This window comes from Chiloscyllium punctatum, chromosome 12 (assembly GCF_047496795.1).
Source record: "Chiloscyllium punctatum isolate Juve2018m chromosome 12, sChiPun1.3, whole genome shotgun sequence".
Lineage (NCBI taxonomy): Eukaryota > Metazoa > Chordata > Chondrichthyes > Orectolobiformes > Hemiscylliidae > Chiloscyllium > Chiloscyllium punctatum.
The window spans coordinates 36201418-36686371 of NC_092750.1; the positions used below are offsets into that span (position 1 = coordinate 36201418).

Sequence of the window (484954 nt, forward strand, 5' to 3'; positions counted from 1 at the left end):
CCCAAGCAATAGAAGGAAACAGACAAAACAGTGAACAATCCACCCACCCCAACTATATATCAACACCAATCTTAATTGGAGAAAAAAAATACACCAACAGCAACTCCTTTAAAAGGGTAACATTACAAGAAACATTGCAAGAGAACAAAAACAAATATTATTGTCCATGTCTATAAATCCATCCAAATTATTTTAAAGTGTCCAAGAAAATTTTCACTTGTTCCGAGGAGTCAAATGACCACACCGTCTCCTCATGTGTAATACAAAGCACCACTGGGTTTCTCATCGAATGCTGAATACCAAGGTTCCTTAATTTTCTCCTGACCTCATCAAACCATTTTCTTTTATGGATCACTGCCACGGAAAAGTTCTGGCAAATCAGTACCTTAGTTCCCTGATTAGGGCCTGTGGATCTTTCCCCATCCTCCTAGAAGATTCCAGGACTCTCTGCTTGTCCCTGTAACTTTGAAATCATACTAGGACCGGGCAGGGGCGCCAATCCAGACTGTATCTATGCACCATAACCCAGTGAGCTCCCTCAACCTTCACGTGGTCCGCCTTGGCATCCCAGCCAAGAAACTGCAGCAGTCATTCTTCAAAAAAGCTTGCCAGCTGCCCCTTTTCACTCCCTCCGGCAACCCAACGATATGAATATTTTATCTCCTTCCTCAATTTTCCAGATCATTGCTAAAAATCACACAACCCCAGGTTATAGTCCAACAAGTTTACTTGGAAGCACTAGCTATTGGAGTGCTGCTCCTTCATCAGGTGGTTGTGGAGTGTAAGATCATAGGACACAGAATTTTATAGCAAACATTTACAGTGTGATGCAACTAAACTTATATATTGAAAAAGACTTGGATTGTTTGTTAAGTCTCTCATCTTTTAGAATGACCACGTTGGTTTCTGTTCTTCCAGATCATTGACCTGTTCAGTCAAGGCCCAGACCTATTTTTCAAGGGCCTGAACCTGCCCCGATGAGAATTCGACCTCCGTCTCTGACGCCTTGGTCCGCCACTCGACCTTTTCAACTTGCTTCCCGAGCCCTTCCAACCCCTTCTCATGCTTTTGCAGAATGACCGAAATCGGCTCCAGCCAAGTACGATTGTCTTCCATCAACTCCTTGATCATCCCTTGGATCGCAGTGAGTTCTTCAGCGACGTTCTGCTGTGCAGGTACGCTTTCTCGGCTGCCTAGGTTGACGCAGCTGCATTCGCAGTCACGGGCCCACCCGATGCCTTCGACGAGTGTCCCTTGTGTTGGAGCTTGGCTGTATGCTTCTCTCTTGTTACCCTCGCTCACTCAAAAAGAATTTGCAGTAGAACCTCGATTATCCAAACACCAACCATCTGAATCCTGGACCATCCAAACAAGATCTCAAGGCCCTGCAAAAATGGCACCAAGCAGCTCAGCATTTAGTTATCAGTTAAACAACATTATGGCATGCATTGCCTGATAACTGAGAGATGTTCGATAACCGGCAGCTCTTGGCTAACCAGCATTATGGCATGCATTGCTGGATAATCGAGAAATACAGCACTCATAGATTACCACTTGTTTCCAGCCACCCGAACGATCAATCATCTAAACAAAGTACTCCTCGTCCATCTCGCTTGGTCAATCGAAGCTCCACAGCAAATGGATTTAAACAGTTTCACAACTTCTCAACATCGATTTTCTGTAAAAAAAAAGGTAATGTGGTGGTGGTGGTGGGTAAAAATATCACTACAACTGAGCTGGGGTACAGGGCTCAGCAAAGCAGATCTGCTCAGATCGCCTCCATCTTGGGACGGAGCTTTTATAACAATTTCTGTTTTTGTTTCCAACGTCTCTGATCTGACCTCATAACTCATCCCTCAAACCATCCCAGTAAATCGCTCAAACACGGTGGCTCAGTAGTTAGCATTGCTGCCTCACAGCGCTAGGGTCCTGGGCTCAATTCCTGCCTCCCGTGACTGTCTGTGTGGGGTTTGCACATCCTCCCCGCGTCTGCATGGGCTCCGGTTTCCTCCTACAGTCCAAAGATGTGCAGGTCAGGTGAATTGGCCATGCTGAGTTGTCTATAGTGTGAGGTGCATTAGTCAGAGGGAAATGGGTCTGGGTGGGTTACTCTTCAGAGGGTCGGTGTGGACTTGCTGGGCTGAAGGGCCCACACTGTAGGGAATCTAATCTCATCTAATTTATAAAAAACAGACGGTAAACCACAACTTCTCTCCCCACTTGGTCCCAAACTGAGCCCTGTCATCAACACGCCCACACCGGAAGTTGGCATTGATGATTGACGGTGGGAGCAGACAATCAGTGAAAGCTGCGGACGCGGGGCGGGGGGGAGGCGGGACGTCAGCTGACGCGTTCCACCTGTGACGTAGAGACGTTCCAAGTCTCGATGCTTCGTTGCCTCCGAGTTTGCAGCGAAAGGCGGAGATTGAGACGGAGGCCGCAGAGATGCCGGGGATCGAAAAGCTGCCCATCGAGGAGACTCTGGAAGACAGTCCGCAGGTACAAAGCCCATGCAGCCGAGCCTCCACCCATCAGGCGGCTTGCTGGCACTCGATCGGCTGTCAGCCTGGGAGCCAAGGCCCATTCACCTCTAACATAACTCTTCATGTTAATTGGAATAAACAGTTTTAAAGTGGCGTGGGAAAAGTGGTTGCACTGAGTCAAAGGCATCTGCTGTATGACAGGAACACCTGGGGTGAAACTTACCGAGGATATTGGGGACGAATGTCAGTGAAATCTAAGGCTTGTTTTGTAAAGCCCTGCATCTTGCTCTGATCCAAAGCGGTGTTTTGCTAAACAGCCCCTGGATCGTTGTCCGGCCGTTTTTGCGTATTGAGGGTATGTCAGTGAACTCACTGATGGTACTGTCTCTCACTCCAACTTTCACACTCCACACTCAAGAATCGGGGCGGCCACTTACAAATCACAAGTTAAAACAAAAAAAGTCCCTTTTGCTCTCGGCTGGACCTCGAGGTCGCCTGGCGCTAGAATTGAGGCGTTCTCCTCCGTGTCCTGTCCAAAACAGCACTTAGCTCTCAGCAATCATCACCAAAAAACAGATTCTGATCGTAAATGTCACTGCTGTTTGTGGGAATCATGCTGTGTGCAAGCTGTATGTGGCATTACAGTGGCCTTTAGTGGTTCCAAAGTACTTAACGCTGCCACATAAATAGGCGTTTGTTTTTCTGTAGTAAGCAATCTAAGAATCTCATTATTGATTTAGGAATGACTTCAGTTTACACAGGCAATTCCCATATGTTAACTGCAGAATATTTGTTGTGTGTTATTTTGAATAACCTTAAGTATAACTTATTGGTGCTGCTATCTTTAAACAAAAGTCTTAGTTTATTCTTAAGGTATGGACTGCTCCCTTTTGTTTGCATGTTGGGTAGCATAGAATATAGAATGTCAGCACAGAAGAGGGTCAATTCAACATAACAGAATCATACAGTGCAGAAGCCCAATGGTCCATTGGGTCTGTGCTGCCAAAAACTACCCTAAAGATAGGGCCAAATGGCCTGTTTCCACACTGTAGGTATTCAATGATTCTAGATACAGTAGTCCCACTTTCCTTGAATGTTATGACACTAAGTGATCATCCCAGTACTTTTTAAAGGTTCTGAGGGTTCCTGCATCAACTACTCTCCCATGCAATGCATTCCAGACCTCACCACCCTCTGGGTGAAAAGAAATCCTCTGTGTCTCCTGACTATCAACTTGTTATTGACCCGTCAACTAAGAAGAACAGTTGCTTTCTACTTACACACTGCAATAAGGACCTCTCTGTTTTCTCTACTCTAAAAAAACTTTGAACTTATCCAGCCTCTCTTCATAATTAAAATGCTCCATCTCAGTTAACATCCAAGTGAATCTTCTGTGCACCCCTGCAGTGCAATTATGTCCTTCCTGTAGTATGGTTATCAGAACTTCATACAGTACTACTTTGGCCTAACAAAGTTTCATATAGCTCCAACAAAACCTCTGCACTCTTATAACTAATGCCACAACTATCACAAAGGCTTTCGTAACTACCCTATTAACAGATCTGCCACCTTTAGGAATCTGTGGACAGGTACCCCAGACCCATCTGTTCCTCTGAACTCCATAATGTCCTGATGAAGGGCTTTTGCCTGAAACATCGACATTTTTCCTGCACCTCGGATGCTGTCTGAACTGCTGTGCTTTTCCAGCACCACTGATCCAAACTTTGGTTTCCAGCATCTGCATTCCTCACTTTTGCCTCCTTAATGACCATGCCTATGTCATCGCTTTGGAAAAAAATGCCTAATTTAGTCTCTTGTCCCAGCTTTCTCCTTTATATTCTTGCATATGAATTATTTCCAAATGCATATCCAATTGTGATGGAAAATGATTTGACCACCCTTTCAAGTAATACATTTCAGATTGCACAGGATATACAACACAGAAACAGGTTAGTCAGCTAAACTGGCTGGTATTTATAGTTCATTTGAAACTCTCATTTTATCTGATAACCCTCTATAGGTGCATCATGGTAGGTTGGTTTGGAAGATTACTTATTGTGGGATCCCTGATGAGTTAGTAAATTGGCTTTGTTTTGGTCATAGAAGACAGAGTAGTTATGGAAGGGTTTTTTTGTGACCAGTGGTGTTCCACAGTGATCAGTGCTGGGGCCTTCTATATATTTGGATAAAAAATAGGTGTTCTGATTGGTACGTTTGCAGATGACATAAAAATTGGAGGAGTTGTGTATAGTGACGAAGATTGTCCAAGGATGCAGCAGGATAGAGATCAGTTGGAGAAATAGCAGATGGAATTTAATCTGGACAAGTGTGAGGTAATGCATTTTGGTATCAAATGCAAGAGGAAAGTATATAGTTAATGGCTGAACCCTTGTGGCATTGATATACACAAGGATCTTGGGGTACAAATCCATAGCTCCCTAAAAGTGGCAACATAAGTGGATTAGATGGTAAAGAAGGCGTATGGCACACATGCCTTCATTGATCAGAGTATTAAGTATATAAGTTGGTATGTCATGTTGCAGCTGTATAAAACTTTATAAAAACAGAAAGAACTGCTGATGCTGTAAATCTGAGGAAGGGTCACTTGACCTAATACGTAAGGTCTGATTTCCCTCAATAGATGCTGCCAGATCTGCTGGGTTTCTCCAGCAATTTCTATTTTTGTATAAAACTATAGTTCGGCCACTTTTAGAGTATTATGTACAGTTCTAGGACCACACTATAGCAGTGGTGTGGAGGCTTTGGAGTGGGTGTGAAAGAGGTTTACTGGGATTTTGCCCAGATTGCAGTCTAATAGCTGTAAGGAGAGGTTGGACAAACTTGGATTTTTTTTTCATTGGAGTGTTGGAAGCTGAGGAGCAACCTCTGAGAAGTCTGCAAATTTATGACAGTTACGCATAAGATGGATAGTTAAAGTTTTTTTTTCCCAGAATGAATATTATTGGGGGCATATGTCAAATACTAGGGGATATAGATTTAAGGTGCGATGGAGAAAGTTTAAGGAGATGTGCAAGGCAAGGTTTTTTTGGATGGTGATAGGGGCTTGAAATGCACTGCCAAGTGAGGTGGTAGAAGCAGGCATGATAATGATGTTTAAGAGGCATTCAGACAGGTAGGTAGGGAACAGAGTGATACTGAACATGTGTAGGTAGATGGGAGTAGCTTAGAATGGCATCATATTCAGCACAGATATGTGTCAAAGGACCTGTTTCTGTGCTCTACTGATGTATGTTCGAAAGTGACATCCCATTGGATATTGATTTGTTTTCAAGAGCAATAAGTCATAAATGATCATATATCTAACAATGCCAAAAGTACATTTTGGCCTAGCTGATTGGTTTAGAAAAGTTTGCTACTGCTATCTCAAAACACTTATGACCAATTAAGTCACTTTTAAAGTAGGAACCACAGGAACCTTTTTGAACATAACAGCTCCCACTGCAGCAATGAAATACATTAGAGCATTTTTTTAGCTGATGATAGAGGGTTCAGTTTCTTCCAGCACATAGTGAACTTTATGGCCCATCAAAAAGTGCTCTGGTAATGTTTAAATTTACCTGAGCGTGCAAAGGGCTTTCGTTAACATATTATCTGGAATATAACCCCTCTGACGGTGGAACATTCTCTTCAATTTAAAGAAAAATAGTGAACTAAGCCAGTTCTGTAGGTGAAGTATTAGCCAATAGTAGTTCTTACTAAGATCATCGTTCTCACTATAAATCGCAGCAGAGCCTTGCTGTAGATAGTGCATGTATGTTTTATTGAATTAAACAGATCAATTACCTTGTTGCTATGTGATAGAGATGTATTGATTAAACTACATGAATTACAGTTTCAAAAGCCAGATATTTCTGTTGACAAACTCAGCTTTTACTTTTCTAAATTTTGGATAGACGCGCTCACTGCTGGGAGTGTTTGAAGAAGATGCTGCTGCCATCTCAAATTATACCAACCAACTTTACAATGCCATGAAGAGGATTTATGATGCACAGGTATCATAAGTTATCAGTCTAGGACATTACCTACTGGTGATCTGCATAAAATGAAATGTGTGTGCTGGAATACAATGGCTAACAGCTTTGACTACTTTCTGTAAAACTATCCTTTGTATAATGGGTATTTTCAGAGTCAAGTTCCTTGAATATTTTGATATGCCTACCTGATCCCCACCCTATAGTTTCCTTTGTCCTTTGCTTTTTTCTTTATTGTTATGTCTACTCATCATCCAGCCTCATACTCATGACAACGTAGGCAACAAATTTTCTTAAATTTCCTAAAAGTAAAGATAGTGACTGCTCAGTACAAGATGGGTTTCCTGAGCAATATGAAAGTATTTCTTTCTCTTCAGCCACTTGCTGACAAGTGGACACAAACATGCAGAACTAATACAACATAATTATTACCTTAATGCCTTGAAAGTGGTACAACATTCCATATCACTTCAACGAGGGAAAACAAATACTAAGCTCGAGGAAGAGATATGAGGTGGGATGATAAAAAGCTTGGTCAAAGGATTTAAAGAAAGAGGGATCGGAGATAGATATATGGGTTTGAAGATCAATTTCTGGAGCATGATGGCATAAATAATAAATTTACTGTAAGCTCAGAACCTACTTATTTTTTGTGAACTGTAACCTCAGTTTGCATAGTGAAAGGAGTGCAACAATTGTATCCAACATACCCTGAATTCAAGTGGAGAAACTGGCTCCTATTCCAGATGATGTGATGGCTGTGCGAACACGAGTTAACACAATTGCTTATTCCCCAATTAGCAAGCTTATACTCACCATTGATGGTTTAGAGTAAGGAGTTGAATATCTTCCAGTTAGAGAGAGAAATACCCAACCCTTTAGAATTATTTTGGCTGATTAGTAATCATCACCTTCTCCAGAACAAGAATAGACAAATGCTGGGGCTTGACTTATCACTCTCACTTTTTACCGTGTCATTCAGACATACAATGATGTACTTTCAACCACTATCATTGGATATATACCAAAGCAGATATACACCAAAGCAGATATACCTTTTCATTCTGAAGGCGTCTACTCCATACTGCAGTATGGTGTCAGTCACCTCTGCCACATTAAAATGAATATTTGTACACCAAATTTTGACAGTTGATGTTATTGATAAATTAGTGAGAATGGAGGCATCACTGACAAACCTATTCAGGCAGTCACGTATTGTGCACACGCTGGCATTTTTTTTGCCCTTCTAGCAATGGCAAGGAAGTGAATTCCAGTGACCTGACCATCCTCAGCTCTGACTAATTAACTTGGGACTGATAATGATCTTAGTAGGAACTTCTGGGTCTGTGTGGTTCAGTCATTCAGTGGTTAAACAGAGTCACTAGACAGGCAAAAGTGAATCGTTTGAGAGGAAGATGTAGAGCTAACTTGTAAATTTCTACCTTCAAAACACAAGTCTAAACATGCTTCAAGCGTATTAGTAGTCAGCTTGAATTAGAAATGCACTAACTTGTACAATATTAACAAAATAAGAAGAATCATAGTGGACTTGAATTGTTTCTTTGTCCACAGATTGAGCCAGACTAGCTAAGTTTTTGCAGCATTCTCTGTTTGTGATTGAAACAAAAGACACTGATTGAAAATTCACCAATTAATATAATAGGTAATGTTTTCAAGATTGTAAGTGATTAACAGAAAAGAGACAAAAATTGAACAAATAAAAACCAGAAATGCTCAGCAGGCTAGACAACATTTGTGGAAACAGAACTAACATTTCCAGTCTGTGCCTTGTGCTTCTAACTTTCTTCAGTTCTGATGAAATAAATAAAAGAGAGCAGGAGGCAAGTTGAACTAATAGATAAAGTCTGTGATAGGGCAGAGAGTATGGAAATTAATGGTAAAAACTGTCATTGTACAAGTGAAAAAGAATTGTAATGGGTCAATTGCACATGTTGTTTCAGACATGGTGTGAATGACTGGATAGCAATCCTCTGAATACAAAATAAAGGAGTAAAGAAATAAATGAGAAGGAAAAAAATCTCAAAACATGTCGTATAACCTAAGATTCTTCCGAACATAGACTTTAGAGTGTAGCGTCGAAGGTCAATTGCTGTTATAAGTTTCCATTGAGTATCATTGGAATACTGTGTGTGAAGCAAAGGTCAGGGTAGAAATAAAGTGCAAAATTGAACTAACAAGGATAAGTAGCTCAAGATCATGCTTGATACTGAGCGAAGATGTTCTGCAATGTGGTCACCAAATGGATTGTCCTTATTACAAACAGTTTGAAGAAGTGTCATTGAACCTGAAATGTTAACTCTGATTTCTCTCCACAGATGCTGTCAAACCTGCTGAGATTTTCTAGCAATTTCTGCTTCTGTTTCAGATTTCCTGCATCCACAGTTCTTTCAATTTTTTTTGTCAATATTATCCTTTCTGCCTAACAAAAGGAAGGCAGTGAAGAACATGTTTAAGGCAGGAATATATATTTTCAAGCCTTTTTTACATTCATACTTCTTAAAAAAATGATATTAACTCAGGTGGGCTTACATGCTTACTTGATATGCAGTTTAATATAAAATTATTTGAATATCCAATAAAGGGATACACAGATAAAGAGAGATGAAGGGGGGGGGGGTTCAAAATCAGATATTAAAAAATGATAACATCTGAAGTATAAACAAAATTCTAGAAATACTTAGGCAGCAGATATGGAGAGAGAACATTGTGATGGAGGATGAGTAGACAACCAGATTTTTAAAATTTTAACAAGCAATAAAAACGTGTGTTGCTGTAGTTGCAGTTATATTGTGGTCAGTGAAGCTTAAAAACGTGGATGAACACCCAGAGATGGTGTTGTTTCCAAAAAAACTAAAACCTAACCTCTAGCTGCAGATTTTGTCATACTGAAAAGCAAAGATATTACTGCAATTGTGAAATTGTAGTACCTAATTAAGGTACATTGTACCTAAAGAGCCTTATAGCAAATATTTTAGTGTGGGCATAGGTTTAGGGTGAGAGGGGAAAGATATAAAAGAGACCTATAGGGCAACTTTTTCACACATAGGATGGTACATATATGGAATTAGCTGCCAGAGGAGGTGGTGGAGGCTGGTACAATTGCAACATTTAAGATGCATTTGGATGGGTATATGAATAGGAAGGGTTTGGAGGGACATGGGCCGTGTGCTGGCAGGTGGGACTAGATTGGGTTGAGATATCTGGTCGGCATGGACGGGTTGGACTGAAGGGTCTGTTTCCATGCTATGCATCTCTATGACTATGTGTAGAGTACTCAGTTGTGGCCAGCACCCTTGGCAGGTCCAATATTTTTATTAGCACAGCACTAGGCTCTCGGTTTGCCATTTGTCAAACGATCAGGAATTTTGAAATTTGCTTACCAGTGATATGCCTTAGTAACAGCACAGTGCCAGTAGCTATGATTGCAGTTTTAAACAGGGAAGTGGAGATGGACTATCAGCTGAATTATTATATTTTTCTTAAACACCCAGTTAGTATGTTGCATTGAATTTATGACTTGGTGACTTTACCTGTGTTCTGAACATATTGAAGCAGAATGCCCATAACATTTTAGGAAACAGTAACAATAAAAATAAGAGTTAAAAATAGGAAAGGGAGAAGGGACAAGATGAGATGGAATTAACACATGCAAATATTTACTACCTGCACACAGAATTTAGTTGTTGTAATCTGCGTTCTAATAAAAGATCAATGACGTGAAATGTTAACTCTTCCTCTCCCCAAATGCTGTTTGATCTGTGTTCATTTCTGCTGTCTTTTGTTCTTGTTGAGACTTCTTTTATTGGAAATATTTTGTTTTTATTTGAAGGGAGCTACCTTGTGAATATTACTGGATTTTTAATTAGGTTTAAAGAATCTACAGTGATATTGTTGACAAAGACAGTACTCGTTATAGCATGATCTATATAGACACCAGAGAAGTCTGAAACTTCATCTCCACTAAGCCAGATGATCTTGGACAGCAATATATAAGGTGCTATATTTTCCTTGACTGTGACGGGGTAAAACACAATCGGCTGTGTTCCACAGTTTAAAAAATGAGTACATATATGCTTACATCACCAGGCTCTGGTATGCTGCTTTGCACTGCCATTTGAACCAGGGTGTTTGCTTCTGTTCTCAAGCCGTAATTTTTGATCCATTAGAATGATTGATTGGGTGAAAAAAAAACTGACTGGCAAGTACAAGAATGAAAAACATATACTCACTGTTTTGGGAAATTTGGTGAGGTTGCTGAAGAGCACATTCTTGCAAGAAGTGAAGGGAGAATAAGCCAGAAATTTTGATCTGAGTTTTCTTTTGCAGAATGAATTGAGCACGGCAACACATTTGACCTCCAAGCTGCTCAAGGAATATGAGAAACAGGTAAAAAAATTTGAAGAAAGTAAAAGTGGAACTTGGATCTGCCCTGGCAGTTTTTGACTATAAACTATCTTTGTTATGTTATGATTTATAGAAAGGACATTGTAGCATATGTTTAATTGAATTCTGGGTATAGTATAATTGAGAAAGCTGAATACGCAAAGATTAATCTTATTGAAGCAGAGAAGGGTAAAGGTAAATTTAATGTAGGTCCTTACAGTTATGAAAAATTTTGATAGCGTTCATAAGAAAAAAAGTAACTCACCCAATTGGAACTGTCACTGATTCAGTGCCATCCGTTTGAAATTAGGGGTGAGGAGAGAGGTTGAGAAATCTTGATTGTGAGCATGGCAAATACAATTGTGTTTTTAAGGAAGAAATTAACAAATATTTGAAACCAGTAATATTGGGCTATGGTTAAAGCTTGAAACAATGGGATTAGATTTTGGAACTTTCCAGAAAAGAATCGACACACTGGACTGACCATGGATACACTGGACTAAACATCTCTTCCATGTTTACTCACGCGACACGCATGCACACAGATATTTAAGCTTGATGATTTCAGGATATTTAATAATAAGCAATTACAGTGTATTAAATGCCTTGTGTTTGGAATCGACCAATGGTGTCATACTTAATCTGAGAGGACGTATGCAGTAATGTGTCACAGTGAGTTCCTGCCATGACACAGTGAAGAGTTATAGCTCCTTAAAACCTTAGTATAAGTGGCCACAAATCATGGGATTTTAAAATTCAATAGCATTAAATTTAAAGCGAGATGAAATATTTTCCAACGTTTCAATTTTCTTCTGCCTTGATTTATTTCTCTGCTGCATTCATTTATTTCTTCATTGGATATACAGAATATTCCTACAGAGCACATTGTCAGTCCATAGGAATGTAGGAAATAGGACCAGGAGTATGCCATTCCACCCCTCAAGTCTGCTCTGCCATTCAGCTAGGTAATGGCTAATCTTCTACCTCAATTCCATGTTCTGCACTATTCCTATTTCTCTTAGTTTCTATAATATCTAGAAATCTATTGATCTTTGTCTTTGAATGTATCAAATGTCTGAACTTCCATAGTCATTTATGGAAATCTGTGTCTCCAAACATTCATCACAATCTGAACATAGAAATTCTTTCTCAACTAGGCCCTAAATGCCTATCCCTTATTCTGATACTATAAAGCAGCTATGTCCTCGGATAAGAAGACCAAGCTGTACATAATACTGAGTGCTCTATGAAATTACAAGACATTTTTATTCTTGTACTCCGATCATTTTTTCATTAAAAGTCAGTATGTCATTAGCATTCCTAATGGCATTATTGCATGTTAGCTTTCATGTGTTTATTTTTCAGTGACTCATGAATGAGACTATCCAAGTCCTATTGCCAATTTCTCTTCACGTATGAAATGTTCTGTATTTTTGTTTTTCAACAGAAGTGGATAACTTTACATTTTCCATATAATATTCCATTTGCCATGTCCTTGCCCACGAATTTAGTTTGTCCACCTCTCGTTGAAGCTTCTTGCTGCATCCTCACAATTCACTTGCCCAACACAAAACCCTGTAGTGTACCGTTCCCAGCCATAGTCTCCCTGCAGCCACATTTCTAGAATGACAATTAGGTCATACCCATTAAATTCTATCTGTGCCATGAATTCATCTACCTTATTGCCAATGCTGCACTCATTCAGACAGGGTGTGTTTAATTTTGCTTTTTACTATTTTTACATATTTTGAACCTATTGGATATTGGCCTTTGTTTCTGGTGTCTTCCAGTTTTGCTTGTTACTTTTCTTGCAGCCATTACCAGCTTTGTTTTTATCTTGATTTGGAGATGCCAGTGTTGGACTGGGGTGTACAAAAGTTAAAAATCACGCAACACCAGGTTATAGTCCAACAGGTTTAATTGGAAGCACACTAGCTTTCGGAGCGACGCTCCTTCATCAGGTGATAGTGGAGGGCTCAATCCTAACACAGAATTTACAGCAAAAATTTAGTGTGCTGTAACTGAAATTATACATTGAAAAATTGATTGTCTGTTAAGCCTTTCATCTGTTAGAATACAGTGATAGTTTCACTTCTTTCATGTGTAAATCACAAAAAGCTTTTTTTTTTAAATAGTTGCATTCTCAGGTTAGCTGTTAACAATGGTGATAGCGAGACAATTTGTTGAAAGTGTTGGCCCCCTGTGTTCTCTGTCTATGTCATGATGTTTAGATTGATTCTAATCTAAAAAGTGAGGTAACGGAGTTCTACATGAATGCATGCAGTTTTTGAGCAAAGTACAATGTAACCCTGAAAGTACAAATTCACTCCACAAAAGATATATGTGCATGTGGTCTTCAACATCTTCAACATATTGTCTAGCTATCACCATTGTTAACAGCTAACCCGAGAATGCAACTTTTTAAACAAAAGGTTTTGTGATTTACACATGAAAGAAATGAAACTATCACTGTATTCTAACAGATGAAAGGCTTAACAGACAATCAATTTTTCAATGTATAATTTCAGTTACATCACACTGTAAATTTTTGCTATAAATTCTGTGTTAGGATTGAGCCCTTCACTATCACCTGATGAAGGAGCGTCGCTCCGAAAGCTAGTGTGCTTCCAATTAAACCTGTTGGACTATAACCTGGTGTTGTGTGATTTTTAACTATGTTTTTATCTTAACTGCGTTCTCTATCAGTTTCCCCACCCTGACAAGCTTGTTTAAAGCTTCTGCAAAAGCACTAGCAAATCTCCCAGTTTGGATTTTGGTCTTGGTTCTGATAAGATGTAATCTGTCCTTCCAGTTAACATCTCACATTTTAGTGGGAGATTTATTGGCTGCCACCTGAACCAGAACTGGTTCCAATGCTTCAACTTTCCCTCCTGTGCCATCTCTCCAGCCACACATTTGTTTGCTTTCTTCTCTTATTTCTGTGCTCATTAATTTGTGGCACTGGGAAAATTGCCTTTGAAGTCTGCTTTTTAATCTTTGATAGCTCTCGGATGTACTTTCAGGACCTCATCCACCTTTCTACCTATGCCATTGGTATCAATGTGGACTGTGCCATCCAGCCTCTTCTCTCCGCCAGAAGAATATCCTGCAGCCACTCAATGACATTGACCTCGACACCTAGGAGATAACATTATCATCCTAGACTCAGATCTGTGGTGACAGAAATGCCAGTCTGTTCCCTTAACTACTGAATCTCTTACTTCAATTGCTGTTCTTTTCCCCCTCCCTATGCTGCTGAGCCACTCTTGGTGCCATGGATTTAGTCCTGGCTGCACTCCACTGATAAGTCATTGCCCTCACTCGAATGCTAAGTGGAAGATTAGTGAGTGCAGGGGACTCCTGCACCTGTCTGGTGGTCCTCAGCTGCCTGGTGATCATCCAGGTCCCTTCTTTCCTGTGTGACCACCTCCCTAAATGTGCTATCTACGTAGTTCTAAGCTTTGCTGCGATGACTAGAGTCATCATTCACATTTTTGAAACTCAAAGGTTGGGTTTCTATATTTGGTAACTTCCTCCACGTGATCATTTAGACCACAGGATGAATGAATGATTTCCCACGTATCACATGATGTATGCTACACATGTTTGAACTGCCCTCCTATGCCTTAATATTACTTTACAGTCTTTTTTACAAACTGGAGACGTGAACTTAGAAAGTAGTTACTCACCAATCAATGTCTTCCACCATGTTCATGTCACTCTTTGTGATATTTTGAACTCTTTGTCCTTCCTCTGCTCTTACTACCCATTTTTAATGCCATGCCTAGCTCTGGCTTCTTGTCAACACATCCTAATTAGCTATTTGCTTCTCTTCTTAATTTTAAAAAATTAATGCTTCTTGATACCACCTCTTAATATAATAGTTTAAATGTTAGTAATACAATGAGCCTTCTCATTTAGCAAAAACGTAGATGCACCAGCTTCTTAATTCCTGTCTGCTTATGTTTTCAACTAAAAGCTAGCAATTTAACGGTTAAGAATGTGACTTTGCTCGCTGAGCTATAAGGTTTGGTTTCAGATGTTTCATCATCATACTAGGTAACATTATCAGTGAACCTCTGGTGAAGCTCTGATGTTATGTCCAGCTTTTATTTGTGTGTTTAGGTTTCTTTGGGTGTTTGGTGATGTCATTTCTGGTTCTTTTTCTCAGAGGATGGTAGATGAGGTCCAAATTGATGTGTTTGTTGATAGAGTTCCAGTTGAAATGCCGTGCTTTAGGAATTCTCATGCATGTCTCTGACTTGTCCTCGCATGAATGTGTTGTCCCAGTCAAAGTGGTGATCTTCATCGTCTGAATGTAAGGATACTAGTGATAGTGGGTCATGTCTTTTTGTGGCTAGTTGACGTTCATGAATCCTGGTGGCCAGTTTTCTGCCTGTTTGTCCAATGTAGTGTTTGTTACAGTCCTTGCAAGATATTTTTTAAATAACATTCATTTAGCTTGTTGTCCGTATAGGGTCTTGTAAGTTCATTAGGTGCTGTTTTAGTGTGTTGGTGGGCTACCATGATATTAGGGGGTCTGAGTAGTCTGGCAGTCATTTGTGAGATGTCTTTGATGTAGGATAAAGTGGCTAGGGTTTTTGGGTGTGTTTTGTCTGTTTGTTTGGGTTTGTTAGTGGGAAATTGGCGGACTGTGTTTATTGGGTAGCCGTTCTTCTTGAAAATGCTGTATAGGTGGTTTTCTTCTGCTCTTCATAGTTCCTCGTTGTTGAATGTGTGGTGGCTCGATGAAGTATTGTCCTAATGCAGCTTTGTTTGTGGCTGTTGGGAATGATTGCTTCTGTAGTTGAGTACTTGGTTTATATGTGTTGTTTTCCTGTAGACGCTGGTTTGAACTTCCCCACTGACTGTTCACTCTACAGGCAGAAAACTGGCCACCAGGATTCATGAATGTCAACTAGCCACAAAAAGACATGACCCACTATCACTAGTATCCTTACATACAGATGCTGAAGGTCACCACTTTGACTAGGACAACACATTCATCCTAGGACAAGCCAAATAGAGACACACACGATAATCCCTAGGAACATTGCATTCCAACCGGAACTCTATCAACAAACATATCAATTTGGACCCCATCTACCATCCTCTGAGAAAAAGAACCAGAAATGACATCACCAAACACCCAAAGAAACCTAAATACATAAATAGAAAGCGGGACATAACACCAGCGCCTCACCAGAGCCTCACTGATGATGTTACCTAGGAGAAAGTGAGGACTGCAGATGCTGGAGCTCAAAATCGAGAGTATAGTGCTGGAAAAGCACAGCAGGTCAGGCAGCATTCGAGGAGCAGGAGAATTGATGTTTCAGGTGTAAGCCCTTCCTGATGAAGGGCTTATGCTCAAAACGTTGATTCTCCTCCTCAGATGCTGCCTGACCTGCTGTGCCTTTCCAGCACCACACTCTTGACTCTGATGTTACCTAGTATGGTGATGAAACACCTGAAACCGAACCTTCTAGCTCGCAAGCAAACTCTCATCCAGAACCTCAACCTGAGCTATAAATCTTTTCAAAACTTTATTATTCATTTTACATTTGTTGAATTTTCATGTATTTATATACTCCCTAATAGCATTTACTCACTGACCAATCAAATTGTGATTTTCCTGATTTTGTTTTTGTGGGCAGTTAGCTGAAATCCCAAACTCCTACCTTTTGACATTGATTTTGCACCAACTTGAAATAATTCATTTTTTCAACAATCAGATGAATAATTGCAAGGAATCTAGGATATTCCAGTACATCTGAAAGATGAATTTTATTTTTAACTATTTTGCATAGCTACTGATTTTTTTAAAAAAAAGTTTACTGTTGTCTCTTCTTGGAGGTAAAGAATTGCGCATTATTTAGGTGCACCGTAAAATTGGTATATTTTAAGTTTGTACATTGCATAATTTCACAGTAGGTCACAATAATAGCCGAACTAGTAAAAATAAAAAGGAAAATCGCCACAGTCCCAGCGGACTGTGTTCTCAGAACTAGTAAATAAATGTGAAGCAGTTTATCTGCATTCTTTTCTGCCTCTCCAACTATGTTACAGCAGAAAATGTATTGCTTTAGTTGTGGTGAAAAGCAGTAGAAACCAGTGCATTCACATAGTTCTCATTCCAACTCACCTTTTTGTCATTATTGTATACAATAAAATCTTAACTTTCGAATTAAGAATTGCAATGTCATCTTGTCCCATTTCAGAATTTGTTTTCTTACTATTTGTTGAAGTTGTTTCTATGTTATTGTTAAAACAGCCATAGATCTCATTTCTGTACCTTTCCCAGTGGGTTCTCATGCATGTAATCTTCAAGAGAATGTTTTTGGGTTACTTAAACAGTGCCCAACCCTACTCTTTTCTAAAACTCCCCACAAAAGAAAACACGAGAGAAATAGCGCAAATCGAATATCAAAATTTGCAACCTTCCTAGTCCGTATGGCTCGTCAGACAGATAGTAATTTATTGATGAAACCCTTTCTCCTCTTAGCTGGAGAATGGTGAATATAGAACGCAGGAGGATGAGAGTTCGACTTTAGCTTTGACAATCCTTGCCAGGGCTTTGTGTGTGTGAAAATATCTTCATAGTTTTTGTCTACATAATTACTGTTAGTCTCTCAATTGGGATGAATTCTTCTCAATAAGATGAGAAACTAGCAGTTGAAGGGCCAGACTACTGTTTCTCCAAAAGGCTAATTATGTTATGATATTAAGGAGGACTGTGGAGCAAGTCACTTGCTGGCACAGAATTTTATACATTGTAAAGAGAATCTAAAATCACACCTTGTAAATCAATGTTTTTAAAAAGGTATATCCTCATTTTAAAAACATCTTCACATATAGTTTTAATCACCACCAAGATCCTAACCCTACCCATTCACAATTACATGATATTTCATTAAATGGAATTCTTTCATGCATTAAGTGTCCTTGATGTTTATTTAAATCAAAGCTGCTTCTTATTCCAATGGTTAGAGAAAATACAGAAATTGCATTTTCTCCTGGGGAATGATTTTGGCTTCATTATGAATAGTTTTATAGGGTAGTCAAGTGGAGTGAAATAGCCAACTCTTGCTCAAAATTAAGATGTAAGTAACAGTCATTTGGTTAGGATATTAATAGTAATAAAACTTATTAAGTGAAGAAAAAAATCTAGTGATTAAAATTTTGTTGCTTTTGACCAAAGTGAACTTATTTGGCTTTTCAATATATAAATTTTGTTTAACTTCTTTTGATAGCGTTTTCCCTTAGGTGGTGATGATGAGGTCATGACCTCCACACTACAACAATTTGCCCAAGTGATAGATGAAGTAAGTGTGAACTTAATTTGTTTCAATCACATTTCATATATCTTGGTAATAGTAACCAAACAGTAATGTTAATGGGTAATGAGTAGAATAATTCTTAATCAGTTATATATCTGATTTTGCTAACATTGACTTTCATTTTCCATAAAGAAATGTAAGAAATTTTGCAACTTCATGTAAGGGTTTAGAAAGAGACATGCCAATTATAATTGAGATATTTTGAAGCAGAATATGCTTCTAGCAAAGGTACTTGAATCCTATCAATATATTATATCCAATGGACAGATTTAGAACATAGGTTTATACCAGTTACTTATTAGGATGAAAGAGTTGTCAACTACACTCAAAGCTAGATTACATGTAGGACAAAACAGCTACTTGATGGGTGTTCCATAAATATATAACTCCCTTCATAATGGGATTGTGGCTGTCGTGTGTACCATGCATGGGGTGCCTAACAATAATGCACCAACTTTCCTATAATTAGCACTTTCTAAAACCGATGATTGCCTAGAAGGGCAAAGCCACCAACTGTAAAGGCCCCTCCAAACTCTGCACCATACTGACTTAAAGCTATACAAAAACCTTGGAACTCTTCCTAATGACATTGTGCATGTGCCTACACCACATGGACCTCAGCAATTCAAATAGGTGGCTCACCACCTCTTCTACAGGAAAATTGGGAATATGTAACAAATACTAGTCTGCCATTGATATTCATCACATGAACGATTTTTTAAAAAGTGCAATTGACTATTCATCAACATTTCTCTTTTTATCTTCTGAACTCTTGTAAACCTACCTTAAATGACACATGTAGAACTCTCTTCAGGTAGAACCCTGCAATTTTAGAAATGTGCAAGATTTAATAAGAACAACATTTACTTCAATGTAATCATGTAAAATCTGGAACAATAGTGATAGGTATTTATAGAAATATTACATTTTTGTCCATAGTATGGAAGGATCCAACACTTTTTACTTTTTTCCCCTCTTTTTAACAGGCCAGTTTCTATTCTTCCTTTAGTTCCACAGACTTTGGGTATTTTCAAGTCAGTGGTTATTCTAAATGCTTGATCTGTAGATTACATCAACTTGCTGTCTGGCTCTGCAGCATAACTTTATTCTTATCTCATGTTCATTCAAACAGTCACATTCCACAAGAATCTGTTGATGAAGACCAGTGATTGAAGTTCTATTTCTAGTCACCTTCACGAATTGTGGCAAATTGTACTTTACTGCCATTCCAGATGATATAAATTAATTTAGTGCAGACCAGAGGTTAATAGATCTGTATGTCTCTGCTGGTATCTGAATAAAGTCAGTGAAACATTGTGTTTCAGGATTCAAAAGTTAAGATATCCCCAGGTCCTTATTACTTTTGTATTATTTAAGAAGTCTGCAAATATGGAAGACTACAGAAACCTTAAAAGACTTCAGGTTCTTTTATTTTACTTTAGAGAATGAAATGCCATGTTGTCTTTTAGCTCAGCTCCTGCCATGCTGTACTTTCGACGCAGTTAGCTGATGCCATGATGTTTCCCATTACACAGTTTAAGGAGAAGGACTTAAAAGGTATGAAAACTGCAATCTGTATTTAATATAATTTAATTGCATCTCCAAATCCTTGAATAGTTATGTCTAAAAACTACCAACTTGCAAATGTTTTAAAAAGGCACATTTCTCTGTGCATTAGTGTAATTTAAGGTCAATGATCAATTATGTGCTCAGATGAAAGACTTCACATGAAAGACTGAAGTGGAAACAAGGGGGGAAACTAGTCAAAACATTTATATGAAATCTTCCTTGCCTTTTAAGTAACCTCAAAAAAAAGTCAATTATTTTAAGTATACTTTAACTTAATCAAGGTCTGAAGTTTTCACATAGCAATGGCCTACAAATAGCAATAAGATGAGTAATCAGTTGATCTATTCTAGTGGTATTTGTTTGAGTGGCATACCTTGGCAAGACCAAGACAAGCAGGAAGGTGGGCCTCATTTTAATATCGTCTCTAAAAGATGTTACATCCAATAATAATGCAATCTCCCATTGCACTGAATACATTCCTACTTAAGTATGCAGCCTGAAATTTTGTAATTTGAAAAAGGGCGTTACCATAAAATTCTGCTGACAGGTATTAAATATGATAGCAAAAATATTAGTCAAATTTGTAAGCAGTTTTTTTCAATAATATTTTTCATTTATTTTCAGAAATGCTAACCCTAAATGAAGTATTTGCTATAGCAAGTAATGGTGAGTTTAGTTTCATTTATCAACATTTAAATTAGAAAAATATGGAAATTAGCCAGCAGAAGCAAAGTGCTGTGGCCAGGCTATGTTATATAATTCATGGAATCATAGAATCCCTACAGTATGGAAGCAGGTCAGTCGGCCCAATGAGTCCACACCAACCCTCCAAAGAGCATCTTACCCACACCCACCTCCCTACCCTATGTCTGTAACTCTTCATTTCTCATGGCTAATCCACCTAACCTGCTCATCTTTGGACTGTGGGAAGAAACTGGAGCAACCAGAGGAAACCAACACAGAAAGGGGGAGAATGTGCAAATTCCACACAGACAGTTGCCAGAGGGTGGAATCGAATCTGGGACCCTGGCACTATGAGGTAGTAGTGCTAACCACTGCCATCATGCTGCCCATGTGCCCAGTTCTGGGACATCTCTGAGGAGGGGTTTTCAGGAGTGACCAGGCAATCTGATTGGCCAGCAAGTCTGACAGTACCACAGCACATGACTTAAATAGTAGCTGTTACTGATACTGATACTACAGACAGGCTCACAGGGAAGAAAATATAAATCATGGAGTGAGGTATGCCTGGACTGTTGGATTGTGGAGAATTTGGAAAGCTTGGGGATAGGGAAGAAGTGGGGATCAGGGAATGGGTTTTTCCAGAGTAAATGGAGCTGAAGAAATTGTAGTGAATATAGGAGTTTTCCCCCAATTAACAAAAGGTGCCCCAAAGATCCGCATTTCCTCCCATCATTTTACAAACTCCAACTATATTTTGACGTAGGCAATATATTATCAGTTTTTAACAAGCTCAATTGGCCCTTAATTATTTATTTATATTTAATTGGCCAGCTGCCTCCTCGCAGCCTCGGAGTGCTTTAGGGAACATCTCCGGGACACCTGCACCAATCAACCCCACCGCACCGTGGCCCAACATTTCACCTCCCCCTCCCATTCTGCAGAGGACATGCAGGTCCTGGGCCTCCTCCACCGCCACTCTCTCACCACCCTTTGTACTCTTTGCTACCTTCCTCCACCCTTTTATCCCCACCCTCATTCACCTATTGTACTGTTTGTTACCTTTTCCCATCCCCCCCCCCCCCCCCCCCCGTCCCATTTATTCTCCACCCTGGAGATTCCCTGCCTCCATTCCTGATGAAGGGCTTATGCCTGAAACATCGATTTCCCTGCTTCTTGGATGCTGCCTGACCTGCTTTGCTTTTCCAGCACCACTCTAATGTGGACTCTGAATTCCAGCATCTGCAATACTCACTTTTGTTATTTTCAGTGCCTACCCATCTTCTGGGAGTTTGGGAATAAGTGGGAAGGTAATGAGCTACCTGCACAATTTCCCATGCCCCCATACTGAAAAACATCCCCAGTGAAGGGACATACTATCTACACATGGTGTATAGTTTTCTTTTTCCATAGTTTACATCCAGCACAATATTACAGACTTTAGTGATCTATAGGATAACTGTCCTCCTAATTCTGCCGGAACAAATCACAGAATGTTCACTAATATACTCTGCATATAGATTGGGAAATTAAATCAGCAATAATACCTTTCAAGGAGAAATTTCTGGAGCATGTACAAAATGGTTTTCTGAATTAATACCTTGAGGAACCAACTAGAGGTCATACCATCTTAGACTGAAATTGTGTAATCATAAAAGAATAATCACATTCTAGCTGTGCAAAGTCCCTTGGGAATAGTGCCCATAATATGACACAATTGTTAATTAAGGTGGAGAGTGGCATAGTTGATTCTGAGACTGGGGTCTTGCATCTAAATAAAGGATATTATGGTGGCATGAAGTGTGAATTGGTTATGATAAATTGTGGAATGCTATTTAAAGGAAAGATGGTGACTAGGCAATGGCAAACAATTGTCCATTCCTGTCTGGCACAGAAATAAAATAGGAAAAGTGACCACCAGGGATATTAGGGATAGTATTAGATCCAAGGAACAGGCATACAAATTGGCCAAGTAAAGCAGCAGCTGAAGATTTGGAACTGTTTAGATTTCTAGGAAAAAATGAGAATTGCATTGAAGTAGATGTCTGTGTTGAGCCGGTTGCTGGAGATGGAGAGGTCCAGGAGGGGAGGGAGGTGTCTGAGATGGTCTAGATGAACTTGAGGTCAGGGTGGAAGGTGTTTGCGAAGTTGATGAACTGATCAGCTTCCTTGTGGGAGCAAGAGGTCGTGCTAATCCAGTCATTGAGATAGTGGAGGAAAAGGTGGGGAATGGTGCTGGTGTAGCTGCGGAAGATGGACTGTTCCATGTACCCTTTGAAGAGGCAGGCATAGCTGGGGCCCATGCAGGTGTCCATGGCTACCCCTTTGTTCAGGAGGAAGTGGGAAGATTCAAAGAAGAAATTGAGGGTGAGGACCAGTTCAGCCAGTTGAATGAGTGTGTCGGTGGAAGGGTATGGGTTGGGTCAGTGGGAGAGGAAGGAACAGAGGACTTGGAGGCCTTCATCGTGGCAGATGGATGTATATAGGGACTGTGTGTCCATGGTGAAGATATTGCATTGGGGGCTGGGGAATTGAAAGTCATGGAGGACTTGGAGGGCGTGGGTGGTGTCTCGAATGTATGTGGGGAGATCCTGGACCAGGGTGGACAGGACAATGTCAAGGATGTGGAAATAGGTTTGGTGGGGCCGGAGCAGGCTGAAACGATGGGTCAACCAGGGCAGTCAGGATTGTGAATTTTGGGTGAGAGGTAGATCTGGGCGGATCTTCATCTGCTTATCACATTCCTAGCTACCTCCCTATCCCACCCCTCTCCCATTTATGTCTCAGCCCCCGTGAGTAACCCACCCATTCCTGATGAAGTGCTTATGCTCAAAATGTTGACTCTCCTTTACCTCAGATGCAATTTGGCTAGCTGTGCTTTACCAGCACCACATTTTTGAGCTGCTTAGATTTCAGTAAAGGTGAACAAAAGAATTGAATAAGAGGGGGAAAACAGAATGGAAGAAGTGAAGAAAGTGAAGTCGCAAACCCATCCCAACGTGGTGGTCTTGACTCAGTGTGGAAGTTGTCTTCGGTTTCCAGCTCATCCAGGAGTGGCGGTCTTAGCCTGGCATGACAGTCTTCTTTAGCAGAGGCTTCTGGCCTAGTATTCCAGCAGCCTGACGTGACAGTCTTGTACTGGTATGGGAATCTGTCCCGGGATGGCAAGTCTTGTCCCGGTTGCTGGTATGGATATTCTATCATTCCTTAATCGACTTTCCCTGAGCCCAGGAGCCATTAACTGAACTGTGATTAACTTTGTCTTAATTTTACTTATTTTTCATTGTTATGTATGACTTATGTCATTGATTTAGGTGCTGTGGTGGGGTGATTTTATTAAACTTTTCACTGTATTTTTCATGGAAACTACATGTGACAATAAATTTCTGTTTTATTTTATTTTATTCTATACTTTATGGAGCTCCTGACCAGTCATGTGTTGTCTGTAAACTTGGAAATATTTTCTAGTCCTCTGATCTAAATCATTAATATATATTGTGAATGTCTGGGATCCCAAGCATTGATCCCCGTATACACCATGAGTGACTTCCTGCTACTTGAGGCAAAAAAAATGTATTTTTTTGTTTCCTGTCTGTTAACCAGCCCTCTATCCATATCAGTACATTACCTAATCCTTTAATTTTACATGTTAACCTTTTACATGGCACTTATCAGAAGCCTTCTGGAAGTCCAAGTAAACCGCATCCAGTTTCCCTTCAGCAGCTCTACCAGATACATCCTCAAGAATTCCACTAGATTTGTCATATATCGTTTTCCCCCTCCTAAATCCATGCTGACTGTCAGATCCTGTCACTATTTGGCTCTAGCATTTTCCTCACTAATGATATCAGGCTAACTGGTCTATAATTCCCTGATTTGTCTCTGCCTCCTTTTTTTCCAAATAGTGGGGTTACATTAGCCACCCTCCAAATCATAAGAGGTGTTCCACAGTCTCTAGAATCTTGAAAGATGACCAGTAGTATCTGCTATCATGTTCCAGTTTCCACCCACAGTCCAAAGATGTGCATGTTAAGTGAATTGGCCAGGCTAAATTGCCCATAATGTTAGGTGCATTAGTCAGGGGTAAATACAAAGTAGGGGAATGGGTCTGTGTGGGTTACTGTTCAGAGGGTCGGTGTGGACTTGTTGAGGCGAGGGGCCTGTTTCCATACTGTAGGGAATCAAATCTAATCTAATCTAATTGACCTCTGAGGAGGCTGCAGAACTGCTTCAGTGTGATTTGGACAAATTGTTTGAGTGGTCAGATGCATGGCACATGGAGTATAATGTGGATAGATATGTGATTTGCTCTGAATGATAAATCAGGAAGAGGGGTTTGCAATGAAATCTGGGTGTGCTCATACACCAGTCGCGAAGAGTAAACATGCAGGTGCTACAGGCAATGGAGAAGGGGAGTGGTATGTTGGCTTTCATTGTGAGAGGGAGTGTGAGTAGAGAAGCAGTAGTAATGGGACCACACCTTGAGCAATATGTGCAGTTTTGATCTCTTATCTGAGGAGGGATATTCTTGCTATGGGTGGAGTGCAATAGAGATGTACCAATTGATTCTTAGGCAGGATTGAACTTGGAAGAGAAATGGGGTTGGTTAGGACTATATTCACTGGAGTTGAGATTGTGTTGCTGGAAAAGCACAGCAGGTCAGGCAGCATCCGAGGAGCAGGAAAATCAATGTCTCAGACCGGAGCCCTTCATCAGGAATGAGGCTGGAGCCTCTGAGTGGAGAGATAAATGGGAGGGAGGGTGGGGCTGAGGAGAAGGAAGCTGAGAATCCAATCGATGGATCAACTACCTTCTCCCCAGCCCCACCCCCCTCCCATTTATCTTTCCAGCCTCATTCCTGATGAAGGGTTCTAGCCAGAATGTAGATTTTCCTGCTCCTCAGATGCTGCCTGACTTGGTGTTTTTCCAGCAACACACTCTCAACTCTGATTTCCAGCACCTGCAGACCTCACTGTCTCCTATATTCACTGGAATTGAGAAGAATAACAGGAACCTCATAGAAACCTAAAAAAGTCCTAACAGGATTTAGATAACGGAAATGTAGGAATGATGTTTCTGATGACTGGGTGTAAAAAACCAGGGTTCACAGTTTGAGGATATGGGGTAGGCCATTTAGGACAGAGATGAGGAATTTATTCACCCAGAGAATGATGACTTTGTGGAATTATCTGCCACGTTGAGCGGTTGCAGCCAAAACATTGAATATATTCAAGAAGGAGTTAGGCATAAGTATGGGGGAAAAAGCAGGAACAGAAGAATGTGTTTGATCATTAGCCATGATCATTTCAATGACAGAGCAGGCCTGAAGGGCTATATTACCTATTCTTGCTCCAATTTTCCATGTTTTGGTATAGCTTTAATTTCTAGCAAGTTTTATCATCCAAGTTAGACCAATTTTTGTGTTAACTCACCAGTGGACTGCTCAACTTCAGTTCAATAAGTGATTCAAACTTCTTGATTTAGAGCCCATTAAATAATGTTTTCTTTGTAGTATTTCAATAATGTTTATATCGCAAGTTGATGGGAATTTTGTACTTTATGTAAAGTGACTCCATTCAAGGTGATTGACATTCTAAGCATACTTCTCACTCACTGTTGGAATAATATGGAACAAATTGGATTCTAGGAAAATCAAATTTTTGGATAATCCCAGAAAAACCAGGATGGTTGATCATCCTGGTGTCACTATAGGTCTTTGCTACAGGGCAACCTCGATTATCCGAACAACACTGGTGGGGAGTATTTTGTTCGGATAATCAAATGTTTGGATAACACAGTTTGCCCAAGCATTGGGACCTTGAAATCTTGTTCAGATAATCGAGGTTTCCCTATATATAGGTAGCTTCTAATGTAATTCTTGATTGAAATATTAAACAGTATGAGACTTTAACTTTTTTTTAAAAGGCCCATTTATTGGGTTTAAATGTAACTAAACATTTGAAACCAATATATATTGATTTGTTTGTTTGTTCCACAGATCTTGACATGGCTATTAACAAATACAGTAGACTATCCAAGCGGAAGGAAAATGATAAGGTTTGAGCACTATCTTTGGCTTTCAGTTCCTTAAAGAAAGAAAACATACTTTTCTTTGCTGCATTATTTATAGCAGGCACTTTTCATATTTTTTGGACAACAAAGAGAATAGTATAGTTGGTAAAGCCTGACCATACTGACTGTAGTGCAATTGAAATAGCATGGTTAATAGAATTCAATTTGCGCTATGTAAATGCTTTAAAAGTTTGAAAGTCAAATGAGTTTTTAAAAATCTTCTTTCCAAACAGATAAAACTAGAGGCAACTGAAGATCTGTACACATCTAGAAAGAAGCAGCATCAGACCATGATGCACTATTTTTGTGCACTGAACACATTACAGTACAAGAAAAAGATTGCACTGCTAGAACCTCTCCTGGGTTATATGCAAGCTCAGGTCTGTTGGTGCAACACATTGTTTTAAATTCTTTTCAGAATTATTCTGCTTAAGTTGTAAACTTTCTAAGTAAAATACTATGGTTTCTCTTAATGCAGTTAAGGAGAAAATTAGCTTCAGTCTTTGCAGCAGCACTGTGGCTGTCGAGATTGATGGAAGGGTTTCAAGGAGGTGGCTCACCATTACTACCTCAGAAACCATTAGGGATGGGCAACAAACACTGGACCTCTCAGCATTATCCATATCTCACTAAAACAATGAAAAGTAATATTTGTGCCTTTTGTAGCCTACTATCACATTTGAGTGCATCGAGGTTAGGTATAAAATGAGACAAGTTTAAGCTCCTTTACAGTACCAACAGCAATCCTTAGTTGCTGACTCAAAATTACAAATTTTACTATAATACTCGTGGCTAGATTTAAGTCTTTGTGAAACTTGCCAAAGTCATCCTTACTGACATTTGGGCACTGGTGCCAAAATTGGGAGAGCTGTCTCACAGACTAGTCAAGCAACAGACTGTCACTTAAATACTATATCCCAGGCAACACCGTCTCCACCCCTTGGCATGTTCTGTTCCAGCAGCAGGAAAGACCTAGCAGAGTTGCAAACAATTGAGGGGAGTTGCCCTAGGCATCATGGAGTTTTCAAAGTTGACTCTGGACCCCATGAGGTCCCCAGCCAATGGAACTGGGTAACGCAAAGCTATAGTTCCTGACAAAAAAATGGCAATAATATGGAGACTTGTGTGCTCCAGAATTTTCTGTGTCTTTAGCCAAGCTATTCCAGTATAGCCACAACATTGGCATCTACATGACAAGTGGAAAATTAACCAGGTGTGTCCTGTTTGCAAAAAGCGAGACAACTCCAACCTGGTCAACTATTGTTCCATCAGTCTAATGTTGATCATAAGGAAAATGATGGAAGGGATTTATCAGCAGCGCTGTGAAAGTAGTAATCTGCTTACTGACACTCAGTTTGGGTTCCACTAGGCTCAATCAGCTGCTGACCTCATTACAGCCTTGGTTCAAACATGGATAAAGAATTGAATTCTAGAATTGAAGTAAGAGTGACTGCACTCAACAACAAGTCTACATTTGACCAAGTGTGGCATCAAGGAGCCCGAGCAAAACTCGTCAATGGAAATCAGGGAGCAAACTCTATGTTGGCTGGACTTATGGGGAGGCAGTGGTCTTGTGGCATTATTGATTCAGTATTTATCCAGCAACTCAGCTAATGTTCTGGGGGCTTGAGTTCAAATCCCAGCATGGTAGTTGGTGGAATTTGAATTCAATAAAGGAATCTGGAATTAATGGTCTAATAGTGACCATTGTTGATTGTCAGAAAAACCCATCTGGTTCACTAACTTCCTTTTAGCAAAGGAAATCTGTCATCCTTACCAGGTCTGGCCCCCACATGACTCCAGATCCGGCCCCCACGTGACTCCAGATCCACAGAAATGTGGTTGACTCTTAACCGAAACTGGATTCTAGGTAGTCAGAGATGAGCAATAAATATTAGTGTGACTGGTGATGTCTAAATCCTATGAGTGAATGAAAATAGTCTCATCACAAAGGAAATAGTGGTTTGTTAGTCATCTCAGCTTCAGGACATCTCTGCAGGTGTTCTTTAGGTTGGTATCTAAGGCCCAACCATCTTTAGCTGCTTGAATTAATGATTTTCCCTTCATCAAAAAAGGTCATAAATATGGATACACGAGGTTCACCATCATCCCTGAGTCCTCAGATATTGAATCAGTACATGTCCAGATGCATCTGGACCTAGACAATATGCAGGCTTGCGTTGACCTGTGGCACAAATATTACTTGCCACTTAAGTGCCAGGCAATGACCATCTCCAATAAGAGATAATCTATTCATCACCCCTCTGATACTCAATGCTTTTAGTATCACCAAATCTCCCACCAGTTGGGTTACAGTTGACCAGTAACTGAACTGGACTAGCCATGTAAATAACTGTGGTTGTAGGAGCAGGTCAGAGGCTATGAATTCTGTAGAAACTGTTCAGTCTGTACAAGACACAAGTCTGGAGTGCAATGTAATTGATCCATTTGTCAGGATGAGCGTTGCTCCAACAACACTCAAGAAATTTGACATCATCCAGGACAGAGCAGCCTGTTTGATTAGCGCTGCAAACCACAAACCTTCACTCCTCCACCATTGATGCTCAGTCACAGCAGAACGCACCATTTACAAGATGCATTGCAGAAATTCACCATGATTCAGCACTTTCCAAACCCACAATCATTACCATCCAGAAGAAGGGCAGAGAACATAAAAATCCCATCAACTGCAACGTCCTCTTAAAGCCACCCACTGTTCTGACTTGGAAGTGCGTTGCAGTTCAGTGAGGTTGGGTTAAAGCCCTTACACTTTATATCCCCAACCCCTACCCCTTACTCACCAACAGCATTTTGGGTGTATCTTGACCAAATGAACCAGTGCAGTTCAAGAAAGCAGCTTACCACCATTTTTTTCAAAGGCAATTGGGTATGTGGGTAAAAATGCTGGCCCCAGTCAGCCAGAGCTGCACTCTCATGAATGAATGAAAAAAATACAAATCTGTGTCTGGAGTGTTTTCCACAGGCATACTAATAATTTGTGTATTTCAGATAAACTTCTTTAAAATGGGTTCTGAACACATGGCTCAACAGTTGGAAGAATTTCTGACAAATATTGGTGCCAGTGTGCAGGGGTAAGTTAAAATTACTTTATAATTGCTCTTGTTACAAGTTATATTCCTCCTTCAACTCAATCAATCTTTAATATTTTCTTTATCCTTTCCAGCAGGTAATTAAAGTTCTATTTGAGCTAATAAAAAGGGGGTTATATTCATTCAGCTTTGTGTTTGCAGTATGAAAATAAGAATGAAAGGATAAAATTTTAGTAAGGGGAAACAACTGCTTAGTGGTGTTATCACTGAGTTGCTAATCCAGAATCCCAGGTACGATGGATGCTGGAATTTGAATTCAGTAAAAATCTGGAATGATGATGATGCTAATAATTCTAAAAATGACTATGAATCCAGTGCCAATTGGGGAAGACCCGTCTGGTTCACTAATGTTACCTGGACTGGCTTACATATAATCCCAGACCCACAGCAATATGGCTGACTCTTAACTACTCTCTGGACAATTCAGGATGGACAATAAATACTGGCCTAGCTGACGATGCCCATGATTGAATAAGAGTTAAATTGGCAATACTGATTAATACTGCACCGAGATCATTGATCTATTCTGTCAGCCACGGTTCACTAGTCAATGACCCATTTGTGGATTGGTCTAGATTGTGATTTATCTTGACTTTCAAAAACACTATTAAGGTCTATGCATTAATAGTCTGTTGATGTCCTTCATACACCAACGAGGCACAAAGAAAGAGGAAAACCCAAATTTGCTTTCCCTGGATCTGGAAAAAGTAACTGCATCTGGATATTTGTAATGCTATCTGATTCAGATAATTCCACATTTGAAACATGGTTGAGCAATTTCTTTCCAGAAAACTTATAGCAATTATCTTGACATACAGAACTGAATCCTCGTCTAAGGTAAAATTGATTTGTGTAGTGCCCTGGGTCTTATTTCAGATAGGACTACTATAAATAGTAACGTGATTTGCATTATTGCATATAATTTTAATAAGTGATATTAGATAGTATTAGGTTAAAACACCAATGGTTAAAATATTACTGAAACAATAATATCAGCTTATTTGTCTATGTTCTAGTGTCCGTAGGGAAATGGAGACTGAAGTGGAAACTATGCATCAGACCATTCAGGATCTGGAAGTAGCCAGTGATTCATTGTATCTACCTGATCCAGATACCAAAATATTCAATATCAACAGAAATCTAACCAGAAAAACTGGTTACATGAATACAAGAAAGTAAGGGTCAAGCATTGTCATGGAAATGTTCCCTTAGACTCTCAAATATCATTGATTGCAATATGTGAAGTTATTATCTGTATACATGATGTGAAATTACAGTAAGAAACTATGCCCATTGCATGGGTAGCAAGTTGAACGGAGGTGACTTCATTTTAAGCAAACAGAAGGTATTGATATTTCCAGGAAGCAAATCTTTGTCCCGGCTGAAAATAACTGAACCGTAGAAAAACATAAAAGCAGCCATTTTACTCATAGATTTTGTGCCAGGGCTTTTTCTTTCTTGCTTTTTCCTTGAGCCTGCAAGTCAAATTTAACTTTTAAGTTATTTACAGTATATATTTTTCAACAATAGCCTTTATTCCTAAATAGTTGTTGATTCTGTTTTTATTTGGTCAGATATTCTAAGTCCTTTGCGTTTTATTAATGTAGGACGATACAGCACAGGAAGAGGCCCTTTGGCCGAATCATGTCGTTTTGAACTAATCCAATCTGCCCAGATATGATCCACCTCCCTGTCTGTTTATATATTTGTTCAAATGCTTCTTAAATGTTGCTGTTATATTTGCTTCTACCACTTCCCCTACCAGCCTTTGTAAAGAGAAACTTTCTTCAGACATTTCCTTCTAAGCTTTCCCTCTCGCTCTTTAAACCTATGCCCCTGTGACATTTCCAGTCTGGGAAAAAGACTTTTGATAATCCACTTTACCCATGCCTGTCACAATTCACTTTACCTGTGTGTCTCTCCCCCCAACCGGCCATTTGTTTACATTTTACCTTTCACTGCATGTAATCTCCTTGAGTCTCCACTTTCGATGTTTCTTCTCATTGTTCTCACACATCCCAAACTGCATCATGGGGATGCATTTAATCATTTTCGATGGTGTTAGTCCTGTCTTTCTTGGATGAATGCGTTCATTGAATTTGAATGTTGTAATCTGTTCTCCGTGTGCTACATTGTGAGGAATAGGACACATACTATGCTTTTGCACAAAGCACTTGATTAGGCATAACATAGTAACATAGAGAATTGAACTCTGTCTCCATAATGTACAGTCAGTTCTATTATAATGTCATAGATTCCAGGTAAAAACAATGACTGCAGATGCTGGAAACCAGAGTCTAGATTAGAGTGGTGCTGGAAAAGGACAGCAGTTCAGGCAGCATCCGAGGAGCAGTAAAATCAACATTTCGGGCAAAAGTCCTTCATCAGGAATACAGGTAGAGAGCCTGAAGGGTGGAGAGATAAGTGAGAGGAGGGTGGGGGTGGGGCGAAAGTAGCATAGAGTAAAATAGGTGAGTAGGGGTGGGGATGAAGGATATAGGTTGGGGGGGGGGAGGGTGGAGTGGATAGGTGGAAAAGAAGATAGGCGGAAAAGAAGATAGGCAGGTAGGACAAGTCAAGGGGACAGTGCTGAGCTGGAAGTTTGGAACTGGGGTGAGGTGGGGGAAAGGGGAAATGAGGAAACTGTTGAAGTCCACATTGATGCCCTGGGGTTAAAGTGTTCCGAGGCGGAAGATGAGGCATTCTTCCTCCAGGCATCTGGTGGTGAGGGAGCGGCGGTGAAGGAGGCCCAGGACCTCCATGTCCTCGGCAGAGTGGGAGGGGAGTTGAAATGTTGAGCCACAGGGTGGTGTGGTTGATTGGTGCGGGTGTCCCAGAGATGTTCCCTAAAGCGCTCTGCTAGGAGGCGTCCAGTCTCCCCAATGGAGAGGAGACCGGATCGGGAGCAACGGATACAATAAATGATATTGTAGATTCCCCCTATAAGAAAATCGTGTAATAGCAGCACTATTTAAACCATTGAGTTCAAACCCAAGTTCCATTAGCAAAGGAGCTGTTCTGATAAGGTGTTGTGCCAAGCAGACCCATTTTAAAGATCTTTAGATAATTTTTGATCAACCAAATTATTATTTGCTTGATTGTCAGATTTTTCTCCACATTCTTCTTGAAAGCCAACATGCTCTTGCTAGCATTTTTTAAAAGTGGTTTTAAATCCTTTATATTATGCTAAAGCTTCTTGTTTTGTTATATCTAATTACCGAGCAGTAATTAAGGTATTTTAGGTAGTAAATACTTTTAGCATTATTTCATTTGGAGTGGTTTTTAAAAAAATATTAATTACGGAAATAATTAAATGTTGGACAGCTGTAGTTCATTGAAGTTTTCAGCCCAAGAAATGATCATTGTGAAGTTAATTGCAAGTTAATCTGTAATAGTGGCAATGCAATGTCATATAAACTGTTAGAAAAATGCAACAGATAGTCTTAAAAGTAAAACTGTGTTTATTTGGATTCTAGTAAAACCAGATTAGTATCATCTACCTGGGAAAGGCATTACTACTTTACCCAGGGTGGAAACCTGATGCGTCAAGCTCGAGGGGATGTTGCAGGAGGTCTTGTCATGGACTTGGACAACTGTACTGTTATGGCTGTGGATTGTGAGGATCGAAGATACTGCTTTCAAATCACTTCCTTTGATGGGAAGAAGTAAGTATTGTCCACATCTATGAGCAGCTTAATTTATTGCTTCCTTTGTCAAGTTCTTTACCAATGTTCTGGAATTCATATGTAAACTGCTCATTTGGTTGTGGTGGTCCTTCGCATTGTCTTCCATATTCTGTTTTTATATTTGTAAAATTGGTAGCCTCATGCAGTAGGGAAATACCTTAATCTATGATACACTTGGTATTCCTTCTCTGCACAACCTTATTCTGTGTACAAATTGACTTGAATGGCTACTTAACTCAATAATGGTGATAATGGAATAAATGCTATGCCATAAGATTATATGTTTGATATATAATACTGTTGCTGTTGGTCCACAGCATCTCATGGTGAGGCAATTTGGGCTATTAGATCTTTTCTTAATCTGTCCAATTTAATGCTGTAGTGGAGAATTTAGTCACTATGAACGTTAGACATTATCTTGAAAAGAGTTATAATCTATTTACTATCGTGTCAGTGAGCACAAAAACAAATTGCTACTTCATTGTATTGATTTCTTCACTTTTCCAACTGTGTTCTTCAAGAATGGGCCAGCTTGATCAATGGTGGTATTTCTGAGCCACTTGGTGATTGGCATTGTAATACTGTATTTTATACTACATCGCCTACTTCAGTAATTTTATTTGACATGAAGTCAAGGTTTCATCAGATCTCGAGTGAAAGTTGCCAGCACCACTCTATTGGTAGGCCTATTCTTCTGAAACCTTAGAAGCATAATGGAAACGCCTGGGACATGGGGTAAAATACATAATTCTGTGAATACAACTATATTGGAGCTTACTGGATTATTTTTAAGAGCAATTCTTCAAGATTGAACACTAGCCCCGATATTGGTGTGCAATACTTTGTAGGGTTGTTTGGTTTGAGAGTACCTAAGACTTTTACAGATACAGTGTCTGCATGAATCACATGCATCACACAACAACTTCAGTGGCATCAGTTTAAAGGTTTTTTAAAAATGTAATTGTTGTTTTGACAATTACTTTAACATTTGCTGTTTTCTAACATTTCTTACAAGCATCCAAAGAGACAGATATGGCCTTGGTTTAGTATTTCACAAAATGACTCTTCTGTGCATTGTTGCCTCAGAACTGTACTGGTGTGTTAACCTTGATTTTTATACTAGAGCCCTAGATTAAGACTTGAATCAGAACCTATGTTTCAGCCAGCGCAAGGTGCAAATTTAAATTAGGTATCTATTGTACACAGTCAATGAAGAATGAATTTGAGCAGTGTGTATCTTAAACTTCCATTCAAAATCTTTCCCACCACAAGGGTGAGATTAAATCAATCTTGGGTGTTGATTAGAATTATAGAGTCATAGAAATGTGCAGCATGGAAACAGACCCTTCGGTCTAATTCATCCATGCTGACCAGATATCCCAACCCAATCTAGTCCCACCTGCCAGCACCCAACCTATATCCCTCCAAACTCTTCCTATTCATATACACATCCAGATGCTTCGATGGGTCGGTGTGGACTTGTTGGGCCGAAGGGCCTGTTTCCACACTGTAAGTAATCTAATCTAATCTGATCTAAATATTGCAATCGTACTAACGCCCATCACTTCCTCTGGCAGCTCATTCCATACATGTACCACCCTCTGTGTGAAAAAGTTGCCCCTTATGTCTCTCTTATATCTTTCCCCTCTCACCCTAAACCTATGCCCTCTAGTTCTTGACTCCCCCATCCTTTGTTTATTTATCCTATCCATGCCCCTCATGGTTTTATAAACCTCTATAATGTCATCCTTCAGCCTCCGACTCTCCAGGGTAAACATCATGTTATCAGATTCTTCTTGTGCAAGGATATGAAGGCTGATTGTTGTGAAAGACTGCTGCCCTAGGCAAGCTTGATTAGCTAGTACAATTTGGGAATTGAACTCTGGATCTGTGGAAAAGGACAAGGATGCACCTGAAATTAAAGTTCTAAAATGAGGAGGCTCATTTTAATAAGATCAGGTATGATTTGGATAGTGTGAACTGGAAGTGCATACTTTTAGGAAATCTATGTCATGGGGGGCTCGCATTTGAGAAGAAAATAGAGAGTACAGGGTCAACGTCTTTCAATGAAGACAAAGGGTGGGACCAATAAATCTTGTGAGCCCTGGATATCAAGGAATACATGAGATCAGATAAGGAGAAAAAGAGACACAATGGCAGATACTGAGAGCTCAAATGAGTAGAAGCCCTAGAGGAGTACAAGAATGTGCAAGGAGAAAGGAAATTCAGGGGAGTGAAAAGGGGGCATAAAAGAATAGTGGCAAGAAAAGTAAAGAAAAATCCAAGTTATTTTACAAGTACATGAGGTAAAAGGGAAAGACTAGTGCCCATCAAGGACCGTAGTGGTAATTTGTTTGTGGAGCCAGAGGACACAGGTACTGTTCTAAATGAATACATTGTGTTAGTGCTCACTAGTGAGAGAGACAATGTGGATATAGAAGTCATCGAGAAGGACTGATATACATTAAAAAATTAGCTGAGACAGTGTGGAGGCTCTGTGTGGTCTGGCAGGCTTACATGTAGATAAATCTCTTGGGCTGGCTGAAGTGTGGCCAATAGTTTCAGTGAGGTAAGGGAGGAAATAACATTGGTGCTGGCAAGAATTTTCAATTTCCTTCTGACCACAAGAGAGGAGGCAGAGGAGTGGGGTTAGCCAGTGTATTTTTATTGTTCAAGAAGGGAGCAAAGGATAAACCAGAAACTATGGGCCCGTCAGTATAACCTCAGTTGTGGGGAAACTATTAGAAGCATAGAGTCATAGAGATATACAGCATGGAAACAGACCCTTCGGTTCAACCTGTCCACGCTGACCAGATATCCCAAACCAATCTAGTCCCACCTGCCAGCACCCGGCCCATATCCCTCCAAACCTTTCCTATTCATATACCCATCCAAATGCCTCCTAAATGTTACAATTGTACCAGCCTCCACCACATCCTCAGGCAGCTCATTCCATACACGTACCACCCTCTGCGTGAAAAAGTTGCCCCTTAGGTCTGTTTTATATGTTTCCCCTCTCACCCTAAACCTATGCCCTCTAGTTTTGGACTCCCTGACCCCAGGGAAAAGACTTTGCCTATTTATCCTATCCATGCCCCTCATAATTTTGTAAACCTCTATAAGGTCACTCGTCAGCCTCTGACGCTCCAGGGAAAACAGCCCCAGCCTGTTCAACGTCTTTTCTGAACCCTTTCAAGTTTCACAACATCTTTCCGATAGGAAGGAGACCAGAATTGCATGCAATATTTCAACAGTGGCCTAACCAATGTCCTGTACTACCGCAACATGACCTCCCAACTCCTGTACTCTATACTCTGACCAATAAAGGAAAGCATACCATACACCACCTTCACTATCCTATCTACCTGCGAGTCCACTTTCGAGGAGCTATGAACCTGCACTCCAAGGTCTCTTTGTTCAGCAACACTCCCTGGGACCTTACCATTACTCTAAGGCACTGAAAATAAATTATTAATAATGTGAAGTCACATTCTTTTAGGTATTAACTATTGATAGAGATTTTCTAAATGCCAAATGCAATTTTCTTCTAATTTTTTTCTCTCTGCTTCCCTTCTCTCTCATTTCAATCTTTCTTTCCATTCTCTGTATTGTTCTTTCTAAGCCATTGTATTTCACCTGAGAAATTAGCACATGCCTCTCAGTTCTCCCTCTGTGTAGCTCTCAGTTCTTCATTCTTAAAGGGTTTCACAATTACATACAGTCATATAGGTCTACAGCAGGGAAACAGGCCCTTCGGTCCAACTTGCCATGCTGCCCAATTTTCACAATTAATCTAGTACCATTTGCCTGTGTTTGTTCCACATCCCTCCACACCTATCCTATCCGTGTACCCATCCCAATGTTTCTTAAATGACAAAATTGTACTCTGCCTCCACCACTACCTCTAGCAACCCAATCCAGACACTCACCACCTTCTGTATGAAAATACTGCCCCTGTAGACCCAATTATATCTCTCCCTTCTCACCTAAACCCCTGCACTCTAGTTCTAGACTCCCCTACCATGGGGAAATGCTGTTGGCTATCTACTATATCTACTTGCCTGAGTTTTTGACATCCCAGCTCACATTTCCAGCCACTTGCCATAGTCAGAGTCATTTAGGGTACAGAAGGTATGCCCATTTCAGCTCCCCACTGAATGGTGCAGTTTTTCCCATTCTCCCACTGGATCCTTGTCACCAGGCAAACTTATTTCCATCTTTGTTGATTTAGATGAAACCCTCCACAATGACTAGAGAACCCACAAAGAAAGTGTAAAAACCTAAACATACACAAACATGCCAAATGGCAGGTACAATTAGACGCAGTGTCACAGCAAAGTTAATGTCAATGGTAAACTGTACAAAGACACTACAATGGGCAGCCACTCAACTCTAAAATACTTGACTTATTAGATAGCTAACTGAGGTGAAGTAACTCAAGCAGCATAGGATATTGTTGGAAAAAGAGTGAAAGAGGGTTTGTTCCCGAGTCTCAGAAATAAAATTCCATACTAGATCTATCTTTTGCCCTCTCTGGCAATAAACTCCATGGTGCACAATGATCAGCGCAGTCTTTACCAGTCACTGGCATTGCCACTTTACTGAGATATGCACAGTTATATAAGTTACCTGGTCATGCAATCTTGAAGAGATGGTCAGTCTGTTTGTGTTGGAGCCATTATCTTTGTGAGCAAAGCTCCAGGTTACTGACCTCATGAACGTTTGGTAACGTACACAGGATCTCTGTTATCTTTTGTCATGTGGTGTTGCCCCGTAACCCTGTGAATTGCTGCTATTCAAGTGCTCATCCATTTGAAGGTAACTATTGAGTGTGCTTCCACCAGCCTTTCTAGCATTGTGTTCCGGATCGTATCAGCCTGCTTTATATAAAAATGTTCTCATTTCTCTTTGGGCTTTTTATTGCCAAATACTTTAGAGTTGTATCCTCTGGCTATTGATTCTACAGCTAACAGAAGCAATCTTTTCTGTAACCACACTCTATGTTCTGTATATTTTATTAAATTTTTCCTTAAACATTCCTGCTCTGAGGAAAATAATCCGATCTTTCCACATTATTTTATTTTATTTATGTACCTAAGTAGAGTGAAAAGCTTTGTTTTGCCAGCAGTATGGGCAGATCATAACAAACAAGAACATAAAGATCATAGGGTGCTTAGACACAGTGAGGCATACAGGTTACATTGCTCAGGAGGTGCGCAAAACAATGACATCCCTCATCATTGATGTCCCTCCGATTTAACTCCACTGGCTTCACATCCTTTCTAACATGTGATGTCCAGAAAAGGATACCACTTCAGCTGAGGCCTAACTGGTGATTTGTTACAGTTTACCACAATTTCCTTGCTTTTGCACTCTAAGCCTATATTATTAAACTCCAGGATCCATTATGCTTTTTCACCATCCTTCATAGCTTGTCCTGCCACCTTCAACAATTTGTATAAGTGAACCTCCAGATCTCTCTGTCCCTGCACCCTCTTTAAAAATTATGCCACTTAATTCATAGAGTTTTTCCTCATTCTTCCCACCAAAATGTATTTTGAAATGCAGTCACAAGGAAAAATTAAAACTTCACCACACATAACTAGTACCACACTAACAGCACTTGCTTTTACATTTCCAGTTGTGAGAAACATCCAGTGGATGTCACTCCTACTTACAGCATCGTTCCCACTTAACAGTAAGGCACCACCCAGCACCAAGGTGATGATTAACTGCCAAAGAACAGAACGGTCTTGGAACAAATCCCACAGTCTTTTTGCACTTTGACCTTTGAGTGCAGTTTGTTCCTCCAGAAGTTCATCCATTTCTGTCATTATAAGTCAACATCGCCACATAATCTCTTCAAGGCTTTCATGCACTTGTAATTCTGAGTGACAGAGTTAATCTGCACTTGGAGAGGCAGGGATAAATCAAGAATGGTCAGTATAGTCTTGTTAAAATGAGGTCATGACTGACCAACTTGATTTAAAGTTTTTGAAGAGGTAGCCAGGTGTGTAACTGAGGGTGATGCATTTGAAGTAGTTTACTTGGACTTTAGCAAGGCAAGGGAACATATTGATGAACATTAGTATCCTGGGAAGCATGGAAAATCAGTGGGACCTTTGAGCCTAACTACTGGTCCCTTAAGGTATCAGGACAGTTAGAAAGTAGTTAAGAAGGCATACGGCATGCTTGCTGAGGCGTAGACAGCATGGCATCTGTGGTTAGAATTGCTGCCTGACAATTACCAGGGACCTGGGTTTGATTCTAGCCTTGGGTTACTGTGTATGTGGAGTTTGCATGTTCTCCCTGTGTCTGCGTGGGTTTCATCTGGGTGCTCCAGTTTCCACCCACAATCCAAATATGTGTCAGTCAGGTGAATTGGCCATGCTAAATTGCCTATAGTGTCAGGTGCATTAGTTAGAGGGAAATGGGTCTGGGTGGGTTACTCTTCTTGGGTCGCACGGGCCTGTTTTCACAGTGTAGGGAATCTAATTGTTTCTGCAGGGATCCTATGATTTTCTAGAGTTTAAGAGCTAGGAGGCTATGCTATAGGAGTATAAAAAGTTGATTAGGCCACAATTGGAATGTTGTATGCAATTCTGGTATTCACATAGGAGTGTGATTGCACTGAAGAGTGTGCAGAAGAGATTTACCAGGATCTTGCCTGGGCAGGAGAGTTTCTTATGAAGAGAGCTTGGGTAAACTGGGGTTGTTATCCTTGAGCAATGAAATCTGAGAGGGGACATGATTGAGATGTATAAAATTATGAGTGGTATAGATAGGTAGACAGAATTTTTTTACCCTGTTGAACCATTGACTGGGGGCATGGATTTAAGGTAAGTGGCAGAAAGTTGAGAGAGGCTATGAGAAATATTTTTGTTTTATTCAGAGGGTGGTGGGACTCTGGAGCTCACTTTGTAAAAGTGGTAGAAGCAGAAACCTTCATTGAAGAATTACTTAGATGTACACTTGCAATGCCAAGGCATGCAAGGATATGGGCCAAGTGCAGGAAAATGGGGCTAAAATAGTTAATGGTTGGTTTTGACTGGTGAAGACTCAGTGGGCCAAAGGGACTTTGAGTGCTGTAAACGTGTATGACGGTATCTTTCACTCTGTACAGTTTTTGGACTACAGCTACCACTGTCACAAAGCTATCACAGGAACATTATTGCTGAAAAGATGAAAACAGTTCTGCAGAGGCACTATTTTTAGAAGAACCCATTTACAGCTTGTAAGAAATTTTTTGTTTAGAGCCAACTAAGTGAAGTTTCCAAGGTCTATGGTTGTAATAATTCAGCCCTTTTAATAAAGTACTACACAGCTTTATGGAATAGTTCAACACGTTCTGTCATTTTTTTAATGTATAATCATTTAGAGATTAAAAAAATTAATAGCTGTTTTTAATATTCCAGAGCTGTTCTTTTACAAGCAGAGAGTAAAAAAGAGTGTGAAGAGGTAAGCTTTGAAGGTAGTCTTTCCCAATATGAGCATTTCTTTCATAACACGACTTTAAATACAATCTTGCAATTACTACATACGCATGTATGTACTGTGAGATTCTTGTACTTACAAAAAATGTCTTTTTTAATTGAGGATGCTAATCACTTGTTGATAAACTTTATGCTAATAACAATAAAACTGAATGGATGAAGTAACAATGTTAGAGATGAAGAAAAGGTTGAAGGTTAGGTCTATTAAATTATTAGATCCATTTCATGTTAGAAGACTTTGTGACACATTTGTAAGATGTCAATCACACACCATTGTTTCTCCGATAACGCAATGATTGCATTCTTGTGCAACCGCACGTTATGGAAGAATCACATTTTAGTAACAGTGTTTAAAGTATTGGCGATGTAATAGTGTTACAGCCAACACGTTTTAAAATTCACGCTTTAGAAACAGTGTCCCCAATTTGTCAATCGCATGACAGCAAATTCGAGTTGGCATGATTGACCTGTACATTGCTGTATCAGAAACGGTATTTTAGTGTTTACAAAAATCTCTCTTGCAAACATCAGAAACGGTATTTTAGTGTTTACAAAAATCTCTCTTGCAAACATGGAAAACTCAAAAATGCTGTACGTTTCTTTGTCACAGTTTGATAATCTCACTTTTTTTGTTTGAACAAGTTGATTTGCAAGTTGGTGTTAAACTGTATTACCCGAGGCTTTGAACACTTTTTATCTAGACTTAGTGAATTTAAGAGAAACGTACCTGGCTACCTGAATAATATAATGTGCAATGAAATGTGCCATATTGATGTCCTTAAAACATCCTATCTAGTTTACAATAACACCCCCCATTAGAGATCAGTTGCCCATGTGAAACCATCAGAATGTCTAGATTGCCTCACTTTCGAGTTAGAACGCAAACTGTGTCAATGCAATTCAGTTTACTCTAATACATATGCCCGAACTATTAATTATTAGTAAAAGCTTTGAGTTGTCTTCTCAATATCTTTCTTGGGTCATATGTTGATTCCATTTAACATTAGTAGCCAGCCATATATGCACTTACTTTAGTTGTTATTGAACCTTGTCCATGTGTGAAACGTGGTCTTCATTACTAAGAAAATATCCAAGTTCTATGATGGGAAGAGAATATACTGTGTTTTATTTTCTGGATTATGCCTATTATAAGCATGTTTGCTTATTTTAATGTTCCTTTTTCTTTGTAGTGGATTGCAACAATCAATAATATTTCCAAACGTATCTATCTCAGCGAAAACCCAGAAGTAAGGTTGCATGTTACTGCGATTGATAATTTTCTATCTGCAACAATTAAATAAAAGAATAAGTTCCAGAGGGTTCTATGTTCACAGCATGCTTTAAGCTACGAAATTTCATGGCCTTGATTCTCTTTCTCATTTATTTATGTGGTATTACATTTTATTTATTCAAATCTGTAATTCAGATATGGCCATTCCATAACCTCCAGTACGTGAATTTATTGAGAGATGGTTCTTCATTCAGAAGCTTGTATATTCTAATAAATATGTTACTCTATGCAATTGAAAGGATCTGAATACCTTTCAAACCTTGGAAATAAGTGGGCATGGACTTATTTTGAAGAAATAAAACTATATGACGGTGAATCCTAGCATTGTAATCTCATAGTTTCTGACACACAGGTAAATTACATTACATTTGAATTTATAGATTGAGTCATATTACAATGGTAAGTAAAATTCAATGTCCCGAGGTCACAGGCTTTAAAGTAAATGGTATAGGATCTAGAGGGGCGATGAGGTAAAATATTTTCACCCCGAGCACAATTAGGATACAGAGTGCACTACCTAAAAAAGGTGCTAGCTATAAATAATATAAAGAGTGAATTGAACAGATATTTAAAATGAGGAATTGCAGAGTTATTGACAAAAACTAGGATTAGTGCATCTCAATAAGGCTGCATGCATGCAAGGAACCAATTAGCCTCCATCTATAATTTTCAACAATTCTATTCCATTTTCTTTCTGTTTGTTATTTAGCTAGAAGATGTCACCAATTTATTCTCCTATTTTTCCCTGCTCCTTCCTGTTACTCCCTCAGGACGGTTCTTCATCTGAGGGGCAGTATAACCATCTCACCAGCAGTTTTCCATCTTTGTCTGACAACTAACCAGCAGTTCCACAACATACCATACAATGAGTCAAACAGTCTGCACACAATTAACATTTCTTTTAACAATTATGCAAGAAACATGTCTATGCAATAATCTTAAAGGGATTGCACAGGGCTGTTGTATAAAATAAATTAGAGGAAACATTGCTTGTCAGTGGTCCATACTGAAGGATTTTCAGTGGTCCATACTGAAGGATATTAGTCAAGAGTTATACCCTGATAGACAATGATGTGTTATGAACTTAATAAGTAATCACCAATGTAAACCAGTTATATGTTAACTTATTATGTGCATCGAAGCAAAATTGTATGAAACATTATGAATGTTGGCTATTGCATTGTACTTCACAGTTATCAGTGAACACACAGCTGTGGAGATTTGTAGCAATCAGTAAGTCACTTTGTTCTCTTGACAGGAATTGGCTGCTCGTGTAAACCAGTCTGCTCTGGAGGCTGTTACACCTTCCCCTTCATTTCAACAGCGCCATGAAATCTCAAGGCCTACAGTGTAAGCAGAAATTAGATTCTGGAATTGGATTCTGAAGAGTAAACTTGATATCTAATGTTAAGTGAAAACAAAATGTTTGAAATACTTGGTAGGTCAGGCAGCATCAATGGAGAGAAATTGGGTTAAGGTTTCAGGCTGATGGCCATTCACCTGAGCACTTTTGAGCTTTATTGCCTCATTCCATTAGGCAGAAATAATCACACACCTAACTGATCTTTTTCTGAAACTTATAAGTTATGCTTTAACTGGTATAAGTAAATAAGAAAATTGATCTGGATTTTGTGGCGGAACTGTCAGTATTTGCTTACGGTACTACTCTGAAATTGATAGTAATTTCTGGCAACCATACTTACATAAATAGACATGGAAATCTAAAAGTTGTGATCAAGAATTCTACATTTACCTCCACTGTGCAGTGTTGAAATCTTTGCAGAATGCAAATTATTTAATCCCTTTTACTGCGTAATGTTGCTCTGCAAATCTGTGCAAAAAGTACCTTGTTAATGAGGTATATTATACTAAATCAAATACTCTTCACCTTGAAAATCTAAATTTATATTTGTATGTCGGATGTTTCCTTTAAGAAACATTGCTGATTAAGAAGTTTCAGAATATTTGGTGTTTTCTAAGTTTGTGGTATTTCAGCTTCCAATCTCGATTGGTCACTGCTTTCGGAAAAATTAATAAAAATTAAAGGATATTTTGTGCTGATAATTATGATTTGCTGTCTGTGTGAATACTTGAAGTTGCATATCTGCTAGATATCTGGAGATCCCCTTGATTTTGCAGCAGTTTCAAATTAACGTCAGTAAAGAGAAAATCTGTTACTAGACTTTTATAAACCGCTTTAACCACTAAATGTAATATTTTTCAAATCTCCTGCAACATTAAATTTCAACAAAACTAATTATTGAAGAAGAATGTAGTAGTTTTCCAGAACATGACATGCTATTTCAGAACAGTGGTGAAAGTAGAATTTATAATAGCTTTCAAGTGGCGAAGTACATGAAAAGAAATAACAACAGCAGACTGGAGCAAAAACCCAGCACAAGAGTTGTGTTGCTTAAAATAAATTCTAAGATCCTAAGTTACTAGAAGGTGCACAGAGCCTTATTTGCAGTTTTGGCACAAAGCTTTACCTGAGATGTGTAATGTGAATCTTTGTTGTGTAATGTCGTCTCCAGATGTCATATACTGTATTGAGTTTTGGGTACTAAAAAAAAATTGAAAATGTAACCGTAGCGACCCTGCAAAAAAAATTCATTTTTTAAAATCCTAACTTGCATCTAACAGCCACAGCAGACCTCATCCCTCTCGAGCAAACAGTTCCAGCTCTGTTGGATCAGAATCTGCTTCTCTTTCTGCAGCGTCATTAGACTCAATAGTTGCTCCAGACACACCCATTCAGTTTGACATAATTTCTTCTGTCAGTGAGGACTTGTCTAATCAAGCAAAGATTTCAGGACCAGGAACCAGGTAAGTGTAAAGAACCAGTTTTTTTTAAGAAGTGTTTGTGAACTTCGGCATGTCAATAGTAAGAGGTTAAGTCTGCTAATTAAGCTGAAGCTTTTGCCTTTAACTTGAAAGTTTGGAAAGGAAGTATTTGGTTAGAATGTTTTCATGCTTTCTATGTTGAGAAATTGGGGTCAATTAGCTCATTTGGCTGGACAACTGGTTCACGATACAGAGAGATGCCAATAGCACTGGTTCAATTAATGTACCAGCTATGGTTTTAATGAAGGTCCTGCTTCTCAAACTTGCCCCTTGCCTGAGGTATGATGACCCTCTGACTAATGCTTAAACACACCTCTCTCAAATTAGAGAACAGTCCTATGGTCCTCTGGGACTATGGTAACTTTACCATTATTGTGAAATTTCATTTCATAAGACCATAAGATAAGAAGCTGATTTACGTCATTTTGTCTATCGTGCACTGCACCATTCGATCAAGGGTGGTATGTTTCTCAGCTCCAATATCCTGCTTTCTTCCTGTAACCCTTGATGCCCTTAGTAATCAAGAACCTATCAATCTCTGTCTTAAATACATCAAGGACTTAACTTTCTGCAGAAATGAACTCCGTGGATTCACAGCCCTCTGGTTAAAGAAGTTTTCCTCCTCATTCTAATTCTAAAGGGTCATTGTCCCTTCACTGTGAGGCTGTGCCCTTGAATCCTGGTCTGTCCTACTAGTGGAAAAATTTTCTCCATGTCCACTTTACCCAGGGCTCTCAGTATTCTCAGGTCAGGCAGCATCGAAGGAGCAGGAGATTCGGCGTATCGAGCATAAGCCCTTCATCAGGCTTATGCCCAAAACGTCAGATCTCTTGCTCCTCAGATGCTGCCTGACCTGCTGTGCTTTCCCAGCTACACACTCTTGACTCTGATCTTCAGTGTCTGCAATCCTCACTTTCTCAGTATTCTCAGTAAATTTCAAGGTGATTCCCCACTTGCCCAAATCCTTCCAACCTCAATACAGACCTCCGCTGGATCCCATCCATGGCCAACACATCCATCCTTAGAAACATGGCCCAAAACTGCTCTGTGTTCCAAATGCGTTCTAACTAAAGCCTTCTATATGCTCAGCAGTATATGCCTGCTCTTGTACTATTATTGTGTTGCCATAGTCTTACCAGACCATAGGGGCTGCTCTCTCATTAGAGAGAGAAACAACAGGTGGTGATTTAACCTGAGGGCCCTCAGGCCTCAGGCGAGGGAGAGAGGTTGAGAAGGATAGTCCTTCATGGTAGCCTCAAACCAGTGATGGGAATTGAATTCACATTGTTGGCAGCACATTGCTGTGCAAACCAACAGTCCAGTCAACTGAGCTAAACCAATTCCCTTCTTGTATTCTCGCCCTCTTGAAATGAATGCTAACATTGCATTTGTCTTCTAAACTGCAAACTGACGTGCATGTTAACCTTAAGAGAATCCTAAACTCTCAATTCTCAAGAAGACTCTCGTCTCTCAGTGTGTCAGATTTCCAAAACCTTTTCCTATTTAAATGTTAGATTTGAAATGTTTCTCTTACAGTCAGCTTTTTCTTGCAGTGAGTAGCTCAGCCAGATAGATAACAAGGATCCAAAGGTTTGATCTTCAATCTGAACTGTGTTAAGCAATATTAATAGAGGCAATGTAAGGAGCACTGTGACTAACCAATGTGTCCCTGGTTAGGGAAAGAGGAGGTGGTGAAATCATCAGAAAGGACCCTTGTTTCTGATTACTATCTAGAAATTTGAACTGAAGTGGAAATGTGATTTTTGGGTAATGGATGAATTGATTTGCTGTGATGCTGTTGAATAACCCACACTCACTCACTCTTAGACTCATGAATGAAAATGGGGAAAATGTTCCATTGTGTATCACAGAAATATGTCTTCAACAAAGGAAGGGAAGCAACTTGACCAAAAAAGAAGAAAAATTGTTCCTTTAAAAGTAATCAAACATTTTGCCATTTTTAATTCTTCCACTAGAACAAATCCATTTGGAGAATGTGGGGAGCCAAAAACAGAGGAGCCTGAAGGTAAGGATTAGATTTTCTGTGCAAGAAATGGAACAGTGATGTTTTTTATTTCTTGAATATATAAGTGTGAAGCTTTAAATGATTGTGTCATGTTAGTGCAGTCATCTGTCTAGATCATTCCATAAAGATAGTAGAATGGCCAATATTTGCTGTATAGAGCTTATGCTGAAAAATCTAATGCTCTTTAAAGGATGAGTAGCATAGAGTGGAATTTTCTTGCCTATAGAGCAAGTGGGACAAGTGGCAGGGAAGGGCGAATAATCAGTCAGGTTGGCACTGGCCAGATATTTCACATCTGCACACCGCCACCACCCACAGCAATCAAGCTCTACATGGCAACGTCCATGGGCAACCTTTCTGACCTGGATCCAAAACAGGGTGTCACCCTGCCACTGGTCTAATTTACCTGACTTCCCAGCGGGCCTTAAAAGTGGTTGCTTTCCCAATAGAGAATTTCAGGGAACGGGTTGTAGTTTCCTCCATTGGGACAAGGAAGTGGAACAGCGTAGATGGCTGAAACTGCTATCCCTATCCCTTGAACCATCCCTATCCCTTCAACCTTCCCCCTCCCCCTGCAATCTTCCAAAAGAAAACTCCCTACTTACTGGTGAAGCTCCTCATGGCTCAGCAGTCTTTTCCGCCAGCTACACTGTATCTCTCAATGGCTATGTCCATTGATTTGGCTGGCAGCTTCAGGAAAGCCAGGACTTCACTGGTAATCCCCTTGATAGCCAGGAAATATGACAAACTTTCTCACCTCTGAAGATCCTTGCCCTACATTTATTGTAAAGAGCAATAAATTCAGACCATAGTTTTTATTGCTGTTTTCAAAATATAAGATAGTGGTCATCAAATCCTCCATCACGCATCCCAGAATAATAAGGAGCAAGAATCACTCTTACACATCTCAAGGTTTAGTATTACCACAATTTCACTGTTGATATTTGGAATATATTTGTTTAACATGTTTTAGGAAGATTCAGATACGTTCCTATTTATTACAAATTTTTTTGTTACTTTGTATTTTTAGTTATTGTCCTTCAAGGTTAGCATATTATATAGTCTTGTGTTAATAATCAAAGCAAGGAGAAAATTAAAAACAACATTGGTATAAGTAATTGATGTTTCTCAGAGGTGGATTTCACAGATAGCTTAGTTCAAGCTATGTGATGCATTTAACTTTGGATAAACTACTGACTTGACCTGACCTGACTGAACTTGATACAGGTCATTGATTCTATTTCCTTTTGTTTCACCCTTTCTGACTCCTTGTATGTGTAAAGTGAACTGCATCAATTAAAACAGATTGATGTTTTTATTCTAATATCTGCAGAATCTATACTTCATCAGTTGTTTATTGTGAGATTTCTTGGATCAATGGAAGTAAAAGCAAATGAAACCTCCGATGTTATTTGTGACACAATGCGTCAAATCCTTGCTGCCCGTGCTATACATAACATCTTTCGGATGACTGAGTCACATTTACTAGTAACTGGTGACTGTTTGAAGTAAGTTAGTTCTTCTGTTTCATTGAATTGTTTTCTGTACACGATATATTATGTACATGGCTGATTATAGTTTACTTTGCATTTTAGGTTGATTGATCCTCAGACTCAAGTCATTCGCTTAAGGGTTGGTATTAAAATTATAAACAGTAATAATACTTTGTAAAGTATTATGAATCTGTTGCTATTTTCAAGCTTCCTCATGTCTAGTTCACTTAAAAAAGAAGTCTTTACTTCTGCTTGTATTAATTAAGCCCTATTACTCTGTGTTACAGAAGCTTTCTTGAATCTGTTGTCTTTTTTGTTGCAGTTCCCTTTGCAAAATGTGGTTCTTTGTGCAACTCACAAAGAGAACAAACGTCTCTTCGGGTTTGTGCTGCATACCGGAGGAAGCAGAGTAGAAGGGCGACCGGTCTCCATCTGCTATGTGTTTGAATCAAACAATGAGGGAGAGAAGGTAAGGGGAAGCATACCTTCTGGTAGTGTTTCTTATTCTACCTTAAACCAAAACAGTATCATCAATTGAACAGTAAAACTCAGTAAAGTTCGGTTGAACTCATTCAGATCATTTGAGTCTGGGTTATTGGATTTGTGTGTACCTGACCATAGAATATACTGTCTCTTACCAGTCCTGTCTCATCTCATTCCTACCATGTTTAAACTGGGAATTGTTTTGTGTCCGTATAAGTGTGCGTTTCAATAGCTCAGGATTCTGCTTTCCTTTAGCCGATCACTGAGTGTCTTTCTGCTTTATCCAATCATAACGTCATTTGTCCTTTTGCAATCACTCCCTCCCTCCTCCTGCCCTGAACCCATTATAGAGTCATAGAGGTATACAGCATGGCAACAGACCCTTCTGTCCAACTTGTCCATGCCAACCACATATTCTAAATAAATCTAGTCCCATTTGCCAGCATTTGGCCCATATCCATCTATACCCTTGCTATTCATATACCCATCCAGATGCCTTTTAAATGTACTTGTACAAGCCTCCACCACTTCCTCTGGCAGCTCATTCCACACAAGCACTGCCCTCTGCATGAAAGACTTGTTTCTTAGGTCCATTTTAAATCTTACCCCTTTCACCTTAAGTCAATGCCCACTAGTTTTGGACTCCCCTGTTCCAGAGAAAATATCTTGTCTATTTATCCTGCCATGCCCCTTGTGATTTTATAAACCTCTATAAGGTCACCCCTCAGCCTCTGATATGCCAGGGAAAGTATCCCCTATCTATTCAGCCTCCTCCTATAGCGCAAACACATCAACCCTGGCAACATCCTTGTAAATCGTTTCTTTATCCTTTCATGTTTCTCAACATCCTTCCAAAGCATGGAGACCAGAATTGCACGTAGAATTCCAAAAGTGGCCTAACCAATGTCCTGTACAGCCACAACATGACTTCCCAACTCCTATCCCACCTTCACTATCCGATTTACCTGTGACTCTAGTTCCAAGGAGCTATGAACCTGCACTCCAAGGTTTCTTTGTTCACTGATACTCCCGAGGACCTTACCATTAAGTGTGTAAGTCCTGACCTGATTTGTTTTTCCAAAATGCAGCAGCATAAACTCCATCTACTTTATCCCTATGCCTCAATGTCATTGTGTACTACCATTGTAATAGAATTGAATTACCCTGAGTGAGGTAACAACAATGTCTGTTCCCATCTTGATATTCACCTGCTTTATCTTCCTTTCTCACTGAGCATCTTGCTGAACCTGTGTAATGGGGGCTAACCCGTCTAGACTTCTTCCTGTGCAGCTGATACCATCCCCACTATTAGCACCTGAAATCTCTCAATTAAACAACAATCCCTGACCAATCACATTTCTTTCCAATAAGTCACTCATTAACTAAAACCTTAACCCATAATCTTGTGGATGATTATTACAACATCTCAGCTTTGATTGAAGTCTGGCTCACTGATGAGACATTTCCCGAATTGAAGCCTTCATGACCAGCCATATTCTCTATCACCTGCCTTTTCCAAGCCTTGTTGGTAGCATGATGCTTATAATTATGTAATATTTTTGCTTCTATCCTTCGTGCTTTGGCACCCACTTTGAGCACTAAATATCTTGTGTCCTGTCATCAAACTCTGAGATATATTGCCCTTTATCCCTTGTCCTCTTCACTTCATCCTTGAACTTTCAATCACATTCCATTTCCCTCGTCCCACTCTGAATTAATTGGTTATTTGTGCTTTCTATAGCATTTCCTCAATAAAACCTCTGCTACCCACATTTATGATCATTTTATTGACTGCCATCTCCTCAAGGTTTAATTGATATCAAGCCCACATGAACATTTACTTGCACCCTTCAAAACCCCTCTTTCTACTTACTTTCTACTACAGCCACCCCTAAATCAACTTGACTAAGCACTCTCTAACCCCTAACTGTTGGGCTGTTCACGCAATATAATATTTACTCATCTGTTAATTTGTCCAATCTTCTCTTTGCCAGCTTTGATACCTCATTCCTTGCGCTTGATTGTCTCCGTGGATTTTAGGACCCTGATGTCATGGTCAAATGAGACTTAATGATATTTAGATGGCATTGTGAGGGAAATAGTCTTTGGGTTATGATTTTCCTTAATAGCAGGCTCTCCTACCCTCGAAAAAGGAGAACGCTGCCCTCAAGGGTGTGAGAAAGAGTGTGCCTAACAAATCTACAGGTTGTTCTGCTATAATGCGAGTTTCATTAATGCAAATTTGCCAAAATGTAATTGACAAATTGGGGATGTTGTTTCTCAAGTGCGAACTTTTAAAGTGTGTATTGGTTATAATGTAATTCTGGCCCCATTAGTTTAAATGGTGCTGCTATTACACAATTTTCGTATAACATGGGATTGCATGAGAATATAGCAGAACCAACTGTAGTGGTATTTTTCAAGGAGGTGATAATTGTTTGGATGAAGACCGGGGAGTTGATGTGATCCAGGGTAACTTGCCAAGTTGGATTCAGAATTGGCTTAGTGACAGGAGACAGGGTAGTGGTTAAAGGCTGTTGGTCTGATTGGAGCATAGTGTGCAGTTGCATACCACAGGAATTAGTTCTGAATCCCTTATTGTTTCTAATATTCATAAATAATGTAGATGAGGATATGGATGTGGTGGGTGTGATAAGTACATTTAGATGACAAAGTTTGGCAAATTGGTTAATGGTGAGGAGGAAGATGTTGGGTTACAGGAGGATATAAATGACTAGTCGGGTGGGCAGATCAGTGGCAGATGGAATTTAGCTTTGATAAGTGTGAAGTGATGGACATTGGAATAAGACAAGGGAGTACGCAATGTATGGTAGGACACTAGGAATCTTGGGATACTTGTCCACAGATCCCTGAAGGTGGCAGGACAGGTTAATAGGCTAATTAAAAAGGCATACAGGACACTTGCCTTTACCCGTCCTGGCATAAATTATGAGAACAGAGAGGTCATGTTGGAGCTGTGCAGAGCTTTAGTTAGGCCACAGTTCTGGTCACCACACTTTAGGAAGGATGTGATTATATTGGACAGGGTGCAGGGTTGATTCACCAGGATGATGCCTGGCTGGAGCATTACAGCCATGAAGAGAGACTGGATAAGCTTGGATTGCTTTCTTTGGAGCAGTGGAAGTTGAGGGGGAATCTTAATAAAGGTGTTTAAGATTAAGAGGGTCATGGACAGGATAAAAAGAAAGTGGCTGTTCCCCTTAATATCAAGTCAACATAATTTTAAAATGAAATGCAGGAGATTTGAGGAAAGCCTTTCTCACCCAGGGACGGTGGAGGGTCTGGAATTGCCTGGGATATTAGTCGAAGCAGGAAACCTCACGACCTTTTTTAAAAAAAGTACATGGATGAGCTCTTGAAGTGTCATAACATTTAGGGCTATGCACCTAGTGCCAGATGCGGGACTAGTAGGTGGTAGTGTATTTTTGTCGGTAGAAATATGGTGGGCTCATAGACCTTTTCTGTGCAATATGATTCTATGATTTCAACCCTTCTCTAACGCTTTCAGCTTAGGAGGAGCCTGGTCCACCAAGCAGCTGTCCTGCTTTCTGTTAATTCTAGAAACCTATCTACAATTGTAGTTATAGGATTCATCAGGACACAGGCCCCAGCATGGTTCAAATAAGGCTTGTCCCAATAGAACAGATCGCTCCTTCCACAATACTGGTGCTAATGCCTTATGAATTGTAACCCATTTCTCCACACTGTTCTTTAAGCAGCATATTTACTTCTGCAATTTTATTTACACAATGCCGATGTGCACATGGCTCAGGTGGTAATCTGGATTATTACGTTTGTAGTCCTGCATTTTAATTTAATTGGAGTAGCTCATAATTGCACAGCAGAGTCTCTTTCTTAGTCCTACTTTGTCATTGGGATATACGTGGACCATGATAACTGGATTCTTCCCCTCCCACAAGTTCCTGTCCAGCCTAGAAGATATGTCCTTAATGTTAGCATCAGGTAGGCATCACAGCATTCTCTATCTTTGTTGCAGAGAACAATATCTATTTTTAACAATGCTATTCTCTAGTACTACTACATTTCTCTTTTTATTCATTCCCCCCCCCCCCCACCTCCACTTGAATAGTGTCCTGTACCATGGTGTTTGGGTCAGTTTGCTCATCCTCCCTGCAGTTTGCATTTTTGTGCACACCAGGAGCAAGAACCCTCATACCTGTTGGATAACGACAGTGCTGAGGTGCTTCCACTGTCACATTCTGGATCCCATATCTGCCTCTTTCATGGGTGCACCCTTCGTTCCTGGCCATGGACCAAATTTAAGGGGTGTGACGGCCTCCTGAAGCACAATCCAAATACTTGTCCCCTTTTCTGATTTGTTACAGGGTGAGAAGCTCGGATTCCAGCTCATCAGTTCTGAGCTGAAGTTGTTCTGGCAGCAATGCTTGCTGTTCATGTGGTCACCAAGGATCACATCAGCGCCCAACAGCTACAACTCATTTCCTGCCCAGTCATTGCCATTGTATTCACTTAATTGATTTGGTTATTAAATGTTTTAACTTAAGATTTCTAGACTGTACTGTTCACGTTCAGTATTTGTTTCTAGATTTCATTCAGTTGGCCAATAGACAGTGAAGAAATACTCATTTGTCATCTCCATGTTTTCCTGTGACATTTCATTTTGGTTCAGGCAGGTAGAACCAGGTTGTTGGGTCTCTGTGCCAATGATTTTTATCTCGCCCTGTTGCCCATCTCTCTCCACTCCAATTACATCTTTATGAAGCTGTATTCCCATGCGCTCTCATTTGGCCTGAGAAACTGCTGACCGTCTCTCTCCTGTTCGTTGTGAAACTGCTGTTCTTGCACACACTTTCACAGTGGTAATGAAGCTGCTATCGTTCTCTCTCGCTCTCGCTCTAATGCTTTATGAAGCTGCTGTCCGCAATCTTTGTTTTTTCCTTGACACTTCTTTCTTAAAAACTTGGGGTAACTTTGCAACATACTAATTTGCAGGCATTATTCAGAATCAGTAAAAAAAAATTTGAAGGATGATCACCAGTGCATCTGCTTTAATCTGTCATCATCTGTCACTGTTCTCCAGTGTGAAAGTTAATTGGGTCCTCAAGATGTAACAACTTTCAATCTCATTAATTTCTCCAATTCAACTTTCTTTTCCAGTACTAATTTCTTCCACTTACACACTCTCACTAGACCCTTAAATTTTCCTTATTTTAGGATGATTTGCTATCTTCTGAAGACAAACAAAATATTTAGCCTCCTGCTTTTATTCAATGCTGTCTTTACCTTCTCTCGTTAGTCATGACTTTCTCAATTTTCTTGTTGGATATTTTTTACCTTAAAGGAATGTATGATTTTTGAAAACGAAGCATTTGTTATTTTAAATACTATCCACTGCCTATCTATGTACAAACTTATAATCATCTGACCCATTTTCTTCCTGATACTTTTTAAATTGATATTGTTTAGATTTAAGCTACTAGTTTCAGATTGAACTACATCTTAAAATTTAATGGAAAGTTCTATCATACTGTGGTCACAATTCCCTAAAAGTTCTTTCACATTAATTGGCCCTTTCTCATTGCATAATTTGAGATCTTAAATAGCCTAAGCCCTATTTGGTTTCTCAATGTATTGCTCAGAAATATCTTAAATAGATTCCAGGAATTTCTCCTTTACAGCATTGCTTGTTAAATTTACCCAGACTGCATGCAGATTGAAGTCACCCATGATTACTGTATCTTTGTTCTTACATGCATCCCTAGCTTATTGATTCATTCTGTGCCCTAAATTATTACTACTGTTTGGAGGTCTATAAACTGCTCTTGCCAATGTTAGTTAGCATTTGCTGCTTCTTAGTTCTGTCAAAACAGATGCCACGTCCTGTTCCTCAGATCAGAGATTTTGTCTTTCCTTCACTTTTTCTCTCTCTCTCTCACACTCTCGCACATGCACGCACGTGTGTGCGCGCGCGCGCGCGCGCGCGCACACACACACACACACACACACACACACATCCTATCTGTATTGTCAGCACTAATCTTTCCTCCTTTTCCTTTTTCCCTACTCTTTCTAAAGGTCAGATATCATTTATTATTCAGATTCTCAGTCTTTGTCACCCTGCAACCTTGTCTCTGTAATGGCCAGGCAACCTCTCCCACTCCTGTATTGTCAACTGACTTCTCCAGTATTTATTCTGAGTCAACATTTTTTTTAAGCTAAACTTTGGGAGCAGTAAAGCCGTTGCATTTGGTAATCAGCACAATTTCCCTAACTTCTCCATTATTTCTGCCCCCTTTCTCTGGTTGAGATATTTTAAAATCTTTACCAACCCTCGAGCTTAATTTTATCCATGGGGTGTTATCTGGTTTAGACAGCACTGGAAACACCAATGTTGTAAAAATGATAGAATTGATTTTAATATAAATTCTTGTATATTAATCAAAACTATCTATAAGTAGTTGTGAATCTTGTGACATTGTTTTTCTAGATCTGTGATTCTGTTGGACTGGGCAAACAGATTGCTTTCCATTCAGAAATGGTAAGACAAAGGAATTTCCTTACAAATCTCATTTTAAAAGAGTATGTACAGTAACATGTTGCCTTTCAATCCCTCTTCCTTCTTTCAGATGCTGCTTAAAACCTATCTCTGGTGATCTGATCTAATGTAAATCAGTTTCCTACTTCTGTTTATAACGTTTCTGCGATGTGCTCCGTGGTTGTCATATTACTGCTAAGGGTAGTGGGACATGTCTCGATGGCTAGAAATAGATTCATATGCAGTGGATTCAAGATATCTATGTCTTGTCAAACTCTACGTACAGTTGGTTCTGATATAAGATGATAGTTCCCTTCTCGTGCGATCTCGTGTTATAAGCAAATCGCACAGTAGCTGCGCCATTTAAACCAATGGGGCCGGAATTACATTATAACCAATACAGGTAAGGAAAGTTTGTGTTCTACAAATGACGGCCTAAATTCTTCAATTGCGTTAAAGCCAATTCATGTTGAAGAGAAAATTGTTATAGCAGAACAGACAATTTTTCACAACACCGTGCTGACCCACCTTCAAAACCAATGGACCACAGATAGGATTAATCAGTTCAGTCAGCCAGAATGTTTGCATACAAGGAACGGAGGACAGGTAATCCAATTTTTTATCCAGTTTGATACATGCCCTGAAGTAGTTTCCAGGGTATCATCATATACACTTGCTTAGTGCAGCAGGTGAGAGCTGGTTAGTTGGAATCAAGGCAAATGAACCATTCCAAACTGTGTGACTAGCCCATCTATGAGAGGTGTTACCCTTCCCTTACAGTTTTGTAGCAAACATTCAAGATATTGCTTGAAGCTAGTACATGAACAGTGAAATCTGTGATTCTAAAACTGAGTCCAATGACTGGGCCAATGAAATGCAACAGGGCAGGATTTGCATCTGCCTAATAGTCTGAATGTGACTGCCAGAAACTACAGTATGAATTCATTTATGATTTGGAGATGCTGGTGTTGGACTGGGATGTACAAAGTTAAAAATCACACAACACCAGGTGATAGTCCAACAGGTTTATTTGGAAGCACTAGCTTTCGGAGTGTTGCTCCTTCATCAGATGGTGGTGGAATCTAATCTAATCTAAAAAATGGATTTACAGAATCTTACATGGATTCATGCAGTTTTTGAGCAAAATAAAGTCTATTTCTGCAAGTACAAATTCATCCCACAAACATGTGTGTGTGTGTGTGTGTGGTGATTTGTACTTGAGATTTTATTTTGCTCAAAAGCTGCGTGAATCCATGTAAGGTTCTGTAAATCTGTATTCTTAATTAGAATCAGTCTGAATATTGTGGCACAGACAGTCTCATACAGGGCAGCTCACACCTTCAATGCATTATCTGGGCCAACGTGACACCAATTGTTAAAGTTCACTCGAGAATATAACTTTAAAAAAGTTCTGCGATTTAGATATGAAGGAACTGAAACTAACATGGTCATTCTAAAAGATGAGAGACTTAACAAACAATCCAGATATTTTTCAATGTATGAGTTCAGTTGCATCATACAGTAAACTTTGCTATAAATTCTGTGTCTTACGATCTTATACTCCACAACCATCTGATGAAGGAGCAGCACTGAAGCTAGTGCTTCCAAATAAACCTGTTGGACTATCCTCTGGTGTTGTGATTTTTTTTTAACTTAATGCATTTAGTTTTTTCTGTTGAGTCATCATGGATTGGGAGGTCTGGAAAATCCCATGTGGAGGCTCGGATAATGGAGTACAATGGCCAAGGCAGTACTTAACTGCACATTTTAAAGGTAAAACATTCCTAAGGTTTTAACATACATGCAGGAAGGTAAATTCATGCCTCCAGGTATGAGTAAGAAGACAACAACAATCTAATTGGAGTTGTAAATATAAATATCTTCCTTAATAAAATTCAGATGGATGGAGTAGTGGGAATGGGTGAAGGGAGAAATTAAAGGTTAAATTGGCAAAACAAAATTGGAGATAGAGGAGATATTTGCAGAGGGATAGGTCCTAACACCTTGTTCAGACACTGTCACCTTTTGTTTGGCTATAGGAATCATACTTCTAGATTGTAGTAAGTGCATGCTTCTAGCTGCCCAACGCATGCCACCTGCCCCTCCATTGGAGATGATGCAAATGCTTGAGAAAAAGCATAGCATCATCAAATGTCTAGACTAAAGATGTTTGAACTGCCATCTTTAGTTCACTTGGACATTTACTAACTTGTCTAAAGTATAATAAATTCTTCGTTATCTGTTGCATTAGGATCGTCAAATCACAGATAAACAGAGAGAATTTGACCGAGAAAAGGAAAAGCAACTCATGGAACTTAATAAACAAAAACAAATTGAAAAGGTAAAAGGAAACAAACTCTACTGGCAGTAGAATTTTTCTTCTTAGTCCTTTTGGCTTATTTTCAGTTTAGTTGTTAATATATCTTTGGGCACTTTCTCAAAAGTTTAAACAAATTTGCTTCAGAAGAAAATGAAACCCGAAAGAACTGCAGATACTGTAAAATCAGAAACAAAAATAGAAGTTGCTGGAAACATTCAGTAGGTCTAGCAGCACCTGTGGAGAGGAATCCAAATTAACGTTTCAGGTCAAGTGACCCTTCCTCTAAGACATTTCCTCACAGATGCTGCCAGAGCTACTGAGCTTTTCCAGCAATTTTTATTTTTGTTTCAGAACAAAATGGTTTGTCAATTTAATTCTTATATATTTCACTTTCAGAGTGCAAAAATTCAAAATAAAAATATGGCAGCTTATCGTTTTATATTACTCATTGGTATGACATCATAATGTTAGCCACAACATTAGGTAGCATTTAGAAGTTTTCGTGAATAACTCTGATCTTGTTAATTGTAAGTTTCCATCTTTGCACCAAAATAGCATCACAGAACCCTGTATGAATATGTAAAAAATGATAATGTTAAAATAACATTGCTTTCAGGATTTGGAGGAACAAAGTCGTCTAATAGCTGCTTCTATTCGGCCAAACCAGATGAGTGGTGAGAGCCAGTTTGTTCCATTGGATAATAGTACACAGGCTGAAAGCTGTGACACAGGAGATGATGGAAAGAAAAAGGAATTGGAAACCTGAAATATTGACAGTGAAGATGAAGAAAATGTTGATTAGGTTGCATTTGTATTCAGACAACAACAAGTGAAGAGCACTAAGTAAAGACCCAGATTCTGCAGTCAGTGGCAATATGGCAGCACTTGCCTCTGACCTCAAAGAATTGTTGCCCACAAAAGTTTGTGATATGGATTTCCTCCTTTCTTGACATTAGTTTGAATCTGGTGCCAAGGCATGAGGATCTCCATGCACCAACAACAATGATGTCGTCAAGTAGGGTAAGCTCATCACATCGCATTCAATTATTCTCACAAAGGAAATCTGGAAGTAAAATGTACTAATTATTCTTTGCTTTAAATACATCTTACAGAGAGTGAAATCAATGATTGGGACATGGGCATTAGAAGCTAAAATATCACAAACATGTTTTTAAGCATGTATTACAAACTTGGATTTTTAAAACAGAATGGAAAGATTTGGCATTCCATAAATATAGAATTAATTTTCTTGAAGAGAATTCTTCAGCCATAGTTATGACTTTGTATGCATTTAAGAATCTAGTTACACCTCATCAAAGTACAACTTTTTATAAAAAACAGTGGTATTTCAGAGTAAAAGGGAAGTTCTTCTCAGTGCAATAATTTCCAATTGAATGCAGCCTACCAGGACTTTGACAATGCACCCAACGGAGGAGGGTAGAATTGGGCAGTAACTTGTGGATTTTCCTGCTTAATTGAGCATGTTTGAATTCTAGAATTTGCTGTCAATTTCAGAAGAGTAATGATGGCAAATACTGACTGCTTTGCCATCATTTCTGCCACAAAATTCAGGCCACGATCACAGTGACATAGTGATAAAAATCCTTGGCAATCACTAAAAGAATTAATCTAAAAATTAATTTGTAAAAAATTCTTCTGAGCAGCTCGACCTAAGTGTGATGAAATTTTCAAAGCCTTCCAATCTGCATTTGCCTATCATAACCCATGATAATGTATAATAAGGTGACAAAATTGAAATAATCTCTGTTACATCTGGTTCTGAACTGCTTGTTAACTCTTCTGCATATCTTTGCATTTTTACTTGAAAGTAAGGTCTATGGATTCTATATTTTATACATTTTATCCTTATACTGTGTAGCAAGAGCTAACATATCTTTATTAATTGGTAAAACACTCATTTATCTTTCATAATATCATAACTTAGCAACTTACAGTTACTGCTTTTGATAAACAAATTGAGTGGACAATTTGTTTCCCTTTACCAGCACGTGCTTTAAGAGTTGAGTATTACATTGTGCTCTACTTCAGTGAATCATATTTTAAAATGTATACAGTTGCCTTTTATGTTAGTAAATGTTAATGAAACCTATCTATCTCATTTACAGTACAGTGAAATACTGTATTCAGAGCATAGTTATTAGCTTCATGCTCTGTTGCACCACTTGATATTGAACTGGCTTATGGTAACAGTGTAAACTGTAGATTGCTGCTGAATTTATTGAAATGGATTTACATAAAGTTATAAGTAGTACAACTATTAATTGAAAAAAAATTATTTCAGCTTTGTGAAGTCAAAGTTGAAAGCAGTTTGTTCTGAGGCCTTTAAATGACTTTTGCTCAAACTGAATTAACACACCTCGAGTTGATTGAACTATTTAATCCAGATTCACAGTTTGACAACTACTTGTGTTTAGTGAAGGCAACTTCTGGGTAATTAGGCAATACCATATGTTTTATATATACTTTTAGAAAAAATTGTGGGGGTAGCTTCTTTTAGGAACATTGACAATTACTGTGTTTCTGTGGCTATTGCACATTATCCTTATTACCTTTATGGATATATTTCACAATTGAAATAATTCAGTATGAGAATTTTTAAGTACGTTGGTTAAATTGTAGAGTAAAATGTCCGCTCTATTCCCAAAATGTTGTTGTACAATTCTATGAAGTGCCCATCACTGCTTCAGGTAAACGCTTTGTACAGACTTTTAAAGCACATTATTATACATTAATATGAACTTTTAGTTGATTCTTGCATTATGTAATATATCTATTCATTAAGTAATGTGGTTATATTTGAAGTTGTTTGCAACATTTGCATGTACCAAATGCATGTCCCTTACTGTATAAAGGTCTGAATGTTTCACTTCCTCATTTCCAATTGAATTATATATAAATGTAAAATAACTGTCTTCTCATTGAATGACATACTAATTGTGATTTTCCAATTTTTATTCTTCATTTCTTTAAATGTGGAGAGTTAGTTTAAAGGTTGTAGCTTATACTTATTTTATCAATTTGCGCCAAAGAAGCAGAATTACTTAATTTACACTATATAGGTATAGGCTGGCTATTCATCTTGAAGGGGACAACCTGCACTGTAAGCACAGACTACATGCACTTTGAGCATTTTAAAACTTAGAAACTAAAATTACCTAGAAACTGCAACATTACCCAGTAAAATAATCTGTAAAACCTACAAATTGTCAAAATAACCTATTTCCAAATTTGTTCGTAAATGCATCTGCTTTGGTTTGGCAAATTAAAGTCACCTAATTAGGAGGCTGTGTCCTTACAGGCTATAAATTCTGAACTTAAATATTAGGCTAAACAGTGTGAAAGAAATTAAATGCATTATAACGAAGCCCATGGATTATTCTAAACTTTTAGTTCTAGTGAGTGTGACAGTAAAGCTAATGCAATTCAATAGTCTATTAGGTCGGTTCTGATACACCTCAATAGTTCCATTCTTGTGCGATCTTGAGTTATAAGAAAATCATGCAATAGCCGCATTTTATAAACTAATGGGGCCAGAATCATGGTATAGCCAAACCAGGTAAGGAAAATTTGTGTTCTACAAATAGCAATCTAAATTCTTTGATCTCATTGGATTTGCAATGAAGAAACATGCGTTATAACACAGTATAAGTGTATTAGTGAATAGTCCAGGAAGAAGTATCACTAGTTTGAAACTTCCAACAATGTGTGTTTATTTACACAGTAGTGTTTTCTAAAGGTCCATATTTTGGACTGCTAATTCTTCACATAACATTAAATAGCATACCTGAGTGGAATTTTGTGATTTCTTCTTCAGAGTAGCTGCCATTTATTCTTGGGGATTTGGAAAATGACTTTGTAAACCATTCTTTTTCCTCCAGTAACATACTAGTTTTATCGAATAAGTAGCTGAGTCCAACAGACTAAAAGGTTCACCTGTTTATTGATTTATGCTGACTTAGCTGATCTCACCGAGCCAACGGCATAATTATTTGCAAGTGGTGTCATATTTAAGCTAGAAAAGAGGAAGTTAGTATTTCTGCTTTGATTTCTGATCAGCGAGCCTTGCTGGAAAGTATGTTTGGATACCTGGTGATGGCAGGATTTGCTTGTCTAGTTTGTTCACACTTAACAATCGTAAAGTACCAATAATCCTATTTGAGCACTGAAGACACATGAGAACCTGTGAAATCTTGAAGCCTATTTGTTGTTTATTTCCTTTTTTTTATTTGCAGTCCAAAGTCCTGTGTTTAATCTATTCAGTGTCACACACAAAACCCAGAACTCTAGTTATCCTTTATGACCTTTACTACTAGTGCATCCAGTGTTTAAAATATCTACATAGCTATAGTACTAAATGTCTTTTTCTACTCTACTACCAATTTTTCTGTTAGAATATGCTTCCACTAACCCCTATTCCAAGAATGTACCCTTTCCAATTTCTCAGCATCCAGTTATCCCTGCCATCCGTTTGCTTTCTTCACTAACATGTGTTTGTCATCCTACCGTCTCTCGCATCCATCCTTGCAGTGTCAACAAATGTTTGATATTGCTACATTTGTGCCTATGTTGAAATGATTTATTGAAATAGCAAATAAAAAGATGTTGAACAATACCTCTAAGGTAAATTTATATTCTTTCAAAATTGAAAGAAACTACCAATCTTTGTCTTTGCTTTTTCTCCTCCAGCAATTACTCTGTTTATATGGCTATCTTTCTTATTACCGCAAATATTAATTTTCTTGAGTCTTTTCTGTAGTAACAGATGTTTTCTACAGATTCATGCAACAATTCTATATCAGCAAAAACTAGACATTTTATGCATAGAAGTAATCTTTTGGAGAGAGAAATACAGATTCACACAGCATCTCATTTCTTTTTGGATAATGTTGTGGTTGTGTTCACCCAGCTAACTGTACAGGCTGATGGAGCCTCTTTAAAATATTATTGAGAAACACCGCTGGCAATCATAGAATCTTACTATACAGAAGGCCACCATTCATCCTGTTGTGCCTATGCAATTTACGATCAATGGCAGTCTACAGGATGTTAAGGTGGTGGTACATCAATGGTAATGTAGTTGAAGGAAGACTTTGTTGAGCTTAGTCAATACAAGGCACTGTATGACAGGAATGTTACTTGTGTTAGGTTTCTCATAGAGACTGATAATTAGAAGTTTCAATTTAAAAAAATAGCTGAAAGATCATTGACAAGATTTCATGTTTTAAACTTTTAACAAATGACTGAAATAAGGTATGGCTAAACACGATTTTCTTTTTGTCGACAACTTGTAATTTAATGAAAGAAAGTGGCATTCATTCATTATATTAAGTTTGTAAATGATCCCAAAATGGCTTTCTGTATCCTTTTTATGTGAAACTTATTACCCTTATATTTAGGTAGAAAATGTGAATTCAACTGTCTTTCATCTTACAAGTAATGAATCATTGGCAGTATAGATGTTGGAGTTGCACTCATCCAGGCAAGTGGGGAGTATTCTTAAGCCTTGTAGACAGTGGACAGACTTTGAGGAGTCAGGAGATAATTTACTCATTATAGTATTCCAAGCCCCTGAACTATTCTTTTAGCCACAATATTTCTATGACTAGTCCAGTTCAGTTTCTGGTTGATGGTAATCCCCAGAATGTGGATTCTGCTTGCTGCCAGAAGCTCTGAAATTTCATCCCTAAATCTCCTCACCCCTCTAACTCTCAATGCACTCCTATAGCTCTTTATAAATAAGGAGCTGCCGATAACAAGTGAGGTGAATTTTATTTTATAAGATTAGGAAGGGATTTTATAGGAACATATAGAATTATGAAAAAGATGGAAAAGATAGAGACAGGCAGGTTATTTCCACTGGTGGGCGAGACTAGGATTAGGGAATGTGGCCTCAAGATTAGGGCGAGTAGATTTAGGCCAGAGATGAGCAGGAACTGCTTTTCCCAAAGAGTAGTGAATCTATGGAATTCTTTGCTCAAGGAAGCAGTAGAGGCAGCTTCATTAAATATATATCACAGCACAGTTGGATGGGTTTTTGCATGGTAGGAGAATTAAGGGTTATGGGGATTAGGAGGAGCTGAGACAATGGATAGATCAGCCATGATTTAATGAATGGTGAAGCAGGCTCGATGGGCCAAATGGCCTACTCCTGCTTCTATTACTATGAAACCGTGTCTTTGGACCTTTCTTGCTGAAAAGGCAGACGAAGCAGAGACTGAATTATCTTTAAGACAAGGTGGGTAAATTATTGGTAAGCAGAGTAGGAGTGGGAATGTGGAGTTGAGGTTTCAATTTGATCGGCCATGATCTTATCTAATGGTGGAGCCAGTTTAAGGGGCTGAATAGTCTATCTCTGTTCTGTTTACTGTCTGTTGAACATCTTTTTGACCACGGTTTTGGTCTTTGCCCTTATTATACCATCTTCAATGGCTCAGTATCAAATTTGAACTAAAACATTTCAGTGAAGTGCCAAGGGACATTTTTCAATGTCAATGGCATGATAAAAATGCAGTTTTTTTATTTGGATTTAACTTGGCAAGTTTCTCAATCTGCACTGGTGAACATAAAGGTTCAAAGACAGGTATATATAACCATGTTTAAAGAACTGTCAATAGAAAGTTTGTCATATAAATGTAAAAATACACCGTACAATCATATGTACACCACATTTGTCACTTTTATTAACCTTTATAAACTCTGCCTTCATCTATATTTTTTTCATACTTCACATATCAACTCCTTACCTGCAACCTCTCCATAGAAGATGAGAATGATGTCATGATGTGAAATTTTCAATATTTTCTCATGTTTCCAAAAGTTAAAGGCCACTTTCCAAAGCTGCAGCCCCACCTTGAGCCTTGTTAAGGGTGATTCTCCAGTTTCCTACCCAACCCCTGCCAAATGAAATGAAGATTTTTGGGGAGAGAAGACAGTGGACAGGTAGCATTTGTTGTGAAAATGTTTTAAATGTTCAGGTTTTGTCATTTACAACGTTATTTTCCATTATCCCTGTGATCTGTGAAGTTCATGTCATAGTAGAACAGGTTTGGTCAGATTTAAAAACTCAAGACAGGAACTAATCCAGGGAATTTCATATAGAACTTTAAAATTCATCTTTCCCCAAAACTAACACTGATATTAAGTTAAATAGAACTGCAAGGCATTTTGAAAAACATTTTTGCTGTTGACTAATACAAAATAGCTTTGAGCTGACCTGTTAAAAAAACCAATGCATTTAGTTAACATCTAAGGCTGTTTCCATATGATAACTCTAGAATGGCCAATAGCAGAAAAAAAAACTATCAGAATAAAGTAAGTTTGAATCAAGTGACATGCCAACGCAGCAATTATCTACATCTACTTCATACTCCATTAGGGCATTGGCACCTTATTTATACTCCAAATCTAAACGCCATCCAGCTTGTGTTGGTGCAAAGCCCAAATAAATCTGCAAAGTTTGTAGTGTTAATGATAAGTGAAGCTGTTTTTATTCTTTAGCCCAACTTTTAAGAGAATGTGCCAACTGTACAGGTTTTGCAAAAAGAAAATAGTTAATAGCTAATTGATTACATCTTTAAAAATCTCTTTCAATCTGTGTTTGATTTTCTTTGTGCACTGAAATTTCCAATATTTAATCTTACCCCCCCCACCTCACTTGTCAGGTGTTTTTGAATTACATCAATATATCCAATGCTTAAATATTTGTATTATATTGGAGGTACAGCACAAAAACATTAAATGCAAACTGAATGTTTATTAAGCTTAAATTATCGTCAAAGGTTTGAAATTAGTTTGCAAACTACAGTTTTTAAAATATCCATACAGGGTAGGTTAACATAGAGTAATAGTTGGCTTACTACAGTTTGAATATTGTTAATAAATTAAGTAACCTACAACAAGGTTCATGATTAGTAAAAGGGGACATGATAAATTGTTCACTTCTTGATTAAAAAAATACACATTTCATCCATTTTCCCCTCTGTGGCATTTTTACGGTGTAATAAATTGAAGATGCAGCTTACTACAACTTACTCTTAGATTAAAGAAGTTGACCATTGATATCACAAAGGTACTGTGTCTAAAAATATTTGGTGCGTTATTTACGATTTTTTATTACTAAAGATGTGTGTAATCTATTTGTTTAAATTTATTCAAACTGTTTTAATACTCCTGTACCAATATATTTTGATTAATGGCATTGTACTGGCTTCTACCTAAAGTTTGAAAATATATGTACAAGCCAATGTTCAATGATTAATAAATCCTAAAAAGTTAAATACAGCTTATTTCATTTGTTTATATTTATTATTAAATAATTGTTAAAAACCATTGTGCCTAAATACATATTTCAGAATTTCACAATGGAGTCTCCAAAAATAGAACCAATACCTTTATGAATTAAATAAGCCAGTCCTTTATGAACTTTCAATGTCTGTTGCCTCAAACAATTTGATAATGAGCTTCAATTTGTTCTCATTCTTTCCCTTTGCTGTCTTCATTTTAGACATCTTCTCGTGTGCCAGTGACAATCAGTATACTGAAGCAACAGACCCATGTCACTTATTTTAATTTAAATTATATTCAAACGTAAATAATAAATCATAATGTCAATTAAGTATTTAGTTGTCTTTAACTTAATTGATTGAAGCAAAATAATAACCTTGCTACATTTTAAAATTTCTCACAAAACATATCTGTGAAGCTATCACTATATTTTTGAAGTTACCTTAATTCAATTTTATATTTTTATCAGTAATCTAACAGGTTCCTTTTTCATTATAAAGATCATATTCTTTAAAGAGAATGTAATCTTTAAGGCGACTGGGTAAAGACAGAAATGTCATAAATACCGGACACCTCAGTCTCATCCGGCCCATGCATTTTCGGATCTTCAGCCTACACAGATGCATCAAAGAACGTGGATTTTCTGGAATTAAGGAGGGACTAATCATAAATATGAACCTACTTAGAAACTCTGAATTGATCAATTTTTAATCCATAGTTTACTTTATTTTCATACAATTTATAGATACCAAAAGGCATTTTTTCAAAATATACCAGAATTTAGCATTAATGAAATTTAAGATCCAAACCAGAAAGATATAAATTTGAGCTAATTGCTAAGTCTCACCCTGGTAAATTGTTCTGCACGATTAAATATGTCTTTATCATGAACATACTGGTTAAGAGACCCACCTTTTTAATTGCTGTGGAAGTAGCAAGTAACAAAATGTTTACTAACAAAAAGCTTTTGATGTTGTTAAAACTTGCATCAGACACAAACAGACAGTGTCCAATATATCAAGCGGCTTGGAGTGGAATTATACATGTTAGCTAAAAATTAGACACAGCAATGCGAAGTCTGGATGATCCTCTCAGTGGACAAGTGCAGGAGTCTTCCGTGGCTATTCCCATTTCAAACAAGTATGCTGTTTTGGAAAATGGTGGGGGGGTGATGGATTCTTAGGAATGTAGCATGAACAGCCAAGATTCTGGTATTGAGACTGGCTATAACATAATGAGGGGTACGTCGGGTTCCAAGTGATCGATTGTGATAGGGGATGCTGTAGTCAGAGGCACAGACAGATGTTTCTGTGGCCAGCAGCGAAAAATCAGAATAGTGTGTTGCCTCCCTGGTGCCAGGATCAATGATATCTCAAAGAGGGTGCAGAATGTTCTCAAGGGGGAGAGGAACCAGTAGCAGGTCATTGTACACATTGGAACTAACAACATAAGAAGGGAAAAGGATGAGATTCTGAAGGAAGAATATAGAAAGTTAGGCAGGAATTTAAAAAGGAAGTCCTTGAGGGTAGTAAAATCTTGATGTTTCCTGGTGCTACGAGCTAGAGAGGGTAGGAATAGGAGGATAGAGCAGATGAATATGTGGCTGAGGAGCTGGTGCAGGGGAGAAGAGTTCATATTTTTGGATTATTGGAATCTCTTCTGGGGTAGAAGTGACCAGTACAAGAGGGACTGGCAGGGAGATTTGCTAGAGCTGCTGGGGAGGACCCAGGAACATAGTGAGGAAAGAAATCAATCTGAGACCGATAACAGTTGGGAAAAGGAGCGAGTCAAACAGGCAGGCAGGAATAAAGCAGAGAACAAGGTAGGACGGATAAACTGCACTTACTTCAATGCAAAAGGCCTAACAGAAGGCAGATGAACTCAGAGCATGGTTAGGAACATGGGACTGGGATATTATAGCAATTACAGAAACTTGGCTCAGGGATGGACAGGACTGGCAGCTAATTATTCCAGGATACAAATGCTACAGGAAGGATAGGAAGGGAGGCAAGAGAGAAGCGGGAATGGCATCTTTAATAAGGAATAGCATTATAGCTGTGCTGAAGGAAGATATTCCGGGAATACATCCAGGGAAGTTATTTGGGTGGAACTGAGAAATAAGAAAGGGATGATCATCTTTATTGGGATTGTATTGTAGCCCCCCCTAATAGTTGGAAATTGAGAAACAAACTTGTAAGGAGATTTCAGTGACCTATAAGAAAAATAGGGTGGTTATGGTAAGGGATTTTAACTTTCTAAACATAGACTTATGTTTGGATAGTATTAAGGGTTTAGATGGAGAAGAATTTAAGGGTGTACAAGAAAATTTTCTGATTCAGTATGTGGATGTACCTACTAGAGAAGGTGCAAAACTTGACTTACTCTGGAAATAAGGCAGGGTAGGTGACTGAGTTGTCAGTGGGGGATCACTTTGGGGCCAGCGACCATAATTCTATTCATTTTAAAATAGTGATGGAAAAGGATAGATCTGACCTTAAAGTTGAAGTTCTAAATTAGAGGAAGGCTAATTTTGACGGTATAAGGCAAGAGCTTTCATAAGCTGATTGGGACCAGATATTCGCTGCTAAAGGGGCAGCTAGAAAATGGGAAGCCTTCAAAAATGAGATAACGAGAGTCCAGAGACAGTATATTCCTGTTAGGATGAAAGGAAAGGCCGGTAGGTATAGGGAAATGCTGGATGACTAGAAGTTAAGGTTTCTGTTAAGAAAAAGAAGGAAGCATATGTAAGGTATAGACAGGATAGATCGAGTGAATCCTTAGAAGAGTATAAAGGCAGTAGGATTATACTTAAGAGGGAAATCAGGAGGGCAAAAAGAGGACATGAGATAGCTTTGGCAAATAGAATTAAGGAGAATCCAAAGGGATTTTACAAATACATTAAGGACAAAAGGGTAACAAGGGAGAGAATAGGGCCCGTCAAAGATCAGCAAGGCAGCCTTTGTGTGGAGCCACAGGAGATGAGGGAGATACTAAACGTGTATTTTGCATCAGTACTTACTGTGGAGAAGGACATGGAAGATATAAAATGTAGGGAAATAGATAGTGACATCTTGAAAAATGTCCATATTACAGAGGTGGTGGTTCTGGATGTCTTGAAATGCACAGACGTGAATAAATCCCCAGGACCTGATCACATGTACCCTTGAACTCTATGGGAAGCTAGAGAAGTGATTGCTGTGCTTCTTGCTGAAATATTTGTATCATCGATAGTCACAGGTGAGGTGCTGGAAGAATCACGTGGTGCCACTATTTAAGAAAGGTGGTAAGGAAAAGTCAGGGAACCATAGACCGGTGAACCTGACATCGGTGGTGGGCAAGTTGTTGGAGGGAATCCTGAGGGCCAGGGTTTACATGAATTTGGCAAGGCAAGGACTGATTAGGGAGAGTCAGCATGGCTTTGTGCATGGGAAATCATGTCTCATGAATGTAATTGAGTTTTTTGAGAAGTTTTTGAACAAAGGATTGATGAGGGCAGAGCGATAGATGTGATCTATATGAACTTCAGTAAGGCGTTTGACAATGTTCCTCATGGGAGACTGGTTAGCAAGGTTAGATCTCACGGAATACAGGGAGAACTAGCCACTTGCATACAGAACTGGCTCAAAGGTAGAAGACAGAGGGTGGTGATGGAGGTTTGTTTTTCAGACTGGAGGCCTGTGATCAGTGGAGTGCCACAAGGATTGGTGCTGGGTCCTCTACTTTTGTCATTTACAAAAATGATTTGGATGCGAACATAAGAGGTACAGTTAGTAAGTTTGCAGATGACACCAAAATTGGAGGCCAGAGTACAGTGGGATCTTGATCAGATGCGTCAATGCGCTGAGGACAAATGGAGTTTAATTTTGATAAATGTGAGGTTCTGCATCTTGGAAAAGCAAATCAGAGCAGGACTTTACACTTAAACACACCTTTGAGTACAGTTTCATAGTTCCTTGAAAGTTGGGTGACAATAGACAGGGTAGTGAAGAAGGCATTTGGTATGCTTTCTTTTATTGATCAGAACATTGAGTATGATTAGATTACTTACAGTGTGGAAACAGGCCCTTCGGCCCAACAAGTCCACACCGCACCCGCCGAAGCGCAACCCACCCATATCCCTACATCTACCCCTTACCTAACACTACGGGCACTTTAGCATGGCCAATTCACCTGACCTGCACATCTTTGGACTGTGGGAGGAAACCGGAGCACCCGGAGGAAACCCACGCAGACACGGGGAGAACGTGCAAACTCCACACAGAGAGTCGCCTGAGGCGGGAATTGAACCCAGATCTCTGGCGCTGTGAGGCAGCAGTGCTAACCACTGTGCCACCGTGCCGCCCGCGGAGTATATGAGTTGGGAGGTCATGTTGTGGCTGTACAGGACATTGGTTAGGCCATTTTTGGAATATTATGTATAATTCTGGTCTCCTTTCTATCTGAAGGATGTTTTGAAACTTGAAAGGATTCAGAAAAGATTTACAAGGATGTTGCCAGGGTTGGAGGATTAGAGCTATAGGGAGAGGTTGAAGAGGCTGGGGCTGTTTCCCCTGGAGCGTCGGAGGCTGACGGGTGACCTTTATAGAGGTTTATAAAATCATGAGAGCCATAGTGAGGCTGTGATATCTCTCCAAGCCTCACTCTCTCCAGGAGAGCAGGGAGCCCTTTCCTATGTGTGTGCTCCTAAGTGAATATCCAGCAGCCTGCAGCTCCTTTTATGGCAGCTGCCCCTTTAGAAAGGGAAAGCTGCCTGGAGCATGAGGAGAAAAGACTTTAGTTAGGCTACTGTTGGAATATTGCGTGCAATTCTGGTCTCCCAGATATAGGAAGGGTGTTGTAAAACTTGAAGGGGGTCAGAAAGGTATACAAGGACGTTGCCAGGTTTGGAGGGTGTGAGCTATAGGAAGAGGCTAAACTAGGATGGGGCTATTTTCCCTGGAGCATCTGAGGCTGAGGGGTGACCTTATAGAGGTTTATAAAGTCATGAGGGGCATGGATAGGATAAATAGTCAAGATCTTTTTCCTGGGTTGGGGCAGTCCAGAGCTAGAGAGCATAGATTTAGGGTGAGAAGGGAAAGACATAAAAGGGACCTAAGGGGCGACCTTTTCACACAGAGAGGGTGGTGTGTGTATGGAATGATCTGCCAGAGGAAGTAGTGGAGGCTGGTACAATTGCAACATTTAAAAAGCATCTGGATAGTTATTTGAGTAGGAAGGGTTGAGAGGAATATGGGCCAAGAGCTGGCAAATGGAACTAGATTGGGTTAGGATATGTGGTCGGCATGGACAAATTGGACCAAAGGGTCTGTTTCTGTGCTGTTCATCTCTATGACATTAAGTGTAAAATCAACACCTGTTCAATGCACTAAGCCCAGACTCGGGCTGAAGGTAGCAAAGAACATTTGTACACAAATGCCAGGCAGTTTCAAAAGGAGACAATCTGATTGTTGCCTCTTGATATTCAATGGCGTTACCATCAGTGAAATCCTGGAGGTCACTATTGACCAGAAATTCAACTGGACTCACTAAGAGTCAGGCAGCATGGAAACAGACCCTTCAGTCCAACTCATCCATGCTGACCAGATGTCCCAATCTGACCTAGTCCCATTTGCCAGCATTTGGCTCATGTTCCTCTAAAACCTTCCTATTCATCTACCAATCCAAATGCCTTTTAGATGTTGCAATTGTATCCGTCTCCACCACTTCCTCTGGCAGTTTGTTTCATAGCATGCACCACCCTCTGTGTGAAAAAGTTACCTCTCCGGTCCTTTTTAAATCTTTCCCTTACATAAATAGTAACTACAAGAGTAGGTCAGAGGTGAAGAATACTGCAGCAAATAATTTGCCATCTGGCTCCCTGAAGTCTGTCCACCATCTACAAGGCACAACTCAAATGGAATGGAATAGCCTGGATAAATGCAGCTCCAACAACACTCAAGAAGCTTGACACCATCCAGGACAAAGCAGCCTGCTTTGGTATACAATACATCCGTAGACATCCACTATTTCTACCAACAACACTCAGTAGCAGCAGTGTGTACTATCTACAAGATCATTGCAGAAATACACCAAAAATCCTTAGCAGCACTTTCTTAACCCATGACCACTTACATTTAGAAGGACAAGGGCAGCAGATACATGGGAACACTGCCAAGCCACTCACCATCCTAACTTAGAAATATATTGCCACTCCTTCACTGTTGCTGGGTCAATATCCTGGAATTCTCTACTTGACAGCGTTCTAGGTCTCCCTATAGCACATGGACTGCAGCAGTTCAAGAAGGCAGCTCATCACCACCTTCTCAACGGCAATTAGGATAATAAATGCTGGCCAGCCAGCAATGCCAATGTTCCACAAGTGAATTTTAAAAAGTGCAACTTCAACTACATTGCAGCTACAAGAGAGGGTTTTCTTTTTGAGCCTATAGGTGCAGTCATTTCAACTTATCTTACTTCTAAATCAATGGTGGCTCAGTGGTAAGCACTGCTGCTTCATAGTGCCAGGGACCTGGGTTTGATTCCAGCCTCAGGCGATTGTCTGTGTGGAGTTTGTTCATTCTCCCTGTGTCTCTCTGGGTTCCCTCCAGGTGCTCCTATTTTCACCCACAATCCAAAGGTGTGTAGGTCAGGTGAATTGGCCATGCTAAATTGCCCATAGTGTTAGGTGCATGAGTGAGAGGGAATTGGTCTGGGTTGGTGTGGACTTGTTGGGCCCAAGGGCCTGTTTCTATTCTGTAGGGGAATCTAATCTAATGTTTCAGAAATATAAGGAGGGTCAAACATACATTGACTTTGAAAGGATCAAGCGAACTAATTTTAAAAATGGTGGAACGGTGGCTCAGTGGTTAGCACTGCTGCCTCACAGTGCAAGGGACCTGGATTCAATTCCAGCCTTGGGTGACTGTCTGTGTGGCATTTGTACATTCTCCCCGGGTCTGCATGGGTTTCCTCTGGGTGCTCCGCTTTCCTTCCACAGTCCAAAGATGTGCTGATCAGGTGAATTGGCCATGCTAAATTGCCCATTGTGTTAGGTGCGTTAGTCAGGGATAAATGTAGTGTTGGGGAATGGGTCTGGGTGGGTTACTCTTCAGAGCGTCGGTGTAGACATGTTGGGCTGAAGGGCCTGTTTCCACACTGAGGGAATATAATCTAATCTAATCTATTTGAGCTGCCATCATAGATGGAATGGCAATGCAAAATCTAGCAGACTTTTGTCAGGCTGTATGTCGAGATAGGAGTTTCATATGAAAGGAGAAGTTCATTCTACTAATAATGAATCAGTATCTGTCACTGGTTAGCATTTGTCAGATTGACTGAATTTGTGGAGTTATGAATTTTATGAAGAGACAGTTATGAATTTTATCAAGGAATGTCTTTGTTTAGATTAGATTAGACTCCCTGCAGTGTGGAAACAGGCCCTTCGGCCCAACCAGTCCACACCGACCCTCTGAAGAGTAACACACCCAGGCCCATTTCCCTCTGACTAATGCACCTAACACAATAGGCAATTTAGCATAGCCAATTCACCTGACCTGCATACCTTTGGACTGTGGGAGGAAACCAGAGCACCCAAAGAAAACCTGCACAGACACGGGGAGGATGTGCAAACTCCACACAGACAGTCACCCGAGGCTGTAATTGAACCTGGGACCCTGGTGCTGTGAGGCAGCAGTGCTAACCACCGAGCCGCCCCAAAAGTCTACACCAACCCTCCAAAGAGTAATCCACCCAGACCCATTCCCATTCCCCTACTTTATATTTACCCCTGACTAATGTACCTAACTCTATGGGCAATTTAATGTCTTTGGATTGAGGGAGGAAACCCACACAGACAATGTGCAAACTCCATACAGACAGTAGCCTGAGGTGGGAATTGAACCTAGGTCCCTGGCACTGTGAGGTAATAGTGCTAACCACTGAGCCAACTTGTCATTTGATTGTGTTGGTAGGGTGAGAATATATTTAATGACTATTTAGTGCTTTTTTTTTCATGTTATTGTTGCTATTTAAGTTATTCCAATGATCTAATTATCAGGATTTCAGATGTGCCATCTTGTATTATTTTTGACTATGCTGTTGGGCAATTAGCTGAATGTTTGGAGGCTGCCGAAGAACTGACAATCCTAATACATCTATTTTCACTCCAACTTTTCCAGATACATTTGCAAATGAATTTGCTCGAACATGCTCCAGACCTTAAATATTGCACATGCTTTCTGTCTTTCTTTAAGAGACAATGATGAATCATGACTGAAGACAACTTGAACTAAACCATGGCAACCATTAGTAACTATTATAAAAATGGAAAAGTCAACCTACTGTGTGAGAGAACCATGTGGTTGTGCAGCCCACCTAACCTTACCAACACCTCATAAGAACTCAACATCTTGAATGTAGAATGATTTCATATGACCCAAAGCCAGTAAATCTGGGAATAACTAATGTGAGTTTGGTAGCAATTTAAATAGTGCTAGTAGTAAGTTAATTGATCAGAAACTAAATTATACAACGATATTATTGCAAAACACAATTGAGTGAAACATGTTTAATGGAAAGATAAAAGTAACAATTGTGGAAAATTTGAATTTCTGAAACAAAGGTTAGCACTGCTGCCTGTGTGCTAGGGACACAGGTTTGATTCTACCCTTGGATGACTGTGTGGAGATTGCACATTCTCTCTGTGTCTGCTTGGGTTTCCTTGGGGTGCTCTGGTTTCCTCCCACAGCCCAAAGATTGGCCATCATAAATTGTGCATAGTGTCCAGAAATCTATTGGTTAGATGGATTAGCTATGGTAAATACTGGGTTACAGGGAGAGAATGGGAAGGTGGGTCTGGATGGAATGCTCTTCAGAGAGTTGGAGTGGACCCGATGGGCTGAATGGCTGCTGCCACACTGTAGGCATTCTATGGCAACTTTCAGTTAATTTATTCAGTAACCACTGGTCTGAGATAATTTATATTTACTTGCTCAAATGAATTAATAAATATTGCAAATACGTAATGTTTTGTTTCAAGTGTTTTAAATATAACTTTTATTTTTGGGAATTGAATTGTTTAAATGTATGACATATGGAAAATAAACTAGTAAACACTCTGTTGCCATTAAAAAGATAATTCTTAAGACCATAAGATATAGGAGCAGAATTAGGCCATTCTACCTATTTGAGTCTGCTCTGCCATTTGATTGATCGGAGCTGATATGTTTCTCAACCCTATTGCAAAGAAGAAAAATAACATTACAGCACAGGCCTTTTGGCCCTCCAAGCATATTCTCCTGCCTTCTCCCCATATGCTTTGATCCCTTTTCTAATCAAGAACTTATCTATCTCTTTCTTAAAGACACTCAATGACTTGGCATTCACAGCCCTGAATCACTAGCCTCTGGATAAAGAAATTGCTCCTCATCTCAGTTCATTCGTTTACTCTGAGGCTGTGCCATCGGATCCTGGTGTCTCCTACAAGTGGAAACATTTTCTCCACATCCACTCTATCCAGACCTCTCAGTATTCTATAAGTTTTAATGAGACACCCTTCTCCTCCTCCTAAACTCCATTGAGTATAGACCCAGAGTCCTCAACAACTCCTCATATGACAAGCCCTTCATTCCGAGGATCATTCTTGTGAACCTCCTCTGGACCCTCTCCAAGTCTAGCATATCTTCCCTTAGAGATAGCTATGCATTAAAGTATATAAAAACACAACAATTAAGCAAAAATAAAAGTAGAAAAACAAGTAGTCTGCTGATATTTTCTGTTTATCTCTGTGCACAAAATAATGTTTAACTTCTGTACAGGTTTTTTTTTGTTTTAACATAAAATTTGGTGGCAAAATACTTTTGGTAAATAATTAGGAGCTTACATTTCTTTTAAAAAGTTACAGTTTCTACCAAGATCATAACATTTCTTAGTACTTAAGTGCAAATATCGTAATTCTAAATTAATTCCAGATACATGTAAGAAGTCCCAAGGAGCTCCAAATAACATGTTTAAAAATTGTTTGGCACCATGGTAGGGTTATACCTGTATTTCATGCAACATCAAACCCATGAAATCTCTGAGGTATTGGGTTCAACTCAGAATTTGTACTACAATTTTGGAATTGCTACAAAGAGGAAACTATTTTCTATTATATTGAATTTATAGTACAGATGCACCCTGTATGTGTCATGGGAATGCCATTATGCAGATCTAACATTCATGACTGCATCATGATTAGCAAGGTTGTTAAAACCATATGATCAGGAACTTACTCAAGATATGCCTGATCTCTGGCCATTCAGTTTGTTGTTCAAGCGTGGCTTTCAGCTTAGAGCAGAAGTATACATGAGCCATATAATCCAACATCACACGGATCACTTTTCCAGATAGATGCTTCAACCAGTTTAAAGTAATGACTTCACAAAACTGAAATAGAAATTCAAAAGATTTAACAATTGTTTTCTTTTCAAACTATAATAAAAAAAAGCACTGACCACAGCTGAACTTAATAACATTTCACTCCAGTAAAACTTTGAGTGAGAACAAAGTTGTGGTATATTCCAGTTTAATGGACTAAACTGTAATCTACTCCTGAAACTTCAAAAGTTTCTGTCTAGAAAGTCTATTTTGTATCACAAATGTGTGTCTTAAATTCATGATCGTTCTGGTGAATTTCTGTATTTGTTAGAATACTTCAGTGGTGAAAAATTAAACTGTTCCACTTTTGGCATAGTTTCAATACTGAGCTCATACTGGAGTCTGCTCAGGAAACAGCAGCCATCTGTTCAGTTGCGGAGAGGATGGTGTGAAACGGTGTCCTGTGATCCCCGATATGCTCACATATATATTCCAGCAGAGGATACTTTGAAATCCTGAAAGATATTTGTCTCCCTTGTCCAAATATCTGGAACCTATTTACCTTCTTGCTGAGGTCAGCCAAATTAACCCAGAATCCAATGTGCATAGGTTATTGATATCTGGAATCGCCTATTAGTTACAGATGCACTGAGTATGCTCTTTAAAAATTATGAGCCTGTGAAAGGTGAATAACGTAAGATGTAGGAACAGGGAGGGCCAGGTTATTCAGACCTTTGACCATTCCATATGATCATAATTAATGCATCTTGACTTCACCTTTTACAGTATAGGTACAGTAGTGGGGATGCTGGGCATATATTGTCATGGGCATGGCAAGACTGAATAGCATTTATATTAACGCAATGAGTCTTGCGTATAAGGTAGATAAATTTAGAGGGGTTTTACAATGGTAGAGACATGATTGAGGGATGGACAAGAATGGAAACTCCATATTTCAGGGTATGATCACTTCAAATATGACTGAGGAGGAGGAGGTTGTAGAAGAGGTGGTGGTGCAATATTAACTAAGTAATTTACTATAATGAGGGATGATATCTTAGAAGGTTCCTCAATTGAGGTCTGCTAGTTGGAATATCAAAACAAACAGAGAGCAGCCATATTATTGGAAGTATATTAAAGACCCCAAACAGTCAGGATGAGATAGAAGGGCAGACATATTGCAAATTTCAGAGAGTGTAAAAGCATTAAGATGATAAAGGGAATTTCTACTCCCCCAATTTTAACCTGGATTGACAAAGGATAAAAGGTTTAGAGGCAGCAGAATTTCTGAACTGTGTACAGGAGAGCTTTTTAAGCTAATACTGAATATTACAAGAGAAGGGGAGGGTGGGGGAAGCAGTGGGGGTGGAGGGGCGGAGCGCGTGGTGGGGAGGTGCTGACTTACTTTGGGGAACAAATTCAGGCAATTGTCAGTGTGAAGTGTCAGTGGCAGAGTTTTTTGGTGACAGTGACCATAACTCAGTATGACATTATGGAAAAGGACAAAGTTGGAATGGAAATAGAGTCTGAATTGGGAGAAGGGCGATTTTACTGTGCTAAGGTCAGAATGGAATGGAAGCTGCTACTTGTAGGAAAGTCTATGTCAGATTAGTGGGAGATATTTAAAAGAAAATAGTGAGAGTGCAGGGCCAACTTGCTTTGTCATGCAGAGATCTTGTCTAACAAATTTGATCCAAACTCTTGGGGAGAATTGTCTAGGTCTGTGGGTGAGGGTTGTGTCGTGGACTTCAGTAAGGCTTTTGGTAAGGTGTCACATGGAAAACTGGTCAGGAAAGTAAGAACCTGTGAGATATGGAGCAGTTTTACAAATTTTACAAAAATTAGTTTAGTGGCAGGAGGCAAAGGGGTGCAGGTTGAAAGTTGTTTTTGTAATTGGAAGCCTGTGACAAAAATCTCTCTGGGAATGTGGGTACAATTTCCATGAACAACATGTGGAATTTGAATTTGATTAATAATAAATTGGAATTAAAAGATAGTTTCAGTGATGATGACCATAGGACTACAACATTGTTTGTTGTAAAAACACATCTAGTTCAATAATGGCCTTGTGACTATATATGATTCCACATGAACAGCAATGTGGTTGACTCAACTGTCTCTGAAATGGTCCAGCAAAGTTTAAGGGTAATTAGGGATGGGCAATAAATGCTGGGCCTGAAACCATCACCCACATCGGATGAAAGAGTGAAAAACAAAAAACATCGCTCCCTGTCGTGCACTTTGTATAAGATGCAACCGTAGAAGATTTTTCATTTAAAGCAGAAATGCTATCCTCATATCAATGTCAGCCAAATTGTCCACCCAAATAAAATACAACAGTTCCTCAACTCGATTGAATAGGAACTCTCCAGCATTCCTATAGAAAAATATAGAAGTATAATGGAGAGTACTTTGAGAAACCATATACAATACTCCTCTCTCAAAATAGTGGAAGATAGAACAAAAAAAGTGTTGTGGAGCTGCCAGTGTTGGACTTGGGTGGACAAAGTTAAAAATCACACAACACCAGGTTATAGTTCAAAGGGTTTATTTGCAAGTGCAGAGGAACCTTGATTATCCAGCATTTGATTATCTGAATTTCAGATTATCCAGACAAGATTGCAAGGTTCCAATGCTTAGCTAAACTGTGTTATCCAGCATTCGATTATCTAAACATTTGATTATCTGATAATTATAGTAAATAATTGAGGTTCCTCTGTACAAGCTTTTGGAGTACTGTACTACCTGACGAAGGAGCAGTGCCGTGCTCTGAAAGCTTGTACTTCTAAATTAACCTGAAAAAATGTTGATTCATTTGAATCTAATATCAAGGTGTCATGAAAGCCAAGTTGCGCACTCTCAATAACTACAATACAGGTCTGAGTTACTACTTACTGAAGCTTGAAGTGTCCAAAAGACTATTTTATAGTGCACTATTGCCTCCAGGCTTTTAAGAAGCCCACTTAATTTTGGTGGATATCTTTTTATCCACCTACGAAAGATGTCATAATCTTTGTTCTTCCTGCTAGTTGACTTCCGTATTCTCTTATTCTATTAGCAAAACAAAATCACAATTCTACGCCCTTCTGTGCTTTTCAGTGATGAGTCTCTTAGCAAGATATTCTTATAATGAGTTTTGGAGGACCAAAGACCATCAGCTTCCTAATTTCAAAGTGTGGCTGCACATTCAGTCATTAGAGGTTCCTATCTAATTGTTTCTTATAATGGTGAGCACTGATGACTGCAGGATGCTGGCAATATTAATTGTAGTTGACCATGTATTGATCACACAGCCATTGTGAAGTAGCCAGTTTCTATAGCATTGGAATATGGAAACTCTTTCAGTACCTACCATGTTGTCTCTAATGACTGATGGTGTCCATCCTTCAGAGGAAAATTGAGGATGAATTTTGTTTTCATGAGGGCAATCAAAGCATCGATGGATATCATATCCATAACTGAACAACATCCTCAACATGACCTCATCGTTTAATGCATATTGCAGTGCAGATGGAAAGTGAGTTGTGTTCACTCTGCAATAGTAGTTTACATTGGACCCATGGCGAAGAAGCAAGTTTATAAGTTTATAATTGCCCATTCTCAGAGCTAGCTGAAGACAATTGATAGGATCTTGGTTTGGTAGCGCTCCTGCCTCCAGGAGGAGTCGAGTAGAATAGACATCATTATTTGAGACAGCAAAATAAAGAGCAGATTTCCTGTGATCATCATAACTTCTTCGAAGCCTCGGACTGAGCATGAAATTAACATCAAAATGGAACTGCAGGAGTAACTTGAGACATTCTGGGTGACCACCTGCTGCTGCAGAGTGCACTGGACTTATCCCACTCTCTTTGATAGCAGAGTAATCTGTAACTGGGATCAACTGCTTCAATGATCTATTGAAGTCAAGATGAATAAATTTTAACAATTAAGAAAAACTGCAAATCATAGAAATTAGCAATAAATGTAACATTTTAGAGGTACCTAGAGGATCCACCATTACCCAAAAAAAAATTGCAGGGTAAGTAATATTTCAGGTTTATACCTTTAATCAATCAGACATAAGGTCTAACATTTAAGCATTGCTATGATCCTGGACAAAACTACCAATTTGTGTTAAAATCTGGCTAAGGTCCAGTCACTTTTTTATACAGTAGGTACAGTATGAGACCAAGAGGACATACAAAGTGAATATATCTGCAAAGTCCCACAGTTTTTAGCAAATAACAATAGGTTTTACAACATTAGAGCAGTAATACAATCTACAATGCATGTAAATTTATATTCTAGAAGACCAGAATTAACATGGTAAATATGGATAATGTACTAATCGAATACCCCACACCCCAGATCAAATAACATAAGTATAAAAGTAAGATCCCACAAATTTCTCAGTAATTCACTGCCGATGTAATTGACACAGTTGGTTATCAAATCTTGTTAGATTTCACAAGGGATTAAATCTTCAATAATGTTGATGTGACCTTGCAGCTTCCCAACAAGAGCCATTCCATCAGAGATTACTTCAATGACAGCTCCCATTCTGATCAGTTAACCTTCCTTCCTAGATCTACACTCCTCTGGACTCCAGAAACTGCACTTCACTACATGATTGATGAATTGGGGACATTGTTCTAAATTGCGAACTTTAAAAACATGTATTGGCTGTAACGCGATTACATTGCCAACACCTTAAGCGCTGTTTCTAAAGAGTGATTTTTGTATAACACGGGGTTGCACAAGAATGCAACCATCACATTATAGAAGATCTACTTGTCCTTTATTTTAGACAGATGTTGAGCAACACTTGATCCCCCACCTCTGAGCCAGAAACTGTTCAGTTCAAGACCATGTTTTGGGAAAAGAAGAAGTGCTCACAACGTGATTCAACAGTTTGAAAATCATCCTGCTGATCTTTCCAATATGCCCAATTAATCCGGAAAAATGGAAAATAGTATTTGTGTGAATATAAAATGAAAAGTTCCCAGTTGAGGCACCCAATATACGAGAGTTCAGATGAATGGTCAGTGACCTAAAATGTTGGCAAAAGTGAGGACTGCAGATGCTGGAAATCAGAGTCTAGATTAGAGTGGTGCTGGAAAAGCACAGTAGGTCAGGCAGCACCACTCTAATCTAGCTTTAAATTAAGGGGTGGTAGGTATAGGACAGATGTTAGAGGTAGATTCTTTACTCAGCGAGTCGTGAGTTCATGGAATGCCCTGCCAGTAGCAGTGGTGGACTCTCCCTCTTTATGGGCATTTAAACGGGCATTGGATAGGCATATGGAGGATAGTGGGCTAGTATAGGTTAGGTGGGCTTGGATCGGCACAACATCGAGGGCCAAAGGGCCTGTACTGCGCTGTATTTTTCTATGTTCTATGTTCTATGTTCTAGACCTAAAATGTTGGGCTAGATCTACTGGTTAGTTGTGATGCTGAAGCAACCATTGCTCACTGCAAAGATAAATACATGTCTGGCATTTTTTGTCCTTGTAACTGAGTCTTCTGGTTTGCAGTGGTCGAGGTCTGAGGGAAACTCCAAGGAGAGAACTCGACTGTTAATCACTGAGCTGCACAAGAAATCAGCAGTGGGACAACACTGGGGTGAGTATCTTGCTAAGTACTGTGCAGCAGGCCCTAGAGACTGACACTAAGGTCAGGGTTGGGGACGTTTTTGGGGGGGCTCAGGCAATACAACTTCATCAATTGGAAGATTACACTTCTCATGCCATTACTGAGCATGTGCATATCAGGATCTCCAAAGGCACTTGATGTGCAATTGAGGCAAGACCTCATTTTTGCTGCTGATGGTATTGGAAGTTCCAGCCAATTATCTAGTTGACTTTTCAGATACTGAGTAATGCCAGCATTCCTGTTTTTATTCCACTATTGGTCAAGTTGAGTTGGAAGAAACAAAGAAGTCCCACAGTTAAATGTTTCTTAGATTGACATCAAGAGCTGCCAACTCTACTAAAAGAGAGGAAGTGCCTTGTGCAGAGTTATTTATGAAAAAGAAAGCAGAGACAATTTGCCTGAGATTTCTGTGAAGTGTTCTAGCTTCTTGCAGACAAATAAAGGTTCCAAGGAGGTACTATTTGAAAACTGGGAATTAATATTGTCAGGCCACAGTGAATTGATTGTAAATAATCATTGTCCTTTTACTACTGTTACTGTGCCTTAAAATTTGTACAGAAGGTATTAATTATGAAGTTAGAAGAATATTATGATGTCCTGAACAATGGATAACACGATAGACAAAAAAGGTGACAGTGCCTGCTGATCAATATAAGGGTTACTTGGAGAAGCAGCTTCTGAATACACCCATGGTTTACATTCACATCAGGCACCTTCGACTACGAGGGTTCTACTAATCTGGTCCAGATCTTCATATATATGACTAAACCAGGATAAAGTTTCTTGCGAAGTTGAAATGAATAACTAAGCAATAAATCCAGCTTGACTGGAATTTCTTTAGGGCCAAGTAAGATGCATAAATAAAGGCCTTGAAAATGTTCTTTTTACCAGAATCTCAAATGTGAAGTCAAAATCATTATGAAGGAGTGTAAAAGGAACAAGCCAATTTTCAACTTACCCCACTGTAACTGAAAGTACAAACATAGTCACAGTATTTTAACCTTAATCAACAAACACTTTTTAAAAATGTTAGCAAACTTTAACTGAGATTTCTATTTGAACTAAGGAAAATAAAATCACCACTGTAGCTATTTTCTGTCCAATATATTTTTCTGAGACTTACTCATAATGCCCTTTGTATGATGCCCTGTGAATTGGCAGATGACCAGAATTTTTAGGAACATTAGCATCAGCCCCATATTCCAATAGGAGTGCCAGGCATTCTGAGTCCGAAATTGCAGCAGCCTCAAATAACACAGACACCCCATCAGAAGCTTGAGAAAGGACATCAGCCCCTGTGAAAGAGAAACAAATTAGCTTGAAGTACAGTGAGGCTGAATAATAAAAAGGCGTGGATATTTTTACATACTTATTTCACTGATTTGTACTCATGAACACTCATCCATAGGAATGTATCCCTTTTTTGTCAGCTGTAACAGATTAGTGTGAAAAGAGTTGGAACAAATCCAATTTCCAAAGAATTAGAATCTGCAGCGTATATGTTCCTAAAACTAAGCACTGAAGACAGTTTGAAGCCATAAGGTGTTGTCATTAGAAAGGGATTATTATAGCATATGGTTTTGCCCCTGATTAGCACAGACCAAGCATCTTCCTTCTCTAGAGTCATCAGTTTGTAGCCTTACAGCAACTGTAAGTTTGGGCGATAGGTTGGAAGGAGAAACAACCTTTATAAAAAGTTGGATCTGCTGGTGAAGGTTGCAGTGGTAAAATTGAATATGCTTCTATGACACATTTCCTTACTACTTCACTGGGCACCCCATTTTAAACTAAAACCTCAATGATTTTGGACAGTGATTTATCCCTTCATTCCATGTTAAAATATATGGAATGCCAAACCTATCAAAGTTCCAAACATCAACTATTTTACCTATTTCAGTATCAGGCAAAATACACAAATATACTTAGACAAACTGTTGCAGAATAAAATGTGCTTTAATGATGAATGAAAGTACCAAAACCACAACACATAGACATATTAATAGCTTCAAAGTCTATATATCATAAATAACCCTAAAATTTGTTTTATTAATTAGCTGACTGATAAAAGATGTTGTGACAGGTTGTATACTCCAGGGATCTGTACTGGTTGTTTCCCTCAGCTTTACATCATATGTATCAATGATGTGAATGAAATAATAAAGATTATGCATCCACGTTTGCAGCTATTAAATTAGAGGGAACAGTAAGTTGCAAAGATTTATGCAAGAAGTTATAAAGCAACTCAAACAGTTGAAGTTAATGAGCAGAAATGTGGCAGATTTATTCCAGTGTGGAGACGCGTGATGTAATTAATCTTGGATTCAAAAAAGTCAAATGGTTTCACACTGCTGTTTCATTCATTGAATATATGATCCATGCAAGTGTAGTTAGGTTTATGAGGAACAGGAAGCTCTGCTCCTAAGGGGCAGCGTCTTGTCGAGGCATCAGCAGTCTTTCCTGCTGTCCAGTGAACAGGCAAGTTAGCAGCAAGAACAAGGGTAAAGCTCTCAGAGCGCTGCCCCATTCCTTATGTTGAGTCCCTCGATCAGTCACTGAATAGAAAAGAATATCCTTTATTGTCATGTGTACTCCATTGCAGAAGTACAGTGAAAAGCTGTTATGTCTGCCTGTTATGGCACCATCTTAGATACAAGTACCCAGGTACAAATCTTGGATACAAAAGAGGAATAAAAAGTAGTTGCATCATTTTACATGGTTCAAAAAATATGTTAGAAATAAGACGTGGTTAAACGATTGGCATTACAGTCAGGTAAAAATATTCAAACATTACATTGTAGCAGTTTAGCACAGGGGCTCCTCATGTGGTCTGATTGCCCGTACCAGACCCCAGTCCAACAGCCATCCCCGCTCTACACCAAATCTCCAGTCTGCTCCATAACACACTTCAGCTGCTCCAAAATAAGTTCCAAGACAACCTTCCCCATACCTGTCTCTGCCCGGGACTGGTTGCCCATGTGCTGCTTTGGGAATCGCTGTCCACATACACCTCCGTGACTCGCTGCCTGTACGCTGTTCTTGGACTTGCTATCTGCTCCACGACTCATTGCTTATACACTGCTGCTCTGGGACTCACTGCTTGTACACTGCTGCTCTGGGACTCGCTGCTTGTACACTGCTGCTCTGGGACTCACTGCTTGTACACTGCTGCTCTGGGACTCGCTGCTTGTACACTGCTGCTCTGGGACTCACTGCTTGTACACTGCTGCTCTGGGACTCGCTGCTTGTCCACTGCTGTTCTGGGACTCGCTGCTTGTACACTGCTACTCTGGGACTCGCTGCTTATACACTGCTGCTCTGGGACTCGCTGCTTATACACTGCTGCTCTGGGACTCACTGCTTGTACCCTGCTGCTCTGGGACTCGCTGCCCATGTGCTACTCTGGGACTCACTGCCTGTGTACTGCTCTGGGACCCGCTACCCGTGTGCTATTCTGGGACTCACTGCCCGTGTTCAGCTTTGGGATCACTGCCTGCACACTGCTCTGGGACTCACTGCCTGCTCACTGCTCTGGGACTCACTGCCTGCACACTGCTCTGGGACTCACTGCCCACATGCTGCTCTGGGACTCACTGCCCACACACTGCTCTGGGACACACTGCCTGCACACTGCTCTGGGACTCACGGCCTGCACACTGCTCTGGGACTCACTGCCTGTGCCCTGCTCTGGGACTCGCTGCCCGCACGCTGCTCTGGGACTCGCTGCCCGCACGCTGCTCTGGGACTCACTGCCTGCACACTGATCTGGGACTCACTGCCTGCACGCTGATCTGGGACTCACTGCCTTCACACTGATCTGGTACTCACTACCTGCACACTGCTCTGGGATCACTGCCTTCACACTGATCTGGGACTCACTGCCTGCACACTGCTCTGGGACTCACTGCCTGCACGCTGATCTGGGACTCACTGCCTTCACACTGATCTGGTACTCACTACCTGCACACTGCTCTGGGATCACTGCCTTCACACTGATCTGGTACTCACTACCTGCACACTGCTCTGGGATCACTGCCTGCACACTGCTCTGGGACACTGCCTTCACACTGCTCTGGTACTCACTACCTGCACACTGCTCTGGGATCACTGCCTGCACACTGCTCTGGGACACTGCCTTCACACTGCTCTGGTACTCACTACCTGCACACTGATCTGGGATCACTGCCTTCACACTGCTCTGGTACTCACTACCTGCACACTGCTTTGGTACTCACTACCTGCACACTGCTCTGGGACTCACTGCCCGTGTGCTGCTCTGGGACCCACTACCCATGTGCTACTCTGGGACTCACTTTTCGTGTGCTAATCTGGGACTCACTGCCCATGTGCTGCTCTGGGACTCACAACCCATGTGCTACTCTGGGGCTCACTGCCCGTGTGCTACTCTGGGACTCACTGTTCGTGTGCTGCTCTGGGACTCACTGCCCATGTGTGTGCACTGGGACTTACTGCCCGTGTGCTACTCTGGGTCTCACTGCCTGTGTGTTGCACTGGGACCCACTACCCATGTGCTCCTCTGGGACTCACTGTTCGTGTGCTGCTCTGGACCCACTACTCATATGCTACTCTGGGACCCTTTGCTTGTGTGCTGCTTTAGAACGCACTACCCGTGTGCTGCTCTGGGACCCACTGCCCGTGTGCTGCTCTGGGACCCACTGCCCGTGTGCTACTCTGGGACCCACTGCCCGTGTGCTACTCTGGGACCCACTACCCGTGTGTTATTCTGGGACCCACTGCCCGTGTGCTACTCTGGGACCCACTACCCGTGTGCTACTCTGGGACCCACTGCCCGTGTGCTGCTCTGGGACCCACTGCCCGTGTGCTACTCTGGGACTCACTGTTCGTGTGCTGCTCTGGGACTCACTGCCCATGTGTGTGCACTGGGACTTACTGCCCGTGTGCTACTCTGGGTCTCACTGCCTGTGTGTTGCACTGGGACCCACTACCCATGTGTGCTGCTCTGGGACTCACAACCCATGTGCTACTCTGGGACTCACTGCCTGTGTGCTACTCTGGAACTCACTTTTCATGTGCTACTCTGGGTCTCACTGCCTGTGTGTTGCACTGGGACCCACTACCCATGTGTGCTGCTCTGGGACTCACAACCCATGTGCTGCTCTGGGACCCACTGCCCGTGTGCTACTCTGGGACTCACTACCCGCGTGCTACTCTGGGTCTCACTGCCTGAGTGCTGCTCTGGGACTCACTGCCCGTGTGCTACTCTGGGTCTCACTGCCCGTGTGCTACTCTGGGTCTCACTGCCCGTGTGCTGCTCTGGGACCCACTACCCATGTGCTACTCTGGGACTCACTGCCCGTGTGCTACTCTGGGACTCACTGCCCGTGTGCTACTCTGGGACTCACTGCACGTGTGCTGCTCTGGGACCCACAACCCGTGTACTACTCTGGGACTCACTGCCCGTGTGCTACTCTGGGACTCACTTTTCGTGTGCTACACTGGGACTCACTGCCCGTGTGCTGCTCTGGGACTCACTTTTCGTGTGCTACACTGGGACTCACTTTTCGTGTGCTGCTCTGGGACCCACTACCCATGTGCTACTCTGGGACTCACTGCTCGTGTGCTACTCTGGATCGGACTGCCTGTGTGCTACTCTGGGACTCACTGCCTGCACACTGCTCTGGGACTCACTGCCCATGTGCTACTCTGGGTCTCACTGCCTGTGTGCTACTCTGGGACTCACTGCCTGCACACTGCTCTGGGACTCACTGCCCGTGTGCTACACTGGGTCTCACTGCCTGTGTGCTGCTCTGGGACCCACTGTCCATGTGCTGCTCTGGAACCCACTACCCATGTGCTACTCTGGGACTCACTGCCCGTGTACTACTCTGGGACTCACTGCCCGTGTGCTACTCTGGGACTCACTTTTCGTGTGCTACACTGGGACTCACTGCCCGTGTGCTACACTGGGACTCACTGCCTGCACACTGCTCTGGGACTCACTGCCTGCACACTGCTCTGGGACTCACTGCCTGCACACTGCTCTGGGATCACTGCCTGCACACTGCTCTGGGACTCACTGCCTGCACACTGATCTGGGATCACTGCCTGCACACTGATCTGGGACTCACTGCCTGCACACTGATCTGGGACTCACTGCCTGCACACTGCTCTGGGACTCGCTGCCCGCGCACTGCTCTAGGACTCACTGCCTGCACACTGCTCTGGGACTCACTGCCTGCACACTGCTCTGGGACTCACTGCCTGCACACTGCTCTGGTAACTCACTGCCTGCACATTGCTGTGGGACTCGCGGCCTACACACTGCTCTGGGATCACTGCCTGTGCACTGCTCTGGGACTTCTGCTCTTGTGCTGCTTTGGGACTCACTGCCCGTGTGCTACTCTGGGACTCACTGCCTGTGTGCTACTCTGGGACTCACTGCCTGTGTGCTACTCTGGGACTCACTGCCTGTGTGCTACTCTGGCACACACTGCCCGTGTGCTGCTCTGGGACTCACTGCCCGTGTGCTACTCTGGGGCTCACTGCCTGTGTGCTACTCTGGGACTCACTGCCCGTGTGCTGCTCTGGGACCCACTGCCCATGTGCTACTCTGGGACTCACTGCCCATGTGTTACTCTGGGACTCACTGCCTATGTGCTGCTCTGGGACTCACTGCCTATGTGCTGCTCTGGGACCCACTACCCATGTGCTACTCTGGTCTCACTGCTCATATGCTATTCTGGATCGCACTGCCTGTCTGCTACTCTGGGATTCACTGCCCATATGCTACTCTGGGACTCACGTTTCGTGTGCTACTCTGGGACTCACTGCCGGTGTGCTACTCTGAGACTCACTGCCCGTGTGCTACTCTGGGACTCACTGCCCGTGTGCTACTCTGGGACTCACTGCCCGTGTGCTGCTCTGGGACTTACTGCCCGTGTGCTACTCTGGGACTCACTGCCCATGTGCTACTCTGGGACTCACTTTTTGTGTGCTACTCTGGGACTCACTGCCCGTGTGCTGCTCTGGGACTCACTGTTCATGTGCTGATCTGGGACTCACTGCCCGTGTGCTAATCTGGGAGTCACTGTTCATATTCTACTTTGTGACTCATTGCCCGTGTGCTGCCCTGGTACTCACTGCCCGTGTGCTGCTCTGGGACTCACTACCCATGAGTGCTGCTCTGGGACTCACAGCCCGTGTGCTACTCTGGGACTCACTGCCCCTGTGCTACTCTGGGTCTCACTGCCCGTGTGCTACTCTGGGACTCACTGCCCGTGTGCTATTCTGGGACACACTGCCTGTGTACAGCTCTGGGTCTCACTGCTCATGTGCTACTCTGGATCGCACTGCCTGTGTGCTACTCTGGGACTCACTGTCCATGTGCTACTCTGGAACTCACTGCCTGTGTGCTACTCTGGGACTCACTGTTCGTGTGCTACTCTGGGACTCACTACCCATGTGCTACTCTGGGACTTACTGCTCATGTGCTACTCTGGATCGCACTGCCTGTGTGCTACTCTGGGACTCACTGTCCATGTGCTACTCTGGAACTCACTGCTCATGTGCTACTCTGGATCGCACTGCCTGTGTGCTACTCTGGGACTCACTGCTCATGTGCTACTCTGGATCGCACTGCCTGTGTGCTACTCTGGGACTCACTGTCCATGTGCTACTCTGGAACTCACTGCCTGTGTGCTACTCTGGGACTCACTGCCCGTGTGCTACTCTGGGACTCACTCACCGTGTGCTACGCTGGGTTGCACTGCCCGTGTGCTACTCAGGGTCTCACTGCCCGTGTGCTGCTCTGGGACTCACTGCTCATGTGCCTACTCTGGATCGCACTGCCTGTGTGCTACTCAGGGACTCACTGCCCATATGCTACTCCGGGACTCACGTTTCGTGTGCTACTCTGGGACTCACTGTACGTGTGCTACTCTGGGACCCACTACCCATGTGTGCTCCACTGGGACTTACTGCCCGTGTGCTACTCTGGGACTCACTATCCGTGTGCTGCTCTGGGACTCACTGCCCGTGTGCTGCTCTGTGAATCACTGGCTGTGTGCTACTCTGGGACTCACTGCCTGAGTGCTACTCTGGGACTCACTGCCCGTGTGCTACTCTGGGACTCACTACCCGTGTGCTGCTCTGGGACTCACTGCCCGTGTGCTGCTCTGTGACTCACTGGCTGTGTGCTACTCTGGGACTCACTGCCTGAGTGCTGCTCTGGGACTTACTGCTCGTGTGCTACTCTGGGACTCACTACCCGTGTGCTACTCTGGGTCTCACTGCTCATGTGCTACTCTGGATCGCACTGCCTGTGTGCTACTCTGGGACTCACTGCCTGTGTGCTGCTCTGGGACCCACTGCCTGTGTGCTACTCTGGGACTCACTACCCATGTGCTGCTCTGGGACTCACTGCTCGTGTGGTACTCTGGGACTCACTGCTCGTGTGCTGCTCTATGTCCCACTACCCGTGTGCTACTCTGGGACTCACTGCCCGTGTGGTACTCTGGGACTCACTGCCCGTGTGCTGCTCTGGGTTGCACTGCCTGTGTGCTACTCAGGGTCTCACTGCCTGTGTGCTGCTCTGGGACTCATTGCCCATGCACTGTTCTGAGACTTGTTGCCCGTGCACTTTTCTGAGACTTGCTGCCTGTGCACTGTTCTGAGATTCACTGCTCGTGCACTGCTCTGAGACCCGTAGCCCATGCACTGTTCTGAGACTCGCTGTCCGTGCACTTTTTTGAGACTTGCTGCCCGTGCACTGTTCTGAGACTCGCTGCCCGTGCGCTGCTCTGAGACTCGGTGCCCGTGCACCGCTCTGAGACTCTCTGCCCACTTTTCTGAGACTCGGTGCCCGTGCACTGTTCTGAGACTTGCTGCCCGTGCACTGTTCTGAGACTTGCTGCCCGTGCACTGCTCTGAGATCCGCTGCCTGTGCACTGTTCTGAGACTCGCTGCCTGTGCGCTATTCTGAGACTTGCAGTCCATGCACTGCTCTGAGACTCTCTGCCTGTGCACTGCTCTGAGACTTGGTAACCGTGCACTGCTCTGAGACTGACTGCCCGTACACTGCTCTGAGACTCTGCCTGTGCACTGCTCTGAGACTCTCTGCCTGTGCACTGCTCAGAGACTAACTGCCCGCGCACTGCTCTGAGACTGACTGCCTGTGCACTGCTCTGAGACTAGCTGTCCACACCCTGCTGCTCTTGGAGTCGCTGCTCGCGTGCTGCTATTATGAGACTCATTGACCACTCTCTGCTCTGGCACTCCTTGCCTGCACACTGTTCTGGGTGCCTTGATCAAAAAATGACAAGCCAGCCATACAATTGCAGCTGCTTCTGCATTCCTGTAGCTGGATTAATAATAGTGGCAGCAAGCTGAGGCCTTTCAGTGGCCATTATTTCATCGTTTGAAGGCCGATGTGCCTTCCCACCCATAACCTAATTCTGGTCAGGGTGGGAAGGAAGCAGAGTTCAGGTACATTGTCATTCAGGTTGATTAAATCCCATTCCAGCCTCCTAACTCACCACCACAGAGAGTAGAGTTCCTCAGCATTCCACTACAGGGTGTTTCTTGTGTTCCATTATAGATTAATTTCAGGGATTGAGTGCCACGATTTCCTAATTATTTAATAATTTATTTATGACTCCTTTTTTTGGATCAGGTGACAGCTGGGATGGGAGATGATTACCCAGATGGAGTCTTTTCACATCTAGCAATTCCTGTGTTCCTCTTGATGATACAGTGATGCTCTGTCTCTCAGCTAGGGTCAAGCCAGACATTGAAACTTGTACCATCTTGTTGAGCTTCAATTGACAGTAGATCACTGCTTTTGGTTTGAACTATCAGCTACTTCTTCAGATAAGTGACAAGACCCATAGATTATAAGCTGTACAAATTACCTTTTTGGAGTAGAAGTTTCACCACTTCTGTATGTCCATTCTGTGCAGCAAGAGCTAATGGGGTGAGTCCAAAGGCACTTCTGGGGTCTATAGCCGCTCCAGCCTGAATCAGTAAATCCACAAAATCCTTGCTGCCCAGTTTGGCTGCTTCATGCAGGGCTGTCCTCTTATTAATGCATTCCAAATTCACAGCAGCTCCAAAACGTAACAGCAGCGAGGCAACATCTAGACTTCCATTTCTTATAGCTTTGAAAGGAGAAAATAGGTCTCACTGACTTGGCAGCATTCAGAGTTTGACTAGCAAGACCGCAAGTAGTAGGAGTTTAACAATACACTGATTACTACTGATTCTGATCAGTTTAGAAATAAATTGCTCTGGTATCTAAAACATTCCTGTCTGATTATTAACTATTATATCCTTTATACAACCTGTTTCCTGCGTTCTTTTAATTACTGTCATGGGATCTTTTACATCCATATAACTAAGCAGTTGAGCCATGACGTATGTTTCATTGGAAAGAACAGTACAATATAAGATTAAAACATAACTAACTATAAAACTGGTCTCCTTTTCTGTACTATTCTATAGTAGGGAATTGGTTAGCTCATTTGGCTGGTTGGCTGGTTTGCGATGCAGAGGGAATTGAAACTGATTGAGGTTACCATGAAGAATTCTCTTTCTTAACTATTCCCCTTGCCTGTGGTGAAGCAATCCTCAGGATAAAGCACAAGTTGTTTCTCTCTGAGAGAGCAGCCCTGTGGTCTGGGAGAACAATGGTGATTTTACATTCTTTTTTACTGTATTAAACTTAGGAGAAAACAAAATCAAGACTCAGAGAATTAGCAACTATCTAATCCTAGTGATGCTGACATTAAACCAACTTTGAGGAGCAGTTGAGAAGTGGCAGATGGAGTTTAATTTAGATAAATGTGAGGTGCTGCATTTTGGAAAGGCAAATCAAGGCAGGACTTATACATTTAATGGTAAGGTCCTGGGGAGTGTTGCTGAACAAAGACACCTTGGAGTGTAGGTTCAGAGTTCCTTGAAAATAGGGTCACAAGTAGACAGGATAGTGAAGAAGGCATTTGGTAAGCTTGCCTTTATTGGTCAGTACATTGAGTATATGAGTTGGGAGGTCATACTGTAGCTGAATTGTACATTGGTTAGGCCACTTTTGGACTAATGCATTCAATTCTGGTTTCTCTGCTATAGGAAAGATGTTGTGAGACTTTCAAGGGTTCAGAAAAGATTTACGAGGATGTTTCCAGGGTTGGAGGGTTTGAGCTACAACAAGACGCTGAATAGTCTGGGGCTATTTTACCTTCAGCGCTGTGGCTGAGGGGTTACCTTATAGAGGTTTATAAAATCATGAGGGGCATGGATAGGGTGAATAGCCAAGGTCTTTTCTCCAGGGTAGTGGGGTCCAAAACTAGAGGGCGTAGGTTTAAGGTGAGAGGGGAAAGATTTAAACGGGACCTTCGGGGCAACATTTTCACGCAGAGGGTAGTGCATGTGTGGAATGAGCTACCAGAGGAAGTGATGAAGGCCAGTACAATTACAACGTTTAAAAGGCATCTGGATGGGTATATGAACAGAAAGGGTTTAGAGGGATATGGACCAAATACTGGTAAGAGGGACTATAATTACGTTTGGATATCTGGTCAGCATGGACGAGTTGGACTGAAGGGTCTGTTTCCATGCTATACATCTCTATGACTCCATGAGCATTTGTGGGGGTGAGTTCAGGTTCATAAAAAAAATGGAAAAAGTAGAAGCAGAAGGACTTGGCAGAGGTTATTAAAGTTTCCAGAACAAGTAATAGAACAGACAGTATGGAAAGGATCAGAAAATTAACCTTGGGCACAACATCACAGGGATCAACAACGAGAACAGGGGCAGTGAATGCAGGACAGAGGGTGTTGTACTTAAATGCTCACAATATCTGAAACTCGGTAAATGAGCGCGTGAGCTGTGGCTGCAGGGGCACCAGGGCTGGGAACTAACTATCTAAGGAGACGAGTCCTATCGAAAGGACAGGCTGGTGGGCAGAGAGGGCTGGGTTGCCTTGTTTGTAAGAAATAAACTTAAATTGATAGCAAGAAAAGATATAGAGTCAACAAGTGTAGAATCTGTGTGGACAGAGTTGAGGAACTGTAAAACAAAAATGATGGGAGTTATACACAGGCCCCCTAGCAGTAGTCACAAGATAGGGGAGAAAATAAATCAAGAAATAAAAAAGACATGTGAGAAATTCACTACAACAATAATCATGGGTGTTTTCATTACGCAAGTAGACTGGATAAATCAAGTTGGTGGCAGATCTCAAGAAAGGAATTTGTGAAATGTCTGCAGGTGGTTTTTTTGGAACAGCTTGTGGTAGAACTCAGTAGGGAACAGGCAGTTCTGGATCTGTAATGAGGCAGTCTTGAATTCACAGTTGGTCTGTTTGCTGAGTTCTTGGTTTGTTGGCAGACATTTTGTCCCCTCTCTAGGTGACATCATCAGTGCTGCGTTGCCTCCTGCTATTGTACTTTAGCTTTGAGCTGTTTCCGGTTGGTGCTGGTTCCGGTTTTTCCATTGCAGCGGTTTGGATATCGGGTCCAGGTTAATGTGTTAGTTAAAGAGTCCGAGGATGATGCTTCCAGGAATTCCCTTGATGTTCTTTGTTTAGCATGTCCTAGTATCGTTGTGTTGGCCCAGTCAAGGGCTTTTGTCCAAAACGCGATTCTCCTGCTCCTCGGATGCTGCCTGACCTCCTGTGCTTTTTCAGCATCACACTCTCCCTGTGTATGGATACCAGGGAGAGTTGGTCCTGTCGCTTGGTTGCTAGTTAGTGTTCATGGATACAGATTGCTAGCTATCTGCCTGTTTGTCCTACATAGTGCTTAGTGCAGCGGGAGTTTGTCAATTACACTCATCCTGCACACAGTGGGTATCGGGTCATTTATTCTGGTGAGCTGCTGTCTGAGTGTGGCTGTTGGTTTGTGTGCTGTCAAGATCCCGAATGGTTGGAGCAGTCCAATTGTCAGTTCCAAAATGTTTTTAATGGATGAGAGAGTAGCCAGTGTGTTGGGGTGTGTCTTATCTTCTTGGTGTTGGGTGTCCACTAAGCATCTGCAGATGAAGCTGTGGGGATATCCATTTTTAGCAAAGACTTTGTACAGGTGTTCTTCCTTTCTTCGAAGTTCCACGGTGCTGCAGTGTGTTGCTGCTTTTTGAATAGGGTCCTAATGCAGCTCCTCTATGAGCAGGACGAGTATAATTTACAAAGTCCCATGCAGTAACTGCACTAAACATTATGTAGGACAAACTATGTGACTAGTGATCTATATCCGTGAACACCAACCAGCAACTAAGCGACATGACCAACTCTCCCTGGCATCCATACACAGGGAGAACAAGAACCATGCATTTGACTGGGACAACACAACGATACTAGGATAGGTGAAACTAAGAACGACAAGTGAATTCCTGGATGCATGGTACTCATCCTTGGACTCTATCAACAGACACATTGACCTGCACCCAATATACAAACCGCTGCAATGGAAAACTGGAACCGGCACCAACCGGAAACAGCTCAAACAGAACCACATCAATTCAAAGTGGAACAGTATAGCAGCGCATCACAGGAGGCAACACAGTTCTGATGATGTCACCTAGAAAGGGGACAAAACATCTGCATACCAGCTCAGCAAACAGACCAACAATGAATCCAACCAGCTTCCGAGCTACAGATCTTCACAAAAACTTTAGGCAGACTTGATTTGGGAGCTTAAGCTGAAGGAACCCCTAGAGCAGAGTGATCATAATATGATAGAATTCGCCCTGCAGTTTGAGCTGGATTCAGATATAATGATATTATAATTGATTAAAGGTAACTACAAAGACACGAGGGAGGTGCTGGCAGAGTTGATTGGAAGACAAGCCTAGCAGGTGAGATGGTGAAGCAGCAATGGCAGGGATTTCTGCGGGTAATTTGAGAGGCACAGCAGAAATTTATCCCAAGGATGAGGAAACATACTAACGAGAGGATGAGGCAAACATGGCTGACAAGGGAAGTTAGGGTCAGCATAAAAGCAAAAGAAAAAGCTGACAATATGGTGAAGATTAGTGGAAAGCCAGATGATTGGGAAGCCTTTAAAAACCAGCAGAAGATAACTAAAAAGCAATATTAAGGGGGAAGATAAAATTGAGAGTAAGTGAGCTAGTAAAGCAAACTTTGTTTTAATCGGCACAATATGACCCGGCACTCTCAACAAGCTGGCAAAAATTATATCCATGAAATTCCGGAAGTTTACTGTATTATCATGATCTCCACGCTGTCTGAGTAGTCAGTTACAGATGCAAGTGAGAAGGCTCTCTGCCGCTAAGTGTTATTAAAGGCAAAATTGCATTATTACTTAAGTGATTTATGGTGTAAATAAAATATAACAGAGATGTATATACCCCTGCATCACACTTCTATGACTTAGTGTGGGTTTTTACGTTGCTTATGTGGACCTCGTGATCAACTGGAATATTTGAACAATTGGTAAATTCCTGGTCCCATAGGTGCTGTTTAATAAAGAATCTTTCTGTAATAAAGAAGAAGATTGTAATATAAAGAGGAGTTTGGACTACTAGAAAAGTGAGGCTGGTGAAGTAGTAAAAGGGAAGAAAGGAATGGTGGAGGAGTTGAATAGGTACTTTGCATTAGTTTTCACAGTGGAAGATACCAGCAGCTTACCAGAACCTCAAGAGAGTTAGAGGGTAGAGGTGAGTGTAGATGCCATCCCTAAGAATAAGGTGCTGGGAAAGGTAAAGGGTCTGGTGGATAAATCACCTGAAACAAATGGACTACACTCCAGAGTTCTGAGGGGATAAATTAGGAGATTGTAGAGGTATTGGTGGTGATCTTTCAGGAATCATTGGACTCATGAGGCTCCCAGAAACTGGGAAATGGCTGATGCAACATCCCTGATAAATAAGGGAGGGAGGCAGAACACAGGAAACTGTAGGCAGGTTAGCCTGACCTCAGTTGTTGGTAAGATTTTTGTGTCCATTATTAGGGATGAGATTGTGGACTACTCGGAATTGCATGGTAAAATAGGGTTAAGTCAGCACAGCTTTGTCAAGAGGAGGTCATGCATGACAAATCTGTTAAAATTTTTTGTGGAGGTAATGCGCACATTAGACAAAGGAGAACCAGGGAATGTAATTTATTTGGATTTCCAGACGGTCTTTGACACGATGCTACACTTAAGGCTGCTCAATAATTTAAGAGCCTAGGATGTTTGGGGCAAGGAACTGGCTTGGATAGAGAATTGGCAGAAGGTAGAGAGTAGGAATAAAAGGGTCTTTTCAGGTTGGTAACGTGGTGACTGGTGCAGTTCCATAGGGAGATCAGAGTCAAGATTAGAGTGATGCTGGAAAAGCACAGCAGGTTGGGCAGCATCCGAGGAGCAGGAAAATCGACGTTTTGGGCAGGAGACCTTCATCAGGATGGATGTGTTGATGTTTGAGGTGGTCCAGAGATTAGATTAGATTACTTACAGTGTGGAAACAGGCCCTTCGGCCCAACAAGTCCACACTGACCCACCAAAGTGCAACCCACCCAGACCCATTCCCCTACATTTACCCCTGCCCCTAACACTATGGGCAATTTAGCATGGTCAATTCACCTAACCTGCACATTTTTGGACAGTGGGAGGAAACCGGAGCACCCGGAGGAAACCCACGCAGACACGGGGAGAATGTGCAAACTCCACACAGTCAGTCGCCTGAGGTGGGAATTGAACTCGGGTCTCTGATGCTGTGAGGCAGAGTAGATTCACAAGAACTATTCTGGGAATGAGGGCTTTTCATATGAGGTGCAGTTGACGATTCTGGGTCTGTATTTGATGGAGTTTAGAAGGATGAAGGAAGATCTTATTGAAACTTATAGAGTATTGAGATGCCTGAATAGAGTGGACATGGAGTGGATGTTTTCCCAAACAGGAGAGACTATGACCTAAGGGCACAGCCCCTGAGTGAAGGATCAACCCTTTAGAAATGTAATGAAGAGGAATTACTTCAGCCAGAGGGTGGTTAATTTGTGGAACTCATTGCTGAAGAGGGCTATGGAGACCAAGTCATTGAGTTTCTTTAATACAGAGATTCTTGATTTGTGAGGGGGTCAAGAGTTACAGGGAGAAGACAGAAGAATGGCATTGAGAAATGTATAAGCCATGATTGAATGGCAGATCAGTGTCGATGTGCTGAATGGCCAAATTTTGCTCCTATATCTTACGGTGTAGTAATAGGAATAAATAGGTAGATTGCAATATAAGTAAATTAACTTTGGTTTCAATCCTTATCTTTGATAAAATTAAGTAGCACAGAATTAAAGAGAGATTCACCAGTTATTAAAACAGAATCACCCTCTTCATTCTTGGCATTGGGTTCACAGCCTTTCTCAAGTAAATACTGCACATTTTCTTTAAGATTCAGCTGAACCGCCAGAAAGAGAGGGGTTTCACCCTTCAGGGTTTTCTGCTCCCATGTTCTAGGATGAGAAGCTGCAATAAATGAAATGTTAGTTAGAAATAATAACATAAATCTGGCAATTCAAATAACTTTAGAAATCCACTTGTGTCAACTACACAAAACTCCTCATAGTAACCTGTTAAATTGCAATGATTATTAGTTTAGAAAAATAGATATACAACACTGTTTTGCTCTTAGTAGCCAGAGCAAAGCCCAAAACAAAATCTTCTTAGAATCATAGAGTCATAGAGCCATGGAGTTGTACAACATGGAAACAAACCCTTCGGTCCAACTCATCCATGCTTACCAGATATCCTCAATTAATCTAGTACCATTTACCAACAATTGACCAATATCCCTCTAAACCCTTCCTATTCATATATCCATCCAAATGCCTTTTGAATGTTGTAATTGTACTGACGTTCACCACTTCTTTTGGCAGCTTGTTCCATTCTGTGTGAAAAAGTTGCTCTGAAGGTCCCTTTAAATCTTTTTTCCTTTCACCTTAAACCTAAGTCCTATAGTTTTAGAATCCCCCACGCCTGGGAAAAGACCATGGCTATTCACCCTATCCATGCCCCTCATGGTGTAATTTACCTCTATAAGGTCACCCCTCAGCCTCCAATGTTCCAGAGAAAATAGCACCAGTCTATTCAGCCTCTCCCTACTGCTCAAACCCTCAAACCCTATCAACATCCTTGTAAATCTTTTCTGAACCCTTCCAAGTTTCACAACATCCTTCCAATAGCAGTGAGACCCGAACTGAATGCAGTACTCCAAAAGTGGCCTAACCAATGTCCTGTAGAGCTGCAATATGACCTCCCAAATCCTATACTCAATGCACTGACCAATAAAGACAAGCTTACCAAATGCGTTGTTCACTATCCTATCTACCTGTGACTGCACTTTTAAAGAATTATGAACCTGCACTCCAAGGTCGTTTTGTTCAGTAACATTCCCCAAGACCTTACCATGAAGTGTAATCCTGCCCTGATTTGCCTTTCCAAAATGCAGCACCACACATTTATCTAAATTAAACTCCATCTGCCACTCTTCAGCCCATTGGCCCATTGGTCAAGATGCCGTTGTACTCTGAAATAACCTTCCTCACTGTCCACTACACCTCCAAATTTGGGTGTCATCTGCAAACTTACTAACCATACCTCCTATGTTCATATCCATATCACTTATATAAATGACAAAAAGCAGAGACACCAGCATCGATCCTTGTGGCACTCCACTGGTCACAGGCCTCCAGTCTGAAAAGCAATCCTCCACCACCACCCTCTGTCTTCTACCTTTAATCCTGTTCTGAATACAAATGGCTGGTTCTCCCATCTATTCCATATGATCTAACCTTCCTTATCATGAGGAAACTTGTTGAACACCATATTGAAATCCATATAGATCACATACACTGCTCTGCCATGATGAAACCTCTTGAATTACTTCTTCAAAAAACTCAGTCAAATCAGTGAAACATGATTTCCCACGCATAAAGCCATGTTGATTATCTCTAATCAGTCCTTGCCTTTCCAAATACGTGTAAATCCTGTCCCTCAGGGTTCCCTCCAACAACTCGTCAGGCTCGCCAGTCAATAGTTCCCTGGTTTTTCCTTACCACCTTTCTTAAACAGTAGCAACATGTTAGCCAACCTCCAATTTTCTGGCACCTCACCTGTGGCTATCAATTATACAAGTATCTCAGCAAGGGGCCCATTAATCGTTTCCCTAACTTAATGCAGAGTTCTTGGGTAAACCTGAGTAGGGTCAGGGGTTTACCCACCTTTCTGTGTTGTAAGACATCTAGCACCTCCTTCTCCTCTGTCATACATTTTTCACCATTTAACAGAAAGACCTTTTTTATCTCTTATCTGCATGCAGAAAATTTCCAGCTGTGAAATCTTAACATCTCCAGGCAGCATAACTCTTATTGTAGTATTCCATAAATTACATTTATCTAGGACTAAGTACTGTATTCTAAATTTGATGATTTTTAATCTTTAATGTTACTGAGTTTTTTTAAAAAAAGGGATTCCACTTCATGAGCACACAGAACCTTAAGGGGTTAAATGTAGTTTAGATTATGCCCTGATGCAAATGGAATGCAATACTATGACTGAAATATTCAGGTGTCAAAGTACATTATGAAACAAATACTGGAACTTCATAAGGCAGGAAGTACACTGCAGAGATTACTTGCTCTTAATTGAATGATATACAATTTTAAATTCAACTTCTTATAATGTTTTCATAAGCAATCCTGTTCAAAATTCCAAACAATGCAGATGACAACCCTATACATAACTTGAAAATCTGGTCTTCCTTGTAAAAATGTTTACAACAAATACCAGTGTAACATGTTTAAAATTATAAGGTAGTACCAACAATGCAAAGTTTTTTTTTGCCTTCTCACAAACACAGTGTATTAGTTATTCTGAGTTGAAGAGCGTGGTGCTGGAAAAGCACAGCCGGTCAGGCAGCATCTGAATAGCAGGAGAGTCAATGCATAAGCTCTTCATCAGATATAAGGGGGTGGCCCAAGAAAGCTGAGAGATAAATGGGAGGGGGGGGGGTGGTGGGGCTGGTGTGAAGGTAGCTGGGAATGCAATAGGTAGATGAAGGTGGGGTGAAGGTGATAGGTCGGAGAGGAGGGTAGAGCGGATAGGTGGGAAGGAAGCTGGACAAGTAGGACAGTTCAAGAGGGCACCCTCCCATTTGTTCTCTCAGCCCCCCTTGGGCCACCCCTTTATATCTGATGAAGAGCTTATGCTCAAAATGTCGACTCTCCTGCTCCTCAGATGCTGCCTGACCTGCTGTGCTTTTCCAGCACCACACTCTTCGACTCTGATCTCCAGCATCTGCAGTCCTCACTTTCTCCTGTATTAGCTATTCTGTAGAGCCTAACTCCTAAACCATGATATTCCCAAAAGTCGTAAACTATCTCCGATGGATATCAGTAGCAGACCTTGTCCATCACGAGTTGACACTGATGGCTTTTCTAATGCTCTTGAAAGCTACCAACTTTGAGGGGTGACGCACATCTGAAGACATAATTGAGCAAGGACTAACTCAAGATTGATGTTTTTCTAGTTGATTTAAAATTAATAAATAACAACATTAACATTGAGAATGTCACCTTTGAACGTGGCTCCAAGAATTGCCTGATTTAACTGTGCAGCGGCTTCGTGCAGAGGAAGCCAACCTCTTTCATCAACTTCAGTAAATGCAAAGGAATGAATGGACGGTTGTTGCACATCTGCTTCCTGACCTAGAAATGAAATATTCTTCAGTCATTTACAGGATGCTGATAACAGGAAAACAATTTCAAATATTCAGATAATTTATCAAGTATTCCACTCCACAGAGCACACAAGGTAGTAAATGTAGTTACGATGTCAAAGTACCCTTTGAAACAAATGGTGGAACTGTATATGGCAAGAAGTGCTCCATGCAGATTGACGTTTGAATGAATACAGTTTTAATGTGTAGTATCCCTTTACTTTTTCTCCCCAATGACAATTCACCTAATAATAGATGGAGGAAGCATTAAGTCCTCAAAAAGAAACTAAAATTCACTTTTCACTGCTAATCAGTGGGTAATATATGGAACCTCAGTGTGATTTACCCTTGTATTTTTTATCTATGCATTTTGGAAATTTATTGTCTGGACTTGCTGCATGAAAGATACTTCATTGAATCACTACAGTGCAACAAGAAGCCATTCGGCCCAACAAGTTTAGATCGATCTTCCATAGAGCATCCCACCCAGACCAGAACCCCACCCCATCCCCGTAACCCTGCATTAACCATGACTAATCCACCTAACCTTTGGACTGGGGGAGGAAATTGGAGCATCTGATAAAACCCATGCAGACATGGGAACAACATGCAAACTCCACACATACAGTCACCCAAGACTGGAATCGAACTCAAGTCCAAGGTGCTGTGGGGCACACTACATACACAGTAAAAAAAAAGCCTGTCAAGTAAATCCATCCATGTACAATAGTGCTGTCTGTTACATGTTTGCTCAGTTTTCCTTTTTTATATGTGTTGTTCAAGCATTGTGATTAATACCAAACCATCTGTAATTGTATATTAATTCACCTGTTTTTATTGCTTCGACAACTTTCCTGTTTTCTTTACTTGGTAGGAACCTACACACAAGAGTAAGATTATATGAACTGCAGATTTAGAAACATGCTCAAAGTTTACTATTGCTCTATACTTTGTAATTTACTTCTAGTAATATTTAAAGCTTTCAAATCTCAGTGTTGCTGAAGCTTTGAGCTGGACATTTGTTTCTATTTTAGTCATTTTAAAATAACACAATTATTCAATAAAACAATAGAATTGTTTTAAGTATAAGTCAAATACTTAGACACATGCAAACAATAGGAGTACAATTATATGTTTGAAACATAATATGTTTCGTCATAATTTAGATTACAGCAGCTATTAATCTTTGAGACCCTGTTACAATTTCTTGTTTCCCTAGGCTAAACGTAAAAAGATGTGTCATTGTTCCTTCGGTGAATAAAACACAGTTTACAGTGTGATCTCTATGGACTGTGAACCATTAATTTTAGTTTTGCTGGGTGCTTTTTTAGATTAGATTACTTACAGTGTGGAAACAGGCCCTTCGGCCCAATAAGTCCACACCGACCCGCCGAAGCACAACCCACCCATTCCCCTACATTTACCCCACACTACGGGCAATTTAGCATGGCCAATTCACCTGACCTGCACATCTTTGTGATGTGGGAGGAAACCAGAGCACCCGGAGGAAACCCAAGCAGACACGGGGAGAATGTGCAAACTTCACACAGTCAGTTGCCTGAGTTGGGAATTGAACCCGGGTCTCTGGCGCTGTGAGGCAGCAGTGCTAACCACTGTGCCACCCATGATGCTGTTTCGATGATACAATTATCTTGGACTTTACAAAATAATCAACTGGTTCTTTTGATCATTATCTACTGACCAATGGAGGATGGTCACTGCTTGGCCAGATGAAGATAGGATTGGATTCAACTATGATGCTTTCCATAATGGGCATAATGTTGATAAATAAATATTAGTCATTTGGTTTAACCCTTAATGAATGCACAGTACCTGTAGCAGCTGTGACCCAACAATATTGGGTAAGATGCAATTTCCTTTTCTGTTTGAAATGAATAATATTATTATTGCTGGTGACTAAATTCAACATGTGATGCTGTGACACTAAAAGTCTGAAAAAGCCACTGATTCCTTGGTAAAGACTGTAGTTCAGATGGGAAATTGGGCTGCTGCATAAAAGAATAAGTTGAGGTTTTGAAATATTTGTACTCGAGTTAGCATTTTCTGCATTCAAATCTGACACATGTTATATGTATAATTTAATTCACTCCTATCAAAGCTTGATTTCCTATCACAAGGAACTGGGAAGAAAGTAAATTGGCAGCCAATGTATTTTTTCTCACAGCGTGTAGAGATAATATTACATGAACATATAATAATAGTCTACATAAACTATATACTTGTTTAGAAAGGAATGGAAGCACTGGATCAGTATAGTGAATAATTTCTGCAAGAACAAGGCCATAATATGTGGAATGATGATGCTTTTGTGACAATATCATTGGTTAATAATCCAGCAGCCGAGCTGAATGCTCTGGTGACATTGGTACAAACCCCACTGATGAAATTTAAATTCAATTAAATCGGTGATTATCAATTGTTGTAAATACACGAATGTCCTTTAGTTAAGGAAATATACCACTTTTACCTTGTGTTTGCCTACATGTCACTCCAGACTCACAGCGCGTTGGTTAAATGAGCTATCCTATAAAATGATCTGGTATCCCATTCAGTTCAAGCGGTGGGTAAAAACTGCTGGTCATACCAGCACCATCAGCATGAAAGAATATGAAGAGGTGTAATTGCTTGATATAAAATGAGGGTAGGATTACTGCACTGTACCTGAAATCCTCCAATTCTGCTTCAACAGAATGCAAACAAGGATCCTGTGCACAGGCATCTAGCAGACTTTGTTCCAGGATATGTTGCATTATTTCCTGATCTGCCCATTCTTCATCTGTTGTTGTTACATTCATGATAAAAATTCTCAGTCAGATTCCGACCTAAATACTTGTTTCCCTTTCACACCAAGGAAATTGTGTACCATAATTTGTAGTGAAAGATTCCTGTAGGTATATAAATATAGAGCGTAAATTATTTAACTTCTATTTCCTCCGTCAGTTTGATTCTCTTGACGTCCTTTACTGTTGCTTGACAAATATCTCCCTTCAGTGAACCTGGTGGCAGAATACAGCATTCATAAACTTTTATTCTGATTAATAACTTTCCTGACAGCAATTAAATTACATTGAATATTTGATATATGTATTTATTGTTCTGGATTTAGCTTTGGTATCCATTGTTTATAGTAAAGTGATGGGAAGATCCATAAGGTTGGACTGAAGGAAGGCAATAAGATGGTGGGGCTATTAATTTTGGGACTGTTGGTGCACTGGAGATTTAGAGAGATGGCTTATATGTAGTGCTCTTCGATTAATTGCTCTTTATGAACTCTGAAGGTAGTACACTTGTGTTTTATGTCACTGCTGTTCGTTATCCTCAACCTTGGTGTGTTGCTGTTTGACTAGGGGAGTAGAATAGGCTGGTGCTTCAAGATGGCAAAATTATGGAACATCTAGAAGATAATCACAAATCTAAGACTTGTATTGCAAAATTTTCCAGAACTGTCCAGTTGCTTGAGCAGGATGATTATGTATTCAATCATGTTTTTTGTTCCTTGGTTATAGGCCAATCCTGCAAATATGCCCAGCTAGCTGAGAGGAAGCTTGAGTTCTGTTTGGACAGGATAGTCTCTGTACCAGATAATAGTTGACTGTCTGACTAGAATAAAGATGCATATAGAGCTCTGTCACAGTCAATTAAGTCATGACTGCTTCCAATATAGTGGACATAGATTCACAGGATGGATTTGAGTGTATTAGCTACGAAAGAGGGTGGATTATTTAGATTGTTTTCAGTAGAGCATCGGAGGGTGTCGGGTAACGTGATAGAAGTATCTAAGATTATGAGAGGCATGAATAGTGTGGATAGTTGGAGTCTTTTTCCAAAGATGGAAATGTCAAATACTAGGGGGCATAAGTCTAAAGTGAGAGGGGGAAAGTTTAAATGATATGTGAGAGGCAAGTTTTTTTATACAGAGGGTGGTAGGTGCCCGAAACACCCTGCTAAGGGAGGTGGTAGAAGCAGAAACAATAATGATATTTACGAGACCTTTAGACAGATACATGAACAGGCAGGGAAAAGAAATATTGAGCATACGCAGGCAGATGGATTAGATTAGAATGCTAACATGATGGGCACAGTCTTAATGGGCCAAAGACCCTTCTCCAGTGCTGTACTCTTCCATGTTCTATGATGATCACATATTAACTGTACTTCGAGTAGAAGTTCTTCTGATTGCCAAAAATACCAACCTGATGAAATGGAACAGACTGGCAAAAGTCATTTATCCTGGGCAAGTCTACCAAGCAGGTGATGCCTAAGGCTTTTTCATCCTGGCATTGTTTTATTCATTGGAAACAAGATAGAGATATTCCTCCTGCTGTGGAGAGCTTTGATGATCTTCTTAATTCAGTAGACAGCAAATTGTGACATGTTTTTAACGTTACTAGCTGAAGATTAAAAGGAACCCATGCAGGGCAAGGTGATTTTAAGCAGCCATTAAGGTTAAACATAATGCCGTTGATACCCTGATGTGAGACTCGATATGTGGTTGCATGAGGGCTCAGCACCAACCTCCTTTTGTGTAAGATAATTAATCCTGAAATCCATTATGGGTATGGCATCCTGTATGATGCTCTTACTCTCCTCTCTCTTTTCATGATTTGTTGATTGATCTGTTTCTCCCTCTGCTCTGACAACTCCAATGACATTATCAGGCCACTTTGACTGCAATTAAATTATTTATAAAGCAGGTAAAAACAAGGACTGCAGATGCTGGAAACCAGAGTCTAGATTAGAGTGGTGCTGGAAAAGCACAGCAGGTCAGGCAGCATCCGAGGAGCAGTAAATTCGACGTTTCGGGCCCTTCATCAGGAATACTGGCAGAGAGCCTGTCTTCTCTCCATCCTTCAGGCTCTCTGCCTGTATTCCTGATGAAGGGCTTTTGCCCAAAACGTCGATTTTACTGCTTCTCGAATGCTGCCTGAACTGCTGTGCTTTTCCAGCACCATTCTAATCCAGAACATTATTTATGAAGCAGCTAAAAACATCTAATTTTCATCAGTCAAGCTTAGTTTAGTAGATTCTGTTAAGAAACAAAAAGTATCCATGCAGCCTGAAGTTACAAACCAGCAACTAACCTGTTAAGTATTACATAACCTCTTTAAATAGCTCTGGTGAACAATCCTTTATTGCTCACTAATAGAACATAGAACATTATAGCACAGTATAGGCCCTTTGGCCCTAGATGTTGCGCTGGCCTGTGAAACCAATCTGAACCTCATCTAACCTACACTATTCCATTATCATCCATATCCCAAGTTTTCTTAGTGAGTTTACGCATGGCACTGAAGCAGACCAATATCACACCAGGGCCCTATAACAGGCAAAGGAATCTTATTTGTATAAGTTATTCTTTGATTTTAAATAGTGTTGATATGCACTATGCACACTTACAGAGAAGCGTAATTAAACATAACACATTTCTGGTTCATAATGAACCTTCTTTCAAATTATATTCAACTTGTAAACTCATTTAGCACCCGAATATCAAATATTGCACAATCAAGTTTCAAGGCCAAAATGTAATTTTCGTTGTTGGAGAATATTTTGTCCCTTTGTTGCTGGGATGAAAATGTTTTAGAAAACAATTACTTGTAGAAAACTTGTTCCTGATACAAATTTCTGGCATTTTTCACTTTCAAGTAGTGTATGACCATTAATAGGAGCTATAAAACCTGCAGATTCATTTGATCTATTTATATTTCGTGACTTCAGCAAACAACATAATTGATTTAGGTGTTAACTTTCGATTATCAGACAGAAATGTCACCAGTATGAGCACGCTCTATGAAATGTCTATTTCAGCAGTTTTATTTACTCACCTTGTGTTTCTTTACTCAAAATATGACTAGAACATTCTGACTACGTTGTTTTCCAAGGTTGCCTCACTGTCAGTTGTCAGTGACTCAACCAATTGCTAAAAATAACAGCAGTGACCTTTCTGTTTGTCTGTCTCATTCAGTATTCATCATCTAGTGACATGATCCAATGCCACAAAGTCCTAAATAAAACTGAATGGGAAACAATTTAGCTCTATTTTTTAAAAAACAATCTTGATCTATTTTACTTTCTCAGAAGGATATATGGAAACCTGATCTCCGAAGAGTTTACTAGGTTTACATTTTTAGCATTGACGCCAGTGATTATTTAAGTTTATAAGATTTATAAAATGGATGTACCTGATGTATGTTTTAATCTTGTCACTTATTTACCAATGAAGTCAGTGACTTTGGCTGGAAGAAATGGTGAAATCTCCTAGGCTTGATGTATCACACATCTAATTTTCATCTAATAAAAACGGAAAAGTAGAACTAAGCATCCAGCCTCAGGTGACTGACTGTGTGGAGTTTGCACATTCTCCCTGTGTCTGCGTGGGTTTCCTCCGGGTGCTCCGGTTTCCTCCCACAATCCAAAGATGTGCAGGTCAGGTGAATTGGCCATGCTAAATTGCCCGTAGTGTTAGGTGCATTAGTTAGGGGTAAACATATGGTAGGGAAATGGATCTGGGTGGGTTACTCTTCAGAGGGTCGGTGTGGACTTGTTGGGCCTCTTTCCATACTGTAGGGAATCTAATCTAATCTAATCTAATCTAATCTAATGTAATCAGCTGAATACAGTTATTTTGCAAACAGCAAATGAGAATCCATTGTTTATTTCTCCTCAGTTGCAGTTTCCATTTTTGAATATGGAGTTCTTTTAATGGAAATTTTTAAAAATATCTGTCAATTGGTCATGGATGTTGTCAAAGATGGACATGACCCCTACAACCCCCTAACTTTAAGATCATATCCCTTGTTTTAGATTCCACAAGAGGAAATGGTTTCTCCTTATCTACCCTGTAACTGCTGTTATTTTTAGACTACAGCAGAATATAAACTCAAGAAAATATAAAACAATTTATTTTAACTTGCTAGGATAATTTTAATCCATTAAGATCTGGTGATTCTGTGATATAAATTCAATTATTTACCATCTGTATTAATGAGTTGGGGAAGGGGTCAAAGTGTATTGCTGATTTGCTGACAATACAAAATAGGTGGGCAGGCATGTTGTGATGAAGACATAGGAATCTGCAAGGGGATATAGTGATGTTGAGTGAGTGGGCAAAAAAGCTGGTGATGGAATTTAATTTTGGAAAGTGTGATGTCATTCATTTTGATAAGAATGAAATGGAGAGAAACCCCTAATAAAACCACTGCAGACAGATTTGTGGTTCTTGTGCCTGAAATACAAAAAGTTATGAAAGCAAATAGAACTTTGACTGTTATTGCTGGGGGAGTAGTGTTGGCGTTTAATACAGAGAAGTCTTATTACAACTGTAAAAGAGTTGGAAAGCTATCTGGAGCACTGTATACAGTTTTGCTCCTGGTATTTAAAAAAGGATAGGCTGGCTGGCTGCATTGGAGTCTATTCAAAGGAGATTCACAAGGCTCCTTCCTGGGATGAAAAGGTTGACTTATCAAGAAAGGCCCAAGTGGATTAGTGTTTAGAAGGATGATGGGTGATTTTATTGAAATACCCAAGTTCTGAAGGGTTCGACAAGCTAGAAGTTGAGAAGATGCTTCCACAAGCATAATAAAGGCAGTGACAGTAGAAATTGCAAAGACGCTGACCAGAATCTTTCAGTCTTCTCTACAGTCAGGGGAGGTGAAAGAGAACTGGAGAATTACAAAGTCAAAAATCATACAACATCAGGTTATAGTCCAATAAGTTTAATTGGAAGCACTAGCTTTCAGAGCACTGATCCTTCAGCAGGTGGTTGTGGAGTACACAATTGTAAGACACATAATTTATAGCAAAAGTTTACAGTTTAATATAACTGAAATTACACATTGAAAAATACCTTGATTGTTTGTTAAGTATCTCATCTGTTAGAATGACCATGTCAGTTTCACTTCTTTCATATGTAAATCACAAAACTTCTTTAAAAAATTACATTCTCAGGTTAACTTTAGCAATTGGTATCAGCACAGATAATGTGTTGAAGGTGTTAGCCCCCTGTGTGCTGTTGTCTGTGCCATAATGTTTAGATTGATTCTAATCTAAAAAATGAGTTAACAGAGTCTTACTTGGATTCGTGCAGTTTTTGAGCAAAGTACAATGTGACTCTGCAAGTACAAATTCACCCCACAAATGTGAATGAGTATGTGTGCATGTGTGTGTGTGTGTGGACTATAACCTGGTGTTGTGTGATTTTTAACTTTATACACCCCAATCCAACACCGGCATCTCCAAATCATGGAGAATTGCATCACACCTTTGTTCACAAAGATAGATAAGGACAATGGGCAATCCAGAGTAAGAATAAGTAACTTGAAGAGAGACAAATTCAATAATGGCTAGAATGAGCCAAATGAAGTGCAACAAGATGTTGACAGGAAAAGAAAATCTAGCTGATATTGGGTCCCTTCAAAGAGGAGATGGTTTTGGTGCAGTCAAGGAATCCTCTAAAGGGAAATAAATCCAGAGCTCTCTGAATGAAAAAGGGGATAAAAATTAAAATTAATAAGAACATTTGTGCTTTAGACAATGTGAAGCCCTCACCTTTCCATTATTTTCACCATTGTTTAATTCTCTGCTATTGCATTCCAGCTGTCTCAGTGGCTGGTTGAGTTCACACTGAGCTTTTGTATTTTCACTTTGTTCAATCAAGTGAAGCTCTGGACCCCATAATTCCTATTCAGCATCCACAAAACCAAAACTGTGCCATAAACCTCCATTCTTTTAAATACCTTAATTGATCTCATGCCATTGATGTCCAAACTTCTTTCTTCAAGAAGCTGCCATCAGTAAAATCTGGAAATAATGTTAAGATGTGGGACTTAAAGTCCAATACATTTCATTTGGACTTTATAGCTCCCAGTCTGCAAATGTGTTCCAGATGGGCCAGTAAAAATCAGCCCATTGTTATTGTATATTTTAGTTACATAACTTTGAAATATGCAAACAGATAATGATAGTAAGCAAATTTTCAGAAGATTAATAACTCAGGTTGAGGTTCTGGATGTAGGTTTGCTCGCTGAGCTGGAAGGTTCATTTTCAGACGTTTCATCACCATACGAGGTAACATCTTCAGTGAGCCTCTGGACAAAGCTGGTGTTTCTTGCTTTCTATTTATATGTTTGGGGTTGCTTGGGTTGATGATGTCATTTCCCGTGGTGACATCATTTCCCATGGTGATGCCATTTCCGGTTCTTTTCTCAAGGGGTGGTAAATGGGGTCCATGTCAATGTACTTGTTGAGAGAGTTCCGGTTGGAGTGTCATGCTTCTAGGAATTCTTGTGCGTGTCTCTGTTTGGCTTGTCCTAGGATGGATGTGTTGTCCCTGTCGAAGTGGTGTCCTTCCTCATCTGTATGTAAGGATACTAGTAAGAGAGGGTCATGTCTTTTTGTGACTAATTGGTGTTTATGTATCCTGGTGGCTAGTTTTCTGCCTGTTTGTCCAATGTAGTGTTTGTTACAGTTCTTGCACGGTATTTTGTAAATACATTCATTTTGCTTGTTGTCTGTATCGGGTCTTTCAAGTTCATTAGCTGCTGTTTTAGTGTGTTGGTGGGTCTGTGGGCTATGATGATGCCAAGGGGTCTGAGTCATCTGGCAGTCATTTTCAAGATGTTTTTGATGTAGAGGAGAATGACTAGGGTTTCTGGATGCGTTTTGTTGGGGTTTGTTGCTGAGCAATCGGTGGACTGTGTTCATTGTGTGCTGTATAGGTGATTTTCCTCTGCTCTGTATAGTTCCTCTGTGCTGTAGTGTGTGGTGGCTCATTGAAATAATGTTCTGATGCAGCTCCGTTTGTGGATGTTGGGATTTTATTTCTGTAGTTCAATATTTGGTCCGTATGTGTTGTTTTCCTGTAGATGCTGGTTTGAAGTTCCCCATTGGATGTTCGCTCGACTGTGATACCTAGGAATGGCAGTTTGTTGTTGTTTCCCTCCTCTTTAGTGAATGTTATGCCAATAAGGGTATTATTGTTGGCAAAGGTATTTGTCCTCCCCAGACAAGACTGATAGCCTTGGCCACAACCCTGTTAAACTGCCTCCTGCTCCCATTGTCTTGCTTCACTCCGTATTACCATAGGTATGTGAATCGCCAATTGAGAACAGGCAAAACCCTTCTGTTTTAATCTCGCCCCATCAACACATGAATATGAATACGATAATCAGTCCCAGTAATCCATTCACTCGTTATCGACATCCTTCGGGCCTTGTAAAGTTATAATTGCCCATCTTAAACAATGTAACGACCATCAACCATGTGACCTATAGACCTTTTGTATTATTCCTATAACAAGTACTGCCTTTCTGTGTACAGCAGAGATTCATGGAGAAGTGTCATCACAAGAAGATGCACGACTACTTTTGGGGACATTGAGAATCTCTTGCTGGCTGTCCAGCAAGAGATCTACTATTTTATAATATCTACTATAATAGTAGATTAAGCATCTCCTATTGTACTGACACTTGTCCAGATTTGTGGAACAAAATATACACCAACATTTGGTGCCATGATGTCGGACCTCAGCATAGGGAACATCTCACTGGGCTGAGTAAGTGACACAAAAGTTTGAACTGAACGGAACAGAGTGTAAGGGCACCCCGGGGTATTTTATCCCAGACTGCTCCTTGTGTTCAGCCAATCTGTCCCTCGCCCAGTGGAACTGGTACCTTGAAGAGTTCAAATGAACCACCCAGACCCAGCTTGTAAGGTAGGCAAGTTTTGTCAGATTGTTCTGAATTGCTGCGGGTGACATTGGCTACTCTGTACTTGTCCTGTAGGAAAAAGGTTGGGATTGGGGACCCCAGTCAGGGAAGTGTTCATCACTACCTGATGGATTCGGTTTAGGGAGCTGCCTCTTTCAGATATGCCGGTGGAAATTAATACAAAATAAGGAAAGATGGCAGGCTGGGTAAATTTCTCACCCTGCAGTGTTGATGTGGCCGGTGGAAATCGTTTATAGAAGAGCAAGCAGTCATAGGGTAAAATGGGACAGTCCCTCTGTGTAGTTGGGAAGGGGGACAATCTGTGAGAAAATACCTGATCAGGAAAATGGTTCTAGGGGTTGTAAGCCCCTCTGAAAGATTGGTCACTTTGGTAAATTGTTATATGCAAATTAAAGGATATTCAATTTGAATTTCTGAGTGATTGAATTTCTGAGTGACCTCTGAAAGATTGGTCATTTTGGTAAATTGTTATATGCAAATTAAAGGATATCCAATTTGAATTTCTGAGTGATTGTGATGGTACGTGTGGTGAAAGTTTTCGTTTGAATAGATTCCAAAACTATGACTTAGCACTTTTAATTGCGATCACATGAAAACAACTGACCAGGGTGCTAGTGTTTAGTCCTGTCTGTGTGGGTTTTCTGTTGTTGTTTGTTGTTTGTTTCTTGTTTGTTTGTTTACAGAATGCGGGGCTGAGCTCTAAATTGCCAGAGAAAGGCTGCCCCTAGGGACAAGTAAGGTAAAAACAATAACTGCAGATGCTGGAAACCAGATACTGGATTAGTGGTGCTGGAAGAGCACAGCAGTTCAGGCAGCATCCAAGTAGCTTCGAAATCGACGTTTCAGGCAAAAGCTCTTCATCAGGAATAAAGGCAGTGAGCCTGAAGCATGGAGAGATAAGCTAGAGGAGGGTGGGGGTGGGGAGAGAGTAGCATAGAGTACAATGGGTGAGTGGGGGAGGGGATGAAGGTGATAGGTCAGAGAGGAGGGTGGAGTGGATAGGTGGAAAAGGAGATAGGCAGGTAGGACAAGTCCGGACAAGTCATGGGAACAGTGCTGAGCTGGAAGTTTAGAACTAGGGTGAGGTGGGGGAAGGGGAAATGAGGAAACTGTTGAAGTCTACATTGATGCCCTGGGGTTGAAGTGTTCCGAGGCGGAAGATGAGGCGTTCTTCCTCCAGGCATCTGGTGGTGAGAGAGCGGCGGTGAAGGAGGCCCAGGACCTCCATGTCCTCGGCAGAGTGGGAGGGGGAGTTGAAATGTTGGGCCATGGGGCGGTGTGGTTGATTGGTGCGGGTGTCCTGGAGATGTTCCCTAAAGCGCTCTGCTAGGAGGCGCCCAGTCTCTCCAATGTAGAGGAGACCACATCGGGAGCAACGGATACAATAAATGATATTAGTGGATGTGCAAGTAAAACTTTGATGGATGTGGAAGGCTCCTTTCCTCCCTCACCTCTAACCAAGGCCCTAAAGGAGCCTCGGAACACTTCAACCCCAGGGCATCAATGTGGACTTCAACAGTTTCCTCATTTCCCCTTCCCCACCTCACCCTAGTTCCAAACTTCCAGCTCAACACTGTCCCCATGACTTGTCCGGACTTGTCCTACCTGCCTATCTCCTTTTCCACCTATCCACTCCACCCTCTCCTCCCTGACCTATCACCTTCATCCCCTCCCCCACTCACCCATTGTACTCTATGCTACTTTCTCCCCAACCCCACCCTCCTCTAACTTATCTCTCCACGCTTCAGGCTCACTGCCTTTATTCCTGATGAAGGGCTTTTGCCCGAAACATCGATTTCGAAGCTCCTTGGATGCTGCCTGAACTGCTGTGCTCTTCCAGCACCACTAATCCAGGGACAAGTAAGTCTTGTCTCACTGAGAAGGGTGGCCAAGCATCAGTCTGCTGTCTCACAGAGGACACAGAAGTGCCCCGTTACAAGAGTAAGGTGGGAGGGGGAGAGGAAATATAGAGGGTGTGTGCAGAGACCCTTTGTGGGGCAGGATTTGTGTGATCCAATGCCTGGATGCATTTGAGAAGGTGGCTGGAGGCCATCAGTTCCCTACAATTAAAGAGATCACGTACAGCATCCTGAGGGGTCTTTCAGGAGACCCTTCCACCACCCCATTGCCCTATTCCCCCAAAGTTACCGTCAGTGCTGAACACTCTGACTATTGGACAGACCAGGTCGCTGCTTTGGTCCCTGTCAGCTACATAGGGGAGGTTGTTACAATTCTCAATATTGGGCTACAAGTTATTTGTGTCAGTACTCAACAGGGTCCTCGTGTCTGGATGGAAAATTATGGTGATTTGTGAAGCTTATCTGCTCATTCCATAACACAAAAGTCTAATCCTAACATTGAGGAAAATCACCTCAAACTTTAGCATTTGTTCATTAAATGGAGGAATTACAGTGAACTGTATATAGTTTAATTTAAAAATTGTTAAACAGAGCATAAAGGTGGGTCTGGATATACCAAAACAACAATATTGTTTTCAGAAAATGATACTGGTTGAATTGAATCTTTGTTTCGGACTTAGAGTCCTAGAGATGTACAGCATGGAAACAGATTCTTCGGTCCAACCCGTCCATGCCGACCAGTTATCTCAACCCAATCTAGTCCCACCTGCCAGCACCCGGCCCATATCCCTCCAAACCCTTCCTATTCATATACCCATCCAGATGCCTTTTAAATGTTCCAGTTGTACCAGCCTCCACCACTTCCTCTGGCAGCTCATTCCATCCACCCTCTGTGTGAAAATGTTGCCCCTTAGGTCTCTTTTATATCTTTCCCTTCTCACCATAAACCTATGCCCTCTAGTTCTGGATTTCCCCACCCCAGAGAAGAGACTTTGCCTATTTATCCTATCCATGCCCCTCATGACTTTATAAACCTCTGTAAGGTCACCCCTCAGCCTCCAATGCTCCAAGGAAATCAGCCCTAGCCTATTCAACCTCTCCCTATAGCTCAAATCCTCCAACCCTGGCAACATCCTTGTAAATCTTTTCTGAACCCTTTCAAGTTTCACAACATCCTTCCGACAGGAAGAAGACCGGAATTTCATGCAATATTCCAACAGTGGCCTAACCAATGTCCTGTACGGATGCAACATGAGTTCTCAACCCCTGTACTCAATACTCTGACCAATAAAGGAAAGCATACCAAACGCCTTCTTCACTATCCTATCTACCTGTGACTTCACTTTCAAGAAGCTATGAACTCCAAGGTCTCTTTGTTCAGCAACACTCCCTAGGACATTACCATTAAGTGTATAAGTCCTGCTAAGATTTGCTTTCCCAAAATGCAGCACCTCACATTTATTGGAATTAAACTCCAACTATCACTTCTCAGCCCATTGGCCCATCTGATCAAGGTCCTGTTGTAATCTGGGGTAACCTTCTTTGCTGTCCAATTTTGGTGTCATCTGCAAACTTACTAATTATACCCCTTATGCTCACATCCAAATCATTTGTATAAATGAGGAAAAGTAGTGTATTCAGCACCGATCTTTGTGGCGCTCCACTGGTCACAGGCCTCCAGTCTGAAAAACAACTGTCCACCACCACCCTCTGTCTTCTACCTTTGAGCCAAAAATCAATATTGAGGGTTAACTTGGAGAATCATGATTTAATCGAGGATTGTCAGCCTGGTGTTGTTACGGGAAGGTCCTGCTTTACTAACTTCATTGACTATTTGTGGTAGTAACAAGGAACATTAATGAGGGTAGTGCATTGGGTGTTGTCCACATTTTAGTAACATTTGAGGCAAATCCTGCATGGCAGATAGTTACGACAAACATAAAGGCCATGGAATACAGCGGAATGTGATGAGTTGGATCTATAATTGGCTCAATGACAGGAAACAAAAGGTAACAGTTGATGGATATGTTTATGAATGGAAAGGTGTTTCTGATGGCATTCCATCGGGGTCATTTTTGGTTTCTTGCTGTTTGTGGTAATGATTCAGATATAAATATCCGAGGTATGATTAGGAAATTTGCAGATGACACAAAAATTAGCTGGGCAACTGATATTGAAGACGATGGCAGTCAACTGTGGGAACATCAATGGTTTGGTTGAGTGGTTGGAAAGTCACAGATTAGAAGTACTAAATCTGAAGAAGTGTGAGGTTATGCATTTGAAAAATGAAGCGAAGGAATATACAACAAGTGGGAGGCTATCAAGACAGATAGAGGAATGACAGATCTTGGAGCGTATGTTCACAAGTTCCTAAAGATGACAGAACAGGTACATAAAATAGTAAAGAAGCATATGGAATACTTTACTTGATGGGACAAGATGCTGAATACAAGAGCAGAGACATTATGCTTGAACTATGAAAGACACTGGTTAGGCCATAACTGGAATTTTGTAAACAGTTTTGGTCACCATATTACAGGAAGGACACTACCACAATTCTCTCTCTAGAGAGAATACTGAGGACATTTACAAGACATTTACAAGGCTTTATAATTGGAGTTATGTGGAAATAAGGTTACGTGGTGACGCTTACAAAATAATGGGAAGCTTGGCTAGAAAAATCTGTTTTCCCTAGAAAAGATACCAAGAGACACCAAATTTGTTGCATGTCTCGCCTGTAGATGTTCAAGGTTGTTTACCTCCACGTAATTTTCAGGCTGCTGCATCTCCTTTGTCAGTATGGAGCGCCATTTGCAGCTTTATTCTCTGTCAATTTCCCTTCCTCACTGAGAACTGAAGTGTCAGTTCAACATTATCTTGCAAAGAAAAATCATGTAACAAAGCTTGAGGTACTGTTGTAAGTTTCTGTGTCTTTGGGTTCATCATTATTTGTGCATATGAAGCATATTGACAAGATTTTCATTAATGCTACCACAGTCATTTCAAAGCCTCGGGCATTTTCAATGAGCAATGACTGATCAGAACTGCTTGAAAAAAAAAACAAACTGGGGATTTAAGTTGAAAGAGTAGAACCAGGTAATTATAATGAAGTTCAGAGTTGGAAACTGTGCACATTCTATATTATAGCACTGGATTTTGATCAAATGAATTTCCAGTTTATATTGAAGATTCTTAACAAAACTCATACTTGATAGGAAAAAATTATGATTTGGTCAGCTGAGTGGGATATGCATGTAATTGAACAATCCTGCTATAATTTCATATATACAACACGAAGCAGATTTGAATCATTTCTGTGACTTTGAAATCTGTTTATTAGTTCTTATTTTTTCACAGTGCAATGTCTAATCACTTGTTCAATTTTCATCTCTTACTAAATATGCTTATTACTCAATATTTTAAAATAATTTGCAATATCCTGAACTGCATTATCACAGTTAATTAATTAATTGGCAAGGCTTTATACCTTGCCACATTGTCAGTGATCTGTGTCATCGCCTCATGGTTACTTTAAAGCATGGCTGCATTGATTAATGTTCAATTGGTAACAGAAGTTATGGCACCATGAGGAAACATGTAGGTAGCCTAGCAAGTGAGGAATTGTTAAGGGAAAGTGAGGCTTTGTGCTCCTCATGCAAAGCACTGGCACTGAAACACGAGGTTGAATAACTTTCTTTGTGGTAGCCACTTTTATTTTTACTCAATAAACCTGCCTAGGAGTAGGACAAATCTAATTGTTGGGATTCTTTACACTACTATTTCTGGACAGTATGGAGCAATGCTTGCCTTAGATGTTGAAACTGGATCTATTCATTACATGTTTTAAAAAAAGGGAACAGGAGAAACAGCATAAAGAAGCTAAAGCTGAATAAGATAAACAAGAGGGGCTAAAGCAATGAAGCTGTATAGAGAACCTAAGCACTTCATGGGATCCCAAGCTCATATCAACCCTGTTTTAGGAAGGAGGGAATGATACTGATGTAGTGGGGGAATGGGGATGTTACCCTAGTGCACCGCTGCTTTGGTCCCTGTCAGCTACATAGGGGAGGCTGTTACAATTCTCAATATTGGGCTACACGTTATTTGTGTCAGTACTCAACAGGGTCCTCGTGTCTGGATGGAAAATTATGGTGATTTGTGAAGCTTATCTGCTCATTCCTTAACACAAAAGTCTAATCCTAACATTGAGGAAAATCACCTCAAACTTTAGCATTTGTTCATTAAATGGAGGAATTACAGTGAACTGTATATAGTTTAATTTAAAAATTGTTAAACAGAGCATAAAGGTGGATCTGGATATACCAAAACAACAATATTGTTTTCAGAAAATGATACTGGTTGAATTGAATCTTTGTTTCGGACTTAGAGTCATAGAGATGTACAGCATGGAAACAGATCCTTCGGTCCAACCCATCCACGGTGACTCCCGCTGAGCCACCTATGACTCCATCCCTGCCGCTGTACCCGAGTCCCTGTATATCTGATTGGGTTAAGATGCACTCTAGGAAACCAGCAACACCCTGTTACCTTTGCACTGGAGTTCGCCATCTCCAAGTCACCCCTCCTCCCCAAGATTATGCTGTCCATAAGACTGAACCCCAAGGCAGATGAGGAAAATGAGCCACCAATTATCGGGGTCTATGTCCCCTGGAAACCTCAAGAGATGATCATGATAGTCAATCAGACTCCAGATCACTAAAGATAAACCTGCCCAATTCACCTAATACGTCCAGCGTACAATTCAAATAGACAATGCAACACCCCAGGATCTGTTTGCCCTCTATTGTAAGATGTCACCAGAAGAAGTTACTAAGTGGCAGGAACAAATGGGCGAGGGTGATGGAAAGGACCAATCCATGCTTTTGGTGATTTAAACGACAGATTCAAAGAGGACACCTTAAGTGTCGCGGACAGGGTACGCACATATAACATGGATTGTTCTGAGAACACCAGGACACAGATGAGGAGAGCCCTTATTTACTACTAGTGAGGATCTAAAATTTGAATTTGGGCTGTTGTCAGAAGCAATAGGTATATGTAGATTTTTATTAACCACAAAATTGCTTTTCAATTTAATATAACATGACAAAATGACTTTAGATTTTTCTTTGACACTGTGAATTTAAACTGATGTTTTGCTGAGTTGGTTGTATTTGGAAATAAGAGAAAACAATGAAGATTTCATAATATGAATCATAAAACAGTGATTTGATATTTGAACTAACCTTGAACTAGCAAGCATAGGATGATTTTGTGTGTAAAACAATATGTTTCTCAGGAAATATCATTGGATTAACCTTCTGTAAATCATGTCACCTTATTACATTTGATTGGTCTTTTCTTGTAATTAAGGCTATGCTGTTTCTTAAAAAACATAAAATAATGTGTAATTTTCGAATGTAATTGCACTATCTCTCCACTGATCACAGAAGCTTTTAACCTCTGTGTTGCTGGACAAATCGGTGCCAGGCTGCCTTGATTTATTAAACTGGTAACCTTGCTTTAAACAGACCATACTCCTAGTGAGAGGGTGGAGTGGACCAGACGCCTGGAGGAAGAACGCCTCATCTTCCGCCTCGGAACACTTCAACCCCAAGGCATCAATGTGGACTTCAACAGCTTCCTCATTTCCCCTTCCCCCACCTCACCCTAGTTCTAAACTTCCAGCTCAGTAACTGTCCCCTTTACTTGTCCGGACTTGTCCTACCTGCCTATCTTCTTTTCCACCTATCCACTCCACCCTCTCCTCCCTGACCTATCACCTTCATGTCCTCCCCCACTCACCCATTGTACTCTATGCTACTCTCTCCCCACCCCCACCCTCCTCTAGCTTATCTCTCCATGCTTCAGGCTCACTGCCTTTATTCCTGATGAAGGGCTTTTGCCTGAAACGTCGATTTTGCTGCTCCTCGGATGCTGCCTGAACTGTTGTGCTCTTCCAGCACCACTAATCCAGAATCTGGTTTCCAGCATCTGCAGTCATTATTTTTATCTCATACTCCTAGTGATTCTTTTGACCAATCTCGAGACCGAGGGGTCCCGCCTGGGATTCTAGATCTTCATTTGGTGCCGTGACTCTTGGTTCGACATGGACAAATTGTAGACAGCGGTGTAAGAGCCTTGAGTCCTTCACTGTTGAGGAATGCGGCCAGCCAGATGTGAGTATTTTATGTACATTTGGTTTTCTTCCTCATTCAAGTTGTGTCTGACCTGACCCCTCGCTGTCTATTTTCTAGTCCAGCCCGGAAGGATCGGTCTTGGCAAGGGAAGGGTTAAGAGAACCTTATATGAAAAAAAGGGGTGAAGAATAAGTGAGGTTAGGACCTTTTTATATCGATGAAGGGCGACTTTTTATTGATGGTTGGTGGTTTTCGGAAACTGTTGCGCACAGACATTTTTTATACTGGCAGTTGGTGATTCCCGGGCTAGTAAGCTCCTATATTTTTATACTGGTGGTAAACAATTTTTAAGGTATAGTGATTAAGCTTAAAATAGGTAGAAAGGAGGTCTACAACCTTCTCACAATTAAGAAAACCTGATTTGGTTGGATTGGCATTGTCTAAATTAATACCTAAATTGTTCTGTGAAATAAAGAAGTATCGTGACATATTATAATGAAACTGTCAGGGTTTGAGAATGTCGAGAATGTTCTGCAGAAATTGTTAGTCTTGTTGCTCACTGTCAGGCTGTTGCTTAGTGTAAGTTTTATGTCGAGTTTATTTCTGTCATATCTGTTCGGCTTGGCTTCTCTGGCTTTGCTGCTTTTTGTTTTTTTTTCTGTTCGCTTTGGTGTTTGTTCTCTGTTTATAAAATATGGAGGGTATCTGATGCTTTTGTCGTGTTTTAAAAAAAAGAAAGCTGGCTAGGGACAAAAATTGCTGTTAGAAGTGCCGATACAATTCTTGCTACTCAGCCACAAGATACTAGTGTGAGTACTCAACAGGGTCCTAGTGTCCTGACAGAAAGAACTGCTGAAAGAATCTTAAGATTTATAAAATTAGTAATAGACAATTTGCTTGCCCCAGGGTTATGACAGGTGAAACCCCATTTGATAGGCCCTGGACCCATACTGAGGTCCACGTCATGCTTCAAGATGGTCCCGATCTATTTAAGTGCCCAAAATTAGTTTTAATTGGCTAGTACAAATCTGCTGTGCACTTTAATGAATTTGGCATACAGGACACATTGGGCAACTATTAAAGACTCCGATCCCATTGGGTTCCCCAGCAAAACCCGTTAGACACAGTATAAGGGTGGGTATGTCAGACCTGTGTAAAGTACAGAAATCACAGGGGAAGCACCTCCTGAAGAGCATACATTATGGCCTCAATTAGGGTACTCCTTTGATACTTAAACTAGAATATGGGTGATCCCTACTAGATTAGTTTGTGTTCTTTCTTTGCTGCTGCCTATTTTAATTGACTATGTGTATTTTGGGCACTTGGGCAAAGAGGAAATGGTTTATACTTTATTACAATAGACACTCCGCGGCCTCCAAGCTCGTTGGGAAAGGCCCTTTCAGGTCCTCCTCACCACCTCAACTGCTGCTAAGGTTGTCGAATGTTCTGCCTGGGTTCACCTCCATCATTGCAAGCTCATCAGATGACCCCTTGCAAGGGGGGAGATGATAAAGATTGAATTTGCCCAGCTGTGTGGACTTGCCATAGCCAGCATTGGTGCACAAGAAGGGATAGTTTATCTGTGCGATCTTGAGCAACCAGAGATGTATACCACCTATGCCAGGATGATGTTCTTTATGCCAAGAAACTGACCCTTTGATACGTGGAACATTACCCAGGATGATTGTCATAGTGGTCAACTACATCAACAAGATCTAATGGTCTTTACCTTGTCATGGTGTTATGTGCCAGTTTGATTTCAGTTGTACTATGGGTGACTTTGGTAAGCCAAGCCCCCATTCAAATAGAATATGCCGTGAAAGAGAAAAAGGGGAAATATTATCCTTCACTAACAATTTGTTTCTCGAAAATCATAAATGTGGCGAAGATGAAGTGGTTTGTTTTGCCCTTACTTCAGCAAACAACTCTCTAACCCATTTTGTCCTTCCAAATCTTAATATGGGGGTCCTAAAATGGTTCTAAAACACTTACAGGAAGTATTATTTCTCTTGATTATTATTTATCCCCACCTGCTACTTACTTATGGACTTCCTCTAATAAATCTGGGATAATCTATCGGAATTGCTACAATGGTAAAGGAGAGGGGTGCATTTATGTAAAAGCACCTAAAACTATCCCCTGTGCTATGATAGTGTACCAGTCATCACTGCTTCTCTGAAGGACATTGCATCTCATGCGAATGCCTTAAGGAGAAATGTGTCTCTATTACCACTGGTATTCAAACCCTTTGTGAAACAGGTAATAACACCCACCTTCATTGTGAAACCCCTAATGGCACCAATGTCTAGCAATTATGGAATGGGTGGAACCATTCTGGGATAATAACCACATCTCTTATAAGGAGACCCACCTTATTTAATTCGATGGTTTTCACCCTCAGCGCCCAGGACCAAACTATGGAATCACGGACTATCCACATACTCAAGGAAGTTACAAAGATTGGCCCACGTCTTATTGGGGAGGTCCCTCTATTATCTATACTAAACCTGGTGTTTTTTTTTCAGTCAAAATAAAGCATCTAACTACATTGTCCTGAATAGAGCAAGTACTCATTGTGCTGTAGCTGTAGGAACACTATTTCCAACTACTGTTCCCTGTCCAATTACCTGGCACTGAGATGTTAAACGTTCAATTTCTCCTGACTTTTGTGCGGAATGGAAGAATCCAAAGGCTCTATCAAAAAGTAAAACTCACTCATTGGCATATGCAACTCTTAGTATTCTTTCCGTAGGAAGGTCTTCGGGAGTTATTAGTCATGAAAATGATAATTATCTCATTTGTGGACTCATGATTTTGGGAAATGAGACAACTGCTGCCCTAATAGAAATTAGGAACATATTTTCAGAATTGCGGCTATTTACCCAAACAAAAACGCTATGCCCTTGATTACGTACTTGCAAAGGAAGGTGGAGTTTGCACTATAGTCAAAGGAAAATGCATCAAGGGGGTCACTGATCTTATCGGAAACATTACTAGACATATAGATAACATCCACACTTTCGTCAACCAAATGAATGAAGGTGCAGGATGGGGAGATTGGGGTTTTGGCTCATGGTACAATATGGTAAAAACAATGACTGCAGATGCTGGAAACCAGATTCTGGATTAGTGATGCTGGAAGAGCACAGCAGTTCAGGCAGCATCCAAGGAGCTTCGAAATCAATATGGCTATGTATACTGCAATGTTTTAGTTGATCTTTTTGTAGGTATTGCTATTGTTAAGTGTATTATTGTTAAATTATTAGCTTCTATTGACAACATTGGTTCCACCCAGGAAATGCTTCTTCTCCACTTAGATGATGATGAAGCACCATTGCCTGTCCCTGGTTCCTCCTCGGAGGAAGAGTAAGTATGGCAGTCTTTCGTTGCCATCGAATCAGATTAATTTGATCGATCCCTTTATGGTGTGGTCATAGAATGATCAAAGAGGGGAATGAGGATCTAAAATTTGAATTTAGGCTGTTGTCAGAAGCAACAAGTATATGTAGATTTTTGTTAACCACAAAATGGCTTTTCAATTTAAAATAACATAACAAAATGGCTTTAGATTTTTCTTTGACACTGTGAACTTGAACTGATGCTTTGCTGAGTTGGTTGTATTTAGAGATAAAATGATGGAGTTTTCATAATACGAATCATAAGGCAGTGATTTGGTATTCAAACTAACCTTGAACTAGCAAGTATGGGATGATTTTGTGTGTAAAACAATCTGTTTCTCAGGAAATATTATTGGATTAACCTGCTGTAAATCATGTCACCCTATTACATTTGATCAATCTTTTCTTGTAATTAAGGCTGTGCTGTCTCATAAAAAAACATATAAATAATGTGTAATTTTCAAATATAATTATGCCATTTCTCCATGGAACACAGAAGCTTTTAACAAATTTGTGCCAGGCTGCCTTAACTTATTAAACTGGTAACCTTGTTTTAAACAGACCGTACTCCTAGTGATTCTTTTGATCGATCTCGAGACCGAGAGGTCCTGCCTGGGATTCTAGCTCTTCACTGGGATGGCCAGAACGACCCCAAGTTGTGCTCTGAAGGTCATACAAAACTGGGTTTGTTCAGCTGCCCCATGATCACAACGCACCTTCATCCAGTACTTATGAATTTCATTGGGACCGGAATACCACAGACCTGCTCTGTGAACACGCGGACTTCACTTTTTATGTGTATGGCAGCTCCTTTATTTCACCTGCAGGTCAGCGATGTTGCGGATACGCGATTGCTATGGATTCTGAAGTGGTTGAACATGCAGGCTTTGAGACTCCACTGTCAGCACAGTAGGCTGAATTGTTTGCCCTCGCTCAGGCTTGCATCCTGGCGGAAGGGAGTTTGGCTAATATTTATACGGACTCTCGCTATGCTTTCAGCATTGCCCACAACTATGGGCGCCTTATGGGAGTATTGGGGATTTTTAACCTCCACGGGGCAACCCATTAGAAATATGTTTTCGTGCAGATTCTTTTGCAGGCCTCACAGTTACCGTCCGCCTAGCGGTGATCAAATGTTCAGTTCACACTGGTGCTGCTGACAGAATCTCCAAGGGCAACGCGCAAGTTGATACTGCCGACAAGCAGGCAACCTTACACCCTGCTTTCCTGGTTCCGTTGGGCTCACTGCAACACCTTGTTACAAAAAGTATGAGGATGGGGATGCCAGACCTGGGTGAGATAACTCACTTACAGGGGGATGCCCCTGCAGAGCAACACAGACTATTGGTCACAGACGGGGTGCACCCTTGATGTTCATACCAAACTGTGGGCAGGTCTGTGTTCCTTTGTTGCTTTCACCAATTTTGGTGGATTATGTACATAACTGCACACACCTCGGCAAGGAGGGAATGGTCAGCACTTTGCTACAATCCTAATGGCACCCTGATTCCCAAAACAATGCCTGAGAAACGAACAAAAGCATGCATGATCTGCAAAAAGACAAATGCTGGAAAAGGGATGCCTTGTGGTTCTGGGGCCACCCCCTTGCCTGGTGGGCCTTTCAATTGTCTACAACTAGATTTCATAGAATTACCCAGGGTACAATGTTATAAGTATTGTTTGGTAATAGTAGATGTCTTCAGCGGATGGATTAAGGCAATCCTGACAAGGAACAACATCGCTGCAATCATGGTAAAAATATTGTTGAGGGAAATAATTCCTTGCTATGGACTCCCAGAAACAATAAGCTCAGAGAATGGGCCACACTTTGTGGCTAAAATTAACCAGGGGCTCTGCAGGGAACTAGCAATAAATCAACAATTCCACTGCAACCCAAAAGCAGTTGGAGTGTTGGAACGAGCAACTGGTACCCTAAAAAAAATAAGATGGCCAAGCTAAAACAGGAAACAGGCCTATGTTGGTTGAAGGTCCTACCCTTGGCCCTGTTCCACATGAGGGTTACCCCTTCAAGCAAAATCAGTCTGCCTCCTGCTGAGGTGGTTTACAGGAAGCCCATGAGGACCTGGGATAGTCCGACTCCACCCCCCCCCCACCCCTCCCCCCGCCCCTCCCCCCACCCCACTCTAGCCCCGCGAGACTAGCTATGAACACCCTGGAAGAGGAGGTAAGGGTGTACCTGCAGGGGCTAACCAAACCTCTCAAGTTTGCAATTCGCAGGTATGTCGGGCTTACCGAGAGAGCGATGATCTACCTAAAGGGGACTACTCCACTGCTGAGCCAGGGGAGTTTGTCCTGATAAAGGACTGGGATTGAAAGGAGCTGGGACCAAGATGGAAAGGACTGTTCCAGGTGCTGCTGACCACCCCCATGGCCATGAAAGTACAAGAGGAGCCCTGGTGGATACACAGAACTGACTGCAAAAGAATCAGTGTGGAAGCCGACACCAATTAAGGACAAAGATATTTTCCATACTTGTGACTTTGGTTACAACCAATCGCATAGACATCCCTCCCTTGTCATTCTCAACAACACCATTGACTACACCATTTATTTCAGGCAGAATGGGAAATCCTCTAAAGGTACTTATGTGGGGACGAGTCAGTGCTGTTTTGCTTTCCCCTGGGTCGAACCTATTCAGAATTTAACAGAATATGGCTACCTTGTGTTTGATTGGTCTGTTGTCCCATACCAAACATCAGGCTGCCTCTGGATTAGCCCTGCTTCCAGGTTGTGGGGGAGGGGAGCAGTTTCCACTTTAACAGTTTACAGTAGCACATATTTTATTTGCAGCTTAAAAACCTACTCCTGGCTTCCCTTCAATTGAAGGGTGTCATGTTACATGGCGTATGTTGTACTCTGCATTTGTGTTTTGGACAACTTACTCTCACACCCCCGAGACCTAGAATGTTCCTCACCTGGGAATGTTCTGTCCTTCAACGGGAATCTACTTACATGCCAAAGAATTTGGAAAGCTCAGGACCATATGGGAAAGGGTCGCCAATGATATGGCTAGTGCCTTAACTGAAATTAAAGCAGAGCTACATGCAGTTAGGACTGTGGCCCTCCAGAATCATTTGGCCCTGGACTTCCTGCTAGCTGAGGAGGGTGGTGCCTGCGCTATTATTGAGGCAGAGAGCTGGACCTACATTCCTGACGAGTCTACTAACATCACTGACCTCTCTAAACACATCGCACAGAAAATCCAGACTATTGACAATGAGTTTAGCAATGGCATGGAGGGGTGGCCACTAGGGGGCATTCTTGGAGGGCTAGAAGGCCTGCTGGTACATATCGGAATTACAATACTACTCTAGGGCTCCAGTGCTTCTGGACACTGTTGTCCAAGTGTTTTCGTTAAGGATTCTGAGGGGGCCTGAATGATCATCGAATGATCAATAGAAGGGAATGAGGAAGTTAGAAAGCCACAAGGGATCAGTTCCATGTTTTACTTCTCTTTCAAGACATGATGGGGTCTCAAGGGTTAAACATTCCACTACCAAAGAGACTCCCTGCATTATCAATTGCATGTCTGTCCTCTTACAGAATAGACAGAACATCTCAGTAAGGAGGAAGCTGACTGAATCTTAGTTGGACCCACACATGTGGATTCCACTGCAGCCTCAGGCAAAGATATTTGTCCTCCCCAGACAAGCCTGATAGCCTTGGCCACAACCCTGTGAAACTGCCTCTTGCGCCCATTATCTTGTTTCCCCTCTGTATTAGCACAGGCATGTGAATTCCCCATTGAGAACAGGCAATACCCTTCTGTTTTAATCTTTTCCCATTAACACATGATCATGAAGAATATGATCATCAGTCCCTGTAATCTATTCACTCGTTATCACAGAACACTGACATTCATTGGGCCTTGTAAAATTATAGTTGCCCATCTTAAACAATGTAATGACAATCAACCATGTGAGACTTATAGACATTTTGTATTATTCCTACAGAAAGTACTGCTTTTGTGTGTACAGCAGAGATTTATGAAGATGTGTCACCATAAGTAGACGCACGGCTACTTTTGGGCACATTGAGAATCTCTCGCCGGCTGTCCAATAATAAAGCATCTACCGTTGTACTGAAACTTGTGTCATCTGGATTTGTGGAACAAAATATACATCAACATTTGGTGCTGTGGATTATTATCTGAAATATATCTAAAAATATATTAACATATGCTTTTGTGATATAAACATATAGATCACATACTTTATTGAATCTTTCTTTCACATTTGAAGTGTAGATTTCCTCTATAAACATGCAAATTCAATTTCATTTGCTCCTACATATTATTTAAGGAAGATTAAAAAATGCAGAAAGATCACTTTTTCAAATATAGTATATGGTTGCTTTTGTATTGATAATTAATTTGAAATTAGACTATAAAAGACTTAAACAAAACCAAAAATAAGATTAACAATGAGATATGTTATTTTAAAGTGCTCTCTTATGGCTGATGTATACTGAGGTTAAAAATATAAAATCAGAGTTCTAGTTGAGTGCAATTCTTATCATCTTTAAAAAATTTTGATTCTAGTCATCCAGTTGACAGAGTAGTGCAACACCACGTTTGATCCAGTGATGAACTGGTTTCTCTGTTGGCAGACGCAGAGCAATAACAAAATTGGTTGAATGTCCAGTGGTAGAGAGGACTCCTTTGCGCTCACTTGTTTTGTAGACTGGGCAGACATAGTCATTTGAAGTCTTGAAGAGTGTTCTTTTATCTTCAAATAAAATAAAGTTCAATTTAGATGCAGAGCTCCCCATTCAATGTATTTTAAAAGTGATTGATCATGACTTAAAACCTTTTTTTGTTTTTATTTAGCTGTGGAAGATCAGAGTCAAAAATGTGGTGCTGTGAAAGCACAGCAGATCAGGCAGCATCTGAGAAGCAGCAGAATCGATGTTTCAGGCAAAGCCCTTCATCAGGAATGAGGCTGGGAGCCTAGGGGCTTGAGAGATAAATGGGAGGGGGGGGGGTGAGGGTGAGGGGGAAGGTAGCTGAGAGTGTGATAGGAGGAAGAGGAGATAGGTCAGAGGGGAGGGTGGAGCGAATAGGTGGGAAGGAAGATGGACAGGTAGGACAGGTCATGAGGGCGGTGCTGTGGATTTCACCAGTTTCCTCATTTTCCCTCCCCCCACCTTATCCCAGATCCAACCTTCCAACTCAGCACTGCCTTCATGGCTTGTTCTACCTGTCCATCTTGGTGTTGGTGTCAGACTGGGGTGGACAAAGTTAAAAATCACACAACACCGGGTTATAGTCCAACAGGTTTATTTGGAAGCACTAGCTTTTGGAGTGCTGCTCCTTCATCAGATACTTGTGAAGTATATGATCATGTCACAGAATGTATAGCCAAAGGAGTCCAGTGTCATAGAGATGTGATACAGAAAACAATTTTAGATTAAAACTAGCATCTTTTGTAATGAGAGGAAGCCTAATTTAGATGGTATTAGGCAAGAACGTTCAAAAGCTAATTGGGGGCAGATGTTCAAAGGTAAAGAGATAGCTGGAAAATGGGAAGCCATCAGAAGTGAGATAACAAGAGCCCAGCGACAATATATTCTTGTTAGGATGAAAGGAAAGGTTGGTACGTGTAGGGAATGCTGGATGACTAGAGAAATTGAAGGCTTCGTTAAGAAAAAGACAAAAGCATATGCTCAGGTATAGACAGGGTAGATCGAGTGAAGAGTATAAAGGCAGTACGAGTATACTTAAGAGGGAAATCAGGAGGGCAAAAAGGAGACATGAGATAGCTTTGGCGAATAGAATTAAGGAGAATCAAAGGATTTTTACAAACACATTAAGGACAAAAGGGTAACTATGGAGAGAATAAGGCCCCTCAAAGATCAGCAAGGTGGTGTTTGTGTGGAACTGCAAGAGATGGGGGAGATACTAAACGAGTGTTATGCATCAGTGTTTCCTGTGGAAAAAGTCATGGAAGATATAGAATGTAGGGAAATAGATGGTGATGTCTTGAAAAATGCCCATATTACAGAGGAGGAAGTGCTGGATGTCTTGAAAAGCATAAAAGTGGATAAGTCCCCTGGACCTGATCAGGTGTACCAGAGAAATCTGTGGGAAGCTAGAGAAGTGATTGCTGGGCCTCTTGTTGAGAAATTTGTATCATCGATAATCACAGGTGAGGTGCCAGAAGATTGGAGGTTGGCAAATGTGGTGCCACTGTTTAAGAAGGGCGGTAAAGACAAGCCAGGGAACGATAGACCGGTGAGCCTGACCTTGGTGGTGGGCAAGTTTTTGGAGGGAATCCTGAGGTACAGGATGTACATGTATTTGGAAAGGCAAGGACTAATTAGGGATAGTCAACATGACTCCTCAGGTACACCTGATCAGGTCCTAGGGATTTATCCACCTTTAACTGTTTCAAGACATCCAGCACTTCCTCCTCTGTAAACTGGACATTTTGCAAGACGTCACCATCTATTTCCCCACAGTCTATATCTTCCATATCCTTTTCCACAGTAAATACTGATGCAAAATATTCATTTAGTATCTCCCCCATTTTCTGTCGCTCCATACCGAGGCCGCCTTGCTGATCTTTGAGGGGCCCTATTCTCTCCCCTAGTTACCCTTTTGTCCTTAATATATTTGTAAAAACCCTTTGGATTCTCCTTAATTCTATTTGCCAACACTCTCTCATGCCCCTTTTTGCCCTCCTGATATCCCTCCTTAAGTATATTCCTACTTCCTTTATACTCTAAGGATTCACTCGATCTATCCTGTCTATACCTGACATATGCTTCCTTCTTTTTCTTAACCAAACCCTCAATTTCTTTAGTCATCCAGCATCCTCTATACCTACCAGCCTTCCCTTTCATCCTGACAGGAATATACTTTTTCTGGATTCTTGTTATCTCATTTCTGAAGGCTTCCCAATTTCCAGCCGTCCCTTTACCTGCAAACATCTGCCTCCAATCAGCTTTCAAAAGTTCTTGCCTTTCTCTAATTTAGAACGTCAACTTTTAGATCTGGTCTATCCTTTTCCATCACGATTTTAAAACGAATTGAATTATGGTCGCTCGCTCCAAAGTGCTCCCCCTCGGTCACCTGCCCAGCCTTGTTTCCCAAGAGTAGGTCAAGTTTTGCACTTTCTCTCATAGGTACATCCACATACTGAATCTGAAAATTGTCTTGCACGCACTTAAGAAATTCCTCTCCATCTAAACCTTTAACACTATGGCAGTCCCAATCAATGTTTGGAAAGTTAAAATCCCCTACCATAACTACCCTATTATTCTTATAGATAGCTGAGATCTCCTTACAAGTTTGTTTCTCAATTTCCCTCTGACTAATTGGGGGGTCTATAATACAATCACAATAAGATGATCATCCCTTTCATATTTCTCAGTTCCACCCAAACAACTTCCCTGGATGTATTTCCAGGAATATCTTCCCTCAGCATAGCTGTAATGCTATCCCTTATCAAAAACGCCACTCCCCCTCCTCTCTTGCCTCCCTTTCTATCCTTCCTGTAGCATTTGTATCCTGGAACATTAAGCTGCCAGTCCTGCCCATCCCTGAGCCACGTTTCCGTAATTGCTATGATATCCCAGTCCCATATTCCTAACCATGCCCTGAGTTCACCTGCCTTCCCTGTTAGGCCCCATGCATTGAAATAAATGCAGTTTAATTTATTAGTCCTACCTTGTCCCTGCCTGCCCTGACTGATTCACTTCTGTTCTCAACTGTACCAATCTCAGATTGATCTCTTTCCTCACTATCTTCCTGGGTCCCACCACCCCCCCCCCCCCCCCCCCCCCACGACTAGTTTAAATCCTCTCAGCAGTTCTAGCAAATTTCCCTACCAGTATATTAGTCCCCTTCCAATTTCGGTGCAATCCGTCTTTCTTGTACAGGTCACTTCTACCCCAAAAGAGATTCCAATGATCCAAAAATGTGAATCCTTCTCCCATACACCAGCTCCCCAGCTATGCATTAATCTGCTCTATCCTCCTATTCCTGCTCTCACTAGCTCGTAGCACTGGGAATAATCCAGATATTACACCCCTTGAGGACCTCTTTTTTAAATTTCTGCCTAACTCTCTGTAATTTCCCTTCAGAATCTCAACCTTTCCAGTTCCAATGTGGACAATGACCTCTTGCTGGCCCCTCTCCCCCATGAGAACATTCTGCACCCTCTTTGAGACATCCTTGATCCTGGCACCAGTGAAACAACACACCATTCTGCTTCTTCGCTGCTGGCCACAGAAACGTCTGTCGGTACCTCGGACTACAGAATCCCCTAACACAATTGATCTCTTGGAAGCCGATGTACCCCTCATTGCACTAGAGCCAGTCTCTATACCAGAAACTTGACTGTTCATGCTACGTTCCCCTGAGAATCCATCACCCCCTACATTTTCCAAAACAGCATACCTATTTGAAATGGGTATATCCACAAAAGTCTCCTGCACTCTCTTACCCTTCCTGGGGTTAACCCATCTATGTAACTGTATCTGAGACTTCCCCACCCCCCTTCCTATAACTGCCATCCATCACATATTGTTGCTGTTGCGAATTCCTCATCGCTTCTATCTGTCTCTCCAACCGATCCACTCGATCTGATAAGATTTGCACCCAATAGCATTTATGGCAGGTATAATCCACAGTAACCCTTAAACTCTCTTTAAACTTCCACATCTGACAAGAAGTACATATCACTACAAAGGCCATTTTTGCTCCTTCACAATCTACAGACCCAGAAAATAACACCATCTTATTCCTCTACAAAACATTGCACCAGGTTAAATTAAAAGCTATGGCTTATATTTTAAATTTAATCAAGAGACTTATCTCCAAAAATATATTATCAAGAAAGAACCCACTGTACTCACTAATACAGCCTTTCTCTTGGACAGACTCAAAACAACAATCAACTTATCTGATTCTGTGTTGTGAATTTCGTACAAACCGGTTCCTCCAAGATTAGTTGTGAAATTCACTGTTTATTTTTCCCAGATGCACTCCGATTCAAAAACAGCAAAGGCAGTAACTGTGCAGGTTTTCTGTGTCTCTGTCTCTGTCTCTGTCTCTGTCTCTCTCTCTCTCTCCTGCACTGTCCTCACCATGTGCTTCCTTTGTCTGCTCTTCTCCCTTTTAAAACTGTTGTTGTTTTGACTTTTATTTTTCAAAGTTCCAAAACAATACAACAGCAAATAAAACAGTAATTGCTGCTCCTGGGATTCGAGGAAATCACCTCCAGCACCTAAAATACCTCAAAAAAAGGAGCAGCTCTTACAGCTAGAATTTTTCCCATCCTCCATCTTGGATTACCCAGAATCCAGCCTCAAGTTGCTCCGAGAGGGGAGATCCAACTGAAGGGAGCAGGTACACCACTTGATCAGGTTCCCTGGGGCTAACCGAGACACTTCCCCATCTCCCAAATGAAAGTAAAAGCGCAATCAGCAGGCGGGAAATATCTGGAAGAGGGTGGAAACCAGCGGATGAATTTCTTTTAAAAAGAATTTAATAACCTTCACATTCTCGTAGTAGCTGCCGCTCGATAACGTTTCCATGTCAGTGAAACAACGTCCAGATTCCTTCCGGCTGTACCGCAGTAAGTGATTCACCACCTCATTGACCTGTCTCGATGCCCAGGATTTCTGTGCTGACTTGATCCTCAGGTTTTCCACCACATTCCGCAGCATTTTGTTCAGCTCTGCGGCCCTTCTGCCGCTGGGGACATTGCTGCTATGCCCCCAGCAGCCGCCTTTCCCTCCCCCGGACCCCGCTGCCTGTCCTCCTGCTATTCCCTGCCTTACTGCCCCCGCTCTTCCCAACACCCCCCCCGGGGCTGCCGCTGTTCTTCAGGCGGGTTGCTGCTCTCCCGCAATACCTCCTCCTTGGACCCTCTCCCCTCCTGGCCTTTCGGACTGCCACGGCCGCTCGGCCCGAGCCGCCTGGTTTCCCTGTGTTCCCGCTGCCGACCCCCCTGATCCTGGCTCCAGCTCCGGATCTCGCTCCCGCTCAGCCCGGCGCCTTCCTCTAGCTCATCGCCTCAACAAGGTTCCCCATGGGAGACTGATTAGCAAGGTTAGATCTCATGGAATACAGGGAGAACTAGCCATTTGAATATAGAACTGGCTCAAAGGTAGAAGACAGAGGGTGGTGGAGGGTTTCTTTTCAGACTGGAGGCCAGTGACCAGTGGAGTGCTACAAGGATCGGTGCTGGGTCCTCTACTTTTTGTCATATACATAAATGATTTGGATGCGAGCATAAGAGGTATAGTTAGTACATTTGCAGATGACACCAAAATTGGAGGTGTAGTGGACAGCGAAGAAGGTTACCTTAGATTACAGCGGGATCTTGATCAGATGGGCCAATGGGCTGAGAAGTGGCAGATGGAGTTTAATTTAGATAAGTGCAAGGTGTTATATTTTGGGAAAGCAAATCTTAGCAGGATTTATACACTTAATGGTAAGGTTCTGGGAAGTGTAGCTGAACAAAGAGTCCCTGGAGTGCGGTTCATAGCTCCTTGAAAGTGGAGTTGCAGGTAGATAGGATAGTGAAGAAGATGTTTGGTAGACTTTCCTTTATTGGTCAGAGTATTGAGTACAGGAGTTGGGAGGTCATGTTGTGGCTATACAAGACATTGGTTAGACCATTTTTGGAATATTGCATGCAAATCTGGTCTCCTTCCTATTGGAAAGATGTCGTGAAACTTCAAAGGGTTCAGAAAAGATTTACAAGGATGTTGCCAGGGCTGGAGGATTTGAGCTGTAGGGAGAGGTTGAACAGGCTGAGGCTGTTTTCCCTGGAGTGACAGATGCTGAGGGGTGACCTTATAGAGATTCATAAAATCATGAAGGGCATGGATAGGATAAATAGACAAAGTCTCTTCCCTGGGGTGGGGGAATACAGAACTAGAGGGCATAGGTTTCGGGTGAGAGGGGAAAGATATAAAAGAGAACCAAAGGGGCAACCTTTTCACGCAGACTGTGGTATGTGTATGGAATGAGCTGCCAGAGGAAGTGGTGGAGGCTGGTACAATTGCAATATTTAAAAGGCATCTGGATGGGTATATGAATAGGAAGGGTTTGGAGGGTATGGGCTGGGTGCTGGCAGATGGGACTAGATTGTGTTGGGATATATGGTTGGCATGGACGGGTTGGACCAAAAGTTTGTTTCCATGCTGTACATCTCTATGTCTCTATGTGTTGGTTTCTGTTCTTTGATATGTAAATCCTCGAGTTTCTTTTAAATTACATTCTCAAGATAGCTCAGCTTTTTAAAAAATAGGTGTGAAGTCTGTCTGTGTCCCAATGCTATGTCAGGCTAACAAATCCTCTATATAGTTTTACAGAGTTTTGCATGGATCCATGTAGTTTTTGAGCAAAATAAAATGTAATTCTGCAAAAACAAATTCACTCCATACGCTTATAGGTGCGCGCATGTAGGAGCGACAGATTCTGTGCACATCTGATAGGGTGTGTATGTATGTGTGTGTCGGTGGAAGCTTGGTTAAGTATGTATGTGAGTGTGATGGGGTATGTGGGAGAGGGTGTGTGTGTGTGTGTGTGTGTGATGGGGTATGTGGGAGAGGGTGTGTGTGTGTGTCAGTGTGAGTGCGGGTGGTGCATGTGTGTGCATATTAGAGAAAGAGTGTGTGTGTGTGTGTGTGTGTGTGTGGTGCAGTGGGGTCAGCTGTAGTGTGACATGAACCCAAGGTCCTGGATGAGGCCATTCCCATGGGTACTGAACTTGGCTATCAGCTTATGCTCAGCCACTCTGTGTTGTTGCTTGTCCTGAAGTCCGCCTTGTACAATGGTCACCCAAAGGTCCGAGGTTGAATATCCCGGACAGCTGAAGTGTTCTCTCATTGGGAGGGAACACTCCTGCCTGGTGATTGTTGTGTGGTGTCCATTCATCCGTTGTTGTAGCATCTGCTCGGTCTTGCCAATGTACCGTGCCTCTGGGCATCCTTGCCTGCAGCGTATGAGATGGACCACATTGGCCAAGTTACATGAGTTCGCACTGTGTACATGGTGGGAGATGTCCCCACTTGAAATTGTGCTACTCATGTCAATACTCTGACAGTTCTTGCAGTGGCTTCTGTAGGAGGGTTGTATGGTGGTGTTGTCCTGAGTGCTGGGCAGTTTGCTATGAATCATGATCTGTTTAAGGTTTGGTGGTTGTTTAAAGGTGAGAAGTGGAGGCGCAGGGAAGGTATGGGCAAAGTGCTTATCCTCATCGATAATGTGCTGCAGACTGCGAAGAACATGATGTAATCATTCAGCTCCTGGGAAGTCCTGGACAATGAAGAGTACCCTGTCTGTTGCAGCCTGTGTCTGTCTCCTGAGGACTTCATTACGATTTCTCACTGTGGCATGTTGGTAAAAGCAGTCGATGACTTGAGCATCATACGCTGGTCTTTTGAGGGCATCCTTGAGCACTTTCAAGTGTCCGTCATGTTCCTCCTCATCTGAACAGATCCTATGTATGCAGACAGCTTGTCCTTAGGGGCTGGCTGTTTAAATAAGTTTATGGTGGAAGCTAGAGAAGTGTGTAGCATCATGAGATTATCCGTGGTTTGCAGTACAGTGAGGTGCTGAGATACCCATCCTTGATGGAGATGCATGTGTCCAAGAATGAGACGGATACTAAAGAACACTGTTGAAGAAGGGTGGTAAGGACAAGCCAGGGAACTGTAGATCAATGAGCCTGACGTCAGTGGTGGGCATGTTGTTGGAGGGGATCCTGAGGGACAGGATGTACATGTATTTGGAAAGGCAAGGACTAATTAGGGATAGTCAACATGGTTTTGTGCATGGGAAATCATGTCCCACAAACTTGATTGAGATTTTGAAGAAGTAACAAAGTACATTGATGAGGGCAGAGCAGTAGATGTGATCTATATGGACTTCAGTAAGGCATTCGACAAGGTTCCCCATGGGAGACTGATTAGCAAGGTTAGATCTCACAGAATACAGGGAGAACTAGACATTTGGATACATAATAGGCTCAAAGATAGAAGACAGAGGGTGGTGGTGGAGGATTGTTTTTCAGACTGGAGGCCTGAGACCAGTGGAGTGCCACAAGGATCGGTGCTGGGTCCTCTGCTTTTTGTCATTTACATAAATGATTTGGATGTGAGCATAAGAGGTAAAGTTAGTAAGTTTGCAAATGACACCAAAATTGGAGGTGTAGTGGACAGCGAAGAGGGTTACCTCAGATTACAACAGGATCTTGACCAGATGGGCCATTGGGCTGAGAAGTGGCAGATGGAGTTTCATTCAGATAAATGCGAGGTGCTGCATTTTGGGAAAGCAAATCTTAGCAGGACTTATACACTTAATGGTAAGGTCCTAGGGAGTGTTGCTGAATAAAGAGACCTTGGGGTGCAGGTTGATAACTCCTTGAAAGTGGAGTCACAGGTAGAGAGGGTACTGAAGAAGACGTTTGGTATGCTTTCTTTTATTGGTCTGTATTGAGTACAGGAGTTGGGAGGTCATGTTGCGGCTGTACAGGACATTGGTTAGGCCACTGTTGGAATATGGCATGCAATTCTGGTCTCCTTCCTATTGGAAAGATGTTGTGAAACTTGAAAGGGTTCAGAAAAGATTTACAAGGATGTTGCCAGGGTTGGAGGATTTCGGCTATAGGGAGAGGCTGAACAGGCTGGGGCTGTTTTCCTTGGAGCGTTGGAGGCTGAGGGGTGACCTTACAGAGGTTTACAAAATTATGAGGGGCATGGATAGGGTAAATAGGCAAAGTCTTTTCCCTGGGGTCAGGATTCCAGAACTGAAGGCATAGGTTTAGGGTGAGTGGGGAAAGATATAAAAGAGACCTATGGGGCAACGTTTTCACACAGAGGGTGGTACATGTATGGAATGAGCTGCCAGAGAAGGTGGTGGAAGCTGGTACAATTGCAACATTTAAGAGGCATTTAGATGGGCATATGAATAGGAAGGGTTTGGAGGGATATGGGTCGCATGCTGGCAGGTGGGACTAGATTGGGTCGGGATATCTGGTCGGCAAGGACGGGTTGGACCGAAGGGTCTGTTTCAATGCTGTACACTTCTATGACTCTATGACTCTAATAGAACATGGTAACTCTGATGGTGGAATGAAACTCGTTGATATCACCATGTAGTTGTTTCAGTGACTCCTCATCATGGGTCCAGAGGAAGAAAATGTCATCAATAAATATGGTGTATAGTGTTGGTTGGAGGTCCTGTGCAGAAAAGAAGTCTTGTTTGAACTTGTGCATGAAGATGTTGGCATATTGAGGTACAAATCTGGTCCCCATGGCCATTCCGTGTGTCTGGATGAAGAACTGGTTGTCAAAGGTGAAAATGTTCTGGTCAAGGATAAAGCAGATGAGTTGTACGATGCTGCTCAGAGATTGACAGTTGTTGGTATTGAGTACTGAGGCTGTTGCCCTGATGCTGTCATTGTGCGGGATGCTGGTGTAGAGTGCTGAAATGTCCTTTGTGACAAGGAATGTTCCCGGTTTGACAGGTCTGTGGGTATTGAGTTTCTGTAAGAAATCTGTAGTGTTACGACAGCAGCTGGGTGGGTCCCCTGTGTAATGGGGTTCAAAATGCCTTTGACATAGCCAGAGAGGTTCTCACATAGGGCCCCATTGCCTGATACGTTGGGACGTCCTGGGATGTTGGCTTTGTGTATCTTCGGAAGGACACCACTCACCAATCATCAGGCAGGAATGTTTCCTCCTAGTCAGGGAACACTTCAGTGGTCCAGGAAATTCAGCCTCAGACTTTCGGTTAACCTCCTCCAAGACAGACTTTGGGACAAGCAACAATGCAGAGTGGCTGAGCAGAAGCTGATAGCCAAGTTTGGTACCCATGTGAATGGCCTCAACCAGGACCCTGGATTCATGTCACAATGCAGGTGATCCCACTGCACGATATACACACACACACACACATATATCCTATGGGATGAGTTTATTTTTGCAGAATTACATTTTATTTTGCTCAAAAACTGCAAAAATCCATGTAAAACTCTATAAAACTATACAGAGGGTTTGTCAGTCTGACATAGTATTGGGACACCTATTGTTTAAAAAGCTGAGCTATTTTAAGAAGGTAATTTAAAAGAAGATCTGGGATTTACATATCAAAGAACAGAAACCAGCGTATCTCATTATAAAAGGTGTAAGTCTGGATCTAAAATTTTTTTACTGTATCACATCTCCATGACATGGAACTCCTTTGGCTATAAATTCTGTGAGCATGATCTTAACCTCCACAACCACCTGATGAAGGAGCGGCACTCTGAAAACTAGTGCTTCCAAATAAACCTGTTGGACTATAACCTGGTGTTGTGTTATTTTTAACTTAAACTGATGTCATATCAAAAAATAATTGTTTTGACAAATGTTTAGGAAATGGCATTAAATTATGCTGTGAGATAGCAGTATATAAACATAACATATCTGCCAGAAATTTTCCTGTGTTGTTATTCAATCCATGATTTAAATGACAGAAGCCCAAAAGGGAGAAATTTTGTTGAGAAAAATCAAAGCATATTTACTCACTTGGTTTTATCCAGATAACTGGCATTAAATCAAAGAGGACTTTTGGAAATTGCTCAGCCATTAATCCTCTGCAAGGACAGAGAAAATAATGTGATAGAATAAAAATCACAATAAATTTGCAATAACATCTCACACAATGGCCAAACAATTACAATGACACTGCTAAAATAATTTTCAATTTGGGGCAATTCAACAAATTTGTTTGTTCCTGCATACTTCTCTCGATCCCATCTGGCACCGTCAAGGAACACTCCATGAATGTAAGCTCCATCTGATGGTGACTTTGTTGCTGTGTCTGTAGACAGGACCTAAAGAAATAAAACATTTCAATTCCTGTTTTTTAATCAAAAACACAGCTAAGATTCCAATTATGCAATGAATTTTAACAATATCATCATTAGATTAGCAGAATGTATCGCTGGACATCGGTGTGCGTCTGGGAAAATTAACAGTGAAATTCAAAACTAATCTTTGGAGAAATCTGTTTGGGAGAGGTCACAGCACAGAGACAGATAAGTGGATATTTTGAGTGTGGCCTTACAGTAAGTCTGCTGGACTGAGTAGAGTGGGTTCTTTCTTGATTATATGTTTTATTGAGACATGTCTCTTGATTGAACTTAAAATATAAGTCGTAAGTATTCATTTAACCTGGAGCAGATTTTTGTCCTTAGATTGAAAGAAGCAAAAATGGCCTTTATTAGAGTGATATGCTCTTTTTGTCGAATGTGGGAGTTTAGGGAGAGTTTACTGGTTATTGAGGATTATATCTGCAATAAATGCCATTGGTTGTGAATCCTCCCAGATCAAATGGATCAGTTAGAGAGACAGTAGAGGCAATGAGGAATTTACAAGAGCAAGGGGATGTGATGGATGACAGTTATAGGAAGAGGGAAAAGTCACAGATACAGTCACATAGATTGGTAAACTCTAGGAAAGGTAAGAGAGGTAGGTGGTTAGTGCAGGAGTCTTCTGTGGCTATCCCCATTTCAAACAAGTATGCTGTTTTGGAAGATGTAGGGGGTAATGGATTATTTGGGGAACGTAGCATGAACAACCAAGTTTTTGGTATTGACACTGGGTCTAATGCAATGAGGAGTATGTCGGGTTCCAAGAGATCGAATGTGTTAGGGGACTCTCTAGTCCAAGTTACAGACAGACGTTTCTGTGGCCAGCAGCGAAAAATCAGAATGGTGTGTTGCTTCCCTGGGCCAGGACCAAGGATGTCTCAGAGACGGTGCAGAATGTTCTCAAGGGGGAGGGGGGGCCAGCAAGAGGTCATTGTCCACATTGGAACCAATGACATAGGAAGGGAAAAGGTTGAGGTTCTGAAGGGAGATTATAGAGAGTTAGGCAGAAATTTAAAAAGGAGGTCCTCAAGAGCAGTAATGTCTGGATTACTCCCGGTGCTATGAACTAGTGAGGGCATGAATAGGAGGATAGAGCAGATGAATGCATGGCTAAGGAGCTGGTGCTTGGGAGAATAATTCACATTTTTGAATCATTGGAAGCTCTTTTGGGGTAGAAGTGACCTGTTCAAGAAGGATGGATTGCACCTAATTGGAAGGGGATTAATATACTGGCAGGGAAATTTGCTAGAGCTGCTTAGGAGGGTTTAAACTAGTAAGGTGGAGGGGTGGGAACAAGAGAAATAGTGAGGAAAGAGCAGCACGGTAGCACAGTGGTTAGCACTGCTGTCTCATAGCGCCAGAGACCTGGGTTCAATTCCCGCCTCAGGCATGTTGTCTGCGTGGATTTCCTCCGGGTGCTCTGGTTTCATCCCACAGTCCAAAATGTGCAGGTTAGGTGAATTGGCCATGCTAAGTTGCCTGTAGTGTTAGGTGAAGGGGTAAATGTAGAGGAATGGGTCTGGGTGGGTTGCTCTTCAGAGGGTCAGTGTGGACTTCTTGCGCTGAAGGGCCTGTTTCCATACTAAGTAATCTAATCTAATGGTACAGTTTAGAACAAAGGTGAGTCAAATAATCAGGGCAGGCAAGGACAAAGTAGAGAACAAGGTAGCACTGATAAGTTAAGCTTCATTTATTTCAATGCAAGAAGCCCAACAGGAACGGCAGATGAACTCAGGGCATGGTTAGGAACATGGGACTGGAATATCATAGCAATTACAGAAACCTGCTCAGGGATGGGCAGGACTACCAGCTTAATGCTCCAGGATACAAATGCTATGATGGTTTGGGGGGGGAGGGGAGCATGGCATGGCGTGGCACTACAGCTGTTCTGAGGGAGGATATTCTTGGAAATGCATCGAGGGAAGTTATTTGGGTGGAACTGAGAAATAAGAAAGGGATGATCACCTTATTGGGATTGTATTATAAACCCCCTAATAGTCAGAAGGAAATTGAGAAAACAAACTTGGAAGGAGATCTCAGTTATCTGTAAGAATAACAGGGTGGTTATGGCAGGGGATTTTAACTTTCCAAACATACACTAGGACTGCCATAGTGTTAAGGGTTTAGATGGAGAGGAATTTGTTAAGTGTGTACAAGAAAATTGTTTGATTCAGGATGTGGATATACCTACTAGAGAAGGTGCAAAACTTGACCTACTCTTGGGAAGTAAGACAGGGCAGGTGACTGAGGTGTCAGTGGGGGAGCACTTTGGGACCAGTGACCATAATTCAGTTCGTTTTAAAATAGTGATGGAAAAGGATAGGCCAAATCTAAAAGTTGACGTTCTAAATTGGAGAAAGGCCAATTTTGACAGTATTAGGCAAGTACTTTCAAAAGCTGATTGGGAGCAGATGTTCGCAGGTAAAGGGACGGCTGAAAAATGGGAAGCTTTCAGAAATGAGATAACAAGAATCCAGAGAAAGTATATTCCTGTTAGGGTAAAAGGAAAGGGTGGTAGGTATAGGGAATGCTGGATGACTAAAGAAATTGAGGGTTTGATTAAGAAAAAGAAGGAAGCATATGTAAGGTATAGGCAGGATAGATCTAGTGAATCCTTAGAAGAGTATAAAGGCAGTAGGAGTATACTCAAGAGGGAAATCAGGAGGGCAAAAAGGGGGCATGAAATAGCTTTAGCAAATAGAATTAAGGAGAATCCAAAGGGTTTTTACAAATATATTAAAGACAAAAGGGTAACTAGAGAGAGAATAGGCCCCTCAAAGTTCAGCAAGGTGCCCTCTGTGTGGAGCCGCAGAAAATGGGTGAGATACTAAATGAGTATTTTGCATCAGTATTTACTGTGGAAAAGGATATGGAAGATATAGAATGTAGCGAAATAGATGGTGATGTCTTGCAAAATGTCCGGATTGCAGAGGAGGAAGTGCTGGATGTCTTGAAACGGTTAAAGGTGGATAAATCCCCAGGACCTGATCAGGTGTACCCAAAAACTCTGTGGGAAGCTAGAGAAATGATTGCTGAGCCTCTTGCTGAGATATTTCCATCATCGATAGTCACAGGTGAGGTGGCAGAAGACTGGAGGTTAACTAACATAGTGCCACTGTTCAAGAAGGGTAGAAAGGACAAGCCAGAGAACTATAGACCAGTGAGCCTGATGTTGGTGGTGGGCAAATTGTTGGAGGGAATCCTGAGGGACAGGATGTATATGTATTTGGAAGGGCAAGGACTGATTAGGGATAGTCACGGCTTTATGCATGGGAAAATCATGTCTCATAAACTTGATTGAGTGTTTTGAAGAAGTAACAAAGAGGATCGATGAGGGCAGAGTGATCTGTTTGGACTTCAGTAAGGTGTTCGACAAGATTCCCCATGGGAGTCTGGTTAGCAAGGTTAGATCTCACGGAATAAAGGGAGAACTAGTCATTTGGATACAGAACTGGTTCAAAGGTAGAAGACAGAAGGTGGTGGTGGAGGGTTGTTTTTCAGACTGGAGGCTTGTGACCAGTGGAGTGCCACAAGGATCGGTGCTGGGCCCTCTACTTTTTGTCATTTACACACATGATTTGGATGCGAGCATAAGAGGTACAGTTAGTAAGTTTGCAGATGACACCAAAATTGGAGGTGTAGTAGACAGCGAAGAAGGTTACCTCAGATTACAACAGGATCTGGACGTGATGGGCTAATGAGCCGAGAAGTGGCAGATGGAGTTTAATTCAGATAAATGCAAGGTGTTCATTTTGGGAAAGCAAATCTTAGCAGGACTTATACACTAATTGTAAGGTCCTAGAAAGTGTTGCTGAATAAAGAGACCTTGGAGTGCAGGTTCATAGCTCCTTGAAAGTGGAGTCGCAGGTAGATAAGATAGTGAAGAAGGTGTCTAGTATGCTTTCTTTAATTGGTCAGAATATTGAGTACAGGATTTGGGAGGTGATGTTACGGCTGTACAGGACATTGGTTAGGCCACTTTTGGACTATTGCTTGCAATTTCGTCTCCTTCCTATTGGAAGGATGTTGTGAAACTTGAAATGGTTCAGAAAAGATTTACAAGGATGTTGCCAGGGTTGGAGGATTTGAGCAATAGGGAGAGGCTAAACAGGCTGGGGCTGTTTTCCCTGGAGCATTGGAAGCTGAGGGGTGACCTTATAGAGGTTTACAAATTTATAAGGGGCATGGATAGGATAAATAGACAAAGTCTTTTCTCTGGGGTAGGGGAGTCCAGAACTAGAGGGCATAGGTTTAGGATGAGAGGGGAAAGATATAAAAGGGACCTAAGGAGCAACTTTTTCATCCAGAGGGTGGTACGTGTATGGAATGAGCTGCCAGAGGAAATGGTGGAGGCTAGTACAATTATAACATTTAAAAGGATTTGGATGGGTATATGAATAGGAAGGGTTTGGAGGGATATGGGCCGGGTGCTGTCAGGTGGGACTAGATTGGGTTGGGATATCTGGTCGGCATGGACGGGTTGGACCGAAGAGTCTGTTTCCATGCTGTCCATCTCTATGACTCTATGTTGTCCCTTCTTCTTGCAATGAAAATTAAACATTTTGACAACACTTGATTTAATGCTGGTAGGAAATATTGGTTAAACAATGCATGAGGAAATTTCACAATGCTGATTTTATTCTTTATTGATGAGAAATACAGTGAAAATTGAAGAGAAAGTAATTAAGAGGCAAAAAGAGAAAGTAACAGAAGAAGATTACCTCGTACTCAAATCCCAGCAGGTCAATTGGGATGGTGTACTTTCTGGCATAGTTCTGCATTACACCAGTCAAGAAGGCTTGGGTAAAGAAAAACCCAGACAACCAGAAGACGGCAGGCTTTTCATTATCAAACCAGTTCTGTCAAATATAAAACACTGAATTAGCTACAGCATTTATATAAACAAAATCTACTTTAATTAGTTCAAAAATGAGATTAAGGAATTTGAGAATGTAATAATACATAGTTTGATGAATCCCTCCATCAAGCATATACAAAATTCATGTAGTAAAGTTTCTAAATCAAGTCATTGAGAAACCAAAGTTTGAATTATCTAGAAAATAGGGAGTAGGGGTGGAAAACATTGCTGTTTTGAGATTAAGAAAACTGGAATAACAGGTTTTCCTCACATAGATCATATTTAGCAGCAGGATCTTATCATCATTTTCCGTCTCTGCTTCTATTTTTTCATTTCAACTAGCCAGGCTTTAGAGCAGATGGACTTCTGGCATGGCTGTGGAGGAGTGGTGAGGAGAGGAGGAGGGATCAAAGATACTAGATCAGAATCATTCATGGTGAAAGAAATTGGAAGGATCTGTGAGGAATATCATAAGTCAGGTCAGAAATTGGAAGTGCCTTGAGGAAGAAAACAAATGAATTAATAATGGAGAAGATTGGCTTTGTGGGGAATTCAAGAGAATGTAGTTGGAAAGGAGACCTGAAGAATTGGTGAGGGAGATTGGAAAACTCAGGGGAAGATTAGAAAGGCCTGGTGGGTGAGCAGAGGCAGAAAAGGGCCGTACAGGATAGATTGGAAGAGCCCAACTTTGGAAAGATTAGTGATAGAAGAGATCAGAGGCTTCATTGGAGTTCAATAGGGTCATTATGGGTTAGTGAAAGGCATTGTGATATAGAGCAATTGGAAGGGATTAAGGGGAGATTGAAAGAGTTTAAGGGGTTTAAGGGAAGTTTATATTTGTAGTAGATAGCTTGGGCAGGACAAATTAGAAGAGTGTTACTGGGTTTAGAGATCAGAAGGGTCATGGTGTAGCATTTGATTGCAGAAAGTGTGTGAAGCACAAAGTGAATTCAGTAGGCACTTACTTCAACATCTAGCAGTTTTTACTGAAGCAAACTCCTTCATTAATGAAGAACCCTACCTCCTTCCCCCTCAACCCAACACCACTTCTCATTATTTCTAATCATTATCAGTTTCCTTGCTGCTTAAAGTACTATTACAGGAAGCAATTCTGATTCAAGTGCAGAAGATAGTCTTTGAAACTGAGCAGGCATTTGTTAATAGTTTTAATGATTAATATTGTGGATAATGATGGAACCAAAACTCCAGAATAATTTACATGGATTGTGGATGACTTTAGTTGGAAAGTGGGATTTATGACATCCGCAGATCTCTTTGTACATGCTATATATGAAATACAAAAGAAAGGATCACATAATTCAGATCATTAGTAATACTGGCAAACGATGCATTGCAGAGAAACAATGTGGTAAATAATAGCATTATGCATACTAGATGGGGGTTCACAGAATAATAAAATAATAGACAAGAAAGTAATTTATTATATGTAATAATGATAGTTAATTTTATGCAATAACATGAGGAAGTAAATTAATCCACTTCCTATATGGCATCGTATTCATGAGAAGTTCTTCATTGGTCAGATAATAAATGGAAGCTATGTAATCAGGAAGATTGGAGTGGTCTCACTGAAAGAACACTTTTCTTCATAGAGTACAAGATTTATACTCAGGCATGGAGATACATGTATTAACATTCATTATTTTCCAGCTTTTACTAACATTTTGGCTTCTAGCTATTTTGAGATCATGATAATCTACATAATGTTTACCTGTAGGAATTGTAGCCGTGCCAAGAAATCAGTAATGTAGCTCCCCAATGGCTTGAGGCTGGGATAAGAACGTTGAGCCCACTGATCGGGAAGTTTTCCAATGAGCAAACTTCCTGCCAGTGCTTCCAGCTTTGAATCCATCACTACTAGACCTTTAATTGCTTTCTGAAGGCTCTGAAGGGTGAATCGTATTGTTCGAATTAAACTAAAATTAAGAGAGATGAAAGAACAAAATTGTAATAAAATAGTACCTAGGTCCTGATTGCTGATTATTAACTATTCAGTCAAACTAAAGCCATGAAGGGACTAGAAACCAAGAAGGAAAATTTAAAAATTGTGGTGTTGCTTAACAATGGTCAAATTACCATAGGTCAGCAGGGATGGCAGTGATGGGTAAACAGAACTTAGTACAAGTTAGGAAATTGGCAATAGAATTTTGCATGATCTCAGCAGACGGAGAGGCCGAGGTCTCATGCACAATGTGCTTTTGCCTAGTCTCCTGAACGGGAAGCAGACTTCACAGAAAACTCCGAGCCCCAACGGAAATCAATTAATCAAATAATCAATTATCCGAACGAAATAGTGCCCGTCAATCTCATTCGGATAATTGAGGTTCCTCTGTATTTTGGTGAAGTTGTATTGTACCCATTTCCAAGGTCAAAATAGCCCTTCTGAAATGCAATGCCCAGAACTGAATATATGTTTCTAAATTGGGTTAATCAGAGTTTTCTATAACTGCAGAATAATTTCATCGCCCGAGTTTTACATCCACTGTATTTTTGAATTACCTTTTGTAGTTGTCCACTAGCCTTTAATGATTTCTGTGTATGGAACCCTAAAACTCTCTGCTGCTCCTTGGTATCCAGATTCTCTCTGATCTACCTTTCAGGTCCAAGTGTGAATGATTTCATACCTTTCCACATTAAATTCCATCTGCCACAGGTTTGTCTACTCGGTTAATTGACTCTTTGCAATTTTCTGCTCTCATCTATGCTCTTTTCAATACCAACTGTCATCAATAAATTGAATATACCATTCTTCATTCTTTCATTAAAGTCATTTATAAATACAATGAAGCTGAGGCATCCTTAGCCGGGGTAATCATATATCCTGCACATACCTTTTATCCCTACTCTCATGACAGACTAGATCAGCTTTCAGAGGGAACAATTTAAATTGCATGAGAACACTGACTGGCAAATTTATTCATATTTGTACACAAAGCTTGGGAACATTACCCATGGCAAATCTCGACTAGTTCACTTGCCACTTTAAAAATTTAAATAAAGCCAAAACAGTTTCTACCATACTGTTGTTAGAATACTGAATGGACCCACAAACTCTTAACATTCTCCTGTACAGTGTTTTTATTTTTGCCGCTGTTTACCTATTATTTGGTTATCTATGCTACTTAACTATGTGATCTGCCTGTACTGCTTGCAAGACAAAGCTTTTCACTGTGCCTTGGTACACGTGACAACAAAGTCAATTCAATTCAATGCAAACTTTGAACTTAACCAGTCCCTGGTGCATTCTCCAGGACAATGCCTTTATCAGAGTTCATCTGCTGACCAATCAGCACCCTGTTTTTCATACAACTTAAATTCCATTTTCAAGTGTATAGTCTTGCAGCTGTCCTGATGTGAGAGTAAAATAAGAAGTTTCAACAATATGTCTTTTTTCAGTAATATTCAAGTTCTTTACAACCGAGTGATTATCCATACTCTGCCTCTTGTATTCTCACTGGCTCGAATTTTATTATTAGAATATTCAGAATTATAAATCTCTCTAATAAAAGGAAAAACTTACTTATTGAATCGCTCCATCTCTTGTACTAATACTGTGTTCATGCTTTCTTCATATTTTACTGGGTACTTATTCAATGCTTCTTCAATATCATAATCTTTAGGGAGCTGGAAGAATCACAAATGTGTTTGGTAACTAACAAAACAAAATGAGTCAAACTCTATGAAAAGAAATAGCCCCTAACTGAAACATAGAGGCATTTGAATATAGCTATGCATGATCTTGTTGACAATGCCATGTACTTTGACATGGAACACATATACTGAAGTAATATTGCTTCAACATTCAAGTACCTTTTCAAGGATATCTGTTGCAATATCAAATAGTACATGATCACCAGAGCCAGATGCACCTCCCTGTCCACTGCCTCCCTGTGTTAGTAGCAATGAATCAAACATTATCTTGGTTTGTTGTAGATCCTTTGAGATATCTACATTTTCATGCATTCCAAAGACCTCTGGGTGCTGAGAGGAGGGTAGTTTCTGTAGAGACAGGAAAAAATGTTAAAAATAATATGGTAAAGCAAGAAACAAAAGGGCCAGGTTTCAACTGTTGGCTAATGGATTTAAGGCAGACTTCTTGTGCATTTTGGAATGTTATGCTAACTGTAAACCATTGATGCAATCTTGAAATACAAATGGATGGAGTGTATGCTGTAAAATGGATATTGACTGCCCTATCCAATGATCCTCAAAGGCAATAGAAGTACTTTTTGTTTCCCTCTCAAATAACTTCAACTCGTTAAATCTCTTAAAATCGAGCATTCCAATTGTGGGAGTCAGCTAACCTATGTTGAGCACAATACCACATAAAACACCGCTTTTTATATATCACCCCCGAGTACATTATGAACTTTCAGTGAATATTTTTAAATGGTCAACACAAACAAAGTCTTAAGATAGCCACTGTGAAATTTATGACATTTAGTATTTGAACTATAAATAGTATTGCACATCAGGTGAATATACAATTAAATATGCATCTGGAGCCATCTGGAGATTTAGACAGCTCTTTGTTCAGGGGTGAAACACATAAAAGGACTACAGATACTCCAATCTGCCTAACTCCAGCATTTATCCTGAACAAAAGGAACACTTGGTAGCAGGCAGGGATGGATACTGTCAATTTTCCTGATAACATGATGGATTTTCTCTTTCAAATTAGACTGGGTGAATCTTAAATGTGTTCAACCACAACACAGCATGCTGGAATCAACATAACACCAGCCCTGGTGGAAATGACTTGGATTTTGTGAAAGTCACAGTGAGATAATCCTGATTTCTGTCTGCTTGCCAAATATCAGTACAAACAGTCGACAGATATTTCCACCAAAAACCCACTGAATCAACAGTTCAATTGGTCAAAAAGGGATCACAAACTAGCTGCAAGTCACCAAGCACACACATAATGAACAGCAATTCCTTGAACAAAATTGAGGGATTCAACAATGAGAAGGACTCCCAACCTGTTCTAAACTCAAGTTCTCACCTGAGAACCAACTGCCTAGATGAAATCTGTTTTTAAGGCTGGATAGTGGGCAGTGCTGTTCATTCTAGTCTTTGCATGGCAGCTTCTGCTATTAGTCCTGATATTGGTGATCCCATGGGTGCTCCGTTGATTTGTTTGTATACCTGGCTGTTGAAGATGAAGTTGGTTGTGAGGCACAGATCTAATAGCTTGAGGTTGCTGTCTTTGCTGATGGTGTTGGCGTTGTGGGTTGCCTACATTCCTGGTCCTTTGAGGAACACAGGAAGTTAGCATGCAGTTACAACAAACAATTAGGAGGAAAACAGCTGTAAGCCTTTATTCCAAGGGAACTGAAGCACTACAATAAAGAAACCTAGCTACATTTGTACAGATATCTGGTGCATCCATACTTGAAATACTATGTACAGTTCTGATCTCCAAATTTAAGATTGGATACATTTGCATTGGAGGCAGTACAGCAAAAGTTCATTAAATAGGTTCTTGGGATGAGGGAACAGTTTTAAAATGAGAGCCTGAATAAACTGGAGCTATATTTACTATATATTTAGAAAAATGAGAGGTGATCTCATTGAACCATACAAAATTCTTAAGAGGTTTAATACAGTAAATGCTGCTGGTCTGGGAGTCTAATATAAGGGGCACATACTTAGGATAAAGGATCATCATTGAAATTATTTAGCATTAAGAGGAGGAGAAATTACTGCATTCAAAAGGTTGTGAATCTTTGGAATTCTCCACTTAGAGTCATGGATGATCTCTTGATGCATACATTTAAAGTTGGAATAGTTGGCTTTTTGGTCTTAGGGAACCGTGAATAATGGGGAGTAGGCAAGAAACTGGAATTGAAGCCCAAGATCAGCCATGATCATATTAGATAGTGGAGCAGGCTTGAGGGATCCGACAGTTTCCTTCTGCTTGTATTTGTGCGTATCTGAAAACTGTAGTAAATGCCCACAGTTCATTGCAGCATTTCTTAATGATCAGAACAAACAGGCAGAGATATAGCTACATTGATTTTACTCCTGATTTTGATGTTACCATGAAAAAATTCACAAGATTTGTAAAAATAATTACTGAGCTTTTCAATGGCTAACTTATAAAATGCATTTGTAAGAGTTAATAAACCAAATTTTAAAGTGAGGTGTAAACCTGTTGGGTGTGATTTTTGCTCTCCCTGGAGGCAGTGTGAAAGAGAAATAAGTGGGTACACTTGCCCTGAAGAAAAGCTTGCCATCAGCCCTCTGCAATTAAGTGCTGAGCAAGGAAGCCGCTGGGTGGCTTACGTCATTTGCCCAGAATCAAGGTCTTTACGTGGTCAATTAATGGCCACCTAAAAGCCTTAATTTTCTATCTACTCAATTATATCAGTAGGAGGGATGGGGGAGAGAAAGGTGGCTAGTTTCCCAACTGAAAAACCAAAGTAATCTCCCTGCTGAGTTTGGGGAGTTGAAATGTCCTCAATATGGGGGTCAATAAACAGCACAGATGGGTAACAAGAGAATAGCCGCTGAAAGCCTTTGTATCTGAGTTCCCTGACCACCTTCTCTCTATGACCTTCACCACATACCAAGATGATGAAAAAAGCTTAGACTTCGAGGGGCAGACTTTAGGACACAGAAACTGCTGGCCTATTATTGGCCATCCTTCAATGGGCAAATACTTGCTCTCGCTTGCCTCTCAACTCTTAATGAGCTCATTGGCAAGCAACCTAATGAGTTCTCTTGTCATTGGGGTAGATGTAATCATCTTTTAACTCCCAATCTTTGACAAAGAAAGGATCTGCCCATTGTCCAGAATTATAAAACAATTCACAAGAAGAACAGCATTACTTTTATTTTTAAAGTGTAAATTACTGAGTAGAATAAGTAGAATAATTTAAGGTTTTTAGTCTATACTGGCCAAAAGAAATAAAAATGATCACATTAAGGTGATACGAATGAATGAACTGAACAAGCTGAATAACCTGTTCAGCATCTTACCCGTTCTTGTCTGAAAAATATACAATGCCACGGAGACAGTCATGGGTAAATTGTAAACTTTTGACTTGTTACTAAATGTAAAAAAATTAATTTAGTCTTGGGAAGTGAGTTCTAAGTAAGAATGATTTATATAATTCAAATGCATTAACAAATATGTCAAAGTGAAAACCAATAAATTATCAAGTACCTTAATGAAGTCAATGTAGTCATCATATTTTCCTTTAGGGGGTATACAGTAATTTCTGCTGGGGGAGAACGAGTACCTTGGGTTCTCTATTAACTCAGAATTGCAAAAATCTGCCAGAATTGTCATTAGTAGACGTCTGTCCCAGTCATCTGTAACACGGCCTCCATAATTACATTCACCAGTAAGATATGTGATGGCTTCAAATGGAACACTCTCATATTCATTTATAAAGAGCTGTGAACAATACAAACACTAAATTATCATGGAGCAAATCCGACACTTTTTGTCACTAAATCTGGAAAGGATTAGAGACTAAAGAATCCAAGCAGATTTAAGGTACCAAATTCAGCAAACAACTGGCAGATCAGATTAGGGTGGACCTTGATGCGTTACTAACTTAGATGAAATTGCTTAAAGCATGAGAAAGGATACCATATAACCTTCAATGTCTTCAAGCTCGGGAAAGGAAAATAAATCTTGGCTCCTTATCTGAATTATAGTAAAATCATTATATGAATGCTAGGAAAGAATAGGACCTAGATTGATTGCCAAAAACAAAATGTGCTAGCCAGAGAAAATGTTACCTCCTAGCATGAATGTGTGCAAGGACAAATTGACTTTTTATTTAACCAAATAACATATTACTTTTAGGCTCAGAACTTTAATGTAAAATCTTACTTCTATGTTTCGATAAAAAATAAGGGCCAGGGTTAGGTTGGAGAAGGTGAGGTGGGATTAGAAAAGCAGACACACATGTCATGCAATAAAAATTTAATGAGCACAGCAAGTCCTCATTTAAAATTGTGATTGCATTCCTGAAAAATCACAACTTTAATTTTGATAATTTTAAGTGAAATGCTGTTTTTCATAGGAAACAATGTTCAAATTAGAGTTAGATTCTGTAGGATTTTTCTTATTATAATAAAAGCAATAAAACAGAATACCATGGAAGTTGAAATACTTTACATTGATACATTTCTGCGTTGGTAAATGAAAGAACTTTTAGAATAAATTAAGTTAAAAAATATACAAGATCAATATAGCTTTCCACTTATAGTACCTTTCACTCATTGTCAACCCTGCTTCTGGAACCATCCGTCCCCTTGCCCTCCTGGTCACTGCAGATCATTCCTGTCTTTTAACTTGGGCCTCTTCCCATTCCCACCTTTCCAACTTTCAGCCTCTCTATTTTACTTGTGGGCTCTGTCCTTCTATGGCCCTCTGACCTGCGACCTTTATCTGTCCCTGACCCTCCAACATGTGGTCTCTCTTAATCCCATCTTGTGATCGAGATCCAAAATAGTCTGGAGTTCTGGCATTGTGAAATTGCAGGTCTATTGGTCTAGAAATACCAAACTGGAGCTGTTGTAATCTATATATTTTTTTAAATGCTCCTGCTCACTGCTTCCCTCTCCTCAACCCTGGATATCAGCAAGGTCCCTGGAGATGGCCTCCCCTTTGAAAAGGAGCACTTTAATAGTTTTTTTTGCTTGAATAAAAAATTCTTCATAATTTAGTACAATTAAACAAAGAAAGTCAAATTATCATCATTTTATACAGCTTTTAGGATAGTAGGACAGTAATGATATCACACCATTTATATTTCTTTGCAATTTACTCTAAGAGATTTGCAAGTCACTAAATGGTGAACACAAAATCAAGTCTATATGCAAGGCAATCATTATCCTGCTTGTGAACTGTGTGTTGCATGATATTATATTTGAAATTGGTATTTGTTACTTCTTTGTTTCTTAGCCACTAAGTCATTCAGTGAAGCTTTCTTTTTACCTGCAACTGTCTGATACTGATACGCAGGTCAGACTCATTAAATCCATATGGAATATTCCAGCCAAGAGGACCAAACTTCCTCCTCTCCTGGACAATTGCATGGAAAAAGCAAAGTCCAAAAAGAAGTTTCTCCCAGACCTGATTGAATCAATTAGAAATAGAAGAAGTAAAAATGAGAAATACAATTGAACACAATTTGATCATAAAATTTAACTGTAACAATTTGTACAGCATGAAATCTGAACTGACCATTTCCTTTCCAACGCAGTTATTAAAAAAAGTGGGGTCAGAAATAGGGTCAGTGAGGTACGATTGGAGTAGGTTTAATCGGAGACCAGTGGGAGGTTCATTAGTCATTTTCACACCATTCTGCAATATAGTCACTGGAAACTAGAACAAAAGAAAAATGGCAAAATAAAATGTCACATGAATCTTGTGTAGAACTGGAAATCCTCAGTTTGTAAACTGATTCTTTTTAGACAATACTGTTGCTAGTTAATGTATCTTACATATTAGAAAACAATACTTGCCTTTTATATAAGTTTCAAAATCACAAAAATCTAATTATCATTTTATTTCTTAAATTGGTATTTGTACCTTCTTTGCTTCTTGCATATAGTCACTGAGCCTTTCGGTGAAGCTTTCACGATTGATCAGTTTTCAAACTTTTGTTATCCAAACTTAAAGTCTCAGCACAGAACATACTTTCTGCCATTGCACTTACTCTAATTAGTTTGCCAAATACAATACGTCTTTGTTAGGAAATCAATTAGCCTGCTTTGAAGTAGCTGAAGTCATAGCTGAAGTCCTCAAGGCCCTAGAGGACTATAGAGCTGCTCTCTCAACTGAAATAACTAATGGTGAGTTTAATGGTGAGGGTCACCACATCTTAGCTGAGGAGCAAGATTAAGAAGGCAGGATATTCATGTTGCACTAAGCCGATATAGGAACTAAACATACGCCATTGGCATCACTCTGCATTGCAAACCAGGTGAACTAACCAAATCCCTCTTAGTGATATAACAATAGCTCTTAGCTTTTGCCTGTTCAATTTTGATACAGTGACTGCAGTGAACAGTTGCAATGATTGGGATATTAAAGTCTCTGCTGGGATTCCTTTCATTGAGGGGCATGAATTATAGATTTGGTGGCTTGCCTATCACTATCTGATTGAACTCAAAGCTCACCCCATAACAGAGAGTGGGAAGATACTGAAATTGGCAACCTGCTTAACATATGTAAATAACAAACTAAAGATCAATTAAGCCTGTGACCTTCCTTCCACCCTGCATATGTCACAAAAGCCACTTTTCGAACCTCACCCTGTGGTTCCAAAACACTCTAGCCCCCTGACTTCTCTCACACTGGCTTCCTTTATGGGTCTTGCTTGCAGTCCTGCATTGTCGAGATTGTTTACTGCAGGAGCTGATAGCCCATCAGATTTGTGAAGCTCTCCAAAAACAGGAGATTGGCATGGAATAAGGTATAAAATAAGAAAGCTGAAAGTTGTGATAGTCTATGGGAAAATAATTCACTAAAACAAAAAGTATTGCACGGACACAGTATAGAGAGAAAAGTTTGTTTTGTTAGAAGGGCTTAGCTAAAACACCTGGCTAAAAATGTTTATGGGTCTGTAAAGAATAGGACAGAGATATAATGTGTTTTGAATTTCCCAGATAGAAATCACTTTGTCATATGCATTGCCATTAGTTTGCATTTTTACTATCTTAAAAGTTGTTGCTATACACCTAATAAATCTGTGAATGCCTAACATTCAATATCATTCAATATATATAACCAATTCAATATTATATAAATAATAACACATATCCTCCAATATTTCAAACTGTAGACAGTCTATACTCTTAAGTCAAATCATTGAAGAAATATTTTATTATCACAAGCATTAACAAAATAAATACAATTTTTTTTTTGTCAAATTATATTGTAGTATTTAAAACTTAGTTTTCATCCAAATAAACCTGGATTATATAGTGATTTGGCTGATCAATGTATAAGCAATTCTAGAATTGAATATATCTGCTCCAACATTATCATAGTTTAAAAGTTACCTATGTGCTGTATTTGTCACTACACAGCAATATTTCGATATGAAAAATATACAAAAGATAATTTAAGTTATCAACAGTTTTATCATATCATGAAATACTTTGTCAGTACCTTAGGAGAGGGGTAACTAGTGAGCCAGAGCCTGAAGTCTGGGTGACAGGTGTCAGCGCTGAATTCTTCACAAATCTTTTCCAGAGTTGACATCCAAGACACAGCAAGGTGGCAATTCTGTAGACACACCCAAGTGCCATCAAGCATACCTTCTTTAACCATTTTGGCAGCAATTGGGCCCTGTCCCTGACCAAGCGAGATGGACTGGAATTGACTTCGATCCATGTTTTTATCATTTGTTAATTTTAATAAACCTACAAAGTGGAAGGAAATGGGTTTAGTCTCATAGTTTGTTTAAGTGCAAAGTGAAGCTAAAAGTTCAGCTCAAGATTCTAACTTGTCGGTAGAAGAGACAAATGCTGAACAAAACAGGACTATTGTACAATAAAATTCTGATGGCAATTGTGGGAAAGGAGCACTAGATATACATTTCATGAATTAAGTGCAATTCTTTTTGAAAACTGTATGATGGCAGTATATTATTTGTTTAAAAGTTGAATACACACACACAAAAGAATAATTTCTATGTAATAAAATTAACAAAAAAACATCAGGTCCACTCACTTGCCATTGGATCAGCCCCTGGAGAGAGTATAAACAAAAGTGGTATTGCGGCGTTGGAATCTGCATAACTCTTCGCTAAATCAAATGGAGGCGGCTCCACAAACCTCTTCCCGAGCTTTTCAACAACAAAATTTGCCACAGCTGGGATGATCTGAAGGATAGAATAATTTTTTTTAAGAAAGATGCCCTAATAATTTTATTAGCACCCCCTAAATTTTTTAAAATGTTTTGTCTCACAGATATCAAGGCGCTTATGTGTAACATTTTCAGCAGACAATTATAAAAATGAAAGAACAAGAAGATTAAATTTCCTCAAACTTTGGCTAAGTGCCAATTTCAGGAACTTTCATGGAGGGTTACTTTCTGCAAGCTCTATCAAGTTTTGTTGCAAAGTTTTATGATATTCACTCAACTAACTATGAACCACTCTTGCACCATTTTGCACCAACAGTGGAAGTTTTGCTAGACTTTCTGGGGTTACTGTCACCTGTGCCATATTTAAAATCCAGTTGAAATGCTGTAAGCCAGGAATTGCCTTTCACAATTACAGGTTGTAAAGAATTATACAAAGAATGGACAATAGAGGCAAGTTAGCATCCCACTTTGCTGACAAGCACTTGGAGGTCTCATGGAGATGAAGGTGGACGGAAGCACCATTGTCTTTTTTCAGGACTGCCAGAGGAAACCACATCACCAGGACCTCTCAGTCTAGTCTTAAGCTGCCACCCAACTCAGCGTGATGTCCAGGTCCAAAGGAATACCCACCAATGCATGAAGAAGGTTAATGATCTTTTGTGCTCCATAAGAGTAATTGCCAATATCTACTGTCTGTAATCTCACACTAACTCTGACTGTGCCAATGTATACACCTCCCGTAAGACCATAATAAATAGAAATAGGAGTAGGCTGTTTGACCCCTCGAGCCTGCTCCACCATTCAATGGGGCCATGTCTAATCCAACATTCCCTATACTCACTCTCCTATCTTTTACCTGTAACTCTTGACTTTCCTGCTGATCAAAAATCTAGCTCAACTTTAACTATACACACTGACTGTGACTCCTCAGCTTTCTGTGGCAAGGATTTCCAAAGTCTCACAACCCTCTGAGAGAAGAAATGCTTTCTCATTTCGCTCTTAAATTGGCCCCTTTATTCTGAGACTATGCCCTCTGGATCCAAACTTTTCCATGAGGAGAAACATCCTTTCAGCATTTACCCTGTTAAGCCACCTAAGAATCCTACATGTGCCAATGAAATCCCCACTCATTCTTTTAAACTTCAGTGAGCAGAGTCCTAGCATGTTTAAACTTTGCTCATGAGACAATCCCTAAGTGCCAGGGATCATCCAAAAGAGTGTTCTCTAAACTGTCTCCAATGAAATATCTTTCCTTACATGAGGGGATCAAAACTGCTCAAAGTTTTAGAGGTGTGGTCTCATCAGCACCTTGAAAGGTTGCAGTGAGGCTTCCTTATTCTTATACTCCAACTTCCTCAAAATAAGGGTCAACATTCCCTTAGTATACCCGATTAACTGCTGCAGCTGTGTCCTAGCTTTTTGTGTTTCGTGCACAAGTATCCCAAGTCTCTTTGTTTGCAGTTTTCTGCAGTTCTATTAATGTTTTGTTCTCCCTTCCCATATTATACTTCATTTACCAACTTTTTGCCCACTTACCTACACTATCAATATCTCTCTGTTTATATCCCTCTCACACCCTGCTTTCCACTTATTTTCACACAGTCTGCAAATTTGGCTCCAGTACATTTACTTCCTTCCTCCAAGTCATTAATATATATTACAAACAGTTGCGGACCCAGCACTGATCCGTGTGGAACCCCACTGGTCACAATCACCAACCTGAAAAACAACCATTATCCCCACTTGCTGTTTCCTGCTCATTAGCCATTTCTCTTTTCATGCTAGCATACTGGCTTCAACACTGTGGGCTTTTATGACTAAACCTTGTGTGAGATACCTTGTTGAAGGCCATCTGGAAGTCCAAATACAACGCATCTACTGGTCCCCCTCTAGCCACAGTGCTTGAGAATTCCTCAAAGAACTTCCAGCAAGCGTCATGTTCTATCATGCCCACTGTTGTACAACATCATCCCCCAACTACTCTTACCTACCACATTGTCCCAAATACTAATGATGCAAGTCCTCTGCGCTTCCTACTCATGAACAACTCTCTGCCTTTCCTCCACCTGCACCCACACTATTGCTGTGCTGCCGACTTTCATCTTACTCAATTCCTGCCTTTGACTCATTGCAGAAGAAAATAGCCAACAATTGGGCAGAGAGGGTCAGTATGATTGGTGGGATGCTTGTCATTGGGGGAGGTTGGGCAAGATGGATGCCATGGAAGATGATGGTGAGCTGCAACTACTAGCTAATCACTCTGACTTCCATGTTGGGAATTAGGGCTGTCTAATTTCTCTCTGCTTCTTAGGAAAACTCCATTTAAAGAAAGCAAGATTAATAAGCTATTAATACAAGAGAGTTACAGTTTACGCCACAAGATTCTCAGACATTTTTTCTTAATGTCAAGAATCTCATTTTCTATATTCTGTTTTCTCAGAACTGTTTTGCCAGTGCTCATGCCATTCAGAGGCTGAGAAAACTTTGTCCAATGTAATAGCAAGATAAACCCAGTTCCTTCTTTGTACCTGAAAATTCAGTCACTGAAAATAATTGTTGCCTTTCCCTGATTAAATAGGCTATGCAATTTGAAGTTACAACAATTTGATCACATGTCAAATAATTCTGTACCTGGTAAAACTAAACTGAACAAAAAAAGAAGCTGTAGTGCATCGTTCCACCAACTCTTCTCCAAACAGATTCCATATTATTTCATGCAATCAAAAAAACTTTTAACTGAAGACAGTCCACTAAAGAAATGAATCATAGAATTCCTACAAGTGCAGGAAGAAGCCACTCAAGTCTGCACCATCCTTGGAAAAGCATCCCACCCAGACCGAGTCCCCCATCCTATCCATATAACCCCACATTTACCAGAGCTAACCCATTGAGCCTACACATTCCTAAACACTGTGGGGAATTTAGCTAATGGCCAATCTACATGTTTGGGAGAAAGCCAGAGCACCTAGTTGAATCCCACACAGGTGGGGGGAGAATGTGCAGACTCCACACAGTCACCCAGACTGTCATAGGACATAGAAGACATTAAAGAGTGCAAATTAAAGAAGTGTTTATCTAAAACAATTGTCTGATGAGAAAAGGAAGCCAGATTTTTATAAAAATGCACATCTCAAAGTACAGAAGTAAAATCAGATCCACTTGCATATTCTTTGAGCACTCAATTCTGCTAGATAAAAGTACAATTACCAGGAGCACAGTTAATTTAGGATAAATTTAGATTTACCAAGTAATTTTGAAAGTTAGGTGATTTAGTTGAGTTTCTATGAGAAGTTGATTTGTTTTGAATTATCTAGTTTGATTCTATTTCAACACTCTCCAAGTAGTCTTCGACAAGAAATGTGCAATTTTAGCTTAGATAGTAGGGGGTTTAAGTAGGATATCAAGTTTTGTAACCAACTAAACTTATAATCAAAATTGAAACTCCAGCACACCATTGAAAAAAAGTACTATATTGTCAAAGACAATATCTTTATTAAAAATTGTTAACCTGAAGCCCTTTTTTTTGTAATTTTTGTGGCAACTGTAGCCCTGGACTAGGAACCAAGAGTCAATAATAGTAAAAAATTGATTTTGATTGAATGGTAGGAATGGATTAGCAATTGTGGAATCAATGGAAAGAAAACCAAATAATTCAAACAACTAGCAGCTGATCCACCATCAGTTAACTTGCAATTTCACTGAAACTGAATTTGACCCTGTATGTGTAATTCCATACTGCAAATTGAAAAACTGATAAACTGGTACTACTAAAAACAAACATGAAAATTACACAATTGTCACAGAAATCAGGTTGTTTAGCAGCTTCTGGAACATGAAATTGCCACCACTATTCAATCTGGCTCTTACAGAGTTATAAAGGCCCTTAATTCCTTTATGGCATCCAGAAAATAGGAATAAATGCTGACTTGTTATTTTTGACCATATCCAAAGGAAAAGGAAAATGGATATTAAAGATTCCATATCAGTAAACCAGAAGGTACAGTCAAAATTCCTTACATAATACTGCTAAAGAAAACGTTAGTGTAAATATTCATTTTGGTGCAACATAACTGCCACTACTCATCTCAAAGTAATTTATTACTTGGAGATGTTTTGATTGGTGCAGGTGCTGTAAATGAGACCTTATGTTGTAAAATAAAAAAAAGTGGAATATAACAGAAAAAAAAATGCAGCAGTTAAAGAAATTAAAGCAGTTAACGTTTGTTCAAGTAATCAAAAACTAAGAATACATTTTATTATTGAAAAATGAGGACTTATTTGTCTTTACCTTATCTGGCCTAAGTGCCCTGAGAATGATCATCTTCTGAAGTTCATTGATTTTGTGATCCCAAGGTTGTGGCAAAGAAACAATGTGTGGGTCTTTACTTTCATAAATCTTGCGCCATTCTCCAGAGGACTTGGCGAAATGATCCCTAATTGGAAAATGGGGAAATTGTTAAACTTTCAGTTTTATATCTTGCTATTTCAGGATATTACTGCTTTGTCACTGTCATATAAAATAAGAATCAAACTTTGCAAAGCTAATGACATTTTTGAGTTTTTGAACTTTATATTCATATGAATGTAACAAATGCCTATTCATAATTTCAGTTGAAGAAAGGAAAAATATGCAAATATGCAGAATACTTTTAGTCAAAGGTTAATAAGTTATAAATATTAGGCAAGTCAAATCTTCAACTGGGTAATCAACAGACTAAGGGAGCATTTCTCTGCCTGTATTACTCTTGATGGTGCTTAAAAGTTTAAATTAATTAAATAATAATTCATGCTACTTTCCTTATAAACTAATGTTGAGCTTGATCATTTATGGCTGTTTAATATGTTGACAACAGCATGCCATTCAAGCAAAAAGGAAAAAGTAGTAGTGCCTGAACTAATCTGAGAGAAAGTCATTTTGCCATGGCTGCAAGGACCTAGAACAAAATAGGATTGATATGTAGCGAGTACTGAAAACTGATGGATGTCGCTCCTGACAATTTCCAACAGCTTACCTGTACTCTCATCTTCAACATTAGCAAAGCTTCCTGAAGCACGCATGACAGAACATGGCAAACAATTGTAAACACAATGTGTAGCTATCCCTCACTCCCTGACAAGACCATCACTGGGAGACAATAAATGTGATTTAGAATATTCAAAAATGAATAAGGTTTTGCTAATATTGGGTTGTACTCAATACTTTAATGTAGACAGTCATTCATACAGCCTTATGTACCTTTTGAAAAATTAAGTTCTGATGCTTGGATTAGTCTGAAAGGTCTTGTAAAACAGTTCAACAAAATTGCTGCATAATCCGTGCATGCTGCACTCTGCATAATTGCATCAAGCAAACAGGGGAAGGAAGCTTAAGAATGAGGAAAGTGGTAGAAGAGTCTTCCAGGAAGAAGATGAGGACATTAAGCAGGAGGACATCACCTTTGCATGATAGAGTGCAGTAGCATCAAGCACAATCAATCAAAGAGGACTTAACTGACTCCCAGCTCCGGTAGATGTGAATTAGGTGCAGTGACCACTCATTGACTGTAACTTTGTTCCTGTTTGAAAGGTCAGCAATCCCTGTTCTTAGAAGCAACTACAACTTGTGTGTGCTTGTTTTGTTTGTGATTTCATTTGCATTCACTAAATAAAAGTGAATGTTTTGAACCACTTGAAGGCGTTCCTGTGAGTGATAGTCCCACATTGAATAATGAGGAAATTGCTAGTTTGTACTAATTTGGATAAAGAGTATCACTGCCTCAGACAGGGTTGTAAGATGGGAGGAGGACATGTCGCTTAATACTTAAATAGCAATAGATGGAAGATTGTGCGCTTGTATGTGCAATGGTGTGTCAGCCATGCCACCTAAGCGCCCTGAGAAGCATTGGTTTGTAGTTTCTCTTTCACTACATGCACACTGAAGTACAATTCTAGACTGCAGTCCAACAACATACATTAACTACAAATCTCTGTTTCCTGTCACACAGCTAATTTTGTATCCATGTCACTACTGTCCTTTTTCTTTACTGAGTTCTAAGTTTGTTTACAAGTCTGTTGTGCAATGCTTCAATAAATCCCTTTGGGAAGTCTATTCTTACAATTACAGATATTGTGTTACTATTTGGTTAAGCACCAGTAACTTTGTTTCTCACTCAAAATACATGAGAATAAAGCCAAAAGATTGTACAGTTTTGAACAAATTAAATTTTGTTTGACAAAGTTAGAAGACTACAGAAAGTAGAATATATACACAAAATATACTCTACTATTCAGAAATAACATGAGATAACAATGGGAAACAATCAAATTATGGTCAAAGACCCCAGATGGCATATCAAATGTAGATGTGGTCATAACAGGTCAAATGGATTTCTCAGTAACAAAGCCCTCTTCCCTCCCACCAAGATGTGAGTGAAACTGTCCTTCACCAAATCATAATAAAATTCCTCGGATGCTGCCTGAACTGCTATACTCTTCCAGCACCACTAATCTAGAACATAATAAAACTTTGTCCATTTTACAAGGCATTCCAGTTCTTTACTTTTGAAGATCTATCTTCACAACTGTCTCACAAACTGTTCTGTCATGGAACACATCAATGAGAACTAACATTCTAGTAGTTCAGTCTCTTTCCTTGGACTGTTTCTCCCTGGATTCATGAGATTATACTCCAACACCTATTCATACCACAATTCTAGCTCTTTTGTAGATAGATGAATTCACTAAACTGACAGTACTCCTGGGTTTCTCCAAGTTCCAGTATTTCACAGCTGAACCAAGCAAATATCATATGTGGGCTTCCTTCATCACTACTCTCAAATGAACTGAATAATTAATGGCTTCCAGAGCTTCTTTGAGACTCAAATCTTAGCAAAGTCATGGGAAGCATTAGTCACAACTAAGCTCTAATTATCTCAAGTCTGCTACAGCTGCGTAGTTTTAACAAGGAGCCTTTTCTCCTGTTGCAGAACAATCCCACTCATGCTTTCCTTGTTCCCATCACATGGGTCCTATGGTTGTAATATGACACCACTAATTGGTGCAGTCCTGTTTGCAGCTGCATAAAATAGAGAGCATGGAATACAGTCCCACTCTGTGCTTGCACCAGAATTGCCAGGGAATTGTACCCCTGGCCCTTCACCCAAAGGCAACAAGTTTAGGTGTCTTAACATCAACATTAGTCACATCAACCCTCTCTGTAATTTCACCACACTTCTCCAGCATGTTATTTAAACTGAATTGTTCTTCACAAATAACTTATCTTTGCCAAAATGATGATTCATTACTTACTGAATTATTGTTCAAACAAGTTTCCTCATTAATGAGGTTAATATTTTTTGTTCTTGATTTAAAATTTTGTTGGTTCTGTGGATTGCAATTCTGGTTAGACATTCTTATTATCAAGTCTACTGACACTTCAGCTCTATTCCACTTTATCCCTAGTTATTCCAACATCACTGAAGAAGGAAGCTTTATTTTTATTTGTCCATTTCAGAAGCAGTAACTTATATTTATCATAATTTCAAAAACAAACAGGACAATAAGAAAACCTGTAAAAGTCATAGAAAATATAGAAGTAGAACATGCAGATGACATTGCATACAGTTCTGGTCACCACACTACCAGAAGGATGTGGATGCTTAGGAGAGGGTACAGAAAAGGTTGACCAGGATGTTGCCTGGTATGGAGGATTTTTGCTATGAATAAAGGTTGTCTAGACTGGGTTTGTTTTCACTGCAGTCGAGAAGGTTGAAGGGCAACCCTAATAGAATTTTATAAGATTGTGAATGCCATGGATAGAGTCAAAAGTATAAGGTTTTTTCTCGGGGTGGGTGGGTCAATTACTAGGATTACAGGTTCAATGTGTGGGAGGTTTAAAAGAGATGTGCAAGGCAAATGTTTCACACAAAGGGTGGTGAGTGCCTGGAACATGCTGCCAGAGGAGGTGGTGGAAGCAGGCACAATAGCAGCATTCAAGAAGCACCTGGACAAATATTTGAATAAGAAGAGAATAGAGAGATACGGATATTGGAAGTGAAGATGGTTTTAGTATGGAAGAACAAAATGTGCCAGTGCAGGCTTGGAGGGCCAAAGGGCCTGTTCCTGTGCTGCATTGTTCTTTGTTCTCTTTGTTCTTTGACAAGCAAAATTAGAGGAGGAAAGAAAGAATGACAACAATGATAAAGGGAAATTCAGTTACAGGAATTGAAAAACACAGATATTAATTACTATTGCCAGTGAACACCACCACATGAGATCAGCTAGTTTGATAGTTTTAAAATTTATTTTGTGTTCTCATTGGAGAGCCTGCACATCTGAGGTTTCAATGTATCAGACAAAAAAGCATGAACATTATAGTCGACGAATCAGAATTATAGTTGCCACAAGCAGTGATTAAAATGTCTTGTCAATCAGGGATGGCAGTCCTAATCAAAGTGAAACACAGCTGCATCTTTCCTTGATTGTCCAAGGTTTGGTTGAAGCATGGAGAGAGAAAAAAATGTAGGTGGTAAATGCATGAATAACGAAGACTGTTGGTGTTTGGCTGTAGCATGCAGGGTGAGATCTTCAAGAGAGGGCAGAAGAGTACAGCAAATCTTGGATGTATATGTTTTGATTTTGTACCTCCATAAATTAACATTTCTGATCTCTGATAACTTTTAAAAAGAAATGTAAATGTATTGTTAACAACAGAAATGATGACAGAACAAGATTCCACGTCTTAAAAGTTTTATAACAACAAAAAGTTAAAAGCACTATTACTAAACACTATCATTGTATGCGAATTACATTTTAAACTAAAGAACAGAAAGATTACCACAAGCCAAAAAAATACACTTCAAAGGAACACTTTCTGCCCTGAAAATACTGAAGGTAAATAGCCAGGGCATATCCAGGATTTGAAGCCAGGACCTCTCACATGCCAGTTCAATACAAGCTCCAAGCCAGAATCATACCCCTTGACCAATGAACCATTGGCTTGTCTATATAGTGTATGCATTTTTAAAACAAAATGCTTGGTGTTAAGGTTCAATGGGCTTACATTTCTCCATAAAGTGGAGAATGGGATGAACCTCATATAGGAGGAGAAAGACTGGGTAACAGCAGTTAAATTGTAATAGATAATAATAATAAATACATCTTCAATTGTATAACTTCTATACAAAGGAAAAAAATATTCTTGTGTTATATTTTGAAAGTATCTGTGAAAGTTTTATAACATTTAATGAGGGGGGCCTAAGAACTCCAGATTTTCCTGAAAAACTATTCTAGTTTTGATTTTTAAAAGTTATTTCCTTGTACTTTTAATCTGATATAATATGGTTATTTAAAACTGGTGAGAAGAATAATAACCAGCCTGTAACTATGTTGGCAGACTGGCAAAAAGCTATTACCTTAGTCCTTGTAAGCTTGGTAGATCACTTGCACGACAGATCTCATCCCAGCTCTTGTCTTGCAGCCAGGATGGATCAGGGTTTGCTAATTTGTTCTGCAATCCTACTCCCCCTGTTAGCAGGAACATAAATTCGTGATAATTGATGTCGTGTCTTGCCCTGGATGTAAAGGTGGAAAATAAATGATTAATTTAAGTAATTCAAAGGTTGCTTGAGAGTATAAAGTGAAAGATTTCCTTCTTTCATTTCAGTATGGTAAGGACAGAACAGAAAATGTAATGATAAAAGTTATCTAAAATGGCAGAAATATACCACTTTAGCTTATGGCTCACTGTCTGGTAAATTCCAGTTCACAATGAACACTGGAAGTCAATGTGAATGTTACAAAAATGGAATCACGAAATACTGAAACCGTAGGTTTTCTTTAAATTTGTTTATGAGATATAGACTTTGATTTGATTAGATTAGATTAGTTACAGTGTGGAAACAGGCCCTTCGGCCCAACAAGTCCACACTGACCCGCAACCCACCCAGACCCATTCACCTACATTTACCCCTTCACCTAACACTACGAGCAATTTAGCTTGGCCAATTCACCTAACCTGAACATTTTTTGGACTGTGGGAGGAAACCGGAGTACCCAGAGGAAACCCACGCAGACACGGGGAGAATGTGCAAACTCCACACAGTCAGTTGCCTGAGGCAGGAATTGAACCCGGGTCTCTGGCACTGTGAGGCAGCAGTGCTAACCACTGTGCCCGTGCTGTCTGGTCCAACATTTATTGGCTATCCCTAGTTGCCCAGAGGGTATCTAAGTGTCAACTGCATAACTGTGGGCCTGGAGTCACATGTAGGCCTGATCAAATAAGGATGGCAGATTTACTTTCCGAAAGGATATGAGTGAACTGGATGGGTTTTAATAACAACTGGCAGTGGTCACCATTAGACTTGCTTTTTATGACAGATTTTTATGCATTTCAAATGTCCCCATCTGTCATGGAGGGATTTGAATCAATGTCCTTAGAAAATTAGCCTGGGGTTCTGGATTACCCATCTAGTGATAATACCACAACATCACTGCCCAGGCACCCCCTTCAGTGAAGTTACTTTCACTGAGATGCATTATTATTGTACACTAATGTACACTTATTTCATACTTTGAAATTTATGCAAAATATAATCAAACAGGAAAGGTTGCATGTGCATTGTGCTTGGGTTTCATTCCTATTTTCAGGAAACGTTTGCCAAACTAGTCAAATGTGGTGTAATAAGATGATTGAGGTTTGATACTAATTGAGGGATAAGGACTAATGTGACAAAAGGAGCCTGAGAAGAATGGATATTATAACAACAATTACAATCAGTAGATCACTGAAAGTATTTAAAGAGGAGGCAGATAGATTTTTTGACATACCGGTGGTGAGTTGAGCACAATGGGGAGCTGGCATGAAAGAGGACTTAAGGCCTGGACAAAGCAGGCATGATCTAATTAGCGAGGCAGGCAGGATTGAGGAGCTGAATGGCTAACCACCCTCCCGACCCTATGTTCTTATGTTCTTACAAGTTTGATTGTAAGGCATCTTGTAACCATCACTGAGCATACCTCCAAATGACCATCGTCCTGATGTTAGAATTATCTCTCCAGGAATTTATCCAATCATTTTTGGAATGACAGAGCTGTGCCAGAAACAGTAAACCACAAATATACAGAACACGTTTTCTGGATCATATTACATAAATAAAACAGAGTGCCAGAGAAGCTCAGCAGTTTTGGCAACATCTATGGGGAGAGAAAAAGTTAGTGTTTTGAGTCCAATCTGACTCCTCGTATTACTGAATTCCTTGCGACCTACCAAGGCAATGAAATTAACCTGTCTAGTTGTTTTGCCTGCAGCTTTTGCCATGTTTGAGCTTGGCATCTTCTTTGGACACTTCTCCACTGTCTGACAGCTGGGTGACATTGTAGTTGCTTGCAGTAGAATCATAGAATCCCTACATTGTGGAAGCAGGCCATTCAGTCCATGAGGTCCAAACCAACCCTCCAAAGAACATCCCACCCAGACCACCATCCCTACCCTATCCCTGTAACTCTGCATACCCCATGAATGATACACCTAGTCAGCACATCCCTGGATACTATGAACAGTTTAGCATGGCCATTAACTTAACATGCATCTCTTTGGACTGTGGGAGGAAACCAAACAGACTCGAGGAAATCATTCAAACTCCAAACAGCCACCCGAGGCTGGAATTGGATCTGAGTCCCTGGTGCTGTGAGGAGCAGTGCTAACCACTAAGCCACTGTGCTGTCCCTTGTTGTTTTGTCTATCCACAGATTCAACTCAAATTACCTTTTCCCACTCCCATACTGTTAGCTCTGGTGTAGTCCATGGATTTATCCACTAAACCTGCCCTTTTATTTCTCAACTACCTGCTGCATTTTAGCAAAATTGTTTGAAAACACAGTAGTCAGCTTTCATGGGTATATGCAAGCACTCAGTTCCACCACTGAATTACCTCTCTTGATTATTCTATTCCTGTAAAAGAATAACAGAAATTTCCTCAAACTAATACTGGGAAAACAGAAGCTATCATTGGTTCCACAAAATCCTTTCACGAGACATCAACTACATCCTTCTCCCCAGCAACTGAGGCTGAACAAGACTTTTTGTAAGAGTTGAGTTATCAGCCACATATTCAAGCCACTATAAAGACCAGCTATATCTATCTCTGAACCATTACTGGACACCACTACTGCCTTTGCTCATTCATGTTCCAGTCTTGACTATTCCAATTTACATTGGAAAGGCCAGCCTTTTACATTCTACTGCATTCTGATGAAGTGTCATACCAGACTTGAAAAATTAACTTTTTTTGTCTCTCCACAGATGCTGTTAGACCTACAGAGTTTGTCCAACATTCTGTGTGTTTGTTTCAGGCTTCCAGCGTCAAGACTGTTATGCTTGTATCTTACTCTCTGTAATCTTTGAAGTCACCCAAAACTCTGCTGCCTATGCCTCAACTCACAACAAGTTCCATTCACCAAATACTCCTATGCTCACTGATTTACAATGGTTTTCAGTAATGCAGCACAGGAGTTTTAAAATTCTCTTTCTTGTTTTCAAATGCCTCCATGACATTATCCCTTTCACCCCTATCCCTCCAACCATTCAGTATCTCTGCTCCTCCAATTCAAGCCTCTTGAGCGTCCCAAATTTTAATCATCCACTATTAATGTTGTGTATGGCTAATTCTTCACCTCTTCCTCATCCAGTTAGTTAGATGTTCTAACAATTATTATCCAGAATATGATATCCACAAAAGTATTAGAATCCACCAACCTCAAAATTATTTCCAGCCCTGTATGTAAATAGAGAAATCACAGTTGTTTGTCCAAACTGCTCACTGATTCAACTAAAATGTAATATGGAATATTTTGTACATTTTTCTTTGAAATCATTTTATATCAAAACTGTAAACAGCCATATAAAAGTGTTTATCCAATGCCTTTCTATATTATTAAATAATTGTATGGATAGCATCAATATTTTTAATTGTTGTCAATAAAACACATTTCTTCAAAAATTACTAACGGTGAGAGAGGATTTTATAAAAACAGTTACTTACAAAAGTAGATTACAGCATAAAAGGAAGGAAAAGAGCAGCTTGTCCTTCTCAAATAGAGAGCGGCAAACATTGGAATACAGGTTATAAGTGAAGTGATCATTCAGGTAACGAAGACGCTTCTCCAAGATTTTAGATTTATTACTAGTGAGGAAATCATAAGACCATATATTATGAAACCAATTATCAAACTATATTCTACAGTATGGATGTCTAAATGTTTTGACTTAGTAGCACACATAGAATGGAAAATGGCAAGTTTTTTATAAACAAAAATAATATAAAGGACCAAATTTAGGAATTTTAAAATTTGGATCAAAAGGCTCATCATTCCTAGAAACTTTTATAAAGAGAGTATTTTTGTTTACTTCAGGCCTTTATACTCCACTGGTCAGAATAATTCACCATTGGTTTATCTTGATTTGCTTCTTTTTGGCAATAATGCAGGCTATTTCATTTTCTCATTATTCCATATAGTTTATATATATTATTGAATTATCATAACAAAACAAAAAAATTCAAAGGTTTATATCCAAAATTTTTACTTGTTATTTCTCTTTACAAATGTGATGTTAAACATTTTTATTTCAGACCTCCAGGATTTGCTGTTTTTCATACATTTCACATTCTTATTTTTTCACCAAATCTCTTAAACAATATAATTTCTAAACTTTCCATTTCAAAAACTAGATTAATTTCTGTTATTTCCCCCACTTAACCTATCAGTCTTGATGAGTACAATACCATCAATTAATTCTTCCTTCTGGTGCACACTCAAATCAAAATGTATTTTCCTTCCTGATTTATTGGCTCTGATCTGCTTTCCATTCCTGTCTGGTATCCCTTCATATTTGCTATTCCAATCTGCTTTGCCTGTGACTTTGGAATTATCCATCACAGAGTGAACATTGCCAAGGTCTTTCAAAATTTCTATATTTGTTGAACTCAAGTAGCATATAAAGCAGGCAGAGTCAAAAATGTGCCATCAAGCTGAATGCCACATTTTACATTCTGTTTGTGTATAACAGATCAATTATGGACTATGGGTGTTACTTATGCACTACTATCCGTGATCTACTACACCACTTAGATGTTATATTTCTTTTTATCACCTCTGAGCATTACTCTCTACAACCTAGTCAAAGTAATTGGGAAATGCAAATGTGGGTTCTTTGTGAAAATGCTGCCCTTAAGCTTCACAAAGAAAATGTAAGTGACTTAGGAAGGTTCAGGGGACCTTTAAACATGGTGAATAGGATCTAGGTCTGGAAATCTGGATCCCATTTTTGGAAAATCTTATCTTCAGGATAGGGGAAAGTTCATAGGCTGTGAAACACAAAGGAATAGTTTATGAACTGACTGGACCATTTAAACTCATTGTGCAGGACAAGCAGATCTGATTTCCACTCCATTAAATGCCACAACTTGCATTATGTATCCCATTATGAAATGTTTTAGATGTAAATGCTATTTAAGTACAGATATGTAATAAAATAGTCAAATATCATGTTATTTAAATCTCCTTTACATTTTAAATAAAATTGCCTGCCTATGGGTGGGAGATTGAAAATATCAGTTCCATATTTTTCAACAGATGTTTGTTGACATAACCCTAAGGGTGATCATTACTGCATATTTCTGTTTGACAACTTTAACGACCTTTCTTTATCATTGTGGAGGATTGTAAGTTCACAGGTTAATTCACAGCTGTAAGACATTATTAAGGGGTAATTTTTCTTTGATGTGGTGTTATAAATATAAATATTTGTTCTTGGAATTTAATGTTTCAGAATTAAATGTATTGAATGTGTTTTCATGAATACTTTTTCTCTAAAATGAAAAATGTAATAGATACTTAGAGCTTTATTTTATTTCATTTTGGCATGGCATCTGAGATTTGCCTGTAGTGGGTATAAGGGAAGTTGGTATGTATGGTGGAAAAGCAAATGGTGGTCATGAGTTGGGATTAAGTTGACACAGGACCTATAACAGGGCCACAGAGATGGGTGGAGGTGCATGGTTAGCATGAAGAGTACAAAAGGGTCATTGGACATGGGGTGGAAGGGCATTGGTTGGCATGGAGGATATGAGGCACCATTGGCAGTGGATAGACGGGCTTGGATTGGCCTGAATATGCTTAGAATGAGGCATGGAGATTTGATTTGAGGGATGGAGGGCCAGAGGGCTTAATACTTAACCACACAACCAGGACAAAATCCAAGGATACTAAGGCAAGCCTTTTAACCTGCCTGCACTGACACTAAGCAGTGCCTCTGACCTATGTCTGGGGCAGCAGATCCAAATCTATCCCATACCCACCAAAGTGACAGTTAGCTTAACTTTTCTCCAAGGTGGGCTCTTTTGTTAAAATAACTTTGGCAGCCTCTTGTGAATATGTTTAGTAACTGACCTCTATGGTAGACAAGCTGCAGAAATAAAACTGATAATCCATGAAGCCAGGTTTCACTCTGAGATTTTACTTGTTCTGCATTACCATCAGCAGGACCATAACAGATGCACTCATTCCCTCCAACTCTATTGTTTGCAAGATTCTAAACATCCATTACGACTGAGATATCAATGTTTCCTTCCAATGCATGCGCACCCCTGGCCTCTCTTCTATCCTCTATGCCTAAGCTGTACATCATTAATTTTAAGAAGGGTGACTCCCAGTCCTTCATTGAATTGTGATTCTGTCAAACAAAATGCAACAATTGAAATGTCCTACAATTTTGATATTCCTACCTGTCATGGATAGAGTGGACATACAGCATGACAAACCAGCTCAGAGAGTACTGATACATAGGGTCTATATTGGCCAGGTCTGCAATGCTGAAGAAAAGAATAGCAGAATGCTTAGCAATTGGTCTGTATCCTTCACGAGATTCTGCAATCTTCAGTTCAGTCCTTTCAGCGATCTAAAACAGATGATAAATAATATAAAGTGAATAAAAGGTGTAAAATAGCTGTAGATCTAGCAGTAATTGTAACTAACAATACCACTCATGCCTTCTTTGTGGAATAGAAAGTGAACATTTAATAATGTGTAATACAGCAGAATTACTTGATAATCTAACTGTAAAACCCATGCTATAAATGGTGACCACAATATAATTTAATTTGATATTTGGTTTAAAGAGAAAAGTAAGATTCAAATCCAAGATTTTAAATTTAAGTAGAGTCATACAGCAAGGAAACAGACTCTTCAGTTTGATTGGTCCACATCGACCATGTTCCCAAACTAAACTAGTCCCACCTGTCTGCGTTTGGCTAATTTCCTTCCAAACCTTGACTATTCATGTACTTACTCAAATGTCTTTTAAATGTCATAAAATGTTGCATCCACCACTTCCTCTGGCAGTTCATTCCACACACAAAGCAGTCTCTGTGTAAAAAAGTTACCTCTCCAGTCTTTTTTAAAACCTTCCCCTCTCACCTTAAAAATATGCCCTCTTGCTTTGAATTTCCCCACAGTTAGGGAAAGGACCCATGCTATTTACCTTATGTATGCCCATCATGATTTTATATACTTCTGTAAGGTCATCCCTCAACTTGCTACATTCCAGTGAAAGAAAGTCCCAGCCTATCCAGCCTATACTTAAACTCAAATCTTCCATTCCCAGCAACATCCAGGTACATTCCCAGCAACATTTCTGAACCCTCTCCAATTTAATAATACCCTCCGTGAGCAAGGCAAGCAGAACAGAATAATTTGTATCCAAGTGTAAGAGGACAAAATATCAGAGGTAGAAGGGAACCCAACAGTAAATCCAAAATTTGATAGATATATTCAAAATCAAGAAGGGTTTTGAACCCGAGGCAACATGAAGAAATATATATTTACAGCAAGTTGTTACATTCTATAATGCATTTCCTGAAATGTTTGTGGAAGCAAATTCAGTAAAACAGTATAACTTCCCAATGGAAACTAGATAAATACCTATGAAAGAGCTACAGAAAAACAACAGGAATGGAGAAATATTAGATGGCTCTAACAAAGAGATAGCAAGGGAAAAGATGCTGCAAAATGTTCATCTCTATGTGCTCTGCATCAAACTATGATACTGTCAAAAGAAATTAAGAAATTATTTGTACTGTTGATAAATCTACATGACTTGATGCTATGCACATTAGGACTTTAAAAGAAATTGGTGTGAAAATTGCAGGAGCAATAATCATAATACCCCAAAACTCCAACGATTTGGAAATTGATAAGAAAATGGGAAATGTTGCTATTATTTAAGACTGGAGGTTAAGTGAATCTAGACATGCCTATCTGTTTAATGTTGGTTTTAAGGTATCGTAATGAATGATCATTTAAACAAACATGAGCATCAATATGGATTTATTATACCTAATTAAACTATCTAAAATTTTGAGGAGTTCATTTACAAAATGAACAGGGAGCCATGTATATTGCCTTAAGGACTTCCATACATATCAAGCAGAAGGAATTATCACCAAAACATAGCTCTCATGATGTAAGAGGTAACTGTGGATATGAACTAATAAGTGGTTTGAATGTAAGAGAGTAGAGATAATTGGAACATGACAAATTCTGATCCCCAGGGATGAGTCCTAGCCTTCTACCATAAATATCAGTAACATGGATGAAGGGATACAAGTTAAATATCTAAGATTTTAGGTGCCACTAAATTTGGAGGAACAGTAAGATAGGAGCAGAAAAATGGTGCCACTAAATTTGGAGGAACAGTAAGATAGGAGCAGAAAAATACAAAGGCAAAGTTAAGCAAGTGTAAATATGGGATAATTCATTTAGGACCAAAAATAGTTTTTTTTTAAATAGTGAAGGGCTAGAAACTGTGAATAACAAAAGGTGTCAAGGTGCACAAATGTTTCATAGGATGCATGTACAAGGAGTACTCAATTGTCAGCCTTTCTCCCAAGAGCAATGGAATACAAAAGGGAGGAAGTTATGTTTAATTTGGCGAATGTTTTGTCAGGCATCACCTACAGTACAGATTCAGGAAGGATACAGTAGTGGGCTTGATGTGGTCAACCTGGGCTTAGAAACATTTTTGACAACTTCCTACATAAAAAAATGATCAGAAATGTAAGATTCCATGGACCCCAAGGGCAGGTGGCAAATTAGATCCAAAACTGGCTCAAGTGGCAGGCAATAAATAAGAATGGCCAACCGGTGCTCATGTGAGTCAAAGACCAATTCCTATTGAGTTCCACAAGATGCGCTACTAGCTCCATTACTTTTAAATGCAATTTAGACTTAGATGGAAAAGTAGTGATTAATAAATTTCCAATTGATAAAATAAATTGGATGTCTGGTTTATAGTGAGGAAGAAAGGTATGTACTGCAAATAATTATCAATGCACTGTTTAGGTAGGTAGAAAAATAACAATTAGAATTCAATCCAGTGGAATATGAAGTAATGGATTTAAAGAGAACAAGGCAAGGGAATACACAATAAATTGTAGAATACTGATAGGTGTATAGGAATATAGGGGCCTTGAAGTGGTTGTCTCTACATCTCTGAAGATAGCCAGACAGGCAGATAAGGTGGCTAAGGTCATTCGGATACTATCCTTTATTAGACGAGGCATTAAATGTAAGAAGAAGGACATTAAGCTAGAATGATATTAAAACATAGATAAGCCACAGCAACAGTGATGAATTACAGAAAGGATGCAATAGCATCAGCGAGAGCACAGTGGTGATTTATGATGATGATAATGCCAGCAATGGAGAATTTTAGCAATGACAGAAAATTGCATGGGATAGAATTGTTTCCTTTGGGACTGAGAAGGCTGAAAGGAGTTTTAAATAAAGTGTGTAAAATTATGATGGGTCTCATAGACAGACTAGGAAGGAATTATTTCCATTAGTAGAGAGTCAAAGCCAGTGGTAGTAGACTTAAAGTAATTGGCAGTAGATTCCAGGGGATTTGAGAAGAAATCTTTTATCCAAAAAAAGTGGTAGGAGTCAGTGGTCCTTACTGCCAGAAAGAGTTGTAAAGGTAGAAAGTAAAATTAAATAACATATACTGGATGTGCCATTCCTACCAAGAGCTAGAAAGTAGGATAGCCTAGATAGCTTTTTCTTGGATTGCAGAGATAAAATGAGCCAAATAATTTCCTTCTCCATTGTAAATTTGCTCTGTTCCTACATTTTGCTCCTCACTCCATCACTAAAATGCTGTTAAATAAGTATTTTGGTGGTAACCCATAATGCAATGGAGCAAGATAAAAAATTCACATGAAGGGAACAGGTTTCTCAAACAAAAATCCATGTTACATTGATTTCCAAAAAATAAGCATTGAATGTAGGTATTGAGAACTCATTGTGGGATTCCTACCTGCTGTTTTTTGCTGATCTCATTAGACATAATTTTGGCAGAGTCCAGGATTTTAATTGCACTCTCGTCTTCCAGAATGTTTCCTTCAGAGCCCTCAAGGGTCTCAAGAATTTTATCCTCAATTTCCTTCAACTGCTTCTTATTGGATGCAGACTGTAATATTAGTGCATTCCGCTCTTCCTCCAGCTCAGGTCTGGTCAGGAACATGAAAAACAATTTTGTGCTTAAAATTTTACTATATTTATAAAAATTTTTAAACAAAAACAAAATATTGTTTCAAATAATGTGTTTTCATAGCTGCTGAAGACTAAAGTAAAAGCAAGTTACGCCAAAAGTAGAGTGCACATGATGACAGCAAGTCAGTTAGTATGCAATGTACACTGATATGTCTCCAGACATTTCTCTTTTCATTAAAAGAAACAAAAATTTGCATGCACTAGCATTTATAGCCACAATGTACCTAAGGTTACCTAATATCCATGGTCAATAAAGAAAAATATCATTCACAACTAACTGTGGTAATTCTAGTCTTCCCACTTGCATTGGTTTGTGCACATACATTTCATCAAGTATCTCTAAACTGTTAAGGTCTTTCAATTATTTACGTGGAAGTTAGTCTTGCCAGTTTTTCTGGTATCCTTTTGTTCCCAGGCTGATGGGTCTTCCCTGGGGCCTGTTGATTTTTTAATGAGTGTTTGATCAGAACAAGATACTTCTTTTTCAGATTCAACGTTTCTGCTAGGTTGACAGCTTCTAGGCTATGTCTAGTTGTTATTGCAACAGTTTTGATTTGAACAAAATCTGCTTCTTGTTCTGTATACCAGCATACTTACCAGTGAGCTTAGCACTCCTGATGACAAATTCGACAAGAGGTTTGCTAGATTATTCATAAATCCAACAAATCATCTCATTGCTTTCATATCTGCTGTATCTTTATTGGAGTTCTCCCCTTCTCAGGATCCAGATGAAGTCCTTTCATGTCAGCTCATGGCAGTTTTAACTGCATCTTTCTTGTCTGTCCTTTCTTCCTTATCACATTTTTTCTTCTACTGTTCTATGTTAATTGCCTCTTCAGCTTTCACTTGTAGGTGGCGTGGTGATTCAGTGGTTAGAACTGCTGCCTCATAGCACCAGGGATCCAGGTTCAATTCTACCCTCAGGTGATTGCCTGTGTGGAGTTTGCATGTTTTCCCTGTGTTTGTTTTCTCCAGGTGCACCGATTTCCCTCCACAGTTCAAAGATGTATAGGTTAGATGATTGGCCATGCTAAATTACATAGTGTCTGAGGATGGGCAGGCTAGCTAGATTAGCTATGGGAAATGCAGGGTGATAGGTTAGGGGAGGTGGGATGCTTTCAGAGGGCCTGCTTCTGCACTGTATAATCATCAAATGCCAGCACCTCAAAGAAAGACTCCTTGACATTTTCTTTCTTTCCATTTTTTAGTACCTCCGCTGTCATTGGGACTTATATCTGCTATATGTTACCTTTCGGTTTGCATATATGAGTAGATGCTGAGTTGGTCTCACATTCTCATCCACTTTGAGATTGTTTACTGAGAAGACATTCAGGACCTGTAACATCAGTTCATTTGTTCACCAGTTAGTTGCCTGGTGATCGGCAAAATGCTACAAGTTTCTTATGGCATATGTCTGTCACCAGTTCAAGCTTTAGGCTTACTTCAACTGAGAAACATATATTATTGGAACTCCATATCTTTAATCTTCCCATTTGTCTCTTAGCTTTGTTTGTCTTCTTGGAATTATTATTATTCAACATATTCCAACATCAATGTTACATTTAAAGCTTTATTGTTGGATCACCATTTTTGTTCTTCACACAGGTCTGCAAAGATGATGATGTTTCACATAGCATTGGTGTTTATCTGACACTTCTGATTTGCTTGATGCCTCATTGACCAAGCACTGTGCCAGAATGGCTCCCCACTCAGGCAGTTCTCCCACTCACCGCAGGTAAAGTACACATCATTGTTGTGACCTCATGGGATTCCTGGTTCTTATGGCATATTTAAAAGACCATTGTGCACTGGTCAAGCTCTTGGGAATCTGAAGCTGGCCTGCACAGTGCATGTCGTTTGCCTTGGAGATGAGAGACAAGCAGAAAATGGCACCTTACTTTTCAAGCAGAGACATGGAAGGGACCCATCTTCCTACTCTGGGACTGGCAGAGTAAGCCAGCCTGATCTGAACTTGCCACCAGGGTTTTAACTGTCTGGAAGAACGCTCAGCAATAAGATCTGCCAGGGCATGTGCCACTATTTTCCCTTTGTTACCACACTCACTCTCTCTTTCTCTCCTTCTGAATCCACCTCATGAGGAGGAGGCTGATACTTGGAGGATGACAATGCCCATGCATGGGGGTTGCATGTGGTTGCTGTCCATAGAGCCTCCCTTGAAATGTTAGTGACTGATGTAGAAGATGGAGGGCCTTAGGAACAAGCAGCAAGTTGAACTCACCAAGTAACCTGACTTTCACTTCAGGAATTTGTGGGGTCTAGTTTCCATCCAATAGATGAAGAATGGGAACCTGCATATTAATGAATTGAAATTAATAGCGAGACGTTAACTCATGCTGCTTCAGGCTGGTTGGCTGGTTTGCAATACAGAGTAATGCCAACAGGATGGGCTCAATTCCTATTCCAGTCGATGTTACCATGAAGGACTCTCCTTCTCAACCTCTCGTCTCACCTGAGGCATGATGACCCTCAAGTTAGACCACCACTAGTTGACTCTCTCGAATGAGAGTGCGGCCCTATTGTCCTCTGGGTCTATGGTCACTTTATCTTTAATGAATACAAATAGGGCTCTGGCAGCTTGCTAGTGTCCTACCGTTCAATATTCGGTTGGAAAATGGGAATTCTTGCCATCAAGTTGAAAAGCTCCTTGATGGACATCTCACCTGATTTCCAACTTTCTTGACATGGCCTGTATCTTTAAGGAGCTAGGAAAATTCTGCCTATTGATTTTTGTCTGGGAGTGGAAAAAAAATTCAATTCTGTCTCATATCTCCTTTCATTTTCACAACATCAGGAAGTAGAAAATTCACAATCATTCTGATACCCCTGTCTAATATGAGTATATGAAGAGAGAGATCTTAGATACTACATTAGAAAACTGTATTTGACAATTTAGCGTGCACAGATATAAATAAAGAGATGTTATAGAACAAAAGGAGATGAAGAGTTAAGGAGAGATAAAAGGAGCAAGGGACCACAGGGATAGAGTGTATGTTCAGGCACACACAATCTGAGATACTCAGATGTGCAAATAGTAGTATTAGTATTGTTTTAAAAAACAAGATAAAGCAGATAACTTGGATTGTCACTTGGGTAAAACAAAATAGAATTTTTGAATGGTACATATTCTAAAGGCTGAATATACCTCTCCTTAGCAACAACAATCCCCAACAGCTGGTCCTCAAGACCCTCAGGAGTGATCATAAAGTTGAGAAGGGAAACCTTTGTCGCCAGTTCTGGCAAGTAGTGTGGATTTCTCAGCTTTGTTGTGATATAGAGTCGGAAATCTTTTGAATATTCAATAATTATCTCACCCAGTTTGATAGATTCCACACCACCTGAAAACAGGAAAGAAAACCATTTCAAAGTTTTGACAAACAAGAAACCATTTTTCTAAGAAATATCAATACCCAATGTAACATATCAGCTCAAGCATAAAAATATTTTACAAACTTATTTTGAAGTGAACCTTTTTTTCAAACATGCTGATTTTCAAAAGATTCATTCCTAGGTTAAAGTGCCAATGTACTCCCATGATTCTGAGAAGTGAAGTGTGGAAGGATTTTCATCTTGCAATGTTAAAGGAACATCCTTCATTTGAAATGTCAAAATTAGGAAGGCGATCTACAGCATGTTCTGAAAATCACTCCTCAATATTATTTTCATTACCCCATGTGGATACATCATACATAATGCATTAAAACAATCATTTAGGTTGCTGTCATTTGTAAAAGAGACATTTATCATTGGTACTTGATTATATTCGTTCCTCCATCCTCAAAGCTATTTTTTCGTGCTTTCAAATACTAATACCATGGTCATCCAGTTTGTATACATGAGTTCACACTGAGACATATATGAACCAAAAATTGCCAATTTTACTTGCATCATCCCAGGTCAGTTTGAAGAAAGATATTTTGTCTTAGGTAAGTAAAAGTAAAATTAAGTTCTTCACACAACAAGTGAAAGTACAGTATGAAACATGCAAATGTAAAATGTGCAGTTATATGATTGAGAATATTCAGTCAGAGAATAAAAAAATCACTATTGTAATTCAAAGTAGAGGACTAAAAATATTTGCATCAAATGTTAGGATGACCATTTCTAAAATGACAGTAGCAGTTAGATACCTTGTTTAAAAACCTGTTTGAGCAAAAGAGGCTCAAGTGATGGATCCAGTTCCTCACCAACATTTTCCAATAGGAGAGGTGTGCCAAATTGGATGCAATTTTCTAGTGTTCGCATGTAATCCAAGTCTGTCAACTTTGCAATACTCAGTTTATTATCACGCTCAGAATTTCTCACCCATTTATTGGCTTGGCCTTGTGGATCAATCATTAATGGCCTGTAATCAGTACAATCATAATAACAATTTAGTTAATCCTTTACAGAAGAAGTAAATTCAAGTACTTTCCATAGGTCTAATTTGTATTATTTGAACTTACACTTATTATTAAAAAATACATCTTTGTAGTATTGATGTAGCCAGCAAAAGTTAAAGGCCATCAAAGCAGTGAGCCATCAGCACACTGTGCTTAGAATGGTGTTAAGTGTGAGTAACTTTGCCACGAGACACGTTCTAAAAAATAAATAGCCTCTCAGGCTGATTTGTGTCAGGTTCAGTCAATTTGGCATGCATTGGTTAGTGAATATATAGAAACATAGAAAATGGGAGCAGGAATAGGCCATTTGGTTCTTTAGGCTTCCTCCATCAATCAATAAGATTGTTTCCGTTTAGTCCTAAGGACTCTTTCTAACTCCTTCTTGAAAACAATCAATGTTTTGGCCGTGGCTGTTTTCTGTGTCAGTGAATTCCATCAGCTCAGCACTCTCTGGGTGAAGAAACTTGTTCTCATCTCAATTCTAAATGGTCTGTCCTGTATCCTTGAACTGTGAACCCTGGTTCTGCACTTCTCAGTCTTTGGGAACTTCCATACTGCATTTACCCTGTCCAGACCTGTTAGGTTCCTATGAGATCTCACAATATTCTTCTAATCTCAACTGAATATAATCCAAAATGATCCAGTGTAACTGCATACATCAGTCCTGCCATCCCAGGAATCAGTCTAGTAAATATCCAGTTGCACTCCCTGAACAGTCTTCCTCAGATAAGGAGACCAAAATGGCACACGATACTCAGGTGTGGTCTCATCAAGGTCCTATACTATTGCAGCAAGACATCCCTTCTTCTGCACTCGATTCCCCTCGTAATGAAGGTCAAAGTACTATGTCTTCTCCACCCACTGTTAAATGCTTACTTTCAGTGACTGGTGTATAAGAACACACAGATCTAATTGAAATTTGCTTTTAAATCATTACATTTATAGGTGCTTTACCAGTTCTCAAATAATGTTTCTTTAAATTGATGGAAACTTAATGACCTAAAAAATTAGTTTGCTCCCATGTTCAAGTGTGGCATTATGATCCAGGCTAACACATACATATCCCATTAAGGCAGACAACACAAACATTTCATGCAGCCTTTTTGCTTCAATAATGTTAGCATTCAGCTAGTCCTGTGCTGCTAAGTGGTGTCTAGATGTTCAACAGGCAGCCCTTTCCAAATCTATCACTGCTCAGATAATAATTTGCCTTTCTATATTTGCTACCAAAGTGGATACCTCACATTAATCAACATAATACTTCATCTGCCATGCATATGCCTACTCACGCAATTTATCCAAATCGCATTTAATGCATCCGTGCATCCTCCTCACACTTTACCCTGTCACTCAGCTTTGTGTCATCTGCATGCCTAGAGACATTATACTTAATTTCTTCATATAAATCAATAACATATATTGTGATATATACTCTGGTGGTGGCCTCCATACACAAATCTTTAACATATATATACTGTGCCCTATATAGTATCAACTGAACATGCACCTAACTGTACCTGAGAGGTCATGGAGCCTCTGCTTGCCAGGAGAGGTGACTTTATTATGTCATCTCTAAACAGAGAGAAGCAGAAGGAGCAAGTACATGGTTTTGCCAGGTGAAAGTGTTCCCAATGATGTGGGAAGCCATAAAATGTAGGTGACCATGTCTAGATTATTGTACTGACATCTGCTGACCTGGCAGCAGCCATGATATGGGAGTCCTATCTCTCTCTCTGGCAGGATATCTATTTGGTGTCCTTATAGCCACATCCTGCAGCAGTCAGCTGCAGTTTCCTTACAATAAGAGCGACAGGACAACCTTAAGCAGTGCAGTTTTCCTGAAAAACATGTTAACTATGCAAGCTGCTGGGCCGCTTCTTGAACATTCACACACCACTTGGTAGCACAGGACTAGCTGAATGCTGCAATCATTAAAGTCAGGAGGCAGCATGAAATATGTGTGTTGTCTGCCTCAATAGGATAGAGATGTGTTATCCTGAATCACAACACTGCACTTTAAATTGGGATCAAATTCATTTTTTACACCATTAAGTTTCCATCAATTTAAGGCAGCATTATTTGAGAACTGATAAAGCATCGATAAATGTAATGATCTAAAAGCAAATTTCAGGCATTGTTCAATAGTAGTTTGATTACTGTGGCAACAAGTACTTCAATCTGAAAATCTTGAAGCAGCTGTGTTTGTTGCTGTAAACAGATTGGCAATCATGGTCTACTGCACATATGAATCTAATAATTAACATGAGTATAAGAAACATATAAAAACAAAAGAACATATAAGATATAGGAGCAGGAATGGCAGAGAAAAGGACCACAGCTCTCCACGTTTTATCTAATAGGTTGACTTTATGAAACTACCAATGATTTTTGCCATAAGTTTCTAAGATTTATCTTTAGTGCATAACATATAGATGAATTTATACTCACCATCTCCTGGAGTTACTAACAATCACACCATTATCAACTGAAAAGTTGTCTGTTGGTAATCCAGCAATGTTCCATGCTCTGATTGTTATAGGATCACCCAGAGTCTTACTGAGTGAGAAATCACCCGAAGATGGGATATTTTTAGACTGTGAACATAGGAAAAACACAGTGTGCTAATTAAGTTTATTGAGGAAGAAAAATATAAATACCTAGTCTACTAGTCTAATAGAAAAACAAAATCAGAACATTTCTGCAAACAACTTCAAAATCAGAGAAAAATGTAAAAGTGAAGGACATTAATGCTGGGTAGAAAGAGTTTCAATATTCTGCATCCTTTATCAGCATCAAATACTCATACAACCTATCAACATGTATATAACATATTAAATGCTGAAAAAAAAAGTTTCTGCTGTAGCTTTCTGAGGGACAGGTTGATTCTAAGCAGTGCATGTTTGTCATGACTGGAAGACTGGAGAATTAGCCCCAATTTATGCAGCTGCAAAATGGAAATTTCATTTTACCCAACAGCCAGCTTCACCTCTTCTCAAAACTACTACTCACCAGCTACAAAGCAGTACAGTGGACTCAGAGGTGAGTAAGCAAATAAGTAACTGACAAAAACTAACAAGGCATCTATAAATAGCAACACATAGTCAAGATTTAGTTGATGAAATTTCAAAAACAAATATACTTCACTGTTTGGAGCCTCAACAAAGTGACATGAAATATTCAAGTATGAATACCTTGCACATGTTGGTCCAATCAACAATACATTCATGACGAAAAGATGCAGTGAAAGCTCCAAGATAAGCAATGACACCTGCTGAAACTAACACATCCCCAGTCAAGGTATCATATATGTTTTGTAAGTCATCTGCAGCCTTTGACCACCTAGAGGTTAACAAGAGCACATTTCAGAAATGATTTATATATTGAAAACAGTATATGTTCTGTGTACGTAAGCTAATTTAAATAAGGATTACCAAATTAATTACTAGATTCAAAGCAAACTTTCTGAAGACTCCAATTTATTTTTGATGATATCAGTATTATCACTAATATCAGGAAGAATCATCAAAAGAATGATAAACTAGATCTAAAATTGGCTAACGAAAAGGAGGCAAAGAGTGACAGTAGAGGGATGGTTTCACAACTGGAAGCCTATGACCAGTAGTTTACCTTGGGTTCGCTGCTGGGAGTCTTGCTGTTTATTATTTACATTCATGACTTGCATATGAATGTGGAATGTATAATGAGTAAGCTTGCAGATGATATGAAATTGGAGGTGTTGATACTGAGACAGTCTCAAGCTACAGTCTGATATTGGTAAATACGTAGATTGATTAATATAGTTTGGTGTTTGCTCAACATAGAAATGGTGGGCCAAAGGGTCTGTTTCTATGCTCTATGGCTCAAAATTATATTTATTTAATGTGATAAGTGTGAAGTGATGCACTTTGGCAGGTCTGATAAGGGAAGGACATATATCATAAATGGTAGGTCCCTAGGAAGTACTGAGGAACAAAGGAACCTTGGTGCGCTAGTCCAAAGATCCATAAACATGTCAGCACAGATGGACAGGGTGGTGAAGAAAGGTTTTGGGATGCTTGCCTTCATTAGCCAGGGCATTGATTCTAGGAGCAAAGAAATCTAGGAGCATAGAAATATAAAACATTGGTTAGGCCAAAGAAAGAATACTGTGCTCCGTTCTTATCTCTGCACCATCGGAAAGACATAATTGCACTGGAGAGTACAGAGGAGATTCATCAGGATGTTGCATGGGATGCAAAGTCTCAATTGTGAGGAGAGATAAGATAGCTGGGTTTGTTTTCCCTGGAGCAGAGGATGCTGAGGGGGATCTGGTTGAAGTATACAAAATTATGAGTGGAGATGAGTAGATTGTGAGAATCTCTTCCTCATGGCAGATATGTCCAAGACCAGATGACATATGCTTAAGGAGAAGATCAAGTGGTTTAGATGAGTTATGAAAAATAAGTTTTTCACTTCGAAGGTCGTAGCTATATGAAATGTACTGCCTGAGAGGACAATGAAGGCAGATACTCCTGCAACATTTAAAAAGCATCTAGACGAGTACTGAACTTGCCAAGGAGTAGTAAGTTAAAAATCACACAACATCAGGTTATAGTCCAACAGGTTTATTTGGAAGGACTAGCTTTCAGAAAGCTGCTCTTTGTCAGGTAGCTAGCTACCTGATGAAGGAGCAGCGCTCTGAAAACTAGTACTTCTGAATAAACCTGTTGGACTATAACATGGTGTTGTGTGATTTTTAATTTTGTCCACCCCAGTCCAACACCAGCACATTCTCATCAAGGAATAGTAAGCTATGGAAAAAGTGTAGGTAGATGGATTAATGTAGTTTGGTGTTTGCTCAACATAGAAATGGTGGGCCAAAGGGTCTGTTTCTATGCTCTATGGCTCAAAATTATATTTATTTAAGAAATGCAAGCGAAAAGCTAGTTAAATTTAATTTAATTTGTTTTGCGGAGGTTCCAACCATGACTTGCTAAGACACTGCAACTAGCATGTCTTTTTCATGCACATCACATCCTTTTTTACTCTTCTACTTCCCCTCCTGGTTCCCATTGCAAGGCATGAAATTTGAAAATATTGATACCTCGATAGTCACAAAATGCCTTACTGCTACACCTGTGGTTGAATGAGAGTGGGCAGAGACTGATAATTGGTTCTACAATTACAATCATTGTGACATCGAGATGTACAGCATGGAAACAGACCCTTTGATCTAACTCGTCCATGCCGACTAGATATCCTAACCTAATCGAGTCCTATTTGCCAGCATTTGGCCCATATTGCTTTAAACCCTTCCTATTCATATACCCATTCAGATGCCTTTTAAATACTGCAATTGTATCAGCCTCCACTATTTCCTCTGGCAGCTCATTCCATATATGCACAACCTCTGCGTGAAAAAGTTGGTCGTCTTTTTTAATCTTTCCCCTCTCACCCTAAACCTATGCCCTCTACTTCTAGACTCCCCCACCCTAGGGAAAAGACTTTCTCTTATTTATCCTACCTCTGTCCCTCATGATTTTATAAACCTCTATAAGGTCACCCCTCAGCCTCTTGACAATCCAGGCAAAACAGCTCCAGCCTGTTCAGCCTCTCCATATAGCTCAAATCCTCCAACCCTGGCAACATTCTTGTAAATCCTTTTTGAACCCTACCAAGTTTCACAACATCCTTCTAATAGGAAGGAGACCAGAATTGCACGCAATATTCCAAAAGTGCCTTAACCAATGTCCTTTACAGCTGCAACATGACCTCCCAACTCTATACTCAATACTCTGACCAATAAAGGAAAGAATACCAAATGCCTTCTTCACTATATTATCTAAGGAACTGTGAACCTGCACTCCAAGGTCTCTTTGTTCACAACACACCCTAGGACCTTATCATTAAGTGCATAAGTCCTGCTAATGTTTGTTTTTCCACTTTTCACCTCACTTTTATCTAAATTAAACTCCATCTGACTCTCCTCATCCCATTTGCCCATTTGTTCAAGATCCTGTTGTACTCGGAGGTAACCTTCTTCGCTGTTCACTGTACCTCTGATTTTGGTGTCACCTGCAAACTTACTAACATACTTCTTGTGTTCACATCCAAACCATGTATATAAATGATGAAAAGTAGTGGACCCAGCACCAATCCTTGTGGCACTCCACTGGTCACTGGCCTCCAAGTCTGAAAAGCAACCCTTCACCACCACAATTATATTGAACCATCACCTTAATCTAATATCTTAGCAAGCTAGTGAGAACCTATGTGCTTTAGAAACTAACCTTGATTTTTCTCCCCCTAGTCCTCCAATCAATTTCTCTGCTCGCTCCAGCTTTTTGGCACACAGGTCTACTTGGAATTCCAGTTGTGCTTTTTCCTCAGTTTTATCTTGAAACGTTTTCTTTAGATCAGCAAGATGATCTTCAACTTCTTTAAGCTCAGCTCTCTTCTGGTTTAGAATTCCCATCGTCTCAGCCAAGGATTTCTGTGCTTCATTCAAACGAGCCTTCTTTGGAGCAACAACCTGAAATCACATTGTCTTAGACCATTTTTATTTAATCATTGCACCACTTGCAATATTTGTATTTACTGAAAAAGAGAGGAAAATTCCATTGAAGTTCAAAAGTTAAGATAATAAGGAGTAATTAATTAAAATTTCAATGATGAAAGTAAGGAGAGGTTTAGATAAATTCCTTTAGTCAAGAGTTGTTGGAGAATGGAAGTGGCTGATGCAGGGACAAATTCACAGCCAATTTTCCTCTATGAACACTATATGCCTAATAGGCATAATGAAGTGCAGTCAGTGTCTATTATTATTCAGAACGCCAGATGCATGGCATGAGTGTACACCAGAGCGATGCCCAACATCGGTTCGGCTTCATATCTGAAAAGTGGGTAAAGGTAAGAACCACAGCTTAAAAGCATAATAAATAGGAATAGAAGGAGGCCATTTGGCCCATTGAACCTGTTTCACCATTCAATAAGACCATGGCTGATCTGATTGTAGTCTTAACTTCACTTTCCTGCTTGCCCGCACAACCTTTGAATATATCAAAAATCCATCAGACTCAGTTTTGAATATATTCAATCACTGAGCCTCACTGCTCTCTGTGTAAGAGAAACCAAAGACAAATTAAAAAAATAAGAACTGACAAAGTAAGTAGGATGGTTAGAGCAACTTGCCACTGAGGCAGCTAGTCAAAGAATATGCATTTGAGAATTTGGTAAGGAGGGGGATTCACCGCAATGAAGGTTGAAATAACTGGCAGATTAAAATCCAAAAAGATCCAAAATTCAAAAAACACCAGAATGAAGAGGAAGCAGCAGGAGGGAGAGAGTGATCTACTATTCAATCTGGCAAATGTTTTGAAAAGTGTCATAGAAAAACAGCAAAATAATTCATTGGTGGGTATTTTGTTCACTTTTTTCAAAAGTTTTTTTGGAGTATTTTTTAAAACTCTTGTAATTTATTAATAATTGTAAATAAAAGTGACAACACAGTAAAGTTATAAATTGTCAGTAATACCTACTGGAAGAATCTATACATAAATAGCTAAATTAATTTACTACTTTTGGGAAAGGTACATACATAGCTGGAATAAAGAAAATCATAACTCTTAAGTCAGTGGCTCAGTGGTTAACACTGTTGCCTCACAGCGCCAGGGACCTGGGTTCGATTCCCGTCTCGGGCGGCTGATTGTGTGGAGTTTGCACATTCTTTCCGTGTCTGTGTGGGTTTCTTCCGGGTGCTCCAGTTTCCTCCCACAATACAAAGATGTGCAGGTCAGATGAATTAGCTATGCTCATAGTCCTAGGTTCATTAGTCAGGGGTAAATGTAGGGGAATAGGTCTGGATGGGTTGCTCTTCAGAGGGTTGGTGAGGACTTGTTGGGCTGAAGGGTCTGTTTCCATACTGTAGGGAATCTAATCTAATATCTGCACTTTACAGGCATAGGAGGAGAGTTTATTACTAGGTAGGGGTGCTTAATTCTTCTTTCCAATCTTCAGATAACAGTGAATGGTCCAAAAGTAAGCTCCAGATATGGAAGAATAGCTCTGCTGTGAGGTCTGTTGGCTCTGTCACATGTGGGAAGTTGTGGATATGTCACATTTGCAGGATGTGTCATCAGCTGAGTGATGTCTGGAGTTACTATAGTGAGAATAACTTGAATAGAACATTTAAGGAGGTGCTCATACTACCGGCTGGGAGTGTGCAGGCAGAAAGAGAATGGGTTACTGCCAGCCTGTTGAACAGTATAAGGCAGGATGTGCAGGAATAGGAAGGAGGAAGTATAGGTAAGGTGGGAAACCTCACAAACTTTAAAAAGAACATGGATGACCACTTGAAGTGGAATAACATTCAATTTGTAGCACTATGGGTGGCTCAGCTATATGGTTATGGGGAGACAGGAAGTGTGGCATGGGAATAGTAGTAAAAGGCTCAATATTAGGGAATACACAGACATTCCTGTGGCCTTAAGTGTGATTCTAGCATTGTATGTTGCCACCCTGGATCAGGGTCAAGGATGCCATAGAAACAGAGAAGCACAGAAACATAGAAGATAGGAGCAAAAGTTGGTCATTTGACCCCTCTAGCCTGCTCTGCCATTCATTATGATCATGGCTGATCAATACCCTAATCCTGTCTTCTCTCCATATCCCTTGAACTCTTCAGCCACAAAGGCTACATCTATGTCCTTCTTGAAAACACAACATTTTAGACTGAACCACTTTCTGTGGAAGCGAATTCCACAGATACACCACATGCTACGTGAACAAAATTATCCTCATTTCAATCCAAGCATTTTTACATCTTATCTTTAAACCATGACCCTTGGTTCTGGTCTCCCCCACTATTGGGAACATCCTTTCTTGTCAGTGAATGGTTGCAAATTCATATGGGGAAGGATGACAGTCAAAGGTTGTGGTTCATAATGGTACCAATGATTTGGTAGAGTGAGGGATGAGGTGCTGAAAACAGAGATTAAGGAGTTGGGAAAGAAATTGAAATGCAAAATCTCAAAGGCTGTTCCCAGTGCTGAGTTCTACTCAGTATAGCAATAATAAGTTTGAGCAAATTGAAATAAATGTCTTTGATCTGGTTACCATTATGCAGATGTGGCTGAAGGGTGAAGGAACAAGAATATTCAAGGGTGTTCAACATCTAGGAAGGACAGACAAAAAGGAAAAGGAAATGGGGTAATGTGTTAATAGAGGATCGGATCAGTTCACTTGTGAGTGGATCTTGAATTGGAAGAATAAGATGTAGAGTCTGTGTGGAGCCAAGTAATAGCAAAGACCAGTAAGCATTGATATGAGTTGTTGATAGGTCACCAAGCAATAGTAGGGAATGGTATAAATTAGGAAATTAGAGGTGCATGTAACAAACTTTAGGGAAGAGAGGCCCTATGATAGAATTTTCCTTTAGGTTTGTAAACATTGTAATTCAATCTGAAACTGTGGCCTTTACTCTAAACAAAAGAAACCATGAAAGAATAAAAGGCAAATTGGCTGTGTAGATTGGGAAAATATAGTGCAAACGTATGATGGTAGACACGTAAATTGCAAATAGTTGAGGTCCCAGCACTGATCCCTATGACACACCACTAAGTAGAATTAATTCATTTACAAGTAGCTCATTTATTCTGACATTCTTTTCATTTAGTCAATCCTCTATCCACACTACAATATTACTCCCCCCACGGCATTAAACCTTGTCTTATGCAGTAACCTTTTATGTGGTACCTTATCAAAATCCTTTGGAAATCCAAACCCAGTTAATTCTTTATCCACCCTGTTTGTTACATTCTCAAAGAATCCTAATTACATTATCAAATGCAACTTCCCTTTCACAAAATCATCTTGACTCTGAGTGATTGAACAATGAATTTCTAAATGCCCCGCTACTGCTTCTTTGGTAATGATTTTTCTGATTTTATTTTTCACTGGCGGGTGTTAGTTTCCTGCTTTCTGTCTTTCTCCTTTATTGAATACAGGTGTTATATTTTCAATTTTCCAGAACACTTCGAACTTTCCAGAATCCATGGAAGATTACACCAAAGCATTCATTATCTCAGCTGTTACTTCATTTAAGACCCGAGGATGCAGGCCATGAGACCAAGGGGACCTATCAGCTGGGTACCCTGAGCATTAGGTGAGTTTCTGGATAGGCAGAAGTGGGTACTGCAAATGCTGGAGATTAGAGTCAAGATTAGAGTGGTGCTGGAAAAGCACAGCAGGTCAGGTAGCATCTGAGGAGGAGGAAAATTAATGTTCTGGGCAAAAGCACTTCTTCAGGAACGTTCCTGATGAAAGGCTTTTGCCCGAAACGTCAATTTTCCTGCTCCTTGAGTTTCTGGATAGTCTAGCATTAATAACATTAGTCCATTCCCTTCCTCATAATACAACTGGAGCTTCGGTCAAATATCAAGCTTCATGTTTTTTTTAATTTCAGCAATTAAGCGTTGAAAATCCAAACCTCGTGGTTGTATGTTATAACAGTAACAGTAACATAAATCTTGTTTATAAAATTACACTATTGCTGACTTATGCCATGCATGAGGGATCCAGTCTGGATGTGTAATGTCATGTGAATTAAGGTTCTAGCTGGTTCTAATGTATGATGTTCAATAGGGATTGCACATCAGTGACTTGCAGTTTGGACAACCTGGAGGATCCTCCTGGACCACCAATGGTCCACAGGCCATTCTTTCAGAACAACTGTTCTAAGCTGAAGAAATATACCAATAGCTGCCCAAAAACAAGGATGAAAAATTCAGAGGTAAAATCATCCTTACAGGCCTCATGTGACCTGAGATGGGAATTATAAAGTAGCATGGATAGAAATTATTCAAGTCTCACCTGCTCCAAAATTGTGTGATAACATCTTTGAATAGAATGATTAGAAAATGTCTGCAAATAAATTGTGCCAGTTCATTTTAGCAGGGTCATGATACATAAATAAGGCATGAGAAAAGGAAAGCTAACTACAATGAAGGACAAAGGTTGATTGTAAGTAGTGACAGGAATCATTGCAGTAGAGGCCAAGGGGCAGGCAAATTGCCTGGATATCTGTAGCATGAATCCCAGGAGATTTTAGAAGTCCCCCACCCAAACTGGGTGAAAACAGAAGTTGGTCAGTGGACGGTAATGGAATGTTGGGGTGCAGGCGATTGCATCTGAAGTCTTAAAAGAACCTTCGCTAACACTCAGCTTTAGAGGGTCATTTGTGGTGGAAAAGGCTGAGGGAATGATTTGCTGGACATCCATTCCACCTACACTAGAAGCCTGTAGAATCTCTGCACATAAATCACATGAGCCATGATAGGTTTTTTTGAGTTATTAAGTAAGTTATATCTTCTAAATATTGATTCATGTGTGAAATAGTCAGTGTAGCATAACTTGGTTACATTATTCTTACAATGGAAATCTTTGCAAGTTACATAACTTATTTTTCTTGAGTTGATAATTTTCTATTATCACTGCTTTGGCCACGTATAGCAATAAATCACTACCTTTGCGACACGATCATACACCTCCATGGCAAGGATCCATTTGCATAAACCTTCTGCTGCAGATGAGGCTTTAACCACTTTCTGTGGGTCGAAGTCAGGATTGGTGAGGTATTCAGTACGTATTTTCTGCATAACAGCAACCTGTCCAAGGGAAAAATGTAATGGCTCACATTCTATGACAACATTCATATGACAATTGACTAATGTAAAACATTTAAATAATGAACATATGCAAAAATGGACAAATAAAACTTACTGGAATATTATCTTTGTCATACTCTCTCAAATCTCTCAGGAAATTCATGTCACCCAGCAACTTCTTGCTAGGACCCCAGTAATCTAAGATCTTGAAAATAAACCAAGTGGAAACATTTTAATAATTCAACGTCTACTTTCATATCCAGGTTTTTGCGCTAGGAAAGAGGTGAAAATGAATTTTATCAAACAAATTTTATATGTAATTAATCTTAACTTCCAACTCTCCATTGTCCAAACCATTATGACAAATCACTAAAGGTTCTTTGAATATTCTTTGATTTGTCTACACAATATCCTAAAATACGAGACAATATCACACAAATAAATATAATCGTAAATATAATACAATATAATACAAAAACAGCTTGCTTGCAAATGGTGTCCTTTGTCTGGAGTATTTACTTCAATGTCTTGTTGTTTTAGATTTTACCTTTTCTCCTCTTCCAGAAGGATCATTGATTTTTTCTGGCTTGATGAGTTTCATGACACAAATAGCAGCCATCACAAGTTTAACTCCCTGCGGAGGGTTCTTCATTGACTTAACAATTGTGATGTCAGATGGCTAAAGTGCAAATTGAAAAAAATATATTTCTGTACAGTTACTGGTGTTTAATCAGACATTTGCCTTATAATGTTTAAATGCAATAAAAGTAAAACTCAACTTATACTTCCAAAATATGCTGTGGTTCTGTTCGCCGAGCTGGGAATTTGTGTTGCAGATGTTTCGTCCCCTGTCTAGGTGACATCCTCAGTGCTTGGGAGCCTCCTGTGAAGCACTTCTGTGATGTTTCCTCCGGCATTTATAGTGATTTGTATCTGCCGCTTCCGGTTGTCAGTTCCAGCTGTCCGCTGCAGTGGCCGGTATATTGGGTCCAGGTCGATGTGCTTATTGATTGAATCTGTGGATGAATGCCATGCCTCTAGGAATTCCCTGGCTGTTCCCTGTTTGGCTTGTCCTATAATAGTAGTGTTGTCCCAGTCGAACTCATGTTGCTTGTCATCTGAGTGTGTGGCTACTAAGGATAGCTGGTCGTGTCGTTTTGTGGCTAGTTGGTGTTCATGGATGCGGATCATTAGTTGTCTTCCTGTTTGTCCTATGTAATGTTTGGTGACAACGGAACGAGGACATGCCGCAACCCAAAGGACTAGCCACACTACCATATTTCAAGAGCATTTCCGAACTGACAGCCAGACTACTGCGACCACTAGGACTCATAACAGCACACAAACCAACAGCCACTCTCAGACAACAACTCACCAGGACAAAGGACCCTATACCCAGCATAAGCAAAACCAATGCAGTGTACAAAATCCCATGTAAGGACTGCACAAAACACTACATAGGACAAACAGGAAGACAGCTAACAGTCCGCATCCATGAACACCAACTAGCCACGAAACGACACGACCAGCTATCCTTAGTAGCCACACACTCAGATGACAAGCAACATGAATTCGACTGGGACAACACTACTATTATAGGACAAGCCAAACAGAGAACAGCCAGGGAATTCCTAGAGGCATGGCATTCATCCACAGATTCAATCAATAAGCACATCGATCTGGACCCAATATACCGGCCACTGCAACGGACAGCTGGAACTGACAACCGGAAGCGGCAGATACAAACCACTATAAATGCCGGAGGAAACATCACAGAAGCGCTTCACAGGAGGCACCCAAGCACTGAGGATGTCACCTAGACAGGGGACGAAACGTCTGCAACACAAATTCCCAGCTCGGCGAACAGAACCACAATAATGAGCACCCGAGCTACAAATCTTCTCACAAACTTTGAACTTCCAAAATATACTTCTTTATAAAAATAATACATTCCATTTTTCATCAAATCTGCTGCCACTGACCTATATTGGCAACACTGTAAGTTTAGAACTCTGATCCTTGAATTTAAATCTCTGTATGTTCTCATTCTTCCCTATCTCTGCAAACTGATACAGTCCTATAATACTGCAATCATTTTATTGATTATACCTCTGAGAAGCATTTTGAGACATCTTCTTCGTTTGTTATCCAATTTGCTATCAAATTTTTGTTCAAATTATGCAGTCTCAGTGTTTTTATTGACAATTACACCAATTAAAGAATGCTGCTTTTTCAAAATGTATTCTACCCACAGATTCATAGTTTTCCAAAGCCACATTGGTAATCAAATATTTGGAGTAGGATAGATTTACAAGCTGGTCCATTCCCATCTGTAAACATTCTAAGTTCTTTGGCAGTACTTAGCGATGACCCACAGTATGCAGAGAAAACACGCACAGAATATTTGAAAAGTGGCAAAATATCCCTTGCACCATTTCTTCACGAAGAATTTAAGAATGCTGCTTGTAAGTCTAAGAATCTGCACTTTGTGAAAACCTAAATCAAATACTCTTTCATATTTGGAGTTTGCCACTTTTGGTTTACATCTCATTTTCAGATGGAAGTTGATACTTATCTCAATTATGAGCCCTTTCAAGTCTTCCAATTCTTATTTGCTTGCCATTTATAATTAACAATTGTTATTTTATGAAATAATTAATTCCTTCAAGTATATGCATAAAACTCATCACTTTTTAAAGACTACTAAGCTCCAAATTACATTTTAGAAGATCATACTAAAAGACAAAGTTCTTTGCTATGTCGATCTGAGATACCTTCAAAGTATCCAACGCAGAAAGTGCAGCTTCCAGAGCTGGAATAGCCTCAGCTAGCTCACTCTCACATTCATTCTTCAAAGCCTGGGCTTCAGTTGCTTTCTCAGTAGCTGCTTCTTCGTCTACTTTTACAACTTTGCTCTTTGCCTCCACCTCTGCAGATTCTACCTCGATGACCTTGAGAAATAAACAATATGAATACAGATTTACGTTTTTCAATTGCTATTAAGAAACTATCATTTACCAAAAACATCAAACAGTTTCAAATTTTAAGATATTTTAAGATATTTCTGGACCTATACATCTTTCACCACTGCAGTAATTATGACACAATCCAAAAAAAGGACCGATGACCCTAACAGGGTGGCCAAAGTAAGTAACTACTGTAAGTTTACATCCTTTACAACAGATAGTGTCTGCTTTCTCTTTCCTTCCATTGTCTTTCATTGTCAGCATCTAGAGATTAAAGAAATATACATTGCAAAAGATTATTGCTGTAAAGACTTTGCTTTACAAGGATTCATTGCTTTAGAGACAATGCACCTATCATTATTAAAATCAAAGGGTGAATCTATTTATTTAGGACAAATGTCTTCACAATTCAGGTTCTAAGAATAGTATCATTTCCAATTCCAGATGAAAACCTGGTCCATATTCAGCAACTGAGGAAGGAACATCATTACTAAAAATCTAAAGCCTGTATTATTTTCCTACTCTGGAAATCATAAGCAAACAGTAGGTGAAGGCTTTGAAAGGCTAGATAGGACTTCCAAAGACAGCATAGTAAAAACATAGTATATTTAACAAATGTAACTATGACCATATGTTTTCTTAATGGACTAGATCATGCTTATGCATTTTAGCTTTTATTCAAAGGGTAATGCTGCCATTTATGTAGCTTTACAAGTCCTGTATTGTAGGGATGAACCTAAAATTTGCTGGGTTAATTGAAATGAAATGAGAAAATTTTTAATAATCTTGCTCTGTTAAAAAATCAATTGGTTAGATAATGACCTGATGATTAGAAAGGTTGCTGCTCTTAACGCTACATTCACCGAAGAGCTATGTGTGTATACAACTCAGGAGGAGATGAATTGAACTGGTGACATAGTGTGTTTGGGCTGAAGTTGTGTTTATTAAAGACACAGGGAACTAGATGATAATCTGACTATTTGTCAGCTAAACAGGATATTTGATCATAAAATTGTGTTGTGTAAATGTCATGCAATTGAGGTAATTTGACCTGAGGTCAAAGTTTATTAAAGCTGAGAGATAAGCCTCTTTCTAGGGTAAACAAGCAAGTCCCAATGAGCAATTGATCAAACCAGCCATGGTAGATGACACATTTGTGATCTAAAATTGCGAGCTAAAAGTGATCATTTTGTTGAATAGTAACAAAGTTTGAATACATAGGCTGCATATATGGAAAAGGGTAAAAGAAAGCTTGCCTTACAAAGATTGTTAGCTGGCTCAGAACAGGGTTGTCTGATCAGAGACTGGAGTTTGAGAAGGAGCGGCTGACCATGTTTCAGTCTGTAGTCAGACATGTCCATGTAAACTGAGTCATTTGTGATTGTAAGTATTATATGGGTAAACTTGTGAGGTATTAATATAATTGCAGTATTTTTGTTGTACATCTTGCTTTAACAAATAACAATTGGATACATTCTGTTGTCAGGACTGCCGAGGTAATTGATATCCAGACTTAACCTGATGGACCAGGGAAAGTAGGAATAAAAGCCTACAATGTTTCGCATTGTATCTAGTGCTTTCCAAGAAAGCAACAACTCTGAGGACCACCTAGGCACTTCCAGATCAGAATCTGTTAGGGTATCAGATTTCATGAACAAATTCATGACCTGGAGACATTCATTTTGGAGAGAGATTTTCACTAAATCTTAGATGTTTTCACGTTGTGAGGCATTGGGTGCTGATAAATATCTATACCTGGATGTATAAAAGTAGCAGGGTGCTGTTAGCTGGAACCCTAGGGACTCAAATCACAGAAAGCAATTTTCAAAACAGTTCAGTAGTTAAGGTAAATAAATCTAAAATCAGTCTGTGTAATGGAGATAGTTAATAAGTATCAGAAGTCCAGTATTCACATCTGCATCAAGCATGCACCATGAACAAATGGCTCAAGCCTATTTTTGAAGTTGCCAATAAAGTCGGTCTTTCTTTAGTTTGAGGCCCAAAACAGCAGCCTTCTTACCTGGAAAAGGGGATATACTGTGGGATAATGGTTATCATTTTCAGATCACTTCTCACTATATACAAGTTTTTTAGGCTGCCATCTTCTGTCCTGAAAAGTGCCCAGTCCACCTCAGATTACTCTGGAAGGGTAAAACAGCTCAAATCTTTGAGCAACAGGTGAAAGCTGTTTCACACTGCTATGTAGTAACAACATGAGTGGTATTGGCTATGAACAGCACCTTGTCATCAGGTCAAAAACATTTTTCCTATCACACAAATAGGTAACTTGGAATATGAATTTCATTGCCAGTTTAATGCTGGTGTGCAGGCCATACATCTCAAATACGTGTGAATCATATCAATCAACATATCCATTGGCTGTTCACACAGGCAAGGTTCTGACTGTACTCAACCAACTGATGCTTGTAAAACTCAGAACACTGTGTCCAACATTAGATGTGATTCTTCATTTCCACAATATATGATGGATAATATCATGTGTGTGAATAATTATACTAACAACCAGTTTTGGATTGCCCATTGGATTTGCAGAGCAGCACACTTGTAAGTAGTGGAAGTTACATGTTTCAATACACAGGGTCTGGTCTTTGCAGACAGAAAGAACACAGGCAGACATTGTGCCCATTTCAAGTTAACAAAATAGATGACAGCCATTCTCTGGTTCAATTCTCAGGGTATACCTTGACTAATCAGAATCAATCTTGCTTGTTTAAAATTTAAATAAAGTTTTACAGTTATTCTTTGATCCTTATAAAACTAGTCCATTCTCTATGGCAGCACCTCCACCAATCAGAGTCCACTTGCCAACCAATCATCATTCTCCTCAGATAGAATATATTTTCACGCTTCATTGGTACTTACAATAGGATTCTTGTGAATAATCCTAATGAATGCAAATTAAAAAGTTTTGACAAAATGTGTCTTTTTCTAGCAATACTTCTTCAATTTTGTTGGAGCTACACTCATCTAGGAAACTATTTGATTGATGATTTGTACCTTGTAGATGATGGACAAGCTTTAAGAAATCAGAATTCCTTGTCTTGAACATGCTCTAGTAGCTATTGTTTCCATATGACGAGTATTAGATTAGATGATTAGATTACTTACAGTGTGGAAACAGGCCCTTCGGCCCAACAAGTCCACACCGCCCTGCCGAAGCGCAACCCACCCATACCCCTACATCTACCCCTTACCTAACACTACGGGCAATTTAGCATGGCCAATTCACCTGACCTGCACATCTTTGGATTGTGGGAGGAAACCGGAGCACCCGGAGGAAACCCACGCAGACACGGGGAGAATGTGCAAACTCCATATGGTAAATTCATATGGTAAATTCATATTCATATGGTAAATTTCAATTTCTGGTCTATAGCAACTCCCAGAAAGTTAAAACTGGGCGATTCAGAATTGTTAATGCCATTAATTGCCAGGGGTGACGGTTGAATTTTCTCTTGTTGGACGTGAGCATGGCCTGGAACTTGAGTTGCACAAAGGGGTGGCATAGTGACTCAGTAGTTAGCACTGCTGTTTCACAGTGCCAGGGACCTGGGTTCGATTCCAGCCTCGGGTGACTGTCTGTGTGGAGTTTGCGCATTCTCCGCCTGTCTGCGTGGGTTTCTTCTGGGTGCTCCAGCTTCCTCTCACAGTCCACAGATGTGCTGGTTAGGTGAATTGGTTATGCTTAAAAAAAAAACCCATAATTTGTATTCAGGGATGTGTATTTCCTCTCGGATAAATACAGAGTAGTAGGGGAATGGATCTGGTGGGTTACTCTTTAAGGGGCGACACGGTGGCTCAGTGGTTAGCACTGCTGCCTCACAGGGCCAGAGATCCAGGTTCAATTCCCTCTTCAGGGCAACTGTCTGTGTGGAACATAGAACATTGAAAAATACAGCGCAGTACAGGCCCTTCGGCCCTCGATGTTCCACCGACTGAAGCCTACCTAACCTACACTAGCCCAATAACCTCCATATGCTTATCCAATGCCTGCTTGAATGACCATAAAGAGGGAGAGTCCTCCACTGATACTGGCAGTTCATTCCATGAACTCACAACCCGCTGAGTAAAGAATCTACCCCTAACATCTGTCCTATACCAACCTCCCCTTAATTTAAAGCTGTGTCCCCTAGTAACAGCTGACTCCATACGCGGAAAAAGGTCCTCACTGTCAACTCTATCTATACCCCTAATCATCTTGTACACCTCTATCAAATCGCCCCTAAACCTTCTTTTCTCCAATGAGAACAGCCCCAGGTGCCTCAGCCTTTCCTCATACAATCTTCCTACCATACCAGGCAACATCCTGGTAAACCTCCTCTGCACCTGTTCAAGTGCCTCCACATCCTTCCTATAGTATGGCGACCAGAACTGTACACAATACTCCAGATAAGGCCGCACCAGAGTGTTATACAACTGCAACATGACCTCAGGACTCCGGAACTCAATTCCTCTACCAATAAAGCCCAGTACACCATATGCCTTCTTCACAGCACTATTTACCTGGGTGGCAACTTTCAAAGATCTGTGTACATGGACACCAAGATCCCTCTGCTCATCCACACTACCAAGTAGCCTACCATTAGCCCAGTAATCCATCTTCTTATTACTCCTACCAAAGTGAATGACTTCACACTTAGCTACATTGAACTCCATTTGCCACCTTTCTGCCCAGCTCTGCAACTTATCTATATCCCACTGTAACCTGCCACATCCTTCTTCGCTGTCCACCACTCCACCGACTTGCGTATCATCCGCAAACTTGCTCACCCAGCCGTCAAGCCCCTCCTCCAGGTCACTTATAAAAATGACAAACAGCAATGGTCTCAAAACAGATCCTTGTGGAACACCGCTAGTAACTGCACTCCAAGATGAACCTTTACCATCAACTACTACCCTCTCTCTCCTTCCAGCCAGCCAATTCCTAATCCAAACCTCTAATGCACCCTCAATGCCATACCTCCATAATTTTTGCAGTAGCCTACCATGGGGTGCCTTATTGAACGCCTTGCTAAAATCCATATACACCACATCTACTGCTTTACCCTCGTCCACTTCCTTGGTCACCTTCTCAAAGAACTCAATAAGGTTTGTGAGGCACGACCTGCCCTTCACAAAACCATGCTGACTATCCTTGATCACATTATTCCTATCCAGATGTTCAGAAATCCTATCCCTTACAATTCTCTCTAAGACTTTGCCCATAACAGAAGTGAGACTCACTGGCCTATAGTTACTAGGGCTGTCCCTACTCCCCTTCTTGAACAAGGGGACCCCATTCGCTACCCTCCAGTCTTCTGGCACTATTCCTGTAGACAACAACGACATAAAAATCAAGGCCAATGGCTCTGCTATCTCCTCCCTAGCTTCCCATAGGATCCTAGGATAAATGCCATCAGGCCCAGGGGACTTATCTATTTTCACCCTTTCCAGTATTCCCCAGACCTCTTCCCTATATACCTCAGAGCCATCCATTCTAATCACTTGTGACTCAATATCCACATCAGCAACAATGTCCTGTTCCTGAGTAAATACTGATGAAAAGTATTGATTTAGTGTCTCTCCAATCTCCTCTGCCTCCACGCACAACTTCCCACTACTATCCTTGACTGGACCGATACCTACCCCAGTCATCCTTTTATTCCTGACATACCTATAGAAAGCCTTAGGGTTTTCCCTAATCCTACCAACCAAGGACTTTTCATGTCCCCTTCTTGCTGCTCTTAGCTCTCTCTTTAGATCCTTCCTGGCTACCTTATAACTCTCAATCGCCCCAACTGAACCTTCACGCCTCATCTTTACATAGGCTGCCCTCTTCCCTTTTACAAGGGATTCCAATTCCTTATTAAACCACGGCTCCCTCACAAGACCCTTTCCTCCCTGCCTGACTGGTACATACTTATCAAGGATTATCAAGGACACCCAATAGCTGCTCCTTGAACAAGCCCCACATATCATTTATGTCCTTCCCTTGAAGCCTATTTTTACAATCCACACATCCTAAGTCATGCCTCACCGCATCATAATTTCAGTTTGCACATTCTCCCTGTGTCTGCATGGGTTTCCTCCAAGTGCTCTGGTTTCCTCCCACAGTCCAAAGATGTGCAGGTCAGGTGAATTGGCCATGCTAAATTGCTGTAAGTGTTAGGTGCATTAGTCAGGGGTGAATGTAGGGGAATGAGTCTGGGTCAACACCCCCTCCCGTTCTGCCGAGGACATGCAAATCCTGGGCCTCCTCCACCACCACTCCCTCACTACCTGATGCCTGGAGGAAGAACGTCTCATCTTCCATCTCAGAACCCTTCAACGCCAGGGCATCAATGTGGACTTCACCAGTTTCCTCATTTCCCCTCCCCCACCTTATCCCAGTTCCAAACTTCCAGCTCGGCACCATCCTCATGACCTGTCCCACCTGTCAATCTTCCTTCCCACCTTTCCGCTCCATCCGCCTCTCTGACCTTTCACCTTAACCCCTTCCTCCAATCATCTATTGCACTCTCAACTACCTTCCCCCTTGCCACACCCCCTCCCATTTATCTCTCCACCCCCGAGGCTTCCAGCCTCATTCCTGATGAAAGGCTCCTGCCCGAAAGGTCGATTTTCCTGCTCCTCGGACGCTGCCTGACCTGCTGTGCTTTTCCAGCACCACTCTACTCTTGCCTGCATTTGGATACAGGCCAATTCATTGTCTGAGAATTGGCGAATGATGAATATTGTGCAAACATGAGTGAACATCACCATAGACACTTTCTATCACTTAATCAATGATTGAGAGTAGACTACTGGGGCAGTAATTGGTGCAGTTGTATTTGTCCTGCTTTTTGTAGACAGGACATACCCAGGCAATTTTCCACATCGCCAGCTTGATGTTGGTATTGTAACTATACTAGAAGAACTTGGCTAGAGACACATCTAGTTTTCCTCTACAAGTCTACAGTACTATTGCCAGAATGTTGTCAGGAGCCATGACCTTTGCAGTATTAGCTCAGTGAAGCAGAAGAGGTAGAATCAGATGAGGTCAAATATGGCTAGAGGAGGCCAGAGACAGGGAAGAATGAAGCCGTGCAGAAATTTGAGAACGAGGATGAGGATTTTAAGATTGAAGCACTGGCAACATATGTTAGCAAACACAAGGCTGATGGATGGGTAAAAGATTTTGACAATAAAGCATGTTGTGAAGATAAGAATGGGTAGATATGGAGTGACTTTATATAGTCTGTAAACTACTACTGAAAACATAAATGGGTATGAATTATTTCTCCTTTTCTTTAACTGTTGACTGTCCTGATTCATCTTCGGTTCTCTCTATTTTCTGTTGTAGTATTAGATTTTCTTCTTAATGTCTTACAATGTGTTAGGGATGCCCATAACTGTACAGGACAAAATGGCCAATGGTTGCCCATAACTAATGCTGCAGAATAGAGCTGACAGTAAATTACTCAAGGTTGCTGAATGTGCATAAGACATATAATAACATTTTGCATTTGATTAAGGTAGGCTTAAGTAGAAGAATAGCAGTTCTGTACAATGTGCATGATTTAGAGATCCCGGTGTTGGACTGGGGTATACAAAGTTAAAAATCACACAACACCAGGTTATATTCCAACAGGTTTAATTGGAAGCACACTACCTTTCAGAACGCCACTCCTACTCTGTACAATGTGCATAAGACATAGTTAAGAACATCTCAATAATCAATAATTATAGATATAGATTCTGAATTAGTTATGGATCCACATATATACTAAGATCACTAAAACCAGTTTCAGACAGTAAAAGCAATCATAGTGTCATGGAACTGTAAAGCATAGATACAGACTCTTCGGTCCAACTCGTCCATGCCAACCAGATCCTAAATTAATTTACTCCTATTTGTCAGCATTTGGCCCATATCCCTCTAAATCCTTCCTATTCATATATCTATCCAGATGCCTTTTAAATGTTGTAAATATATCAGCCTCCACCATTTCCTCTGGCAGTTCATTCCATACACGCACTTCTGTGGAAAAGTTGCCCCTTATGTCCCTTTTAAAACTTTCCCCTCTACCTTAAACCTATGCACTCTAGTTTTGGACTCTGCCAACTTGGGGAAAAGACCTTGGCTATCATCCTTTCTAAACCCTTCATGATTTTATAAACTCCTATAAGTTCATCTCTCAGCCTCTGACACTCTAGGGAAGACAGCCCAAGCTTATTCAGCCTGTCACTATAGGTTAAACACTCCAACCCTAGCAACATGCTTGTAAATCTTTTACTTACCCTTTCAACTTTCACAACATCCTTTCAATAACATAGAACACAGAAAATAGAACAAAAAACCATATAGTACAGTACAGGCCCTTTGGCCCTTGATGTTGTGTTGACCTGTGAAACCAATCTGAAGCCCATTTAACCTACACTATTCCATTATCATCCATATGTTTATCCAATGACCATTTAACTTCCCTTAAAGTTGGTGAGTCTACCATTATTGCAGGCAGGGCATTCTACACCCTTACCACTCTCTGAGTAAAGAGCCTACCTCTGACATCTGTCCTGTACCTATCAGCCGTCAATTTAAAGCTATGTCCCCTCGTGCTAGCCAGCACCATCTGAGGAAAAAGGCTCTCACTGTCCACCCTATCTAATCCTCTGGTCATCTTGTATGTCTCTATTATTACATCTCTTAACCTTCTCTCTAAAGGAAACAGCCTCAAGTCCCTCAACCTTCCCTCATGAGACCTTCTGTCCATAGCAGATCCTGGTGAATCTTATCTGAAGCTTGCCATAGCTTCCACATCCTTCCTATAATGCGATGACCAGAACTGTACACAATACTATAAGTGTGGCTGCACCAGGGTTTTGTACAGCTGCAGCATGACCTCATGGCTCTGAAACTCAATCCCTCTACCAATAAAAGCTAACACACCGTGCGCCTTCCTAACAACCCTATCAACCTGGGTCGCAACTTTCAGGGATCTATGCATGTGGACACTGAGATGTCTCTGCTCATCCACACTACCAATAATCTTACCATTAACTCAGTACTCTGTATTCCTGTCACTCCTTCAATGTGCGATCTTCTGACCTGTCACATGTTTTTTCTTTAATGTTGATTCTATCTTCAAAATGTCTAGCTAACCATAGATGTGGATCCATCCCTTACAGTCATAGACTCAGAGATGTACAGCATGGAAACAGACCCTTCGGTCCAACACGTCCATGCTGACAATATCCCAACCCAATCCAGTCCCACCTGCCAGCACCCGGCCCATATCCCTCCAAACCCTTCCTATTCATATACCCATCCAAACGTCTTTTAAATGTTGCATTGTACTAACCTCCACCACTTCCTCTGGCAGCTCATTCCACACATGTACCACCCTCTGTGTGAAAAAGTTTCCTCTTCGGTCTCTTTTATATCTTTCCACTCTCACCCTAAACCTATGCCCTCTAGTTCTGGACTCCCCGATCCCAGCGAAAAGACTTTGTATATTTATCCTATCCATGCCGCTCATGATTTTGTAAACCTTTATAAGGTCATCCCTCAACCTTCGATGGTCCAGGGAAAATAGTCCCAGCCTCTTCAGCCTCTCCCTATAGCTCAAATCCTCCAACCCTCACAACCCTTTCAAGTTTCACAACATCTTTCCGATAGGAAGGAGACCAGAATTGCACACAATATTCCAACAGTGGCCTAACCAATGTCCTGTACAGCCGCAACATGACCTCCCAACTCCAGTACTCAATACTCTGACCAATAAAAGAAAGCATACCAAACTTCCTCTTCACTATCCTATCTACCTGTGACTCCACTTTCAAGGAGTTATGAACGTGCACTCCAAGGTTTCTTTGTTCAGCAACACTCCATGGGACCTTACCATTAAGTCCATAAGACCTGCTAAGATTTGCTTTCCCAAAATGCAGCACCTCACATTTATCTGAATTAAACTCTATATGCCAATTCTCAGCTCACTGGCCCATCTAGTCAAGATCCTGTTGTAATCTGAGGTAACCTTCTTCGCTGTCCACTACACCTCTAATTTGGTGTCATCTGCAAAGTTACTAACTGTACCTCTTATGCTCGCATCCAAATCATTTATGTAAATGACAAAAAGTAGTGGACCCAACACTGATCCTTGTGGCACTCCACTGGTCACAGGCCTCCAGTCTGAAAAACAACTCTCCACCACCACCTTCTGTCTTCTATCTTTGAGCCAGTTCTGTATCCAAATGGCTAGTTCTCCCTGTATTCCATGAGATCTAACCTTACTAACCAGTGTCCCACTTACTCATTGCAATGTATCTGTGCTGTATGTTCTGAGATATCCCCTTAAATGTCTGCCAGTGCATTTCTATTGAGCTATCCTAGAACCTAATTTGCCTGGATCTGGAAAAGACTCCTTTTAAAAGGATGAAGCAAGTTCAATAAGAATTTTGAAAATTGAATTGGTTAAATGCATTTGTAGGGCATGGGAAAAGAAGCGTGAAGTTAACAAAGGCATGATCAGCCAAATTACCTCCTGTGTTGGATCATTATTTATCTTATGATTCTGTGATCTGAGTCAAGAGCATACAGAGAAGTGTACACACAATTTTCTTGGTCTATAAATCTTGAGAAGTCTGTTTATTTTTAAGGAAAACATTAGAAAATGAATTCCCCTGTTAAAGTTTTATTTTCTAATTGGGTGACTAAAAGCAACAACAAAAATCTGGATATATGCTATAATTACAATGTATATCTCCATGCAGGCAAAGCAATATCAATCTTCAGTAATGTAGGAAGTGCCTTTCTCAAGCAGTATCTGAGATATTTTACTAACTCACTTACTGTGACAGTTTAAATTAGAGGAAAGACTGAGGACATAGACCATTGGAGTTAAAAAAAAACCATCTTGATTTCATTTAGATCTTGCTCCAGCAAGCTTTTTAAGGAGATGGTTATTTTCTTTTGTCTCATAATTTTGGAGCAGCAGATATTTCCACTCTAGCTTATTACTTTAACAGTACTAATGTTCCCTTGAAACATTCCTAATACAGACTCTGATGTGCTAATGACTGATTTTCACTTTGACTTACCTGCATCATATGAGCATTTTCAACTTTGGCTATTTCCAATTTTGGCTGCAGCTCCATCAGTTCTAACTTCATTTCACCCACCTATAAAAAAAGCAAAACATTAAATACTCATTTCAATTTAAATGCACAATTATTGTGGTAAGTCTGCTCGAGTTTCACATTGCAATAAAAAGCATTTATTTCTAAGAAAATAAAATTTCTTATGTATTCAGTGCCAAATCCAATGAATATTTCATCTAATGGAATATCGAATAGCGCAATCATAAATGGTCCCTTATTTTGATATTGTGAGTGGCAAACCAGGAAGCCATCAATTTTTGATCTGTGCTGAGTTATACGATATCAGTTAGGGAAGCGATGGGTGCTATGTAGGCTTCTGAGGTATTGGGTTAAGGAGGCGGCATAACCATGCAAGGTTTCCATTCCAGATTACTTTCCAATGGTTTTCATATTTGTCAAGGATCACCTGTGATATTGCCAGCAATTGAAAAACCTTTTTTAAATTCACTTATGGGTCCTAGGCATCACTGTCTGGTTAGCATTTATTGCCCATCCCTAGTTGAGAAGGTGCCTTTTGAACAGCTGCAGTCCATACACTGTAGGTTAACCCACAATATCCATAGGAAGGGAATTCGAACAGTGAAGGAATACCAATATACTTCCAAGTCAGGATGATGATGTTCTCATGTATCTGCTTCCCCTGTCCTTCTAGATGGAAGTCATCATGGGTTTGGAAGGTGCTGTCTAAAGATCTTTGGTGAATTTCTGTAAAGCATCTTGAACATGGTGCACACTACTGCTACTGAGTATCAGTTGTGGAGTGAGTGAATACTTGTAGATATGGTCCAATCAAGTGGGCTCCTTTGTCCTGAATAGTGTCAAGCTTCTTGAGGTTTGTTGGAGCTGCACTCAGCCTGGCAAGTGGAGAGTATTCGAGCTCACACCTAACTTGCACCTTTCATATGGTGGACAGACTTTGTGGAGTCAGGAGGTGAGTTATTTGTCGCAGTATTCTTAGCTTCTGACCTGCTTTTAAAACAACAGTGTTTATGTATAAAATCCAGTTGAGTTTCTGGTCAATGATATCCCCAAGGATGCTGATGATAGGGGATTCAGTGATGGTAAGTCCACTGAAAGGAAAGGGGTGATGGTTAGATTGTTTCTGAGAGAGATGGCATTTGTGTGGTGCAAATGTTACTTGCCATTTGTCAGCCCAAGCCTGGATATTGTTCAGATTTTGTTGCATTTGAACATTGACTGCTTCAGTATTCTGAGGAGTCTTGATTAGTGCTGAACATTGGCAAACATCCCCACATCTGACCTTATGATGGAGTGAAGGTCATTGCTGAAGCAGCTGAAGATGACTGGACCACAGGCTCTACCCTGCAAAACTCCTGCAGAGATGTCCTGGAGCTGACATGACTGACTTCCAACAACCATAACCATTTTCCTATGTGCCAAGTATGACTCCAAGCAGTGGAGAGTTTGGCCCCTAATATCCATTGATTCCAGTTTTGCTAGGACTCCTTGATGCCAAACTCAGTCAAATGCAGCCTTGATGTCAAGCTATCGGTCTCACCTCATCTCTGGAATTCAGCCCTTTTGACTATGTTTGAACCAAGGCTGTAATAGATTAGGAGCTGAGTGGTCCTGGCAGAACCCAAACAAGGTGTCACTGAGCAGGTTACTGCTGAGCAGGTACTTCCATTACTTTGTTGATGATTGAGAGGAGCCTGATGGAACGGTAATTGGCTAGGTTGCATTTGTCCTGCTTTTTGTGCACAGGACATACCTGAGCAATTTTCCACATTGTCAAGTAGAAGAGCTCGGCTACTGGAGTGGCAAGTTCTGGAGCACAAGTGTTCAGTACTATAGCTGGAGTGTTGAAAAGCACCATAGATTTTGCAATATCCAGTGTCTCCATTTCTTGATATCACATAGAATGAATCAAATTAGCTGAAGACATTTGTGATGCTGGGGATCATTGGAGGAGGCCACAATGCACCCATGCAGTACTTCTGGCTGAAGATTGCTGCAAATGCTTCAGGAATGCTTTTGCACTGACATGGTGGGCTTTTCCATCATTGAGGAAGGGGATATTTGTGGACCCTCCTCTTCTACTGAGTTGTTTAATTGTCCGCCAGCATTCACGATTGGCTGTGGCATGACTAATCTTGGGTTGTTGGTTGTTGGGATTGCTTAGCTCTATCTTGGCATACAAGTTATCCTGTTTCGTAGCTTCACTAGGTTGACATCTCATTTTTAAGCATGCCTGGTTCAGCAACACTCCCTAGGACCATATCATTAAGTGTATAAGTCCTGCTCTGATATGCTTTTCCAAAATGCAGCACCTCACATCTACTTAAATTAAATTCCATCTGCCACTCCTCAGCCCATTGGCCCATCTGATCATGGTGCTGGAGTACAGTTCTGCTCTATTAATGGCCCACAGCAAGGATACCCAGTCTTGAGTTGCTGGATCTGTTCAAAGTCATTTCCATTTAGCATGGTGATAATGCCGACAACATGATGGAACATATTCTCTATGTAAATGTGGGACTTTGCCTCATACCATCATAGGCAGATGCATCTGCAGTTGGCAGATTGGTAAAGATGAGGTCAGGTATATTTTTCCCTCTTGTTGGCTCTTTCCCTACCTGCTGCAGACCCATACTAGCAGTAATGTTCTTTAGAATCTGACCAGCTTGATCAGTAGTGCTGCTGCTGAGCCACTCCTAGTGGTTGACTTGAAAAATTCCACGCAGAGTAAATTTTACACCTTTGCAACCCTCAGTGCTTCCTCCAAGTGTTGTTCAATGTGGAGTTATACTGATTCATCACCAAGGGAGGACAGTACATGGTAATCTGCAGAAGGTTTCCTTGCCTCTGTTTAACTGAAGCCGGAAGACTTTATAAGGTCCAGACTCAAGGTTGAGGATACCTCGAGCAACTCTGACTGCATACCACTGTGCTGCCACCTCTACAGAGTCTGTCCTGCCAGTGGACAGGACATATTCAGGGATGGCAATGGTGGTGTCTAGGACGTTGTCTGCATGTCATGATTCTCTGTGTATGACTATGTCAGGCTGTTGCTTGACTCGTCTACCAAATATCACTCCCAATTTTGGCACTAGCTCCACCCCCCGGATGTTAATACAGAAGACTTTGCAGAGTCTTCAGGGCTGTTTCTGCTGTTGTGCCTAGGTCACTGCCAGGTGGTCCATCCAGTTTCATTTCTTTGTTGAGACATCATACTGATCGATACAACTGAGTGGCTTGCGAGGTCATTTCGGAGGGCTCTCAAGTCACATATGGGCCAGGTGAGAATGGAAGATTTCATTCTGTGAAGGATGTTAGTGAGGAGATAGGTTTTTCATTAGATTCTTAATTCCAGATTTATTAAATTGAATTCAAATTCCACTATCTGCCATTGTGGGATTCAAACCTGGATCCCTAAAACACTAGCTGAGTGCCTGAATTAATAGCAATAGCAATAATAATCACCTTCCTTACCAACAGTCACTAACTAAGCTTTTCAATAGTGAATAATATTTGGATGAGATATTGGAAAGATACTAATGCATATGGAATCATATGCGTTAGAAAGGTAAAGATCCGTGCTGTTTTGTTCAGTATAAATGTTAACACATTAATTATTTGAGATATTAAACCCTGTTGCTACTAAGACATTTGAAAATTTTTCTTTTAGAAAGAATTTAGGAAGAATTCATTACATTGAGATAATATGGTACAAAGATATTAGCTAAGTAGCCAGCAGATACATTTTATGAAGGTTTTTTGAGCAGTACTAAACTTCCCTAATTTAGTTGCTATTAAACCACATTTTTCAAAGTTAATTTCCAAGCAATTCCATACTTTAAGTATGAAACTGCTTTCGAGGATATTCAGACTAAGTACACACAAACCATTTAGTAAGGGAAGGTCCTGCCTGACAAACCAGTTAAAATTCTTTGAAGAGGTAACAAGTATGTTAGACCAGTGGATGTTATCTATCTAGACTTCCAAAAGGCTTTTGATAAGGTGTCTCATGGGTGGCTGCTGAGTAAGGTGATGGCCCATGGTGTTCAAAGTGAGCTACTGGCATGGATTGAGGATTAGCTGTCTGACAGAAGGCAGAGAGTTGGAATAAAAGGTTCTTTTTTGGAATGGCAGCTGGTGACAAATGGTTGTCCTGCAGGGTTCAATGTTGGGACCACAGCTGTTCACTTTATATAATAATGATCTGGATGAAGGGACTGAGAGCATTCTGATGAAGTTCGCAGATGATACGAAGTTAGGTGAACAGGCAGGTAGTACTGAGGAGATGGGGAGGCTGCAGAAAGATTTAGAGAGTGGTCCAGGAAATGGCTGATGAAATTCAACGTGAGCAAATACGAGGCCTTGCACTTTGTAAAAAAGAATACAGGCATGGACTATTTTCTAAACAGTGAGAAAATTCGTAAAGCCAAAGTACAAAGGGATCTGGGAGTGCTAGTTTAGGATTCTCTAAAGGTTAACTTGCAGGTTGAGTCTGTGATAAAAGAAAGCAAATGTAATGTGGTCATTTATCTCAAGAGGGTTGGAATATAAAAGTAGGGATGTACTTCTGAGACTTTATAAAGCTATAGTTAGGCCCCATTTTGAATACTGTGTCCAATTTTGGGCCTCACATCTCAGGAAGGTTGAGGGGAGATCTAATAGGAACTTACAAGATAATGATGGCTAAGAAAGGTTGGATGCTGGGAAGTTGTTTCCATTAGATAGGGAGACCAGGAACCTTGGCCACAGTCTTAGAATTAGAGGGGGTCAATTTAGAATGGAAATGAGGAGATATTTCTTCAGCCAGACAGAGATGGGCCTATGTAATTCATTGCCACAGAGAGCAATAGAGGCAGGGACTTTAAATGTCTTCAAGGCAGAGATTAATAAATGCTTGATCTCGCAAAGAATTAATGACTACGGGGAGAGTGTGGGTAAGTGGAGTTAAAATGCCCATCAGCCATGATTAAATGGCGGAGTGGACTTGATGGGCCGAATGGCCTTACTCCCACTCCTACATCTTATGGTCTGATGGTCTTAAAACCATGGGTAATTATAAACTAGTGACACATTAATTGCAGTTTTTGTCATGTGACAGAAACAGAAACTCAAAATATCTTGCACTTCTTAGAACACTGTTCAGCCAAAAAGAAAATTTAAAAATGAAAGCTTTCAATCATGAAATTCAGAAGAATAGGCTAATGACTGCGCCCATTCCTATAGAAAGAAAACACGCCTTTATTTGGGTATTTTATAACTATTGGATGTCTCAAAGTGCTTTATAACTAATTATATATCATCTTTGTTGTACTGTAACAGCCAATTTATACACAGTAAGCTCCCACAAACAACTATATGATGGTAACCATATAATCTGTTTTGAGTGACATATACTGGAGGGCAAATATTGTCTCAGACAGCAGGAAGAATTTCCCTGCTGTTTTCAACTTGTACCATGGGATCCTTTATATCCATCTGAGAAGGCAAATATGGCTTTGATTTAATATATTTTCTGAAAGGTCATCTGTATAACAGTGCAACACTGTCAATATTGCTTTGGATCTTTATCCTTGATTTTGTACTTTACTCCTGGAGTAGGAGTTGAACCAACAACCTGTTAACTCAGAAGCCAGAGAACTACTAACTGAGGCATGGCTGGCACCGACCGATAATAATTTGGATTTCCAATTTTGTTTCTGAATTGCCAACTAACTGACATATTAAAACTTCCAATTAATTACTTTATGGTATTATTCTATTTGATGGTGTGACAAAACCTTTTAGTTTCAACATGCATATTGGTGAAACTTGTGCTTTTGGTAATAAGGTAGTTTAATGGTTGAAAGGATATGAAACAGCAAATGAATTACAAAATTAAATGAAGAATGTCATATTTTACATGCATTTGTTTAATATTTATTCACTTACCTGTGATTCAGCAAATGCCAGTTTATCTAATCCATTTGTGTATCTCTTTTTAGCTTTTAACACAGTATCCCGTTTCTGTGTTAAGAGTTGACGGAAAGCAGCAATAAGCTCCAGGTAGGATGTAGGAGTGACATAGTTATGGCGATTTAGCTCATGAAGAAACCTAAAACAAATTAATATTATGACATTTCATACTGGTCAAATTCTTAAAAGAAAATTCACTAGTCAATGGGCTAGATTTTGTGGGCCAGGGTTCCTGCTCCCACTCTCCACCAAAAATGTCAGGGGGGAAGCCAGCACACAATACTGCTAGTTGTCTTTCATCAATTTAATACTGGCAGCACTGTTAATCTTTTCGAAGTGAGACTTTCACCCTTATCATGGAAGTAAGTGTCATTTTAAGAAAGTGCTGGTTAAACAGGTGACCATCATCTGTAAACCCAGCAGCAACAAAAGAGATTGGTAGCCATTGCTAAGATGCAGATTATCCCTGAAGAAATAAATGAAGCCTGAACTGACAGATAAGTGGCATATTGCTGGGTCAGGGAGGTGAAGGTGTGTGGAGCAGTTTTGAGAAGTAGGTGGGGGAGGGTATGGTAGTTTAAGGGTTCGGCGGGGGTGGGATGATTTGTGCAGGATCTTGGAGAAGTGCTTTCAATGGGCTGAAGGCAATCAGCAAGGAGCTCTCTCATTTCCCTGACACCAGCCCAGGCTGCTATATCTGCCAGGATCTCCATGCTTCCCCTGCCTGCAATGGGTTAAAAAAAAGAATAGCTTGGTTAGAATGAGGTCCTTAATTGGCTATAAACTTGGGAATGGATTGATGCTCCCCACTAGGAGGGATGAAGAGAGGGAGTGCACAAAATGTAATATGTGGCCTGCCCACTGCCAAACTACTTGCCCTAGGATCTATTAGTCAAATGAATATCCCAGCAGTTTCACTACATGGACTGGCGTCAAACAAAGGATGGGGATTGGACCCTATGTATCATTTGAGAAAGTCTTACGATTGTACATCCACCTCCCCTTTACCCTCTCCACTTGTCTTTTCAAACCCAACCTTCAAAACCCTTCATTTTAGGCTGTCATTCTTCCAGGTGATAATACAGACTTAGCTGAGGTACCAGCTCCTTTCTACTGGGCCGCCTGAAATTGCAGCAATGGGCAATATGTGAACCTGGCACTGTTATGACTAAAAGATTCTGAATAGGGTTACAGCAGTAGAAACAAATGATTGTATAAGATTCCTAGGCCGTTGAAAGTTATAGGACAGGTTGCGAGAGACTAGTGTACAGCATCCTAGCTTTATTAATATGAGCGTAAAGTACAAAAATAAGAAGGCTATATCAAACTTGACCAGAGCTCTGGTTTGGCCTCAACTGGAATACTATATTGAAAGCCAAACTTTAGGAAGAATGTAAAAACATTGGAGAGTGTACAAGAAAGATTCATATGTCAGCTCCTTAGCATTCTTTCAAATGGTTGCGGGTGAACATCTATGCTGCCTTTTTACTTAAAGAAAATAGTATTGGTTGAATCAGGAGCAGAAGGTAAGCTTTTCTTTCATAATTGATTGGGTATTACTATTTTACTTCAACATGGATGTTCAAAATCTAGCCAATGTTTTTAAAGAAGATCTAAGGCTTTCAACTCATTAATTGCTTTTCTAATCTGAAATATGAATGTAGAATTTTGTGAACAAATTCTAAATTAATGGAATAGCAAAACTGTCACCTGAAATTATGGACTCACTTTGTTGATAGCTCAATAACAGATGTGTGAAAAAATTTACAAATTGGAACAACTTCTTTTCGTTCAAATTCAGTCATTTCCAGTGTTTCCAAAAAGGTGTTTGCAACTCGTTCAAGTGCATCCTCAGGCCATGGCTGCAGAAGAAAATAAAATATTTCAGTAAGTAAGAATCTCTACCAGCAATGACAACAAGAAATGTATAGAATTACTAGATTTTGAAGTGTTTAATGATCATAACATTCAATTGTGATGATTTACCTCCAAAGCCTACAGGTATATGAAACCCTTACTCTGTTGGAATATTGCAAATCCCCACCCCATTAGCTTCAAAATACGTTGTCCCAGATGTATATTTTGGTGGGACTGTAACATGAGATTCCAATTACAGTGTTTACTCTGCGAAAAACAATCACATTTAATTGATTTGTAACAAAAACAGAAATTGCTGCTGAAGTTCAGCAGGTCTGGCAGCATCTGTGGAGAGACAGCAGAGATAATGTTTCGAGTCCAATGACTTCATTAATTTCTGTTTTTGTTTCAGATTTTCAGCATCCACAGTCTTATTTGTTATCTAATTGATTTGTGTCAGTTTTATGTCAAATCATCACTACACAAAAAATAATTTATACCATTTCTGAGGTATGTCTATGAAAACCTTCTATATATTTACATAATTTGTGAGCTTCCAGCATTTATGCCAGTGCTCCAATGATGTAGATATGTGCCCAAAATTTTAGGTGCAGCAAGACCAAAGTACCTTAAGGGAGGAGTTGCTGCATTTAACAAAACAAATAACTTGGGTGCTGAAAATTTGTAATAAAAACAGAAAATATTAAAATATACAACAGTTTACTCAGCATCAGTAGAGGGCATGAAGAGAGCAGAGAAAAGGAAGAGACAGAAATAAATGAAAAGTCGGGTACGTTACCAAGTGAAAGGCAGAGTAGATTAACTGACAAATGAATAATGGTGCAAAGCAAATTGAGATGTATATAGAGATGTAAGTTATGTTTACTTGCAAAAGTTGGAAGAAGTTCTGTCTTGATTTTACTACAAAATCACTGAATCTAATTTGCCTTTGCCACTTCATTTACCATAATCACAGAACAGTGAATATGAAATGGAATTAAGTAAAAAAGGCTAAATTCTACAAAGATACAGAGCAAACAGATTACAAGGCAGCTTTAAAACTTATTGTAAATGATAGGAAATTCAACTTGGCAATATATGAACTATGGGCTTTCAACTAATCTACTGAGTGCAGTAAATGAAAGAGATCTGCGATTTTGCAACCTACTGTAATTATTTTTATGTTGAAATGATTGCAATTTGCAGTAAATGTAGGATTCTAAAAAGAAAAAGTACATGTAAACCACTGTTTTATTTGCAAGGAATTCTTGGGGACTTGATAGTGGGATGAGAGGAAGTAAAAGGATGGTATTGAATCTCCTCAACTTGCATGGGAAATGAGACACAAATGGATATGAATATCAAGAAAGTATTCTTTTGGAATGCTAAAATGAGAGGAAGTGAAGAAAATGTGAGTGGCATCATGATGAACTCAGTAGAAATGGTGGAAAATGAACCTTTAATTGTGCTGGCCATACTAAGATGGAAGGTGATGATAAAGGAAACTATCATTGATCTGGGAGAGGAGCAGGCAGATTGTGGAAATGAAAAGCACAGGATGGAGGCCTTTTCAAGCATTGTGGAGGGGAATCCTGCTTTGAGGAAAAATAAGGAAATAATGAAAGTATTGGTGTCAATTACGGCATTGTCTTAATAGATCCAAAAAAAGGTGGAGCAAGTGGGTTAATGGAGTAATATCCTTAACAGGTAATAGCATTGGAAGAGTTGTGGTAAAGCTAACTGTTTGGCAGGTAAATACTGGTCAATAATTTCACCCCTAAAATGGAAGTAGTTAGGCTGAGGAAAAGAAAGTAAAGGAAAAGTCAATGATAGACCATCAATGTAACTTTGAAAATTTGAAGCAAAATTTGTAAAGTTGTCTCGTTTGGGTCATGAACAGGAAACCAAAACAAAGAAATATCAATGTACTGGAAAAAGAGGTACAGGAAAAGACCTGAAAGGATTTACGTTCTACATTTGCCAAAAATAAAGACAATGATGGCTTGGCTCCATATAGCTTCCTAAAGAAGATGCTTAATTTAGTGAAGTGATTATTGAATGTGAGAAGTGCCCAGCTAGAAAGAAGAGCAAGTTGGTGGGGGGGAGTGATTGCATCTCTGATCAAGGATTGGAGCTATAGCAGCGTTGGAAGCCAAAGGTGAAATAGAGACGGTTAGGGCAAGAAAACTGAATACTATTAAATGACAAAATAAATCAGTAGATGTAGAGATGTCGGTGGGAAGAGGTTGAATAAGGATGAAAAATGAATGTCAATATAGACAGATATCAGTTGTGTGAGGCAGAAACAGGTTGAAACAATTGGTCTACCAGAATAGTCCTATGTGGGGGCCTTGGAAAGAATATAAGAACATAAGAACTCGAAGCAGGATTAAGCAATTCAGCCTGATCACTAGGGGTCAGAGAAGGAAAGATCAGAGTGGACAGTGAAGGCACAGCAAGGGGTGAAATTGCATTTAGGGGTGGGTCAGGGAAAGTTATGTGTAAGAAGGACCTGGAGAAGTATTGATAGCCAACCATTGTTAAGGCATGTAGACCTTGATACCTGAATCTAATCTTCACTCTTTTAAGTTCCCACTTCAATCAATTTTGAGCTCTGCACGATGCTGAGGTCTTTAGTCACCTTAGCCCCTGCAACAACTTATTTACATAGGAGCCTTCTCTCAACACAGCAGATCATTTCCCCCATCTTTAGAATTCTCTTTCCATCTGGATTATGTCCTGACATGTAGGATTCACCCCAAATGTCATTACATTACATTTCACTCCTTTCCTGCTCCAGGTGTGTCGTAGCATATCTGAGCGGATTCATTAGAAACAAAAACAAAGAAAAAAGGAGCTGGTTCCTTGACAAGTCATACCTGCCCCAGCAAGTGTCATAGTAGTGACATTATAATGGAAAAGCTTTGGTCATCTTTATGCATGCCAACAATATTTTGTGGTGGGGCTCCTATTACATGAAGAAAAGATTAATAACCAAATTAGGAAGGAATTCTAAACTGGCAGTCAAGCTTATGGTGCTTTCAAATATGTTGGATTGGAAATTAAGCAGGATGAGTCAATGTAATAATACATCAAGAGTTTTACTTGAGAAATGTTAATCATATTGCAATTAGTCACACCAAATTCAGATAGAAAGATGAGGATGCTAGCAAAAACTGAAAAGTTTCATCAGATAGCTCAACTGATTAGGCATAATAACAAGACCAGACCAGAAGCAAGTTTTGAAATGCTGGAACTTCTCTTGGTTGTGAAAAATCTAAAGGTGGAAACACAATTTGAGAGTGGTTTTCTTTAAAAGTGGAAATAGAGAAGTGTATGCGGAGGAACTTGGCCATTGATGATCTCAACAATAATCATTTTTACCAAATCACAGAAATCTTGCCAATGGATTTTCTAGTGGAGGAGGATTTGCGATGTGCCTTGTGTGAGAAAACGGGAAACGTTGCCCCTTGTCATGGAAGGCAAAGAAAAGTGATGAAGAGCACATTAGCTGCTGAAACTTTGTTTCATGTTAATGCTATTGACAGGGTATTCTATTTGTCTAAGATCTTGGGGGAAATGCTATGCATAAAAAGAACAATATCAGTAGAATGTTATACAGATAATTGGTCTACACAGATAATGTACATTCTATAACAAGTGTAAGTGACAAAAAGACTTAGGATAGATATTGCCAGCCGAATTTTAAAAATTATGTACATTTTATAAATACCTTTTTCTTTCAGACAGGAAGACTGTCAGAGAAGAAAGTGAGAACTGCAGATGCTGGAGATCAGAATCGAAAAGTGTGGTGCTGGAAAAGCACAGCCAGTCAGATGCTGCCTGATGAAGATCTCCTGCTTGAAACATCAACTCTCCTGCTCCTTGGATACTGCCTGACCGGCTGTGCTTTTCCAGCACCACACTTTTCAACAGGGAGCCTGTCAGAACCTGCATTATGCGGCTGAAACAGACCAACTCCAGAATTGTATCAAAGCAAGTATTGCTCTTTGGACTTCTTCATTTAAGAGCTGCATTCGAAGGGCCTCTTGTGGCATAGTGGTAGAGCCCATATCTTTGGGACAGGATGCCTGGGTTTAAGTCCTACCTACTTCAGAGATGTGTCAATAACATGCCTGAACAGGTTGATTAACATTTAAGAGCTGCTTTTGTTGTGCAGTGGTAGTTTCCCTGCCTCTGAGCCAGGAGGCCCGGGTTCAAGTCTCACCTCCTCCAGAGATGTGGAGTAACATCTCTGAACCAGTTTATTAAAAAATATCTAAACCGTAACCAACTTGGAATCACCAGCAGGTATCCATGATACCACCACAGGCAAAAAGATTCAGTGGCGCATAAAAACATCTCTGAATAGAGGGGAAAACAACTGCTTTCTTCCTTGCTGGGCTGTTGGTATCTAGACAGAGAAATGAGCAGAAGGAAGAAGGTGAAAACTATTATAATAAAGTCTGTGTAAATCTTAGGAAGCTTTTTGTTGTGTAATTTGACACATGGATACCAGTACTTAAAACACATACATTGAAAATTTTAACATACCTGGAACCAGTCAATCGTACAGCAGTTGATGAGCGAAGGGAACTGTCTCAGACGATTTCGGAAAGCATCTCCAATAGGACTAAAGGCCACCACAATGTGCAAGTTCTCTCTGCAGCGACTCACAAAGAATGCAAAGAGAGCTAGTGGACTGAAGTCTGCATTTTTGTTTCCTGCTTGAGCGGCTACGCGGACTCCCTGTTCAATTAAAATAAAATGCATGATCACAAACACTTCTAGAATTTACTCCCACAATCACCAATTGTTGACTTAAAAACATACAATCTGCAATTCTGTTGATCACAAGCTTAATGGCTGTGTTCCATTGTACCTAGTGGTGGCCTCCAACACTCTTCGTTTCTTAGGTTGATAGGCAATGTACTTCATCAGCATGAACTAGACAAACTAAATATCACTAAATCTATCTTCCTATCAGTGAAGATCTTACTTTGTTTGACTCGATTACCTGGATGTTGCCAGGTTTGAGTTATAAAGAAAGGCTGGATAGTCTGAGACTTTTTTTCACTGAGTGTAGGAGGCTGAGAAATTTATATAATTATGAGGGATATTAGTTGGGTTAATGAAAGGTGTTTTTTCCCTAGTTTGGGGGATTTCAAGACTAGAAGCCACATTTTTAAGGTGAGAGGAGAGAGATTTAAAAAGACATAAGGGGCAAATATTTTACACGGAGGGTGGTTTGTGTGTGGAATGAACATCCTGAGAAAATGGTGAATGTAGGCACAATTACAATGTAAAAAAGACATTTGGATAAATACATGAATAGGAAAGGTTTGGAGGGATATGGGCCAGGAGCAGGCAGCTGGGTATAAGTTTAAATTGGGATTATGTTCGACATGGACTGGTTGGACCAAAGGGTTTGTTTTTGTGCTGTATGACTTTATGACTCTATGACAGTTTTCTTGTTTCGAAGTTCCTTGATTAATTAAAAATATAGAGCTGCCAATCTCACACAAATTATAAATAGATCCATAAATAAATCAATAACAATGTGCATATTTGAATCATATATTCATCTATCTCCAGTATGCTATCACAAAGGAAAAAAGGAAATTTGCAATCTATGAGAAGATATGGACTGAGGTCCCTGTTTTAAACTAAAGCTTTCTAAGTAAAACAAGATTGATTGTTGTTTTCTCATGATAGAACTTTAAATAGGCTGCAGCTGGGAACGTGGAATTGAGGCCACAATCAGATCAGTCAAGCTTAAGGTCCCGATTTTTCTTTTTAATTGTTCATAAGATGTGGACATCACTGGCTGGGTCAGCATTTATTGCCCTTCTCAAATTGCTCCAGAGAAGTTGTTAGTGAACTATCTTCTTGAACAGCTGCAGTCCTTGGGGTGTAGGGATACTCACACAGCTGTTGGGAAGCATGTTCCAGGATTTCGACAGAGTGATAGTGAAAAAATGGTGATATAAGTCCAAGTCAGGGTGCTGCGTGTCACCTCCATGCAACTGGAGGTGCTAGGTGATAGTTGTCATGGGTTTGGAAATTGCTGTTGAAGCCTTGGCGAATCACTACAATGCATCTTGTAGATGACATACTTTGTTGCCACATTGTGTTAGTGGTGAAGGGAGTGGATTTTGAAAGTGGTGAATGGAGTACCAGTCAAGTGGGGTGCTTTATCTTGGATGATGTCAAGCTTCTCAAGTGTTGTTGGAGCTTCACTCATCCAGGAAAATTGAGAACATTCCAAAACATAGAACATAGAACAGTGCAGAACAGGTCCTTCAGTCCTTGATGTTGCGCCGACCTGTGAACTATTCTCAGCTCGTCCCCCTACCCTATCCCAAAATCATTGTTTAAGGATTGTTTAAATCTCCCTAATATGGCTGAGTTTACTACATTATCAGGGAGGCCATTCCACACCCTTACCACTCTCTGCGTAAAGAACTTTCCTCTGACATCTGTCTTAAATTTATCACCCCTCAATTTGTAGTTATGCCGTCTCGTACAAGCTGACGTCATCATCCTATGAAAAAGTATTTCACTGTCTACCCTATCTAATCCTCTGATCATCTTGTATGTCTCTATCAAATCCCTCCTTAGCCTTCTTCTTTCCAATGAGAACAGACCCAAGTCTCTCAGCCTTTCCTCATAAGACCTTCCCTCCAGACCAGGCAACATCCTGGTAAATCTCCTTTGCACCTTTTCCAATGCTTCCACATCCTTCTTGTAATGGGGCGACCAGAACTGTACACAATATTCCAAGTATGGCCACACTAGTCTTTTGTATAATTGCAGCATGATATTGCAGTTCCAGAACTCAATCCCTCTACCAATGAAACCTAACACATCTTATGCCTTCTTCACAGCACAATCCACCTGGGTGGCAACTTTCAGGGATCTATGCACATGGACTCCAAGGTCCCTCTGCACATCCACACTACCAAGAATCTTTCCATTGACCCAGTACACTGCCTCCCTGTTATTCTTCCCAAAGTGCATCACCACACATTTTGCTGCATTGAACTCCATTTGCCATCTCTCAGCCCAATTCTGCAGTTTATCCAAGTTCCCCTGCAACTTGTAACATTCTTCCACACTGTCCACTACTCCACTGACTTTAGTGTCATCTGCAAATTTACTAATCCATCCACCTATGTCTGCGTCTAAGTCATTTATAAAAATGACAAAACAGCAGTGGTCCCAAAACAGATCCTTGTGGCACACCACTAGTAACTGGATGCCAGACTGAATATTATCAACCACCACCTGCTGCCTTCTTCCAGAATGCCAGTTTCTAATCCAAACTGCTAAATCACCCTCAATTCCACGCCTCTGCATTTTCTCCATCAGCCTACCATGTGGAACCTTATCAAAGGCTTTACTGAAGTCCATGTATACCACGTCAACTGCCCTACCCTCATCTACATGCTTGGTCACCTTCTCAAAAAACTCAATGAGGTTTGTGAGACATGACCTGCCCTTGATGAAACCATGTTGACTATCTGAAATCAAATTGTTGCTTGCTAGATGATTATAAATCTTATCTGTTATAATCCTTTCCAAAACCTTTCCTACAATAGAAGTAAGGCTCACTGGTCTATAGTTATCTGGGTCATCTCTACTGCGCTTCTTGAACAATGGCACATTTGCAATCCTCCAGTCCTCAGGTACTAAACCTGTAGACAATGACGACTCAAATATCAAAGCCAACGGCTCTGCTATCTCCTCCCTAGCTTCCCAGAGAATCCTTGGATAAATCCCATCCGGCCCAGGGGACTTGTCTACTTTCACTCCTTCTAGAATTGATAACACCTGTGCATAACCAACCTCGATCCTTTCTAGTCTAATATCTCGTACCTCATTCTTCTCCTCCACAATATTCTCCTTTTCCTGAGTGAACACCAATGAGAAATGTTCATTTAGCACCTCTCTGATCTCTACAGGGTCCACACTCAACTTCCTACTTCTGTCTTTGACTGGCCCTATTCCTACCCTTTTATTCCTCACATACCTATAGAAAGCTTTAGAGTTCTCCTTTATTCTATTTGCTAAAGACTGCTCGTGTCCTCTCTTTGCTCTTCTTAACTCTCTCTTTAAATCCTTCCTAGCTGATCTGTAACTCTTCATCGCCTCATCTGTACCATCTGGCCTCATCAACACATAAGCCTCCTTCTTCTTCTTAATAAGAGATGCAATTCCTGTAGTAAACCACAGTTCCCTTACCTTATCACTTCATCCCTGCCTGACAGGGACATACCTATCAAAGACACACAATATCTGTTCCTTAAACCAGCTCCACATTTTGATTGTCTGTATCCCCTGCATTTTGCTACTCCATTCTATGCATCCTAATTCGTGCCTAATCGCATTATAATTGCCCTTGCCCCATCGATAACTCTTGGTCTGTGGCATGTACCTATCCCTTTCCATCGCTAAACTAAACACAACTGAATTATGGTCATTCTCTCCAAAGTACTCACCGACAACTAAATCAAATACCTGGCCTGGTTCATTACCAAGCACCAGATCCAGTGTGGCCTCCCCTCTTGTTGGCCCTTCGACATACTGTGTCAGGAAACTCTCCTGTACAAATTGGACAAAAAGTGATCCATCCGACGTACTAGAGCTATAATATTCCAGTCAATGTTGGGGAAGTTAAAGTCCCCCATAATGACCACCTCTCCTACCCAGAATAATTTTGCTAATCCTCTCTTCCACCTCCCTGGAACTCTGCGGAGGCCTATAAAAAACTCCAAGCAGTGTGGCCTCTCCTCCCCTGTTTCTAGCCTCAGTCAACACTACCTCAGTAGACGAGTCCTCATTAAAAATTCCCTCAGCCACCGTTATACTATCTTTGACTAACAAGGCCACGCCTCCCCCTCTTTTACTGCCTTGCCTGTTTTTAATGAAAGATCTAAACCCTGGAACCTGCAACATCCATTCCTCACCCTGCTCCATCCATGTCTCTGAAATGGCCACAACATCAAAGTCCCAAGTACCTATCCATGCTGCAAGCTCACCTACCTTATTTTGGATACTTCTGGCGTTGAAGTAGACACACTTCAAACCAGTTTGCTGTCTGCCAGCGCATTCCTGTGACCCTGAAATTTTGTTCCTGTCCTTCCTACTCTCATCCTCCTGTGTACTGCAACTACACCTCAGGCTCCCATCCCCCTGATGAGCTAGTTTAAACTCACCCGAATAGCACCAGCAAATTTCCCACCCAGGATATTAGTACCCCTCTGGTTCAAGTGAAGACCATCCTGTTTGTACAAGTCCCACCTTCCCCAGAATGAGCCCCAATTATCCAAAAACTTGAAAGCCTCCCTCCTGCACCATCCTTGCAGCCACGTGTTTAGCTGATATCTCTCCCTATTCCTTGCTTCACTATCACGTGGCACGGGTAACAATCCAGAGATAACAACTCTCTTTGTTCTAGCTCTCAGCTTCCACCCTAGCTCCCTGAAATCCTGCCTTACATCCCTATCCCTCTTTCTACCTACATGTCATTGGTACTTACATGGACAACGACTTGAGGCTGGTCACCCTCTCCCTTCAGGACCCCAAAGATACGATCCGAGACATCACGGACCCTGGCACCTGGGAGGCAACACACCGACTGCGAGTTTCGTTCGTTCCCAACAAACCTTCTATCTGAGCCTCTAACTATTGAGTCTCCAATGACTAACACAGTCCTCCTTTCTCTCCTTCCCTTCTGTTCAACAAGGACAGGCTGTGTGCCAAAGACCTGGGCCCCACTGCTTGCACCTGGTAAGTTGTCTCCCTCAACAGTATCCAAAACGGTATACATGTTTTTCAGGGAAGCGACCACAGGGGATTCCTCCACTGACTGTTTTTTCCCCTTTCAAACAGTCACCCAGCTTTCTTCTTGCTTAGCAGTAACTACTTCCTTGTAACTCCTATCTATCACAGCCTCTGCCTCCCGAATGATCCGAAGTTCATCTAGCTCCCGCTCCAATTCCCTAACACGGTCTTGGAGGAGCAAGAGTTGGGTGCACTTCCTGCAGATGTACTTGGATGGGACACTACTGGCATCCCTGACCTCAAACAACATGCAGGAGAAACATTGCTCTCCCTGCACTGCCATCCCTGCTAGCCCAACACTTATGCTTTTAGATAATGGACAGGCTTTGGGGAGTTATTTGGTGAGTTATTCATGCACCATTCCTAGCTTTTAGCCTGCATTTATAGCCACAGTATTCATATGGACAGTCCAGTTCAGTACTCCCACGTACGTCTGGGACACCACCCACATCCTCCATCTCCTCCAAGACTTTTGTTTCCCAGCCCCAAATGCCTCATCTTCACCATGGACATCCAGTCCCTATACACCTCCATCTGCCATGATGAGGGCCTCCAAGCCATCCATTTCTTCCTCTCCCAGCATCCCCACCACTAACACCCTCATTCATTTGGCTGAACTGGTCCTCATCCTCAATAATTTCTCCTTTCAATCCTTCCACTTCCTCCAGGTGAAAGGGGTAGCCATGGGCGCTCACATGGGCTCCAGTTAGGCCCGTCTCTTGGTCAGTTACGTAGAACAGCCCATCTTCCGCAGTTACACTGGCACCGTTCCCCACCTTTTCCTCTGATACATCGATGACTGTATTGGTGCCACCTCGTTCTCCCATGAGGAAGTTGAACAGTTCATCAACTTCACCAACGCATTCCACCCTGACCTCAAGTTCACCTGAACCATCTCAGATTCCTCCCTCCCCTTCCTGGACCTCCCCATCGCCATCAACAGTGACTACCTCAATATAGATATCTTATACAAACCCACCGACACCCACAGCTACCTGAACTACACTCCTCTCACCCTATCTTCTGTAAAAATGCTATCCTTTATTCCCAAATCCTCTGCCTCTGCCGCATCTGCTCTCAGGATAACCAGTTCCACCACAGAATACACCACATGGTCTCCTTCTTCAAAGACCTCAATTTCCCGTCCCACGTGGTCAATAACACCCTCCAGCGCATCTCATCCACTGCCCGCACCTCCGCCCTCGAATCCCACCTCGCAACAAGGACACAACCACCCCCCCCCAACCCGGTCCTCACCTTCCACCCCACCAACCTCCGTATACATCACATCATCCCTCGCCATTTACACCATCTACAAATGGACCTCACCACCACAGACATATTTCTCTCCCCACACCTATATGCTTTCCGTAAAGACCTTTCCCTCGCAACTCTCTTGTCAGGTCCACGTCCCTCACTAACCCACCTGCCCCTCCTGGCACCTTATCCTGCCACTGCAGGAATTGCAAAACCTGCTCCCATACATCCCCCCCCTCACTTCTATCCAATGCCCCAAAGGAGCCTTCCATTACCATCAGAACTTTACCCGCACTTCCACGCATGTCATTTACTGTATCTGTTGCTCCCAATGCGGTCTCCTCTACATTGGAGAGACAGAACGCCTACTTGCGGAATGCTTCAGAGAATATCTCTGGGACACTAACCAAGTCCCATGGACGAACACCCCCTCCCACTCTGCCAAGGACATGCAAAGCCTAGGCCTATTCCATTGCTACACCCTAACCACCTAACGCCTGGAGGAAGAATGCCTCATCTTCTGCCTCGGGACCCTCCAATCCCATAGCATCAATGTGGACTTCACCAGTTTCCTCATTTCCCCTCCCCCCACCTTATCCCAGTTCCAACTTTCCAACATGGCACTGCCCTCATGACCTGTCCTACCTGTCTATTTCCCTTCTCACCTATCCTCCTCTCTGACCTATCACCATTACCCCTACTTCCATCTATCCATTGCACTCTCAGCTACCTTGCCACCAGCCCTACCCCCCTCCCATTTATCTCTCTACCCCCTAGGCTCACTAGCCTCATTCCTGATGAAGGGGTCTTGCCTGAAACATTGATTCTCCTGCTCCTCAGATGCTGCATGACCTGCTGTGCTTTTCCAGCACCTCACTCTAGACAGCAACCCCCAAGCTGTTGATAGTGGAGGATTTGAAGGTGATAATGCCATTGAAAATCAAGGGGCGAGAACTGCATTCACCATTAGAGATGTTCACTACCTGGCACTTGTGTGGTGCAAATGTTACTCACCATGAAACATCCCCAACCTGAATTTTGTGCAGGTCTTGTTGTGTATGGACGCAGACTGCTTAAGTATCTTAGGAGTCACAAATAATGTTGACTGAACATTCTGCAATCATTAGCAAACATCTCCACTCTGACTTTATGATAGAAGATCTTTAATAAAGCAACTAAACATGGTTGGGACTTGGACATGGTTGGGATCCTGATGAACTCCTGCAATGATATTTTGGGGTGGAGCTGATTGAGCTTCATCAATCATAACTATTAAATGGTTCTTATCCCATTGATTCCTGTTGATTCCAGTTTTGCTGGGGCTCATCGATACCATACTTGGTCAAATGCTGCCATGATGTCAAGGGCATTCACTCTGCCTCACCTCTTTTAACCAAGCCTGTAATAAAGTCAGGAGCTGAGTGGCCTTGGTGGTGGAATCTAAAATGTGCTTCAACGAAGAAGTGCACTCTGGTGTGCTGCTGGACAGCACTGTCAACAATCTCTTGAGAACATAGAGATTATGTGATAATTGTCCAGATTGGATTTGTCCTATTCTTTGTGGACAGGACATACCTGGGCAATCTTCTACACTGTTGGATGGATGTCAGAGCAGTAGCTGTACTACAACAGCTTGGTAGGGTTTCAGCAGTTATGGAGCACAAGTCATCAATACTACTGCCAGAATATTGTCTCCGCCTATAACCTGTGAACTATCCTGCTTCTAATTCATATGTTGTTGTATTAGTAATTTGGATGTGCTTTGTGGATGGAATTGGTGCAATCATAACCATTCTTAGTCAAGTTGAAGGACCTCATAGAATGATAATGAGACCATTCTGCCTTCTATGCAGATTCCAGCTATCTGAAAGAACAATTAGTCCCACTCGCCTGTTAATTCCCTGTGTAACATTCTTCAAATTTTTTTTTCAGGCCTAATATCTTTGTTAAAATCAGAATTTGCTTTGTGCTGGGATCAGTAGGTGGGTGAGAGACAAGATAGAACGGTGCATTCGTAATGCCACTGGACTAGTACCTAAGATACTCTCAAATTCAAATTCATCATGAGATATAGTTTGCATTTAATAAATTCTGGAAATGAAAACTGAATCTCAGTAATAGCAACTATTAATTGTCATAAAACCCTTCGGTTTACAAATATCTTTTGGGGAAAAAAATCTGCCATACCCACCTGACCTGGCCTTCAAGTAACTTTCGACCCAAAATAAAGTAATGTGGCTGAATCTTAACTGCCCAGCAAATTAGTTAGTTCAGGAACCATTAGAGAAGAAAAACAAATACTGACTTTGCCAGTGATACCATAATCCCGTGTAAATTGACTCAATTTAGACAATAGACAATAGACAATTGTCTATTCAAGATTTGGAGATGCCGGTGTTGGACTGTGGTGTACAAAATTAAAAATCACACAACACCAGGTTATAGTCCAACAGGTTTAATTGGAAGCACACTAGCTTTCGGAGCAACGCTCCTTCATCAGGTGATAGTGGAGGGTTCAATCCTAACACAGAATTTATAGCAAAAATTTACAGTGAATTTATTAACTGAAATTATACATTGAAAAATTGATTGTCTGTTAAGCCTTTCATCTGTTAGAATACAGTGATAGTTTCACATTTTTCATGTGTAAATCACAAAACTTTTTTTTTTAAAAAGTTGCATTCTCGGGTTAGGTGTTTAAATTCTATGTTAGGATTGAGCCCTCCACTATCACCTGATGAAGGAGCGTCGCTCTGAAAGCTAGTGTGCTTCCAATTAAACTTGTTGGACTATAACCTGGTGTTGTGTGATTTTCAATTTCTTCAAGAGAGCTAGGAGAAAGTGAGGACTGCAGATGCTGGAGATCAGAGTCGAAAGTGTGGTGCTGAAAAAGCACAGCAGATCAGGCAGCATCTAAGAAGCAGGAGAATCGACGTTTCGGGCAAAAGTCTTTCATCATTCCTGATGAAGGGCTCTTGCCCGAAACGTCGTTTCTCCTGCTGCTCGGATGCTGCCTGACCTGCTGTGCTTTTCCAGCACCACACTCTTGACTTATTCAAAAGTGTGTACATTAGAAAAATGCTTAATTCTGAGAGAGAATAACATCCAAAACGTTGTAGAACAGAAACATTATGCAATATCATAAAAATGAAACTTGTGTACAGCTACATATTACACCAAATGTCATCCATCACAAAACGTAAGTGGAAATATCAGCATTAAAACTTTTCATGATACAAATAAGTAAATGTCTCACACCTCCATGATCTCCTGTTTTTCATCAGGTGCAAACAGATTTGGCACTTCACCAGTATTGAGTAAACTGTCTACATCTTCTAAGAATGCCTCCTCTTTAATTTGTGTGTCTGTAATCAGGAACACAGTGGGCTGACCTCTCATTCCTGCACTTCGAAGTAAATGCTATCAAAAAACAAAACAGTTGCACAGAAGGCAATATTTCAGTGATAAAATGGAGGTAAATTTCTTCACATAAATTAGCAATGATTCTGACCAAGTTAAAAATAACAAAGATTACCTTTAAATCCTCTCTCCATTCATTTGTCCCATAGCTCTTGGAAATTTCAGGTTGAAAGATAGTCATTTTAGCCATTGATGTAGCCAAACGAGTCATAGACTGACGGCCACTTCCGCCTACTCCCACAAGAAGAGCATTACCTCGTGCCTGCTTCAGTACTCGACTGATCCGTGACAGATGTTCTAACACATATCTAGCAGAAATGTGAATTTAACATTTTTCATTCATTAATGTTGGTGTGGTTAAACCAATTTTAAAAGCAAATTAAATATAGTGAATATGTTATAATTAAAACTTTTAAAAATGCATGGAAAATGTATCTTCTTTAAGACTTGAAAACTACTCAAAGACTTTGTTTGATGCAGACCTGACCAGAGAGAATAGTCACAGCATAATAAAGTGAATAAGTGATGAGAGATAGTGCAGGGGAGCATAGAGTAGAAAAAAAAGAGAAAGTAAATCAGACTAGTATATTTCAAAAAACACAAAAAATACTACCAGATATAGCAAGTAAGTCATTGGTTAGGATACATTAAGTTTTCAAAATAAAATCAGAAATAATGGTCTATAGTTTCAATAAAATACTGTGTTAAGTTACCAGCTTAGTTTGTTCAGCAAATTTATAAAATTTCTATTGGGGTAAATATGAGGGTAATAGGATTAAGTGTATTAGTACAAAGCACATCTCAAGTGGGTCAGTAATGGTTGGACAGTCAGGAGGCTATACCAGCGTGAAATGTAGCAAATTAGATTTGTATAGGAATTTGGTACAAGAGGAAGAGGAGGTTTATGTTAGATTCACTGCAGCAAGTAAAATGTGCTAAATATTGGCCAGATTTATCAGTACAAGTACAATTTATCAACTGTAGTAACATATATTAAATCAAGGCCAAATATAATAAAATTAACATAACTTAACCAAAGTAATAGAAGGTTACTATATGTGAAATAAAGCTAAGCCATGACACGACAGCTAATCATGTGGACTTCCTGTTCTGTAGTGTGTGAGAAGTCATGGATGACAGTGTCCAAAGCACCCACATGTGAAAGACATACCACCAGCTGAAGAAACTTGAGCACTGAGTTTTGGTGTTCGAGTGGTGGCTGGAGTCACATTGGTGTGAGGCTGAGAGCTAAGTGAAAAGCACACTCAGGGAGCTGGTCAAATCACAAGCTTGAATATGAAGTCGGAAATGAGTGTTTGCAAGCTGTCCAATCTCCTGCTTTGATACCGGTGAGGATGTTGATTACTAGGAGGAGATCAGTCAGAATCAAATGGCATTACATGTGAGTCAGCTGTACAAGAGGGGAGAAAAAGACAGGAGAGCAAAGATAAAGGATTTATTAATAACAACAGGCAGGCATGGCCCAAGATGTGAGTCTCCCTGGTGCCAAGATAATGGATGGCATGGAGTAGCTGCAGGACATTTTTCTGGGGGATGACGAACAGCTAGAGGTCATGATCCATGTTAATGTCAATGATTGGGTGGGAAAGCAGAAAAGGCCCTGAAAGCAGAAATCGGGGAACTGAAAGGCAGGACCTCTTAATCAGTAATCTTAGGATTACTTCATGTTCCATGTGCTCATGATCATAGAAGTTGGAGAACTGAGTGATTGACTACAGCGCTGGAGGACTGGTGTAGGAGGGAGGTCATCAAATTTCAGAGGCATTGGATCTGTATAAGATGGAAGAGTTGCACCTTAGTAGGGCTGGGACTAATGTCTTCGCAGGGAGATTCATAAGGCTGTTGCAAAGGCTTTAAACTAGATTAGTGGACGGTGGAGTGGAAACCTTATAGGTAGCTCAAATTCAAAGGATGTAAAACTGGTAGAAAAGCAGAAATAAAAAATAAGGTGAATGAAGCATTGGCAAGCATCAAATAGATTCAGAAAGGGAATTATATTATAAATACCGGATTGAAAGCAGTCTATCTAAATGCAAGTAGCTTTTGCAAAAGGGTTGATGATTTGAATGCACAAATTGAGGTAAATGGGTAAGACTGAATTGCTACTTATTATGGAGACGTGGCGATAGGGTGGGATATACAAAAAGGAAAAGAAGATGGGGTATTGCTCTTAATGAGCCACGAGATCAATACATTCATAAACAAGGATTTTAGATTGAAGGATGAAGACGTGGAATTGGTTTGTGGAGAGCTAAGAAACAGCAAGGTGTAGAAGACATCAAAGAGAGTTCTTTATAGACTGCGAAACTACTGATTATGTTGTGCACAGTATAAATAAGGAAATTAGACATGAATGTGTTTTGCAGTAATAATGAACACATTCAAATTATACATAGACTGGATATTAAATGCTATGCAGGATTTATTTCTGAAGTGTGTATAGAATGAGTTTCTGGACCAGCACAGAGAAAACCAATTAAGGAACAGGCTACTTTGAACTTTGCGGTATGTAATGATAAAGTGTTTGCTGTAAAGAAAGGTTTGGGAAATAGTAACCATAACTTAATAGAATTTTATAATAAGTTTGAATGTGAAATAATTCATATTGAAACTAGAGTCTGAAATCTAAGAAATGAATGGGGGAGAAGTTGGTTATAATGGATTTGGAGAATACACAAAAATATTTGAAGATAGACATGCAATGCCTAGTATTTAAAGAAATACTATACAGAAATACTATAAGGGATGTACATCTCTAAGGCATAAACACCAAGAGAGAAAGGCAAGTCACCCACGGTTAATGAAAGAAGTTAAAGATCAAATTAGATCAATGAGAGTGATTCTTAAAGATTCCAGAAAAAATGGTAATTGTAAGGATTGAGAACAATCTAGAATCCATTAAAGAAGGACCATGAAATTGACTAAGAGAAGGAAAAGACAAAACAAATGCAAACACCAAGGAACATAAAGGTGGACTGTAAACACTTCTTTAGGTGCGTGAGAAGCAAAAGATAAGACTAATGTTAGTTAATTACAGAAGGGGACAGTGGAACACATTGTGGAGAACAGAATGGCAGAGAAACTAAACAGTTACTTAGCATCTGTCTTCAGAGTAGAAGATACAGGAAATTTCCCTGACAAACCAGGTGTCTAAGGGACTTATAAAACTGATTAATTAAAATAAATTAGTACAAGTCCACCATCCTTTATCTGTAATTCCAAAATTCAAAAAGCTCCGAAATCTGAATTTTTTTTGTGGAGTGTGGAGCGTCATTTTGGCATGAGAAACTCCACACCCACTCGAATCACATTACTTAGATATGACATGGCAGCATGTCCCAGCACTGGCAGGTCAATTGTGTCTCAGTGCTTGTACTATTCACACATGCGTCTGCTGTTATAGACTAGGTAATTTTGTTTTATTTCACTGTGAAAATGTTGTGTATTCCAAAATCTACAAAATTTCAAATTTTGAAAAACAACTGGACCCAGGATTTCGGATAAAGGATTGAAGTAGTATTTGAAAATTTAAATGTAGTAAAGATTGATAAATTCTCCCCTCAGGTGACCTTCATCCTAGTATATTGCATGATGTGGCTAGAGAAGTAGTGGATATGTTGGTGGTTATCTTTCAAAATTCTATTGATTCGAGGAAGGTTTCTGAAGATTGGAAAGTAACAAATATAACCCCACTATTTAAAAAGTGAGGAAGAGGGGGAAATGGAGAACTACACATCTATAGGTTTGATGTCTGCAGTAGGGAGAATGTTAGAATTTATCATAAACAGATCTAATCAATGAATATTTGCAAAAGACTGATCAAATTCAGCAGAGACAACAAAGATTTGTGAAAGAGAAAACATTAGATGTCATCATAGAGGTATTTTTAAAATGTGTTCAAGGGATATGGATGTCACTAGCTGGGCCAGCATTTATTGCCCATCCCTAGTTGCCCTTGAGAAGGTGGTGATGAGCTGCCTTCTTGAACTGCTGCAGTCCACCTACTGTGGGTTGAAACATAATGCCGTTAGGGAGGGAATTCCAGGGCATAGACCCAGGGACAGTGAAGGAATCGTGGTGTATTTCCACATTAGGATGGTGAGTGGCTTAGATGGGAACTTGCAGTTGGTGGTGTTCCCATATATTTAGATTAGATTACTTACAGTGTGGAAACAGGCCCTTCGGCCCAACAAGTACACACCGACCCTCCGAAGAGCAACCCACCCAGACCCATTCCACTACATTTACCCCTTCACATAATACTACGGGCAATTTAGCATGGCCAATGCACCTAACCTGCACATTTTTGGACTGTGAGAGGAAACCAGAGCACCTGGAGGAAACCCACGCACACACGGGGAGAATGTGCAAACTCCACACAGACAGTTGCCTGAGGCGGAACTTGAACCCGGGTATCATCATCAGCAGTGCTAACCACTGTGCCGCCCGTAATATCTACTGCCCTTGTCCTTCTAGATGAAAGTGGTTGTTGGTATGGTAGGTGCTGTGTGAGAACCTTTGGTGAATTTCTGTAGTGCATCTTGTAGATAGTACAGACTGCTGCTATAGTGTTTGGGTGGTAGAGGGAGTGAATGTTTGTGGATGTGATGCAAATCAAGCGGGCTGCATTGACCTGGATGGTGACAAGTTCCTGAATATTGTTAGAGCTTCATTAATCCAAGCAAGTGGAGAGTATTCCATCACACTGACTTGTGCATGTAGTCTGCTCATTGAGCTGGAAGGTTCATTTTGAGACATTTCATCACCATACTGGGTAACATCTTTAGTGAGCCTCCAAATGAAGCACGGTGTTGTAGCCTGGTTTCTATTTATATGTTTGAGTTTCCTAGAGTTGGTGATGTCATTTCCTGTGGTATATCATTTCCTATGTTGATGTCATTTCCTGTTCTTTATCTTGGGGGTGGTAAATGGGATCCAAGTCAATGTGTTTATTGATAGAGTTCCGGTTGGAATGCCATGCTTCTAGGAATTCTTGTCATGTCTTAATTTGGTTTGTCCTAGGATGGATGTGTTGTCCCAGTCGAAGTGGTGTCCTTCTTTATCCATCCTAGGACAAGCCAAACAGAGACACGCATGAGAATTCCTGGAAGCATGGCATCCCAACTGGAACTCTATCAACAAACACATTGACTTGGATTCCACTTACCATCCCCTGAGAAAAAGAACAGGAAATGACATCACCATATGAAATGATGTCACCACAGGAAATGACAACACCAACCCTAGGAAACCCAAACATATAAATAGAAACTGGGCTACACCAACAGTGCTTCATTCAATGCTCATGTGCACAGATCCATGAAAGTGACAGGACATATTGAGAGAGTAGTCAGCAAAATGCATGGTATCTTGAGCTTCATAAATAGAAATATTGATATGAAACTATGCTGTATGTTTACAAAATTCTGGTTAGTTCACAACTACAGGATAGACTACACAGCATGGAATTTGTATTGCCAATGCCTTCTGTCTGAACAGATATTGTACAAACCATCCTCGAACCAATTAGCAGAATGTCTTCATTAATGTTACAGGCTGTAGCTACTACTCTGGGTTAGGGTCAGGATCTGGACCTGCTGTTTTCCCAACCTGGAAAGAAAATTGTCTGCCTGATGTCTACTGTTTAACTTGACAGGACATCAGACATTGACTATCCAGTGTATGTGAAAATTGCAGGAAAATTATGACATAGTAAAAATTGACAGAACTTTATCTAAATTTTATTACTGTTAAATGGCTATTCCATTTTTGTGGAATATTCCCAAGATTGGAGAAACTAGAGTATGGTGACATCATTTCATATGGTGATGTCATTTCCTGTTCTTTTTCTCAGGGGATGGTAAGTGGAATCCAAGTCAATGTGTTTGTTGATAGAGTTCCAGTACTATCCTGCAGCACATATTCACTGACATGTCCAAGTAGCTCCACCTTCAATAGTAGTTTCTGTGCTATGGTATAGCCTCTGTTGATTTCCTACACCATATCCCTCTACTTTGACCTCCTCTTGGCTAGGTCTTTGCCTCTGTTGCTGATGATATTGAGTCTCATTATCATAGGACCCAAGGTCTAAGAACTGCTGATTTCCAGGTGGTCAGTTGCAATCAGAATAATGATGGGACCCACCCATAATGCCAGGAGATCACAACCCCCCACACTGTCCAGTATGTATAGACCAATCTCTCACAATCTTTAGAAAGCTGATGACATGCATCTCAATGGCTGACTGCCCTTCTCAACTGTGTTTCCTTCATGAGCTTACCTCCGTTGATGACTGGCTACTTGCATTGTTGCTGCTCTGTGCACTTTGTCTGTCCTTGATTCAACAAGCAAGAACCCAAAACTTAATTTGAATAAATTGAGAACTAGAGTACAGAGATTTAAAGTGTTTTGTAAAGAGGATAATAATGTGAGAAAAAATCTTTTCACAGAGTGAGCATCTGGAATGCACTGCCTGGAAATGCAGTTGAAGCACGTTTAGTTGAGGCATTCAAGAGGACATTATATGAACATTCAAACAAAAACAATGTGTAGGGTCACAGGGAAAAAGTAGGAGATTTGCACTATGCCAAAATGCTCAGTTAGTCATGACAGATATTGCACTTTTTCAATGGCTTCCCTTTTTCCTGTAATACATCTAAAGCTATAGCTCACTAACACTATTAATTGAGCTTATTCTTGAATCAGGCACATTTCCAGTGCTCATCTTCCCTGTTCTTATAACTCTTGTCAATAACCAAAACAGCAATGGAACCCTGGCAATGATAGGCAAAGTTACTATTTTTAGTGCCTGCCCACCTTCATCTCTGCCCTGTTAGGACCTAAAGAACCTACCCAAAAGTGCTTCTTCACAGGAAGATAGAAAAATGTCTCAGACTGTCTTCAAACGTCTCAATGGCAATAGCATATACCACATTATATATGAGGAAAGATATTGTTGAAGGTACCTGAATATAACCAGTTTCATCTGAGTTTTATGAGTTTGATTATACTCTTCCAGGCACATCACTACTACCTCGTTAAACTCATGAATTGAAGGAACCTCTGCATATAATCGTTCATCTCCTTCCAAATCAGGATTCATGTAGTCACCAAACAATAGGCTTCTCAAATCCTCTTCAGTGACCTAAATAAAATGAATTGCTGAATTATCACACTAAATCCAGAAGCATTGTAAAGGATAGCAAATATTAATCATGAAAGAACATAGGAATTTATCTTGGAAAATATTTTTTAATGATGAATGCTAAAAGACTGGAAATGTGAAAATCTTTTTGTAAAGAGTCACTCCACAAAAGCTTACTTTACAAAATCATATTCAATAAGCAAAAACAAAAATCATTCCAGTTGCTCATAATTTGATATTTATTTTACTTAATTTATACTAATTCAAATGTCATCAGTAATCCAGAATATCTTGTCTCTTTCAAATAGCTACTGCTCTGGATTGGTTACCCTGCATTTGTTTCTTCTCATACGCATATGGACTTAATTGGCTTTTCTGAGTTAGCACTGAATCTGCTTTCACCATCTTTTCTGTTACTGAATTCCAGATTCTAGAACTCTCTTTAATTTACAGGAGTCTAGGGTATCACAGATTAAGTAAAATATCCGCAAACTTATGTTTGTTAGTTGTTTAAAGTTTTTGTGCTTTGAACCTGCTGGTTAAAACCAGCGGAGGAATGGAATTTCTGCATTTGCTGACACCAGTGCATGAGTGCTATGCACTGCTTAAATTTGCATGTGTATTGAGGGATGTGGGCCTGAATCTCTTCCAACCTCCCACACTCTTCCTCCCATTTTTCTCTATCTGTCCTTTCTTTGAAGAAGAGTCATGGTGTACTCAAAAAATTAACTCTTCCTCTTTCCACAGATGCTGAGCTTCATCAGTATTCTCTGTCTGCTTTAGAGATCCAGTATCCACAGTATTTTGCTTTTAATAGAATTTAAAACTTGGCCACAAACATTTGGTTGGAGGAAATATGCCAAACTTAGATCTGGAGGTAAATTCACAGCTCGTGACAAAATATAGCGATCTTATATTTTGAAACTTGAAAGGGTTCAGAAAAGATTTAGAAGGATGTTGCCAGGGTTAGAGGATTTGAGCTATAGAGAGAGGTTGAATAGGCTAGGGCTGTTTTCCCTGGAGTGTCGGAGGCTGAGGGGTGACCTTATAGAGGTTTATAAAATCATGAGGGGCATGGAATGGGCTGCCAGAGGAAGTGGTGGAGGCTAGTACAATTGCAACATTTAAAAGGCATCTGGATGGGTATATGAATAAGAAGGGTTTGCAGGCATGTGGGCCAAGTGCTGGCAGGTGGGATTGGATTGGGTTGGGATATCTGGTTGGCCTGGACGAGTTGGACCGATGGTTCTGTTTCTGTACTGTACATCTCTATGACTCTATGACTGTATGACTCTTATCCTTGCATTATATGAGAAACAATTGAATCAAACTACATTGTGGTAAGCAGTCAATATAACACAACTAGAAAACTTTAATTTTAAGCAAGCAAAATATACAACTTTTAAAATATCAAGAAATCAGACTCACATGTCCAGAGCCATGTGCCAAATGTTCAAATACAGAATCAAAATTCTCCCTGAAATGATCTTTCACAATCGTCCTTATCAGGTTAAACAACCAGGTACGATCCTGATCATCCACCAGGCGATCATAAAATACCCGAAAAACTTCATGGACAAACAGACGAATTAGCTCTCGCTTGCTCTCAACTGAATCTTTCTTAATAAGCAAACAGCCTTGGATAACCCGTGAGAAATCTCGCAAGTTAAAGGTGTAGTGGGATTTTGTAGGTGTAGGAAGTAGATTTTCTATGGCTTTTTTATAAACCTGGAATAGAATGAAAGGAAACAAATTTGAAATGTTGGAAGATTCATTACTATAAGTTGGTACTTACTTTAGTTTTTATTCTTAATTATCGTCAATTCATTATCTTCGTAATAGGTGTAGAACTTCAATTTGTTCAACTTTAGCACCTGGTGCACATACTGTGTATGTTAGTGTAATAAGAGATTCAGAGATGATACTTATACAAGCAAGAAACAAAGTAGTATTACATACAGCAATCAATTAGCAAATGTAAGTTACCAGATACTGCAAGGGAATGCAAGAGTAAAAAAAATTAATACTGTATGGACTTCATGTGATGATGTCTGGAATGCTGCATATAATTTTTATTTCTATATTTAAGGACGTATACAGGGGAACATCGATTATCCGAATACCAATTATCCAAAAATTGGATTATCCGAACGAGGTCCCGATAGAAACATTACATCAAAGACGTGTTTCCAGCAGTGATCAGGTCTTTTGTCTACAGTGATTAAACAGGCACCATCTCCAAATGACTGACCTCCCGCCCTCTCTCTCTCTCTTTCTCCCCACACTTTCCCTGGAGTTCTACAGAGGGGTGTACCCTAACAACCCCCACCCCGGCTTCCCAGGAATAATCTCTCCAACCTTGTCCTGTACAGGGCAAATGTGAAACCTGTTAAAAAGTTGCAGTATAAAGTTCTGTGTGTGACTGTGGTTTTGTGTGTGTGTGTGTGTGTGTGTGTGCGCGCGCGCGCGCTATTTGTAGACTTACCTCCACAAAGGCAGTTGCAGCAACAGCGGTCTTGTTGTTGGTGTCCAGTCTGGCTGCCACGGAGAGGGGGCGGGAGTGGATGGGAGTGCGGAGGGGTGGGGGGGGGGGCTGTTTTGGAGGCGGGGGTTCACGCGCATTGTGCTGGGTGGCGGGGGGGTGGGTTGGACTGGGTTGGGGGGCGAGGTTGAACAGGATTGGGGTGCGGGGGGGCGGGGTTGGACCAGGTTGGGGGGGCAGGGTTGGACGTGGTTTGGGGTGCAGGGGGCAGGGTTGGGGTGCAGGGGGCGGGGTTGGACCGGGTTGGGAGATGGGGAAAGAGGGCAGAGGGGCAGAGTTGGACAGGATCCTGGGGGCGGTGTTGGGGACGGGGGTTCGCATGCTTTGTGCTGGGGAAGGGGGTGGGGCTGGACCGGGTTTGATGGGGTGGGGGGAGCAGTGCTGAACGATGGGGGCAATGTTGGGGTTGGGTGTCGCGCAATGTGTGCTGATGCTGCTAGTCTCCTGAATAGGGAGCAGAATTTAAAACTCCGAGCCCCAGAGGAAAGGCATTTAATCGATTTTCCGGATAATCAATTATCCAAACGAAATAGTGCCCGCCCATCTCGTTCAGATAATCGAGTCCACTGTATATTTACATTGGAGACAGATCAGTGAAGGTTGGTCTTGAGATGAGGAGTTGTACTATGATAAGAGATTGAGTAAATTCGAACTGTATTAGACCTTGCCCATTCAGAAGAATGGAAGATTATTTTATTGTAACATTCAGGATTGTCAATAGACTTGATAGAGCTGATACTGAGATGTTCTTTCCCTTGCTTAATGAATTTAGAACACTGGAACACAGTTTCAGGACCAGAAACTCATCATCTAGGACTGAAATGAGAAGAAATTTCTTCACTCAAAAGGTTATGAATCATTGGAATTTCTATTCCAGCAGATTGCGTTTGCACCATCATTTAATTTATTTCAGAGTGAGATAAACAGATTTTTAGTCTTGGAATAAAGAGATAAGGCAAGCAGACAGGAAAGTGGGGTTCAAGCCCAGCATCAGCTATGATCATAATTGAATGACAGAACAAGTTTGATGGTTAAATAATAATCACCTTTACTTATTTATTATGCATGAGAATGAAGAGAACAAGTCTGATTTTCAATTTACTCATTAAAAGGAAAGATAATCTGATAAAATACTATATAAAAAAAATGGCTGTCCATATCCATGTATCCATGGTCAAAATATTTTTTTAAAAAGGGCAACAGAGATTCAAATTTATGTTTCAGCCATGTCTCCAACTCTACATTTTAAAATTTCAACCAATCCTAAACACAAGTTTTGGAAGTGGGTAAGGACATGTTCGATTTCACCTTGGATTACTCAATGGATGCGATGAGCAACATTAAAAACATCTGCATATAAAAAGGTGGCATGATATTCAAGTTACAAAATATCATCTGATAATAATAATTGTGATTTAGATCACAATAACACTGGATAGAATAACACTAGTTTCTGTTTGGTATCCAACATTTCTATGACACTGGAGGGGTGGGATTTAAATTTGAAAACTAGGAATGTCTGTGCTATTGATCTCAAAGGATTAACATTTCAAAACAGTTTACAAAATGTTACAGGACAGAAATTGACGAGCATTTTGCCCAATTTCAGGTGCTAAAAATGCAAGCAATATAATACTTTTCTGCTGGGATGCCAGAAATGCTTGTAAAATATGGTAGACATATTAGTTAAGACAAGGACTTCCCAAAACTGGAAATTCAAGCTCCTAATTTGAACTGTTTTCTGACAGCTGTGAGGCTCCTTTACATTTTGGCAGTTTTTGATGGTAGATGTGCCCTAATGACAACTCTCTGAGGCTCAGTTACTGCAAAGAAAATCCGGTGAGTGGGTAGTTACTCAGTTTTTCTTGGAGAAGCCCTGCCTTTTCGTCAATTCCCTCTTTAAGGGAGCAGTCTACTATAGGAGTAATTCACCTCCTGAGACCTTAAAGCCTTTCCATCATCTACAAGGCACAAGTCAGGAGTGTGATAGAATTCTACAATACACTCAAGAAGCTTGAAACCATCCAGGACAAAGCAGCCCGCTCGGTTAGCGCCACATCACTCAAAACCACTCACCATCCTGACTTGGAATTCTATTGCCATTCCTTCACTGTCACTTGGTCAAATTCCTAGAATTCCCTCCCTAAGGGCGTTGTGGGTCTACTTGTAGCAATTGGACTGTAGCAATTCAAGTAGGTAATTGACCATCATCTTCACAAGGGCAACTTGAGATGAGCAATAAATGCTGGCTCAGCTAGTGACACCTATGTCCCAAGAATGAATAAAAACAAAACTGCAAGGAGTGGGAGATGAGGTTGGCGAGGGCGGGGAGGGGGGAGGTTTGTTGTTAGGTAGGAGTTGAAGAACAGAGAGGTTGTTAGCAAGAGATCAGGGATTGAAGCTGTGAGAGATGGATGGTTAAGGGGAGTTTTCAAACTCTGGATGAACAAGCTTATTGTAAAATTACTTACCTCCAATGTAGCATTAACAATCTGATTTCCAATTGTAAAGTAATCTGTAGGAAATTCATTGTTACGGAGGTAGAAAGCTACAATGTTTGAGAAAATACGGACCATTGTTTCATCGCTAAATGTATTGATAGTGCAAATATTGAAGTGACGCAGGAATCTAGGAGTAACAGGATTTCGACCACCACCTGGTGGACCCATAGCTGAAACCAGTTGTATATCAACCAAAGTGATCTTACTGGTGTCTTTCAGGTCATACCTGGAATATGTAAAACAATGTCATTGTTAGACTTTGGAAATGACTTTTGAGGTGCAAGGAAGAAGCCTGTTGGAGGTGGGAGAGGAAGCAAACAAGTCGAGAAATTCTTGTCACCTCAGCTGGTTGCTTAAATTGCACTCTCCACCTCCAGTGGCAAGTAGCCAATGAGACCATTAAAAGGTCTTATTGAGGTTTCTCTTTATTGCAGACAGGAAAACCTCCATTTGGCAGGTGGGCCTTTTGCAGTGGTTGAATCACAGCCAGTCACTGCAGAGTTGGAAGTCAAGCACACCATTTTGCTACCTAAACATCCTTCATCGCCTCAGACACCTTACAAAAAGCCACAGGCCACTGTGTTTCCCATCACAAAGGTTGTTTGGCAACTGTGACCAATTGTATTCTCAAAACATTTAGAAGTGCTGAGACTACATTTCTGTCAAGGCACTTTCTTTGACCCTTATGCACACCAGAGGTTTCCACTCTTTATGTACTGACAGGCCTCTTATTGAGATTCTCGAGTAACAGCAGCCAACTAGGTGTCTGTGGTTTGTGCATTTACCCTCTGGCCATTAATTAGCCAATTCCTCAAAAGTAACATTGGCCTCCTCCTTGCTGGTTCTTGTCCTGGAAGTGATCCAAACATCAGAGTCCCACTCTAAAACAAAAGTCCTGCCCATACACTTTGAATAAAGTGTATCTATCATTTGTGAATAACATTACAATTTTTTTGGTGTGTGAAACAGGGGAAAAGTTTTGGTACAGGCACTTCTACAGGTAATTTTTGGGGGAATGACTTATAAAAACTGTGAGTGATACAGTATTATTTTCATTAAGTACAACTGGCTTTATTTCATGGGTAAGTGAACTGATTCAAATCACTTGTTTGTCCTAAAGGAAATTATAGTTTCCTTCCTGAACTATGTCAGATTAAGGTTAAATATGTGGTTGATAAAATTAAAAGGCGTGCTTTTCTTTAAACCTCTGTGGTAGAGCAATAAGGGAGATGCAGAGTATTTGCTGATTTGTACTATTTGTATTTTTCCACTGACAAGCAATAAAATATATTATTTGATTTTCTTCAGGGACTATAGACGTAATGAGTATAATATCTGTGCCAAACAAAATATTATCCGAATAAAGTTTAGATAAACTTAAATGTTTGACAATAGCTTCAAGCTGCATTGTTACCAGTTTCTGTGGTCAAAGTATTGTCTGAGCAGTTCAATAGGAGGCTGAGCACCATATATTTCCAATGCTGGCATGTTCATATCATCTACAAAGATCACACATTTCTTTCCCATTGGAGGACCATACACTCCCTTCCGTCTCTTATCCAGTCTGGACATGATAATATTCTGTTAGAAGAATAAAAATCAAATTAACCTCACATTCATAGGAGCATACAAAATAGAAATAATTGCAGTTGATGTCTGATTTGGAGCACATCTTCGGTACTACTGCTAGAATGTTGTCAGAACCCATAGCCTTTGCAATATCCAGTGCCTCCCGCTGCTTGTCAATACCATGTGGAGGCAATCAAATTGGCTGAAGTCTACCACCTGTGAAGTTGGGGACATCTGGAGGAGGCTGAAATGAATTCAGCAATTCTGGCTAAAAATTGTTGCAAATATTTCAGCTCATATTTTGCACAGATGTACTGAGCATCCCTCTTATTTAGGATAAGGATATTTGTGAAGAATCCTTTATTAAATTGATTAATTGTCCTCAAAATTTTACAACTGGATGTGACAGGACTGTAGAGCTGAGATCAGATCCATTTGTTGTGAAATCACTTAACCCTGTCTATTATTTACTGATTATGCTGTTTGGCAGGCAAGTAGTCCTGTTTTGTAACTTCACCAGGTTGACACTTCACTTTTGCATTTCCCTTGTGCTGCTCCTGGTGATATCATTGAGTCCTGGCATAGTGCTAGTGGTGCAATGGGGAGATATAACAGGTCACGAGGTTACAGCTTGTTTTGGAGTACAATTCTGCTACTGGTGATGGCCCACAGTGTGCAGGATGCCCAGTCATTAGTTGCTAGTTTAGAGAGTTTGAGAGTACCTCCTAAAATTTATAAAATAATATATCAGTGAATCCAAGCAGTAAGTCACTTCAGGTAGTCTATTATGACCCACCTTTCCTCCCTGCAGTACTTCATTGAGGTATGGAGCCTTAAGTTCCATTGATCTCTCACTCTGGTTATCACAAATAGGCCACCTTCATGAAGGTAATGGATTAGGATTAGGTTTAAGCAACAGAGTTTACGGCTGGGAAAAACACCTGCTGGCAGGGCTATGCCAAGGACCTATCCAACAGGGCTCCCATATTGCACCACCAAAATGCTATTATTATGATCCCAGCTGATGTTATCACTGGACAAATCAGATTCTAGTTTGAAACCTCGTTTTATTGGTCATAGTTTGAATTGTTTTGGTTTTAACAAAGTCGTCTCTCATTGAATCGTAAGTACACAATGCTGCATATTTTGCTTTAACAATAAAACTGAAGTTTATTAACAAAAAAACCAAACCATCTACTTATAATAAAAAAATCAAAGATTTTTTGACACACAGTAGAAGTATACTCTTACTAATCATGCAACACTCCTTAACAAATTGAAATGAAACCAAACAACTCTTCTTTAGAAACCATAACACCCTCTGGTACATTATCCCAAAACACCACATTTACAATACTCACACAAGACTCCCTATATCTAAACCTTGTTAGGTTTAAGTCCATTTTCAACTGGAACTACAGATAGCTTCTTCCTGGAGTTATCAAACACCTGAGCCTAAACGTAGCCCATCTTAAGTAAACTCCCAGGATTCCATCCCTATACAAAATAAAAGCTAAAAGAATTGAATACTGTAAATCAGGAACAAAAACTGAACTTGCTGAAAAAGCTCAGCAGGTCTGGCACCATCTGTGAAGAGAAATCGACGTTAATGTTTCAGCTCCAGCATCTCTTCCTCAGTTCTGAGGACACAAAACATTAACATTGATTTCTCTTCACAAATGCTGGCAGGCCGGTTGAGCTTTTCCAGCAACTTCTGTTTTTGTCCCATCCAAATACCTCTGGTCTGGGAATAACAGCAACTCCTCACTTGAAGGTAACCTACTTCATTATCCATCCTTCTCTTCTCAGGAGCACTAGACTATGGAGCCATGCTATTCCAAAGATTTCATAGGGCCACTCAAAGCTCAAAGTAAAGCTGAAACCAAAGATCTTACTCTCTAAACCACAGGCTGTTCCTCCAAGCTCAAAAAGAAATTCCTGAAGCCTCTATCAGACTTGAGTCCCACTAATTATTTTGCTAGTGGAAACTGCAGGGGATGGGCACAATTGAAATGTGGAGCTTATTCAAAGAAAAACCACTGCATGTCCTTTATAAGTATGTACTTGTCAGGCAGGGAGGAAGTGGTCGAGCAAGAGAGCTGTGATTTACTAAAGAAGTTGAATCTCTTGTCAAGAGGAAGAAGATCTATGTTCGGATGAGATGTAAAAGCTCAGTTAGGGCACTTAAGATTTACAAGTTAGCCAGGAGGGGAAATCAGCAGTCGTTGGCAGGTTGGATCAAGGATAACTCTAAAGCTTGCTATAGGTATATGAGGTATGCCGAGAGAAAGATTAGGGCCAATAAACTTGTGTGTGGAGTCACAGGAGATAGGGGAAGCACTAAATGAATATATTTTGTCAGTATTCACACTGGAAAAAGACAATGTTGTCAAGGAGAATATTGAGATACAGGTTCCTTGACTAGATGGGATTGACGTCACCTTCTCAAAGCACTCAATTAGGTTTGTGAAGCATGACCTACTTTTCACAAAACTGTGTTGACTATTCGTAATCTACTTATTAATGTCTAGATGATTATAAATCTTATCCCTCATAACTTTTTCCAACACTTTACCCACAGCCAAAATGTATCACCTCACAATTGCGTACAGTTCTGGTCACCGCAATATAGGAAGGATGTGGAAGCTTTGGAAAGGGTTCAGAGGAGATATACTACAATGTTGCCTGGTATGGAGGGAAGGTCTTGAGGAAAGGCTGAGGGACTTGAGAGCAGTTTCATTAGAGAGAAAAGGTTGAGAGGTGACTAAATTCAAACTTTTAAGATAATTGGAGGGTTAGATAGGGTAGACAGTGTGAGCCTTCTTCCTCAGATGGTGATGGCTAGCATGAGAGGACATGGCTTTAAATTGAGGGGTGATAGACATAGGACAGATATCAGAGGTAATTTCCTTACTCAGAGTAGTAGGGACATTGAACATACTACCTGCAACAGGAGTAGACTTCCCAACTTGAAGGGCATTGATATGGTCATTGGATAAATATATGGATGAAAATGGAATAGTGTTGGATAGATGGGCTTCAGATTGGTTCCACAGATCAGTGCAACATTGGGTCGAAGGACCTGTACTATGCTGTAATGTTCTATGTTCTAACTCCACAGAGGGGCAGTATGGTGTCATCAAGTCATCCTTTATTTACTCATGCATAGTACTTGACATTGGTCCAGCTTCCTCAGAGCTGAAAATGTGTTGCTGGAAAAGCGCAGCAGGTCAGGCAGTATCCAAGGAGCAGGAGAATCGACGTTTCGGGCATGAGCCCTTCTTCAGGAATGAGGAAAGTGTGTCCAGCAGGCTAAGATAAAAGGTAGGGAGGAGGGACTTGGAGGAGGAGCGTTGGAAATGCGATTGGTAGAAGGAGGTCAAGGTGAGGGTGATAGGCCGGAGTGGGGGTGGGAGCGAAGAGGTCAGGAAGAAGATTGCAGGTTAGGAAGGTGGTGCTGAGTTCGAGGGTTGGGACTGAGACAAGGTGGGGGGAGGGGAAATGAGGAAACTGGAGAAATCTGAGTTCATCCCTTGTGGTTGGAGGGTTCCTAGGTGGAAGATGAGGCGCTCTTCCTCCAGCCGTCGTGTTGCTATGGTCTGGCGATGGAGGAGTCCAAGTACCTGCATGTCCTTGGTGGAGTGGGAGGGGGATTTGAAGTGTTGAGCCACGGGGTGGTTGGGTTGGTTGGTCTGGGCCACTCCCTCCGTGACTCCCTCGTCAGGTCCACACCCAACCTCCACTCCCGGCACCTTACCCTGCAACCGCAAGAAATGCAAAACTTGCACCCACACCTCCCCCCTTACTTCCCTCCAAGGCCCCAAGGGATCCTTCCATATCCACCACAAATTCACCTGCACCTCCACACACATCATTTACTGCATCCGCTGGACCCGATGTGGCCTTCTCTATATTGGGGAGACAGGCCGCCTACTTGCGGAACGTTTCAGAGAACACCTCTGGGACACCCGGACCAACCAACCCAACCACCCCAATCAACACTTCAACTCCCCCTCCCACTCCACCAAGGACATGCAGGTCCTTGGACTCCTCCATCGCCAGACCAAAGCAACACGACGGCTGGAGGAAGACCGCCTCATCTTCCACCTAGGAACCCTCCAACCACAAGGGATGAACTCAGATTTCTCCAGTTTCCTCATTTCCCCTCCCTCCACCTTGTCTCAGTCCCAACCCTCGAACTCAGCACCACCTTCCTAACCTGCAATCTTCTTCCTGACCTCTCCGCTCCCACCCCCACTCCGGCCTATCACCCTCACCTTAACCTCCTTCCACCTATCACATTTCCAACGCCCCTCCCCCAAGTCCCTCCTCCCTACCTGGACACACTTTCCTCATTCCTGAAGAAGGGCTCATGCCTGAAACACGAATCTCCTGCTCCTTGGACGCTGCCTGACCAGCTGCGCCTTTCCAATAACACATTTTCAGCTCTGATCTCCAGCATCTGCAGTCCTCACTTTCTCCTCCCAGCTTCCTCAGAGCCAGCTCTCACACTTCTATTTATGACTGTCAGCCAGTGTGACCTGATTGGACCAGATTAACAGCACTATTCAGGGAACTCATATTCTATTATGTCCACCTGTCTAACCTCAGTATAATCACTACAGTCAGGTACAAAACAATCCAAGTTAAACAAAAAAAATTAATTAGCAATGCACAAAATCCCAGGTCTGAAAATCAGGCCTGAAACACTGTTCAAAAAGTAATCACCATGGCTACAGAAACATCCACAAAACAACCATCAACTTCAGGCACACACAAAAAAACCACAGCTAACATCTAATGTGCAATCAAGTTCTGCAGTGCATTGGAAACGTAGTTTCTAGTATACTCCACCTTATGCTATCCATAAAATAAATGATAAGAAAATGTAAAATATAAATTGCCAAAACATTTTAAGTTCATTCATAAATTAATACCTTAATTACTTTATATGTTATAACATTCACATAACGAAGTACAAGGAAAATATTTTTTCAGTTCAGTGTAAAGGAAATTTTGTAATTTAATGTTTTCCAATATTATTCTCCTTGTCCACTTCTCAAACTCTGTCCCGATTTGTAGTAGGTTAAGTTGGACAGTAATAACTGGACAATTACTCATGGATGGTTTAATTCTGGTGAACGTGCAGACAAGGTGAATTATGTCTCATTGCACACTTTTGTGAATCTAATTTATAATGCATATTTTGGAAGGATAGCTTGTTGATTTAGTTCATTTTTTAAAATGTAAGGTAAGTGGGAAACAAACAATTATTTGAGAAGTTGATCAACAAAACTAAACAAATTCCAATCAAAGGAGTGCTGTATTTATTTAATAAAGTCAGAGGTGGAAGTGGGAAAACCTTAACCAATGCATGATAATTATTCACATGGCTCCCAGAATAAAAGGGATGTTTTGAAGGTAAAGATAATTGGATTAAATTTTTATCCAGAACATCAGAAATATCTCTTTGCTATGGAAATAGATTATGCAGGGAGATTTCATTTCATGTTGGGTTTATTTTTGTGTGGCTTCCCACAGGAAGGTTCGGTTACTGTTTTCTCAGTCACTGGCTTAGAAGGCAAAGAGACAGTCTGCCAGTAGCTGGGGATTTGGAACAGAGAGCTATAATAAACCAAGAATGTTTCCTGGCAAGTTTCTATGCCCAGAAACTTTAAAAAGTGATGAAGGATATTTACCTGAATCTGATTAGCACTAGTTCGTGCAGAAAAGTTTATGAAAAAAGGTACATAACGGTCCTTATCCAAATTGTTCATTAGTTTATCTTGAACATACAGTGATTTCCCAGTGCCAGTCTGACCCACAAACAGAAGAGGTCTGTGTGAATTAAAAAGAGCATGAGTTTTACAAATTGTTTAAAATCATAATATAACAATATTTCTAACTGTATACATATTCTATAAAATGAACATACATGCAAATTTGCTGGTACAAAAACTTGATTAAATGTATATTACTGCCAATAAATTATATACATAAATTAATTAATAGTAGCGTGCTTTTGTTTTCTTCTATTCTTATGGTATGCATTTATTTGAAAAGTAAATCTGAATAATATTCAGGGCACTTGCATGACATGACACTAAGTTTGATAGCATGATAGCACAGCATTAACATATATAAATAATTATAAATTATCCTCATGTTCATGACTCTCTGCACTAATGGTAACTTATTAATTCAATTTACTTCAATTATTTTGTTAATTTTATTGCTAGCGATCACTATTGTGATAACATTAAGATTATCACTGATTTTCTAGAAGGATGTTAATGTCAAGACTAGTTCTTACTTTGATTTTTAAAAAGAGTGCTGATGGGGATTGCCATTAAAATTATGTTGGGATTTACCTACACTCAAATGGCACATTGCTGAATCTTCCACTATCAACATCCTGGAGTTACCATTGACCAGAAACCTGTGACAAGAGTGGATCAGAGACTATGAATTCTGCAAAAATTAATTCACCTCCTGTCGCCAAGGCACAAGTCAGGAATATAATGGAACACTGTCCACTTGCCTGGATGAATCCAGCTACCTGACATCATCTAAAACAAAGCAGACTACTTGATTAGCACTCCATATGTCACCTATAACGTTGCATCCCTTTGTGAATGATGAACAGTGGCAGCAGTGTATACCATCTACAAGAAGCTCTGCTGCAACTCACCAAAGGTTCTTTAACCACATCTCCCATCATACCCACATCCTCCACTAACCATAAGGCCAGAGGCAATAGATGCCTCTTTTTAAGTTTGTTAGTTTTTGTTTGAGAGTGTTGGTGGGTTTGTGTGCTACTAGGGTTCCAAGTGGTCTTAGTAGTCTGGCTGTCATTTCTGAAACTTCTTTGATGAATGGTAAGGTGTTTACCAAACAAAAACTAACAAACTTAAAAGACCCAGTACAACCCATGGATAAAACCAATGTCATCTACACAATTCCATGCAAGGACTGTCACAAACACTACATAGGACATACAGGAAGAAAGATAGCCACCAGGATACACGAACACCAGCTAGCCACAAAAAGACACAACCCTCTCTCCCTCGTAGCCCTACACACGGATGAAAAAACCACCATTTCGACTGGGACAACACATCTATCCTGGGACAGGCTAAGCAAAGACATGCCAGAGAATTCCTAGAGGCCTAGCACTCCAACCACAACGCCATAAACAAACACATAGATCAAGATACTATCTATCAACACCTCAGAAAATGAACAGGAAATGACATCACCACAAACCCCAGGAACCCCATCCAGGGCAAACATATAAATAGAAAGCAGGAGATAACAGCTTCGCTTCGCTTGGAGGTCGCCACTGATGATGTTACCTAGCCAGGTAATGAAACATCTGGATATCAAACCTACAGCTCAGTGAGCAAACCTACACCCTAAACCTCAACCTGAGCTACAAACCTTCACAAACCTTGTAACAACACTTCATCTACTTGGTACCTCATAATTACATTACAGTTTAATCTATGTTACAGGGCCCTGATTAAAATATTGAAAGTATTCTCCCATCTGGAACAGAACAGTCCACAAGAAAGCCTCAAAAATAATGGAAATAAACAGATATTTTTGATCATTTACTATTCCAGTCACAGCATGAGGAGGCTGTAAATCTCAGCCCCTGTAAGCATAAAGTTGTTATTGGTGCATTGCATTCAATTCTAGTGACCCCACTACAGGAAGGATATAGAGGCTTTATAGAAGATATGGAAGAGGTTTACCTGGATGCTGCCTGGATTAGAGGGTATGAGCTATAAGGACAGGCTAGAAAAACTCGGGTTGTTTTCTCTGGAGCAGTGGATGCTGAGTGGACACTTGATAGAGGTCACTAAAATTGTGAGATGCATAGATAGGGTTGATGGTCAGAATCTTATTCTCAGAGTCAAAATATCTAATACTAGAGGGCGTGCATTTAAGGTAAGAGGAGAAAAGATCAAAGAAGATGTGAGGGGCAAATGTTTTTACAGAGTAGTAGGAGTCTGGAATGGGCTGCCAGTTTCGGTGGTGGAGGCAGATACAATAGGGATGTTAAGGGACATTTAGATAAGTACATGAATGCACAAGGAATGGAGGGATATAGACGAAGGGCAGGCAGGAAGGGATTACTTTAATTTGGCATCATGTTTGGCGAAACGTGCTTGTGAAAAGTGGATGTCACAGTGGGATGTCTCCTATGCTGCCTTCCCTGGATAGATGCATTCCAACCAACCTTCCATTTATGTTGCAAAAGTGTGCAGACTCTACTATTGACCAGAAAGATGGCTCCTTTGTCACCTTCTCTGTCACCTGTTCCTGAGTTTGTGGGAATATTGGATGTACAAGATGTAGGTTTTCCAGTGACTGAACAGTGTAAAGAAGGTAGACAAGTGTTAAAATGGTGTGGGTAAAATCTTCTGATCTTGGTGAGCTTGGATATGGGATGGGTATTTAATTTCGTGGGGGTGATGGCACATCTGAACCTTACCACCTTTGCACCTCCAGCAGAAATAAATTCTGAGTGGGAAGTCCTATGGTCAACATTTCAACTCTGCTATCAAATAAGCCCCTTAAGTGGCCAACTAATAACTTCTTAAGAACTCATCCTGTTATGACTGGGATTGATCCAAATGTCTTTCATCATGCACCATTCATGACAACTGTGTGACAAGCTGTGTGAGCCACAAATGTGGGGTAATCTGTCCTTGGTATGGGGAATAGACATCATGGAAAGAAGGTGGGAGGGTAGGTTAAATGAGGCTTCCCTCACAACTCTCTGCAAACCCGACCCTCTGACCACCACCTACACACATTATTTACCTGAGCCGTGAATCCCCAAAAGTCTGAAACTTCAGGATGTGTCCTTTCAGCAGCAGTCACTGATTTTCATTGCTACTGGCCAGCAACACTCACTAAGGCAAGCCTTCTGGCTCCAGGGGCTTGATTCTTGGGGAAGGACCATTGTGACCTTGCCACTTCCTGACTAATGTGTGGCTTGGCAGGCATTCCTGAAGGTAGGCAGCTGAGGACCTATACTTTCAGTACATCCTGCAGGCAAGACATTGGCACCACAAGAAGATTCTGCTCCTTATGGATTTCACCCAGAGACCCGATGAGCGTGACATTTTCAACTCCTTCCATTTTTCAAAACTAAATCTAAACTAAACCACTTACAGAGCCCTTCCCACACTGAACTCCAATCCAGACATCTCATGTATTGGAAACATTGCCAAAATGCTCATTGTAAGGTTTGCAACATGAACTTTCCACCCTTCTTCCTGTCACTTTGAACCTGGTCCTGGCATTTCCCCCACCTTACCAGGATGCCATCAATGCTCCTAATTCCCTCTACACATGCCCATCTCCAGAATCCTTCACCCTTTTTGATCTCAAACCTTCATTGAAGTTGTAATGCTCCTACTCTCTTCTCTTGTGAGTTCAGCTCAAAATCTAGCAACCTTAAACCTAGCTGCACAAAGTGAAAAGGTGCATGGCACATTTAAACAAACATGAAGTAGGTGCCATGAGATTCTCATGTGCCACTGACTTTAGAATCCCTACAGTGTGAAAAGAGGCCTTTTGGCACAAGGAGTTTGCACAACCTTCCGAAAAGCATTCCACCCAAACCCAAGCACCTAACCTATTCCCATGTCAAATCCAGCTAGCCTGCACATCCCTAGGCACTACACATAATTTAGCATGGCCAATTTGCCTAAACTGCACATTTTTGGACTATGGTGGAAACTCACGCAGACACAGGGTGAACATGCAAATTCAAAACGTAGTCGCCCAGGTCCGTGGTGCTGTGAGGTAGCAGTGTTAATCACTATGCTGCCCTCATCTGGATAATTTGCAAGATATACCAGTGTAAGGGGCAGATAAATTCATACTACATGAGAGGAAAGTGCTGTTTGATTGACAAACACATGTCTCATATAGTCTAAATGTTGTTTTCCCTTTATATTGGTATTTCTTGCAAATTATCCTGATGAGTGCAAGACAAAAAAACTTTGACAAAAGTATCTTTTCTCAGCAATTGTCTTGGTATCTTAACTCGCCATCAGGAAATAGAAATTTTGGCTCAGGCCTAATTCAGTCATCTCATATGCTACCAATCCTGCCCTTGGAGCCTCTATAAAATTCACTTATCTACAGACAGCATGTGGGCTAGTTTTCTTGCATCTGAATTATCATTATGACTGTTATGTAGTGTAAATGAAAACCGCAGTGAGTCAACAAATATTCTAATAAACAATATCTTCCTTACCTTCCATTTGTAACACAGATATCTAACAGATAAGTATATCTGACTGTGTCCATAGTAGGAACTATAATCTCTTGGACTTTAGTTTTCTTATCACCCAGTGCAACAGATTTTATTGTTTCATTCCAGTGGACCCAACGTCCTCTGCCTTTAAACTGATAAAAGCATTGCAAATTCAATAGGAAACAGTACATAGTTCAAAGTAAAAATTATGCTGTGTGTATTAAATTAATTTTATGTCACTTTTCCCAACCATTTCTTTTAGTTTTGTTCACCTCCTCAAAATAAACACATACACATTTTTTAGAGGTGGGTAATCTAACTGTCACCTTTGGATGCCGTTTCAGTTGCCAAGGGAAACAATATACCCCGCTTGCTTAATCAAAACTTCTTTATTTTGAAAACCTATACTAAATCTTCCCTTAAGCTATTCTGCACTATGGAGAAGAATTTTAGCTTTTCTAGTCTTTGAAGTCTTTCATCCCTATTATCATTTTGGTCAAACCCCTCAGTACCCTCTCCCAACAATTAACAAACCACTTAAAGTCTGGGTCCCACAATTGTACACATTAACCCATGTGAGTCTAACCCGTTATTTATAAATGTATGGCATAATTTGTTTGTTTATTTATTCAATGCCTCTAGTGACAAAGACATGTATCCCATAATGTACCAATTATACATTAATGGCACATATTGAGAAACATAGGCTCTTAGATCCTTTCCAAACTGGTGCCACATTGTGTGTATGATAAAGTTCAGGAAGTTTAATTTTTAAAATAGAGGTAAATGGATTTTGGTTTCAGTTCTGTATAGGTATTTGTTTTTAAAGAGATCAGAGAACCATTTGGAAAATCGATCTAATTACATTTCAAAGAAAGCACGTTCCTCAGCAGGTGCCTAACCAGATACCTGTGGGATTATTGATGAAGTATTTACATTGTGCTGTTTATGACATAGAGAAAAGCAAATGATTAGGATACTTGGGGGTTTCTTTTGAGTTCAGTTCAGAAGAATCAGGTTTTCAGTTCAAGAGAACAGTTTGACCACAGCAGAGGGCAGATTAATTTGTGAAATATCCAGTTGTGAGAAATTTAAATCTTGCAATTGTAATAGCCCAAGGTGGAAAATCAGTAAGAGTCAGTTACTTAATGAATTAAACAGTTAAGAAAGGAATGGTATTCTTTTGGAACTGAGAATCTTCTGTTGGAAGAAGGTTGCTTTTTTTTGTTGTTGATTTCTTAAAATTTACTTACATATTGTTTTAGTTTATGGAGTAATAAATTTAAGTTCTTATGTTTAAAGAAGCTTGGCAACCTTGTTTGAACATGCTCAGTATCCAACCACCACGGCACCCAACTGGAAAAATAAAACGTATGATCTTCAAGTCAGTTTTATTCTTGGATCTGATTTGTCTGGTATGACCATCAGCTGGTAATATTTGTATGAGCAGTGTTTGCTCACAGAGCAGAACAACGTAGAGATAGTATGATGCTCCAAAAGAAGTAAGAAGCCAACAAAGTTTCAGTTTCACACCTTCAGCATCTTCTGGAATCAAAGATCTTTCTGTAATAAAAATCCTGGCACCACTTAAAGGCCCTGTGTTCTTATGAACACTTCTAAGGATGGAATGGGTAGAATTACCTGGAATACCCTGAAAACGGAAGTTCTGCTGCTCCTCAGGGAGGAATCTATATTTTCAGCCTCAGGAAGTCAAAGAATCGTAAATTTTAACCTCTGTTGCAATTTGCATTTGGAATCATATTAATTTATGGTATGACAAACTAGACTATGGACAGGTGGCCAAAGGAACTTCATTTTCTTAAACTCCTAGACTATAACATTATTTGTTATGTTTGATGGTAGGAATGTTTACTGAGTGTAAAGTCACTACGTTCATAATACCATTTGTGATAGAAAACCTACATCCATGTCTAACCAAAGTAAAAACTGGATACAAGAATGGTTACTCCAAGGTTCTCCTGTTGAGTAATGGAGTTCAAGTGGGTTAATAACTAATCACAGTATCTGAGCTAACTCAATTTTGATTCCCAATTTATACTTGACTGATCTTAATCATTATGCATCAATGAACATCAATGCCACTGGGTTAAGGGGAAGAAATCAATTACAATTTTTGTTTCTGATCCATATTCAATAAATGAGCAAGAAACATCATATGAGCACCAGATGGTCTCTGCTCTTGACATTTTTAAAGTGAAATAGTCCGCTGATACTATTTTCAAGATAGAAGTAAAGTACCATTAGATGTCCAACATCCATGGAATTAAATCACAGCAAAGGGTCAACATCTTTAAGAGAAGCAATATGAAGGAAAGAAAACTAATAAGAAAAAATATAATAATGGCTACTCATTTAATGCTTGCTACACATGAAATAACTACAAAGACCATGTTAGATTTTCTTTATTTTCAATTAAGTTCTTGATTTGGTTTGAGTTTTCAAAACTGTTGGTTCAAGGAAGAGAAGAAGGCTTACCTCATACATGTAGTCATAGACAAGTCCTTTTTCCTCAAAAAGACATTCCCATTTTCCCACAGAAGCTGGTGGTGGCTCTGTAGATTTTACAGACACAATTTCACGCAAGAATGCATCAAATATTTTTCGACCATCTTTGTCACAGGATGCACCAATTGACCAAATCAACCCAAAGGCAAAGGCAGCCTAGAAATATGATTAAATCAATTTTCATTTTTGAGAAGGAGAAGATTATGAAAAATTAAGAACATTACAAATCCCATTGAGCCTTCTCTGTCATTCAAGTGATTATGACCCATGTTTGACTTCTTCTGTACTTTCTGCCATGTTCCCCCTATCCCTTTGGTTCCCTAGGAGTCCAAAAATCTATCTTTCTCAGTCTTAAAAATATCCAATAATTGAACACTGATAATTTGCTGGGATAGAGAATTCAAAGGCAACTCTTTGAGTGAAGGAATTTCTCATCTTATAAATGATAAACACTTTATCCTGAGTTTGTGTCCCTGTCCCTGGCTAGGAAAAATAACATTCTATTGTCTACTCAGTCAAGCCCTTCCAATTTATAGATTAAAATTTTGTCAATGAATTTAAAGCTCTGACAAAATGTGAAGAGTGGCAGGGGCAGAATGAATGGGGAGCATGGCATGCACCTTCAGTCGGCATAGGCTCATGCATCACTTTTAAAGAAGCAGAAGAACCTGTTACAGTTGTTTTATTATCACAGAGGGCCTCTGAAGAACATGGTGTTATGAGCTATCACCAAACTGCTGCTGATTTGAATGTCATTGGTTGCCCCAAAGTAGGGAGAAAGAAGACTAATAGATGAAGACAAGATTCACACCCCAAATATGTCAATTTTAATCGGTTCCTTCTCAAAACATAATAATAGTAGTAGATCATTGAGTCCTTCAAGTCTGTTCTGCCCCTAAATGAGATTATGCTTGATTTATATCCAGATTCCATTTCCCTACTTCAGACCAATACCACTGACTAACAAAAGTCTACTAATCTCAGATTTAAAATTATTGAACTAGCCATCCTTTGCAAAAAGAAAATATTTCCATTTCTTTTCTGAATGGCCTGGTTTGATGTTACGCCTTAAAGTCTAAACACCTTCTATTAACAGCCATAAAGTCTTGTTCATACAGCCAATGATATGGTGATGCTGATATCGGACCAGAGTGGACAAAGTCATACGATGTTAGGTTATAGTCCAACAGGTTTATTTGAAATCACAAGCTTTTGGCGCGCTGCTCCTTTGTCAGGTGAACTCATCTGATGTCATACTTCTGACATCTGGCCAATGACATACTAGCAAAATTGCCAAGTCTTCAAACAGCTTAATTCCCGCTTCTATTGTTGGTTCCAGGACTTTCTAGTGAACAAAATTGTACAAAGGCTGTTGGGGCTATTTAAATGAGCCAAGGCAGCAAATCCAGTGGTTTTGGGCTGCACCATTGCAGTTCATTATGCATATACAGCTCTGACTAGCACAAAAACGGGGGAGAAAAATGTGCCCTTTTGTTTTCTGGACAACATGAGGCATAAGACCAGAACATTTCGGCTCCAAGAAAAATATTACCACATCCTGTTTGATCCATCAATTCCAAAATCCATGATTTATAATAACCTACATAATAGCTCATCACAATTACATTGCAATAGCTTTGAAGCCAGCAAGGAAGCAACCTCAGGTCACTTACACACAGCATCCAGTTACCACATTTAAAATGGATTTGTAGAGGTCTGAAGTACACCTCCTAAGTATTTTGAGCTAAAGAGAGGATTTAAAAATGTTAGCACCAATTTTCCTCTTGTGAAATTGGAAGTTACTGTAAGGGCATTCATTTGTACCATTATCCATACACGAACGTTCTTGGGATCTGAGTCTTCTGTCAGAATTTCACTGAGAAGCATCTCAAAAAGACGAGTCAACGAAACCACAGTGTTGCTATCAGATGTTGGAACAAGTTCCTGTATATTTGACATGGATATTATATCAGTTAAATTCGTTCATAATATTAATTGATAATAACAAATAGGTCAGTTATACTTTACTGTTTGTCAATACAAATATTTATTTTCTTACAATCCATTTATTATTACTTAGGAGGAATTCTTAACTTATTCTGGGTACCAAAGTTTCTAATATGTCTTACTGACCTAACAGGGCAGATTTCAACACAGGGAACCATGGTCGATGAATGCTCAGGTGACGTGGTTTTCTGCTCAGGACCCTGACTTACTGAATTTCATCATAGCTTAATTTAATTAGCTTTTGTATAATTTTTGCCCAGAGTAATTGTGAAGTGGATGTAAAGCAGTTTGTGATCAACAGGTGACCCTTGCTTTAGGGAAGTGGTGGGGTGATGGTTTCAGGAGGGAAGGGTGGCAGTTGGGTATGGGAGGCCATGAAGGCAAAAAGTTAGGCAAAAAGTTCATATTAAATACACAAAATAGTCTTCACCAGAACAGATCCTTCAGATTTCAAAACACCTGCAGATCTGCTAAAAAGAAAATCACAGCAGCTTCTTTGCTCAGATTCCGGTTTCATTTGCAAAAATTCACAAGGCTTGTACCTGCTTTAAGCTTCATCCACCTACTAAATTCACCATGCAGGAACATTACCAATGTGGCTTTGAAGGAAATTTGCAGTTGGTCTTGATAATCTAGGTGGGAGAAGTCATGGGTTTGAAAGGTGCTGTATAAGGAGGCTGCAATGTCTGTTGTATATGTACAGGTAGCATGTCGGTGATCGAGAAAGTGAACATTTAAAATGGTGGATGGAGTGCTATACAAGTGCAAATTTAACCTGAACTTTCAATAGTTAAAGAAAATCAACATTTATATTTTTATACAAAAGCAAAATATTCCAGAGACTGGGAGCCTAGGATAACAACAGAATATGCTAGAAGTACTTAGCAGGTCAGACAGCATCTATGGAGATACACAGAATGACACCAGACCTTGATGCCATTTCAAGAGAGGTGATTAACGATTTTGTACATATTAAGCTCAGAGAACTTGAAAAGGAGAGTACAATTCTTGCTGTTGCATGTAATGCAGATGTTATATGTTACACAGCAAATTGAAAGTATGGCTTCAGTTAAAAAGACTTCCACGCTGCCATTGTAAACTGTAGGCTGAATCTGACTTCCCAGTTAGTTATTTGTTACATCAATTCAAACGAGTTCCTTTTCAGGTTTGAAAATCTCTACACTCCTCATTCCTACTGGACAAATCATTCAAGTTTAGTTACTTCAAGTAAGTGTTTTGTGACAATTCACCATTCAATTATATTTTGCAATTTTAAAGAATAGTCAACCTTTGTTTACCTTGCACTGCTTGCGAAGGACGTGTAGTGCTGGAGGCACCAGCCAATCAAAAAGATCCTCCAAAAGATTCAGCATGTCTTTATGATGTGATACATTTGTGAGAGTTTTAAGCCAGGATATTACAATAGGCTTCCAGCCCAGTTGGGCTGGCTCCAGATAGATCATACCACAACGACTGACAGTAGCTGGCTAACAATACAATACAAAATCAGTATAAGATGCATAGCAAAGCTGTTTTCTTCTCCTAATATAATTGACTCAATTGATAATAATATTTTAATTCAGTATTTTAAATCAAAAACAATTGGCTACTTTCTATCTTCAGGAGGAAATAAAAGTGCTCTTACTGAGGCTTGGGAAAGATCCATAGCTTCAAAAATTAGGCTCATCTGTTGTGACATTTGAATGATCTCTCCACTCATCAAACATAGCTAGTAAAAAAACAATAATTACTACTATATGATTGTTCAAAAAATCATGATCAATGATAAATAAGATAAATGGAAATTCAAAAAGGACAGTATTCAAGTATAACACACAAAATAGTCCATTAAATATTTCTGAAATGTAAGGTCAGATTTTAATAAGTGCAGAGTTGGAATTGAGACACTTTCAGATAAGAAACAGGCTTGCAGGGTCAATCCAAAATGAACAGTTGACAATTATAATTTCTGGATCTCATCACTATCCTACAATAAGTTCTACGTTATCTAATGATATGTTCACATGTGTGCATCATTGCCCATTACTAATTGACTTGAGAAGGTGGTGGTGATCTTCCTTCTTGAACCTCTGTGGGTGTAGGTGTACACAAAATGCTGTTAGGAAAAGAGTTCCAGGATTTTGAGCAGCCACAGTCAATATAATTTAAAATCAGGATGGTGTGGGGCTTGGAATGCAAGTTCATGTCATAGTATCCCCATGCATTTACTGCCTTTGTCCTTCTAGGTTTGAAAGGTTTCTGCAGAGAAACTTCGGCCATTTGCTGCAATACATCTTGCAGATTGTGCACACTGTTACCACTCTGTGTTAGTGGTGGAGGGACGTCGAGCTTCTCCAGTGTTATTTCAGCTGAGGCAAATGTATTGCATTACATCCCTGTCTTGTGCTTTGACGATGGTGGATAGACTTTGGAGAATCAGAGTATTCCAGAATTCTCAACCACTGATCTGATTTTGTGAGGCATTGGGCAATCGTGGTTAGAGAAGAGATAAACCAAGGCTGGACTGATGTCTGATTTCCTTGTGAGGAACAAAGGATCAGTTCTAATTCTCTAGCTACAAGAAACTGATACATTAAATGGTAAGATCCTGGGGAGGGTTGCCAAACAAAGTGACCTTGGAGTGCAGGTTCATAATTCCTTGAAAGTGGAGTCCCAGATAGACAGGGTAGTCAAGAAGGCATTTGGTATGCTTGCCTTTATTGGTCAGTGCATTGAGTACAGGAGTTCGGATGTCATGTTGCAGCTGTACAGGACAGTGGTTAGGCCACTACATTCAATTCTGGTCTCCCTACTATAGGAAAGATGTCATTAAACTTGAAAGTGTGCAGAAAAATAAATTACAAGGATTGTGCTGGGATTGGAGGGTTTCAGCTATAGGGGGGAGGCTGAAGAAACTGGAGCTATTTTCCTGGAGCATCAGAGGCTGGGGTGGGGGGGAGGGGAACTTTATAAGGGTTTATAAAATCATGAAGTTGAATGGATAGGTTGAATAGCCAAGTTATTTTCCTAGGGTAGGGGAGTCCAAAAAACTAGAAGGCATAGGTTTAAGGTGAGAGGGGAAAGATTTAAAAAGGACCTAAGGGAAACCTTTTCACACACAGGATGGTGTGTGCATGGAATGAGCTGCCAGAGGAAGTGGTGGAAGCTGGTACAATTACAACATTTAAAAGGCACCTGGATGGGTACATGAATAGAAGGATTTAGAGGGATGTGAACCAAGTGTTGGCAAATGGGACTAGACTAATATAGAATATGTGTATGGAATGAGCTGCCAGAGGATGTGGTGGAGGCTGGTACAATTACAACATTTAAGAGGCATTTGGATGGGTATATGAATAGGAAGGGATATGGGCTGGGTGCTGGCAGATAGGACTAGATTGGGTTGGGATATCTGGTCGGTATGGACAGGTTGGACCGAAGGGTCTGTTTCCATGTTGTACATCTCTATGACTCTATGTCTCTAATATCTGGTTGGTATGGACAAGTTGGAATGAAGGGTTTGTTTCCATGCTGGTCATCTCTATGACTCTATGACTCTTGCAAATATCTAGTTTCATTGTTCCTAGTTTTCAGAAAGTAACTTTTAACTTTGGTATGGATGTTTTTAAACACAGATTAATAGAAACCCCTGGTTAATAATATTAAACAGCCTTTATGTAAATGTAAAACAAACATGCCTGAATTAATTACATTTAAAATGTTAACTTCTATTTAGTCAATATGGTCATAGTTGATGCTGCAATCCTTAAATAATGGATAGTCATCTTTAAGTTGTGGGTGGTGTCATGTGTTCTACAATTTTTCTGTACGGGATTTAAAATATTCCTTTCTCAATGGAAAGGAAAAAAAATGCTAAAACAAAGATTTTTTTTTTGTGGACCCAGCAGATCTGAAGAGAGGGTAATAATACCCATCAGAGATATGTGAGTCACAAAATCATTTGAAACATGACACCATTTTAGAAGCATGCTGTCTATTGTAACCTATTAGTATAATGTTAGGTAAACACTCACATGCCTGCAGAATGCAACGTTTATACAGCTAGCTGAAATTAGCATCTGTTGAATTCTTCAATACCACAATATGTTTGCCAAGTGTTTTGTGTTTTGAGAGGTTATATATGCATTCCCATTTCAGATAAACAACTTGCTGGATGAAAACTCATACCATGAGTTTTGGTGGTCATCCAAAAAGACTCCAATTTATTGGTGATAGATATCTGGAAAACTAATTGAAAACTAACCAGACAACAACTGTTGACAACAAAGAATTTGGATAGATGGACAGTTTTTTATCCTTGAAGTGCATCAGTTTCTACAAATACAATAAGTAGGGAATGAACCATCAAAAAAAGAGCTAATTTCTTTTGATTCACAAAATGTTCTTTCAAAAGATATTTTTGAGACTGTCATAGTTAAAAGGAAGGAATAAATAAAAAGGTTGCAGTGCACGTCTGAGTTGGAACATGAAGCCAGTAAGTGCCATAGAGAAATGAGAAGCTGAGTAAAGCTGTGTTCCTGATAGTTGAAACATGGGAAACAGTTTTTCATAAAAGCAGCTACAACATATTTGTTCTTAAAGAAGAAACAGTTTTTTAATGCATGCTGACATAAAATTAGGGACACACAGCTTAAGGTGAATGACGTGTAATCATGGATAGCTGAAATCTCAGTATGGACTTGGCATCTAGTGATACTATTACTGAAATACAACTCTTCAAACAGTGTTTGCAATTCTATTCAATAGATCAAGTAATAGATGATCTCAGGGAAAGAGCTTTAAATATCATTCTTGCCATTAAAAAGAAAGAGTGGGCTCACAGAATTGTCACAGCCACTCATTGCTTAGACAAACAGAAAGATCTAGAAAAAACTGAAAAGTTCAGGGAGACAAGTTGAAGGTAAGAATTGACTTCCAGATTAATACATTCCAACTCATGTCATACAGACAATAACTCCAAAAATCCATTGACCAGTTTGTTAGAAGATGCCACAGCAGCCAAAGGCATGGCTATGACTTTGTCTAAAAGAACTGTCAGATAGGCTTATTGAGACAGTTATCATATCTAAACAAATTAAAGCATTTAGGAGTAAGAGAAAGGACCAAACCACTGACACATTACTTGAAGATGAATGCAAATATGGCAAGCCATCAATAATTACATGTTTTCAGTGCAGCTAATGTTACTACCATGGTCCATAAAATGCACCAAACTAACAAAATTGGCATCAGGTGCAGTTTGTCACATCTACCCAAAAGCCGTTCAGCTTTTCTTGCTATCTGTTGCACCAAAGCACATTGGGCATACATATGCACAAAATCTGGTTCCAAAAGTCAGACTCCCGGATAAAACATAGATAACCAACAAAATGCTACAGCATCACACACTGTTAGTAATGAAAATGTTATGAAGGTGGACAAACACATAAATGATATTCTGAGTTAACCAAGCAAAAAGAAAATTTCAGAAAAAGACCAAGCTTCTAAACATCACACACCATGTCAATGGCATATGACAATCAAAACATTTATAAGCATTAATACCATATGTCCTGAAAATGCAAGGCAGCACACACTGAAAGCTAAAAATTGACACAGGAGCTAGTGCTAATATATTACCACTACTCATCCTGAAATACATGTACTTCAGCAAATGGTACCCCATTTAGCCTATGAGAGACAGTCTCACAACATAGAAGGGATCATCAATTCAGTGCTTTGCAGAATTACATTGCATGCTAATACGCAAGATTATTTTGGCTTCCTGAATTCTTTTACCTGGTAGAAATCAACTATTAGACAATTAGTCCAGAGACCCAGGTAATATTCAAATCCTGTAATGGAGTTTGAACTCATTAAAAATATCTAGTTTAAGAGTTTAATTATGATCACAAAACCAATGTTGATTGTTGGAAAAACCTATCCAGTGATGTCTGCTAGGGAAGCAAACTACCATCCTTCCCTAGTCTGGCCTACATGTCACTCCAAATCCACAGAAAGTTCTCCTTCTCATTGATGAAGAATTTCATTGTCCTCCACAAAGAATGGCTGAGAGATTTATTCAAGAAGGACATCCCTATCTGTAACAATATAACCATTTGATTCTCTCAAACAGATTCCATCAGCAAAATCCTACCCAAGAAAAAGTATAATTCTTGAGATGGATGCCTCACAAAATGATGTAGACATGTCTTTTGCAAGACTTAAAATCTATTGCCCTTGTTTTGAAAAAAACCCTCCATCTCCATAAGCCAAATATTCTACATAGAGTTTGAGATATTAGCTCTGGTCGTTGGCATTGTACTATTCCTCCACATACTTATTTGACAAAAAATCAACATGGAAACAGATCATGGTCCACTAGAAATGAGTACCCTATCATGTTTTTAGCATCTTCTTCCAAAGCGCAAAAGTATGAACTATGGAATGAAACTTAAGCTAGGAACCAAAATGATTACATCAGGCATATTGAACAAATTGCCCAATCCCCACCAAGACCAAGACATTCAACTTGATCTGCACATTGATGGTCTAGATTACAAAGTTTGAGACATTCTCAAAATTTATGAGAGCCAATAGCCAACCATCAGCAACTGCCAAAAATGACCAATTAAGTTTGCAAAAGATAATTATCTACCTGAAGTTGTAAAGAAGTTACAAAGAAAATTTATTCACTTTGGGCATATAGAGATAAACTGTATATTATGGAAAATCATTTTCAAGAGCAAGCAAATACCAAAAACATTATGCTAAGATATCATGCCCATGTTACACATCGAGAACACATGGGCATTCAGCACATAAACAGCAAGCACATGAATTTTTGTACCTGCCAATGATAAGTCAAGATATTCAATGATTCATAAATGTATGTGAGGCATGCAAATACATCAATCCCAGGAGTGGGAAGAGTTTCTACAGCCACAAGAGGTTCTATATATTCCTTGGATTAAAGTAGCAATAGACTATTCACAGCACCTAGGGAAGACTGCATGCTTCTGACAGATTACTTTTCTAACTTTCCCATTGTTAAATGACATAGCAACATAAAAAGTGTGACCACCATTGACACAATGAGCAATATTTTCATTTTGTTTGGTTTCCCAGAATGAATAGTGTTTGACAATGGATTCGGACATACTGGTTAATGATTTCAAAATGTGCACTCATTGGGGAGTCACCCATACCAATTATCACCTCACTGTTTACATTCAAACCATTTTGTTGATTGTATGGTGCACACTATCAAATCAATGATCATTGCATGTTGAGCAACGAAGCAAGATTTCTTATTTGCCTTGCTGCAGTTTAAAGCAAAACCAAGGCAGAAAGGTTTACCATGCCCAGCACAATTTATGCTTGAAATGCAAATGCAAATTATCTTGTCCATAGTTGTTTCTGAGACACAGATATTCTTCTTCAAAGACAGAGGAGAATGGATAAGATACACAATGAGTGAGTAGGTACAGGACTACTACAACTGCACAGTAAGTATAGAGTACAAATTAGAAATGCAAATACAAGTATTTTCCTACTGGCAAAGCTTTCTAGAATGTAGTCAACCCAGATTATACAGTGTCATTTTATTGATTATGATGCTACATTGCGAAGGAACAGAAGTCAACTCAGATTAATGAACAACACACCAATCATGCATGAAAAGTGAGGAAGAATACACAGATGATGACAATTAATGCAGTCATGGTCAGTGAAAACCAGCAGCAAATCAACAAAGTTGTCAAGAAAGTGCAACAGAAAAGAATGTATAAAAGAAAAACTGAAGGTGCTGGAAATTCAAAACAAAAATATAAATTATTGGGAGAAACTCAGCAGATCTGACAGCATTGGCGGAGAAAAAGCAGAGTTAACTTTACGGGTTCAATGTCCCTTTTTCAAAATAGTATGTACTTCTCAGCGTGTTTACAATCGGGCAATGTTGTCAAATGTCCAAAGTATTACATTGAAGTTTGAAGTATTAATCATGTAAACTGTTTATTATTATTAAGTTGACAACGCTACCAAGCATTTGGGATTTGGCTTTGTGATTTGGAAAAAAGGAATGTTGTATTATATCTCATGGTCAGTATGCCATTGTACTTTTAAGAGAGATCTCATCAGATCATCACTGTACCATAGCATATGACCATAGCATATGACCTGAGGGTGTAACAGACTCATACTCACTCCATCTGGCCTTGGATCACTTCAAGTATGCTTCTCTTTTCTAACCTATTACCTTAATGTTAGCAGAGAAACTAATGTGTTTTCAGAACATAAAATTTGAACATAAATAGTTAGCCGTAAATAAATGTATGTTAGATTCTTGAATACAATGATATCTCTGTCCAGTTTCTTGTGTTGTAATGGTTAACGTAAACATTACCACATCAGGCAAAACACACTGTTGGAAGCAAACTCACACCAAATGGGATCACAACAGCACTACAAAAGTTTTGAAAAGCTTACTTTTGTGATTGTTTTCTCCCCGTAAGTCTTTTGCAACAGATTTTCCTGGTATGGTCCCACTTTGTATTGTTGGCATTAGAATTGCTGCAGAATCCGTATTGCTAGTTTGGGCCTGGCCTGTGAAAACTTATGAGTTCTCACTGGCTTTTAGCAAGCAATTCCAATGCCTTTGAAACCTAAAATAGCTACTTGCAAGAGTGAAGTGCAAACAGAGATGGATGAGCTCTATTTATTATAACCTTTGCCTATTTCATTCTTAGACAGTTCAAGAGATTACATTTGCTAAACATTTTCATTCATTTCATAGAAACCTTCAACTTCTCTGTATTTCACAATAGTCCTTCAACTTTTTTTGTCAATTTAACAATGTCAAGGAATTTTGTGTAACTAAATCCCTATATGTCTTGCTGCTTCCTATTTCTGTAACATCCTCTAGTCCCCAACTATTTGAGAATTCTAAATTTCTCCAACTTTGTTCATCGCTCCCTTCACACCACTATTAGTGACTATGCCTTTAGCCAAGTAGATCCTTTGCTCTGGATTTTACCTCTAAACTATTCTACTTCCACCTCCTTTAATTCTTCTTCTAGTCAGCTATTATTAACTGGTTTGGTTTAGCATCATTTTTTCTAATTATATAGCTATAAAGTGTCTTAGGATCTATTTCTACTTCAACATTCTACATCAATGCAAGTAATTGTTCATACTGTTGAAATGGAAATATTCTGTGGATATCAGATTTAATTTGGATCTATCAGCCTTTAGTTAAAACATTTAAATCATAAAAAATATTTAATACATGGAAGATCTGAATGTGTATTTTGGATGAAAAACTGATTTACCTTCTTGTTATCATCCAGAACTGTGTTCATGCTTTCAATCCAAAGGGTATCAATAGGCCCATCAAATATCACCCATTTACGATCTGGAGTGTCTGCAGAAGCAAATTCTCGGAAAGTATTTGCAACAATGCCATCAGTCCACTGTAAGTGTTAGAAAAGTAAAATCCAATGAAGATCAGTCATAAACTTAAATCTGTTAATTTGCTAACTTACAGGCAAAACTATTCTAGTTACAGATATTAATTAATTTGGATTCTATTTTCATTCATCTCAACATTTGACTCATATCATTATTTTCAATGTTGCTGACATAGTTAAGTGAAGGCCAAGTACCTTTCCCAGAGAGCAAAATGTGTTTGTGATCACCTTGAGAATTTCTAGGATGTTAGGTCATAGTAAGAAGCTTCTAAATATGTAATACTCCCTTCTTATTGCCTAATGTCACATAACTTTTGGAAACAAAATCTTGGAATTCACAAAATATGTTGATCTTGTTTAGATAGACTTGACCTAAATCTGATAAATGCCCACTTGATAAGATTTTGAATAAATAAAGGTTTTAAAATTATGCTTTCAAAAACACAGTCCCCTCATGGGAAATGTACATGTCAGGTACTAGTGACACTCCTGAACATGTTAACCTATGCATACTCCCAAAACCAAAATAAATTGCTGACTCCTCATTTGTTTGTTTTGCAAATTACAGAACTCAATCCCAATATAACAATCAACTAGATGAACAGATTTTAATTCCTGACCTGTTGACTGATTTAGGAAACTCTGCAATAAGAAATATTTCTAATATTTAGTGAACATCCAGTAATGGGAACAAAAAAAATTGAAAAAGAAAAGTTAAGATCATTACAAATGCATTTAGGACAGTTAGCCATTACTTTAAAATGTATTTTTTGTTCTTGTTTTCCAAACCTGGATGCAGGTAAGGTGCCTTACATAAATCGTCAGTTTCCAAAGTCTTCCACCTACCTCGTGTGAAACTAGATCAAATTGTCCAAATAGCTGGCCCATGGTAATTGATTTAGGGTTTACAGTACGATAAATAACCTTTTCCTCCTCATTCAAACCACGCTCATTCATAAGTGTCAGAGTGTCTGCCAACACATGCAAAATCTTGGTCTTTCCAGCAAAAGGCTCCCCAACAAGCATGAATCTGTTCAATGAAAATAACAGATATAAGCTGACAGTTTGGTTTGCAATATATTATACATATTCCCAATTTTCTTGTTTTTTGGGATCTTGTTTTCAATTTCAGCTTTTAAATAGTCAAGTCATCAAATTAACTGATCCTCATCTTGTTATTTATTTTAACAAGAAACCTTTCAAAACATGTTTAATCTTTGTAAATGAATTTAAGGCTTTAGGGCAATAATTTTACAAAAATAATTCAATTGTTTGTCACCAGAACCATGGTCCATATTCCAGCGAGCACAATGTGGGAGAGGGGGTAAGGTAAACTAATCCACAGATGATTGCAAGATGAGCCAAACAATTTAATTGGTTGGAAGTGAGAGAGTACTATTGGTTGGATACCAAAAAGGCAGCTCCTCTTAAAGGGTTGAAGCTTACTTGTTTTAAAAGGTAAGATAAAAATCACTGCCACGTTTCCCTTTCTCTTTCAGGACAAGGTGGTGCACAACGGTGAATAACACCACCTAATCAGGGGTGGGAGATGACCATCATTGGAATGGACAGATATGTGGTGTGACTTAAATCATGGAAGATGATGATGGTTTGTTCCTACTTAAATCGATACCTGCCCACATCCACAATTTCCTCTGATATACAAGCTACGAGTTGTATAGACCTGGATCTCTTGCTTATTCTTTTTTCTCACTCTTGTGTGTTTCTCTTTTCAGATACCAAAAACTGCAATGTGGCTTAGCAGTAGAATGACAGCATGAAGTCCAAAAGCGGCAGGAAACTGATGGTGATAAAATTCAGTTGCGCGATCTTTCATTTGCAGGCACCAGCCCAGATATTGGCATGGCATATTCTTTAGTGCACACAATTAAGTTGGGATCTGTAAGTAGTTTATTTTGAGACATGTAACCTGTATTGACATGGGAGGTGGGATCACATGGGTCCAGCAGCCTGGAGAGCAAGGTTTCACATAAGTTTTCCGACAGAATGTAGAGATTGTAACGGGTTCAGCCAGATGGACCTCATCAAATATGAGTAATTGATTGGATTAGATTAACAGACCCAATCAGGAAGCCCTGGCTGACAGATATGAACAGGAGTATCAGAAGTTCTGTTCAGGCTGACGGCTGACTCTGAGAAGCTGGATCAGTGTCAATGGCTTTCCGCATGTAAATAATGGGAGACTTGGTGACAGGATACTGACCTCTTTAGACTAATTTTACTGGCTCCAAGAGAAAAGCATGCTTCTGATACAATTCACTGGCAACAGTTGTCATTGAGTTGGTGCAAGAATTTCTGGCTTCACGCTGTTATTTGGGAAATTTCACTCATTTAATTCTGCTGTTGAAGACTGGGCCCAATATTTTCTGGGCAAATGACATTGGATCAGATGAAAAGCAATGAGGAATTCCCCTGACAGCTTGTGGACCTGCAGCTTTTTTGGTTATTAGGAGCCTAAATTTCTTGAGTCACCAGATGCTAAAACCTTTCGAGAGTTTATGGATTTAATTAAGGAATACTAAAACCCAGGCCTCCTCTCTTTCTGAGATGCTATTGGTTTTACTTGGCAATTCGAGAATCCATATTGGGATTGTTGACTAGGTAAGATAACTGTTAGAGGCACATATCTTTGGTTTAACCCTTAATGAGGTGCTGAAAGACAGTTTGGTATGTGGGACTAATGATGTAACCATGCAAAAATGCCTACAGGCTGCAGCCCAACTGGACTTCAAACAGGCACTACAACTGGTTTTCTCATTAGAAAATACAGCATTCACATTTTTGGACCATTGGAATCTCTTTTGGGGTAGAAGTGACCTGTACAAGAAGGATGGATTGCACTTAAATTGGAAGGGGACTAACATACTGGCAGGGAAATTTGCTAGAACTGCTTGGGAGGATTTAAACTAGTAAGGTGGGGGGGGGGGGGTTGGGATCCAGGGAGAAGTGAGGAAAGAGATCAATCTGAGACAGGTACAGCAGAGAACAGAAGTGAGTCAAACAAACAGGGCAGGCAGGGACGAGGTAGGACTAATAAATTAAACTGCATTTATTTCAATGCAAGGGGCCTAACAGGGAAGGCAGATGAACTCAGGGCATGGTTAGGAACATGGGACTGGGATATCATAGCAATTACGGAAACATGGCTCAGGGATGGGCAGGACTGGAAGCTTAATGTTCCAGGATACAAATGCTACAGGAAGGATAGAAAGGGAGGAGGGGGAGTGGCATTTTTGATAAAGGATAGCATTACAGCTGTGTTGAAGGAGGATATTCCCAGAAATACATCCAGGGAAGTTATTTGGGTGGGACTGAGAAATAAGAAAGGGATGATCACCTTATTGGGATTCTTTTGTAAACCCCCCAATAGTCAGAGGGAAATTGAGAAACAAACTTGTAAGGAGCTCTCAGCTATCTGTAAGAATAATAGGGTAGTTATGGTAGGGGATTTTAACTTTCCAAACATAGATTGGGACTACCATAGTGTTAAAGGATAAGATGGAGAGGAATTTATTAAGTGTGTACAAGACAACTTTCTGATTCAGTATGTGGATGTACCTATGAGAGAAAGTGCAAAACGTGACCTACTCTTGGGAAACAAGGCTGGACAGGTGACTGAGATGTCAGTGGGGGAGCACTTTGGAGCCAGCGACCATAATTCTACTCGTTTTAAAATAGTGATGGAAAAGGATAGACCAGATCTAAAAGTTGAAGTTCTAAATTGGAGAAAGGCCAATTTTGACGGTATTAGGCAAGAACTTTCGAAAGCTGATTGGGGACAGATGTTCGCAGGTAAAGGGACGGCTGGAATATGGGAAGCCTTCAGAAATGAGATAACAAGAATCCAGAGAAAGTATATTCCTGTCAGGGTGAAAGGGAAGGCTGGGAGGTATAGGGAATGCTGGATGACTAAAGAAATTGAGGATTTGGTTTAGAAAAAGAAGGAAGCATATGTCAGGTATAGACAGAATAGATCGAGCGAATCCTTAAAAGAGTGTAAAGAAAGTAGGAGTATACTTAAGAGGGAAATCAGGAAGGCAAAATGGGGACATGAGATAGCTTTGGCAAATAGAATTAAGGAGAATCCAAAGGGTTTTTACAAATATGCTAAGGACAAAAGGGTAACTAGAGAGAGAATAGGGTCCCTCAAAGATCAGCAAGGTGGCCTTTGTGTGGAGCCACAGAAAATGAGGGAGATACTAAGTGAATATTTTGCATCAGTATTTACTGTGGAAAATGATATGGAAGATATAGACTGTTGGGAAATAGATGGTGACATCTTGCAAAATGCCCAGATTACAGAGGAGGAAGTGCTGGATGTCTTGAAACGGTTAAAAGTGGATAAATCCCCAGGACCTGATCAGGTGTACCTGAGAACTCTGTGGGAAGCTAGAGAAGTGATTGCTGGGCCTCTTGCTGAGATATTTGTATCATCGATAGTGACAGGTGAGGTGCCGGAAGACTGGAGGTTGGCAAACATGGTGCCACTGTTTAAGAAGGGCGGTAAAGACAAGCCAGAGAACTATAGACCGGTGAGCCTGACCTCAGTGGTGGGCAAGTTGTTGGAGGGAATCCTGAGGGACAGGATGTACATGTATTTGGAAAGGCAAGGACTGATTTAGGATAGTCAACATGGCTTTGTGCATGGGAAATCACGTCTCACAAACTTGATTGAGTTTTTTGAAGAAGTAACAAAGAAGATTGATGAGGGCAGAGCAGTAGATGTGATCTATATAGACTTCAGTAAGGCGTTTGATAAGGTTCCCCATATGAGACTGATTAGCAAGGTTCGATCTCATGGAATACAGGGAGAACTAGCCATTTGGATACAGAACTGGCTCAAAGGTAGAAGATGGAGGGTGGTGATGGAGGGCTGTTTTTCAGACTGGAGGCCTGTGACCAGTGGAGTGCCACAAGGATCGGTGCTGGGCCCTCTACTTCTTGTCATTTACATAAATGATTTGGATGCAAGCATAAGAGGTACAGTTAGTAAGTTTGCTGATGACACCAAAATTGGAGGTGTAGTGAACAGCGAAGAGGGTTCCCTCCGATTACAACAGGATTTTGACCAGATAGGCCAATGGGCTGAGAAGTGGCAGATGGAGTTTAATTCAGATAAATGTGAGGTGCTGCATTTTGGGAAAGCAAATCTTAGCAGGACTTATACGCTTAATGGTAAGGTCCTAGGGAGTGTTGTTGAACAAAGAGACCTTGGAGTGCAGGTTCATAGCTCCTTGAAGATGAAGTCTCAGGTAGATAGGATAGTGAAGAAGGCATTTGGTATGCTTTCCTTTATTGGTCAGAGTATTGGGAGGTCATTTTTGCGGCTGTACAGGACATTGGTCAGGCCACTGTTGGAATATTGCGTGCAATTCTGGTCTCCTTCCTATTGGAAAGATGTTGTGAAACTTGAAAGTGTTCAGGAAAGATTTACGAGGATGTTGCCAGGGTTGGAGGATCTGAGCTACAGGGAGAGACTGAACAGGCTGGGGCTGTTTTCCCTGGAGTGTCAGAGGCTGAGGGGTGACCTTATAGAGGTTTACAAAATTATGAGGGGCATGGATAGGATAAGTATACAAAGTCTTTTCCCTGGGATCGGGGAGTCCAGAACTAGAGGGCAGAGGTTTAGGGTGAGAGGGGAAAGATATAAAAGAGACCTAAGGGGCAACTTTTTCACACAGAGGGTGGTACGTGTATGAAATGAGCTGCCAGAGGATGTGGTGGAGGCTGGTACAATTGCAACATTTAAGAGGTCTTTGGATGGGTATATGAATAGGAAGGGTTTGGAGGGATATGGGCCAGGTGCTGGCAGGTAGGGATGTTTAGGTTGGGATATCTGGTCTGCATGGATGGGTTGGACCGAAGGGTGTGTTTCCATGCTGTACATCTCTATGACTCTATGACTCTAAATGGACCATATGAGGTGCAGGGTTTATGATGGAAGTGGATCCCGCCAGTCCAACCAGTTTGCGGAACACCACTTGAATGAAGGCCATTACATAGTCTGACTCAGAACATATCCTGAACACAGGCACTCTAGGTCAGCCCACAGTAAAACCGCAAAAGAAAGCTAATCCTCGACCAAACGGTTAACATTTTCTTCAGGATCTGGGCAGGCAAGCCAAGATTATACTTGCTGCTGGCTCGCTGACTTGAAATAGCAGAAGCGTCCCACTAGACCTATATAGACAAGAAAACTCATAGTCCAGTATCCAGGAGAGTTCTAAAGGAGGTCGATGCTAGCGTAGCCAATTCAGTGAACGCAGAACAAGTCTTTAACAAAATTCACTCTGGACTCCCAGCCTTAGGTTTGTGCACAGCCTTGGCTAGACTGAGAACCTATACCAGGGAACCTTTACAGGTTAAGGGTACAACTTCAAATTTGGTCTCATATGAGAAGCAGGTGGTCCAGTTACCACTGATTATAGAAAAATTCTCGGGACCAAGCTTGAGGTGGTGAAATTGATAAAGATTCACCTAGATTGGCTCAACATTTTTCGATTAGAAAATGACTGCCTGAGTGATGTCCTAATTAAGTACCTGGATGTTTTTCAGGATCGTCTAGGGGCTATCAAATGAGCAAAGGCCATCTTGGATGTTGACTAGGTAGCAATTCTACAATTGTGCAAGACCTGCCCAGTTCCATTTGTCTTACAGGCAAAAGTAGATGCAGAAATCTGAAGGCTGAAAAGTGAAAGATTCATCAAACCAGTCCATTTGCAGAATGCGCAGCACTAGTTGGACCGATTGTGAAACCTTACAAGCCAGTTCACCTTTGTGGGGATTTTAAACAAATGGTAAACTGCTTTATGTAGCTGGCTAAATACCCAAGTTCTTGCACAGAGGATTTGTTTGCCATAAAATTTATATGGCAGGGGGTCTGTATGTTACGAAGTTGGACATGAGCCATGCAAACTAACAATTGCAGTTAGATGAGATTTCCCAGAAATATGCAACAATTAACTGTTAAGGGTTTATATCCATATATGAGTCTGCATTTAGGGGTATCACCAGCCTGTGCAATTTTTCAGCAGACGACGGAGAACATTTTACAAGATCTACCTCAGGTCGCTATTTTTCTTGATGATGTGCAAATAACAGGGAAGACCGGTAAGGAGCACTTAGAGAATTTGAACATAGTTCTTAGATGTTTCTCCCAGGTGGGTGTACACCTTGGACGAGAAGAATATGTGTTCCAGGCACTCCTAGTGACCGACTTGGACTACAGGGTCATCAAGTCTGGGCTATAACCATTGGAAGAAAAAGTGAAGGTGATCAAAGATGCCCGGCTCCCACATCTGTACCAGAGTTTTGACCTTTCCTTGGGCTGGTGAATATTTATGGAAAGTTCATACATACTTGACCTCCATCCTGGCACCTTTGCATCAACTCCTAGAAATGGGTCAGCCTTGGAAATGGTCACGTAGCCAAGCTATAGTTTTCATGGAAGTGAAGAAACATTCCCTAAGTTCAAATCATTCTAGTATAACATGACATTTGTGTTCCTCTGAAACCTTGTGCTATAGAAAATCACGCTGTGGAAATCCACAATAGAAAATCGTGCTGTAGAAGATCGCTAATGGAAAACGCTATACCCATTCAGTAGAACATTTGTGTATTCCAAATAAAGTCCACAACTGTCAATCACATCATAGCCAATTTGCGCTGATGAAGCACGCGTTGTAACAGAACGACCTATTGTTGGCTAACTATGATCCCAAGCGAGACCCTGTATTGATATGCGATGCCTCCCAGTACAGCATCAGTATAGTATTAGTTCATAGGTAGCTCAATGGAGAGGAATGCCCAAAGCATATGCATCCAGGACTTTGGCTAAGGCAAAGCACAAATGTGCCCAGAGAGGGAAGGTTTGACGGTCACATCTGGAATCAGGATGTTCCATCAATATCTTTATGGATGTAAATTTGTAAATATAATGGACCACAAACCCCTTCCAAGACTACCTAAAGAGGGCAAGGCACTACTGCCTATAGCTTCAGGCTGATTTCAGAAGTGGGTTTTAAAACTAAGAGTGTATAATTACAGGTTGGAACACCATCTAGAAGGCTATGTAGAAAATATGGATACACTGAGCCACCACCAGATACACCGACAATGGTAAATTTTCTGGACACACTTCTAGTCACAGCTGACTATATCCTACTTTGTATGCAGGATTTATACAGTCAAGGAGAGGGCCCACATAGCGTTATCAAACAGAGAGACCAAGAGGTTCAGGTACATACTTCTTTTACAGAGGTGTCAAAGGTAGACAGGGTGGTTAAAAAAGCATCTAGCACGCTTGCCTTTTTTGATCAGACCTTTGAGCATAGGAATTGGAATGTCATGTTGAGGTTGTACAGGATATTGATTAGACCACTTTTGGGGTGCTGTGTACAGTTCTAGTTGCCCTACTATTGGAAGAATATTAAGTTGAAGAAGGTTTAGAAAAGACTTACCAGGATATTGCCAGGAATGGACGGTTTGATTATAAGGAGAGGCTGGATGGCTGGAGTCTATCACTGAACCATAGGAGGTTGAGGGGTGACCTTATAGATGTTTATAAAGTCATGAGGGGCATGGATAGGTGAACAGTAAAGGTCTTTTCCCTTGGGTGCAGGATTTCAAGACTAAGGAGCATACTTTTAATCTGAGAGGAGAGAGAGTTAAAAAGCACGCGAGAGCAATTCTTCTAAACAGAGATTGGTTCGTTATGTGGAATGAACTTCTAGAGAAAGTGGTGGATACAGGTATAGTTAATATGTCTAAAACACATTTAGGTATGTGCATGGATAAGAAAAGTTTGGAGGGATGTGGACCAAGTGCATACAGGTGGGACTAGTTTAGTTTGGGATTATGGTCGGCGTGGATTGGTTGGATGGAAGGGTTTTGTTTCCTTGCTATATGAATCTATGACTCCATAACTTGACCTTGCCAATGCTGTTTCCATCCCACGATACAATATGTGAATTTTCAGGAGGAGAACACAAACACACATAATGATTCATCATTGCTGTTGTCCCCTTGCCTTCGTATGTTTGAGTATGCTTTTTCTCTTTAATTTTTTTTTAGATTAGAGTAGATTACTTACAGTGTGGAAACAAGCCCTTCGGCCCAACAAGTCCACACCCGCCGAAGCGCAACCCACCCAGAGGCATTCCCCTACATTTACCCCTTCACCTAACACTATGGGCAGTTTAGCATGGTCAATTCACCTAATCTGCACATTTTTGGACTGTGGGAGGAAACCGGAGCACCCAGAGGAAACCCACGCAGACACAGGGAAATGTGCAAACTCCACACAGTCAGTCAGTTGCCTGACTAATCTTTTTTAACTATTCAGTTTTTATTTCCTCTTCAGTGATCACCAAATTAGAAGTTGTTCGCCATGAAAGGTACAGTATAAATGTAAATTGTAATTGTGTTACATATAACATAACAAATGATTGTTAATTTTGCTTTTCAGGAGTTACCATGAATATCAAAATGTGCTCAGAAATTATTTAAATTATTTTACATAAAGCTGAAACACTCTTTTTATTCTCACTCACCCGTGTCTCACAATCATCATTTCATAGGTTTGGATCATTTTATCCAGGAAAGGCTTCACTGGCTGGATACTCTGTCTATTGCAGCATTCAATAGTACACTCAAGAAAAAGCTACATTGTTTAAAAAAAAACAAGAGTTAATCTACCTACCAAAGGTAAAGAATGTGAGGACAGAAAAGATAGTAAAGGAGCGGAAGTAACTTTTCAAAAATATAGAGACAGTAGGAAGGATCCCAAGTTAAAGGAAACAATATTCTAAAGGATTTTCTCATGGCTTCTTAGAACAATAAATTTAATATTCCATTTTTTGATTGAAATTACATAATGTTTGATAAAATTCCTACCCGATAGTCAGCTTCAGGAAGCTGAACACCTGGAAATAGATCACTTGTTATACCATTAAACAATGGAATATCATGTGACAGGAACTTGGGCTCATTCACATCCTTAATTGATCGCAGCAACTAAAGACAAAATGGAAATATGTTGTTTTGAAGTTATTTAAACAAATAGACTAAGAAATAAAGCAATTTGTTATCTCAACCTGAATGAAAAACAAGAATAAGTCTCCTCACCTGATGAAATACAAGAAGTAAAGCAGTTTAAGTACAGGCTTTCAAGGTTATATAGATCCTTACATCAAGCAGATAGAAACTATTTTCACTAGCTGAAATATCTAGTACTAGGGAACCGAGCCTAAGGCAAGATCTTGATCTTTCAGGGGTTAACTAAAGAAAGAATCTCTAAGATCTCACTGAATAATGCAACATGTATTTCCATACTTCTGTGAAAAATCATTTTTAACTATATTTTTACATAGCAGTACAATGGTTTTACTGTTAACTACTCTTATGCAACTTGAATGGCTGATCTCAAAGAACACCTATAGTGGTAAGCTTAAAAATGATATCTTCAAACCAGATCATTAAGGATTAATGGGACATGACAATGAGCAATTGAAATAAAGTGGAAAACCATGTGGAAAACAGGCTTAATACAAAGACAACCTGTTTTGACTGGGAAGTGACCAAGTGACACTAAACTGTCTGTCAGAACTGTCTTGTTGGACCCTCACATGAAGCCACCTGGAGGTGTTTTTCTGCATAATGGAATGTCTCGAAAAAGTACTAAAAGTACCATGAAATGGTGATCCAGCACATAATCTTAGGTTCAGAATCATACTAATATCAGGGACTTTGCCTGATTCAAGGGACTTCATATCAGGCTGGTATATAAGGCAGTGAGACTTATTGCCAAATTAATGCATGTGTTACTTGCTGTTGGACTTCATCTTGGATCGGGATCATGAATAGTGCCAGGAACACTGAATTCTCCAGCCTAGCTATCACAAAGCAAGGTCCCAGAAGGGTATGAGACTCATTTTCAATATACATTTACTAGTTTGTATATTTACTGTTATATATATTCTGCTGCTTTACATATATTCATCACTAGGTAATATATACATATGTATACTATGTATATGTATACTGCTAATAAACATGTTAATTTGGATTTTTTTTGTTAGATCACACCAAGTCCACTATCCAATCCTAATACCAAAACAGAAAAACAACTCCATGAAGTTAAAGGTAGTAGTTTATCTGTTTTTCAGTGCCATGTCATTACTTCTGTCATTCATTGAAGGTTGGCAGAGGCAATGTTTCTCTCCTGTTTGTTAGTCTGAAAACAAAATGCGTGAAAGATTTGGATCTTAGATTTTTTACAATGATCCTCTAACATTGAGTGATGAGGCAAATTTACTTTTTAAAGTATATTATACTTTGTTTTAATTGAAAATATTGTTGATTACTTATAATACTGTGGATTGCCTCAATTGCAGTGGTAGAATTAGTCTGACTATTGTCAGCACAGTTTTCAGAACAGGTTTTTGGATGTGGACTGGTCTGAAGTCTCAACAGTGAGATAGAAATTCTTAATATAATGGTTTATTTTCTCAAATTTGTAGTTGTGGACCATCAATGAGACAGAAGGACCTCAGGAAGTGCATAATTTTAACAATGTTGAGCTGACACAGATTGGCAGAAGTATGCACTCTACTGACTGTCCCCTAAAATTCTTCATTATGAGCCATATCTGCTCCATAGCTGTCAAGAAAACAATGTCATGTGTGGTTCTCATTGGATTTTGATAGTGATTTGAAATAAATCTTATCAATACATCCAATAAAATGTAAATATTCCTATTTAACCTTGTATTTCTGTTTTTCTCTTCAGCTGTTACTTGGTTTGGTAATGGGCTTCCAGCATTTTTCATGATTTGATTTCAAGTTGTCAACCTCTATACCATTTTATTCCTTATCTTAAATGTATGCTTTTCACAACTTACCAGAACATCTTCATTCTCTGTAGGGAACTTCAGCTTCAAGTTGCCAGCTGCTACTAAAACAGCTTTTACTGCACGCATGCCATAATCGTAGTGAAACTGTGATGAAAGCTGTTCTGAACATAACCTATACGTCATCACTATTTTCACAGACAATGGCTTGGCATTGAGAAAGCCATATGAGTACAGAGAAATTTCAGCTATCAATGCATAGTTAGGAACCATCATAGCCACTGTCCGAAATAGAACCTGAAAGAAATATTGACATTTCAGGTTTGGCTATCATTTGTTATTATTTAATCTGCTTCCTCTACCTTTGCAAGCAATATATTCATAAACACTCCTAATGTAAACACACTTCCATTTCCCTCCAAATCTATTTTTCTTAGACTGTTTTGAAAAAGATATCACCATACCTAAAGAAATAATTGCAAGTTATTAGCAAACAATAGTAAACAGCATAGGACATTAAACTTTCTGATAAAATATACTGGAATTTTTAGGATTTCTGGGGAAATACCTCTAGCTTGAAAAAGATTTTTAGTTTGGGCAGGTCTGCAGACATCTTGGCTATAGCTGGATATGTAAAGCAGTTGTTCCTAAGAAAGTGAGAAGATTGTTGAGACGTTAAAAGTTTAGAAAGGGAGATGGTTGTTTAGACCTTGGTGTAAGAAGATTAGCTAAGCTTTGAGACCAGAAATGTTTGTTTAAAACCCTGCTGGGGGTTATTTATAACTGAGAAAATTTATACTCAGTCATATGATGAATCAAGAAGATATCAGATTCTCATAGAAGGAAACTGAAGCCATAACTAAGTCAAACTCGATGTGGGATAGCGAAGGGACTTCTTGCTGATAATTGAGTAACGTAATGGGATGCTATTGGGATTCATAGGATTGTATTTTTACTGTGTGCTTTGGAATCTTTAAATGTTTGTTTCATGTAAATTGTTTGGTTTATTCTATTTTACCTTCATTTCTTTTGAGTAATAAACTTTTGTTTCATTACTAAACCTAAATCTGTAGCATTGCATGTTTGTGTTTCAGTGGATGACCACCTCATTAAAACCAATAAAACAATATCAAGCAAAATTTCAGTCTGGGATTTGACTTGCCCAATAATAACTTCAGCTAAGATTATAATGGTAGCTATCTTGACACAATTCAAACTAAGCTAATTTTCTAACCCCAGCACCCCTACCTTACTCCAAATATCCTTTATACAATAACTGGGTCGCTGGAGGTTTCGTAAATTCCTTACATATTTGAATCATGACCCCTTTCAAAAACTCATTCTCACTAACCAAATTATGCTACAAGCAGATCCATAGTTGAGCTAGAATGTTCAATTAAGTTGTAACCACAAATAATAAATGAATCAGCAATGAACCCGCAAGTACAGCATCCAAAGAAAATAATGAATACCTTAAGATTGTCAGGTAATTCAGAGCGTCCTGCATATCCTGGATTCATTGTAATAGCAACAAAACAGTTTGGATTCAGTCGTAGCTCAGTTCCTTCAAACAAAAAGACCTCAAGATTGTTTTGGATTGCTCTTTGGATGCAAAGGATTTGCTGAGCTACTACAGATAACACTTCTAGCTCAATGCGATTAAATTCATCGAAACATGCCCAGGCACCTGAAGAGGCCAATCCTTTAAAAAACTGAAGATAACAAAACAAGCTTGTCAAAGTTCTTCAACTTTGCAGTAGTTCTGACAAAATGATATCAATATGATAGAAAATAGAAGTATGTTAAGTAATTGGTTAAGTTAAATGAAAAGGAAACAATCATCTGTTTATGTGTTCGGTCCAGTTAAGTTTCTGGTCAATCGTAACCCAAGGATGTTGATAATGGGAGTTTCAGTGATAGTAACACCATTGAATATCAAGGGGCAGTGTTTAGATGGTCTCTTATTGATGATAGTCATTGCTTGCCATTTGTGTCGTGCGAATATTACTTGCCATTTGTCAGTCCAAGTCTGGATATTGTCCAGATCTTGTTGCATTTGAACATGGACTGCTTTAGTATCTGTGGAGTTGCAAATGGTGCTGAATATTGTGCAATCATCAGCGAATGTCCCTACTTCGGACCTTGTGATGGAGGGAAGGTCATTGATGAAGCAGCTGAAGATGGTTGGGCCTAGTACTCTACCCCGAGGAACTTCTGCAGAGATAGTTTTGCACTGAGATGACTGACCTTCAAATAACCACAACCATCTTCCTATGTGCCAGGTATGAGTTTGCTGCCTAATACCCACTGATTCCAGTTTTGCTAGCCCTCCTTGTTGCCTCATTCAGTCAAATGCAACTTTGATGTCAAGGGCTGTCACTCTCAGCCCACCTCAGGTATTCAGCTCTTTTTTGAAAAATGTTGAACCAAGGCTGTAATAAGGTCAGGAACTGACAGCTGACATTGTTGCACTCTTACTCTGGTCAGAAAGATAAGGTAAAAACCACAGTTCAGAGGTTTGAGCATGATCAACTCAGATAATCTAATTCAGAATTAATACAGTACTGGACTGTTAGGCATGCCATTTTTTAGATGAAAATAGTAAACCAATGTTCTGCAAGGTTTATGAAAACATTTGAGATCTCATAACACTGTTAAAAGAAGAACTATTAGCTTAATGTGCTGGTTAATATTCTCTTAGACAAATAAAGTACTGTAATTGGTATTTCACCTCTTCACAAACATGTGCATAAAACAATGCCAATAAGTGGCAATATTTAATTTCATACCAACAGGTATTACACTTGAAGTAATGTACATAAAATGTTTTGACAAAGGGTCAGTTAGACTCGAAACATCAGCTCTTTTCTCTCCTTACAGATGCTGCCAGACCTGCTGAGATTTTCCAGCATTTTCTCTGTTGGTTTCAGATTCCAGCATCCACAGTAATTTGCTTTTTTACATAAAATGCTTTACAGACTCTTGTGGTGCAGCAGTAATGTCCCTAGATATGGACCAAGAGACATGGGATCAAGTCCCACCTTGTTTCAGATAATGTGCAGTTACATCCCTCAACAGATTAATTAGGAATTATCTATAAGAAATGCTTTAGAATATTTCTAAGTTAAATAAAGCAAAACTTTATTTCACTGTCAAGTGGAGCTTTGACAACAGTTTGGACTTCCCAATCATATTTCCATAATCTAAACTTTTAATTTCAATGAGCTTCAATAATATCATAAATACGTTTCTAGATGTTTGATTACCTTTCCCATAGCAATATAGTCCAGTCCATCAGAACAGTTGAAGACAACACATTGTACAGCAACTGCTTTTGCCAAGTCTTTAACTGATTCAGTTTTTCCTGTCCCTGCAGGGCCTTCAGGAGCTCCACCCAAGTTCAGAAAAAAGGCTCCAATCTGTCAAGAAGAAATTAATCATCACAACATCGCAAAACATGTCTTGAATCCATAATATGTAACCTTCTTGCTGCACATGCCTTACAAAGAACCTTTATTTTGAGTCAAAAATTAGTTGATAATCTGTAATGGTCACATTCACCTTCACACTAAATCATTAAAGTGCTTAAATTATAATCAATAATGTGAAGAATTTGTAATTATCAATGTCAAGAAAATACAATTGAAGTAACGAATAAATTAAAATCATCAACAAATGAAAGTCAAATAACACGTGAGCCACTGCTGGGTTAATCAGAACAAGTAACTTATTTTTGGATCCCACAGCAATATTTATTTTGTTTTTGATTATGTTGGTTACTGTTTTCCTTTGTTTCATAATACTGAATAAACAGACACACATAGAAAGCTTGGAATGAATAATAAACATATCATTTAAAATTAATTTTGAAACTCTGTTTGACTATTATGATTTCCGGTGTTGCAGGAGAAATTATAGGTGAGCCCATTGGTTATGCAATTTATCAGAAATGAAGGTTCAGACTCTATAACATTAAATTGAATGGGACAATATTTCAGAGGAAAGTGCATTGAGAAAGATAAAAGATAAACTGCGAGAGAACCCAGAGCAGAAAAATTACATAAATGTAGAAGAGGGAGGGGTTTGTAAAACAGAATGCATCAGCCACTGTTAGAATACATTGACACATAATTTCATATGGAAGTACAAAAGCATGGAAACACAAAATAGATACTTTTCAATAAAAGCGATTCAATTCATTATTTGGTTTATGATAAGGTGATTAAAGAAACTCCTTGCTGCTTTTTTTTTGTAATTATTCTTATTAATTTTTGGGGGGAATTTGACAGCTGCTAATAATGTTGTTATTGCTTGTAGTATTGAAAATTCATTGATCACAATTGCTGATGGCCCTTTCACATTGACCCTCAAAGTTTAAGGGGTCACAAGACAGGAAGGGACAGGAGAGAACAGAATGACTTTGAGCATGCCCACAGTACTTCCCTGCCTACATCCAATGTTTCTTGCCAATTCTGAGGAAAGGAATGTAATACACCAGCTTCCTCGTCAACCACAACAATTTTAGCCTTTTTTTTATTCCATGATCCAGGACCTGGACCTGGCTAGAGAGGTACATATTCTCCCTGATAGAACTTGGTACATCTTGATTTATTTGACATATTGTCCTCCATTTATATACTGACTAAGCTAAAGTACAAGAACTCCCAGAAACAGCTTGTATTTGGTCCCATGCTGAAGCTGCCATGAGATTTGTAAAATGCAAATAGAATGGACATGCCAAATTAGGAGCTCCAAGAAAAGATATGCATCCCATGCAACTGAATCTTTGTATTTCCTATAAGTTTGGACAGGCACCCTGAAATTGCACAAAGAGACTGGCAGTTTTCTCCACTGGATTTTGACTTGTGTCACGCCTCATTGCATAGTACACTGGAAATCAAACACTATGTTCCCAGAATTGTTGCAAAAGTTAAAATTTTTTATCAAGTATACAAGATTCCCCAATTTACCTGCCTTTTCAGTCCCAGGTTAACAGCAAGCATAGAACAGGTTTCTGTATTAACAAAATTACCATTTATTAAAAATAAATAGATTCTTGTTGTAGGTGAATACATACAGACTCTTGACTTCTAACTCTATGAGTTAAAACTCTAACCCCCTAATAAATCTCCCCCTACACACATACGTAAACAAACGTAAAATATTGATGATAAACAATTTGATGGTCCCTGTCCACAGGGTTCGCTGAGATGATTCTTTTGACTTGCCAGAACTTTCCGTTCCTGGATCACTTCTACAAGTACTTGCATTTGCTTGCAGGGTGCACAGAACTAGTTCAAAACTGATTCACAACTCATAAAGTCTTTGACTTTTTGATTAAAAGCAACGGCTTACTGCAACTGGTGAGAAAATAATAAACTGGCTTTCTTCAGGCTTTCGGTGTTATTTTAACTGCAGAGTAAAAGATATCATCTCCCTTATCAGAGGTTCAAAAGCTTCTATCTATATCATTTGTACCCACAAGCTTCCTGGGAGTCAATCACATAGCTGTTAGCAGGCAGAAGACCTTTGTCATCGCTGACTTTGTTGTCCACATTTAAGAACTTACCAAAGTACGGTAGCATCGATCTGTCAATGGGGTAATCACTAAACGTGGTGAGTTACCAAGATATTCATAAGCATATTTTACATCGCAATTGATGATGTGAACACGGACATTCTCATTTTGCCAGTAATACCGAAGTTGAGCAAGCCATTGGAAGTCACTCTCATTTGAGACTCCTGTGTGAAAAAAATAGTTAAATTTAATCATATACATAGAACACAGCATAAAATAAAATTTAACATAAGAAAGACTTGCATTTATTTAGCATTGTCCATGAACTCAGAACATTTGACAGTAGTTTACAGCTAATGAAGTGCAATTTATCAGAAATGAAGGTTCAGACTCTATGACATTAAATTGAATGGGACAATATTTCAGAGGAACGTGCATTGAGAAAGATAAAAGATAAACTGCGAGAGAACCCAGAGCAGAAAAATTACATAAATGTAGAAGAGGGAGGGGTTTGTAAAACAGAGTGCATCAGCCACTATTAGAATACATTGACACATAATTTCATATGGAAATACAAAAGCATGGAAACACAAAATAGATACTTTTCAATAAAAGCGATTCAATTCATTATTTGGTGAGCTCATTATTTCAAGTGAGCTTCAATAGCAGCAATGTGATAATGGCCAACTGAATGTGTGTTCATTGAGGGATAAACAATAACCAGGATACAGGGATATGTGAAGAAACTCAGCAAGTCTAGCAGCGTCTGAGGAGAGAAACACAATTAACTTTTCAGAATTGAAGAAGAGTTATAACAGGCTTGAAACATCAGCTCTGTTTGCCTCTCCATAGGCGCTGCATTTTTGTTTTTATTTCAAATTTCTCGCATCCACAGTATTTTGCTTATTTATTTATCACCAGAGATATCTGATCTATTCTTGGAAACATTTTTATTGTATTTTTTCTCCACCTGGATATTAAGTGGACTGGTATTTAACATCCCAACTAAAAGGTGGCAACTCGGACACTGCAGCAATCCTGTACTACAATCTTAGCCTAGACTCTGGAGTAGAACCTCCAGGATTCAAAGTCTAAAATGTTACCAAATGGCCCATGGTTTATAGTCAATGAAATCTATCTTCTCCAAGTGCCATTCATGTTTATACAGAAGTTTTAGGACAATTGCTGATTACCTTGTTTAATCATGTCTTCAACAACATCTCTGGCATGTACATCAATAGTTACTAAAGCACCAAGTGTAATACGAGTCTGCTTGGACAGCTTCCCTCTTACCAGCTCCACAATATCATTCAGCTGAGTTTGAAGTTTAGTGCAGTATTTTTTCAGCCCCTGAGAAATCGTGAAAAGCACAGATGGTTAATATTTTTAAAAGTTAGTTGGTAATCCATTTATTTGATGACTTTTGCCCAAGTATACGGTACCTAGAACTATGCATCATTTCCTGATTAACAATGAATAGTATCCTATTTTCAGCCATTGGTGCCAATACTATTGGTGTGTGATATCTTTATAAATGATTTATTTTTTACTTTTTTTTCCACCTTTATGTTCAGAATTGACCCCTTCACTGTCATATCCCCTCTGCATCCAAGCAATCTTCATGTTTGAGTTTCCCACATTCTCCACATGACAATGACTGCCTCCAATTACTTCCTTTTACCTGGGGTCGGGGAGTCCAGAACTAGAAGGCATAGGTTTAGGGTGAGAGGGGTTTTATGTCCAAAGCCCAGTTCCAACCATGGCTCAGTTCCTCTGCTGGCTTGTAAGAAAGCCTCAACTAAGCATAGCCTAGCATCACAACTGATATATCTACAGTTCCCTGACTGATGCATCTATGATCCCTGGACTAATTGGACTTGATTTACAGGAGTGAGCATTGCTGAAACCCTGGAATGGAAGGACATTCATCACCAGACCCAACTAGGCATCTAACTAACCATTGTCAACCCTTGGACTGAAATCAAATGATGGCTTTGAATGAATGCAATGGCATCTTCCTGATTGACTGTTATGCACGTTCAATCCACTAAGGACTATTCCCCTTCGACTTTCAGACATGAAGATCTGGCTGAAGAACATTTGCCACGTGACCTGTTGCTACATGTTGTAGAAGTGACATTGACATTGCATGATACCACACGCCAACATGTCCAATCCTTGACTATTCAGTACCATCAACCATGACAATCTATCTGGTGTTCTGTCTGTGCTAAGAAGCATGTCAAATCAGAGATGCTGTGAGCCTGTAGGTTCTGCATGAAGTGGCAAAATGCTAAGAAGCAGGACAAGGCAGAATTACTGAGAGTGCCAAGCAAACATAAAGTGAGTAAGTGCTAAGACAGTAAGCTAAGAGCCCTGAGATGCCTCCTGTGCAGATGCATGAGGAGCAGTTGTGTCTGCATGCACAATAACTTGATAAGAATATTGCAATGTAAAATGACCATGAGTTTCAAGTGTAGTACTGAAGTGCTGAACGATGTTATATATAAGTCTGAGGGTGGTCATAATGATTTAGTGAGGCTGAAGTTTTGCTAATGTTGACTTCAGTACAGAGGGTGGATGTGGTTGCTGCCTGGGAGCGTGCAATGAGATGCTGGTAAGGGGACATGAAAATGAGGTCTGAAGAAGCAAGTGGCAAGTTGCATCTGTCAGGTAACCGCTCTGACTTTCAAGTCAGGAATTAGCATCATCTAGTTTCTCATCAGTGCATGCAAGAATCCCGAATTGCATATAAATGATATAAGATTACCTAATGACAAGATACAAGTCCACAGGAATACGGTGCTCATCCCATACCAGAGTCATAGAGATGTACAGCATGGAAACAGACCTTTCGGATCTAGTCCCACCTGCCAGCACCTGGCCCATATCCCTCCAAACCCTTCCTATTCATATACCCATCCAAATGCCTTTTAAATGTTGCAATTGTACTAGCCTCCACCACTTCTTCTGGCAGCTCATTCCATACACGTATTACCCTCTGTGTGAAAAAGTTGCCCCTTATATCTTTCTCCTCTCACCCTAAACCTATGCCTTCTAGTTCTGGACTCCCTGACCCCATGTAAAAGATTTTGTTTATTTATCCTATCCATGCCCCTCATGATTTTGTAAACCTCAAACTAGCAACCATAAAACCATAGATGTAGGAGCAGTACACCATGCAGCCCAATGAATCTGCTCCATGGTACAGAGATTATGACTGAGATATTTCTCAATTCAACTTTCCTGCCTTATCCCCATGACTCTTGATTCCTTAACTGATTAAACATCTATGTCAGACTTGAATATACTTAACTGCCCAGCCTCAACAGCCCTCTACATTAAGAGTCCCACAGGTGATGCAGAGATTATGACTGATCTGATATTTCTCAGTTCAACTTTCCTGCCTTATCCCAGTGACCTTTGATTCCTTAACTGGTAAACATCTATGTCAGATTTGTACATACTTAACAACCCAGCCTCAACAGCCCTCTACATTAGAGTCCCACAGATGACTATCCTCTAAGAAAAAGAAATTCCTCCTTATCTTCATCTTAAATGGTCAATCCTTTAATCTAATATTATGGTCACTTGTCCGAGATGCTTCCAAAAAGGGAAACACCTCTCTACATACATCTTGTCAAGGGACTTGACAAGAATCTTCTGCTTTTCAATAAGATCTTCTCCTGTTTTTTTACACTCCAATGAGTACAAATGTAACCTGCTTAACGTCTCCTCAAAAGAAAATCTCTCCAAATGCAGGATCAACTTAGGGAACCGTCTCTGCACTGCCTCCAATGCCAGTACATCTTTCCTTAGATAAGCGATGAATGCTTCACAGTATTTCAGGTGTGATCTGACTAGTGTTTTATATAGTACTAGCAAGACCTCACTATTTTTAAAATCCATTCTCTTTGAAATAAAGGCTTACAGTCCATTTGCTTCTTTAATTCTGCTGAACTTGAATGCTAACTGTTTGTAATTGATGCATTAGGACCTCCAAATCCCCAGGTGCTGCAGTTTCTGCAGCTTTTCTCCATTTCAGGTCTTTTATTTTTCTTGCCAAAGTGCGCACCGTACATTTAACATTATATTCCATCTGTCAAGTTTTTGCCCACTTACTTAACCTGTCAATATCGGTCTGAAGACTCTTTGTGTCATCCTCTTACTTGCCTCCACAACCATTTTTGTGTCATTTGCAAACTTGATGATTGTACCTTTACTTTCATCATCCAAGTCATTAATGTATATTGTAAATAATTGTAGCTTGTGGCCCTGGCACTGAATTCTGTGGCACTCCATTAGTTAAAGTTTGAGGTTGAGCTTGAGTTACTGTTGTCACATGTATCTAGAAAAGTGTTGTTTAGCATGCTATACAGGCAGATCATATCACATTCAGTGCATCAGGGTAGTAGAATAGAGTGCAGGATAGAGTGTTACAGCTGTAGAGATGTTGCAGAGAAAGAGATCAGAGACAAAATGCTTTCTTTATCCCAACTTTGTCCAAGTTAGCCAAACCTCTATTGATACTAATATGCTACTCTCTTCCCTCCCATTTCTCTTGTACTCTCTCTGCCCTCCCTTTTCTCTTGCACTCTCTCTGCCCTCCCTTTTCTCTTGTACTCTCTCTGCCCTCCCTTTTCTCTTGCACTCTCTTTTCTCTCGTGCTTACATCAGAAGACATATGTGTGGTACCTTATTGAATGCCTTATAGAAACGCAAACACATTATATCTATTGCTTCCTCTTTATCCATCAGATTCACATCTAACCATCAAAATCTTAAGGGGAAAATAGAACATTTTCTTTTCAACATCAACATCTTTTCATTTTCACCACAATTCCCATGCCATTCACCATTGCTCACACAGCTTAACAGATGGTAAAATTTGATCCAAGATATCAGAAATGTGTGCTTATTCAAAAATGTTATCACAGACTTCTGGTAACCTCTGCCTAAAACCAACTTACCTTGCTGACTGTGTATTGCCATTTACAAAGTAACTATGTGCCAACATTTTGCTGTTTACATTAAGAGCTTTCTAAATTGTTTTAGAAGTATACCTTTGTTTTATTTCCCTTTCTATAATAAACTTCAGTTATTTTATTGAAAGAACATTGCTGCCACATATGAATATATTCAATGACTGACCATCGTGGCAAACAAACTTCAAAAATAAAAATTTGGTCTATCAATCTGGGTTTTTCTCTGAGATCTAACTTGTCCACTATTTCTATCAACTGAAATCATAATAATTTGAAGGCTTTTGGTGAGATAGGCACTAAGTGAGTTTATGAGGAATCTGTGAATCTTGCAAAAAAATCTATCACAGGGAGGTACTGTATATAGTGATGTTTATTACATTGACTGGAATTTCAAAGTTGCTTTAACAGTTGTGAAGATTTTTCTGGGTATAGAATATATCAACAGTGAGCTATTCAAATTTTTTTGATTAAGGCTAGATTGAGAAAGTTAGTGGAAATATTGGCAGTAGAAATATAAGCAGGATCTTATTGGGTATGATGCTTAAACTGATTACCAACCATTTAGGATTAAAATGAAAGGAAGCTGAAATTGTGATGCCACACTGGGGTGAACTAAGAATCAGTCAGAAATGAAAGAGAAACTTGAGAGAGCAAGGGAAACAAAAGGACTCGAATTTGAAGAAAAAGGGAAGAAATAACAATGGAAAGGGGTATGGAATTTATTTAAAAATTGAACTGCAAAGAGATTGTGAAATCAGATAACAAGGCATCAATAGAGAAAATAATAAATGAAGAAAGGAAAGGATCAGACAATGATTTTGATTCCAGTGAGAGATTTGATTTTACTAAAATCTGTGTTCAGTGCCTAAACTTATAGAAGATACAGTGGAAAGATATTTAACCCAACTGAAAAGGTGGTTAGGAAGATGAAGTTGCCAAAAGATGTTTGGATTCTGATTCATTCTGAGTATTTTGACAGGTAAGTTCTGAATGCATGTGCCAATTTACCAGAACAACAATCTGAAGACAATTAAACTCAGAAAGGAGCATTCTTATGAGCTTGTCAATTAGAATTCATTCCTAAAAGAGAGAAATCTAATCAGACATTAGTGCAATTTTCAAGAAAAAGAGAAATATAAAAAAAGAGAATAATTTAGTGCAGAAAGAAATTTCCAGAATGTAAGGGAAATCTTATTTATGAAAAGATTCTCGACTAATATTGGAGCAACTCTTAAGATGTATTTAGATGAGTGTCAAGTATCAAAGATCCAAGAAACAGCAGCTCTGCCAGATACCTATAATAGCTTATTAAAATAACTGCACAGACACCAGTAACCTGTCACCAAGTCACCCTTTATTTACATGCGCACAGTACATAGACTCTGTCTAATTAGGTCAAAACTGGTCTTTAGGGTGAGGAAGTTTTCTAAGATTCCGGTTTACATCTTCGAGGAGAAAGTGAGGACTGCAGATGCTGGAGATCAGAGCTGAAAATGTGTTGCTGGAAAAATGTGTTGCTGAAAATGTGTTGCTGCTGCGCTTTTCCAGCAACACATTTTCAGCTCCGGTTTACATCTGTCAGCCAGTGATCCCTGATTGGCCCAGGTCAACAGCCCCATCCAGGGATCTCATACTCAACAAGATCCACCTGGCCAACTTGGTTCCAATCACTACATCCCTCCCTCTAAGCCCAGGGATGCAGGCCTGTATTTTTCCTGGGATGGTTCCTCTGACTTGGACACGTTGGCATATATTGAATCATAGCCTGTCTCTTGCGTTCGGATCATCTCAGGAGGAATTCCTTCTCTTCTTCAGGTAGTAACAGTATAAAGGCTGCATCCATCTCGGACTCTGAAGTTTCTTCCATGCTAGATGGCAGGGGGAGCCCACAGTTTCTGACAGCCTTTCTAGCTGAGGGGCCAGTAATGTTTTTCTCCTGCCCTGTTTGCGAGGTAGCAGCTTTCAGATGATCCACACACCTGTTCAGGACCACCTCATCTACCTGAACTTTTTACGTCACAGAATCTGTCTTCGCATCGATATTGCCTCGTACCCATGCAGGACATTTCCGTGTTTTCGACACCAGAAACTGTCTCTCTCATATACAGGAGGTATGTGGCCCATTGGCATTCCTGATGTTGTCCGGGAATATCAGGTTTAATCTGATGCAGAGTCCTCTCCCCAACAATAACTTTGCTGGAGCTGTCACTGTAGTTACATGTTGGGTGGGTCTATAATCAAACAGGAACCAGGACAGCTTGGTATCAAGTGAAGCTGTAGTCTTTTTTTTCAGCCTGCCTTCAATGTTTGGACTGTTATTTCCACCAGACCATTGGACGATGGATGGTGTGGAACTGTCCGAACATGCTGAATGCCGTTTGACTCTAGGAAATACTCGAATGGGGTAAATTATGCCCCATTGTCAATGACCATGAATCTGTGTATCATGAATGATGCTCACAGCTTTTCAATCATCATCTCTGAAATTATGAATGAAATTTATGCATATCTAGTCACTTTGAAAGGGCACCCACAATGACCAAGAACATTGAGCCTATGAAAGGACTGGTATAGTCGACGTGTAACTGAGTCCAGGGTTTACCCGACCATTCCCATGAATGTGGCGGAACTGCTGGCAGTAATTTTTATTCTTGTTACCACTCTGGGACCAATGCAACTATGTCAGTATCCTATCTTAGACACCAGACATAACTTCTTGCCAATATTTTTGTTTGTCTTCTTTATGTAGTCCTAGCTACTTGGTGGTCCATTACTATTACAAACCTATCCATAAAGATATTGGTGGAAATTTCTCACACCAAAGATGACCCTGGATGAATCTGGTGGAATTCAGCTAGTATCTAGTGGCAACTTCTCCTCGGACAATCACTCTTGCTCTCTCATTATGCCATCCTCTACGGTGATATGGTCTCACTGGGTCCAGAAAGATTTAAATTCTGATTGTGGTGGCCCTTTTGCTTTCCCCATTATCATCAGGTGTTTTAGTTTTGCCAGATTGGGACCTATTTGTGCCCATAGTCAGATATTATCAGCAGTGACTAGGAGGGTGTCGAATAAGTTTAAAATCAGAATGGACTCTTCCAGGATAAGCACCAGTGGTGGTGTATCTGCCAGTGGAAGGCGGTTCAAGACACCTGCATTTGTGACTTGGCCTCCTTGAGAGTGTTCCAACTTGAGAATAAAGCACAGAGAATAAAGGCCCACAGCTGAATTCTAACAGAAGCTATGGGTGGCACAGCCTTGTCTTCTTTATATAGCCCTAGCTACTTGGTGGTCCATTACTATTACAAATTTATATCCATAAAGGTATTGGTGGAATTTTCTTACACCAAAGATGACCACCAAACCTTCCTTTCTATCTGGGCGCATTTGCATTCTGCATCAGCCAAAGTCCAGGAAGCATATGCTATCAGGCGTTCCTCTCCATTGGGCCATTAGTAAGCTAACACTACCCTGATACCATATGGGGAGGCATCACAAGTCAGTGCTTCAGATTGTAGTGGGCCAACACCTTAGATGACAATAGCTGCTTTTTCCTTCTCCTAAAGACAACTTCTTGGCTACGTGACTGCTTCCAAGGCTGACCCTTTCTCAATAGCAGGTGTAATGGTGCCAAGATGGAGACCAGGTTACTTATGAATTTTCTGTATTAATTCACTACCCAAAATAGACCTAAGCTCAGGAAAAAAGTGGGAGCTGGGGGCACCTATGATCGCTGTCACTCTATCTTCCAATAGGAATAGAACATTCTGTAAGGGCCACCCAGGTCTTGTAGATTCTGTAGCCCAAGTAAGTCACTTGGGATGCCTGGAACATATCCAGCCTTTGATGAGATTGGATAAGATCTTCTGCTGCACTTTTCTCTATGGCTGAACAAACCAGCTCTTGATGGGTGTTAAGTAAGTCACTGGTGATATGGGATCATTTCTTCTGACGCCTTGTTTGAAGGGCTAGCATCTGCTTTGGAGTTTCTGGAACCATGTGGCATTGTGGCAGCCACCTCAAATGCACAGTTTATTATTGATCGTCAGTTGGAGTATCTGACTTGCTGTGATTGATGTTAAAGGCTTTAATGCTACTCTTTTGCCAGCATCCTTGAAAACATGCCTGACCAAATGGTCCTTTAAGAATATTAAAAAAGGAGTGAAGATGTGACCATTCTATTAATGTTTATTTGTGAATGATCACTTCCAACAAATCATGTAGGTCAATGGCTGCTTACTTTGTAGCTGTCACGATACCTACAGTTGTTATGGGGGATTTTAACATGCAGGTAGACTGGGAGAATCAGGATGGTATCGGGCCTCAAGAAAGAGACTTTGTGGAGTGCCTCAGAGATGGATTTTTAGAGCAGCTGGTGCTGGAGCCGACCAGGGATAAGGCGATTCTGGATCTGGTATTGTGTAACGAACCAGAATTGGTCAGTGACCTCGAAGTGAAGGAGCCATTGGGAAGTAGTGACCATAATACAATAAGCTTCAATCTGCAATTTGAGAGGGAGTGGGTACAATCTGAAGTGACAATATTTCAGTTGAATAAAGGGAAATATGGAGCTATGAGGGAGCAACTGGCCAAAGTTCAATGGTTCAATACCTTAACAGGGAAGACCGTGGAGGAACAATGGCGGATATTTCTGTGTATGATGCAGAAGATGCAGGATCAGTTCATTCCTAAAAGGAAGAAAGATCCCAGGAGGAGACATGGGCGGCCGTGGCTGACGAGGGAAGTAAAGAAACATATAAGGTTAAAAGAGAAAAAGTATAACTTAGCGAAGATAAATGGGAAAACGGAGGACTGGGAAGCTTTTAAAGAACAACAGAGGATTAGTAAGAAGGAAATACGCAGAGAAAAAATGAGGTACGAAGGTAAACTGGCCAAGAATATAAAGGAGGATAGTAAAAGCTTTTTTAGGTATGTCCAAGGCAAAAAAATGGTTAGGACAAAAATTGGGCCCTTGAAGACAGAAGCAGGGGAATATATTACTGGGAACGAAGAAATGGCAGAGGAATTAAATGGGTACTTCAGATCTGTGTTCACTGGGGAAGACACAAGCAATCTCCCTGAGGTAACAGTGGCTGAAGGACCTAAACTTAAGGGAATTTCTATTTGCCAGGATTTGGTGTTGGAGAGACTGTTAGGTCTGAAGGTTGATAAGTCTCCGGGACCTGATGGCCTGCATCCCAGGGTACTGAAGGAGGTGGCTCGGGAAATCGTGGATGCGCTGGTGATTATTTTCCAGAGTTCAATAGAATCGGGGTCGATTCCTGAGGATTGGAGGGTGGCTAATGTTGTGCCACTTTTTAAGAAGGGTGGGCGGGAGAAAGCAGGAAATTATAGACCAGTTAGTCTGACCTCAGTGGTGGGAAAGATGCTGGAGTCTATTATAAAGGATGAAATTACGGCACATCTGGATAATAGTAACAGGATAGGACAGAGTCAGCATGGATTTATGAAGGGGAAATCATGCTTGACTAATCTTCTTGAATTTTTTGAGGATGTAACTCGGAAGATGGACGAGGGAGATCCAGTGGATGTAGTGTACCTGGACTTTCAGAAAGCTTTTGATAAAGTCCCACACAAGAGGTTAGTGAGTAAAATTAGGGCGCACGGGATTGGGGGCAAAGTACTAGATTGGATAGAGAATTGGTTGGCTAATAGGAAACAAAGGGTAGTGATTAACGGCTCCATTTCGGAATGGCAGGCAGTGACCAGTGGGGTACCGCAGGGATCCGTGCTGGGACCGCAGCTTTTTACAATATATGTAAATGATATAGAAGATGGTATCAGCAATAACATTAGCAAATTTGCTGATGACACAAAGCTAGGTGGTAGAGTGAAATGTGATGAGGATGTTAGGGGATTACAGGGTGACCTGGACAAGTTAGGTGAGTGGGCAGATGCATGGCAGATGCAGTTTAATGTGGATAAATGTCTGGTTATCCACTTTGGTGGCAAGAACAGGAAGGCAGATTACTACCTCAATGGTATCAAATTAGGTAAAGGGGCTGTTCAGAGAGATCTGGGTGTTCTTGTCCACCAGTCAATGAAGGCAAGCATGCAGGTACAGCAGGTCGTGAAGAAGGCTAATAGCATGCTGGCCTTCATAACAAGAGGGATTGAGTATAGAAGCAAAGAGGTGCTTCTGCAGCTGTACAGGGCCCTGGTGAGACCACACCTGGAGTACTGTGTACAGTTCTGGTCTCCAAATTTGAGGAAAGACATTCTGGCTATTGAGGGAGTGCAGCGTAGGTTCACGAGGTCAATTCCTGGAATGGCAGGATTGCCTTACACGGAAAGACTGAAGCGACTGGGCTTGTATACCCTTGAGTTTAGAAGACTGAGAGGGGATCTGATTGAAACGTATAGGATTATGAAAGGACTGGACACTCTGGCAGGAGGGAACATATTTCCGTTGATGGGGGAATGCCGAACCAGAGGACACAACTTAAAAATACGGGGTAGACCATTTAGGACAGAGATGAGGAGCAACTACTTCACCCAGAGAGTGGTGGCTGTGTGGAATGCTCTGCCCCAGAGGGCAGTGGAGGCCCAGTCTCTGGATTCATTTAAGAAAGAATTGGATAGAGTTCTTAAAGATAGTGGAGTCAAGGGGTATGGAGATAAGGCTGGAACAGGATACTGATTAGGAATGATCAGCCATGATCATATTGAATGGCGGTGCAGGCTCGAAGGGCAGAATGGCCTACTCCTGCATCTATTGTCTATTGTCTATTGTCTATTGTCTATTTATTGCATTGGACCACCGTCACTTTGAATAACTTACCATAAAGAATATTAGGAAATGATTCAGAATCCTTTTTATTTCTAAAAAGGACCTCCAAAACTCTTTTTACCTGTGAGCCATTTCGGATTGCAGACTCCACCTCTGCGGTCCAGAACATCTGAGATACACAAATGACGACCTGGCCAGGCCAACTTACCACCCAATCTGTTCTGTTATTCACTGGATAATCCTACGATAATTTAAAAATAGGTATCATTTAAAAAAAACATGACATACTGCTGTGCTCCCATCTACTTAATGCAAAATACTTCTCTTTTATAAACTTAAACATGCTATATATTTGATAAAGAAAGCATTACTGACAAAGGACATTTCAGTTAATGGTAAGCAGGATTTTTCTCATGGCTCTCAGTATCCTGTTGTCAAGCTGAAATAATGATAAGGCAGCATCTATGGACAGAAAGGAGGGTAATGTTTTGAGTCTAGGTGACTCTTCATTAGAGCGGAAATGAAGTGTGGAGGGGACAACATATGTGGAGTTGTAGGGGGAATGGTTGGAGTGCTAGGGCAGAAAGGATGTTGACAGTTCAGATTAGATGATTGGAATGTGAGAATGGCATAACAATGATGTGTCTGACTGCCAGACTGGAAAGAACAGATGGTCCCACTGGAGTGGGGAAGGGAAGAAAGGGTGACGGAGAATGTAACAAGCAAAGGTAAAAGAAAGGGAAGGAATGGGTTCACAATTTGAAGGTGTTAAACTCAACATTGAGCACAGAGCTTGTAAACTGTCTAGTTCGAAGATGAGATGTTGCTCCTCCACTTTGCATTGCGATTCACTGGAGCATTGTAGCATGCCGAGGACAGACAAGTGGGCATGTGTTAAAAGGACTGGCTATAAAAAGATCAGGGTCATGCTTGTATATGGACTGAAGGTGTTCTGCAAAGTGGTCACCCAATCTGCTTTTAGTCTCTCCAATATAGAGTAGGCCACATTGGGTGCAGCGAATACAATAAACAAGATTGGAGGAGATACAGGTGAAGTAATGTGAATATGTTTTATTCAGTGTCACTGAAACTTTTTCATACTTTGATCAGTACAAAGATTTTGCAAGACAAAGGCTAAAGTCATATTTGTGCCAATAATGTAGTAAAATATTACAAAGACTATTCCTTCACCACTCAAGCTGAATTCTGATTTACCATTTATTTAAAAGTACTTCCTGTAGAGGGTGCTGTATAATGACTAAGCCAGTTTTATTCTTTGTGAACCAGGGGGACTGAGATCATTTGTACTTTACATTCAGATCAGCTAACTCAGCACAGATTAGCTCTCAAACCCAGGGTCTCCCTGTACAGATTCTGGATTAGTGGTGCTGGAAGAGCACAGCAGTTCAGGCAGCATCCAAATCTCCCTGTACAGGCCATGCCATCAGAATTCAATTCTGAAGGACAATCACTCCAGCAGAAGTGCTTTAGTTTGTGAAATCTGTAAGTTGTGAAAGTTTCTACAGAAGTTTTCAAGTTGTCAGAATTGGAAATAAACCATAAAACTGTTTTAGTAGTCCCAGAAATAAAACTGCATATAGTCAGTTAAGTAAGAAATTAGGAGGAATATTATTTTGAGGAACTCTGAGGAATTTATGTAATATAACAGATATTGCTAGAAACAGGTTGAGAATTGTTTTGTTATTTATGTTAAGATCTTTCTAAACTGTCTTTTAAAAAATCATTTGTTTCTTTTTCTTTCATGTAATTAGGGCGGCACGGTGGTTCAGTGGCTAGCACTGCTGCCTCACAGCACCAGGGACGTGGGTTCAATTCCAGCCTTGGGCAACTGTCTGTGTAGAGTTTGCACATTCTCCCCATGTCTGCGTGGGTTTCCTCCCACAGCCCAAAGATGTGGTTAGGTGAATTGGCCACGCTAAATTGCCCGTAGTGTTAGGTGCATTAGTCAGGGGGGAATGGGTCTGGGTGGGTTTCTCTTCGGAGGGTCGGTGTAGACTTGTTAGGCTGAAGGACCTGTTTCCACACTGTAGGGAATCTAAGCTAAACTTGTATTCTTTTGTTAAAGAACATTTGTAACCCTGCATGACTAGGTTTCAGGGACTAACCACCATGGTAACCAAACAGAAAAATTAAAATTATGATCTGTGAAGCCAGTTTTCTGACTTAACAAGCATTATTTTTAGGTGGATCATAACAGGAATATGTTCCACCAAAATCAAAAATCAATCAATGTTTTAATGAGAATTGGTTCAATTGACATGACATGATCCAATACTCACTATCAGCTAATCATTAGTGTACTGTGTATTATAGCATATATAGTCTGATATAGAAAAGAATAAACTGAAAGAAGGAAAAGATACTGAAAAACTGAATGGGCAAGTATCAAACTAACATATTTCTGAAAAATACATAGGTGAATTTATCAAATTATACTTAACCATGGTCTTTTAAAAATTGCTTTGTTTTGAGCAATGACAAATTTTGAAAACAAATGATGAAAAATAGTGCCATATTATCTTGACTTGCTGAACATTCTAATCCCATTTATGTGAACCACTGCTAGAAGTTGAAAAATGAAGTTATACCTGTTGTGATCGCTCAATAACTTCATGTATACTCCTTAGCATAATGTCTTCCACTTGTACCAGCCATTTTTCAACAGCACCACGAGCTTCAGAAGTGCTAATCTTTTGAATCAATTCAACTCGTTCACCTTCACTACTGAACATTGCAATAATGTCCAGATTGGGAAGAAATTCCAATTTGCTAATACCCTCAAAACATTTCTTCAAATGAGGTTGTACTCTTAATGGATCCTTAGTTTCTGAAAGGATCTCTAGCATCTCGTCATTAGAAAGAAAGAAAAACCTAGAAACATTAAGCATAGAACATTAATATACTCCAGTTTCATCAGTACACTTCATGTATGAACACTTAATTTAAAAAAAGTTACACAGGGCTTTACAAATACAACTGTCAGAGAAAATCACAGCCACGAAAGGACAAATTTGTATGTGAAAATATATACTATATTTTATATTATTATTGTGCACAAACCACTGAAAGAGGCAGAGCAAGTTGAGGAAGATTTATGGAATTTTATGAGGGTCTGAAAGGATCTGAAAGTTTTAGTAATAAGCACCACCCATAATGATGATTTCATATGGACTTATTGACAGAACAGCTTGTGACCTTGAAGGTGTGAGAACCAAAATTCGATCCTCCTCCAAGACACCATAATAATCTCTATCATATTAATGTTAGTGGTAACAATGTAATAAACTATATCTTGTTAACAAGAGATGTATAGTTCAACCAGGAAGTGGTTTTCCACTATTACACTAGACCAAGCAGGCTCTATAGGTTCCTGCACTTAAACAGGATGGTGTCACCAATTTATTGGCATGTCCATACACCAAGGTAGACAGTAGATTTCGCTGCTCGTTGGATGCTGCCTGAACTGCTGTGCTCTTCCAGCACCACTAATCCAGTATTTGATTTTCAGCATCTGCAGTCATTGTTTTTACCTAGTAGATTTGGTTAGACTGCTCATACAACATATGGGATCGTGTTCTTTATAAATAGAGATATTGCATACTAAAACTAGGAATTTAAAGCAAACCTTTGTAAATCACTGGTCTGAGGTTAAATACAGTATTGTGTCCAATTCTCACCATGATAATTTAGGAAGGAAATGAAAATATTTGCAAGAATAGCATTCAACATCATTCACAACTCCTTAGTTACTAAAGCAGTCCAAGTCCATTCAGGCTTAGGCTGATAAGCAGCAAGTAACATTCATGCCAAATAAAGGCCAAGAAATGATCATCTCAAACAAGAAAGAATCGAACCATTGCCCTTTGACATTCAATGGCATGACCACTGAGTCCCTAATACCAATATCCTGGTGTTAACCAGAAATCGAAATGGGTCACCAATATAAATACTCTGGCTACTACAGCAGGTCAGAGACTAGGAATTCTGCAATGAATAATCTGCCTCCTGACTCAAAACCTGTTCACCACTTACAATGCACAGGTCAGACATACGATGGAATACTATTCATTTTCTTGGATAAATGCAGCTTCAACAGCATTCAGGGAGCTAACACTATCAGGAAAAGCAGCCCTCTTGATTGGAATCCTGTCTTACATCATCAGTAATCACTCCTTCTACCAAAGGCATAATGTATAAGGTGCACTGCAACAACTCATCCAGGCTCAATAGATAGCACCTTTCAAGTCTGCAACATCTACCAACTAGAAGGACAGCAGATAATTGGGAACTTCAGCACCTGCAAGACCCCCCAAGCAATACACCATCTTGATCAATGGAATAAGATTGTTATTCATTCACTGTCAATGGCTCAAAATCCTGGATCTCCTTTCCTACTGGTATGGGTAGGTCTATGGTCACATGGACAGCAGTAGTTCAAGAAGGTAGCTTCTCAGGGTAATTGGAGTGTCTTGGTCATCCAAAACCAACCTTATTCCATTTTCAGATGGGCCTATACATGATTATAGAGAATCCTTATCTGAAATAGATAATAAGTAACTTAAATATAAAAATTAGTGTCTCAGAAAGAATACTTTTTTTGATCCAACAAAATTTCTGTTGACCACTTTGGCCACGGGGTGAGTACTTCATTGGTGTGTCTGTTTCCCCTCCTCAACCACACCTCACGCCCAACTACAAATCTGGTTGGTCATTTCCAATTTTGCTTGACCATGTATGTACTAGATTTCTTGCAATCCTGTGAGGTGGGTTGCTCTCAAGTGCTCATTGACCATTTAGCAAATTGCCTGAGTTATGCTGATAAAGCCCAAGATTGGAAATGGTTTGATCCTCTTTATATTGGACTCAAGTAGGTAGGATAGACATTGCTCCAACTTCACGTCCACTTTGGTACAAGTTGAAAATATCCATTAAACTTCAACATGGGATGATCAATTAGTTTGGTTAAACAAAGCTACGGTTGAAATAATGCTTGAGTCATAGAGTCATAGATATGTACAGCACGGAAACAGACCCTTTGGTCCAACTCGTCCATGCCAACCAGATATCCCAACCCAATCTAGTTCCACCTGCCAGCACCTGGCCCATATCCCTCCAAACCTTTCCTATTCATATACCCATCCAGATGCCTTTTAGATGTTGCAATTGTACCAGCCTCCACCACTTCCTCTGGCTGTTCATTCCATACCATCATCTGAGTGAAAAAGTTGCCCTTAGGTCTCTTTTATATCTTTCCCCTCTCACCCTAAACCTATGCCCTCTAGTTCTGGAATCCTGACCCCAGGGAAAAGACTTTGCCTATTTACCCTATCCATGCCCCTCATAATTTTGTAAACCTCTATAAGGTCACCCCTCAGCCTCTGACGCTGCAGGGAAAACAGCCCCAGCCTATTCAACCTCTCCCTATAGCTCAAATCCTCCAACCCTGGCAACATCCTTGTAAATCTTTTCTGAACCCTTTCAAGTTTCACAACATCTTTCTGATAGGAAGGAGACCAGAATTGCACACCTAACCAATGTCCTGTAGAGCCGCATCATGACCTCCTAACTCCTGTACTTAATATTCTGACCAAAAAAGGAAACCATACCAAACACCTTCTTCACTATCCTATCTATCTGCAATTCACTTTAAAGGAGCTATGAACCTGCACTCCAAGGTAGGACCAAGTCTGGATGCTTCTTGGATTCAACTACAAATCGTAGAAAAAATAGATACTCTAAATGCTTTATGGACTACCTTGAAATTCTGAGTCCTATTCTGGACTCCCTTCTATTGTCTCATCTCTGTGCTCTTTTTAACATCAAGCAATGCTCATCATAATCATTACATGTAACCAGGAAGATGCAATTTAAATTTTTGTACCATGCACATTTTGGCTGTTGCTCCATGCCAAAGCCTATACCTATTAGTACTTTTTAAGCTCTCTTTCTTTCACTTTACCTCTTCTACACTCATAAGAATATATAAGTTAGAGCAAGTGTCGACAACTTAGCTCCTTGAGTCTGCTCTAGCATTGAATACAATCAAAGCTAATATAGTTGCAATCACAATTTCACATTCCAACTTAGCTCTGATGAAATATGACCCCCTGCTAAGCCTCTTGTAAGAATATATGTACCTTTGTATTAACAATATTCAAAACCTTTGCTTTCGCCATCAAAATTCCAAAGACTCATGATCATCATAGAGACAGAAATTTGCCTCATATTTGCTTTGAATGGGAAACCCCTTATTTTTAAGTGTTACCTCATTCTAGATACTGACAAGAGTAAACATCCTTTCCAAATCTACCTTGTCAAGATCCCTCAGAATTATTTATGTTTCAACCAAGTTACTTCATATCCTACACTTCAACAGGTTCAAGCCTAGCCTGTTCAATCATAACACAACCTGCTCATTCCTGATATTGGTTTGGTAGAACTTATTTGAACTCATTCCAACACATTTACATCCTTCCTTAGATAAGGAAACCAATACTGTTCACAATATTCCAGATGTGGTGTCACCAATGGCCCTTTTAACTGAATTATAACCTACTTTTATAATCATCTTCTTGTAATAAATTGTAACATTCTATTAACTTTCCTAATTACTTGCCTATCCTTTGTGTTCAAGCACATGGATACCCAGATCCCTATGCATCTCAGAACTCTGAATCTCTCACTATTTATATAATATGCTTTTCTTTATTTTCATATCAAAATGCCAAACTCCACATTTTTATAGACAATCTTGCATATCTTAGCTCAACTATTTAGACTATCTATTCCTTCATAGCTACTTTACACACTTTTCATAACTTATCTTCCTACCTGGCTTTGTGTTATTAGCATAATTAGTAACCCTACTTTGGTTCCTTCATCTTTCACTGGATCAGATTAACAATTCCAATCAGGAAACTCATATCTTGTGAGGTTCAGCTGGCTGACCTCATTACAATCACTACTCTTTCCCCTCTGAGTCCAAGGACATAGGCCAGTCCTTTTACTCGGAGAGCCTCGGGGGGTGTTTTAGTACTGAGTCAGGTTCCTCTGACTCTGCATTTAATACAGGCAACGTATAATGCACAGGAACTCACCTCTTCTGCCAGCAGCGGCAAAGGCTTTGAGGTGGCCCATCTCTGATTCTGAGACAATGCTTGACAGAGAGGGTGAACCCATGGGTTATGGAAGCCTTTCCAACTGCTCCGAGTGGAAGGGCATGTTTTGCTCCTGCACTGCTTGCAAATTTGCAGCTTTCATCCCTTTGACAATCAAGAATTTATGTATCTCTGTCTTAAATATAATTAATGACCTGGTCTCCACAGCCTTCTGTGGCAATGAATTCCACAGATTCACCACTCTCTGGCCGAAGAGGTTTCTCCTTATTGCCATCCTGAAAGGTCTTCTCTTTACTCTAAGACTGCCCCCTTGCATCCTTGCCTAGGTCTGTTGCACCTTCCCATACTTGTTACATCACTGGTGCTGACCTTGTGTCAACCATGCCTCTCACCATGTGAAGCCATTTCTGTGATTCTTGCCCCAAACTGCGTCCCCTACATCCATCTTTCTCTCTTGCTTGACGGAGCCTTATGTCCAGAATTGGTGTTCCTGATGCCATTTCACACACTCCCACCCCAGGTCCAGGAAGATTAGACTTAATCTGGTGCAGAGTCTTCTCCCCATTAGCAACTCTGCTAGAGCTATCCCTGTAGTTGCATGTGGGGTCATCCTAAAATCAAAGAGATATCTTGGTATCTAGCAAGACTGTAGGCTGTTTCTTCAAGTTATCCTTCAAAGTTTGGACTGCTCTTTCTGCCAGGCCATTGGATGATGGGTGGTTTGGAGCTGTAGCTATTCCCTGCTGACAATTGCTGCAACTACACAAGGACTGGGTAAGTTGCTCAACCTGTGAAGGGGGGCAAGGGGGAGTTGGGGAGGAGTCCAACAAATCCAAAGTAACTCAGACTTGAACAAAAGGACATAAGATTTATCCACCTTTTTGACCAAGATTTTAGTTCACTATTCCATTTTTATTCCTACCCAATCATAGGATGAAAACATTGCTGGCAAGAACAGATTCATTGCCCAACTCTAACTGCATTTGAGAAGGTGCTGGTGAATTGCCTTCGTCAAGCACTGTAGTTCATAACGTGCATACATATTCACAGTATTGTTATGTGACATTTCCACACAGCTTGCTATCAAATGTTGCTTGTTAATATTCCTTTGAAGTGACTTGGGATATTTTACCACTTTCAAGAGGTGAAATAAATACAAGTTATTGATGCTGTTGTTGGATGTCCTCATTGTTTTACTTTAAATGCTAAACAATGATTCACTGCCTACTTTAAAAGAAACATGTGCAGAGCTTCTAAGAACATTTTAACAGTTTGATAATATCATGGCATATACAATACCGAGGAAAGAAGAGCCGTTTTTTCTCCAAATAGGCATTTAGTCCTTTCATGATTTTCTCCAACAAGCGATTGCAATCCTGGAGTTTCCCCAGTAATCCTGTCAGAGATGTTGCCGCCAGAACCTATGAAGGTGAACATATTAAATAAAATATCTATAGCAAGCATATTATAAATCTTGGTCATCCTTTCCACATCTTGAGGTAGCGATTTACGTCAGGGTGTACCTTAGGATCCTTAACACAGTGTCTCATAATGTCTTTCCAGTTCCTGTCCACAGTTTGGAAGAGTCGCCCCTCTTCTGGCATCTGTTGCATAATGTCCTCAGAAGAAAAAATGGGGTCTAGATAGAGCCATTGAGCTTGTACTTTCAACCATTCATCAATGGTTTCCTGAACATGAATCAGGCGCTCCTCCCAATTCTTAAATATAAAGATGTCAAGCAGAAAATAATGTGTTAAAACAGTGCATTTTAATATTGTGCTCCACATTCCTAGAGAGAATTGATAACAGTACATATAATTATTGATCCATTTATTTCAGAGCAAGATCTTTGTATTATCTTTGATCACTCACAGTAATCAAGAAAGCAAATATTCTCATTTCCAATTTTTTTCTCGGAACTGTACTTCAGAACTTGGAGCTATACTTTCAGATATTCATCCAGCCCACTACAGCCTAAATGAAACAAAAGCCTTCTGATGCTAATGTAGCAAAAGTTTATCTATTTCTTTAACACAGAAAATTTCCCATAGCAATATCTCCTACAATCAATCTGAGATATCAATAATGCATAATTAGCTTCATAAAAAAGATTTCAAGTATTCTTTTTATAATACCATTGAGAGTCATTATGCAAAAATGTTTATAGTACAAACTTGATTTGAGTTTTTTGAAGAAGTAACAAAGGCGATTGATGAGGGCAGAGTGGTAGATGTGATCTATATGGACTTCAGTAGGGCATTGACAAGGTTCCTCATGGTAGACTGGTTAGCAAGGTTAGATGATTTGGAATAGTGGAAGAACTAGCCGTTTGGATACAGAACTGACAGAGGGTGGTGGTGGAGGGTTTTTTTTCAGACTGGAGGCCTGTGATCAGTGGAGTGCCACAAGGATTGGTGCTGGATCCACTACTTTTCATCATTTATGTAAATGATTTGGATGTTAGCAACAGAGGTATAGTTAGTAAGTCTGCAGATGACACCAAAATTGGAGGTATAGTGGACAGCAAAGAAGGTTACCTTAGATTACAAGGGGATGTTGACCAGATGGGCCAATGGGCTGAGGATTGGCAGATGGAGTTTAATTTAGATAGATGCAGGATGCTGCATTTTGGGAAAGCAAGTCTTAGCAGGACTTATATACTTAATGGTAAGGTCCTAGGGAGTGTTGCTGAACAAAGAGACCGAGGAGTGCAGGTTCATAGCTCCTTGAAAGTGGAGTTGCAGGTAGATAAGATAGTGAAGAGGGCATTTGGTATGCTTTCCTTTATTAGTCAGAGTATTGACTATAGGAGTTTGGAGGTTATGTTGCGGCTATACAGGACATTGGTTAGGCCACTTTTGGAATAATGCATGCAATCCTGGTCTCCTTGCTGCCGGAAGGATGTTGTGAAACGTGAAAGGGTTCAGAAAAGATTTACAAAGAGGTTGCCAGGGTTAGAGAATTTGAGCTATAAGGAGAGGTTGAATAGCTGGGGCTGTTTTTCCTGGAATGTCAGATGCTGATGGGTGACCTTATAAAGGTTTATAAAATCATGAGGGGCATGGATAGGGTAAATAGATTAGGTCTTTTCCCTGGAGTGGGGGAGTCCAGAACTAGAGGGCGTAGGTTTAGGGTGGAAGGGGAAAGATATACAAGAGACCTAACGGGCAACATTTCACACAAAGGGTGGTGCATGTGTGGAATGGGCTGCCAGAGGAAGTGGTGGAGGCTGGTACAATTGCAACATTTAAAAGGCATCTGAATGGGTATATGAATAGGAAGGGTTTGGAGGGATACGGGCTGGGTACTGACAGGTGGGACTAGATTGGGTTGGGATATCTAGCTGGCATGGACAAGTTGGATGGAAGAGTCTGTTTTCGTGCTGTACATCTCTATGTCTCTATGACTCTAAATAGCTTGATTCTCTCTCCAAGCATTTTATTCTGTTATGTAAATGATTGCAATATCATTGTCTCAGCATCCTATGGGTTAACTAAGTATTCATTTAAGATTCAAGCATGCTATTTATTTGGGGAAAGCCTTCTCTCTGAGCTCCTTGCCCTTTTCCCTCAGTTAGTGAAACAATTAGAATACATAATTATGGTCCTAATTATTTCATCTCCTTTAATTCCCAATGGCAGTTTAAAATGGAACTGACCATTTCCAAGACTAATCCTTTTTCAATAGCAGGAGTAAAGGTGCCAAGATGGAGGTCAGGTTATAAACTAGCTTTCCTAATAATTCACCAACTCAAGGAAAGACCTAAGCTCCAGCAGAAATGTGGAAGCCAGGGCACCTTTGATCACCCTTACTTTATCTTCTAACAGTTTAACTCATTCTTGTAGACTCTGGAGCCCAAGTAGATCACTTTGGGTGTCTGGAACGCACATTTTTCCATTTTAAAGTGTGTGCTCATCTGGGAGAAACTTCTAAGGACTATGCTCAAATTCTCTAAGTGCTCATTATTTGTCATTTGTTATTAACACATCATCTAGTTAAACAGCAACCTGGGGTGGACCTTGTAAAATTTTCTCCAATGTCCACTGATATCCCAAATGACATTCTCGTACAAAACCATACTAATTTTGCATACTTCTAATCCTCATCAAGTACACAATTGCAAGTACACATGACTGATGTCCAACTTCGTGAAGGACAGTTCCCTTGTCAGCTTTGCTTCTGAATTCCCCATTCAAGGGATTGGATAATAATCCAACTGCAAAAAGTGGTTTACCGTTTGTTTAAAATCCCCACAAAGGCTCATTGGGCTTCACGGTCAGTACGACCAGTGCTGCTTATTCTGCAAACTGGACTGATTTGATAATTCCTTTGCTTTGCAGCCTTCTGATTTCTGCCTCGATTTCTGCCTCTACTCTTGCCTGTAAGGCAAATGGCAATGAGCAGGCCTTGCAGAATCATGGAGTTTTTTCCTGGTCAACATGCAAGGTGGCCTTGAGTCCTTTGATAGTTCCAAGTCTTCCTGAAAAGCTTTCGGGGATCTAATTGGAACTTCACACAGGCAGCCATTTTCTAATGGAAAAATGTTTAGACAGTGTAGGTATATCTTTCTTAACCAATTTCGCCCCAACAAGTTTGATTCTTTTGCTACAATAACTGGCAACTGAACTAGCTGATTCTCGTGAGAGACCAGAATTGAAGTTGTACCTTTAATCCGGAAATGTTCCCCAGTATAGGTTTTCAGTCTAGCTGAGGTCTTGTGTGAAAGTAAGGGCTGGGGTCCAGCGTGAATTTTGTTAAACACCTGTTCTGCAATCACTGAAACAGCTGGGCCAGTATTGACCTCTGTTAGAACCAGGTGACCATCTAACAAGATGTTTATTCTAATTTGGGCTTGTTAAGTGTTCCAAGCCAGGTGTAGGTGGACTTTCCGGTATGTGCACTCTCCTGGATACTGTCTTGAGTTCTCTTATTCAATATAGATCCAATGGGACTCTTTTGCTGTCCTGAGTTTGCATACCAGCAGCAACTACAATGGCATGCTGGCCCAGATCCTGCAGAAAATTTTAACTCTTTGGCTGTGTTTTGGGTTTTGCTACTGGCTGACCCAGAGTTCCTATGTCCTGAGTGAGGCCTGTGCAACTGCCTTCACTCAAGTGGTTTTTCCGAAGCTCAGTCAGCCTGGCAACAGTGTCCACTATGATTGGAATACCCTGCAACTCATATGATCCACTTGCCACATTTTCCAATGTTAGAGCCAGTTGTACCGCTTGCTTGATGCCCAGTTTTGCTTCAAACAGTAGGTGCTTTTGTATGGTTACATCATTAATCCCACATACCAATCAGTCTCTCAAAATCACAGGCCTCTGCCAGTCACCTTAACCTAGTCAAGAATCTCGATACGGATTTTCAAATTGCTGAGTAAAACCAATAGCATCTCGGAATTAGTGGAGGATTGGAATCATAATATTCCTTAACTAAATCCGTCAACTCTTGAATGGTTTTAGTTTCTGGTGCCTCAGGGAAAGTTAAGCTCCTCATAACGGGTGGCAAGGTGACACAGTCGTTAGCACTGCAGCCTCACATCACCAGAGACTCGGGTTCAATTCCCACCTCAGGCAACTGTCTGTGTGGAGTTTGCGCATTCGCCCCGTGTCTGCGTGGGTTTCCTCCCACAATCCAAAGATGTGCAGGTTAGGTGAATTGGCCATGCTAAACTGCCCATAGCATTAGGTGAAGGGGTAAATGTAGGAGAATGGGTCTGGATGGGTTGCTTTTCAGAGGGTCGGTGTGGACTTGAAGGGCCTGTTTCCACACTGTAAGTAATCTAATCTAATCTAACCAAAAAGCTTGCTGACCCACAAGCTGTCAGGAGAATTACTCATTGTTTTTCATCTGCCCTAATGTCACATGTCCAGAAAAAATAACACATTCTTTCCACAAACTGGGCCCAGACTTTGATGGCCAGATCAAATGAGTCAAGCTTCCCAATGACAGTATGTGACAGCGATACTCACTCCAACTCAAATACAACTATTGCAAAACTTCTTCAGGAGTGTGCTTTTCTCGTCACCACTGAATTAACACCACAGAGGCCGGTATCTCATCACCACGTCTCTCTTTATTTAGCTGTGGAGAGCCTTGACCCCGATTCAGCTCCCGATGAGCCAGCTCTCACACTGGACAGGATGTTTGACACTCCTGTTTTTATTTGTCAGCTAGGGCTCCCTAATTGAGTTAGATTAAAAGCCCCAGTTAGGGAACCCATATTCTATGAGGTCCACTTGGCTGACCTTACTACAATCACTACACTTATCTCTCTTCAAATTTCGATTCTTCCTTTGTGTCATGCCTGAAAATCACCTTCTTTGACCAACTTTTTGATCAGATGTGATAACATTTCCTTGAAAGGCTCTATGTCAGATTTTATTTCATAACTCTTTTGTGAACTATCTTGAGATGTTTTACGACATTAAGGGTCCTACCAAGATAAAAATATTATTGCTGTTGAAGCATTGAAACCTAAGCATTGATAGTATCTCTACCTCTGAGCCAGGAGGCCAGGGGTCAAGTCCCATCTGCTCCAGAGGTGTAGAATAACATCTTATCTAGAGATGTATAATAAACAGAGAATGCCGCATCAACTTAGCAGGCTTGGTTGCATCAGTGAAGAGGGAAACAGTTAATATTTAGAGTTGAAAGTCTTTGGAATAGAACTTTGAAATCAAAATGTTAACTCTGTTTCTTTCTCCTGCTCAGGTTGCCAGCTGACCTGCTGAGGTTTTCCAGCAGGGTGTTTTATTTCAGATTTCTAACAATCAAGTGTTTTGGAAATTTCCAGCAAACACAGTATTTTGCTTTAATCAGAGATTAATATAGTCACAATTTCCTCCTACTTACATTCTAGTTTTATATGAGAGTCAATGTTCCATTGGCTGACTTGACTACACTTTCTCATACTCTACTTTCTGGAATGACTTCATTCCATTCTTCCACTTTTGTTGCCTCAATCAAATTTGTTCTAATAAAGCAGTTTTCCATGCCAGGGCTTCTGATATGTCATTCTTTTTCCTCCATTCCCCATCCCAAGAATGGTTCTCCCAATGGAGTTTGCAGCATTCTTGCCTGTGCACATCCTACTTTCTGTACTTCTTTCATTCCTTTTCTTCTTTTCAAGAAGCATAACAGGGTTCCCTTTGACTGCACCTTCCACCCCACCAGTACCATATACATTGATCATCTTCTGCCAATTCAACCCTCTACCATCTTGACATGGTGTCACAATCAAAACCATTTTCCTTCCCCTCACCTTTCAGTATTTCAAATTGATTGCCTGGCCCACTTCTATTCACATCCAATAACTCCTCCCCTTCCTGTCTACCAAGGACAGAAAAGCAACATCTGCCTTTTTATCTCCTCTGTCCTCACCGTTTGAAACCTCATATATTCCTTCCAAGTGAAACAAACAAAAACAGAAATTGCTGGAGAAATTCAGCTGGTGTGGTAGTATCTGTGGGAGCAAAAAAAATGTTAATATTTTGAGTCCATTGACCGTTTTTCCTAAATTCCTATGCTCCCACATTATTCTTAGTCTTTCACCACGAAAAAAATTCCAATCTAAAATGGATGATGTTAAATTTCCTTGAACTGAACTTTATCTGACAGTTTTGTCCACTCATTCAAAAAGATAGTTAAGGAAAAAGTGGGACCTATCAGAGTTGAAGAAGGGAGCTTGCGTGAAGATGCTGAAGGTATGGGAAGAATTTAAAATGAATTTTTTAACTCCACATTCACAAAGGAGAGGCATGATGTGTGTATAGTAATCAAAGAGGAGCAGTGTGAAATATTGGACAAAATAATCATAACGAGAGAGGAAGTGTTAGAGGAATTGGAATTCTTAAAAGTGCATAAATCACCAGGGCCAGATGGACTGCTCTCTAGCATGTTGAAGGAGGTCAAGGAGGAAATAGCAAACTCCCCCAGGATTATTTTTCTAATCATCAATAGACACAGGAGATGTGTCAGTAGAATGGAAGAACGAAAATGTGGTACTGTTGTTTAAAATGGGTAAAAAGGAAATTATAGGTTAGTTAATCTTACTTCAGCAGTTTACAAATTGTTAGTATCAATCCTAACAGATTGAATATTCTGTCACTTACCAGGGGGTGGTCTAATCCGCATGTCTTTGTTAAGGGAATGTCATGCCTTACAAGTTTGATTAAATTCTTTGAGGAAGTGACAAGGGGGGATTGATAACAGTAGTAAAGAGGATGTTGTCTGCATGGATTTTAGTAAGGCATTTGACAAAGTCTCACATGACAGACTAGTCAAAAAAGTAAAGCTCATGGGATACAGGATACTGAGTTGAATTGGATCCAAAGTTGACTTAGTAACATAAAAAAAAGGTATTGTTTGACAGTTGCCCTAGTGAATGGAAAGCTGTTTCAAGTGGTGCTCTGCAGGGTTCAGTGTTGGTACCCCTGATGTTTGAGATTGGAGAGATTGGAGTTGATTTGCTTGGAACAGTGAAAACTGATGGGTGACGTGGAGTCATAGAAATGTACAGCATGGAAACAGTCCCTTTGATCCAACTCGTCCATGCTGACCGGATATCCTAAACTAATCTAATCCCATTTGCCAGCATTTAGCCCATATTGAAACCCTTCCTATTCATATACTCACCCAGATGCCTTTTAAATACTGCAATTGTACCAGCCTCCACCACTTCCTCTGGCAGCTCATTCCATACACGCACCACCCTCTGTGTGAAAAGCGTTGCCCCTTAGGTCCCTTTTAAGTTGTTCCCCTCTCACCCTAAATCTATATCGTCTAGTTCTGGACTCCCCCACCCCAGGAAAAGACATTGTCTATTTATCCTATCTATGCCCCTCATGATTTTATAAACCTCTATAAGGTCACCCCTCAGCCTCTGATGTTCCAGGGATAACAATCCAGCCTACTTAGTCTCTTCCTGTAGCTCAAATCCTCTAACCCTGGCAACATCCTTGTTAATTCTTTCTGAACCCTTCCAAGTTTCACAGCATTCCTCTGATAGAAAGGAGACCATGCATGCAATATTGCATGCAATATTCCAAAAGTGGCCTAACCAACATCCTGTACAACCACAACATGACTTCCCAACCCCTAAACTCAATGCTCTGACCAATAAAGGAAAGCATACCAAACTCCTTCTTCACTATCCTATCTACCTGCGAGTCTACTTTCAAGGAACTTTGAACCTGCACTCCAAGGTCTCTGACATGATTAAAGTATACAAAATTGTGAGGGTTAAAGATAGAATAGACAGGAGAAACCTGTTTCCCTTGGCAGAGAGTTCAAAAACCTGGGGTCAGAAAGATGGGATTAGAAAGGGCATCTTGGAGGAAAGGCTGAAAGGCCAGTAGAGATGCCACAACTCAACCTGACTAATCTACTAATCAATGGACCTTCCCTTTTATCCAACACTTTGCCTCTTATCAATCAAACCACATCACTAAGTTACCTATGTTTTTTTGCTTGTTTTCATTTCTAGGTGTGACATATGTCCTCTCCATTACCTTGTATTGATATACTATTCTCAAATCTACTCACCTTGATTTTCTTTTCAAATGGTTTACAGAATGGTGACCCTCTCATTGTTTGTGTCTTGATAATTTGATCATCAAGGATAGCCTGAATCTCATCCACAGCCGACAAAATGGAGACTCCTGTATCCCGATATAAACTTGTATGAAAGATTATTGTCTCCCAGGCTTCTTCCATGACTTGCATTGCTTTTTCCAATGAGAATTCCTAAAGATAGATCTCATTGAGTAACATCTTATTTTGTTCAGGAGTTATTTTCTGCTTCAATAGGTTTTAAAATAATTTAATAATGCTTTATCAGAATTTCTTTTAGTGCTGAACTATGTTTTGGGCTACTTGGACATATAAGGGAATAATATTACAAGTTTAGTTCTTAAGGTTGAAAAAAAAGACAAATTTCCATAAAGAAAGTAAGAAAGATAAGAATGAATAAATATAGAATATAGCACAGTAAGTGGTCATTCTAACTATTAAGCCTGTATTGACTCTTTGAAAACCTACTAAATTATTTCTAATCTCCTGTTCTTCCACAGAGTCCTGACAGATTCCTTTTCATATATTCAATTCCATTTTGAAAGTCACTATTGAAACTGCCTCTATAAAATCTCATAGATTTATATATACGATTGTAAGATATATGGAAAATAATTCTTTTCACATCTCCTTTGGCTCTTTTGCCAATTAATTCAAATTGATGTTCTCTGATTCTGGTTCTAGACCTCTACTGACACTGACCATCAGTGGAAATCTCAGCTATCCTATAACGATTCTTCATAAGTTTAAATAACTTTATTATATCTCCCCTGACTTCACTCTGTACCAAGAACAACAATAAGAACGTCTCTATTTTGTACAATTAATTGCAGTGCTTTATTTTATGACATCACTTTGGTAAATTGTTTATAAGTAGTCTCGAAGGAGTTGACATTCTTTCGGAAGCGTGTTGCCCTGAATTGGACACCTTTTATATTCAACACATTTCTTAACATTAGGATGTCTGAAAGTGCTTTATAGCCAACAGCATCATTTTTGCATGCACTATGTAATGTACTTTATAAGCTATTACTTAATATAGATCCATGTTTTTTTTGTTACAAAGTCAAATTAATGTATATTCATTTTAGAGAGTGAATTTTGAAGTAAACTAAAAGTGCAGGCTCAGCTGGGAGATGAGCTGTTCCAAATTAGATACATGTAACAATTGGCTGTTAAATGGATACCTGAGTTTTGGTTGCTGTTTTGACAACCATTCAAATTTAACAAATTAGTTTAAATTATGTTCAGGTTACTAAAACCCAATTGAGTTTGAATTTATTGTTTTATCAACATTAGACCAATAACAGAGAATGATGTTGGAGGGTATAAAAAATATGGGCATTTTGAAAATTGTTCAGAGCAATTGCCTCTGATCAGCAAAGCGACTGCCGGAGAGTTGGAGAGCTAACTGCCCATCTAAAGTCTTGCTCTCAAAGACATTAGAAGACACTCTCTATCAAAGATACATCTTCCTGTAAAACATACTCACAGTAAAAAGAAAGACGACGATCCAGGGAGATCAGCAGATGGAAGACTGAGGACAGTGGAGAAGATAGAGACTGTGCGGACTTGAGATTAAGTTAATGTAATCTTTAATAAGTGTGTTATTGGAACAGCATTTTAATAGGGTTGTGTTCAGTTAGGGGAAAGAGTGTTTAGTTTGTTAATGGTTTTGTTTAGTAAACTGCTAAGAAAATAAATAGTTAATTTTCTTCAAATAGTGGTAATTAAGAGTTCTCAGTCACTCACTCACATTTTAATAGATTATGAGGCAAGGCAAGCTTTTCTGGGTGTTTGATTTTAATTAACAGAGAGGTTCGACCTCTGCATTGTAACATTACCTTGGTAGCAGCAGCACTAATTTCTTCAAACTTTTCTAAGAATGGAGTCAGATTCAGCTTTAACATTTTTCTTAGAGTTGTTCCTGAGTCTGGGGTCAAATCATATCCCATAATTTCAGATACCTGTGCCCAGTGACGAGGTCTCATGCCAGGGTTACATAGTATGGATACAAGAGGAACAATTTCCTAGAAAAAGAGAAACAAACAAATCAAAGCAAATATCTGTTTCATCGCCAACAAAACTGTAGGCATGCGTGAGTTATCAGTACTATTTAATTTTTGTCAGTTCAAGAGTGTAAAAGTCAATTTTAATCTGAAAGGAGTATCATAATTTCACAGCTTTACCCAATAGTAATATCTAATGTTCTCTTTTATTAGTGGAGCAAGGAGGATAATGATTGCATCATTAGGATTTTAAATAACATTGCATCATGAACTTAATTTCCATTTTGCCAATGTAGCCTTTCCTGGTGTAAATAAAACTGTTGCATCATAATATAATTTTATGACATCAAAATCTAAATTATTTAAAAATAGTCTAAAAGATAGAATCCCCATTCCTTCAATTATTCTACCCTCCTTTCCCGAAGGTGTTGAGTCTAGATAGTATATAGTAGATTACTTCACTGTCCTTTATATATTTATGCAATGCACCAAGATATCAAGCACCAGTGAGCAATGAGAGGCTGGACTGTGAGGACTTTCCTTCTCTGCCTGAATTAAATCTGTGGCAGGAAGGCTCGTGGACAGCATTTAGTTGAGCAAATAATGCACACTTAAGGGTCTCATTACCTAAGACAAGGGTCATTCAGCAAGCTCAAAAAGTCTTGTCAGGTTATTTTCAGATTTCCAAGGTATGTAGGGTTCCTTCATTCAAAAACACTCAATGCTTGATCAAGGGATCTAACACCCAGAAGTGAGAGTGCACTGACAGCCACCTGTTTCCATTGCAGTTGACCAACTTCCTCTATGATACCCCAATCCTCTTCCCACCATATCAACTTGTGGCTTAGGTCACTCAATTCTGGGCTTAGTGTGGGTGTATTGTTGGCAGCAACAACTCCCTCCCCAGTGTCACTGCCAAGCAACAATAACCAACTTCGGATTTGCTGATAGCTTGTTTTCTTTGGGTATTTGATCCTGGGGAAGACCTGCCATTGCCCAGTTAAGTAATGGCAGTAACTAATCTTCCTGAAAAGAGGTAACACAGTTCCCTATCACCTACATTAAATTCCACTCAAGGAGTCTAGCTGTTTTGTCCCTTTCTTTCCTTGTCCTATGTCAATTATAACTTTTCCTGGACTGAAAGCATATTTTTTCACATAGCCCAGAATTCATATTTGTAATCTATCACTTAGCATAACTTTTCATTATACTGGGCAATATTTACACCAGGAAACTGGGTAAATTTGAATAAAAATATCTGAAACAAATTTCCATAATTATTTTCAACCATTTAATTGGTTGGTTGGAAGAGAATAACATTTCATATTATCAAGGTATTAACCGATGTGAACAATGTGTTTTGGATCTTCATCATACTGAAGAATTTTGATTTTTAATAAAAGAACCATAATTCATTGAATACACCTTAAAAGATTACTCAACTGCTTTGGTGCTTAAATTCAAATTATAAAACATGTGAGATGAAACTCTTCATGGAATACTCTTCCACAAAACTTATAGCAGAAACACTGAAGGAAAAGTGTTAAACAGTCATTTTAGCCATTCATGTCAGCCCTCCAGCAGTTCAGCCAAGAACACAGAGGGACAGAATTTTGAGGGGATGTTTGTAAGGTTAGAATGACATTATTTATTAGGCGAAAGTGAGGACTGCAGATGCTTGAGATCAGAGTCAAGATTAGAGTGGTGCTGGAAGGAGTAGGAAAATCGACGTGTTGGGCAGGAGCCCTTCATCAGGAATGAGGCTGGGACCCTCCAGGGTGGGGAGATAAATGGGAGGGGGTGGGGCTAAGGACAGGGTAGCTAAGAGTGCAATAGGTGGATGGAGGTGGGGATGAAGGTGATAGATCGGAGAGGAGGGTGGAGCGGATAGGTGGGAAGGAAGATTGGCAAGTAGGACAGGTCATGAGGATGGTGCTGAGCTGGCAGGTTGGAACTGGGGTAAAGTGGAGGGAGGGGAAATGAGGAAACTGGTAAAGTTCACATTGATGCCCTGGGGTTGAAGTGTTCCGAGACGGAAGATGAGGCATTCATCCTCCAGGCTGCGGGGAGTGCTTTAGGAAACATCTCCGGGACACCCACACCAATCAACCCCACTGTCCCGTGGCCAAACATTTCAACTCCCCCTCCATTCAGCTGCTGACATGCAGATCCTGGGCCTCCTCAACTGCCAGTCCCTCACCGCCTGACGCCTGGAGGAAGAACGCCTTATCTTCCGCCTCGGCACACTTCAACTCCAGGGCATCAATGTGAACTTTACCAGTTTCCTCATTTCCCTCCCACCACCTTAGCCCAGTTCTAACCTGCCAGCTCAGCACCATCCTCATGACCTGTCCTACCTGCCAAACTTCCTTCCCGCCTATCCGTTCCACCCTCCTCTCCGACCTATCTCCTTCATCCCCACCTCCATCCACCTACTGCACTCTTAGCTACCTTCTCCCCAGCCCCACCCCCTCCCATTTATCTCTCCACCCCGGAGGCTCCCAGCCTCACTCCTGATAAAGGGTTCCTGCCTGAAACATCCATTTTCCTGCTCTTTGGATACTGCGTGACCTGCTGTGCACTTCTAGCACCACTTTAATCTTGATACATTATTTATTATATGCATTATTGTATTTATTCAACAGGATTAACTTGATAAAATTTTCCAAAGCACTTCAAAGAAGTATTATAGAACAAAATATGACATACAGTCATACAACATGGAAAAGACCCTTCAGCCCAGCCGTTCCATGCCAACAAGAGTTCCTAAAATGAACTAGTCCCATTTATCAGCATTTGTCCAGTATCCCTCCAAACCTTCTTAATCATATCCAAATGTCTTTTAAATGTTGTAATTATACCCACTGCACCACATCCTCTGGCAGCTCTTTCCATATATGTATGGAAAAGTATATGTGAAAAAGTTCCCCCTCAGGTCCTTTTTAAGGCTGACCTCTCTCACCCTGAAACAGCCATGGAGCCACATCATGGAGAAATTAAGACAGATGGCCAAAAGTTTGTTCAAATTGCTAGGTATTACGGAGTGTCCTAAAGTCAAAAATCAAAGTAGATAGGTCAAAAGGTGAGAGTCCAGAGTTTAGGTCCTAGGCAATTGAAGGTGTGACTGCCTAGAATGGAATGATTAAAACTGGAGATGCTCAAGAGACAGGACTAGAGGCACACAGAAATTATGGGAGATTGTTGGACTAGAGAAGATTACAGAGATGGAAAGAGGCAAGGCATTCAAGGGATTTGAAAAGAATAACTGGAATTTTGAAATTGAGATGTTGCTTAACCGAAAGCCATTGTACGTAGGAGACCAAAGGGATGATGACTGAATTGAATTTGATGAGAGTTTCTGCATTGGTAGCAGACAACACTTGCAACTAATCATTACAACAAGATAATCTCATCCTTTAGCAGCTTATAAATAAGCTTTTCAGTGAAATAGTTAATAGAGGAAATGTTAAGTGAAAATACAATGTCAGATTTTATTCAATGGTTTCAATTTTCCTCTACAGTCTTGAGAACATTTGGGTCAAGACTTCCACCAAGTACACTGATCCCACCAGAAGCCCAATTTGTTTTCTATCCATGACAGTTCCCTTGTTCGAAGTCTCTTTGCAGTTCCTGAAGTGAAAGGAACCATTTATAATCATTAAAGCCCTCATAACCAGCCTTAAATTTCATAGTCAAGCTTTGGATTACTTGATAAAATTTTCCAATACAGGATATATCAATACTCCTCTCACTACTATCCCTGGGGTTGTTAGGATCAGTAGCAGAAGGCAAGAAAATGTATCATCCAGCCCATCTCTAATTACATGTGGCTGGCAGAAAAGGAATGATAGGCAACCCTCCTGGCTAGATCAGGGAAGTTATACTAAAATTGAGTCTGTAACAATAAGGCAAGATTTTCACTTTCCATCCTTCGTTTACTGCTATTCCAGCCAATGTGGGGAAGGATAGAGGATGAAAATCAAAGCCATAGCTTCAATTTACTAATGTCATTAGTTACACATTTATGATTTCTAATACCTTAAAGTCCTTAATTTGAGCCACTACTACACTACACATTGCAACACTTGCACTCTCTTTCTTTTCTTCTTCCACCTCTTCCTCAGCAACAAGCCGTCGGCGAGGGGCTGTCTTCCTTTTTTCAAGTTCTGCTTTCTTTTGCTTTTGCTGGAAGAATTTTAGCATCTTGTAAATTTCACGAAAGAATTCATCTACTTCCGCCTCCATGCTTTCTCCATCGAGGTCAAGGAAGGAACCATCCATCCATCTTAAGAAACCAGAATAAACATACTGTGGAAATCTGTTATAGCAATAAGTCAAGATGAGCAAATACCCTTCCATATGCAAGATATAAATGCATCAAAATAGATCTATTATGATAAAAACACTTTTTACTAAGCAATGGAATGAGTTTTCTAATAACTACCCTTTTTTTAATCATAACATGCCATCCTAAAACATCATAATTAATCCAACTACTTCACATCCTTTTAATCCAGTTTAAGAAACAGCATCATCATCACGAGTGGTCCCTTGCAGACGAGGACAACTCTCTTCCACTCTCAGGGTGAATCCATAGTTGTCTGTATAGTCCAATGTGGCTTCCGTTGACTCTGCCACATTTGGAGCAAAAGGTGGCCATGGGAAGTGGTGGGTGGGGCGTCAGTGTAGTAGTGCACTCCCTATGCTATTTTTGCCTGGGTTCTGCTTTCTCTTGATGGCAAGTCTTGAGGAGCTTAACACCAACCCAAATGTTTAAGAAACAGAATAATGATCTCTGCACTTTCTGGTTTAATTATGCTAAATGTATCTAACTTCATTTGGTTAGACCAGTTCCAAGCCTATGAAAAATAGTCAGACATCAGTCTAGTTGCTAAATCATATCTGACTCTATAGAGTATGGGCTCCTTTCCTATAATGCCATCTAGCTAGAATACAAAAGGCCCATAGCTGAGCCATGACAATAAATCATAAAAATTTGTATCCAGTCTATACTTCCCATGCTTTTTTAGTTCCTCAAGAATGAATGGTTATCCAACCAAGCTAACCCTGTCCTACATTATGAATAAAAGCATTCCTTCTCTATACACAATCCCAAAACAACTTAGTAAGAGACTAACATTAGTCCATCCTTTCTTGCAATTTAAAGAAATAATCTTTACTCAGAAACTTCAACTAGCTGAATAAAAATACAACACCTAAGCTGCTTTAGGTTTAATATTGCTTGGTAGACTTAAGTTTTGAAGCATTGTGGAAAACAAACTTTATTTTTACTTTTTTTTAAATACCTGGAGTGATTCCTTTAAAAGTGGTCATTGAAAGTTGACTGCAGGCATTGGAGATTTTGTTCTAACAAGGCTTCCTGTAAATCACCTGAATAATAATAACTGCTTACTGTGCTATAGATTCCTTCTGGAGCTGTTTTTGAGCAGTGGCTCACTTGAAGAAGGTTCTTTTTTTTTAATTGGTTCAGTTGGAGGAAGCCTGCTAAGAAAATGCTCAATTTGAGAACAGTCTACTAAGAACAAGTTGGGTTAAGGAAAGCTTGGAAAGAACAAGCTACCTAGCTGATCGCTCCCATTTCTGACAAGAAAACTCTTTTGTTGAGTTCAGGGTGAAACCTACTTGTTCTTTTGAAAGATTAACCGAAAAAAGATCACAAGATTCTAATTCCGAGCAAGCCTTGTCTGCAAGACACCAGAGAAACCATGTGTGATTAGTTACTTGATTGCTCATAACAGAACATCACAGCAATAGACTCATGAACAATTAGAGTCATAGAGATGTATAGCATGGAAACAGACCCTTCAGTCCAACGCATTTATGCTGATCAGATATCCTAAATTAATCTAGTCCCATTTGCCTGCTCTCTGAACCTTTCCTATTCATATAACCATCCAGATGCCTTTTAAATATTGTATTGGTACCACACCAAGAGGTGATTTGATCAATAAGGTAAAGGGTAAAATTGCTGCAGTCGTAAAAGACCTGAGGCCTGCTCTCTCATTAGAGAGATAACTGGTGGTAGTTTAACTTATTGGGGTCACGATACCTGAGGTGAGGGGAAATATTGAGGAGAGTCCTTCATTGTAACATGAGCATGTACAAGAATTGAATCCATGCCATTGATTGTCACTTTACATTGTAAACCAGCTGTTCAGACAACTGAGCTAAGGACCAAGAAATTGATAAGAAAGTGGCAAATGCAACTAGCAAAAAAATGGATATTTCTATAGTTTGTAAAACAAAAATGTTTGTCAAAGGCAGATGTGACTCCGTTATAGGCCAAGTGAGGAGAAATATAATCAGAAATTATAATGGGAAATAGAGAAATAGCAGAGAAACTAAATGGTTATTTTATATTTATCTTCACGGAAGAAAATATAAGTATTCTACACTTTATCATTTTGCCTTCAAAAAGAATCCTTTTGCCCAAGTGTTTTTCCTTAATCAGAAATCTCTGCTAAGATCTTTTTTTCTTTCATTTCCTGAAGGGTGAGAGTACATGGGTGTGTATATGTTTTGGGAGCATTTACAGGGATTAACATTAATATTTCTAGATTACTGACTTTGCAAGCAAACAATTGTTGTATCTTTATTGAATAAGTTTTGTTTTGATAATAAATCAATAATTGTATTTATTGCAAAACCTAATCGATCGATCTTGTTGTTAAAAACCTGATAACAATGATATTTAATTGGTTATCCTGATAATGGGAAAATGCATTGTTATTTTATACTGTGACATGCGGAGCAGTGGAATGAGAATGGTGTTGCACTCTTGGTGACTTGGTCACAACAACATAGACAATTCTACACAGGGAATATTAATAATGGAAAAGCTCTACAAAAAGCTTGAATGTACTACTCCAAATTCATACACAATGTCTACTTGGGCCTCTTACACAAATTAAATTTGATTAAAAATAAAGATTATTCATTGTTGATAAATTTAACAGTAACAAACATATAAACATTTAGGTCTCACTTGAATTAACTATTCTCCATAAATGCTGTTTATATTTTCCTTTCCCTGAATAAGAACCACGTCAAGAGATTTTTGGTTCACAATCAACCTATTTCTTGGGCCTTTATTAATTATTTGTGACAAACACAATCAAGTAGTTAAGCGTACTTACTGGTCCTACAACTGTAGGATGTAGCACGGATTGTTATTTCGAAAGCCACTACATGAAATGAACTTGGCTGGTCCTTGTTTGACTATTACTTGGTCTAAGTTCTCATCAAACACTTGTCCATATTTCAGGATCAATTGAAAGCAATTTGGCAAATTCAATGTAAGTGGTGTGAAAAATTGTATAGGCCATGTTTGTTATGTTGAGAAGGGTCAGGATACAAAATTGGTCCAGATTAGATGGATCTTTACTTTCGAGGGTGGTTGTGATATATCTGACGGTGTAAAAGCTGTACTAATAACTTTATCAAGCACAATTCAATTTAATCATCCTTTGAATTGGCCCAAATCTCTTTAAATATGATCAATCTCCTTATCTGTATATAAAAGCAAATATTGAACAAAGCTGTGATCTGTGTTTCAGACTGAAAGTGTTAATTCCTTTTCTCTTTTCACAGATACTGCTGGAGCTGTTCAGTTTCTCCAACACTTTCTATTCCTACTCCTTCATACTTAATAATCTCTTGATAAAGTTTGGTTCTATTAGAAAGTTTTACATAAATATTAAATGAAGAGGTACAAAAAAAGTGCAGATCTAGAACAATCTCCCACAGTATTTTATTTATCATTGTTCCTCTGTCATAATTTACCCTTTGGGTAATCTTTTTATTTTTCTTCATGTCACTTACCTTTTCTCATTGCGTTGCCATTTTAGGATCTGGGCAAAAAGTTTTTGGTATGGTTCTGTGGTAACTTTGATATTTTCAGCTAATGGATAAGTGGTCAGGTCCCATTTGAAGAGAGCTTCTTCACTGTTGATATATTCGATTAACTCCTCTGCATCTTGTAGCCTCTTCTGTACTGTCCGCACATCATTCACATACTGCAAACAAAATATATCTTGTTCTAAGAATACTTTGTGACTAAAGATGTTTATATTTAAAATATGTTATTGGCCAGAAGTTACTTTAACTTTAAGGTAAATTACTCTGCTTGTAAAAGCAAAAACAAACCTTCTCTTTGGAATTATTAGTCTGTTTTCCAAGTCACCTAGTAGATAGATTGGAGGGCAGAGAAATGGGATTGCATTCAAAACAGATTGGATCAGCTCTACAAATGTTGGACTGTGTACAGAAAATCTTCCAGCTACAGGAGATTGGCCGGTGATTTATGTAAAGATCGAATTAGAGGCCAGTGTATGTGGGTAGGGAGACTGTTAATTATGTCACATGTCACATTGCCTTCATGTCACAGCCGAGAGGTAGATTCTATGCAATAAAGAAAGGTCCCAGCAGGGAAGGCAGAACATACCGACTCAATAGCCTTCTGAAAAGGGTCTGATTTTCAGCCCTATGATTTGTTTTGATTGCCTACCTGCAATAGGCATTGTTTCTGGTTCAGGAGTAGCCCTGCTGAGGCTTCAGAACTGGCAGTATCAGCATTAGTATCAGTCCGAACGGGCTAGGCTGCTAGTTTAGGTATGTGTCAGAGAACTAACAAGAGTGAGAAACCTACCTAACCTGGCCCTCAACAATCTACCTATGTCAGTTGATCTGTCCATCACACTGTTGTTAGGAATAAACGCAACACTTTCCTTGTGGAGATGAAATCTTGTCTTGAAATAACATCCAAGAGACCATGTTAGAGTTATGCACAGGCTACAATGAAGGGCCTGTCAGAACTTTGCTGAAACCCATGTACAGGAGTAAAGAATTAGATTTAGACTTCCTTTCTCAGTGTTACATTCTGTTGGTTATATAGCAAGCAGCCCCTGGTCAATCCAGAAAACATGTGGGCCTAGTTTTTTTTTGAAGTCCTTAGACTTTTCAGTTGATGAATATTTTTTTTCTTATTCATATGATTATATATTTGGTATCTTCAGATGATCACACCCTGAAGGATCTGCGGCTTACAGGCCCATCTTTTCTTTTGGGACAAAGCTGCAGTCAATGAAACAGGGCAGTAACATTGCATGGCAGTTGGATGGCTTTTAAGGCTTCAGCCTACATCTAGTATCTAAGTGTTGTGCAGTGGATCCCCTCATGATAATCAGCAAATTGACAGAAACTGAGGCACCTTTCCATCATACGTTGACCGACAAGGTTTCAGAATTTACAAAGTTAAATGGCTGTGAAATCCTTGAGTGTGGCAGTAGGACAGTGATAAACGTAAGAGAGGCACCAATTTACACAGCTTCTTTTTGCACGTCATTAAGCAATGAGGGAGATTGGAAATATGGACTTCCCATTGTGCACTTTCCAGCCTTGAATGGCGTTGTGCCCCCTTGAAAGCTGAAAATTAGAATAAAGGTTGCATGCAGAGACTTTGGAATTATCACTGATTTTGTCCTCTCTCCCAAGGCTGGTATAATAGTGTATAAGCTATGCAGTGCAAGGTTCACCACAATCCCTGTACATTGCAATGCCTTGGATACATTAACATGATGGTCCAAGGATCCAAGACATGCATGATACTAATTGTAATTGAGGAATTAGTTGTTTGGGAGAGATGAACAAAGTTTGACAATTACAATTCTCTTCATTTGTGGGATGTTGAAAGAGCTTGCCAATCTTTCAAATCAGTGTACTTTCACCAGGTCCAACAGCTAAGAAGAAACCAGGGCAGACCTTTTCAAGTGTGAGTGAACATATACAGAAAAACCTCGATTATTTGAATGAGATGGGTGGGCACTATTTTGTTCGGATAATTGATTATTCAGTTAATTGATTCAATGCCTCTCCTCTGGGGCTGAGAATTTTCTGAAGTTTCCTTTTTCCTCGCTCTGCCTGCTTCGCTCCCTCTCTCTGTCTCAGGGTTTGTTTCTGAGCAGACAGACACTTGTGTGTAAGGGACCTGCAGCTTTGCTGAAGGCCCCCCCCCCCACCAACTCCCCACGGCCAGACTGGACACCAACAGTAAGACTGCTGCCGCCTTTGGGTGGTAAGTCTCAAAATAATGCACGCGCGACACACCCACACACAGACACACCCACCCACACACACACATACACGCAGCGACACATACAACTTTTTACTGCAACTTTTTGACAAGTTCCACCTTTGCCCTGTACAGGACACTGTCGGAGAGATTACCTGGGGGGTTTAGGGTACACCCCTGTGTAGAACTCCAGGGAAAGTATGAGGGGTAGAGAGAGAGAGGGTGGGTGGTCAGTCATTTGGAGACAGTGCCTGGGCTCCCACTGATGCCCAGGACTGTTCTCGGCAGCAATTCAGTAAGCCGAGTTCACTTTTAATCACGTAAACAAAAGACGCGATCAGTGTTGGTAACATCTCTTTGATGTAATGTTTCTGTCGGGACCTTGAGACCTTCTTCAGATAATCCGAAATTCAGATAATTGAGATTCGGATAATTGAGGTTCCCCTGTACTTACAAATGTGCAAGATTATTCACAATGATATGACACCCTCAGTAAGTTTATTTCTTTCCTTTCCCTTCTACTATATTGAAGTGCAGTCCCAGCTTCCGTAGCTGGAGCAGAGGGACCTTGGTCTATTGTTCATCATGTTGACTTGGAAGATTTTGTTGGAATGCCATAGGACACTTGAGCCAAGATGCCTAGGCCTGCTGATAGTGTCTTACTTCAAAAAAAAACTCAACCTCCTTGGCTTGGAGTGAACGAATCAGGCACCTTTGGAGAGTCTTGAGAAGAAGTTTCTGGGTATACTGTTTGTGGCTTCTGTTTCCCTCTGGGGAGATGGAACACTCTGCGTCTCCATGAGAGGAAGGGGTACTAATGGTCCTCATGCCCCTCTTGCCTCACCATTGATGCTGAGTGCAATCAATGACTCCTCAAAGCTTGGCTACCACATTGAAGTCAGAAATGTGGTGGAATACTCTCTACTTCCTTGGATGTGTACAGCTCTGAGAACACTCAAGAAGCTTGACACCACTCAGGTTAAAGTAGATTGGATGATTGGAATCTCATTAAACATTAAATATTTTCTCCCTCTACCACCAATGTTTTGTAGCAGCACTGCATTCCATCTACAAGATGCATTGCAGCAACTCACTTAGCTCAGTTAAAACACATAAATTCTACCACCTAAAAAGACAAAGTCAGCATGATTCATGGGAACACCAGTACCTGAAAAGTTCCCTTCCAAGTCACATATCATCATTCATGGTTGCAAATAATATTTCTGGAACTGATTTCCTCACAGCAATGTGCAGCAGCTCAACTGGCTCATCTTCACCAATCTATTTGTCACAAATTACAATATTCTTGAAGGGAAATTAGGGATGAGTAATAAATGTGATCTAATACGTTAAGGTAGTTTCTCGTTAATATTTTCTTGGGTAGTAAAGTCCCAGTGTTGAGATTATCAACATCCAACAACAACTACAATTTTCCTTTGTGCTAGTTATGATTATGATTAGTGAAGAATTTTTCTGTGAACTTCATCACTACCATTTTGTTAGGGGTCCTTGATTTGATCCACATTTGATTAAAAGCTGCTTTGATCCATAAATATGAGAAAACAAAAAGTAGGTGCTGGAATAGGCCATTTCATTCCATGAGTCAGCCCCATCATTCAGTAATAACTGAATTTTGCTCTTCAGCCTGCTTTCCTGGTTGTCCTTCTAACCTTTGATGATTGAAGACGAAGGAGTAGCAATTAACTGAATTGAATTTGTTTTGCTTTTGGTTGGCAAGACATAACTGCATAATTAGGTTGCTGCTCCTCAGATGCTGCCTGAACTGTTGTGCTCTTCCAGCACCACTAATCCAATAACTGCATAATTCTCTACATTGTTACATAGATGCCAGTGTTGCACCTGTACTGGAACAGCATGATTTAGAGACACAAACAAATTCTAGAATAGGTCTTCAACACTATATCTGTAAAAACCTGTAACCTTTGTTATATGCAGTCTTTTCTTGATAAGAACTGGGTGAACACATTGGCTGGAGACCTCAGGAAGAGGAATGGATGGACCAAACTCATGGTGTTTCAATAAGAAAACAATAAATGGTGATGAATCTCTTTTGTATCTATTCCAGTGAGTAGAGCATGTTTTAAGATGCCCTCAGTATGAAAACGAAACCTCATCTCCATACCTCCTAACAATACTGTAATTTGTGACAAATAGATTGGTGAAGATGAGATAAAATAGATTTTTCTCTTGTGTTCTCAATAGATGTAACAAGTTCAGTCTGGTATTGGTATGCCTGGTCAATCAGTTACTCGTGCTGCTAACCGAACCATTCTAGTATGGACTTTTAAGTGTCTTTGCTTCCCTCAGTGCTTCATCTGAGTGACATTCAAAAGGTAGGATTATTGACTTATCACAAGAAGAAGGTGGTAATCAATAGGGGCTGTCCTTATCCATGTTTGATTTGATTCCATAAAACCTAATGGGGAACAGAATTAATGTTGAGAACTCCCAAGCTGATGCCAGAATGCTCACCAATTCCATACTTTCCCCTACAACCCCACAACTCCACATTCCACCTCCGACTTTTTCTCCCCGTGGCCAGTCCCTTCTCACTTAAATTGACAATTCTTCTGATGCTTTACATCAGTTATGGAATTTGGAGTTCATGAACAGTAACTGCCTCCTTTTTACAATGGAATGCATTCCTTTACACATCTATCCTCCATCAGAGTGGTCTTAGGGGTCTCCCCTTCTTCCTGGTAAAAAGGCTTGAACCAAACTCCTTCCCATCCTCCACAAGCTCCTTTCACTTTATTTGGGTATGGCCATGGGTACTCACATGGGCCTAGTCACTTTGGGCGGTTTGTGGAACATTCCTTGTTCCAATCGTACTTGTATCTCTCCCCACATTTCTTTCTCCAGTTCATCAATGGCATCATTGGTGCTGCTTCCCTCTCTTGTCCAGGACTGGAAAAATGTGTCAATTTCACTTTCAATTTCTAGCCTGCTCTCATCTTCAGCAAGAACACCCTTGACTCTTCTCTTCCCTTCCTTGACATCTCTGTTTCCATTTCTGGAGATAGGCTGGCCACCAATATCCATTGCAAACACACCAGTCCCAAGTTACCTGGACTATACATCCTCACACTATGCTTCCTATAAAGACTCCATGCCATTTTCTCAGTTTCTCTCTCTCTGTCGCACCTGTTCTGATGATACCACCTTCTGCAGGGGGGTTTCTGAGGATTCTTTCCCAACTGAGGATTCCACACCACTGAGGTTGACAGGACCATCAACCATGTCCAATCTATTTTCTGAAGTTCAGCCTTCACTTGTTCTCTTCCCTCCCAAGCACTGATGGGTTCCCCCAGTCTTCACTTCCAACCCAATGGCATCTGCATTCAAAAGATCATAATTTCACATTTCCACCAATCACAGCAGGATGCCACCTCCTGACACATTCTCATTTTCCACTTAAGGATCCTGAAACTTCAAGAATCAATATCAAGTCCAATAATTTTAGGGCCTGAACACCTTCTTACAGGTCCTTTACCCCACACCCCAGGCCCTGTCATGATATGGGCTGCTTTCAGCACAGCTAACCCATTTTCACCAACTAATGGCCCCATTATCAGCTTTTCTTTCTCCCTTGGCTTACCATTATCCATTACATTGTCTGTCTAACTATCTTTCTCTACCTCTGGCCTCTGACTCTACCTATTGTGTACTCCTTTCCCTTCTCCCACCACTTGTCTTTAGCATCTATACTATCTTTTCCATCAGTTCTGAAGACAGGTCACTGGACCCAAGATCTGTTTTCTCTCCACAGATGCTTCTACACCTGAATTTCTCTAGCAATTTCTGTTTTTGTTTCAGATTTACAAAATCCACAGTTCTTTGTTTTGAGGTAGCTTTTTAAACCCAGATTCACATTATTAACTGATTGTATGCCTCTAACCTGCTGCATCAAGTCAAGCTCAGAACATTGTGCAAATTCCTCGCAGCGCCGTGAAAGCTTCTCCAGTTCCACAATGAGCTTCTCTCGCTTAGCCAATAGCTCAGTCTCTCCTTTCAGCTTTGCTTTCTCAATCAGCTGTATAATTACAAAAATAAAAAAAATTCAAAATCTATGATTTAAACAGTGTGAATTAGCTATTTTAAAATTTGATTGAATATAAAGCAACACTTCTTTAATTGTTAAATTATTTCAACTATAAGTCAGAAGTTTTACATGCACTATTAAACATCTAAAATTGTTACTAAAATGTTAATCATTAAAGATGATTGTTCTGTTCAAGCTTGGTGCATTCCAAACCCAATTGCATCAACCAGTTATATCGAGGTCATCCCAAACATGTTAGTTTATATTCAAGAGAAATACCTTGAACTTTTGACTTCCCAAATACTGTCCTGCATTTATAGTTTAAATTTTCTTCTGAAAGTTCATAGAATCATAGAATGGCTATACCACAGAGGGATGTTATTTAGCCAGAAATGTCTATGTCAGCTCTTTGTAAGAGCATTCACAATGTGCTCTTGCCTGTTTAATCCCATTAGCCCAGCAAATTCTTCCTTTTCAGATAATAATCTCTTTTGAAAGCCAGTATTGAAGGTGCTTCAACCACAATCTCAGATAGTGTATTCCAGAACCTAACCGCTTGTTACGTAAAACATTTTTGATCACATTGCCACTGCTTCTTTTGCCAGTCACCTCAAATCAGCATGCTCTGGTTCTTGATCCTTCCACTAGTGGAAAAATTGTCTAGATCTCTCAAGACTTTGAAACCTCTGTTAAATCTCCTCTCAAATCTTCCTTCTTCAAGGAGAACGGCCACAGCATCTCCAATCAACTTATGTAACTGATGTTTCCCAACCCTGGAACCATCCTTGCACACATTCTAATGCCACCACATGTTTTTACAGCTTGATGGCCAGAACTGGGTGCAATACACCAGTTGATGTGAAACCAATGTTTTATTCTGATTAATCATAAATTATTTACTTCTGTACTATTTGTAATGCCCATCATAATGTATGCTTTATGAACCTCTGTCTCAATTTACTCTGCAATTTCTAATGTATCATGGACATATATCCCCAAAATCTAGTGTTTGAATTTACAGCTGTTATTTTGTATTAAGTTAAAAATCACACAACACCAGGTTATAGTGCAACAGGTTTATTTGGAAGCACTAGCTTTCGGAGCGCTGCTCCTTCATCAGGTCATTTTGGAGTATAAGATTGTAAGACAGAATTTATAGCAAAAGTTTACAGTGTGACGCAATTGAAATGATGTATTGAAAAAGACCTGCATTGTTTTGTCTCTCATCTTTTAGAATGACCATGTTGGTTTTAGTTCTTTCATATGTAAATCCCAGAACGTTTTTTAAAGTTACATGCTCAAGTGAACTTTAACAATAGGTGCCATGTCAGTTCAGAAAATGCATTGAAAGTGTGAAGTTAAAATCTACGGCTACGATAATGGATAAATAGACACCACACAACAATCACCAGCCAGGAGTGTTCCCTCCTCGTCGGGGAACACTTCAGCTGTCTGGGACATTCGGCCTTGGATCTTCAGGTGACCATCCTCCAAGGCAGTCTTCAGGACGGGCAATAACGCAAAGTGGCCGAGCAGAGGTTGATAGCCAAGTTCGGTACCCATGACCTGGCCTCAAGTGGGACCCTGGGTTCATGTCACACTACAGGTGACCCCACTGCACTACACACTCTCTCTCACACACACACGCTCCTACAGACCCGTACACTCACGCAGACCCTCCCTCAAACACAAGCTCTCTCTCATACGCTCACATAGACACCCCCCACACTCACACCCACGCACGCACCCTCTCACAAACTTATACCCCATTACACTCACACACATACACACACTGTCTCACAGACACACACACACATAAGTTTGTGGGATGAATGTGTACATGCAGAATTACAGTTTATTTTGTTCAAAAACTGCATGAATCCATGCATGAATCTGTAAACCCCCTTTTTTTAGAAATAGAATCAGTCTGAACATTGAGGCACAACAAATAGACTTTAACCTCACGCTTTCAATGCATTATCTGAGCTGACATGGCACCTAATGTTAAAGTTCGCTTGAGAATGTAACTTTAAAAGAAGTTCTGGGATTTACATATGAAAGAACTAAAACCAACATGGTCATTCTAAGAGATGAGAGACTTAACAAACAAGCTAGGTCTTTTTCAATTTCAGTTGCATCACACTGTAAGCCTTCGCTAGAAATTCTGTGTCTTATGATCTTATACTTCATGACCACCTGATGAAGAAGCAGCATTCCAAAAGCTAGTGCTTCCAAATAGTACAATAGTCTAGATTAGGGTGATGCTAGAAAAGCACAGCAGGTCAGGCAGCATCCGAGGAGCAGGAAAATTAATGTTTCGGGCAAAAGCCCTGGTTTCCAGCATCTGCAGTCCTTGTTTTTACCCACTATTGTACAATAACCGATGTTATATGCCCCAGTCCAACACCGGCTTCCCCAAATCATTTATTTTGTATTGCCTCTATCCAGTCTTTTTGCCAAAATAAATCACTTCACACTTTTCTGCATCAAATTTCACCTGCCTCTTGAACATGCAGTCCACCAATCTCTCTATGTCCTCCTGAATATCTATGCAATCTTCATAGTTTACAATACTTCCATGTACAATTATGTAGTGGCAGCAGTGAATCCACCTCAAAAGCTGCAAAACTTCCTACAAAAATATTAATGACCAGTTAGGAAATGAAAGAAAAGTCACCCCAGAATCTGTGAGGAGCTGCTCTTTTGGTCACATTCTGTCTCTAATATGCTTGCTGTTCCAGTTCTACCAATCGCTGCTTCTTTCAAACAAGGACACAATTTATGACTGAAGGAATAGCAAAGGTGGGAGGGGAGGAACATATGTTAACAGACCTGGTTGAATATTCAGGCTGACTCTGCAGCCAACATGCAGGACACTTGGCTCTGCACTTTGAAGGGAGGTAAGACAGAGAAAATTTGCAGAAGTACCAATTAGTAGGTGGTTTGCAGTTTTGGGTGTGAATTTTGTGCCTCTAAAGGAACCTCTGGTTTATGGAAGTAGGATCAGGTCCCAATGAAGAACACGCTGTCCAGTAAGTAGCTTTATTAGCGTGAAAGGATGGCTGATCTGAAGATGCAGTTCTGGAAGATTGTGCTATCTTGTGGTAATTTCTGAATGAAATCAGAATGAATACTAACATTCTGTAATATCATGGTGCATTTCAATGGCTTGCATTTGGCCAGGAGTTCTAAGTGACACATGAATATTGTTTTGATGACTGACCAGATGTGCAAAAACATCCTTTTGCTTCCTAAAGCTAATCCCATCAAAAAGTATTTTTTGCAAACAAAAAAGTTGGTATTGACTCATTAATGTCTATATAGTGGTTTTATGATCTATTGGGACTATGCTCCATTTGAGTTCCTTTTATTTTCTATTTCAGTGGAGATTGATTTTCCCCAAACAGTTCAATTTGAGAATAAAATATCTGTCCTTTAGCTTTAACATGTGTACAAACATTCTTTTTATACAATATATTTTTCATTAAAGTATGGATGATCATGGACTGAGGAGCATTAGCTTGGATGATTCACAGAAAAGTGAATTAAACCATCTGATGCTTGGCATGAAACTGCAACATTTATTCAAATGTGTTCTCCTTGATGCTCCTTGACCTTAGGGAGTCAGTATTCAGACATGATTGTCAGCATTTATTTGAAACAGATAAACAAGTGGAAAGAAATTTAAAACTAGCAGAACAAAACAAAAAATTTTGAAGAGCGCTCACTCCATGAAATTAGTTTTCAAAAGGGGCAGCAGTTGTGAAACTCATTCATAGTAAGTTACCTGGTTGCAAGATGTTCACATTTTTACTTTGGAAATGGAGTATGGTAGAACTGTTCACAATAAATTAACACAACATGCTATTTATATATAATTGCCAGGTTGTACATACCTTAAACATTGCTAAAGACATGAATTTAAGGCTTTTCATCTTGCACTCATTAGAAATAAAATGGAAGAAAGAAAGGAATTTTAGAAAGGAAGCAACAAATTATATGTCTGAGAAAAATGTGCTATTTGGTTGGAAATGGTTGCCATTGAGATGCAGCAGGATCTGTTAACTGTGTTAGCTTACTGCCTATTTTTAAACTAGGCAGATTAACCCTGATTTGGTCAGGGTGTTGACCCAGGAATGTCTCCACTGCCTTATACTCATGGGAATAGTGAATGCAATGTGTAGACATATTCCTTTTGACTTTTCTTATTTGTACAGTAGGTTCCAAATTAAAAATAAATACATATATATGTATAGCACATACAAAAATATTATGCTCATACACATACATACAAAAGTATAGTCTTTCACATGTGTTACCTTGCATATCTAAAGATTAAATCCATAAAATAAAACCCAAGTGCAGAAAGTAATGTCAGGGCGTGACTGCATTACTTAATCAAGGGGTTGGGAGAATGAGAAAAGAACCAAAAAAAGCAGTCCTCAAGAAAAAAAGAGCTCTAAAACATTATTTTGATCCACTTCAAATTTCACAACCAGCTCACCAGAACTTCTGCCCCAAATTTATTCAATTTCCACTTCTTTTGTCTCCATTATGAACTTTTCAAAACTATCTTAACAACAATTGAATCACTCCCCCTAATCACAATATTATTCATTATCTATTTTCCTTATCTCTGTCTGTGAAGAACATTGAGATACTGAATGTCAAATATAAATGCAAGCTGTTACTCCGTGTACCTCATCATTTTCATCAAAAATAGGATTTATGTTCCTTGGCCAAAGTAGAACAGTGGCATGTAAATCTAGGTCTGCAGGATTGAATATATAAACATCTAACAGGTATTCTAACCTGCGACGAAGTTCCTGTAAAACAAATAAGAATTATATACACAAGAGCTTTTGGGTGTAGAACTTCCTGTAGAATATGAATTCATCTTTAATAATTATATTTCATTGATACTGAGTTCTAAAATCATTTCATGTTTTTGAATAAGAATTCAGGACCAAAAAATCCACCTAACAGCACAGAGGTAGATTTTGTAAGATCTAGGCATTAATGTCAATTTAGTAATTGTTTACCAAATAAACATTCTAAAAATGTGACTCTCTATAAAGTGGATTTTACTAGGAGAAGGGGTGGGATGACTAAACCACCTCTTCACTATAAAAATCAGTCAAGTATCTTATTGATGTAAAATCCGGGCGCCTTGCAATAATAATACACTAATTGCATGTAAGGACCATATCTTTGTATTTTTCTGTGTTTTTGTTTGTTGGTTGAAATAAGAAAAGGATTATTTTAAAAATTAAGGATTGTGAAAAGATTACTGCATTTTTTCAAAGCAAGTTACCTGACACTCCTCGTAAGTGTTGTTTGCACTGTTGTTTGTTGTGGTATGGAAGTTTGCAAACAAACTGAAGCCAGGACATATGAATGCACAGTGATTGTAGCTAACTGGCATGGGGAATAGTGACCCATTATTGATAACAAAGGCCTTTGCCTGTCAATGTCTATGTGATGGACTTGAACATAGCTGAAGAGATTGTGGATGTGAACATTTTGGGCCGAAACCACCAGACCTCCTGAAAGGAAGAAGCCACACATAGAGTCATTGAAATCTGCAGCATGGAAATAGGCCGTTCGGTGCAATCTGTCCATGTCATCCAGTTTGCACAATTAAACTAGTCCCACTTGCCTGCATTTGGTTCATATCCCTTTATAGCTGTCTATTTTCTGCAGTTAAAAACCACCTCAAGCCTGAAGAAAGCCAGTTTATTTCCTTCAACAGAGACTATAACCTGTGGCTTTTAATCAATATGTCAGAGACCTTAGAAAGTGAACCAGTCTCTTTTATTCCTGCAAGCAAATTAAGTTTGCTGAAGCAGGAAGATTGAAGAGCAGCAAGTCCTGACAAGCAAAAAGGTTCACCTCAGTCAACATTGTGGACAGGGATGATTGAACTTTCCTTCTGCCCGTGACTCCCAAGTATTTTTGTCTCTGTCTGTATGTACGCATAGGGGGAATTTTATAAGATGTTTAACGTTTTAACTAGTAGAGTAATATGGCAAAAGTGAGGACTGCAGATGCTGGAGATTAGAGTTAAGTGTGTGGTGCTGGAAAAGCACAGCAGGTCAGGCAGCATCCAACGAGCAGGAAAATCGTGTTTCGGGCATAAGCCCTTCATCAGGATGGGCTGATGAAGGGCTTTTGCCTGAAAAGTTGATTCTCCTGCTCCTTGGATGCTGCCTGACCTGCTGTGCTTTTCCAGCATCACACTCTTGACAGTAGAGTTATATGTTGATAGTTCATTATTGTTTTGCCTGTAGTGATAATCTATGTATTTCTAATAGATAATTATTGTTAAGTAGAGAAACCTGGCTATGCTTTCTATCAACCTGGGTTAAAAGACAGATAAATTGGAAAACTTTGTGTACTTCTACAAAACTGTTAACTTTTGTGATGATTCTGGAAATAGCAAGGCTTGGTTCCCAGCGCACTAAGTGAATGAAATGTAACAAAATTTGGGGTTGTTGAGATTGATATGAAACAAAGGGAATGTGAATTCGACTGTGGCATTAATACAGATAAAGGAAAAAAGCCAGCTTCTGTACATTTAAGACATGGCACTGGAAATGGCAAAGGATTTCTTGCAAGTGGCAGAGTTGGCTTTGTTGGTTTTAAGGGAACTTTCAAACCCCAGGTTGATTGATTTGGAGAATAAACTGGAAGTGGCATTGCCTGACAGAGCTACAAAGCCAGAGATAGTTGAAATACTAGCAGGGCACTGCGTTTAGAGGAATTACAAGAGAAACCAAGTACCCCAGGAAGTGAAACATCAGAACCAGGTGATACTCAATACAGTTCAAGCAGCTTAAACCTTATAAAAGAATGGAGAAACGAGAGAAGGCAGAAAAAAGATAAGGAAAGGGAAATTAACAGGAAGGAAATTGACCAAAGGACTGTTAGACAGGCAGCACTGATGAATGATAATGATGATGAACTAATCCATAAAACTAAATCTTTCTCCATTTACCCTATAACTTGACCTTGATAGAAATTGAAAGAGTAAAAGAAAAGCAAGTAGCTGGGGTAAAGAATGGATAGTTGGGAATGCTCAAGATCTTCCTCAGATCAGAATATAAAATGCTGAGAGTTGAGGTCAAAATTGGAAACATTTCCATTGTAACAAGATAGGACACATCCATTCAGAATGTTTGAATTTGCAAAGGAAACCCATGGGACCTATTGAGACTTATAAGAATTTATCTGAAAAGGTCACAGATCAAATAATAGCTTTAGCCAGAACTAAGTGATTCGAGGTAAACACTGCTGCGGGTGTGGAAGATGAGAGATATGAAGGTGTTTTTGCTGAAAGAGAAGATAACCCCCTTTTTCTTCAATGAGCATCCAAGGCCACAGCTATACTAAAAGGAACAGAAAATACTCAAACTCTCTTGCTCAAGAGGAATTTATCTTTCTCTCCAGAGAGTACAATGAAAGCAAAGTATTAGTAGATATAGGTAGAGAGTATATCTCAGTTCTACTATACAATTGGCTTATTGTCTGGACAAGTGGTAGTCTGAGTAATTAGAAAATTACCTGTGTTTGGAGTTGATTTACTTCTGGGAAATTACTTAGCAGGAGTGAATGTTATAGCTTTACCTATGGTCACAGAGGTTCAGTTGAGGCTAAAGAGATGGAACAGTTTCAAGAGCAGGTTCTGGATATTTTTCCATTGTATGTTGTGTCCTGAGCAATGGCTAAACAAAGACAATCACCAGAGGTCATGGTAATACCACAGGTGGTTGTCAGGGTACCTAAAACTGTATTCATGAATGGAGATAATTAAAAAGTATTTGGAATGTCTTTGTGACTTAAGGCTCAGGAAGCAGATCCAGAATTAAATCCAGACACAGCTCGCACTGAAGCTGAGGCTGAAGGAGTTCCAGAGTATTACTAAATTAAAAATGACATCCTCACAGACCTGCAGACAAAAAATAGGCGGTTGTTTATCAAATAATGGTTCCACCTATATCATAAAGAGATATTTCAAATAGCACGTGAAATTCCTGTGGCAGAACATATCAAATTTGGAATAAGCAGGGAATGATGAATAGGTATTTTACATGGCCAAGACATCATAAATGCAGAGTGCAGTTTTGTTAAGCATATACTATATGTCAGATAGCATGAAAACCTCAACATGTAATCAAACCAGTATTTTTGAACAACATATTGAATGCTTGTAGATTGTGTAGGACTATTACTGAAAATAAAAGTAGGACATTATTTTATCCTTAAAATTATGGATATGACTATCTGATCTCCAGAAGGTATTCCTTTAAGGGCAAGTGCAATTTCTGAACACTGGGGCTTTACACGTATTAGAGGAGTGAGGTTTTGGGCCATTCAAGAGGGGGGAGCTAATAGACAAGTAGTGGTTATAGGGGATTCTATAATTAGGGGGACAGATAGTATCCTTTGCAAGCCGGATCGGGAGTCTCGCTTGGTGTGTTGCCTGCCCGGTGCCAGGGTGCGAGACATCTCTGACCGGCTTGAAAGGATATTGGAGCGGGAGGGGGAGGATCCAGTTGTTGTGGTCCACGTTGGTACCAACAACATAGGCAAGACTAGGGTGGAGGACCTGTTTGGGCATTACGAAGCACTAGGCAGGAAATTGAAGCACAGGTCCTCAAGGGTCATAATCTCCGGATTACTGCCCGAGCCACGTGCCAATTGGCATAGGGACAAGAAAATTAGGCAAGTAAACACGTGGCTAAGGGATTGGTGTGGGAAAGGGGGATTCCACTTCATGGGGCATTGGCATCAGTTTTGGAACAGGGGGGGATCTGTACCGTTGGGACGGTCTCCACCTGAACCGATCAGGTACCAATGTTCTAGCGAAGAGGATAAATAGGGTGGTCAGTAGGACTTTAAACTTCTGAGTTGGGGGGGAAGGGAAAGTGAAAGCGACAGGGAGTATGGAGGTAAATGGAAAGATAAGCAGCAGGATAGCATGTTTCCAGGCGGATTTAAAATTGAGGCAGACTGAGAATGCAGAAAAAAGCAAGGATAACTTAGGACATATGACTTCCAACATCTCTAATGATAAGGAAGTTAGCATTAAGGCACTTTACCTGAATGCTCGTAGCATTCATAACAAAGCCAATGAACTAATGGCACAGATAATAGTGAATGATTATGATGTAGTAGGCATCACAGAGACTTGGTTACAGGGGGGTCAGGACTGGCAGTTAAACCTCCATGGTTTTTCAACTTATCGAAAAGACAGAGAGGTGGGCAGAGGGGGTGGGGTTGCCTTGTTAGTTAAGAACAAAATTAAATCTATGGTATTGAATGACATAGCGTCGGATGATGTGGAGTCTGTGTGGGTGGAATTGAGGAACCACAAAGGCAAAAAAACCATAATTGGAGTTGTGTACAGACCTCCTAACAGTGGTCAGGACCAGGGACGCAACATGTACCGGGAAATAGAGAAGGCATGTCAGAAAGGCAAGGTTACATTGATCATGGGTGACTTCAATATGCAGGTGGACTGGGTAAATAATGTTGCTAGTGGATCGAAAGAAAGGGAATTCATGGAATGCTTACAGGATGGCTTTTTGGAACAGCTTGTCATGGAGCCCACAAGAGAGCAGGCTATTCTGGACCTAGTGCTTTGCAATGAACCAGACTCTATAAAAGATCTTAACGTAAGGGAACCCTTAGGAAGTAGCGACCATAATATGGTAGAGTTCAGTCTGGAGTTTGAAAGGGAGAAGGCAAAATCGGATGTAATGGTGTTACAGTTGAATAAAGGTAATTATGAAGGCATGAGAGAGGAACTGACTAAAATAGACTGGAAGCAGAGGCTAACCGGGAAGACACTAGAGCAAAAATGGCAGGAGTTTGTAGGTATAATTGAGGACACTGTACAGAGGTTCATTCCCAAGAAAAGAAAGATTAACCGGGGAGGGATTAGACAACCTTGGCTGACAAAGGAAGTCAGGAAATGTATTAAAGAAAAAGAGAGATCCTATAAAGTGGCTAAGAACAGTGGGAAATCAGAAGATTGGGAAGGATACAAAAGCAAACAGAGGATAACAAAGAGTGTAATAAGAAATGAGAGGATCAAATATGAAGGTAGGCTAGCCAGTAATATTAGAAATAATAGTAAAAGTTTCTTTCAGTACATAAGAAACAAACGACAGGCAAAAGTAGACATTGGGCCACTTCAAACTGATGCAGGGAGCCTAGTGATGGGAGATAAGGAAATAGCAGGAGAACTTAACAAGTACTTTGCGTCAGTTTTCACAGTGGAAGACATGAGTAATATCCCAAAAATTAAAGGGTGTCACGGGGCTGAGTTGAGTATGGTTGCCATTACGAAAGAGATAGTGCTAGAAAAGTTAAAAAGTCTTAAAAGTGATAAATCTCCTGGCCCCGATGGGATACACCCGAGAGTTCTGAGAGAGGTTGCTGAGGAAATAGCAGAGGCATTGGTTGAGATCTTTCAAGAGTCACTGGAGTCAGGAAAGGTCCCGGATGATTGGAAGATGGCTGTAGTAACCCCCTTGTTCAAGAAAGGATCAAGGCAAAAGATGGAAAATTATAGGCCAATCAGCTTAACCTCGGTTGTTGGTAAAATTCTAGAATCCATCATTAAGGATGAGGTTTCTAAATTCTTGGAAGAGCAGAGTCTGATTAGAACAAGTCAACATGGATTTAGTAAAGGGAGGTCATGCCTGACAAACCTGTTGGAATTTTTTGAAGAGGTAACAAGTAGGTTAGACCAGGGAAACCCAGTGGATGTGGTCTATCTAGACTTTCAAAAGGCCTTTGATAAGGTGCCACACGGGAGGCTGCTGAGCAAGGTGAGGGCCCATGGTGTTCGAGGTGAGCTGCTGGGATGGATTGAGGATTGGCTGTCTAACAGAAGGCAGAGAGTTGGGATAAAAGGTTCTTTTTCAGAATGGCAGCCGGTGACGAGCGGTGTCCCGCAGGGTTCGGTGCTGGGGCCACAGCTGTTCGCATTATATATTAATGATTTGGATGAGGGAACCGGGGGCGTTCTAGCGAAGTTTGCCGACGATACGAAGTTAGGTGGACAGGCAGGTAGTACTGAGGAAGTGGGGAGGCTACAGAAGGATCTAGACAGGTTGGGAGAGTTGTCCAGGAAATGGCTGATGGAATTTAACGTGAGCAAGTGCGAGGTCTTGCACTTTGGCAAAAAGAATAAAAGCATGGACTACTTTCTAAGTGGTGAGAAAATTAATAAAGCCAAAGCACAAAGGGATCTGGGAGTGCTAGTCCAGGATTCTCTAAAGGTAAACATGCAGGTTGAGTCTGTGATTAAGAAAGCGAATGCAATGTTGTCTCTTATCTCAAGAGGGTTGGAATATAAAAGCAGAGATGTACTACTAAGACTTTATAAAGCTCTGGTTAGGCCCCATTTGGAGTACTGTGTCCAGTTTTGGTCCCCACACCTCAGGAAGGACATACTGGCACTGGAACGTGTCCAGCGGAGATTCACACGGATGATCCCTGGAATGACAGGTCTAGCATATGAGGAACGGCTGAGGATACTGGGATTGTATTCGTTGGAGTTTAGAAGATTAAGGGGAGATCTAATAGAGATGTACAAAATAATACATGGCTTTGAAAAGGTGGATGCTAGGAAATTGTTTCTGTTAGGCGAGGAGACTAGGACCCGTGGACACAGCCTTAGAATTAGAGGGGGTAAATTCAGAACAGAAATGCGGAGACATTTCTTCAGCCAGAGAGTGGTGGGCCTGTGGAATTCATTGCCACGGAGTGCAGTGGAAGCCGGGACGCTAAATGTCTTCGAGGCCGAGATTGATAGGTTCTTGTTGTCTAGAGGAATTAAGGGCTATGGGGAGAATGCTGGTAAGTGGAGCTGAAATGCGCATCAGCCATGATTGAATGGCGGGGTGGACTCGATGGGCCGAATGGCCTTACTTCCACTCCTATGTCTTATGGTCTTATGGTCTTATGGAAAATGTAAGCTTTAAAAGAAAAAGGCAGCTTTGCAAGTTAGATATAGGAATAACAATGTACGATGGGACAGGAAGAGTTAAAGTGTACAAGCATAGATAAACAACAGCAAATAGGATCAAAGGAAGAAAAATGGTTAAAAGGTAAAAATTAGTGACTCCTTCCTTGAATGCACACAGTATTCACAGTGAAAGTAGAAGAAGAGAAATAGATTTTCTAATAATAAACAACTGCCCTCCTATAAAGGCTAAGGAAGGTAGGAGACAAAGAAAAACTGTAGAAATCTAAATAAAAACAAAAAATTGCCTAAATATGCCACTGGTCAGGCAGCATCTGTGGAAAGTAACAGAGTTAACATTTCAGGTTTAACCACGAACTCTGTTTCTCTTCACACATGTTGCCCATGTGTATTTCCAGCTTTTCCTGTTTCTTCACAAACAAAAGAGGAGATACAAAACCAAGGTACTCCACACTAACACAAAATGCTGAAAAAATATGACAATAGTATGCATGGAAGGAAGGTATTGCAGACAGGAACACATTCATTGCAATAGTTTAATATATTATACCAGTCGTATATTATTGTATATTTCCATTTTTACACATTCAATTAATTTGATTTTCGCACTCTGTGGCCAATGTCACAGATGACTACTAGTACTTAATTACTTACTGATTTATTTCATACTTACTTTGATTCTTTCATTCAGAGCTGCAACACCTTTACTTTTTGCTTCATTCACATAATCTATCACTTCCAGCATTTCCTTTGTACTCTCAGGAATATTCAAAGCTTTATCTACAATGTATTCAAATTCATGACAAATTCTAGAGAAAATAAAATTGAAAATTATACTGTTATAGTCAATAAGTTTAAATTTATTAAGACTTCTTGATAATTATTGAGGAAAACATTTTCCAGGAAGATATAAATGCACACTTGGAAATTCTCATGTTAGGTTATGCATGAAGTTAATGGTGGGTTGTCTTCTTCAACCACTGCAGTCGTTTTATGTATGTAGACCTGCAATGCTGTTTGGAAAGGTGTGCCAGCAACACTGAAGGAATGGCAATATATTTCCAAGTCTCGTTGGTAAATGGCTTGGAGGGGAATGTGCAGATGGTGATGTTCCATATGGTAGATGGTAGTGTTTGTAGATTTAAAGGCAGCTGAGCTGACAGACTACCACAGCAAGAACCATCTACCTTTGTGCCAAGTATGATTCTAACCAGTGAAGAATTTTTCCCATAATTCCTATTCACAACAGTTTTGCAAGGCTTCTCCACACACTTGGTCAAATACTGTCTAAGGAGCCCTGATGAATTTCTACAGTGCTGCTTGAAGATAGTCACACTACTGAAGTGGTGAAAGGAGTCATTGTTTATGGACATCATGCCAATCAAATAGGCTGCTTTGTCCTGAATGGCGTCAAGCTTCTTGAGTTTTCTTGGAGGTGCACTTATCCAAGCAAGTGACAAGTATTCTATCACACTTCTGACTTACGACTGCAGATAGCAGACAGCTTTAGGTAGTCAGGAATTGAGTACTCATTGCAAAGTTCCTACTCTCTGACCTGCTGTTGTATTTATATGACTAGTTCAATTCAATTTCTGGTCATGGCAACTTTGAGAATGTTGACAGTGGAGGATTCAGTGATAGTATGTCAAGGAGTGATAGTTTGATTCTTTCTTGTTGGAGATGGTCATTGCCCATCATTTGTGTGGCTCAAATGTTATTTGTCTCTAATCAGCCCAAACCTGGATATTGTCCAGGTTTTGCTATATTTGGACGTGACCAGCTTCGGTATCTGAGGAGTCACAAATGGTGCTGAACATTATGCAATCACCAGTGAACATTTCCACTTCTGACCTTATAGTGGAGGGATGGTCATTAATGAAGCAGCTAAAGATGGTTGGGTCTAGAACACTAACCTGAAGAATACCTGCAAAATAGACCTGGGGCTGACATGACCAACTATTAACAATCAGACCATCTTCTTTTGTGCCATACAGGACTCCAACAAGTAAAGACTTTTCCTCCTGATTCAGTTTTTCCAGGCTCCTTCCAGCCACACTCAGTCAAATGTTAAGGAAAGTCACTCTCACCTCATCTAATTGCACTAATGAATTTAACTGTACAAATGCACGTTCTTGTCAGATGTTCTGAACACTATCATTTTAGTACAAGAAATTCATATTGCATGTAAAAAAATGTCTTTCAGGATTATAAAACAAGAATTGAATTAATAACCATTTGTTATTTTAGTCATCAACATCATTTGTAACACTGACTTACGCTTCATTTTCTTCTCTGTGTTTTGCAACTAATCCATCCAGCAGTATATCTGCAAAGCTCTTTGCTTTTTCTGACAATCCATGTTTTATGTCTTCGCAGTCCAATCGCACCATATGAAAGTGGGCAACTTTTATTAAACTCATGATCTCCACTGATAAGTGACGAAATTGTTCTATGAACTTAACAGAAATTTCTGAATTATTGAAATATTAAAGAGGAATTACTGGGTTTTGACTGAATATGAGATTGTCATCAGCAAGTTAATATTACATCATATGTGTTTACTATTATTTTCCTCCTCCTCTACTCACTTCCCTCTCTCTATCTTCTTCTCCTAATCTTTCAACTTCCCCCATCTTCTCAAGTAAGTCAGTCAGACCTGCACAGTTTCAGCACATTGACACTTCTACCTTGTGGCTGTGCTTCATGTGTGAGCCAAGGCAGTGAAAGCTTCCAGAGTTTTTGATTGTAAAGAGTATCGATGCAGAAATAAATGCTCTTCTTATTTAGTGGCCATGTATAGTTCCAAATAAGAAGCATGGAATCAGAAGTTTCATCTTTCTGTTTATCTTAAGAGTGCACAGGCCTATTTTGGCAGCCCAAAATTCTTCAGCTAAAAGCTAACAACATTCATGAGAGATTCAAACACTTTCAGACCACTTCTGATCTGTACAACTCAGTGCCACATTTGTTATTAATTGAACTGTGTGAGAGTTCAAGCTTCAATTTATTGCTATTTTAAATCAATCAAGTGAATTACAATACTGCCATAAGTTTCCATCTGTGACAGAACTTTTCTCCATAGATCAGAAATGGTTTTAGAATTCATTGGCGTGCCTTATATCATGAAGAGTTTAGCCAATTCACCATGAAAGTGTTGGATTTAATTTATATTGAACTATTATGGAGTTCAATGTGGGTAAGTGTGAGGTGATTCACTTTAGTATGAGTAACAAAAAGATGGGGTACTGGGCTAATGGTCAGATACTTGGTAGCGTGGATGAGCAGAGGGATCTTGGTATCCATGTACACAGATCTCTGAAAGTTTCCAGCCAGGTAAATAGTGCGGTGAAGAAGGCATATGGCATACTGGCTTTTATTGGTCGAGGAATTGAGTTCGGGAGTCCTGAGGTCATGTTGCAGTTGTATAAGACTCTGGTGTGGCCGCATCTGGAGTATTGTGTGCAGTTTTGGTCATCATACTATAGGAAGGATGTGGAGGCACTGGAACGGGTGCAGAAGAGGTTTACCAGGATGTTGCCTGGTATGGTAGGAAGATCGTATGAGGAAAGGCTGAGGCACTTGGGGCTTTTTTCATTGGAGAAAAGAAGGTTTAGGGGTGACTTGATAGAGGTGTACAAGATGATTAGGGGTTTAGATGGGGTTGACCATGAGAACCTTTTTCCACATATGGAGTCAGCTATTACAAGGGGGCATAGCTTTAAATTAAGGGGTGGTAGGTATAGGACAGATGTTAGAGGTAGATTCTTTACTCAGCGAGTCATGAGTTCATGGAATGCCCTGCCAGTAGCAGTGGTGGACTCTCCCTCTTTATGGGCATTTAAACGGGCATTGGATAGGCATATGGAGGATAGTGGGCTAGTGTAGGTTAGGTGAGCTTGGATCGGCGCAACATCAAGGGCCAAAGGGCCTGTACTGCGCTGTATTTTTCTATGTTCTCTATGTTCTATTACTTTTAAGTTAAATGGAACTCAGAACATCTAAAATTCCTAAAGCAGGCAGAGAATGGGGAAAGAGAAATTTGTATTAAATTTATATAGACAAGAGTGAAGAATGTCACCACAGCACTCACTTTACAGTTTTAATTGAAAGAGCAAGCATTAGTCGATTCATTCCATTATGGCAACATTGTGTTAGTTGTTTGAAAAAAGGGGAAAACGTTTCTGGGAACAACACATAACAGCACAGAAGCCATCTTAACAAGTAAATTTGCTGCCCAATGGAAAAGTAGAAATCAGTACTAGCTTTCTCATCCATAGGGAAGAGAGAGCAAGAATCAATCATCTGGAGTCAGATTTGTGCACAATTTAGGAACAACGTGACTAACTTCTATAAAATGAAATCAGGGACACTTTGACTGTATGATGGAGTAGGAATTCAAATTGAGAAGGGTGGGTGGCAGATTGCAGTCTTGAGACCATAATAGCTTGGGGATGGTTTAAAATCAACTAAGACTTTCAACTTATCTTGCCACATAAAAACATTATCCTCTCTCTGTTCACTGGCTTGCAGATTCATCCAATTCACTCAAACTCACTCTGGAGACTCTATCACAGCTGTCTTCAAAACATAGGCAAAAGGGAACAAGGAACAAATAGTCAAATGAGAGACTATCCCTTGAAACTCAGAACAGTTGATCAACTTGCTAGTAAAGGAAGTGAAATTTGCTAGAACTGTTACTCAGCAAGATTACTTACTAGTCACAAAATGGAACAACTTGAAAATTAATATCTGTACTTAACTTACTGAAATGATAATCATAACCATACTGTCTGGAAGGTAACATGACGGAGCATGATATCCCATTCATAGAACAAAGGAATTGTATTTGTATATCCTTTGGTCATACTTTTGTATGGTTAGAGATGTAAAAGGAAAAGTTGCAATAGTCCCAGGAGACCACATTCCTGCTCTCTTTTTAGAAAGTGACAATTGATGGTAGTTTAATTTGAGGGTTATGAATCCTTAGACTTGGGTGAGGTTAAAAAGGCAAGCCCTTTATGGCAACCTCAGCCATAACAGGAATTGAACTGATACTATCGGCATCATTCTACTTTGCAAACTAGCCATCCAGCCAACTGAGTTAATGTGCAATTATGGTAAACCACTGATCCAAGGGACACAAATTTAGCTTTTAAAAATGATCAGGGAGTGTGACCTGGATTTTCTGATAACACTACTGATCTCAAAGAAATCTGTTCGCACTAAGATTTTGTGCCCATGGATGGCTCTTGTGGTACAGTAGAAGTGTTCCTATCTTTGAGCCAGGAAGCTTGGGTTCTAGTTCTACCTACTCCAAAGGTGTGCAACAACATTGATTGGGGGAGAAAAAGATTAGTGATCTCTATGGCATTATCTAACAATTTCACAGAGGGCAGTTTGGATCCGGTGCTAACTCAAGGGGATGGTGTGGCATATAGCAGAGTATGTCAGCATGTAGCTAAACAGATAATGAAGCATTCATACAGAGCAAACTATAAAATTAAAAGCACTTAATGTTCAAAATTTATATTTTCAGATAGTAAAATAAGTAATGATATTTGGATTAAGATGGCATTCAAGAATTTTTTTTTGAAAGCATGCTTACTATTATAAAGATGTAGAATTTTAAACAAATGGTTAAACTTAACATTAACAAAAATAAGATTGTCCTCCAAGGACCAAGGATGGAATCTAGCAGCAATTATAAAGTTAATACACAATTAAAAATCTAGAACTTAATCATCAAAACCCTCCCACAACACTGACAGCATCCCCTGGTCTTCATTTTCCATTCTGCTACCATTGACATCCAAAGGATAATAACGCTCCAATTCTGCCATCTTCAGCCAGTTGCCACTATTCCTCTCTCCTCCCTTGTCAGCATTTTGCAGGGACTGTTCCCTCTGGGACATCTTGGTTCACTCATATTCCACTTTCAACACCTCCCCACACCTCCACAGCACTTTTCTATTCAATCACAGAAGATGTAACACCTGCCCATTTTCTTCTTCCCTCCCCACTATCCAAGGCTCCAGACATATCTACTAAATGAAGCATTGATTCACCTGAACTTTACTCAATCTACTCTACCATATTTGCTGCTCACAATGTGGTCTCCACATGAGGAAGCTAAAACACAGATTGAGCATCTGCTTTGCATACCACCTACATTCCATCCCTAAAAATGACCACAATCTTCCAGGTGGCTGCCATTCAACACACCACCATGTTTCCTGGTCAACATTTCTATCTTGAGCTGACTGCAGTTCTCCAGTGAGGCACAGAGGAATCTGGAAGAGCCACATCTCATCTTCCACTTGGGTACTCTGCAGTCTTCAGGACTCAGCATCAAGTTCTTTTAATTTTTGAACACCTCTTTCTATGGCCCACACCCACACCCCAGGCCCTTTCATGACAACGGTTGCTTTCAGTTGCTTTCCTGATGAAGGGTTTATGCCCAAAACATTGATTCTCCTGCTGCCTGACCTGGTTGCTTTTCCAGCACCACTCTCTTGACACTGCTATAGCACAGCCAACCCATTTATACCATTAGACCATATGGCCCAATATATGGTCCCACTTTCCTTTCTCCCTGACATACTAACACCCATCCTTTTGTCTGGCTAACTGTCATTCCCTCTCCTTGGGCTCCAGCTCCACTTATCCGCTCACTGTTTCCCATCCCTACTCCCAATCCCTTCACTTCTCCCCACCCATGTCTTCAGCATATTTAATACCGCGCCTAGCTACCATCAGTTCTAAAGAAGGGTCAATGGACTTGAAACTGATTTCTCTCTACAGACACTGCCAGACCTGCTGAGTTTCTCGAACAATTTCTATTTTTGTTTTAGAGCAACCACCGTTCTTTGTTTTGTTTTTTAATCAACAATAGTTATTCAAAAGTTTTTTTTTACAGTGAGGCTTATAGTTGTTCTAACAGTGCATAATAAGACCTGTGGATCATTACCACTTATTGTGGTCTGGAGCTGTCACCACTGTGCACACTCTGAAGAAGCATAGAATCATTGACAGTGACTTTAGGATTTTCACATTATTCTATGTATGCCCAGACTCCAAAGTTACTATCAGTGTCAATGGAGTAAGGATGGTGAATGCTGACAATCCTGCTGCCATAAGCATTGCAAAATTTGGGCTATTGTAGCTAAGAAAATATCCAGAACAAACTCAAAATCTGTAATAGAATGAGTTTTCAAAATATTCTGCAGAAGAGAATTGGCAGAATATTTTTCTCCTCACTTGGAAAAGTCCAAGAAATTACATTTTTTAAGTACAGTATAACTAAGTGCAGCAAATGTAACACCTTAAAGGAAAACTACCAAGGAATTTTTGACTCTCTTAGATAAATTGTAAGAGTTAATTGATGTTGTTTTGCTCTCCCCCCAATCTGGTTTACATCCCTTTTTTTCATATTAATCCCTTTTTTTACCTTACTGTTTAATATTATCTTCGGGGGGGGTGGGGAGAGGGATTTATTTATTTGTTCTCTACTTAGTGATTTTCTCCCCTTTATATATATATATATATACATATATAGGCCGGGGGGTCTAGATAATGTTGTTGGGGGGAGGTGGTTACCTTATCCTGTTTTATTTCTGTCTTTAGGAGCGGGTTATTTTCCCCTGTTATTTTGTATTATTATATTTAATTATTACTTGTTGAGGTTGTAATTTTATAGTTACATATGTGTTGGTGTGGGTGGGGGGGGGGGGGGGAGGTAGGGTGCTCACTGTTAACTCTAGCTCTGTAGTATATTTGAATTTTCTCCATCCTATCGAGCACTGCCTGGGTCAAGGGTGGGGCACTGGTTGGGAGAGGATATGATGGACTGTTGGAAAGGAAGTGATACCTCCTGGGAACAAGGGGGAAATCTCCATTTAAATACGTTTTATATTTTTTTTATTTAGAAATAGTTTTTTATTATATTGATGTGAGTGTATTAAAGAGCCTTTATTTTTTGTAAATTTTATATGCTCTATGCTCGGGATGTTCTGGATAGGGTTTCCCCTCCCGAGGGGTCTCGGATTTGCCCGGATGATTATGGTTGATGGTCAGTTAAGTGGTGCACCTGGAATGTCAAGGGGAATAATTCACCAATCAAAAGGAAGAAAATATTATCAAACCTCAAGAAAGAAATGGTCGATATAGCTCTCCTACAGAAGACACAATTATTGGATAAAGAACACTTGAAATTACGACAAGGTGGATTTGATCAGGCCTTTTTTTCTTCTTTCAGCTCAAAAAGTAGGGGAATTGTTATTCTTATTCGGAAGAATTTCCCTTTCAAAATCCTAAATCAGATGAAAGATGAATCTGGACGATATATTCTGATTAAAGTCCTTATAAATGAAGAGGAATATGGGATCTTAAATTTGTATTGCCCCCCGGCACATCCTTTTAAATTTATAACGGAAGCCTTCTCAAAATTGATGGCTCTCGGTGCTCGTCATTCAATTATAGAGCGAGATTTTAATTGTATTATGGATCTGGAAATAGATAAAATTCCCAAGAGTACTGCAGGAGTATCTCCCAGATCTAGACAATTGGTGGATTTGAACAAAGAATTAGGATTAGTAGATGTATGGAGATGCCTTCATCCACAGGGTAGAGATTTTTCTTTTTATTCCAATCCACATAAATGTCATACCAGAATCGATATGTTTTTTGCCCCCTCAATTTTTTTAAATTCCATATCATCCTGTAAAATAGGCAGTATAGCAATTTTCGAACATGCTGCTTTATATATGGAAATCAAGACAAGGAACAATGAGACATCCCCCCGGCATTGGCTTATGGACCCCTTTCTGATGAAAGATGTAAAATTGTAAAGTACTTCTCTCAAGAATTTAAAACTTTTTTAGAAATTAATTCAGGTATGGCTAGCAACCCATCAATGATGTGGGAGACCATCAAAGCTTACGCGCGAGGTTTGATCATCTCATACTCAGCGATCCAGAAAAAATTAAAGGGAGAACAACAGCGTCTGCTCGAAGCTCACTTAAAAGCAGCTGAAATAGCATACGCTGACAGACCTTCTATTATCAAGTTACAAAGGATTATGGCCCTTAGGACAGCTCTAAACACCACGCTTACCCAAACGGCTAAGAGGGAAATACTATTTGCAAAACAAAGGTTATATGAATTTGGCAATAAACCGGGTAGATACTTAGCATTTCTCACAAAGAGAAAGAAGGCCCTTAAACTATCACGTCTATCAAGGAAAGTACAGGTATTTTGACTCATGATCATAAAAGGATTAACGCAATCTTTAGAAAATTTTATTCTGATTTATATAAATTGCAGGATTGTGAAGACAGGACTAGGAGGATGCAGTCATTTTTTAAAAGCCTGACCTTTCTGGACCTAACTCCGGAACAGGTATCGGTCTTGAATGTTCCCCTAACAATCCAAGAAATACTTGATGCAATCAGGCAACTTCAGAGCGGTAAGGCACCTGGCCCAGATGGCTTTCAAGTTGAATTCTGTAAAGAATTTACAGGAATATTGGCTGGTCCACTTATGGACATGTATAACTATTCATACAGTCAGGGTTGTCTCCCGCCTTCACTGAAAGAGGCGAATATCTCTCTTATCCTCAAAAAAGGAATGGACCCAGAAGATTGCGCGTTGCGTCATACAGCCCAATATCCTTGCTAAATGTAGATTTTAAAATCCCCTCTAAAACTTTAGCATTGAGGCTAGAAAGGGTATTCCCACATATCATAAAGGAGGATCAGACAGGGTTTATTAAGGACTGTAGATCATCCAATAATGTTAGAAGGGTTGTTGTGGTTCTGTTCGCCGAGCTGGGAATTTGTGTTGCAGACGTTTTGACCCCTGTTTAGGTGACATCCTTAGTGCTTGGGAGCCTCCTGTGAAGCGCTTCTGTGATCTTTCCTCCGGCATTTGTAGCGGTTTGAATCTGCCGCTCCCGGTTGTCAGTTCCAGCTGTCCGCTGCAGTGGTCGGTATATTGGGCCCAGGTCGATGTGCTTATTGCTTGAATCTGTGGATGAATGCCATGCCTCTAGGAATTCCCTGGCTGTTCTCTGTTTGGCTTGTCCTATAATAGTAGTGTTGTCCCAGTCGAATTCATGTTGCTTGTCATCTGTGTGTGTGGCTACTAAGGATAGCTGGTCGTGTCGTTTCGTGGCTAGTTGGTGTTCATGGATGCGGATTGTTAGCTGTCTTCCTGTTTGTCCTATGTAGTGTTTTATGCAGTCCTTACATGGGATTTTGTACACTACTTTGGTTTTGCTCATGCTGGGTATTGGGTCCTTCGTTCTGGTGAGTTGTTGTCTGAGAGTGGCTGTTGGTTTGTGTTAGAAGGGTTTTGAATGTGATTCAAGCCTGCCATCAGGGAAAGATTACCTCATTAGATGTGGAAAAGGCATTCGACAGGGTTGAATGGTCATATTTGTTTTACACATTGGAAAGGTTTGGCGTTGGAAAGGTGTTTTACCAAATGAGTCTCAACACTGTATAGTGACCCCAAAGCAGTTGTGATTACCAATGGATTAGGCTCGGATAGCTTCAGTGTGGATAGGGGCTGCCGTCAGGGATGTCCTCTTTCGCCATTGCTATTTATGCTAATAATCAAGCCACTAGCAAAAGCTATACGGGCTGATCCTAATATAACAGCCCCGAGGATTGGTACAGGTAAACATAAAATTACCCTTTATGCAGATGATGTTCTTCTATTTCTTAGTAATCCTTTGATGTCCGTGCCTCGCTTAATCCATGTTATTAATACATTTAATGTATTTTCAGGCTATAAAATTAATTTCTCAAAATCGGAGGTTATGCCAATGGTTGGCCTTGCTAGTATATCCCACTTATTGGACGGATCCCATTTTCCCTTGCGGTGGTCCCTGGAAGGTTTCTTATATTTAGGCATTTTTATTACCCCAGTATTTGGTCAGTTATACAAGGCTAACTTTGTGCATTTACTGAAAAGGATAAGGCAGGACCTCCAGCGATGGGGAGACCTTTCAATTTCCTGGCTGGGTAGAATTGCACTAATTAAAATGGATGTCCTGCCCCGTCTCCTATGAGAATGCTTCTGGTGATGCTGCCGAGGCTGGCACTATGTAAATTATATGGCTGGTTGGGTTCCTTTATCTGGAATCATTGACGACCCCTCATTAAGCTACAGCTTCCACAGGCAAGGGGAGGATTGGATTCCCCAGATTTTAGGAAATATCAGTTAAGTTCCCTATTAAGTTACATAGCTGATTGGGTCTTGTCTGACCTGCATCAATCTGGCTGGACATTGAGGCTTCTCAAGTAAAATGCCCACTTATTAACCTTTTATTTTCAGACAAGAAGAAAATCATTATGGATCAATGTAAAAACCCTATAATACTAAACACAATTAAAGCTTGGAATATAATGTGGCAAAATGAGGGCAACTCACATAAAACATCCCCCTATGCTCTGATAGTGGAAGCATGGGGATTTCAACCCGGGCTTACAGATGCCACTTTCAAACTCTGGAGATCCAAGGAGATCATGTTTAGGGGATCTGTTTAAAGAAGGGGTCTTGATGTCTTTTGAACAGCTGTGTCAGAAATTTGGATTACCTCATGGAGACCTCTTTCGATACTTCTAAATTCGAGACTACCTATAGAAGAAGACTACGTTATTAGGTAGTCTTTGTAAATCAGATAGAGAACGTAGAGTGCTATGGCCAATGGGGGTATCTTCCGTCAGCACTATTTATCATTTATTACATGATGAAGTATCGGGAGATATGGACAATCTGCTTAAAACATGGGATCAGGATTTGGGACTGAAAATCTCTATAAAAACTTGGAATGACATTTGGGAAAGCACCAGAAGAATCACCATCTGCAACAGAACTCAGGCCATTCAATTGAAGATACTTCATAGGGCCCATATAGCACTGGACCGATTGGCAAAACTTAAGGCAGGAGCATCTCCAATGTGTCCCAAATGTAAAATAGAGGTGGGCACTCTTGTACATTGTGGAATGTGTGGAATGCTCTGCCCCAGAGGGCAGTGGAGGCCCAGTCTCTGGATTCATTTAAGAAAGAATTGGATAGAGCTCTTAAAGATAGTGGAGTCAAGGGTTATGGAGATAAGGCTGGAACAGGATACTGATTGGGAATGATCAGCCATGATCATATTGAATGGCGGTGCAGGCTCGAAGGGCTGAATGGCCTACTCCTGCATCTATTGTCTATTGTCTATTGTCTATTGTCTACATTGCTTATGGACCTGTCATAAGATCAGTAGATATTGGACTAAAGTAGCAAGTGCTCTGACAGAAATCTTAGGAACAGAAATTAGAGTGGACCCTGTATCTCTCCTTTTGGGCTTTTCGAACTTGCCTCCCTGGATATGCACAGCAAGAGATTATTTTCTATTCTCTCTTTCTGTGCAAGGAAAAATATTTTGGTAAACTGGGTGGCTGAGAGCCCTCCTGGACTTTCGAATTGGCACAGAATCATCATGGAATGTATTCCCCTTGACTTCCTTCCAAATATGGTACCAAAAAAACCGAATTATTCCATAAAATATGGCAGCCCTTCTTGAATTACATAAATACAGATATTTTGGCCATCCTAACAAGGGCTTTTATTTAATTGAGATGGCGAACCTGGCTGGTCCGGGGCCCCTTGGGAGAGGAATCCCGGACAAATATGGGTTTTGTAACGAGTTGATGTTAATACATTCCGAGTATGTATCTCACTACCCAATTTCTGTGTTATCCACCGTTTTTGTTCTCTTCTTTGAATAATGTAAGAGACTTAATTATACACTATGGTTAGTTGTAGGTTAGATTAGTAGTTAGTTGAGTTTTTTTTCTCTCGGTATCTTTTTTTTGTTTGATAAATTTTGGTTATTATTTATTTAAGATTTAATTGTATATTAATGTTTATACTTGGGTTTTCTATTTGTAAACTTGTAAAAATATGTTAAATTTTCAATAAAAATATCTGTTAAAAAAAGGGAAACTACCAATTATAATCCATGCTTTCCTAACACTTGTCTTGTATTCACGTGGAAGTGCTACATTCCAGTAAGTACACTAAGTATATTCCAGTCAATTTGTGCATACCATGTCTGAAGTTGCAATGTCAGGACTACTATATTTCTATATTTCTAATTATTTCCACAGATAATCAACCATGACGGCTTGCCTATTAAATTCTCTTAACTTTCCAAAGCTGGTGAATATGATCATATCATCAAATAGAATGCATAGAATTAAACTGTTAAAATGCTGGAAGACAGAATATTTGCCAGTAGTAAGTTAGATAACACAAGTATTATTATTGTGGAAACCAAGATAAAACAATTGCGCTCATTCAGGTCCACAAAATGTCTAGCCAGCTGAGGTTTCAAAGATCATAGAATTATAAGAAGGTTACAGCATAGAAGAAAGTCAGTCACACTTGTATTGATTCTCTGAAGCAGCGCTTCACCGAGTTCCACTGATCTCTGCCTTTCCCCTGTAGCCCTGCGTATTCTTCCTTCACAAACAGGAATCCAATTCACTCTTGAATGCCTCAATTGGGCCTACCTCTACCATATTCCCAGGCAGGGCATTCCAGGTGCTAGCCACTCACAGCATGCAAAGAGAATTTCTGTGAAAAATGTTTATCTTCCCAATTGTCTTTCTATCTATATTTCCAGTAATACTAGACAACAGTGTTAACATCACAGAATCCAACCAGTTCTGTTTTAAAATAGAAAGTGGACATTACATACATTGTTGGACACCTATTGGTATATTTGATGGGATCTAAAATGAGCAACCCTGTGGAATTCCCTGTCAGTGTCAGCATGCAGACAGCGCTGACTTCAACAGACATTGAGTCTGTCAACATCATTTTGAGGACGTTGCTGTTCAATTTATGCTGATTTCAAGAAATTAAAATTGGCCAGCATGTTTCATGTTCATACTCATAGAGTCATACAGCATAGAAACAGAGTCTTTGGTTCAACTCGTCCAAACGACCAGATGTCCCAGTCTGGCCTTGTCCCATTTGCTAGCATTTTGACCATATCACTTTAAAGCCTTCCTACTCATATACTCATCCAGATGCCTTTTAAATATTGTTATTGTACCGGCTTCTGCTACTTTCTCTGGTAGCTCGTTCTGGACACACATTGCCGTTGAAAGGTTACCCTCAGATCCTTTTAAAATTCTTTCCCTTCCACCTTGAACTTATGCCATCTAGTTTTGGACAACCCCATCCTAGGAAAAAGACCTTGTCTTTTCACCTGATCCATCCTCCTCATGATTTTATAAACCTGTATAAACTCACCTCTCAGCCTCCAAATCTCCAGGAGAAAAGGCCCTAGTTTATTCAGCTTTTTCCTATAACTCAACGCTCTACTCTTAGCAACATCCTTCTAAATCTTTTCTGCACCATCTCAAGTTTAACAACATCCTATAGAAAGGCAACCAGAATTGTACACAGTATTCTACAAGTGGCCTCATGTCCTGTACAGCTACAATCTGACTTCCTAACGATTATATTCAATATTCTGACCAATGAAGGCAAGGTTGCTAAACACCTTCTTCACCACCCTGCCTACCCGTGACTCCACTTCCAAAGAATTATGCACCTGCACCCCTAGGTGTCTTTGTTTGGCAACAATCCCCACGACCATACCATTAACAGCTTAAGTTCTGCCCTGATTTGCCTTACCAAAATTCAATATTTTATCGAAATCAAACTCTATCTGCCACTCCTCAGTCCAGAAAAATAGAATAGGCCAGACCTCATTGTAATAGACCTCCCCAATTAACTGTTGCCATGATCAGTGAAGATAACGAAAATCTAGGCCAGCAAGTTCAAATAGTGTTTTTCAGTTCTTTAAATGCAAAAAGTAATGCTATTGATCTGGCTTCATTTTAATGTTTAGATCAACCTTATCTAGTTACTTTTCAATCTCACTAGCAGATTATTCTTTTTTTATACATGGGGGCTGTCACTAAATAATAATATATCCTTCATGCTCAAGATGACGTATAGACAACATATACCTTATCAGTAATTTGTTTCAATTTCATCTGGCCAAAGCTGTCAGGTAAAATATTTATGGTGGTTAGCTGAAGGTGATCTGAAAAAGTTGTATTGAATTTACATGAACAACTACAAGTGAAGTTAACCTTAGAAGTTTGTATCAGTCAAATGGATACTGAGTCTGAAAGAGTCTGAAAGGGCCATTATGAATTAGGTTGAAAGATTGTTCTGACTTCTTTTTGTCCCACTCTTTGGCTGATCAGAACAAATTTTAAATTTAATCAGAGTAGGGACGTGGCCAATTGTATAAATTTTAAACTGCATCTGATTTAGAATTAGAAACAATTCAGCAAAGTTGCTTTTGTCAGCAAAGAATAATCAGTTCACTATAAGCTAAGGGGCTGGCTTGTGGCACAGTGGTAGTGTCCCTACCCCTACACGAGGAGACCTAGGTTCAAGTCCCACCTACTCCACAATTGTGTAATAACATCACTGAACTGGTTGATTAGAAAAATAGGCTAAATAGATAAAAACTTGCTCAAACAAAAATATAAAAGCTATTGGCAAAAAATATTTGGACTGCACAAAGATAGTCATGACTTATAATTTAAAATCTCAAATTTAACATGAGACAAATATGGTTAACAACCAATGATCAAATACCCTACAGGACACATAATTTAGCAAATATAATCAAACATGAACTCCCCAAATGCCAGTGACAGCATCTCATTGAGACTTCACAAGAGATTACCTTTCTTCTTTGATGATCTGGTCCTGAAACTCCATCAAAGGCCACTCGTTCATTGATTGCATTAACAACTGCCCACATTCTGGTAGTCTACCTTTCTTCCCTGAACTCTCAGAAAGTGTACTTCACCAAGCCAGTACTTCCCCTGAATGTGTGTTGCACAAAGCAAATACTGGCCACAGGCATTCAACCCTTATTCTGTTGTATTAACCTATTAGTTGTGCACCAGTTTAAGACCCTTATAGCTCCCGGGACTTCCTGAACTCTCAACACCCAGAGTTATGCAATTGCTCAAGGGCAGTCCTGAGCCTCAACTACATGGACATTGTATAATACAGGTACCTTTAGCAGTATAGCTAAGAGTTGCTCTACCTAAAATGGAGTCCACTTCTCTCTATCTCTCCCACACATACTCTGTTTTCTAATCTCACTGCTTGTCACTTTTGAATTCCTGTTCAGTGACATTTGAATTGTCCTAAATGACCTATTGAAAAACATGCAATAAGCAAACCCCTATTGATAAGTAAACTAAGTGTAACCTAAAATCTTGGAACGGTCAAATGCAGCACCTTTGGAACTTTCAATACCCCTTAATATTACAACCTTTACTGAATGCAGCTATCGCAACACCAATTGAGAAAACAAACAGATTTCATCAAAAGACTATTATTTGATTGAGTGCAGTGAACATCATTCACTGTGATGATGTCATAGGCACTTGGTCAATGTAAAGAGGGAACTTGCAGGAGACAGACATGGGGTGTGTGAGTTCTTTAACAATTCCCAAAGAGAAGGCAGTGAGTTGAGATTTTTTTTCCTGTTTCAGGTTGGATAGACATAACTAGTGAAGTGCCATGATAGTTAGTCCTTGGGCATCAGGTGTGTACTATCTATATTAATGACTTGGAGGAGGGAAAGGGTGTAACATACCCAAGTTTGTTTTCAATACAAAATAGATGGAAAGGCATGTTGTGATGAGGACAAAAGGAACCTGCAAGGGGATATATATGGATTGCATTCGTGGGAAAAAAACTTGGCAGATGGATTTTTAACATAGGAATATGTAAGATCATGCACTTTGGTAGGAAGAATGAAAAAGCAGACTTTACTTAAGTAGAGAGAAACTCCAAGAAATGCTGCACAGAGGAATCTCAGCTTTTATGTGAATGAAATACAAAAAGGTAGCATGTAGGTGCAACAAATACTTAAGAAAGCAAATGGAATTTTTGCCTTTATTGCTAGTTTGGGGATTAAAAAATATGGAAGCCTTGTTACAACTGTACAGGGTATTGGTAAGGCTGCATTGGAGCACTGTACACACTTTTGATTCCTGCATTTAGGGAAGTATATACAGACATTGAAGGATGAAACGTTGTTAGGATCATTCCTGAGATGAAAGAATTGACTTATCATGAATGGCAAAAACAAACAAAGGCAAGATATATACAATTAAAAGAACAGCCTTGGGTAATGTTGTGGAACAGAGAGACCTAGGGGTTCAGGTACATAATTCTTCGACATTTGCATCACATATAGATCGGGTGGTTAAGAAAGTGTTTAATATACTTGCCTTCATTGCTGCGGACGTAGTAAGAACTTGACATACTGCTGCATTATGGGATACTTGACCAAGGTAAAAGGTATTGTGGCTCTCAGGCTCACAGCTATAATGGAAAAATACTGCTAGATATAAAGACTAAGGTTGTATAATTATAGTTTGACGAAATACAGGGAGTGTATCATGAGCTCGTATTTTCTCTGTCCTTGAGCAACATCAAAGAACAAAGGGAGTAGGCACTGTGCTTATCTTTATCTTCAATTATTGTATCTGACATTATTTGCAAGGTTGTTTGTGTCTTTGTATAAAAATAGGCCAACAGTTCAGCTCGAGAGAGTGCTGTGATACAGTGAAGACTGTCGCAGCCTGTGTGTGAAATCACAAGAAATGATGCTTCTAAAAACAAGTCTTGAAGTCTCAGACTAAGTAATTTCCTCAACAATTGCTCAGAACTTTAAGTATAGGAGTTGGGATGTTATTTTGAGGTTGTACAGGACATTGTTGAGGTTTCTTCTGGAGTACTATGTCCAATCCAGTCTTCCTGTTTTCAGAAGGATATTATTATGCTGGAGAGGATTCAGAAGAGATTTACCAGGAACTGGAGGGTTTGAGTTATATGGAAAGGGTGGATAGGCTGGGACTTTTTACACTGGAGCATAGGAAGTTGAGAGATGACCTTATACAGGTTTATAAAATAATAAGAGTATAGATAAGGTGAATGGCAAGGGTCTCTTCCCTAGGATCAGGGATTTCAACACTAGGAGACATATTTTTAATGTGAGAAGAGAAAGTTTTTTTTTTAAAATGAGGGGCTTTTTTTTATACAGAGAGTGATTCGAATGTGGAATGAACTTTCAGAGGAAGTGGTGGATGCAAAAACGTTTAAAGGACATTTAGTTAAGTACATGACCAAGAAATATTTGGAGGGATATGGGCAAAGCACAGGCAGGTGGGACTAATTTAGTTTGGGATTATGGTTGACATGGAGTAGTTGGACTGAAGGGTTTCCATGCTTTATGACTTATATGGCTCTTTAGCTCAACAGGCAAGGCCTTTATTCATTTGAGTCTTAAAGAATGAAGGATGATTCTTATTGAAACATGTAAGATTCTGAGGGTCTTTCACAAGGCAGATGTTGAGAAAACGTTTCTACTCATGTACGAATCTCAAAGTAGAGGACATAATTACTACGTAAGGGGACACTCATTTAAAACTGCCCAAGGATGGTGAATGTCTAGAATTCCCTCCCCCAGAGAGTTGTGGAGGCTAGAAGTATGTAATTACAGGTAGCTAGATTTTTGAAATAGTAAAGAATTGAGAGCTGTGAGGAGCTGACGTGACAGAGGAATTGAGGCCTAGGGCAGATCAGCCATGATCTTATGGAACTCAAGGGCAGACTTGAAGTGATGAATGTGTCATCCTGCTTCTCTTATGTTTAATGTTGTCTTTATTTCTTTCCACTTTATTCAATATCTCCCCTTCTAATTTTGTTTTTTCCTTTCTTGTTCAAGTCTTTTTTTCATTTCAGTTTAGTTGGTTCTACTTGAGAATGAGCAGGAACATCCTTCTATTCCTCAAGCTTTGACAGCTGAGCCAATTCATCAATGAACTCAGCCTTATTAATTCCTGATTTTAAACTAATCTCAATTTCATCCACCATGATATTCAAGTTATCTTTGTCAAATGTTTGATGGGTGGCACGGTGGCTCAGTGGTTAGCACTGTTGCCTCAGAGCACCAGGGTCCCAGGTTTGATTCCAGTCTGTGTGGACGTTTGCACGTTCTCCCCATGTCTGCGAGGGTTTTCTCTGGGTGCTCCGGTTTCCTCCCACTGTCCAAAGATGTGCAGGTCAGGTGAATTAGCTATACAAAATTGCCCATAGTGTTAGGTGCATTAGTCAGAGGGAAATGGGTCTGGGTGGGTTACTCTTCGGAGGGTCGGTGTGGACTGGTTGGGTCCAAAGGGCCTATTTCCACACTGTAGCGAATCTAATCTAAGTGATGAATTCTCCCTCTTCACAAGCCTGATTCCCAACAGATACTGTAAAATTTTATTGACCTAAATTCTGAAAAGTTCCAGTCAATTAATTTCAGATTCAAAATTTAAACTAATTGAGATTAGATCTGGAATAGCCCAAAATTTATTATGATCCCTATAAAGACCAACAAACCAAAACAATTAATTTAGCGAACTCTCCAACAAGGAAAATCAATAGGCAATATTAATTTTTCTAAAAGTATTACTAAAATAATTAAACTAAAATCAATGTAAAATAAACAAATTAATTGACAAATTAGCCCATATATATTGAAAAGACAACATCTTGTGATTTTTATTTTAGACTGTGGACCAAAACAAGAAAAGATATACTGTAAACCAAGGACAGTGAAGGGAATTACTGCAGTTTTAACAAATTCAAGAAACTTGTTGTGAGTTTTGTTACAATATTGCTTTATCCAAACAGTGGGTACCATGGGTGTATAAACAGCAAGCTTCATCCTGAGACAGGCTGTGAATTGGTTTCTGCAATCAGGGCTAGTTGTGGTGGTCAGAAGTCATCGGCATAACAACTAGCTCCTGGTTCTTAGGTAGGTGGAGAATGCGTAAACTATGCAAGGCAGTAATGTAGTGATAATGTCACTGGACTAGTAATCCAGAACCTCATGCAAATGCTGTGTGGTCAATGGTTTGAATCTTGCCATGGCAGATGTTGAAACTTGAATTCAATAAATATTGGAATTAAAAGCTAGCCTCATGGTGATCACATAGCCATTGTTGATTGATGTAAAAGCCCATCTAATTCATCAATGGTCTTTAAGGAAGGAAATCTGTTAACATTACCTGCACTGGCTTAAATGTGACACCAGACCCTCAGCAGAGCCATTTCAAAGGGTAGTATGACCCGATTAAGACACTCAGAAAAAAAATAATTAAGGATGGATACTAAACACAATGCCCACATTCTATGGATAAATTTTTAAAAAGCCTTCAGAATGCTGCTAAGAAAGGGTTTTTCTCTCTCTCTCTCTGCAGTGAAAACCAAAACCTGGGAAATATTCTTTCCCACCAATAGTTGTAAGCTGTTACCTGTAACTAGTGACTGAAATACTGAACAATTAGTCTGTTATTGACCTGTGACTTCAACAAAGAACTGAATGAATCTTGAAATAATTAGATCAGAAAACAGAGTGCTTTAAAAAGAGCAAAAAGGACACCTTATCAATTCCATTGGACTAGTGCTTTCAAACTGTGCTTCTGCAGTCTTTTTTCCTTCACCCATAACATCCATGTTTGTTTGTTTATCTGTCTGTGCTTGTATGTTTTTATGTGTGTATGGATGTCTAAGAGGGTTTAGAGTAGTTTGCTTATGATTAGAATTTGATTTATTTGTAATAAATGATAATTTATGTTAAGTACAGAACACTATTCAGTGATTTCTGCAAACTGAGTTCATCATACAGATAAGTTGGGGATTTTGAGTAACTTAATTAAATGTTTAACCTTGTGACAACCCCAGGAGTAGTGGTGCTCAAGTATCAGCCCATCCCAAATAGGTTATTACATTATTATAAATTACCCATTATGTAACAGATTCAATAAAGATAGACCTGATGGAACTATTAGACATCTCCTCAGAATATATAGAACCAATTTCAGCCACAAAGTGCTTCTGCAGAATCTCCTCAGCTTTGCTCATGATATTCCTGAAGGTGTGGGTTTACCAAAATACCTTTAATCAAACTCTCAGTAACACCACTGTGCATTGTATGGCCAGCTCTGGTCAATCAGTTCTTTTAAAATTAGGCAGCTGCAGTAACCTTATTTTCCTTTATCTCTGTTCTGAGATCCAGATTTCATGTTCTTCACCTTACCTACACAGTATCACCAGATAGGAGTTCAAATGGCTCAATTATTTCATCCAGTTTCATCTAATTTTAGTTTCTCCTAGTTTTAGTTTTAATTTCCCCAGAAACCTGAAGGTTAAAGTTGGGATCATATAATTAGAAACTTTGATCACATTGGTCCATCATTTTAGTCTCAGAATATCAATTTCCGGCATGCTCTTATAGATGCAGTAATAAAGTGGCTAATTCACTCCCGGTCAATGGTAATCATAGAACATTGATGGGGATTAATTAATGCTGGTGAAAATATATCGATTTTCTCTTCTTAGAGTTGGTAATTAACTGCTACTTGTATGGTACAGTCAGTTCTGCTATAACGTATGTTTCTTCAACTCAAATTGACTTTAACACGATTGAAGAATTTAAACCGTTATTTGCAGAACGTGAACTTTCCTTAGCTGTATTGGTTATAATGTAATTCTGGCCCCATTAATTTAAATGGCATGGCTATTGCACGATTTTCTTATAACACGGGATCGCTTGAGAATGGAACTATCATGTTATGTCAGAACTGATGGTACAAATGTGAATTATCATCTGACAGCCCAAGCCTGATTGTTATCTACAGCTGGACACGCATGTGAAGACAGACTGCATTATTATCTGAGACTGTGTGAATGGAACTGAAGATGCACAATCATCAGTGACATTCCCATTGCTGACCTTATGTTTGAGTGAAGGTCATTGATGAAGCAACTAAAGATGGTTTAACTTAGGACCCTATGCTAATCAACTCCTATAATGATGCCCTGTGGCTGAGATAATTGCATTCCATTCAGACTGTTTTGTGCTCGACATGAATCCAGTCAATGGAGACTATTCACCTTGTTACCATTTATTTTACTAGAGCACCTTGATGCCAGGAGAAAGTGAGGACTGCAGATGCTGGAGATCAGAGCTGAAAAATGTGTTGCTGGAAAAGCGCAGCAGGTCAGGCAGCATCCAAGGAGCAGGAGAATCGATGTTTCGGGCATCCGACGTTTCAGATTCCTGAAGAAGGGCTTACGCTCGAAACATTGATTCTCCTGCTCCTTGGATGCTGCCTGACCTGCTGCGCTTTTCCAGCAACACAATTTTCACCTTGATGCCACCCAATCAAATACTGCATTTTTGTCAAAAACAGTTACCCCTTTTCTGCTCTAGAATTTAAGTCTTTTGACCAAGCTTTCAGCAAGAAACCAAGCATTGTATGTATTAATGAGCAACGGAATTGCATAAATATTGGGCAGGTAGGAAGAGGTGATCGATCTCACAGAAATCACTGACGAAAATAAACTGGCATTTATTTAGAATTTGAAACCTGCGTTAATGGGTACAATTTGCAGGAAAACAATCAAATGCAACAGTGCTGTACTGAGAAGCAGGTGATTGCCAAAAAGGGAGAAGTAAAGTACAAAAGCTTAGTAGTAGGACAAACAATCATCAGTAGCCTCTGAAAAAAAAAATCTGGCTGATAGGATAACGGAGAAAAATCAAATGCGACGGCTCTGAAAGAGAGAATCAAAGCATCCAGAAGCCATGGTTCATGATAGTATGAACTATTCTAAAGAATACAGTTGAGGCCCTGAAAAAGTTATTTCAAGAATTAGGAGAAAGATTAAAAATAATACTTTAAGATTAGCGGATGAGTCAAAACATCGTTATACCACATTCCAATTTAAGATAAAAATGTATTTTTTCTTAACATAAGCAACAACACAAAGCTAGACTTTTAGCTTTATGGTATCCTGTCAGTGCTTAGGTAGAAGCTTTACTATTAATGGCATAAACTTACCTCTGTGTACTCATCAAATGAATGTTCTTCTTCCATGAATTCCTGTATACGTTCATTGGCAGTTCCATTTATTAGCCAGTCATAATTTTGAACTGTGGAAATGGTGTAGAATATTCATGAAAATAATATTTGATATCATTACACCCTGATTTATAAAATTATTCTTCACTTAAAGTGCCTTTTTAAGTGATAAAGATTAAGTCACCATAGTCTTACCAGACTATAGGGCTGTTCTCTTATTTGAGAGAGACAACTGATGGTTGTCACCATGCCTCAGACAAAGGAAGAGGGTGAGAAGGAGAGTCCTTCATAATAACCCCAACTTATGTTGGTATTAAACCAACACTGTTAACATCACTCACCAACTATCCAGGCAACTGAGCCAAACAAGGCTCAATTTTACTTTAAAGTAGACTATTTGAACTGATAAAACAGAATTTAGGCTGTACTCAAGTACAAGGCTTCTTCAATTTATAATCAAAGAGATTTATTCCAATTATCCGCAGAGCTTGAAAATTACTATGAATATGAACAATTAAGACCATGTTTTGCTGTGAAAATAAAACCAAGGCAAACAATACTGACGATAACAGTTTCTAGGTCACAGACACAGTCTAACATCCAAAATTCTTGCTGGTAGGATAAGGGATCAAAAGTTGAATTTCCCTGCTCCTTCAAAAGCTGTAGAACAGCAATTCACCAGGTTACTCAGCATTTAAGTCTAAGATTGCTGTACTTATTAGATATCTATGCCCTAAACTTGCAAGAAAATATTGATGCTTATCCAATTGACTGTGCTGTCCTTTTTTATTAAGTAAGTCTTAATTACTGCTTTCCAGACCAGTACTGAGGGAGTACAGTACTGTGAGAGATGCTGTCTTTCCAATGAGGCACTAAACCAAGGCTCTATCTGTATGTCTGTTACCTGTAAAGTCCTATGGCACTTTTCTGAAGAAGAGTAAACAACTCATTCCCAGAGTCCTAGCCAATATTTATCCATCAATCAAAATCACAAAAATAGATTATCAGCTCATTACCACATTACTATTTGTGTGATTCCAGTGTTGACAGTGCTACAAAATATTTTCAGGCACAGAAATAGTATGCACTGAGGTGAAAATTTGTTTTCATCTTTGAACAAAGGCACAAACATAGAGCCATGCTTGTTTTTGATTTTTTTAACATAACATGGATGATATTGAAAGTAAGCAAAATTCAATTTACATTCAATGTTGTGATTTGGCCTATAGTATTTTTTGACTTGTACCCAACTTATTGAAAACTCTGACTTTAAATGATGCATTGTCTCAATCTACATAATAGAACTACCTGACACTGAAAGTGAATACATTTATTTAACTGAGAATAACAGGAATAAGAGCAGGAGTAGACCATGTGTCCCCTCAAACTTGCTCCATCAATCAATATGTTCATGGCTGATCTGTTCATACCCTTGACTCCACCTTTCTGCTATGCACCCATTATCATCAATTCCTCTGCCTTGAAAGTATTCAGTCACCTTACCTGAAATTCCTCCAATGTATACGACCAAATCTGAATGCATTGCTCTGTTTGTGATCTAACTAATGTCTTGTAACAGCTGCGCCAAAGCTTCCATATTTATAAACTTCATACTTTTTGCAGTAAAAGCTAAAATTCCATTTGCCTTCTAATTATTTGTTGTACTTGCATGCTAATAAATTTTGCAATTGTACAGGGCCTTAGTGAGACCAAACCTAGAATACTGTGTGCAGTTTTGGCCTTTTTATCCAGGAAGGATGTTTTGGTGATGGAGGGAGTGATTAGATTAGATTAGATTACTTACAGTGTGGAAACAGGCCCTTCGGCCCAACAAGTCTACACCGCCCCGCCGAAGCGTAACCCACCCATACCCCTACATCTACATTTACCCCTTACCTAACACTATGGGCAATTTAGCATGGCCAATTCACCTGGCCTGCACATCTTTGGACTGTGGGAGGAAACCGGAGCACCCGAAGGAAACCCACGCAGACACGGGGAGAACGTGCAAACTCCACACAGTCAGTCGCCTGAGGCGGGAATAGAACCCGGGTCTCAGGCGCTGTGAGGCAGCAGTGCTAACCACTGTGCCACCGTGCAGCCCACTGCCACCGTGCTGCCCACAAAGGTTTAAAAGACTGATGTTTGGGATGGCAAGATTGAGGTGTGAAGAAAAATTGAATCAGCTAGGACCATATTCACGGGTTTAGAAGAATGAGGTGGCATCTCAGAAACTGAGAAAATTCTAACAAGACTAGATAGGGAACACAAGAAGGATGTTCCTGATGACCAGAAAGTCCAGAATCAGAGGACAAAGTTTAGGAATACAAGATATGACATTCATAACTGGGTTGAGGAGAAATGTCTTTACTCAGACAGTGATGACCCTATGGAATTCTCTGCAACTGAAACCTGTTGAGGACAAAATATTGAATATTTTTGAAAAAAGAGATATAGTGCTAAGTGCCAAAAGGATCAAAGGGTATGGGAGAAAGCTGATTCAGGTGACTGTGTTAGGTGATCAGCCATGATTATAATGGATGGCAGAGCAGGCTCAAAAGGCTGATCTACTCCTGCTCCTATTTTCTATGTTTTTAACACTTTGTGACACATATCATGATGTGATATATTATTTAATTTGTTTTACAATCTGGATTTTGAACTAGTGGCATGTGGGTTTTGGTCTGTATGTATGTGGGGACTTAATAATTAACTTGCTAGCAGTTCTGGAACCATTAGTTGCTTTAAACAAGTATGAGAGAGAGGGTTCCTGCAGTAATAGTGGGAACTTGGTTGTAATGTGAGAGCTTTAATGATTGGACAGAGTAAATATGGAAAAGCATTAACCAGAATGAAAAATGATTTTTTTTCACTTAGGGGAGAAGCCCATTACTTTAAGTGGCAGCTTGTACGTGTCCTGGTTAGATTTAGATATAAGCACCTGTTTCTTCTGAGAAAAGGAGATAGTCCAGAACAATTAGGAAGAATGGTAACCTTAGTGTAATGGTTTAGTTGAAAGTTCCAGATCAGAAGTGTTTGGTTAGAATCCTGAAAGAGTTGCTTGAAACTGAGACAGTTGTTCTGTCAGTTATCAAGGAAGAGGCTATCAAACCTTTAAGCCCAGGAATTGAAAGGAACAAATAGATATGATAGAGAAAGGAACTCCCTCTGGTATTTCAACACAGTAATGTGATGGTATTGGTATAGTTGGGATTGAATTTTATCTTCTATCTTATCTTTATTTCTTCTCCATAATAAACTTATGTTTTATTGTTAAAACCAAATCTGTAACATTGTGAGTTTATGTTTCAGTGAAATACCATCTCGTTAAATAAAAACAAAATAAAACAAAATATGATCAATCAATCCAGACTTCAGTCTGGGATTTGACTTGTCTGTTAATAACATCAACCAAGTTCATAATAATGTGAGGATACCTAGGTCTCTAGGTACTACTGTTTAGTATGCTGCCATCTCTCTCCATTCACATTATATTCTGCTTTCCCATCAAACAGGATAGCTTCACATTTTCCCAGAATGTACTCCATCAGCCATTTTTTGTCCACTCATTTAACCCACCTATATACAGACAATGAGCAAAACTAATGTCATTTACAAAATACCGTGCAAGTACTGTAACAAACACTACATTGGACAAACAAGCAAAAAGCTAGCCGCCAGGATACATGAACACCAACTAGCCATAAAAAGACATGACCCTCTCTGACTAGTATCTTCACATACGGATGAGGAAGGACACCACTTCGACTGGGACAACACATCCATCCTAGGACAAGCCAAACGAAGACATGCATGAGAATTCCTAGAAGCATGGCATTCCATGTGGAACTCTCTCAACAAACACATCGACTTAGACATCATCTACCACCCCCGAGAAAAGGAACGGGAAGCAACTTCACCACAGGAAATAACATCACCGCAGGAAATGATATCATGAACCTAAAGAAACCCAAACATATAAATAGAAAGCAGGAATTTTCAGCATTGCTTTGCCTGAGACCCACTAAAGATGTTACTTAGTAGGGTAACAAAATGTTTGGAAATGAACCTTCCAGTTCAGCGAGCAAACCTACATCGTTAACCTGAGCTACAAAACTTCTCAAAACTCGCTAAAACCCACCTATATTCCTTTTCAGCCTTTTTGTACCATCCTCACAACTTACCTTCCTTATCCTTATATCATATGCTTACCATACTGCTGGAAGTGAGCAGCTGCTCCTTCAAAGTTAGTTTTAACTGTTTGCTTGAGTGTGGAATGAGCCCAGTTTAGGAGATCAGCAGATGGCTTCGCCTTTATGTTCTCAATGTCATCAATGTTACTATCTGAAAGCCAGGACTGCACTGTTTGAACATTCTAAATGATGCAAAACAAGAGGCAAAATTAATTATATTTTAACTTAGGAACATTAAGGGAAGATTAACTTTTTGTGCTATTTGTAATAAGACTATTTGGGATTAGAGACAGTCCAGAGTTCTTCAGTGGTATCAGACCATAAGAAGCAGGCCATTCAGATCATCAATCCTACTCTGCCATTCAATGAAATCAATGATTGATCTGATAATGCAAAACTCCACTTTCCTGCCTTTACTCCATAATCCTTCATTCCTTTGTTGATTAAAATCTGCCTACAATGCTTCATCCTCTGCCATTTCCGCCACTTACAAACAGACCCCACCACCAAGGATCTATTTCCCTTGTCACCCCAATCTGCGTTCTGTAGAGACCATTCCCTCCGTGACTCCCTTGTTAGGTCCACACCCCTGATCAACCCACCCTCCACTCCCGGCACCTTCCCCTGCCACAAGAAGTGCAAAACCTGCAACCACACCTTCCCTCTCACCTCGTCCAAGGTCCCAAAGGAGACTTCCACATTCGACAGAGATTTACCTGTACTTGCACACATGTCAACTACTGTGTCCAACTTGGCACGGCCCTCTGGAACTGTCCATCTTCCTTCCCACCCATCCGCTCTACCCTCCTTCCCAACCTATCAACTTCACCCCCCACCTTCATCTACCTATCGCATTCCCAGTTACCTTCCCCCCAGCTCCATGCCCCCTCCCATTTATCTCTCAACCCCTCATTCCAGATGAAGAGGTTATGCTTGAAATGTCGACTCTCCTGCTCCTCAGATGCTGCCTGACCGCTGTGCAGACTCTGATGCTGCTTTTCCAGCACCACACTCTTGCATTTCATTATTGTATATTTCCAATTATTTACAGATTTATAGCTTCTTATATAAATTTAAGCATTCATTCTTAAAATATATTTACTGTAAAATAATCTACAATTAGGGTAAAATTTGACTTTAACAAGGTCACTAAACAAATGGTAATGGATCTGACATCTGTTACGCATTCCTATTGTGAAAACAAATAAATTTACATGTACAGTACAAATCTTTAAATGTTTTCAGGCAGATGAGTTGATATTTCAGAAAGAAGTTACCTGCATGGCATCTTCTATTTTAGAAATCACAAAGAGTACAGTCTCCTCTAGGTCTGAAAATGTAGGATAGAACTCCATTCTATCTTCATCAAATACTAGTTCCATCTTAAAAAGGGGCATCTGATATTTTTCTTCTTCATCAAAAAGCTTTATGTAGGCCTTTATTGTCCTTCCAAGAAACTCTTGCAACTTTAATAGTAAGAACAAAACATTAAGTACCCTCCTCCGATCCAATCACATCACCTCTTTAGAAAAATTGAATATTGTCAACAATTTTCATATTGCACTTGAATTGCTACAAGTTAACTACAAAAGAGGGTTTTATTTGCCAATTTTGAAATATAATTGGTTGTTCTTCATTTGTAAATTTATGTTTTAACTTGAAGAAATTTTGACATGTGGATGGATATAAATAATGTAGATGCTTATGTGCAATGAGTTTTGGTGAAAACATGGAACAAAAGTCAAATGAATTTTTTTGAGGAATAGGTTCATGTGCATGGAGCCACTTTTTGAATTGTCACAGAGGACTGGGAAATTTTAAAAAAAAAGATGATCCAAAAATAATAAAGAGACAGAAACTAACCTTTGAGGGTAACCATGCAGATAATATCAAGACAGACAGTAATATTCTCTACAAATACATAGAAAGGAAGAGCGAAGTCAAAGTGAACATAGACCCCTCAGAGAATGAGGCCGAGGAAAAACAATAGGGAACCAGGAAATGGCAGAGAAGTTGAATATCTTGCTCCAGCCCTCACAGTTGAAGACACCAACAGCCCTCCAAATTTACTCGATACTCAGCTAGAAAAGGAGGAGTACAAATAAGTACAATAAATATCACAAAGAGAAAGGTGCTTGGCAAACTAATGAAGCTAAAAACCAAGAAGTCCCCTGGACCAGATCAGATGCATAGAAACTTGGAAAACAGGATCAAGAATAAACCATTCACCGCCCGCCCCCCGCCCCCCCCCCCCACCCCCCCCCCCACCCCCCCCCCCACCACCACCCCAAGCCTGCTCTGTTGTGAGTAATGAAGATGCAATTCGTAGTAACATCACAGCTGTAATACTGAAGTATTTTAGCTATTTTCTTACCTTGACAGCTCCATTTAGATCATTTTTGTTTGCATAGCAATCATGTCTATATGGCAACACCATTGACATGGATATCCTCACAGATCTCTTCTCATTATTTCCTTATTAAGGTCTGTAGAGCTTCCTTATTAAAGTTTGCAGAGTTTCCTGACCCAAGGTGAAAGAAGGATAATTCCCTCCGGCAGCAAGGCTTCCAGTGTAGCACTGGAGAATCTGTTCCCCATTCTCACCTTGCTTCAACTAATATTTCCAAGTGTTACATTACAGGTTTTTGTGACTGCCTGACATTGCCCTCTCTACAACAGGTGTAAGATAATGAAAAGTGCAAGAAGGGCTGTTTGCACTAAAGAACATTATAAACAATAGACAATATGGAATTTCTCACATCAGTGGTAGGGTAACTATTAGAGAAAATTCTGAAGGAGAAAATTAACATCCACTTGGGAAAACATGTTGTTAATTAGGGATAGTCAGCAATAGCTTTATCAGAGGGAGGTCATGCCTCACAAATTTGTTGGAACCTTTCAAAAATGTGACCAATTGCAAGGTCAGTTGATTAGGATTTTAACAAACCTTTGACAAGGTCACACATAGAAGACTGATTGAGACGGTTAAAGCACATGGAATTCAGGAAAATTTGACAAGATGAATCAGAAACTGACTTAGTAATAGGACACAAAGGATAGTGTTAGAAGGCAGTTTGAGTGACTGGAGGCCGGTGTCTAGCGGTGTACCACAAAGATCAGTAGTTGGACCCGTATTATTTCTGTGCTGTAGACCTCTATAATTGTCTATCCATAGAACTTCCAACATTGTAATTCATACTTGTGATAAAGTCAGTTTTATTCTGTGTTTTAGGCTGCTAACTGTAAAGAGTTAATTAACTGAAAACGGATTTAGGCACACAATGATTACTACAATTGATCCGGCTTAGAATCAATAATAGGTCCTGTTGCAAGGTTTTCAGTGGGTCATTCAAAACTTTCAAGGGTCACTGAACAATTAACTGGTCAGAGGCAGTTGAAGCAAAAGTTTGCTATCTTTGAGCTGTTGGTCAATCAGATGCTTAAAAGCAGGGTAAGAGCTTCATACTAGCAGAGGTCTATAGTTTGTAGTCTCCAGGTAGTCACACTCAGAAGAAGCCCTGAGGCTCAGATAAATTGCTAGAAGATCACAGAAACACCCTTGGAGAAGCATGTAAATACAGCAAGTATTGGTGGTGGTTTTGAGGAGCTGGAGCTCACTGAAGTCCCAGGAACTGGATGGTAGATGCGAAGGAGATTTAAGGAAGCTCATAAGCACTATTTGTTTAATGTAACTGGAGGACTGAAATTTAGAGAAACTCATGGAGAATGCCAGCTCAGTGAAGCTATCTGCCTGAAAAAGAGCTAGAACTGTGCTGTGGGTAGGTGCTGGAGCACATCTTTGAGGATGCAGAGGAGTGGAGTTCAAGGAAAAGAGATTCAATCACTGGCAGGTGGGCAGTTGCTCAGACATATTATGGCACAGTGATTTTGAGTGAATTTCAAGACTACATCTTTGAAAGTGAAGAATTGAAAACCTCTGTAAAAGAGGTAATTTTTAATAAGATCTGTTTTGCATCTGTTATTTGATGTATACTTTGAGATGTTGGGCTACAGTTTGTTTGTTAATGTTTATTTACCTCATCTTAATTCTGAATATTGGAGTATAAATTGTCAATGTAGATTGGTTTATTTTTCTAATCTTATATAGTGAAGTTTCATTGTTTGTTCAAAACTATGGAATATTGTGGCTTTACTCTTTTAGGACATACTGGAAACTTAAACATTGCTTACTTTAAATTATTACAAACTTCATTAACTTGTAACTAATCACTCAATACACACGATCAGCTATTCTACCATGTTGGTTTTTTCATGCTGCTCAACATCATATTGTGCTGAGCATGGTCAGCACATAGGAGGTGAAGTACTGAGAAACCAAAATGGAAAATTAAGTGCAGTATGCACTTCAGGAAATTAATCCACGTTTATAAATTTCCATTTAAATGCTGCCAGCTTGTGTCTTAAACACCACCTCCAGCCAGAATTCTGCTATCAAGTAATGACAAAAATAGTGATGCGGTATTGTTTCGTTTCTAGACCACTATCCATTGAAAGCTTGGAGTTATTTTGGACACATGAGTAGCAAAATTAAAATTACATCCATGCATTAAAAAGTTACAAAAAATAAAAGTTTGTTGCAATAGCTCAGGCCAGGAGATAAAAATTAGTTGGGCTTATGAATCCCAGCAGTTCATGACAACATTGAGATTTAGCCAAGGAATGGAATTATATTTCTATTAGATATGAGGCTCCATTGTTTGAATAGTACAAAATAAAACATTGAGACTAAAACCTGGGACTTTATGTTCAGGCCTTGTTAGAGTTGGAAGATGGATGGGATGGGAGATGAAAATACAGGCTTCAGTAAGTTTGTCAGTTCCCCAGCTCCATCCCACACCCTTTCTGAGGGTTAGGATGTGGCTGAGGCAGGATTATCCACAACACACAGCAAGTAACTAAGCCAATTAATTGAGAGTTTGTTAAGGCCAATTTAAGATCAACAATTGGCATTTTCTAGTTGGTATGCGGGTTCCCACAAATGGCAACTTTCAATTTGGATGCCTAGCTGAGACAGCATCAGAGCAACCACTATTCTGGACAGACCCTTTTCCTCCTTGTCTGGATGTTACAGGCTGCCATGTAAAAGTCTTCCCCCTCTCCCAAACAGCCCACAGCTTTGTCCTGACTACAAAGCCATTTTTTAGTTCACATTCAAAGAGTTTGGAGAGAGGCAGCTTCCATTTGAAATGCCTGCCACCTTTTCTTATTCTCCACTGCAGACTGCTGCTCCCTTCAAGCTGTAAGACATTTGACTCGTCCTCCAGTTTTGAGAGCCTGCCCCCCATCTCTAATTGGAGATAGGCCCACCATCTAGCAAATAATTAGCTGCCAGGAAAAATGACAATGTTTCCCATACAGAGTAGGCTACTAATCCACATTTCAGGGTTAAGAAGCCTGCAGGGAAAATTCTGTCCTGGAGTCTAAGTACCTGATTGCTGCAAATACTTTAAGAATGATTAAGCATTAGAATATTAAGAAATGTATGCCACACCTATTCTAAAGTAACTCAATCTGTTATGAACTGAGCCAATAAATAAATTGCTCCTCTAGTGAACCATAGTGCTCTAGTGCTCCTCTAGTGGCTTTGTGATTTTGTTTTAGTATTATTCATTCAAGAGATATAGGTTCACTGGCTGAGCTTGAGAAGGTTGTAGTGATCCGCCTTCTTGATCAGCTGAAGTCCATTTGATGTAGGTGAGTTCCAGACTTTGATCCAGCAACAATGAAGTAACAACAATATACTTCCAAGTCAGAAATGGTAAGTGGCTTGAGGGATTTGCAGGTGGCTGTCATGCCATGTAACCATGGACCTTGTCCTTCTAAGATGATAGTGGTTTTGGGTTGCATGTTGTAGATATTAAACTACTGTGAAATCCCATAATAAATCACAATATTGTCTTACCTGATTACCTATTAGTACGTTAGCACTGGAGTGGAAACAATCAATTTTCTCAGCTTTAATGTCCTTTGTCTTCTCTTTGTCAGTTAAAAGACTGAGAACTTTGGGATACCATGTAGTCATAATCTTTTTTTCCATTTTCCCATGCTCTATCACGACATTATTCTTGAATGTTTCACATTCAATTGGTCCTTTCGATCTAAGTCATTAATGAAAAATAAAGTTCAGTTAATTAGGTAACAATCATCAATTTTATTTACAAGAAAATACTGAAATATGCTGAATAATCCAATATGCTCTGCCATATGGCCCTTGAATTCCTGCTAAGTTGGCCACAATAAAAATCTCTACCGTTGGTGAGGTCAAAATTGTAGGACAGATACTTCTTTGTTCAGAAGAGGAGTACAGAGAGCTGAAAGTTAGTAGAAGATTTACTCGTGGAGCTATCACACACTTTTCAATAATCTGCTCGACGGTATCCTTACAGAAGAATAAGGAAATCACAAACTCAACTCAATCTGTAGAAATGGTGTGTAATTCATGCTTGGTGGAAAAAAAGAAATGATTACAAATCAATGAGTTCATTCAGCAAAAGAACTCTACTGAGATGTTTTATCAAACCAATGTTTTCATTGAAGAAGCACTCTTGCATTACATTCATTAAAAATCTATTGTTGTATATAGCTAAATGTGGAATGTCAATCTGCATACCATTGGCTATTGCAGAGCCCAAGTAGTAGGGAAAAATCGTGGTAGCATCACAATAGTAATTCAATATTCCATACTAATCTGCTGGGGAGATAATGGCAACTGGTGAAATTTACATTCAATAAGTACCTTTGGAATATAAAGCTAGTCTCAGTAATGGTGACCAGGAAATGGTTTTTGTAGAAAAACCTTTGGTTCATACTGCTATTTAGGAATGTAATCTTGCATCCTTGCCTAGTCTGGTTTACGTGTGACTCCAGAACCACAACAATATGATTGACTCTTAACTGTCCTCTGAAATGGCTTAGCAATTCTTCCAGAGATCAATGACAATTAGGGCTGGGCAAAAAAAATTGAGTAATGCCATTCCATGAAAATGTATTTTAAGAAGTATGAATACAGCTATTTTAGAATAATATTTCAACAGAACTTTGAATTTCACTGCTGTTTTATTTTTCACAGGTTAATGTTTATAATATTCAAAGAAAAGGGAAAATTGTAATATAGGAAATAAAGTTGGCCCGAGAAGAATCAAGGTAAATGTTAGCAAACTGGCATGGATTTTGGAAACGCATAACCAGTTAGGCAGCATCCGAGGAACTGGAGTGTTGACATTTCGAGAATAAGCCCTTCATCAGGAAGAGCTTATACTCAAATTGTTGACGCTCCTGCTCCTTGAATACTGCCTGACTGGCTGTACTTTCCAACACCACACTTGCTGACTCTGATCTCCAGCATCTGCAGTCCTCACTTTCTCCTGCCATGGATTTTGCCTTAATTGATAGTATTGTTAGAAATGTTAGATAGCGAAAGTTGTAGTTTGGCTATCTAACCATTGTTTAAGGTCCTAATCTAAGTAGTCTCAAAGGGAGAGATGCATTATTCAAAATATCATAACAGTTTGCTTATTGATATAAAAAAAAGTGCTACAAAAATGCAGCACATCAGCAGAATGTAGGGAGAAAAACTGAGTTAACATATGATTCCAATATATTCTAAAGAAGAACCATACCTTAATAGATTTCATTCTGTTCTCAAATTCACTTGTGAAACGGAGCAAACTAGCTGCTCTTCATCATCGTGCAAGGTGAAAAGTTTGCCAAGGGGTTTTCTGTTACTATCTACCATAAGTCTATATTCTCTAGCAAATAAATATTGGCAATTTTTTAGCAAAAGTTTCAAGTAATGCCATTGAAATAAAGATTAGCAAATAAATAAATACAGTTCCAGTTGCTTCAAGGTCAGATTTATCTGCAACTCCTTAAATAGGGCTCAAGCCATGTAGTCCTTGTGTATTGATGCTGAGATAGAAAGTATCTAATGTATTTTGTGCAACAGTGGTTACCCTGATCAAATCATGACTCACCATATATCACACAAGTTCATGAAACAAGTCTAAAGCTCCCACTTTTGGCCTAGTAATCTATCTAGTCTACCTCAGACTATCCGGACAGGGAAGATGACAATAATTAATGCAATCTCATGCTGCTACTTTGTAGTAAACCCATGAGCACGCACAGCACCTTTCTATTAAGCCAAAAAGATGTTCTGCCTTCCACACAAATGAGTGATATGGCAGATGAACTTTAGTGCTAGTGTAATGCCAAGTATGTGGATTACCTGTCCCAATGATTATTGGACTTTATCAAAAAACATATTCCACTGAATGTTTGCAGCAAGCAATGAGCTAACTGTTTTCAACCATGCTATGATGGCAAAATTCAGATCATATTGTACAAAAACAGGTGTGATCCTGCTATTGAATGACATTTACTAAATAATCCTAATTGTGCTAACAATTACACGAGAACCAAATTTAAGATTTTAAAGGCCTGATGTATGATTCATATTTGCACATTTTCTATTCGGACAATAGATGCAGCTTTATTAGTTGGGTCAGAATTAATTGTCCATTACTCAGTGCCTTTTTAAAAAATTTAATCATTGGGATTAGGGCGTCACTGGCTAGACCAGAATTTAGCTGGACAAGAATCTCTTTAGACAGCAGTTAAAAGTCAACCACATTAGTGTGGGTCTGGAGTTACATGTAGGCCAGACAAAGTAATGATGACAATTTCCTTCCTAAAGAACATTAGTGAACCAGATGAGTTTTTTCTGACAATGGTCATCATTAGACTCCTGATTCCACACTTTTATTGAATTCTGCCATGGTGGGATTCAATTTCAGGTCTCTGGGACATTCCCTGGGTCTCTGGATTAACAGTCCAGTGATAATACCACTAGGCCATTACATCCCACTAGAAGATTACATCCCACTAGAAGCTGCTTTCCTGAACTGCTACAGTCCATTTGTTTTTAAGTACAACCAAAATGCTTGTGGGTAATGAAATCCAGAAATTTTACCCAAAGATATTAAAGGAGTGGCAATATATTTCCAAATCAGGATGGTGAGTGGCTCAGACGGGAATTTGTAGATCCTGGTACTACCAATTACCTGCTACCCTTGCCCTTCCAGATGGAAGTGATCATAGATTGAAAGGTGCTGTCTAAGGAGCCTTGATGAATTTCTACAGTACATCTTGTAGATAGCGCGCATTACTGCTATTGTGTGTCAGTGGTAGAAGGAGTGAATGTATATGCATGTGCTGCCAAAACACATGCTGCTCTGTCTGGATGGTGCCAAGATCCTTGAGTGTTGGTAGAGCTGAACTTATCCAGGCAAGTGGGGAGTATTCTATCGCACTCCTCTCTTAAGCCTTGTAAATGATTTTTGGATTCAGGAGGTGAATTACTTCATAGAATCCCCACAGTGTGGAAACAGGCCATTTGGCACAAAAAGTCCACACCAACCCTTTGAAGAGCATCCCACTCAGACCCATCTCCCTGCCCTGTCCCTGTAACTGTGCATTTCCCACTGCTAACAACAAGATTCCCAGCTTCTGAACAGCTCTTGTCGCCATAGTATTTATGTAGCTAATCTAGTTCAGTAACATGTCAATTTAAACTCCAAGATATAGATAGTGGAGGATTCAGCAATGAGAATGCTGTTGAATTTCAAGGGGCAATTGTTGAAGTTACATTTGTTCACACTCAGGGCCTTGTTATTTTCAGGCAAAAATAATATGTCCACACATTCTTTCCCACTGCGGAAAGGGCTGTAAAGGTAGCCAATCCCTGCATTCCCATGGCAATGATCTGAGCAAACAAAGTCAACCTTCCTGACTTGAATGTAATCAGTTAACTGAGACAGTTAACAGTTCCTGCTGCATCTTCCTGCTAACCACAGGCTAAACAGCATGCTCATCACATGCATATTGGTTCCTTTCTAAATTTCTTTTTTTCTTGCATTTCAATCCTAAAGAGCACAAAACAAAAAGTGTCAATTTCATGTCTCTTTTTGCAACCTTCCAAACCCCAACCACTTCCATCAAGAAGGACAAGGGGAGCAGATATGTAGGAACACCACCGCCTGCAAGTTCCCCTCCAAGCTAATCACCATCTAGACTTGGAAATATATTGCTGTTCCTTCACTGTCACTGAGTCAACATCCTGGAATTCCCTCCCTAAGGGCAGAGTAGCACTATTTACATCACATGGACTGCAGCAGACCACCACCTTCTCAAAGGCAACTCAGGATGGGCAACAAATGTTGACCAGTCAGTGACACCCACATCCCACAAATAAATAAATAAAACAAGTTCTACACAACGGAGCAATTATTTATAGAAAAATACACAGTAATGAAATTCATTAGTTTCTACAAACTGATTGATTTTAAATCACCCCGTTTGTCAACTTCTGTACTTTTTAAACATTCTTGATTTCAGATTTACAAATGCCCTATTATAGAATACTTTACATTAAAAGGTACTTCTTCATACCTGCAGTCAGACACATTCACAAGAAGCAGATTGGAAAAAGTAACATAACCCAAGTCAAGAACTGCCTGCATGACTGGATGAAGGATGTAGAGATTTTTTTTTATCTCTTCTCGAGCTTTCACAAAACTCTCATGCCAAGGTTGAGAGAAGTCCATGCCACTAAACACAGAAATATTAAAGGTTCAGTGCACAAAAATAATACATGTTATGGAAAAACACCATAGCTACAAAACCCAGAGGGAAAAATCTCAACTCACACAAATTAATTTTCCTGGGTTTCCTTCACTATAAGCAATAAGATTCTGTGAGATGGGACTGGAAAGTTTGACTAGTAATCAGCTTCTGATCAAAAAAAATCAAGCCATGCACATATTTCAATAGCCTTACATATGCCCATATGAATGATTCCTGTTTATATGTAGCCAGATTTTAGCTGTTAAATGGATTTTTTAAGTGAGTTAAAATCAGGCATTGAGTAGGAATGGGTTGGACATGACTGCAGTAAACAACTGCAGGCTCATTTCTATTTCCAATCTTTAGATGAAAATTAAAGGCTTAATTTAAGATGCCAGAGCAAAGGTGTTTGGGTTATGCTTGGTTCATAAGGTGAGAGGCTGAATTTTACAGGCATCCATCCAGGTGCGTTTTCAGCAAAGGCTTATAAAATAAACAGTAGATTACGTAAAATAAACAGTAGCCTACTGCATCACACCACTTGGCCCACTTCCATAAAATGGTAGTCAAGCAGAGATACTGATTTCAGCCTGTCTTATCGCAAAAAAAATTAGTGAATAATTGAGCATGTCAAAAAGACTCTGTTCCAAACCTTTTGCTGCCCACACCATAAAACATTTGGTGTGGAATGACATGCTGGAGTTGAAAGGCTTTTTTTCACATCAACTAATTAAAAAAAACAAGAAGAAATGGGATATGTCCTTATACGCATTGGGGGCAAACCCCATTAAGGTGTTATAACCCTTTTTGTCACTTTCTGCCAGTCATCAAAATATACCCACACTTCCAGGCTCCTCAGTCCCATCCATCCAACAATGCTAACTTAACATTCTCTGAGATCCATGTTGGGTAATCATCCCTGACCTACTTGCATTCACAACTCAGATTGGCAGCAGCACACAAGAGTAGACTACCTAACACTAAGAGGTCCAACCCTCACCTCCTTAAGGCTGGCTGCAGTGTGTTATGATTACAGGGTGACCTTGTTTAACATTACTTGGTCTGGGACCAATACTTCTATAGGGGAGATGGTAAGCAAATCCAAAGGCCACCCTATAAAATTCAGCCTAATGTTTATAATATGACTTCTTGTTTTATTTTCAGTTAACATTTCATGAGACAAACAACAGAATCAACATAACTACTATCATAGAGAATGAGACTGAGTGTGTTTCTACAACCATGAGTTTGAAGAGTAAGAAGGTCATTAAGAAGAAGAAAAATGCCTGTCTTCAAGCCTATTATTGTTCAGTTGTTACTGCACAGCTGCATTTTCCAAAGAATAGACATTGCTGATGATGATTACAGGTTACCAGACTGCTTTTGTCACCACCACCTTTTCTCGTTATTGGCTCACTGAAAACTATCACTGATGCTTAGTAATAACTGCAATTTAATGATAGAAGTAGCTGCACTGATGCTTCAAAGTGTTGATGAGAGCAAACTATAATGTTATTATAGGAATGTAAGCAGTAGGAGCAGAAATAAGTTATTTGGCTCTTGCAGTCTACACCACCATTCAATAAGTGTGTGACTAACCTTCTATCTCAACACCAAATTCCTGCATTACCCTCACACCCCCTTAATTCACTTGGTATCCAAAAATCTCTTCACTTTTGTCTTGAATATTCTCTATGGCTGAGCATTCATAGCTGTCAGGGGTACAGAATTCCAAAAACCCAAAAACATCTGACTGAAGACATTTCACCTCACCCCAGTCCTAAACAGTTGACTCCTTATGCTCAGCCAACTTGTTATTTAAAACACAAGATATTCGAGCTTTGTTCTGTCAGTTAGTTGTAAGTGTTCACTTATTACTCTCTGTCTGCTCACCTTAGGAAAGAAAAAGGCAAATGACGCTTAACCACTACTTTCCATGGATAGAATGAAGACCTTACACCATACCAAAATTCTTACTTTCTGATTCTTATTTCCTAACAATGTAAAGAAAATCACCTAGAGGTTAGTTTTTGTTTGTTGTTAAATATAATTCAAGTCCAGGAATTTGGTGCTGAGAAAGAAGGGTAGCCACAATCTTATAGTTTAATGACAAGTGGATCTGTACTTTCTAATCCACTTAGACTGATAAATTGCTTAAAGTCCTTAAAATGTTGAGGTTAGAAGATAGGATGGAAGGTAGAATAATGCCAAATAATTTTAGCATCAGCACTTAACCAGTCTGCAAATCCTTCTTCCTATTAAGTCCATGAATGAGTTGAAAATTGGTGCATTAGTTTCTGAATTTAGGTTTTGTAATACGGTATATGTTAATAGATGTGGTTAACTTTGCTCCATGAAATTCATGATTATGCTCATGGTAGACAACCAACCACTTTTCCTGTCTCTGTAATGTAAAACCTCCATGCTTAATGGACTTCTCTATAAGGAAGAATATTCACATTTTTTTTTACAAATGCAGGCAAATAACTTAAATATTAACATTTTAAAAATCCAAAAGTATACATCTGCTTTAGTAGCAGACCATACTGGTTATACTTACGTGGGTTCCTGTGGAAGAGGTTCAGAGTCTTCATATTCAAGCCCTGTCACTTCTGGCTTTACAAGAACACTTTTCACTGAAGTACATAAATATTGACAACAAAGGTGATAACTTTCATTGTATATTCCAAGCTAATTTACTAAGTCTAAAATGAGCAAATATGCAAAAGGTGTGAAATTATTTGTTTTATTTTTCACTATAGAGATATTTGATAGTTTCACACAAATGAAAAATTTAGAATTGTTACATTGTTTAAGTACTATATTAAATTACATTGCCTCACATATAATGCAATGTAATGGAAACTAGAAACTCCCAGCTATAATGAAATGGAAATTCCTTCAGAAGAGATTAAAGCAAAGAAAAATAGGAAAACAATGCAAGTTTGAAATTTATTAAATTTTCTTTGTAGACACTGAATAGAACTATTAACAATCAAAACTTGTAAAAAGCTTAACTCAGGCATATAGTTATAGCGTTATTTGATTAGCATTTAGCATTTTAGTTTTCTCTGGACCTTTTCCTCAAAAAGTTAGGTTTTTTTGTTTCTTCTCATCTCTTCCAATGCCCTTCTAGCCAATGTTAATTTAGCAATATCTCTGCTGACTTAGCTATGTTTTCCCATGTATTCTTTCATATTAATGGAATGTATGAAGTTTCCCATACTGTAAAGATTAATGCAAAATACCTATTTAACTCCTCTGCCATCTTCTTGTTCCCCAGAACTGTCTCTTCAGATTAATTATCTACGAGGCTTTTGCCCATTTGGACCTCTCTTTTTTTATATATGTAAAGAAGCTCTTATTGTCAATTTTTTTATTCCTTGCTAGTTTGAGCTTGTACTTTATTTTCTCTGTCCTTAGTATCTTTTTAGTCCTTCTTTGCTGGATTCTGAGTTTATCTGAGTCTTCAGGGCTATCACTGACTTTGGCCTTCTTATATGTATTTTCTTTCAGCTTAATACTCTCCTTAACTTCCTTGATTAGCCATGATTAGTTTATCCCTCTGTTAGAATCTTACCACATATCAAGTTATTTGGTATTAACTGTTCTACCAGTCCATCCTCCATACTTACACCAGCACTACCCCCCACCTGTTCCTCCGTCACATCGATGACTGTATCCCCACGAGGAGGCTGAACAGTTCATCAACTTTACCAACACCTTCCACCCTGACCTTCACCTGGACCATCTCAGACACCTCCCTCCCCTTTTTGGACCTCTCCATCACCGCCTCCGGTGACCAACTAACCATAGACATCTACTTCAAGCCCACAGACTCCCACAGCTACTTGGACTACACTTCCTCCCACCCTACCTCCTGTAAAAATGCCATCCCTTATTTCCAATTCCTCTGCCTCCGCCACATCTGTTCCCAGGATGACCAATTCTACCTCAAAAAGTCCCAGATCGCCTCCTTCTTCCATGGTCACAACTTCCCTTCCCATGTGGTTGTTGATGCCCTTCAGCGTATCTCCTCTACTTCATGCACCACCACCCTTTAACCTTGCCCCTCCCAACGTAACAAAAACAGAAGCCCCGGTCCTCACCTTCCACCCCATCAACCACCGCACACATCGCATTATTCTCCACCACTCCCGCCACCTCCAAACAGACCCCACCACCAAAGATATATTTCTCTCCCTACCCCTATCAGCGTTCCAGAGAGACCACTTCCTCCACAACTCCCCCACCAGCCCACACCCCACTCTTGGCACCTTTCCCTGCCACTGCAAAACAGGCAAAACCTGTGCCCACACCACTCCCCTCATCTTCATCCAAGACCCCAAGGGATCCTTCCACATCCATCTGTGGAGTCTGTGGGCTTGAAGTAGATGTCTGTGGTTAGTTGGTCACCGGAGGCGGTGATGGAGAGGTCCAAAAAGGGGAGGGGGGTGTCCGAGATGGTCCAGGTGCAGGTCGGGGTGGAAGGTGTTGGTAAAATTGATGAACTGTTCAGCCTCCTCGTGGGATACAGTCATCGATGTGGCGGAGGAACAGGTGGGGCGTAGTGCTGGTGTAAGTATGGAGGATGGACTGGTAGAACAGTTAATACCAAATAACTTGATATGTGGTAAGATTCTAACAGAGGGATAAACTAATCATGGCTAATCAAGGAAGTTAAGGAGAGTATTAAGCTGAAAGAAAATACATATAAGAAGGCCAAAGTCAGTGATACAGAAATTTACCTGTACCTTTACCAATGTCATCTACTGCATCCATTACACTCGATGTAGTCTCCTCTACATCGAGGAGACAGGACGCCTTCTTGCGGATCATTTCAGAGAACATCTCTGGGAGTCCCGCACTCCACCAACCCCACCGCCATGTGGCTGAACACTTCAAAATCCCCTCCCACTCCGTCAATAACATGCAGGTCCTGAGCATCCTCCATGGCAAAACCATTACCACCTGACACCTGGGGGAAGAATGCCTCATATTCCGCCTTGGGACCCTGCAACCACCCAGGATAAATGTAGATTTCACTAGCTTCCTCATTTTACCTCCTCCCACATTATCCGAATCCCAAGCCTTCAACTCGGCACCACCCTCCAGACCTGTCCATCACTCCCCCCCCCAACCTATCACCTTCTCCCTCACTTTCTCAGCCACCTTCCCCCAACCCCACACCCTCTCCTATTTATCTCTCACCTCTGGCCCAAAAGCCACATTCTTGATGAAGGACTTATGCCTGAAATGTCAATTCTCCTGCTCCTTGGATACTGCCTGACCTGCTGTGCTTTCCCAGCAACACACTCTCAACTTCCAAGAGATTATGGACAGTTAATTGATTGGGCTAAAATCTTGACAGATGGAATATGATATGGGTAAATGTGAGGTTATGCACTTTAACAGCAATAATAGAAGAGTTGATGATGATTTAATGGAGAAAGACTGCAGAAAGATGCAGCACAAAGGGATTTGAGAGTCCTTATGCCTACATCACAAAAAGATAGCATACAAATTCAGCAGGCAATAAGGAAGGCAAATGGAATGTCAGCCTTTATTTCAAAGGGAATGGAGAATAAAAGTAGGGATTTGCTCAAAAAAGACAAGGCACTACTGAGACCACAACTGGAATACCGTGAATAATTTTGGGCCCCTAATCTAAAGAAAGGTATAATGGCATTGAAGTCAGTTCACAGAAGGTTCACTCAGTTGATACCAGGCATGAGAAGAGGTTAATTAGGTTGGGCCTGTACTCATTTGAGCTTAGAAGAATGAGAGGCATCCTTAGTGAAACATAGAAGATTATTAGAGGGGTTGACATGGTAGGTGAGAAGAGGGGTCTAGGACTAGAGGATGTAATCTCAGTTGCCCGTTGAAGATAGAGATTAAGGAGGATTTTTTTCTCAGAGGGTATTCAATCTGTGGAACTGTTTACTGCAGGTAGCTGTTGAGGTTGATTCATTTAGTATATTCAAGGGTGAGACAGATAGACTTTTTAATCAGTAAGGAAATCAAGGATTATGGGAATAAATCAGGAATTAGGAGTTGAAGATTATCAGATCAGCCATGATCTAATTGAATGGCAGAAAAGACTCAATTGCCAAATGAGGTACTTCTGCTTTTACATAATATGGTTTTATGGTCTAAAATGGCTCAATGTACAAGTGTGTATGACACCTGGAGACTACAGGGCTGACAGACAGTCAATTCAATATCAAATCAAAAATGGAAAGGAAAGTAAGAGGAAAGGGAGCAAAGATATCTGTTTGATTAAATGAGTGAGAAAAAAGACAAATGAAAAGAGAGAAAATACAAAATATTAAAATATTACATTTATTTAATCTCCCAAAATCATTCACAACATGAAGAAATGAGATTCTATATTTATTATTGATCACTTTCTTGGCAAGAAAGGTTATTTCCTAATTATTAATATTCTCAAAAGGGTGCATATGCTGTTAATGATTAGATTTTAATGCCCAGTACATGTACCACAGACAATGAACAAGCAAATGCAAGAACCTCATCTAAACTCAAGAGATGCCTTTTTCACAAGTCAATGGTGGAGTGGTACAAATTGTCAATGTGGCAATTCACAAAATATGGGCATCTTTTCCTCACTATGAGTTATGATCAATTTCTACATTAATAGTTGCACAGATTTTTCAGAATATTTAAAATTATTTACAAAGACTATGGAGACCAGAAACTGGCCATTTGGCCCAATCAATTCAAGTTGGCATTTGTGTTCTACTTCAGCGTTTTCCTGTCCTATCTGCATTATCCTTTATCGCCCTCATATACTTATCCAATTTCTCTTTGCCTCTGTACTATTTGTCTCATTGTTCACTCTCGTAGGAAATTCCATATTCTCACCATTTCTGTGTAAAAATGCTTCTTATAATTTCTTACTTTGATTTCTTGATGAGAATCCTATGCTGATAGACTCTACATTTGTTCTTCTACACAGGATTAAATATTATCTCTGTGCCTACTTTAAAACTTCATGTCTTTAAATGTATTAGATTACCTCTCAGTTTTCTCTTGTGAAGAGAACAGAGATAAAGGCCATTCACCCTTCTCTCATATCCATAACCTAGCTGTCTGATTTCATCCTTGAAAATTTATTTTTTACCCTCCAGTCCCTCTATACTCATAATATTGCATTATTTTGTTTGCCAACTGTAATACCTTTTAAATTAAAAAATAATCCACTAAACATTCATAAACATTCTTATTTTTAAGCAATGCACCAGCCCAATATATCTTCCTACACGAGTAAAGTCAGTTACAATAACAAATTTTCTCCCCTTAATGATTTTTTTGAAGATGGCAACCACTATTGGGGTACGCTTCATTGACACAGATGGACCTCCACTATCTCTTTCAAGTGGCCAACCTTCACTCAATAAGAAATTCATTTCAAACCATCAGTAAGCTGTATTTTCTATTATCTACAAAATTGAATAATTAAAAGATCTTCAGGATGAATAAAATTTTTGGGTTCAGTTTAGAATAAAAAATACATACCCAGAAATCTCTTCATGCTCTTTTCAAAATCTTCAACGACTTCTTCAAAGAGTTCATTTACAATTATCTCTCTCACCTTTCCTTCTCTCAGTGAGACAGGTACCAGAGTCAGAATAGAGTCTAGCCACTCCTTCTGGATTGGTACTACAGGACTACTCTCCACACAACGCTTCATGAACAGGTAATTTAACTGAAATTACATAAAACTCATTAGAAGGTATAATGAAATTTCAGCAAAGTAATTAAGCTGAAATTTAATTATTTAATTTTGTATTTCATCTTGCCATATAAAGTTAATTAATAACAGGGTGTGAGAAGGAATAGAATAAAAATATGAATTATTAATGGTTACAAGTGTTCACAAGAGTTATTGAGAAAATAATTCAGGATTCCAGTCTATCTGTGTCAATGTAGACATATCAAAATCACCCCAGTGCACTCCTGCAATATGTTTCTTATGCATTCGCTTTCCCAGACTTCCTGCTTTTCATTATATGAAGCATTAATGTCAGTTTTTGGATTCACATCAATGATACTTAACTCTAAATTAAAACAAAGAACTGAGGATGCTGGAGATCTGAAACAAACAAAAACAGAAATTGCTGGAGAAAGTTGTAAGGAAGAGTAACAGGACTAAAATTGTTAGCTCTATTGTCTCACAACAGATGCTGCAGACCTCATGACTCTCAGACTCCTAGAATTATTGCTCTCCTGCCATTTGACATGAAGATTTCAACAAGCTAGAAATTCCTTTTGATCAATATTGACAAAACCAAACCCAATCACGACCTTGCCATATACACCAAAGTGTGTTCTGCTTGGGCTGTTGTAACCTTTCAAATTGCATCCTTATCATAAGCCCAAAAGTTGTGTAATTGAAGTTTCTTGGTCCACCCATCTATTCACTTCCTCCCTCACATCTGATGTGCCACTGAAATGACTTTATTTTACCTTCAAAATATTATCAGCCTTGTTTTAAAGCCATCTCCATTAAGAATTTAAAACAGAAAATTTTGGTTTCTGTTTTAAAGTTATATTTTTTAGAATTGTTATCTTAATTGTTCAATGCTGATTGCTTCTGTTTGATTTCTTATTCTTTCCACTCCAGAATCAATTAGAATTCTTTCATCTTCTGGAATTCCTCTTCCAACATCTCAGATTTGTCATTGTTTCACTGTTTTTAAATGCCTTCAAAAGAATCTTCTTTTCAACTTTACTTATTAAATAATTGCTTGGTGGTACGAATTGTACCTATTGTTATAAAGAGATAAAAGTTGAAGATTTTCATCTTACACTCATCAGGACTACGATGGAAGAAAGAGCTTGAAATAAAAGATACCACTGTATGCAGCATGAAAAGAGGGTGCTGACTTGTTGGATTTTCATTGGCATGGAACAATCAACTGTCAGTCTTAGTTCTCAGACCAGGTGGGTCAATTACTCAGTGTTGTCATGGGAATGCAGCAAAGATTGACTATCTCTGTGATCTCTGTGATCATGTTTATCCTTCTAATGAAAAAGATAAAAGGTATGTGGACTGGGCATCATTCACGGCCAAAGTAATGGGCATAGCCCTTTCATGTGTTTGCATGATATATAGCAAGTGAAGATTTGATCAGGGTAACCATCATCATGGAGGATAGATCTTATATGCCTTACCTTAGCATTGAATGGTGAGAGGCAGCCCAGTCTACCTCAGACTACCCTGAAAAGGGAAGATATTTCAAATAGTTGAACAGCAGGTGAGCCTCACAGTGCTACCTTATAGCAAAGCCACAAGTTATTCTCTTCACAAACAGTATGCTATCATTAAGCCAACAAGAACGAGTAATGTGGAGTATGAGCTTTAGTGCCAGTGTGATGCCAAGTACATAGGCTATTTGAGCCAACAATTGGCAGATCATATCAAGCAACACGTCCCATTGAACATTCACAGCAGATTTTGCTCAACTTGGCTCTGCTTGTAACTCACAGAACACCATGTCCAATATTAGACAGCACTTATTAAATAAACCAGAGTATGCTAAGAATTACACCACAAGTCAATTTATGATGATCAGTCGGACTCACAGTGAAAAAAAGCATTAGAAATTACATATATTAACACACAGAAAAATGTGTTATGTAGACAAAAGGAACTTGGACCTGCATTGCATCTTTGTCATCAGGGAAAAAGGGGTCATGGAGACTACAAATCTCTGCACTCCTTTAGGGACTGGCATAGTGATACTGTAACTGGACTAGTAATCCAGAGACTCAAAATGTTTGGGGACTCTAGATTTGAATCTGGCAAATGGTAGAATGTGAATACAATAAGATCCAAGATTAAAAGTTGAACAATGACCATGAAATGATTGTTGAGTGTCGTAAAAACTCATCTGGTTCACAAATATCCTTTCAGGAGCAACATCTGGATTCCTTAACTGGTCTAGCTTACACGTGAGTCCAGACCCAATGTTGACTCTGAATTGCCTTCTGAAATTGCTAGTAAGATACTTAATTGTATTAAACCACCACAAAGCCTCAAAAAAGGACTGAAACCATACAGAGCACCTGGTACAAAGCTAGGCATTGAAAACAACAATGACAAATTTAATACTTCCAACCTGACAAAGTCCTTCTTAGCAACATCTAGACGTTAGTACCAAAATTCTGAGAGCTGTCGCAAAAGCTAGTTAAGCAACAGCCTGACATAGGCATACTTGCAAAATGTCCCAGACAAAACCTGACCATCCCTGGGTATGCCCTGTCACTCCAGAGGGTAAACCCAGCAGAGGTGCCAGAACTGTGAAATACAGTTAAGAGGGTGTTGCCCTTGGAATTGTCTACAATGAATCAGACCCTATGAAGTTTCATGTCATCAGGTCAAAAATATTAAAGGAAACATTCTTCTGATTACCATATTTCGTATCTGCTGGGCTGGTGAAACAGTATTCCTCCATTTTGAACATTATCTGGAGGAGGCACGAAGGGTGGCAAAGACACAAAGTGTACTCAAGATCAGGGACTTCAATGTTCATCATGAAAACAGGTTCCACAGCACCATTGCTGACCAAGCTGGTCAAGTCTTGAAGGACATAGCTATTAGGCTGGATCTACAGCGGGCCGTGAGTGAACCAGTAAGGAAAAACATACTTCATCTCATCCTCATCAATCTGCTACACAGATGCATCTGACTATGACAGTATTAGTAGGAGTGACCACTTCATAATCCTCGTGAAGATGAAATCCCATCTTCAGTCTGAGGATGTTCTCTATCATGTTGTGTAAAACTATCAGCATGCTAGAGGAAACAAATTTTGAACAGATTTAGTAAATGACAAGACTGGAATCCATGAAGCTCTGTGGGACATCAGCAACGGCAGAATTGTGGTCAAACACAATCTATAATCTTATGACTCAGCATGTCTCCCAATCTGCCATTACCATTCAGCCTTGTTCAATGAACAGTGTAGGAGAACAGGTCAGTTGCTGCATCACACATAACTATAAAGATACATCAAAGGACAATTTGGATGACAAACAGTGCTAGGAAAATCCACAACCAAAGAATTAGATCTAAAGTCTACAATCCTGCCTTTGCAGTTGTGACCAGTGATGGGCAATTAAACAACTAACTGGAGGAAGGGGGGTTCACAAATATCCCCTTCCCCAATTATGGCAGAGCCCAGCACATCAGTGAAAAAGGTAAAGCTGAAGCATTTGTAACATCTAATTCAGATAGAAGTGACAGGTGAGTGATTCATCTCAGCCTCTAGCATACGTGCCCATCATCACAAATGCCAGTTGTCAGCCAATTCAATTAATGCCACATGATATCAAGAAATGATTGAAGGAATTGGGAAATTTTCATGTCATGTACACAGAAAGCAGGACAAGTCCAAGCCCAACTAATTACCAATTCATCAGTCAATGATCATCAAGAGTTAATAGTTAGGTGGGGTTGTAAACTGCTACCAACCAGCACTTTCTTAGGAATAAACTGCTCACTAATGCTCAGGTTGGGTTCTACCAGGGCCACTCAACTTCTAACCTCATGACAGCCTTGGTTCAAATACTGAAAAAAATAACTGAATTTCAGTGCTGAGGTGAGAGTGACTGCTTTTGACATTTGACTGATTGTGACATCAAGGAACCCTAGAAAAACTGAAGTTTGTGGAAATCAGGGCAATTCTTTGCTGATTAGAGTCATACCTATCCCAGAGGAAGGTGGTAGTGGTTTATGGAGGTGAATCAATTGAGCTACATCTCTGCAGGTGTTTCTGAGGTTAGAGTTCTCGGGCCAACCATCTTCAGCTGCTTCAACACCTTCCATCGAAAGATCAGAAGTGGGGATGTTCACCGATGTTTGCACATTATCTACATTACATCTAAGATTTTGTAACTTGGTTCCTTTGTACCTAAGATGGTATTGGGCATGGTGACTTTGCAAACTTTTCATTGTATTCCTGTATCCCTGTACTCATGTACATGGGATAATAAAATCTAACATTCAGCAACATTTACAATTCTCAGACATTGAAGGAGTCATAATCAAATGCAGGAAGACTTGGACAATATCCAAGTGTGGGCTGATAAATGGCAAAGAACATTCACACCATTCAATCACCATGATAATGACCATCTCCAACAAGACAGATATAGCCATCACCCTTTGACATTCAATGACATTACTACCAACATCCTGGGGGTTACTATAGAACAGAAACTGAACTGGACTGTACCCTCAAGAAGAATTCAGAGGCTAGGAATCCTTCAACAAATAACTCACAAAGCCTGACTCCCAAAGCCTAACCACCATTTACAAGGCCAAGTCAGAAGTGTGATGGAATTTTCCCCACCTGCTCAAACAACACTCAAGACGCTTGATACCATCCAGGACAAAGTAGTCTGCTTAATTGGCACCACATCCACAACATTTTCTCCTATAAGCTATGCTTAGCAGCAACACTGTGTAGGAAATGCATGTAGAAATTCCCAAAAGCTCCTTAGACAACACCTGCTGATGACCACTACCAACTAGAAGAACAAGAGTGGCAGATGCAAGGGAACACCACCATCTGCAAGTTTCCTTCTGAGCCATTCACTATCCCAACTTGGAAATATGTTGTTATCGCTTCAATGACATCCTGGAAATCGCTCCCTCACAGTGGGAGCACCTACATCAAATTGACTGCAGCGATACAAGAAGACAGCTTTGTGCCACCTTCTCAAGGGCAACGATGGATTGGCAATCCCACAAATGACTTTTTTAAAAATTACATGACAACATCCTAATCAATTCAGGTCTATTTTCCTGGTCTGAGAACCACGATTGACAGTTGGGTATCCTGTTGTGTCTCCATGCCAGTGATATCCCAATCAATCAGCACCCTTTTCTCTTGTAGTATATGTTGGCATCCCTTTTTTCCATGTCTAGCTGTTGCATCCTGATCCTGATAACTACAAGATGAAAAGCTTCAATTTCTTGTTTATTTTAAGCAATCTTTAAATTTTGTTTTCACTCTTTGTCTTACTTGTCCTGTTCACAGTAAGTTACGAATGAAAACATTGAACAAGCTCCTGCACAGATCTTTGCAAGATACTAGCCACATCAATACCCAAAAAAAAATCATAGATCATATATATTTTAAAATGTCAGCCTGCATTGTCCAATTTGCTAGTTACTTTCCAAATATGGCTAGATGGCAACCCAGATGATTAGTGACTGGTAAATCAACAATAGACTCTGATATCTGGTTGGCATGGATGAGTTGGATCAAAGGGTCTGTTTCCATGCTGTACAATTCTATGACTCTATAATACTCACATCTGTAGTGTATAATTGCAAACTTTAACTTTCTGAGCATTTGTTGCTAATATGATAAGATGAAAAGTAAAGTGTGATCATATTTTTGATCTCTGTAGCTCTTCATTTCTTAGGTTATTCCTTATTGGCTATCTACTAAAATTGTAATACAATTGAAAATGACAACTTCACCATCATGAACACATTAGCAACACAGTACAGAGAGTGTGATTATGTTAGCCAATTGGAATAACTGCTTCAGGCCAACAGAAGAAAATAGATCCAATTCCTGCAGGGCACAACGTGGCAATAGGCAATCAACAAACTACCACTTTCTTGATGGAGAGCAAAGGAAGTTTCTTTTTCAATTCATGCACGGAATATGGGATTAATTAGCACTGCTGCCTCACAGCGCCAGAGACCTGGGTTCAATTCCCGCCTCAGGTGACTGACTGTGTGGAGTTTGCACGTTCTCCCCGTGTCTGCGTGGGTTTCCTCCGGGTGCTCCGGTTTCCTCCCACAGTCCAAAGATGTGCAGGTCAGGTGAATTGGCCATGCTAAATTGCCCATAGTGTTAGGTAAGGGGGAGATGTAGGGGTATGGGTGGGTTGCGCTTCAGTGGGGCGGTGTGGACTTGTTGGGCCGAATGGCCTGTTTCCACACTGTAAGCAATCTAATCTAATTAGCTGGGCCAAAAACTGTTGCCTGTTACCTTGAGGAAGGCATTGCATTTGTATTAATATTAAATTTGATGATGGCAAAATATCAATTTTGATGGCTTAGATGAAAGATTAGAAGCTGCATTGTACTGTAACTAATAAATTCACAATATAATTACAAACTTTGATGAAAGAAAGACTGTAAGGTTGCACAATGAATTATGATAAATGTGTGTTAAGTAATCATACAAATACAAAAATATGTATCTACGTCTTAGAAAGGCATTTTACATCTACAGCAGTGTAACGTAGCCATGCCTATGACTAGTCTGTGATGCTTATTGGGCAACACTAGATGAGACATTATTGTTGTAACCATTGGAACCAAACTATTTTGTTTAATTTTCACATTGTTTCATTTCAGAAGCAACACTTTTTGATCAAAATCAGAACTTACCCTTTTCTGCTTTGCCTCACTGTTCATCTGCAAGTTAGAGAAATATCAGACATATGTATGACATTTCAATAATTCTTTAATACTTTCAACATCAACAGATATATGCAAAACTGAATAGAATTAACTATATATTATTGACTATATCACAACATAAAAGACATCTACATCTATCCACTTATACCTACAGTATTTTTGTCATACTTGGCCAAAATGCCAAGTATTTCTTTCCCTTTTTTTTCCTATCAGCAATTGCAATTGCTAATGACCAAAACAAGACGTTAACTTGGATGTTTTTAAAATGAAAAACATAAAATTTAGATTAGAGATGCCAATGTATGCATTAAATTCATTTTGTGTCTTTCAGTACCTCTAGTATTTTTAAAAGATTGTATTTATATGGCACTTCTCAAGTTCACAGAACACCCCAAAGCACAAGACAGACAATTAAGTACTTTTAATGTGCAGTGACTGTTATAATGTCAGACACACAGATCTGCACACAGCAAGCTCTAACAAATTTGATTAAAAGATAACTATTAGGTATATCACAAATGAAAACTTCCCTGTAATTCTCGGCAATAATGGCATGGAACATTATACATATATGCTGACACTAGCACCCTTTGGTACTGCACTGGAGTGTGAGCCTGGAGCATACCACTGGTTTGGAACTTTACAATACAATCATGCTATGGATTTGTTCAAACCCCCTCAAAATATATTAAAAAGATAGCCTACATCCCAATTTTTTTCTTATTTGTAAAGGCAGGTTTAAGGCATTCTGTTCCGGATGCAATTTGATTGGTCAGTCCACCAGCCTTGAAGGAAAACGTGTTTTATTTTTACATTATAGTTAAAATTAAAACAAAAGAAAGAAGAATCAGAATAGCTTAAATCTATTGAAAACGTTCGCAAAATAACAGAGTATTTAGCTACTAAATAGCAACTCTTCCAATATAGTAACATCCCATAAACACACCCTTGGTGAAAACAAGTTCAGTAAAATTGATTGTCTCACATGCAATTCTAGCAACCATAAGAGAACCTAAGCATTTAGCTGTAACAGAGAGAGGAATAACAGCTTCTACATCCAGCTTCAAAACGTCAGCAACTACCGAATGCTAAAACCCCTTCATGCTACTTCTATGGTTCCAACGCTAAAAAAAAGCTTGCTGGGCTCAGAGCAGTCAGCTCAACTCCAAGTTTACAACACTTGCATTCAAAGGAAACATGGTTAGAGACATGATAGAACAAGTTCTTAAAGCCACATCTCGTAACAATCTTCTAACTCAGGGGCAAGAATGCTATTAAGAGTGCATTGGTTTCTCACAGCCTAGGTTTAGACATGAGTTTTTGCCCAGAGTTGTGATACTTTGCATGGAATTTAAATCCTTCGGTCTGAGCAGATACGGTAAATGAGCTAAGTTGTCTCCAGTCCCTTTATACTCTACCTGTGAGACCAAAGAACATTTAAAGAGACTGTCCACATGAAAGAATCACTCTTGCACTAAATAAAAGGGAATGTTAGCAGAGTGTACCTAGTTTTTAAGTTGTAAAATATGAGAAATGTTGCCTAAGATTTCTGCATGGTTTCTGCCCAATGAAACACAATGAAATCTAGGTGAAAAGATATATAATAGTGTGAAAGATTTTGGAATTTTAGGCTTACGTGATTTATGTTCATAACTTTGAAATATGACAACCCCGTGTGCTGAGGTTTTTGCAATTAATGATATACTTTCAAAACTCCCTTCACCACAAGCAGTCTCTAGACACAAATCTGGCCATGCTCACAAGGTTAGAATAATGAGTCTTCATTGATGACGTGACCATCACATTGAAATTAGACTTTTGAACTGAAGGGCATCCTGTTTATTGTAATCCATCAATATTACCCTGAGTCAGGTTAAATGAGTTAGCAAACTGATTTGATGTACTGAAATCAATTGAAAACCAGCAGCATTAATGCAGTCATTTTTGAAGACTTTTATCTACATACAATAAATACTCACTGTTGAAGGCCACTGAGGTTCAGGAGGAATAGGATCCTGTATCTCAAGTTCATGCATTGTTTCTTCATAAATCCGACGTGCATCATTAATCCTAAAAATATTAAAGCCAATTAAAAATTATAGGTGAAGCCTACAAGAAATTAGCCTGTTTTTGTTAGTTGTTTTTGGTGAATTAAATGGAAAAATTTAGCTCCACAACATGTAGCACATCTTCTCCCGCCAGGGCACCATATTTAAAAGAACGTTGCACACACAATCAAACCCTATGACTCCACAGCTGCCCTGCAGAATCCCTGTGAATTCTCCTCGATATGGCAGATAGGGGTAAGTAGGCATCTTGCTTTGCAGACAGGGATTTGGAATTCCAGGTGAATAAGGTAGTGCAGGGGAGGGCAGTCCTCTTCCCCTCCCCTCTTTGTGCTAGCCTGGTTCAAGATTACCATCTGGGCCGGATAGAATGTCCAGCCATGTTGAAAGAAGGTCACTGACACTTTCCACTCCACCAGGATAAGTACCACTACATTCTCTCTGTTATCACATACTCACTCTGCTTCTGCTACTGCAACTACTTCATGTCAAGGCTCATGGTTTACCATTCTCATTATTGAATGTAACCTTTTCGCTCGCACACTCTTATCCATCCTAACCACCAGCACTACTAAGGTTGCTTGGTATCTGCACTCCCTACTCATTCATTTGGAAGACTTTGCCATCTTTCCTTCATCTCATTCCACCTCTCTGTTTCTCTCATTATAGGATATAACAGCCCATTATAGAGCACAAAGATTGGTGGGCACTTGACAGTCAGCTCCTCATCCTCTATTTTCGCCCTCACCAGCAAGGACCTAGACCAGTCCTATTGAGACAGTGAAATATCCATGTCCCAGCAACCAATAAAGAAGCTTGTCTGTCGCTTTATTGCTTCCCTTACCTCACTGTGAATGGTTTCTTAACATCCCAGAACTTCTACTTCTTTATCACATTCTCCTTTTTGTCTCGTGCAGGCATGAGCAGTATCAGCATGGTCTCTGCAGGCAAGGGAATAGCCCTGAAAGATATTCCCTTCTCTACCTCTGAGGAAGAAAGTATGGATGCCTAAAAGGCCAGCTAATGCTAGCCCACCAGCTCAGATCCTGGTGGACATCTTAGCTAGATTATTGTCAGGAGCAATTGCCGGTGAGCACATCACCATTATGTTTCTGCAGCTGACTGAGGAAGAAATGCCTCATGTCACTTACACTCAGAAGATTGCCAGAGTCCAATATCCCTTTTCCATCAATGATCTTTGTTCTCTTTACTGATGTATTGAGTTGGCCTTCTTTCAGAATTGCTATTCCCATTGCATCCCTGCATGCTGCTTCCAAACCACACAATTAACTTGCCCAGCTTCCTTCTTCCCTGACAATCCATCCTTGACTTTTAATAGACGGACTACCAGGTCTGACTGTGTTTCACCCTCGTGAGTGACCTAAATGAATAGCTCTAAACAATGAGTCACCAGACACCTGATTGATGTCTCTACAGCTTCCTGACTGACTTCCCATGACTCCCAGACTGGTTGCATTTGACCCATTGAGATGAGCATGGCCTGTTCTCCCTGGATTTTAGAGGTACAGCCCCTCTGACTATGATTGCCTCAAGCAGTTAACTGACTGTGCCCAACCCTTTGCACTGGTAATGAAGGCTGTACTTGGTTTACAATGCTGGGAACCACTGACTGAAGGGTATCTCCCTCGACTTGACCGACGTCTCTCTCTCTCAGATTTTGAAACTTAGCTGTTTGCTTGAAGCACATGCAGTGTGTTTGGTGTGCACATGGCTGGCATATAATGCATGCAAGATTGGCTAGCACTATGCTGTATAGGAAGATGCCTGGTTCTATGGATGGGGTTATGTGTGGTTCCTGCGTAAGAAATATGCCCTATGATGGTGGTGCCAGTTGTCCATGATAGAGGTCTGATGGAGCAAATATGAGTTGGAGTTGCCAGGTAACTGCACTGAAATTCATTGTCTAGTTTCTGTGAGAGAGTAGGAGGATGGAGTACTGCATGTTCATAAGATAACATTAAGTAATCATGTTAATGCACGTTATGCATGCAAATAAGTCTTTCCTTGCTCACTAGCAAGAAACCAGTCTTGCCATACAACAATTGGTTAGAAAATGTGGTGTTGCGATCGCAATAAGATGCTCTTCACTGGCTAGCTCATGTGTTTTTCCCAACTTTTCCCATGGCTCATGTCATTCAAAGGCTGAGAAGATTCCATCCTAAGCCTTTGATGATAATATCTTCTTTGTACAATATAGGCACAACAATATGTTTAACTCCACAATCATCATGAAAGGATCTTTTGATGAATCATTAGAACATGTGAAAATAAGGAATAGGAGTGGGAGTCGACAGCACAGCTTTATCATTCAATATGATCCTGTCTGATCTTTAGCTTGAATTCCACTTTCCCACACTCTCCATATCTCTCGATATGCTAAGACCAAAACTTAGCAAGTTTTGAGAAGATTTATAGCTCAGGTTGAGGTTCTGGATGTAGGTTTGCTCGCTGAGCTGAAAGGTTCAATTCCAGGCGTTTCGTCACCCTACTAGGTAACATCTTCAGTGGACTTGCGGGCAAAGCACTGCTGATAATTCCTGCTTTCTATATATAGGTTTGGGTGGGTGATGCCATTCCCTGTGGTGATTCATTTCCTGTTCTTTTTCTCAGGGGGTGGTAGATGGGGACTAACTCGATGTGTTTGTTGATAGAGTTCCGGTTGGAATGCCATGCTTCTAGGAATTCTCATGCATGTCTCTGTTTGGCTTGTCCGAGGGTGGATGTGTTGTCCCAGTCAAAGTGGTGTCCTTTCTTATCTGTATGTACGGATACTAGTGAGAGAGGGTCATGTCGTTTTGTGGCTAGTTGATGTTCATGTATCCTGGTGACTAGATTTCTGCCTGCTTGTCCATTGTAGTGTTTGTTACAGTTCTTGCACGGTATTTTGTGAAAGACATTAGTTTTGCTTGTTGTCTGTATAGGGTCTCTCAAGTTCATTTGCTGATCTTTTAGTGTGTTGGTGGGTTTGTGGGCTACCATGGTGCCAAGGGGTCTGAGTAGTCATTTCTGAGATGTCTTTGATGCAGGGGAGAGTGACTAGCATTTCTGGATGCGTTTTGTCTGCTTGTTTGGGTTTGTTGCTGATAAATTGGCGGTCAGTGTTCATTGGGTACCCATTCTTTTTGAATACATGGTATAGGTGATTTTCCTCGGCTCTGCCTAGTTCCTCTGTGCTGCAGTGTGTTTTGGCTTGTTGAAATAGTGTTCTGATGCAGATTCGTTTGTGGATGTTGGGATGATTGCTTCTGTAGTTCAATATTTGGACCGTGTGTGTTATTTTCCTGTAGATGCTGGTTTGAAGTTCCCCATTGGCAGTTTGTTATTGTTTTCCTCCTCTTTAGTGAATTTTATGCCAGGAAGGGTATTATTGATGGTCTTGAAGGTTTCCTCTAATTTGTTTTGTTTAGTGATGACAAAGGTGTCATCCACGTAGTGGACCCAAAGTTTGGGTTGAATGGTTGGCAGAGCTGTTTGTTTGAGTTTCTGCATTACTGCCTCTGCTAAGAACCCTGATATCGGAGACCAAAACTTGATTTATATCAGCCTTAAATATATTCAATGATCCAGTATCCACAAAATCCTTTCAGGCAGAGAATTCTAAGTATTCATATTCTTAAGAGTGAAAACATTTCTCATCTCTGACCTAAATAACCATCAAGTACACATGGAATTAAAATTGAAATTGAAATCTAAATCTACTTATCTTGAGACTGTGCCCTCATGTTCTGTAATCAGAAGAAATAAACTTGCAGTCATAACTATCCTAGCAAGCCTCTTCAATTAGAATCATCTTTTATTCTTTTAAACTCAAGAGAAAGAAACCTAATTTACTCACCCACACCAGCAAAAGTCTGTCTCATCCCAGGGATCAAACTAGGGAACTACTGCTGCACTGCATCCAACTCACATATATTCTTCTTTAAAATTGAATAGAATATTCCAGATGTGATCTCACCAAGGCCCTGTACAACTGTAGCAAGACTTCTTTATTCTTGTATATCAAAACCTTTGCAAAAAAAGCAAATGTGCCATTTGCCTTCCTAATTGCTTACTTTACTGCATGCTAACTTTCTGTGTTACTTGCATGCAGAGACCCAGGTCCCTCTGAACAACATTACAAATTTCAAAACTTTCAAAAAATATTCTGCTTTTCTATTCGTATAACTAAAATGAATAAGCTCAAATCTCCACACATTATGTCAACTGCCCCTTTGTTGCCTACTTCCTTAACCTGTGTATACCTCAATGCAGCCTCTTTGTGTCCTTGCCATACCTAGTGTTGTATTATCAGAAAACTTGGATATATTATTCTATTTTAATGTCTAAATCACAAATATAGCTTACAAATAGGCAGATCATGTGAATAAAGCCCTATTACAATTATAATAAAATGTTGAATTATGCATCATAAACAAGCTATATATACAAGATAAGGTTAGAAGCCTTTTTATCATTTAATGTTAATTTAAAATTAGTGAAGGCAAAATTCCAGTTTGATGGAAATGCAAATAGCAATAACCACTGGAAAGGAAAATCATGTGGCATATAGTAAAATGATCAATACCTCTCACCCATTTTACTTCCCATATGAAACATCAATATCGTCTCCAACTATATTAGACAGAAGGGTTAATCTGTGAATGCTGAAATTGAGAAAACTACTTGGTTCCAAAGGATAGTCTTATCTAACAAATGCCACATTTTCAAAAATCCAACTTACATAATTTTGCTAAGTAGCTGCTCCTGGTACTTATACCAACTATAACTCATGAGTTTGCTTGTAGCAAATTCATTATTCAGTACTGATTCAGGTGTAGGAAGTATAGGAGGCAGTCGAATTCGAACCTTGTCAGATTCAGGTGCACAGGTACTTTTCTTTGTCGCCTTCATCTAAATTAATGAAAAAAGTAAGGAAAATGTAATTATTGCCAAAAATCGCTTCAATATGATTTTCACAATTAATGGAAAGACACACTTGAATTTATGTCTTGAACTCATGAACTCTCAAAGAGTATGGTATTCAATTAAGTATTTTTGAAATGTAGTCAGTGTTATAATGTAGGGAATGCAGCAGCCAATTTTCACGCAGCAAGCTTTTATACACAGCAATGTGTTGATGCTTAGATAATCTGTTTTCAGTAATCTGTTCTCTAGATAAAAAAAATGCCATGGGTCTATTATCAGCGGCACGGTGGCTCAGTGGTTAGCACTGCTGCCTCACAGTGCCAGTGAGCCGGGTTCAATTCCCACCTCGGACAACTGTTTGTGTGGAGTTTGCACATTCTCCCCATGTCTGTGTGGGTTTCCTCTGGGTGCTCTGGTTTCCTCCCACAGTCCAAAGATGTGCAGGTTAGGTGAATTGGCCATGCTAAATTGCCCATAGTGTTAGGTGCAGGGGTAAATGTAGGGGAATGCGTCTGGGTGGGTTGCTCATCAGAGGGTCGGTGTGGACTTGTTGGGCTGAAGGGCCTGTTTCCACACTAGGGAATCTAGTCTAAAAATCACTGAAAGAGCATAATGGGCTTTGTTTAGCATCTGATCCACAAGGCAGTATCTCACACAGTGTAATACATCTTCAGAGTATCAACTAGACCTTTGTGCTCAGTGTTTTGGAATGAGACTTGGACCTACATCCTTCTAACTCTGAGGAACCAAAGATGACATAGTTAAGTAATGCAGATTTAAAGAATATGAAGATAACTTCCAAACTTGGCTCAGGATACAAACAAATGGCAGTGGATGGCGCTTTCTGCTCCATGTTCCTTTTCAATTATTTTAATGAAAGGAAAAATTAGATTGACATGTTTCTCATTTTACAGGTCCTATTTATTTTCTGGACATTAACATCCACCAACATTCTAACCTACTATGGCCCTCAAATCACATCTTTGTCTGGTTTCTCTGCAATTACCTCTCCTGCCTTTTCTAAGTTCAAGTTGCCCATGACACCTACATCATTTTGAAGGAAGGTTATGCTTCAGTTATCCAGGGCATTAAAAAGTCTACATTTGGAGAACCATGTACAGGATTGGTCGCCATATTTATGAAAGAATGTCAATGCAATGGGGGTAGTTCATATAAGATTTAATAGACTAATACTTTTAACTTGGGTAGGTTGTCTTATGAAAAAATATTGTACAGGCTATGCTTGATTTCACTGAAATTTAGGGGAGTTATAGGTGACTTGATTGAAACATTAAAATCCTGAGGACTCTTGATAGGGTAAATGCAGTAAAATCTAAAGCTAGAAGCCGCTGTTTAAAATAAGGGATTTTCTATTTAAAACAGAGTTGAAGAGATTTATTTCTCACAGAAGATCTTTGGACCTCTCCTCCCCAAAAGATGGAGGAAGCAGACAGAGTTTTTGATATTTTTAAGGCAGAGAACATAATTCTAAAATGAAAAGTTAATGATTAAAAAGTAATATGGAGTAATCAGATTAACCATGATCTTATTGAACGGCAAAGTAGGGGTTGAGTGATCTACTTCTGCTCCGAACTCCTATATTTGCAAATACATATACTCATATCATGCTCTCTAAAACCTATTTCAATTTCTGCTCTAGGTTCTCATGCTATTTAATATTGATACTGTTTCCTCCCCTCCTTCAGTACTGTACCCTTATCTTTCAAATTTGCCATCAGCAACTCAACCTTAAAGAACTCATTCCTGATCCCTTTATCTTGACAAATTGTCACACCATCTCAACTTCGATTTCCTTTGCAAAGTTCTGATTTTGCCTTGTAGATCTGTCCTCATCTTTCCTACAACTTAATATTTGAACCTTTACAATCACATTTCCACTCCAGCCACAAAACTGGACCCCATTTCTTCTTCATGTTACACCTCCTAGCTCATAAACTAGCTCATGACCAACTTTGCCTCAGATTATCTGCTACTAAAACTGACGCTCTTGCTTCTTCCCTACAAGCTTTAGTATTCATAGGCTTCATTAAAGACCACTTTTCATTCACATGAAAACATTCAAAATGTTACTACTGATGTTCTAACCCAAACCAAAATCCAACTTGAATAAATTAGATTCCAATGCACCGATGCTAGGATTTAAAAAATTTCATCTTCAGGTCAAAATCTAACCATGCTTCTTCCATGTTGTGACAAACTCCAGTCCCATGACTACAAAAACTTTGGAACTTTGAATTTCAGGCCTGTTCTGTATCCCCTGTGGTCTTGCCCTTACATAGGCATATGCCATCAACTGGCTAGGATCTAAGCTCTAGAATTCCTTCCTTAAACTTCCTTTTTTCCTAATTCCTTTCTCCTCCCATTCCTCGTGGAAACCTACTTCTCTGACTCAGACTTTAGTCACAATGCCAGCATTTCCTAATGCGGCCAGCTGTCATGTTTTATTAAGGAAATGCTATGTTACAGGTGGTATACTAATGTCAATTTTATCTATCTTGGAATTACTTCATATTTGAATTCTGCTAAAAAGACTTCCCGTGCTAAAATATCAAAGAGGATCATATCAGAGCCAGAAATGACATTCCATGTTACTGTAACAAAAGCAAACTAACCTTGTTCATCTTTCTTGATCTGCTTGCAACTTTGATGTGGTTGACCATGCTATCCTCCACCAACTCTTCTCACAGTCATCCAGCTGTGTGTGGCTGCTCTCATCTGATTACATTCTTACTTATATTATGAGAGCTACAGTATCGAGTGCAATTGCTTTATTTCCTGATTCTGCAGTATTCCCTTGGTAACCCCAACCATTAATCCTTGGCACCTTCTGGTTTCTCATTTACAAGCTGCACGTTGGCGAAATCGTCCAAAGACAAAGATTTTCGTTTGCACAATAACACTCAGCTCTACCTACCCATGGCTTCTCTCAACCAACTTTCAGTTGCTTAATTATCAAACTGACATATTGTTCTGGATGAGCAGAAATTTCCCTAATTAAACATAAGAAAGACTAAAATAATATTTTTTTGGTCCCCACCACACCTCCATTCCCTAGCTGCCAACCCATCTCTCTCTCTGGCAACTCTGCGATTAAACAAGACTGTTTGCAACCTCAATGCCATATTTGACCCCTTACCACATATCATGCCATCTCTAAAATGTATATTTCCATTTTCATAACATTATCTGAATGTATCCCTGCCTCAGCTCATCTATTACTGCCTTTGTTTACCCTGGACTTGAAAATTTTAATGGACCCCTAGTTAACTCTCACATGCTACCATCCATAAAGTAGAGGTCATCCAAAATGCTGCTGCCTGTATTCTAACACCCCTTCTAAAATCACACATCGTCTTAACAGACCATCATCAGAAAAAGACAATTGGTTGTATTTTAAACTGAAAGTCAAAATGCCTCAGATGAGGGAAGATGTTGAGAAGGAGAGTCTTTCATGGTAACTTCAGTTGTGCTGGAAATTGAACCCCAATGTTGGTGTCACTCTGCATTGTAAACCAGCCATCCAAGCTAAACTAACCCCTACACTAAGGACACAATGTACATGCAAGTAGTTGTTGGTTGTGTCAATAATGCACCAAAATAGCTGTGATCAAACTAACAAATCGCATTCTATTTGTCTATTTGTTCCTTTTCAATCTATCTACTGCCTTTGACACATTGACCACATGAAGCTCATCCAATATCTCTCCACTGTCATCCAACTAATTAGGACTGTACTTAAATTGATTCTATTCTTCTTCATCTTATTATAACTAGAATAACATCCAATGGCTTCAGTTCCTGCTCCACCCAACTGCCTCCAGTGTCCACTAAAGATTTATCCTTGGAAAAAAGCAGATCTGGCAGCATCTGTGAAGAGAAACCAGAGTTAACATTTCAGGGTCGGTGAAATGTTAACTCTGATTTCTCTTCACAGAAGCGTCCAGATCACTGAGCTTATCCAGAAATTTCTGTTTTTGTTTCTGATTTACAGCATTCACGGTTTTTTTGTTTTTTATAAAAAAAACTATCTTTGTTCCACGTACCTTGTTTCCAAATACATATTGCATTAGTTTTCAGACGAGTGCATACATCCTCAATGCTATATTAACACCACCACCAGCACCTCCACCCCTCTATTGTTGGTAAATTATCAGATTGCTTGTCGAACATCCTGTAATGGATGAATAAAATTTTCCTCCCAAAAAAATTGGGAAGAACAAAACCACTATTTTTGCTATCTGTGATAAGTTCCCTTCCTGAGGCCAAACCAGATTGTTTATAACTGTGGTATCACATTTCACCCCAAGATGAGCTTTGGACCGCATACTCAATGCCTCACTAAAACTGCATATATCCACATCAGAGCATTGACAATACCTGAAATCAGCTGATGCTGAAACCCTAATTCATGAGTCTGTTACCTCCAAATATGACTAATGTAAAACACTCCTGGCTGGTCTCCTACATCATCAGCCAGAAATGTTGAGTGGATGATCAATTCCACTCACCCCAATTTCCATCCTGTGAAGACCTAATATCACAGATTTAATCATCAGCCAATTTTATTCCATTTTCATGATATTAACAGATGACTGAAGGAGTGCACCAGAACCAGCCACAGCCCTTGACAAGCTGTTCCAGTACAGCCACCAGACTAGCATCTACTGTATATAGCAATGTAAAAAATTGTTTAGGTATGTCCTCTACACAAAACAAGACAAATTCAACAGAGCCAAATTCCACCCCACTGATCTATTCTTTATCATTAGCAAAGTGATAAAAGAGGTCATCAACATTGCATTCAAGCAGCACATACTCAGCAATAACGTAAGCACTAATGGTTAGTTTGGATTTCACAATGGTTACTCAGCTCCTCATTGTAGCTATGGTCCAAACATCAATAAAATAGCTGAACACCAGAGCTTGTGTAAGAGTAACTGCCCTTGACATCAAAGTAGCATTTGACCGAAGGAGCCATCCAAGGAGTCCTGGCAAAACATATGCCAATGGGAAAGTCTCCATTGATTGGAGTTATACCAAGCAGCACAGAAGGGTAGTTGTGTTTGTTGGTCTATCATTTTAGTCCCATGTCATCACTAGAGGAATACTTCAGGGTAGATATTTCCCAGCTGTTTAGTGGTGTTATTAAATATCCTAAATTAATCTAGTCCCATTTGCCAGCACTTGGCCCATTTCCCTCTAAACCATTCCTATTTATGTACCCATCTAGATGCCTTTTAAATGTTGTAATTGTGCCTTTTCAAGTTGGACTGAAGGGTCTGTTTCCATGTTCTATATCTCTATGACTCTGGAGCAAGGTGGAACTTGAACCCAAACCTCCTGGCCCAAAGGCAGGGACATTATCACTGCACCACAAGCATTAACACCTCAGGGTAGTGTTCTCGGCCTAACCATCTTCAGCTGCTTCATCAATGACCTTTCCTCCATCACAAGATCAGAAGTGGGGGTGTTCACTGTCAATTGGACCATGGTTAGCACTATTTCTGACTTCTCAGATAGTGAAACAATCCATATCACTCCCTCCACCAAAGACACATAATAGCAGCAGTATGTACTGCTTACAAGATGCACTGTAGCAACTCACCAAGACTTCTTCAACAGCACCTTCTAAATCTATGATTTCTATCACCTACAAGGACAAGTGCACCAGATGCCTGGGAAACCCACACCCTGTCAGTACCCAGCCAAATTACACACTATATTACTGTTTCTGTGCTGTTGCTATGTCAAAAATCTGGAACCCCATTCCCTAATAGCATGAGTATACTTACACCCGATAGGTAAAAACAATGACTGCAGAAGCTGGAAACCAGATTCTGGATCAGAGTGGTGCTGGAAAAGCACAGCAGTTCAAACAGCGTCCAAGGAGCAGGAAAATCGACGTTTCGGGCAAAAGCCCTTCATCAGGAATACAGGTTCACCTCCAAGTTCTCACAAGCAATTAGGGATGGACTATAAATGCTGGTCCAGCCAGTGGTTCCAAAAACTCGTTAACAATGGGGAAAAAAACAATTCTACCTTAGGGTCATCCAAAACTCAGGTGCTAATGTCATTAGTTGCACCAAGTTCTATTACCCCTCTCCTCGGTGATATACACCAGTTCGTGATTACTGTATGACTTTTGTTTTCAAATTCCTCCTTTATCTCACCTCTCCTGTCTCTGTCATTTTTCCAAGTCCCGCAACATTGAAAGATTCCTGCGCTATTCCCAATTCTTGACTCTTGACTAACTTGCCTTGCTCCAACATCAGTCGCCGAATCTTCAGCTGCGCAGGCTCTGAGCACTATAAGGCTCGGAGGAGGCTCTTTGCTTCTTTAAGACAGTCACAAAGCAAACCTGTGATACTTTCTTTTGTCGGGGGCGGGCATCAAATCATGCTTGCAAAACCTCCCGGTAAATAACTTAAGATGTTTATGACTTTATGGGTGCTGTATTAATACGGGACCAACTGTTGTAAGTTTCAGGAAATATCATTTAAAGTTCGCTTCAAATCAGCTTCGAGATAAACCCTACTGCTGGAAATATGCAACCCTTTGCTGCATTCGCTTTATATATTGAAATGAAAACAATACATGTACCACTGACATCGGACTGTGTGACTAATCCAGTATGGGGAAGTCAGAAATGGTGTTGAGCATTGACACATCAATGTGCGATCACATCAAATCAAAACTATAGATGTGACGAGACTGTTATCCTTGTTTATATAAATATCAATGTAACTCTTGTTAGCACGATTCACTTCGCAGTGAGCAAGGACCGTACAATTATACTTGGGACTCAGAAACGATTCATTCTGGTCCACACGCAGCCACTTCCTGAACCGATGAGATTCAAGGTAAGAGTGAGGCAGCTACAAACTCTCCCTCACAAATGCCCTCAAGTTTGAAGACCCCCCCCCCTCACTCACTGCGGATAGCTGCACACACGCGGGGTGACTTACTTTGGCAGCGCGTTTGATCTCGTCCACGGAGGATCCCAGCGGACAGCCGCCGTTACCACCGCCACCGCAAACAACCTGGTTACCATGGAGACGGCACTTCCGGCCCGGCCGAGGTTACTTCCGGCACGTCTCTCACCCGATCCCTGACGGTGGAGCGTGAGGTGCAGCTCCTTCAATTGTGTAAATCGGGTCTCTTAGTTATCGTTCCATCACATCTTACTTAAAAACCTGGTTGATCATTTATGTAAAAGTCTGTTTAACTTTACAGTAGCTTTTCCTGGTGGAATGTTTTGTCAGGATTTTCTATGTCGAATCAAAACAGCTGGCGGCATGGCTGGAAGAACCGGGCAGTCCTACTCTCGCAGAAACGCTTCGTTTCCTCTGAATAGCGAATTTATCTGTTTAAAAATGACCATTCTGATATGTATCTGAAGATGCGTTCAAATCATTTCTCGATGCCAGACAAGGGGTGTGCAGTTTAGAGATCGTGGTAAATTCGGGAAAAAAAAGGTGCTAGTGAGACCCACGGCTGGAACACTCACCAGTTTTCGGCCCCTGGGTAAAAACCAGGACTACAGATGCTGGAAACCAGAGTCTAGATTAGAGTGGTGCTGGAAAAGCACAGCAGGCCAGGCAGCATCCGAGAAGCAGGAAAATCGACGTTGCAGGCAAAAGCCCTTCATCAGGAATAGAGTTTTCGGCCCCTATCTAAGGAAAAATATACTGTACTGGCATTGGATGTACTCCAGAGATATTAACTTGGCTAATCCCGGGTATTTTTATGAGGTTGAGTAGATTGGACCTATAATCATTGGAGTTTAAAAGAATTAGGTGACTTTATTGAAACATAGAAGATTGTTGGAGGATTGCACAGGGTAGATGTGCAGTGGGTTGCTTCACCTTGTGGAGAGTCTAGGACCAAAAAGCATAATCTCAGAACAAAAGGTCACACATTTAGGACAGAAATAAGGACTATCTTCTAAGGTCCTTATTTCTGGAATTCTGAAAGTCTGGAATTCTTTACCATGGGCTATCAAGGCTGGGTTATAGAGTCATAAGAGATGTACAACATGGAAACAGACCCTTTGGTCCAACCCATCCATGCCGACCAGAGATCCCAACCCAATCTAGTCCCACCTGCCAGCATCCGGCCGATATCCCTCCAAACCATTCCTATTCATATATATACATAAAGTAAAAAGTTAAAAATCACACAACACCAGGTTATAGTCCAACGGATTTAATTGGAAGTACCATCTTTCGGAGCGCTGCTCTTTCATCAGGTGGTTAAGTATTCTCTGGTCTGAGATTTTTTATCAATATAATCAGGGTGGTAGGGTAAAGGCAAGAAACTGTGGAGGATTAATCAGATTAGCCATGATCTGGTTGAATATTGGAGCTGATTCAATAGGTTGAATGGTCCCCTCTGCTCCTATGTCTTACAGGTTTACAATGTTATCGAGAAACAAAAGGATAAAACTTAGTAGAATACAAATGGCAAAACTATAGTCATGATGAGAGAATTCATTTCAAGAAGAAAGGATTCTGGGTAATCCAAGATGGAGAATGGGGAGAAAATTGTGTCTGTAAGAGCTGCTGTTTTTTTTGAGGTATTTTAGGTGTTGAGATGATTTCCTTTAGCAATTACTGTTTTATATGCTGTTGCATTTTTTTTTTGGAACTTGAGAAAAATTGTCAGAACAATGGCACTTTTAAAAGGGAGAAAGACAGCATATACATGGTCAGCGAAGGAGAGGACAAAACCTACACTGCTAACTGACACAGTAGTGAATCTGCACAGTTGCTGCCTTTGCTCTTTGCATTATGTAACTCTGAACATCGGAGTCCATCTAGGAAAAATTAACAAACACCAAAATTCACAACTGATCTTGAAGGAACCCGTGTGGGAGAGCTCATAACACAGGAACAGATAAGTGCAGTTTTTCACATGTAACCTTGCTGTAAGTCTACAGTAGTGAGTAGCGTGGGTTCTATCTAGATTACATTTTTAAAATATAAACTATCAGTAGTAAGTTAGCCTAGAGCTCATTTTTAGGGCAAAAGGACAGTGCTATTTTCTAGGTCTGTAAATTGTGAAGGAGCAAAGATGGTCTTTAGTAGAGTGATACGCTCATCTTGTTGAATGAGCGAGTTTATGGAGAGATTACATGTTTCTGAGGATTACGTCTGCAGGAAGTGTGTTTGGTTGGAAATCCTAATCAGATCAATTGGATTGGTTTGAGCAACGGTTAAAGGCAACAATGGAGTGTGATGGATGGCAGTTAAAAGGGAGAAAAGCTGCAGATACAGTCAGATAGATGGGTTAACTACAGGAAAGGTAGGATAGCTAGGCAAGTAGTGGCTATCCCCATTTCAAACAGGTATGTTGACTTGAAAAACGTAGGGGGGGTGATGGACTCTCAGGGGAACATGGTATGAACTGCCAAGTTTCTGGTATCAAGACAGGCTCTAACGAAATGAGGGGTACATCAGATTCCAAGCGATCGATTATGATAGGAGATTCTCTAGTCAGAGGCACAGACAGATGTTTCTGTGGCCAGCAGTAAAAAGTCAAAATGGTGTGTTGCCTCCCTGCTGCCAGGATCAAGGATGTTTTGGAAACGGTGCAGAATGTTCTTAAAAGGGGTGAGAGACCAGCATACCCCTTTTCATCATACACATTGGAACCAATGATATAGGAAGGGAAAAGTTTGTGATTCTGAAGGGAGAATATAGGATTAGGCAGGAATTTAAAAAGGAGGTCCTTGAGGATAGTAATATCTGGATTACTCACAGTGGTACGAGCTAGTGAGGTAGGACTAGGAGGATAGAGCAGATGAATGTGTGGCTGAGGAGCTGGTACATGGGAGAAGGATTCACATTTTTGTATCATCTCTTCTGAGATAGAAGTGACTTATATGGGAGGATGGATTGCACCCAAATTGGAAGGGGACTAATATACTGCCAGGGACATTTGCTCGAGAAGATTTAAACAAGTATTGGGGGTGGAGGAGATAATGAGGAAAGAAATCAATCTGAGACTGGTATAATTGGGAAAGGGAGCGAGTCAAACAGTCAGGGTAGGAAGGAACAAAGCAGAGTACAAAGTAGAACGGATAAACTGCATTTACTTCAATGCAAGAGGCCCAACAGATAAGGCAGATAAACTCAGGGCATGGTTAGGAACATGGGACTGGGATTTCATAGCAATAACAGAAACATGGCTCAAGGATGGGCAGGACTGGCGGCTTAATGTTCCAGGATACAAATGCAATAGGAAGGATAGAAAGGGGGGGCGAGAGGAAGAGGAATGGCGTTTTTGATAAGGGATAGCATTACTGCTGTACTTTGGGAGGATATTCCTTGAAATATATCCAGGTAAGTTATTTGGATGGATCTGAGAAATAAGGAAGAGATTATCACCTTATTGGGATTGTATTATAAACCCCCTAATAATCAGCAGGAAACTGAGAAACAGATTTGGAAGGAGATTTCAGTTATCTGTAAGTATAATAGTATGGTTATGGTAAGAGATTTTAACTTTCCAAACATAGACTGGGGCTGCCATTGCATTAAGGGTTTAGATGGGGAGGAATTTAAGTGTGTACAAGAAAATTTTCTGATTCATTATGTGGATGTTCCTACTAGAAAAGTTGCAAAACTTGACCTATTTTTGGGAAATAAGGCAGGGCAGGTGACTGAGGTGTCAATGGGGGAAGCACTTTGGGGCCAGTGACCATAGTGCTATTAGTTTTAAAATAGCGATGGAAAAGGATAGACTGGATATAAAAGATGGAAGTTCTAAATTGGAGGAAGGCTAATTTTGACAGTATTAGACAAGAACTTTCAAAAGCTGACTGGGGGCAGATGTTTGCAGGTAAAGGGCTGGCTGGAAAATGAGAAGCTTTCAAAACTGAGATAACAAGCATCCATTATATTCCTACAGGTTTAATTGGAAGCACTAGCTTTCGGAGTGCTGGAGTACAACAACCTGATGACGTAATGCTTCCACCTAAACTTGTTGGACTATAACCTGGTGTTGTGATTTGTAACTTTGTACACTCCAGTCCAACACTGGCATCTCCAAATCAGTATATTCCTGTTAGGGTGAAAGGAAAGGCTGGTAGGTGTAGGGAATGCTGGATGAGTAGAAAAATTGAGGTTTTGGTTAAGAAGAAAGCATATGTCCAGTATAGACAGGAGAGAGAGAGAGAGAGAGAGAATCCTTAAACTCTATTATCCAAATGAGATAGGCGGGCACGATCTTTTGGATAATTCATTATGCCGTTAATTGATTCAGTGCCTTTCCTCTGGGGCTTAGTTTTCTGTTAAGTCCACTCCCTGTTCAGGAGACTGTGCAGCATCACACCATGCGTAAGCACCTGTGTACTACCCATCCAAGAGTGCCCCACTGCTATCTAACACCATCCCCTGCCTGAGCCCAACCCCATCCAACAACCCACCCCACCCACCAGACTGGACACCAACAGCATATACACACACAAACTTTTCACTGCAACGTTTTGATAGGTTCCAACCTTTCCCTGTACAGAACAATGTTGGAGATTATCTGGGGGAGGGGTAGGGTTTAGGGTGAACACCTGCATAGAACTCCACGGAAAGTATAGGGGGAGAGAGAGGGTGGGAAGTCAGTCATTTGGAGACGGTGCCCAGGATTGTTCTCGGCAGCATTTCAGTAAGCAGAGTTCACTTTTAATCACTAAACAAAAAACGCAATCAGCATTGGAAATACATCTTTGATGTAATGTTTCTATTGGGGCCTCGAGATCTTTGGATAATTGATATTCAGATAATCAAGATTCCTGTTTACTTAAGGGGGGGAAATTCAGGATGGCAAAAATGGGGACATGAGATAGCTTTGGCAAATAGGATTAAGGAGAATCCAAAGGGATTCTATAAATACATTAAGGACGAAAGGGTAACAAGGGAGAGAATAGGGCCCGTCAAAGATCAGCAAGGCACCCTATGGGTGGAACCACAGGACGGTGGGGGAAAGATACTGAATACTTTGCATCAGTGTTTACTGTGGAGAAGGACATGGAAGATATAGAATGTGGGGATTTAGATGGTGACATCTCAAAACATGTCCATGTTACTGAGGAGCAGGTGCTGGATGTCCTAAATGCATAAAAGTGATAAATCCCCAGGACCTGATCACGTGTACCTTGATCAGGTAATATTTGTATCATTGATAGTCACAGGTGAGGTGCTGGAAGATTGGAGGTTGACTCATGTGGTGCTACTATTTAAGAAAGGGGGTAAGGAAAAGCCAATGAACAATAGATTGGTGAGCCTGACATCAGTTTTAGGCAACTTGTTGAAGGGAATCCTAAGGGACAGGATTTACATGTATTTGGAAAGGTAAGGACTGAATAGGCATAGTCAGCATGACTTGAGCAATGGGAGATCATCTCATGAACTTGATTGAGTTTTTAAAGAAGTAACAAAGAGGATTGATGAGGACAGAGTGGTGGATGTGATCTATATGGACTTCAGTAAGGCGTTCAACAAGGTTCCCCATGGGAGACTAGTTAGTAAGGTTAGATCTTATGGAATACAGGGAGAACTGGACATTTGGACACAGAACCGGCTCAAAAGGTAGAAGATAGAGTTGCTTTTCAAATTCGAGGCCTGTGACCAGTGGAGTGTCACAAGGATCAGTGCTTGGACTGCTACTTTTAGTCATTTATATAAATTATTTGGATATGAACATAGGAGCTATAGTTAGTATTCTCAAATCAGGTTTCCTAATATATCTTCCCTTAACAGAAAACCAATGTTGTATACAGTAAAGTACTCCAGATGTGAACTCACCAGTGTGTTTTATAACTGAAGCGTGACCTCCTTATTTTTGTATTCAATTCCATTTTGCAATAAATAAACTCACTTTTCTAATTACTGACTGTACATACAGTTAGAACTATACAACATGGAAACAGACCTTTGGTCCAACTCACCCACACCAACCAAATATCCTAAATTAAACTAGTCCCATTTGCCAGCATTTGGCCCATATCCCTCTAAACCCTTTTCAAATCATATACCCATCTAGATGTCTTTTAGATATTATTATACCAATCTCACCACTTCCTGCAGTAGCTCTTTCCATACATGTATAATCCTCTGTACAGGAAATACTATGCTGAATATACATTTGACTTGTTCTAGTAATCATGAACAGAAGTTTAGCACACTAAGCATAAGATGAAATGTGACCTTCTCCATGTTTGTGGGTAGAAAATAAAACAATTATTAATTAAATAGAACAAGATTGCAGAGTTCTGTAGTAGTACTACATAAGTTACAGTTTGATTGCAGGTTTACCAAGTGACAGGAAGTCAAATTAAAATGTTATTTATCATTTAGAGATTAGAGCATACAATAATGGAAATTTTGTTTTAATTGTAAGGGCATTACTGAGACTACATTATGGTGCTATATCCACCATAATGTTTCATAATTCTGACAAGGCAAATATTGAAAGAGCTGAAGATGGTTAGGCCAGATCACTGCCCTGAGTATCCTGCAGTGATGGATGGGGTTGAGACAATTACCCTCTAAAAATGTAACCATTTTTCTTTGTGCTAGGTACAGCTCCAACCAGCAGAGTTCCCAGATTTCCAGGGATTTCAATTTTACACTGCCAACTACTGGATATAAAATATTTTTTCATCTTATCACGTAACTAAGAACTGCTGCAATAAGCAATATCAGAGTGGATTATCAGTTCAATAAACGTCAGATATACCATACGTCCCAACAGAAAACAATGATTAATAGTTCATAGAACTTGTTTGTCAAAACAAATATAAAATCCTGGAGTGTATTTTCTCAAGACTCTTTCTATCAGAACTAGTGAACATAGAAAAAGTTTGAATACATGCAGACATAACTTCTGACAATCATCTATTTTTAAAATGTTTTATTTTTCATCTTTGTTAATATACTGAAAACTTTAAGATCTTGGTCTCTCCTTCTTGCCTTTGTATAGAGCCAGCAGAGATACATTGGCTACTTTCACGACCTTGAATCGGACGCCAGGAATATCACCAACAGCATGACCCTTACGACCAAAACCAGCAACCAGAACTTCATCATTTTCCTAAAAGACAAGGAAGTTAGACCATCATTGAAACAGCTCAAAGCATGTACGAATTTGGAACCATCCAGTCTTTAATAGTTAGTGAGAAAGGTGAAAGACCACCAAAAGGTTGTTAGCTCTTGACATTGTTTGTGCAACATTTTTGGTACTTTTAATGGGAGTAAAAGAAAACTAGGGAATGCCACAAAACAAATAGTTAAGTGCGTACGAATCAAACGCCAAGTTTTTTAGATCACCATATTTGAACTGTAACGAGATTTTCAAATGTTTTGTATAAACATTCTTTGACTTTGTAAGTGAAGTGCACGTGGAATAAGCTTAAGTGCAGTAAATATATAATCAGTTTCATAAGAGGTAGAACATAAAGATAATTGACAAGATGACTACTACATGAAAAGTAGTCAGAATACGATTCAATTCTAAATACAGACCCAATACTATCAGTAAATAACTGATCAAATTCAGAAGTATGAGCAAGGTAAATGGGAAGGATCAGGGAAAAAAAAAGCTGGTTTAAGGCATCATCTTTCAACTGAGCATTTTGAATTTGTAATCATTAATGCACTGCACCAATCAGAAATTTTTGCTACTGATCTTTTTGGGAGAGTGAATGAATTGGAAGGAGGGGATGCAGGAACTTGGAAGAGTGCATACGTACATTTATAAGCTTGACAAATTTTAAGAGCACAATGTAATGTGGCACCAAGCTGATTTTTTTGCATAAATGTGCCAGGGTGACAAGAATCATATCGACACCATAAATATTGTGTCTCATGCAATCTTCTAGTGTGTGACCCTCTAGACCTTTATCCTCCAATTTGCAACCTCAAATGATAGTAAATACTGTATTTGAAAGTATATACGGATGAGTTACCCCATACCGTTCTTATACTTTTGCCAATTTTGAATTTTTGATTCAAAAATCAATGGATCCAAGCTCCCCCATTCAACCCACGAACAACAAAATACATTTGTACTACAGTATAAATTGGTTTCTATACTTCTGAAGTACAAAATCTGTTATATAATTAAGTAGAGTGCTTATTCTGGCCCAGATCTTAAGGACCTATACGAAAATTAATTTTCTGTTCTAGAACCTACTCAACAACTATTTTAATATGTATGGAAATGGGTACAACAATAATTTAGAAACGAAATCTCTGCTGATCAGCTTTACTACAGTTTTCCCAGTTTATACTGCTCCACACATTTCACAGCAGTGTAGAGATCAGTATTCACACACATTGATCTGGACAGTAAGCTAATAATGATGGTTACTATCATCAATCTTTTCTCCTCTTGGCGATTTGAGATTTATAGCTCAGGTTGATGATAAGTATGTAAGTTAGTTCGTTGAGCTGGAAGATTTGTTTCAAACAATTCGTTACCATATTAGGTAACATCATCAGTGAGTGTCTGGTGACGAAACATCTGAAAACAAATCTTCCAGCTCAGCAAGCTAGCTTACTTATTTCTCCTGTTGTCCACTCACAGCAAATTCTTAATTTTCACATTTTATTATTAATGATTTGACACATTACCACAAAATGTACTGTTTGGGTCTTTATAAACCATAAAAAATTCAAATGACAAGAATATTAATTTATGCACTACTCTTGCTGTGAGAGAAGTTACTTTTTGTTGAAATCAGGTATAGTCTGACTGGATCTTTAAACAGTTCAGAGTTTATAATGTCTTCTAAATAGCCTCAATTTCCCTGAAAGAAATATTTTTGAAAAGTCAAATTTCCCTATTATTTCAATGGTGGAATTTTGCACATTTGATGTTTTAGTTTCAACCTTAATCCCAATAAACTTCAAACATTTATTTCGATCAGATTGTAAATTTGCTTGCTCAGCTGGTAGATTTGTTCTGATGTTTCGTCGCCATGCTAGGTAACATCATCAGTGAGCCTCCAATGAAGCGTTGGTGATCTGCCGCATTTGCTATTTATCTGTCTTGGTTAATTGCGGTAGAATATATCATTTCCCATTCTGTTTCTGACAAGTTAGTAAACTGGGTCCAAATATATATGTTTTGTTAATAGAGTTCCAGCTTGAATGCCTGGCCTGTAGGAATTCCCATGTCCTTGTTTAGGCTGTCGCAGGATGATTGTATTGTCCCAATTACACTGGTGTCTCTCTTCGCCAGTATATATGGATCCACTGATAGTTGATCATGTCTTTTGGTGGCTAGTCAGTATTCATGTATTCTGATGGCTAGCTTCCTGCCTGTTTGTCCAATGTAATGTTTGTTGCAGGGTATTTTGTATATGACATTCTTTTTGCTGGTTGTTGGCACTGAAACAGCTCCTGATTAATTTAAAGGACCCCGTACCACCAACCAGCAGTACAACCTGGAGCTACAAATCTTCTCCAAAATCTCATTTCAAAATCTATAAAATTTGAAAGATTAAGTGAAGATTTCATTTTTTCCCCTAGTTTCCTGCTAGGAATTTCAATCTGACCGGGCACTTATTCTCTTTAATTACATCACTGCTGCTAGATGGCTAGAGCATAACCACTTGACTTGGTGTCTCTTGAATAATCTGTGATTGGTCTCCTTGATGCTGGTTATATCTAACTAGTTGCTCAAACTCTCTTCCTCATTCCCAATAACTTCAGGTGCCACAAGTGATGCTGTATGTTGAAAAGTAAAATGTGGAAATAGAATATAAAAAGTCATTTATAGGAGAAAACAGGTTTAAAAGTAGTATACACAAAGAGGAAATAAGGTGAATCATTAAATTGTTATTGCAAGGGGAATGGATTATAAAAAAATTGAAATGTTTTACTATAGTTGGAAGGGCATTTGGGTGCCCACATCTAGAATAATTTGTACAGTTTTGAATATCTTATTTGAGAGAGGACATACTAGGTTGGACACAGTGCAGAGAAAGTTACTCAACTGCTACCTGGGATTAAATGATTATGTTAAAAGGAAAGGTTGAGCATGTTGAACTTGCCTCCATTGAAATTCAGAAGAATGAGAAGTGAAAATATTGAAACAAAGTTCCCAAGAGAACTTGACAGAATAGTTGTTGTAAGGATGTTTCCTTATAATGGTGGAGATTATAAGTAGGATGCAGAATTTAAAAGTAACAGTCTTCCACTTGACAGGTGAGAATGTTTTTCTCCCAGAAGGTCACGAATCTCTCTTCCCCCAATAGCACTGGAGGAAGGGTCATTGAGTATTTTTTAAAAATTAGAAGTAGATAGATCTTCAAGTGACTCAAAAGGATACCGAAAATCAGTGGTTATCTAGAATATCAAAATTGATTTAATACTATGATTAACATATGAAAGCAGCATACAATATAAAATTATACAATTTACACCCTGCTTTTAAACAGTTCAGTAAAGTATGCTAAAAATACAGTTGCTTACCTCAATGAAATTCAAGCAGCCGTCATTTGGAACAAAAGCAGTGATTTTCTTGCCATTCTTAATAAGTTGGACTCGAACACACTTTCTAATGGCAGAATTGGGCTGCTTAGCCTCAACACCACTATCAAAAAAAAATTAAATTAATATTCGCAATGCTTTCCACATAAAAGATGTAATTGATGTAAGCAATCATCAATGGATTACACATTTTTATAAACATGCATTAAATGATACATATTTCATTTAACATACAATATGGCGTTAAATTGTATATGTGGATCTCTTATCTCTTGCATCATGAAATTGATCTGAATGTTAATGTTCTGTTCAACCTAGAGTTCAGACCATAGTCTGGCAAAGTGTCACGGCACCAGGCAACAATTGCTTATAATTAACCATAGCATCAGAAGTATGTACCAAACAGTACTTTGCCCAGAGAACAAGTGACCAATTAGCAAGACCATATTCTGACACATTCTAACAGTCATTATTTTTGTAAAATGAGGAGGAACAGCTGTAGTACAAAGGATACATAAGAGAAAGCATAAAACCTTACAGCAACCAGTAATAGTCAACAAAATCCTCAATTTCAAAACACTTACACTTTTTCCAAGACTATTCCTTTGGCATGGGAGGCACCACCGAATGGGTTGGCCTTCAGGGCAGTCCCTAAGTGGGCTTTTTTGTATTGCTTATCATGCCATTTCTGATCACGCCGAAGGTTACGTAACTTTCTGGCTGTACGAAGACCACGGCATTTACCTAAGAGTAAATATTAAAAATCTCAATTTCTGGTTTCTGATACAATTTATTCTTACTCACATATGAGTAAGAATAAGTATAATCTGCACAAAAAAGTCAATAGTCAAACTCAATTCAATGGTTTGCTAATGCCCAAGATATCATTCGCATAAATCTAATTAAGCTATTTCGAGCAATACAAGTTGTTTACAAATTACAAACCACTAAACTGCTCGGTGCCTTTTTGCATACTTGAGAATGCCAGTTTCAAATGTCTGTTAAAACTCAAAGTTGATTGAATATATTGGAATATTTCCTTCAAAAGGAGATTTTGTAAGAATTAAGTATCACAGAGAATGTAGTTCAAATCACACCACCATCTTATAGTCCAACAGGTTGCACTGCCTAGTGCTTCCAAATATACCAGTTGGACTATAATCCAGTGTTGCGTGATTTTAAACTTTGTCCACCTAAGTCCAAAACCGGCACCTCCAAATCAAGATGTAGAACGTATATAGTCCAACAATGCTTTTTTTTTGCACACTTCCCCCCCCCCCCCCAAAAAAAAATAGGCAATTACAATAACATTGCCACACTGTGGCTTAGTGGTGAGCACTGCTGCCTCATAGCACCAGTGACCCCAGGTGACTGTGTGGTAGAGTTTGCACATTCTCCCAGTGTCCTGCGTAAGTTTCCTCTGGGTGCTCCTGTTTCTTCCCAGAATCCAAAGATGTGCAGGTTAGGTGAATTGACTATGCTAACTTGCCCATAACGTTCAGTACACACATTAGTCAGGGGTAAATATAGAAAAATAGGGGGGGGGGGGGGGGGGGGGGGTTCTGGATGGGTTGCTCTTCAAAGGGTCAGCAGATTTGTGGGACTAAAAGGACCTGTTTCCACACTTGGAACTCAAAACCAAGAACCTGTTGTCCTTACATCTTGGCCTTGGGAGGAATGGCAGGCTGCAAAGTGATAAGCTCAATCCAAAGTATTAAAAAACGGTCTGGTGGTAACGTCATTACCTCTGAGCCAGGAGGGCTGGATTCCGAGGAGCGTAATAACAACTCTGAACAGGTTGGTTGAAAAATTCTATTTTTAAAAAAAATCCAGCACTTCCTTCGATACTTTCCAACAAGTAATCCCAACCAGTTATATTTATTTTTTTTCCACAACTGAGAAATGTGTATTGCGTTTTTCTCATTGGGCTTTTTAAAAAAATGGATTTATTTCTTAGCAAGGCGACAGCTTGGAGCAGGCCCCAAGCCTGGGCCTAAAGCCTCGAGTCAGGAAGCCATGGCGTGGCGGCTCTCATGCGGTTGCCTGTCGCATTAACAGAATACGAAGAAACAAACTGCCAGCGCCCGGATAGTGGATGCGAGCCTCGCAGAGTCCGCGTCGCAATCTTATTTTTCCAAAAGGAGATTCTGCGCGAGGAGTGTCGTCTCAGCCCGCGCCCGCGCCCGCTCTCACCCACTTACCCATTGTGACGGACTCGGCCTCACAGCAAAAAGACCAGAGCAGCCGTGCGCTGCTTCTATTACAAAGCACAAGACCCTGACCGGCGGCCCTCTCACTGCCTGTCGTAAAACACGACAATGAATTCACCTTTTACGTGCAACAGCACCAAGTCGGAGAGGAAATAATCTCCCCATTAGCAAAGAAAATATATAATTAGCAAAATCATGCTTTTTCTCAGTTTAAAACTAGTAAAACCTGAGATCCCGCCTCCTGCGGGTCTAATTGGCTTCTTGACAGGAGCCCAAGCGCTGAGTGGTGGTGACCGCTGTCAATCAGAAGGAGGTTGCCCACCCCCCCCCCCCCCACCACCCCCCACCACCCCCCACCCCCCACCCCCCACCTCTATTGCCGCGGGCTGAAACTTGTCCTTGGCTGTGGATCCTGGAAGGTTGTGTCACACGCGCTGCTGGTATTTATCAATGGAAACCTATAAAATACAGTGCTTAACAATTTCCCTTCTCATGACACTTTCCGTTACAGCTGATCATACCGTGCCCGTTATCATGTGGTCGTCAGCAAAGTAAGTTAAAGTGTTCAAACTACAAGTTGTTTCAATATTTACTACTATATGCATACGTCTATTTTAATAATGTTATGAAGGATCAATAAGGGACATGCTATTTTATTAGTAGTTAATCATGGACATTTGGATTGCCTAATACAAATTTCGCATAATGTTGAATGTAATGTTGAAAACTTAACTTGGTACTAACTGCTGAGATTATCAATTTATTACTGAATATTACATACACTATGGCAATTTCGTAAACAGCTAAAAGTTAAATGATTTATTATTTTCATTATTTATGTTAACGTAACTTAATTCCATATTATCCATTTTAAGTAACTAATTTGTTTTTGTATTTCTTCCATTCCAGTTAAAGCAGTGTTCAAATGAAACAAGTGCAGTGTCCCTGTAACTTGGTCTATCCACAAACGTTGATCTTTTAAATATAAATATTGGAACCTTTTGATATCAGTAACATTTCGATTTTTTTATTTCAGATTTCTAAAATTTGCAGCTTGTTTTTCCTTGTGCGTACCAGATTTTAACTCAACATATAATTTAATTGTATTTGTGAGTGGAGAATAAGACTAAAATGTATGTGTTTTTAATCATACTTATTTCCCAATGATGAATTCAATCTTAATAACTAACTGTACTGCACAGATGGCACTTTACCGATTATGTAGACCAATGTGGACATGTGATGCCGTTAATCCGTATTAGATAATCTGAGATCCAACAATAAATCAGTGCTCGGACAATGTTCACGGTTCCGAATTGCCTTCTCCCATTTTATAATTTCTTTCCAATACAAATGAGGTTCAGATAGCCGCGATGCTTGGTAGTATATCCAATACGAGAGAAGGACAGCCACGCAGAAAAACATAATTTATATAATGTATGCACCAGTGTATAAAATCCGTACTTTAAATGGGTATGGTCTCTTTTTATAACAAAACCCGCTGGAGAAACTCGGCAGGTCAGGCAGCTCCTAGAGTCATAGAGATGTACAGCATGGAAACAGACCTTTTGGTCCAACCCGTCGTTTCGAATCTAGTCGCCCTTCTTCAGAAATATTAACCCTGTTTTCTCCCCACAGATGCTGGCAGACCTGCTGAGTTTCCAATGTCGGCAGTTCTCTGCTTTATTTTTATTTAACATCTCTGTTTATAACACTTTCTCAGTTCGGTGGCAGTACTTACCATCCTAGCACCAAATTACGCAACGTTACAATAGTGGCAATATAGTGTCATTTGGATGGAGTGCACTCTGAAGAGTCATCTAAACTCGAAATATTAGCTTGTTCTCTGTGGCTGCTGTATGACCCGCTATGTTTGTTGTTTTCAGTTCAGCATTTGTTGTTTTAAGTTTAGATTCCAGCATCTGCAGTAATTTGTTCCTATAGTGTCGTTTATATGTATAAAAATGTTCAAAGTTAAAATGTTCTGGGAATAACATTTAACAAATAGTTGAGCCATGATGCTACTTACATACATTGTCCGCTTAAAGATATATTTTGTGCAGCTGAATCATGTTCAAAGCCTCACGTTCCTATTTCCATCAACTATCGTCGAACAAAATGCTGATAGATATTTCGGTAAATATCTTGCGGAGCTTTTATAAAGCTTTGCAACAAAAACATCTCGTGCAGTTTATGCATTTTCAGCAACAATGCCATTCAAAAATAATTAACCCATTGCTTTCTTTGCTGTTTAATTCTTGATGTCCCATATTCGTTCACAAATGCAGTACTATTGCGAAGATATATTTCCTGGTCATATATCCTAGCTTCTCGTTAATTACTAAAAATGCAACTACAGTTTTTGACCTGCGGTAAACTTTGAAGGGATATGAGTACTAAACGACAGGCCGAAGTTTCTGTGTTGCGGAGGGTATGAATTAGGATTTAAGACTTTATGGTTCTAGGAATTTCTTGTTGTCCGATTTTCAGCAACACGATTCCACGGCGAGCCAGCTATTTACAATCCAACAAACCTGTGTGCGACAGTTATTCTGAAAAGAGATGAGACATTCTGCTGTTTGGATATTCACCAAATAAAACTAAAATACTGTGGATGTTGCAGATCTGAAATAAATCAGGATGTCAGTAAGTTTGGCAGCATCAATTAGATTACTTAGTGTGGAAACAGGCCCTTCGGCCCAACAAGTCCACACCGACCCGCCGAAGCGTAACCCATCCATTCCCCTACATTTACCCCTTTACCTAACACTACGGGCAATTTAGCATGGCCAATTCACCTGAAGTGCACATCTTTGGACTGTGGGAGGAAACCGGAGCACCCGGAGGAAACCCACACAGACACGGGGAGAACGTGCAAACTCCACACAGTCAGTCGCCTGAGTCGGGAATTGAACTGTGCCACCGTGCCGCCCACGAGCCGTGCCGCTCAATGGTGAGAGTTAACGTTTGGCATCAAATTTCTCTTCCGAAGAAGAGTATCTTTGGCCTCCAAAAGTTAACTATGCCTGTCTGTCCACTGTAGTTACTACCTGCTGGGATTCCCAGCACTTTCTGTTTTTGTTTTTGATATCTAGTCATACTGACCGAATTTTGAAGCAATTTGCTGAGTTATCCTATTCTGCAATTAGTAAACACCCAACTGAACAGACCAGATAAGATTTCTCTTATTCCAATTCCGTTCTTCCAGCAGATGCATTGTGATATTTAAGCACTTAGAAAAAATGTGTTTTAAAGTCTAGTACTTGCCACCTGATGTCACAAAGAACTTCTGGTTGAATATCACAATTTACTTTATCTCTTACATTTACCTGGCCAATTTGATTCCTACTCACAGCATGTTCAATTGTCTCAGGTATTGCAGTACAGGTAATTAAAGTCAGAATTAAATCATAAGATTAAACCATAATAAAATCACAAGTGCAAAAAAAGTAGTTACCACATTGGTAAATGAAAATATCAAATATGTGGATGTTTCTATTTTGCTACTAATACAAATATATTACTTCATTTAATTTAATACAGGGCATTGTGGAAGTCAGTGAATATTCCACATCAAGAGCACAATGGATCACACAAAGAAGCACTGGAGCTGTTCAGGTACCTGAGTTCTGCAGTCAACAGAGGCCCAAAGAAAGTAATACTTTTCTGGCAAAACAAGGTAATTAAGGCAAAATTCTTTCTGTAAATCTGAGTTGAATGGTTCTAATGTGTTAGATGGGCACAAATGCATAATTCTTTTGAGTCCCAAAATCTGGGAAAGATTGTATTCCACAATAATCTTTTATCCATCTTTAGCTCATACCAATATAATGTTCCTATAAAATTGCTGCAATATTTACTAAATTTCAAATCAGTTAAAATGTTAGCAAATAATCTTGAAATATGAAAATTTATTATCAAATCCCACTTTTGACTGCTAAAGACTGCTCACTATTTTATGACCATTCCGGAGTCATCTTTGAATGCAAAGATCCTGGCTTCTTTTCTGCACTGGAAACCATATAACTATATCATTAGCTCCTCTATCATTATATCCAACAAGTGTCAGGAACTAAAAAAAAATCAAAGAACTGTGGATGCTGGAAACCAGAAACAAAACAAAAACTGCTGGAAAACTCAGCAGGTCTGGCAGCATCTGTGGTTTTAAAAAAAGCAGAATTAACATTTTGGGTCCAGTGACACTTCTTTGGAACATCAGTTCTGAGTTTTTCCAGCAATTTCTGTTTTTTATGTCAGGAGTTCTTGGATATCTTTGTCACTAAGATTTAAACAATCCCATCAGTTGTGCCTGCCACATTCATCCCTTCCATGAGCTGATCTGGTCAAATTTACTTTAATATCCTTCCCTGCTCTTGCTCAAAGTTTGTATATTTCTCTATTTTCTCTCATCTTTCCTCATCCCTGATCTGAATTCAACTGTCCCTAAAATTCACCTTCTCTTGATCTTTCGTTGCTCTTGTTTCTCTAAATTGCTGATCACCTAACTCCCTGCCTCATGTTAGACAATATTGTAAAGAGTACAGCGTCTATAGAGAACAGAGTTGAGATAAAGTATATACTTTGAGTATTATCCTTCTCTCCATTTTATATGCAATCATCACTCCCTCCTCAAAAAGAACCCTTGACCTCTCCAGAGGGGAAAAAGAAAGTTTGCATATGGAACAGTGGTTTACAAGAATGAAGTCCTTGAATATATTGACTCCTTCCAAATCTGTGCCATGTTTTCCTCAGGCCTCTTGTCTGAATCCCTTTGACATAGCTTCTGTATTTCCCTTAATACCAAAACATCACTTACCCAAAGTTACCAATCAGATCCTATGTGACTGTGACAAAGGTAAATTATCCTTTCTTGTTTGTCTGGGCCTATCTACAGCCTTTGACACATCATTCTCCTCCAGTCCTCTGCGCTGTCATCCACTTGGGTGGCACTGCACTTGCCTAGTTCAACTCTTACCAATTATATATAGAGTTTTACTTGAAATGGCTTTACTTCATGTTCTTGCTCCATTAGTGTTTCCCAAGGATCTATCCTTAGCCCTCCTCCTTTTTCTCAGCAATATCATCCAAAGACTGTCTTAGATTTCACACGAGTACTGAGATACCCCAATTCTACCATGATACTATTTCTCTGGACTCCTGCACTATTGATAAAATATTATTCTGCCTATCTGACATCCCTGAACAGAGAGACAGAAATTTTCCTCAATTAAACTTGGGAAAATCAAAGTCCTTATTCCTCACTACAAACTCTGTTTTCTAGCTACTGATCCTATTTCTTTCCTGTTAACATTCTGAGATCAAACTACCTTGGTGCCATATTTCAACTCATGATGTACTTCTGATCAGGTAGCACTAGCGCTAAAATATAACTGATTTGCCTCAGTTCGTCTGCTGATAAAATCCTCACTTACGTCTTTGTTATCTGTAGATGTAGCTAGTTAAATGGACTCCTGGTAAACCTCTCAGATTCTTTCTTCTGCAAAACTTAGGTCATTCTAAATTTTGCTGCTGTCCTGTTCATCTGTGCTTGCTAATGTACATTGGTTCCCAATCAAGCAATAGCATGATGTTAAAATTCTTATCTACATTTTTAAATCCCACTGTGACCTTGCCCCTCATCTGTATAATTCCTTCCATTTCCACAACATTGAGATATGTGTGCTCATCTAATTCCAAAGTCTTATTTAACAGAAAGTTATATTTATTCAAATTAATACTAATCATCTAGTTCTTACATTTCTTTACATTTTGATTGTACCTTCAGCTGAACATCCATGATATTATTACTGTTGATGGCAAGTTGGCCCACACATTTTCAAACATTCAGGTATGGTGGAACTTAATTTCATAAGCACATTTTTCAAAATTATATTTTTTTGCTTATTTTAAGGAAGCAGTAGCAAATTAAGACTTCATGTACAAAATAAAATTTAGGCTTTGAATTTTAGGAGTTAGTTTAGATTATGAACAATATTCATAACATAACTGATAGCTTAGAAAACAGATGTAACATGAACTAACTGTTCAGAAAGAATCGTATGAATAAAAAAGAAAGGATAGAATTAATACGTAATGATGGCAAAATAATTAGAAGAAACTGTGACTAGGACATTGTTTAACTCTATACTTGCTTGGCAGTCACAATACCAAATTTTGTTCTACTGATGGAGGAAGCCATCAGAGAGAAATGTTTAACTTGTTCTCCTCCTTCCAAAACAGCAATACATTTAAACACTATTAAATTCAATAGCTTAATTTTTAAAAAATAATTCTAATGATCATAATGATATAATAATTATAATAATTCTTTGGTATGTTTATAATCCTTTTATTTGGTTGAAAGTTAAATGAAAACATTTTGGTCATGATATCGGGTATGAGAACTGAAAGGATGGTCTTGCCATTCACCTCACATATAAGTATCTAAAAACCTTTTCCAAAAACCATTCCAAGTTTGTCAAAAGTAATAACTTTTTCATTTGTCTTTGGTGGGATAATAGTGGATAATTGCCATAAATTCACACCATTGCCATAAGTTCATTGCCATTTTGCACAGCTGTGTATGGATTCTGCTTGCCAAGATTGCAATGTGTAGTCTGTGTAGGAGCAGCGTGTCACAGAAATCACTTCCCCAATTGCTGAATGTAGTCATTGTAACAAAGTCTGCCAGGTGGACCTTCTAGAATATAAATTCCCCAATTGGTGCTGTTAATCTGATCCAATCAGGGAATCCTGACTGACAGATAAAAAGAGGAATGTACCACAGTTAGGCGGTAGTGTGGGGGTAAAAAGAGGAAAAAAAGAGTAAAAAAAACACAGGAATGTCAGAGGTCCTGTTAAAAAAAAGAAGAAAGAAAAAAAGAGGAATGTCAGAATGGCAATCTGAGAGCTGGCTCTGAGGATGCTAGACTAGTGTCAAGAATTTGGCATATAAGGTGACTTTGTGATGGGATATCAGCCTTTGTGGCATTATTTCAGTGGCGAAGAGAGTAAAGCACATTCTTGAAGAAACTCACTCATAACAGTTGGTTTTGAGTTGAGGTAAACATTTCTGGCATGATGATTATTTGGGAAGTTTGACAACGTTGCTGTTGAAAACTGGGGCCATTATATGGAAAAGATGTGTTTTTTTTTCCCAGGCAAATGACATTAGGGAAGATGAAAAGCAATGAGTAATTCTCCTGACAGCTTGTGGATCGACAGCATTTTCAGTATTAAGAGTCTAACTTTCCCTGTGGCACCAGATACTAAAACCTTTCAAGAGTTAGTTTAGATTTAGTTGAGGAATATTACAGCCCAAGCCTCCTCAAATTCTGAGATGCTATTGATTTTACTCAGCAATTCAAAAAATAAGGGAATCCGTATTGACTTTTTTGACTAGATTAAGAAGACTGGCAGAGGCATGTGACTTTGGTTTAACCCTTAATGAGATGCAAAGAGACGATTTGGTATGTGGGATTAATGATGTAATGTAATGTACCACAGCTGGACTTCAAATAGGTAAAGCTGGCTTTATCATTGGAAAATGTTGCAAGTGGAGTATATAGGTTGCAAGGTATACCGATGAAAGTGGACACCCCTGCCAGTCTGACTGAGTTTGGGAAGCACCATCTGAATTAAGGAAGTTGCATAGCCATACTCAGGATATATCCTGAACAGATGGACAGTAGGGCAGCCCACAGCAAAAACCCAAAACAAAGCCAAACCTCAGCCAAACAGTTAAAGCCAAACAGTTAAAACCTTCTTGAGGATCTGGATGGGCAAGCCATTGTAATTGCAGACCTGAAACAGCAAAGGAGTCCTACTAGATCTAAACTCAGTAAGAGAACCCTTGGGCTGGTATTCAGTAGGGTGTATATCCTGGAGAGTCCACCTACACCTTGTTTGGAACTGTTCAGTTCCTTAGCAAAATCCAGATCAGAACCAATCGAAATAAACATCTGGTTAAATGGTCATCAGGTTGTAATGGAAGTCAATACTGGTGTAGCCGTTTCAGTGCTTGCAGAACCAGTCTTTAACAAAGTTTGGTCTGGATTCCAACCCTTAAGTTTGCTCAAGTCCTTGGCTAGACTGAGGACCTACACCAGGGAACCTTTACAGATTAAGGAACAACTTCGGTTCTGACCTCTTATGAGAAGTGGCTGGTTCTGTTACAACTGATTGTAGTAACAGGCTGAGGCCAAGCTTGACGGAGCGAATTTGGTTGAGAAAGATTCACCTAGATTGGCTCAACACTCTTTGATTAGAAAATGGTTGCCTGGGTAAAGTTCTAATTAAATACCCAGAAGTCTTTCTGGAAGGTCTAGGGACTAGCAAAGTCACCTTGAATGTTGACCAGGATGCAATTTCATATTTCTGTAAGAACTGCCCAGGGACATTTGCCTTATGGGCAAAAGTAGATGCTGAAATCAGAAGGTTGGAAAGTTAAAGAATCATCAAAGTAGTCCAGTTTGTGGAATAGGGAGCACCAGTCTTAACAATTTTGAAGCCCTATGGTCGGTTTACCTTTGTAGGGATTTTAAACAAACCGTAAACCACTTTTTGCAGCTGGATAAATACCCAGATCCTTGCATAGAGGAGTGGGGGCTATCCTTCATGAAGCTGGACATGAGCCATGCATCTGAAATTGCAATTAGATGAGAATTCCCAGAAGTATTCTATGATTAATACCCATTAGGATTTGTATGAAAAAGAGACTGCAATTTGAGGTATTGTCAGCCTCTACAATTTTTCAGTAGACAATGGGAAACATTTTGCAAGGTCTACCCCAGGTTGCCATTTATCTAGATAACATACTAATAACAGGGAAGACCAATAAGGAACACTTAGAGAACTTGGGCATAGTCCTTAGACGTTTCTCCCAGGCAGGTGTATGCCTAAGAAGGGAATGATATCTGTTCCAGTAAGTGACTTAGTTGGGCTACAGAGTAGACAGGACTCGGTTACACCAGTTGGAAAACTAAGTGAGGACAGTCAATGGTGCCCTGGCTCCCATTTCTATACCGGAGTTTAGGTCTTTCTTGTAGCTGGTAAATTATTACAGACAGTTCATATGTAATCTGGCCTCCATCTCAGTACCTTTGCATCAATTCCTAAACAAAACTCAGCCTTAGAAATGGTCACATGACCAAGCCATAACTTCCAGAAAAGTGAAGAAATAGCTATCATCCTCTAAGGTGTTGGTACACTGTGATCCCAAGTAAAATCTGGTATTAACATAAAGTACTTTCCCATACAGCATTAGGGTAGTATTAGCTTATAGGAGGCCCAGTGGAGAGGAACACTCAATAGTATTTGCATTTCAGACTTTGGCTCATACAGAGCGACGATAGACAGAGCGAAGATGTACACAGCGGAAATATGCCCAGATAGAGAAGGAAGGTTTGACGGTTGTATTTGGAGTCAGCAAGTTCCACCAATACCTTTACTGACGTAAATTTGTGAAATTAATGGTTCACAAACCCGTATTAGATCTATTTAAAGAAGGCAAGGAAGTGCCGCCAAAAATTCAGGCTGAATTCAGCGTTGGGCTATAAAACTAAGTGTGTATAGTTACAAGTTGGAACACCGTCTGGGAGGTCAAGTAGTGAATACGGATGCAATGAGCTACTTCCCATTGGCACTGGTGGAACTGCCGCTTGAAGAATCCATAATGGTTTTACATTTTTTGGACACACTTCTAGTCACAGCTCACAATATCAGACTTTGGACACAACAAGATGTAATCTCTATCAGGAAAGCCAGGGTCAGATACGAGATTCCACCCTGTGAGAGACACAGTTTACTATAAGGGACAAAGTTTGGTGAGGGAACCACAGAAAGGGCCTGCATGGGTGAGAAGCTTGGTCAAAACAAAGTCTGGTCCACTAATGTATAAAGTTTGGGTAGGTGCAGTGGTCTTGAACAAGCATGTGGACCGTATGAAACCTGCAAACATGCAAATGGTGTGGCAGCAAAACATGCCCTGCTCCTCGGAACAGTCATAATGGCTGTCAGAATCTGTGGATTTTTCCTCTCCATCAAGCGTTGAAGTGACCTCTGAATCAGCTATGGATTCAGCAGATCTCATTATGTAGACACCTTTGCCTCAGAAGAAGACAGTGAATTTCTTTTGAGACAAGCTGGGCACAAGAGACTAACTGCTGTGCATTACACACTGCTTGTATCGGATGTAGAGTCAGAAGAACCTGACCTGATGCTAAATAGCCCCAGAAGGCACTGTAAAAGAAAGGACCAGCCTGTGCTCTCAGACTCAGAAGGAGAGGAATGTAGTGATTGTAATGATATCAGTCAAGGGGAACTCATAGGTTGGACCAGATTAACAGGGAGCCCTGGGCCTGGTTGATAGATAAAAAGAGGAATGTCAGATGTTCTGACACTCTGACAGCTGGCTCTGAGGGATCTACACTTTCCACATGTAAATAAAGGGTGACTTAGTGTTGGCATACCAGCCTTTGTGGAGTTACTTCACTGAATAACTAAGCCATGCATCTGGCAGGGTATGAGACTGCTCACAGATTTGCTCTTATTACTGCAAGCACTAGGATTTTCTGTCAGTTTTATCATGCAATGACTATTTTTTTTTAAAACATGGGCTCAATTTCACCATCTGCAGTGGTGGAATTTGAACTCCGAGCCCCATAGCTTTAGTCTGAGATTCTGGATTACTAGTGACAATATCACTATGCCACCTCCCTCATTTTTTAATTAGTAGAGTAAAATGAACCCTATGAACTTATTGCCTCCTGAATGTAAATGAAAGGAGTTACCTTATGGGCTCAATGTAAACTTTTTCATTGCCTGTAGAATGCCCTGGATTCTTCTCCATCGTCCATTATCCTACCAGCTGTAAACCAGCATTGGACAAATCAGCTGCCAAGATATCTTCAACAGAAACTTGGAGAAGACCCAATACTTGTGAATTATTTACCTTTTTGGAATCCAGGACTGAGCAGCACAAAATCTTCTCTATTAATCGTGAAGTTATCATCAAGACACAGGTAAAATACATTTGCACATGTATTTTTGTTTAATATTCTCTTGTGGGACGTAGGCATTGCTGCCTGGCCAACACATATTGCCAGTCCGTAGTTACCCTTGAGAAGGTAATGGCGAACTGCCTTCTTTAACCGCCGCAGTCTGTGGTGTGTAGTTATCCCCACAATGCCGGTGAGGAGAGAATTCCAGGATTTTGACCCAGTAGCAGTGAAGGAGCAGCAATATATTTCTAAGTCAGGATGGTGAATGGATTGGAGGAAAACTTGTGGGTGGTGATTTTCCCATGTATCTGCTGCCCTTCTCCTTCTAGATGGAAGCGGTCATAAATTTGGAAGGTGCTGTCTGAGGGTCTTTAACATAATAGCCACTATTGCTCTGGGTACCTTAGCTTGCACTAAAAGGAAACCAATATCCAATTTTCCTTTCACTGAAATCATTTAAGAATGCAATAGAAGTTTGACAAGTATATAATTTTACCAGAAAGAATAATACAAATCTAATTTTTACCTTCCAGCAAAATTCTTCTTATTCTCTCAAGGATCAAGGAGCAGTTTTTCTTAAGTGTCAGTTCTCTCATGCCTTGGTTAAGGGACTCATCTTCATGATTGAGTTGAGACAATAAGTATAGGCTTACCAGGAATTTTAACCATGAGAGCTGAGCTTGACACAGACACCATCAATGTTTTCTTATATGTCCACTTTCCATCAGGATTTGCAGGATTTAACCTGGGAATGTGGAGGTCAATTCTATACACCTTTAATCATTCTAGTACAGATCTACTCATTTTGCACAAATCAATTATAAAATATGAGTTTCACTAATGTTTGAAGTATAACTGTGATCTTACCCTATAAGGAAATTATGGGAGCCATAAATTCTTCAGTAAGACAACTATATATACTATGTTTTACTTACACTAGAAGCTAATAGAAAGTAAAGCTTTTAAACTCTTAACATCCTTCCTGATTGTTAAGCCATACAACTGGCAAAGTCATGGCTTTGATCTCAGCATATGTAGAGGTATGATGTGGAGGTGCTGGTGTTGGATTGGGGTGAACAAAGTTAAAAATCACACAACACCAGGTTACTGTCCAACAGAGTTATTTGGAAATACAAGCTTTTGGAGCTCTGCTGCTTCATTAGGTAGCTAATGGGGCAGGATCATAGGGCACAGAATTTATAGTAAAAGATAAAAGTGTCATACAACTGATATGAAGTATTGAACAAACCTAGATTGCTGTTAAGTCTTTAATCACTTAGAATGGGTATGCAGGTTTTGAGTATTAATATATAAATCCCAGAACTTCTTTCAAGTCACAGTCCCGAGATAAATTAAGATTTTATAAAAAGATCAGACAGTGCATTAAAGGTGTGAGGTTAGAGTCTGTCTGTATCCCAACCTTGAGTCAGACTGGTTCTATTTCTAAAGTAGGAATTTATCAAATGTCTACCTATAGATTGTGTACTTTTTGAACAAAAGAGAATGAATATGCAAATACAAATCTGCAAATGCAAATCAACCCCATAGACTTATATATGCGTGTGTGTGCGGTTGGGGTGGGGGGGAAGAGATCGTGTGTCTTGTGTGTGGGTTTGTGAGGGACAGGGATAGAGTGTGTGAGCCTGTGTGTGTGTTCATGTATGTGCTTGATAGCATATGTGTGCGAGTGTGATGGAGTATATGCCTGTGAGGGCGTGTGTGTATGAGAGAGGGTTTGTGTGAGGGTGTAAGAATGTGTGTCTAAGTGTATAGTGTGTGAGTATGTGTGCTTATGTGTGGGTGTGCCTGAGTGTATAGTGTAGTGGGGTCATCTGTAGCATGTGTCATGAAGTTGAAGGCATGTACTGTATCTTTAAGAGAGAGTGACTGCTGTTCTGAACTGTGAGATTACAAGCACTTGTATATATGAATAGATGGCAGTTCCGGAGTATACTGGAAAATTGAGAATATATAACATGTGGCTATGAAATGGAAACCTGAGTTTGGGTTGCTGTTTTGACAACAATTTGAATTTAACCAATCAGTTTAAATTATGCAACAGGATGCTAAAACCCAATCAAGTTTGAAGGTATTGTTTTGCCAACATCGGACCAAAGAGATGATTTGATGTTGGGGGGTATAAAATGCAGATTTTGAAAATTAGTCAGAGAGCAACTGTTGTTGAGACAGACAGAAATAGGTGGACAGCTAACATCTTGTTCTCTAAGAAATTAGGAAACACCCTATCAAAGGTACCTTTTCATATGACATACTCGCAATAAAAAGAAAGAAGATGACCCAGGGAGATCTTAGCCAGAAGAAGAAAAACACAGAAGATGACAGCAACTATCAGGTTTTGAAATTAAGATCATGTAATTTTAATAAGTGTCTTATTGGAACAGAATATTGTTATAAGAGTTGGAGGTAGATAGTAAGCAGTTAAGAGAAAGGGAGGCTTAGAGTTGTGAATAGTTTGTTTAAGGTTTGCTTTTAGAGTTAAAGTATAAATAGATGTTATTTTCATCAAATAGTGGAAGTTGAGAGTTCTCTGTCACACATTTTTAACAGATTACAAGGTGAGGTGAGCTTTTCTGGGTGTTTGGTTAATTAACAGAAGGGTTCATTGCTGTGACATGAACCCAAGATCCCAGTTGAGGCCATCTTCATGGGTACCAAACCTGGCTAGCAGCCTCTGCTCAGCGACACTACATTATTGCGTATCCCAAAGAATGCCTCAGAGGAAAATCACCCAAAGATCCGAGGCTGATTATCCTTTTACATTGAAGTGTTCCTGTTTGGGAAGGAACATCACTGTCTGGCGATTGTTGTGCAGTGCCCATTCATCTGTTATCGTAGCGTCTGCTTGGTCTTGCCAATATAGCTTGCCTTGGGGCATCTTTGCCTGCAGCATATGAGAGACAATGTTGGCCGAGTCACATGAGTACCTGCTGTGCACATGGTGGGTGGTGTCTCCACGTGTAATGGTAGTATCCATTTTGAAATTCTGACAAGTTTTGCAATGGTTGCCATGACAGAGTTGTATGGTGTTGTGGTCGATGTTATCCTGAAGACTAGGCAGTTTGCTGCGAACAATAGTCTGTTTGACGTTTGGTGATTGTTTAAAGGCGAGAAGTGGAGGGGTAGGGAAGATTTTGGCAAGGTGCTCATCCTCATCAATAACATGTTGCAGGCTGCGAAGAACACTCCCAGGAAGTACTGGACAATGAAGGGTACCCTACTGGTCATATCTCGTGTCTGTCTCCTGAGGAGGTTATCATGATTTCTCGCTGTGGCAAATTGGAATTGGCGATCGATGAGTTGAGCATTGTATCCTGTTCTTATGAGGGCGTCCTTCAGCACCTTCAAGTGTCCATCGCGTTCCTCTTCATCTGAACAGATCCCGTGTATGCTTATGGCTTATCTGCAGGAAATGGCTGTTTTACAATGTTTAGGGTGGAAGCTAGAGAAGTCTAGCATTATGAGGTTCTCCATGGGCTTCCAGTAGAGTGAAGTACTGAGGTGTCCATCTATGATGGAGATGCGTGTGTCAAAGAATGAAACTGATTCTAAAGACTAGTCCATGGTGAGTCTGATAGTGGGATGAAACTTGTTGATATCACTGTGTAGTTGTTTCAGTGGCTCCCCGCCATGGGTCCAGAGGAAGAAAATGTCGTCAATGTATCTGGTGTATAGTGTTGGTCAGAGGTCCTGTGCAGCAAAGAAGACTTGTTTGAACTTGTGCATGAAAATGTTGGCATATTGAGTGCAAATTTGGTCCCCATGGCTGTTCCATGTGTTTGGATAAAGAACTAGTTGTCAAAGGTGAATATGTTGTGGTTGAGGATGAAGCGGATGGGTTGTAGGATAGTGCCTGGAAATGGCAGTCGTTGTATTGAGTACTGAGGCTGTTGCAGCAATGCCATCGTCATGGGGTGGTGTTGGTGTAGAGTGTCGAAACGTCCATTGCGACCTGGAATCTTCCTGGTTTGACTGGTCCGTGGGTGTTGAGTTTCCGTAAGAAATTTGTAGTGTTGTTTCAGAAGTTGGGGGTCCCCTGTACATGTCGTCAAGTCACTAATCATGCATGGTTGTGTTTGAGGTTTTGCAGATGTAACTAACTCTGGAAATTAATATCTTGATGCTCCTTCAATCAGTTTCAAAAGAAGAAATGTGTTTTACCCTGAACTGACATTTTCATGTTTCTTGTACAAAAATGGGAGATACCATCTGGGCAACTTGTTCATAGCAAGCTTTCCTCCAGTTGAGTTTGTTCTGAGCTGGCTTTCTTCACTTCAGGCTTTCCTACATTGAACTAGATGAAACAAGAACTCTTCCAAGCACTCACAGTTTGAATAACAGGCCGCACAGTGTCTACATCAAAGAAAGTGGTTATCACCAGCTCTATGAGTGAGTTTGGTCAGAAAATACCTTGCAAGAGCTGTAAGAAACACTACATTGGACAAAAGGCAGAAAATTAGCTGTCAGTTTACATGAACATCAACTAGCCACAAAAAGATATGACCCACTATCACTGGTATCCTTACATATGGATAAGGAAGGCCGCAACTTCAACGGGGACAACACATCCATCCTAGGACAAGCCAAACAGATAGATGCACAAGAATTCCTTGAAGCATGGCATTCCAACTGGAACTCTATCAACAAACACGTCGACTTGGACCCCACTTACCACCCTCTGAGAAAAAGAATGGGAAATGACATCACCACAGGAAATGTCATCACCAACCCAAGGAAACCTAAACACATAAATAGAAAGCGGGTCATAACACCAGTGCTTCAACAGTGGGTCACTGATGATGTTCTGGATTAGTGGTGCTGGAAGAGCACAGCAGTTCAGGCAGCATCCAAGTAGCTTCGAAATCAACGTTTCGGGCAAAAGCCCTTCATCAAGAATAAAGGCAGTGAGCCTGAAGCGTGGAGAGATAAGCTAGAGGAGGGTGGGGGTGGGGAGAAAGTAGCTTAGAGTACAATGGGTGAGTGGGGGAGGGGATGAAGGTGATAGGTCAAGGAGGAGAGGGTGGAGTGGATAGGTGGAAAAGAAGATAGGCAGGTAGGACAAGTCCGGACAAGTCAAGGGGACAGTTACTGAGCTGGAAGTTTAGAACTAGGGTGAGGTGGGGGAAGGGGAAATGAGGAAACTGTTGAAGTCCACATTGATGCCCTGGGGTTGAAGTGTCCCGAGGCGGAAGATGAGGCGTTCTTCCTCCAGGCGTCTGGTGGTGAGGAAGCGGCGGTGAAGGAGGCCCAGGACCTCCATGTCCTCAGCAGAGTGGGAGGGGGAGTTGAAATGTTGGGCCACGGGGCGATGTGGTTGATTGGTGAGGCCACGGGCGATGTGGTTGATTGGTCCACACTGATGATGTTACCTAGTATGGTGATGAAATGTCTGAAAACGAACCTTCCAACTCAGCAAGCAAAGTTACAACCAGTTATGTGATTTTAGGAATCCTACTTTTAAAAATAAAACCTCCAAAGCCAATAACGAACTTTCAAGAACGAGTTTTAAAGAAACCAGTCTAGGTGTGGTCAGAAAACTTGAAATAAGTTCTTCTTTTCACAATCCTTCAAAACCTAAGCCCTCCAAACAATATTAGATATATAGCATCTTTGCAACACAAAGTATGGCATGGTGGCTCAGTAGTTAACACTGCTGCTTCACAGTGCCAGGGACCCAGATTCAATTCCAACCTCGGGCAACTGTCTGTGTGGAGTTTGCACATTCTCCTTGAGTCTGTGTGGGTTTCCTTTCACAATCCTAAAATGTGCAGGTTAGATGAATTGGCCATGCTAAATTGCCCATAGTGTTCTGGGATGTGTAGTTTAGGTGCATCAGTCAGGGGCAAATATAGGGTAGGGGAGTGGGTCTGGGTGGGTTACTCTTTGGAGGGTTGGTGTGAACTTGATGGGCCGAAGGACCTGTTTCCACACTGTAGAGATTCTAATTCTTTAACCATGCTCTGCTGAGTTGATAGAATTGTCTATTACAGGATTTTCAACCTTAATTTTAGATCCCTTTACAGCTTTGCTCTTTTCTATATCTGTAACCTCCTCCAGTGTTACAACCACCTGAAGTCTCAGTGCATTTCTCATCCTGGCATTTGTTCATCCATGATTGGCAGTGGTTTCTTCAGCTGCTTGGAACTTACAGCCACAAATAGTTATCTCTGTCTCTTCCTTTAAGATGCTATAAAACCGAACACCTTTGCCAAGTGTTGTTTCAGTATCCCATTAGCGACTCTTGTTCCCCAATTTTGTTTGCTCACAGTAAAAGACACATTCCCAGAGCATTTTTATGACTATAGCACTTTACAGCCAAATACCCACTTCTTGTAGTCACCGTTGTAATTTAGGAAATGTGGCAGCCAATAAACACATGGGTAACTCCCACAAAAAAATGTGATAATAACCAAATAACCTTTTCTTGTGCAGTTGATTGAGAAATATACATTGGTCAAAGAAATGGAGATAATGTCTGGAGACCTTTTACTATCATCTAAACATAGTGACATGGTTTAACATTCCACCTTTTACATTGCAGCATCTCTCAGTACTGTACTGGAGAGTCATGATTGTTGTGTTCAAGTCTTGGAATGGAACTTGAGCATGGAGCCTTGCTGTCAGGATAAACTCACTGAGCAATGGCTACATTCTCTAATGTTTCTGTGAAATATTTTGGGATGTTTTATTTCTTTAGAAGTTTTACAAAGATACCAATTAATTGTTCCATGATAGATGTCTTTCAAAAAATGCATAATATTTCACTTTTTGTAAGAATAATTTTTTGAGATTTTTAAACTTCTTTGACTTTACATCCAATCCTTGCTAGCTATATCTTGGCAGCTAATTCAATATCAAAGGTCCCAAATTCAAGAAGAATAATAGAAAAATATATTTTACAGGAAGAAGAAAAATAGTTATTTTATAATATATATTGTATATATTTAAAAGATAATAACAAAAAAAGGAAACCTATAATATAAAGAATGAAAACATGGTTTCCTTATAGAAACAAAATTTGAGCTGGATTTTACCCTAATCCACCTGGTTTGTCAATGGAACATAAAATCAGATGGAGGGTAAAATTACTTTGTGGTCCAAACATGTTAATTAGCATTAGCCAGATTATGATTGAGGCCTATTTCTACAATAGACTCTTCTCATATATTATCAATTGAGGTAGGCTTTGCTTTCACACAGAATAGAGACAGCAAGATTCTCTCAGAATCAATTAATTGTGCATGACCTGTAGGAACAGGTCAGGTCTGCACACCACTGTTAGACATGTCACACAAATACAATTTACATGTAATTATCTTCTATGTTTAATTATCATACCAAATTCAAGATTATAAACATTGGTGAGACATTGTTGGTTATACTCAAGTAAGGTCTCTACTTTCCTTTCACAGACCTGCAATGGTACCAGACACTAAATTCCTCAGTGATGATGGTAAGCTTTCAGGCTATGTCACTCCTTTCAGTACTCTGAAATTTCAGATAAAAGAATTCAGTTTTAATGAGGAACACTGCAACCTCATAAATGGATTGGTACTTTGGTTTGAAGTGATCCAAAAAAATCTTTAAAAACTGGTTCAATTGTTGCAGTTCCAGTATTTGCCTTTGTCTTAATCAAAATCAGCTGAATTCTTTGGGAAGAAATGAATATTACAATATGTTCTTAGATAACAGATAATATCAAATGCTGAAGTTTATAGAACTGGTCTTTTAAAAGGCAGTGTTTGCAGCCAATGCAGTCAGTGTCTGTGACATCATTGTATGATTTTTAATGAAAACTTTATACTTCTTTAGTAAATACTGTGATTTGTGAGACATATGTGGCTCTCAAGTTTGGCGATTTAAAGAACAAATAGATGGAACACAAGTTTAAAAATATTGAATTTCGACCAAAGGAGCTTCAATGCCCTTCACATCTACAGTAATGTTTCAAACTAAACTGAAACATTTGGACTTTTAAATGCATAATCTATTTCTATTCTAGGTCACAAATAAGATATTCATCAATATGACATCTAATTTAAATTGAAAGATGTATAATTTCAAAAGTTCAAATGTTTCAGTGTAAAATTTGAAAGACACAAATGTCGCTCAATCACAATATTTACAAAAGATGTATTAACTTTTGATTAGCCAATGTTCACACAAAGTATTTAAAGTGGACTCTGTGAAGGGTCTAAAGAGAAAAGGGTAATTATAATATCTTTTTAAAACTAGCAGAATATAACTGTGGTTTCTATTATGAATGTCTAATCCACAAAACTTGTTTTTAGCATAGGACATAAATTAAAAATTAATGAGATCTTTCCAGCTGGAGTTAGTGGGCTTAGATTTTCAGGTAGACTTGTTTCAATAAAAGTAAACAAAATCTAACCAATTAATCCTGAGTGAGGTTCGGTTTCATTGGTGATGATTGTTCTTTGGTGTCATTGCGTTAAGCATAACTAGACTAGTCTCTTAGGCTGGGTAATAGTGGAAAGTTATTACTTGAATTTGTAATATTTCCAGTTTATAAAACTGAGTTCTTCATTGGATAAAACTGTTGCATTACCAGGAGAGAAATCCTTTATACGTGCAAATGTGGCAACCAACTTCATAAGTGACTTTTTCACACATATATAATTTGGAATTAGATGCAATAAAATCAAATAAAAATTATAAACATTTGATTTTTAAACACTGGTTTATATGACAACCAATATTGGCTGAACTAACTAAACAAGTTTGATTAGCTCAATTATCTGGACAGCTGGTTTGCAGTTCAGAGTGATAGGCAGAGGCTCAATTCCTGCACCAACTGAGGTTACCACAAAGGACTCTCCTTCCCTGCTGAGGGACTTTTGCCCGAAACGTCGATTTTTTTTTTTCTCCGCTCCTCGGGTGCTGCCTGAACTGCTGTGCTTTTTTAGCACCACTCTAGTCCAGAATCTGGTTTCCAGCATCTGCAGTCATTGTTTTTACCTACTCTCCTTCTCAGCCTCTCCCCTCAGCTGAGGTGTGCTGACTCTCAGGCTTAACCACTGCCAGTCATCTCTCTCTAGTGAGACAGCAGCCCTGTGGTCAATTACTTTTAATGTGGGTATGCTTTAGCTCCCTTTGCATTTTGCAGCAAAGGAGGAGTTAGTGCAGAAGTTACATTATGCCAGTGTACAATAAATATGAAAGCAATCAGCTAATCTTTAATTGTCTTTTTTTCCCACATTGTATCACAAGGGAAAGTGGGATATAATTGCAGATTTAATTATGAAATAAACTTTGTTGTGATATTATGGTCAATATTATGTTAGAAAGAGCAAAAAGAACTCAGAATCTGTTCAACAGTATTTTATTTATTTTTAAACAGATGTCATTAAGTTGGTCACCAGTGCCTTAAAAGCAAACAATATTACCTACACAGCTATTTTCACAGCTGGCAGGAGTTCACAGGTATGAGATATAAAACCACTGCAAACTCATTTTTATTATCCAATTGGTTGCTCATAAATTATGTGGTTACTAAACATTTTGCTGTGCCAATGGATAATTGTAGTACTTGTTCATACCCAAAATGCTGCTAAATTTACAACTTAGGCATGCAATTTTGACAAACTGTTAAGATGAAAGCAGTTGGTGCTCAATCAGGAGAAAGGAATTAAGTAAGATTTTTTGACCTTTTCTTCACATCTCCTAGTGGCCAGCAAGAGGTCATTGTCCACATTGGAACCAACGACAGAGGAAGGGAAAAGGTTAAGATTCTGAAGGGAGATTACAGAGAGTTAGGCAGGAATTTAAAAAGGAAGTCCTCGAGAGTAGTAATATCTGGATTACTCCCGGTGCTACGAGCTAGTGAGGGTAGGAATTGGAGGATAGAGCAGATGAATGCATGGCTGAGGAGCTGGTGTATGGGAGAAGGATTCACATTTTTGGATCATTGGAATCTTTTTTGGAGTAGAAGTGACCTGTACAAGAAGGACGGATTGCACCTAAATTGGAAGGGGACTAATATACTGGCAGGGAGATTTGCTCGAGCTGCTCGGGAGGATTTAAACGAGTAAGGTGGGGGTGACCCAGGGAGACAGTGATGAAAGAGATCAATCTGAGACTGGTACAGTTGAGAACAGAATCGAGTCAAACAGTCAGGGCAGGCAGGAACAAGGTAGGACTAATAAATTACATTGCATTTATTTCACTGCAAGGGGCCTAACAGGGAAGGCAGATTAACTCAGGGCATGGTTAGGAACATGGGACTGGGATATCATAGCAATTACAGAAACATGGCTCAGGGATGGGCAAGACTGGCAGCTTAATGTTCTAGGATGCAAATGCTACAGAGGAAGGATAGCAAGGGAGGCAAGAGAGGAGGGGGAGTGGCGTTTTTGATAAGGGATAGCATTACAGCTATGCTGAGGGAGGATATTCCTGGAACTACATCCAGGGATGTTATTTGGGTGGAACTAATAAGAAAGGGATGATCACCTTTTTGGGATTGTATTATAGACCCCCTAATAGTCAGAGGGAAATTGAGAAACAAACTTGTAAGGACATCTCAGCTATCTGTAAGAATAATAAGGTGGTTATGGAGGGGATTTTAACTTTCCAAACATAGACTGGGACTGTCATAGTGTTAAGGGTTTTTAGATTAGATTAGATTCCCTACAGTATGGAAAAAGGCCCTTTGGCCCAACAAGCCCACACCAACCCTCGATGTGTTAAGTGCATACAAGAAAGTTTTCTGATTTAGTATGTGGATGTACCTACTAGTGAAGGTGCAAAACTTGGCCTACTCTTAGGAAACAAGGCAGTGCAGGTGACTGAGGTGTCAGTGGGGGAGCACTTTGGGGCCAGTGACCATAATTCTATTAGATTTAAAATACTGATGGAAAAGGATAGATCAGACCTAAAAGTTGAAGTTCTAAATTGGAGGAAGGCCAATTTTGATGGTATTCGGCGAGAACTTTCAAATGCTGACTGGGGGCGCATGTTTGCAGGTAAAGGGACGGTTGGAAAATGAGAAGTCTTCAGAAGTGAGATAGTAAGAATCCAGAGAAAATATATTCCTGTTCGGGTGAAAGGAAAGGCTGGTAGGTATAGGGAATGCTGGATGACTAAAGAAATTGAGGGTTTGGTTAAGAAAAAGAAGGAAGCATATGAAAGGTATAGACAGGATAGATCGAGTGAATCGTTAGAGTATAAATGCAGTAGGAGTATACTTATAGAGTCATAGAGATGTACAGCATGGAAACAGACCCTTCGGTCCAACCTGTCCACGCCGATCAGATATCGCAACCCAATCTAGTCCCACCTCCAGCAACCTGGCTTGTCTTTACCACCCTTCTTAAACAGTGGCACCATGTTAGCCAACCTCCAGTCTTCCGGCACCTTACCTGTGACTATCATTGATACAAATATCTCAGCAAGAGGCCCAGCAATCACTTCTCTAGCTTCCCACAGAGGTTCTCGGGTACACCTGATCTGGTCCTAGGGATTTATCCACCTTTACCCTTTTCAAGACATCCAGCACTTCCTCCTCTGTATTCTGGACATTTTGCAAGATGTCACCATCTATTTCCCTACAGTCTATATCTTCCATATCCTTCTGGACTCCCCAATCCCAGGGAACAGACTTTGTCTATTTATCCTATCCATGCCCCTCATAATTTTGTAAACCTCTATAAGGTTACCCCTCAGCCTCCGATGCTCCAGGGGAAACAGCCCCAGCCTCCTCTGTAATAGGGACATTTTGCAAGGTGTCACCATTTATTTCCCTACATTCTATATCTTCCATATCCTTTTCCACAGTAAATACTGATGCAAAATACTAGTTTAGTATCTCCCCCATTTTCTGTGGCTCCACACAAAGGCTGTCTTGTTGATCTTTGAGGGGCCATATTCTCTCCTAGTTACCCTTTTGTCCTTAATGTATTTGTAAAATCCTTTGGATTTTCCTTAATTCTATTTGCCAAAGTTATCTCATGTCCCCTTTTTGCCCTCCTGATTTCCCTCTTAAGTTTGCTGATGATACCAAAATTGGAGGTGTAGTGGACAGTGAAGAGGGTTACCTCAGATTACAACAAGATCTTGACCAGATGGGCCAGTGGGCTGAGAAGTGGCAGATGGAGTTTAATTCAGATAATGCGAGGTGCTGCATATTGGGAAAGCACGTCTTACCAGGACTTAGCCACTTGATGATAAGGTCCGAGGGAGTGTTGCTGAACAAAGAGACCTTGGAGTGCAGGTTCATAGTTCCTTGAAAGTGGAGTCACAAGTAGATAGGGTACTGAAGAAGACGTTTGGTATGCTTTCCTTTATTGGTCAGAGTATTGAGTACAGGAGTTGGGAGGTGATGTTGCGGCTGTACAGGACATTGGTTAGGCCACTGTTGGAATATTGTGTGCAATTCTGGTCTCCTTCCTACCGCAAAGATGTAATGAAATTTGAAAGGGTTCAGAAAAGATTTACATGTACAAGGATGTTGCCAGGATTGGAGGATTTGGGCTATAGGGAGAGGCTGAACAGGCTGGGGCTTTTTTCCCTGGAGCGTCGGAGGCTGAGGTGTGACCTTATAGAGGTTTACAAAATTATGAGGGGCATGGATAGGATAAATAGACAAAGTCTTTTCCCTCGGGTCGGGGAGTCCAGAACTAGAGGGCATGGGTTTAGGGTGAGAGGGGAAAGATGTAAAAGAGACGTAAGGGGAAACTGTTTCACACAGAGGGTGGTACGTGTATGGAATGAGTTGCCCGAAGAAGTGGTGGAGGCTGGTACAATTGCAACATTTAAAAGGCATTTGGATAGATATATAAATAGGAAGGGTTTGGAGGGATATGGGCCGGGTGCTGGCAGGTGGGACTAGATTGGGTTGGGATATCTAATCGGCATGGACGAGTTCGACCGAAGAGTTTGTTTCCATGCTGTACATCACTATGATTCTTTGACTGTAAGAGAGCAGCCTTTATCTGGCGAAGGTGAAATTAATGAACAGCAATTGCTGACAAGGCAAATAGATCCTCCCAAAAACCCTTGTGGACAAAGACCATTGAACCGCCGTAACAATTCTTCCCTCCACCTATAATATTTAGGTGGAATTTTATAAAGGCAAGAAGTTTAACCAATAGAGTTATATGTCAACATTTCCTAGTTGTCTACTGTAGCTAAAATTTATGTATCTGTAATAAATGGTAACTCCTGTTGAGTCCAGAAAGCTGGGTCCGTGCTCTGTCTTAACCTAGGTCTTAAAAGACAGGTACATTGGGGAATTTTGATTAAACCCTTAATCTTTATGATGATTCCATGAATAGTGGAGCACACAACTCAGAGAGATGTGACATTGTGACTTCCAAGAAATGCCTTAAGAAATAGTTCCAATGTTCTTTTATTGAATACTTTTTGAAAAAAAGAATCCAGGTATGTCCAACATTTCAAACTTAAGTCCACAATAATTCTTAATATGAAGCCATCATAAAAGGTATACAGTACATTGAATTTTAGAAGCCCTTTGTGGGTAGTATTGGAGAACTCTAAGATGTACAAAATTGAGGAAATCATTAGTAATTTTTTTTAAATGTAGTTTAAAGGTTGAAAACAAGGAATGAGTTATGGACAGAATGACTGAAGATGGGTTCTGGTGTTCTGTTCTGATATAGATTCTATATGAGACAAAACAGATCATTCAAACTAAAATCTCTGAGTTATATTATCCTCCACAGGAGCAATAGTACTGTCATGCAACTTCCACCTTTTCAATTGAAGTTCAGTGCTACCCAAGACAGCTCCCACTTGTGGAATCGGTCCAGAATGAAGGGACACAACTATACAATCAAATATAGATAAAGACCACTTAATGCATCAAGTTTTGAGGGAGGCTGTGGATTTTGCTAGCACAATTCGTGATTGATCAGAAGCAGTTGATATTGAAGAACAAGTGAGATAAATTGTAGAACGAAAGCGTGTAAAAAGATTTAGGAAAGGAAGGATGTATTGGAACATGCTCATATAGATGATAAATATAGACTTATTAAAATCTGTTGCAATTTCTATGAAAGTGTACACAATGTCTATCACTATTGGTAGATTGGTTACCTTTTGAAAAAAGGAGTTGTGAATTTAATATCTATTCTGCCAAACTTCAAATAATATTTACTTTGATGGAGTTGTCAGATAAAATATTTCGCAAACATTGTTTCTTCTTTCAGTTTCCAACCATATATGTTATACTTATCCTGTTTTCATTGCATCAGCAGATCATTCTTTAGTCTTTGAGTTCTTAAGTTGAAACAATGAACAAGTTTCATTGAATAGTTATCTCAACATTCATAAATAGGAATTCATTTCTGATATCTTTTTTTCATAGATTGTTAGACATGCTTTCAATGAAGTAATGAATACAGGTAGACATCTTCTCCAGATCCCAAGCTGGAACCAGTATCCTCCCATAAATGTTACAGATGGTGAAATGCCCTGCATTCTCTTCATAGCTAAGAAGGTAACACTTCGAATTGGAGACCAGCCCGAGATAGATTTGACAAACAGAACTTTTGGGAGCAGTGCTCCCAAAATTAATACCAGGGATTCAACATGTACTGCAGATAAAGCTATGTAAGTCATAGATACATTGCACTTTTCATTTGGACATTTTACATTAGAATTAGAATATTTTAAAAGAACATTATTGTAAGTAGGTTAGAAACAAATGAACATAGTGATATTTAACTCATTTATTATTTTGAGGGGAGTAAGAAGTGCTATGAACATTATTTAAGTATGATAGCTGAGAATCATACAGATGATGGAAATGAAATATTTTAATTTAGTTGACTAAAATGAGTTTAGAGTTTTAATTCATTTCTCAGTAGGCACAAATCCACAACACAAAGGATACTATAGTTGAGAGTCAAGTTTTAATTACAGATAGTGAGATCTTAGATGTGATTCAGAGAAAGATAGATGGGAGGAATGGAAAAGTAATTCTAAATTAAACCATGTTATTTGTTTTTTTGCTTGTAAGGTTCAATTGTGTTTTGATCTTGAAATGGTATCTGTATTTAAGCAGTCATCAATTCCAATGACATGTATATTCTGTAGTGCATTGATCAATTCTGGTGTAAATAGTCTTCATATTTTAGCAGATAGAATTGCATGTCTTCATGTCATGGACCTAGTCTTTGGTATTTGAATTTGTGCTGATGTTTCTGATTTTATTTTGCAATATATTACATTAAAGTTGAGCAAGATATTATTTTGATTTGAAATGGGAAAAGAATAAATGAATCCTAGCTAAGTATTTGTTTTGATATTGCAGGAATTTTGGAGCAACATGTAATCTTTTATTTCACATGCTAGTAATTGCTAAAAAGCAGTCAGAAAAACAAGGAAAATTTCCATGAATTTGACACAAGTAAATAGAAATATGATGAAGCTGGTGATCGTATATTTTGAGTGATCTATGGAGGAAATTGAATGACTTTACTCAGAATTGCTGTCTTGATGAGAACATTATAAGAGACAGTAAACTAAAACAATGTGATGTTTTGGGAAGATATAACATTAGAAACTGATGCATTCCAAGGAGTAATATAGAAAATTGAGTGCAAGAGATGTGAAAAACGTTTGGAGGAGACAGAAAAGAACCTAAAATCAGATCATTTGATTATGATAACAAATGTAAATTGTGAAAAATGTTGCATTGTCCATTGGTCTCATTCCTTACTTTGAAATGCATTTAAATGCATTTTAAAAATGATTTACAACCTGCATAATGATTAACACTATATTGTCTGAATTTAATCTTTCTATCTGTAAATCTTCATTTTGTTATGAAATACAGGACCAATTCTTTCTGTTTACAGTTTTACTTTGTTACATTCAGGCTTTCCTTGAACTATGGTGATGTTGGAAATCTAAAGCAACTTGTCATTAGGTAAGGATTATTACTTAGTTGCTTAGCACTGTACACTGAACATTCACTCTGAGCTCAGTCAAGCTTATGCTGATTTACAATCTGTTACATAGTCTAGTATATTGCTCTCTATCATTTTACTTGTTTCAAATGACAGATTTGGATTATAAACCTTTTGACATATAAAGATACATTACAGGCACAAATATATTTTAGAAGGAGTAAGGGAAAGATGCAATTGTGTGGGACCCAAAGAATAAGCAATCAGTTTAGATGAACGTACTATAATAATGCTCTTTAAATTACCCTTAATCCTGATTCCATCTCAAGAATATCTTAGTTAAATCTTTGTGGTTAGGATGGTAAATTGATTAAATGGTCAGAACTTGAAAAGTAAATGGTAAATGTTTTCAATTTCTTTTAACTACAGACTATTGACTTTTGGGAAAATAATTTTTGATGTTTCAATGAAGAGAACCAGCATAGACATTTCATGATTCATATCTATGTTTATTAATAATGTTAGTCAACCTTTTAGTTTGAATGCAGGACAGTGGACATATTTGATTCTTGGATTAGTGGTGCTGGAAGAGCACAGCAGTTCAGGCAGCATCCAACGAGCAGCGATTTTGCTGCTCGTTGGATGCTGCCTGAACTGCTGTGCTCTTCCAGCACAACTAATCCAGTATTTTGGTTTTCAGCATCTGCAGTCATTGTTTTTACCCCATATTTGATTCTTGGGTCTAGATGTCTTTCTGACAGAATACAAGAGAAAATACTTCCAGTGTTTCCTTGGTGGGTTTATGTGTTCATGGATCGGTATGCACAGTGGTAGACTGTCAGAGTGTAAGAAGCATATTTCAGCTTCAAAATCACTGACGCATTAGAATATCTGAAGCCAAATAGCAAAACACCCTGTACATTTAATCCCATTAATAACAGGCTAAAACATCATAATAAGCTTTAATTCATCCTTGGTATACTTGTAATAACTACATCATAACCCCTTTCATTCACAACAATTTTCTCCTCTTTCTTCTTTTAAACACAATACTTTGCTGAGCTCCACAAATGTTAATCATCCTGTAATACTTCAGAATAAGTAGTCATCAGATATAAGTATACCTGATGGTAAATGGTGGCAGTAACTCATGCAGAATGAACATTGCTCAACTCAGTGTTATCCTTTGGTGATGTAAAGCAGTTAAAATTGCTTGAGAGAGATATGAACACTTTTCATTTTCATAAGTCAGGAATGTTGAGCTGGTTGCAGCATTTCTATGAGCACTCTAGGATCACCAAAGTCAGCACAATCCAAGGATCAATCCAAGAGTATTCCTAATCTTTAAGGCTCCCAGTTGTAGCATTTGTTGAACCACTGTTACAAGGGTGGGAGGAATGCCACAACGTAATTTTAATCTTTCCATATAGATACCTGTCAAAACATGTACCTGCACAATCTACACTATGGTCACCAAACAAAACAGAGTAAAATAACCTAAGTAAGTTAATGGTATATCTGGCTATCCCACAGCTATTGTTAGGGACATTTATCTATCAACATCAACTGAATGCTTTAGTTATCTAATTATGATATGACAACTTGTACCAAAACAAGACAGGTGTTATTCACAAATCAACAGAACTTATTTCCCAATCACGAGGGGCTCTCGAACCACAGTGGTAGGGTCTCTAAGTCTGAGACAGGAGGGCTGTGTTCAAGTCCCATCTGCTTCAGCAATGTGAAATAACATCTCTGAACATTTTAATTATAGAGTATATATCTGTTCAACCCTTGGGGTCTTGTGGCACAGTGGGTAATGTTCCTATTATCAGAGTTAGGACACTATGTTTCAGTCCCTTTTGCTCTAGAGGTGTGTCATAACATCCCTGGGCAGATTGATTAAACATACCTTTTTTGGCTAACACTGTGGTACACAATGGTAATACAAGTTTTAACATTTGAAATATTTTGTGGACAAGGACTTCAGTGCTTCTACTGTCTAATTATAGGTTTGAAATGTCATATAATTATCATACAACTTCTGTTCAGAAGTGGTTTAGCCTGGATTTTGTGCAGATCTTCCACAACAATTCATTACAAGCAATATTCAATGCATCTGAAATCTATGCTCCAGTTACAAATTCATACCACTGTCAATACATCAGTAGTCTGCAGAAACATGAAGCACTACTCGTGTCCAGATTCCAAGAAGACAGAACAAGATTGTGGCATATTACCTTTGTGGAGTTTCAGGTATAGTTTATTTCAATAAAGTAAAATATGTTTATAAAGTATTTGTGATAATTCCAATAGGAAATCTGCTAATTTGGGTCATTCAATGGAAATGCATGTTATATTTTGATCAGTTGTAGCACTTTTTCACCATTGGGCAATGTTGGACTTCATATAGTGTTGCCACACTGAGAAGGACAGCTGAACAAAATCAGCTTTCCAACCACTGAATTTGCAACACAACAACATTAAAACCTTACTGGTGGCGGTTAGCGTTTAAAAAAAGTTACAATGGTTTTTGTGGTGGAAAATTGCTCAGTTTTGTGTAATGGCAGTTCTGGATATTTATAGAAAAGTAAAATTAAAACCTTCAAAGTCCCTCAGAATTGATCTCAAAGGTTCCTAACCAGACTTTTTTATAGAATCCCTACAGTGTAGTAACAGGCTCTTCGGCCCAACAAGTCCACACCAACCCTCCAAACAGTAACGCACCCAGACCCATTCCGCTACCGTATATTTACCTATCTTGAGAGGTTTGGAATGTAAAAGCAGTGATGTGCTACGGAGACTTTATAAAGCTCTGGTTAGTCCCCATTTAGAATACTGTGTCCAATTATGGGGCCCACACCTCAGGAAGGACATACTGGCACTAGAGCATATCCAGCAGAGATTCACACAGATGATCCCTGGCATGGAAGGTCTAACATATGATGAACAGCTGAGGATCCTGAATTGTATTCATTAGAGTTTAGAAGGTTGAGGGGAGAACTAATAGAAACTTACAAGATAATACATAACTTAGAAAGGGTGGATGCTGGGAATTTGTTTCCGTTAGGTGGAGATACTAGGACCTGCGGGCACAGCCTTAGAATTAGAGGGGGTCAATTTAGAATGGAAGTGAGGAGATATTTCTTCAGCCAGAGAGTGGTGGGCCTGTGGAGCACAGTGGAGGCTGGGATGTTAAATATCTTCAAGATAGAGACTGATAAATTCTTGATCTTGCAAGGAATTAAGGGCCACAGGGAGAGTGCGGGTAAGCAGCGTTGAAATGCCCATCAGCCATGATTGAATGGCGGAGTGGACTCAATGGGCTGAATGGCCCTACTTCCACTCTTATGGTCTTACCCCTGACTAATGCACCTAACCTACACATTCCTGAACACTATGGGCAATTTAGTGTGGCCAATTCACCAACCTGCACACGTTTGGATTGTGGGACGAAACTAGAGCACCTGGAGGAAACCCATGCAGACATGGGGAGAATGTGCAAACTCCACACAGACAGTCATCTGAGATCCTGGATCCTGGCACTGTGAGGCAGCAGTGCTAACCACTGAGCCACTGTGCTGCTCAAACCTTTTGACTAATCAATCAGATTTCGCAAGTTTTTAGATTAGATTAGATTAGATTCCCTTCAGTGTGGAAACAGGCTCTTCGGCCCAACAAGTCCACACCGACCCTCCGAAGAGCAACCCACCCACACCTATTCTCTACATATACCACTGACGAATCCACCTAACACTACGGGCAATTTAGCCTGGCCAATTCACCTAACCTTCACATCTTTGGACTGTGGGAGGAAACCGGAGCACCCGGAGGAAACTCACGCAGACACTGGGAGAATATGCAAACTCCACACAGACAGTTGCCCGAGGCGGGAATCGAACCCGGGTCTCTAGCGCTGTGAGGCAGCAGTAGTAACCACTGAACCACCGTGAATTTTTGACAGTGGTTTGTAGTTTAAACAAACGAGTTAGCAATTTACTAACAATACCATAACCTTAGTATAGCAAAATTAAACAACAAAGTTATCTAATTGGCCTATGTTATAAGCCCAAAAAAACACTTTCCAGTCCATTCACATAAAGGACAGGCAAAAAGTGCACCTAAAGATAAATAAAAAAGCATAATGAAACTGGCCAGATTACTTAAATGGTTTTCTTAATGCATTGTTCCAAAAGCACAGATGATGGTTTCTTGGTTGATTTTCTGAAGATATTGATCACGGTCACCTTTTACAGTTCACTTAAATAAAGGCCATAATATTTCTCACCACTTTTTTTTCTTGAGATTCCAAGAGCTGCTAATGTGAGATTCAGTAGGGAGCTTTCAAATCTTCATGCTGGACCATCGTCGACTAATTCCTTTCTTTTGACAGAAAACACAGTCCAAAATCTAATTCAAACTCTGATCACTACCGGTCAGACTGACCATCTCTTCCATCAGGTCCCAGTTACCATTCAACATCTGCTTGAGCATAAGGTCTTCTCCAGACTTAGAATCGTAGAATCCCTACAATGTGGAAGCAGGCCATTCAGCCCATCACATCCACACTGATACTCCAAAGATTATCCCACCCAGTCCAGCACTATCCCCGTACTCCAGCATCTCCCATGGCTAATCCACCTAACCTACACTTCCCTGGACATCACAGGCAACTTAGCATGACCAATTCACCTAATCTGTTCATCTTTGGATTGTGGGAGAAAACCAGAGCACCCAGTGGAAACCCATGTAGACACAGGAAGAACATATAAACGATTTTAGAAAAGATTTGTAGTTCAGGTTTTGGATCAGATTGTAAGTTGGCTCGCTGAACTGGTAGATTTGTTCTCAGACATTTCATCACTACGCTAGGTAACATTATCAATGAGCCTCTGATGAAGCACTGGTGTTCTGTCCCTCTTACTATTTATATGTCTTGGTCTGTTGTGGTGGGTGATATCACTTCCAGTGCTTTTTCTCAGAGGTTGATAAATGTTTGTTAATGGAGTTCTGGTTTGAATGCCAGTCTTCTAGGAATTCAAGTGTGTGTTCTTTGTTTAGCCTGTCCCAGGATGGATGTATTGTCCTAGTTGAACTGGTGTCCCCCTTCGTCTGTGTGTATGGACATTAGTGATAGTTGGTCATGTCGTTTGGTGACTAATTGGTGCTCATGATCCTGGTGGCTAGTTTTCTACCTGTCTGTCCAATGTAATGTTTGTTGCAGTCCTTGCAGGGTATTTTGTTTATGATGTTCATTCTGCTGGTTGTTGGTATGGGTTCTTTAAAGTCATCGGGAGCTGTTTCAGTGTAGTGGTAGGTTTGTGGGCTACCATGGTGCCTATGGGCCGAAATTGACAAGACAGACTTCCAAAGAATGAAACCAGAAGGATCCAACACACCCAGTTTCTATCGATTACCAATGGTACATAAACAAGGTGCCCCCTCAGACCCATAATTTCACTTCCCGATACAGCGACATACAGACTAGCAAAGGAACTACAACGCAAAATGAAACACCCAGTAGAAGACTCAAGCCACTCCATCCATTCCACCCAGGAATTCCTTAATATCATCAAAGACACCAAGGTGGAGGACGATGAGGTCATGGTTTCCTTCAACATGACAGTCCTATTCACATCAATAAACATCACCCTGGCCAAAGAAACACTGGCCTCACTGCTAGATGAACCAAGGACACAAACACCTGACAGCACCAACTCCATCAGCAAGGTCAGCATCCTCAAACTAGTAGACCTGTGCCTCACAACCCACTTCACCTTCAACGACAAGATCTACAAACAATTCAATGGGATGCCTATGGGGTCACCAATATCAGGACTTTTAACAGAAGCAGTTATAAAGAAGTAAGAACGAACAGCCCTTCCCACGATCCAGCCCAAGGTTTGAGTCTGCTATGTGGATGACACCTTTGTCATCATGAAACGCAACAAATTAGAAGAAACCCACAAACAACATCCTTACTGGTAGGAAGCTCACAAAAAAGGAAGAGAACAACAGCAGACTCCCCTTCCTAGACGTTACAATAGAATGAAAAGCCAATGGAAAGTTGCAGATCAGCATCTACAGGAAAGCCACACACACTGACCAGATACTCAACTATAGGAGCAATCATCCCAACACCTACAAATGGAGCTGCATCAGGACATTATTTAAACGAGCCACAACACACTGCAGCACCCACGAAGTATGAGAAGCTGAGGAAAAACACTTACACATCGTATTCAGGAACAACAGGTACCCAATTAAGTGCAGTCCACCAATTCCTACACAACAGACCTAAACAAGAAGATGCAGCACGTCCAGAAACTGTAGCCACCATGCCATACATTAAAGATATCTCTGAAATGACGACCAGGCTACTCCACCCCCTAGGCATTGTGGTAGCCCACAAACCTATCACCACACTGAAACAGCTCCTGATGAATTTAAAGGAGCCCGTGCCAACAAGCAGCAGAACGAACGTCATATACAAAATACCTTGCAAGGACGGCAACATGACATAGGTCAGACGGGCAGAAAACTAGTCACCAGGATACATGAGCACCAACTAGCAACCAAAAGACATGACCAATTACCACTAATATCCATACACACAGACGAAGAGGGACACCAGTTCGGCTGGGACAATACATCCATTCTGGGACAGGCTAAACAAAGACCTGCACTGGAAATCCTAGAGCCCCGGCATTCAAACTAGAACTCCATTAACAAACATATCGACTTGAACCCCATTTGCCACCCTCTCAAAAAGAACTGCAAGTGCTATCACCTACCACAACAGACCAAGACACATAAATAGTCAGCGAGACTGAACACCAGTGCTTCATCAGAGGCTCACTGATAATGTTACCTAGAATGGTAACAAAGTGTCCAAGAACAAATCTACCAGCTCAGCAAGCAAACTTACAACCAGAACATGTAAACTCCACACAGACAGTCCGCTGAGGATGGAATCCAGATCCCTGGCTTGTGGGGCAGCAGTGCTAACCAGTGAGCTAACTTGCCATCACTTATTGGAACCAACTCCCAGGTACTGACTTCATTAATAGCCAACTTCTACATCTGTTTAAATATAATGCTTTTCCCAGTGATGAAGCATCTGCAGAAACTCTTGTTCTGCAACCAGCTTGCAATTTAAAAAAAAGCTCAGGCCTGGCCTCATGAATAAACAAAAGCTTATTTGGTCTGCTTTCCTTTTAACACAAGCTGTTTCTCAGTTCAAAAAAGACAGCTCCAAACCAAAATAGATGAAAGCATAAAAATAATGAAAAATCAGCAAGGGCTAGAGCAACAGCTAATAGTTCATTGATCTTACGTTTCTGATGCTGACAATATGCACCAATATAAAGTCAGAAGCATGGCAGCTTTATATGTTGCTGCGATAAAAGCGTCATTTCTTTCCTCAAACAAAGAAAAAAAAAGTCTTTATTAGCAGAAGAAAAGTTTGCCAGCCCATATCTCAATGCTTCCACTGCTAAAGCCCAATTCACTGTCTTCATCACACAACACCAGGTTATAGTCCAACAGGTTTAATTGGAAGCACTAGCTTTCAGAGCGCTGCCCCTTCATCAGGTCGTTGTGGAGAACACAATTATAAGACACAGAATTTATAGCAAAAGTTTACAGTGTGATGTAACTGAAATTATACATTGAAAAATAGCTTGACTTGTTTAAGTCTCTCATCTGTTAGAATGACCATGATAGTTTCACTTCTTTCATATGTAAATGAAAAACCTGAGAATGTAAATTTTAAAAAAAGTTTTGCCATTCTAACAGATGAGAGGCTTAACAAACAATTACAGTACTTTTCAATGTATAATTTCAGTTTCAATGTAAACTTTTGCTAACCCGTGGTCTGGGTCCCTCATTGATGCGAGGCTTCTGCTGGATGTGTTATAATTTGACATTGCAATCACTCCTGGAGGAGATTTCAGCCTCTGATTGGTCACCAGCTTTCAGGACAGGATTTCTAACCCTGGGATTCTAAATTGCAAAGAACATTCTAATATTAGCCAGCCCTGTTAGGCACTTAAGGTACAGGCTCTCCCCTGTGGAGGAAGACCTCCATCACCAACCTTCTGTTTCATCCAGTATCTCTAGATGTTTCTAGTATCATGCACTTTTTGCTTGCTTTCCCATCCTCCCAAAACGTTCACCCTGACTAAACCTCTAAATGTCCTTTCATGATGAAACCTCATTTTCTCTTAAGTCTCCTCCTAGTTAACATACAATATGGTCCTTGCCAGATAACACATTCACTTGGAATTCCATTGACATAGATAAATTATTCAATTGCCTTGTCCCATCCAATCCTTAAAATCTTTTCCCAACACTGCCATTCTTCTAACTCTGCCCTATTATGCATATCCATTCTTTCATGGATCAATTTTAAAATGCCTGTCATACTATTCCAAATATCTTTCAAAAATCTCCAATTCAAAAATCATGGATTTTACCAAGCTTTTGGTCAACTATCTAATCTCTCCATCCTGCCTTAATATGTTTCTTTCCTTATGTCAAATGGTGAGATTTATTTATCCTAAAGTTCAAGTGTAGATGTAAATAGTTATTCTAAAGGAGCACTGCTATTATTTCAGTGACATTGGAGGAGATATTAGCATAAAATATATGCTCATTTGTAAATTACATTGTGAAGGAAGGATAAAGAAAATGGAATGGGGAGAAAAGCCCCCCCCCCATAGCCATAGCAGATATGGGATGGCCTCTGGTCCATTACTACTCCACCCTCAGTTCATCACAGGCTGTTTTTCATCCAAGTATGATTCTTCTGAAACTCTCTCCAAATGTAATTTGCCTGTCTAGGTTCCTGTCTTCCTTTACAAAATGTCTATCTCTTTGATCAAACTTTTAGTTATTTCCTCCAACCATCTTCCTTTTTTTTAAATTAAACTTATGTGAAGCCCCTTTTTTTGCATTATTTTTCTGCATTAAACAAAAAAAATGTTGTAATATGGTTTACTAGAACCTACTTAACTACATCCCAACATTATGTGACAAAAGTATATATTTATCAATATGAAGTGTTTGAATGAGTTTTTATGGTTGGACACAATATGTTAAGAGTTAAAAGTTTACTTCTCAAAGAATTATTAATTGTTCAAATGGCTGAAAACATCTCAATCAATTGATTCCTTACTTTTGTCAAAGATTGTTTCTTCATACATTGAAAGCAAATTTTAATCTTGGTGTTAGAATGAGTTTTTCAAAAGTATCTAAAGTCATAAGACATAGAGATGAATTAGGCCCATTCTGCCCATTGTTACTACTCTTCCATTCAATAATGGCTGGTATGTTTCTCAACTGTATTTCCCCTGCCTTCTCCCCTTTAACCTTCATCCCCTTACCAGTCGAGAACCCATCCATTTCTGCCTTAATACATTCAATAACTTGTCCTCCAAATTCCTCTGCAGCAGAGTTCAAAAATTAACCACCCTCTGACTGAAGAAATTCCTCACCTCAATTCTAAAAGGTCATCCCTTCATTTTGAGGCTGTACACACAGGTTCTAGTCTCTCCTATTAGTGGTAACATCTTTTATAGGTCCACTCTAACCAGGACTCTCTGTTTCTGTAAGTTTCAATCCTCCTAGATTCCTCTGTCTGCCTCGCTCGTAGTCACACCTTTCTGTGCCTGACCACTCACCAAATTTGTGGTACTTAAGGGGTGTGATTGCCTCCTCCTTGGTGTGTCACAGTGTTTAAAACTAGACTCCAGCTCATCAACTCTGAGCCAGAGTTTCTCAGGCAACCAAAATTTGCTACTGATGTGGTCACTATGAATCACAGTAGAATCTACTAGCTCTCACATCATTTGGTTACCAACATTATAGCATCTCTATTTTACTTAGTTGTTAATTTTGTTGTTTTTTAATTGTATTGGTCTTTTAGTTAGTAGCCTGTAAATAATTCCCCTATTTACCTTAAATTCTAAAGTAACCTACAACAAATTAGTGGCTATCGTCGAAACACTGGGAAAAGCACAGCAGGTCAGGCAGCATCCGAGGAACAGGAGCGTTGACATTTTGGGCATTGGCCCTTCATCAGGAATGTGGAGGGGGAGGGAGGCTGAGAGACAGTTGGAAGGTAGGTAGGGTGGCGATACGTGGATGCAGGTTGGAGGTGATTGCCCAGCCCCACCCCCTCCCATTTATCTCTCCACCCTGGAGGCTGCCTGCCTTCATTCCTGATAAAGGACTTTTACCCGAAACGTCGATTTTCCTGCTCCTCGGATGCTGCCTGGCCTGCTGTGTTTTTCCAGCACCACTCTAATCTAGACTCTCATTTCCAGTATCTGCAGTCCTCTCTTTTGCCTAGGTATTGTAATAGGTAGATGTGGAGGGTGGAGTGGATAGGTGGGAAGGAAGATGGTCAGGTAGGTCAGGTCAAGAGAGCAGCAACTTTTGTGCTGGTCCTCTGATCCTCGACTTCAATTTATCCTGTTTCAAAAGAAAATCTTACAAACTACGAGTAAAAAAAAAAGTAAAAAGCACCTCTTCACCGAATCCCTGAACTATGCTCAAAGTTTGTGAGAAGGTTTGTAGCTCGGGTGCTCATTGTTCTGGTTCTGTTCGCCGAGCTGGGAATTTGTGTTGCAGACGTTGCGTCCCCTGTCTAGGTGACATCCTCAGTGCTTGGGAACCTCCTGTGAAGCACTTCTGTGATCTTTCCTCTGGCATTTATAGTGGTTTGTCTCTGCCGCTTCCGGTTGTCAGTTCTAGCTGTCCGTTGCAGTGGTCGGTATATTGGGTCCAGGTCGATGTGCTTATTGATTGAATCCGTAGATGAGTGCCATGCCTCTAGGAATTCCCTGGCTTCCCTTGCTGCTTGTCATGCAACATGAGTTCGACTGGGACAACACTACTATTATAGGACAAGCCAAACAGAGAACAGCCAGGGAATTCCTAGAGGCATGGCATTCATCCATTGTGGAGTAGTCACTTTGTTCTGATAACTTTATCTAGGCTACAGGGACATTCTGAGTTCCAACAAGTGGCTTGTGGTCAGGATTATATTGGACTTCAAGTGCTTTTTGCAACAATCAACCTTTACCTTTCCAGCCAGGAAAGGCTTGGAAGTTGATTTTGCTTCTGTAGCACTGGGGACTTTTCTTTTCCATAAATTAGAAGTTTTATATAAATTGTAATTTCATATACCGGAGGGCTGGATCTGTTCAGAAGTGCAGGAGTTTTCACAAGTGTGAAGTGAGTTTCTACCTTATAGTCCATACACAGAAAAAAGTGTGTAGCGACTTGATTATGTTAAATGTATTGAAGGTGGAATATCTGCACTGTTTGATAGCTAAACTGTTGCTTATTTAATGAAGTAAACTGTTTGGTTTAGAGCCTTAATCTTCATCCAATAGAGTGAATATTCAACAACTTGCATTTACATGTCATTGTAAATGCGCCAAGGTCTTCACAAAGGCATAAAAATGGATGTTGAGCAAAGGAGATATTAGGTAATGTGTCCAAAATCTGGGTCAACAGGAGAAGAAAATGGAGAAATTATGGTACTGAGATGTCTTGAGGAACAGCTACTGATGGTGGCAGTTGATCCGCATGGCAGGAGGCATGCATGGGTAGCTGAGGGCAATTCACAAAAATATTTGGTCAGCCTTTAAAGATAAGAAAATTATCACAAGAGTCATTACTTACATGTAGCATAAGAATGATTGCTTTCTGGATTATAGGGCACGTAAGATTTGTCAATATTAACACCAAACTCCTGAAAATATCTAGAATTAAAAGGTCAAAATATTACAATAATTCTTAATATGTTTTAAAACATAGCAACATTCTGCTTTTTTTCCCATCCATTTGTGTTAGTATTCTACTTGGTCAGCAATCCTCACTTTTATAGTAGTTTTGGTGCTGCCATTTTACTCAACCCAGGGGGATGTTCTTGAATTACATGGGAAGACGCGTGTTCCTAAAGTAGTGAACAACTTGTATAGAAACACAAATAAGGACATTTGTTTCAATTTTTTTTTCCCCAACAGTTTTACCTTGATGCCGAAGGAACATGCATGTGTATAGGTATATCTGAATCACATGTATATAAATGAATTTGGGTCTCCTGTAATGTTATTATAATATTATGCTAAACACCAAGCTGAGCATATAGTTTTAACTTTATACTTCTATTTTATACTTATAGCTGTAATTGTCACTAATGATTATTGTAGCTTAAACCTGATCAAAGTTTTATGGTGAGTGTATTAGCTTAGAAAGATAATATTTTTTCTTCTTTGATATCTCTGCAGATTCAAGGCTTTAATATTAAAGTGGGACACTTTGCTTCAGCAAGAGACTGTGCCTCATTCTTCACACCAGCTGTCTTGATGGGCCTAGTAATTTCTCTTATACTTGTGCTAGTTCTTGCTTATGCAGGGCATATGTTGATTCATTTAAAGAGAATGGAAGAATACAATTAATCCAAAACCATTGTTTACAGCCCTAAGGTGGAAGAAGCTCATGCAGAGTAATCTCCACCAAGACTTGCACCAAAAACTGCAAATTTTTTAGCCTGCATTTTCCTTACCTGTATTACCTGACAAAGGTACCTTACACCTCATCAAAATGTGCCAGGTTTATGACTTAAGACTGTTTCTTAAATCCACCTTAAGCAAGAATTTTATTTAATATGATACATTATATCACTTCCTATTGTTTCTGGCATGTATGGTATGATATGTAAAGGATGCACATTCAAGTGAGTGCTTGATAGCAGTTAGTAAGCTAATGGTCACGAATGAACAGGGTAATGTAAAAATCAGAATAAGATTTAAATCAATTTTCCTTCTAACACTTAGATTGCCATGAACCTTGGGTTAATCAATGCGTAATGTTACCCCAGCACCACCACAGGCATCAAAAGGTATCCCAGTTATAAATACCTTACATGACAGTGACAGGAGGCAAATAAAGCCCTACAGAGACTAAAGCAAAACAGGATGAGGTTTTTTTCACCAATTCACTAGTCAGAAATTAGAGGCAGAAACCCTGAGTATTTTTTCTTTAACATAGTCCAAACACAAAGAAACCAGGAAAGCTAACCTGGCACAGACAGGAACAAACCCGGTGATTGATTCTTGTTGCTTTATTATATACTGAATGCAGAAGCCAGGCCAATTTCTTTTTATTGAAAATATCAAAATGTAATTGAACTTTTTTGATAAAACATTTTCAATGACAATCTGCAAAGAATTATTTAGAGTTTCACTTTAGGCATCATCTTGAGGGTTCTCCATTGTCAATCATCACTCCTTGCTTTTGTGGTCTTGTCAATCATAAAATAAACTACAAAGGCAAAGAAACAACGACAGGATTACACAAAACTCCCTTCCTAGCTAAAAATCAAAGAATTGCAGATGCTGGTAGTCAGAAACAAAATCAGAAATTGTTAGAAAAGCTCAGCAGATGTTAGCATCAGTACAGAGAAAGCTGCTGAGCTTTTCAGCAATTTCTGATATGCATCTGCAGTTCTTTGGTTTTTAGCTAGGAAGGGAGTTTTGTGCAATCTTGCCATTTCTTTTTCCTTTGTAGTTTTTTTTTATGATTGACAGGACCACAACAGCAAGGAGCGATGATTGACAATGTGAGAACCCTAGAGTTGATGCCTAAAGTGAAATTCTAAATAATTCTTTGCAGATAGCAATTGAAAATGTTTTATCAAAAAAGTTCAATTACATTTCAATATTTTAAAAATCATAAATTGTTGGAAAAGCTCAGCAGATGTTAGCATCAGAACAGAGAAAGCTGCTGAGCTTTTCCAGCAATTTGTGATTTTGTCCCTTAGCTCCTGTTAGCTACTTCTTAATAGTTGTCTCTACTTGGGTTCTCTCTCGCTTACATCTGTCATCATCATCCTTCTAAAAAGTAAACTAATCTTTTATTCTTCTATTCTACAAACTATCACACTTACCCCAGCCTCCTTGTCCTCTCCATGTGGTATTCTCTCCCACCATGTCCCATTCTTCCCAGAACTCTTTATTGTTTTTGTGTAAAAAAAACGTAAATCAAAGAAAATGTCTTCCTTGAACAATGGTAAAGAAAAAGAAACTCTCCTCATCCAAAACACAGAGACCAACAGTAGTACCCAGAACTCTTTATTTGAATCACTCCAACGACGATGGTAGACATTTGTTCAAAGTAATATTCTAACAGAAAACTTATGAAGTTCTTGTCTATGCATTACTTCCTTAAAAAGAAATTCCTTTGTTTCAAAAGAAAAGTATACCTTTACATTTACTTGATTTGCTCTGTAATGCTTTGTATAATCGCTAGTTATCTTCATTTAAAAACAGAAAAAAGTAAATCAGAAAAATAAAATCTCAGAAGTGTTCTTTGCTTAGCTTCTTGAAACTACTTCAAGTTGTAATTCTCTAAATGCTGCAGTAAGTACTTCACAATGTATATGTTTCCATGTCATTAACTTTGATATTTAAAGTATTTAAGAACAAATTTTCCAGTTTTATGTTATTCTTTCTTGTTACTTTTCTATAAATGTTTGAATATTACCCTACAATAAGTAAATGCAGAATAGAAGTAATAAAATTATGGAACCCTATTTTATCACAATAATAAATAGCAAATGCAGATCAGATAAAACTATAGCGATGGAAGAATATATAGTTATATTTTGGTTCCTGGAAAATCTTGACATGCTGGAAACCTGATGGGATCTTATCCAATTCCCTTACCAGGACATGTTCCAAAGGGGAGTAGGAAACCCTTTGATTTTTTTTTCTCCAGAAGGGAAGGAAACACTCAAGTGGCCAAATTCGGCACTTTCCCACACCGCAGTCAATTCCCCGGGAAGCAAACCCACTTTTCTTCTGTTTTAAACAGAAATGCAGCAGGGATTGAAACAGCATTTAAACCAGCTGCGCCGTTGGAGCTGTTCAGCAGAAGTGGCAGCAGTGGGATTCGAACCCACGCCTCCATCGAGACGGGAGCCTTAATCCAGCGCCTTAGACCGCTCGGCCACACTACCAACACGCCCAGGAAACCCTTTGAAGAGATTATGGGTCAATCATTTCAGTAATTAAATAATTAATTAATTGAATTCAACCCTGAAGTATCACTTTAACAACCAATGTTCCTGAACTGCACGGAACACTGCAGGGTTAACAAGGTGAGAGCATAGTGGGGAGTCATTACTCAGTTAAACTGGGAGCTGGAAAGCTTATAAATAATGATACTGCATAGCTACTACCTTACCCATGTGAAAGGCTTCCTGTGACTTGCAGCTTTCACTTCAATCTGTTTTAGAATTGAAGTGAGTAATAAAGAAGCATCATCATCATCATCTCATCTTTGGGATCCAGACAAATTTATCGCTATCCATTTGGCTTTTCTCTCATAATGAAGGGATTTAAACAATATGTAGCCTCTAAAACTACAGAAATTACTTTCCTGATTTCCATTTATGGGAGCTCTCTTTCCAAATTTACATTTAATCCTATTGTAACTTTACATGGGATGAATCACTGCTTTCTTCTCTGCATTTATGACCGATACTCAGTCTTCAAAGCAGGTAGTCATCTCATCAAAATGCTCTCGATACATTTAGACACAATGCTTCCTTGCTAATGATTGGAAGGTGTTGTACATTCAATCTTTATTATGGTTTATTGACATCACCTGCAGTTCTTCTTCACAGCAGCTCAATCTGCAAAATCATCTGCAGTGACAGAGAACATATTGGTAATGTATTTTTCTTTGTGCATCTATTCTTCTAATTTAACTTCGTTGTTGATTTTCAAAGGAAATAGGAACCGGGGAAGGCCATTCAATGAGATCATGGCTGATAGTGACCGAACTCTCTCTACCTGTCTTTGGTCCATGATCCTTTAATACCATTATTGATCAAAACTTCATCTATCTCCAATTTAAAATTAATTGATCTAGTATCAACTACCATTTTATGGAAGAGAGTTCCAAACATCTACCACCCTTGTGTGTTGAAATGCCACCCAACATCTCTTGATGGTCTGGCCTTAATCTTTAGGCACCCTAGTTCCAGATTCCTGAACTAGTGGAAATAATTTTTCCTTATCTAACCTGTCTTTTCCTGTCAATACCTTGAAGACTTTGATCAGATCACTTTTAACTTGCTAAATTTTAGGGAAAACAGGCCTAGTTTATATATTATCTCTTCATAATGTAACACTCAAAGTCCAGGTATCATTCTTGTAAACCTACGTTGTACACCTTCCAAGGACAATATATCCTTCCTGACATATGATGTCCAGAACTGCTCACAGTACTATAAGTGGACTCTAACAATGGTTTTGTAGCACTGCAGCATAACTTCTGTATCCTTATACACCAATCTTCGAGGTATCAAGGCCAGCATTCCATTAACCTTGATTATATTCTGCACCCATTTCTACCCAGTGCCGTCAACATGGTTATTTGGTATCAGGGCATCTTTATTTGGGTAGCTCTTCCAAAATTTCAGTAAAGATATTCTAGTTTAGTCTGGGTGGATATCAGAGTTCAGCTTCTGATTTGTGGTTATGGCCTTATTTATCACCTTCTTCTTGATCTGAATGGTTGTGAATTTCTTTTTGCCAGGAGCTTCTGTGGGGCAATCCATATTACAAGTATGGCTCACATTATAATACTGCACGTAAGGAGGATCAGGCAAGCATGTTAATCATAAGAAAGAGATGAGTTAACATCGCGCTAATAGGCAAGGACTGATTAGGGATAGTCAACATGACTTTGTGCATGGGAAATCATGTCTCACAAGCTTGATTGAGTTTTTTGAAGAAGTAACAAAGACGATAGATGAGGGCAGAGCATTTAGATGTGATCTATATGGACTTCAGTAAGGCGTTCGACAAGGTTCCCCATGGGAGACTGATTAGCAAGGTTAGGTCTCATGGAATAAAGGGAGAACTAGCCATTTGGATACAGAACTGGCTCAAAGGTAGAAGACAGAGGGTGGTGGTGGGGGATTGTTTTTCAGACTGGAGGTAACCAGTGGAGTGCCACTAGGAGCGGTGCTGGGTCCACTACTTTTTGTCATTTACATAAATGATTTGGATGTGAGCATAAGAAGTACAGTTAGTAGGTTTGCAGATGACACCAAAATTGACAGTGAAGAGGGTTACCTCAGATTACAACAGGATCTGGACCAGATGGCCAATGGGCTGAGAAGTGGCAGATGGAGTTTAATTCAGATATATGCGAGGTGCTGAATTTTGGGAAAGCAAATCTTAGCAGGACTTATACACTTAATGGTAAGGTCCTAGGGAGTGTTGCTGAACAAAAAGACCTTGGAGTGCAGGTTCATAGCTCCTTGGAAGTGGAGTCGCAGGTAGATAGGATTGTGAAGAAGGCATTTGGTATGCTTTCCTGTTTTGGTCAGAGTATTGAATACAGGAGTTGGGAGGTCATGTTACGGCTGTACAGGACATTGGTTAGGCCACTGTTGGAATATTGTGTGCAATTCTGGTCTCTTTCCTATCGGAATGATGTTGTGAAACCTGAAAGGGTTCAGAAAAGATTTACAAGGATGTTGCCAGGGTTGGAGGATTTGAGCTATAGGGAGAGGCTGAACAGGCTGGGGCTGTTTTCCCTGGCGCGTCGGAGGCAGAGGGGTGACCTTATAGAGGTTTACAAAATTATGAGGGTATGGATAGGATAAATAGACAAAGTCTTTTCCCTGGGATCAGGGAGTCCAGAACTAGAGGGCATAGGTTTAGGGTGAGAGGGGCAAGATATAAAAGAGACCTAAGGGGCAACGTTTTCACACAGAGGGTAGTATGTGTATGGAATGAGCTGCCAGAGGATGTGGTGGTGGCGGTACAATTGCAACAGTTAAGAGGCATTTGGATGGGTATATGAATAGGAAGGTTTTGGAGGGATATGGGCCGGGTGCTGGCAGGTGGGACTAGATTGGGTTGGGATAGCTGGTCGGCGTGGACGGGTTGGACCAAAGGGTCTGTTTCCGTGCTGTACATCTCCATGATATTTTTGTAAAAAAACGTGTCAGTCCCAACTTAAATAACTGCCACTGTACATCAGTATTCATCAAGAAGATTAGTCTCGTAACTGTTGGAGTTCAGACCATATTGATGTCAGTGACAATTGTAGTTTCTTTACTTGTTTTGGTAAACAAATTTTCTGACACTTATTGTCAGAAAAAACTCTATTGCAGAGTTCATTTTACAAGAGCTAACACAATTAATAATGTTTGCTGACACTGGAACTGCAGGGCAACTGTGCATACACATGACTCCTAACATCATATGCATAGTGCAAACTTTGCACATACACAGAACAGGTGCAACACGGAAACAGAATTGGGATGGGTCTGTGGGGAGAAAACTGACAGGGTTTTGAGGGCTGCTAAGCCCTGAAGATAAATTTGCCTCTTGTTCTTTTATATTCCACTGAATATAAACCTAACCTACTCAACCCCTCCTCATAAAAAAAATCCCCCTTATCCAAAATTGACCTAGTAAACCTTCTCTGGACTGCTTTCAACATCAGTGTTTCTATCCTTATATATGCGGAATTGAAATTACTGTTTGTAGAACTTCATCTGTGTACTAACTAGTGCCTTGGATAGTTTTAGCAAGACTTCCCTATTTTTACATTCCATTCACTTTGAAATAAAGGCCAGCACAGTCACATTGCCATTACCTGAACTTGTATGCTAGCTTTTTATGATTTATAAATGAAACTTCCTCATATATGGAAGCTTTCTCCTTTTAATATTATTCTCTTTTATCCTTCCTGCCAAATACGTTGTATTCCATCTGCCATGCCTCTGCTCAAATCACTTGTCTAGATCCTTCTGCAGACTTTGTCATTGTCACCACTTGCTTCCCACCTATTTTGTGTCATCAACAATTTGGCAGTACAATATTCTCTCACCTAAGTCATCATGATACACTTTTTCTCTGATAACTCTTTTGTGTTTTGCACATCTTTTCACAGTTTTGGGACTTTCCACCAGATCCACATGTGGTATATTTCCTTCTATATGAAATGGTGGTTATCACACCTCTCACACGTCTTTCTCTCCAGTCCAAAAAAACGATATTTGTTGACCCTTTTAGCCATGACTGTGTTTAGGTATTGGACGTTAATTTCCATCTAAAAACAAACTGTTCAGACTGTCATCTTCATGGGCCTCCCATTTCACTCTGGGTTGGAGACAAGCGTTCATATTGCTGCACCGTTTGGTTTTTTTTTGTACCATTCATAGTACTTTGCCTCTAGTACTAATCCAACATCCACTTGGTTTACAGTGATTAAGTTTTACTCAAACACCAGCCATCGCCGCGTCTTTCTTGTGGTTCAACGGAATTTGAAAGAATAAATATTAATCTTTTCCTCGTCTCCATGTGTGGCGGAGTGATTACACGGTCGGTTCAGACTGAGTGACGAGGCATTCTGGGTGTACATACACAAGACCATCTAGTTCCTGAACAATGTTTGAAATAAATTAAACAATAATCCTCCTGCCGGCGGCGCCCACCCAGTTTGTGTAATTTGGCTCCACAGGATGTATTTAGCATTTTAATGTATTTCTAATCGGAAGCCGATATCTTTTCTGTTGGGGATCCCACGGCAGAGCCGGGCCCCCCATGTGCGGCCTGGTCGGTGTCGCCGTCCGCTCTCTGCCCTCAGCCGGTTTGCAGCGGCTCGCTGCCCGCTTCTCCTCGAGCCGGAGCCGGGGGCCGAGCGCGGGCTCGGCGGCCATGCAGACCGCTGTCGTCCGCTGTGTCCCCACCGAGACCAAGTTGACCATCTCGCTGCGGCTTGGGCCCGAGGGAGGAAGCCAGCGGCATCTGCAGCGGGAGCAGAGCGAGAGCCTGCAGACTGCGCTCGGCCGCATCGCCCACAACCTGGTCAAAGCTCAGGCCAAGCAAACCAAGAAAGGCCGCAAAGAGGCGGCCTCGGCCCAGGCCCCGGCTCAGGCCTCGGCCCCTCCTGTGACCCTGTACCAGGGAGAACAGCCGGTTCCCGGGGACACGAGTAACGCCGAGGCCTGGCAGGATGGAGCTATCTTACAGGTGGGCGAGTCCCGGTACCGAGTGGAGAGAAACCCGCCCAGTCTGACCCAGCTGCGGTTACCCACCTCCATCCTGGCCGGCTTCCCGGTCTGCCCCAAGGTGGAGGTGGAGTTCGGCGAGGCCTCGCACTCGTTGTTCGAGTGGTGGCTGAAGGAGGCGAGCGGCAGCTGGGAACCAGCGGCTAACGGCCGGGTCTTCACGCCGAGCAACGGCCACATCGGCCTGAGGCTCAAGCTGAGATGTCACCCGGGCGACGGGCGGCGTTTCGGGGCGCCGGTGGAGCTGGAAAGTGACGGCGTGGTGGAGGCCGGCCCCGGGGCTTGTACCTTCGACAGCCGCCAGTGGCTCACCCGCCGGGCCCCGGAGGAACCGCTGCTCCGCGTGGTTTCTTACAACATCCTGGCCGACGTGTACGCTCAGACCGAGCTCTCCAGGAACACCCTGTACCCTTACTGTCCCCCCTATGCACTCGAGCTCGATTACAGGCAGAACCTCATCAAAAAAGAGCTCAGTGGCTACAACGCCGACATCATCTGTCTCCAGGAGGTGGATAAGAGTGTTTTTACCAACAGCTTGTCCCCGGCCCTTGATGCTTTCGGCTTTCAAGGAGCATTTCGCATCAAAGAGAAGCAACACGAAGGCCTAGCAACTTTCTTCAGAGCCTCCAAGTACCGGCTGCTAAGTCAGCATGATGTGACCTTGAGCGAGGCTTTAGTTTCGGACCCTTTGCACACCGAGATTTTGGAAAAGATTTCTACGAATCCTCAAGTTAAAGAAAAAGTCTTGCAAAGATCAACCACTCTCCAGGTACTGTGGCAGAGTGGAAATTTAGTGTTAATAAATGGAAAAAATACCTAATAACTGCAGAATAATATCTGCTCGTTAAAACGCACTGTAATGGACAACATTGTAACAAAATGAAGGGTATCCATTTAGGAACTTTAAAGAATGTAATGTACAACATGACTGAGATCGTCAGAATGTTGCAGCATCGAGCTACTGCTAAACAGCCGAAATCCTAAGATGTGTTTGTTAGATTTTAGTATCGGGATCTATAACCTGGGATGGAGTGACTGAGCATCTTAAAATCGTTCACTGATCAGAGAGTTTGTAAATGTTGTCCTGCCTGACAAACCTTTTTTTTAAAAAGTGGCCATGTATGGATGTTATTTCTACGACTCTCTAGAAGGCATATGATAAAGCTCCCAAATTGAGGATAAATCATTAACTTTTGAAAAGAAATTAGCTGCAGCAGGAGACTGGGTAGGGATAATAGGCAAATATATCTCTAAGGTTGTCTGCAACCTGTGAGGCTCCATATTGGGACCTTCATTATTTATCATATTTACTCCAGCAGGAAGTGACATGAATTTGCTGATATCTGAATACCCTTCAGGCCAAAATCACTTGCACTGTCTGTGCTCTCATTGTCTCCAGTGATCTCCTGTCCACTGTCTCCAACCTTATAGCCCCCAACCCCACACTGCCCGGTTCTACCTGCTCCCCAAGATTAACAAGCCCAACTATCTCGGCCGACCCATTGTCTCTGCATGCTCCTGCCCCACCGAACTCATCTTATCTCAACTCCATCGTCTCCCCCTTGATTCAGGCACCTTTCACCTACATCCATGATACCAACCACGGGCCCTCCACCTTTTCAGTAACTTTCAGTTCCCCAGCCTCCAACATTTTACCTTTACTATGGACCTGCATCCATATACACGTCCATACCACACAAGGATGGCCGTCAGCTTCTTCCTCTCTAACAGACCCATCCAGTCTCCTTCTTCCACCTCGTAGAACCTATCCTCACCCTTAATAACTTTTTCTTTAGCTCCTCCCATTTCCTCCAAATCCAAGGGGTGGCCATGGGCACTAGGGTAGGCCCCAGCTACGCCTGCCTCTTTGCCAGCTATGTTAAACAGTCCCTCTTTAGCACCTACACAGGCACTGTGTCTTCCATCATTACATTGATGACTGTATCGTTGCAGCATCCTGCACCCAGGCTGAACTTTGTCCACACTTCCACCCTGCCCTCAAATTCACTTGATCCATCCCGCTCACTCCCCCCCCCCCCCCCCCCTTTTATTGACCTCTCCATTTCCACCTCTGGTGACAGTCTCCAGATGAATGTTTACTATAAACCCACAGACTCACAACTGCCTGGACTACACCTCCTCCCACCCAGTATCCTGCAAGAACTCCATCACATTCTCCCAGTTCCTCCTCCGCATCTGCTCGGATAAGCAGGCATTCTACTCCCAAGCATTCCAGATGTCCATCTATTTTGAACAACTTGCTTTGCCTCTTCTCTGTCATCCAGACAACACTCCATTGCACCACCTCCATTCCATGTTCCACTGCTCTAAAACCCCCAAATGCAATAAAGACTGGATCCCCCTTCTCACCTACCACCCCACCAGTCTCCGCATCCAACATGTCATCCTTAAGCACATCTGCCAACTCCAACTAGACCCCACCACCAAGAACATCTTCCCCTCCTCACCCCTTTCTGCCTTCCGCAAAGACTGTTCGCTTTGCCACTCCTTGGTTCGTACCACTCTCCCCACCAATGCCACCAAACCCCCAGTTACCTTCCCCTGCAACCGGAAAAGATGCGGGTGCACCACCTCCCTCACCTCCATCCCGGGCCCCAAACGGTCCTTCCAGGTGAGATAGTGGTTCACCTGCCTCTCCTCTAACCGAGTTTACTGTATCCAATGCTTCCAGTGTGGTCTTCTCTACATCGGGGACACCAAACGTAAACTAAGGGAATGTTTCACCCAGTATTTCAGCTGGGCCCACAGGGGCTGACCTGACCTCCTAGTTTCCACCCATTTTAATTGCCCTTCCCACTCCCTTTTTGACCTGACCATCCTTGGTCTCCTCCATTGACACAGTGAATCAAACCACAAATTGGCAGAACAACACCTCTCATTTTCCACCTGGGCAGCCTACAGCCAGGAGGACTTAACATTGATTTCTCTACTTTCAAATAACCTCCCTCTCCCCATCCCTCCCGCTCTTTTGATTCATCTCTCCCATCGACCAACCAGGTCATACCCTCTACCTGGTTCCACCTATCCCAACCATCACCTGCTTCCCTTCCCAGCCCCTCCCACTCCCCAGCAACCCTCTCATCAGCCTTCTAGTCACCAACCAGATGCATGCCCTCTCATTGACTCTCCTACCATCTACCTGTGTTCACCTAACCCCACCTTACCACCCTGTCCCCCACCCCCTTTATTGGCAGCTCCCCTTACACGCATCCCCGGTCCTGAAGAAGGGTTACACCCAAAACATTGACTTCTCCACCTCCTGATGCTGCCTGGCTTGCTGTGTTCTCCCAGGTTCCTGTTTGTCTACCTTGGCCTCCAGCATCTGCCGTTGTTATTTGTGTCTCACATCTGTCCATGTACAGTGTAGATGGAAGCATAGGGTTACAAATCAATATTAATAAATTAAGAATAGAAAGGTTCTGTGTAAAATGGATTTCAATGCAGTGTGACTGATTAATTCCACCTTTTCTTTCGTGTAAGGCCAGACAAGACTTGGGGTTCTTTGTTATAAGTTTATTCATGCATGCATAGGAGAAGTACACATTAAAAAAAAGGCATGCTACTCAAATCTTCACAAGAGCAAAGGTTTTATGCTACTCTTACAGATAACTATTTCTATAAGTAATTCCTTCCAATTAAACTTTGACCAACCATATTTGTATAACTTGCATTCCAAAGTAGTAGATATTATATCGTCCAATCATATTTGAATGAATGTGATTTTATTCCAATATGCCTGTCCTACCTGCAGTACATACTTTGTGATTACCAACAAATTTACACTATTTTCCCTTTAAGTCCTTCCTGTAAACAGAGTCATAAAACATTGAAACAGTCCAAGCAAAGTACATGCTGACCAAAATTCTAAACTAAAGTACTCCCACCTGCCTGACCTTGGCCCATATACCTTCAAGCATTTCTTATTATGTACATATCTCAATGTCTTTTGAACATCCACATACACCACTTCCTCTGGAAGTTCATTCCACACAGGAACTACTCTGTTTAAAAAATAATTGCCCCCATGTCTTTTTAAAACAAATTTCTTCTCTCGCCTTAAAAAATATGCTCTCTCGTTTTGAAATCCCCCCACCCTAAGGAAAAGACACCCGTTAGATTCACGTTATCTATAACCCTAATTATTTTGTAAATCTCTATAAGGTCATCTCTTGGTGTCCTCCGCTCCAGTGAAAAAAGTGCCAGCCTCTCCTTATAACTCAAACCTTCCTTTCCTGACAACATCCCAGTAAATTTCTACTGAATCCTCTGCAGCTTAATAACGTCCTTCCTATAACAGGGTGACCAGAACTAGACACCAGTACTCCATAATAGGGCTCACCAACATCCTCTACAACCCCAACTCCTATACTTAAAACTAGGCCAAATAAAGTGTCTAATACTTCAGACCACCCTTTCTGAACTGGAAGTGGAATGACTTTAAAGTTTCTCATTGGATGCATCTTGGTTACTGAAAACTGTTGCTTAATTCTTTCCCAGCAACACCCCACCATGATCAATTACATTCCGATTGGCCAAGGTAAACATGACTTAAGGGTGATGGATATTGACTAACATCACACCCTCACCCCACTGTCTACAGACTGGCTCCTTAACTCATTAAGTCATTAATGGGTCCATCTCTTCATGAATGTTATCATTGTGACATTGCTAAAATAAACATTCTTTGCTTTATTAAAGATAAAAGGGAGGCCCACGTAATCTGGACTCTGGATTGATGTCTTTGAGTTCATGTCTCAATCCTAGCTTAATTAGAGCATTTCCCAGTAAATCAGACACTCCTTATGACTAAGTTTGTTTTTCCTGGCTTGATTCTACTGTGGAATCTTAGAAACAATTCATATTCCTTATATACCTTAATACAAAAGATCAGAAAGTATGCTAAGTTCTACCAATTTGTAATAAAGTTTATAAGATCAATTCTGATTACATTTAGTCAATCACAATCCCTTTATAAAGTTGACAAGCTTGGAAGCATCATCTCTTCTTTAACCTTGCAAGATCAAATTAACACTGTCTCTCAGTCTTGCAACTGCAATTACAAATTAACTTTCCAACACTCTGTTTCTCTTTGCATGCTTTAAGTTGGTTTAAAATACAAGTTTGGTTCCCTCACTTCCCTCATCCTTACTATGGTTAAATTACTTGTTGGATGACTCTGATTCCGAACCATCTCACCTGTTGTTAAGATTAGTGGAGCTGATGCAAAAGATTTTATTCTAACCCTACCGGCTCTACTTCCAACAATTTCTCTTCAATAAATACAATAATTCATATTCTGTCATTACACTGGTGTAATCCTAACCATTAAACAAATCATAAACAACATTGAATTTCATCAATGGTAATATGATTTAATCATTTTCAGAGTTATAACTGTTATTTACAGCTTGACTGAGTCATAAAATTCCTTGAAATTTATGTTTTTACGGGACATGGTTTTACTTATTGTTCTTTGTCATATACCTTTACCTTTGAGTGTGATGGTTGTTCAAATTGTCTGCATTCATATTTTCTTTGAGTTTATTTATTTCCACAGTTTGTTCTAAAATTCACTGTATTCTGTTATCCACATTCTCTCTTAATAATATCTTCCCTAATTTAGTTTTTATTTCAAGTTCTTTACTCACAGATCACTTCGCTCAATACCATTCAAATAACATCATATATGAACTTAAAAATTTTAAATTTCAATTCAATTTCAAGTCTCTTTCACCACTTTAGAATGCAACCCATGCGCTTCTTAATGCAATTCCTTATTATTTTTGTATGTGTATCCAGCCTTGGTGATTTGAAATGCTTGATACTCAATGTAATTAATATTTTTTACAGCAGTTCTCCTATTCTCCATCACATTGTTAACAAATGGCTTGGGTGGATTAAGGATATATTATATATCAACTTCCTGTATAGTCAGGCCAAGTGAAGCATATATAAGAAGTGAAACTCCTCCTCATACTTCTGTTAACTCGTTCTGCTTTTACTCAGCTGCTGACCATTAGCAAGCGATTTATTTTAAAATTCTACAGTCCAACATATGATGAAATATTTGGAGGTGCTGCCAATTTGAAATCCAAGTGTTTTTTTCCTTTTCTATATTTTTAAATTGGCGTCCAGGGTGGAGAATGCCAAAGAGTCATAATGTCTGAGCAAAAAAGTTCCTTCTCATCTGAGTCTTAAATGGTTGATTGTTTATCCTGAGACTGTGCCCCTCAGTTCTAGACTCTCTATTGAGAGGAAACAACCTGTTAGGTATTTACCTTGTCAAGGCCCCTCAGCATCTTATGTACTGTAATGAGATCACCCCTCATTCTAAAATCCAAAGAGCCTAGGCCCAATCTACTCTCCCTTTATTGTAGGATCATCCGATAATTCTAGGAGTCGATCTTGTGAACGTTTGCTGCACTGCCTCCATGTAAAGTGTTTTCTTTCTTGTATCAGGAGACTAAAACTGCATAGAGTTTCAGATCTGATCTCCTCATAGATATGTACAATTATGGCAGGATTTCCTTACCTTCTAGTAAAGCCTAATATGACATGTGCCTTCCTACTTGCTTGCTGTACCTGGGTTTATTGTCATAAAATACTGGTCTTTATATTTAGGGGACTGAAATACAAGTCTTGCTGCAGCTAAACAAAGCCCTGGTTAGATCACATGAGGAATGCAGTGAATAGTTTTGACCACCAGATCTAATAAAACGTGTTGACCTTGGAAAAAGGGGAGTATGGATTAGTCGGGACTCCAAGAGTTAAATTACTAGGAGACATTACACAAACGAGGGTTGTATTAATTGGAATTTAGAAATTTTTAAGGTGATTTTTATCAACATGTTCAGGATTTTGATGGAAACACCACCATCCTACTTGGAAATATATGGCCTTTCCTTCAGTGTCACTTGGTTAAAATATCCGAGCTCCCACCCTAACACTATAAGTGTACCTACACAAAATGTGTAAACGGATCATGACCACCTGATCAAAGGCAACATGAGATGGACAATACATTCTGGTCCATTAATTACAAAGAATTGTTAAGGTGTCTAGAGAGAAATTGCTTCTACTGGTTGAGAAACCAGCAAAGAGACCAAAGTCTTAATGTTACGCCTTTTAGGTGTGACGCTATGAGATATTGGCAAAAATTTGAAACTGTTTTGCAAACATCAATGGATGCTAAATTAATCATTAATTTTAAATCTGAGATTGATAGACTTCTTATCTAAAGGTATTAAAGAATGTGGGGCAAAGGTGGATATGTGAATTTAACTTGCTGTTCGGTCATGATCTTATTGACTAGATTGAGGATTTATTGAAATATCTCAGGAACTGTGAGTAATTCAATGTTTGCTGTACATTAATGATTCTAAATATTTATATTTTTATTTAGGTTTGTGTACTTGAGTCTCTTGAAGATTCATCAAAGAAGTTGTGTATTGGTAATACTCATCTTTACTGGCATCCAAAAGGTAAACTTTACATCTCTAAGATTATCTATTGTGCCATTCTCTTCCTTTTCTTTTTTCCTCTACCCATTTTGGATATTGATCTTGCATTTGTTTGGCATGAACAGTCTTCATTAAAATTCATTCAGTTGCCTAATTATGAGGATGGCAATGATCTATAACAGAATGTGCTGTGGTTCAAGATCTAAAACCTGTTTAAAAGCTGTATATCTATAAAAGCTACATTTTTATCTAATTACACAAGATTTTTTTAAATTACCAAATTAATACAGAAAGAAATTGCACTTAGGACAGTACTTTTCTTGTGTGATATGATCTTGGTAGATGCCATTACCTTTTCAACTGAAATTTGAACTCTCAGTTATTAATTGAAAAGGGTACACCACAGGAATTCACGTTTTAAACACAACTTTTTACTGTACAAAAACTGAACAAAGCAAATATGACTTAGTGCAAGATTTTGTCAATGCTTGTACATGAAACCTGAAAATTTCAACAGTCAACTTCCCATTTTACATTTATTTCTCCGAAGTGCTTGCCTTTACAGCATCTTTACTTTGCATGGGCCCAAACAAGTTGTGAACACAGCTCTCAGGAATTCACTTTTATCTTCCCTATGTTCCTACTGTTCTGAGGTATGTGATTTCTTGGGGTCCTTACACTAATGCTCAGTTAGGGGAAGCCTCTGTGTCTCCATCAACACCTAATGATTGTGAACTTTCTCGGCTCTTGTTTAGTGAGACCAAATTTGAAACCTTCTGTTTTCTGAATCCCTGCAGCTTGCAGATTCTCCCTCTGTCTGCATTGTTTAAACTACTGTAACCTCAAACTTCCAATGCCTATTACTTTGAAAAGCCACACAGCTAAAACCCAGAACCAATTACAAAATCCTCCCTGCAATCTATCCCCATAGCTATGTGGTGCAGCTGGGATGACCCACATAGAGGTTTAAACTAAATAATTAAAATGTTCAAACCTGACCTCTGTAATTTTGAAATCAATATTATTAATTTAACTCCTTTGTGATACAGCTGTAGTCATCTGTCCACCAAGAAACTACAGTTTTTTTTAGTCTCCAATACTTTCCACTATGACCCTTGTAATAAAAAAAATCTTTGTTTTACAATCACTTTAAAGTTTGTTGACCAGCTTCTCAAATTGGATGTTTTCATTTATCTTGTATCTAAAAATTTCAATTTTCAAACTAAACGTTATACTCTGAAAATGTGTGAATCATTAAAATTAAATATTCATTACACTGTTGGCAACACCCAAGTTGGTCAGTATCTGCAAAGGACTGAGAATGCTGGTTTTTCAGACATCGTCTATTCATCAGAATTCTTTTGGTTTTATATATCTTCATTGGTCTCTGTCAAAAAGTCCATTCATTATCACTCGTGCTCACTGACTTGTATTGGTTGCTAGTTATTAACATATTTGTTTAAATTTGTAATTCCTGCTTTCAGATCTCTCTGTGGTCATAGCCTACAACCCTATGCACTCATATATTTTCTGTTCTCTACATTCCCAATTTAATTGCTCAATTGTTGCTGGTCATGTTTTCAACTGCTAAGACCCCAATCTTTGGAACTCCCTCGCTAAACCCTTTCTCTGTCTCATCCTTTTAAGGCACTACACAGATACTGGTCTCCTTTACCTGTCCTCGTACTTATTTGTATCTTGGTATAAACATTATTTCGCAACATACCTTTGAAAAACCTTGGGATATTTTATGATATGCAAGGTTGATGCAAGCTGTTTGTATGAGAATGCCTAATCCCTGTTATGTTTTATGGAAATCCTGGGGAAACCACTACTTTATGCTATGAATTCTTATTTTTATTAAACAACATACAGGTAGATGTTCTTTTCTCTTCCCAGCACTGATGATGTAGAACACACCTAACATGTATGATTTAAAAATTCTTGCATTTCTGCAATTCAGGCCATTTGTTAAGGCCAGACACACTCCTTGCAGAGGGATTTTCTATGATGTTGTTTGCAACTGGAAATGGGGATGGAAATCCAGCTGACGTTATTAAAGGAACTTGAAGTACAACATTGGGCGCATATTAGACATCTTTGTAAGAAGTGCACTACTTTTCACTAAATGACCAAAATAGAGGGAACAGAATGTAATACATGCATTTAAATTCCAATCCACAGTTCAACTTAAACTTTAATCTCCAGTGGAAAGCTTAGTATTACTCTGTGTCCTGGGTGACTCAGTTCTCTTTAATTTTAGTGCTGCCATGATAGTGGATAGTTCTTATATTCACAAATATGATGGGTGTAGATTGACATCAAAATAACTTATTAAAAAAAATGTTTAAAGTTAAGTTAAAGCGGTGGCTTGATGGGGAGTCCATAAAATTAATAAAACCCCTGAAATTTGAGAGTCAAGAATCTGTTGCCAATCACAATAATCTAAGAAAAAAACTACCATGGATGCTGGCAATCTGAGGTTTTAAAAAAAGTACTGTAAATAGTCAAGTCTGGCAGCATCAATGGAGAGAGAAACACGTTTTGAGATCAGTATGTCTCTTCAGAACTGAATGAGGGCAGGAATATGGTGGATTAGCTGCTGTTGAAAGGGGAAGGAAGAACAGAAGGAAAATTATGATAAAGGTAATGCTTGTGTCAAGAGACAAAACATTTGTTGAGAGTATAAATGCCATAAAAATGAGGAAGTTATGATCCAAGCTAATGTTATTCCTTGGACAAGTCAGATCCTAGACTGAAACCTGGCTTGGCAGATTTTATTTTTATTCATTTCAGCTTTACACATACTGTTCAAAACTTGAAGTAAAACATTTTAAAAATCTTTCCATAAATTATGTATGTTTCCCTTAAGCTGACCTTGTAAGCTGGAGCTTGTTTATCTAGTCAGTTGAAAAACCCTATGTACACAAAATCCATAAATTCTAAAGTTAGATCCCAAACTTGTATCATCAATAGTCAGAGGTGAGGTACTGGAAGACTGGAGGTTAGCTAACGTGGTGCCACTATTTCAAAAAGGTGGTAAAGAAAAAACAGGGAACTTTAGACCTGTGAGCCAGGCATTGTTGGTGAGCAAGTTGTTGGAGGGAATGTATTTGGAAAGGCATGAATTGATGAGGGTGATTCAGCATGGCTTTGTGCATGGGAAATCATGTCTCACAAACTTGATTGAGTTTTTTGAAAAAGTAACAAACAGGATTGATGAGGGCAGAGCAGTAGATGTGATCTATATAGACTTAAGTAAGACATTTGACAATGTTCCCCATGGAAGACTGATTAGCAAGGTTAGATCTCATGGAGTACAGGGAGGACTAGCCATTTGGATACAGAACTGGCTCAAAAGGTGGAAGACAGAGGGTGGTGGTGGAGGGTTGTTTTTCAGACTGGAGGCCTGTGACCAGTGGAGTGCCACAAGGGTTCACTACTTTTCATCATTTACATAAATGATTTGGCTGTGAGCATAACAGGTATATTAAGTTTGCAGATGACACCAAAATTGGAGGTGTAGTGGACAGCGAAGGTTACCTCAGATTACAACTGGATCTTTATCAGATGGGCCAGTGAGCTGAGAAGTAGCAGCTGGAGTTTAGATAAATGCGAGGTGCTGCATTTTGGAAAATCAAACCTTAACAGGACTTATACTCTTAATGGTAAGGTCCTGGGGACTGTTGCTGAACAAAGAGACCTTGGAGTGCAGATTCATATCTCCTTGAAAGTGGAATCGCAGGTAGATAGGATAGTGAAGGCGGCGTTTAGTATACTTTCCTTTATTGGACAGAACATTGAGTACAGGAGTTGGGAGGTCATGTTGTGGTTGTACAGGACATTGGTTAGGCCACTTTTGGAATAATGTGTGCAATTCTGGTCTCCTTCATATCCGAAGGATGTATGTGAAACTTGAAAAGGTTCAGAAAGGATTTACAAGGATGTTGCCAGGGTTGGAGGATTTGAGCTACAGGAAGAGGCTAAATAGATTAGGGCCGTTTTCCCTTAAGTGTCGGAGGCTGAGGGGTGATCTTATAGATTTTTATAAAATCATGAGGGGCATGGATAGGATAAATAGACAAAGTCTTTTCCCTGGCATGTGGGAGTCCAGAACTAGAGGGCGTAGGTTTAGGGTAGGAGAGATAAGATTTAAAGGGACTTAAGGAGCAACTTTTTTTCACAGGGTGGTGTATGGAATGAGCTACCAAAGGAAGTGGTGGAGACTGGTACAATTACAGCATTTAAGAGGCATCTGGATGGGTACATGAATAGGAAGGGTTTAGAGGGATATGGGCCAAGTGCTGGCAAATAGGACTAGATTAGGTTAGGATATCTGGTCAGCATGGATGAGTTGGACCAAAGGGTCTGTTTCCATGCTGTACATCTCTTTGACTCTAAAGGAAAGCGCCATGGCTACAGCAGTACTTGCAACTTATGTTTGCACGCACCTCCAGCCATCCACCTCCCCGCCCCCCCAACAATTCTATCACCTCCAGGAAATGGACTACAGTGGTTCAAGAAGACAGCTCACAGCCATCTTCTCAAGGGCAAATTAGGATGGTTGATAAAAGCTGGCCTAATCAGTGATGACCACATCCAGTGAATGAAGAAAAAATAATGTTTATGTAGGGATATGTTTCACACAATTTGTATCACATTTGATACTGTCTGAAGCAAAATCTTGAAAAATAAGATTCAAACCGGCACATGGCAAAAGAAAATCGAAATGTGGGACAGGGCTTAAAGTCTGAAATGGAACTCAATGTTGAGTCCAGAACGCTAGGCCATTTGGCTCATAAAGTCTACTCTGCCTTTCACTGGCACATCTGAATTCTCAATCTATGCAGTTCCTCAAACTTGCATTGGCCTTCACTGAAACACTGCAACAGGCTAAGGGCATGACAGCAGAGTGGTGAATTAAAACGACAAGCAGCTGGAAGCTTAAGGTCAGTATTGTGGACTGAGTGATGTGTTGTTCAAAGTTGTTGCCCAAACTGTGTATGGTCTCCCAGTATAGAGGAGGCCACATTGTAATGAACAAACACCGTATACAAATTTGAAAAGAATACACGTCAATAATTGCTTCACTTGGAAGGAGTGTTGGGATCATGGATAGTCAGAATGGAGGAAGTAAAAGTATTCCACCTCCTATAATTGCGTGGGATGGTTTTGGAAATGATTTGATGAGTGAAACAGACTGCAATGGAGGGAACAGCCCCTTCACAATACTGGTGGACTGGGAAAGTGATTATGTTTTTGATGGAGGCATTCTACTGGAGATGGTAGAAATGATGAAGGATGATCCTTTCAATCTGGAGGCCTTTGAGGTGGAAAGTGGAGAAAGGATTCTGGAGGGGTGAGAGCAGAAATGCAGAAAATGGGCCGGAGATTGAGGTTCAGACATTATTGAGGGTCCTGTTACCCACAGGAGGGGGTAATCTTTAGTTGAACAACAGGAAGACATATTATTGTGCAAGATTGCATTATCAGAATCTTACAAAAGTCCCAAACATTACTTCTGGGTAAAGCAGTGACTTACATATACCACTTCCAACTTTATACACTGTATTTGCTTCTCAATGTGGTCCCCTCTATATTGGGGAGTACAAAGTTAAAAATCACATAACACCGGGTTATAGTCCAACAGGTTTAATTGGAAGCACTGTGGTTCCAATATGGTTGTGGGAAGGAGCAGCGCTCCAAAAGCTAGTGCTTCCAATTAAACCTGTTGGACTATAACCTGGTGTTGTGTGATTTTTAACTTTGTACACCCCAGTCCAACACTGGCATCTCCAAATCATGTCTATATTGGGGAGACCACGTACAGATAGTGACTGTTTTGTGGTACACTATTGAATGTGTAAGCATAAGCCTGAGGTTTTGATTGCTGGTCATTTTAATTCTCCAACTTGTTCATCTCATCTAACATCTCTATCCTTAGCAGTATTAAGTCCAACGCAAACCCAAGAAGGTGCACCTCATTTTCCATTAGGCACTTGACAGCCTCTGGACTCCATGTTGAGTTCAACAATTTCAGGCCATGAACATTGGCCCTATTTTCCTTCCTCATTTTGGCATGTGCTTGAATCTTTTTTTGACGTTCTTGCTTTTGGGTAGAACCATTCATTGTACTAACATATTCAATCTGGACAAATACTTTTGTTCCTTGAAAACAATCATTACTCATCCTTTCACTGTTATTCTAAGATAATTGAGTCATTTAATTTCTCCTATCCTCCCTGTACAGTAGACCTTCCCTTTCCATCCTAATGGCATATCTAATCCTGTTTCTACCTTCCATAAATCTTGAGAGTCAGATTCAACTTGAAATGTTAACTTTATTTCTCTCCCTGCAAATGTGCCAGTTCAGTTTGGTAGTTGTAGCATCTTTTTTGTTTTTATGCCAATGATTTGTTGGATATAGTGTCTCATCAGTTCCTGTATTAAGTATATTTATTGATACTGAAAGACCAAATCATTTTATGTTTTGCCAGGAGGCCACATTCGCCTTATCCAGATAGCAATTGCCTTTCGTCACCTTCAACATGTTACAGCAGAAATGCACCCTGATACACCAGTGATATTTTGTGGTGACTTCAACAGCACCCCAGACACTGGCTTGTATGAATTTGTCATCAAGGGACATATTTCTGCTGATCATCCAGACTGGACTTCAAATGGCGAGGAAGAACGTTGCAGCATGTCGCTTATGCACTTCTTTAAATTAAAAAGTGCTTGTGGAGAGCCTGCTTACACAAATTATGTGGGTGGCTTCCAGGGTTGTCTGGACTACATTTTTGCAGATATGAATATGTTTGAAGTTTTTCAGGTTATTCCTTTTCCAAGTCACGAGGAAATCATCTGCCATTTGGCTCTGCCAAGTGTTTCACACCCATCAGATCATATTGCACTTATCTGTGATCTAAAGTGCAAATAAATTATGACAAATTGTGGGCCAACTGCAACTTTAGCTACTAATAAGGCTGGTCCATTGTATGAGGTTATATATATTCATAACTGTTAACTTCGAGAAGTTGTCAGTATCTATAAAGGGAATAATGGTAATATTTTGGGCAGTGAACTTTGTTAAGATGCCTGAAGCTAACAAAAGTTAATCCTGTATTTTGGTAGGTGTCTTTTTCTTTTGTAATAACTGGTCTTTAATGCAATGTAATCAATAGAATGGATACTATAAACTAAAAGTTAAAACCAGAATGGGGCATCTACTGGATTTATGTATTGATGGAAATGTTCACATTTTACTGAAATTTAAGTAAAATATTGCATTGCATTGAAGGCTGTATTCTTAAGTGGAAACAAACAGAGAATTTTTCATAGTGGTTATGAAATTCACTAATTTGGCTGATTAGTTTTCAAATAAGCATTGCAGAGAGCAAAGGTCCATGACCATTTAACAGCCTGTGCAAGAGGCTTGGTAAAATCTTGAGATACATTGTGCATTTTATACTATGTCCGCTATTATTGGTGTTTATGGATACATGTGTACACTTGTGGAAACAAGAGATTCCAAACAGAATGAAATTAAAATGTGGACTATTCTTTATGAACAATATGGCGAATGTACACAGCCAACCACCTGCTATTAAGATTATTTCCATGGGATGTTCCAGTAGGTAGATCATGAAGAGATGTCTGATTAAAAGCAAAGATTGGAACATCACTGGATGGAACATTCCAAAATTAAATCATTACAGGTAGTTCTGGGATAACGTGCTTTCAGCGGTGCGATTCCAACTGGGATCGGTTAATGTGCTTTGTTCCACACATGCACCAATATCTGCTGATGTCTCCATGCATGTACGATGTTAGTGCCAGTCTTCGTACTGTTCTGCGCGTGCACCTGTGTCCACATTGAAACCTCTGTACAATTCTGCACATGTGCGATGTCAGCTGATGACAGCAGCTTTCTCACATTTTTTAAGTGTACTGTGTTAATAAGTATGATCGCAACCTTCATTCAGGCTGTGGTGTATTTTGCATTAGACCATTGGGTGATTTTTGAGTGATTGTGAGTGATTTTTTTTTGCTGGTCTACCCCAACCCCCTTTTTTTTCCCATGGGGCCCCATTTTCGCTGGAACACAACTATGGCACTGTAGAACTATCTGTATTGTTCAAAAGGCAATGTTATTCAGAGCTGTCAATGTTATTTGAGCAAAATTCAAAATATCCAAACTTTACATGTACTACTAATTTTTGGAGATAAGTCTCTCGATTAAACTTAAAATATAAGCCATAGCTATTAATTTATCCTGGGGCAGTGTTTGTAGAGGAATAAGACGGTAATATTTTCTGGGTCTGTAGATTGTGAAGGACCAAAAATGGCCTTTGCAGTGATATGTACTTCTTGTCGGATGTGGGATTTTAAAGAGAATTTAAGGGTTACTGCGGATTATATCTGCCATAAATGCTGTTGCATGCGAATCTTATCAGATTGAGTGGATCGGTTGGAGAGACAGATAGGAATTTGCAACAGCAACAGTATGTGATGGATGGCAGATATAGGAAGGGGGGAAAATCTCAAATACAGTCACGTAGATGGGTTAACTCCAGGAAGGGTAAGAGAGGTAGGCACCTAGTGCAGGAGACTTTTGTGGATATACCCATTTCAAACAGGTATGCTGTTTTGGAAAATGTAGGGGGTGATGGATTCTCAGGGGAACATAGCACGAACAGCCAAGTTTCTGGTATTGAGACTGGCTCTAATGCAACGAGGGGTATGTCAGCTTCCAGGAGATCAATTGTGTTAGGGGATTCAGCATGTCAGAGGTACAGACAGACATTTCTGTGGCCAGGAAAGAGATCAATCTGAGACTGGTACAGTTGAGAATAGAAGTGAGTCGGGCAGGCAGGGACAGTGTAGGACTAATAAATTAAACTGCATTTATTTCAATGCAAGGGGCCTAACAGGGAAGGCAGATGAACTCAGGGCATGGTTAGGAACATGGAACTGGGATATCATAGCAATTATGGAAACATGGCTCAGGGATGGGCAGTACTGGCAGCTTAATGTTCCAGGATACAAATGCTACAGGAAGGATAGAAAGGGAGGCAAGAGAGGAGGGGGAGTGGTGTTTTTGATAAAGGATAGCATTACAGCTGTGCTGAGGGAGGATATTCCTGGAAATGCATCCAGGGAAGTTATTTGGGTGGATCTGAGAAATAAGAAAGGGATGATCACCTTATTGGTATTGTATTATAGACCCACCAATAGTCAGAGGGAAATTGAGAAACAAACTTCTAAGGAGATCTCAGCTATCTGTAAGAATAACAGGGTAGTTATGGTAGGAGATAACTACCATATTTGACTGGGACTGCCATAATGTTAAAGGATTAGATGGAGAGGAGTTAAGTATGTACAAAACAATTTCCTGATTCAGTATGTGGATGTACCTACTAGAGAAGGTGCAAAACTTGACCTACTCTTGGGAAATAAGACCGGGTAGGTGACTGAGGTGTCAGTAGGGGCGCACTTTGGGGCAGCGACCATAATTCTATTTGTTTTAAAATAGTGATGGAAAAGGATAGACCAGATCTAAAAGTTGAAGTTCTAAATTGAAGAAAGGCCAATTTTGACGGTATTAGGCAAGAACTTTCGAAAGCTGATTGGAGGCAGATGTTCGCAGGTAAAGAGATGGCTAGAAAATGGGAAGCCTTCAGAAATGAGAGAACAAGAATCCAGAGGAAGTATATTCCTGTCAGGGTGAAAGGGAAGGCTGGATGACTAAAGAAATTGAGGGTTTGGTTAAGAAAAAGAAGGAAGCATATGTTAGGTATAGACAGGAAAGATCAAGTGAATCCATAAGAGTATAAAGGAAGTAGGAGTATACTTAAAAGGGAAATCAGGAGGGCAAAACGGGGATATGAGATAGTGTTGGCAAATACAATTAAGGAGAATCTAAAGGGTTTTTACAAATATATTAAGGACAAAAGGGTAACTAGGGAGAGAATACGGCCCCTCAAAGATCAGCAAGGCGGCCTTTGTGTAGAGCACAGAAAATGGGGGAGATACTAAATGAATATTTTGCATCAGTATTTACTGTGGAAAAGGATATGGAAGATATAGACTGTAGGGAAATAGATGGTGACATCTTGCAAAAATATCCAGATTACAGAGGAGGAAGTGCTGGATGCCTTGAAACAGTTAAAGGTGGATAAATCCCCAGGACCTGATCAGGTGTACCCAAGAACACTCTGGGAAGCTAGAGAAGTGATTGCTGGGCCTCTTGCTGAGATATTTATATTATCGATAGTCACAGGTGAGGTGCTGGAAGACTGGAGGTTGGCAAATGTGGTGCCACTGTTTAAGAAGGGCGGTAAGGACAAGCCAGGGAACTATAGACCAGTGAGCCTCCCCTTGGTGGTGGGAATGTTGTTGGAGGGAATCCTGAGGGACAGGATGTACACTTATTTGGAAAGGCAAGGACTGATTCGGGATAGTCAACATGGCTTTGTGCGTGGGAAATCAGGTCTCACAAACTTGATTTGAGTTTTTTGAAGAAGTAACAAAGAGGATTGATGAGGGCAGAGCAGTAGATGTGATCTATATGGACTTCAGCAAGGCATTCAACAAGGTTCCCCATGGGAGACTGATTAGCAAGGTTAGATCTCATGGTATACAGGGAGAACTAGCCATTTGGATACAAAACTGGCTCAAAGGTAGAAGACAGAGGGTGGTGGTGGAGGAGGGTTGTTTTTCAGACTGGAGACCTGTGACCAGTGGAGTGCCACAACGATC

General features: G+C 39.9%; 6 protein-coding genes and 1 non-coding gene across 10 annotated transcripts; 3 read left to right on the forward strand and 4 right to left on the reverse strand.

Annotated features, from left to right (window-relative positions):
* The first annotated feature begins 1583 nt into the window (after positions 1 to 1583).
* On the forward strand, positions 1584 to 66096 carry appl1 (adaptor protein, phosphotyrosine interaction, PH domain and leucine zipper containing 1). Of its 3 annotated transcripts, none has more exons than XM_072582338.1 (22): positions 1584 to 1692; positions 6398 to 6496; positions 10823 to 10882; positions 18130 to 18201; positions 19686 to 19773; positions 20410 to 20451; positions 26465 to 26523; positions 26772 to 26918; positions 29548 to 29630; positions 30665 to 30823; positions 33125 to 33313; positions 40750 to 40792; positions 42018 to 42074; positions 43377 to 43468; positions 44762 to 44944; positions 46939 to 46988; positions 48322 to 48496; positions 48584 to 48620; positions 48804 to 48950; positions 55455 to 55505; positions 57754 to 57843; positions 58439 to 66096. In XM_072582338.1, exons 1-22 carry the CDS (start codon positions 1639 to 1641, stop codon positions 58586 to 58588), a joined length of 2127 nt encoding a protein of 708 aa, XP_072438439.1. In that variant the 5' UTR covers positions 1584 to 1638; the 3' UTR covers positions 58589 to 66096. The 3 variants fall into 3 exon arrangements, with proteins under 3 accessions (XP_072438439.1, XP_072438438.1, XP_072438440.1); XM_072582337.1 differs by lacking the exon at positions 1584 to 1692 and adding an exon at positions 2352 to 2499 and having other exon boundaries at positions 58439 to 66095; XM_072582339.1 differs by lacking the exons at positions 1584 to 1692; positions 6398 to 6496 and adding an exon at positions 2365 to 2499.
* Positions 66097 to 66552: 456 nt separating this feature from the next.
* On the reverse strand, positions 66553 to 107682 carry asb14a (ankyrin repeat and SOCS box containing 14a). The gene is made up of 10 exons (XM_072582340.1): positions 107618 to 107682; positions 104454 to 104677; positions 102600 to 102649; positions 101629 to 101760; positions 98363 to 98521; positions 91982 to 92227; positions 83218 to 83389; positions 79814 to 80357; positions 76377 to 76530; positions 66553 to 66769 (listed from the first exon to the last, which is right to left on the reverse strand). The coding sequence occupies exons 2-10, from the start codon at positions 104585 to 104587 to the stop codon at positions 66600 to 66602; spliced, it is 1761 nt and encodes a 586-aa protein (XP_072438441.1). The 5' UTR covers positions 104588 to 104677; positions 107618 to 107682; the 3' UTR covers positions 66553 to 66599.
* Positions 107683 to 128290: 20608 nt separating this feature from the next.
* dnah12 (dynein, axonemal, heavy chain 12) lies at positions 128291 to 407021 on the reverse strand. The gene is made up of 74 exons (XM_072582341.1): positions 406949 to 407021; positions 399778 to 399947; positions 394950 to 395040; positions 392938 to 392964; positions 386034 to 386223; positions 381055 to 381130; positions 378321 to 378479; positions 373774 to 373969; positions 369128 to 369316; positions 367870 to 368032; positions 363637 to 363728; positions 342907 to 343085; positions 341303 to 341438; positions 333332 to 333457; positions 328488 to 328622; positions 322321 to 322514; positions 318517 to 318763; positions 314314 to 314499; positions 312443 to 312643; positions 304417 to 304611; positions 304193 to 304314; positions 298364 to 298646; positions 295876 to 295995; positions 285209 to 285365; positions 284067 to 284239; positions 281764 to 281916; positions 279970 to 280209; positions 278549 to 278794; positions 276544 to 276663; positions 276201 to 276310; positions 267475 to 267658; positions 266491 to 266631; positions 258807 to 258890; positions 258460 to 258648; positions 256979 to 257098; positions 255125 to 255310; positions 252629 to 252780; positions 248049 to 248187; positions 242195 to 242361; positions 240751 to 241006; positions 237166 to 237465; positions 235559 to 235737; positions 228688 to 228880; positions 228411 to 228572; positions 218604 to 218798; positions 213921 to 214054; positions 212169 to 212331; positions 206202 to 206282; positions 194931 to 195107; positions 192704 to 192835; positions 192272 to 192361; positions 192016 to 192156; positions 186784 to 187025; positions 183706 to 183853; positions 182963 to 183108; positions 180263 to 180477; positions 179278 to 179470; positions 175879 to 176071; positions 172292 to 172464; positions 169550 to 169690; positions 165923 to 166081; positions 160819 to 160963; positions 156396 to 156546; positions 155832 to 156085; positions 153900 to 154040; positions 153651 to 153788; positions 151863 to 152096; positions 148502 to 148690; positions 148212 to 148315; positions 146403 to 146607; positions 144534 to 144671; positions 139682 to 139773; positions 139466 to 139533; positions 128291 to 128664 (listed from the first exon to the last, which is right to left on the reverse strand). The coding sequence occupies exons 2-74, from the start codon at positions 399945 to 399947 to the stop codon at positions 128474 to 128476; spliced, it is 11901 nt and encodes a 3966-aa protein (XP_072438442.1). The 5' UTR covers positions 406949 to 407021; the 3' UTR covers positions 128291 to 128473.
* A 6855-nt stretch (positions 407022 to 413876) lies between these two features.
* Positions 413877 to 419802, reverse strand: rps23 (ribosomal protein S23). The gene is made up of 4 exons (XM_072582342.1): positions 419677 to 419802; positions 418060 to 418219; positions 417458 to 417578; positions 413877 to 414071 (listed from the first exon to the last, which is right to left on the reverse strand). Exons 1-4 carry the CDS (start codon positions 419678 to 419680, stop codon positions 413925 to 413927), a joined length of 432 nt encoding a protein of 143 aa, XP_072438443.1. The 5' UTR covers positions 419681 to 419802; the 3' UTR covers positions 413877 to 413924.
* A 260-nt stretch (positions 419803 to 420062) lies between these two features.
* On the forward strand, positions 420063 to 459975 carry atp6ap1la (ATPase H+ transporting accessory protein 1 like a). 2 transcript variants are annotated; one of them, XM_072582346.1, is made up of 10 exons: positions 420063 to 420236; positions 423229 to 423364; positions 425471 to 425533; positions 430513 to 430706; positions 438116 to 438156; positions 440065 to 440147; positions 445051 to 445295; positions 446566 to 446616; positions 448649 to 448852; positions 458899 to 459975. In XM_072582346.1, exons 1-10 carry the CDS (start codon positions 420136 to 420138, stop codon positions 458975 to 458977), a joined length of 1197 nt encoding a protein of 398 aa, XP_072438447.1. In that variant the 5' UTR covers positions 420063 to 420135; the 3' UTR covers positions 458978 to 459975. The 2 variants fall into 2 exon arrangements, with proteins under 2 accessions (XP_072438447.1, XP_072438446.1); XM_072582345.1 differs by having other exon boundaries at positions 448609 to 448852; positions 458899 to 459974.
* Positions 459976 to 461548: 1573 nt separating this feature from the next.
* Positions 461549 to 461630, reverse strand: trnal-aag (transfer RNA leucine (anticodon AAG)). Its single transcript has one exon. It is a non-coding gene; the product is annotated as a tRNA-Leu (tRNA).
* Positions 461631 to 465980: 4350 nt separating this feature from the next.
* Positions 465981 to 482448, forward strand: pde12 (phosphodiesterase 12). Its single transcript, XM_072582344.1, has 3 exons — positions 465981 to 467481; positions 474136 to 474214; positions 480691 to 482448. The coding sequence occupies exons 1-3, from the start codon at positions 466246 to 466248 to the stop codon at positions 481131 to 481133; spliced, it is 1758 nt and encodes a 585-aa protein (XP_072438445.1). The 5' UTR covers positions 465981 to 466245; the 3' UTR covers positions 481134 to 482448.
* The last annotated feature ends 2506 nt before the right edge of the window (positions 482449 to 484954 follow it).

Excerpts from the sequence above, each read along its gene's own strand:
- appl1 (XM_072582338.1), top strand. The coding sequence starts at position 1,639 with ATGGATTTAAACAGTTTCACAACTTCTCAACATCGATTTTCTGTAAAA. Across the intron at positions 29,631-30,664 it reads ATTGGTGCCAGTGTGCAGGG|TGTCCGTAGGGAAATGGAGA; the intron begins GTAAGTTAAAAT and ends TCTATGTTCTAG. Across the intron at positions 55,506-57,753 it reads TTGCTTTCCATTCAGAAATG|GATCGTCAAATCACAGATAA; the intron begins GTAAGACAAAGG and ends CTGTTGCATTAG.
- asb14a (XM_072582340.1), bottom strand. The coding sequence starts at position 104,587 with ATGAATGTAACAACAACAGATGAAGAATGGGCAGATCAGGAAATAATG. Across the intron at positions 102,650-104,453 it reads GCAGAATTGGAGGATTTCAG|GTTCCTACCAAGTAAAGAAA; the intron begins GTACAGTGCAGT and ends TCTTGTGTGTAG. Across the intron at positions 66,770-76,376 it reads AGAGATCAGGCATATCTTGA|AAAATCCACGTTCTTTGATG; the intron begins GTAAGTTCCTGA and ends CCTTAATTCCAG.
- dnah12 (XM_072582341.1), bottom strand. The coding sequence starts at position 399,947 with ATGAAGGCGACAAAGAAAAGTACCTGTGCACCTGAATCTGACAAGGTT. Across the intron at positions 369,317-373,773 it reads ACGTACTAATAGGTAATCAG|TTGCAAGAGTTTCTTGGAAG; the intron begins GTAAGACAATAT and ends TTACTATTAAAG. Across the intron at positions 179,471-180,262 it reads CAAACAGGTTTTTAAACAAG|GTGGTGTGGAATCTATCAAA; the intron begins GTATCTAACTGC and ends TCCTGTTTTCAG.
- rps23 (XM_072582342.1), bottom strand. Across the intron at positions 417,579-418,059 it reads GGAATAGTCTTGGAAAAAGT|TGGTGTTGAGGCTAAGCAGC; the intron begins GTAAGTGTTTTG and ends TTTTTTTGATAG. Across the intron at positions 414,072-417,457 it reads GCTGCTTGAATTTCATTGAG|GAAAATGATGAAGTTCTGGT; the intron begins GTAAGCAACTGT and ends CTTGTCTTTTAG.
- atp6ap1la (XM_072582345.1), top strand. The coding sequence starts at position 420,136 with ATGGAAACCTATAAAATACAGTGCTTAACAATTTCCCTTCTCATGACA. Across the intron at positions 420,237-423,228 it reads ATCATGTGGTCGTCAGCAAA|GGCATTGTGGAAGTCAGTGA; the intron begins GTAAGTTAAAGT and ends AATTTAATACAG. Across the intron at positions 425,534-430,512 it reads ACACATTTTCAAACATTCAG|AATGCCCTGGATTCTTCTCC; the intron begins GTATGGTGGAAC and ends CATTGCCTGTAG.
- pde12 (XM_072582344.1), top strand. The coding sequence starts at position 466,246 with ATGTGCGGCCTGGTCGGTGTCGCCGTCCGCTCTCTGCCCTCAGCCGGT. Across the intron at positions 467,482-474,135 it reads AAAGATCAACCACTCTCCAG|GTTTGTGTACTTGAGTCTCT; the intron begins GTACTGTGGCAG and ends ATTTTTATTTAG. Across the intron at positions 474,215-480,690 it reads TCTTTACTGGCATCCAAAAG|GAGGCCACATTCGCCTTATC; the intron begins GTAAACTTTACA and ends ATGTTTTGCCAG.